The sequence below is a fragment of the Callospermophilus lateralis genome, chromosome 8 (assembly GCF_048772815.1).
Source record: "Callospermophilus lateralis isolate mCalLat2 chromosome 8, mCalLat2.hap1, whole genome shotgun sequence".
In the NCBI taxonomy this organism is placed as follows: Eukaryota; Metazoa; Chordata; class Mammalia; order Rodentia; family Sciuridae; genus Callospermophilus; species Callospermophilus lateralis.
In genome coordinates this window covers 33,988,931-34,548,149 of record NC_135312.1, presented here as the reverse complement: position 1 = coordinate 34,548,149, position 559,219 = coordinate 33,988,931, and the positions used below count along the sequence as shown (strand labels likewise).

The 559,219-nt window shown below is 34.4% G+C and overlaps 1 protein-coding gene and 2 non-coding genes across 3 annotated transcripts; 1 reads left to right on the top strand and 2 right to left on the bottom strand.

The window, feature by feature from the left end:
- Window positions 1-48,144: 48,144 nt before the first annotated feature.
- Trnat-ugu (transfer RNA threonine (anticodon UGU)) lies at window positions 48,145-48,217 on the bottom strand. Its single transcript has one exon. It is a non-coding gene; the product is annotated as a tRNA-Thr (tRNA).
- Window positions 48,218-79,776: 31,559 nt separating this feature from the next.
- On the top strand, window positions 79,777-310,739 carry Kctd8 (potassium channel tetramerization domain containing 8). Its single transcript, XM_076865049.2, has 2 exons — window positions 79,777-80,737; window positions 310,279-310,739. Exons 1-2 carry the CDS (start codon window positions 79,777-79,779, stop codon window positions 310,737-310,739), a joined length of 1,422 nt encoding a protein of 473 aa, XP_076721164.1.
- Window positions 127,280-127,352, bottom strand: Trnag-acc (transfer RNA glycine (anticodon ACC)). Its single transcript has one exon. It is a non-coding gene; the product is annotated as a tRNA-Gly (tRNA).
- Window positions 310,740-559,219: the final 248,480 nt, after the last annotated feature.

Genomic DNA, 559,219 nt, shown 5'->3' with positions numbered 1-559,219 from the left:
AGGTAAAGTGTAGGAGTCATTCAAAGATTTGTCAAGTTGTATTTCAAAGTATTTATTAATTTTATTCTATTTTAAATGATTTATTTTTAAAATTTCAACTTGAAGTTATTCATTGCTACAGATAGGAACATAATCACCTATTGTCCATTAACTTCATGTATTGCCATTTTGCCAAAATTCTTTATTAGTTCTAGTAGAATTTGTGTAGATTCTATCAAAGTTTCTATATGAATAATATCATCTGAATAAAAACAGTTTTAATTCACCCTTCTGGCTCCCTTTTATTTCATTTTGTTTTACTCCCACCGTACAAAGTTAAATATATATGAGGAGAGATGACTTCTGTGACTTGTTCCTGATCTTAAGAAGGCATCATTTAGCTTTTCACCACTAAATATGATGTTACCTGTAGTTGAAGACAGGTGATCATTCTGAGGGTCGTTTTCTTTGTTCCTCATTTCCTAAGAATTTTTAACAGAAAATAGATGTTCAATTTAGTCAAGTTATTTTTCTGTACATACTGAATATGCTGACTGGATCAGTCATGGTACAATCAGAGATGCAGATTACTATGAAGTCTTATAAATAATTTGAACTTATCAAATTTGGGGATTTGGTTACAGTGTTTTTGTGAGTCTTCATGTCGAAAGATGAAACTTGAAGTCTGCAAGGGAATCAGTTAAAAAGAAAAAGTGGATTTCAAGTAGAGTTGGGTGGAATAAGGGTAATTCACAGCACGAACTGGAAGCTGTGAGGACAGACTAAAACTCATGTCAGTTGTCCTTTTCTTTATGTCCTATGCTTTAGTTAGCTTTTTCATTGCTGTGACCAAAAGATCCAATAAGAATAACTTAGAGGAGAAAATGTTTATTTTGACACATGCTTTCAGAAGTTTAGTCCATGATCTGACATCATAACTCTGAGTTCAAGGTAAGGCAGAGTTTCATGGTGGAAGGTCATGGCAGAAGAAATTAGCTCAGAACACAATAGTCAGGAAGTAGAGAGAGAGAGTTCTTCTCACCAGGGACAAAATATAAATCCAAAGGCACAACCCCAGCGACCTCCTTCCACCAGCCACACCTGACCTACCTACAGTTACCACAGGTTGATTTGTTTCACTGGTTTAATCTACTAAACAGGTCATAGCTCTCATGATTTAAGTTTTCCACCTCTGAACATTGTTGCATGGTCTCACATATGAGCATTGGAGGACACCTCATATCTCAACCATAACAACCTACAAGCATGCTTTTCTTATCAGAGAGGCCGACATTCTTCATTTTGGAACTAAGCATGCATCTGGCTCAAGACTAACAGAAGTCACAGGAAAGTGGAGGGTAAGTGAAGCGATTGCTCTCCTAGCTACTGATACATACAAGATTGCTGAATCCACAAGTAAGCAATGGTGTGTTTGAACTGCAAAATAACTTCTACTTTAATTATCTGCCCTATAATTCTTATACAGGAGTCCTCCTTATTGTCCACTCCACCCCCAAACATAAAAAGATAGGACTTTGGAAAATATATTTCATCTTAGACAAATTGACAATTTGCAAAGCTCCTAACCAGTTTACATTGGCTGATTTACAAATGTTATACCAACTTTGTAGCCCAGGACAGAACTTATTTGTTCATAATGTATTAATGATTTAATATATTATTGGACTTAACTTGCTAAAAGATTTTTAAAGAATTTTTAAAAAATTGGTCTGTAGTTATTATACCAACCCTTTCCTATTTTTGGTATTAGAGTAATGCTGATCTCAATGAGTGAGTTGATAAATACTCCATCCTCTTTAATATTTGCCATTATTTCTTCCTTAAAGAAAAATTCAAGCTGGGCGCAGTGGTACATACCTGTATACCAGTAGCTTAGGGAACTGATACAGGAGGATAGTTAGTTCAAAGCTGGCCTCAGCAAAAACGAGGTGCTAAGCAACTCAGTGAGACCCTGACTCTAAATAAAATACAAAATAGGGCTGGGAATGTGGCTCAGTGGTTGAGTGCCTCTGAGTTCAACCTCCAGTACCAAAAAAAAATTAAGCTTGAATCAATCTGGACCAGGTGTTTCCTATGTGAAAAATACTTTTTACTATAAATTCACATCTTTGAAGACATAGGGCTTGTATTCATCCGTTTTTATTTCTATTTATATAACAAAACACCTGAAGTAAAGTAATGTGTGAAGGAAAAAGGTTTATTTAGCTCACCATTCTGGTAATGTAGGTAAGACAGGGTGCTGGCTTCTGCTCAGGGGCCAGTCAAATTCTTTTATAACTGCCTGTCATTTGAATTAATTCACTTCATGAGGCCAGCATTAAAGTTTTCCACATGATGCACTCAATGACACACCACTTTCCATTAGGCCCACCTTTTAAAGCTTCCACAACTTCTATGCCACCACAGTGGGCACTCAGTTTTTAGCACATGAACCCTTAGGATAAAAATAAAATCACATTCAAACAATAGCAGGACTACTCAGGTTGTTGGGTTTTTTTGTTTTGTTTTTTTTTTTGTTGTTGTTGTTTGTTTGTTTGTTTGTTTTTTTAGTTTTGTAGTTTGTGTCTTTCAAGGGATTTTTTTATTTTATATGTTGAAGAATTTGTTAGAGTCTGTAAACAAGTCTGGATGGCGCCTGGCAAAATGCCAGAGGGAGTGGTTTGTGAAGTAACAAAAGTGAGCCATTAAGTGTGGAGATTCCTTATTGGTTGACTGCTGTATCTAGTTTATGCTAATTAAGATAGGCTGTGTGGAATGTATATATACTGCTCCTGTCCTACAATAAACGGCTCCTACTCCTGCTGTATTGACGTACACAAGTTGTTTGTCACCCCCCGGTTAGTTTGCTGCAGCCGGACTGCGGCAGAATTTAATGGAAATTTATTAGAATAATGTTGCTCATAATATTCTCTTATCCTCTTAATATCTATAAATAACAATGTCATCTCTCTCATTTCTGACATTGGCAATTTGATATCTTCTCAGATTTTTTCCCCCTTGCTCCAGCTACCTAGATATTTATCAAATTTATTGTTTTCTCAAAGAGCCACATTTTGATTTTATTGATTTTTCTGAGTTGTTTTTTATTTTTTAATGTGTTCTTCATTCTGACCTCTATTATTTCTTTTAGTGTTTCTTGGGGTTTAATTTGATGTTTTTCTAGTTACATTAAAGTGGAAGCTAAGGTCCATTCTACTGAGACCTGACTTTTTAACTAATATAAAATTTAATGCTATAAATTTCTAAGTACTATTTTAGCTACATCTCTCATATTTTGGTATGCTGTCTTTTCATTTTTATTTATTTTGAAGTAACTTCTAGCTGTGTTTTCATTAAGTGTGACATATAATTAGTTTTTCAGAAGTTTGTTGTTCAGATTCCAAACATTTAAAAAATTTTCCAGATGTTTGTGGTATTGATTTATAATTTCTGTAGTATTCAGAGAACATAATGTATACAACATGAATACTTTAAAATCTAGTGAATTTAGTTCTATTATATGACATATCTTGGTAAGTGTTCCATGAACACTTGAAAAGTAGGTATATTTTCCTGTCATTGGGTGGACTGTTTTAATTTAATAGGCATCAATTAGGTTAAGGTATTTAAGATGTCAAAATCTTCTGTATACTTACTAATGTTTTTTTTTTTTTCTAATGGTTTTACCAATAACAGGAATATTGAAATCTTCAACTATAATTATTGATTTTTAATTTCTCTTTGTGGTTTTTTTCAGGTTCTTTTTTTTTTTTTGCTTTATATGCTTAGAAGTTTTTTTTTTTTTTTTTTTTTTTTAAAGAGAGAGTGGGAGAGAGAGAGAGAGAGAGAGAATTTTTTTTTTAATATTTATTTTTTAGTTCTCGGCGGACACAACATCTTTGTTTGTATGTGATGCTGAGGATCGAACCTGGGCCGCACGCACAGGCTAGCGTGCTACCGCTTGAGCCACATCCCCAGCCCCTGCTTAGAAGTTTTGATGTTAAGTGTAAAAGTTCTTAGAATTACTTTGTCTTCTTGAAGAATTTTTTAATTCTTCACTATGAAATCAATATCATTATCTCTGATATTATTCTTGCTCTAAATTCTTCTTTGTTATATCATGTTTTGGTTAGTGCTAACACGTTATACCTTTTAGATTTCCTTTTATAATCTAAATTGTGTCATCAAAGTTAGTTTCTAATTGACAAATTTGTTGAGTCTTGCTTTTTTTAAATCCAATCTAACATTTTCTGGCATTTAGTTGGATTGTTAAGCTCATTTATAGTTGATTCTCTATAGATAAGGTAGTTATATTTTATAAAGTTTCCACAATCACTGAATTAATTAATACAAAAAGCACTGTTCCTTAAGGAAATACAGTGTTAGATTCCTAAAGTCCATAGATGACTGCAAAAAAAACCCCAAAAAACAAAAACAATAAATATTGATTTGGGGATTGAATGTCCATTTTAATGAGTAGATGAATTTGTAAATATACAATCTACAAGTAATGAGGATTGAATGTTGATTTAATGTGATAATTGATATTATTGGTTTAAATTTACTATTTTGCTATTTCTTTTCTATTTTCTTCCCTCTTTTGTATTATCCTATTTTTCTTTACTTAATGTATCTTTTTAGCTTTTAGGTATATCTCTTATTTGTTTTTCTTATTTGTAGTTTAGAATTTATAGTATACATCTTTAATATAGTACTGTCAGTGATCTAATACCACTTAACATCTAGTAAATGTATACTTTCATCCCTGTTACTTTATTTTGGCCAAAATCAAAAGTTCTGATTAATGTTTTATTTGTATTGGTTTTATGGCTTTGTTTGCATTTAATTTTTAATTTTATTTTTAATTACATAATAGCTATGAGCATGAGAAATGTATCAGTGCTTTTATATTTCTAATAAAACTAATAAAATAACTAAATTTATTCATGAACTCTAGTTCACTATTGCTATTTATATTAATTACTGAATGACCTAGACCATACTTCCAAGAGCAAACAATCATATATATTTTGTTTCTTATTGCATTCTTAGGACCTAGCACATGTAAAACACACATAATGGATACTCAACACAAGTGAAAAAGGAGTTACTATTTAAAAAGTGAGCTACATATGAATTGTCATATGATTTTGAAGGGAAGCTAAGAGAGTTGTTCCTTGTGGCCAGATATCAAAAGAAACTCAAGTTGGGTAGTCTACAATGGAATGCACATTTAGCATGTTTGGACCCCCCAAGGAGATGGGTTTAACAGAGGAAAGGACCATTTTAAAAAAAATTTTTCTATGTATGTAGATAGCTTTTGTCTCACTCAACACTTGTTCCTGCTTAATTTCACTCTATGTGCTCTGTCATCCTGTCCATTCTTTGAAATATATTGAACTTAATTCTTGCCCTTTAGAGAAGTAGTTATGCTCCCTATTGATTGAAAAAGTGACCTTGAATAAAGCACTTAAATTTTTGATGCCTTAGGAAGGCTACTCCTGTTTTCCTTACTAGGATGGTATGATTATTAATATTTGAAATGCTCTTTCTGGTATTTGGTCTGACCAAGAAACTAAGATGACTTTGATAGTCGATTAAATTCCAATGGCAGTCACAGTGGGAAAAGGAAAGGAGAATGCAAATAGTGCAGTGGTGGAATTTCAGTAGAGAAAAGGACAAGTCAAAAGTTCTGTTGAACTCTAAAGAATGTGATGAAAAGAATGGGGAGAGCTCTACTAACTCGATCATCATTTATTTATTAATTCATTCAACATACATGTATGCCTACCATGACCTAGAGACTTTTCAAGAAAAATTATCATATACATGAACAAATGATTCCTACTCTCATTGTTCTTACATTCTTTCACTTAAGAAAATAAATAGAAAGGAAGATAGTAAAAGAAAAATAGGCATAATAAATAAATTACGTACTATTCTGTAAGATGACACATGCTTTGAGAAAAGGAAAAAATAGTAGAGCAAGGTAAGGGGAGTACAAGGGTGGGTAAATGCAGGACCTTCTGATTGCATCTTTATATGGGTGAGGTTAATAAAAACTTGAATGAGTCAAAAAACTCATTCAAATCACACAGATTTCTATGGGGAGGCTTTCCAGCACGAAGTAACAGATAAAACAGAAGCCCAATACTAAAATGCCACTGGTGTGGTGATGTTAATGGTGATACTTGAGCAGAATGATCAACAGGAAGCAGAATTGAAGACAGAGTCAGAAAACAAGGGACTAGTTTTCTTATAGCCTCTTGGGTCATTGCATGGATTCTGGTTTTTACTCCTAGTAACATGGGAGGTGCTGTATGGTTTTGAGCAAAGGAGTAAACTAACCTGATTTTGGCTTTTGAATATTGACTTTGCTGTGATGAGAATAGAGCACATGATAGGTAGGGCAAAAATAAAATTAGGGACATTTCTTAAAAAGTTTTTGCAATAATTCCCGTGAGTGATGACAGGTTGGTCCAGGATGGGAGGAATGTAGATGGTAAATGATCAGAGTCCACATTTAGCTGAAAGGTAGATAAAGCAGGATATGTAAAGAGATCCTGATAAAGCTACAAAAGGAGTAAAAAATGCCTCCAATGCTTTGTACTATGTGAGTATCTAGAAGGATGAAGTTTCCTTTAACCAAGAACAGAAACTCTGCTGATATAGAAGGACTTGATTATTGTTACTACCTAACTAATCTCTACACCTCTATATTTACCTCCCTTGGCCTCCATCCTTTTTGAAATGCAAATCTGTCTGCATCCTTAGCCAATGGGAAAAAAAAATTCTTCAGATTCACTGGCTCTTTTAGAATAAAGTCTTAACTTTTCATGACCTGATTTAATTTATGTATTTTGAATACTTCTTCTCTCTCTGTTCATTTTTTCTCCCATGTTCAATATACCCATCACCATATAGACTATTAGAAAGACATGTTGCCTTTCTGTCTCTAAAATGTGCAGTTTTCGTTTCTTGCTCATTTTCCAGGTATTCACTTTAGATTTTATTCTTCATGAGAAAATTATCATTCAGCACTACAATTCAATCCCCCAACATACCTGTACATTAATATGTTTTTGTTATTAGACTAATATCTATGTTATATCATAATTGCTTATTTTTCATCAACATTCACTACAAGCTTCAGAAGAAGGCAAATCTGGTTGATTTCTCACTGTTCCAGATAATTATTGCTGTGTAAATAAACCATCCTGAAACATAGACTTTTAATACAGTAACAATCACTTATTTTGCTCACAGATCTACAATAGAGAGAATCTTGGTGGGAAAAGGTTATTTCCGCTCCATGTGATATTAGCTGAGATGGCTTGAGTTGGGCTAGACTCAAAGATCCTGTTTCAGGTAATGCATGCACATAGCTGGCAAATTGGGACTAGCTCTCATTTCCTCTCCATTTGGGCCTCTCTAGGCATTAGTTGATTTGAAGAGCAGGCTGTCTAAGAAATTCCGGCAGAAGCTGAATCCTCTTTTATGATGGAACCTCACAATTTATAGATTCTCATTCTTTCCATATTCACAAACATAGATACCACCTCTCTGTGAGAAAAATGGTAGAGTCATATTTTAAGAAGGATAGGTAGAATAGGAGCTATTGTTATTGCCATTTTGGGGCTATCCAACCTCTCATCATCACTACCATATCTACCATACAATAAATTCTCTGGTGTCTACTTAAATGCTCAATAAATATCCTTAGAATAATTAAAGAATCTTTCTCAATAGCTTCTTTCTCCATCCACAATGAGAAACCAAATTTGTTATGGGAAATTCAGTAGCATAGAGTTACCAACAGAAATGAGTGTGTCTAGGCTTTGCTTCGATTGTGAGGAGCACACTAGAAAGAGCAGATTCGTGTAACTAACACTGTGTTTCACTTGGATATAACCTTTATTTCCTCCACTGGAGTCATTTAATCTATAAAATATTTATTTTCAGAGGACAAGAGTTCCCAATATTTCTTAGTTATTGCTCATTAGGATATTACCACATTTCTTTGAAAAACAGTACAAGAAACAGAGACCATTATAATGCTAGGCAGTATAGTTTTTCATTTGGAAAGCAACTGACTAGTTTTTGCATTTGGCCTTCCAATAAAACTTTGGACTAGACATTAATGTTTAGCCATTACAGTAACAGAGCTAATACACATATTGATTTGTAAAGCAACTTTTTTTCTGCAAAGTCCAGTCTTTACTAAAAATATATACTTTTAAAGTAATACATTGAGAACCTTCTTTGCCCATCCTAGAATGGTAGCCGTTATATGTAATTAAACAGGAATTCTCTCACTGTAAATTCTAGAAAGTATTGTTTCCAATTTGTGATCAATAATCCCTATATCTACATCAATACATATGGAATATTAATATATTTTAGGATAAAAACCACCATAACTCCAATGTCTTAATACTTTGGAACATGGGTAATATCTTCTACTGAACTCAGTGGAACTCTGTACTATGTCATTTACAGACGCACAGACCTGACTCTCAGGATATAACCTTCTCAATGTTTATCTGATGCCATAGGCTGTGGCTTTCCACAATAGCGATTTCTTCGCCCCCAAGCTTTACTTAATGGTTCTTAACAATTTCACTCCCAGTTGCTAATTTTGAGAGAGGGACTGAATATATCTTACATTTTGCTCAAGATCTGTTATGAAACTTGTTAGGTTTATGGAGGTGGCTGAGGAACAAAGCACCAAGCAACCTGCATGGGAAAGAATCACCAATCAGGCGCTGATGGAACCGCCTGTCAATCAATGGGGTCTCCTGGCCAATCCTGGATCTTAGCCACCCACCCCCCCCAACAACCCCAGTAAGACAAAGGACTTTAAAAACCCTTTTCCTGTCCCAAGCCCCTCACCTCTCTGCCCTAAACCCAATAAAAATTCCAGTCTGGTGGATCCCCATGTGCTTCTCCTCAGACCCACGCTGTTGGTCTGAAGGTTCCACTTGGGACTGAGATCTCAGTAAAACCTCTTTCAGACCCTTTTTAAATCTGCATCCTTTTGGTCACCACTGCCTGACCTTACAAAACTTTAGATACAATATTTCAATATTTACCAGGAAGATTTTCTTAGCCAAAGATGATCCTTTCCTTTTTAATATTCACATAATTTTCTTTCTTTCTTTCTTTTTTTTTTTTTACTGTAACAGTATCACTTTAAAATATACCCAAAAGTTCAAAAAACAAAACACTTCATTTTCTTCCCATTTTTATTCTGGTATAATCCCAGGCACATTTTTTTTTTTTTTTTTTTTTTGATACTGGGTATTGAACCAGGGCACTTTACCACTGAGCTGCACCCTTTTTATATTTTAAGACAGGGTTTTGCTAAGTTTCTTAGGGCCTCACTAAGTTGCTGAGGGCTCAGTCTCTTTAGTTACTGAGCTTATAGATATGCACCACCATGCCCAGCTAGTAGACATTGTTTTAATACCTTGGTTCAAATAACAGACTTATTTTCTGATAGTGCCAGAATCTGAAACTTGATTCTCCACCTATTAGCTCAAATCCCTCTTGTACTAAAATATATGAAGTCTTTGGAAGGGAGTCCTACCTGCCAACTAGGCTCTTGAATTACATTTCCATCCTTGTAGTCAGGAATTCTAGTGGGTCTTCTTAATATAGTTATCTTAATCATCTCTTTAACCTCTTTCTCAGCCACTGTCCCTACTATCTGCATAAGCATGCACCTTGTCCTACTCTCTACTCTTGAAAACTTCCCAAATGGTGGTCCACCCTGAAAGTCCACCTGGTTTCTCTGTGCTTGCCATCTTTGATAAGGGTCACTCTGACTCTCTTCCGGCTACTTTTTGAGAATCACTAGACTGTAACTGTGTCAATTATAGCAGAAAAAGAAACAAAATCCAAACTCATACGACTATGACCGTTACACATAGAACCATACTTCCACATAAGGTAACCAACAAGTACATTGAATTTTTCAAACTTAAAAAAAGTTTTCATAGTATTTACTTTAAAGAATTCTAAAGAAGAGACTTAAAAGTTGGAAATACAAAGTAAAAATAATGTACAATTTCCATTTCTATTAAAAAAAACTTGCTAGCTAATGGGTAATGACTATTTGCTGCTGTCTCAGAGGAAAAAGTTGACACAAAACCTCTGTTGAGGTAGAGATGGACATTTCTGATTGCTTTGCCTCAGGCTCATTGTGTTCCTGATGTGCAGACCATCATCTCAAGAGCAAACGTGAACAGCCAGCTCTAGCATGTCAAAACACTGAATACCAACATACAGATGCACAGCTGGTAGTTGGAGCAGGCCTGAAAGATGTCTTTTTGTTTTGCCCTTGCACTAAGAGCCCTGGGACATGTGTGGTTTCCTTAGGACAAATGCCAAATTTCATAGATCTCGTAAGGTTAACAGAGGTGAGTCAGAAAAAGACTGGGCAGCCTTGGGCACTGGAAGAGTCTGTTCCATAGCCTCAGAGAGTAGCACCATGGAGGCCTGAGAAGGCAAGAGGAACATGCAGAATCCTGAAGAGAGAGAACTGTGTGGCACTCAGGAGCCGTTCCAATTACCAAGAACTTGACTACCAGAAAATGTCAGATTCCTATACTCTAAAATTTGCTTGGAAGGCTCTGCCCACATTAAATACTTCATTATTTATCCTATCCCCAAACTCTAACCCAGCATAGGTTGACCTCTCTGACTTCCTTCTTTCCTTGGTCACTTCTCTCTAGCCTCAGTGTTAGAACAAAGAGACCCTGCTGGACCCAAACTTCACAGATCGTTTTAGCCTTTATTCAGAAACGGGACTATACCTACAAGAATGGACCCACTTCTCTGGTGGAAAATGAGCCACTGAACAAAGGGTGGGTCTGGGCTTATGTAGGTTATACTGAGAGGTGACTTAATTAATGCGTGTGTCAGCTTGGGCACTCAGAAATTTGGAGTCTGTATTACTGCTCAAAGTGGAAGGGAGTCTAGGGTAAGCAGTCAGTCTCTGGGGTGTATCTTACTGGACTTGATGGAGGGCTTGGGGGTCAGTGATTGGTATCTAGAAAGGATTTGTTTGACGAATGATTAATGCTTTGGCCTCTTCCCAGAGACTGCCTTTCTAGGTTTGATGAACACCACTTCCCCAGTGTTTGTTTTATCACCAGAAAAGAACATATTGGGAAAGGATCAATGCTCTTAATGTAGGCTTCCCTTCTCACTCCCCCTTTCCCAAGTCTCACTATTTGGGGAGTTCGTCATTTTCCATATATAATACTCAGTGGCCTCCTATGGGTTCCTATGGCCTCCTACCCCATGCTTGTAGACCTATCTATCTGCTCTGACTTCCCCCAGGACTCAAGTTAAATATCTCCAGTAAAGTTGACTTCTGATTTAAATAACCCTGTGCCCCTTTTCACCAAGCTTTGGTTTTCTCTCTATATATTTTGGCATACAAAATATGCATATATTTGTTTATCATCTCTCCCTCCCCACTAGGGTTTAAATTCAGAAGAGCAAGGATTTTAAAATTTTATTTAATTCTAGAGCCCCAGCATACAAAAAACAGTGTCTGGTACAGAACAGGTACCCATTATATACTTGTTGAATTAATAAATTTAAATCTATTGCTTTCACTTTGTAGATCTAAACTTCCACTGAAGTCTGCTAACCAAGCAACTACATCATAAGCATGTTTTAGAGAACAAATCAAGGAAAGAGGTGAGTTCCCCTTTTAAACTGGCAAAGAGCAGAGAGAGATGAAAAACTCCAAGGGTATGAAACATGAATTGGTTCATGATTTCCATTGATATTTAAATTTTTAGCTAGAGATGACTATAAATATGTAACTGCCTTTGCCAAATTCATAGAAATCTTTGAGACACTATTGTGTTTCCCACAGGATACAGGGCAAGGAACTCAGTCTAATTGTCTTTAAACTCCAAATGATAAGTGACCTCAAGTGAGATCTACTTTGTAATTAACAATGCTGGCTACACCATATCGTTTATCATTTGCGTTATGTTCTGTGGTTTGCTGGAGCTGGGGTGAGGGGTGATCACTAACTAGTGAATAAAAATCTCTATTTAATTATCCATTCTGCTTCTTTATTGCTGGGCTTGTCCATTTCATTGTTTTATCATACTTAAAAAAAACAAAAAACAAGAAAGTATCCAATATGAAAGACCACTGCCTGCTAATTTCAGTGAGGCAGTACTCCTTCCTAAAAGACATTAGTCATTCCTGGGAAAAACTGGCTGATTCTGCCTCTCCAGCTGTGATGTGACCTTCTTACAGATGCAGAACTCTGCAAAGGGCTGAACCCATGCTAGAGTCAAAGGGGTACTTTTTCTTGCTTTACTGACACATGTAATGTTCCTGACTCAAGATCCTTAGGGATCTTGATCTCATAATCAAGCCACTATGTCATAAAAGTTAAGCCTAACTCCAAAAGCTTTATCTTAAGTTTCTGGTGATCACTTGTAAGAAATTATCTAATCATCTGAGGCATTATAAAATCAAACTACTTGGGTTTCCTCTGCTTTTTTCTGAAAGGAGGAATTATTTTTGCAGTATTTCCTAAGTTAGTGCTCTCTAGTCTCTTAAATATTTTGTGCATCCATGAAAATAAGATTGCAAAATGAGGATGAGTTTGAGAATTTTTACTTCTGTCTTGATCCCCTATAGAGCCTTAAAGCTCTTTAGTCATGATTTTAAAAAAATGGTGCTAAATGATTTAAAATATATGAATCAAACACTTTACAAGTTCGGGGAGTTATTCTAAACTGTTGGAATGTTAATATTGAATAGTAAAAAGTGAGAATTTGAGCTATTACAAGAAATGTTATTTATGAAAATAAGGTAGTCTAATCCTTTTGAATAGGTCAAAATAAGTTTTATTATAAGCCTTTACTTAATAATACTAAAAGCATAATCAGAAGACATTAATTCTTTAAGGTTTATAGCCCTCAATATTTGTCAAAGCAAGAGTAGGTAAATTCTCTAAAACTTTATATAAAAATCAGCAGCAACTATTTGTAGTTCAAACTATAGTTATCTGTGGAATATTTTTCTAAGTTCAAAATTTAGAATTGGTTTAAGCAAGTGATAATTTCTGCTTTCTCAGAACCAAAATCCTAATTTAGAGATAAATCCTTCACACGTTCTTTTATTCCAAAAGAATATACAACTTCAATGTAAGCTTAACATAGAGAGACCCAAAAGGAGATGGAAGGCTCTCACTATTTTCATGGTTACATATTCTAATCTTTACCAAGAACTCAGTCATCATCCTAAACACACCTCATGTAGAAAATGTTATTTTATGATTTATGTCTCAAGTAGGTAGCAAACATCTTGGCAAATTATAAGTTGGTACTTTGTTTTTCTAAGCAAAGTCTAGAGTGAAGCACATCTTTGTCAGAAGTGTTATGCCTGTGTGGACTGGAAAATTTAGCCCAAGGCATTCTAGATGGGACACCAGGCAAAGTGGGGAGAAGTCTAGGGGATACCTCTGTTATGGCATCAGGATGGGAAAAGAGTGAACATTGACTCAAGATTCCTACTATATCTCTCTGACTCCAGATAGAGTAAGATCAACAAGCAATATCCTGCTCAGTTACTCATATTCCTTTTTCTCTCACTATCTTCTCCAAGAGTCTCTCAATTATACACAATAAACCCTCAGTGACAGAACTTTGGTGCCCTTAATAGTTGATGTGAATTATAAATCATCAACTCATTTAGAACTGTTTTTATTATAGGGAAAGTAGAAATTTGTTAAAGAACAAACTATTCCATTTCTAGATTATTCCATGTGTTAATTTTCGAGGTATTGCTCCTGGCTCCTTGATAATGATTTTCCTCCATTTTTATTGGGTCTGAAAGAAAAATGAACAGAAAAGGGAAAAAGAAGATTTAAAAAAAGAAGAAGAAGCATGGAAACCTTTAGATCATTTACACGAAAACACGAATTGGTGCATGTACACAAATGTAAGGGATCATTATTAAGCATATTCAATTTTTCTTGTTAGCCTCTTTTATATGTACTACTATTATTTAGTGAAGAAGTCTTAAGATAATAGTGCTCTCTCCTTAGCCCATAAAAGTTCTAACTACTCAATAAGCTCTCATTGCTAACTAGACCCAGGTATTGGTGGTCAACATTGTTAAAGAACCCATCTTCCTTTTGAGTCATTTTAGACAAAGAAAATTGTCAGGGTGAATTTAGGAAGAGGGAAAAACAAGCACAACACAAAACACAGATGCACATTGAAGTCCCTCAAGATTGAATCCTGGAGTTATTTATTTCAGACAAATTGCTTCTGGAAAGCAAAGACAGCATCTGAAAGAAACACGGAGTTGTTTGGTGGTCCCTTCTGAGGGCCCTCTCTGTGTGGTCTATAAGTACTCTGAGAGTGAAGGCCTGTTTACCAGGAATTGATGTCTCTTTAGTTCTAGCTGTGAAGACAGCTGCCAGCTTGGGGACCTGCCTGGATACTGATTTATCCCTTTGAAGTTTTCCCAAGTTTATTTGTTTTATTTTTTTTTCCTCAATCTGGTATGATTTTAGCAGATAATTCCCATGTCTCTTGCAGAGTATTCTTACCAGTAGAATTTTAAGACAGGTCAGTTCTCTCTCTCTCTCTTTTTTTTTTTTTTATGGCTGGGTTGAATATACTTCCCAACTGTGTGCTTAATTTCAGAGTTTACTGAGAGGTTTAAGAGGTTAGCTGCCCCACTAAATAATACCTCCCTTTACTTAGAAGAGATTAAACAGTATAGTGAGCTGTTTCTACCCTCCTCCCCACCTTGTGTATTAAATTATTTCCCTGTTCATCTGAGAAGAAATATTTTTTTAAAAAAAATTATGCCCTTTATTTCAGAGTGATTTTTTTTATTCCCAAAGGCAAAAGTTAGGAAATTCTAAAGGAGAAAATGGTTATTATAAATTTATTCCTAAACTCCTCTAAGATTTTACTATCTTATCACACAAAATACTCTTCAAACATTGCTATAAAAATGAGAAGACTTGTGAGCACTTTCACTACATGTCTTTCCAAGAAAGAAACATTAAAAGTTTCCTTTCACTGGGTACAATGTGGTGCTATAAAAAATGAGAATGAACATTAGCAGGTTCTTGATGTCACACATGTTTAACACAGATACCTCAGGCAAAAAGAACCCTCTCTATATTTTCCTTGTTCATGCTCTGGAAGAATTGGGCCCCAAATTGCTAACAGTTGTTGCATGTATACAATCTGAGAGAGTTGTGGTAAGGGCTGGGAGAATCACTCTACTGGAGAATGGTGACAAGATGACAGGGGAAGGTCTCATGGTGGAAGGATCAGCAAATGCATTGTTGAGCATTTTCAAACTCCAATTTGAACCTGAAGAGCATGATATGATAGGATCACCTATATTGATATTCATTCTGTCAGTATTTACTAAACTCTAACTACATGCCTAGCTTGATGCTCTAGTACGGTGGAGCATAGTATTCTATGCTTTATAAGAATGAAGATATGGTCTCTATTCTCTACAGTTTATAGTGTAGGGTAGAAGTCAACCAACAACAAGAAAACAAAATATTCATAATAAAAATTAGAATGCTATGAGAATAATATATCAAGTATCCACTCTAGAAAGATAATCTAGAAAAGACCTTTTGTGGAGATCAGTTTTAAGTGAGAACTGAAAGATGAGAAGGATCTCATATGTAAAGCACAAAGAAGAAGGTTATGGACCAGAGTGGAGGCTTTGTTTAATGTCAGAGCCTGGGACCAGACTACAGGTCTACACAATCTGAACCTGCATTTTTTATTATTTATTTATTCTAATTTGTTATACACAATGGAAGAATGCAATCATTTCCCATTACACATATAGAGCACAATTTTTCAAGTCATTGATTGTACACAAAGTATTTTCACACCATTCGTGTCTTCATACATGTACTTAGGGTAATGTTATCTAACTCATTCTACCATCATTCTTGTCCCTTTACCTCCTCCATTTCCCTCTCTCCCCTTTTCCCTATCTAAAGTTCCTCCATTCCTCCCATGCTCCCCCTCCATCACCATTATGAGTCAGCATCCTCATATCAAAGAAAACATTCAGCCTTTGTTTTTTGGGGATTGGCTTACTTCACTTAGCATTATATTCTCCAACTCCATCCATTTACCTGAAAATGCCATGATTTTATTCTCTTTTAATGTTGAGTAATGTTCCATTGTGCATATATACCAAAGTTTCCCTATCCATTCATCCAATGAAGGGCATCTGGTTTGATTCCACAATTTAACTATTGTGAATTGTGTTTCTATAAATATTGATATGGCTGTGTCCCTGTAGTATGCTGTTTTTAAGTCCTTTGGGTATAAGCTAAGGAGTGGGATAGCTGGGTTAAATGGTGGTTCCCTTCTCAGTTTTCCAAGGAATCTCCATACTGCTTTCCATCTTGGCTACACCAATTTTCAGTCCCATCAGCAGTGTATGAGTGTGACTTTTTCCCCACATCATTGCCAACACTTATTGTTGTTTGTATTCTTGATAGCTGCCATTCTGACTAGAGTGAGTTGAAATCTTAAAGTAGTTTTGATTTGCACTTCTCTAATGGCTAGATCTGTTGAACATTTTTTCATATATTTGTTGATTGGACTGTATATCATATTCTGAGAAGTGTCTATTCAGTTCCTTGGCCCATTTATTGATTGAGTTATTTTTTTTTTTTTTTGGTGTTAGGTTTTTGAGTGCTTTATATATCCTATCTGACGTGCTTGTGGTAAAGATTTGCTTTCATTCAATGCTTGAATCTGCATTTTTAAAAGATCATAAGGTGTATAATATATACAGTAAATTTGAGAAATAGAAAAATGATCAATTTGCCACATGGAGGTCATTGGTTAGACGGGGAGAGGGTATTGGTTATGTAAGGTGGAAGCCAAGTTGTAATGAGCTGAATGACCAGATGTCAGGAGTGAACACAACAGTATACTAACTTATTACAGAAGTCTGACGTGGGATAGGGGCTGAAAAAGAATGTGTGGTCAAGAAAGAAGTTATTTAAGATTAAAGATATGCATTTGTGTGCATGAAGATAACAACTAAATGAGAGGGAGAATGATGATGAGAATATAGATAGAATGTCTAAGGGTAGAGTCTTTGAGATTGCAGGACGCATCAAGATGCAATCAGCCTATGATGGGAGAAGTGATACTTCCTACAGCAGAACAAGAGGGAGTGTGTAAACCATGTGTGTCCTGTAGATTTACTGAGAGGAATATGAGCATCTTCTTACACACTAATTGTCTCTTATCGCTGAAGATGTGTCATGCACATCACTGTAAACAAGGAGGAAAGAGGGGTGGGGATTGTGAAAAGTGAGAAATTATGAGATAATCTTGCCAGAAAATTAAAAAAAAACCAGGTTGATAGAAAACTGTGGTAGAATTGCTAGAAAGTGTTTAGTGCCTACTTACATTCAGTCACCAAAATGTATAGTGGAATCTGCCCACATGATTTTGTTTGTCTCGTTGTGCTGAAGTTTGTGGTTACCAGTACAAAGGAAGCAGATCTCTGGGTTCATGTAAGGTTCGGGTGAATATCAGAAGCCATCCTTTAACACCACAACATGTCTAAATCAACTTTTTCTGTCTACTGAAGCAGAGGTTGGATGTAGATATTTAGCTCAAATTACAGTAACATGGCACGGATTATTACCCTTCTCTATGCCCAACTTCTCTATGCATTTCCAGAAGCCTCATAACAATTCTATGGTTTAGGTATTATCAGTGCCATTTTACTAATGAAAACTGAATATAAAAAGGGTTCACTATATTGTAAGTAAACTATAATTTAGAGTCAAATTAAATTCCATTTAATAAGATCTGCTTAATGCCTGTCACCAGAGTCATTTCATTATAATAATGAAAGAGATTTTATAAAAGGAAAAACATTATTTTTTTGCATGTAGGTTTTACTCTATTTTTTTTTTTTTCTGCAGCAAAAGCCGAAGCTGCTGATTTTCACTAAACGTTTTATTTTTTTCCCCTTCTGGTGGCATGAAATTGAATGAAACATGACCTGTGTTTTCTCTTTTCAGCTTTATACACTTATCAAATAACTATGCATCTTGGAAAACTTTCCTCTTACATTTCCTTATTACTGTTTGAAAAGTCTGAAAAGAAGTTTCAAGCCAGATATGTAGGGAGATCCTTTGTGTGTGTGTGCATGTGTGTTGATGTGTTAGGGATCAAAAGCAGAGCCTCTCACGTGCTAGGAGGTTTTCTACTACTGAACCCTTATTGGGTTTTGGGAAAGTCTACTAAGGATTAATCTATGGCATGATACTACTTTCCTGGCAAAATATGGGAGATATGTCACTTATTGGGACTAGTGTAAATAACAAAAAAGTTGAACAATACAATTTCAATGTAAGTATCAGATATAGAAATTGGACAACAAAGTCAAATGCCTATAGGAAGCTGGGAATGAAAGTTCAAGGAGCAAAGAAGACTGGGCAGAGCCTGTGGGGGAAGCATGTGGCTGAGCAACATGGGGTGCCACTCATTTGTTTGAGCCAAATGATGCATGCAGGCTCAGTATTGCCAAATCCTTCCATGATTCAAGAAGAAATATGACCTAAAATGCTGTGGAATTTAGACACATTCAATTGTGAAATCGAACAACTGGGTGGTTTAGTCCATGAACCTCTGTTTTGCTACTTCTGATAGACATACTTTTAAAGCTGTCACAAGGATCTTAAGCACCAATGTTGAAAAGACAAACAACTCATAAAACCTTCTTTGGTCATTGTACTGTCATGTGTAACTAATTAAAACAAATTTTTAAAAAATGAATTGTTTGAGAAATATGATCTATAGGTGGTTCCTGATTTACGATAGTTCAACTTAAGATTCTTCAACTTTATGATGGTACAAAAGCGATACATATTTAGAAGAATCCATACTTCAGATTTTTAATTTGTTCTTTCCCCCCAAACTAATACATGGTATGATACTGGGCAGTGGCAGTGAGCCACATCTCCTTGTCATCGACAGGATCAGAAGGGTCAACAACCAACAGTCTACCGTGGACTGTGTTGCTGAGCTATGACGTCTGTCAGGTGAGGTGAATTAAGCGCATCTTCCATTATGGTATTTTAGACTTAGTATGAATTTCCTGAGACCCAACCCAATGGTAAGTTGAGGAGACATCTGTATTGATATAGTTTAGACAACTTTTGATTTATTTTTCAATTTAGAGAAGTTATTTGAGGAAAGGAACTACCTTCATGCCTGATGTAAAAGGAAATAAAAAAAGTTAGCTTTATTTCTTATAAGTCATGGGTTTCTTTCTAATGAGAGGGTTACCAGTTCATAGGCAAAAAAAAAAAAAAAAAAAATGCTTCCTTAGGAAAGAAAGCATCTTTATTCAGCAACGATTCTCTTTTATGTACCAAAGAATTCACAAACTTAATCAGTTTATCATAATGAACCTCCAGGGGTAGTACACAAAAGCATTATAAGCCCAGCATGCAAATTTTGCAACAATAATGATATTGTGCTTCCTTCTGCATGAAGAATAATTTTACAACTTTAGGTTTCTAATAAATTAAGTACATAAATACACAAAAGCCATGGTGACAAAAATTGCAAACTATTAGCTAAAGTTCACATGTGACATTGTCTAATTTCATCTCAAGAGCACTAAAATTACAAATAAGGCTCAAATCTATGCAAATTTCTTGCCGTTCTATAAATATGACTCAAACTTTAGTGATTTTACTTTTGGTCTTGAACTTCCTTTCCTTAACCAGGTGCCATACCACTATCAAAATTCTATTTGCTTGCCAAGCCCAACCTCAAAATAGTTTTCTCCTCAAGGATCCTAGTGACTGAAACTCTGTGCTGTATAGCTATTCACTGGAAATTCAGGTGTGCTAGGGCTGGATGATGCAGTATAGGATGTGGATTGCAGACTTTCTTTTTATATAATGGAAGAAGCCTAAAGGAGAGAGACTGACTAAACATATTGCTTTGATCGCTACTTTACAGAGCTAAAACCTCCAAGCAGTTTGAATCAATGACCATTCTTTGCTCTTCCATGTTGTTTCCCTAATAGTAACATGCAGGACCACAAAGACCAACCACCCTACAGAGCAAGGAGGAGGCAGAGTCAGGAGAGAGTAGTGTGGAGCCCTGAGATCACCCATCAATGTCTTGACTAATGGCAAACTTCCTAAGAGGGGAGTCATCATAAAAAAAAAAAAATAATGAACCTTGTTTTGTAAGAAAAAATGTAGTTATATGAGAAATCATAGGTCTTAAAACAGAGTTATTAATTTCTATGAGTATGATATTTTAAAGTAGCCATATTACATTCAATTTTGTCAAATTTATAGTTATATAAGATGCCAATGGTCATTCTCACCATGACCCTCCCAAACATGCCTGCATCCTAATTCCAAGACACTGTGAATATATTACATTACAATAAAAAAAAAAAAACTTTACAGATGTGATTGAGTTAAGCATCTTAAAGTGGGAAGATTATCCTGGACTATAGGGTTGAGCCTAATGTAATTATGATAGGTCTTACAATAGGGAAGGGGAAAAATGAGAGTTCAGGGAAGAAAATACGATGGTGGATCTAGAGATCAAAGTGATATGAAAAGAGGAATAGGGGACCCTCTAGCAGTTGCAAAAGGAAAGGAAACAAATTCCACCCCAGAAATTTCAAAAAAAAAAAAAAATACAGCTCTGTGGTTCCATGTTAGATTCCATAAATATAAGAAATATATTTGTGTTGTTTTCAGCTATTAGATTTGTGATCATTTGTTATGGGAATGATATAAAATTCATACAAGTTACATGCTTTTGTGGTACAAGTTGTTAATAAAGTTGTTCACACCTTACTCTCTTGTCACTTCATTTTTTAAAATGAAGACACAATTTCACATTTATCTCTATCCACTTTCATTCTATGTATTCTGACCTATGCAAATTATAACATCCCTTGTTGTCTTCATTTGCTTTGACCAGAAGTAGAACTTAAGAACTTGAACATAAATAGATTATTTTGGGTAAAATTCTGGAAAACACTGGTGATAGAGAGGTGAGGCAGGGTAGGGAAGAAAGCTAATAAAAGGTCATGAGCATGGTGGGCCACTGGATCTTCAACTGCTGGGGAACTTGCAGTAACCAAGCAGAAGGAATATCTCTTAGTTTTCCCCATGGAGTAAGGGATTTGAAGTATTCACCTACCACGTCTCACCAGCCCTTTGCTTGACGGCTGTTCTCGGAGACTAAGAGGAGGTGATAATTCCCCAGAACTTCTTCTGGCTTGCTCTGCTCCTAGGCAGAACAAACTCCAGTGTTAAGAGAAAGCCCCAAGACAAAGGATCAGTGTTACTAATGGAATTGCACCCACAGTGCGTGGGGCCTCTAGAGGGGAGATGTGCTGGGGGTTGACAGGTCTGATTCATAGCTGACTTTCTGAGACAGCCTTTCAGTTTTCTCTCTTTATCATCTGTTCCACTCTGTCAAGATTTGGGGATGTTTATAGTGCCAAGATTCCTCCTTTTACATTTATTGTTTATGTAAACTACTTCTTCCATTTTTAAATGACCCTTTATACTCATTTTAGACCACCCCCTGGGACAATGTGATCCAGTGAACTAGCTTTTCTAACTAAATAGAACTATGAACATATTTTATGAATTATTTCTCCATTGCTTTGCACTTTTTTAAACTGCCCCCAACCATACCAGTCTATGACTTCTAAATTATAGTTCATTTTCATACCCAAGTTACAATGACATGAGCCCCTAAAGTCATGTTTCCAAATTTGTGCTCCTCCTTGAATGTGTCTTCGCATTGTCTTTAAGCATTTCTCAGAAATCTCTCTGTAATATGCTTTAGGACAAATCCCCTGTCCCTTTCACTCTGGTCACCGGCTCTTGCTAGCCTGCTGCTGTAGGATGGTCTGAAAAGCTCAGTTATCCATTTGAGGTTCCCATACTGTTACTCCTGCTGAAAACTCAGCACACGGACAGGACTCTTCTCCTCCTCTGTCTCTGCTTCTGAAGCTTAGGATAGGACTGGTTATCCACAGGACGACTGGTCTCCCTACTTTCATGCTTGTCCTTGCACACTGTATTCCCCACACGGCACACAGAAGCTTTGGTCTTCTTTGACAATGTATGTTCAGATCTTACGCCCGTGTTTGAACCTCCCCAATGGCATTCCTACACATAGAATGAATTTCAATCCACCTTAGGTCTCAGGGGCCCTATGTAATGAAATCTCTGAGTTGCCTCTCCAGCCCTTTCCCTACTCCTCTCCTTTGCTCCTATACCTTAATACCTGGGCTTCCTCTGAGCATGCCACCCAGGTACTTTCTTCAGGACCTTCAAAAATGCTCTTCTAGTTGCATGGAATACTTTTCCCTCTGATATCCCTGCAGCTTGGTTAGTTCTTTCTTTGGATTTTCTCAAACCAAGAACACCACCCTCCCTGAATATAGCACACTTCATGTCATACTTTACCATTCTTCTGAGCACTATAGAATTTATTGCTCTCAGCTCTCATATTGTTTATAAATTTATTTATATTATTACTTTCTGTCTTCCCTTCTAAGAAAGACAGAAACTTGGTCTGTTTTCATAGCTTTGTCTCTTGCCCTCCAAACAACACCTGCTCTCAGTAATATTTCCAATAAAGAAACTTTGGGCAGCCTTATCTTTTAGATGGGTTTATTTTCCCTTAAAACATAGAGTTAATGAATGTAAGACACTAAAAATAGGTTTTTATTTCTAATACAAGCTTGTTTTTCTTAGAGTAGCCAGGCCTAAAAACCCCTTCGGGAACCTACTCTCTGCCATCTCCACGTGGTAGGGGTCAATACTCTACTGCCCCTGAGATTAATCCAGTATCTCCACAGATGGAAGATGAGGTTGGACTGGACCTTAATAGCAGAAAAACAAAAGCAAAAATTCCATTCTCAAGTTCAAGTCCTACCTCATTCTCTGCTTCTGGATTAATCCCCTTCCAAGACAACTGATAAAGGATCATCCCTTCCCTTCTGGGAAGACAAGGTACTCTGACGTCTTACCTTAGAATACATATGTATAAAAGAGAACATTTTCTGTGTCTGGATTACTTGACTTTCCAATTCTGATTATGCTGCATCAAGACCTACCTTTTTTCTAAACATTCTTCAAGAGAAGACACGACTATCATACTCCTCTGTCACTGCTTCTTTGGTCTTCTCTATCTTCTTTGAGCACATTTCTTCAACAAGAAAACATTATATCCTGAGATGTTTCAGTTATCTTTGTTGTCCCTGTTACTAAAATCCCCAACAAGAACAACTTAATGAAGGGAAAATTTATTGGGGGCTTACAGTTTTAGAGGTCTCGGCCCATAGATGGTAAATTCTATTGCTTTGGGTTCTGATGAGGCATCACTTTGTGGGGGAGGCCCAGTCAATAGAAACTGCTTAGTTGATGGCAGGGTCAGGAAACAGAGGGAGGAAGGAAAGAGCTACTAGAAGAATAACCCTTCCAGTGCTCCCAGTGATCCACCACCTCCAGCCGTGCCCCACCTGCCTGTAGTTAACACTCAGTTAGTCCTCAAACTATGATCGACTGATTAGCACTCAGTTCTCATAATGCAATCATTGTACCTCTGAATATTCCTAAATTAACAGGAGCTTTTGGGGGACACCAAACTATAGCCAATAATAAACGATAGTAAATAATCTTTCTGTTAAAGAAACATCTAACTTTGTAGTTTGAAATATATAGATAGATAAATAATATATAGATAGATATAGTTGAAATATAGATAAACCTGAATAACAAGACAATGAAATATCTCATAGTTAAAACTATTTGATTTTGTTTTCTTTACTACACATAAGACTTCTCCAAAAACATCAAATAGGTTTTTGCCTCACATACACAAAATGATAGGGAACTACTATCAAATTCTTCCTCAAAATATAAATACATACATAAATAAAAGAATAATCTTCAGTAAAAAAATATTCCTCCATCTTTAGTCATAAATTACTTTTAATGTTAATAATGAAAATTTTCTAAACTTGAGAAAAATATTTTGAGATCCAGTGTCAACTTTGGTAATAATTTTTAATTACTTTCAGTCGTAGGCAAAAAAGTCATCATATGTTTGCACTTTATGCAATCCGTATTTCTTTGTCTAGTGGTCCCTTTCTATGATATTAGGAACACAAAACCAGCAGCAAAACATCTTTCTGCCCATTTGTCACAAATTGGTTCTGAATCCAGAGAAGTGCTTTAGAACCCACGTATTCGTGAGTTTCTCAGCAAATGATGAGCAATAGTTGAAAGGATCCTGGGTGTTAATCGCTTGGATTTCTTCAAGTCTTTGCTCAAGTCCTATCTTTCAGCCAGATCTCCTCTGACCACCCCATTAAATACCTCACACTGCTTCCTCCTCCCTCATAAGCCCCTGGACCTGGGAATCCCAGTCCTTACCCTGAGTGGGATAGTCAGAGAAATGTCCACACACCTTTTAATGTTCATGTTCTCAAGAGAGGGGATTTCGTACCCTTCCTGGAGTGTGGTTCAACTCAGTGACTCTTTGGTGAATAAAATGTGGCTGAGGTAATGGGATGTCACTTATAAGATTAAGTGATTAAAAAAAACTATGATTTCTCTCTCTCTCTCTCTCTCTCTCTCTCTCTCTCTCTCATTTGCCTTGGATGATGCAAGTTGATATTGGGGTCCTTTCCATATCAACTGGACTGCTGTGGACAGTCCAATGCAGAGGCTGCTTTGTGAGATAACAAAACCTCCTGCCACTAGCCATGTGATAAGCTTCAAATGCCTCTGGCTGACCACGTGTCTTCATCTTCATGGATGTCAGCCTCATGAGAAACCCTGAGCCAGAACCACCCAAGAAACTACTCCCAGATTTGTGATCTTCTGGAATTTGTGAGATGGTAAATGTGCATCATTTTCAACTGCCAAATTTTGAGATAACTTATTGCATCGCCACAAATAACCAATATGGTGAAATCATTTTTTAAAAGAAAATATTCCACAAGCTATCTTTAACAAATTAGTTCTACTTTACTGAATAACTACTGGAATCCTTGAATGGTGAACAATTAAAATACAGTAGTGTGATTATGGAACTAAATTTTCAGTTTTAATTAATTTAATTTGCCACATGTGGCCAGTGACGACAGTATTTAATTGTGCTTTATTAGATCATTGACTTATTTTTTGTTTTTTATTGTCTGATTTCCCCATCTAACACAGAAGAGTTTGCTTTGTATTATTATTATTATTATTATTATTATTATTATTATTATACTTGGGTTTGAACTCAGGGGCACTCAACTACTGAGCCACATCCCCAGCCCTATTTTGTATTTTATTTAAAGACAGTGTCTCACTGAGTTGCTTAGCACCTCACCATTGCTAAGGTTGAATTTGAACTTGCTATCCTCCTGTCTCAGTCTCCCAAGCTGCTGAGATTATAGGTGTACACCACCATGTCCAGCTGATCTGAATTCTTATATGCAGATATTTTTGTGTTTCTTTATAAATGTAATCAAGTGCCTAGAGTAGTGTCTGGCACCTAGAAGATATTCCATAAATATTAAAAGGATATGTCAAGAATATTCAAGAATGTCTCAATTTGGGCAGCAGTAACAAAAATGCCATAGACAGACATTTATTTCTCACAATTCTGAAAGACTTGAGAAGTACATAATAAAGTTCCTGGCTGATTCAGTTTTTGGTAAAGGCTCTTCCTGGTTGCAGAGAAAAGCTTCTTGATTAATTCTTACATGGTAGGCAGACCATCTCTCTCATTTCTCTTTCTTTCTTTTTTGTCTTTTTTCCATGCTAGTAATGGAAACCAAGATCTTGTTCTTTGGGCAATCACTCTACCACTGAGTCATGCCCCAAGCTTTTCCTATGTCTCTTTTTAAGGGCACCAATTCTATCCAAAAGACTTCACACTCAGAACTTAATTATCGCTAAAAGGTGCCATTGCTAAATACTACTACTTTGAGAATTAAGTTTCAACATAGTTGTCTTAATTTATTTTATGTAGTTATAACAAAATACCTGAGGGTGGATAACTTATGAAGTGAAGAGGTTTATTTTGGGGCATCGTACTAGAGATTGAGAAGTCCAAAAGCCTGGCACCCACAGCTGTCCAGCTTCTGGTAAGGTCCTCCTGTTGATCCAACTCATGGAAAAAGTAGAAGGGCAAGCAAGTACATGAGTAAAAGAGACCAAACCTAGAGATAAGTAACCTGTTGCTATGAAGGCTCCACTCCATGACCCAAACTCCTCTACTAGGCCCCACCTCCCTACCCTGCTGTTGAAGAATTAGTGCTCCAACCCATGGACTCTCAGTGGATATGCCCAAACTATAGCATTGTTAATTTTGGAGGTACACAAGTGATCAGTAACAGAGTTAATAAATGTGATGCAACTTGTATCATATTTCTGTCTCACACGTAATCAACGCTGCAACAATCTCTCAGATCTCAGTTTTCCTGGATTTAAGTTTGGGTAGGGGATTGAATATAAGACTCATGAATATCTTTTCTATACTCGAAACTATACAATTGTGTCTCTTCTGAAATGACATCTTATTTTAAGGGACATTTTATCTGCTGCTCTTCTCTTGGCTGAATGAAACATCCAACAGATGTCTAGATAATTGAAGTCCCCAACCACTAATAATTTCTGCTCCAGTTTTGTTCTCTGTATTGGGCAAGGAACCATCATCCCAGACTAACTTTGATTAGATGGTCCTGACCAGTACTATATTGATGTCATATCTCTTCCACTCTCATCCACCTGCTCTCTACTTTATGTGTACACTGTTTTGTGAATTTTTATACAAGTATCTCCTTGGCACATAATTCCATATCACATGATGCTGCTTTTAAATAGATATATCTTTCCATTTCCCTGCCCAGTCTTGTGTTCCACCACCTGGTGATTTTTGTGAGACCTGGGTTATGACTTTTTTTGTTGTTGTTGTTAACAATCACTATAAATAAAGACATCCAGCTGAGTGTGGTTGTGCATACCTGTAATCCCAGTGGCTGGGGAGGCAGAGGCAGGAGGATTGCAAGTTCAAAGCCAGCCTCAGCAATCTAGCAAGGCACTAAGCAACTTAGCAAGATCCTGTCTCAAAAAATTGGGGGGTAAGGGGGAGGCTGGGGATTTGGTTCAGTGATTAAGTACCTCTTTGGACTAAAAAATAAATTAAAAAAATGTAAATAAAGACATCTGAAACTCTGTTTTCTTTTAAGGTTTTTTTGGTCACTAGCAATGTTGACATTTTTCTATACTTACATGTATGTATTTTTATTACAGACTTTTGTTTCTTGGGAATTTTCTTTCCACCTCTGCATATCTTTGGAATCCACTGGACAAAATTGAGATGTTGTAGGTAAAAATGTGGCTTTCCACCGTCATATTATTGATATAATTGCCTTTTACCAAAATCTCTTCCACATTCACACTCTACATTTGAAAAGAAGAGCAAAATCTCTCATACGTTATTGTTTCTTATCAAGGACTTCAGTATCAATGGTGATATAATTCATATGTATTTTGTCTATGTATTTAATTCTTCATGAAGTAGAAAAAAGAAGCAGAGAATAGTCAGCAGATTTGAGTTTTGGTCATCTTTTCATGTCTCTGGGCACTTTGAAAAAGGTAGCATCTTAAACTTTCTAGGGAGAGAGATACAGGGTATTGTCTAGCTTGAAGAAGCTCCATACACAGCACAAGAAAAGAGGAAACAACAACAACAACAAAATTCATCTGTGTCTCTCTGCCTGTTAGTTTCCTATGTCATCCTCTTAGAATTATTAGAAAAGATTCATTATGATCAAGCATGTGTTTGCATTCACTTTATTACAATGTAAGATGTGGGATTGGAAGATTTGGATTTGTACTATGTGATAAGAAATAATGTTTTATATTTTGCTGGTATTGTCCTGTGTTTATTTTTTCTCTTTTTGTTTTTATTACATTGTTTTATTTCAGATTTTGACTACAGTTAATTTCCCTTCACTACCTTTGAATTTCTTACCTTTCTCACTTCCTTCCCAGATCTTATTTTTGTCTGGAATCTGTTCTATTGTTTCTAGACAGGCCAAGCCTAGGAAGGAATTCTTCTAGAATTTATTTTCACTATTAAAGACATCAACTTGCATCAATAAAAAATATAACTTACTGATTTCTTCAATTAATAATTCAAGCACATTACTCTCATATTGTAAATGAGATTCCAGCAATTAAACACATCACATTCTAAGACATGTATTAGTAGGTGATTTTGTCAATGTGTGAACTTTATAGAGTGTACTTAACAAAGATGGCTACAATCTTAATAAGCAATTTCTATCTCATGGGACTGCCATTTTATGTGCTGTCATCTTTAACTGGAATGTCCTTATGCTATGCATGGCTATATAATTTTCCCCAACTTTCTCATAAATTTCCATTGCATGTTTTACTTCTTTGTCATACATTTTGTAAATGAAGTTCTTAGGAACCTGCTGTGGAACCCTTTCTGAACATTCTCCACATTCCTCATATAACCCCCATTGTTATTGCATGTTATATCTGTGGTTCCCAAACTCATGAGTGCAACAGAATCACATAGAGGGTTTGTTAGGACAGAGCAAACACCTGGATCTGTGGGGCTAGAGAATCTGCATTTCTAACAACTTCCCAGGTCACACTTATACACAGGCCAAGGACCACATTTTGAGAGTCACTGGATTAGGGAGCCAGGAACTCAGCTCACCAGGCAATTCATGGTGCTGGCTGACTTTGGCAGGAAAAGAAGTGATAGACTACTTACAGCTCAGTTGGTAGGAATTTTGCTGCCATGGAAGTCTGCTTTCTAGATGTCTTGGCATATTTTGAGGAAATTTCTATAACTACATTCTTAATCTTCCTGCAACTTAACAATGTCAACAGGTCAATTTAAAATCTCCTTCATCAGCTCAGGTGGTGAGCACAGAGGCATATAAATCCAGTGGGGAGCATGCTCAGTTCTTCTTGAGCCCCTCAGAGTATCTGGAGCCCCCTTCAACCCTAGCTGACTTGTTTCACGATTAGGTGTCCAGTGTAAGAGAAAAATACAACACACTCACAATCTAACATCTTATTTTCATTTGATCTCAAAATATCCCACTCACTCCACCCCCTCAAAACTCCAGTGATAATTGGAAGTTTTATGCTTATAAATGAGTTTGGTGATTTCAGGGATGTTCATATTCTGGAAACTCAAGCATTTAATTCTAGAAAACATTACAGAGCATTGCATTGTGGGCCTCGGCCAATCCACAAAGTCCCAGGACAGTATGTCCCAGACTTAGTTAGCAGTTTACCTGAGGGAAGTGGTAGGATGTGCATCCAGCTCATGTAGGTATATGTTATTTAGACACTAGATGAATTTTAGAAGTTTCAAAAACAATTTGCAAGCCATTCAAATAGCAGTATCCACTTATGTAGTACAAATAGTAAATCATGAATCATTTCATAATTCTGTTTACTTTTATTTTGAATAAACAAAAGACTCTTTTTAAAAATTAGGAAATCAGCCCTGATCAGTAAAATGGCTCCCATTGTTTATTTTCTCTATTTTGCATTTACCTCCCCTTTCTATAATAGTGGTAATAAAAGTTACAAAGCAATCCTTGAACACTTATTATGTGAAAAAGATTTGGGCTAAAACGTCTGCGTGTATTATTATATTCATCTTACAAAAATCTTATGAAGTAAATTCTATTCATATTTTGTAGGTGAGAAATTTGAGACTTAGATGGAGCAACTTGACTAAGATCACAAACTACTAAACAGCAGTAAAATAGGGACTTTTCTAACTCCCCACCCTGACCTTTGCTCATTTGCTGTGAGAATCATGACTGTCTCTGCCAACAAAGGTGATTTTCTGGCTCTACTTCTAGGTTTTCCTAGGGTTCTTGTATAGAAAGAGCCAAAACATGTGAAGCCAATTTGAGTCCTCCCTGTCATAGGACAAAGCTGATAATCAATGGTACTGGCTGAATTATAGAATGAAAGAGAATCAGTAGCAATTCTAAAAGAGAAAAACCCAAGTTAGTGGGTATCTTGTAGCCATAGGAGCCTGTTTTCTAGATTTCTTTGAACATTTTGAAATAGATACTAACTATAGCAGTGTTCTTAATCTTCCTATAATCTAACCATTTCAGTAGATCAGTGAAGATTTTTCTTCTTTTTCCTGGTATTTCCCCTCCTCTTTGTCTCTAAAACAGAGAGAAAAATCAATTGAAATTTTTAGATATGGCTTTAGAATTTTTCATCCATAGATATTTTTCCCTTCCTGAACTTCTATTATTTAAATCTACTGTTATTTGGCCTCAATGATTTTTTTTCTCTGATTGAGGCCAGAATTATATGGGGAATCCTGAGATTGTTTATATATAATTAAAAATGCTTTAGGAATAAAGGATTCATAAATCCTTATGTGTAACAACTGCTTCTAGTTTCCAACAATAGAAGCTAAGGTGGTAATAGTCCTTAATTCCAAAAATAGAAAGGGCTAAAAAGGATGTAAAATTGAGTATTTACATCTATAATCAAGACCAGAATGATACTTCTTTGTCATATTAAAAACACATAAAGTCCTGGAGTCACACTTTGGTTTTTTTTTATTTATAAAAGTAGTATTCTAATCCCTTCATTGTGACATAAATGTTAACTATAAATAACCTACAAATATGATGAAATAAAGTTTTAAAAATTATTCATTTTACAAAGTAATTTAACAAATATTTTCTTATTTGATTCTAACTCAAAACTTGAGACAGACTTCTTCTTCTTCTTTTAATATTTTTAGCTGTAGATAGAAACAATAACTTTACTTTATTTATTTAGTTTTTTTTAATGTGATGCTAGGATATGAACCCAGTGCCTTACACATTGTAGGCAAGTACTCTACCACTGAGCCACAACCCCAGAGAGACAAACTTCTTTAGAGAGAATCTGATGCTAAGAGAGGTTAAATGACTTACTTAAGATTATAGGACTAGTACTTAAATACTTAGTTATTCTTAGCCTTTTCCATATACTGTACTGCTTCCCTGTTTTATTCTCTAAAAAGAGTTCAAAGGAGAAAACACACATTTAGCCTTATAAGTTCAATATCATATAAATGAATAAATATATTCAATATGATAAAAATTTTGAATCTTAAGGATCATTTTTCATATGGTTATAATCCTAATATCTTTAGTATTCTATGGTTCTCTGTTAAGTTATAGCCTCACATTTACTTCAACAAACATTTTAGACAATATTGACTTATTTTAGGTGGTAGACATTCTGGAACTCCTAGTGGGTGACTACAATTACCCTTTTCTGAAGCTATATGGTTTACAATCAGAATCTAACAAGTCTTTTAACATGAGTTAACACATATTTACTGTGATACTTTTGAGTCAAATTTTAAATGACAAATCAGTTCTAGAAAAAAAAATCAGTTCTAGAACACTAATACTTTTAAAAAGGATAGAAAAGAGAGATCATGCACATAGCATAAGATCCATACCTTTAAAACATACTGGTCAGTGATTTTTAGTGTATCCATACACTGCATAACCAGAACTACTATTTCTAGAACACATTAACCATTACAAAAAGAGATCTTGTACCCATTAGCAATCACCAGCCATTTATCCCTCTCTCTTCCCCCTGTGACTATTAATCTATTGCTGTATCTGTGGACTTGATTATTGTATACATTTCTTATAAATAAGATATTCCACTATCTGGCTTCTTTCACTAAGCATAATATTTTCAAGATGTATCTATGTTGTTTCATGTGTCAGTATTTCATTCCCTTGTATGGTGGACTAATCTTCCACTGTATGTGTACATCACATTCTGTTAATTCCTTCACCGGTTGTTAAATATTCAGGTAATTTTCATATTTTGGCTACTGTAAAAATATTTAGTGAGCGCTTAAAAAGACTGTGAATTCTGTCATTGTTGGGTGGCATATTCATTATGGGCTTGTTAAGTCTGGTTGGTTTGTAGTGTTGTTCAAAGCTTCTATTTTGATGCTGATTTTCTCTTTCATTGTTCCATTCATTTTTGAAAGGGGAGCATTAAAGTCTCCAACTAATATTGTTAAGATTTTTATTCCTCCCTTGAATTCTTTCAGTTTTTGTTTCATGTATGTAAAGGTTAATTGTCAACAGGATTGGATTAAGAGATGCCAAGCATTAGGAGTCTTTTGGGTGTGTCTAGGAATGATTAGCATGTGGAATAGCCAACTGAAATGGAGACCCTCCCCAAGTGTGGGCAGCACTGTCCAATAGGATGATGGCTTGGTTGAAATAAAAGTTGGAAGAACAGGAACGCAGCAGCAGATGCAAGCTCCATTCATCTGCAAGGGGTTATTGATTACTGCTGCAGTCCTAGGATATTGGACTCTCTCTTCTTCACTCTTCTAAAGTGAATTCTTCAGAAGCCTTCTATCTGGGACTAGGGTAGCACTGTTGATTCTTCTTGTTCTCGGGCTTCAGCCTCGTGGGAATGCACAGCATCTGGTTCTTCCAGCTCTCTAGCCTGCAGATGGCCATTGTGGACTATCCAGCTTCTGGTCACATAAGCAAACCTAAAAAGTCTCCCTTTTATAATTAATTATACTTCCTTTAGAGAACCCTGAATAATATAATGTACTTTGGGACTCTGTTAGGTGTATGTACATTGATAATTGATATAAATTCTTGTCACATTGACTTTTATCTTTATCGAATATTCTTTATTTACACGAATGACTTCTGTTTTGTATGATATTTGTATAGCCATTTCAGTTTTGTATGATATTTGTATAGCCATTTTGTTTTAGTTACTATAGGCATATAATGTCTTTATTCATCATTTTAATTTTAATATTTTTGTGTCTTTGGTCTGTAAGATATGTTCTTTTCTCTCATTCTGCCAATCTGTGACTTTTAATTGGATAGTTTAATCCATTTATGCTTAATGGAATTACTGGTATGCCAAAATTTATTTTTGCTTTTTACTACATAGGGCTATTTGTCTTATAATTTTTTTTGTTTTTTCTTAATTCTTTCAATACTTTTTGTGTGTGTTAAATATCTCTACCAATTTAATTGCTTTGCCATTTCATTCAGTATATTTAAAAAATTAGTCCTGCAGTGGTTGCCTTGGGAATTATTATTAATCTCTTTATTTGTAATAATCTATTCTTGATCAATAGCACCTTAAATAATACACAAAACTCTTTTTCTATATAACTGCATATTTTTCTTTTGTTTAAATGTTTTAATTTTTTCACCAATTATATGCTCAGGCATTGTTTTACCATGAACTTAGATTTATAATTATTGCATTATATAACTGTCTAATACAGGTCCACAAAACAAATCAAATAATTAAGTATAAAAATGTGCAAAAATGTATTTATACTATATTATATTTATATAAAAGAACTTTTATTTATCTACTTTCATTCTAGAACTCCTATTACCTGTATCTTGGTGCATATGATTTTAGTGTCTTGTGATTCTCTGAAGTTCAGTATATTTTTATTAATTGTTTTAATCTTTCCATTCCTCAGAGTATGTGATATCATTTGCTGATTTTTTTTCCTGCTTGGTGAAATCTGCTCTTCATCTACTATAAGTTAATTTTTCTATTTGTTGTACTTTTCAATTCTAGAAATTATGCTTGATTCCTTTTTAAATAATTTTTATCTCTTAATAATTCTTTTTTATTTAGATATTATTGTAATATTTTGATTTAGTTTTCCAACACCATTTACTTTAGAGCTTTGAATTATTTAAAATAGCTATTTTTAAATGTTTGTTTAATAATTCTCAAGATCTGGGATTCATCAGATATGGTTTCTACAATTGTTTTGTCTTGTACTACATATTATGGGTGAGGCTCATTTTATTGTATGTTTTGTAAATTTTTGTTGAAATCTGAACATTTCAAATAATATAATTTGGCATCTTAAATAATAAGATTCACCCTCTCTCCAGGATTTTTGTTGTGGTTGTTGCTTCTGCTTATTTTGGTTGTTTGTTTAGTGACCTTCATGAACCATTTCTGTGAATTCGCTATCTGGTGGTGTGCTGCCACTGAAGTCTCTACAAAGTTTTGTAGGGTTAGTAGATGATTAGATCAGAGTCAGCTAATGATGGGACAGAGATGTCTTTGAATATCTGTAACTGACACATCTGCCACTGTTTTTCCTAGTTGCTCTGCGTGTTTGTTTCTGCCAGACTTCTACACTCCCATCAGTCAATCCCTTAGTCTGCATTTCCTGCTTGTAGAGCCACAAAGCTAATCAGAGGTGAAAGTTGAAGGACTTTTCTGGGTCTTTTCTGAACATGCATACCCCACATATGAAATCAATCTTCCAGATTCCCAGAAACATATTGAAACATTTTAAAGCCTCATGAAACTCTCATTTTGCAACTTTTCCTTTTTAACTGTTTTGATTAGGGGCTGGGGCTGCAGCTCAGTGGTAGAGCAACCAACCGCCTTGCAGGTGTGAGGCATTGGGTTCAATCTTCAGCAGCACATAAAAATAAATATATTATGTCCAACTACAAATAAAAATATAAAAAATGTTTTGATTAGTCTTCCAACTGTTATTTGTTGTGTCAGGCAGCACTGATGTTTAAAAAATTAGCACAGCATAAGTTCAACTGAGGTCAAATGAAGACACGACTTTTTCAGCGAAGTCTTCCAGGGAAGCACCAGGTGGGGGAAATAATGACTCCTTTTTGGGAATGAGACTTGAAAGTGTATCATTTCAGTTCTGCTCCATCTGGTACTAAGAATGCTGGCTGTTGTTTTTAAGGTTGCTCAATGCTGTTGAGTAAGGGAAGGGGATGGCATTAGGGTTTTGTGAAAATGACACAAAGCTCACTGTTTTTCCAAGACTCCGCTGCTTTTCTTCACTAAAACGTTCTGCAGTCTCTGTTGCAAGACTTTGAATAATTTCCAGAGTTCTGAAAAAGTTGATTGTGATAATTTCTTGCCAGTTATTTCATTGGTTTTATGGAGAGACAACTTTTGAGATGTCTTACTCCACCATATTTATTGATGTTACTTCTAAGAATGGTTGGTCCTTAAACTTTTCATTGCTGGTAGTGACTTAGTATTCTGTGATCTTTTAGTAGGTTGCGTAAAATCTGTGGATGCCATTGTGAGACAAGTCCATGTATGTTCTTCCACTATTTTGGACAATATGCTACTTAATTGACTAACACATGAAGTCTGTTTTTCACCATAAAATTCTAAAAGTAACCCCTAGTTTAGGGACTCTTCATCTTAAAAAGATATCAAACTCTATTACAGAAAACCCAAGAACAAATTACTTCAGAGGAATAACCTAATAGCAAATTTAATATGTATATTTAATTGTAGAGCCTACCAACTACCTTACTTGAAAAATGATTTTTTAATTTTAAATTTAGTCATCACAGTTGCTGAAAGGGCTTAGTTATAGGTTAGATAAATCTTTACTGATGACCTAGAATGGAATAAATATAAGATGAAAAGATTCCAAAGTCAAAATTAATTAATGTCTGTGAAATATCTATCGCATGATGTACTGGTACTATACTCAGAAAACAAGGGGTTGAACCCTTTAGAATCTAGAAAAATGCTTACAATGTCCATCTCTTTTATGAATAGTAGATGTGTTTCAGAGTTTTAATAAAACTATTTAAAAGAGACCTTACAGGGCGGGGCGGGGGGAATAAAATGCTATGCAGTTCTTGGTTACTTTAGACCCTCCGCAGACTGTAGGTTCCAGGATTAGTGTATAGAGAGGTTTATAATGCACAATGAAAAGATATTGGGCAGCTAAGATATAGGGTAAAATCATGTAGATCAGAGATCATTTCATTTTACAAGTTCAAGTTCAAAATTACTTTTAAAGGACAACCATGAATAACATACCATAATAAAAATGAAATTGTGTGTCATAACTTGCTAAAATATTGAGAAATGCTTACTTTACATGTAAATGTATTTATCTCCTTTCACTATTACAAGAAAATTTGTTGTTATATTCAAAATTTTGGACTTGTTTTCATATGTTTACTTTCTTTTCTTAATTTCCTTTAATGAAAAATATTGGTACAAAAGTACAAAAATTACTATAATTCACATTTCTTTGTCTGGGTTATATATTTTAAGTCTGCATATAAAGAAACCAGGGAACTATGTGAAAATCAAAGGCAACTTCAATTAAGACCTATAGGTTTCAGGAATTTGTGGAATACTTGTTTCTTCTGTAATATGTGATTCAGATGATTTTGCCATTTTTCTCTCTTTAAGTTACATCCACATTGATGTTAGGCTAGTTCACTTATGGAATTTAAAAGCTTGTCTGGGTGGTTTTATAATTAGGCCTTCCCAGGTAGCAGGAAATTTTGCTTTTCTTTCCCATCTAACAGCTGTGTTCCCAGCTGGGTCTGTTTGTTATAAATGAAAATGGCTCTTTAAATCTACATTCTCTGCATGATCAAGCTTGGCATCAGATGCAGCTTCTGGACGATGCCAAAGATAAGCACCAAAGGGTGTCAGATTGAAACTCTGGATCATGGTGTGTTAGATGGCGTTATCAGCCATAATCGTATATTTCTATTAAAGTCAAGTGATGTGACCGATGGATCTTTGAAACGTAAATCACTTCCAGTCTTTGAATGTTTTTGTAATGTGATTGAGATGAATCCCCATGATATGTTTATGGAGCATAATGAACTGTGAAATATGTAGGAATAGAGGTTGTGGTAATATAGGACACTTGTTGACCTGAATGATGATATTCCTTTGCTTTAGGCTATAGGCTTATGGAAGAAGATAATCATTTCTCCAAATAGTACCCATCAAACATCGCAGAAGAGAAAGATGTCTTATTTCTTACTCTTACAGTTGATTTGCCTTGCAGTTCATTCACCCTTTAACCTGCTTATTGATATCAATGAATTGTGCAAACTTTGCACTGGTCTTTGTAGTATATATGTATCAGTTAACTAAAAATTCACAAAGTACTTATCAGTCTAAAAAGGCTAAATAACATTATAAGTTTATTTTTTCTAAGTAGCACTTTCTGGCAAAACCATTTCAGTCAATGTCTATAAAAGGGGAATGAAACTCCAAAGATCTGTATAAATAAAAATCTATATAAATCTAAATCTAAATAAATATAATTATATTTGTTGACTTCCCTCAAGATTACTTAAATTATTATTTATAATTTTCAAAAGCTTGGTTAAAAAAATCAGTTGTATACAATTTAAAAGTGAATGTTCTTCACCCTTTTAGAAAAGAGATAAATGAAGTTCATTTACCTCTAGTATATTCTTAAATATACTGACTTAGTTAAAAAAAAAAAAAAGTGTACATTTTAGGTATTCCTCTGGGGGAAATCTTTCTTTAGTTCTGATTGGCTGTTTTGTTTTTTAAAATACTCAGCCAGAAATGTTTATGAACTATTGAGCATATTGTTATGTTATGAACAGCTATTGAGTATATTGTTACCTAACTCATTTTGGCAATATTTTTAATTAAACTATATTCAACCTGAAAAGTCTCATTTCACCTCTACCCAGCAGTCTATAATCACAATGTAGAACATGAGAAAAAGCCTCCCTCTCATTTTCTTTCTGGTTTAATAACATTTCATCATTCATTATTGTGTTTTGCACTCTCTGGTAGATTTTTGAATGGTGAATATACCTAATTGAAATAAAGCAAGACATAATTCAGAGATCTCAATGAATTAAGGAGGCTCTGTTTTTTGAGCAGGAATTCTTGGGTTTGTTGCTAATAACGTGGGTTTCTCTCTCTTTGGAGGACATCACATATGTTATACAGTTGGATGGCTTATTAGGATTTCTGGCAAAAGCTAAGATTTATTTAAAATAAAAACCATTTAGAGTATATAAAAAAGAAATGAAATTTGTGTTCATGTGACTATGTTTCTGTGAACTTACCTTTCAGCATTGAGATCAGACCCTTAGAGACATGAGCTCATTTTTCCTGGTTTAATCAAAGCAAATAAAATCAGTACTAATAGTTCAACTTTCTAGTCCATTTGTATTAATTGAGATTCTAGCACAAGGCCTCATTTAAAATTTAGCACCAGCGTACTTATAGTTAAGACTATAAAAAATGAGGCTATTGATTTATAATACTCTGTCAAAGTCATTTTTATATTAGAATATAACACTATATATTTCTTTAAAGTTTGTTCTTCCCCCTACCAAGAAATAAGAAAAAATGGTAAATTATTTAGTCAAATAATCCTTCCTCTTAGAAAGGCATTTTGAGAGGTGTTAATAAAAAATTCTATTTATGATTATAGGTGACTTTTTAACTTTTTTTTTTAGTCCTCATCATATTGGTAACTTATATGTTTGATAATTTAATATTACCAGATGAAGTTTCACATTTAACACTACAAATCAAAGAAATTATAGCTATTGTTACTTTTATTTCACAGGTGATAAAACTGAGATTCAAGGAACAAACAAACAAAAAGACAAATCACTTGCCCAAGATGAGGCATGTTGCAAGGTATGAAGCTGATCTGTTAATGCCAAGCTCTTAACTATAACACTGTACAGTTGCTCCTTATTCCAGGATTTCATCTTCACAAATTCACATGCTTAGCTAAACTATATTATTAATCCTCAAATCAATATTTAATGCATTATTTTAGTCATTTTCAGCTATGTGCAGAGTGGTAAAATGTTGGAGTCACCTGACTCTCATGTTCCCAGCTGAAATTGAATAAAACATTGCGTTAATTCTTTATTCAGCTTTCACACTTTAAGCAAGTGTTTCTTTCATAGCTTAAGTAGCACCACATATTTTGCATTTGTGTGTTTTTTTGTGCATGTGATTTCTTGATGAAGTGGCCTTCCAAAAAAAAAAAGAGTGCAAGTGCTGTCTAGTGTCCCAAGTGCAAGAAGGCTTGTGCAGGTGTGGGTTATGGTGCTGTTGGCAAAGAGTTCAAAGTTAATAAATCAACATTATACACTTTAAGTAGAAATGGTCAAGGTAACCTTTGATCAGTTGAAAAAAATGTGATGACCAGAGGCTAATAGGAACCTAATTCTGTATTTCTTCTAGTACCAGTGTATTGTTCAGTATGCACTAATTCGGTTGAATTTTATAGAATATAACTGCTATGAATAATGAGAATCAAGTGGGGTGGCACACTCTTGTAGTTCTAGTACTCGACAGGTCAGAGAGATATGGGGGTGGGGACAACTGAGGAAAACAAGGTACGTATGTTATTTCATTTAATTCTTCCCAAAGTCAAGCAATTTTACCCTCATTTACAGGTGAAGGATTGAGGTACAAATGTCCCAGGTGACTATCCTACTCTTGAATAAGGCTTTTTCTGAAATGGAGCTCATTATTACTATGATACAGAGACTGGTCATTAACCCATTTTGTTAAAACATCTCAGTAAAGGTACTAATCTTTACATTTTAAATCACTATTGTTCACAGATGTTCTGTACAGCATATGATAATAAAAAAGAAACAGCAGAACAAAACCAAATAATAAGATTTTGAAGGAACAATTCTAGAAGAGTAGCTCTATGTATATTTAGAATATGTGACTGTCTTCTACTTTCTTGTTCATAATATGAAATTCATTGTATGGGGTAAAATCTTCCTATTTCTCTTCTAATGCAAATTACTTGGTTGATTTAACACCATTTGCCCTTCTGTCAAACTGGAGAAATGAGTATTTAAGTCATGATGGCAGTTTCCCAGAGATGGCCTGAGAGCTGGAGGGCAGCAAGTGGATGGGGTAGAGGTAGAAGGGCACAGGATCTGTTACATTAGGACACGTTTTCAACTTGGGTTGAATATGATTAACTTAGGGGGCTAACTCTCTTCTGCTCAGCTCCGATTTGCATAATTCCCAAGAGTACTTCTTGAGCTATGTCTCAAGTTAGTGATGTTTGAACTCTCTGCACCTGAAACTTCTGAAATACAAAGATTTCAAATAAATTTCTGGAAAACTTCCCCCCCACCCCCTCTTTCCACACACAGAACTTTTTCTCTCTGTATGGGACCTTGCAACTGTAGGTCAGAACCTTGTAGGAGAACTAGGAACAGAGAAGTATGCGATACCATCAACTGAGAGACAGAAAGAATGTTTAATGCAAATTCAGGGTTTGTCATTTATTAGCTGTATCAGCTGAAGCAAGACATATAATTCCCCAGTGAACCCCAGTTGCCCCAGTTCTGAAATGGGTAATCACAAAAACAATACCAACAACTATAGTAAGACTTTGCCAAGATCTAGCCTGTAAAAATACTTCATAAAAATAAGATTTTGATTAATATAAAATAACATGTTATTACTCACTTATGATAGTAAAGTGATATTAATTGTTAATTACAAATTGCATTCAAAGTTTGAATTACAAGCATAAAAAGAAATGTCTGCAGCATGATATAGAATGAAGGCTTGCTCCTTTTCCCAAATATTTTTCTCTCCCATGTTCTATAGATGCTGAAATATAGAGAATTTTTATTCTAACGTCTTTTAGAATGCAAATGCTACTTGAGAGGAAGAATGCTTTGAATATAAATTTTAATAACAGGTTATGCCAGGAGATGCCAGGATATCTTAGGGGGTAAAAAGGGTCTTCAAGGTGATACATGTAAAATAAAAATTTTGTCTTTCTCAAACTTAGTCTCTATGAATCCACTGATCAGAAAATAACCACTAAACACACACATATTCTCTCTCCCTCTCAAAACTTAAAAAAATGGAAACAGGTAAATAGTGAAGCATTAGAAAAAATGAACAAATCAACTTTGTAAGAAAACCAGAGTAGAGAAGGAGAGGAAGTATCACAACCAATGCCAAGATATGCAAAAACTCCTTGTATAACCTTGGACATCGTGATGACAAAGTGATATGGATTAAAAAAAATTACAGAGAAGCCATATTGTGTTACTCTTAAGCATTTCCTTTGTCAGCTTATTGCTAACTATGACTACTTAAAAACTTACAGTGGTAAGAATCTGGTTTTAAAATGCTTGGTATTTGTTTCAGTCTCTTTTTTCCTCTGTTGGCAGTGATTTTACCTATTGTCATCCTTCAGCAAACATGACCCACCTGCATTTCTTCCACCTGGTCCATAGCCAGTAACTCCTGGGCATTGCTACTCCTTAACCACAGTTTCTCAGAGAGATTTTTGGTAACTCTATTAGAAAGAATCAATATCCTCCCCCCAACTTAAAGTTGTTAAAACACTTTATTTGTGCGTGTACAAAGGCACTTATCAAATGGCATGTTTAATTTTTTGTTGTTGTCGTTGTTCCTCAGCCATATCTTTTGCTATCTCTAGAATGTCAACTACCACCTCTTCACTTTCCATTCCCAGCGCTTCACCATTTTGTGATCAGGTTTCATTCCCCATTGTATCTTCTTAGAACTTCAATTTACTATACGTCACTTCACAGAGAGGTCAACTCAGGGTAGCTTTTCAAAAAATGATTGAAAAAATTTAAGGTAATTAATACTATGAATTACACTTTTTAATTTGTCAGTTTCTTCATACCTTCCAAACTTTTTGCATTCACAAAATGCCAGATTCCCTCATTTTTCTTTCTACCCTGTCAGTGAGTTATCTTTCATTATATAGGGGCCAGTTGTTCCACTTTTCATTGTAGGTTACAGTGCTGACTGAAGCATACTTCTTTGCTTTGTATGAACAACCCTCTAATTCTGGCTAGATACTTCCATTATTGAGCTAACATTTCTTTATTTTAATGTCAATAAATTCCAATTTAATTTGTTTTATAGGAACCCCATTACAGATTTTTTCTTAGCTACATTTTAATCAGCTTTTCCAGGATTTTCAATCTTCTAATGAAAATACTTTTTACATGTCAAATAAGTCTTCTGTTTCTTAGGAAAAAAAAATAGGTTGCATTGAACAAATAGATGTTATTTTATCCTCATGTATTATCTGGTTCATTATAAGAAAATTATGTTCTCATGTTTTTTTAAAAATGACATGGTAGTATAAAAAATATATTTCTCCTGTTTGAAGATTTAACAAATAAATACTTCATTATAGAAAACTAGTAGCAAAGGAATGTTTCCCAATTTAAAAAATCTTGTAAATCTAATTACTTCTAATATTAGATCTTTATTCAGTCATTGAAAATATATTTATTAGGTACCCAGTTTGCACATTATGTAAATTACACACAGATTTCTTTTAGATAGATAAAAGAGCATTTAAAAATTTAATGTCCTTATTCAAATAGATCTCTTAAAGAATTAGAGATTTAGATGTAACCTAGTTTTATGGTATCGTTGATGTCTATAATTTGTGCCTATATATCACATTGGATATTTAATTCAGAGAATTTCTCTGAACATGTCTAATTTATGTCAAAATTATCATTTTGTGATCAGGTTTCATTCCTTATTGTATCTTCATAGAACTTTAATTTACTATATGTCTAGGAGAAGCAGGTTTTCCTTCTTAGATACAACCTTAAAAGTCATATCATTTCAGATTCATGCCCCCAAATTAGTGGACCCTAGAGTCCTTTTTTGTTTGCTTCAAAGGCACTATCACAGAGAAATGTTTTGTTACAGGCTTGGTGCAGAAGGAATCTCAGATTATCCATGTACAACATGTCAGAATCTTCAGAACATCACTTTCCTTTACGTCTTGCCTGCTGGCATTCTGAGATACTGCAAGTGGAGCAGGGGAGTGGAGACTTCTTCCACACTGTGCATACTCAGAGCCAAATCCCAGGAATAATCTGGAGTAAGTCTTGCCAGAAGCCAACAGGCCATATCCTGGTAGCCTTTGACTTAATGTCTTCACAGCATACCAAGAAGAGGAGTGGTTATTCCCAACACTCAGACATTCTAGGGTGTCAGGTCTAAAACTTAGGTCAAAAGTCTCTAGTAAATGGACAAGAGAAAACTAAAATATGTACTTTGCTAAAATCTGTCAAACTGCTTGGCAAATAACCAGTTATATTTACATATGGAGTCTTGGCCATGATGAGCCAGGCACAGACATAAGGGCTCCTGATGTAGGCATTCATGAACCCTAGTCATTTCTAAAATAAGGATTATAAATGAGTCAGTAAACGACAAGAAGCGGCCTCTGCATCTCAGTGTGGACACCACACCGGGGACAACAGCGTTTGAGCTAGCATTTTCAGTGAGCATTCATGATGAAGCTGACGTCTTTGGTGTCAGTCACTGTGGGAGACATGATCACAGATGTCAGTTACAGGAGAAGGAAATGGTGATGTCAAGCAGTGACTAAGGAGCATAAGGTCACAGGGTTGATGTGTTAGTTTGCTTTATTTTGCTGTGACCCAAATACCTGACAAGAAATATTTAAAAGAGGAAAAGTTTATTTTGGGCTCATGGTTTCAGAGGTTTTAGATGATAGTTAGCTGCTACTATTGTTTGGGTCCTAGGTGAGGCAGGACACCATGGTGGAAAGGTGTAGTGGAGGAAAGCTGCTCACCTCCTGGTAGCCAGGAAGCAGAGAGAGCAGGAGGGGCCAAGGTCAAAATATAAAACCCCAAAGGCAAACCCTCAGAGACTTTAATATCCTCCCTACTACAGTTACCACCAGGTTAGGCCATTCAAATGATCAATCCATCAAGTAGCTCGATCTGCTAGTTAGGTTAGGATTCTCATAATCTGATCATCTCCTGCGTGGACGCAGACGCTTTTGGGGAACTCCTCATAGCCAAACTATAATAGTTCATTTCAGAATTTACTATTCTTCCCCAACTCTCCCAACCAAGAGATTCTCTATAAGAAGTAGGAGAGTATTTTAGAAAATGGTAAGGTTTTTCTAAAGGATCAGATAAGTAGAGTTAGACAAACACATGCATTTTAATTCATTTTTAGTTCTTTATATTGTAATAAAATTCACCATAATAACTTTTGTATATTCACAATGTTGTATGACCATCACTGTCATCTAATCACACCCCAAAAGGAAACCCTATTTCCTTTAAGCAGCCACTTCCCATTCCTCTCTTCCCAGTTAGTGGCAACCATTAATTTCTTTTCCTTCTCTATGGATTTGCCTATTTTGAAAATTTCTTATAAAAGGAAGCACTCGGAGCCTTGCTTACCTGGCTTCTTTTATCCAGTCTAATATTTCAAGATTCACTCATGTTATAGCATACATCGGTGTTTAGTTGTGTTGATTGTGGGGAAATATTCCCATGTTTGGCTATTATGATTATAGCACCTTTTATCTGTTCATCAGTTGATGGACATTTGGACTATTTCCACTTATTCATTGTTATGAATAATGTTGCCGTAAACATTTGTATAAAGATTTTTGCTTAGTATCTGTTTTCAGTTATTTGGGGGTATATGGCAGGAGAGGAATTGATGGTTCTATGAAAATTCTTTGTTTAGTTTATTGAGAAACCAACAAACTATTATCCAGTGTAGCTGTACTATCTTATATTCATTCCCCAGGCAATATATAGGAATTGTAAATTCTTCACATCCTTGCCAATATTTTTTGTTTTCCTTGTTTGAAAGGAAAGCTTGAAAAGGAAAAAAAAAAATCTCAAAATCATGAATTCTCACATCTACTTTTCTATCAGAAAGTATTTTTGCTTCCCTAGGCAGACAATAGTGCTCTTTTATGCTGGACTTCTTGCTATTGGATGTGAGTGACTGATGTAATATCTGTATTGCCTGAGTTCCCCGGAAGAGAACCTAAAATATCTGAAATATAGAAGCTTAGTTAAGAGGAGTGCATTCTAAGGCTAGTGAGAGTAAAGAAAGGAAAAGAGAAGGGTGGTTTGGACAACAAAAGAAGGTCGATATGTTACTGTGATAGCAGATTGAGGAAGCACTGCTGGGTCACTATGAAGACTCTCTCTAAATAGACTATATGAAAAAATTGGATGGAACAAGAGAAGGAAACTGACCTGCTTGTTCTCTCTTTCACCTTGTACCATTAGACAAATTTCATCCCACAGAGAAGTAACCCTTCCAAGTAACGAGGTTATATTAACTGGCTGCTTTGGTAGCCACCAGGAAAGCTGCAGTTGGGAATGTAGTTGGGAACTTATTTCAAGTTTGTAAGTGATATACAGAATTTAGACAAAAGGCTGCTCAGCCTTAGCTGAATCCTGAGTCTCACTGACTCTCTTCTTATGACAGAGGCAATTGTAGGGCAACAGAAGGAAGACAGATGAGTCCAAGAAAATCTAAAGAGGCACATAAGGTGCGAATACATTAGAATTAGTGATCAAATTTGTACTTTGCAGGTTGCCCTGGCAATATTCTTAATGGGTTTTCCAGCTTAATTAAGCTTAATTAAATGTACTCATTTGCACGTTATCAGTTAACTCAAACATTCCAAAATCAAGGATTATAAAATACAAAGATGAAAAGCAGTCTCATCACTAGTAGCAATACCACAGTAGGTGTTTTTATCATCTTAGGGAGTGTAAGTCTATTTCTCCAAACTCATAAAAGGTTATCTCTTTATATTCCAAACATACAATTTAAGTGCAATTATCTCTTTACCATGTATAGATGGAGAATGAAATTGTAAAGGTAGTGCATGGGCCCAATGAGGAGAAAGTCAAAGGATAAATGAAAAGTTGATTTTCCAAAGCAAAATCTTGTTTTTGAAAAGGCATTGCAAAAGATACACTTTCTGCAAACATCAAGAGAGTAGGAACATACCAGAAAACAAAATGTTAAACCAAAGGGAAAACAGCTACAGGTGTGAAAGATTTCCAAATTTTTATGAGAATATTATGAACTGCTAAATGCCACTAATTTGAAATGCTATGTAAGTAGACATTTTTACAATATAATGCCCTATAATTGATATCAAATAAGAAATTTTTTACAGATTAAATATTTAATCTTGATCTCTAAAAAGATGGTTTATATAGGTGAGTTCTGTCAAGAAATTTATGTCTATATCACACAATTTATTTCTTATAGAAGGCAAGGAAAGAATATGCACAACTTATTTTTGAAGTGAATGTAACTTGGGCATCTATATCAGACAGGGTCCAGGAGGAAGCAGCTGCCACATACACACTGGGGAACTAGGGAGATTTTATTAAAAGTACTCTCTCTAGTGGTATGTAGTAGATTAAATAAAACAAAGATGAATATTTTTGTACCCAGACTTAAACAGGCAAAGCCAATACTGCTGTTTTGCCTAAAGGGGCAACTTGAAGCAATTATTGGCAAAATCCACAGTGGGCCTGGTAGTTTTGGTAGAAGGATACACCAAGCGATACATCAAACAGAAAAGGAATTGGGGGAGTAAATTCTCACACCTACCAATTTGCTGTTGAAAGATCATTGAACTCTACCAGAAGCCAGAAGGAAAAGGAGCCCACTGATGAAATCTATTCAATCATCTCCCATGAAAGAGTAAGAAGACTGAAGAATACATCTTGAAAGACAAATGAAAAAATATCCACCGCTGTATATCAAAACTAGATGAAGACATAACCAAAAAAGGAATGTATAAGCCAATTTCTCCTTTGAGCATGGGTTAAACATTTAGAAATATTATCCAACAAAATTCAGCAGCATATTTTTAATAACACACAATGAGCCAGGCATGGTGGCACACGCCTGGAATCCCAGCAGCTTGGGAGGCCAAGGCAGGAGGATCAGGAGTTCAAAGCCAGTCATCCCAAACGTGAGGCACTAAGCAACTCAGTGAGATCCTGTCTCTAACTGGAGATGTGACTCGATGGTCCAGTGCCCTTGAGTTCAAGCCCTGGTACCGAAATAAAGAAATACATAAATAACACACAATGAATCAGAAAAATTATCTCAGGAATGCACTGTCAAGAACAGCAAACGAAACAACACAGTCTATCACACAAATGGACTATAGGAGGATCCCAATATAAAAAGTGAGTAAAGGTTTATTGAGTGATCATCTCAATAAACACTGAAAAATCTTTTGATAATGTTCAATATCAACTTGAGATAAAAAACTTTTTAAAAACTATAAATGGAATTATAATCATATAAAATGGCCTTCCCTCAACACTCTAGACATCTATCCCCAAATGCAAAATAAAGCAAAGCAAATAAATTGACAAACACAAATACAAATGTTATATTTAATAAAGAAGATTTCTGAAATTGACTTTTAATACTAAGATTAGACAAAAATTCTGATATGTGTCTACTGTTTAATGTGGTACTATTTTTTTTGCCCAATTAAATACAAAGGAAAATGTGTGCAAATAAAAGGAAGATAAGTGTTCAATATTGTTAATTAATTGATCATTTAGAAAAATTATCAGCAAACCACCAGAGCTAATACGACATTGGGGCTTATCTTTTAGAAATTGAAATAGAAAAATTGGATGCTATTTACTATCACAATAAGACCATAATGCTTCTATTCCATTTCTATAGTAAAAAAATTAGAATCCTTTCATAACATGCATAAAGGCTTATTTTTTTTATGTGTCCTTCATCTAATTTACTATCCTCTATATTTTCCAAACCTGTTCACTTCACCTCCATTATTACCACCTTCATCAATGTAACCATTATGTATAGATTTCTGTTCAATGAAGTCACTATAGGCAAAATAAACATGCAGTTGGCAAGTTAGAAGAAAAGTTGACAAGTTAGCAGCATTTAAAAATAAATTTTTGATATAAGATTAGTTATATTTACCAGGAAGTGGCAAAGATACTACAGAGTTTCTATATTCCCTTTTATCAATTCCCTCGACTTTTTTCCCAGCCCTGGGAATTGAACTTGACCTGTGAGATTTAGCAGTGAGCCCTTTTTATTTTGAGACAGTCTTACTAAGTTGTTGAAGCTGGCCTTGAACTTGTGACCCTCCTGTCTTAGTCTTCCCAGTACCTGGGATTATATGTGCTCCTCTATGCCCAGCCATCAATTGCCTCTATTGTTAACATTTTATATTAATGTAGTTCATTTGTCACAACTAGTGAATCTATACTGATAGGCTATGCTATCATTAGTGAAAGCGTCCTCTTTATTCAGATTACCTCAGTTTTTATTTACTTATTTATTGGTGGTGCTGGGGATCGAACCCAGGGCCTTGTGCATACAAAGCAAACACTCTACCAACTGAGCTACATCCCCAGCCCTTGGTTTTTAGTTTTTATCTACAGTCCTTTTTGTGTTCCAGGATGCCATCTATGATAGCACATTACACTTAGTCCTCATGTCTCCTTAGGATCTGGGAGACTGACAGTATCTTAGAGTTTCTAGTGTTTGATGACCTTAATAGTTTTGGTGAGCACTACTCATTTTGTAGACTATTCCTTGATATTAGTAGGGTGATACTTTTCACATGAGTATCCTGGATTAAGTGTTTGACATAGAAGGCCAAGAAATAAAGTGCCATTCCCATTGCAATAATATGGAGGACATATTTTATGAACAAGACTTATCACTCTTGATATTAACCTTGATTATCGATGTAGTATTTTTCACGTTTCTCCATAGTAAAGTTTTTCTTTGCATACTACATTCTTGAGAAGAAATTCAACTATGGGCAACCTAAACTTAAGGGTGGGGAGACAACACTGTACTGCATGTTATTGAGAGCGTGGTATCTAAACATATTATTTTAAATTCTGCAGAGATCTGTGCATTTCCCCCCATTTATTTATGTTTCAATCATTTACTTAAATCTGTATGCACTTAAGGCTATTTATTTTATATTCTGGGCCATTGAGTTTTTTGTTTGTTTATCAGTTCTTTATTTTCTGGCATTATTTGAAACATGTTTAACTGAAGAAAGTCTAATAACTTAGATTATAGAAGGATCCCAATATGAAAAGTGAGTAAAGATTTAAATAAACAATTTAAAGAAGGAAATGCAAATAGTTAATAAATATTGAAAATATTCTCACATTAATTTAAAACTAAAAAATCATGTAGCTGCCACTTTATTCCTATATAATTAGCAAAAATGAGAACACTAGATAAATCAGGAAATGGGGATTTTTTGATTTATTTTTGAGAGTGTATATTACTGAAGCCATTTTAGAGAGCAAACAAAATATTTCAGAAAAAGTGAGGAAATGCCTGATTACTTTGTAACATAAACACACAAGCCTTCAGGTAGCTACATAGAGACTTTTACAAAGATGTTTGTTTTTGTGGTGTCAGAGTAGAAAATTGGAGACAACCTATATGTTTGTCATATATGAACAGATAAATAGCATGGAGTTGTATATGTAATAGAATATTGGTCAGAAAAAGCTCTGGATTTACAGAAACACATAATAGTTATCAGAAACAATATTTACTGAGAAAAATAAAAAATAAGACATAATGTATAGCACCTTGTTGTTTATATCATGTTACAAATACATATAGAAAACATCATTAGTTTTTTTACATATGTGAATAGAAGTTGATGGATGCATAAAATTAATCTTAGAAGACACATTAAATATCAACTCTGCTGTTTTAATGAGAGAAGTGAACTAGGAGAGAAGTCAAAGTAGAGAAGTAAATAGTGATACACTAAATATTCAGACCATAACCTGTTGATGTTGTGCTATAAACTGAGCAATAAAATTAACTCGGTTTTCTTAAATTAAAAAAAAATTTTATTGGTGCAATATAATTATACATAATTTTCATTGATGCAATATAATTATAAGTTATTCATTGTGAAATATTTGTACATGCACATAATTAGATTAGTTTAATTTCTCAGTACTTACCCTTTCCCTTCTTCCCTCCCCCTAATTCCCTTCTTCTACATCGCTGGTCTCCCTTCTATTTTCATACAACCTGCCCCCTTTTCTCTTTAGCATTCACATATGAGAGAAAACATAAAACTCCTCAATTTCCTGAGCCTGAATTATTTGAGTTAATGTGATTCTCTGCAGTTCCATATTTTATGGTTGAATATAACCTTATTGTGAGTGTGTGTTTGTGTGAGGGTGTGGGCATCTGTATCACATTTTCTTTAGTCATTCGTCTGTTGATGGACTCAGACTGTTTCCATTATGCTATTGTAAAATCTGATGCTGTAAATTATGATTCTGCATGTATTGCTATACTATGCTGACTTTGGTTCTTAGGATAAATACTAAGGACTAGTGTAGCATGCTCATATTGTGATTTCATTCTTAGTCTCTTGAGAAATCTCCATAATGATTTCTTTAGTGATTTTACTAATTTACAATTTCACCAATAATGTGTAAGTATTCCTTTTCCCCTGCATTCTTGCCATAATTTATTATTACTTGTATTATTTTTTTTAGTTTTTTTTAAATTTTTTTATTGGTTGTTCAAAACATTACAAAGCTCTTGACATATCATATTTCATACATTAGATTCAAGTGGGTTATGAACTCCCATTTTTACCCCAAATAAAAAAGAGAGTGCTATGGGGGGCTGGAGATGTGGCTCAGCCTGGGTTCGATCCTCAGCACCACATACAAACAAAGATGTTTGTATCTGCCGAAAACTAAAAAAAATAAAATAAAATAAATATTAAAAAATTCTCTCTCTCTCTTTAAAAAAAAAAAGACAGTGCTATGGGAACACAAAGGGGATAGGAACAAAGACTTCAGAGGGCAATAGGGGAGAGGAAATGGAAAACTTTTATTTTATTTTATTTTTTTACTGGTTGTTCAAAACATTACAAAGCTCTTGACATATCATATTTCATACATTAGATTCAAGTGGGTTATGAACTCCCATTTTTACCCCAAATACATTGCAGAATCACTTGGTTATACATCCACATTTTTACATAATGCCATATTAGTAACTGTTGTATTCTGCTACCTTTCCTATCCTCTACTATCCCCCCTTCCCTCCCCTCCCATCTTCTCTCTCTACCCCATCTACTGTAATTCATTTCTCTCCTTGTTTTTTTTTCCCATTCCCCTCACAACCTCTTATATGTAATTTTGTATAACTATGAGGGTCTCCTTCCATTTTCATGCAATTTCCCTTTTCTCTCCCTTTCCCTCCCACCTCATGTCTCTGTTTAATGTTAATCTTTTCCTCCTGCTCTTCCTCCCTGCTCTGTTCTTAGTTGCTCTCATTATATCAAAGAAGACATTTGGCATTTGTTTTTTTAGGGATTGGCTAGCTTCACTTAGCATAATCTGCTCTAATGCCATCCATTTCCCTGCAAATTCCATGATTTTGTCATTTTTTAGTGCTGCGTAATTCTCCATTGTGTATAAATGCCATATTTTTTTTTTATCCATTCATCTATTGAAGGGCATCTGGGTTGGTTCCACAGTCTAGCTATTGTGAATTGTGCTGCTATGAACATCGATGTGGCAGTATCCCTGTAGTACGCTCTTTTAAGGTCTTCAGGGAATAGTCCGAGAAGGGCAATAGCTGGGTCAAATGGTGGTTCCATTCCCAGCTTTCCCAGGAATCTCCATACTGCTTTCCAAATTGGCCGCACCAATTTGCAGTCCACCAGCAATGTACAAGAGTACCCTTTTCCCCACATCCTCGCCAGCACTTGTTGTTGTTTGACTTCCTAATGGCTGCCAATCTTACTGGAGTGAGATGGTATCTTAGGGTGGTTTTGATTTGCATTTCTCTGACTGCTAGAGATGGTGAGCATGTTTTCATGTACTTGTTGATTGATTGTATGTCCTCCTCTGAGAAGTGTCTGTTCAGGTCCTTGGCCCATATTACTTGTATTCTTGATGATTATCATTTTAACTGGAGCGAGATCAAATCTCAATGTAGTTTTAATCTGCATTTCCTTGATTGCTAAAGATGTTGAACATTTTTTCCTATATTTGTTGGTCATTTGTATTTCTTGTTTTGTTTAAGTGTCTATTTGCTTATTTATTGACTGGGTTATTCCTTCTTTTTAAGATTTTGTGTTAGTTCTTTATATATTCTGGATATTAATCCTCTGTTAGAAGAATAGCTGGTAAATATTTTTTTTTTCTTTTTATATTATCTCTCTTCATATTCTTAATTCCTTTGCTGTGTATAAGCTTTTTAATTTGACACTATCTCTTAGATTAATCCTTGGTATTATTTCCTAAGCTTTAGGAGTCCTGTTAAGCAAGTCATTGCTTTCTTTTATATGTTAGATGTTGACCCTATTTTTACTTCTAACAGTTGCAAATTTTCTGGTATAATATCTGGGTCTTTGATCCACCTTAAATTGACTTTTGTGCAGAGTAAGAGATAAGTATCTAGTCTCATTCTTCCACACATGGATACCCAGTTTTCCCAGCACCATTTGTGGGAAGGCTGTCTTTTCTCCAGTGTATGTTTTTGGCGTCTTGGTCAAGGATCAGATGACTGTATCTGATTGGATTTGTCTCTGTGTTTTCTATCCTATTCCATTGGTCAGTGAATCCATTCTTACACTAGTACCATGCTGTTTTTGTTACAATAGCTCTGTAGTATAATTTGAAATCCTGTATTGTGATGCCTCAATCATTGTTCTTTTTGCTCAGAATTGCTTTGGCTGTTCTGGGCCTTTTATTCTTCCATATAAATTTTAGGACTTCTATTTTTTTTCTAGTTCTGTGAAGAATGTCTTTTGTGTTTAGATGGGGGTTACACTGAATCTTTGGATCACTTTTAATTATATGATAATTTTAACAATATTAATTCTCCCTATCCAAGAATGTGGGAGTTTTTTCATCTTTTAGGGTCTTTAATTTCTTTTTCCCATGTTCTATAATTTTTATTGTATAAAACTTTTGCCTCTTTGATCATAGTTTTAGGGGGACTATTGTGAATGGAATGCTGATTTTTTTTTCTTACCAGATTTGTTACTGGTATATAGAAAAGCTATTGATTTTCATATGTTGATCAGATTTAAAAGTCTTCTTGGGGAATTTTTTTGATCTTCTCAGTATAGGATCAGATCATCTACAATGATAATTTGACTTTTTGCTTTTCTACTTTTGATTCAGTGTTTGATGGTCAAAAATCCCTAATCACAACTGGTTAAATAAACATGACCATTATTAACAAAGTTGTAAGATAAAAACAAAACTATGGTGTGAAGTCAGATATTAATGTAGTAATATTTATGAAAATAAGTATCATTATTCATTTAATAATGTAACACATATTTTTGAACTTTGACAATAGTGTAATGAAATCAACTGAGGAGTAGAATATGCATCAAAACCAAATTTAGAAGTTTTCTAAATAGTTTCACCATATCAGTTTGAAAATTAATGTGGCATATGGCAGCATTTCCAAAACTTGTTATGAGAATATTATTTTCAGGATGTTATTTCTTTTTATTAATTTTTTTATTAAATATTTACTTCTCATAGACTGAAGTCATTAACTTAATATCTTGGGAGAAATTCTCTTATTATGTCTTCCAATAATTGATTGCCTTTTAAAATATAATTTGACATTCTCTATGATATCCTTGTCTATGAAGAATAACTCTAAAAACAATTTCTGTAGATACTGTTGAAATTTGAACTTATACTCCCTTTTCATTTCACTTCTCTGTGAAACTTGTCAGATTTAACATTATTCTTAGATTCAAAGCTATTATTAATTTATCATTACTGTGCAGCTTCTTTTTTATATGCAGAAGATTACAGTACTGAAGAGTTTTCCTAGAATGTACTTGCACTACCATTTTATTCCCACAATAGGATAAAGTCAAGAAACTGGTCAAAAATTCCCTCAACACTTTTTTTTTATTCTATAATTTATATAACCTCCTTCTTGTTCAACTTCTAAGTTTTATTTGAACCCTAAACATATTTCTTAATCTCATGTTACTACACATGATTTTATGCAACAATATATCCTGAAAGTTCTCTCCATAGTCACATATGGAGATGGTCTTTGTTCCCTTGTGTAGTCATATCATGGTCCATTGTGTGGGTGTTTATTCAACCAATCCCCATATAATGGATATTTGGAAAGGAGAAATGGGTGAGGATACTTTTATTTTTTAAGATTCCAGGTATTAAAATAAGAGCTACAGATATACTAGCCTATGTCCCTTACCGACCTTCTGGTCCTTCATTTTCATTTATATCTATCGTCTCTATTCTGCTAACTTGGGATTCTGTTTCCAGGAGTGTTCATCTTTTATCTTAAAGGCACCCAGAATTGGTTGATCGCTCCAGCCTACTCCAGCTACTCTACACTGCAAACTTCTAGTACTCACTTAAACCTGGACAATATAGAGCACTCATTCAGTTTCCATTGTTCTCTTGTGACTTGCCATTCTGTCCAGATTGTACCTGTTGGGCTTCAGGGTTCTTCCCATCCCTCCCATATGTGGGATGTTTCATTGCCACTCTCTAACAAAAGTGGTAAAACTACTTAGGTCATTCAGTTGTAGTTTGACACCAGATTTAGCAAATAAAGTATTGCTACAGTTAACAAACATTCAGGATTCCTGATTAAATATGAATTTAAGATGAATAATATGTTGGTTTAAGCGTGTCCCATGGAGTATTTGGGATATTCTTAAACTAAAAGGAGTTATTCAAGCTTAACTAGGTGTTTCACATTTTATCTGCCAACCCAGTTCGGTTTCTTTTTTTAAACTGTTTGTAAATTTTATTGGTGGGTGTTTTATTTTATTATCTTAGTTATTCATATATGTTTTGCCAATGAATTCAGAGAGATTCTAAAGTAATGCAACTCCAGTGGCCATCAGTACTGAATTTCTGGATTTAGTTTGTTTATTTTAAACTTTGATTTAGCTACATTGTCTAGCTACTAAATTATCCTTTTAGTCATTCACTTTGTAAAAAATCTGAATCAGAACAATGTTAGTTATGTTTTTCACAACTATATAGTTTTCTGATTTTACCAACCTGTAAATGTCCAGGTGTTTGTTACTAGAGATGCTTCAGTCAAAAATTCACTTAGCTCTTCTTCATATGTGTGTAGCTGAGGTACTGGTCTGGTTGGTGGTAATGGCTGTTGATAGGTCACTAACTGACAGTAAAATATGGCTTATTATGAAGTGATATTCCCACCCAATAAATCATAGAATGATTTAAATGAAAAATGACCTATGGCCTTGAAAAGAGAAGGAGATCTTTAGGTAACATTTAAAAGAGAAAAATGACTTGGGGTCTTTGGGATAAAGAACCAGAGTTGACAGTTAAGAATATGAGGAGGGATAAAGGTCAGGATAAATTCTGGGTATTAGTTCACATACACACACACACACACACACACACACACACACACACAGAGAGAGAGAGAGAGAGAGAGAGAGAGAGAGAGAAATGCAGATTAACAATAATGACAACGAAAGTCACTGATTTTCTGGGCAGAAGAGGCTAACATCCAGACAATAAATACATAAATAGCCCCCTAAGTTTAGGTGGGAAGAACGCTCTTATTTCACAATCACTGAGTGCTTTAAATCAGACCTTTCTATCTCGTAGATCCGATGACTACAACCAAGAAATATGATTATCAGCAAAAAGGGCAACAAAGCAACAATAGAAAAAATCTACAAATATAACTTCACATCAAATATTATCTATGATGGAGCGGAGCCCTCTGTTTAGTGTGAAAGAAAGGATGATTTTATGATCTTGAAAGGGAGAGAAAGAGGGAAAACTATGAGACTATAGTCTTGTAAAACTTTAATGAAGAAGGAACAATCTAAAATACTGAAGGTCCATATCTACTAACCACCAACCCACAACATGCTCCTTCACCCCAGGAAGTAGCACAACAGATGAAGAGCACAGGCCAAGAAGGAGTGGGAAGGCGTTTTCAGACAGACTATGACCTTTACAGCTTGGCATTTCAATAGCCACCATTACAGTTTCCTTTGAATATGCTCTTTTAATATGTTTATGTGCCAGAAAACTAAGCCATACTAAATGACAAATATTTTCTCTACATTTTTACTTAATGTTATTGAGCATACATTTTAAAGTGTTGGACTGCAGTAGGAAGAGAGTTTTGGAAAAACATTTTTCTCCTCGCTAAGAGTTAATAGTGTTCCCAGACTGGCAAGATTCCAAGATACACTCCAGTTCTTAGCAAACTTTTTGAGGCACTTCGGGACCAAGACAAAAATAAATTATGTCAAATGTCCCCTTTAGAAAGAGGAGGGGTTGATAAAGAAAATATGGTATATATATATTTATATTCAATGAAATATTACTCAGCTTTAAAAGAAGAATGAAATCATCATATTTGCCGGTAAATGGAGTTGGAGAATACCATGCTAAGCGAAATAAGCCAATCCCCAAAAAACCAAAGGCTGAATGTTTTCTCTAATATGCAAATGTTAATTCACAATAAGGGGGAGGGGGCACTAGAGAAGAATAGGGTTAGATTAGATTAGATAGAGGGAAGTGAAGGGAAGGGAGGGGAGGGGATGTAAGGATAGGAAGGATATATGTATATATGTATGTGTGTGTATACATACTGCATAACTAATGTGATTCTATAACATGTACAATCAGAAAAATGAGAAATTATATTCCATCTATGTATAATATATCAAAGGGCATGAATGCATTCTACTATCATGTATAACTAATTAAAACACTGAAATAAAAAATTTAAAAAATAAAGAGGAGGGTTTGTACACACATACATCAATACCTATTATATACACACACACACATTCAGGAGAAACTAGATAATATATGTTACACAAAAATCAAACACACTGAAATAGAAAGTTTCAGTTGGTGACCAGAGGTCACCACCCTTCTAGAGTGTTCCTTTAAGTTCAAAGTAAAAATCAATCCAAAGTAATGAAAATTACCAGGGGAGATAAGACTACTCTGAAAAGGGATAGATTTCAAATGAGTGGTAAGAGGGATTATTTGTTGATATTATGTTTAGAATAATTATTTTTAAGTGTGATACAATGATAACAAACAAAAATATTCCCAAACACTGATAATTATATCCACAGTAGAACTATATAGGGATTTGTTAGATTCAGTAAGAAGTAGAAGAGATTAGAGGTTTACCGGCCATATGGCACTGCCCATATGTGGCTATAAAGTACTTGAAATGTGGCTAGTCCAAGTTGAAATGTTTTGTAAATGTAAAATATCCACAGGATTCTAAGACTTCACCTGAGAAATAATGCAAAAAGTATCAATAATGTTTATATTGAGTATATATTAAAATGATAATGTTTTGCATGTAATGACCTAAATGAGATCCATTATTAAACCGAACTTTACCCATTTGTAGTAGAGAAATATAACCTTGGCCAAAGAGAAGTTTGGCTTTTGTCTTCAACTCCTAAGACGTTACCTCTAAACCCTCCTAACCTCCTGCCTGATGAGACTGTCTTTGTTTATCTGGAAATCTTGGATCATTGCAAACTCTCCAATAACATGATTTATTATGGGGCTTTGAGTCATATGGTATTAACTCAAATTTGGGGGGCATTGAAGACTGAAGTCTACCACATAGGCATGTCTATTTGACTGAGTTCCAATAAAATCTCTGGACACCAAGTCATTTGAGCTTTTGTTTTTGGCACTGCTTTGTGCATACTGCCATACATTGATGCTGGGAAAGTGGGTACTGTCCATGATTCTGCCAGGAGAGGAACACTAGAAACTCCATGCATTGAACTTTCATGAATTCCATCCCATGTGCCTTTTTTTTTGACTAACTTTTTACCTATTATCTTTTCAAGTAATAAACTCTAACCAAGAGAGTCATAGCTTTCAGTGAGTTCTGAGTATTTCTAGCAAATATCAAAACTAAGGGGGGGGGGTTATCATGAGTCCTGAAATTTGTAACTGGTATTAGAAGTAAGAGTGACCTTGAGGATCTTTGAACTTGCAGTTGTTGTCAGAAGTGAGGGTGGTCTTCTGGTTTGTTTGTGAACTTTGTTATCTCTCTCTTTATCTAATGGGGCCATGCTAGAACATTTAAAAGTGTATGTCTCACTTTTGTATTGTATTTCTTTTCCATAGCCCTAGGATAGAATCTAGTGGAAACGTGTAATAAGGCAGGATGAGATACCACAGTTTAATGAAGGGGACAATTATTTATGGCAGTTCATTTTTTAAGTACGCAATTTCAGTTTGCATGCCAATCATCTGGTTGAAGCACAGTCTTACAGATGTCAGAAGTTTGATCTGTGAAAATGTTCAAAAGCAAACTGCAATGAGTTGCCAGGAAATAAAAATATTGCTGTAACTTTACATGAATCCTTCTCTCTGTTCACAAGCAAACAAAACAGGCTAGAAATTAGAGTAAGGAAGGGATTATACTCATAATTCTAGAGCCAGGCTGCCTAATTTTTAATCTCACATCCACCATTGGCTTGATGTGTGAATTTTGGCAAGTTATTTAATATTTTGTGCCACCCTTCCCTTTATAAATCTAAGCCATGGTGGGGATGAGCGAGTACACATTTTATAATATTATTATGAGGATAAAATAGTTTGATATAAGCCAAATTCTTAAAGCAGCACATAGCACATAGTCTGCAGGATTAATAAATGAGTTACTATTATTATTCTGATTGGGTATATGGAGTCTTGAAAAAATGGAGTCATTACTTACCCAGTTCTCATTAGTTCCTTCCTCCACTTCTTTTATCATATGATGATTTTATCACTCTTTTCCTTCACATAACTTGGGTAAGCCCACACCATGTATTTACATAATAAATGCAAAACTACTTAACTTGGCTTTCTAGCTTAGCTTTGATCTCGTTTTTCCCCCCACTCACTCTTTCTGTATTCCAATTCTGTCAATTTACTAAAATTCTTCTAAAAATACCAAGTGCTTTTTAAAAAATGAACTTCCAGAAAAAAATACTGTTTTTTTGCTCTAAATCTTCCATTTGCTTTTCACCCTGGCCTGCTCCGCCACCAACACCTGTCCAGAGTACTCTTTTCTGGCTTGTTCCTTTTGCCCATTGGTTACTTTGCTCTCCTAGCACCATGTGCTTGGAGTATTGGTGTGCTCTGGATATCTCCTCTGCCAGGTCTACTTTCCACCCCGTCACATTCTGATCTGTGTCCCCAGAATGCTGAACCACATGGAGTGAAAAAGTGAGCCTTCTTGTTCTCTACAGCTTTGTTGTATTTAACAAAGTGTGATGACTGACAAAAAATAAAATAACAAAATAATGAGAATTAAGATTGTTTATTTTCCCCTTGCTGCTTTTCTGCTGGGTTAACAGGGTTGGTTAGTCTCTACCAAAGGCCTCAGCCTCTTCCAACAACTCTTCCACATGCCTTCATCTCTGATGTTCCAGGAATTGCTTTCTCCTTTTACCCTTAGTCCTTGGGTACAGCAATGACCCCTCTGCTCTTGCTAGGCCCACTGCTTCCTTTGCTGTATTTCTTAAGCTCTATACACACCAGCTTTTGTCAATTATACAACAGGAATGTTTCATAGGTTTCCTGTATACTGTCTGATGCAAGCAATGTCTGATGTTTTATGACAAAGAGGATTAAATGACAGAAATTCTAGGTTGAAAAGATTACACAGGGAATAATTAATTCAGCACATTCACTATAAATTTTACTGTTCTTCCTTATATTGATAAAAGACACAATTTATATTTCACTCTTGCTCATATTCTTTTCTCTGAGGTGTTTAAAGCACATGTGATATGTTATCTCATTGATTCTGTCCAGGCTGTACCAAGCATCAGAACACATTATAATCTAGAGACAGTATATAAAACCTAGGAAAGACATGTAATGCAGGAAGCAGAAATCAGCATCTTAGTTTACCTTAAACGTCTCTACCAAGACACAAGATTTTAATCACTAACACAAGAAGTGTGACTAACCATTGGGGGAAAAATACAGTTAGAACCAGGGAATAGACTCAAGGCTCAGGATAAGCAGGACAGCCAAGAGAATGCCACCCAAACCTGAGGTTCTGCATCATTATGTGAGTTGCATGTCTGTCACAAAGAAGGTATTGAGTAAATATTTATTGAAAAAAAAAAAACGGAAATAAAATAATGAGTAAATGACAGACTCAGAGGCATTTGGTGTTCTTCTATTAAGGACTCTTATCTTAGTATCAGATCCTAGTTTATCCTCTGTGAGGTTACGGTACAGGAGGAAAAGCACTCAGAGTAATTGATTGCTTATTGAATACTGGGCCTTATCTAGGAACATTTAATTTGTAATAAATTTCAAGTGTGTAAATATCGCAATTTAATTTTTATATAGTATACCGAGTTTCTCACAAAATGAGTAAGCAATCCAAAATGAAAAATCCAAGACCCAGTCTGGATTTATTTACCATATAAATATTAGGTTAGTGGCATGTCCATGGCTCACAGAAAAATCTAGCAATTCTGATCCCTAGACTAGGACACACATTTCCAAAATGACATTTATGATTGATTTCATAGAGGTAGAATATGGAATAAAATAAAATTGGAAACTTGCTCTCATCCTATTTCTTTGCTCTTGAATGTTGATTCTTTTAGGGACTGAAAGACAATAAAAATATTTTGGATTAGTCTATAATTCTAAACAAACTCTAGGATATTTGATTTCAAAGTTGCTGGGAGGCAGGTGGATCATTTCTTGGGGACTTTAGGTATATTGCTTTTATTCATTGTCTGTCCAGGGAATAATATTTCTGCCTATTTGCAATGGCTGACCCTTCATCGATTCTCTTTATCCCATCTTTCTTTAGGCTTTGTTCCACTAAACATCGATTCTATGATATACTCTTTTTTTCCACACACTGCCTCCTTTTGACCTGAAGGCATCCTTATCTTCTTGCTCCCCCAGTTTTTATTTCAACCCTAACAGTATATTCTCACTTTCTTGTCACAACCACACTTTGTGACCTACAGCTATTTTACTCTCACAAACTTGAATATAAACTCAAATCCCAACTCCAATAGTTATTAGTTCTATGATCTTTGGTGATTTAGTTACTATCCATGAGTCTCTATTACCACTTTTTTCTTTCTTTTCTTCTTTCTTTCAAAAAAAAAAAAAAACATGGATAATATTACCAACCTCACCTACAGAATTGCTTTTACTAATCAGCAAACTAATGTACAATTCTTTGCTATTAGGATGAAAAAATTGGCCACTTTCCTTAATCTGCTAATACATGTTTATCAGATAAATTATTTGAGATCTTCACCATGACTTTATACTAAGCCATCTTATATATAGTAACATTTAGCAAATAAATTTGTTTATTAAATGGATTGGCAATTTCTTTTTTTTTTTTTTTTTCATATGACCACTCATCTTTTGCTTTCTCTAGGAAGATCATAGGAGTCTAATTTGGGTTAAACTTAATAACCTAGAATACTATGAATTGTGTAATTATATTCTAGCTTTCTTATTGGTATCATTCTTGCATGTTATATTACCCTGTCTTGATTCTTATCTATTATATTTTTATGAGCTGCCTTTCTAGAAACAAGTATGGATTTGGATTGGGAGGTGAACAGTTGGATACATAGCTAGGTAAATAGATGATGGACAGATGGTCATTGACAGTGTTGTCACTAACCTGCCTGGTTTTTCACATTATAATTTTAATGTGAAACACTATTTTCTATCATACAATTCCATCACAATCTTGCCATCTTTTAGGGCCTACTATACCCACTACCTATTCTTCAAGCATCTTCTAACCTTTCAACCAGAAGTGTTTCCCTCCTCTTCCCACTGACCTTTATATCACTTTGTGTATTCTTTTCTTGAAGCATTAATCCCTCTGTAACTCAAGTTCGATTTGTGGGCTTGTCTGATTCTCCTTACTCATGCTGTAAATGTAAATTCTCATGCTGTAAATGTAAGTGTTCTATTCACTGTAATAATACCCCAATGTACTTAGCATAATTAAGATTCAATATATATTTGAATTTTGCTGAAAGAAATTGGTATGAGCTTAGATTGCAAAGCTACCTCAAAACGTATTAAAACCATATGTATGATAAAACATAAATACCATTTAAAAAATATTTCAGTAGGAATAACTTATGGGTTCCTTTTGTTTGATCGGTTACCTTAAGATTGGATAGGAAACTTCGAAATTTCTGTTTTCTTGGATAGTCATGTACCAAACCACATTTTATTTATTGTTTTTCCAATCTTTAATATAATGAAAGTAACAGGGAAATCAGACAAAAAATTAGGATAGTGGTTACTTCTAAACAAAAGCCAATACTTCTGCAGGGAGAAGAATGAACTTTGGAACACAGAGATGAGAATTTGTGCAATGGAACTGTATCGACTATATAATAATCAGAGTAGGAAAAATTGTTGAAAATGGGGTAACAAGTAAAATTTTAAGTATGCACAGATGTATTTGTGTTTACTAGGTCAGCATCTAACAGATGAAAAGAGATAATTCATTGAGGGAGAATTAAAGCTTGCAGATGTTATAGGGGATGTTAAAAGAATAAGGCGGAGGGAGTTCTGGATTAACTAGAGCAAAGGCAAATTGGCTGAAGCAATTTATTAGAGCAGAATAAATGATCAGGATGGAACAATATGGAGATTCTTATTTAAAATGAAGGAAACACCTGGCTGTCCTTTCACGTCTTTAAATATTTGTTTAAGATGTGACAGCCGCACTATTCAGTTGGCTGCTTGTTCAAGTGTATGTGCCTCTTTGTGTATATGTGGCCCATACATCATAATTAGGTATGCAAAATCCTAGAAAATACATGCCACAGTAAAATGCTATGACTCTATTTACAGAACTCTTTCAATATAAATGTCATAAGGGTATAATGATGCTTGATTTTCATAGCTTTCATGAAAGAGTATACTTTCAGAGAACTGTCACAGCAGTACTTTTGGTCCCATGTGCTCTTCTAGAATCTTTCTCCTCTGCTTTCAAGCAGCCATGTCTATGTTTTCTCCCTAAAAATTGGGAAGACCTTATTCTGCTTTGATTGGTAGGATATGGTGGCCGTGACACGTTGTGACTTCTCTGGCTAGGATATAAAAGATTAGACATTTTCTGCCTTGTTTTCTGTTCCTCACTTGTGCAAACATGGAGCCCTGGAACACGATGGAAAGACCATGTGCACAGATCAGAGAGAGAGGGTGTGGGAGAAGGAGAAAGGAGAGAGAGAAGAGGGGATAAAGAAGAGACAAGAGGAGAGGCCAGGCCAGGCAGAGGGACACAGGAACACTCAGAGAGCTCTGGTCATTCTAGCCCTTGACTGTTTGAGACCTCACAGCTCAAACATCAGATGATCCTGCCCCAGACACTCTCTCATTTCACCCTTGCGAAACACCTTGCGCAAAAACTACCTAGCTTAGCTCAGAACTAAAAAGATAGTGATAGTTATTGTTGTTCAAGCCACTGAGTTTGGGGTGGCTTGCAGTGCCACAATATACAATCAGAACAGCATTTCCCAGAAAATATTAGGGTGTTTGTATTTGACAAGCTAGTAAAATGACCAGAAAAATAAAAGATACTCTATGTCACTAAGTAAATCTGTATCATTGTTAGGGCTGAGATTGAAATTCAGAGTTTCTGTTTTAAATCTACTCTAGCTATTATGGGGAAAAAACACAACACACTTTAACATTTATTGGCATAGAACTTTATAACACACAATTTTCTTAAAAGCTAGATTTTTAAACAGCTGATTATTGAACCTGAGTAACTTAGTGTATTGAATTGGGTTTTCATTAGCTGAATTTATAACTTATATTAGAATGCTTTCCTAGATTAAAGGATTGTGCTTTAATTGTATCTTTTAAGTCTGACTGGATGATGTATTTTAAAAGTACAAAGTAGAGATATACAAATATCAATACTTCCCTACCTAGTAGTAGTATGTAGAAACAGGGATAAGTCACCACTAATTAGTCACACTGTAGATAAATAATTTGCTCATCTTCATAGTAGGGTTCCTGTATACAGAGAATCCAATTAAAACAACTGAGAAATAGTCCCTGTCTTCAAAGAGTTTAATATTTAGGTGCAGATAGAAAACAGATATATATTAATGGTAATTGAGAATACAAACAAGCCAAAGATAAATAAATCATTCTTTGTGCAAGCTATATTTAAGTCCTGAGTAAAGTGGTAGGCAGGTTTGTTTGTTTGTTGTTTGTTTAGGAAAAAATATAAGTGTTTGGCACACTCGAATATGAGTGTTTAAAACCCAAGTTATAAATTATGCATTTCTAAACGTTTAAGCATTTGTTGATAGGGTAGTAGATTCATCTTCTCATTGTTAAAAACTGTTAGGTTGCACCATATAAAACTGCCAATTCTTGAGACTTTACAAAAGTAACTATTTCATGGGGTTGAGCCTCACATTTCACATTAGCTTCACATAGGTGAAAATAATGTTACAGGATCAGACAAAGTGCTTCCTATTGAAGATTCCAATAATTTCACATATGTTCAATCATTCCTTTAAAAAATCCCAATAATAAGAGAAACAATTTGATTTATAAATGGATAAATACTACCTATAATTGTATCAAACTATCAGCATTCCTCTTTCCACTACAAACTTATAATTTTTATAGTATATTATCTGGGAACATTTATTTTAATTTTCTTATATTTTTATTATTATCATTATTATTATTTTTATTACTGGAGATTGAACCCAGGGCACTTAACCACTGAGTCACATCCCCAGCATTTAAAAAAAAATTATTCTAATTTGTTACGTATGACAGCAGTATGCATTTAAATTCATATTACACATATATAAGCACAATTTTTTATCTCTCTGGTTGTACAACAACATTGTACAGCATTCACATCTTCATACATGTATTTAGGGTAACGATGTCCATTTCTTTCTACTGTCTTTCCTACTCCTGTGTCCGCTCCCTTCCCTTTGCCCTGTCTAGAGTTTGTCTGTTTCTCCCATGCTCCCTCGCCATCCCCATTATGAATCAGCATTTTTATATAGAGAAAACATTCATCATGTGGTTTTGGAATTGGCTTACTTCACTTAGCATTATATTCTCCAACTCCATCCATTTACTTGCAAATGCCATAATTTTATTCACTTTTATTGCTGAGTAATATTCCATTGTGTATATATATCACAGTTTCTTTATCCATTCATCTACTGGAGGGCATCTAGGTTGGTTCCACAGTTTAACTATTGTGAATTGTGAAACATGGATGTGGCTGTGTCCCTGTAGTATGCTGTTTTTAAGTTCTTTGAGTATAGACCAAGGAGTGGGATAACTGGGTCAAATGGTGGTTCCATTCCAGTTTCCCAAGAACTCTCCATACTACTTTCTGTATTGACTGCAGCAATTTGTAGTCCCACCAGCAGTGTATGAGTGTGCCCTTTTCCCCACATCCTTGCCAGCACTTATTGTTGTTAGTATTCTTGATAGCTGCTATTCTGACTGGAGTGAGATGAAATCTTAGAGTAATTTTGATTTGCATTTCTCTAATTGCTAGAGATGTTGAACAATTTTTTCATATATTTGTTGATTGATTGTATATCATCTTCTCAGAAGTGCCTGTCAGTTCCTTGTACCATTTATTGATTGAGTTATTTGGATTTTTTTTTTTTTTTTTTTGTGTGTGTGTGTGTGTGTTAAGATTTTTGAGTTCTTTATATATCCTAGAGATTAATGTTCTATCTGATGTTCATGTGGTAAAAATTTGCTCCCATTCTGTAGTCTCTCTATTCACCTCACTGATTGTCTCTTTTTCTGAGAAGAAGCTTTTGAGTTTGAATCCATCCCATTTATTGATTCTTGATTTTATTTCTTGCACTATAGAAGTCTTCGTAAGAAAATTTGGGCCTAATCCGGCATGACAAAAATTTGGGCCTACTTTTTCTTCTATTAGAAGCAGAGTATCTGATTTAATTCCTAGGTTCTTGATCCACTTTGAATTGAGTTTTGTGCATGATAGGGGTTTAATTTCCTTTTGTTGCATATGGATTTCCAGTTTTCCCAGCACCATTTATTGAAGAGGTTATCTTTTCTCCAATATATGTTTTTGGTGCCTTTGTCTAATATAACTGTAGGGTCTCACTAAGTTCTTTAGGGCCTCAATAAGTTGCTGAGGCTGGCTTTGAACTCATGATCCTCCTGCCTCAGCCTCCCGAATTGCTGGGATTATGGGAGAGCACCACCACACCTGGATATTTGCTTTGTTTTAGATTAAGATATTTTTCAGGGGCTGGGGTTGTGGGTCAGGGCAGAGTACTTGCTAGCGTATGTGAGGCACAGAGTTTGATCTTCAGCACCACATATAAATAAATAAAAAATAAAGGTACATCAACAACTAAAAAATATTAAAAAAAACAAATATTTTTCAAACATTTTATTAACTACGAACATTTAATCAAAGAACTAATTTAATAAATCCAGTTGTTTTAATGTTTCCATTAAGAACAAGCATCATAGGAGAAAATTAGTATTTATAATAGTATAATTTTATTTTCATAGTAACTTCATTTAAGAAGCATATAGTGTTTTACATTCATTACCTAAATGATCATCTAGACAAAATCAGTGATAGAATAAAAATTTCAAAGTATAGAAAATAATTGAACTTTTGCTATTAGAATTGTAACAATGGAGTCAAACTCAACAATGAGTAATCGCTGGTCAAAATAACAAATAAGTATGTAAATTTGGAAGCATTTCTAAAGGAAATTCTAACTTGCTGTTAGAATTAACATTTTAAAATTATCTTATATATTACAGTGTGCTTTCCAATCAGTGAAACAGGCTTTTAATTATAGGAGAAAATTTATATGCATTTAATATCCCTCGTGTTAGGCTCCTGGTTGATGTAATTTGACCAGGGTTTGAGTGTATCCAGATTCTGAACATTATCCCTTTTTCCAGCCTAACTAAAATTGTTACCCAGAATGTCCTGAGGTTATGGTGATCCTGTTGCACTTTCCCCCAGTTTGGGGAGATAAGTACTGTTTTGCCTCAGTCTGGCTGGGCACAAAATCACAAGCCACTCAAGCAGGAACAAACTTTATTTCCAAAACTCCCGCGAATGCCACGCACGCGGCCTTCTCCCAGGACACACTACACCAACAGGAAATCCCTTCTCCGGAATTCCCTCCTACTGCACTTCCCCAACCAATGGGAACTCTCTGGGAATCCCAGGAGAGCTCCAAAGTAGCAGGCCTAGGCAGACAGCAGGGGTCTAATCTCCAATTGAATGCACATCTTAACATAATCATTATCATCTCAATGGCTTGCTGGGGTCACCTTTCAACCAAAAATGCCATGTGTCATTCCTACTTGGCTATGGCTTTCAGTATCTCCCCCCCTTCTGTTTAATTAAACAACAAGCAATGTGGCTTAGGGACCATGCCTGTTAGGTTGTCCAATACAACATATGGTCCTTACCCATCATCGATGAGCTGACCTCTAGGCGTCAGCCTCCTCCTGCAATTGGATCATACCCATCACTGACTACCAGTCCAGCATACAGCCATACTTGTGGATAGGCCTATGCACCATTGGGGGGGGGTGAGGTTCTTTGTCTCACCTCTGTTGGCGACCAAATTTGGCCTTTGCACCAGTGGGGGGTGAGGTTCTTTACCTCACCTCTGTTGGCCCCCAAATTTGGCCTTGGTACCAGTGGGGGGGTGAGGTTCTTTGCCTCACCTCTGTTGGCCCCCAAATTTTAGATCATCACTAGCAGAAGGGAGGAAGATACAGAAATGCCACGACACTAAGCCAATTGACAGCTCCTTTGAAAAATTGTACCACTGGTGACACCATCAGCAAAGATACTCCGTCATTACCACAATTTGCTGTACCAACAGATAGTTCACAATGCATAGTGATACATAGTCCAGGCAAGTTCTGCAAGCAGTTGAAAGCGGAGGAATCTATCAATATGTCCATTTCCTCCCAAAGTAATCGACTCCTTGATTGAGCATTACGTGTTGAGTTATTATTCATTGATGCATCAGTTTATACAGTTTGTTATGATAACTATCGAAGAAGCAATAGTTTGCTTTTATCTTTGTCTTCACCGGCACTGGGATGAAGATAGGAATTCTGGCAATGATGCTAAAAAAAAATTATGTAACATTCCAACAGGTATTAAGAAAACAATTTTCTGAACAATTTACATTATCCTGAACAGAATTATTAAATATAATGAAAAGGAAAGGTGAAAGTAAACAAACAGATCTGTTAACTTCCTTATTTGTACACATATTAGAACAATCCTGAACAGCTGTTTACCCAGTTTAAATTAAACCACTAAAATCACGTGAATAAAAAAAAAATTCGGATCCATTTTTTCATGAGCACTCCTCATATATGATATATGGACATACGCACACACAGACATACAACACAAAACATAAGTGTGCACACAAACATACAACATATAAGACAATAGTAAAGGCCTTGTAGCTTTACATAGGTGAAATCTCCATTGCAATGTTTAAAAATTCCACAGTCAAAAAATAAAACTGATCAGAAAAACATTAACCTAGGTCTGTATGAGCTCAAAAAATAAAATAGAATTTATGATGTGGGAAAAGGCAATAATAAAATAGATATTGAAAAAAAAACATCCTGGTTAATCACTGTCACAGATGTAAGGATAGCCAAGCTGGAGCTCTGGATATCAGCTGTTATGGATTTGAGTCAAATCATCTTCTTTTTGGTCTATAGAAATTGCTTTGGTTAGTCTCTCTGGAATCCAAATCGGCTGCTGTTCTCCCTGTGGAAACACACAAACAGAACCCCAACTCCAGACAATCACTGGGTCAGAACTTTTCCATTGTCCTGTTAGAATATACTTCCAAAGTACCTTAGGCTTATGTACATTTTTTGAATACATATGCCTTTCCGCAGCACTAAGCCCTGATGAATCCAAATTTAAAAAGTTTAGAGTAAAAAGGGTTATTTTAAGTTTATCGTTGGGGGATATATACCCCTTTCCAATTCCCTCTTTTTGCTTTAATAAGTACATTTTAATAGTTTGATGAGCTCTTTCAACTATGCCTTGTCCATGTGGATTGTATGGGATTCCTGTAATATGATTAATGCCAAATGATGAGCAAAATTGTTTAAAAGAGGTAGAAGTATAACCAGGACTATTATCCGTTTTTAACTGTCTTGGAACACCTACAGTGGCAAAATTTTGTAAGCAATGAGCTATAATATCTTTAGTTTTTTTCTCTGGCATGAAGGGAGCCCATCAAAAATCTGGAAGAAGTATCAACTGTACCATGCAAATATTTTAATTTTCCAAATTCTGGCAAGTGTGTGACGTCCATCTGCCAAATATGGTTAGGAATCAATCCTCTAGGATTGACTCCAAGATTAACTTGTGGTGAAAAGGTCACACAATTTTGACATTGTTTTATTATATGTCTGTCTTGTTCCTTAGTTATTTTAAAACACTTTTGTAAATTATTAGCATTGACATGGAACCTTTTATGAAAATTTGTAGCTTCTTCTAGTGTAGAGAAAATATGTATGTCATGTGTAGTTTTATCTGCTAAATCGTTGCCCAAACTATGGGATCCAGGCAATCCTGTATGTGCCCTGATATGTCCTATAAAGAATGAATCTTTTCTGTCCCAGATAAGACTTTGTATAGTGGAAAACAAAGAGAAAACAGTAGAGGAAGGGGAAATCCTACCAGCATCTTCAAGGGATACTATAGTCTTTAAACATCTCAAATCTTGTAAAACTGCATTAAGCTCTACCTTTTGAGTGGATTGTTTGGGTACTAAAAATGTAAAAGTTTGATCAGGAGTAACTACTGCTGTTGTACCATTATTTGACCCATCAGTGAATATACTTGGAGCATTCATGATAGGGGTATTTCTTGTCATTTTTGGAAAAACTACAGTATGTGAGGACCAAAAAGACAACAAAGGATTAGATGGTAAGTGATTATCAAATGAAACATTAGATTTACACGTGATTATTGCCCAAGAATTTAACTCATTAGCTAACTCATCAATTTGATCCATAGTATATAGAGAAATAATTTTATTGGGAGAAATTCCAAACACTTCCTTTGCTGCTTTTATTCCTTTGAGTATTAATTGTCCTATAGCCTCAGGATACCTAGTAAGTATAGTGTTAGGAGAATAAGATAAATGTATCCACAATAATGGACCTTCTTGCCAAAATACTCCTGTAGGAATATTTTTTGTTGGTAGTACAATAAATAATAAAGGCAAACTTATATCAATTCTATCCAAATGCATATTTTTCCATAAATGTTTCAATAATTTTTAATGCCTTTCTTGCTTCAGGCGTTAACATGCGGGGTGAATTTGGATCTGATCAACCTTTTAGGATATCAAATAAAGGTCCCAACTCTCCTGTTGGTATACCTAGATAAGGCCTTATCCAATTTATGTCTCCAAATCACTTTTGAAAGTCGTTAAGTGATTTGAGTTGATCTACTCGTATTTGAATTTTTGGTGGACGGACCATGGTTCAGGATAATAGAACTCCTAAATAATTAATTGGAAAATTTAATTGTATTTTATCTATTGCTATCTCTAGATTATAATTTTTTAATAAGTTTGTAAGTGTGGCATAACACTCTAGCAATGTATTTTTAGCTTTGTGTGCTAATAATACATCATCCATATAGTGAAATATTGTAGTTCAGGATTTTGATTTCTAAGTGGCTTGATTGCTTTGTTAACATAAATTTGACACATAGTTGGGCTGTTAGCCATCCCTTGAGGGAGTACTTTCCATTCTTATCTCTGATCAGGACCTTCATGATTCATTGCAGGGATAGTAAATGCAAAACGTGGACTATCCTCAGGATGAATTGGAATTGAAAAAAAACCAATCTTTAATATCTATAGCTAAAACATACCAGGTTTTTGGCAAACCAGACAATTGAGGAATCCCTGATTGAGCAGGTCCCATAATAACCATCTCATTATTAATGGCTCTTAAATCTTGTAATAATCTCCATTTACCAGATTTCTTTTTGATGACAAAAATGGGAGTATTATGGGGAGATATGGAAGGTTGTATATGTCCCTCCGCTAATTGTTGTTTGACCAGGTCATGGGCTACTTGTATCTTTTCTTTAGTCAAGGGCCACTGAGGAACCCATACTGGTCTTTCTGATTTCCAAGTAATTTTGATTGTCTCACTGGCCCCTTCTGAAAACCCAATCCATGTTTATTTATTCCTTGATCTATTTGAATTGGTGCTGCTATACCTTGTTCTTGTTTTCCTAATCTTTTTTCTTTCCTAAAACCTTGTCTAGCCCTAGTAGTGGGCGCATTAGGATTGATGTTATTTGTTAATGTCAAACCTAATTGATCTAGGACATCTCGTCCCCATAAATTTATAGGAAGATGATCCAATACATATGGCTGTATAGTTCCTTCACATCCTTCAGGATCCTTCCAATCTAATACCATTGCACTTCTATGGGGATTAGTCACCACTCTTAGGCCTCAAAGCGTTTGAGTGGCTTGTTGTAATGGCCAATGTTTTGGCCATTCTTGATGAGATATGATGCTAAGGTCAGCACCTGTATCCAGTAGCCCATTAAATTCATGTCCTTGAATATTTAGTTTTAGCATTGGGCAAGAATCTAAATTTAAAGACAGCATAGCCCAATCCACACCTGTGGAGCCTAATCCCCTGGAACCTCTTTCTACAGTACGACTGGAAAATTCATCATGCAGGATGGGTATTATTAATAACTGTGCTATTCTATCTCCTGTTTAAATTACTGATATATCTCTTGGAGAACTAGCTATAATTTTTATTTCACCTTCATGATCAGGATCAATTACCCCAGGACTTATCATAAGTCCTTTTAGTGTAGAAGAACTGTGTCCCAATAATAAGCCTACTGTTCCTTGGGAAAGAGGTCCTTTTACTCTTGTGGGAATGATTTGAACTCCCATCTCTGGAGTTAGTACTGCTCTGGTGGAGGTGCAGATGTCCAACCCTGCGCTCCCTCTGGTTTGTCTGATGAGGGATTTAATGGATGATGTGTCCTGGGCACTACCCTGATGGTGTTGCTGGTTTCCTCCATTGCCCCGTATATTTGTGCTTGTGGGCCCCGGAGCATTGGGCCCCCAGTCCGTTTTTTGGCAATGGAGTCTGATGCCTTTCTCTATGATATTGTGGGTAAACACCTGGTCCTTGTTCGTTTTTTGGTAACGAAATACCCTCTATGGTGGTTTGAGAACGGCATTCATTAGTCCAATGTCTCCCTCTATGGCATCGTGGGCAAATACCCGGTATTCTATTCCTTTGATACCTAGTTTTGTTAAACCCTTCTCCTATGGGGCACTTCCTTTTAAAATGTCCTGTTTGTTCACAATTGTAGCATGTTTTTGGCCTGGCATCTAAAGCCTGTTGTAATGCAGCTGCCAAGACTTGCCCTTGTTCATTAATGTCTCTACATAATTTAATATATGTGTTTAAATCTTCATGTCTCCATGGTCTAATGACTTCTCTGAAGCAACGATTTGCTTGGTCATAAGCCAGTTGTTTTATGAATGGCATTGCTTGTTCTGTATCCCAAAAAACTCTGGCAACTGTTTGAATAAGCCTATCTACAAATTCAGCGTAAGATTCATTAGCTTTCTGTATTACCTTAGATAATTGACCTTGTAAATCTCCATGTCCTTGTAAAGTCTTCCATGCCCTAACTGCATCTGCAGCAATTTGTGCATATATAGCAGGTTCATATTCAATTTGTTGCCGTTGACCCTCATAAGGTCCTTTTCCTAACAACACATATAGATTTCTTTGAGGGTAACCGGCTGCTGCATTTCGCCTAGCTATCTCCATGCAAAATTCCTCACTGGCAACCTTCCATAACAAATATTGCCCTCCATTTAGCACAGATTCACACATGCTAGCCCAATCTGCTGGTGTCATGTCCAAGTTGGTAATGGATTCAACCATGCTTATAGTGAAGCGTGCTTGGGGACCATAGGTTGTTACAGCTTCCTTTAACTGCTTCACTGTTTTGAAATCTAGAGCACGGTGAATTTGCTGCCTTCTGTTGAGAGCCACAGCCGAAGGGGCCCCAGCAAACTTTCAGACTGCCAGCTGATGATTGGCTCACAGCGGCCCCAGCAACATCTAGCTGATTGGCTCCTCTGCGGTGATGCTCATTGGGCTGTTTCCCTGCCCTTTCAGGCCACGGAGCTGTTCATTGGGGGACTTTTTTGGCTCCGCCCATGCGACCCAGCCAATCGGCCTCAAGATCAGGAGGATTGTGGGAGGTGGAGAGGCTGGTGGTTGGGAGAGTGGCTTGTGGGAAGCCATTGGTGGCAGTTGGGCTCTGAGGGTTTTTCCTGAGGAGCGGTTTTGTTTGGCATGTGTGGTTCTAAAAATAAAGTTAGTTTCTTTTGACAAGTGGCTCCTGAATTGTGCCCAGCCAGACTGTGGCAGCCTTCCTGCCTGCTCAAGTACAGGGCATGCTAATCTTTGAGGTCCTGTCTCAGGATCCCATTTATCAACTATGGAGGTTGAGGGCCACTCAGCTGTCTCTATAGGTGGAGCTGTTGGTTGAATTACGCCCTCTGGTGATAGAACCGTGTTAGTAGCAGCCTCCTGTTGTAGCTTTTTCCCTAATAGCCCCTTTTCCCTTTAAATTTTCTTCCTCTGTCTGACTGACTAGCTCGAGAGAACTTCTCTTTTGCTTGATCTAAAATGTCTTTCTCCATGGTCTGAACCTCTAACAATTTACTTAACACTCTTTTGGTTTGCTTTTTACTAATTTCTAATCTACTATAAAGATAACGCAACCCAATAAGATAACACAAAACAAAACCGAAACAGAATGAAACAAAAATGGAACAAAAAATCGTTGTATCAATTTTCTCTTCCTCAGGGCCAAACAACTTCAAACCTTGAGCCAACCATTTTTCCCAGTTTGCCTGAGAAAGTTCTAGGGATAGGCCGCTTGAAACAAAAACAAAATAAATCAGAACAAGAACACATTGTTTTTTGAAATGGTCATCCATTCTCTCGCCTTCCCTCAGGGGCGAGCAATTTCAGTTACCTCTGAGCTTCAGGTGATCCCCCATGGCCGCCAAATGCAGGAACAAACTTTATTTCCCAAACTCCTGTGAATGCCATGCAGGCGGCCTTCTCCCAGGACACACTACACCAACAGGAAATCCCTTCTCTGGAATTCCCTCCTACTGCACTTCCCCAACCAATGGGAACTCCCTGGGAGTCCTGGGAGAGCTCCAAAGTAGCAGGCCTAGGCAGACAGCAGGGGTCTAATCTCCAATTGAATGCACATCTTAACATAATCATTATCATCTCAATGGCTTGCTGGGGTCACCTTTCAACCAAAAATGCCATGTGTCATTCCTACTTGGCTATGACTCTCAGCACTATTTCAAGGTAGCAGCTAGGTAGGAAAGATGAGATATGAGACTGTGTTTTAACCACCCTCTCACACTCCCCACACCTAATTAAATAGCCCAGAAAACACAACTTTTTGTTAATAAATAAAGGATTCAAAATGATTTTTTTTCCCACAAACACCTGTTGACTACTTTTTATGTACCAGTCATTACATTAAATGCTTAGCTATATTGAATTACAATAAAAAGTTTTCATAAATTTGAGCATTTAACTTATTAGACTTTTACTAGGGGTCACCCTAACATTTAATTTTTATTTTGTAAAGTTTTTAATATAAAAAAACAATAACTTGTTACATTATATGAAGATATTTAAATTGCTGGACTATGCCATCACATGCATGAAATGTACAGATACTCTGAATTTTCTAAATATCTCATTTGCAAAAGGTTTTTCCTTTCTTGGAATCACTGACATTTTCAAAATTGATATATAAGAGATTTGTGGATAAACTCCTCTTTATACTCTGTTTTCCAGCTCTCTCCAGATTGAACAGCAATTGTTAAATTTGTAGATGATTATTCCTATCCTAGCTTCAGTTTTGTTCTTATAAAGGGTAGCGTTGCTTAGTTTGCTCTGGCAGGAAACCCTTTACTTCTTGCCTCACAGGAGGCCATATGCCCACAAAATAACCCCTAGTCTAGCTGGCCTTTTTCCAAGAGTGATGTATACTGAAAAACATGTTCAAATTTTGCCATTATAGAGGTTTGTAAGGGAAACATAAATTCTTTAGTGATTACATAATTTTCTTTCTTGTCTTTAGAGCTTTCTTTCTTTTTTGGCTAGAAAAACTCTCATAGTCTCCATTCCATGTGTTAAATGACCTTATTTAAGCACTGGATTCTAGCCTCCTCTTATTAGTCCTGTGATAAAATTTTTCAAATCATGTTTTCTTACCCAAACCTCAAAACACACAGGTGTTTTTGAGCCATAAATACTGAAGAGCTATGAGGTAGAACACAGAAGCCACTGGCCGTGTGTGGCTATTGAGCACACAAATTATGGCTAGTTTGAGTTGAGATGTGTTATAAGTTTAAATAAATTTACCTATCTAATTTTTTACTTTTTAGTATGGATACTAAAATTTTAAATGGTTTGTGTGTTCTATTAAACAGCACTGATTGAAAATTGTAGTCTCTGAAATTGGAAAGAATCTCAGTCTTTTTACTTAGAATTACATGAGAGTCTTGGGAATTCTTTATATATATATACATATACATATATGTGTGTGTGTGTGTGTGTATATATATATATATATATATATATATATATATATATGCTTTTAATAAGAAATGTGTATTTCTTTAATAAGAAAAACAAATACCACATAGTTTACTGAAAATTAGAAGTATAGCTGGACTTTGATACAAGCACCCTAAAAAGGGTAATTAAACCACAAGCAAAAGTTTAAAAAATGAACAAAGTTTAAAAACAAAAGTAAGAGAAAGGGTAAATTTGATCAATGAAATCATATCAGTATCCAGGATGATAATGTACAACAAAATAGTGTCCACAATGAATATAGAAAGGGAAGGAGAGAGTGTGAAGACATTCATAATGGTAGATCTGTATTCCCATAGGCCTTGGGGTGAGACATTTAGAAAGAAGGTAGGTGGAGCTACTATAATTAGTTTACTGCTTCTGGATCCCAAATGCATCCCATTGAGATATATCTTCGCATCTATTCCTTAAAAAATGGTTTGAAACAGATGTAATAACTTAAAATAAACTCCATCAAATTTGGATGACCCTGTTACCAGAAGCGTCATCAAAGTAAGGAGCATGTGGTCATTTCCACCCTGCTCAGGAGGAAACTGAGATTCAAAGAGATTAAGTAACTTGCTAAAATCATAAAGCCGGTAAGAGAAAAAGATTTTTAACACAGTTCTATCTGGCTCAAAATCCCACTGTTACATTTTGTGTTTTCCCTTTCCTATCAAAGAAGACATGGTTCCTGCCTTTAAATAACTCTGACTAATGAAGAAATATTCAATTTGTTATTTTAAGTTACAAAGGGTTATGTGTTATAATCTGGACCCAATATGTTCTTTATGTTTGTTTGTTGTGCTTTTTGAGACAGTTTTGGCTGTGTTGTTTTAAAATGTGCTTGGAATGGGTTCTAATGTAGCTTATAGTCAGAGAAATTTGATGCTTTGCCTTTGCACAGCAAAATCTTCAAGGACCCATACTTGTGATCAAGTAGGTCTTAAGAACGTTAATGGTGTCTGTGGTTGGGAGCAAATTGATTCTGATTGTGGTGTTTGGTGTACATTGCTCAGTGCACCAAATAGATTGCTCCAATCATGTCTATCTCTTTTTGCTTTCCTTTCTTTTTTAGGTCTGGGTTTATTTTGATAAGATTTTGTTCTCACTTGTCTTGATTTTAATTGTGAAGGCAAATCTTACCTTTTCAATCTCAATGTCAGGATACAGGTGATGTACTGACATCTATTCACGGTATGAATACATTTCTAAGCAGTAAGCATTCAACAAACAAATGGTTGCTACTTCTTAGGTACAAGGCACCATTGTGAGGAAAGAAAAGTGCATCCAGCTTCAAGCCATACTTACAATCTGGTGGGAGACAATTCAGGATGACAAACTTTGTTCATATATAAGCACAGGGTTCTGTGGGAGCAACTTAGGAAGGATCTTCTGCTTTAGATAAAAAATGCAAAGATTTCCAGAGGAAGTGATATTTAAACTGTAAGGAAGAAGTAAGCAGTGGACAGAGACCAGGGAACCAGTGGGAGAAAAATTCTTAGCAGAGAAGGTCAGGTAAAGGCATTTTTGACCTGCAATTTATTGGGTTTGGAATTTGGTTGAAAGGTATAGATGTGAAAGGGTTCGAGAGAGTAAGAGGAGTAGCCAAGAGAGAAGAGATTAAGGAGAAAACTCAATCAAGTTTGAAGGGATAATTTTGAAAAGCAACATTTCACACAATGTAATGCATTTTGAATCTTAAGATGATTCATTTAGAGCATAAATTTTAGAGGCCCCTATAAGCATATTCTATGTAATTGGACCTGTAATTGAAAATAGAAATGATAATTTCAGTCTGATAATATTGGACTCTTCATATTCACATATATGTGTATTCATATTTATTATATATCTACTTCATTACAATTCTATGGCCTGAACCATACGTATCATTAGGGACATTTACATCATGATAAATGGGCTTCATTAGTAGTGCTTTGAGGCATTATTATTTATTCATCTTTGAAGGTTATAAAGCTTCTATTAATTCATTTTTCTAGGAACTATTATTTTAAATCCAAAAAAAGTTTTCCTATTCTTCAAGTGAGATAGAAAATGATCTATTTTTCCTATTATTTCAATGCTCAATTTTAGCTTTTAAATAAAGAAGGCCTAATCAATTCTACTTTTCTTTTTTATTTTTTAGTTTTCGGGGGACACAACATCTTTATTTTATTTTTATATGGTACTGAGGATCGAACTGAGTGCCCTGCGAATGCCAGACGAGCACGCTACTGCTTGAGCCACATCCCCAGCCTCTCAATTCTACTTCTTAATTTGATCAGTAAATTTATAAATTTGGGGTAAGGTAGTGGTTTGAATAAGAGGATTGCATGAACGTGCATAGTGCAAACCCAATTTTATTTCAATCTCAGTTGTTTGGCAAATATATGTGTTCTTTCATTAGTCCGTTAGGCTCTTTCTGCTTCAGGTAATCAAACTTCAAAATTGGTATAGCATTTTCTGTGGACATGGCTTATATGGATTAATTAATTAAATATAGTTTACAATGCTCCAAAAAATAAAATGTTATTCATTTGTGAAAAATTAAAGTTAAAATTAAAATTGCATCTCAAATCTCTTTCTTTTTGCGAATTTAAAGAGGAAGAATTATATAGAATTTAAAAATATTAAAATCTGGACACAATTCTAACTCTTAATGGAGAGTTCATCCTCTATATTTTTATAATATTTTTGGAAACGAATTAGCAGTGTCACAACATGCTCTATTCACCTTTGTACTTTTATAAGCCAATGATTCCTTATGTTTCTGGACACAAAACCAATCACGTATGATACCTTTGCTATGTACAAATAAAAATTAAGATGGGCTTAAATTCATTTGTGACAAATTGAGCTTAGAAAGCTACCATTATCTTGCTCTGTGACACTGAGATTAATGAAGAAACTGATCAGGATTAGAAACAAGAAGCCAATAGAATAAGTTTCCTCTTTGGCCCAATCCCACTGTCCATAAACATTTATTAAGCATCTTTCATGAATTGAATGTCATAAAGATGATAGAAGGAAAATTACATTATTACATATGTCCTTCACTGTTTGGGAAATTGAATCAGATTCTGAGTTTTAAATCCTTAACTAGATATAAATCATGAAGTTAAATATTAGATTATGAAATGTGACTGTAGTAGAGGTAACAGGCAGTTCGCTCTTTCTTTAAAAAAAAAAAAAAGCATTATAAAGCAACTGTGAGAGATTAAGCCCTCCCTCGCCTATAGTCTTTTTGCAGTTGTAAACATTTGTAGTAATTTCAGGTTGTGTGCCTGGCGTCTGTGTTATAATCAAAACCTAATCTCTCTCTCTTCCCTGCTTCTTAAGGAGAGTCTAGGAAACTAGTTTTACTGGGCTAACATGGAGGAGGAAGACAAGGAAGGGTGGATGGGAAAGAGAAAGGAACAGAGAGAAAATAAGGCAGGGACAGATGGAAAGTGGGAATTAAATGAATGAAAGAGAGATGTCCCTTTTCTGGGTTTGTTTTTGGTGGCTTTTCGCTTTTCGCGTTTGGCTGCCCAGTAGCATCTCCTGCAGGCTCGGCCCTCGGCCCCGCCCCCTAGCGTCGGAGTCCGGTAGCCAGCGGCTGAAGCCTATCTCTTTAAATGACAGCTGTGGCTGGGGTCCCAGTACTGGGCTTGACGTCAGTGCCGCCTCCTGGGCTGCGAGGAGTAGTTAGCGCCACCGTCCGCGCTCGGGGCTTGCGGCGCGCTTGCAAGCTGCTGGGGCGGCGAGTTTTCTTTGCTCCGGCCCCTCCTCCTGCCCTCCCCTCGGAGAGCCGAGCCGCAGCCCCAGAGCCTCTCGCAAGTCTCCCTCACACTTCCCCGCCGTCTCCCCAAAGGAGCGGTCGCTCCTCCTCGCGCCTCCTCCACCGCCGCTCCCGCGGAGCTACTCTCCCGCGCATCGCTTCCCCGATGGAGCTCGGGCGCCGCCGACGCCGCCGCTGCCCCGAGCCCTGAGCCCCGCCACCCGCCGGGAGGAACGCACCGACCCGAGGGTGCAGGGCGCCCAGGCGCACGCAGAGGGCAGGGGGCTGCGAGGCTTGCGGGGCACGGGCTCTGGGAACCACAAAGTGCTGCTCTCTCAGGTCACCTGGCCGCCGGTGGGGGGGGGACCATGGCTCTGAAGGACACGGGTAGCAGCAGCAGCACCATCCTGCCAATTAGCGAGATGGTCTCCTCGTCCAGCTCGCCCGGCGCTTCGGCAGCCGCCGCCCCGGGGCCCTGCGCACCCTCGCCCTTCCCCGAGGTGGTGGAGCTGAACGTGGGCGGCCAGGTCTATGTGACCAAGCACTCCACGCTGCTCAGCGTCCCAGACAGCACTTTGGCCAGTATGTTCTCGCCTTCTAGTCCCCGGGGCGGCGCCCGGCGCCGGGGCGAGCTGCCCAGGGACAGCCGGGCGCGCTTCTTCATCGACCGGGACGGCTTTCTGTTCAGGTACGTGCTGGATTATTTGCGGGACAAGCAGCTTGCGCTGCCCGAGCACTTCCCCGAGAAGGAGCGGCTTCTGCGCGAAGCCGAGTACTTCCAGCTCACCGACCTGGTCAAGCTGCTGTCGCCCAAGGTCACTAAGCAGAACTCGCTCAACGATGAGGGTTGCCAGAGCGACCTGGAGGACAACGTTTCTCAGGGCAGCAGCGATGCGCTGCTGTTGCGAGGGGCCGCAGCCGCCGCGCCCTCGGGCCCAGGAGCGCACGGCGGCGGTGGCGGCGGCGCCGCGCTGGACAAGCGCTCGGGCTTCCTCACACTGGGCTACCGTGGCTCCTACACCACCGTGCGCGACAACCAGGCAGATGCCAAGTTCCGGCGTGTGGCACGCATCATGGTGTGCGGGCGTATAGCTTTGGCCAAGGAGGTCTTTGGGGACACGCTCAACGAAAGCCGCGACCCCGATCGGCAGCCTGAGAAGTACACGTCCCGCTTCTACCTCAAGTTTACCTACTTGGAGCAGGCATTCGATCGCTTGTCCGAGGCCGGCTTCCACATGGTGGCGTGTAACTCCTCAGGCACTGCCGCCTTCGTCAACCAATACCGCGATGACAAGATCTGGAGCAGCTACACTGAGTACATCTTCTTCCGTAAGTTCGCGACCTCGGCATTTCCTAATTTATCCGCGGCTCCCTGACAGTGGCAGGTTCCAGCTCAGCTGTAGCCCTGTAAGGGTGTCCCCTGCAGAAGTGCCCCTGGAGGGAGCTGGTTAAATAGTGCAAGCAGGTCTTCTTGCAAGCCTGCCTTATGAAGGGAGGACAGTTTACTCTTTCCCTCCCTTCCAATCTCTCTCGCTAGATTCATGTTTTCGCGAATTCAGTAGCACCCAGTCCTTACTTAAGGAAGTCCTCTTCCACAACTTTATTGATCTTGCCCTCTTGCCCCTCCTAGCTTTTGGATGCCATGGGTTGTCCTAGACTGAGGACAGTGGAGAGGAGACAGGAAAACATGCTGCGCTCCCAGGCCTTCCTCCTGTCTGCTTCCGTGGGACTCTTGGCGGGGAGTGGAGGTGTCAATTTGTGTGTCTCTAAGTGGTGGTCTTCCAGGCGGCAGAATGGCATCTAGGCATTGCTGTACTTCACCCAGAGTATCTTTCTCCTAGGTGTGGGCCAGCGCAGCGGCGCCAACCGCGGGTGGTTTCGGTAGGGGGCAACCAAGTGATGGATGTGCCTCTAGGATTCTTCAGGGGCCTGGGCGTGGTAGCGGTTGGTGGCAAAGCTTATACTGCCTAATGGAAACCCACAATTACCCGAGGCAGTTAGCACCTCAAGTGCAACTCCCCCGTTTTGGACTGGCAAGGGTGGAAGGAACTAGAGGGCTTGGATGTCTGAGTGCAATTTTCAGGGTTGGAGATTAGAAAGGGAACATGCCTCTGTGTGTGTGTGTGTGTGTGTGTGTGTGTGTGTGAGAGAGAGAGAGAGAGAGAGAGAGAGAGAGAGAGAGAGAGAGAGATATGAATGGGGAGGGGAGAGGGAGATAGATTGTGTTTCTTTTTTTGCATCCCTTGGGTGTTAAATGGAGTTGAATGCACTTTCCCAAAGTGAACATTGCATGGGTTTTCTGAAATACGAGAAATAAGAACAGAATTTCAGAAAGTATTTGACACATTTCATCTATCTATCTATCTATCAATCATCTATCGTCTATCAATCATCTATCTCTAGCTATCCATTTAGTAGTGCATTTCTGGTGGGGGCTCTGTGGAGTTCAAGAACTGTTTGTAGGTAGAGTGGGAGTGTGACCGGCAAAATTCTCAGTGACAGGTGTAAAGTTAGAAGGGCAACAACTTGAGGAAAATTTGGGTAAATGAAAAGTTAGTTGAGATGGTTTTGCCATTATTTACAAACATTTTTACTTTGGCATGTCACCAAAGAAACTTGCTTGTAGTGTTAGAAAAAGTAGCATTGAAAACTCATAAGGAACATAGATCTGCTTTGATTATGTTACTTATTTAATAATTCACTCACTATTGGGGAACTGTACAATTTTGTACACTTTGTTTTGATTTGAAAAGTAGAAGAGACTTCTCCTTGAACAAGCGCAAGGTTGATTAGAAGGTGGCTCATTGTCTGAATATTTTGGTAACCTTGGAGGTAGGAGACAGACACAGCACATTAGCTGTAGAGTTAGATTGTCTTTTAAAATAGTTCTGGATTTCCTGAGGAAACCATGCCAAAGAAGCAAATGAAGTGTCCACTGAAGTGGTAGATCAGAACCCAATTGTCTTAACTATATCAAAGTATTATTTGTTACACAGGAGCAAGATTAATGGTCAGAGAAGCCACATGAAGGAAGGTAGTATTTTTATATTCATATAAAATTGACATCTCTTCAGTATATATTAAATAAACATTTTAGCATATTTTATTTATCTTTATCAATGAACCTTTTTTTTAGATTTTAAATATGTACATCATTTTATCAAAGAACTATTTTCAAGCATTTCAGAAGGTGGTATGAAATGAAATTTTGCCATTCTTGTGATTAGCGATTTTTGTTAAAATAAACAGAAGCATGAGTGTTTTACAGAGTTAAGTTTCTTATATTTTGGTAATCTTTCATGATTTCAGTGTACCTCCTCACCCGCCCTCCCCCCCCCCGAAAATTATGGACTTGAGAATGTTCATTACGTTGATCATGAAGAGATAATACAGTTTTGGTCTATAAATTAGGAAAACTTAACTAGTAAGATAAATTGATAGATATTTGAAATTCAGGATCTTTAAAAACTCTGGAGCTAGGATTATTACATAAAATAAAATATTCAAAATATTGGATGACCTTATATATCTATGAATAACCATTTGCAGAATACTCACTTTCCTATTGAGCTCTGAAATTGATTCATAACAGTCCCAGAAATCTTAGGAAGCAACCCAGAACTTTTTTTAGGGTTATTCTAACTTTAGGTTGAATTATACAATCCCAGGTTAAATACTGTCTCTTGAAGATGCAATTCAGTTATGACTCAATCAAATATAGCTGTCATTTTAAATTTGAATATAAAATTTATCTTGAGTACTAACATATATACTTATACATATGTACATGTATGTAATATTTTATATAGCTTCCATTATATTGCCACAGATTATACTGAATGGAATTTCTTTTAATATTTTTCATGAGAGTAAAATTATTGGATGACCTTGTATATCATTTGTCTTTTAGATGAATTAAAGAATCTTAATGTTTTTATTTTCCCCTTAATACATATTTTTCAAAAATACTTATTTGTTGTATAAAATGTATTTATTTAGTGCATAATAGATTATCAGTTACCTTAACATCTTTTAAAATTCAAGTTACAAGTAAACCTAGTGGTTTATGCTACTCTAAAAATAATAGAATTATAGTTATGCACTTTAATATCAGTTTTAGCATTATGCATCAATCCTGAGTTTCTATAATAGAAGGAAAGAGATTGGCAAATGGTTCAGTAATCCCAGCCATTGCTACTTGCAAATGTGTGATCTTGGTTAACTAACTTACTTGTTTTGTATTTTAGTTCCCTCACATGTATAACGGGACTTATTATAGTACCAATTTTATAAGATTTGAGAAAACAAGAAAAGTGCTTAGACCAGTGTCTGACCCATATTCAAAGTTGAGCAATGTTAGCTGTTCTATCATAAGTAAAATTCTATAAACCTTATTATTCTTGGAAACATTAAACTTTCATTTTTGGTTTATTCAAAGTATAGTTAATTAAAGTTATTTGTAAAGTTAATCAGAAAGTTATTTCTCAATTAAATAATAGCGTGCTAAACTTCGAGGAGTTTGAAACAACTAATTAAATAACTAACTTCTACCCTGGAACTTGAATTTTTCAGACCAAGTGACCTAGACTTGCCAATCATCCTCCTGTTGGTTTTTCTGGATCACCTCCCAACAGAACACATTTCTGATTCAGAGCCAAGAAGTGTTTTAGCCCTTCCCACTAGAACTTGAAACTTTGACAATATTTTCTGAGAAATACCAAGCTGGATTCACATCTTAAGTGCTTGTATTTAAGTCATTGGGATCTAATGCTCAAGGTTATATACAGCCTATTAAACATTAAATTCCAGGTTTATTTGACTACATGGACACCTTCATCTATTTTCACTCTTCACTCATTATTTATCAAGTTTTTTTAGTATACTACAGCATGTACTAGTGTGATAAAGTTTCATATGATAAAATTGTTCCTCTATTACTGACGATGGATTGCCCTTTTCTTGGGCAAAACAGAGTGGTTTATCGTGCTGTTTTGGAGGGGATGTCTGGTAAGTGTAGTTGTGGCTGTTTTAATTAATAAGAGACAATAAAGATAAAAAGTTATTTTTTACAGTATTGCATAGACAGTGTATAGTTATATACAAATGAAATGTGATATGTAGCTCACTCATAGTTAGATCCAGCATTATGTATTTCTTTGATTTTTCATATTTAGTAATTTCACAGTAAAGGAAGTGCTGATTTATTCCTGTTCTCTTCTTAATAGTAGTTTATATGTTGAACTCCAAATGTTTGTTGAGCAAAAATACATGTATGCAAGTACCTAATTCCACAGGAGGCTGTGGTATGACACTGGATGCTCTAAAGGGCCTTTGAACTTGAATGTCTTGTATAGTACTCTCTCTACACATATCTTCTTCTTTAGCTTTTTGTGCTACCCTGATGCAACTTTGTGTGATTAGATAGAATGGCTTTATTTCAAGGATTACAGTCACTCCACCAAGTAAGGTAAGCACTCTCTAAGTTGTCAGTGTGATGGAGGAGATCCAGCTGCTGATCTGAATATAGGTTTCCTGTCCCTTGACATACTTCTTATTGTTAGTGTCTGTTAACCACATAAACTTTTTCTTTTAATTGTTTTTTCTTCAGTGCTGGGGATGGAATCCAGGCCCTCACAGATGCTAGTCAAATTCACTACACTTGAGCAGCAACTCTAACCCCTGTAAAAGTTTCTAATTACCATAGTGGTGTTTTGTGATTTCAAAAATACAAATATATGAAGTATTTTGTGTCAAATTCATTCATTTATAAATTTACTTATAAATTCACTTATAAATTTACTTCCTGATGCATTGACTTTTTAGTGTATCCCCTGGTATCCCAGCATTATAATGCTGAGTGAACCCTGGCTGTCCAATCCTTCTTTATGGTGCTTCAGCACTTCACTATATATTCATTATCCAGTAGTTATAGATCCTTTATTGATTGTCCTACACATGTAACCACCTGTTTTCATGTTGACTTTCATGCTAGTTTTCTCCCTGAGATTTTGTGTTACCTCTCAATTTTGTGTTATCTGTGGCCAAGTGAAAGAGCTAACATGAATTTACTGACGGTGTTTTCCAACTGAAAAGGTGGATTGAGGAATGAGCTACAGGTGTTCAAGAGTACATTGAGACAGTTGCTGAATTTGAGACTTAGTTTCACTTCAGTTTAAAGAACACTTATTAAATTTGCCAGGCTATAGAACCTGTAACATGAAACTATGGACAAGACAGAGGCTTTATATTTAAGATAATCACTTTGAGCTTTATGTAATTGTAAATTATATTATAGAGGGGTTATTAGGGGTTATATTATAGAAGGGTTATTCGGGGTTATTTAGTATATTAGCAAGAGGCAGGAGCAATTACATGAGTTGTTACACAGTGATATAAAGAATGAAAAGAAAATGTTAACTATGAGACAATTAAAAGGCTCTTATAAGCTAAGCTGTTAGAAATTGTAAGCATACACATTTCTTGATATTTAAATTATGGTGGAAGGTATGGTATAAAGGATTAAAATTTAATTGATTGATTTGTTTAGTGTATGCAAGATTTGGGTAAATTCTCAGTGCCCCAGTTTCTCCTCCATCATGTTGAGTAATTACTTTTTTAAAAATAACAGAGTATGGAATGACAGTTGCCTCAAGATGTGATCAGGCCCTATTTTGGTATAAATTCAGGAAGGTTTAGGAAGTATCTGTCTATACTGATAGATAATTATTTGCAGGTCAGTTATATCTACATTGCAATTTCAACTCAGTTTTTAAAAGACATATTAAAATACACTTAATAGGTATTACTGTTTAATGATCAACATAACACTATCAGTTTTACCTATATTCATTAACCTTGTGTCAGGGTACTTAATAAACATAAACTTTGCTAGCCATAACAGCACATTATTTCATGCTATCTAACAGGATGTTTATTAGTTTGATTATTCACTAGTTAAATCTAGTGCAGTGTTTGGTCAGCTTTTACCTTATAATGTTTTTTCCACCATATTGTAACGATTCCCATAAAACTCCATATAGGGGAAAAAAACCCAAGTTAAATATAACAGAAGAATGTAAGAAAAAATATATGTAATGTTTCTTGTGCATTACCAGAATAGTGATTTAACCCAATCAGTTATGTTATTTTCATTTCTCTCATCGGTTATAGTAACAAAATCCCTGACAAGTGATTTCTAATGTATTACTCTTTTGCTGGGAGCCATCAGCCAAGTAGGTATGACAATTTCCTTGCCAGCGTACTCCCATGCTGTCTAGCGGAAGGACTCCTGAAAGGTGACCTTGCTCAAGGACCAGGGCTCTTTCTCATCATTTTGCATAATAGTATGTATTTTCTAATACCTGGTAAAAGTAGAATAGAGAGATTAGTATTGTCTAACTCTGTTGGTTCTAAGAAGCAAATTCTTAAACACTCTAAATGGTTTAGTTTAATGCTTTTCAATCATGTTCCTTGAAAACTTCAGGCTATAGCTTTGAGATCTTGGGAAAATAATTAAATCTTCCTGAAGGGAAAGTGAGGGAAACAACAGTATTCACCTTATAGATTTGTTATGAAGATTAAATGAAGTAATCCATATAAAACACAGAACCGTATCAGGCACAAATTAAGTGCTCAATAAGTATTAGTAACTGCCAATATTAATTTAAGGATCCCCAAATACATAGGTAATCCCTTTCTCTATATTATTAATAATCAGTAACAGATTCCTTTTTCTTTTTGAGGAAATCGAGAGCAACACTTGTACAAAATTGCGTCAGAAAAGTCTCATTATCATTAGTGAGTTTTTGCTTTTTAAAATTATAGACTTGTTAAATATAACATTAATTGTTACATACTATGAAAAAAACCCACCTTTATTCTAATTGGTTTTTTATTATTTAGGGGGAAAATGTACCTTTTCAGATACAGTGCTAGTAATGGTCAATTTGGGCATAATCAATAAGATTACTAGTATTCAATGAAAATGGGATATATTCAATCTCATACTCATATTCTTTATTTATATTTCAGATGGGAGCTTCTAGCTCTGATTTTCAGCAGTTTTATGCAAGAGAACAAATTGTCACGGAGCCACGTGAGCTCAAAACTCTGCTTAGAGTTTGGGCATTTGGCCAAAATTTCAGGCTATATTTTAGATTCAAATGCATATCTTTACAAATTTAGGAAAACTGTTAGCTGTCAACTCAATCAGCTTCTATTGAAACTGTTCTTTGAATGTGTTTCTAGTTGCTCAAAGTCCAGGTATTTGAAGAAAGCCGGGAAATGCTGGCAGCTGTTGAGAGGTAATTCTCCAATATTCTGACCTCTTTTCTTCTGGTTGGTGAAGGCTGCATCTAGCATGCCTCTGTGCAGGTGGTGGATAAGAATTTATGCATATAATTCCAAAATGACTTCCACTTTTCTTTTGATGAAAAAAGTTGCTAACGTGGCAGCTTTTTAGTGAATGGTGAGTGGAAGAAGGCATGGTGGGTATGAAATATTGGTATCATCTGTATGGTGGTTTTCGGGATAGGTTCTTCTAATATTGATCCTAATTTAGGATTAAAATTTTTTGACAATTGAAATCCTTGGGTTATATTCTTAACCTTCATGGGTACTTAGATTTATTTTATTTTTGCTGCTTTATTTTTCTGTACTTCAACTCTTCACATAGAAAATGGTAGAAATTGATCTTCTTTTCCATCATACCTTCATGGAAGACCATAAATAGTATGTGTCAAGTAATCTATGCTGAATGAAAGTAGAATGTTTTTTTCTTGTTTTCCTGTGTCACACTGGCATTTCTTAAAAGGAATGTGTTGAGTATATTACTGTTAACAAGACACTTGTTAAATGGGAAACTTTCTCATGTACTATGTCATTAAGCTTTTTAAAAAAATTGGAAATACTAAACTATCAAACGGAGAGAAGTTTAAACTAATTTTAAGCTATTGAATCATATCTCTTATTTAGTCTGCTTATATTTATCCATGCATTCATCAACTGAATTATATGCCTATAGCTTGTTAACTGCTGAAAGTGTGGTAGTAAAGAATAGTGAACTTATTTCCTGCCTTTCATCACCAGAGTCAAGAAATACAGATTTGCAGTCTGTGTGCCCTGCTTGATTTTATATTTAATGTTAGGTGAATGGCACACTGAGCACATGTGCCTTTCATAAACTGAGAGGCTCTGTGTAGTCCCTGCTCATGGCCAAACATTGACCATATCTCTTACCCACTTGTGACCAAAAGAGCCTAGGAATGATTGTACTTATGTGTGTGTGTGTGTTTTTTTTTTTGTGTGTGTACATGTATACACAAATCAGCCTGTCTTTGGAGAATATCAATATGACTCTGTAGTCACTATTTATAATTTAAAACATTTGAGCAGTAGTTGAATAATGGCCAATTTATGTTTAAAAACGAGGTACTTCTTGATGTTGATCTTTAGCTAAAAATTACTATTTAGAGATAAATGTAGTCTTTTGAAAGTGACAGTCTTTCTGGTCTGTGTTACACCTGACTTGTTTTCTGAGAAAGTTTATCATTTACAGAAATAGAATTCAAGAGACCGATTTTTGTCATAATTCTTATAGATATTTCATATTCCTAAAGAATAAATCCTTAAGTCAAGTTAAAATGAATACTTTCAGGGTTATCTGTGGCAAGTATCTGATAATTAAGTTAGAATTTGATATAGTTTTGGTGTATCCTTTCTATTTCAGTCAAGGGCCCTGCAATGGGTTGATTTAGCAAGCTACATAGACAGTGGTTTAAAGATATGTATTTTCCATATAACAAAAAAAGGACCTGTTGACAATTGGTAATATTGCTGGTAAATGAAATCAAGCACATATATGCTTGACAGCCTAGTGCTGAAGTTGCTGTAGTTTAGTATATGATTATTCCTTTTCTTCTGCTATACTGATATGTTTCTAAGCATTTTAATAGCCATTATGATATTTCAGTTTTTACTTTTTGTACTAACATGTTTGGATCGTAAAATAAGCTTAGTTTTTTCAGGATGACTGTTTTATAGCTGCTACTATCAAACCATTTGATACTTAGCATTCTTACTACAGAGTTCAGTAATAATACCCAGTCTTTGATAAACCTAAAAGGAGGAGGGAGATATTTACTCCACGGTTTTAGCAGAATCATCAGATTCTAGGGATCAATGGCAATGTTTTTCCATTAGATTGTATGTAGTATGTTATGGGTTAAATTGCACTTTCCCCCAAAGACATGTTGAAGCCCTAACCATATGCTCTGTACCTCAGAATGTGGCCTTACTTGGAAATGGCATCTTTACTGAGGTAATCAATTAAAATGAGGTTGTTAGAATGGGCTCTAATCCAAAATACTGGTAGACTTACATGAAGGGGAAATTTGAACATAGAGTTAGCCATTCACACACACACAAGAGGAATGCCTACATGTATGTGAGAAAATGAGGGCAGAAGTAGAGAAATGATTTTACATGACAAGGAATGGCAGAACCTGCCAACAAACCACCAAAAGCTAGGATAGAAACTTGGAACAGATTTTCCCTGGTGGCACTGAGGAGGAACCAACCCATTAATACTTCAGTATGAGACTTCAGCAATCAGAACTGTGAGATAGTAAATTTCTGTTGTTTAAGCCACTGATTTTGGGATGCTTTGTTCCAGCAGGTCTGGCAAACTACTATGGCACTTTCAAATCTACCTTATAAAAAAATCTGGAAAAGTCAATGGTTTTCAAATTCTGTTTTTTTTTTTTTCTGAAGTTAGTATGAGACAACAAACTTCAGTTCAGCTAATGTATGCTGGAAAGAATTTATTAAGTATAATAGCTTACTGCAGACTGGCTGGGAGGGTAGAGCTTCCAGGAATGAATCCCAGCCATATCACAGAGTAGGGCTGCTAAGGGAGATGCTTCTTCGTAAGGATTTGGGCAGTCAAGAACTTGCCAGGCAGCTTCCAGGGGTTAGTCAAACACCTCACACACCTGGGTTATGATGCGTGTCTCATCAAAACACTACCTTAGCACACTTTCTTCCTTCTCTTTTGCCTAGACTCATAGGAGTGTCTAGTTGTGGAATGAGTCACATGTGGAAAGCAAGCCACAGGAGAGTCTAGGAAATATAGTTTAAGGAAAGAAAAAAAAAAAAAAACACCAACAACTCCTCCCTGTTTGTTTTCATAGTTGGTCTGGGTAATCTTATTATTTTATTAATTAATATTTTTAAAGTTTACTTTATGTGATTTTCACCACTTCATCCTCGATAGCCATTCTGATTTATTTAACATGAAGCCTCATATTTATATGTGTGCTGGAAAAAATGTGCATTCTGTTTTGTCTTGCTTATATTCTTAGTTTGTATATTCATTATCTCTCTCATTAAGCATTTTCTTATTAAGATCTCTTCATTTTTGTATCTCATATAAACTAAATGATTGCTCCTAATGGCTGCTTTTTACTTCCCAGCGTGTATTTTATCTAACTCAGATTGCCTTCAATCTGATTATGACTAAGTCCACTGAGGACCTGTGTGAAAATTTCCTGAAACATACATCTGGAATGGGAATTGTTGGGCCTCTTTATATATGTTATTTGACATGTATGTCATTTGACTAAATACTGTCAGATTGTTTAGCAAAGGAGTATACCGGTCTACACATCTAGAACCAGGGGATGAAGTAATTGTTGGGAAAATAGGTGAAATTGTAATTGTTGCGAAAATAGGTGAAATTTCACTTGTACTTTAATTTTTATTTTTCTGATTTCTACTGATAGAAGTGTAGTTTTTAGTTCTCTAATCTCTGTAAATCACAAGGTTTTGGAAATAATTTGCGTGAGCTGGTCAGAGGGATCCACTACAGTCTATGTTTTTCACCACATTCTGCCCCTTTTGAAATTTCAATCACAGCCACAGCATCATGGACACATGCTCCTGCATAACATGACAAAACTTTATGCAAATTATTATTTTCTAAAGTTGCCCTAAAAGGGATTCCATGTCTCATCAGCCTGCCTCCATTGCTGGTCCTTGTGTGTTGCTACATTGTACCAGGTTTGAATAAGATTCCTTGTGGAGTGGTCATCTATGATTATGCCGGTATTTGTTAGTTGCCACCAGTGAGTTCAATAAAAATTGTCAAATAAGAGCAGAATGACTTCAATGAAAGTTTTCAATCCAATAATAGGAGAATGGGAAACACAGTGGCCATGGGTCTGTAGCAGATCTTTGCTGTCAAGGTGTAACAAACAGTCCTTCAACTGGCAATAGAATAAATTCCCTGTTAAATCTTTCTTGTGGTGCTTGATTCTTCCCTTGTGTAAGACTCTTTGGTATTATCCTTTGTGGTCTTTTCCTTTACCTTCTGAGAGATTCTCTCCTGTTAATTGTCCTCTGAGGCCACCTCTGAGGCACCAGTGGCAGCATACCCTCCTGGCTGCCTCACAGATTTCACAGATCACTTCCTATCTTTGTAGGTCAGGGGTTTGTGAATTGCTTTCAGGGTTAAATAGCCTAGGCTTTTCATAGCCAGGCTTACAGTTTATTTGGCAAAATAATTCTCTCAAAAATCATTGCGCACTTCTGGTCAGTTTCATGAGCAAATTAACCAGGATCTTGTGTTAGTAAATTTTAGGATTAAAGAGTATTTTATAGCCTCTGCAAATCACTTACTTCTCCCTCTCTTAATCTAATGGCTTAGAAGGAAGTTTCCAGCTTTGTCAGCAGGGTAGTGGCCTTTGCATGAAAGGGCACCAGACCGGTCTCCTGTTAAGGCAGCAGTTTTATAGTCACTACTTAGCTTTTGTGTTGCCCTTTTTTTCTTTTTAATGTAACTGAAAACATAATGAAAATAGACATGATGGTTAAAAAAATAATAAACTCCCACATGCTCATCTCCTAAATTCAACAATTATCAACAGTACTTCATTTCTCTCTCTCTCTTTTTTTTTTCCAAAAGAATTTTGAAGCAAACAGAAAATATTATGGTATGGTTGTCCCTACATTCTTAAATATCTAAAAATAAAAATGAATATTTTCTTGCATAAGCATTATTTTGTTTTCAATCCTAGCAAGATAAATCATAATTTCATGGAAATATCTGGTGCATAGTTTATAATCTTAAATCCAAGATTATCTCAAAAATATATTATACATTTTTCAAAATTCAGGAATAGAGATTTTATTTTTGTGTCTCATTTTTTTCTCAATATAGGATAATTTTTCCTCTTGTTCTTTGTTTCTCTGTTTTTCTCCACCCCTGACTCCCACCATCTGGCTTTACAGGTAATGATGTCAGTTTGTTTTGCTGACCAGATAAGGTTCTTGCAAAAGACCTAATTAATGGCCTATGTTATGGATATGGTTGTTTGCTTTCTTGTGATATCATATAAATTTTTTCCTGTCCCTATATTTTCTATAACTTGACCTTGACTAGATTCAACTTCTCTCCTCCTTTTTTTTTTTGTAAGACTATTTATAGGTGATTCTATGTATTCTGTTTTGCAGACAGAGTATGATTGTCCAGTTTTTAATGACCCTTAGGTTGATTAGTAGATGTCAGTCTGATCCCTCCAGTGTAAGTTTGCCTAATAGTTTTATCATTAAATACAGTTTCTTGATTCAAATATTATATTAGAGCCTGCAAGATTGTAGTTTTCTATTTTTACCATATTTTCCAAATTTATTGGTTGGAATTTTTGTAGTGAAGAACTTTCTCTGAAGAACTACTTAAAATATGCTCAATGTAGGAGAGGCAGGGCAAATGCACAAGTCTTTCTTATTGATTTTCAGTTTTCATAGTAGGAGGGCAAACTGATCAGAGCCAGAACTTGATGACAATAGAATCAGAAAATTTTATTTTCCAGCATGTAGCTGCTTCATGCTGATATTCAGCAAGCCCATCCTCTCTGTGCCTCATTTGCATTTGGGAAAAACGTCTAAAGAGATAATTTTTATTAAAATATCTACAACTATATTCTTATTTGTACATGTCACATCTCTGTGAAGAAAATATTGTCTAACTCTCCTTATGATATTTCTTTGCATAGTATATGTATATAGTGAGCAGGAGACTAGTAATTTTAATTGTATTATATTAAACAGTTTTTATTTGTGAATTGTCAATGAAATGAAAGTATAGAAAATAGGGTCTCATTTTGGTTAATGAAAAACACCTGAAAAATATTTATATTGGGATTGTATATAGTTTTAAAGCAGATATACATAGTCAAGAATAAATGAAGTTGTTAGACGACTACAGTTGTAGTTATGCTTTAGTGCATACAAATTCAGGCAAGGGTTAAGGAAAATCAGAAGATGTTGGTTACTTTTGCTTCTGCCACTTTCTAGTTATTGATCTGGTGAAAATCACCTTGGGGTTATTTCCCTATCTCTCATTTGAAAAGGATTTAAGCATAAAAATGATGACATTTGTCAAGTTTGTTTAGCATCTCAGTTGAATTGTGCTATAAAATTGAATCAGTAGTAAAATAAATTAATTGCTTTGAGGTAAAATATGAGGAGGGTTGTGGCTAAGGAAGTACATCCTATGTCATGATATAGGAAAGATGCAAGTGGAAGGTTCTACCCTAGCAACTTGCCAGTGAACAGCTTTCACTTAGCCTTTTTTCTAATTTTTTTTTTATAGTTGTAGGTGGACACAATACCTTTATTTTATTTATTTGCTTTTATGCGGTGCTAGGAAATGAACCCAGTGTCTCACACATTCCAGGCAAGCCCTCTGGTTATAGCACTGAGCTATAACCCCAGCCCCTCACTTAACTTTTGAATATAAAGTTAAGTCAGTGAATTGTGAGATAAAGGGAGGTAGAGGAAAATTACAGACAATGTCATGAAGACAGCGATTATTACATGACTTTAAACTCCCCAGAGGAATTCACTATTAAACCCGAAGCAAATGTTTTGGTCAGTCAAGTTAAGGAAGGTTATTTCATTTTAGATCTAGTCTCCTTTTTTTAAAAATATGTTTTTTTAGTTGTTGATGGACTCAATACCTTTATTTATTTATTTTTATGTGGTGCTGAGGATTGAACCTAGTGCCTCACACATGCTAGACAAGTGCCTCACACATGCTAGACAAGAACCCCAGCCTCAGATCTGCTCTCTTTTTGCTCTGGCATGAAGTGTTAAATTGTGTCTAACATTCAGTACTATTTCTTGGATGAAGTTGTGAAGAATGGTATATACTAGGCAGGCATTTTAAATGAAATTAAAACTGGTGATTTCTCCAGTAAGGGTGATTTTTAGATTTAGATTTACTTTCCATGCTCAGTAAAGCGTCACACTGTGTTTGGCACCAAATTGTCACTTGGAAAATGATTTTTGGTTTATTTAGGAAAACTGTGTGATGGGTAAGTAGAGACATCTTATGTCCAGGTTTAAGGAGGAGGGCTCTGGAGTAACACGGATGCATATACCCCATATTCCTCTTTAGTTAATAACTGAGTTGACTTTGGGTAAATCATTTATCTTTTCAAAAATCATGGTTTCCTCTTTTGTAGAATTCTTGGAATAATAGTATATATTTCAAAAGGTTGTCTGAGTATTCAGTAATGTCATGCATATAAAGCCTTATTTACTGAAGTAACTATTTTACTTATTATTTATAAAGAACAATGGGGGATAAGATAAAGAGGAGGATGTAATTGCTTGAATGAAGAGTTCAGGAAGGCATTAGAGAAAAAAGACATTGCAAATTATTGATGGAACTGTGGAAATTCACGTGACAGGAATTGATAACTTTGCTAGTCATACAAACATAGTCTCTTCAAGGAATAGTTTGATTTGGGTGAATATCAAGGAACATTTTGGGGTACAGAAATTAGAAATATAGGCATACGACACTAGACGTCAGGCAAAGGATTGTAAATCATAAATTGATTTGACAAAAATGTGCCTTTGGAAAAAACAACTGTGGCAGCAGAGGGACATACAAAATTGGGGAAACTAAATTAGTTTGGTTAGCTGATGGCTATTGGAAAGTTTCAAGGTAGAGGTGAGCCAGTGCACAGCAGTGGCAATGGGAAGCAAAGGATGAATTCTTGCACTAGAAAGGTGGTATAATCAAGTGAATTGGGAGTAAGGAATTATAGCAGTTGGCAGCTGGCCTGTAATTCATTAATTCACTTTATTAATGGATGTCTTACAAGAAAGAAAAGAAAATGGAGGATATGGTCAAATCTCCATATCAACTTGCTGTCCCAATAAAAGAAAAATGATATTTCTAGTAAGGAGAGACCTTATCTTGTGAAGTTCTTTACCAGATGGCCCTAATTAAAGGGTGACTTACAGTAAATAAGTCACATTCTATGAAGAATTTCTATCTGGAGGATTCTATATATGCCAGTCAGACACTAGCAGTATCAGAAGAGTGGTTGGTTGTGAAAGCCACAGAAGAAAAACATTTAGCACAAATAAGTGTATATTCAAAAGTGGAAATGGTGCAGGGAATCAGTTGCAGATTCAGACTCAAAACATCAATTAGATTTACCAATTAGAAGCTTATTAGTGACTTCAGAGATAATTAAAGAAAATTATAAATTAGTAGTGGTAGCAAAGTGCATAACTGGGAGGTGGTCTCTGGTGTGGATTCAGAAGCAGAGAGGGTGGATAATTGGATTGATCTCACTTGTGGATTCTTAATGTGGATGTTATGAACAGATCAGAGGTAGTTAAGGATGCCAATGAGAGTGGTTGATGTGATCAGTTGCTTTCTCTTGGATGAGTGAAGAAATCAATAAAGCTGTTCTAGTCTAAGGTACTTGTAGCAATGTCATTTGGGATCTTAGTTAAAATCCAGTATTTTTTTCCTTACTGAAATGAAGTTTTGGGAATATTCTTTCAGAACCTTTCTGGATTAATATTTAAGAAGCCTAATATAAGTAAGTGGGTTATAAGAAAAATTATGGTCTTTTCATAATATTAAGTAAAAGAAAGGACAGAGATCTGTATATTTAGAATGCTTTTAATTATATTAACAAATAGCTGGTAAATGTACATGCATGTAAAGACTGGATGGATAGTTTCATCTCCTTTGAGTGACCTGCCTACTGATCTAAATTGTCATAAAGTAAATAATAATAACCTAAATAGATACAGGCCACTAGTTTCAGGATAATGGATATTTTAATAACTTTTTCTTTCTTTTTTAAAATCTCTTTCCTTCTTTCTTTTTTGTGGTGCTGGGGATCAAGTCCAGGGCCTCAAATTTACTAGGCAAGCACTCTGCCATTGAACCACAACCCATCCCTAACTTTCATTCTTTTTTTCTAGCAAATATTTAAATTACAGCTTATATTTCTTTTGTAATTAAAAATTAATTACAATATTTAAAATTGGATAATAAATGATATATATGTTCATATATAGAACTATAGAAATAGAGATAAAAAATACACTCATCGGGATTATTTATTATCAATTCTTTTGGGGCTGAGGATGTGGCTCAAGTGGTAGCGCGCTCGCCTGTCATGCGTGCAGCCCAGGTTCGATCCTCAACACCACATACAAAGATGTTGTGTCCCCAAAAACTAAAAAAAAATAAATATTAAAATTCTCTCTCTCTCTCTCTCTCTCTCTATCTTTAAAAAAAAAAGCTTTAAAAAATACACACTTCAAGAAAATGTTTTAATAGGATAGAAGGGAGAAAGAACATGAAATCATTTTAACTAAAATTAGGTCTAGAGGGAAAGGTATTTCAAAGAAATACATCTGTATTAGCTTTCCATCAGTGTTACAAAATACCTGAGGTAACTAACTTATGAAGAGAAAATTTTATTTTGGCTCATGGTTCCGGAATGTTTTAGTACAAGATCCATTGACCCCCTTTGCTTTGAACGTCTGTTGAGGGTAGCACATGGTAGGAGCATGTGGTGCAGGAAACTTGCAGATGATACCAGGCAGATATGCAAAGAGGAAGAGAAATTTAAAAAAAATCCCTTCAAGGGCAAGTCCCCTGTGACCTAATGGCATCCCACAGGGCTGTACCTCTTAAAGGTTCCATCCCAGTCCAATCATGTCACCTTGATGACCAAACCTTTAACATGTGAGTCTTTGGGGGACATTCAACATCTAAACTATTGCAATGGAACTAAAGCAGACATTTGTAAAAAACAAATGTCATGTATGTCATCATTTTTCCTAGGGCAGCCCTTGTTCTAAATAACCCAGAGACTGAAAATACTTAACTTTGTCTGATTTTTTTTATCAACTTTTAAAAGTGTCATAAAACAAATAATAATAATCTAAATAGATACAGACCACTTTGTAGACTCACTACAGAGATGTGTAGGAAATATAGGTCTGAAAAATCTGTGGTCATGAATCCTATGGTGTCAAGAAAATCTCTGAGATTATTTTAGAGGAATGGCGGATATATGCTGTAAGATTTCTGGTCACCTAGGAATATATTTGTCAAAAGCTCAAAAGCTATCCTGAAAAGAAATTGAGTGCAGGAAGCCAGAATATTCTTTGAAAACCGTACACAAAGGAATCTTTTGTTGTTTTTGATGAAGGTTAACATTGTCCAAGCAATTGGAGCATGCTGAGTTCACAGATGTTCATCAAGTAATCATCAGGCCAGTGTCGTTAAAGAGGAATTTCAAAATATGTATTTCATAGGCATCATCCTTTCCTTCAGGTAATTTACAATGTAGGTGAAGAGACAAAATAAATGAGGTTTTAATTCTGAAAAAAGATACTAAGGAGAGAAAAGATGGGATGAAAGTGATTTGCATTCACCTCTCCTTCAAGTGCCCTGCCTACTGGTCTACCCAGTCCCACTAGAAATCTGCATGTTGATATGTAAGTGGAATACCTGCTTACTATGTCCAAGATAAGCTCCAAATTCACAATCTCCTTTCTTTTCTCCTACCCATTCTGTTTTAGTAATGGCCATTTTATGCCTTCTAATATATAAGCCAGAAATTTAGTAACCTACCTTAACACATTTCTTTATTATTAAATTTTAGAATTAAAAGGAATTTTAGGTATATTCTAGTTTAGAAGTATTGAATCTGAGATCCAGATTGAGCAAAGTTATGTGTACAATCTGCACATTTTTAGAAACAATGAGGTCATTAGTGTTCATAAACTTTAAGGGGATCTGTAATCCAAATATCATTGATAACACTACTCACTATCTGGATTAATTTCCCACCTTACCTGTTATTGACCTTGTGGGGTTCTTGTGCTCTTTATCAAAAGGAGAGAAAAGCACATCTGAGACAGGACCAAGATTCTTCTCACATTTGAGCACAAGGCAGCATTCAGGAGACGCAAATCCCAGACAGACTCAGAACAAAGGACAAAAAGTGTTTAGCTTTTACATCACGTGTAGGACAGGCAGGGACCCAATCTCTTGATGTCATCACAGGCAGAGGGAGTTTTCGTTGCCCCTTTGCTCTTCTTCATCATGCCTCTTCAAGGGATGCATTTCTCATTACATCTGAAGTCTCTACCTTGGGGTGTGATTTTTACTGTGCTAGTAAAGTAAATGTAATTATAGATTGCTTTAGTGATTATTCTCTGCATGCATTTGCTTCCTGCCACCTGGAATCCACCCCTTGTCATCTGGGAGCATCCCTAATATTATTTTCAGAACAGGGCAGACCATTATCCTTTCTCAGTGGTTTTGACTTTAATGACCTTTCTTGTCTGGCTCTGGCTTCTTTGTATTTCTGCTGACCATGTCTCAGAAGACTGAGCTGGCTTCCCAACCCCCCATCTCCAGGGATCTTAATTTCATAGCGTTGAAGACTGCTCCACTTTTTAACTTTTAATTTTCTGGTGGGTCTGTTAATAGCAGAGATCAGGCCCAGCTTGGCTTCTCGGATGAATGGAGAAACTAAAACCCACAGAAGATAAGTGGCTTTGCCAAGGTTGGATCTCTGCAGAGAACAAGTAGGCTCTGGAAGGCTCTTTACTCTCTAAGACATTTAATGATCAAAATCAAATTATTTCTAGTAGAGGCCATCACTTATTATCATAAATGAAAGTGTGTTGGTAGTCATGCAAGTCCTAAGGTATTGTTCTTGCTGTGCCCAAGCACTGGAAAATTCTGTGACAATTTATCCTAAATTTAAAGAGGTTATGCTTATATACAAACATTTTGAGTGTTTTTTTATGATCAAATTTTATATTAATATTTTAAAAATTTTTGATAGAATGAACTTCTTTTTAACTTGTTTTTGCAAATTAATTACCATTATGTTTCATGTGCCCTGATCTTATTTCGGATTTATGAATCCATTTCCTAGTCCAATCCACTACTATCAAAAACAAGGACATGTTGTAAAAGATATTTATTTTATTATCTTAATAGTTTTACTTTTCATGTTAATGTCTTTTAACTATCCGTAGTAATCTTGTATGCAGTGTTCAAAGATAAGAATCCTGTTTTACTTATTTATTACTTTACTAAATGATGTTGTCCTTTTCTCCTTAATTTATGCCTGATTATTATAGTGATTTGGGAAATTATCTTACTCCTATATTAAGTTCTCTTTTCTGCTTTAAAGAATCTATTTGATTTGTTTAGTTTTTGTTAATGCCATACATCTTTTAATGTTGTGGATTTGTATGTTCCTTCTCAAAATTGATTTCTACTTTGTTGTGTTTTTCATTATTATGAAAGATATTGTACTTCTGATTATATCCTCTAGCTGGCTATTTGGTTATCTCTAATGTAGAGAATATTCATGATTTTTATAAATTGATCTTATATATGATCAAACTCTTTCCTGAGTTTTAACAATTTGTCTGTTAAGACTACTGTTTTTTTCTATTGAAGATCATTATATTATTTACATGACTGATTTATTCCTTCTTTTCCAATATTTGTACTTCTGTTTCTTTTACTTTTTAATATAGCACTTTTACAGGCTTCGTAGCACTATCCAAAACATGTTGAGTGATGCAATTCTTGGATCTTTTATAATTATGTAATTCTTTTGAAATTTAATGCATAATTTTGGTTGAATGTCCATCATGATTTTATTGTAAAGATAATGTGCCTAAAGTTTTCCTCTCGATTATAATATTTAAGCATAGTATTTACTTTAGGGAATTAGTCTTTTTTTTTTTTTTTTTTTTTTAGTTGTTGATGGACCTTTGTCTTATTCATTTATTATATGTGGTGCTGAGAATCAATCTCAGTGCCTCACAAAGGCAAGTCCTTTACCACTGAGCCACAGCCACAGCCTTAAGTGGTTAGCCTTTAATCATCACAAAGTTTAGGGCGTTCCTTTGTATTGCTAGTTTTCTAAGGATGGATTTCTCTTTTTTCTCTTTTCTCTTTTTAATCACATTTAAGTTTTAAGATATATTCAGTCTGCTTTCCTACATCTCTTGAAATAATTGTATGTTTTGTCTTTGTTAGTCTATTGATATGGGGAATTTTTGCTTTTTATTTTTTTGTACTAAGGTAGTCGTGCAATTCCGAAAAAATTCTACTTTATCATGTAGAATTTTTCTTTAATATAGTATTACATTTGGCTTAAATTTTGTCTTGGAATTTGCATATATATCCATAATCCAATGAGCCTATAATTTTCTTTTTGTACTCCCTCTATCTAATTTTGGAATTAAGATACACTACTTTCATAGAATGGGCAACTTGTTCCTGGTTTTTACTTGAAAGGTAAAAATTATCTGTTCTTTGTCAGAATGCATCTAAAAATCAGCAGAATCAGCAGAGCCAGGGAATTTGGAGGAGGAAAAGACTGTCTTTTACATTTCTTTAATACTCATAAATCTGTTCAAGTTTTCTGTTTCCTTTCATACCTGTTATATGTTTTCTGTTTTTTTTTCAGCAATATATCTTTTGTCTCAGTGCTAAACTAGGTAGCACATAGGTACTCATAGCCATTTTAATCTCTTTTTATGTCTATGTTTACTTCTCCCTCATTTCTGGGCATATATATATATATATATATATATATATATATATATAGCCTTTCTTCCCCCTTTACTGCCCTCTTTTTATCTCTCTGTTTTTTCTTTCTTACTCTCAGTTTTGCTCACTTCTTTGAGGTTAATGAGCAAAGTCTGGTGTTTGGTTGAAGTCTCTTCATCTATTAATCTCTTTGAGGTTTTAAATTTTGGGGTTTTCCTTGATGGGTTTGTTCTCTATTGATTTTTTTTTAGTATCTATTATTTTTCCTCCTTATTTTGCTAGGTTTGCTCATTTGCTCCTTTCTGGCTCACTAATTTTAATGATTGGCTCATTTTGTCAAGCACTTTTTTTCTTAATCAATTTACTTAAAATAAATTTCCTTTAAATGGTATCCTTTGACCAAGTTCTCCCTATCCCACAACCATAACCTCAGTTATATAGGAGGGATAAGATTCAAGTGATCACTTATACACTAAAGTGACTATAGTCAATGATGGTTTTGAAAAATATAGAGAATACACATTATGTTCTCTTGCCACAAAAATGATATCTGGTATCATTTAGTTAAAATGTTTGTGAATAAGGCAGATTAGAACATTCCACATTGTACATACACTTCAGAACATCATGTTGTACATGATAAAATAATATATGGTATTTTATAAAGCACTCATGCATTTTAGCATGTATTGCTCAGTTTCAATTCTCTTAAGATTTCTCTTTTACTTTTTAGTATGTTATTGAGTAGACTTGCTTGGTTCTTAAACTTTTTTTTTTGAGTTGCTCTTTTACTTTTATTGCTTTCAGCTAGATAACTTTGATGTAGTTATGCTGTTATTGCTAAGTATTATCTGGAAAATGATATGGAGAATAACCCTTCCACAATATATCCAGGAAAGGCAATCGCAGGATTGCTCCCTTGGTTATCCTCTGATGCAGTACTGGGCTATTCTGTGCCACAGGATCTTATCTCACAGCACAGTTTTCTCATAGTTTTCATAATGATAGACATATCTGGTTCCTTAGATCTATGGTTTTCTCTATCTTTTGTCCTAAGGATGAATTATTGGAGAATAAACAGCAACTTGTGCAAGTTTTTCACCTTGTCAGGAACAAACAGAAACTACCTAGTATTTTCTATTCAGTGATTTTTTGAACATTCATCAAGTATTGCTTGAGCAATGATGATGTCCAAAATAGTTCTACATTTTAGGATTAGTTGTAAAAAGATACACTAAACCCCTGTTTTTATTTGTAAAAAAATATTTTGTTTCTAAGTCAAAATGAAACATCTTCTTATCTTTATTAAATGCAAAGCAAGCTGATTTGTTAGACCTGGTTTAAATGTCAGCATAGTGTGTTAGAGCTTTTTGTCACTGTGACAAAATACCTGTCAGAAACAGCCGAAAGTAGGAAAGGTTTGGTTTAGCCCTTGGTTTCAGTTGATGATTGGCTCATTCTAAGCCAGAAATATCAAGGTGGAAAGGAGTGGAAGTGCAAAGCCAGGATGGAGAGAGAGGGAGAGAGAGAAGGAGAGGGAGAGGAAGGAGAGTGAGAGAGAGAGGAAGGAGAGGGAGAGAGAGGAAGGAGAGAGAGAGAGAGAGCGAGCACGCGAAAGGGTACCAAGGGTAAGAGATATGAATGTGCCTTAGTATCTGTTTTCTCCAACTAGGCCCCACCTCCTAGTTTCCACTACCTCCCCATAACCTATTCAGCTCTGATTTCTTCAGTGACTTAATCCATTAATTAGGTCAGACCCAGTTACTTCCCCAAAGTCCCACCTTTGAACTTTGTTTCTTTGGTGACCTAGCCTTCAACACCTGAGCCTTTATGAGACATTTCAGATCCAAATAACAAAACAGTTATATGATACGCAGTTTGAAGAGAGAGAGAAGACTGGCTGACTGTGGTGTATTCTTAATTCTTAGTTGTCTTTGTCCTTTCAGATTCATAAAGAGCAAAAGTTGTAAATCACATTTAGTTGTGGAAATGATCTGTGGTAAATAAATACTTCCTTCCTTCCACATATCAGAATGTGTAGACTCCCTGGGTGTTTTAGTTTTCTTGGGTTGTCATCACAAATCACCACAGAATGGGTGACCTTAAACACATAAATTAATTTTGTTACAAATCTGGATGTTAGAAGTCTGAGATGAAGCTATTACCAGGTTGGTTTCTTCTTGGGCCTCTCTTTATGGCTTATGGACAGCTGTCTTCTGTTGTCTTCATATAGGTTTCCCTTTGTGTATTTCCCTTTGTATATTCTGTCCAAATCTCTACTTACAAGAACACCAGCCATATAGGATTACAGCCTGCCCTAATCACCTCGTTTAACGTTAATTACTTTCTTAAAAAGACCCTATTTCCAAGAAGAGTCACATTATGAGGTACTGATAGCAAGACTTCAACATATAAATTTTTGGGGTAGCACACACAATTCGGTCTATAATTCAACTTGTAAGCACAGTGTATTCATTAATGTTAGTATAACAAATGTTCCTGGTAGATAGTCTCTATGATTGAGTTAGCAGAAGTGCATGTCATTTCCACGTGTTTGGAGATGAGTTTTGGGGGTATTTAAAACCATTTGACTAGGTGTTTAGCTTTTCAGAGATAAAATCTGAAACAATTTCTAAGCTTAACATTTTGTGGACAAACTTGATTTATGGAGGGAAAAACCTCACGTCTTAAACTGGGTAAGATTTCTTTTGATAGGCAACTCGAAAACAGCATTTAGCTGTTTTTAAGTCTATGAAGAATGTTTTCATTCTTTTGAACTAATGTCTATAAGTATAGATGTGAATTATTTGATTGACAGAGAAGTGTAAAGAGAATGGCTATTTACATTTTATGTGTGTGGAGGTTCATCTAACTACATAGAAAAGCAGGATACTGTAGTGGAAAGAGCCTTGACAGTACTGGCCTATGAGCAAGAACATTTGTGGAAAACATGCCTGCTGTATGGAGTCAGTAAAGCTAAATTACCAGACTGCTCATGACTGGAAATGTTGGGGGAGATGGCAGTAAACCCAGGATAGTCTTTTTTTTAAGTCCATAGGTAAGTCTTTATTAAAGGCTGACTAACCCGGATTGGTTAACAATGTCTTATTGAACTTGAAAAGCAGATGCCAGTCATAGTTTAAAATCCATCTAGAATCCATTTGGCTGGGCTACTTGACACTACTTCATTATGTATAAATTCAAAATGAAATTATGATATCATTTAAATATTGTTCTATCAACACTTGAAAATATGTATATCAAATCAAGTCATAATCATAATTCATTAAATACCTGTTCTAAAAATTGAACTTCTTAGAGTGTAACGTCATATGATGGAGGATATTTCATTGATTAGAACATTCTTTTATGTTTTAAGCAGCTCACTTCTGTTCATAGGTAAGTGTTATTCAGAACTCTTATGTTTTTATCACTGCTTTTTCAAGTAAATGATTTAATGGTACATTTGTTACTTATTTTCTTTCCCCTGCCAAATTTTTACTCTCCATTTGTCTTTAGGATTCTGGGTTCACCTTTAAAGGGAGATGAAGTTCATTGTCTCTTGTGGGCCATAGTCAAGGACTTCTTCCAACTTAAATGAACAGTGGAATTGGGTCACTTTTTATTAAGCAGACAGACTTAGTAGACATTTTCTGGAATCACAGCTGTGTCAGTTAATGAACTGCACAGATGCTCTTGTTTCAGTGACATCTTGACAGTTCATAAAATAATTAACAGCATAACAGTTTTACTAACAGACTATTTTGCATTCAGAATCTTGTCATTACTTCAAAAATTTCCAGAGAGGAAAAGTGTGGAATCTGTTCCCTGTAATGGGTATTAAAGAGACAAATAACGGGGTCAACTTTTAGGTCAGGCTTTCTCAGCCTAGTTGACATTTGGATGCAGTAATTCTTTGCAGCAGGTGGATTAACTCAGATAGGATGTTTATCTGCATCCTGGGTCTCTACCCAACAGGTGGCAGTAGCAAACACTTTCCCCTCTGAAGATGTTAACAATGTACAATGTCTGGAGACTGCCAAATGCATCCTGGGGGACAAAATTTCCCTGGCTGAGAATTGCTTAGATGAGTGTTCAAATATATTCTGGAAACTGAAGCAGTCAGATTTGTGATTGGTAAAGAGTTTTGGGAAGATCAGTCTCTTTCCTATACAACAGCAAAAACATCACCAATGTCAGCCACCACTGCACTGCCGCTCTAAGGCTGAGGAGATGGAAAGGAATATTTGCTCGATATAAGCCAACTAGCAGATACTATTAAATTTTGTGCTATTTTGTTTAATCCGAATAGTCCTATGAAGAGATAGAAGATTGGCATTCTCATTTTACTGCCATGGGAATTGAGGTCAGGATAATTAAGCCAAACATCTGATAGGTGGTATGGTTGGGATTCAGCTAGTGAGTCCTTTTCCCAAGTTCGTATACTTTCCTTCCCATTCTACTGTATCCTTAAAATACTTTTACCTTCTGAAAATCTTATTATTTCTGCCAATGATGTCAAAGCATTGACAGTTAAATTTTGTTTTTATTTTAATTTTTTTGTGATTTGTATATGTTAATAAAATTATCAGCCCTTCTTCAAATTTAATAGTTTGTTTTAAAATGTTTGTAAAAAGTTAGAGGAAAGTCTTTTAAAACTATATCTACCTTTCTGTATGTCAAGGAATTCTAATAAAGTTCCCTTTTGGCTATGGGTGCTGTTTTCATCTCTTCCCACTCTCCCATATACCCCAATTGAAAATCACACTAATGAATGTATTTCAGAAGTTACTCCAACAATTAATAGTAGAGAAAAGTCCAATATTATATAACCTGAGTTATCACATTGTAAGAATTTATTCTTAATGTCAAAATTTGATCAATTCAACCTGAGCACTTTTTAATGTTTTCCTTTGTGGAAGAAGTATGATCAGCTACCAAAGAGCTAGTAAGTACATGTAAAAACTGAGAGGAGCAAAATTCTCACCAAAAGATATGAATGTCCAGTTTGAAATTTTTAATTTATTGATAAAAAATGTAATTAGTCCTCAAGCAACCTAGCAAGATCCTGTCTCAAAGTGAAAGATAAAAGAGATGGGGGTTATGCTGGAGATGTGGCTCAGTGGCTCAGGATTAAGCAACACTGGGTTCAATCCTTGGTACAAAAAAAAAAAAAAAAAAAAAAAAAAGAAAGAGAAAAAGGAAGAAAGGGAGGGAGCAAGGAAGGACAACCTTCAGGAAGCGGTTTCACAAGTCCCTTGCTTTTCTATTGGAAATTTATTAGTTGGGTTTTATCCCTATGACCAAAATGCCTGACCAGAATTACTTAGTAGAAGACAATTTTATTTTGGGTTTATGGTTTTAGAGATTAAGCGCATAGACAGATGACTACATTACTCTGGGCCTGAGGTGATGCAGAACATCATGGCAGGAGCACAGGGAGAAGACAGTTGCTCAGCTCATGGTATCTGGAAAAGAATGGGGTGGAGGAGAAGCCAGGGGACAAGATATAATATGTAAGGCTATGACCCCAGTGACCTCCTTCCTCCAGTGACACCCCACCTGCCTCTACAGTTACTACCCAGTTTTAGACTCATTTAAAATTAGTAATCCACCAAGTGGCATAATCCACTGATTGTGTTACAGCTCTTGTAATCTAATCATATCTCATCTGAACATCCCTCCATTAACACAGCAGCTTTTGAGGGACAATTTATATCCAAACCATAATGAAATTCATTGCCTACCTTTCTTTGTTTGCTCTCTCCTGAAAAGCAGCTTATGTTTGTCTCTGGATGAGAGTCATGTTAGTTACTGAAGACGGTTTATACTGCTTTCTTTAAAACTATTTTATTTCAGTACTTGTAGAGCTTCATCTTCTGATTTAGTTTTTATGAGAGTCTTATGATCCTTTTCTTTATGTGCCTGTGCACCTCTTTAATAGTATTATCTGAAATACTTTATTAGGAATCATCAGCATATTAGTCAAAGAAAACTTTTGTTCCTAAACTTTTCTTTGAACATCTGTATTCCTGGAGGAAAAACCTGGAAGAAGATGTAAACTCCCCCTGTATTTGCAGCTACCAGAGATATCACCCCATCTTGCCAGGATATACTCAGTTTCCAGAGATTTACCAAACACCTAGCTTTGGGGCGACCCACTGTGGCTTGGTGTGTGTGTGTGTGTGTGTGTGTGTGTGTGTGATTTAACCTCTATTGGAACACATCTGTGCTCATTCTTTTAACCTATTATCTATGTCTGTTTTTGACAGAGTTGAGTAGTTGTGACTAAGTGTATGGGTATGGGTTTGAAAGCAGAAAATACCTTTTTTTTTTTTTCTAAATGTGACGCTATGAAAGAAGAAATTTGCTCATCCTTATCCTTTTTTTTACCAGTGTTCAGATGTATCTCCACCAGTTCAGTTACTGCTCACCTCTTGTCTTTTGGAAGAGTCTGTTTCCTTAGATTTTGAGCCAATTGATTTCCCTGTGTCTTTCACACTCAAGTTGTCGATCTTGTCTACCATGTTTTCTTTAAAAGTGTCATATTTTCTCTCTATTTTCCCAATGATACCTCAGAGTCTCCATTCTCTTCCTTCACATTTTAAATTTTTTCTTACAGTCTGTAAAAGAATACAAGTAATTTAACTGAAAAACTTTTCTATAATCTGTTGTTTTGTAAAAAAAAAAAAAAAAAAAAAAAAAGGAAAAAAAACAGTTCAGTGCCTTTTTTTCTAAGACTTTTTGGCTTGTTTCTCCAACTCTGATTTTTCTGAACCTTTTTGTGTCTTTCTGCCTTTTTCCTCTGCCGTGCTGCATTTTGATTCTGCCTCCAGAAGTATTTTCTCATGATGGGGTACTATTCAAGAAGATAGTTTGGGAGGTCCTTTTCTAGAAGTTACTAGCATTAAACCATTCCATCTCCTTCAGCTCTCCCTTCAGGACCCTTGTACTTCTGCTTTGTTAGAATGGGAAACGTGCCTGATATCAGTTGCTGTTCTTTAACTAGCTCCCAGGACTTTTCAGTGAGCACCTATTGGATTCTTGTGTTCTCAGGTGTTCAGTTGCTCTATTCATTTCCACATATTGATGTTACCAACCCAGTCTTAAAAAGTTGCTAGTGATATTAACTCACCCATATATACTTTGGGTCTTAGTACAATAACTTGCAACCTAGTTTTGATAAATGTTCATGGATTTTTAGTTTTGCCACCTAAAGTTTCTAAATGTTTTTATTTGGAGATTTGGAAGATTCCAAATTATCACCGTCTTCCCTGATTTCCTGATTCAACATTTTGATGAGTTAAGTGTATTAGGTATATTGTGTTGTAATTTTTGAGAAGAAGAATAATAAAACAATTTGAATTTCATTAAATGAAGGCTTATTTGAATTCTAGGAAAGGTATTTGTCATATGAACAACTGTGGATAGAAATAGACAGTATTAAAATTATGGTAATGATAACTATTTTTTTTTCATTTCTTGGTTGTTATATGTGGGGCAAAGTACTTTGTATGCCTCCTTAATTATCTCTAAGAGACATATAGCATTTGTTTTTACAGTTTTACCGATGAGGCTGAAATGTGAAGAGCATTTTGATTTGTTTGAGGTAAAACAACTACTAATTGGGGGAACTGAAATTCTAACAAAGGCTTGTGTGACTCAAAAGCCATGTCCAGTCCACCATGCTATACTTGCCATTGCTTAGCCAGACCTGTTTTTATACCATCATCTATTCTCCAGTTCCTTTCTCACTGATGTTATCTCCTCTCCAGAGTTTCTGAAAATGACCTCCTTATAGTTTCCCAGCTTCCTGCATACCTTTGACATTGATCTGACACCTTGATTAATCATAAGATTACAAAACACAAATGTAAAGATCTCTGTAACAAGTTCTAATTGGTCAGAAGGAAACTCCTAGGGCCAATATTACAATTCGCATTTAATTGACATAGGGAAACATCTCAACTATTCCACCACTGGTTCTTGCCTATCTCTGGACTCACTGCTAATTACTGCCCATTGCAAATGCTTGGTTCCGGCCACATCCCTCTATACCCTTTTCATGGTGTCACTGTTTAATTTCACCCATGTCTCTGCCCAAGTTGCCATTGCCTCTTGTGATATCTTCCTACCATTGATATCCTTTAAAGCCAAATGTCTAGGTTTCTTGATTTGTGGCTTTCCAAGTCCTCCAAAATATGAGTTGTAATTTGTAGGTTTTAACTATCTTCAGAATTCAGATTGTTATATTTTTCAGGGTGTTTAGGTGAGTTATCTTTGTACCTGTTTGCTCTGCTAGACTCTGGGCTTACTAAAGAGCAGCACAATATTTTACTCATCTTTCTAATCCAGATCTTCCACAGTACCTGGCACATAGTATTTCATTAAATCAGTTTTGTTTGATGAGCCTATTTATTATTATCAATGAGATGACTCTACTGGTTATGACTTGTTTGAGTTTCATGAAAAACAAAGGCTGAATAGCTGTTTACTAATTTTGTCTTTCTATCATTATCTAATAACATATATTCAAAATTATGCTTTAATAAGCATGAATAAACAGGCAGACAGCATTTTGTTTACCTATATTTTCAGAAAAATTAACCTTTTATCTTTCATGGCAGTTCCCTGAGAATTAGCTGAGCATGAATAATATTTCCTCATGTAGTTCATCTTGCCCAGCAAAATTAAATATTTTTAATTAACATTTGTAATCAGCTTTTCCTATTCTTGGGTCTAATGGTTTATATTCATTTAAGCAAATTGAATTTAAAAGAGAAATTAAACACTGCATTTATAAAGCCAAATTTAGATGGATTTTCTTCTTTATCCAACCTTACATTCTTTAACAATGACAGCAACTTTAGTTCCTATCATTCATTCAATTTTTTCACCAGCTTAACAAATCAGACATATATTTAAAGTTAATGAGTGTCATCTCTAGATGGGTCTAGAGTTTGCTCAAATCAGAGATGATGATCCACTCTGGGTAAGACTTTACTTTGTTTTAAATCACAATGAAAGGACATCAAAGGCAGAATAGACAAAATGAAATTATTGTTCGTTACTTTTTATTAAATGTGATCCTACACAATATTCAGAAGTTAACTGAACTATCTCTGGTCTTCTGACTAAAGACCTCATATCATGGTTGTCCCAATGTCTTTGGACTCCAAGTTGGTAGTTATAGACATAATGACTGGTACTGACAAATGAAAGTGTTTTTCCTGGCAAGTAAGTATTTTCTAAGGATTCCTATTTCAAGTGGGAAGGTTTTTGCCACTTTCCTCTAAGACCAGAAGTTACAGGCCTTTAGACACTTTTTTTTTCTTTAGCCTTGTTTGAGATACAGAGGAACAAATTCGTGTCTATTTTAAAATAGAAATACAGGCACAAAGATAATTTCTAAAAAGCAGGCTTTTCCCAGGAAACATAAGAACAGTCTATGTTGTCCTTCCTTACTTTGATTTCTAACCTTTCGGTTTGAAAAGTGGCACATAGATCTCGGGGAAGCTTGTTTAGGACAACAGTTATATTAGATATAGCTGACCAGGTTCTTGCCTGAGAGACTTGTTTCTGGTCCATGTTAGTGTCTTTTTCAGGCCCCATGGAAGAGATTTTTCTCAAGGATACACCATAGAAAGGTATATAAGCCCTAGTCATGCATCCTTTCTTCCTTCATTTGTAATCTAACAGGAAAGCCTATTACCAGGAATTATAAAATGTGGCACATTCTCTTGGACCAGTAAGTTTTTAGAAAAGATAGTATTATTATTTTATTTTAAAATCCTTCTCAAAGATAATGTTTTCACAAAACACAGCTGTAGTGCTCTCCTAGTGAGTAATAGCCTGAGGGCTATGATTTAGACACAATTATAAAAATATTTCAATACAAATTTAATAATGTTTTATAGCAGTTAACTATTTCAGCCCCATTGAATGCATATTACATATACAGTAGATGTTGAACATAAACAGGCACAAAATAATTTCTCAAAAGCAGGCTTTTCCCAGGAAACATGAGAACAGTCTATGTTGTCCTTCCTTTCTTTGATTTCTACTCTTTCGCTTTGAAAAATGGCACATAGATCTTGGGGAAGCTTGAACATCTATTGTGTAAGAAAATGATGATGAAGATTTTTTTTTTTTTGCAATTGACAAACTCATAGTTCATTGAGAAATATGATTCTCCAAATGGCTGTATTCTAAACTGTAAGTGATGATCTACAAGTGACTGCACTTCTAAGAGTCTTTTTCCCTGTATGATGCTGTTTTTTTCTTTCCCACTTCTTTATACATATATATGGGTGCAGATTACTAGTATCTGTGATATTGCATAGGGAAGCAATTTTGCCTTTCGTTGGGCTCAGTAATTTCAAGAACTGTGGGTGTTTTTTTTTTCATTAGTGTAGTAGAGTTATACAAAATATTGTGGTTTATTTTGACATCACCATACATGCATGGTATATAATTTGCTTCACTTTAGTCCCCAGTATTTCTCTTTTCCTTTCCTTCCTCCCTTCCCACATTTCCCTTCCTCTCTACTGGTATTCTTACTATTCATTCATAGTTTTTTTTTTTTTTTAGAAGAGAGAGAGAGAAAAGAGAGAGAGAGAGAGTTTAATATTTTTATTTTTCAGTTTTTCGGTGGACACAACATCTTTATTTTTATATGGTGCTGAGGATCGAACCCAGCGCCCCATGCATGCCAGGCAAGTGCGTTACCTCTTGAGCCACATCCCCAGCCCTTCATTCATAGTTTTTTATCAGTTTTATTTCACAGTTACTCCCTTTTCTCATTCCTCTCCCCTCCTTCTCCATCCCCTTTCTCTACTCCACTGATCTCCCTTCCATTTTCACTAGATTCCCTCTGGCCCACATGGGGGAAAATGTAACCTCATATATTGTTGGTGGTACTGCAAATTACTATGACCACTTTGAAAAGCAGAATAGAAATTCCTTAAAAGACTAGAAATGGAACCACCATTATGATCCAGCTACCCCATGCCTTGGTATTTATTCCTAAAGAAGTAAAATCAGCATATTGTAGTGATACAGGCATATCAGTGTTTACAGCAGAACAATTCACAACAGCCAAATTATGGAACCAGCCCAGGTGCCCAAGATGATTGGATAAAGAAAATATGGTATATATACACAATGGATTTGCCCAACCACAAAAAGAATGAAATTATGGCATTTCTGAGTAAATTAATGAAACTAGAAGACATAACACTAAGTGAAATAAACTAGACTCAAAAAGTCAGGAGTTGAATGTTTTCTTCCATATGCAGAAGCTAGATCAAAATAAGAAAAAATAGGCATAAATTTTAATATTTTTCCTTTTTAATTTCTGTGGGAGACATAAGTTAGAAATATAGGAAAAAACAAAGACACCATTCAAGAATTTCAAAACCGTGGGCTGGGGATGTGGCTCAAGCGGTAGCATGATCGCCTGACATGTGTGCGGCCCGAATTGAAAAATATTCTCTCTCTCTCTCTCTCTCTCTTAAAAAAAAAAAGAATTTCAAAACCCTACCTTCTTAGGCTATTTGCTATAGGGGTAAGAAGCACTTGAATCCCCAGCAATGTGGTGGTATTGCTATGATTACAGTTCAGAGCATGGGACTTTGAAGTCAGGTAGACAAGGATTCAAATTTTGGCTCCATAATAACCTTGGACAAATTACTCAACCTCTCTAAGCATATTTCCTCACTTGTGCAATGATGCAGAAATTATTTTGAGGATTAAAACAGATTATAACTGTTAAAGTTCATCGTATAGTCCATGAGATAGAGCAAGCCCTTGAAATGTATTTATTATCTTGATTACAAGTATGCCCCTGAAGTAGTTTAAAAACATTTCAAATATTCTACAACATAAGTTTAATATAGTACTATTCAGGTGTATCTATTAAAAAAAAGCGTCAGCCTAAAAGAGTGAGGTAAAAAGTGTTACAAAGGTAACATGGCAGGACATTCAAACTTCAGAAAGAGCAGCTGTGAATCTAATCCTCGTCAGTTTTGTTAGGGTGTATCCTTTGAATGGGATTGGGAGGGCTAGAATACACTTATTATTTTGGACTGCTTTGTAGTGAAGAGAATGCCATTCTTAGAGACAGAATACTATTCAAGTCCAGAGCACTTTCTTCGTATTTTATATCCTGAAAGTGGTCATTGGAAGTTTGCATGAGGAAGACAGGAGCAGATCAAGGGGAGCTACATTGATTTGTGGAATGTTTTAACCAGCTTTTTCTTAAAGACCTAATGGGTCTCCTGACTGAGAAGAGTAAACCTTTCTCATAATGAAAATAATCAGAAGAATCAGAGAAAGAGTCTCTTTCCTTGTTCAGTGCTGAATGAAATCCTTCAAACCATTTGCTCTTTGGTGTTCTTTTTTAAGACTCTATAAAGCTCAGTGTACTCATTTCTTATTGCTATTATAAGCAAATTACTACAAATTTTGTGGTTTCAAACAACATGAATTTTTTGTCTTAACATTCTAGAGATCAGTAGTCTGAAAGGGGTCTTAGAGCCAAAATTCAGGTGTCTTCAAAACTGTATTCTTTCTTGAGGCTCTTTGATAGCTTCTGTAGCTTGGCCATGTTTCTTGCCCCTGGGACCCCTTCTGTCTTCAAAACATCAGTGTGTCATTTTCAACTCACTGAATCAATCTCTTTTTCTGATTCTCTTCTCTTTCACTTATGAGGGCTATTGGGATTACAGTGGGCCCTTCTAGGTAATTATTCTCCATCTCAAGATCTTTAATTTAGTCATATCCATAAAATTTCATTTATACAAGTCATAGGATCCAGGCATTATCGCTTGGACATTCAGGGGCCATTATTCTGCCTACCACAACCAACTATGTAGTCTTTCTTTGCTTGTGTCAATACTGTTCATTACATAATGGAATTTTTCACACTTGCATACCACACTTTCCAAACTGCTTTCTGAGCATTGATTTTTGAGAAGTGTCATCCTTTAGTCAGGGTTCAGTATATGTACGTCAGCTTATCTTTTACATGTTATATTTAGTAGTGTGACTCTTAGAGACTATGTTGAAGTTCAAGTAAACCATTATTCTGTCTACCACAACCAACTATGTAGTCTTTCTTTGCTTGTGTCAATACTGTTCATTACATAATGGAATTTTTCACACTTGCATACCACACTTTCCAAACTGCTTTCTGAGCATTGATTTTTGAGAAGTGTCATCCTTTAGTCAGGGTTCAGTATATGTACGTCACCTTATCTTTTACATGTTATATTTAGTAGTGTGACTCTTAGAGACTATGTTGAAGTTCAAGTAAACCTCTGGCCCATCATAGATCATAGGGATATAGGTCATATGTTTTAGAGATTTCTATCTGGAGGAGTGGGGATTTCTTTTCCAAAATTTATCTTTTAATGTTCCAAGTTTCAGTTACCTAGGAAATTTAATTTCATGGACCTACACATTATTTAAGGTTTACTAACTTAGTTAGATATTATGGTAGCATATTTAGAAATTTCTTATATCTTAAAAAATTCTATAATCCATTTTTTCATTTAGATGCGTTCATGTTTCTTATCGTCAATTAGGTAAATTATTTAATGAATTTTTCTTATGAGGATTTTTACATGTTGGTACAATATTTGATGTGGTATAATAGTTTCTTTTAATATTGAATTTATTGTATTAAACAGCAAAATATAAGGACAGAGTAAGCACATTTTGTCTGGGGATGAATTCCAGATAGCATATAAATAATATTTCATTGCCAATATCCATTAATCTAATAAGCCCTGAATTGATAAATAAATTACAAAGGCAAGGATTCATGACCATGAAACGGTGAGGAAGAAAGGATTCAGAAAAAGAAAGAAGTCCATCTTGTGTTTTTTCTTTTCATGCAGCCCTTCAAATAATTAAGATTATTATTAGGAAATGCCAGGAAAATAGCTTCATCATATTGAATAATTTAACTAATTGACAGTATGTCTAGAAAAATGATAGCATCAATTTTAAATTTCATTTTGAGTGTCATTGTACTAAGTACTTTATTTTTTACTACATTATTTTTGGAGGCTGTTATGTCCAATTAAGTAATATAAAATTTTTTAATTCTCCCAAATCAATGCTTCAAACACAGTTTGGAGATCTAAGTGTGGTGCTGTTAAATCTTAAAAATTCCATTATTTAATAAATAGTATTATATTCCAAAGAAAGACTATCTACATAGGTGATTGGAGTAGGCACAATAATGGCCTCCGAAATCTGTCCAGCCTATAATCCCTGACACCTGTGACTTGGATAAAAAGGATTTTACAGATGTGTTTAAATTAAGTATCTTGAGACAGGGGATAATCCTGCATTATCCAGGAAGGCCCAATGAAATCACAGCAGTCCTTATGAGTGATCAGTCTACCAAGTTTTATTACAAATAAATAGTATTCTAGAAATCCCTTTAATAAAAGGTGTTTTAGTCAGGCTTGTCAGGCTTTCTTTCTTTCTTTTTTTTTTCTTTTTTGCTGTGACCCCAAAACCTTACGAGAACAATTAAAAGAGGAAAAGTTTAGTTTGAGGATTGAGGTTTCAGTGGCCTCAGTTCACAGATGGTCAACTCCATTGCTATGGGCCCAAGGTGAGTCAGGACATCTTGACAGAAGAGTGTGGTGGAGAAAAGCAGGTCAGGACATGATAGCCAGGAAGCAGAGACTCCCTTCCCACAGACAGAATCTAATCCCGAAAAGCATGACCCCAATGACCAACCTCCTCCAGCCGCACCCTACCTTTCTACAGTTACTACCCAGGTAATCTCTACGGAAGGATTAATTCACTGATTAAATTAAGATTCTCATAACCCAGTCACTTCATCTCTAAGCTTTCTTGCATTGTGTCACTCATGAGCTTTGGGGGGATATATCTAAACCATAACAGAAGGGTAATTTTCAAAGATGTGTGGCTTGTATGCTTTGCTTTAGAAGTTGTATTAACTCTTCTGGCCCTTTATGCAAATGGTAGCATCTCATGGATAGGAATATTTTCCCCATGTTTGAGAGGCTGTATTCAAGCTGGTTAAACTATATTCTAATTACCTATTCTTTCTTTGTTAGCATAATACTTCTACAATGCCTTTGGAGTTCTCTCTGATAACTCAAAGAGTGAATGAATGATTTTTGTCTGGAGAGAGAATGGTGGCCGAAAGTAGCTAGTGCAGTAATCTTTCTTGATTAATTCCTGTGTGCCATTATCTATTATTCATCATAGTAATTCTTTAAGGCAAAGTTGGTAGCCTCATTATTCAGCTGAGAAAATTGAGTTTCAGAAATTTATTAATAATCATTTACTCTGGATTACTTCATTTTTTAAAATGCAAATAAGATCTCAATCAATCACATGAATATCACTCCTCAAGTCATTTTTTTCCCCAATTGTTGATCCTTTCCAGTTATTACACAGTAATTTTACTCTAAGATTTTAGATTTTATCCCAGCTTCAAGTACCCAAATTTTATATCCTCCTAATCCTCCATATTGGTTTTCTACGGCTGCCATCATGCAGTATTACAAACAGAGTGACTTAAAACAACAACAAAAATTATTACTTCACACTTCTGGAGTGTAGAAGTCTGAAATGTAGGTGTCAAAAAGGCTGTGCTTCCACTGAAAGCCTGAGCAGAATCCCTGCTTGCCTCTTAGGTTCTGCTGGTGGCTGTCAGATGTTGGCATTCCTCTCTTGCAGCTGAAGCACTCCAAGGTCTGGAACTGTTGTGATATGGTGTTTCCCTTTCTTGTCTTACTCCTTTCCTTATAAAGACACCAGTAATATAAGGATAAGGGCCCACTGCACTCTAATTTGATTTTGTATTAATTAATTACATTTAGAGTGACCAGTGACCTCATATCCAAATGAGCTAGCATTCGTAGGCCCTGAGAGTAAGGATCTCAAGATATCTTTTCTGAGAGACACAATTCTGCTCATACCACATTTGAAAAAGCATAAGGTCGTTTTTACAAATTGTATGTTTTGGCATTTTGCTGTCAGCTTTATGTTGAAGGATGATACTACTTAGGATTATATGAAAAAAAGCATTATACTTTTTGAAAGTGTTTCTCGAAGTGTCTTCTAAGAATACTTGATGTTTAAAAGAAAAATGGAGTGTGCTATCAAATCATTGTGGACATATTGAGTTATTCTACCTTCTGATGTACCTTCCTGGAGACCTAGTGCTTCAGAGTATTATTAATGTTTCTAAGAAGTTCTGTGTTAATTTTTTTTTTAGCCTAACTCAGAGTCCCCAAAGTGTGTTTGATATTGGTAACTGTTTATCAAAGAATACTTGCTGTTTTATAGAACTATCTTGGGAAATGCCAAATGAGGCTCTAACAACATTCATGCAGCTATTCTCTTTCATTAAGAACTTGGGGGAAATTAGTTAACATTTTTCAATGCTTTAATTTTCTCAAGTGTAAAATGAAAATAATAGTTATAGTTATGTTGTTAAAGTGATTGAAACTATTAAGTTGATAATTCAAGCAAAATATGACTCATCATTTGACCATAGAAAGAGCTTGATGCATATTTATTATCATTGTGCTTAATATTATAATCTGTTGATATTTGTCACTAACCATTAATCTAAAGTGATGTTGGGCTCCATCAAAGAAGAGGCCCTACTTCTTAACTTGAACACAATTTCTAGAAAATTTATGGATTGAAGAGTTGATATAGATTATTCTCAAAGTATTTAACTTATTGTTCTTTTACAGCCTTGTCTCAGCAAATATAAAAACCGGTTTATATCGGAATTAGGGCAATATCCATAATAAGAGAGGGAATTGTGCCATACATTTTAGAAATAGTTTTGTGGAGAAGAGTTAAAATTAAGAAGTTTCCTGATTATGGGTGCCAGCCATTTCATTGTGCTATTAATCAAGCAGTGACCCCAGAGCCGTTGAAATGTGTACAATCAACAAAATGGGTATAAAAGACTCAGAATGCTATAGCTTTGCTTATGATTAATACAGACTTTTTTATGCTTTACATTCTTTTTATTTTTAATTGTTCTTTATAGTTATGTCGGACAGTAGAATCTATTTTGATATATTTATACAAGCATGGGTCTTATGGATGTATACTATGTTGAGATTCACCGTGGTGTATTCATACATGTACATAGGAAAGTTATGTCAGGTTTATTACACTGTCTTTCTAAATTCTTATCCTTCCTCTCTTCCCTTTATTCCTCTTTATCTAATCCACTGAACTTCTATTTTCCTTCTCTCTTTTGTTGTGGGTTAGTCTCCACATATCAAAGAAAACATTCAACATCTGTTTTTCGTGATTGGCCTATTTCATTTAGCATGACAGTCTCCAGACCCATCTATTTACCAGTAAATGTCATAAAGTCATTCTTCTTTATGGCTGAGTAATATTCCATTGTGTACATATGTCAAAATTTCTTTATTCATTCATCTATTGATCGGCATATAGCTTGGTTCCCTAGCTTAGCTATTGTGAATTGTGATGCTGTAAACATTGATGTGGCTGTGTCAGTGTAGTATGCTGATTTTAACACCTTTGGATATACATCAAGGAGTGGAAAACTGGGTCAAACGGTGGTTCCATTCTGAGTTTTCTGAGGAATTTTTATACTGCTTTACCCCCCAAAATTTATGAGTGTACTCTTTTCCCCTCATCCTTGCCAATATTTTTGTCACTTTTATTCTTGATAGTTGCTATTCTGCCTGGAGTGAGATAAAATCTCAGTGTAGTTTTAACTTGCATTTCTCTAATTGCAAGAGATGTTGAACATTTTTTTCATATATATGTGGACCATTCATATATCTCCTTTTGAGAAATTTCTGGTTGTGGACATATTGATTGGGTTAATTGTTCTTTTGGTGTTAAGCTTTTGGAGTTCTTTATATATCCTGGAAATTAACATGTTATCTGAGGTGTGGGTGGCAAAGATTTTCTCCTATTTTGTAGGCTCTGTCTTCATGCTCTTGATTGTTTCTTTTGCTGTGAAGAAGCTTTTTAGTTTCATACCTTCCCATGTTTTTCATCCCCATTAAAAGTTTTTTTTTCTTTTTTGTTATATGAGACAGCAGAGTCTATTTTGACATCTTAGACATACATTGAGTATATTTTATTCTAATTAGGATCCCAGTATTGTGGTTGTACATGATGTGTAGTTTCACTGTGGTGTATTCATATATGAACATAGGAAAGTTGTGTTGAATTCATTCCACTGTCTTCTTATTCCTGTCCACCTCCCTTCCCTCCATTCCCCTTTGTCTACTCTACTGAACTTCTTCCCCTCCCCTTTTCCTGTGTTACTATGCCATATTTAATATAGATTGCTAAGCATATTTTTTATGTGTGGTTGAAGTAACTGGCTCAGTGACCAGGATTGAACTTGTCCTTCACACTGGATAGATGATAGCTCTGGGATTTGACCTCAGAGTTGCCTGACAACTTAGAGTATATGTTCCTCACTCTACTATTCCACTTTAGTTGGTAAAATGTTACTGTAGTTTGTCCTTAAAAATTACTATTTTTATTTTAGCCAAGAGAGGTCCTGAGATACTACTTCATCATTATTCACTAGTCCCTGGCAGCTCTTCTTTCCCATCACTTTCTCATAATTTATCCAAAGGGGGTTACCCTGACCCTCACTGTGTCTCTTATGGCTAGAACTGGTCTTCCGGTCCATTCCATGATGCAGATTGTCCTCCTGCCAACACCTTTATCTGTATGGCAGGCCTGTCTTGAACAAGCTATAGATTATGCTAGGAATTTATTTTTGAATGTTTAAAAATGTCCTTCTCATATTTGTCAACCATTTTACTTAGAAAACTCCTAATACTAAAAGATATGGTGAGAAGTTATGCATTCAAATCTTGTCCAATTCCAATATCTTCCCAGTTATTTTTCAACTGTTAGATATATTAAACTCTATTTGTGGGTATGTCACTTGAAAAGACTATTATTTTTTGTTTCCATTAATAAAGAATTCTAGTTAAAGTTGTTAAAAAGTTCATAAAATGTGTGGGCAACAGTAAAATGCTGTAGAGATTTTCTTTCTGTTTAATAAATACATAGGGATCATTTAATGAGTCAAAGTCATAATTTTAACAACTTTATGATATTTAAAAGTATGGACTTAATATTTAATTGATTGATATATGAAATCATTCATCCATGTTAGTTTTTTTTTTTTTTACATTCACTGTTTCATTTAATCTTCCATTGGCCACAGGTTGATTTTGTTACCTCAGTATTGCAGAGAGTGAAGCCAAGGTTAACTTGTCCTTCATAGTGGATAGAAGGTAGCACTGGGGTTTGATCTCACAGTTGAATGACAATTCAGGGTACATGTTCCCCACTCTACTTTTCCACTTCTGATAAGAATTCAGCAGTCAGTAACAAAGTGGGAAGGCATTCTGTGTGGGGCATGCGGTGAGGGGTAGAAAATGAGCAGATGAAAGATCTCAAGTTGTTTGCAGAACTCAGGGGGACCATTCTGATTGTAATGACAGGGCTTAATAGGAGATGAGTTTAGGAGTCTGTCTTATCCTTGTAATAGACTGGAAAGCTCAGGATTGTGTCTATAGGTGGTAGATTATTGAAGGATTTGATCCAGGATAATGGAATGTCACAATGAAAGTGGTAAAATAAAAAAAAAATGTAATGTCATGACTGTATTAGTTTAAGTGAAAAGTAGACTTCGAAGCACACACATACACACACACAAACACACACAGTGAATTAAAAGTTTATTATCATAATGGAGAGGTGTAGGATGAGAACCTCGATTATGTCAATAAAATAGGCAATTTTGAAATCAGTGTCTTTAGAACTTGGTTTGAAATAAAAGAGCTGAGTGCTGCTGAGGGTGCTGCTGCTGAAATGTGTTTTAAATAACTGGGAGAATATTGATTAAAGTAAGGAAAATGTAAAGCAGTAGGTTTTTGCACAAGAAAGTATTAGTACTAAATGTACTTTAGAGAATTGTGAGGTGATAGTTGGACAAATAACTGAATATATTTAGTGGGCTGTTAGTTGGAACTGAACCCAAGAATTGGCTGATAACTAGAGAGAAAAGTTATATAGTCATCTATAGGCATTTAACATCCAAGATTTGTGTTCTCATATTTATTTAGTTATGTTTTATTCAAATATTTAAATACCCAACTTGAGCTCTTAAAATTAACTTGAGAACAGAAACATTTGTAAATACAATATGTAAATTTGAAGATAAAAAAAATGTGACAAGAAGCACAGATGGGATCTTCTTCACTGGAATTATGAATACATATTTTTCTAAAATTTTACTTTGACTTTTTTTCCTTTTTTTTGGTCAAGGCATAGATTTTATTTATTTGCATAGATTTTTATGCTCTGAAATCTTTTTCTTAAGACTCCGTATCTTATAAACCATGTTTGAGTTAAGGAAAAGCAGAGTCATATTTTTTAATACATAAAATTATGCATTGAGGATGATGGTCTGATCTATATTATTTTAAAAAATATTTTTTTTAGTTGTAGATGGAAACAGTATCTTCATTTATTAATTTTTAGGTGGTGTTGCGGATTGAACCCAGTGCCTCACACTTGCTAGGCAAGCTCTCTTACACTGAGTCACAAGTCCAGCCCCCTGGGCTGTATTTAACCCAAAGCCATCCATTGTGTACTCTGGATGCCACAGGGACTCCCACATACTTGTTGCTGTTCTATTCCAAGCTCAGTACTGACACTCAATGTATGTTCACTCTTTTGCTTTTGAATGCTGTGTCAGAGTGGGAAGAGGAAGAGTCTCCAAGGTAGTTTAAAGTAAGCAAAAATATATAAATCTAAAGAAAACATAATATATATATATTTTTTTTTTTTCTTTTTTTTTTTTTTTCTATTAGTGTTAACTTTACAAAGAAATGAACAATGTAATTGTTGATCTTGAAGTTGGGCTTTCAAAATATGTCAGTCTTCTAGCATGGCCACCCATGGCCCACTGCCCACTAAATATATTCAGTTTACTTGTCAACTATCACCTCACAATTCTACTTTTGTTCAATTTCCTAAAACCAAAAATTGGTGAAAGGATGATTCAGTATCTAAAGAAATTTTTGAGGATGCCCTAAACTTATGGGACTTGTTCTCTGAGAAAACAGGGGGGTGAAGACCTTCAAACCAATCATGGTAGAAGGATGACTGACCATAAAATTAACAGGGACTACTGTTAAGATACTTAGCAATTGTTATCTTGGAAATTATGGCATTTGTAGGGAAATGAATAGAGTTGGAGAATATCATGCTAAGTGAAGTAAGCCAGTTCCCAAAAAACAAAGGCTGAATGTTTTCTGTGATTAGTGGATGCTGATCCATAACAGGGAGGGGGAAGAGGGGAGGGAGCATGGGGCAGGAAAGATGGTGGAATGAGACTGACATCATTACCCTAGGTACATATATGATTGCACGAATGGTGCAACTCTACATCGTGTATAACCAGAGAATTGAAATGTGCTCTGTTTGTGTACAATGAATCGAAATGCATTCTGAACTAAGTAGAACAAACAAACAAACAAACAAACAAAAATCAAAAAAGAGTAGTTAGCACCTTTTTTCTTGTTAGGTAGAACTTTTTGAGGGGAGTTCCAGAGAGGAACAGAAGAAAATTAGAGGAGAGACACCAACTATGGCCATGTTTTCCTCTATTCTTTTTCTGATTCTAAAGACTCATCAGATCAAATCTTTGACCCTTAGTAAGAGACCATTTTGCAAGTGGATTTTTTTTTTTAAACCTAAAACCATGTGCGTTGTTATGAATTCATTTTCTACTGTTGTTTTGATTTGAAGGAAGTCTTGTGTGTTTGATCATAAATATTAGATCACAGAAGGTAGAAATCTAGATCTCTATTAAGAAGCCTTGAGAGTTTTAAATTTAGAAATATGAAATTGCACTTTATCTACTTTGAACTGTAAATTTCTTTAAGTTTTTCAAAGTAACTTTCCCTAAGAAACTCAGAATATTTTACTTCACACATTGCTGAGTGAAGGTGAACTGTGATTATTATGAAACAAGAAAAGCATTTAGCACCTGAACGTCTGACCTAAATTCTTCTCAACATTTCAGGGAACGTTCAAAGTGAGATTGCTTGACAAGCTTCATTACTTTTATGTGACTTCAAACATGAAATTAAATGTAAAACGATAGAATCCTGAATGAATGTAAGTTAGGCGGTTTCTTGAAACGCAAAACATGAGGATTTTAGAAATTGAAAACCCAGCTTCTCTCATTATCCCCCTGGCTATCTGACAAAATAGGACAGCTCTTTTGATTATTCCATTTATTTCCCCTTCTGTTTTCTATCTCCTTAGTTCTGTGGTGAAACTTGGATCATACCCAAAGTCATGCTTATGTTCCAGGAAAGTTTTATATAGGGTTTACACAATTGGTGTCTCATTAAAGAATGATGTATAGACTTTCATATAAAAATATTAAATATCATACTTTGCCCTCTTGGCAAGGTCAGCCTCATGTCGAGATTATTGATGTCACTAGACAAAATTTTCCTCATTGGTATTTTCAAAACTTTCTACATCTGACCTTTATGTACATAGAAACAAGACATGAAAAAAAAAATAAGAATACAAACAGGAATATAATGTCTAGACTTTACGTACTGTTGAATATCAGAAATGAAAATATAAACAATTTTTTCCCCCCTTGGTCTCCTAGGAAATAGTTTCAATATGTGGCACCTCAGAGATGATTGCTTCTTTTCAAAATGCTGATATCTTGTATTGGAATTGAGTCTACATATTTTTCAATGTCAATAAAATGATTTCAAATGTAAAGATGAGTCATTTGAACACTAATATTAGGTTAAGACATTCAATCTAAAGCTTGGATTTTCTCCCCCCCCCCCCCGCCTTTTTTCTTTTTTTTTCTTTGGTGCTAAGGATTGAATTCATGTCCTTGCATATAGTAAGCAAGGATTTTTGTTTCTTACAAAATCCTCCACAATATCAGGGGCTCTGACAGAAGAGCTCTTAAAAGAAGAATACAAAGTACATTATGAAATACAAAAACAGATACAAAAGTGAATATTTCATATGAGAAAAGGCAAGAAATTGCTAATTTCAAAACAAAATTGAAAAATGTCAGAAATACCACAAAATTCACAAAAGCGTTCTACAGTGTTTTTAAAATTTATTAATGGCCTTCACATCCTTGTTACCTTTTTTTTTTACTATAATTTGGCCTGTGTGTCTTTGTGCCTTTTGTGGTCTGAATTGTGTTCCTCTAAGCCCTCATCTCTTGCACCTCAGCATCTGAAATTTGGAAACAAAGCTTTAAAGAGATAATTAAATTTGAAAAAGTTCTTTAGGTCGGGACCTAATCTAATATGACTGGGTTTTTATAAAAAGGAGAGATTAGGACATATAAGGGGACTCCTGGGATGACCATGGAGGAATGACCATGTGAGGACAGACAAAATGATCAACTACAAGGTAAAGAGAGGAGCCTCTGGAGACACCTGAGTGTCTCCTGACACCTCAGTTCAGAACTGCCAGCCTCCAGAACTTGAGGAGAATAAATTTCTATTGTTTAAGTCCCTCAATCTTTGTTGTTGTTGTTGTTGTTTTAAATCATAGCCCTAAAAAAACCAATACAATCCCTCTGCCTTCTACATATTAAAATGATTTTATATTATTTTCTATAGGAAAAAATAGATAAGTTAGTCTGTCTTCCTGATGATGGATTGAAGTATACCTTTATTATTGGGATTCACAAAAATGTGACTTTACATACATATACGTTGACTTTGCTGGTTCCTAGGGCTTTGTGACCGTTAAAGGGATTCTGATAAGTTCTTTTTTGTTTAACTCCCACCCCCAAGTCATATATTTGTAATTGTTCATGCTGCATTGTTGAATATATTCCTGACAATGTGTATCTTCAGGTTTGACAAAATTCTTATTTTCAGTGTTACACTGAATGATAAATGGAAGCATTTCCCACAGATTTGCGTCTAGCTCCACTCATTTCCATTCTTGTTTTCCTCCACTGACCACCTGCTTTTAGTCCTGGGTGTCAAAAGGCACATTTAAATTATGTCTTTGTGTGACAAGGCTAAGATGATCAGTGGACAGTAGCAATGTTCTTGGAAGTCCTTTTTGCACTGGGATGGCTAACCTAAAGGTAGTTATTTAACTTCATTTTCATATGTCCCACTAAAGGTACTTCTAATTCAGCTTCCCCTTAGCCATATTTCTGAAGTGCTCAGACTACTACAGTGCCAGAAGACAAGAAGTCAGTGTAGAAAAAGACAGCAATTATCATCAATTTTAGTTACAATAGATTTTGCAAATTTTATTAAATATAAGTGTAAATACATTTCTAGGGCTCCTCTTGGGACCTAGGAGGTAGATTTAAAGCTTCATCTTTATTAACTTCAGGTAAGTCAGCTTCTAAGACACAAGAGTTTTGCCTAAATTCACATAGAAGTTAATGGGATAATTTTCCTAGACCTCTTTCTCTAAATATTATTAATGGCATAATAGACCTCTTTCTCTATGTGGCTTTCTTTGTCTTATATTTAGAGTATTGGGTTAATGCACTTTTATTCCTTTATTTAAATGCAATATGACAATTTATATCAATTAAAGATTAAATATTGATATTCTATTAAAGACACTAATGCCAAGACAAAGTAGAGTCTTTGAACATTTGCATTAAAAGATGATTTTTTACATTGCTTTGTTGAGCTCAGGTCTGGGCTTAAAGAGAAAATAAATATTTGAGGTTGAAAGGCTTAAACTCAGAGATACTAAAATGAAAAAATCAAATAACAGCATGACTAGCATCCCTGAATTATCCCTTATTCTAAGGGAATCATTATTGGACTACCTTATGCTTCACCATAAATTTGTGGAAATTTATGGCCCTTTATATAAATTTATTTTGGCAGAGCTATGTTGGTCTTGGCAATGTAAAAAATTGAACTCATTTAATCAATATCATAATAATGTTGTATTTTCTGGATGGACTTAGTAAACACATTTTGAGGTTTAGAGAGATGAAGGAATGAGAATGAGAGGAGATGACAGAATAAGAAGGTAATTGCTGTAACTTATTTAAGATCTAGTATGTCCTCTGTCCTGTGTTGAACAGCCTACATATATCAACTCCTTTAATTTTAGAGGCATCTATAATGTAAGGAGTATGTTCATCTTCATTTATACATGAGGAGACCAAGACCTAGAGAGGTAAAGAGACTTGTATGAAAAACAACCTCCTCCATATCTTTCTAATATCAAAGCCCATGTACTTAAACATTGACTTACACTGTCCTTTGTCTTTGACAATGTGACAGCTAAAAGAAGATTCATGACAGAGAAGTACTTTTTAAAACAAGCTATAATGAAAACTCCAGTCATTCCAGAGAGTTCTAAAGAATTCAGACTTTCTGATATGCTGATTAGAGGAAAAGTACTGAAAGTAGGACTTGTAAACTCTTGCTTGAAAGGCCTCAGCACCATAAACCATAGCAGTATAGGTGCCTAAAGCCTTTACTTATCATACCAAACTGTATCTTAAGAAACTCAAGATCAAAAAAAAAGTTATGAAATTTATCCAGTGAACTAAGATAAACTAGCCACATAGTGAATTCCCAGGAGATTGATTAAGCTTGCAGAACTGAAGGTGCTAAAAAAACTGCTTTTGATGTTTTTTTTTTTTTTTTTCCTCTCTCCAGTCTGGGCATGGTAACAGCATGCTAGAAAAGATAGAAACTAAGAGACAGCAATATCATAGTTTCGTCCTTACATCAGTGGATGAAATTCTGCACTTCAAAAGATTTTTAAATGTCTTATGTCTGATTCAAATATGCAACAGTTGCTATTGGGTAGGCGACACAGACCATTATTTTCAAATTTGACTTTTTTTTTTTTTTTTTTTTTTAAGGTGCTGGGGATCAAACCCAGGGCCTCTTGCATGGTAGGCAAGTGTTCTATCACTGAGCCACATCCCCAGCCCTTATTTTTAAATTTGAAGAAACTTTAGAGAAACTTCTTATCAGAAATTAACTATGAGAAAATTTAGCTTGTTTTCTTCTAGTAATAAAATAAATCAGTTTAATTAAATAAGTAAGCAGTGATGTCAGTTATATAATTGGAAAATGTATTATGACTAAGAATTTGAGTTAATAGTAGATTATCTGTTTTCTAACTAGTGTCAAGTTCTCTTTTTATCCCAGAAGAAATTTTGACTTAAAGAATGATACAGGGAGGGATATTCAAAGTTGTTTCAGAAAATATGATAAGGGTTGGCTTATCTGGAAAGAAACACATTGTATTCTACTTCAGTGTCTATTTTAGAGTGAATGTTCAGCAGAAGATTTAACCCTTTTTCTGTTAGTGAGAGGTGAAAGTACTCCCTCTGAGTTTGAGCCTTCTGTTGTGTATTCCTGGTACCCAACCTTCGCCCCTTACTATAACTTGACTGTTTTTGTTCATCTTGTGAAGGAGACTGTGTTAACAGACCATGTTCTCCCTATTTTACTTTGTAATCAAGTCTTTGAGCCACTTGATCACTGATGCTTTATTAGATGCACTTTGTCCTGTTTGGAGACATCAGTTATGTCCTGTTTTTTTTTTTTTTTTCCCTAGTTCTTTAAAGATGACCACCAATATCTTCATTGAAACTTGAAACTTTCCTTGAAAGTTTGCTCAAGTAACTCCTCCACCTTTAAAATAGACGTCATCCACTTCTGCCCGCTCTAGGATCAATCTTACTTACTCCCTCAGTCATTCCTTATTCTCCTAGCTCTTTCATCTCTGCAATTCAAGTAAAATTTCCACATCTCAGCAATTTTTTAAAAAATCATTTTCAGCCAAGTGGTCTCTCTGCTGTTATTTCTGTTGCCCCCTTCACTTCTAAGTCCAGTTGTTTGAATTCACTGACCAATTATTTTTAGACCTCTACAGTTTGACTTCTGCCTTTTCACTACTTTATTGAAACTCTTGTCACCTAATGGACAAATGGAATGACTTCTTCTTCTCTTTATTGAAGGCATGAAGACATTCTTAAAGGGTTTATCATCAGATCTCTTCTCTCATTTGTTTGTTGACCTAAAATATTAAATCCAGCCTTCTTACCATGGACTCCAAGGTTCTGCATTATTTGTTCTTGGCCTACATTTAGACCTGGACTGATACTTTTCTTCAGAATCAACATGCTGCTGTCAACCTGGATTTTTTGTGTTCCAAGAACCACATGTACTCTTTCTTCCATAAATGGAGTGCTCAGCAAATGTTCTTTATTCCACATGGGGCACACTGTACCTGGCTTTCACATGCTTGGCTCATTCTGCAGAATTCAGTTTAAATGACCATCCTGTGTGGAATAGGTCTACTCTCTTACTCCCCAGAGAAATTTACCTAGATGACTAGCTGACTTCTAGAGTCTGTTCTGAACCTTAATTTTGTGAGAGCTCTTAATGGTATGAAATGATCTAATTGAAAGGCTGCTATAATGGCCACCAAGTGAAATACCTTCTATTATCCTCTTCATCAATTCTGTGTTCCTGAAAGCTGGAATATAGCCAATGCACAGTGAGTACTTAATGAATAAATTAGTTGTTGCTATGTGACTTAGGACAAGTGGCTTTTCTTTGTACTTCATCTTTAGTGTTTTTGGTTCAGTATTGCTTCTTTTATTTCCGGTGAGAAATCACATAGAGAATTGAATACTTTGGAACCAAAGGTGGCTAAGATTAACAGGGACCCATCAGCTGATTTAGACAACTGGATATCATTTTCTTGCATCCCTGATTTAATGGACTGAAACAGTTGCCTTTTAAACTTATTTCCAAGTAACTTTTATTCAAAGTAAAAAAGGTTAAAAATTTGAATTCTTTAAAGGCACAGAGTTACATAAATTCCAGTTATTTACTTGACATGTGTCATTTTAAAGATTTTCTCATGACTCCTTTATAAAATAAAATACATTTTATGACTTCTTTATAAAACAAAATACGTTTCTGACTTTCATTCTCTGAGCCTAAGAATAAATATTTCAATTCTCTGTCAATAATTTTTTTCCTATGAGAATATGTCTGTAAAGTGAGTCCTTTGCATCAAAAAAGAATACCTGTAGCCAGAAGGAAATTGGGTGTCTTTTTTCAAAATGTAGCTTTAACTGTACTTTTTTATGGTGCAACTGCTTTGTAATCACAAACAAATTAGTTGCATTAACTGCATAGTTAGGTACTATAATTTTATTGAAAAGAATTGTTTAAAATCTTTGTGATGTTTTCTCTAATATTATATACATTTGCCAATATACTAGCGACAATAAATCCCAACTTCTTTATACTCAAGAATGATTTTTAAGAAAAAGGAACAAGATCATTATGTAAAAAAAAATAGTTAAGAACTATTTAAAGAAGTATTAAAAAGAATGTGTTTTAGAAAACCACCCTGGTGGCAAGCACTATGGTGGGATCATGTACATCCTCTTTCTTCTCCCTTGTCCGATCGCTGTTTTTTCCTGCAGTGTGTGGAAATGGAAACATTCCCGTTCCTGCCTTTCTTGGTGCTAGAGTTTAAGAGCTCACAGCTCTGACTGCTAGAAATAGGAAGAAATTGGCTAGGAGAATGCTCAGGAAAGGTTTTGCTTTGTCATTGAAAGTGGAAAACTAGGGGATCATGCCATCTCTTCTTCTTGCCTTGGGTACCACTGTCCTGTCTGAAGGCTGAGCAGGCATCTTGAGAACATGAAGGACCTTTATGAAGCAAAAGCCTAGATGTTCACAGCACTATGGCCTGCTATTGTTGAGTCACTGGGCCAAGGCCTGTATGAAAACCTAAATGCTATTTTTGATGTGAGAACATGCTTGTTATCCTTAGGAAGTTCTTCCATTATTTTCAGGTGAATTCATTTTTCTTCACTGAATAAAACAAAAAGGTCATTGTTATTGTTGTAGTTTTTGAGCGTTTGACCTGGTTTAGAGTTGTAATCAAAAGTCTCTAGAGGAAATGCTTCCTCTGTCTTACACCACACTTGTAATAGCAAACAGATGTGGAGGTTAAATTATCTAGTCTGAGCTCAGTGAGAAGCCAAAACCTGATCTTGAAGAGCCAAATTTAAAACAGAGATAATGGTGACTATTTCATGCCATTTTGTGGCAGTCAGTAAATTTGGTGAAAAACATTGGCCTTCTCTTGGAATGCTTTCAAAAAGACCAAAGGAGCACTTCCTTCCTCCCTCCTTCCCTTCCTTCCTTCATTCTCTTCGTTTCTCTCTCCCTGTCTCTTTCTTTCCTTCCCTTCTCTATGGGCATAGTAAGTCCATACTTTACTACTGAGTTACATACTTAAAGTCTCTACACTTTCTTGAGGCACACTATGATTGCTCCTTAGGGTCATGGAATTTGCTAGCTCAAAGAAGACATACGAACAAATCCTACTTTTGTGAATTGTGAACTTGGGCTGGTTGCTTGATCTTTTTGACTCATTTCTTTGTCTATATAGAAGGATGTCGTAGCACTTGCCATGGAGGTGGTGCATATGAAAACTTCCAGTCCTTGCCATGTTATGGGGTAATCAGTAGATGCTATTTTCCTTTTGAATTTGTTTGAGTTTGCTACTCAAAATTATGTTTCTGTAAGGAATATGCCATATTTCGGAATAAATTTGACTTTAGGTACTCTCTAATGACTGAAGAAAAAATAAACTTCTAACAGCTATGCCTAGTAGATTGGTTGGAAAATATTATCTTTTCTTGAACTCTACACTGCAGTTGGCCAAAATTATACTACAGAAATTGTCAAATTTGAAATAATTATATATACAGAGATATATAAACTTAATGCTGGTATATTAAATATCACTTTAATATTATTAATTAATAAGATGCTTGAGATTTTGTTTATTGCCATTCAAAAATCTCATTGTAAGTGCATGAAAGTTTTTTAGAAAAAAGGTCATTTGAATTTTGTGACTGGAGTTTTAAAATTAAGTTTAATATTTATAATGTTAGGAAAGTGTAATATTTATAATGTTAAGTAGAACTCTTTTTCATGTATTGTTTCAGTGTGACCTTCAAAACAGCTGCTGTTTTGAAAACATATTACATTTACCAACATTATTGATACAATTTTAATACCCCAATATTTTTGTTTCATCACTTATTTTTAGCCTCACTGGTGCATGAATAGCTGTAATGTATTGTAGAATTTTTTTTTTCACATTATTTTTTAAAGAAAGAATTATTTTCAAGGTGAATCTGTATTGTTCTTTTAACCTTCTTTATAGCTTTTGGAAAATAGAATAACCTATTGTTTTCTCCTTTACCGAAATCCGATCCTACTCCTAAAAATATCACATTCACCTACTGCCACAGAACTGTGTTTACTACAATAAATGGTTAAGTATGGAAGGAGTACAACTCTGCCCTATTGTCACAATATCGTGTCTTTCCTGTATTTTGTGGTGTGACTATTTCCAGCAGGAATTGGGATTCAAGTGTCAGCACTTTTCCTGTCTTAGTGGTGATCAGTATTCTTGCTTTGTAGGCTGGGAAGGAAATGCTTCTTTGTCCATATCTGTTCTGACAATTTGATATATTTAGGTTTATTGCATGAATATCATTTGGTAGTATTTTGGGCATTTAGTAAAAATAGATGTTTTTCAGCTGTACAGAGCTATAGTTTATAATAAAATATATTTTTCAGTGTTCAAGGCAGAAATTATGATGAGGCTAGACTGATCTTTGCATGTAAACCAATCTCATCATTTTTATATGTCTCTTCTCCTCATTTAACCTGCAAGACAAGTTGTTTCCTTCATTTGGGATTATCTCACTTGACTGTTCTTAGTGCTGAGAGTTTTTCATCATGAATGTGATCAAAAAACACTTATGAAGCATCTTCTTAAGGGTACTTTATATGAGTGAATCAGATTAATGGGGCCTCTAACCTTTGGATGTTCATGAATATTGGCAGGAGCAACCAAGGTGATTTGAAGCCATTCAAACCTTCTTTGAGCACACCTCAAATATTTAATTGAAGTTTGACTTTGATGTTGTGGTTAACTGACTCAGCAATAGTTAAAACTATGCAAATGAGAACTATAATTCTAAGCCACAAACTCAAATTGTGTCTTATTAATTGTTCTTAAAAATGTGATCAACAATCAGGTCATTTAATATTTTTAATGCCTTATTTTGCATCAGGCCACATATATCACTCAAGACACAAGAGGGTGATATTGTATGCTGGCTCAGAGGATTGCTTCTATCATTTCCAGCAAAGCTTCATTTTCTTTCTCAGACACCAAAAGAAGGAAGAGGTTTATTTAAAGCTTTTTGTACAGTAAAAATCTGTAGGCCCAGTTCTATGTTAATGAAACGAGCATAAGTCTAAATAACATGATCTGTGCAGGTAGAGGGAACACAAAAAGGGACATAGGACTAAAAGTTTGTTCTCTGCCAAAGTTTCTGATATTTTCACAGTGAGCAAGACATAAGTCTTCTATTTAGGAATGTATTAAGGTTTGGGGTAGGTCTTGAAATTTAGATCAAACCTCATGTTTGGTTTTAGCTTCAGGCTTCTGTTTTAGAGGACTGACTTCCTGAACAGTAACTTTTATTTCTGACAACTCAAGTTGAATGGGCTCAAGAGCACTGCCATCATATCTATTCAGTGTCACAGTAACACAAACAAAAAAATGTCTTTGGTACTGATTCTGAAAATTTGAGTATTCATTTTTTATTATTTAAAACATTTTAATTGTAATAATACACATAAGGAATTGACCAGGTTAATCTATTTCAGGTGTGCAGTTACTTCAGTAGGGTTGAGTACATTCATGTTGTTGCACGACCAATTCCCCCACCCCTTTCATCTTGCAAAGTTTAAACATTAAACAGCTTTCCTAGCTTTTATTCCCTATGCATCTTATCCCCTGACAACCATCATTCTACTTTCTGTCCCTAGAAATTCAACTACTCTAGGTACTTGATGTAAGAAGACTCATATAGTATTTGTACCTTTGTAAAATTATATATCAGATATATTCTAATTTCATACAGGATAAAGTCTTCAAGTGTCATTTATCATGTAGCAGGAATCAGAGAGTTTTTCCTTTCTTAGGCTGGGTAATCCTTTTTATTTGTTTGGTTTATTCATATGCACATGGACACTTGGTTTCTTCTACCTTTTTGCTACTGTGAATATGGCTATTAAAAACTTGGGTATAAAAATATCTCTTAGACATCCTTCTTTTAATTCACTTGGGTTTGTACCCAGAATTGGAATTGCTGGATCATAGATATTGTATTTCAGTTTTCTGAGGAAGTGTCAGTTTGTTTTCTGTAGTCATTGCACCATTTACATTTCCACCCACAAGTCACAAGGGTTCCAGTGTCTCCACATCCCTCAAAAGTCACCTTTACTTTCTGTTCTTTTTTTTTTTTAATAATAAGTATTCTAATTGGTATGACGTGATATCTCATTGTTTTTTTTTAAATATATGACAATAGTGGAATGCATCACACTCATTATTACCCTTATACAGCACAATTTTTTGTAACTCTGTATATAAAGTATCTTCATGCCAAATTCTGCCATTATATATGTACTCTTATTTTTTTGCATTCCAATTCTTAATACACATATATACCACAATTTTTCATATCTCTGTATATAAGGTATGTTGACACCAAATTCAAACTTCATACATGTATTTTGTACAATGATGACCATCACATTCCCTCATCCTTGCTATTCTCCTTCCCCCACCCTTTCCCTCCCTCCCCTTTTCCCTATCTAGAAATAATCTTCTTCCCTTGCTCTCCCTCATTGTGTTTTTTAATTTGCATTTTCCTTCCTGATTTTGAGAATCTTTTCTTGTGCTTACTAGTTATTCAGATTATTTTCTTTGGAGAAATATCTATTCAGTTCTTTGTCCAATATTTAATTAGAATATTATTATTGCTGTTGTCATGTTAATTTGTAGGAATTCTTTTATGCATTCTCAATATTAACTCTTTATCAGATATATGATTTGAAAATATTTCTCCCATTCTGTGGATTATATCTTTGTATGCACAGAAGTTTTTATTTTGATATAATCTAATTTACCTTTTTTTTTGTTTTGTGTGTGTGTGTGTGTGTGTATGTGTGTTTGGTACCATATTTAGAAAAGTCATTGTTAAATTCAATTTCATGAAGCTTTTCCCATTTTGTAAGTATCTTAAAGTTTTAACTCTTACATTCAGTTCTTCAATCAATTTGGAGTTCATTTTTGTGTGTAATGTAAATTAAATGTCCAGATTCATTCTTTCACATGTGCGTTTGCAGATCTCCCAACACAATTTGTTGAAAGGACTCTTTTCCCCCTTCAATAGTTTTGGCTTCCTTCAAAAATTATTTCATTATGTATGTGATGGTTTATTTTTAGGTTCTCTATTCTATTTTCTTGTTCCATTTACCTGTCTTTATGCCAGTACTTCATCATTTTCTTTTACCTATAATGTTGTAATAAACTTTGAAATTGGAAAGTGTGAATCACCCACCTGTTCTTTTTAAAATTTGTTTTGGCTATTCAGAGTTCCATGGGATTACAAATAAATTTAAGGCTGATTTTTTTGTGTTTCTGAAGAAAAATGGCAATGAGATTTTGAAAGTGATTGCCTTCAATCTATGGATCCCTGTGGATAGCATTCACAGCTCAACAATAGTAAGTTTCCCAGTCCATGAATGTCAGAAGGTCTTTCCATATATTTGTGTCCTCTTTACTTTCTTTCAACAACTTTTGTAGTTTGTAGTGTGCAACTACTTTGCTTTCCTAGATAAATTTATGTTTACATACTCTATTCTTTCTGATAGTATTAAAAGGGAATTACTCTCTTAATTTACTTCTTAGATCATTCATTTTTAGTATATGAAGATGCAATTGATTTTTGCGTGTAAATTTGCTGAACTCATTTATTAGTTCTGAGAGGTCTTTATTTTAGATGAATGTGTATTTTTAGAAATAGGTAAATATTTTACATTTAACTTAGAATAAAAACAATCTCATGAGATATTAAAATTGAAGTATAAGTATAGATTAATTCAAGGTAAAATGCTACAGTGATGATTTTATATATACATGGGGTATAACATTCTAATTAGAGTCTCATTCTTGTGGTTGTACATGATATGGAGTTTCACTTGTGGTGTATTCATATACGAACATAGGAAAGTTATGTCCAATTCATTCCACTGTCTTTCGTATGTATAATGGGTCAAAATACACTCTACTGTCATGAATATCCCCAAAAAACAAAAAAAAAAAATTAAAAAAAAAATTAAAAATGCTGCAGTGATGAATAGTTGTGAATGCTCCCAATTTTAGTAACAAAAATAACAGAGTTCTAAATAAAGAAATTTGTAAATGTGCTGAAATGTAATGGTTCTGATAAGAATGATTCCATTAACTAGTCTCAGGAAGATATTATATTATTTTTGAACTTACAGGTATTTATAAAATGTTATTAATAAAAAGCAGAATAATAGTACATGGCTTCATAATTCTATTTTTAAAAAATTAAAAATTTTTTAAAATTAAGACTTTCATTTTGAAAGTCTTCACTTTTTACAAGCAACAATGAAAAAGAATATTGACTTTGACCTTCAATATTTTACAAGAGAAAAATCTCCAAAATCATGTAAGATATATGATGAATTATTTTCAAAACAGATGTGATAAGTATGCGTTTCAGACAGCTTTTTTTGTTGCTGTGACAAAAATACCTGATAAGAACAATTTTAATGAGAAAAGTTTATTTGGGGGAAAGTTTATTTCTCACAGTTTGAGAAATGTCAGTTCATAGAAGTTTGGCTTTATCTGTTGCGGCTCTAGGTGAGGTAGCACATCATGGTGTAAGAATGTGGCAGAGGAAAGTTGCGAACATAGCATCAGGAAGCAGAAAGAGACTCCACTTGCCAGATACTTAGTATATACTCCAAATGTACACGTCTAGCCACACCCTATCTGCCTTTGGTTACCACTCAGTTATTCCCTATCAAGGAATTAATTTACAGATTGGGTTTAGGCTCTCATAACCCAATCATTTCACCTCTAAACCTTCTTGCATTGTCTCAAACATGAGGTTTTGGGGGACACCACATATCTAAATTATAACAATATATGAAATTTATAAAAGATTAACATGATAGAACAAATTGAGATATGCTTTAAAAATCTTGTTTATTCACTGCAAAGTTAGCATCTGTTTAGGATTGAAGGTGTACAAATGACATTCTTGTATTATATTGGTACCTTTAAAACTTCAACATCAAAATTTTCAATAATCAAGTTTTATTAACAAAATTTCATGATAAGGTCTGATTTATTTTTGTGTCCCATAGGTTCATTGCATAATTAAAATGTTCACTTGGGTCTAACCTTGGCCATTATTGATTTTATCATGTGCTCAGTCAGCATTTGGTCAAAATATAATTATTGATTTAGCTTGACCTTCTGTAGATAGGTGTGATTAAATGAGATTCATGAAAGAATAAAACCTAGAATAGCTCAATTTGATAATGAGGTTGGAAACCATTTTTAAAAATGATGTTATTGGACAGTTGTGTATAGTGCATGTAAAGCGTTCCATGATAAAACATAAAAAGGAAAAGAAATTTTATTTGCTCTACGGTTTGTCTAGATCTGATTCAGAGCTCACAATTATTGATGAATTGTACATTCAAGTGCAACAGTTCAGGAAGCAAAGCAAACAGACCTATATCTTTAATTATGTAGATATGTGGATCTGTGTATATTCTATATGTGAGGAAATATGTATCTATGTCATTCACTGTCAACATACAACAGAAATATGAAATATCATAACAGGTTTTATTTAATTGAAAAGGAAACATCTCGCTGTATCAGGGAGATTGTATAATGAACTAATAAAAATTTTAGACTTTGGTAGTTATTTAAAAATGTGTATTAGTTCTGTATAATTGCTAGATTATCCTAGTGTATGTGGTGGTCATGCAGTAGAATTGATTTAAATAAAAATTTCAGTAATTGAAAATTAATATAATGTTACTTGGCAACAATATATAATTCTATTATCTAGCTTAATACAGTGTTTCAATCAAATTTAAAAAGTTTGTGTGCTTTGCAGTTTGCCATCTCATAGAAGATACTTTATAATGAAATATGAGGATCATAGAATTTTGATATTTAACTAGTTTATCCAATTGTGAAGTCCAGTCATCCTTTCCTCCCTTTCATGTGTGGATAAGCATGCGCAGACACACATGCACACCTACAACTGCAAATCACTGCCTGCAGTTCCTGCCTGGATATGAAAGATAGAGTTGTGACAAGAGCTCTCTAGGAAGGTAGAGTAAGGAGCGACTTATTTGTCTGATGTTTGGGCTTAATAAAAGCTTGTTAGGAAGAGAAAGAGGAAGGAAAGAATATAGATTATGGCACGAGCAAACCTGCAGATCCTTGAGGTGGCAAGTCTGCTTCTCTTCCATGGGTGGTCTTCTGATCATGTGACTTCCTTCAGTGAAACTTTATTATCTAAATAATAATAATAATAAAAACCCCAGAAGACATCAAGAGCAAAATCCTCTGTGACTTTCTTTCCCTTTTCTCCTATAATAGGAACATCCTTAGCCTTTAGCAGGAGAAACTTGTGCCCTGGGTACCACTTTTGACTGGACCCACTCTGGACTTTCTGCAGTTGCATTTTCACCCAGATCATCTATTATCTGAGTGGCCAAGGACTGCTAACCATTCAGCTGTACCAGCTTCTTTTAGACCATGCTTGAAGTACTCCTGGCCCCAGAATTCCGCCCCACAAATGCCCCTGCACCTGCTTCCAGGTCTGTGCTGGCTGCCTCTGCAGACCTTTTAAGAGGGGTAAAAAGTCCTTCTAAAAGTGGACTTTTTACCAAGGTGCTTTCCCTTAGGCTTAAGGGGAGTCCAAAATGGATGTTATCAGGAGTGTGGAGGTAGCTTAATGTTGTAGGCTGTGGTGTACATACCATGTGTGGGAGAGGAAACCTTTTATATTAGGGGGAATATGTGAGAAAACATTGGAAGAGAAGTGGGGTGGCAAGAGTTTGCAGCCTGTCTCTTCATACTCTAGAATGCTTTGATGTGAAACCTCAAGGAAAATAAGAATTGTATTATCAGTACTGTCTCCATATTTTTAAGACCATTAATTTGTAAACGTAGGAAGGTAGAGTATAAATATATTTTTAGTAATAGATAGCTTGATTTGTGTCTTTTAAATACTTTGACAGGTGTACTGGGCTTCATTTATATTTGTATTCTAAGTCCTGAAAATATTACAGTCATGCCTTTCCTCTGACATCATTTTGCCTGTTTCCCAGCCATTTCATGTGCTCCATATGTATCTAGTCACTTATGGATTTTCCAGTCTTAATTATGCTTGCTTGATGTTTCTGCTGGGAAGACCTTTCCTATTTTTTCACTTAAGAACCTTACACATATTCTTAAAGGCATGTGTCCTATAAAACTCAGAAGAGTCAACTCTGACCATCTTCTGTCAGAGTCTACCCTTTCCCTTTTGGTGTTCCCTTTGCCTTACTTAGTCTTAATGTGGTTCTTATATCCTTGACTAGAAAGTGAGCTCCATGGTGAAAAGGCTCATATTTTTTTTTTCAGTTGGTATTTCCAATGCCTCACTCATATCTAGGATTAAGGAGGCTAAAAGATGAAACCTACATAGGCCCAGATTTCAGTTCTCTCTGGAGTAACTGAGTTTAGATCGTTACTGTGACTTGAGGCTAAAGCAGGGGTGGGTGTAGAAGGTTGGTTTTGAAGTCCTACCATTTTTTTTTTTCCCTGAATCTCAGTCTTGGGACCTAATGTATGGTGAGCCTCTGAATGCATTCACCACCTAGCTGCATGGAACATTGTGCACCCCCCCACACAAAATATTGAAGAGGTTAGAGAGCACCACAAAACGTGAGGGTGGGGGAAGATTCTGTCTTTTATGAGGAAAGAAGGCTTTGGCCTGACCCTGGCTTGCTTTCTGTATGAGTTGGAGAAGTGTTGAGAGTATGAGGAAATCTTGGACCCTATTCTCTGGTACATCCATCAGCAAAGTGTGAGGGGGATATATATAGAAATATATCTTGATTTTGAGGAACAGTGATTGCAAACCATGGCAACAGTTTCTCCAATCAAATAATTACTCCAATAAAATAATCATACCTCTTTGAGTTGGAGGCAGGGGGAAGAGGAGAAAAAGAACAAGTAGAGTGAGGAAGATATAAAGTACTTCTCTTAATACATGCTGACTTGCAAAGATAGAGTATATTTTCTCATGAATGCAAAGGATAGGCTAGAGAGTAAGTGTGATCCCTCAGGATAGGAAACTATGTGAGTCAGCTTTAGGTCCCTGTGACCAAAATAACCCACAAATCCAACTTGGAGGAGGAAAGGTTTATTTTGGATTAAAGTATCAGAGGTGAAGTCCATGGGGGCAGGGGAATTATGAAGCATCATGGGGGCAGACTCCATTGCTTTGGGCCTGAGGTGAGGCAGAACATCATGGTGGAAGGGCAGCATCAGCTATAAGCTGCTCATCTCACTGCAACCAGAAGAGAGGGATGGTGGTGGCGGGGAGAGAAAGAGAGACAGGGAGAGCACATGCACATACTAGAGAGCCACTAGAGAAATAAAACTCCAAAGGTGTACTCCCCCCAGGTGACCTAAGCCCTGTTTACAGTTATCACCCAGTTAGTTCACTGAAATTATTAATCCATAATGGATTAATCCACCAATTAATTTACAGGTCTCATACTTTCATCATGTTACCTCTGAACATTGCTGCATTAACACAGGCACTTTTTGGGAACACCTCATATCCAAACTGTAACAGAAATCAATATGTTTTTGACCAGCAGCCTATTGTCATAACTGAGAAACCATGTCAGAGGGTCACCGTGTGTTCTGCCCTCTGAATATGTTCTGTGTACTGGGGAGATAAACTTTTTGAATTGTTTTGAAGTACTCCCTTACCTTCTGGCTTCCAGTTTGATTTGAAATGAGATTTTTTTTTTTTTTTTCTGATGATTTTGATACAGGTGAATTTAGGACTTGCAAATTCTAGGTTTATTAGCATTTGGCTATTTTTGAAACCAGGGCCTCTTTGAATTACCTAGTGGGAATCCAAGAATAAACAGAGAAATCTCTCACAGTATTCTCCCAATGCCTTCACATTATACTTTTTTTGTTAATCGATCACTGACCTTGTGATCCTCTATCCCTTGTTTTCTTGATTTCTCTTCAAGCTCTTATTTTAAAATCTGTGTGTATTACCTTCCTAAATGGACTTGATTTCTGTTGTTGTTACTTCTGCTTAAAATTGCTGGACATTTTATTCCCTGCCCTAGCTCTAGAACTTTCTGAGCTTCTGTTTTCCTGTTTTTTTTTTTTTTTCCTCAGCCTCCCAGCATACAACTATGTTAACCGCCTTTTGCCTCTGTCCATCTTACTGACCAATTTTTCTGAATCCTTTATTGTCTATATTTTTTGCCTACATGGAAATAATTTATGTAATGTTTAATTCTCCAAACTTGAGGTCTCTAACCTAAAATAAATGCAGGCAAATGAATGTGATAATATGGTTAAGTTTTAAGAAAAATGTTGTTTTTTTCCTAAAATACTAAGATTTTAATCGGATTCCACAATATTTAGTAGGACAGATTTTGTTTGAACATAGACCTTGTCTAAGAGGTCTAGGCATATGCTTGTTTAGATGGTAGGATGCCAGGCAGCAAATTGCTGATTTGATGTGCTAAATGGTATGTTCATCGCTAGAAAGAAGGCACTATTTCATTCTCTCATAACTTATGTTTGGAGAATATTTCTGTCCTCCAGGAGTCTGCTTCATTTAACCTGAGCTTATGTAATAAGCTATTATTTTTTTTTTATTCCTTTTAGCATTTTCTGCTTTGGCTATTCTTTCTTCTCCACTCTTGAATACTTGTCATAGGAAGTTATAGAAAATATTCAAGATGACCAATTAATATAAACAACCTACCAGATTTCCTTAGTAGAAATTTGAAAAAGAAAAATAAATTGCACCCAGTACTTTTCCGGTCAAAATGATATTTATCATGTTATAGTTTTCCCAATAATGTTAAATTTGGTGATAACTGTATTATTGATAAGTACATAAAATATCCACTTACAGAATAAAGAGTAAATATACACATATTTTTATATAAAGAATAAATGTATACACATATTTTCTTTAAAATGAATAAGGTAATTTTATATAGCTAAAAGGTAAAGAAATGAGAAACTGAGAATGTTTTGAGAAAATACAAATTATGTTATAATGTTTCAATATCTGATTTATCTATAACTTACCCTGTGATTGTAACTTGGCAATCTCTATTTGTTTAAAAGATAAAATATTAATCATAACAATGGTATCCATTTATTGCTAGGTACTCTATGATGCCCATGACTATTTTACTTTATTTTTAAGCTTTACTTTTTAAAAAACTATGTCATACTTTTTCTACATAATCAATCAAACAAACAAACAGCTGCCATAAAATGCCCACCCTTCTCTTCACTTTTCTTAGCCGTCAGGCTCTCTGAGACTCTAAGTACTGATACACTGGGTCATTTCAGCTTTCACTGTACTCACCACCTGTGTCTTGGAATATAAAGAACATTCGCATTTATTTTGGTTGTCTTATCTCATATATTTTAACCAAGTATACTTTTAAAGTAATTTACTGATAAATATGAAAACCTCTTTGGTCAAAATTACTATTATCATCACTATTATTATTTAATTAACATAATGTAGTACAAAAAATATGACCTTTGAAATGGCATAAATCAGACTTCATGTCCAATCCTAAAGGAGCTGTTTTTAAATTTTTGTTATTAGTTCTTTTTAGTTATACATGACAATAGAATCTATTGTGATATATTGATACAATCATGGAATCTATTTTATTCTAATTAGGATCCCAGTCTTGTGGATATACAAGATATATATGTGTTGAGACTCTCCATGGTGTATTCACATATGTACATAGAAAAGTTATGGCAGATTCAGTTCACTGAATCTCCTCTCCCTTCCCTTCATTCCCCTTTGTCTAATCCACTGAACATCTGTTCCTGCTCTACTCCCTATGGTGTGGGATAGCATTCACCTAGCCCAGAGAACATTCAACCTTGCTTATTAACTTTAGGAAATGCCAGTTAATTTCATTAGGCTTCTGTTTCTTAGGTTTTGATAGGAGTCGAGAGATATTTGACTCATTCATTTACTATAAAGAAAAAGTAAAAAAAAAAAAAATGTAAAGAGCCTCTGTTAGAGAATCTGGCACATATTAACTGCCCAGTTTTTAATTCCATTTCTTGCTCTTGATTCATCTGTGACCTCCTCTGCAGTCTGCCTGCATGCCTCCCCTTTCCAGTTTGACTGTCCTATCCTCTCTCTGATCACTTCTCTCAATTTTTCACTGATCTACACTGTAAGTTTGGGCCCATCCGTGAATAGTGAAAACCTACGATCTGGAAGATCCTAGTTAGCCGAGATGAAGGAATGGCGAGCACCTTACCTGCTGACTGGTTTTGAAGGTTGCCCAAACTCAGTGGAGAAGACTGGGATCTTCACTTCCCTTGCTTATGTATCTATCTCAGCTACTCTATGGTCTTTCTAAAGAATAATACTTGGGGATAAATAAGCTCAGATTTCTTTAAGCCTGACTTTTCAATGTAATGGATGAGGGATATGAAAATTTACAAAGTCTAATCTGAAGTTTTATAATGACTTGGAGTATTGACTGGAAGTCTGAAATGAAAGGAAGAGGAAAATTAGGGAGAAGGAAAAGGAAGCAGGGGCTGGAGAAAAAGGAGGAAGTAGGGGAAGCAGGGGAATTATGAAGCATGAGGTGGGAAGACAAATTTGGTAAATGATTTTTTTCAGTTCATTGAGTCAGCACACATTCGTTATCTGTTAAGTGCCAGGAATCGTGTATGTCCTAAGCCATATCCACTGAAGATTAAATAATAATTTTAAATGGCCAAACCCATATAGTATTTATTATAGCTCTAGAATAATGCTTTAAAATATTACGTTTAATTTTTATAACAATCAATCAAGGTAAGTATTCTTTTTTTGGAGGGAGTAGGTTACCAGGAATAGAAATATGGGCCACATAACCACTGAGCCACATCCTAGCCCATTTTATTTTTGGTGGCTGGGATCATAGGCATGTACCATTGTGTCCAGCTCAGGGTAGGTATTCTTATGGTTTCCATTTTTCAAATGAAGACACTGAGGAATAAACAGATTAAATACATAGGGTCAGAGCCGTTGAGTGACAGATTGGAAATTTAATCCTAGCAGCCTGGCTCTGATGCCCTTAGTCTTAATCACTACTATGTACTGACTCTTTTTAAGGGTTTTATGGTCCAGGGTCATTGTGAAGGAGGTGGGTAATTGTTAGGCATTTGTTAGGATGAACAACACAGGAAGCTAAGGGAACAAACAGAAAGGACTCCCCAGGTTCCATAGTGAGGAAGGAAACCAGAGATGGTGAGTTTATGTCTGCTGAAGTGGAGTCAGCCAGGTGTGGGAAGGAGGCAGGATGTTCACTGGAGGGTGAGCTCTGTTAGTACTGGTAAAGGTTTTGCATCTGTATTTACTTGTGGTATTTGCAACAGATGAGATTCTATCTTATTGAACACAAAAGTAACCTTCCATGTTTTACATGAGCTGTTAAAATCGACTACATAGATTTCCAAAACCATTGATTCAGCTGGGATTTTATTATAGTTGTGCTGCAATGAAAGATAATGCAAAGTTATTTCTCTGCACCAAGGATGCAACTTGTAATCATGCCCCAGGTTTTTAAAGGAATTGAAGCAATGTCTCTGATAGCTGAACTGATTTTCAGAAGCATAAATTTAGACGCAAATATGTGCTTGGAAAGCATCCTAATGTCAGCTTTAAGAACTTTCCTTTGCTAAAAGAGTGAAGAATTTTTTTAACCAGGAACTCACAGGATTTTGAAGTCAGTTTGTGAGTAAAGTGACTAAGGGAAAAACTGCCCCAGGCTTTGTTACTCTGAAATGAATAATCCTTCAGAAAACATTCTTTTTTTCTCTTTGAATGAGAAAACAACAACAACAACATTCTTTTCTCTCTCATTTTAAGGCCAAATATTGTTCAATAATTTAAATTTTCTCTCCTATCACCTCATCCATAAAGCTGCCTGGATGGATCCTCCTTGCCCTCAGGTAGATCCTGTTACCTTTCTCCACATTTGCACCCACATCTCAGTACAGCCTAAGCATCCTCCATGCATCTGCCTTGTTATTCTATAGTTTCTAGTACAACTGTGTGTCTTTTTCTGGATTGTGTGCCCATGGAGAGTAGGAACAGTATTATATTCTAACTAATAGACTGCATGATACTGTAGGCTTATTAAAAGACATATTTCACCAAGACATTTTCTAGTGTGAATAAAGCTATTTCAATTAGAAAAAGCAAATAACACTGCTCCAAAGAAGAACAAAAGTTGTAACACACATACGCGCACACACACACACACACACACACGTACACTCATACCATTTCATAGTCAGGACTGGCCTCAGGTGGGGAATCAGCAGAATGCTAAATGTAAGCCTAATGTAAATTATCTGGAGTAGAAATGGATAGAATCCCACTTGAAAACAAGGCTAAATCACAGAGAATTTTTAAACTGTCCAAAAAATTAATTAAAATGAAACAGGGAGAAAAAAAATCTTTTGGATATCTAACAAGTGAGACGTATTCATTTCATTTTATTTTCCTAAGAACGATGAGTTATAGATTCTGCCACCTGTATAACAACATAGAGACTAAGGTACAACATGGTTATAACTCACAGTAATAGTAACTACAGAGAACTGCTCCTGATAATTTGGAATTTATTTTCAAATATATTTTACGTGTATGTTTTAGGATTGGGATCATAGAAGATATAGGTTTGCATTCTGCTTTCTTTGTTTTTGTTTTTTGGAAGGGGATACAATTTCCAATGCTCTCAGTATCCTTTGAAAATATACTTTGGGGGCTGGGGATGCGGCTCAAGCGGTAGTGTGCTCACCTGGCATGCGTGGGGCGCTGGGTTCGATCCTCAGCACCACATAAAAACAAAATAAAGATGTTGTGTCCTCCAAAAACTAAAAAATAAATATTAAAAAAATTCACACACACTCTCTCTCTTTAAAAAAAATAAAATATACTTTTAATGATTACCTATATTCCATTCACTTGTCAATCCTTTCATTCACCAAATCCTTCTTATGTGCCAAAAGGTATACTCAACCTCAGAGATTGAACAAACAGATAAAGTCCCTGCTATTATGTAAATTGCTTCAAAGATAGAGCTGACGTGTCTGTGTTACTTATTGGATGTATCAACTTGATAGGCATAAGTAATGTCCGATCGTTAAACAGTGTCTTCAGGTATGCATTATGAAGGTGTTTTGAAAGAAATCAGCATATGGAAAGGTAAAATGAACGGTAGAGGTCATCTTCACCAACCTGAGAAGGTATCATCTAATTCATTCAGAAACTGAATAAAACAAAATGCCATAGGAAGGGTAGATACACTCTGAGATTGATATGTGACCTTCATCTTCTTGTGCTCATGACATTGGCATTACTGGTTCTTGAGCTGTTAGACTCATATCTGAACTTAAACTGTTGGCCTCCAATTCTCAGACTTTTGGATTGAATTTTATCTTTGGCTTCCCAGGTCCTCCAACTTGCACATAGCAGATCACAGGACTTGTTGGGCTTCATATCATGTGAGCCAATTTCTCATAACAAGTCTCTTTCTGTATCTCTCCATAAATCCTATTGAGTCTGTTTCTATGAAGAATCCTGAGGATACAGTGACCAGTGCTGTTAACTGGCCAGCTTTGTATTCATTTCCACCTCCTCTCTTGCCACTTCCAGAACTACAGCTGGAGAAAGCATACTTACTTGGTACATTCTTCCAGAAAGGGTTGGTCATGCAATTCAGTTGAGGCCTATGGGATTTAAGTAGAAGCCTGCTGCTGGATTTATGTGAAGTTTTTGCTCTTTTAAGAAGAGAGATTGATATACTGAGATTCTTGATCATTGTACCCTTATTTTTCTTTTGTGTTTACCATCTTTTAATTATGAGAATATAGACACTATTCTAAGGATGTCAGAGCAGAAATAAAGAAAAATGCTATGATCCTGGGGGCATCACTGAACACTGGAAGTAGGGAAAGCCACTATTTATCAGTTAACTTATTATGTGGGTGAAATTGACTCTCACTTGCTAAAACTTTCATTGGTCAGATATGCTACATATTACTTAGCCAACATACTATTTCAATGTCTTTAGAGACTTCTTAGCCTTCATATCAATTTGTAATTATGATATTATGAATAATTTCATGTGTAAAATTTTGAGCCCATTTTAATTCTGATGGGATAAATTTTACTGATATATAATTGCTGAATCTAAGGGTATAACTTCTGATGTACTTTGGCTATAGTGCCACCTCAAAAGTTTAAAATATTTTATACTCCTAAATACATGATAGTGTGCTGCTTTTCAAATAGCTGGTACCTCTTAGCTGCATTTTCAACATAGTATTCCTTTAATGATAAGGAAGGTAGATTTGAGTTCAGAACCTCATCTGCTCTCTATGAGAAAGCAGGATTAAAAGAAATGATGGAACACTAATGGACACCCAAATACTTTTTTTAAAAGAATCATTTCCTTGTGTGAATTTTGCAGGCAAAAAGAGAACTTATCCTTGGTATCTGGCAGGAAGAGGAAAAACTACAATGTCAGGAAACATTTATTCTCAATCATCTTGAATTTTCTTCATCACTGAAATATCTTAGTATTTTCAAACTCAGAATATGTCAATAATTTGTATAAATTCCAGTAAGATTCCAACCAATAGGTTTGATTCTGTTTATTTAAAAGAAAAAAAAAACCTGCAAGTTCTCAAAAAAGAAATGCCAGTGAAAGCAATTGTTTTTATCTATTATTATAATTTCTTATTCCTTTTATGAAAAACGTGATTATCAACTAAGTTCAGTGAAACTCAAAAGACCTCACTTAAGTGCTCAGCAATTTGTACACTCCTTCACGCAAAAATGTGTGACTCCTGTCAGTAGGTTTGAATGGATTTTTTCTGTAGAACATATTCTCAACTGGTTTGGAACTATGGATCATATATTGAGCTAGAAATTGTGCTCAATGCTCCTAGATAGAGACCTGAAAACACTATTTTGGAAACTGTTTTGTAGAACCCTAAACACAACCTAATTAGAAGCATAGACATAAACTTGAAGCAGTTCAAATTAATGACTGAAGACTGTGATAGGGAAATTAACCCATTTCCTACAGTGTAGAGTCCTTTTATGATAGCATTTACTATAACATTTTCCCCTTCAACAGAGACAGGTCTTATTATTCCATGTCTCCCATATGCTGGTGTGCATTCAGTTCCTACTTGAATGGAGCTGCTGGTGCAGAAAACCTGGATCACCAGGTTGCATTAAACTTTGCAAAAGACGGCAAGAAAAACTGAAAAGTGTCTACACCCATGAATTACTGAAGTCCAATCAAATGTAAAACCAAGTTAGAAGCATCCCAGTACAGATGCTGAAGTGAGTCAGAAGGTAAGGTTTCTAGAAAGTGTCTCTTCTCAAGGGTTATAAAAACTTTAACACTTCCTCAAAGTATCATTATCACCCTTTTAATTTAATTATAATCTGAGTTGAGGTTGCTTTTCTCTGAGGCAAAGGCTTTTGAAGATACCAGGGGACAAAGACAAATCTAACGGCATTTATCATTTGCTGTCTGTAGTTTACATAACAGCTTTTCTCCCTCTTCCATTCTGGGTGCCAAAATCCATATTTATCTTTCTACTGCTGTCTAATTCCAACAGTCAGGGGATCTGTGGCTTAGCTCCCCACCCTGCCCTCACATTTAGAAGGGTTCTTCATGCACTCAGACACAGTCCTACACTTAATCTCACCAAAAAGTATTAGTGTCACTGAGGTGCAGCAGTAATTGGCTGAATTCCTGAGTAGGTTCCTGTGGAATCTGATTTGCCTTTAAGGAAGATATAAGCCAGACACGGAAGAATCTGTTCAGGAAGCTTTCTCTGATGCTGTGGAAATCCTGACTTTTATCTTTAATCTCACTGGCTGGGCATGACTGCATATATCAGAGGTCTTCAGCTCAACACCATCAATGATAGTACAGCTGAAAGATTTATTTTTTTCCTGAAGACAAAAATTTTTTTCTTACCTCCTCCTCCTCTTCCTCCTTCTTCTCCTCCTCCCTCTCCCCATCCTCCCCCTCCTCTTCCCTCTCCCCTTACATCCCCTCCCCTCGCCTCCCCTCCCCCACCCACTCTCCTCTCCCTCCCTCTTTCTCTCTCTTTTTCTTTCTTCTTCTTCCTTCTTTGTCCCTACCATAGTCTAAGATAGCAACTTGCACTGATAGCTTTACAAATTATATCAAATCATGAATATCTGGAAGGGTGATGATTTCTGTGGTGACATTTGCTATAGTTTATAATACCATAGCTGGAAAGATATGCGTAAGAGCATCTGCCTAGATCATCAAGCTGACAATCAGAAAAAAGAGATGCCTCATCTGTAGTTTTCTCAAAAGGTTTTAACTAATGATATATTTAGTTAATGGAGTATATAATGGTATTAATTCTCATTTCAAGTATTCTGGGGCCAATAAAAAAGTTGAATACTGAGAGAAATTACCTTTTGCTCTCATTTTACTGACATTTCATGTACTTCCTCATAGTCAGTGACTGTCTATCCATATACCGTTCCCTGTACATACACTATACAGTGTAAGCATCAGAGCCTCATATGCTAAACTGAATCCAGTAATGGAAGATGAACCTCAAAGAATTCTGCTGGCTTTGTGATGATTGTTTAGTTCATTGACTGATTCGTGTATTCCATTCAATGAATGATTTATGGAGTTCTTTCTGTGTTTCAGGCTGTGTGCTGGCAGTGCATCAGTAAGCAAAAATAGACATGATCTCTGTACTCCTGGAGATTGTTGTGAAGTAGAGGAGACAGATATTAATCCAATTTCTCATAAATTGCATAAGAGCAACAGAAGAAGAGATGATGCTATATGACTATATAATGGGAAAATTCACCCAGTCAAAAAGGTCAGAGAGGGCTCTCTTGAGGACTTCATGCTTCAGCTAGTAAATAGGGGTTAACTAGGAGAAAAGAAAGAAGAAGAAGGACAAGTTATGCAAAGGTCCTGTGGTAGTAGGGATCCTACCAAGTAGGAGGGACTGAAGGAAGACTTATTTAGCTGAATTATAGGGAAAAATTCTTTCACTCTGAGGCTGGAGGAAGTAGCTAACAGGCTCCCATGAAAGGTCTTAATGTATTTTGTATTTATTATAAGACCAATGGGAACTTTTAAAGTTTTTTAGTAGGTGATTCATGGAGAGGACTAGAATACATACAACATGATAAAATTCCTCTTCTAAGGAGACCACTCAGGCTGTGAGAATAGAAAAAATTGGTGGGAGAAAAAGTGTACACCTGCCATCTACTTCCTAGGATTATACAAATGACAGAGGGTAAGTAAAAGGAAGACTAGGCTGCTTAATGAAGTCTCTGGAAGTTGGTGAGAATGTCTGTGATTCCAAATCCTCTACAAGGAACGAGGGGTGCAACACTAATTACAATGCTGGTGGTGCTTTGATGAGCTACGTCTTCTTTGCTTCCCTGCTTGTTTTGATGATGTTCCCAAGGTCTACGGTTTTAAGAAGTAAGATATAAAAATAAAGGCAAAGACGCCTTCTCAGCCTTCTCTTTGCACACAAACATATATAAATGTATACATACAGACAACTTACATAATTTGATGTATATCATGTTATAAATATAATTTTATAGTGAACTTAGTATGTAAGTAAGGTATTTCCCTGTCAAAAAGAGATACAGCAGATCCGCACTGATCACTGCATAGTAATATATAGTTAAGGATAAGCACAATTATTTAATAGTTTCCTCTTTGATGGGCATGTATGCTACTTCTAAGTTGCACCAATTATTTAAGATTGGAAGAAATATTCTTCCACATTCTTTTTTGGTTCTTTTCTGATTATCTCATTAAGATAAATTTCAAGATAAGATTACTGGGTCACTTTGTATACACATTTACATTTTCAACGTATTTTTGAATTCTCTGCTCTCCAAGAGTTTTGAAACAATTTAATCTTTATCTGTTTGGAAATTATGGCCATTATCCCATATCTTTGCTAAGGCTGGATAGATTCATTTTATTAAGATTAGTATTTTTTTTTGTCTTGTATGTTAAGGGGTATATTTTTGCTGTTTTCATTTGCTTTTTTTTTTCAACTTGTTGTTATTGCTTCTAACATTTCTGTATCACATTTTTGGTGCATTAATTCTAAAATGGTCAATAATTCTGAACTTATTTTTGTAATTAATATAATATCCGTTCTTTGTGTACTTTGAGGTCATCTTTTATATTCATCAAAATAAGAATTTTGATGGAATCATATGCAATTAACATTATAAAGATATTTACATATTTATATTATATTATATATCATATATTCTGCAAAATTCTATTTTTTCAAGATTAAATATTTCACAACTTTTTATTTCAAAAAAATTCATAGACTATTTTTTAAAAAAGTTTTAGGCTTAAAGAAATACTGTGCAGAAAATACAGAGAGGTCCCACATAGCCACCACCATCCTGGTTTATTAATACCTTTAATGTATTAACGTCTTGCATTAGTGTGATAAATTTATCTATCTATTTATTTATTTATTTATTTGTATCTTGGATACAAGTCTTTTTTATAACATATATGTTTGCAGTTATTTTTCTTCTAGTCTGTGGCTTGTCTTTTCATTCTCTTAACATCTTTTGCAAAGTGGAAGTTGCTAATATTAAGGTCTGACATGAATGTTTTCTTTCATGGCTAGTGCTTTCAGTTTTATATCTAAAAAGCCACTGTCAAATCAAAGATCATCTAAACTTTCTCTTATCTTTTTGTAACTTTATGATTCTGTGTTTTACATTTAGATTAATAATCCACTTAGTTGATTTATTTTTCTAAGTGGAAAATCTTTGTCTGATTGATGCTTTAGTATGTGAATATCTAGTTACATAAGCACCACGGATGTTTCTTATTCATGAACAAGGCCTTCAACCATTTCTCTGTTATGGCTACAGAGACATAAATGTGGCAATGCATTTAGATATAGATAAGAATGTTTAGCCATTTCTGTGTTCTCTGCTTGAAAGCCATTAAAGTGGCTTCTATTTAACTAAATGTTTTTAATTCAGGGTGAGATCACAGGCAGCAACACTTCCTTCAAGCTCAATTTTAATAGAACCAATGTGTTGTTTTGAACACACAAAGGACAATTCATAAATTGGTGTGAAATTATAAGTGTGCCCTGAGGAGAAATTCTGTTCTCTTACATCTCCCTCTGTGCCTTGGTCCTTCCTAAAGCCTCTTGTTTTACTCCAGGCTGTGATCTCTGTTGGCTGGCGCTGTACTTCATTCACTGTTTGATGCTGGAGGGAGAAAATTTTCAGGTAGATGCGCCAGCTCCTGATCCTTGCCTTAAGAGACCAGCTCTAGTCCTAGTATTACAATTTACAGGGGTACTTCAAAGTCACTCTTTAAAAATGTCCCCCTTTGACCTTAGAATAAATAACTTGGAAGTATTTCTCTTAAATTGTAAGCTTTGATATGACTTACAATGGAATAAAAAAGACATAGGAGTTTCAGTTCCTTTTAATGCTTCTCTTCTAATAGTTCTGTGACTTGATACCATGGTGACAAGCATCAAGGAAATACTGAGAATTAATGATGCTTTCAGATGACTTGAAAAAGGAATGTATTTTTAATCCTCCAGCTTCTTGTTTAAATTACCATCTTGCTTGTGAACTTCTTTTTGGCATAAATGAACTGAAAATATCAATTTCAAGAATCATTTTAATCAATATAACAATATGCTCTAATTTTACTGTGTTATTTTAACCTGAATTATATAAAAATACATAAAGCAGATGGATTAAGTATTATAAGTACATCTTATAACACATTTGGTATTCAGAGAATTTTGCTTGTAATTATTGAGCTAAATCTTAGTTTTTAAATATCCACAACTTAAAAAGTTTTGATCTCGAGTTGGTTAAAGTTTTATAAGGTTTGCTTTTTAAATTGATTTTTAATACAGAAGGAACTAGCCACCTGTATTCTCTTTATAATGTAGTAAAGATACTGTGTAGATTCGTTGACACCGTTTGAAAGATTTCTTTTCCATTAAGTTCCCAGTGTAATCACCCTAGCTCTCCATTTCATCTCCATGACTGTTTTTACAATATCGTCATCTTGTCCCCATAATAGCCTTTTCCTGAATTCACTGCACTGCCCTCCACACTATCATTTGATCTTACAGAAAAACTACACAATTCATATCATTGCAGTAGATGTTCTGTATTGTGTTGGACAAAGAATATGGGTTTGAAACAAGCAATACTTATTACCTGAGGATTTTGGGTATTCTTTAATCCCTCTAGGATTTAATGTCTTTAAGTATGAAGGAAAGTATTATTGGCAAACTTACATAAGTTGAAGTTCTGATTAAATGGAAATATTTATTATCTTAGTGCATATCAATGCTTAAACAATAAGGTTCAAAATTGTTATCTTTGCATCAAAAATCAACCAAAAATATGGGCTCAGTAAACCTCTCAACATTGACATTGACTTATCCACATGTGAACAGTGCTTTAGCCAAAGTCCATTCTGAATCTCTCACCCCATCCTTGTCATCTGTTTCTCTGTTTCTTTCTTCCTTTTTTTTTTTTTTTTTTGGTACTGGGGATTGAGCCCAGGGCTGCTTATCCAGTGAGCCATATCCTCAGCCTTTTTAATATTTTATTTAGAGACAGAATCTTGCTAAGTTGCTTAGAGACTTACTACACTGCTGAGGCTGGCTTTGAACTCATGATCCTCCTGCTTCAGTTCCTGAGCCGCTGGGACTTGGCATCTGTTTCTGTACCTCCACCTCTATAATTTCTGCAGCCTAGAATGTTTCCCTCTACCTTCCCATTTATTGAAATGCTACCAATCCTTTAAAGCCAACTAACATGACATTCCTAAATTCCTGATCTAAAATAGCCAGTCTAAAGTGACCTTTGTCTTTCTGAAATTTGTATGGCACAGAGATTTTTTACTATGTTATGGCATTTACCTAACTGCTTTGAACTGGAGTTAAGTGTGTGAAAATCTTTTCTAGGAGACTACAAGTAGCAAGCCCGGGGCTCTACTCAAGCATGTTTATTGCCCTTAGAACTCAACTTGACACAGAGAAAATTTTCAGTAACCATCTAGTGAATTGACATGTCATTTATCTTTTTAATATTCAAAATGATCCTATTGTTTCAGGAGTCTCTCTCATAGAATAAGGCTTTTCCTCATTAGATTAAAAGTTGGCAAAATTTTGGTATAATTTTTTTCTGGTATTGGCTCAAGGGGACTTATTATACCATTTTAACAATGTAAAGTACATTCACTTTGAGCATTTTAAAATTATAATTTTCTAGAAAGTTAGCTTAAATTGGCTAACAGGAGAAATGTTCTCTACTGTTTCAGGGTTTGACAGCTCTACTTCATTCTAGAAAGAATCTGAGGCATTGATAGTTATTACTTTATATTTTTTAAATATCTAGTTTATTTCTGACCTACATTTAGCACATAAACTTCCATTGTATTAATGAATGTATGTCCTTTTGTTGATAAGAATGTGTTGAACAATACCCGAAATAATGCATAATTATTACTTATCAGGACTAGGAAAGAATTTTTAATCTGTCTAGTGCATTTTCTATATTTTCCAGCAAGTTTTACCTAAACCATTTCTGACAGAAAGACAACTCTTCTTATTTATCCCAAAGGAAGATGATTTCATAATCTCTCTTATAAAATAAGGATCTTCACCAGTGAGCTTGGTAGATGAATCCTAGAGCTATTGCAGTGACAGATGAATGATGTCTGTGAAATACTTGGAATGCTAAGATCAAGGAGGAGACTTCTCACCTCACTTGAAGTTACCCATAGGAGAGCAGAAGACATCTGTGAAGGCTTTTAATGATGATCTCAGTAAAATTCTGCTCTGAAACAGAGAATGAAAAGATGATAATGAATTTTGATGGAAAAGGAGAGGAAAAGAAAAGTGTTGAGCAAATTGAAGAAGAAATGTTGAGAATTAAATGCAAAGTAGTTATGTAGAAAGAAACATACCTGGATGTAAATGAAATATGTAAGGTCAGAGGGTCTGAAACAGGTGGCTCCTCTAGATCCTGTTTTGATTATTTAGTATCTATCTGAAGTTTAAGAAACTATTAGCTGCCCATTTACACTGACTTGCTAATAGAAAAAGTTAAAAACCCTTCAAATCTTAAATGCTTATGGTTACTTTCCTAAAATGATACTACAAATATTACTTCATTTTCACTTTATTTGTTAGCAAGTGAATTAAATGTAGGGATTATCTTTCCCTCTGTTCTCTCCTGGTATTCGGAAGAACAATGAACTCATTCAATCAAGAAAATACTTGGTCTACTTCTCCAGACTTCAGTAGATATAAGGATAATTAACATCATCAATTAATATAGTTCCCCTTTTCCTTTGGGCAGCTTGAATTCTATTTTTCTTTGACTGTATCTAAGTTTTCTTGAGGAGTTATGAAAATGTCCGTGGAAGATAACTATATCACCCTGAAGGCACAGATGGAAAGAAAACCATATGCAGTAATGTGTGAAGTAGCACAGGGAGAGAAGGGCTTTTCACAATTTATTTTATCTTTTATTTGCGGCCAGGAATAAATAAAGCAAGTAAAAATGTTGTTGTTTCTCAGATAATTTCAATGGTAGGAGCAAAACAGTGGATAATCTACCCTTTCATTATGTTTCATTTATAATTTATATACTCTATATATTCTCTTTTATGAATAAAATATTTCATTAAAATGTAAAGAAAAAGAAAAACATTGGAGTGTTGTATAACTGTTAACTTTCATCTAATGAAAAACTGACTGAATTATTGCTAAGCCCTTGGGGTTTAGTCTTAAGAAGTGTTTATATGTTTCTCTGTGTGATGTATCCCTATGTAATAATCTGCCTGTGTTTTAGTGCTGTCAAAATAACACATTATCCTTTATTTTTAAAAAAGTCTAGTGTGTATGTTTTAAAACACATAAAGGTAGAGTGAAATTATAATTTTCTATTTGTCTCAGAAATAGGTAGGAAATGACTACATGCATATTTTTAAGAGTACATCTCTTGTCTGATCTTATCATCAATGCTGAATATAATCAGAGTGGTCCCTGATGCTAGAAATTTTCTATAAACCTGAAGAAAATGTAACTGTCCTACATGGATCTGATGCATGCTCTATGTGAGTTAGAACTCAAAGCAGGAAGATCAAAAGAAGAGGGTTAAATAGCTAATGAAATAAACAATATTTACATAAAATAAGTATCTTTGTTGGGTGTTTTGAATCATATAGTACTTCAATACAAGAGAACATACATATTAAAAGGAGTTTAGGTATAGAGAAGGGAACAACAGGGTATGTTGTTCCCTTCTCTATTTTTAAGGTATGCTTAATTGTAGTCTATAAATAACTGATGGCTTACATGATCAATAAGTTTTATAAACAAAATATCATGTCCATAATTTACCATGTTCCTATGACAAAAATTATCCCATTATCAGTTCTAATAAAATAATCAGCAAGCTCTTAAAATTATATTAGTTGATGTTTTTAGGAAAAGCCAGTTAGGAGAACTTCAGTGCACCAGGGCACAGTTAACACTGTGCACCAACCGCCAGGAGAGGAAATAGATCTTTGCCAGCTCTCCAAAGTCCCCAGTTTCTTTCTCAATCACCATCTGTTCCTCAGCCTCTTAAGGTAATGGTTCATGTTGGTTTTATTGTTACTAATTTATTGTTGTTAATTCCCTTGCTTTGCTTTTTAGCTTATACTCTGAAGTGCTCATCCCTAAACATGTTTATTTCACTATTTTTGAGAAACAGGAAGATATAGTATGCATCCATCTCTGCCTGGCCTCTTTCTCCCAACAGAATATTGTAATATGTGCTGAGTTATGTGTAGCTATACTTTGTTCATTTTCATTGCTTTGTGGTATTAATTCTATGGACATTTCATGATTTTTAAATGCATTTTACAGTTTCTGAGTATGTACAATGTTTCTGGTTTTTACCTTCATATCTGTTGGGTGTATACTTAGGTGGGGAATGCAGTATATGTATCTTCAGCTTTTAATAGATGATGCCAAACAATTTTACAAAGTGGTTATAGCATCAGTTGCGTGATCTTTTCCCATTACTTCATTTCCTTGATAACTTTGGTATTTGTCAGGTTTTTAGGACTTTAGCCATTCTGATTGGTGTAATGTGGTATCTTGGAGTAGTTTTAATGTGAATATCTAACTCACGAGGTTGAAGTCTTTTTGGTCCTGTGTTAAGTGTCTATTTAAAATCTTTTGCCATTTGTTCTGTCGTGCTTTTTGTTCCTCTCTATTCATCTGGGTGACCAATACACACATATGCACATACTCACACACAGAGTATGAAAGCTTTGTGTTAATTGGTTCTGTGTATTTTGATGGCTTACCTTTTCACTCATTCGACGCTATTTTCTATGAACACAAATTCTCAATTTTTGTTTTTGTATACAGTCCAATTTATCAATCCTTCATGGTTAGTGCTTATTGTGTCCTGTTTAGGCAAGGTTTTCCTGCCCTTTTTCATAAGAGTACTTCCATAAACTATATTCTTGAACTTTTAATATCTTGCCTTTTACATTTTAGCTTTAAAAATTTATATGGAATTGATTTTTATATATCATGATAGATAAATTTCAAGTCTCGTTTTATTGCATGTGGGTATTAAATTGTCCTTGAATTGTTTATTGAAAGAGTTTGTCCTTCTCCAACTGTATGAAGGGCTAACTTGGTTAAAAATCAGTTGTCCTGATATACATGCATCGGGAAATGGATTTTTCATTTTGTTATATCTGTTCACTTGTCTGTCCTTGGGCCATTGCCACATTGTCTTAAACATTTATTTTATAACTCCTGATATCCCATAGAGCATGTCTTCCTGCTTTGTTTTTGCTTAGTACAGTTTTGGCTATTCTTGGCTCTTGGCTGTTCACACTTTTATATCACCTTATCAAGTTACACATACATACACAGAGCTGTATTTTTACTTGGATTTCATTCAATCCATAGAGCAATTTGGGGTAAATCAAAGCCTGAAAATTTTAAAACTTCTAGTCCAAGAACATGATATTTAGTTTTTTTTTTGTGGGGGGAGCTTTCTTAATTTATCACAATAAATTTTTTTTCCTCCCTGTGGAAAGATCTTGTATATCTTTTATAAATTTTTAATCTTTGTGCTTGATTGGTTTTCTTGCTGTTGTATATGACACATTTTAAAAAATAAAATTGATTTTTCAATTTCATGCTTGTAAGTCTTTCCAAAAATATTTTATATCGGGGTTAGTAATTCTTACTGTGTATCTAAATTCAGTACTCTAACTACATGTTTTGACGTTATCCCCTGTTAATCTATGGATTTTGTTTGCCAGATACTGAAACTGATTTTGGCAAACACTTGCAAAGGAAAAATTTACAAGGAGAATATGTGGGAACTCAGACATAGAGTTTCTGGGGTTTCTGGGGACTGTTTTGAAAATAATTTGGAATTATGGCAGCCCCAAAGCACTGAGTAGCATGAACCCAAGCTTGATAGCAACTGCCTCTGTGAGTCCTATGCTGGTTCAGCTTTCTCATCTGTACATCATTTCCTCACTTGGAGTATTCACAGCAGAAAGCATTTAATTAGCCAGACTTAGATTACTTCCTGACTCTTCCTTGGTAAAGAAAGGGAAAATTTGGTCTTTGTTTTTTGTCTTTTTTTTTTTTTTTCACTGAAAAGCAAGCCCTAAGAATTGGTAGGGAAAAAATATGGCGCACATATTTATTGTGTATCCATATTGCTGATGTAGGGTGGAGGAGAGAGATGATCTCCGTTTTTGTGAGGGATCCCACCGAGGAGGGTTGTGTTCACTGTTTGTCCTGGATGGGCTATGGAAGACTGTTCTTGATGATGTTAGGGGACAATGAAACCACAAGGTCTGGCAGGCCTAGTGAAAAAGTCATCTTCCCACCAATATTGCACAGAGAGGAGTGTGATTCTTCAAGAGTGGAAGTTTTTAAGAAGAGGAGCTGGATGCTGGAGAAAAAAAACAACCATTTATCACCTCTCCTTTAGAGGAAGATGACAGATGGCAGCTTGGTTCCCATCAAGTAGTTTAGTTTGAAATACTTGGCTAACTGTCAGCACTATTATAGGGTTTCTGGATTCAACATATTCTTACCTCAAAAATACGTATATACACATTTATATGCCATTGTTATCCCTTATCAATTAAATATATCAATACATGATAATTTATAAGAGAAAGCTTTCAGGAAGTAGAAGATTATAAAATTAGGAATTCAAGTCTTTGTATAATTATTTAAAATATTTTTCCATAAAAATCAATATTATTGCCGGGTGTGGTGGCACATGCCTGTAATCCCTAATCCCAGCACCTCTGCAGGCTGAGTCAGGAGGATTTCAAGTTCAAAGCCAGCCTCTGCAATGGTGAGGTGCTTTGCAACTCAGTGAGACCCTGTCTCTAAATAAAATACAAAATAGGGCTGGGGGTGTAACTTAGTTGTCAAGTGCCCCTGAGTTCAATCCCCAGTACCAAAAACAAAACAAACAAACAAACAAAAAAAATCAAATCACTATTATTTAGTGAAGTAAGAGTAAACTTCTCTATAACTTAACTTCTTTAGGAGTTAATATGAGGTAAAAATGTTTATATTTTACAGAGCAATAAAATAAAGTTAGGATTGTATGTTACCCCTTCCATTGTCTCAAGATGGCTCTGATTTCAACTTGTTTTAGTCACTCTTTTCACTGCTGTGACTGACTAAAGGACCCAAGAAGAACAATTCCAGAGGAGGAAAAGTTTAGTTGTGGTCTCACAGTTTCAGAGGTCTTATCCATAGAAGCCCGGATCCGTTCCTTTGGGCTCAAGTGAGGCAGAACATCAGGGCGGAAGAGTGTGGCTGAGGGAAGCAGCTCACATGTTGATCAGAAAGCAGAGAGGGAGACTCTGCTCTTTAGATACAAAATATATACCCCACAGCCACACCCCCAATGAACCACTTCCTCCAGCCACATCCCACCTGCCTCCAGTTACCACTCAATTAATCCCATCAGCAATCAATTCACTGATTATGGCCATGACCCAGTCATTTCTCCTCCAAACCTTCTTCATTATCTCACATGTGAGCTTGGGGTATACCTCACATCCAAAGCAAAACAAAACTGTACCTCACAAAAAGGAGTAATTTCTTGCAGGTGTGTCCAGTTGCATTCAGCTTATGGAGATAAATTACATTTGAAATAATATTTGTATATGGGCAGGGTTCGACTTCACAGTGCCATAGTGGACTACTGCACTTCAAAGAGACTTCAGAAATCTTTGTTTAATTTCCATCTAAAGAAGTATCTAACAAAGGAATTTGGCCTAGATATTACTGGATTCTAATAGTCCAATATCTATTTGAAAGCTTTCTGGGATGAGCAACAGTATTCTTTGTGACAACCTTCTCTACCATGGGAAATGTTAAAATCACTTTCTAAATCAATTTTTTTTTCCTTTAGGAGCCATGAGTCTGCTAAGTAAGCTATTTTTATTTCCTGAATGTGAATTTTTTTTCCTTCTAAAAACAATATATATTCCTTAAAAAAATCATGCAGGAAGTAGAGAATTGTATGAAACAAAAAGTAAAAGCTTACAAATTTCTTATACTTCTAAACTAATTCTCCCTTTATTGTTTCCAAACACTTGTCTAAGTTCAACCTTTGAGAGCAAGGCAATGTATGTCTATTTTTTCTCCATGTGAGAATTTTGCTGGTGTTCAAAAACAACTCCTATGCCCTCATTGAGTCTGGGTGTGCGTTTTCCCCTTTCCCACTGTGCCTTATATTTTAGGTTGTTAAAATAAATGTTTTATGTACAAATGAGACTTATTAAAAGATAAAGTGGAATTAACATGTAAACATTTTGCATAATTTTTGCAAAATTTGATTTGATACTCTTGAGCTATGTTTTAGCTATAATTTCATTTTTACATGAAACCATAATAGGAATGACTGTCAGTAGAATATAGCTGCATGAATGGCTTCTTTTTATTTTTAATTTATATATTTTTAAGTATGGCACTTGGGATTGAACCCAGGGTCTTATGCATTATACATTCTAGGCAAGTGCTCAAGCACTGAGCCACATCCAGACCTTTTTATTTTACTTTAAGACATATTCTTGTTACATTGCCCGTGTGGGCATGAACTTAGGATCCTCAGCCTCCTGAGTAGCTGATGCTACAGGTGTGTGCCATCATGTGCAGCATGTGCAGCACAAAATGACTATTTTTTTTGAGATATTGATTCAATAGAAAGGAACATTGCTTTGACATTATTTTATCATACAGGTTTCTATTGTAAAACGTTTCCATTTAATGGAACTGTCAAAAGTCTCCTTTTCATAAAATGCACACCAAAGGAAGAATTCTTTTGATTTATAACATAACTGCATTGAAAGATTCTCAAAATGCTTAAGTCAGTACATGCATCACTTTCTTAATGAATACAAGTGTTGTTTCAGGGTCACATGTGTATATGCTTGTTCTGATGTTCCAAATTAATAACAAATATTAGCAAACTCTTCTAAGTAAGGCAATTTTTTAATGATGTCTTTTTTTCTGTATTTTTATCAGAGAATTAAAATTCTATATAATAGTGGGACTCATTGTTATTTATTAACATATATACACAATAAGACAATATAATTTGCTCAATATCACTCCCCAGTATTTCTTCTTTCCCTCTCCTCTTCCCTGATGCTTTGTTCCTGTCATCTATTCTACTGATATCCCTTAGATTTTTGTTACTGAAGTATTAACACAGTGATAGAATAAAGAACAAAACTGATTTGAGCCCATGGTTGTACCATTAATATATATTTTTAAATATTCATCTGACCTGTGTAATCTACAAGACTATAACTATTTAGCATTGTTTTCCTAAATTTTAATGCAAATTAATATCAGTAGATCTATCATTTTTTAAAAAATTAACTGCTTGTTAATCTATAGTTTAGCTCTGGAAATTACTCACTTCCTTTTTAAGGTACTTTATTATTTGTGATTACAAATAATGTTGAAAAATACTTCTTTACAATAATATATAGTTGTGTCCATAGTAGATAGTTGCACTTGGTTCAGAATGTGATTTAGAATTTCAAAATTTAGCCAGGCTGGGTGATACATGCCTGTAATCCCAGCAGCTCCGGAGGCTGAGATAGAAGGATTGTGAATTCAGAGCCAGCCTCAGCAAAATCGAGGTGCTCATCAACTCAGTGAGAACCTGTCTCTAAATAAAATACAGAATAGGGCTGGGAATGTGACTCAGTGGTTAAGTGCCCCTGAGTTCAATCCCAAGTATCCCCCCCAAAAAATTAAAATTTATTTCTAATGACATTGTGAAATGTCTTTTTTGTACCATGTTTGTTTTGACTGAATAGTTTCCTCATTATCTCCAACAATAAATATCACTTTTTAAAAATTTTTGAATGGTCAAAAAGAGACATCTCATTTTAAATTTCTTTGTTAATGAGGGTATATTTGTGCCCTTTTGAACATCTTTTTGTGGGAATGTTTGTTGCTTATTTTTATTTGATTTATTTACTTTTTTATTATTGATTTACTATGATTCTTTTAAAATTATGGTTCTTTGGCCTTGTCTATTATTTATGATGCAAATATCCCATTCTAGTGTGGTATTGTTTGTCTTGAACTTGTTCATGGAGATGTTTTTTTCTTTTTTACCAAACACCTTTTCCTATTTCTAATCTGGTACTCCTATAGCTTATAAATGTACAATACAGTTTGGAAGCAGCCATTCCTATGACCAAGTTAGATACTATTAATTTCTTTCTCTCTTGCTGATGATATTTCTTTTTTAACTGGATGCCAAAAAAGAAAATAGCAATATAATAAGCTCTAATATGTGTTATGGAGGACTTACTCTGTGCCAGGTGGTTTCCTGAGATCTTTCCATGAACTGCTTCATTTCATCTTCAAAATCTAGTGAGGTGCGTTATCTCCAGTTTGGTAGAGTACAAAGAATAAGAAAGTTGCTAGAGGCAGGCCACTCATCCAGTAGGTGGTAAACTGGAAATTAAACCTTTATAGTCTTGAACCTGTTTGATAAACAATAATTTGTTATTTATTAATAAAAATAACTTGAGAAATCTTGAGCAGTGAAAATCACATATCTCTGTTTCCTGAACTCTATAATATGCTGTGGAAAATATAGTAGAAATGGAAATGCTTCTTTCCTTTACATGAAATGCAGAACTAAGTAAGTTGTATAATAATTTGAGAAAACAAAGAAAAGTAAACCAGTAGGTCAAAAATCATGAAGAAAAATTGTATGCTTCAGGAATGAGAATATCTTGGTGATAAAATTCACAGACTGTATAGGTAGAAGGCTTTGATTTTGAAAGTTCTCCTTATTTCCCTCTGAAACATCAAAAAAAAAAAAAAAAGACTGTGAGTAAAAGGGGAACTTTGGAGCAAGAGAGAATACAATATATCAGATTGGGAAAGAAAGCTCAAGCAAGGGAAAAAAAAAAACATGTAAAGCAATTCAGTAGAGCACAACATTGCACTAGAGATCATTTGAAACAATCTCTATGTTTTACCAAAGGAGAAAATGAAATTGATAAAGGAAAATGATGTGCAAATTTTACTTGGCTGTGATTTGAGACTATAACTGCAGTTACTAGCTCCAAATTCAGAATCTGTTTTTCTGCTATGTAGCTTTTATACTATATGCTTGATTGAAATAATTTTTAAACTTCTAATTAAGCAATGACCCTGCTGTGACATTTTAAGAAGTATGTTTATGCTCATATTAAATTACAAGAAGTATATTGCTTCCAGAGGGTGAAGCATCCTGACTTTATTAAGTCCTTCCTCTATAGATTCGGCAGAAGTTTCCAACTCAGTTTCACCTTCTATATTTAGATGCTTTAATGGCATTCAAGGTTACCATAAGAAATATTGCTAGCAGCACCTCTTTCCCCTAACATGTTGTTTTGCATTTCACTGTGAATAGAGCAAACAAACAAACAAAATAGAAGATGTCCAGAGTTTTTAATTAAAGAATATTTATATGTTTAGAGAGGATCTTAATTATAATGCTAGATATAATTATTATTTAACTTTCAGGCTTCCTTTTATTTTGATGATAACTTAGGGGAGTATTTACTCAAAGTTAATGTACAATGTATAAAACAAAATTTCTACATATGCACACACACACACAGAGAAAAAGAGAGGGAGGGAGGTAGGGAGGGAGGGGGAAAGAGAAGGAGAAAGAGAGAGAACTTGAAGTTTTTTTCTTAAGTTTTAGATAGATTTTAGAATGGTGACAATGCATTTAATATTGTCACTCAAGTAATCAGAATTGATGATTCCTTAAGCAAATTTCCTCATAGACTTTAGCTTAGTGTCTTCTTGTCAGTCTTGGAGGCAAGTCTTCTGCCATTAAATAGTGGAGCTAATTGGCCCTGCACATTATGAAGAGTTCTTTTTAATTTCTTTTGGTACCAGGTATTGTTGAGGGCCACAACCAAGTCAAGATGGCGCCTGGCAGCTTGCCAGGAGGAGTGGTTTGTGAAGCAATGCCAGCAAGCCATTAAGAAGATGAGGATTCCTTAATGACTGACTGCTGTGTCTAGTTTATGTTAATTAAGTTAAGCTGTGTGTAATTAGTTAAGTATATATACCTCTGCTGTCCTGCAATAAATCGGCTCCTGCTGTTTTAATCTTCACAAGTTGCTTGTCCCCCCCCACCCCCCCACCCCGTTATTTGTTATTTGGTTATTTTGCCCAGCCAGATTGTGGCAAGGTATTTAACCCAGGAATGCCTAATCTTGGAGCAACACTCTCAGCTTCCTTTCTTTATTTAATTTTTTTTTTAAATTTTGATTCAGGGCTTACTAAATTGCTTAGGGCACTAAATGGCTAAGACTGGCTTTGAATTTGCAATCTCCTGCCTTAGTTTCCTGAGCTGCTGGGATTATAGGCAGTGCACCACTAGGCACAGCCATTCTAAAGTATTCTTGTAATAGAATGCAGAAATACATTTCAGTCATTTGATTTTTTTAATATTGAGAGTCATTGTATTTCTCTGTCCCAGTAGTTTGGTAATAACACAGGAGAATGGAGAGAGAAGAGGAGAGACCATGGCTGAGAGCAGAGCACAGTCTCTGGGGTCATATGGCCTGCATTCCACCTCCCTGCCCCCTGGGCTGCTACTGTCAAGTTATTTAACCTCTTTATTTCTCATTTTTTAAAGAGTAACATGATGGCACCATAAGGGATGAAACAGGATTTATGTAATGTAAATATTGACTAGTTTTGTATCTTTGAAGGGATTTTTTGCTTTAAATGCTTTTCTTTGAAATGAATGTCTTTAAAATGGAGTTGTATAAGAAAGAGCATGACCTCTTGCAAAGAGGATCATCTACAAAAGTAGTATCTTTTATAATGTTATAGAATTTTAAAGTTTTCAATAATATTGTTCTTAGCATGGAATCATTTCAGTCTTACAGCCATCTCATGTCATAGGCCTGATGGTCACTAATTTTCTCACATATATGAAGTCTTTTATTCCAAGTTATAAAAAGAGCAAATATCTCCAATAAAAATGGAAAATGGAACATATAATGGTAGTGTGCTGTTCTTTTCACTTGATGAGGGTACCTGGTAAGAGACAGAGATCTACGGCTATGTTAACAGGTCTGTAGATGGTATCAATTGTTCTGTTATGTTCATTAACTTATAATGCTTAGTCCTTGTATTTTTATTTTGCAATGAAAGAAGAAATCTAAAAAGAAACCATGTCAGTCATTCTCAACTCACAGCAAACTGCTTGGAATATTTAGGAGCTTACTAACTTCTTGGTAAAGCAGATAAAAGATTAAACTTGAGAGAAAAGCAGTGGAAAGAAGGACTTGAAAAGACACACTTAAGCTGTAGTCAAATTCTGAAAATTAGCAAAGACTCAAAGTAAGCCAGGGGTTAAATCAGAAGAATGTATATTACCCAGGTATGGTAGCCAGAGCCAGGATGGGAAGAAATTATGTACAGAGAGTCAGATGTTCAGGGTTGAATGTGTGTATTTAGGCAATCAGATTCTACATTTAGATTGTGATTCTTTTGCAAGTGATTTTTTTTGATAATACTCATACTCAGGTTTTGTATTTTCTTAATATTACCTGTAAAATATATTGGTTATTGTCAGTCCTCTTTTAATGGATTTTAAAAATGATCATACTTAAATGTTTCAATAATTTTATTCATTCATTACAAATTTTGCATAACTATTACTATATGGTATGCTAAGATGAATAAATTACATTTTTAGTTTGATATTGATATTAGCAAATAGAGAAGAACTATGCTAATTTCTCAATTGATCCTGTGATTCCTTTAATATGTGAACCAAAAAATTTTCACAAAAACACTGTGGACTAAATAATTTTCACTAGAACAATAGATGGTGACTTATTCTGTTTGATACTTTATGCAGAAGTCATGTTCTGACAATCCTGTCTAACCAGAAAATAACTCAGAAATTAATGAGAACAATTTCTTAATGACAATCATATTGAAAAATCCATATAAAAGTACTGTAATGCAAAAAAATAAGAGGGCTCATGTATAATGGCATATTTGGCATGAACATACTTTATATACAGAGTTATGAAAAATTGTGATGTGAATGGATAGTTATGAATGTAATGCATTCCACTATTGTCATGTATGTAAGAAAAAAATAAAAAAATATGTAATGAGATTGGAACTATCCATAGCAGCAGAGAATTTTTTTTTAAAACTAGATGTAAAATTAGGTTGAATAATTTAGTAGTTTAGTGAAGATCAGAAAATATTAACAGCATTAGTCAGAATTCCTAAAACCTAAAACATTGTATTTTGCTTGCTAATGAAAAGGAAGCAACTTGCTCAGCTGTCTTCATTCGTCTCACCAAATTCTGAAGGAATGACCTTATCTGCATAGTTTAGTAATCAAAACTTTTAAAGAATATTACAAGAAATGGACATTGGAATATTATTCAGCCTCAAAGAAGAATGAAACTATGGAATTTCATGTAAATGGGTGGAGCTGGAGAATATTAGGCTACTTGAAATAAACCAAACCCTAAAACTAAAGGCTGAATGTTTTCTCTGAGAAGCAGATGCTAATCCATAATGAGGGGTTGGAGAATGAAGGAATTTTGGATTGCACAGAGGGGATTGAAGGAAGGGGAGAGGGTGTGGAATAGGAAGAACAGTGGAATGAGACAGATATTATCAGTACCTTATATACATGTATGATTACACTATCAGTGTGACTCTACAACATGTTCAGCCAAAGGAAGGAGAAGTTGTGCTCCATTTGTGTACGATGTGTCAAAATGCATTCTACTGTCATGTATGACTAATTAGAATAAATTAAAAAAATATAAAAGAAAGAGATGGATAAATTATATTTTGGTGTTTCCTTTTTAAAAACAGAGGTAAACATGGTACTATATACTATTGTTTTTGCCCTCAGTAATAATTAGTAATTTTTAAACTAATGCTTTGTTGAAGAAAGGGGTAAACTTTATCTGAAAACAGTTTTCATCTTATCTATCATTTACCAAATTCTTCTAGATTCACTCAAGCATTCATAAGATTTTGTTTGAATTTTCAGTTTTAATACAATATGTAACAAAGTGTTGAGACTATGATAGCCATTTTATTATTTATTGCCTACTTCATATTTCTTCAGCTGTTGTCAATTTTTCAACTATCATCAGCTTTTCATAAATAATAACATTTCATGGATATTATTTATTACTTTTTCTGCCATCCAGAACAGAAACGCATATTGGCTGTATCGGGCCTATTGTTTGCAAGTTCTTTGCTAAATGTGTCATGAAGTCTTCTCTTGTGGAGTTTGTGATATAGATCTTCTATTGTAAGAAGGGCTAAGTAAAACAATATAGCATAGTGCTTATGAGTAATCAAAAAATGATATTAGGCTAATTGGATTGCCCATATGAATAAAAAGAAATGAACCAATCCTTACTTTACACTTCATGTAAAACTTAATTCCAAATGGATCATAGACCTAAATTTAATAATAAAAGTTTAAATCTCTAAAACAGGTTGGAAAAAAATAATGTCATTGGATTTGGCAAAGATTTCTTATAGAATATAAAAATTTTAAAGTATAAGGAAAATTTTGACAAATTTGACTTCATCACAATCATAAACTTTTACCTTTTTCCTTTTCTCTTTCATTTGTTGATTAATTGAATGTCATTCCATTTATTTCCATCATTTCTGTAATAATTGCACCTATTGTGGATATTATTGTGGTTTATGGTTTACAATATACATATACATTTTCATAACTACTTCCAAATAAAGAACACAAATGTGAAATACAAGCCACAATCTTTGAGAAAATATTTATAAAACATCCATCAGACCAGAAACTTTACCAAAATATGTAAAGGGATTACAATTAAATTAAAAAAAAATAAATTGAGCAATAGACATCAAAAGATTGCTTCATGTATGTATTTATACATCCACCTGTATATGCAAATATTATCCATATATTTCAGTATACACACATATATTTATATATGTTTTAAATACACATGCATGTATACGTTATATGTAAATTAGTTATTATGGAAATGAACACTAAAACCATAATGAAATACCACTACTACTTATCTACTAGTTTACCCATTGGGATAGCTAAAATTATCAAGATTAATCAAAAAGCATGCAGAAGAATAAAGAACAGCTTTAAAACATACAGTGCTCCCAGCTATATAAAATGATACAACCTCTCAGAACATATATAGATTTTGTCTTTTAAAGTAAGTATAACCTGCTATGCAAATCTAGCATTCATTTCTAGATATTTTCCCAAGAAAAATGAAAGCCTCTGTCCACATAAAGACACGTACACAAATGCTGGTAGAAACTTTATTTGTGACAGTTAAAAATGAGAAACACCCCAAAATTACATTAACTGACAGATGAATGAATAAATTTTATCTATTTATATATTATAGTCAATCACATATATGTGTGTGAAATATTGTTAAAATAATGATGAATTATTGATAAACATGACATAGATAAAAATTCAAAATATTTATTTTAACTTCTTTAAATTTCTAGAAAATTAAAACTCATCTTTAATGACATATAACATATTTGCATTTTCTAGGGAAAAGTTAAAAAGCAATAGATTTATAAAGGGTCAAGGAAACTTTTAGTGATGCTGGCTTCATTCATTATCATGATATTGGTGACATCAAAGATGTTAAAATAAGTGGATACTGTAAAAACAGGCCAAATGTTGCAAAAAAATTAAAAAAATACAAAACAAATAGAAAAGTACATACATATAGGTATTAATTATAAAGAAAACTGTAGTCACTCTATTATTTTCAAACAATATTTAATTTTACCATGAAATTAACAGTGATAGGTAATTAGGAACTTATTAGCATGTTAAGAAGCACAGTTATTGAGAATAAACAACAATACTTGATGCTTATTCACCTCCCAACAGAGGTTTAAATTGCAGAAAGTAAATTGATACAACTGAGTGGACAAATTAAAAAATTCAAGATATTGATTATAAATTTCAATATCCCTCTGGCAATAATTTTTAAAAAACAATTAGATATAAAATCAACAAAACAATTAGATATAAACTCAGAATAATTTTAAAAGATGATCAAGTTATCAAGCAACTTGATTTAATTGACATTTATTGATCAAGGGTTCTATTTAACAGAATAAAACTCCACCCAATAAGAGCATAATGCACTCAAGAGCATATAGACTGTTCACCAAAAGAGAACATATGTTGAATCATAAAGCAAGTCTTACTGTAATTAAAAATATTGGTAGCAAATGACGTACGAGATTTGAGTACAGTAGAATTAAATCAAAACAACAGAAAGTTGCTTGCATAATCCCTAAATATTGGGAAATCAAACTACATACTTTAGAATGACCAATTTGTGAAAAGGAGAAATAAATGAAATAACAAAACATCTGAGCTAAATGAATGTTAATGCAAACTTTGTGGAATCAGAAAAACATTTAATATCGAAAGTTTATGGCAGAAAAGGAAGAATATCTAAAATCAATGATACAAGCTTCCCTTTCAGATCTTAGGAAGGAAAAGCAATTTTAAACCAAGAAAAGCTGAAATATAAAGATAGCATAAAAATAAAATTAAAAATAGAAAAAAAATTCCTGTAATGAAGCAACTTTATGAAAACTTCCCATAATTTATTTACCTCTAGTTAATCATGGAAAAGGAAGATATATTATTGGTATTAGGAAGGAAAGAAAGAGGGGACTTTACTTAATAACTTCCAGATGTTAAAAAAATAAGAAGTAAAAATAATAAATAATTTTATGTGAATACATTTAACTATTTATTTTTGTTTTTGTTACCAGGGGATTGAATGCAGGGACACTTAACCACTGAACCATACCCCCAGACATTATTATTTTTTATTTTATTTTATTTTTTTATTTTCAGACAGGGTCTCACTAAGTTGCTTAGGGACTTGCCAAGTTGCTGAGGCTGGCCTTGAATTTGCAATCCTCCTGCCTCACCCTCAGCAGTCACTTGGATAGGTGTGCACCACCAAGCCCAGATTAAATTTTAACAATGTAGATAAAAGGATTATATGTTTTAAAAACACAATTTAACAATTTACACTCCAAGAAGAAATAGAAAATCTGAAGCTCCTTACGTATTAATTTAAATGAATTTTGGAATATAAATTTTGACAAGTTGGAAAACAATCTGTCCTTTATGATATTAAACATATACTTTACATGACAAATTTACCCAAGAGAAATGAACACATGTGAGTATACAAATATTTGCATAGGCATTTGGGGTAACCTTACCCAAAACATAGCAATTTCAAATGTCCATAAGAAGGAGACATTAATTTTGGCATATTTGTATAGCGGAATAGTATTTAATAATTAAAAGTGTTCCTAGGAGAATATTGAAAAGTTGGAAACATTCCTGTGTTGGTCAGTTTTCCATTACCGTAATAAATATCTGAGATAATCACCTTAAAGGAGGAAAAGTTTATTTTGACTAGGAGTTTCACAGGTTACAGTTTACTTATTTATTTTTTTTTTTTTTAGTTGTAGATAGACACAATTCCTTTATTTTATTTATTTTTATGTGGTGCTGAGGATTGAACCCAGTGCTTCACACATGGTAGGCAAAGCTCTACCACTGAGCCACAGCCCCTGCCCCAATTCACTTTTGCTTGGGCCTATTGCCTCTGGGCCTGTAGAGAGATGGCACATCATGACTAAGATGCACATGGAAGAGCAAGCTGCTCACCTTGTAGTGGCAGGGAAACAAAGAAATAGGAAGAGGGGTATTGGGGTACTCCAAAATTCCCCTCGGAAGCATGTCCAAATAATCAGAATACCTCACACTAGGCCCCGTCTCATACAGTTCCTACCACCTCTCAGGAACACCTTTGGCTGGGGATGAAGCATTTACAACATAGGCATTTGGGGTAACCTTACCCAAAACATAGCAATTTCAAATGTCCATAAGAAGGAGACATTAATTTTGGCATATTTGTATAGCGGAATAGTATTTAATAATTAAAAGTGAGATAATGATACAACGCAACACAAAGTAGACACCAGTGATTTTTAACCTTATAATTCCATTTATATGAAATTATAAAAGATACAACATTTCTAGTTCTGGCATCTCAGTAATTGTCTAGGATCAGAAGTATAGAGATTGCATGCAACATAGAGGAATTTTTGAGTTTTGGACTATTTTCTAATATGGTAGTGGCTTCTAAGGTATCATGTTTGTAAAAGCTTATTGAATCGTACACACTGAAAATAAGTTCATTTTATTGTATGCACCTTGACAGTTAATTTTTTTTAAAGACCTGTCTAAACCAGTGTAAGCAAGATTTGGTAAAAGTAGTTGGTATTGTAGAGAGAGAAAGAAAAGGAGATAATGGCTTATAAAATTCTAGTATGGTTACAGTGAGTACCTACTTTTGGAGTGGAAGACAGTTGTTACCCAGTAATTACTAAAAATAATGTATACCTTTTCATGCATTCTACTCACTTTGAGATACAGATGGAGAGGAGAAAAGAAGGGGGAGGGTTGAGAAAAATATTAAATATTTCATGTTTTTTTCTTTTTACCCTATGCCTGCATAGGCAACGTTGAGTGAACATTTAATGGAGTTCGAGTGTTGACTGATTTGGAACTATAAGTGTTTAAAAAATAATCCATGGCTATTTTCACCTCAGTTGAATAGCTACCCTCTTTACACAGCAGTGTGCTAGGCAGGGAGTTAATACCAAGTTAGTAAAGTCCTTTGATCTCTTTGTCCTATTGTAATATATTGATAGTTTTATTGTATTTTTTGGATTGTGATATTATTAAAATAATAAAATGTTATTTCTTACAACTCCTCCTCCTTGCAAAGGAAAAAATAAATCATGGGACCTCAGTGTATAAAATTAATGAAAGCAGGCATGGGGGAGAGGGAAGTGAGCCAAAAGCCCTTTAACTCAAAAGTTTCACTCATTTCAGAAATCTCCATGGAGATCCAGGGACCTTGTGGTTTAAAATTTAAAATCAATGGCAAAGATAATTTGGTAGCAACATGTATAATTTTTTTTGAATAAACAACCTAAATGAGATAGAACTCTAACTTGGTTTTAATACCAACTCAATGGGTTTGTTTGGCACCTTTGATGTATAAAAAATTCTTTTAATGATTAAACACTGAATTGATTTGAGTCCTGTGGTGAAAAGGTCAGGTCATCTAACCAATCATGTTATCATCAGAACATCATTTATTCATGCATTCTGAGACTGTTTTTGAACAGCCAGGAGCTGCTTAAAGTGCTGAAGATAAGACAAAACCCATATGCTCTTTAAGTGTGCATTCTAAACAGGAAGATAAAAAAATATGAACCAATTCAAAATCAATACATAAATAATGTCAGATAATTGTTTTATGTGAGAAAAATGCAGAGTAAGGAAATAATAAATGAGGAGAAATTCTTTTATAGAAGGAGGTCAGGGAGCTGGGACTCTATTTTTGGAAAGGAATCTGAATGAAATGGAAATATTGAGCAAATCCAAGTTTATCCTATGAGTATTCCAAGCAGCCAGCACTGAATTCATTGCTGATTGGATAAGGTATTTAGATACCTGGAACAGAAGTCTGATTGAAGTGGATAGGTGTACAGGAGGAGGAATCAGAACAAGAGTAGGTACTGACAGCTCTTTCAAGGACTGAGGCTGAATTAGGGCAGAAAAATCAATATTTGTTAAATAAATGATGGAAATGATGATCTAGCTTCCCAGATTCATTTCGGGAATTCAATGCCGATTTACATTGATGGCATATAATAGATTAATGATTATAAAATGCTACTTTTCCAAACAATGAAAACTTTTTAATTCATTTTGCCAAGTATGTCTTCTGCGGAACTGTTACACATAAACAAGATAATCTTAGAGTGTCACTAAATAATCTGTTGAAGTTGTAAGCGCACATATCTCCAGGTGATGTTATGCTGTAATATTATTTTTAGGGTCTGCTACTGCAAATGCTGTTCTAGAGGCTCTAATATTTATATTTATGCACAAATAAATACACACATTGACCTTGGCCTCATGATTAACTTATTCCAAGAATAAAGGAAAACAAAAGGGTACAGAAATACAAAGAGCACATGGTGTTCGATGGTTATTCTCCCAAATTGGTTTTGGTTTCAATTTTAGTTCTTGTGTAAATGGTGAAACATTGGCTTAGGGTGAGCAGAAGGGGCTGGGCTCAGGACTTCAGATGATAGGTAGGATTTCAATAGCTGAGAAAGTTTTAGGAAATTGGTATGATGTGGAGAAGGAATTTTTAAAAGTGACAGAGTTAGAGTCTAGGCAGGGAATTATGAGACATATTCAAGATATGGAAAATTATCTGATTGGATGCATGCACAGCAGAAAGAATAGTAAAGAGGAATTAAAATGTATTAAGTGCTTTTTGATCCCTAAAATTGTCTCAGCAAACTTTTTAAGAATCTGTCTCAGATATTATTTTAGTAATGAGGAATTTATGGTGAAAAAAGATATATTTATTAAGTAGAATATAAATGCAATATTACAAAGCACTTCTTTCTCTACCTCTAAAATACGTTTTCTACTGGACTTTACTGTACCTTAGGTAAATCCAGAATGATTGGGCCCAGATTTTGGTGAGCATTGGGTGCTGGCTTAAAGACTTCAAATTTGTTAAATAACAAATATTTAAGAGTAAGATTGAACAATACTGACAGTTTTTTAAATAGGCATTGGTACAGAATTGTGCTTTGCATGATAAATTTGGTGACTGAGTCTAGAAATGATTGGTGTGGAGTAATCAGGATAGAGGATACTAAGACTGAGTCAGATACAATCATGTGGGTGGAAGGTCAAGGGGAGGACAGTTGTACAAATGTGCTGCTCAGCTTTTCCTTCCAGGAGGAGCATGCTGCTCAGCTGTAAGCCTTGAAGTTGGTGGACAAGGTCCAGCTGTTAGTACTTCCAGAATCCTTCAGGATCTTTGAACCGAAGCCATGGTCTTTCTTTGGAAGCTTTTTCTACCAATGACATAATATGTTAGGAGTGCTCTGTAACAGCTATCTCAATGTCTCAGACAAGACTTTTTCTGATCATTATTGTGATCTGAGAGGCTCCCTGCTAAATCGTGTTTCCCTCAACTATGTTCCTATCCTTACACATTTTTCATTCTGTGTCACCTTAAAGGCCTTCCCAGAACTTCGAGATCTTTCCTCCTCCTTCTCCTCCTCCTTCTTCTTTTTACAAAGGTGTTTCATCTTTTATTAAAAAAGAAAAATAAAAGGCAGGGAGGAAGCCTTAGAGATTGTCTTACATGAATGGAATTCCATGCACAAATATCCATCCTTCCCCTTTCATATACACCTTTTTGTAAGTGTTATGGAAAATTTATGTTCTTTTTTTCTTTTTTATTGGTTCTTTTTAGTTATGCATGACAGTAGAATCTGTTTTGATAAAATTATACAAGCATGGAATATATCTTATTCTAATTAGAACCCCATTGCTGTGGATGTACATGATGGTGGGATTCACTTAGGTACTTTCATATATGTACATAGGAAAATTATGTCAGATTTATTCTGCTGAATTCCCAATTTCTAACTGCCTTCCCTTGCCATTATTCTTCTTTGTCTAATCTACTCAACTTCTCTCACCACTATCCTTCCCCAATCCCTTTATTGTGGTTTTGCTTCCACATATCAGTGAAAATATCTGACCTTGTTTTTTTGGGATTGGCTTATTCCACTTAGTTTGATAGTCTCCAGATCTATCCATTAACCAGCAAATACCATAAAGTCATTTTATATGGCTGAATAATATCCCATTGTATGTATATACCACAATTTCTTTATCCGTTTATCTGTTGAAGGGCATGTAGGTTGGCTCTATAGCTTAGCTATTGTGAATTGTGCTGATAATAAACATTGATTTGGTTGCATCAATGTAGTATGCTGATTTTTAATCATTTGGATATATACCAAGGAGTGCGATAACTGCTTTAATTGGAGGTACAGTTCCTAGTTTTTTAAGGAACCTCCATACTGCCTTCCAGAGTGGTTGTGCCAATCTGCAGTCACACCAACAATGCATGAACAGACCCTTTTCCCCACATCCTTATCAACATCCATTGCTAATGTATTCTTGATAGTTGCCATTCTGACTAGAGTGAGATGAAATTATAGTACAGTTTTAATTTGCATTTCTCTAATTGATAAAGAAGTTGAACATTTTCAAGGATTTGTTGACCATTCATTTTTCTTCTTTTGAGAAAGGTCTGTTCATTTCCTTTGCCCATTTATTGAATGGGTTAATTGGGTTCTTTCTGTTTTTAAGCTTTTTGAGTTCTTCATATAGCCTGGAAATTAGTACCCCATCTATGTTACAGGTGGCAATTACATTTCTCACATTCTGTAGGCTCTCTCTTCATGCTCTTGATTATTTTGTGTTTGATATCATCACATTTATCGATTTTTTAATTTTATTTCTTGTGCTTTAAGATTCTTGTTAAGGAAATTAGTTCCTGAGCCAATATGTGGACATGTTGGGCCTACATTTTCTTCTAGTAGATGCAGGGTTTTTGGTCTAATTTCTAGGTCTTTCATCCACTTAGAGTGGTTTCTTGTGCAGGGTGGGAGATAGGGATTAATTTTCATTCTGTTATATATGTATTTCCAGTTTTCCCCAGCACTATTGGTTGAAGAAGCTATCTTTTATCCAGCATGTGTTTTTGGTACCTTTGTCTAGTATTAGGTAACCTTATTTAAGTGAGTTTGTCTTTGTTTTCTATTTTGCTCCATCAGTCTTGCCTGTTTTGCAGCCAATATCATGCTGTTTTTGTTACAGTAGCTCTGTAGTATAATTTAAGGTCTGGTATTGTGATGCCTGCTTTGTTTTCTTGCTAAGGATTGCTTTGACTATTCTGGGCCTTTTATTTTTCCAATGAGTTTCATGATAGCTTTTATTAATTCTGTGAAGAATATTGAAATTTTGATGGGATTTACATTGAATCTGTATAGCACTTTTGATAGTATGGCCATTTTGAAAATATTAATTGTGCCTATCCAAGAATACAGGAGATGATTCCATCTTCTAAGGTTGTCTTCAATTTCTTTCTTTAGTGTTCTGCAGTTTTCATTGCACAGTTCCTTCATTATTTTTTTACTCTGTTATTATGTCCCACAAACTTCATATACTCTTAGTTCTTTCTCAGACATGTTTGTCCTTGGTTTATTAAAGAATGAAAATTCAAAAGTGAAGACATGCTAGTGCTACAGCTAGGTGATGGTGATGGTGATGATGATGATGGATAGATAGACTTTAACATCACTTAAACTGTTCTGTAATCTTAACTAGAAACATAAATTATAAATGTACTATTTTAAGAAGTGACATTGTGTTCAAAAAGGTGAAATTAAAGAAAAAAATGAGAAAAAAAGAGTAGATAGTAAGATGAGGACTGTGTCAGCAGAGAAAAGAGGATTTCAATAAAGCGCAGAGAGCCAATACTCTAATACTGTCAATCTATCTAGTAGGGTGAACACAGCAAAATAGTCATGTTACCCATTTTTGTTGTTATTTGTTTCTGAAATGTGACTTTGTGATTATGTCTGAACACAAATGGTTATAAGCAGCAAGGTCAAGAGGTGTCACCAATCTGCTAAAATGATGGGTTCAGCACTCAGTAATGTTAAAAATTCTAAGGAAATATACCATATTCCCTCTGGAGCAATAGATACAGCTTTCCTTATGAGTGTTCTTGGGTAAGAAAATAACATATAAGTTATAACTGAAAATATTCAAGACACACAGATGTTCATTAGAACAAATACTGTTGGTCATAAGAATAGAACCTGAAGATACATGCATACATGCACACACTTGCATTTGGCTTTGGGATTCTGGCTACTTTATTTTTCTCTATAATTTGCATTAATTTTTCACTCTTATTGTAACAAATGAGACAAAAGACATTATACTCTGTCTTAGTCAGCTTTTTTTTTTTTTTTTTTTTTTTTTGCTGCTGTGACTAAGGGATCTGACCAGCACAATTGTAATGAAGAGATTTATTTGAAGGCTTATGGTTTCAGAGGTCTTGGTCCATTGAAGGCCAGCACCGTTCCTTGGAGCTTGAGGTGAGGCTGGATGTCATAGGAGAAGAGTGTGTCAGAGGAAAGCAGCTCACATGATGATCAAGAAGCAGAGAGTTCTCTATTTGTCAGATACACATAAATTTCCCAAAGCCATACCCAAATTCCCACCTGTTCCAACATTACCACTCAGTTACCACTTAGTTACCACTCAGTTAATCCCAGTTAACTCATACATTGGGTTAAGGCTATGAACCAATCATCTCTCCTCTAAACCTTCTTGCATTGTCTCACATGTGAGCTTTTGGGGGGATGCCACATCTAAACCACAACATGTTCTTAAGTTGGTTTTCACTTACATTTTACAATGGAAATTTCAGTTTGATGTTACATATTCTGTCTGCATTATTGAAGTTATTTAGCACTGAATTAAAGGAGAAGTAGAGAAATCAAGTTTTGAATAATGCTTTACTTGTCTAATATTCAGACTAATTAACTATGCCATTTTCTTTAATGATTTCATAGCTGACCCACAGTCTTTACCATGCAAAGTTGTATGCTCTTTTTTATGTAATACAATTATTTTAATTATGCTCTTAACTCTACCATCCTATGTTATTTGAAGTTAGACATACTCATTAGGAAGGGATAGTGCATTTCCAAGCAAAATTGGGCTATAATTTCAATACCTGCTGTGTGTATTCAGAGAACAGTTCTCCAACTGTGATATTAATATTACATTATTTATCATGAAGGTACTTGCTGACTTATTTCAAGGAAAAGGCCAAGATTATGCCCTACAGGGATAATAATGGCATTTTTTTTGTATAAAAGTATTGATCTAGTTATTTCTTTAATGGTACCAGGAGAAACATGTGGCTGCCTGCATTATCATTAGCATGATTCTATTTTGTGCCTGTAATATGAAATCACATTTAAAACTAATTTTTAAATCTTATAGTTTAAAAGTTTTATATAAAATTGCATTAGTGATCATAAATGATAATGCTGACATATTTTAATCTAATATTATTTTCTTGTTAATTGTACTAAAGGCGTATACAAAAATTATGATACAAAACACCTTACTTGTTAAAGGTTTACTAGGATTTGGTGTTAAATAATCATGTTTAGTTGAAAAGGCTCCGGAGTACTGCATTAAACAACATGGAACTAATAGTAGTAAACACAGATATTTCTCCATGGATCACATATTAAGCATGGAGGTTGGAAGGGCCTCATTGATCAGGAGCTATCGGCTTTTGGTATTTTGTGCATTCTATTGCTAGTGTTTCAATTGCCATTGAAAGCTGAGTCACTTGACGACCACTTTGCTTTGAATAGCCATCGTTGATGCTGCAGAACTGGCTTGCACCATATGTGGTCCACTGCCTGTGTTCCAAACATCACTGGGCCTTGGCGAGAGTAACTTGGATGGCATTTTCATTCATTGCATTTACCTCATGTTGAGTTTATCATGTTGAATAAGGTGATTTGAAGCTTTAAAATTTGTGAGCAATTGCTCATTTCCACAAGTTGGCCTGATATTCACTCTATGAAGTACTGGAATGACACCTTTTTACACAACATCTTAGCAGCAGCCTCTACTTTGACCTCTTCAAGCAAGAAGTGCTTCTGTTTGATGTTGTAGGTCATAGTATCATCCAAGAGAATGCCTTGGAGAATCTAAATCCTAGGAACCCTAGAGAGTTCTTTGGTACATTGAACATATTTTCTCATTTCTTGTTGAACTCATGAGAGTTTTAGTCCAAGTCCTTACTGCCCTTATCCTCTTCTTCAAAATACATACCTCACTTTTCTTGCTGATGGGCTTATGAAACTAAGGGTACAATCCCAATTCCTATTAATAAACATGAAAAAGTGTATTGCCTTTAACTAAAGGGATACATATTTTATTAGAAAAAACATATCTATGTATCTATATATGGTAATATGGAAAACTACGGGTGGCCAGCCTTACCATTTTTCCATTCTTTCTCTTTTAGCACTTAATTTCATGAAATGAATTTTTGTGACTAATATATGGTACATTAAACATATGTAGTCATTTAGATAGCTGGGACCTCTGGTACATTTTTGTTTCAATTATTCATTTGTTAATATACCTCCAGAATTTACCACTTGATTGCCAGTTCTCTGTTTTACCTTTTTACCTTGTGTCAGTGTAATTTGTCATGACCAGAGAGTACTTTTAAAACCATTCCCTAAAGGCATTTTATTCTGATCTGCTAAGGACATATTTGAGAAAATTTCTAATTTTCTTTACTATGTTCGAATCTATATATCTATATATCTATATGTAAATATATGATATCACTTTTCTTTTATATTTATTATTTCTAAAAGTAATTTATGTTAAAAATAAAGGATATTGAATAACAAAAATAATTTTTATGATCAATTAAAACTTAAAAGACTGACTTGTTGTACTTAGTATTTAATGCAAATATTCTCAAATGAAATACTTGAATATTAGAAGTGAATAAAATATGTCTAGAAATAGAACTAGAAATTATTTTAAGTACTTAAGCTTGAGAAATACACTGAAGTAGTCTAATTATTATATGTCCTGAGGTACAGAAAAGGGAAAATGGTCTCTGGGGTCATGAGAAAGCATAGAAACAGGGAGAAGAAGATTATGTGAGGGGAAGCTTAAGCTAAAGAACAGTGAGGTGGGCAAAACTCTGATTAGTTTCTTTCTCCATTGTATGCTGCCAATTCAAAGGGCTGGAGTTCAGAGCAGTGTTTCTCCAACTGTAGCTCCATAGAGTGCTGTTTCTCATATTTATGGGAATTGTTATTAAAATTCTCTGCTTCAAATTAAATGATAATCTGTGAAACATAAACATGCTCTGAGTCAACTGCTTGCTCATTCATTATGTCAGGATATCAGATTATGTGCCTGCATTGCATGTTTTTAGCCTGTATTGGACCACCACTTTAACTTGGTAGCCAATAAAAAAGGAGAGAGGGGCATTTAATGTGCAAAGGATGCATCTGAGCCAAACCCAGTCCTGTAGTTGTAATGAGATTGCGTGTAACTGAAGTTTCCAAGGTAGCTTGAAAATAGAAAAATGAAACTAGTTCAATAGTTGACATGTAGACCTATTAATTTGAAAAAATAAACTTATAATGCTAGCTCAGTTAATTTATTTTCAAGGAAAAATCACTGATTTAGCTCAGCATAACATTTTATATTTATTATATCTTGATTATGGTAGAAGACATAATGTTATTATATAACATTTTATATTATTATGAATATTTACATTTTTTAATTTATAATAAGAGTATATTTAGGTTTTACCTATTTTAATTTTACAGTTGCCAAAACCTTAAAAACTTAATGGTTCTACACTTAATTTTATGTTGTGGACTGTAATTTTTAAAATTTATATACATTAAAATTCATAGATTTTATAGATTACAGTTTAAAAGGTTTAGCAAATGTATACATTCATATAATACGCATCCTTATTAAAGTATAGAGCATATCTTCACAGAGAAATCCCATCCTGCCTTTTGCAGTCAATTTTTTACCAGCACTTTTCCTCCAAGGCAGGCACTCTTCTGACTGTGACTGCCACAGGTTAGTTTTGCCAACCTTGAACTTAAAAATGGAATTGCACAGTATGTGCTCTTGTGCATCATCTTTGTGATTCAACAGATTGCTTCACTTTGTTGTGTTATCAGTGCTTCAGTTTCTTCTATTGCTGAAGATCATTCCATTGTTTGAATATGCCATAATTTGCTTATCCATTGATCTTGAGGGAGACTTTCAGGTTACTTTCAAATTTTGTATAGAATAAATATGTTCTTATATATATTTTGGAGAAATGTCTGTTTTTATTTTTTATTTTTTTGATTGACTTGGAGAATTTCATCAAATAGTTTTATAGGAGTATTAAAATGTTTTCAAAGTATATCATTTTCACTCTGGTAAAGCAATATAGAAGTTTCCACTTCACATCCTTTACCATTGAGTCAGCCCTAATTTTGGAAAGTACACTTTAACTACAAGTAATTTTTTAAATGATATTATCAATAATAGTTTTTTTAGAATTAGTGTTACCAAGTTGTATATTTCTCAGTCTGCATTTAAACTTTTTGTGTTTTTATATTTAATGGTGACTTCATATATGTACTATATATTCAGTTTTTGCGTTTTTATTTACTCTAATAGTTGCTTCACTATTAGATTTACTTCACATTAGTTAAGTTATAATGTCATTATTGGTATGTTCAGTTGTATGATGATTCTGATGTCTTTTTTTTCTATTTATGCCATTTGATCTATGTTTTTCTGTTCCCTAAATTTTGCTATCTCCTGAATAGCTCTCACTATTTTATAAAGTCAACTCTATTTGCTATTTATTTATTTATGATTTTAGTGGTAAAATTTTCTCTTTTTGATTTACCGCTATATAGGTTTTTAAAAGTATGTAGAATTATGTCTTCTACCATAATCAAGATATAAAATATTCTGTTAATGATTTCTCTTACATTTAGCCATGGGTAACTATCAATATGTTCTTTATCCCCATACTTTTGTCTTTTAGTAGCATGTAATGTTTGGTAACCTACATAGCCTTTGGGTGCTGACCTCTTCACTTTGCAGAATGCATTTGAGAGTCATCCATACATATTGGTGGCTCATTCCTCTTTATTGCTGAGTATTGTTTCATAGTTTGGATATACCAGAGATTGTTTAGAAATTCCTCAGTAAAGTACAGTAGGATTGTTTCCAGGTTTTGGTAATTATGAATAAATAGACTTATAGGAATTCCTGTACACATTTTTTGAGAGCATAAATTTTCATTTCTCTTTGATTAATGCCTGTGCTGTAGCCATAATTTCTAGAAGAAAGAATGCATAACATGTTGTTAACTCTCAATAAATATTTTCATAAGAAATTGCAAGATGACTTCTTAAATTTGACCTTTAATTTATACTATTTTTCTTATTTTTTTCATATTTGAAGTGTTTTGTAGTGAAAGTTTTATTTATTTTTATTTTATTTATTTATTTTTAAATTACAATTATCTTATATTAGACGAAGGTGCCAAAAACATGCATTGGAGAAAATATTGCCTCTTCAAAAAATGATGCTGGGAAAACTGGAAATTCATATGCAACAAAATGAAATTAAATCACTGTCTCTCACCATGCAAAAAACTCAACTCAAAATATTCAAGGATTTAGAAATAAAACCAGAGACCCTGCATCTAATAGAAGAAAAAGTAGGCCCTAATCTCCATCGTGTGGGATTAGGCCCCAGCTTCCTTAATAAGACTCCTTTGGCACAAGAATTAAAATCAAGAATCAATAAATAGGATGGACTCAAACTAAAAAGTTTCTTCTCAGCAAAAGAAACAATCTGTGAGGTGAATAGAGAGCTTACATCTTGGGAACAAATCATTACCCCTCACATATCAGATAGAATACTAATCTCTAAGGTATATAAAGAACTCAAAAAGTGAAACACCAAAGAAACAAATAACCCAATCAATACGTGTGCCAATGGACCTGAACAGACACTTCTCAGAAGAGGATATATAATCAATCAACAAATATATGAGAAATGCAAATCAAAAGTACTCTAAGATTTCATCTCACTCTAGTCAGAATGGCAGCTATTATGAAGACAAACATCAATAAGTGTTGGAGAGGATGTGGGGAAAAAGGTACACTCATATACTGCTGGTGGGACTGCAATTGATGCAGCCAATCTGGAAAACAGTATGGAGATTTCTTGGAAAATTGGAAATGGAATCACCGCTTGACCCAGCTATCTGTCTCCTCTGTCTATACCCTAAGGACTTAAAAACAGCATACTACAGGGACAGAGCCACATCAATGTTTATAGCAGCACAATTCACAATAGTTTTACTTATTTTTAAAACTTTATATGTAATTACATTTTGCAAGCCTTGTAAGGTATTAATTATTATGTGAAATTCCTGGTTCTGGGTCTTTGTGAGATTCCATAGAATTAGACCAAATTATGCAAATGGGTAAATGACATAAAAGCAAATTTGCTAACTATATTAATATGTAATATATAAAATTTATCATAGCATTAAAATCACAAGATTTATTACCTGAGATTAGAATTTGAGTTTCATCTTTACCTTTTACTATCTGGGTAACCTTGGGCAATTAACATTTTCCCTCTATGTTTTAGTTTGCCTTATGCATAAAATGTAAATAAAAATAAAATCTAATCAAAAAGGTTTCCAGAAGATTAAAAAAAAATTGGTCAAGTATTGAAAAAAATAAACACCTCTTTCTCTATATATTAAAAGTTATTCATGCTAATATTACTTCTACTTTTAAGTATACATATAAGTATTCTAATACATGATTAGCATTAATTATACTTTCAAAATGATATTATTTTATGAGACTTTGTAAATAATAAGTATGAATGCTTCTTAACCAGATATTTCTACAACAATATTTGGCAGAGCCTAATGATTTTATGATTTTCATTTGTATAACTGAATGACTTTTAACATTTTCTCTAAGTGTATGCTTTATATATTTTGTTGCTGCCATATCAAGTAATTACATATTTAGTGGCTTAAAAATAAATTTATTACGGGTCCATAGATCAGAAGTCCAGCAAAAATTTCAGAGTTAAAATCAAGCAAGGTATTGGGCAGAGTTGCAATTATTTCTGACTCTAAGGGGAGAGTCCATTTCCTGCTCTTTCAGGTTTTTGGCAGAATTAAGGTCCTTGTGGTTGTGGGAACAGGATCTGCATATTCTTGTTGGTTTTAAACTAAGGGTCATTCTCAGTCTTGAGAGCCTACTGGTATTTCTTAGCTTGTGGCACCTTCCTCAATAGGAATGGTGGTGTGTGTCCTCATGTCCTCATGACCCGTTCTTCTTCTTCTGACTTCCACTTGAAGGACTCATGTGTTAGATTGGGTTCACCAGGATAATTTAAGATAATTTCCTCTTTTCCAAACCCTTAACCTCAATCACAACTGTAAGGCCCCATGTTGTCATTTAAGATAACACTGTCATAGTATCCAAGATTAGGTCTTAAACATTTTAGGGTGGAGAAGGGGCATTATTCTGGCTGCCAGAGTGTGTTTCCCTGGGGAATCTGTTAGTTCAAGAATCACAGATAGAACATAGCACCTTGATGGATTTTGCCTTTTAAAATTCATTATGATTTGAAATGCTGAGGTCCTATGTCTTACACAGGAACTAGTACTTTCTGACTCTGTGTTTTATCAAGGTTTGGCTACATGTGATGAAAGGTGGAGACCAAAGTGAAGAACTAACCTGAGTCCCAAATTTTGTGCAAGACCTTAAAATGGACTAACAGATTATTAGGTGCTTTCAGTTGGAGGATATGTAATTTTTAGTGTGCAACCAGGAGAGAGAAAAAAATGGGACTGAACTAACAAAATAAAAAGAGGCAATTGTATGTAAGGGACGCCAAAGAATTTAAATTTTTTGTTTCCTTTTTCCAGCTATTTAATCTTCCTTTTCCTTCTATAAATTTGGTGAAACTGATCACACACACACACACACACACACACACACACACACACATTTATTTTAGCTATTCTAGTTTTCCTAAAGGTTGAAATACTGATACTTTAAAAATTATGGTTTTTTTTTAATTGCTTGTTTGTTTGGTTTTGAGTTTTTTTGTTTGTTTATTTGTTTGTTTGTTTTGGTACCAGCGATTGAACTCAGGGGCACTTGACTACTGAGCCACATCCACAGTCTTATTTTGTATTTTATTTAGAGCTGGGGTCTCACCAATTTGTTTAGTGCCTCGATTTTGCTGAGACTGGCTTTGAACTCTGATCTTTGTGCTTCAGCCTCCTGAGCCATTGGGATTACAGATGTGTGCCACCATGTCAATTGCATATGCAGTATTGCTGTTAGTATGTTTAGATATTTTGTTAAGGATTCTAAAACTCTAATAATAGTATCCATTTAAAATTTTTTTTTGCAATTTTGAGGGAGCCTTCTGCTATATAACCAATGAACATATTTAAATTTCTTCTTATATATGAATCAATAGATGGTATTTCCTCTTCACTCAATAAAGAAAATATGAGTTGTAGTTAATATATTTTGAATTTTATGAAAAAGTGCTTTTTGCAGTTTTTTTTTTATATAAAAGGCAACCATAATCACAACTCACAATCTACCCAAGTGGGTATTATTTCCATTTTGGAGATAAGGACATTATCACCCAATATTCAAGCTATAAATTGATGATTCTAAAATGATTTTTCTTCTTGTCTCCAGAACCTCAATTCCCTAGTCATACAAGGTTGTTGGGAAATAGAAAAAAGGTAATTAAAAAAAAAAAAAAAAACAGAAATTTTCCTTCTTAACATTTAAGCTATTAATCCTAGCTATTTCTCTTATCTTTTTATTTTCTAACAAGTACATAAGGGGCTTATGATGAGATATTCTTCAATTATAAGCATAAATTAATTTTTAACCATTTTCTGTGCCAATTTCTTCCTATAAAATTTCAAAATTTATCTAAGTTCAAAAAGTTTCTAAGATTAGCTCTTTCATAGAGCTAATTCACCTGTCAAAATATTTTTTTTCTTGCTGAATTCACAAGCTTTTTAAATGATGTTTCATAAAGTTCTTTATTCAGTGCATAAATTATTAGTTGAAATTGTTAACAGAAATCACGTGTGTGTGTGTACACACACAAACACACACACACGTGCGCGCCAGTTTAAATGTCCTGAGAACACACATCAGAGAAAAAGATATGTGGTGCCACTTACTATCATCCCAAGAATACCCTACCCCATGCTTCCCTTAGAGACTAAGCTGGTTTTCAGATCACTACACTTCCTGGTGATTTCTTCTCTTTTTGCAACTTCAATTACCTTCCAAATTTCTTTCAGGTATATTTCAAATCCATTTTGACATCTTGTTATTCTGGCTTATAGAAATTTTACAACCAGTGCTACCAATTCAGATATTTTTAATGCTAATTTGAAAAATAACTTCTTTGGTCTTTTAATATGAAAATTATATATTTAATTATGAAATTTCCTGAAAATTTGAAATAACTATACATAGGAAAATCACATATCATCTCTAAATCCAATAACAAATTTTCTGTTGTTAATGTTTTTATTGTGTAGTTTTAGCTCTACTCCCTTTGCCTAACTATTATTTATAAACAAGGATGATGGCTTAAACTGAGTTAAAATATGTTCTTTTTGCATTAAACAGACTGTGATGATAATTTTAAATCACTGAATAGTCTTACACAATAAAATGATATTGATATCATAGTTTATTTTTACTTAACTACTCTGTTTTTATCATAAAAACTGCATGTGTATCTTGTTAAAAAATTTGATGATATATCTAACATTAATAAGCAGAAATGAAATATTTCTACTATTTGGAAGATAGAAATTTAAATAGCTCAGTTCATTTGTATGATTTTTATAATTTGGGATTCTACAAATATTACATTCAAATTGTGAATAAATTTTACCACATTACTGAAATAGCATCAATGACTATATATATTCAACTAAAATATATAGCATATATGCCGTTTGGAAATTGTTTTACTTTAAAAATAATACAATTGTTTTAATTAAAAATAATTTTGAGCTGGGCATGGTGCTCATGCCTGTAATCCCAGCAACTCACTTGGGAGACTGAAGGAGAAGAATCACAAATTCCAGGTCAACTGTAGCAATTTAGGGAGGAGGCCCTAAGCAATTTAGTGAGCCCCTGCATTAAAACAACAAATAAAAAAAGACTTGGGTAGGGATGTAGTCATGGCTCCATGGTAGAGAGCTTGCCACACATGTGTGAGGCACTGGGTTCGATTCTCAGCGCCACATATAAATAAATGAATAAATAAAGGTCCTTCAACAACTAAAAAAATAAAATAAAATAAAAAGGGTGGGGGGAGCTGAGTGTGAAACTCAGTGGTATAGTGCTCCTGAGTTCAATCTCCAGTACCAAAATCTAGTAAATCATGCTCCTTCTCCATAAGTTTGACTATTTTAAATTACAATTACTGATACAGGGAAATTTCACCTTTATCATTTCCCCAGCTATTTGTCCATTGGGGCAAGGTTGTTTTATCTTTAGTTTTTCAACTGACACTTTGTAAGTAGCCATACTTTTTCCTGAAGTTCTAACTCTTATTTCAGTTTAGTTTCTTTTTTTTTAAAAGCAAGTGCCTTCAATGACTCCCCATATATAAAGTGTTGTCAAATTCAGTATGTCTCCTCACTTGGAGGAAGAATTCTGTATTCTTGATTTTCTAATTAGGTGGTGCTGAACTTAACCAAATAGTTTTCAATTCTAAGATAATTATCTTTTTTCTAACTTGGCTCATTGACATTTTATTTTATTAGAAATTCTAATGTTTAGCTATTTTATATTTCTGAGATCAAAACTTGTTAGATAGTATTTCTTTTATATTCCGTTAAATTTGATTCACTAACATTTTCAACAATTAATGTTTTCTTCTGTAAGTTTTTAACTACTTTACTTTTAATTTTCTTCAGGGATCCTAAGAGGTTTTAGTTCTTTTATTAAATCAATGGATACTTTCTTTTGCATTCTCTCTAAGATTATAATTTTTTTCTTAGTATTTTTAGTATACTGTGACTAATACAGATGTTATCTGTTCATTGAAAGTATTAAAAATTCATTAATAACTCTTAGCCTCACTAATAAAAGTGTTAATTATGTAGGTAATCCTTTCTTAATCTTTAAAATGTCTTCAATGGAGAATATTCTATTCAGGGTTTTCAGGATTTTTTCTTTTTTTTGTTAAATATTTTATTACAAATAAGTTTCAATGTCCTGGACATTATTGAGTTTTTAGCATACATTGATGCATAGTGTCATTATTTTCAAATATTCTGTTGTATGTAACATTTTAATACTACATATATTTGTGCTTTCATCTACCTCACTTAAAACATGTTTTGCAAGTCTTAAATCTAGAATTGGCCATTTTCAGAGCTTTTAATTGACCTAAAGCTATATTTTTATGTTGCTGTTTCTTGTCTGATTTCTTTAGATGTCTGTCTTTGATTATAAAGCATTTGAGCAAAGTGGTTAAAATTTCCAAGATATATTTATTTAATGAATTTGTAATTCTTGCCCTTTTCTGTCCCCTTATATTTATAGTTCTCATTTTGATTTTTTATTTCTTTGTCATCAAACTATCTACATTAGATTACTTCCTGGGTGTTGCTGTTTGTTACATGAAAGAATTTTCTTATACCACTATATTGTATGTTCTTCTCAAATCTGTGTTTTAAATAATTGCATCTTAGGACAACAGGTTATGATTTAAAAATGTTTCCATAAGTTTGCAATCCAGTCCCTAACAGACTTTCATTAATATATTTTATTACTTATCCTTGTAAGTACATAGTGTGCCCATCTCAGGTTATTTTTGTAGATTAAATTCTTAGAAATAGTGCTACTGTGTAAAATCGACATGAATACAGTATAAAATAGGTGAGGATTTTGTTTAAATATGTCTAATTTAATTTCTTCCTTTAGCATGTGTGGTTTATAAATGTATCCCGTATAATTTCTGCTTTGAAATTTGTTGAGGTTCCATAGTGACTTAGTACACCAAAATATCTGTTGCACAATGAAGACAAATGCCATTTGTTCTTTGTTGTATAACAGTAATTAGAAGAGAATTTGGCACATAGTGGACATCCAGTGTATCAAATGCCTTTAAAAACTCTTCAATGACTTTCAGGAATGAAAAGCATAATATCTGTCTGTAGGGTGATACATTCAACATACCATAGCTATTAACTCAACCTCATTAATTCTGAGCTTCAAATTCTCTACAAATATCCTGATTTCTATTTTCTTAATTAGCTATAAATTGATTGTGATACCTACAATTGTGTTTAGTTCAATATTTCTTATAGGTTCTTTGGGAAATCTTTGCTCCATATGTTTTGATGATGCCTTTTATACACAGAGGATTTTGAATATTGTATCCTCCTATAATTATTAATCAAGTGGTTGACTCTCTTTTCCTTAATTTCTTAGGCATTTAATATTATGTCCATTACTCTGTTTCTGCATTCAGATTTGTCTTTTTGGTCTTTGGCTTTTACATTTCATTTTAAAACTTTCTTTCCAAAGAGTGCTCCTCTTTATATGTTCCTCTTGTATTATGAATTTTATTCACCCCTATATAACATTAATCTTTAGCTCAGCTGCTATATCATCTTACTTTACTTTCTGATCTGTTGCATATTATCAAATAAAAATGGTCACCTAGGGTTGGGGTGTGTATAGCTTAGTGGTAGAGAACTTTTCTAGCACAGAACTTTTCTAGAACTTTTCTAGAACTTTTCTAGCACGGTGCTTTCCCCAGCACTACAAGAAAGGATGATAATGAAGATGATGATGATAACTTAATAAGTACCCCAAAACAAAAAGAAAAGCATCATATGTTTTCTCTCCTATGTGGAAATTAGGGTCTAGGAAGGGATTTGGGGGAAATGGGAGATGAGAAGGAGGGTATACACGATGGATGGATGTACATGATTAACACATGATTTGTGTATGTTTGGAAATATCACAGTGAATCCCATAAATATGCACAATTAATGTGTTAATAATTATAATTTTAAAAATTAAAAATAAATAAATGTGTGGAGAAATGAGCTACTAACAAGATCAGTTGCAAGTAGCAATGAGGATGATCCTGGAGGAACTGTCAATTGAATATTCTTGGTAGACAATTACAAGAGATTTGGCTTTAGAACCATTCTTGTGTTCACCTTTGCTTTTTACAATTAAGACTACTACTGTGGATCATCAGGAATGTGTGAATGATGCTCAATATTGACCAAAGTATGCACTTCTGTCATTAAAACGGTAACTCAAGATTTTTTTTCCAGAATGTTTCCAGTGAAAACCTTTCTTTGGGTAGCTGGTGACTTATTTAAATGCATGACATTCTCTATATAGTCTGTCATTGTATGTGATTTGGGAATAATACTGCTCATAGGTAACACATCTTTCCTCTTCCGTATATCGGATTTTCCAACTTCATCCTTAAAATCAATCAAGAGATAGTGTTTTTTAACATGTAAGGTTCTGTCTGTACATTCTTGAGGTTTTCATTTCATTGTTTCATTACAGTTAAAATGAGTACAATGAAATTTGTTGGTTATTTGGTCATTAAAAAATGACATTGCTGTATATTCATCCTTGACAATTTATGAAAATATTTGTGAATGTGGCATACTGTAATGAATTTATCACAGCAATTGGTCTCAGTGTTGTATATCAAGTGGATCTCAACTGAGGGTGACTTTGTCCCCTGATGGACATTTGGCAATGTCTAGAGACATTCTTTGGTTGTCAAAGTGGAAAATTGCTAGAGCATAAATGTCGGGAATATTAGTCAGCATCCTACTGTTCATAGAACCATGCTACACAACAAAGAATTACCTAGGACCAAATGTCAGTAGTATCAACATTGAGAATCTCTGGGTCTTTTATGTAAACAGAGACTCTTTTTGCAACAGCAATATGAATTTGGAACATGTGTGAAATGTGGTGCCATAAAAATATGGAATTCACATGGTAGCTTAATCTTTTTCTATTTTTTTTTCTTAAGAGAAATACTAACACTGTGAAAATAAACCTTTCCAATTTTCTTTAAAACTATTTTCTTAGTGGGAAAAAGCAAACAAATAACGAGAAACTCTGAAAGTGTTTTGTAAGAAATAAAATAGAACAAGGAGCAAGGTGGCATTGCACATGAAGTCCTTCAAGTTAATTAGCATTTATTTATGCACTTACACTACATGATTCTGCTGAGACTGAAAATGTTAACTAAGATTCCCTTCTTTTGTATGAATAGACTAAAATGTGTTGATGGAATTATTATCCAGAAATGGAAGTACTTGATTTAAAATAATCATATTTAAGATGTCTTATACAAAAACCATGTGTGACAGAGAGGGCTGGAAATCCCCGCACCACGTTGCTCTCTTCTTCCTTCCAACAGAACAAGAACACTCTCATCTTTTAGAAACATTGAGATTCTGTAGAGACTATGTTTGAAAAGCAGAGTCAACTGTTAAGAAGACCAGGAGAAATACTGGCTTATCTCTTTGCACTCCTTTCATAATCAAAAACATTAAAATTTAGAGGGTGGTTATGTACTCAAGACTGTGAAGTTAGAAAATAATTGAATCATCAGGGAAATCTACATCTTCTGATTCCTTAGGGTACTTCTTTCAGCATATTGCATTAGCTTTACGTCTTTTACAGAGGTGATGATCTGAAAGAAGTTTGATCTGTGTTTCAGTTGATGTTATTTATTAGTTTTGCCTAGTAACTGAATTCTAATTTCTTATTATGTGAGTCTTATTTCAGGCTTTTGAAAAAATTGGTTTCAGAAAGATGCAATATTTACATGGACTCCTAAAGAATTACTTATTTCTCTCTCTCTTAAAAGTGTTATTTGTCTTACATATACACAGTACCTCAGTCAAGATATACATACTTTATAAATCGCTATCATCTGCAAAATCAACTAGGAAGATTTGCAGTGAATTTTCTAGTTAAAAATGGTAATGAGTTTTGTTTGCAGGTTGATTTGAATTCACATTGTGTCACATTCATTATATCAAGTACAATATCCCATTGTTAAGAGCCTATCTGCAATCTGTTTTATCTAAGTCCAAATTCTTTTCTCAGTACTTTATATTAAAGAATATTATATAGGGAAAACTTATTTTTCCAAAAGGGTATCATTTTATAATATTGTGTTGTTAAATTTTGTGTAGGAGCTAATTTTATTTTTTATCAGCATTGAATGAAAACATTCTCAACACTGGGTGTGTCATATATGATTAATATTCTGGCCCTCACCTTTTCTGAGTAGTGTTAAGAGGATAGAAAATAAAAAAAAATATGTATATGGGGCCTGACAATTAGAGCTATTTTTTTCATTAGAATTAGCTATTGCCTAAGTGAGAAGAAGCAAATAGCTTCAGAAATACTTTTTTTCATATTTCATTTTTTTATGATATCCCTTTAAGATTTGTGTGAAGCTATTGTGCCTTCTCTGGTTACAGTATACCTAGGACCATACAGCAAATTCCATATTGATGAATAATGTTTATTGTGCACATTTAATTCATGAAAAGTGAAAGTGTTCCTGCCTTATCATTAAAGCATCCATTATTCCTTAATGGCATGTCAAGAGGATGGGGGAATGGAAAGTGTCACAGGTGCACACCTTCTATCTAGTCTAGGTGGATGAATTTATACCAAAGTCCCTCCTTCTCTGGTTCAAACAGGAAAGTGATTGAATCTGGAATCATCATCTTTGGCACCTTTACTTCAACACTGGTATCATAGTCATCATCATTACAACCAAACCCAGGATGAAACTGAATACCTACATTTACTATAATCTGTCCTTGCATATGGTTACCTTATGTATTGATAGCCATTTTTCATACCTAAATCACAGGCATGTCCGCTAAAACTCAGAGCGGGTAAGTGATTTCACTCAGATTCACACTTCTGGAAACTGTTAGACTGAATTTATTCCCAGGTCTCTCTAATTTCAGATTCTAGTTTTATCATGTCACTTCATACCACGCTTAACTACTTACTTTTTATCATATTAGCTACTGCAGAAATGGCCTGCAGCCCCTTTAAAGTAGAAAACATCCGAGGAAACTGATAACATCCATGAATAGCAGAGTTCTGATGAAAATGGCAATAATATAACTAATCCTAGAGAGATAATCATTCTAAAAACCCGTATCCTAAGAAAAGAAATTGACATATTTGAGATCAACAGAACTAAGTAAAGCATAAGAATTCTAGTTTCAGTATTCTGGAGAAGTAAGGACAGTATTGGCTGTGGGGAGCCATTCTCACACGTGACTGGGCAACTCCCGGATTGGGTGTGAGCCGCTCTGGCTAAACCCTCTTCTTGTGCGAGAGCCTGTCCATGTGGGGGTGTGACTGACCACTGACCCGGAGGCCAATCACTGACCCTAACCTTGGAGCGCTGCCCCCCCTCAACCTTCATTGGATGGAATTCTCCCCTGAATTTCTTGTTCCCCAATAAAAGGCCACTCCCTGGCATGCTCTCTCTCTCTCTCCTGCTAATCCTGAATAATCCCTGTTGCCCTACCAGGTGGTTCGAGGTGTGAGCCAGAGGGAGAGCCATCTAGGACCTGGTCATAGAAAAAGGTAACTGAGTCTGTGTGTTTATTTGATCTCACTAGCTAACTTTTATGCCAAGAACCTCTTTAATGAAACCAGTGCGCTGGTCGCATGGTGGACATTGGCCTTTGGTTTCAAGCTAGTCAGTATGCATAGAATTTTATAAGAGAGAAATGTATGGGAGGTGTACTACACATTTGTAAATATTAAAATAAATTATAGTGGCATATTACTAATGGCTATAAGACTAATCAGAGGATGCCCTTAACTGCTGAGATGGACTTATCTAATCTGAAATGCAAGGCTTCAGTTACACTAAAAAATAGAATAACAGTAATAGCTGATGGGCTTATTATATTTTTATCTGAATTGATGGGAGTCTTTCTATACAGAATATACAGTGGGTATAATGGACAGATTGTGAGGTATAGACACAGGAGGGTTTATGGTACATTTCTCATGGTATACCTGGGAAATTGTAGTAGGTGGAAGTGTCTGTAATCCTAAAGGAAAAGTCAATATATATATATATATATATATATATATATATATATATATATATATATATATATATATATATATATTTGTTCTAATTCTACATGACAGTAGAATGCATTTGACACATTATACATAAATGGAATATAACTTCTCCTACTGGTTGTACATGATGTAGAGTTACACAGATCATGTAATAATATCCAACCCATTCTACTATCATTCTTAACTCCATACCCTCTCCCCTCCTTTCACTCCCCTCTGATTAGTCTAAAATACCTCTATTCTTTTATCCACCCCCTTATTGTGAACTAGCATCCACATATCAGAGAAAACACTCAGGTTTTGGTTTTTGGGGATTGGCTTATTTTGCTTACCAAAGTATTCTCCAGTTCCATCCATTTAAAGGCAAATGCCATAATTTCATTCTTCTTTAAGGCTGAGTAAAATTCCATTGTGTATATACCACAGTTTCTTTATCCATTCATGTGTTGAAGGATACCTTGATTGGTTCCGTAGTTTAGCTATTGTGAATTGAGCTGCTATAAACATTGATGTGGCTATGTCACTATAGTATGCTGATTTGAAGTACTTTAGTTATAAACTTAGGAGTGGGATAACTGGGTCAAATGGTGGTTTCATTCCAAGTTTTCTTAGGCATCTTCATACTGCTTTCCATAGTGATTGCACCAATTTGCAGTCCTACCAGCAGTGTATGTTTGTACCTTTTACCCCACATCCTTGCCAGTGTTTATTGTTGCTTGTATTCTTGATTATTGCCATTCTGACTGAAGTACCCATAATGTATATTTCCCTTTATGAGCGACAAAAACCACAGTTATCAACTTATTGGTTACTTTTATTTGTTTTATTAGACTTTATTCAAGCCTAATGTACAAACAACTAAATATGCCTATATACATACACAATAGTATTTGTTGAACTTTTATGATGATGTTTTGTGAAAAGCTCTTTCTACAGGCAATAGTCCTGATAACTATGTTTGTATTTAAAAATGGGCACATAGATTTGGATCTATGTATAGGCCATCGGTACATTAGTAAAAAATAATGTTAGTACTTGATTTGAAATAGAGACATTACTTCCTTAAAAAATGTAATTCTAAAGGCGTATATTAAGTTTCCGATGTGCTTTAGAAATATATTTTAAAACTTCCTTAAAGTTACCAATTTGTTTTTGTACTATAAACTGCTCAGAACAGGGTCTCAAATGAAGAGTCTTTGTAATGATTCATTACATTTTCACAACATCTATGTAAGTTAGAAACTCCTTTTTTTCCAAACTCCCCCAATCTAAAGATGGCTATCAATGAATAAAGATGTTGAAGTAACTTACCCAGGATCACTTAGTTAGTAGAATATCTGGAAGGAGAATGCACAAAATATATCTTGAGACTAGATATTCTTAATTTCTACCTTTTGTAAACTATTTCAGTAAAATAATAATAGTAAGAGTGATAGTGATAATGATCAATAGCTTTGTCTTAGACATGTGTTCTTTCTAAGACTTATTTCAATATACTGTTAGGGTTTGCTCTTAGTTACAATATTTACAAAAATCTCTTGCAACCAGAGCTATTGTGAGGAAATTATGCAAACATTCTTTATTATCCCATGTATCATAGCAGAAATTTTTTATTTGCCAGAAAGTGTGAAACAGAGAACTATAATTATAAGGAAATAGAGCTGGTGAGGCTGAAGTTCATGAGTTTAATATTTTCTTAGGAGAAAAAAAATGTATTCTGAGACTAATATGCATAGAAAACCACCATTTCAAAACCTGACTTAATTTTAAGTTGTTTCCAGATGAATTGCCCAAACTGTTAGATCATAGCAAAAATTGTGTTTTCAATATCATTGCATATGGAACTTGAACTTTCTTGCTATAAAAATAAGAAAGTCTTTTAACCCCTGACTTTATACGCTTCACTTGTCTGAACTGCATTTTTATTTTCTCGCAAATTAAAAACCATATCTTTCGGCAAAGAGCCCATTAGAGAGGAACAAATCTTCCTTGAAAGTGTTCTGTAACAAGCTTCCTTTTCATCCCTGTGTAATTTTATTTCCAAACTGAGAGCCAACTGGAGCATGTCAGAAGCAGCTGATGAGTTGATGAAGTAATGACTCCTTACATAACAAGATTAGCTTTCTCATTTGGAAGGAGAAAGGATGCAACACACGAGCTGGTTAATTTCACTGTCAGAATACCTGTTACTCATGCATGGGAATTTGTGTGGAAAACAGCTTGACTTCAGATGTTCATGTATGGGAGAGACAGGAGTGTGGACCTACATAGTAAATAATAAGAAGAATAAAGACCTAACCAGGCAGACAAATACAGCATAAGACAGAGGAAGGAAAACACAACTTGATTACATAAGATCAAGGAACAAAAAATGTGAAAATCCAATGATTCTTAGGCTTTCAGTGGATTAAGCAAATGCAATGGAGAGTGGAAACAATTATCTTGGTAATTCAGAGCCCAAACTGGATAAGTAAGTAAAATATATGTAATTAGAGCAGAGTTTCTTCCCCACCCCCAAATTGCAGGTTTTTATTAATCAAACTGCTGTATTCAAGTTTCTAAATCCATAAGGGTAAAAGGCACACAGTACAAAATAAAATCTTTAACTAAAAATTGATCAAGAAAGCATAAAAGCCAAAATAGACACACACCCTCACACACCCCCAACACACACACACACACACACACACACACACACTTATTATAGTGTCAGTGGTGTACACTATTGCTTATGAAGGCAAAAAAGTACCTAAAATATGAAATGATATACATATATTTAAAAGACACAAAAGACTCATTCAGCATATTCAGCAAAGTCTTTTTCAATATAAGATCATTAACAAAATAATCTGCATTCCTAAAATACTATTAAGAACAATTCCCCAAACTAAGGGAAAACTGAGGGAAAAGTTAATTAAACTTTGAAGGATATTTTATGGTGAATATTTATTAGTCAAATTTAAGAATGCAAACTAGGTTTAATCTATTACATACAGCATTTGTTAGTGTTTTATGACTATGCTGTAATGTTCCAGGAAAACTTGGAAAAAGTGGAAATGAAATATCCTTCTGAGACTTAAACTGTTAAGTCAACACATAATAGATCAAATTAAAGGCATGTAAATTTCCTTAAAGAGAAAGATGAACTGAATGGTAAACTAAACTTTAACTAAATAGAATAACATAGCAAAAAGAAGCCTGTGACCATAAAAAGTTTGTTGGAAAATGAAATATAGCAAAGAGAAGAGTCTCAGAATTGATAGATGATTGTCTCAATCAAACAATGGTCTAAAGAGAGAAGGTATCTTCTGCAACAAACTTTGAATATCCCTGTCTGATTATAAAGGCCAAGTCTAGCCTGAGTACACAGGAGGCTATCTTATTCGGCTATTAAGTATTTAGTTTCTTTAGCTATTCCTCTTTGTTCTAATTCATAATAATTTTGGACCTTCCTGTGGTAAAGATTTGCTTCTTATTACAATGTTTGCGGGAATGATGAGGACCATGTGGTGATGATTTTATTCTTATTGCTGTTGTCTATCAAGAGATATTCCAGTGTGGGTCTGAGAGCATTCTATACACAGGCTTCTTTCTTATTAACCAATCCCTCATATTTTTATAATGGTCTCAGCTTAAACAAACACACAAACAAACAAACAAACAAACAAACACAACATATCCCAGCCTCTCATGAAGAATGTTAAGCATGGGATGACAAAAGTGAAAAGATTATTATATAATAATTATGATAATAATAATATATGTTATTATTATAACAAAAACCAGAACATATTGAAAAGACAAACAACAATTATCCTCTTTGGACGACCCCCTTTAAGGCCTGTTAACTTCACCCAAATGCAACTCAGTGACACAGTAAATCATACGGTCAGACTTTGGAAAATTGTTGCCATAAAGTTGAGGAGGATGGTGAATTCATTAGCAAATGATGATTGAGTATGTGCAAGGTTCTTGTTGGAGAGTTATGCATATCACAGCATAGTCCTTGGCTTAATTATTTGCATCATTAAAATGGGGATTATAAAGAAAGTGAGAATGTATAAAAACAAATATAGATATTAATTTGAATATGTTGAGAGAAATCAACAGAGTAGAGTGATGGGTGGCAACATGGTAGGAGGTAGTTACCTAGGAGGGTTGGTGGAAGTAGCTGTGAGCAAATGGCATGTAGCATATAAGCATTGCAAGGAACAGATCCTAGGCCCTTGGAACAGCCTGTGCAAACCCATCTGGGAGTGGAATGCTCTTTGGTGAGGACTCAGTGTCATATTGTCAGATCTCTACTGTCACTCCAATCTTGTACTTTTGCTTGCCTTCATATTTATTACTTGTTATAAATCAAACAAACTGATCTACATTAGCAAAAAGGAGTTATTGATAGGCTCTTTTAAAAATCAGGAATAAACACTGAATTTTTTTATCTCTCTATATCATTCTTCCAGTCACCACAGATTTATTATGGGTTCATTAGTGTTTTTTTTTTTTTCTATTTTCTCACATACTGCCACTGCTTTACTGTTGTGCCTCCCAGTCTTTTCTAAAAATAATTTGAAACCTTTGAAACCTTTCCTGAAAATTATTTCCAGCAGAGTTCTCTCAGGTTGTAATTAAGCTTCCAAAATAAAAATACTTTATGAGGTGAGGTCTATTTTTCAGTGATTCTCTTTGCACCAGCAAAATCTATGGAGCCCTATTTCACAATATTTACAGGACTAGACATAGCTGTATATCTGTATTATAACAGGTATTCCTGTAATTTAATGCAGAAATAGAATCTATGGCAAGATTTCTATGAGGAAAATTCTGAAATGTCCTTTTCTAAGTCCCTTTGAAAAATCACTCAGTTAAAAAAGAAAGAAAGAAAGAAAGATATTCCTTCTAGATGTGGGTTTTTAAAAGTTTTCCACCAATGGGTCATTTTCTTCCTGTGAAATTGTCTGCAAGGAGGGAAAGTTAGTGTTCGAAGGGATGGGAATGACTTCTTCCAGGATGTGAAGTTCCATGGGATGAGGGAATAAAACTGTCTGTATCTAGTGGGGCTGCCCCCAGTCTCTTTGGAAATACCTCTGGGACAAGGGGAGAGTGTGGAAAATGTGGAATTAGTTGTAGAAATATCTATACTGTTCAGATTCCAAATCCTACACTTTTTTGCGTTGTAAAACCCTTTGCCAAGTTACCTAAGACATGCTTTTCTTATAAGAGGAAGTCCATAATAATTTTTAAACTTGATATGAAAATTCAGCTAGATAACCAATTTCTAGAGCTGCACACAGAATGGATCATTCTGTAGCAGTTTACTCTCTATTATTTTATAACGGAGTGTCTTTTTTTCTGCAACTCTCTCACTGTATTTTTTTTTTTTTTTTTAACTCTCTCACTGCATTGATAAATGAGAGCAAGCACTTTCTGGAGAGTTTGATGATTGTTATTTTGCATCTGTTTGGCCACCTGGCCGTACTCCACACTCTTTTTTTTTATACATTCTTCAGTTCTTCTATCAGTCTCATTTTATTTTTACTTCTTTTCCTGTTTATTTTAAACACTGTGATCAAATTTCAGTTAGTCTCTTGGTAATTTCCCAGTCCCTCCTGGGTGAAACCCCAACTGTGCCTCCTTGCACTCTTTCACATATTGTGGAAAGATATGACTAAAATTCACAGTTGCAAGTTTGTGTCGCTCCAAATACATACTCTCACTTGGACCTCAGTCCTTTATCAATATTATCCAGCTTTTCTCTCTCTTCCTTCATCTATGGCAGCTTTCCCAACACTTTCTGAATTCCTTAGGTCAGCTACCACTTGATGCACATTCTCAGCTTATGCTTCACAGAGAGGATAAAAGTGACCAATGGAAACCTTTGCATTATCAATTTCTCCACAGTCATCCTCCCCACTGTCTGCTCTCTCATCTACATTCTTCCATCTGTGCCAGAATTCTGTTCTCTTCTTCAAGGATGTATTTCACAAATTGCCCCCTCGCCTTCACTCTTCTCTACAACTTTCAGTCTCAAACTTTCTTTCACTTTTAAATTTAATTTATTCTCCTCTATCTTAAAAGTTAACAGCAATGATAAGCAAGTAAAAGTCTAAGTTTAATACCACATCCCTTGTCACCTACCAGCCCCTTTCTCTCTTGTATTTCACAAACATTAAAAAGTTATGTGTGTTCACCGTATCTATTTCTTCATATTTCAGTTATTCCCCAAGCTACCGCTCTTTGCCCTCTTCCCCCACAATTCCACTTAACTTGTTATCTCCAAGGTAACCAATGACATCTTTGTTTCTATATCTAGAGCCCTGTACCACCCACATCTCACTTGAAGTCTCCATGGTATTTGATACTATTGATTATTCCTTGTAAATTTTTTTTTTCAGTTTCATGCTTCAGATAACAACTTGAGCTCAAAAATCTAGCTCACATCTTTCCAGAGTTTTCAAAGAATTATCAGAAATTTCATGAAAATGGAACACATGGAACACATCCTAACAATGATAATAAACAAGAAACAATGTGAGCTGTAGCTCAGAAGTCTTATACGAGAGTTGGAACATTGAAAGCAGACTGCATGAGATTGATGACAAATATACTTCAGCTATCAAAGGACAAAACACTAGAGATAAACAGAGCTGCCCACAGAAGTCCAGAAATGTTCCAAATTCAGAGTCCCAGATGCAACAACCAATATGAATTATTGAGGTAATTATAAGATAAAAGCCTTTAGAACACCTGGGAGAGATCATCCTTCCCTATTGTAAACCAAGTAACTAGCAATTAGAGTTTTTGACATCAGCATAAATCCTAAGAGCTCTACCCTAAGTGCTAAACTTGAACTTGGTCAGCCTTGTGGTATCTGTGTAGCTAGCTACTCCACTGTTATTAGAGTGTGAAAGCAACTGTAGAATGAGCATGCTATGTGCCATTAAAATTTTGTATGTATGTAAAACTCCTGTTGGAGATCCACAGAAGGAAAAAAATTAAAACAAAGACAGCTTTATCCAACAGTTAAAGAATTTCTCCACTGCCAAATTAAGAAGTCAGCAAAAGAAAACATGAGCGATAATTTAATTGTTCTTGTACAGATTTGGGTGTAAAGTCAATCAAATATATTTAATTAAGTTATTATTATTATTATTATTATTATTATTAATATTATTATTTGAGGAGAGTTCTTTTATATTCTGGAAATTTTTTTCAAGTGAATTTTTGTTCAGGGTAAGTAAGGATAAGTATGAAGATAAAGTAGATAACTTTTGAATGGTAAAAATGAACACTGGTATACGGGGAGAAGAGATATCTCAACAACAGTTGTCTAAAAGAAAAATAATAGAGGAAATCTGACAGATTTCAGACAAAATAAAGGCATGAAAATTATATGGAAACTTAAGTGATAAGAAAATGAGATTTTTATTAAGTCTAGTTTAAATCCTAAAGGAGTTTTGGATGGAGAGTAGACAGACAATGGTCTGCCTTATCTGGTATTATGCATATGAGTGGAAAACCCAAGTTATTAAGTGTTGAACAAGATTAATGAAAAGGACCCAACGTGTAAAACTGCAGAATAGCAAGGTTACAAGGAAAATCTAAAAGCATCCAGAAAGAAATGAACAAAATATAGTAATGATATTAATTATGTTGATTTCAAACAATTGTCACTCTGAAACACATCAAACCTGTCACCACTAACACCTGACCATCTAAGTCTGAAGAAGAAATTTTTTATTTGAACCTAGAGTTCTATATTTCACTACATTATCATTGGAATGTGAGAGTGCAGTATGCACTTTTTTTTTTTTTTTTAGAAATGGAATAACTCATACTTACCCTGAATAAAAAAATCACTTGAAAAAGTTTTATGGAAAATAAAAGAATCCTCCTCAATAAATAAAAAATTAAAATTAGACTAAATTAAAAGTTAAAAAAGAGAGACAATATAGAATACATGAGACAAAGTAATAAGCTGGAAATGAGTTTCCTATAGCATGATCTCAAGTCACTCACTATAGGTTCAATTCCACATTCTGATTCTGTGTTATGAAGATCTCCATAATCACTAGTTGATATCTTCACAGTGGCTGAATATTTTTAGTATTATGCTATAGAGATAAATAAATTCTTTGTTGGAATTTATATTTACAGAAGAGAATGCAAAAGTCATGTCTTAAAATATAAAACAACAATTTTCCTCAAAAATAATGAGAAATGGGAGAAAAGATGGAAAGAAGCTAAGTCACTATTTTCCTCTTTTTTTAATCTGGGGGAAATAGGTGATATAAAATGTGATGTCTTTGAAAAAAGAAATTTTCATCCATTATATAAAGAAAGAAATGAAAAAATAAATGCAAACCTCTGAAGAAATTAAAATGATTAATAAATATTTTGACATCGAGGGAAAATGAGATATAGGCTTTTTGAATTTACTATATTTCTTATCTTTTATAAATGAAGAATAATGGAGATTTAAACCTGATAAATTACATCATAAAATTTTAAATGTAATATTGGAACATTGAACCTTCAGATTTCCTAAAAATTAAAAAGATTAACAGTGGTTGAGTTTGGAAAAGAGGAAGAAGATTTTAAAATATCTTTAATAATTTTTTTTCTACAATGTCCTTGAATTATTTCTATAAAAGCATTTAAATGTGAATTTTAAAATGTAAATCTATCACAATTCCATACAACGGTATATGTTGCTGCTATTGAAATCATGCACTGATATTGAAATACATCCACATTCTTTTAAATAAAACAAGCATGCTTCAAAATATAGATTATGAATATTACTGTGTAAATATTTACACATATGGATGTATTCACATATATATACACAGAAATTTTGTGTTTCATATTAAAATATTGCTAATACCTTTTAGGATCTAGATTGTGCTAAGTGCAGGAAGCAGAATTTTTTTTTATTAAATGCACAGTTTACTGTTTGTATTAGATTATAAGAAATATATGTTATTTATATAAATTAATTAAAAACTCTTATTATTTGGGTTTTACCACACTGTATTTTCCCATGCTATTTTCCAAACATTCTTTCTAAGCATGCTTCGTTTTTCAGTTGTGTTCTGATGACAAATCTCAATCATCAACCCAGGAATCCAGCCTTGTGTATCTGACTCTCATATTGACATCTATTTGCATGTCCTATGGGACATCTCAAACTCACATTTCCAAAACAGAAGTCCTGATTTCTATCTGTTTCTCCTTACCAACCAAGGTAACTGTACTGTTCTTTATCCTTCTTTTCTTTATGAAGGGGCTCTCCATCCCACTAGGTGCCCAAACTAGATGTTGGGATGATGCCATTAATTTTCCATCTTTGTGACTAACCATATCCAGTTACTCATTAAGTCCTATCCATCTCACCTTCTTCTGTCTCTTGAGTCTATCATTTTTTATTTCTTGTACAGTTCCACTTCAGGCTCAAATGCTTATATTTAACATGATCATTCATCATCTTTCCAGTGCTTAACTTGTTTAGCTGTATGTCTCATGACTCCTTTCCTTGCATAATCTGTTTCATGGAAGCAACTTCTCTAACTGTGGCAGGTGCAACTTTCAAGCTTTTGCAAATGTTTTCTGTTGGAATTTCTTTCCACACATCCCTGATGGCCAAATCCTCATTTACTCCTGAAGTCAGAAATTAGCTTTCCTTCCCAGAGCATCCTGTGTCTGACCTGGCCCATGACTGAGAGCTTTATATTGCTCTCTGTCTCTTACAAGGATATTATATCTTCATTACCTAGACCAGTACCTGATAAACTGCAGAAATTCAACACTTTTATATGAAATGGAATAATGAGTGATAAGTACCATTTTTCCAGACAGGGTCTGACTTATTTTAGTGGCTAAATAGATGGTAGTTCTCGTTCATTTTTTAAATCACTTTACACACTTCTTCATTTCTAATGATTAATGGGCAAAAGAAAACTTTTTATTGAATATTTTGTGTTTGATGAAATACTGTTGCAAAGTAACAAACTAGAAAATAGTTTTACTAAAGATCATAGTCCAGGGCCATATGGTCTGCTTTAGCCCACAGGTCACATGACCATTACTTTCATCATAGCCTGCTATAACTCTGTAAAAATATTTCCCATTGTTAATATATTCTCTAAATGCTGTTTACATGCTCTAAGTAATGGTACTTACTTTATCTTTGATGACACTGATGACCAGCAGTTTTGGGGAAAATAATAGAAATATCATTTTACTTAGTTCAGAGCTCAGGCGAGAATTAGAGATAAATTCAAGTGCACAGTTTGTTTTGAGTTCTGCAGGAATGTGCTTTGTTTGAGCACAGCTGAGCACACCATTGCACTGTGTTCCAGGAATGTGACCTACACTCTGGTGCTCTCATTTTATGAGAGATGAATCCTGAAGTGACCTAAAAAATGGGGCGGGGAACAGGCTGTTTGGAAAAATAGTCTGCCAGGACATCAGCTAGTAATGGAGTGATGAGAATGTCACCTGCTTACCAACTGGACACATTGGCAAAAGGTATGGTCCTACTTAGCACTTTTTCACTGGAGAGAGACAAAAACCCTGGTCCTAGCCAGCTCATTGCCTAGCAATTTTAGAAGACTACCTGTATTAATCATTGAACAAACCTGTTCATCTTCCCACAAAGAGTAAAGTTCCTATAACGGACTCACAACCAACAAAAGAATCATATATCTATGCATATGTATGTGTAGAGACATATCTTCATGCATAAAGAGTAAAGAGATTCATATCAAACTTGGATATTAAATGTGGCAGGGGTAGAGGATAAATAATACTTTCATCCGTGTATCTATGTAAAATTTAAACTTTCTAGAGGTATCAGTATGCACTTAGAAATTAGTAGGTTTTATACATACAGTCACTATTCCTTCTCTTTTGCTACTTTTTCATACATGTGTATGATTTTAAGGGGTTGGTTGGAATGTCATTTATGGAAGAATTTGAGGGCCTGTTTTTTAGGAGCCATGTTAGAAAAAACGTTTACCTTGAGGTACCAACAAAGCTTGCTGTAGTTTGGGTGAGTATCCCTGAAGGTCCATGTATCCAATCAAGGTTTGGTCCCCAGGGTGACAATATCGGCAGGTAGTAGGGCCTTAAAAGGTGGGGCCTAATGGGAGGCTCTCAGCTGATGGAGGGCATGCCCTTAAAAGATTGCTGGACCCTAGTCTCTCAGTCCCTCTCTGATTCCTGCCTCATAATGTAAAACAGTTTCCTCCAACTTCACTCTCTGCTATTGCCATCTGTGTCTCCATCAAAGGCACAAAGCAATGGGGCCACTTGATATTAAACTGTTGCCTCAGGAACTGTGAACCAAATAAAACTTTTCTCTTTACACATTACTTCAGGTACTTTGTTACAGTGAAATAAAATTGACTAATACAAGCCTAAATTTAAAATTACGTAACAGCAGTACAGAGGAGTTACAAATAAGGGATGTAGAAGCTTGTGAAATATACATATAGAACATATCTGCTTTGGAGAATGGATATTATGATCCATGCTTAATATTCCAGCCAGTGGCAAGGAAATGAGTTTATCAGGGCAAATATTCGAGCTGAATCCTGAAAATAGTTGATGTATGTTTAATGTCTAACCCCCCCCCCACGCATGCAAAAATAAAACAAATGCCTTACAACCTCCACACTAATCAAATAAAAAAGTTGACATCGAAATAGGATTTATAATTCAAGCATCTCTTTTTTAATATTTTATTTTTTTAATCATAATTGGACACAATACTTTTGTTTTATTTATTTATTTATTTTTTATGTGGTGCTAGGATCCAACCCAGGGCCTCATGCACGTGTGAGACGAGCGCTCTATCGCTGAGCCACAACCTCAGCCTCACAGACATCTCTTAATCACATTTACAGTGACTTCTGCACATTAGTAATATCTATACTGTGTTCCTCTGATTTACTAATGAATTGTATCATTATTCTTTGTAGAGGTATAATTAATATTTCCAAAACAGGTTACTTTGACACATTTTTGGAGTAGATAAAATTCCTCTGTAGTATAGTATATGTTTGTTTTTTCTTCCTGAAAGCGATTAACTAACAATATCATTGGGTTAGATAATGACATTAGACAAGTTTAGGAGGCTGCCGTTTGCTAAAAAACATGTTACAAAATTTGTATTTAAAAGTTTTAATATTTTAATTATTTCATAAAATCCCCTGTTGCCTTTTTCATTGTAGTGCTAAAAATCATCTCATTCTACAATACTTCATTACACTTAGTGTTTCTTGGTTTAGACATTATATATCAAGGTTGTTTTTACATTCAAAACTAGCTTATTCACGAAATTCCCATTATACAAACAGCATATGTACTATCAATCTACTTTATTAACTACATATAACTAAGTTTAAAATTGACTTATAAAATGTCACATATTTCAAAATGGTACATATAAACAAAAACAGGTTATATTACTTCTTGGTTGTATATTATTTAATAATAGCAGGCTTTGTGTTTTTAAAGAATATGCAATTTCTTCTCACCTTTTCTTTCTGAAAGATCACTTCCAAGACTTAGCAGCCTGAAAATAATATAAATCCCATGATAAAATCACCTTTAAATATTCAATATTCTGCTAGTCAACTGTTTTTTTTTAATGTTTTTGTGCTAACAGATGCAATTATTTGGTAATTCTATTTAAAAAATTAAATGTTAGAAATTCAGAAAAAAAGATTATGGGAATAGTCTAATGGTATGTATTACATAAAGTTTTGAAAATCTTAATCATTTCCCTTGTATCTCAGCTATAAAATTCCAATAGTATAAGTTGTTGAATATATTATAAGTAGAGAAGAATTAAAAATATATAAAAGATGTATGGTGATGATTTAATATTTATTTTTTCCTTTTGTATTTAAGTTTAGTGTATTAAATATTTTTGTTAATCTACATTTTTGTTGTTGACTAATGCATTAATTTGTTTTTAAATTTCTACCTAAGTTTTATTATCTTTAATAGTACTTTGTATGGAAGAGGCCATAAACATTAAATAAGATGTGTCCATAAATGTAAGCATGTTTACTGACACTTAGTTGTATATTTCTATTTTGAAGCATTACAACCTTATAAAAATGTCATCCCTATCAAACTAGGACACAGACTGAAATATTGAAATATAAAATTATATAGACCTTGAACACAAAATGTGTTGAATTATACATTGTTTTCCCTTACTTCCTTCTTTTCTATTAACATATGACAATGCTACGTTATGATTAGTACATAGTCTATTATACCAGAAAAATGATATTTAGAAAATCATATTTTCCAAATATGGAACAGATCCTACAGTTTTAGGTTCAATGATTTGTTATAATTTAGTCTGTACTGAAGTCTCAGATTTGAAACTTAATCAGCACTCGTTGATAGATTATACTACATTAAAGTAATAGTTACAAAATTCTGTTTTTATAACTAGCTATAAGATACATTTATACTTAAATGTTTTCTTTTCATCATGTCCCATTAAAAGTTGAATTTATAAATACAGATCACTTACACACACATACACATACTCACACACACACACCAGCACCAGAAATTTAAAGATCATTTGGGGCTATTATGAATAACTATATGTCTAAAAATTGGAAAACCTAGAAAAAAATGGATCAATTTCTGAAGATATATAACTGAATTAAATTTAACCACAAACACATAGAAAACCTGAACAAACCAATTACACATGAGGAGATTGAATTAGTAATAGTCTCCCAACCAAAAAACGCCTAGGATCAGATGGTTTCTCTACTGAGTTTTTCAAAATATTTAAAGATTTAATACCAATTTTCAGGAGAGAGAGAGAAAAAAAAATTAGAGAAATACTTGCATACTATGGGAAACTTTTATATTTCTATATAATAGTAACATAACACATGAAAAATTGACAAGTAATATACTTTAGTGCATGGGAGTAAGGCATACTAAGACTGTGCTGTAGTCTTGTTTATAATAAGCTGCTTACAGATGTGATATATTTCTTTGTAATTGTTGAATCTGTGTTCTACTTGTGTCTCTGAAATATACATTGAACATCTACACTATGTTCATTTTGTGAATTTTTGAGTAAGAATTTTATTTAATTACACAGATTTATTGTGTTTAAGGATATGCATTTTGTTGAAAAAATATGTACATATTGTGGCCTGTTTCATGGTAATTACTACTTTGCTCATCATGTCAGTTGATGTAATGAAAATCACTGGTTGATACAGAGGTTGAATTAAAATGTTTTCACTTGAGATTTTAGACTTAATCATGCAATTAATTGGAAAATAAATTATGGAAGAAATCATATTTTATGTTCAATGGTCTTTTTTTTTAAAATGAAGTTTCACATTTTACTTGTAATTTGACATCATAATGACAGTATGTTTTATTTTTTATTTTTTTAAGACATGTTTATCTAGTGCTGGACTATTTTCTAGAAATGATACCTTTTTGGAGGGCCAGAGTGGATTTAACCCAGAGGCATTCTACCACTGAGCTACAGTATCCACAGCCATTTTTATTTTAATAACAGGATCTCCTTAAGTTGCCCAGGCTGGCATCAAACTTGCCCTCTTTCTGCCTCAGCCTCATGAGTCACTCAGATTACAGGTGTGAGCCATCATGCTCAGGTTAGAGGTTAGAAATGATAAGATTCTTGAAAATAATAATGAATGAGCGAGTATAGGAGGATTTCACAATGTGAGAATGGAAAGAAAACAGACCAGTTTTAGACAATAGATAAACATAAGCTAGCTTAATTCAACTTTGTAAGTTTGATTAATTCTGGGCATTATAAATGAAGAAAGTATGTGATCATTGTTACCAGTACCTGATCATGGAGTTGGAAGTTTCTCCTAATCTGATCTTTCAACTGAGACACACACCGTGTTGAAATTTTTCAATAATTCAGGATTTGGTGATTTTCCCTGTTCTCCCTCTCTCTCTCTCTCTCTCTCTCTCTCTCTCTTTCAATAAAATGCTTTTTAATTGATCTTTTCTTGGCTACTATAGTTAAGTAATTCATTACATATTTGGAGACAGCTATCATATCACATTTTTAAGCAATATATTCCTGGTACCTTAAAAATTTCTTCCTGTCTTTTGGTGTCTCCAGACTTCTATGTCATTCTGGTGCTTGACATCTACTGAACATAATCTAATTTAATTAGCGATTTCTTCTTTTTTCTCCTGTCATTTTTAAATACTTTATTTAAAAAGAAAAAAAAATTAGGTTTCTATTAAAGCCCATTTTCTTTTTTGTTAAGAGAAGGCCAGGTTTGTTAATTATGAATCCAACAAAACTGCACATTTCTTAGCTGAGAGGGTCATTGAATATTCTGCACAATATTTTAGCATTAAATATTGATATGTTTTCCAATAATGTGCCTTTACAAGAAGATTGACTTACATTGATGGAACTTTTCCTATTCCCCCATTCTGTCATTCTTTCTGCAACTCAGAATCAAGAGGTACATCCATCATTCTGTGTCAATGAGACATCAATTACTTGCCAACAATGGCTGACCGGAAAGATGACAGTATATCTCTGATGACATTGTAGAACTGGCAATCCATCTTTACATTGCCTGTTTCCAAATTACTCCTGATGTGAAAGAAAAGAGTCTTGTTTAAACTACTGTTAGCTTTTATACTTTCAATTGTGTTTTGCTTATTAACAGCCAAACTATCTAATCCACATTTAATAAATATATCACTGGCATTCCATTACTTAGGTTGAATACATTACTTATTGCAGTGTCAGATATTTTTTACAGCTTTGTCTTCTCATTCATGGATACGATTTTTAAAAATCTAAAATATAAGGTATTTCACACCTTCTTACCTGAATGCTTGTTTTCCTATTTTAACTTAATTTTATTTTTATAATTTTTATATTAATTTGATTATTTATCTCATTAAGTTTTAATTATTTTTTCTTTTTACTGTAAACAATTTATTAGATCAATTTGCTTTTAAGTGCTAAATTATCATTGTTCAACTAAGTATTGTGTAATTTCCATTATATTAATTAACTAGCAAATGTGTAAAAAATTACATTGATCATGTAGAAATGTTTTACTTTAAAAATTTGTCTAAATACAAGATTTTTTGATATTACAAATTCAGTTTTTTCATTTAAATAAAATACAATAGGATTACAATGATCGCAAATCCTTGACATTTTTTGAAACTTAATTTATAATGCAGTAAATCGTTTGACATTGTTAAATGTCTAATTCGTGTTGAAAAATCCAGTTTTTCATTTGGGACTAAAGAATCATACATGTACACACATATTTTACATAAATCTTATTAATACATTACTCAAATTGTCTATAGGTGTAGTGATTTGTTAAATTGTTTTTGTCTACTTGATTTATTATCAACTTAGAGGAATATAAAATCACCTAGCACGATGACAGTTTTTTCCCTTTTTCCTTATAGATCTACCCATTTTTTCTTTACATATTTTGATACTATGTTATTGTGTGAATATGAGTTCAGAAACATATAATCCTAGTAAGTTTATTATCAAATATCATTATTTAATCAAAAAGTGATTATCTTTAGAATACATTTTCTTTTAAAATTTGATATCAATGTAGCATATAATAAACTTTTAAAATATATCCATTCATTTTTATATTTTTCTGTCATCAAGTTTAGAATTTTTTGTAATCAACTAAGTCATACTTTCTTATTCAAAAGCATAATTTTTTTTAAACTGGATATTTTATTCCATTTATACTTACTTCAAATTTGTTGTACTTAGATTTATTGATATCACATATTCTGTTTGTTATTTCTATAAAAGTACAAAAATATTTTTACTTTGATATTATTAACACCCATTTATTTTAAAAGTTAATGGATTTCACTGTAGCATTTCTACTGTAGCTCATATTGATTCCTCCCTTCTCTTATTTTCCTTATCCTTATTAATTCCCTTCCAGTTGTTTATATGTTCCTGTAAATGGCAGGATTTGATTTGTTTTTATTACTGAATAATACTCCATTGTGTACATATATATATTTTGTGTCATATATTTATTTGTCCATTCATCTATTGACAGGCACTCAGGTTGATTCTATATTTTTGCTACTGTGAATAGTCCTGCAATAAAAATGGGCAAGCAGGTATCTTTTTCCTATACTGACTTCATTTCTTTTGGATATATATATACAAGAAATGGTATAGCTGGGTCATATGATTGTTCTGTTTTTAGTGTTTGAGGACCCTCCATACTGTTTTCCATAGGTTCTGTACTAATTTATATTCCCAGTGACTGGGTAGAAGGCTCCCCTTTTCTGTACGAATTCACCAGCATTTTTCCTTTTTTATAATAATAATTCTAACTGGGATTAGGTGGACTCTTAAGGTAGTTGATTTTGTACTTCCCTGATGGTTAAGGATATTGAATATTTTTTTCATGTATTTATTTGCCATTTGTACTTCCTCTTTTGTGAAGTATCTATTTCAGATGATTTGCCCACTAATTTATTGGATCAGATGGTTTGTTTTTATGCTACGCTTTTTAAATTCTTTGTATATTCTGGACATTAATCCCGTATATGATGATTAGTTGATTTGGTCTCATTCTGTAGTCTGTCTCTCCAAATGTTGATTGTTTGCTTTGCTTTGCTAAAACTTTAATTTGGTATAATCCTGCTTATCAATCCTTGTTTTTATTTCTTGGACTATTGGAGTCCAATCCAGGAAATCATTGCCTATTTCAAATTCTACAAGTGTTTTTCCCCGCCCTGTGTTTTCTTTTGGTAGCTCCAGTGTTTTCAGTTTCAATTAAAATCTTTGATCCATTGTGAGTGATTTTTGTACAAGGGGGGAGACTGGGATCTACTTTCAGTCTTCTACATGTAACTTTCCTGTTTCCTCAGCATACTTTGATGAAGATGCTATATTTTCTTCAGTGTGTTTTTGGTACCACTGTCAAAAATCAGTTGGCTGAAGATGTGTGGGTTTATTTCTGGTTCTTCTATTCTGCTCTGTCTACAGATCTGTTTTCATGCCAATACCCTGGTGTTTAGTTACTATGACTTTGTAGTACTGTTTTGAGATCAGGCATTGTGATGCCTCCAGGACTATACTTTTTGCTCAAGATTGCTCTGGGCTTGCTTTTGTGCTTCCAGATGGACTTTAAGATTGTTTTTTCTAGTTCTGTCAAGAATGCCATTGGTATTTTGATGGGAATTGGAACTTCAACTTCCAATAAAAACTTTACTTGATTTCTAAAAGTACCTCCAGCCTTGAAGAAGAGGAAAGTTACAAAAGCTTACATTTCCTCTGGGTAAGGGGAGTTAGCAAACACTGATGGCCTTTGATTTTCACTCCTCAGCTCCTTTAAACTTTTAGCAGCCCTTGGTTTCAGGGGAGTTGAGTTCAGATTGAGTCTGGTCGGGCTCCCCTCGTGTAATAGCATTTGAATAAAGTCTTCTTTTGTCTTCTTCTTCTTCCTCTTTTTTCTTTTAACTGATCTTTGATTTTTTAAAATTCATTTTTATTCTATATTTAAATATACATATTATATTATTGTCTTTTTTTGTTTTTAACCTTAATTATTCTAATAGGAATATTTGCTTGAAAAAAACCCACAGGATTAATCAATATTTTTTCCTACTCTAAAACAACAACAAAAAAATATTCTTATGATAGTGTAACTTAAAATCTTTTCTGCCAGGTTTATCTGCTATTAATTAAAGAGTTTTGGTTCTGAACTTTTAATTTTCTTTTTTACTTTTTAATGCTCTATAATCAAGAGATTGTCAATATTGTTCTATAGAGTTGGCACTTATTTAGATAAAAATTGTATTAGTCTTTCTCCACATTTTTTTTCTTGCTTCTGAGACTTTCATTCTGGAATAATCTTGCTTCCTCTTGAGTTTTTACATTGGAAGTTACTTTAGTAAATCAGCTTCTGGTAGAATCTCTTATTTTGTTTGTATGAATATGTGTTTATCAGAACATTTTCTTTATGAAGACAGTGTTTTTGGTATAATGGATCACAGTGCTTAATTCTCATTGATAGTTACTTTAAGCTTCAGCTCTTTTAATTAAAATTAATTCACTCTCCTTTAAGAAATCTGTCTTTAGGAATATCATCCTTTTTTTCCTCTGGCTCTTTTTACCTTTTTTTTTTAAACTGAAACTTCAAATTTAAAACTAGTGTTTTAATCACCTGCATAATTCTCAGTTGTTATATATTCAAATCTGACATTCTTTTTTCTTTCTCATATCTCTATCTAGAGTTCAGACGATTCATTCACTAGAATTTACCATTAGTTTTACTTGTACTTTAAACTCCTTTCCACATTAACCATTTTTTGTTTTTGCTGTGTGATCATTATCTATCTACTTTTTAATCTGTTTTGTTCTCACATACATAAAATCTGTTCACTCTTTTAAATTTTTAATAAATATATTTATATCTCCCTAAGTCATCTTTTGTTATTTAAAGAATATATTGTAGTATTATTTACATATATAAAATTTCACCAATTTTACTGTATAGTTCAATAAATTCTGACAAATGTATAAATATTGGTAGCCACTATCACATCAAGATAGAAGCAATTCCATCCCCATGAACATTCCTATGCCATTTTGATTGGCAAACTAAATAACTGCTGAATGCACTTAAATGTAGAGACTCACTCTTGTTTCATCTTTCCTGGCTGATACTTACCTATACTTTTATTGCTTCAGCCATTAATATAATGATGGAAATCTATATCATAGGAGCTTAGTTGGAGCTGGGAAAAACACAGGTTAAATATGATCTAGTTCCCAACTTATGAATGTCTTTTTTGTTTTATTTTTCTTAGACTTACAATAAACAGAAAGACTTTGATAGGGGAAATGAATTTTTTATAAAACTATGAGTGTAAATAGTTACTTGGAGATATTTATAGTCAAAATATAGTTGTCTCATGTTAAATAATGTCTCCTTATTAGACACGGTATTGTTAGAATCTCAAGAGATTGCACAGTCCCAGCCAAAGTTTAGTGTTATGTAAAGTTTTATCAGTACAGATTTATATTATTGCATTATTGTGATTTGTAACCTGAATTTGTATTTATTGTGCAGGTGAGATATTATAAGACAGTATTTTTTTCTGCTAAGTATTTGCTAATTTAAAGAACTATTGCTTTTTTAGCCTATTTAAGAAAAATTTTAAAATACTTAAGCCTTCTTGTTGATAAGCCTACTAGCATAGGATTAGTTTGAACTGCACATTTAAAAACATAACATGAGTTTTATTATTTTTCTAGTTATTGCATATGATAGTATGTTCCTTTGGTGCAGAGATTACAAATTTGATTATTTTTTTCTGCCATCTCTTAATAAAATATTTCAAATAAGTTTCCATTTAAAAGGAGTTTGCAATATAGAATATGATTTCCTCGTAAATATATGAATATAATCTTTTTTTTCTGATAGCATGATTGGAATTAGACCCATTGTGGAAGGTGCTTTACATTTATTGTTATCTGTTATTACTAGCAATAAAAATCATGGTAAGAAAGCTGAAACAGAGCTATGCCTTTGATAAATGTCAGTTCTTTGGAGAGCTATAATCTAGTCTAATTTACTCATAAGTGGGTGAACTTAATTATAAAACTAAACAATGTGTTACCCTACAGTGCTCTACGTCATGTGAGAGACAACTCTGAATTTCTATTACATATGAAAAAATAGTTAAAAGTCAGCTATTTAAATAGATCACCTAAGGCATTAAGTTTTTATAGTAGAAAAGAACACACAACAGTTTTCCGTCTTTCCTTAAATTTTTAGTAAAAATATCTTTGAGTTTTTATTATGTGAGAATGTTTCAACTTGAAAGAGGACTTAGTGGGCAGCGACATGATTAATTTCCCATTTTTAAGAATAAATAAGTAGGAGTGTTTTATTATTAAATCAAAGCAGAGAAGACCCTTGCCAACATCACTTCCAGTGTTAAACAAGAATTTATACAAACATGTGCTCACACACACATATTATAATGCCTTTTATTTTTATTTTTGATGGGTTGATATCTGTTTAATTCTCTTTTTCTTACTTTTATGTATTTTTAAATAAATTTCCACAGGTATGTATTCAATTTTATACTATAGATGATACCTAACTAATGTACTCTAATGTATTTTAATATATTGTTTGAACATTATGCAGTATATACATTATTGAATCATCACATGGTATCCCATAAATATGTGCAATTAAAATGTGTCAATTAAAGCAAAAAACTAGATAATTAAGTAATTTTAGCAATATGTATGTTTCTATCCTTAATACAAGGCAATTTCCAAAGACATTTACTATAATAAATGACATTTTATATCAAGTAAACATTTGAAATCAACTATTTTTACAACTACATTCAACATCAGTATACACGGGAGATTGTTTGCAGGAACCACTGTTGATAACAAAATCTGTTGGACGTTCAAGCCCTTTATGTAAATGGTATAGTATTTGTATATAACTAATCATCCTATATGTTTTAAGTCATGTGTAAATTGCCTATAACACTTAATACGATTCAAGTGCTTTGTAAATTGTTGTTATTTTGTGTTGTTTATGGAATAACAAGAAAAACAGTCTATAAACAGTACAGGTATGCAATTTATTTGAATGTTTTCAACCCGTGGTTGGTTGAATACTCAATGTGCACCCCACAGTTACAGAGGGCCAACTGTGTATGTGTTTGTCATGTTTTCACCTTGGTAGGTTACTCATTTATAGGACATAATGACTTTAAAAAGATATGTTCATTTGTTACATTATCTACTATCATTTAATATCCAATTTAATTCTAATTTATATTTTTGTGTTCTTTTCTGAATGATGCATTAGGGTTTATTCAGAACAGAAATATTGTCACATACCTTTAAGACAGAAGAGTTTTGTCACTTGGATACAGAACCAGCAGATGTGAACTCTAGACTGATATCTGTTCTCCATACTTGAAATTTCAGTCATCAAGGGAGTGTGTTTCATGTTGTGAGACTTTCAGGATATGATCAGAGAGCAAATTTAGGTTTGTTCTTCAGGGAGCCATTTCCCATTGTTTCTGGAGAGCTGTCAGCTCTTCACCTGAGTTAATTTTAATATATATTTGTACCTATTGCTGCCATGGCAAAGTTGGTGGTCAGTGGTAATGGGTTTTTGCACTTACCCCTTCAGTTTATCTTAGTTAATTTTATTCATTTATTTATTTATTTATTTATTTATATTTAGAGAGGGAGTGTGTGGGGGGGCGGGGGACAAGTCACTATGTTGAAGGAATTTATTAGGAAAATTTAGAGACAGAGTAGGAATGAGAATCCATTCAGGTGGTATACATAATTTAGACATATCATCTAATTCCAAAACAGAAGGCGTCCAGCAGGTCATTTATGGGAAACAAAGAGTTCTTCAGCCTCAGTAGATCCAGAAAGACTGTTACAGATTTCCATATGAGCACACAGAGAAAAAGAGAAATTTTAGAGCCTAAGTCCTTTTGTTCCTCCTGCATGTGTTATGGTTTATATTTTCATCCTAACCCTCATCATACACTGTATTCTTGCAAACTTATGAACCCTGCATCAGGTACTAAGCACTAGTGAGAGAGAGAGAACAAAGGTTATTTAGACTCAAGTAACTTCACAGACTAATGGCACGCTTAGAAATAGCCACATCCATTGTAATATGTACAAGGAAGGATGTTGAATCTTCTGTGTGCTTTGAAAGCTAGGACTGGCTTCTAATTATAAGAGGTAAAAACATTCCATGGAGAATCACAGATTTTTGTCACATGCATCACTTAGAAGTGTTAGAAAGACACCACACAAATGTTGTGTTCCACAGAAGTCTCAAATTTACTGTAGAAAATTGGACATTTCTAGTGTCATATATACATAACAAGCATTTTCCCTTGGAGTGTATGGAGTTTAAGACATGCCATGTCTCTATTTAGGATCTTGGAAAGACTGACCTGGGCTGAAGTAGATATAGTATTTTATTTGTACAATATTAATAATCACAGTCTTTCTTCAAGATGTGTTTATGGTGGCCATATGTGAAAGCCATTACTTTTCAAAAACATATTAAAGTACAAGATAATGGTAAGTTAGTGTTTGCCTTAAAACCAAAAATGCACACACATACACTATATTTCACTCACCCTAAGATGTTATTAACTAATAATTTGCTAGAGGAAAAATACACAATAAGACTATGTTTTATGTGTATATATATATAATATATATATATATATATATATATATATATATATATATTTAAATTTAAATATATGCATCTTAGACATAGGGAACTATTATGTTAAAATAGGTGAGTTTTTTGCATGAAAAAAGTACAAAATGTAATTTAATTTGTAAATTAAAATTCTATAACTATCCTATTTTTATAAGTTTATTAAAATCATTGTTATTCTAGTCTATTTTTACTTAATCAGTTCTATTTACTGGTTACCTATTTGTGGAATTCATTTTCCTTTTTATTGTAAATATTTCTTCAACTTAGTAGTTTGAATTGATAACACATTTTATATATGTTGGTGTCTAAATTATTAAATATGTTATTTGGACTTTTGTAATATTTACTCAGTGCTTGGCACATAGATATGTCAAGAATATATGGGAAAGTACTCTGCATTTTGTAGCATTTGATATACTCTTTAAACTAGGAAGTACTGATAATAGGAACTTATGTTAAATGTCTTATTAATGTTAAAAAAAGGTGGAAAGGGTTTATTTTCTGTGATCTATTTGAGTATTTCAGATAATGGTTTATATAACCTGCACTCTGTGATCCTTAGGGTAATCTTTGACATGTCAATCTTTTGAATTTTTTCCAAGGTAGTTTATATCTTTGATTTTAGGTTTTCATTCTGAAAAGTATTCAAAACATTTTTTTAGAAAATTACAGAATCTAAAGATTAAAAAAGAGATATACTTATCCAGCTCATCCAGTATTTTTACCAGAACTTTGAGAAGAAAAACTTTGGTGGAGACCACATGACACTCTTCATCACTGTGTTATTAGATATAGTAACATATGAAGTTATTAAAAGGCAGCAAAACAGTCTATAGATTACATTGCTGTCTGAGACTTTTTTAAAATAAGAACTAGTTTGTAAAGTATAATGTACCATAACCATTAACATATCTATTTTAAATATAATAGAACACCATTATAAAGCATTGTTGGATCCCTGATCCTGCTATCAAATGTGTAATTAACCCATGTAATGCTGTTATGGTGCAGTGAAACTGATATCCTTTATCCCATTAATTTTATGGGAAAGCCATTTTGAAGGTTAAACACAGGTCTTCTGTTCTGGTGGCTAAATTACCCATAGTCTTTTTTTTTTTTTTTGTATTGGCTATTATGAATAGAAGAGAATTTGGTGTGATCAGGATGGAAAAGAAGGGAGAGAAATTAGTTTCTTAGTTTCAAGATCAGAAAAATGAGATAAAACTTATTTCTGGCTTGTCCAATGGAGGAAAATTGAAATCCTTTAATGTAGTATGTGTCTGGATTTCAAATAGTACATTCATGATCTCCATTGCACTATGCTACCATTTCTTAAATCACAGAATCTTAGTATTACTTGTTATACAGCTTTAAAAAAATATGATAGGATGAGAATTAGAAATATTTAAATGAAGGAAAACCATTATTACTTATCAGGCAATTAAAGGAAATTGAAAGAAGAGTTCAAAGTATCTTGGGACTTAATTTTTTTTAAATTTAACTACCAAATACCTAGACTATTTTTACAAAAGGAGAAACTATTAATATTTAATCAATATTTTGTGGATCATCAGTGTTATTAATCACATCTTGATATGGTTTGAATATGTCCCCCCAGATTCATATGTTGGAAACTTGATCCCCAGTGTTGAGAGATGAGGCCTTCTGGGAAGGGTTCAGGTCACGAAGGCTTCTCTCTCATGAAGGAATTAATGTCAGTCCTGTCCTCGTTCCCCCATAGGAGGATGCTGCAAGAAAGTCCTCAACAGATGCCAGAACCTTGATCCTGGACTTCGCAGCCTCCAGAACTAGAGAAATAAATTCCTATTGTCATAATTTATCCAGCCTCCACTATTCTGTTACCCCATTACAAAAGGGGGCAACATGCAAACTATGTTTGTATTTTGTTTCTGGGAAAAAATTCCAGACAAAAACAACTTAAAGAAGGAAAGATTTATTTTGGCTCATGATTTCAGAGAATTCAGTCTATGATCATTTGATCTAATTCCTTTGGGCCTCTGGTAAGGCAGAATGTCATGGCCGGGAGCATGCAGTGAAGCAAAGCTGCTTATGTCATGGCACATAAGAAGCAGCCGGTGGGGGGAAGAGAGAGAGAGAGAGAGAGAGAGGGGCCAGGGACAAGACATAACCTCCCATGATACACCATATTTCCTCTAACTAGGCCCAACTCCTACAGTTTACACCACTGTTTAATCCTCTATTCAATGATGAACTCATCAGTAGATGAACCATTAATTAGAACAGAACCCTCATGATCCACTCACTTCCAAAATGGTTTATCTCTAATCATTGAGGCTTTGGGGACCAGGCCTTCAATAAGCCTCTGGGGGACATTCCAGATGTGAACTAAAAACAAATAAAAGTAAATGACAAGTAATAGTTGTATTAAAATTTTTTTTAAAAAAAGTTTACTCAGATAAACACATTTACCTGAATACTTTAAATGTTTTAAGTTTTGTTGTTGTTGTTTTGCCGTTGTCATTGTTGTTTACTGTTTTTTCTTTTTTCAGAAACTATTAGTTAAATAAAGACAATGTTAAAGGACCAGAAACGAGGGCATTCTTGGGTCTCACAAGCTGTTGAATTCAGGTCCAAACCTAAGATTGCCAACATCTTATTTCTCTAGGGCATGCTTGAAGTCCTCTAGTTTCTCTGGTTTTGATAGCCTTTTATCTCTTTTTACATTGAACATTTTATTTTGTCTTTTCCCTAAGTTATGTTTTTCAATTCAATTCTCCTTCTTAAGTTTCAACGGGCATGCCTCAGGATTTTCCCAGAGAAAAGTAGGAGGACCTTAACCAATCATCTGTTCCGTAATGGGCTCTATACAAGATTTGCTTATGAAAGCAAGTCCTGCATTTTAAAACAGATGTACAAATTGATATATAGGATTATTGGAAAGTCAAGGATCTTCACTTCCTTTGGTGATGGTGTTTGATGAGAATCCAAGTGAAATCTCAGGGGACAAGTTGCCAAAGTACTCAGAGTTCATCAGGGAATTTTTCAGTATGCCTAGGTGCTCTATGTCAAGGTGAGCCAATGCTTTTATAAATTGAAGCCAGATACTCTCACCTTTGATATGGTGCTGGAGGGTGATAAGAACATACTTTGAACTTGATGTATCAGAGAAAACTAGGTATTCTCTTAAGAAAACATTTTTTACATTATAATGAGAAAAACCTAGTTTTGATTTACAAAAGCCTTGGGCAGAATGTGTTCTTATATGCTGATCTTGAGAGAGTTTTGATGGCTCTTAGGTGCCAGCGGGCAAATTAGACATAAAATCTCTTAAGTTTTTAAGTTTCAGATTGACTTCTCTAATTCCTAAATTACTACCGGACTCCAGCGACCCAGATACATTAAGATAAGGGACGTCCTGGAAGTAATAAAGTAATTGTTCATTTTCCTCATGTATCTTTATATAGAACTTGTGTGTGTGATATCATTTCTATGACTTAGCAGTACTACAACATGACATCACTTAAAATTTTGTGATTATGCAGAACTGAGTTCACAGCCTTGGCATCACTTAAGGCTAATATTGTTCAATAAGTAGGAATAAATTAATTTGGTTTCAAATTTGGGCAAGTTGAACGTTTTTTAAAGTAATTTGAGCTCAGCAGTTTGGCAGATTATATATGACAACTCAGACTGAAAGGGGAAAGATCATCAATTGAGAAAAATTCTCATAAAATACTTTTCAAAAGAAAATGCCATGTTATAAACATGAAAAAAATATCAAATTGAAAATAATTTTTAAGGTGTCATTTTTCCATGATAGTCCTGACTTAGGGCTTCCCTCTGTTCAGATTCTGTTTACTTATTATAAACTAGCTAAATATTTATATTTATTTTATTTGGAGCATTTTACCAACTCTCCTAATGATCTGCAGTAATTATTTATAAGCCTTTATTAACTGTAGATTATTAATGAGAAACAGAAAAATTTCTTCCATATTTCTTATGTAAACAAACAACATTAATCAGTTGACCACTTTAGAATTAAAAATTATAATTAAAAAAAAAACCTTGGGGGGAATGACTGTTTTATCTGAAACAAAATTTAGTCCTCTAGGAAATCATATAATGACTAGAAAAATAGAGAATCTTTCAAATTGAGCAATTATTAATGAAAACTTAATATCACTTGATAATTCCTGGACTTATATCACTTAATATACCTAACTCTAATGAGTATTCACTAAAGAAAAAAAGCCACATTACCACTACTTGTATTTATTTTTACTTTTAATTGACATATAATATTTCTATTTATTTATGGATACAATATTATAATTCCATACACATAAGTAATATATAATGATCAAATCAGGGTAATTAACATTTCCATCTTCTCATCTAGTATCATTTCTATGTGCTGAGAACCTTCAAACTCTTAACCACTTGTTAATTTGAAATATATAAATAATTATTTAGAGTATGTTATTCTATTGTGCTTTATTACACTAGAAATGTTCTCCCCTAAGTTTGTTTTGGTACACATTGTCCATCTTTTATAATCCCTACCATTCATTTCCTAGCCTCTAATGGCCTCTATATTAATCTCTATTTCTATGTCATGAACTTTTTTAGCTTTAACAAATGAGCAAGAAAGTGTTTTTGCTCTTTTCTTCTTGGCTTATTTCACTTAAGGTAATGTCCTTCAGTTCCATACATATTTCTTGGAATGACAGGATTTTGTGCTTTTTTATGGCTGAATAATATTCCCGCATATATATTCAGTACATGTATTTAATCAATTCATCCATCAATGGACAGTTTCACTGATTCCAAATCTTTGCCATTATGAACAGTGTTTTAATAAACATGATCCTGCAGGTGTCTCTTTGAAATAATGATTTCATTTCCTTTGGTTATATAACCAGGACATACATTGCTGAATCATACAGTGGTTCTATTTTCAGTTTTCTGAGAAATTTCCAAACTGTAGTGCATAATGCCTATACTAATTTACATTCCAAGCAACAATGATTGAGCTCCTCTTTCTCCATGTATTGCTAGCACTTGTTATTTCTAGACTTTTTAACAATAGCCATTCTAATTATGATAAGATGCTATTGCTTATGGTTTGGGTTTGTGTTTTCCTGGTGAGTAGGGATATTGAGCATATATTTTCATTTGTTTGCTGGCTACTTGTTTATCATCTTTCAGAAATTTCTATTCAGATAATTTGCCTATTTTTAATAGAATTATCTGTGTTTTATGTTGTTGCTGTTGCTGCTATTCAAATGTTTGACTTACTTACATATTCTGCTTATTATTCCCTGCCAGATGAATAGTTTACAAATATCTCCTCATTCTGTAGGCTGTTTCTTAACTCTGTGGTTTCCTTCCTTGCAGAAACTTCTGAGTTTCATAAAATTCCATTTGCCTGGGTTTTCTTTCATTGCCTATGCTTTGAGATATTATCAAAAATAATCTTTGTTTATCCAAACCTTGAAGTGTTTTTCCCTGTTTTCTTAAAATTGGATTCCAAACCAACCTGTCCTACCAAAGCAACACCACCCCACCCCACCCCCCCAAAAAAAAACACCTTAGAAGAAAGCCTTTTATTAGGATAGGCCTTTTACCAGGAATGGCTATTGTTATAATTTGGATCTGGAATGTCCCAAAAAGGCTCATTTATTAAAGACTTGCTCCTGAAGGTAGCAATGTTCAGTGGTGGGATGGAGGGGAAGTGATTGATCATCGGTCATGATTTCAATCTCATCTGTGTATTAAAACCATTGGTGTATTCATAAGAAAAAAGCTGTCAATTAAGAATATCCAGCAAAAATATCTTTAGAAATGAAGCCGTGAAGACTCAAATAAGTGAAAACCAAGGTTATTTAGCACTGTTAAATTATAGTCCTGTAGAAGAACTGCTTAAAGGAGTTGTACATCTGAAGTGAAAGACAATAACCAAGAGTCCCTGGGGTAGATGAGCTTCTTTTTCTTGGAATTTTTACCACATAAACATTCACCAAACACTTGGGAAATATTAAACTCTAACAAACACTTCCAATTCTGTGACTGAAGCCTGTAGGAAATAGTTTATGAACATGACTGAGATACAATTAAATAATCAATTTTAAAGCAGAGAAGCATTATTAGATGTGTGAACATAATCTGTAAATTCTCTATTTCAATGAACTTGCACAAGTTTGTGTGGTTTAAATATATAGAATATTTAAGAATGAATAAATAGTCTTTGTATTTGTCATTCATTTGATGATGTCAGGAAATTATAGTAAGTTAATCTCTGCTCATTTAGTAAATAACATCACCATCTACCACATCACTTTCCTTCAGCTAATCCATCAATAAGTCCTGTGGTCTCTACCAATCCTGAATCTGCATCCAAATCTACTTTTTCCCCTGTCTATCACATTGCCTCCTTTTGACCCTTCTGTCTTCACCCTCACCTCTGTGCCATTCATTCTCTCTCTACTATGAAAGTTATCTTAAAACACAGATGAGATAATGTGACTTCTCTACTTAAAATGCTCTAGTGGTTTCCTATTCGAATAGTGAATAATCTAAGCATCTTAACTTTACATGAAAAATTCTAAAGGATTCTGTCACTGGTCTTTTTCTCTGATATCACCTCTCTTCCTTCCTCTACACGCTTGACTACACTGAATTTTTAATCTGTTAGGAGACTTTGCATTTGTTACAAGTGGGAAACAAGGTGGTAGTTTTGTAGATGATACAAAGTGGTCAAGTATGAATGCATTTTGAAGGTGGAGGCAGTAACAATTCCTGATGGATGTATTTTGACAGAGAAGATCCACAGACCTAGTTGCCATCAATTAAATAGAGATTAAGTTCAGGATAGATTTGGAAGTAAAGACCAGGAATTTGGTTTTGGAGATGTTGAATATAAGATGCTCAAAGGGTGAATATAGAAGCCTGGCACTGAGAAGTCTGAGTTTAGGTATAATTCTTCAAGTTTATTGGAATACAGTTGTCATTTGAAATCATCAAACTTCCTGCATTTACCAATGGAGTAAATCTGGACAAAAATGAAAAGAGTTCAAGAATGGAGATAGTGAGCCCTAGAATACAAAGATGATTTGGAAAAAGAGAAGGAACTTTCAAAGAGACTGAAAAGAAATGACCACTGAGATAGGAGGAAAGCCAGGAAAGGGTGCTGTTCACAAAGTCTAGTGGAAAGCATGAAAAGGGAAATAGTGTTGGTGTCAGATTATGCTAACTGGTTAATCAAGGTGAGGACTGAGAATTGACCATTGGCTCTGATAATAAGAAGGTCTCTGGTGCCCTTGACAAAACTTTTGGGAGAATGGTCAAGGGGAAAGTTTAAGTGGGATTAAGGGAAAATGGAATGCTGGATGTGGTGATGTGCATCTGTAATTCTAGACTCTGAAAAGGCTAATGAGGTAAAGGAATCCCAAGTTCATGCCCAGCCTGGGTGACTTAGTGACACCTTGTCTAAAAATACAAACTAAAGCACTGGAGTTGTAGCTCAGTGGTAGAATGCCTGGGGTTTAATCACCAGTACTATGGGGGGTGGGTGTGGCGGGGAAGAGAGAGGGACAGGTATTAAGAAGAGAGGGGATGGGGACAGCAAATATATACCCGACTCTCAAGGTATTTTGTTGCACAGACAACAAAATGATGTGGGTTGTGCCTGGAGCAGGAAAGGAGACCAAGTTACATGTTGTTTACTTTGTTTTGTGCTCGATGGAAGAAATTATAGCATGTTTGCATTGCTTGTGTGTTGGAAATGTACCTGTAAAAATCAAAGAGTTGGTGATTTTGAAGAGATAACAAATGTTTCCTCAATCTGGCTTTGTGTGAAAGAATAGGATTTTTTGTGTGTGTGCAAATAGTTCTTCGTATATTTCTTTCAAAGTCTGAACAGGTTAAAGAAAAATAATCACTTAGATTTTATAGGTTCCCTGGAAATCAGGTATTCATACTTTAAAAAAAAAAACTATTTTAATGTGATAAAAACATTTCTCACCTCACTTTAGATAAATGGCTTCTACATCCTTGAGTCTATCATGATTGATTTGCATATTTGTTAAAAAATCAAAACTGAAGGCAATATGGTGAATAACCTGGGAAAATTGTTAATATTTTTGTATTTATGTGACTTAGAAGCAGAGAAATAAAGGAAAGACCACATCTTTTTTTTTTTTATTTATCTGAGCTCCAATGCTTGTCTTAACTTCTCACTTTTCTAAAAAGAAAATTAAAAAATAAAAAGGGCAGAAGGAATATGCATATATTTTTCTGACAAAAAGCAAATTTTGACTGCTTTTTGGCAGATGAAAAGTACAAATCTGGTTTTATATGCTTCAAATTATTCCAACTGGAAAGCTCCAAAAACCATAAACTTTCTTTTTTTAAATAATACAATTGAAAGTCACTATGGAATTCTAATGCCAATAGCAGTAACAGTTTTATTCAAATAGTTTCAATATGTGGTATGTGATCCTAATTGAATTGTTTACATTTTGCTAATTCTGTTGAAAACTATAATTTCTCTTTGATTCCAGATGGATTCATATCTTCAACCTACAAGGCAGAACAATCCCAAACATGCATGAAATTTATTGAAATCTTAGATACTTTGATGAATGCATAGGTCTTAGAAGAATCCAGCTATGCTATGAACAGACATAGCAGTTATAATCAAGTCAGATTTTCTTCATTGTCTTGAAACAATTTTTTTTATTAATTTTGGGATATTTATCATCATGCCATTCATCCACATAGGCCATGCTTTGGGGGATGAAATAAAGTCAGAATTAGAAATAATATTTCAAGTGTTCTAGAGCTTTTCCTTCATTACATAGATAGGGAACACAAGCCCCCAATGCTAAGATCCTCTGGTTCTAATCCTTCTATGTTAAAAGATTACTCCTATTATTGATAGTGTTTAATACAAATGCTTTGCTATTAAAATTGTCCAGTCTTACTGCAAGGTTCTTTATAACTGCTCTCAATCTTTTCTCTGCTGATACATTCTAAAGACTAATTTCCACCAGGATTGCTGGGCTAATTAAATGATAGTGGAAAAGCGGTTTCCATCATTATGGTTGGGACAGGAATACTAAATCACCAGAAATACAAATTGAGAACTCTGTCTTAATATCATTAGGCAGGAGGCCCAGGGAAATCTCTTATCAGTCAAATCCCAGTGTTTAATGAGTGTACTCATTAGTTTTGTAGTGTCCAGGAGAAGTTGCTGGAAGCAAGTATCTCTATTATTTGAGCCATTCATAGTTTAATATGTGCACAGGAGAAAGCAGGACATAGATTCCTTCTAAAACTAAATAGGAAGATGCGTTCACTTTATGAAATGGAAGCCATTGTCATGAAAAAAAATGAGCTATAAATTTCACTCTGTTGCAATTAGTAAGTGAAATTCAGTAACCAGCAATTGAATGTGATCAGTATTACTTAATTCAGGTGAAGATAACTGAAGATAGTTTCATAGATTGAACTTAGCAGAATTTTGAAGGGGGTGTGGCATATGATATATTAGAAATAACACAAGACTTGTCCCCATTGTGCTGATTTACACCAGTCTGCATTAAGCTGTGCCACTTCAGGCAAATTACTTTGCTTTCCTTGACCTCAATGTATTCATTTTTAAAGTCACATAGCTGTATTAGGTAATTCTGAATCTCATATTTCTGAAATTCTACCATGCTTATAAAATTACGGTTTTCTTAAATTTGCACAATTTACTCAGTTTTAAGATCAGATAGCTGGATTGGGTAATTTTGAATCTCATAGCTCTGAAACTTTGTGATTCTTATTAAAATGACTTTTACTTTGGGAGAGGGAAAAAAATATCTACTCTCAGCTAACTCTACATATGATGTCTCACTTTCCATGTTACTCCCAATGAAACATTGCCTGCATACTCCCTTATTTCAATTGAAACACATTCTGAAATGCTGTACATAAACTACAGGAACCCAAGCAGGCAACCAAGGACATCATCTCAATAGCAGATGGCAAAAAATTTCATCTAGATTTGACAGGTGTTTTGGGGTCACAGGGGAAGAGTTTATATAGCACACAGAAACTTTCAGAGAGTCCAAAAAGAGAACCAGGGCTGATACTGGCTGGCCAGGAGGAGAGCAGCATATTACAAAATATGTCTGTCCCTGTCTATGATTTTATTTCCTATAATAGTCTCCCTGGCCTAGGGTAGCTGTGAAGGATGACATAAAATGGAGACATTGAATCCTTTTTCATTATGGAGCCTCTCATTTGTTTTCTTGATCTTTAGAAGTGAGATTGTTAATTGCCAACACTGAAGTTCAAGTACCTGGGTGCCCTAAATCTGAGGAGAAAATGTGCTCTTGACAGTGCTAGAAAAGCTGAATAGAGAGACAGGAAAATAACTTCAATTGCTTTAAAATTTGAATCGGCAAAGTGAATTGTACAGTGGTCCCTTCTTGTTTTGAGAAACTTCTAGAGCTGTTTTATGTAATTGGATTGGAGAAGAAAAATCAAATGATTGTCTCTGACTAATATATGCCTAATAGAGATCTACTTTGGCTCTGTGAAATTTCTTCATTTCGCATAAAGGGTGGATAAATCTTTTTCTCCAGAAGTTTCTCTCAGTAAAAATTCTCTGGAGTAGGAATTATTCAGGTTTCATTGCACCTTCTCCAAGATGGCTGAAAATTTCTGAGACCATTATCAGTCCCAGGTTAAAGCAGAAACTGAGGATTTAGGTTACAAGTTGGCCATTGAAAACCAGGGGAAAATAGTAAACATTTTTGTTTTGTTGGTTTTTAAGTCATTAATGTTTTCATGAATGATATTGGGATTAAAAATTGTTGCACTTAATCTTATTTGATGAAATAAATGTTTTAAGAAGGGATGTAAGCCAACATATCAGAGCTGTGTGTGTGTGTGTGTGTTTGTGATATTACCCAATAAAAGATAATTTTTATTCAGTTTATGTTAATGTATCTTGCACTATAATGATCCTGCACCCTGCATATGAATTGAATTATTTTGTCCTTGAAGTAATCTTTTTTAGTAGGCAGAGTTTTTGACCTTATGGCCTTTGCTTCATGGTGTTCTGATCAGGAATATGTTGTATTACATGGCAAAATGGACATCCTAGATGTAATTAAAGTTAGTAATAAATTGACTAACTGGCCCAATATAATCACAAGAAACCTCCAAAGCAGATTTTTCTTCTAGCTAAGGACAAAAGAGGAAGTCAGATTTGAAGCATAAAAAGAACTCCAAACACCATTTGAAGATGGAGGGGAACCCGTGGAAAGAGGGAAAAGAATTGAATTCTGTCAATATCCTGAATGGACTTCAAAGCAGATCCCACCTGACCCTGCTTCATGCCTCTAGTATGGAACACAGCGTTACTAACACCTTGACTTCTTCCGTATGAGATCTTATACCAAGAACATCGTTGAGCTCTACAGTGTTTTGTGAACTTCTGACCCATGAAAACTGTGAAATTACAAACGAGTATTAGTTTAAGTGCCAAGCTTGTGGCAACTTGTAATGACAAAAATAGAAAATGAATACACTTTGATGTAGATGTTATCTCCATTTTACAGATAAGTTTAAAACTTAAAGGTGTGGACTTTATCCTAGGTCACATAGGTGATGTGGGTAATGGGGAATAGCATCTAAGAATATTTTCCCCCAGAGACCATTTTTTTTCCCACTAGTCAGTGTCCTCCCTGACAGACTTTAAGAGAAGAGACTCCCAAAGGTAAGATTAAAAGGATAAAAATAGATCACAGAAAGTCTGCAATGAGCTACAGAATGTCAAAAGAAAAATGTTGGAGAAAGCATGCAGAAGGTTTTAGTAGTCTGTGGAGTCTGTTCTCTCCTCAGCCAAGAAAGGCCATACAGTGGTCAACTCTGTTGAGAGGGCGGAAAGAATGAAAACAGATATGGGATATTGGATTGGCTATAAAATTTGTCACTGATAATTATTCTTATTTCTGACTTCAGGAACTTTCTTTGAACTTGAATACTGTTGATCCATATGAGTGTGATACATTTTCCAAATCCAACCGAATTTTAAAGTTTGATTTACTTTTCAGGATGAGATCAAAGAACCAATGATTATTGATTGCTTCTTCAAGTTTTGAAATTATTTACTCATCATCTCTAAAAATACAATGCCCCCTTCATTTTTACCTATTGCTCTATTAATCAGTCTCACAACACAGAATTGTGTTGGTCAGATATTTGTCATATACCTGACAATGTCAAGTTAGAGGAGGAAAGTTCTATTTTTGTTCACAGTTTCACAGGTTTCAGCCCATGGTTAGCTGGCTCCTGGACCCATACCGAGGCAGAGCATCAAGGCAGAGAGGATATGGTGGAGCAAATTTCCTTACCTCTTGGAGGTAAGAAAGCAAAGAGATAAAGAAAGAGAGATGGGTGGGTGGGACAGAAAGAAAGATACAGGGAATGCCCTTCCAGGGCACATCTCCAGTGGCCTACTTCTTCCAACTAGACCCCCCTCCTAGTTTCCATCTCCATCCAATAATGCCATCAAGTTATGAATCTATCAATGGATTAATCCACCAATGAGGTTACAGCCCATGAGCTAATTGCCTTCCTGAAGGCCCCTCCTCTGAACACTGTTACACTGGTGACCAAACCTTGAACACTAAGCCTTTTAGGTGTATTTCAGATCCAAACAAAAGAACAGAAAGAAGGTGGGATTAGAAAAAGATAATTTGGGAGAAAGAAAGGAAACCTTACTTTAACCTTCCATAGGGGAGAATAATTTGATTACATCAAAGAACATTATTAGTGAATGATAGATGTAGTTATTGTAAATGTGGTTTTTTCCCCTAAGATCTCAGCGACTGCCTCCTCAATGGACTTGAACTAGTTTATGTTTCTCTGTTAAAAACACTGATAAAAATCAACAGAGACAAAGTAATAAGAAACAGAGGAGATAATGTTTTCAGAAAACCAAGGCTATAGTAAACTATCATAATTGATCGTATGCCTGAGCTTTGAGCTGAGACAAAGACAAAAAAAAACATAAAAGAATTCTTTAGCCCTCTGTGTAAACTTATTGACAGTAAACTCCTTCACGAAACAGAAAAACTTACCTTATATAGTGGTATAGTGAGAACCTGCACTGAGTCAGGAACTTCTTAGTCCAAAGTCCCGTCTGTTCCACAGTTTACTAGATGGATGACCCTAAAACTCTTTATTGTTAAAATGCTCTTTATCATTTCTACACGTAGGATTAAAGAAAGGGTTTATAAAAAGAAATAGCGGCCTGGTGCAGTGGTGCACCTGTAATCCCAGGGGCTCAGGAAGCTGAGGCATAAAGATCATGAGTTCAAAGCCAGCCTCAGCAAAAGCAAGACACTAGGCAACTCAATGAGACCCTGTCTCTAAATAAAATACAAAATAGGGCTGGGGATGAGGCTCAGTGATTGAATGTCCCTGAGTTCATTTAATCCCCAGTACAAAAAAAAAAAAAGAGAAAGAAACAATAGATATGACATGTGAAGGACAGTTCATGGAAGTAAGTGCTCTCTAATGTTCATTACTAATTATTAATTCAATATTAGAAGGAAAACTAATGCATGATTTTTCTCGGATTATTCATAACCTAGCAAAGTTATTTGTTCTGTAGTTCTTGCTTAGTAAGCTTTTAGAATGAATGTGCAAATAAGCAATTTACTCTGTGGATTTGTTTTCTGAGGTATACAAATAGGTATTTCTTGAAAAAGAGTCCTATGACCTACAAACATGAATTATAGGATTAAGCTAAGTTAAGCAATTTCCCTGCTGTTAAATTCTTTATATGCTCATGTACTAACATAGATTCAAATTTTCATATAAAACTTTTTCTTTTTTTATTCTTTTAGAATTTAGCATAACCTTTGTTTCCCCAAACATTTCTAAGTTTTAATTCTTTGAAGTATACACTTCAGGAAGTGTTGATCTATCATGTTTTCCAGAATGAATACCAATAACATTGGACATCTTCAATTATTTAATAATCTCCAGGTATTGTTCTAATTACTTGTACTAACTCATTTAATATTCAGAGCAATCCAAAGAGGATTTTTTTTAAAAAAAATTTCATTACTGCCAGGTTCAGTGGAACAAGCTGTAATCATAGTGGCTAGGAGACTGAGGCAGGAGGATCACAAGTTCAAAGCCAGCTTCAGCAACTTAATATGACCCTGTCTCAAAGGAAAATATAAAAAGGACTGGGGAGGTAACTCAGTGGTTAAACATCCCTGGATTCTATTCCAGGTAAAAAAATAAATAAAAATAATAATAATATAAATAAAAGTGACATTTGATCTCACAAAATAATAGAATTTTAAGTTTGGTCTGTTGATTTTTATAATTATTGTGCTTTATTATTTATTTTGAATCTACTATTTAAACCAAGGAATGTTTATTATCATAGAGAACAAGTTCAAATATTGTGTCCTAAGCAAATTTAAACAAATCTGAATCCTCAGGGAATTATTTTCAGAGAGACACATACAGCTAAATCCACATGGGTCAGAGGCCAAATGTATAACTGAGAATTCTATGAATTAATTTCCATGTCAAATACCACATTTATTTAAAAATATAGCATAAATATGCTAATTATAAGCTTGCACATAATTACTAAAACTTGGTACTTAGAACTTATTTGAATAGAAGTGATATTTTATCATGAAAATGGGTTAGAATTACACATGCATGAGGTTAATAAAAGTATTACCTTTGTATAGTTGTATTATTATTTTTTTAATTGAATACAATGTGCATACCTTATTACCTGAACCAGAGCATGGGCTTCCACTGCACCCTTGGTATGCCATTGCCCTGGGGTAATGGGCGTGACCAACCTGAAATATTTTTGGCTCTCATGGAATAAGAAACCATATTTTAGGCAAATTCCCTTGCATTTCAATGCACACCTTTAACAAATAGTTCCTTATGTTACACTATTTGTTTAAATAATATCTTAGTGTTCTGCTTTTCTGCTGAAAGCTTTTTGTGGCAGCATCATTCCTATCTTCCCACCATTCTCTTCACACTCCCTACCTGCCTTCACCCAGCCTGTCATTCAGACCTGCATGAGTGCTGCCTGTCACATGGATGTGCAGCATGGAATTAGTTGCCACCCTTTGGATTCAGCGTGTCCTACCACGATGCTAAAGAAATAAAGAACTGACAAAGAACATCACAAAGAAACGTTTAGACTTGAAGACAGTATTTTGTATCTTAGTAGATACAACTTAAATCATCATCTTTCAACCTAGTTTATACAAATAGACTTGAAGTCTCTTGTGTCTCCTTGGTGCAACTTATAGGTGACTATAGAAATTCCTAATTTTTTTTTTTTTTTTTTTTTGGTGGTGCTGGGGATTGAACCCAGGGCCTTGTATGTGCAAGGCAAGCCCTCTACCACCTGAGCTATATCCCCAGCTCTCCTGAGGATTTTTTTTTTATCCCCTTTGCTTTCATGTTTTTATGACTGTTGGGGATACTTTATTGCTGTTTTATTTCTCACATTAAAAGAAAGGGCACTAGAAAAGAAGAAAGGAAGGAGGGGAGAAAGAAAAACAGATGGGAAGGGAAGAAAGAAGATGGAGAAAGTTCCTCATAGAGAAAGGTTACCTAAAGTTTAATAGCCAACACAAGGAAAGCTTATATTCACATCCTAATGTGGGTAATATGGAGAAACAGTGTTTTATTGTCCTGTTGTCTCCAGCTATACCAATACTTTCATCTCCCAAATAATCTCCATCTCATTTCCCTTCTTTTTTTCAGGATACTTTCCCCATCTTTTCATGCTCTTCAAGGAGCAACATAATCTTGATCCTTCCCATACTCAGCAGTTTTATTGTTTGAAAAAACTCTTTCAACATTAACCTTCATTGCTTACTATCATCAGGATATATTTTCTTAAGGGTTCATTTTTACCCCTAAAAAGCCATTCTGGGTAATACAAATGTCTTTTCAACTTTGTAAATATGTAGAGCACCTTAATCAGCATGAAGGGTAAAGAATCATTAATAGACTGTCATGGGCTTATCTCCAGATAGGATAAGCTCCATTCAGAAGAATAGATGTTTTATTTTTTTCTTTATAGCAAGTTACCTGGCCAAACCAATCCTAATTTGAGACTATTTTATAAAGTCAATAAGTTTTTTAAGGATATATTTCCTATTTCAGACTTTAAACCCTCACCACAAATAATACAACTAATTTTCAATGAAATTCCTGACACTATAATATTTGTATAGGACCAACTATACAGATATTAACATACTGTAATGAAGATCAGATACTCAAAGCCAGTTCAGTTTGACATGCAATATGGTGGAAACAGTGCAAGTGATCAGAAGAAGGCTCCAAGAAATAACATTTGACCTCAGTTTAATCTGACGGTTAGCATTACATCGACACAGATAAGCTCCAGATTTTATTAGTACAGAGAAAAGCTAGAAGTCTTTAGATGGTGATTATGGAGATAAAGAAATGCGAAAATATTTAATTTGTTGATTGCCTTTGAAAACGAAAAGGATGTGTAGCTGTCTCTGAAATATGCATGACATCATTCAAAGAAGGACATCATGTTCTTTTGAAGGCTAGAAAGTAAAGCCTTCATAAAGGAAAACAAGGATTTAAAATTAGTCTTCAAGTTTATGGGATATCTGTCTAACAAAATAGCTGAGGTTCTTTGACTTTATAAGGAAAAGAGGTACATTTGACTCACTCTCTGGGGTTAAAGTATATTCATTCATAAAGTATATTCATTCATGACTGAATGAATACAGAGGTCAAGACTTCTAATTTGTATTGCAAACCTCTGCATTCATTCAGTCATGAAAAATAAATTAAGATTTTACAATGCTAACATTGAAAATGTTTTACTTGTTTTCTCATAGAAAACAAGTAAAACATATTTATGTAGCATTCTGTTAATATACATTTGGCAAATGTATACATATGCTTTTTTGGCTGTAAATTTGCTACCAAGAGAACAAACTTTTAAATTCAAATGGATAGTCAATACACTTATTTTTTTAACCTGTATAATGGTAGCATGGAGAAAACAATGAATTATGTATGCCACATGGAAAAAATGTCATCTTTTGAATATTTATGAATGTTTGATTTTCTTTCTTAAATTGGGAAATATTTCTTTTTAGGGAATATGCAACTAAAGAAATGACCCGTCATAAAACATTCAAAATTCTTTAAGTAGACTTGTGAATCACCTATTATTCTTTTCATTTCTCTGTTTTGTTGTTAGCCATTTAACTGTTCAAGTCAAATAAGAAGTTGTGTGGTTCTTAATATGTGATGTAACTCATAAATGAAGAGGGATAATCTTCTACAAAGGAGCTATTTCTACCCTTCTTTGGGAATACCCAAAACTCTGGCCCTACTAAATGCTCAGTAGACTGAGAAAACAAATCTGTGCTTTTGTATTTGAAGAATTTTCATTCCTCTGGTTTTATGGCATAGCAGTAATTACCAGGTTTTTTAGTTTAAATGATTGATGTATGTTTGTGAGTAAAGACATTACCTCTTACATTCACAATTGTGTCCCTAATACTGGGCAGCATGCCTGATATATGATTGACACTTAAAAAAATGCAAGTTGCTAAGTTTTGAGAGGTTTCTTTTGAAGATCCTATAAATGATTCTGTGTATGTATGCTTTTATGAGTTAAACCATATGAAAGTGACAAAATGTAACAGATACTGTCAAAATGGGCAGTTACTTGTGGCTCAGCCTCCATGTATATCCATGTTAGTAATATCATGGGTATTCACTGATAGGCCATTACTATGTGCTGGCACTTAGTATGTCTTCTCATTTCATGCTGACAACTCCCTCAGCTGTAGATGCTCTTGTCATCTTCATTTGATGGAGGAATTAACACAGCCGCATACTCAGTAAACTGTTGCCTTGAGATTTATACTTTTTTAAAAAATAGTTTTATTTATTTATTTTTTAATATTATTTTTTAGGTTTTTTTAGGTGGACACAATATCTTTATTTTATTTTTTATGTGGTGTTGAGGATGGATCCCAGCGCCCCGCGCATGCTAGGCAAGCGTGCTACTGCTTGAGCCACATCCCCAGCCCAAGGTTTGTACTTTAAGTCTGTGTTTGTAGTCTGAAGACTCTTAATCATTATGCTATTCTGTCGCCTACCATTAAAACAATTATTAGCAAATTACTTGTCTGATATACTCAATTTTATCACTATCATGATTGATTACCATTCATTATCTTGAGTATTCCCTCTAGAGGATTTGTATTCCATGTAAATATTGATGGAGGATGAACCTCAAATGGAAGTATTTTGAAGTGCAGTATCTTTTCTGACAGGCAATGATAGTTGTAATAAATTATGAACTAATTAATAACATAAGCATAACCATGACATTGATTTACTTGGAATTAGTTATGACTTATTTATGTATTTTTTCCTCTTGAGTTCATGCTTGTATGTGACATGTAGACAGAGTAGATAGTGTACACATTCATTTTTCTTCCTATTGACTTAGTACCAATCTCTGTAGTTAACAATAAGATAACTACTTTTATACCATTAAAGTGTAAAGTAAAAGTAGGAGTGAAATAACAAAAAAATTGTGAGGAGGCACATTGGGAAAAAGGAATGTTATTATGAGACTAAGTAGATTTCAAAGACCCTGTTTTCTTAAAGATACTACAAATTTGAAAAGAAAATTTTAATCGTTTTGACATAAAAAATCATATGGTATGAATAACCCTTAATAATGTATATATAAACATATGATATCAGGGACAGGAAAGAGCTTCTTTTGAAATGCCTCAGGTTTGTTGTAGGCGGATGAGGACAGCTACATTTGGGTGTTGGAAGCAGTTGATTGTTGGAAGCAAGTGTGCTAATGAATAAATATTTATACGTCCTACCTTGATGGCAGGCTCAACTTCATGTGCCATTTGAAGGCTGTCAACTAGAAATGCACTTTAAGACATCCCTAGGCTTAATACCAGTTTTTCATGTTTTTGAATCGTATTTCCCAGAATGGGTATTGCTCTACCTCCTGTGCCCTTTTCTTTCCTTTCATTTTTTTCCTCTTCCTTTTCTTTCTTTTCTTTCTATTGTTATGACTTCTGCTTTTCAAACAGAAAAGTTAAATAATACATTTTATGTCAATCTACCTATAGACAATAAAAATACAGTGTTTATATCTAGGCTTAAGAGGCCTATGCCAGAGTAAACAATTAAGAAATAACCAATTATAGGGCCGTAATATCAGTGCTTTCTGCCAGAGGCCACCGTGTTTAGTATTGATTCAATGTCAGCACAACATTGGTGTTCCATTTATTGTCTTTGAAAGAATCCATAGATATGGTTGTGTTTTGTATTACAACTATTATTTGCAAAGTAAAACAGCTCTATCCCCTTATCTACCTAAATTTTAACATAGAAATCCAGTTTTAGTGATAGAGAGATGGTTTCAACTTACTATTATGTCTCAAATATGACGAAATAAAGATTATCAAAATATAGCCCTAAAGAGAAAAAATACCATATGCTCTCCATTGCTGCATTGGCAGAAGAAAAATGTATCAGAGTGAAATTTAGAATTGTCATGAGCAGAGTGAAAACAGTTAACGAAAAGCCTCACAGAGCAAGCAGCCCCCAGCTCTATGCTGATCTTTATTCTGGTAATTTAACATATGTCTAATTTCATAACACCAGATATTTCATTTTACCCAAGTTTTCATACAAATTACAACATCAGAATGTCTCACTTTGAAGTTTGAAAGACACCCTAGAGAGTACTGAATGATCATTTTGAACAAGCTGTTACCCTTTCAATGGGCAGTGTAGTTCTAGGCCATGTTGTATCATTCTGCCATTATACAGCTACCCTTAGTGACAGTTAATCCCACTTGATTAATAGTTTTTTTAAACCCAAGGGAGAAAAATATGACTATTTTGAAAATTATTTTTAGAACTATAAATGTTGTTACATCTACCTTAAGACATTGCTCAAAAGGTAACTCAAATAAAATTTAATGAACACTTTCTAGAAGTTTTCTCATTAAAGGCACACAAACACATTCTTTTTATTGCTAATATTAAAGAAATAAATAACTTTTCGTTTGCCCTGAGGCACAAGTAATTTACTATGAGAGGAGTCTATTTTCTCTTAAGTAAAATAGATCTTTATATATTTTTCATGTGAATTCTACCTGTTCCTGCCTTTATAGAGGTTTAGCTCAGGCAATTATTTCCTCCCCCTCCCCCTCCCCCTCCTCCCCCTCCTTCCCCTCCTCCCCTCCCCCTCCTCCCCCTCCTCCACTTCCTCCTCCTCCTCCTCCTCTTCTTCTTCTTTGTAGATGAACACAATCCTGCATTTTATTTATTTATTTTGGCGTGGTGCTGAGGATTCAGGTCAGTGCTCACATGTGCTAGGCAAGCACTGCACCAAGGAGCTACAACTCCAGCCCCTTCTCTTCCTTCATTATCATCAGCTGTCCCTTCTCTCCTGGACTATTGCCACTGAGAAAAAGAGAAATGGTGTAAGAGAGAAAGAACACATTTCTCTTACAGAGATGGCTCTATTTGTTTTCCTTTAGCAAGTATTTCGAAGTTTCTATTTTCTAATCTTCTGCTTACTTTTGAACCCACTCTATCCAAGCTTTCTTTTCGTCACTCCAGTCTACCTTTTCTCCCAAAACTCTTCTTCTCCCTGTGTTTTCCCCCAAATACATGAACATCATCACATCACCAAAGCAATAGGAATTCTATTAGCTCTACCTTCAAAACTGATTTGAAAACTTACCACTTCTAACTCCCACAACCAAGAGCACAGTGTAAATCTCTTTCTTCTCTTTCATGCTTTAATCCAGTAGCTTTCAGTCTTCCAGCTTCATTGAACTCTATCACATACCAGCCAGACCCATCCTTTTTAAAGCAAGACTCACAGCATGTCAAGCACTTGTACTTAACCTTCCAGTAATTTCCATCTCACTTAGAATTTAACCCTAAATTTCAACTTGGCCCATAGTATCCAGGCTCTAGCCAGCTCTCATGTTTTATTTCCCATCACTGGTCTCCCCACTCACTTCATGCCAGTACATTGGCCTTCTGTTTATTTGAAAATTCTAAACACAGTAGCATTTGAGAAGGTTGTGGGTTTCTTGAGCTGGATGCTCCCCTTGCAGATATTGGTGTGGCCCACTTCATTTTGTTCATGACTTTGCTGAAATAGCACCTCAAAGAACATCTGCTGACAATGATGTCTTAAATTCTCATTCTAGCCCCTTATCCTGCTGTATTTTTTCACAGCACTCATCTGTATATGATATGCCTTTGTATATCATTTATATTCCTTTGTATATTGTTTTGTTGTTTTTGAATATAAGTCCCAGGAGGACACTTTTTCCCCTTTTGCTCAAAACTGAATCTCCTGTGCCTAGAACATAGTAAGTACTTAATTCACACAGGCTGGGTGAATTGTGGTTACCATAGCCATATTCCCCCTACTTTCCCATCCCAGAATATTTTAGAAAATATTCAAGATACTGTTGATGTTACCATAATTACTTTTATATGAACTATTTCCCTTATCCCTTTAATAACTCTTTTACACTTCAACATAAAATGTTTATTTCTATTCCATGTTATCATTTTATTTACTACCAAGTGAGCCCTCTAAGAGGTTCCAACTCTAGTAATTTGTTGTTTCCACTTTCTGCCTGCCTTCTTAACACCTAAATAACTTGTGGAAAGCTGAGGTATATGTAGAAATAGAGTCTTCCTGTCAAATTTAATTGAGTGGTGTAGAGTTGAGCATATAATCATATTTGTGAAGTGTTCGATTTATAATTGACATATTTAAGGATGTTCCTTGGGTAAGAGGAATCATGAAAATCCCAATACACCTAGAAGAACATATCCATAAAGTATAATTTGACTTTTCACTATTTTTTGCTCACAGCAAAATTTTCTTGCATTCATGGGTTTAGATATATTGCAAAAGGATGATAAAATTAAGGCAGCTGCTATGGAAATAAAATATCATGTATAGGAAAAGAGTTGCTAATAGAACTGCAGCCAAATTTTAGTCTTATATTTGACTTAGAAATAACTATTTGGCCATACAGATGATAAGAAATTAGGACAGGTTGGCAAGAGAAAATACATTTTCCTCTCTCAAGGTGTTTAATTAGACTTACTTTTTAGGATGGTTTAGGTATTCGGATGTGGGAAGACAAAGTACATAAAACTTATAATTTATTCTTATTCTCTTGAATTCTATGACCATTTCTACTTGTAAAGAGAAGTAGAAGATTTGTTGCTAGAGCCAAAGTGTTAGTGTAGCAGGTTTATACTTTATTTATAGTCTGAACCTGCTGATGATATTTGAAGGCTACCATATTCTTCATGGTGCTGGAAAGAAACATGCAGATGTGCACAACTTGGGGATGTAGCTGAATGGTAGAGTTCTTACCTCACATGTGTAAGGCTCTGGGTTCTGTCCCCAGTATTGTAACCAAAAAAAGGGGTGGGGGAAGACATGTAATTACCAATTCTCTTGACTTGCAGGTGGAAGATTGTGCATTATTACTTTTGAAAAGAAAAAAAAAAAGACACCTCACACAAATAGACAAAACCAAGCCAAAAATTTGCCTTTGAGAAAACGGATTCCTGAAAAAACTGCTTCAGACTCAGAACAGAGTCTTTAGCTGAATGTTTAAATGCTTTTTTCTCCTGGCAAATTTGAGAAGCTGCTTTAGCTGCTTTGTCTTGTAAAATGTTTCCTAACTTAATTCATCCATTGTGGAAATGATATATTTAGAAATTATTTGCTCTAAATGATACAACAAATCTGTCAATGCTTACTCTGTGTAAGGCACTTCACATCAGTTTTACAAAGTGTTGTTATTATTACTCTTTTACAGATTTAAAAAAATAAATAAGTAAAACTGGCAAACCAAGGGGTTAAGTAACTTGCTTGAGAGCACACAGTTTTTAAGTAGTGGTATCAGATCAGAACACAAGCATGTTAGCTCTGGAGCCCATGTGTTAAACTGCTTGCCTCATATGTCAATGCAGAAAGCGAATACATTCCTTATTCTTTATTTGTAGTAAAGGAAGTAGAGCTAATAATGGAAAGTGGTGGGACATTATTATCTAAGGAAATGTATAAATATACTATCTGAGTTTTGAGGAAAACAGTGTTGTTCAGGTTGCCTAAAGCTTAGGGTATTTAATACTAACAAATATGTGATATTAGGGGAATGAAATCATCTTCATTTGTAAATATGAAAATAAGTACAGAACCAGAAAGTATGTGCCCTCAACAAATATTACATCTCACCTACAGAAAAGTGAAATCTAATTCTCTGCCCGGATACATGAATTTATTAACCCCCTCTGGTACTCTTGAAAAAATATCCTTATTGCTTTATAACCCACATATTATAAAATTCACCCATTAAAGAGCACATTTCTTGTTGTTTCTTTTTCCTTTTTGTCTTTTTGTTTTTCAGCCTGTGGTCAGAACTGTGTAACCATTCCACAATCTAAGCTTAGAACATTTCATTGCTTACAAAATAATCCCAGTACCTATAAACCATTACCGCACACCCTCTTTTCCAGCTCCATGTAACTGTTAATTTACTTCATGTAATCTATTGCTTGTACATTTCATATAAAAGGTATTCAACAATGTTGGTCTTCTGTGAAAGGCTTTTTCAAGTACCCTTTTCAGATCCATCCAGCTGTAGCATGTACTTTGTTTCTTTTTGTTACATAATAGCATTTCATTATATGTGATCTATTACATTTTGTTTATTCATTCATCAGTTGATGGACACAGGTCGATTTCATTTGTTGGCAATTATGAATAATGCTTCTATGAACATTTGTATACACATTTTCATGTGTTTATACTCGAATTTCTTTTGAGCATATACCCAAGATTGGAATTGCTGGATCATTTGGTAGATCTATGTTTAACAATTTGAGAAAATGTCAAGCTGTTTTTCAAAGTGACTGAACTATTTTGTATTCCCCACAGTGATGAATGAAGAGTTCCACTTTCTGCATATCTTGGGCAACACCTGTACTTCTCTGACTTTTTGGTTAAAGCCACTGGAGTGAGTGTGCAGTGGTGTCAATTGTCATTTTGATTTTTATTTCCCTAATGATTAATAATGTTGAGCATCTCCTCATATACACTTCCATGTTCTTTAGAGAAATGTCTATTTAGATTATTTGATTATTTTAAAATTAGATTGTCTTTTTACTGTTGGGTTATAGAAGTTCTTTACATATCTGGATAGAAGTCCTATATCAGGTATATGATTTGCAAATATTTTCTCCTGTTCTGACAGTAATGTTCTGCTTGCAGTGGGGTACATTTTATCCTTGATTCACATCTGCTTTTCTATCTGCCTTCTCCCAACAACTTTTTACTTTTTGTATGTGTCAATTTCTGCTTACTCATGACTTTAATTAATAACCTATGCTTCCTCATATTTCTCATTGCTCCTTACTTTATAGTCACTGTTCTTATTTTTCTCTCTGTTTTCAACTTTTGATTCTCATCAAACTCTCTGAATTTTCTTGGTCTCCAATTTAAGAGTTTCTAAGATTGCCAGCCTCTGTCTAGTTGCCTCTTCATGGTCCAATCACCTGTAGCTAAAATGATTCTTTGGCTTGGGTGAAAGGTCTAGCTTAGACTGAGACCCTAGATGAAACACTAGGAAGGATAGTTTTTAGAAAAGGGAATGGTGGGCAATGCAGACTCCTAGAGGTTAATAATAAGGAGCATAAAGAAGTAAGGAATGATAAAGGCAGAAAAAAATGAATGCCAGGCATCACTGATTTCTTTTACTACATTGACATGAGGACTTTAGAATACTTTGCATACATCCACTTTCAAAACTCAAACTGAGAAGTTTATTTCAAACAAAATTATAGAGTTATGGTCTTTGCTTGATTCAGTTATGGTGCAGTTTAAGTCTTGCTTGCATTTGACATTTATGATATAGAATTGTAAGGTTACTTTAATATAGATAGTGCACAAATAATGATACATTTTTTAAATTTACTTAATGCTCAGTATTTTGATTCTCAACACAATCCTTATATTATGAATATTCAGGTATTTTTTTAAAAATTGAAACATCAAAATGAATTTGTATTAATGAATCACAAGTTACCTATCCTCCGAATTTCTCATTTCTCTAAGTACAGGAACTTTCTTACTCATTTCTTGTTATACCATTAGTTTCCTAAAACAGCTCTTACTGCACAAGAAGCAACCTAACATATAATATGTTTAATTGAAAGGTTAAAAGGACTTAGTGAGATTTAATTAATTTAGGAAACCACAGTTTGGTCAAGTTATTAATGTGGTATCAGCCTGTCTAGGTAATTGTCTTTTGTAAAAGAGGAATTTAGGTCAATGGATCAAGATGTTTGTATTTTGACTATAGGATGCATATGCTTTTTTTCTTTCTGTAGTGGTAGAGGAAAGCAGGGAGTTTATCCATTACAATTCATTTTCCAAACTGGATTACAACTTCCTTGAATCCTTATTTTTGTATACACAGAGAGCAGCTGGTATTGAGGACTTCAGTGTGATTGTTAAGTAGTAGAATAAAAACCCTGCTAGAAACCAAGAGATATCTAACTAGAAGCTATTATAGCCACGAATACAACCTATATTAAGGTCAAAGTCTCAGTAGGGACTGAGAAAAATAATTAGAAAGGAAAACATTGTCATTATACCAGCTTGGGGGAATATTTTTCTATGTGTATTTCAATTAACTCTTCAATTAGATATGCATGGCCTCAAGCCAGTTCTCCAGGGACATTCCTCACCTTGGGCAAGGCCCTCAGGCCTTGAGAGAATATTTCAGTTTTTAAATAAGACCTCAAAAAGACCTTGGTTAATGTTTTTGATGAATTTATCCAAAGTGACTTTTTAAATTATTTTAATTTTTTTAACATTTTAAATTTTGCACAGGTTTTAATCTTCTCTGCTGCCAATCAAAAAAAACAAATTTCTGGGTCGTACTTTTAAATTTATATTAACTTTTAATTAATGTTTAAATTGAATACATAAAAACGATGGATTTTTGCAAACTGAAAACTCCTATATAGTCATAACCAAGATTTAGGAACAGATGTTAACAGCACCTGAAGGCCCTTCTTTTGCTTTCTTCCTGCTCAAATTTTCCCCTAAGGGTAACCACTGTTCAAATATTTGATAACCATAGATTTTGTTTTACAGTTTATGTAAGAGAGAACATACATTTCCTTCGTGTATAAAAAACCTCTTTACCTAACATTATGTTCTTGACATACATATGTATTATTTCATGAATTTATAGGTGGCTCACTCATTCCTACATAATATTCTATGGTGTGAATATGTCACAGTATATTTCTTTATGCATTCTACTATAGGCAATTGATTTCAAGCTTAGAACAACAAATTGTGTTGATGTACACATTCCAGTACCCCTTTTTGTGAAAGTACTCTGTGTTAGGAGTATGCAATTTCAATTGTTTCTGTAACTTAGCCTTAAAACAATACAAGTCTAATATTCTAACACTTCTGCAGTACAAATGTCTAAAATATGTCTCTGCGCTGTTTCTTCTTAATGCTCTTGACCTTTCCGTCCTCTAAAGGCTGCCTGCATTGTTTGGCCCATGGCCTTTTCTCACATCATCTTGACTTCTGTTTCCATCTTCACATCTCCTCTCTAACAGTCCCTTCTGCCTGTCTCTTATGAATGTTTTTGTAATTATATTGGACTCTCCTGGATTATCCAGGATAAGCACCCCTTCTCAAGATGTTTCATATAATCGCATCAGCTAAATCTCCTTTATCAGGTAAGGTAATATATTCATGAGTTCTGGGCATTCAGGGGTGAACGTATTTGGCGGCTGCTAGTCTACCTATCACACAAGCAATACCTGGTGTTCAGCTTTACTATACCATATACTGCCAAGTAGTTTTCCAAGGATGTTTCTTGACCTTGTATTCCCACCCCCAGTTTATGAACTTATGAACGTTCCTTTTTCCACATCCTCATCAATTGATAGGTAGACTAATGAAGTAATTCACCTTTCATATATTTTCTAAATATGTTTCAAAATATATTTAGATATTTTCTTACTTAAAGGATCTATTCAAATCACTCCCCATTTTTCTGTAGGCTTTTTGTATTTTTATTGATTTTTAGAAATAACTTTTTATACATCTAAATACATATAATGTCTTTATATGTTTATTATTTTTATATTAAAGATTATCTATAGGTATCACCTAAGTTCTCAGCTCTTACAAAATAGGAATTCAGATCAATGGGTCAAGACTTCTGTCCTAACAGTGGGATGCTTATTTTTCCTGTTTCAAGCTGAAACTGGTTCCTTGGGCGATGACTCCTGGCAGAAATTGGCAGAAACGAGTATAATACTTTAGGAGGAGGTGGGGTTCCCACTCACAAATTATAAAAAATAATCCTCACATAAGGATAATCTGCATAGATAAACGTGAATTCATTACATTTATGCCTCCAACCATGATAGATGAAATGGTACCAGACTTTTCCTTATATTGTAATTAAATACAAAACTATGAAATATTTAGAACTGCTATCTTCATAGAACCCAAGACCCTCAAGCCAGATGAAATACATGAAATCAACCTCATATTAATGCAGGCTTTTTGAATAGCAGGTCTTTCTTTACCATAGGGCAGAGAAGGAACTCCCAAATTGAAAGGTGATTTTCTGGAGTTGAGATGGTATAGACCAGAATTCAAAACTATTAAAGTAGCTTAAATTTGCATAAATTAACTGGAAAAGGAAACTCTGCAAGAGGAATTAGATGTTTGCTCTGGTTTCAGAGATCCTTGGCCCAAGACTGGCCTGTGCCTTTATGGATGAGGCTGTATAATCCTCAAGAGAGACTAGCTGCTGCTGACCTGAGAATGAGAAGGTGCTATCAGAGCAGGGCACAGTCATCTTGACCCTAATATCACATTTTCCTGTAAGGGACCTGCTTTTGATCTTTGCCCTGAAGCCATTACTTACTTCGAAAATCTTTTGCTGAGGGACATTGAGAATGAGAGGCAGTTTCATATTTGATTTAGCAATTTCTGACTTGGAAATGTCTTTATATTCTGACTAAACAAATAGCTGAACAGTTCATTATTTTGTTCATTTTTCTCTCAATGCTTAATCATACATGGCTAAAAGAAATCAGTTAGTGCTTTCAACATTTTGCACAAAAATCTTCTTGGAAGACTCTTTAGTATATTTCCTAACTTCTGTATCACAGCAGGTGATAGTATTGCCCCATCTTTAAGCACTATATAATATTTTCTCTCTGTACTGCCTCCCTAATATTTCTTCACTTTCCTTCCACTCTGCACTAACAGTTTTCTCAAAGTTTTCTAGCATCTGTATACTATCAATGCCCATATTTTAGGATTTTGTTATAATACAAACCTCCTTCTTATAGGATCAATTTCTGTTTGATTACTTATTGATATGGAACAAAAACTCCAAAACTCAATGACAAAATCCAGAAACAATCATTTATTATCTCATCAATCAATGGTGTGATCAAGTAGTTATTACATTGACCTCACTTGGGTTCTCTCACGATGCTGTAATCAGAGGCAAATAGGGCTAACCAGGCACCCACCAATGACTCCACATGTGATTGACTGGGATATTGGAAAGGACCAACAGAGAAAGTCTTCTGTCTCTCTGTATGCATTTTGGCTCACCATGAGCAAAAATGTAAGACAAGTGGAAGCTGTGAGCCCTCTTAAAGGCCAGGACCAGAAATAATATGCTATCACTTCTGCTCTGTCCTACTTGCCAAACTCAGCCCAGATGTAGGCAAGAGGACACAAACTCCACCATCATTGGGGGTGAATGGCCACTTTAAGCCATCAGACCCAAATTATTTAAAAATCACAATTTATTAAACTAGGGAGAAAAATATAAAAAACTCAAATAGCCAATATGAACTAAAAATTGAATTTAAAATAAAAACTTAACCATAAAAAAGACTCAACACCTGGATCATTTTACCAATAGATTTTATCAAGCAAGAAATAAATAACAGGAAACAAACCAGTAGGTTTTAATTATTTGGGAAGACTAATGGACTATACCTACTCCAGAGAGTTTAAATAAGAACAAAGGAAAAAAGTCATTAATTCTAAAATATGGAAATATTAAAAATAAAAGCACCTAAGAATAGAACTTTTCAATCTCATTTAAGGAAAAAAAACTGTTAATAATTTTAAGACATTAAACAGAATCAATATACTGAAAACTACCCTCAAAAATATAACAATATCCTGAGGGGGATTTACATGTTAAGATATTATAAACCTTCAAATTATCACTCTCTATAATATATATAATGTGAATTCTTACACCACACACGGAAAGTGTCTCTTGAATTTCTAAGACTTGTATGAAATTTGGAATAAAACTTTTTTTTATGGAAAAGAAAACCAAAAAACATTTCAAGTGTCTTTAGATGTAAAAATATTCAACAAATATTAGCAACACCAATCCAGATTATACTTAAAAAACATTGAAACTAGGTAGAATTTGTTTCAGGAAAGGAAGGATATCTTAGCTTTAGAAAAATCTATTATTGAAATTATCTATAGTAAATAATACAAGGGAAAAAACTGTTTAACACTTGGAAAAAGCATTTGGAAAGTTCTATGTTTAATCATGATCTAAAAAGGACAAAGTAGAAATGAAAATCTCTTGAACTCAATAAAAAAAATCTTCTAAAACTTCAATGTAATCCTTAATGAAGAAATTTTAGTCTTTTCATTTTAAAAGGAACAACATAAGGAAAATTGCTGTCACCAAAATGGATGTCTTTTATAAATCCTAACAAAAAATAATTAAAATGTAACTAAATAGCATTTTTAATAACAATTAAAACAAGTTACCTAAGAATAAATCTAACAAATGTCATGTAGAATTTTCATGGAATGAATATAAAATCTCAAGAGAAGACATAAAAGTTCCTTAAATAGATTCACCATATTTTTGTTTGAAAAACCCAGTAAAATAAAGACGTCAGTTTTCCATACATTATTTTATATATTCAAATTATTCCCAACCAACCTGTTGGTCCTTATCTGTTGAAAGTTTTCAAATGATCCTAAAATTACAAGAAAAGCTGATGTGATGAAAATAGTCAAGTCTCAATGTTTTCATAGATATAAGAAAATTCACCCTTTTAAATGATAAGAGATACTAAAAAGACTTGGCAATTAAAATACTTTGATATGTGTAAAAAGAGAAATATCTTAGTGGAAATGAAAGTTCCTCAAAATAGCCTAACAGGTAAGAACAGTAAGCATTGCAGGTGGTCTTACAATGTAGTGGAACAAAGGATTGACTTTTCTATAAATGAAACTAGTAAAATCTGCTGTTCATATGGGAAAAAAATCTGAAGAAGAAATCACAAAGAAATATCCTTATGATCATGAATTAAAGAATTTCTTAAATAAGAACTTAAAATATAGGCAAGAAAGAAAAGAATGAGGAATGATATATTTGCATACATTAGACTAAAGAAAAATCACTCAAAATTATATAAAACATCCTCAGAAAATGAAAAGCCAGACTTTTCACTGGAGAAATTGTTTGCACCCTCTATAAATCAAATGGTATTTACTTCTCATAATATATAAAGAAACCTCTGCAAATCAGTAAAAAAATGTGCATACACACAAATAGTAGTGAACTAGTAACCCAGTAAACCAAGAGTTCATCCACGATTCAACAATAGAGGAGACCTGACTGTTTAATAGATTCATAAAATGGTAAAATATGTAAAATTTACTCATAATCAGGTGAAAGCAAAGTTGAACTTAGAGAGACAATTGTCAGCTTTGTGGACGAAATACATGAACTTTAGAACCAGGCTACCTGATTCCAGTTCTTTCACTGACAACCTGGGTGACCTGACCCTGAAAAGGTATTTTACATCTTTGAGTCTCTGTTCCATCGGCTGTGAAGTGGAGATGCAAATAATACTTTTTGCATATGATGCAATTTAAAAATAACTCTTTAGAATAACTATTTAGAATCATGCTTGACATAATAAGCACTCCATAAGCTTAGGCAATTACTATTAGAACAATATTGGAGTTTCATTGAACTCTCATCAAACAGGCAAAATTCATTCAGTCAGGTAACACCATGTGTGTGGCAAGATATGAGATAATGAACGAATATATTTCTGGTGAAAACATAACATCTAATTTGAAAAGCAACTTGGTGATAAGTGAAGATACACAGATTGTAAATACTCAGTATTTCCACTTCTAAGAATCTAAGAAAAAAATTTCACCCTTGTGCATATATATTCTTACACACATCCATTTTGTAGAAGTATACAAAGTTTTCTATAAATAGAGATTTTAAAAAATACACTCAATATCTAATAAAAATTAAAAACTGGCTGCAAAATATTGTGTACAAAAATAACACTTTGTGTAATTTCATAAACAAAATGTTAATTCACATGGTTTATATATATGTACATGTAGGTTAATCATATATGCAATCATAAGACAGCTGTTAGTCAGCTTCTTGTCACTGTCACCAACATACCTTACAAGAGCAAGTTTGAAGAGGAAAAATTTATTTCACATTCATGGTTTCAGGGTCAGCAGACTCCATCATTCTGGGTCTAAAGTGGAAGATTATGGGGGAAGGGCATGGTGGAAAAATGCTGCTCAGATCTTGGCAGCCAGGAAGCAGAGAGAGAGAGAGAGAGAGTATGAGAAATCAGACACAAAATATAACCCCCAAGGGCAAGTCCCTACTTTCTCCAGCCATGCCTTACCTGCCCACAGTTATCACCCAGTAATCCTCTGAAATTATTGATCCATCAAATGGATTACCACTGATCAGTCCATAGCTCTCATAATTCCAATTTCACTTCTGAACATTCTTGCATTGACTAACTTGAGCTTTTTGAGAGACACTTCATACCTAAACCTTAATGGACACCAAATTCAGAATAGTAGTACCTCTGGAAAGGATGAAGGTAAAGGATCTTAGAATCAGATAGGAAATGTGGCTTTGGCTTTGCCTATAATATTTTACATATTAGAGAAAGAAGAGAAGAGAAGAGCAGGAAGCAGAGATGGGGAGGGAGGAGGATAGAAAGAAGATGGAGAAGAACAGAGAGAGAGGGAGAAGAAGAAGAGAGAGAGTATGTGAGAACATGAACACAATTTTTCATGTCTATATAGGTACTGTATGATTTGGAAGAATTCATAAACTATAATACATGGGCCAAATTGTGTCCCCTACCTGTTTGTTTAAATAAAGCTGTATTGGAATAATACCATGCTCATTGGTTTGTTTGTCATTTATGACTGATTTTGCATTTTAATGGCAGAATTGATTGATAATAATAAAAATATTGTCTGAAACTTCTAAAATATCTCTTATATGACTTTTCAGAGAAAAATAGTGCCAGTACTTGGTATAGAGTAAAAATTGCACTTTCCCCTTGTATTAAAAGTATTCTGTAATTTTATAACTATGTATTAGAATGCACTGATTTATAAAAGGAATTGATTTTTGAGTCATTTTATTCAAAGGCCTTGCTAATGGTAACTTGTTAACATCAATTTCTTTCAAAAGTGAAAGACAGAAAAAGCTATATTTAATCCTGAGGAAACATATTCATTAACCCATATGTCATTGTTCACAAGAAATAATGAGAACATAGGCTTCTTACAGTATAATCCATGCCCCAGATAAATTAATGAAAGCCCTACTTTTATCACTGCAACTCTGACTCCCCAGAATCAACAAACATCTTTATTTACTCCTTTATTTATTACTCCTTTATTTCTCCTTTTTCACTCTAGTATTTGGAAGGCATATTAGGTGATATTTACGGTGGGTTATATTTTCATAATATAACCCACCGTAAATAATAGTATGTATTTAACTGGGACCTGAATATGAGGCAGAACAGTGAATTAATGTTAGGCTAATTAGGTCCTCAATGTAATAGCTAAAATAATTTTTGTTTTTATTTTCTTTACCCCAAAGCATTCTGAGTCCTAGAGGCACTTTGTTCCATATAGTTTTGATGTGGTTAGGCTGATGGCAGCTTGGTAATCAATTATTCACACATGGACTCAAAGTCCCTCCTGAGTCACCATCGCAAAGAATGTTGGATGGACAGTCTTTGGAGGTTTTGTAAAAGAGGAATGTATGATGGCTCTCATGACACTTGCTTCCATTACACTGGAGAGAATTTGGTCCTATTACCACACCTAACTGCAAGTCCATTTGTGAAATGGGAATAGGCTGACCAGCCAATAGGCATGGCGACTGTGAGAGGGAAGCACACTCAGATAGAGAGAAGATGTTATGTGCAGAAAATGTAGTGTTTTAAAAGACTTGAAAGAAAAGTATATCAAGTTAGTAGGTTTTCCTTTTTTTTGTTGTTTTTGAGGTGTGTGGGGCGGTAATATGCAGAAGTAGGGAATACAAGCATGGATGTTTATACAGGAATACATCAAACTCAAGAATAAGCAAGTCCCCTATCATTGAAGCTGAAAGAAAAAAACAGGGGATCCGATTAAATTTAAATTTCATATAAATCTTGACTAACTTTGAGTAAAAGTATTTCCTCAGCAATAAATGTATTTGCTAAATCTAGTAAAGCTACATAATGTGAAATTATTTCATGCCAAGCTAAAATGCTTGCACTCTGGTGGATCAGAAGGAATCATTAAAGCTTTTGAGTAGCATATACAAAACTTATAGGAATGTTTAAAAAAGGCACAATGACAGTACATTGTGGTACAGATTGGAAAAGGACAAAACTAGAGGCAAAAAAGAGACAACAGAAGAAATACTGTATCTCTTCAAGATTCCAAGTTTGATTCTTTCAGAGGTGTAACTGGAAGTGAGATTCTGAATCATATCTTAGTTCTGTATTTGGGGGGGGAACTCTTATGTTCATTGCAACAGGATTCACAACAACCAAGATATGGAAGCATCCTAAATTTGATGAATGACTATATGAAGAAAATGTGATATATATATATATATATATATATATATATATATATATATATATATATACACATCATATATATGAAATCTATGTAATATAAATATAAATGTATATAATGGAATCTTATTTAGACTTCATGGATGAAAATGGAGGACAAATTAAAATAAATGAATTAATCCTACCTAAAGAAGGACAGATGTTACATGATTCTGCTGAGGTATATAAAATAGTCAAACTCATGGAAACAGAGTTTGGTCACAAAGGGATGAAGGGAATGGAAAACAGGGAGTTGCCTTTCCATGCGTATATAGTTTAAGTTCTACAAGATAAATAATTTCTAGAGATCTGCTCTGCCACATTGTGCTTACAGTTAACAATACTGTGCTCTTTAAACTTGTGAAGAGAGCTTTCATACTGTGTTCTTTAAAAAAAAAATTATATGTAACAGTGGAATGCATTATAATTCTTATTACATATATAGAGCACAATTTTTCATATCTCTGGTTGTATACATAGTATATTCACACCAATTCGTGTCTTCATACATGTACATTGGATAATGATGATGGTCACATTCATCACACATATACATACACGGACTGTTGTAATAACTCCATAAAGAGATTTTAGGGAGAAAAAAAACTAGTGGCAAAGAAAAAAATTGGAAAATAAAAAAGAAATCAGGAAGTAGTTAGAAATGGGAACAAGTACAAGTATATGATGAGTTGGATGTGGGGAAGTCTAGATCACTAAAAGTGGAACTAGAACATTGTTTTTCAGTCTGGAATCACTGATACCACAAGCAGAAAAAGGAATGCAGAAATTAAAAAAAAACTCAATTTAGGAAGGTGAGAAGCAGAGGCATAAGATGATAACTTTGGACACTTTGATTTCATTGATTGATCGCTGCTCAGGTGGGGATGATGAATAGTTGGCAGATATTATGTTCTGTTTGAAATTCCTGTTAGATATATGGACATAGGTATCAATTGGACATGGTCACTTAAAACTGCAAAGAAAGGTAGACCTCGAATTAAAAAAGGGTGGGACTTTGCCACAGTTCTGTAGAATGTCATTACTTATAGGCGGACAGAGCAAAAGCATCCTCCTGTTTAAAACGGAACAGCACAGAGTAGAAGGAGAAACTGCAGCAGTAGATGGCAGAGAAGCCAGCGATGTGGTCCATGTCTCAAAGGCCATGGGGAAGTATAGTTAGTGACTGAGGAACAGCCACTGGGTTTGGCAGGAGTCTTTGCAGTTTATTTTATCAAGGCTATTTCCAAGGAAAGGGATGAGGTAGAGGTGGAGGTTCGAGAAGAAAGATGATTTTCAATAAATGTGAAACAAAGAGATGAATACATCAAGGATTAACCCAGACACTTGAACAGGAAAAATGGGAAAGTGAAAAAAAGGTCATGATGGGGAATCTATGCCAAGGGAGGATTTTAAATTTTCAGAATAGGAAGAAATTACATGTGCTGTTTTTGGAGGAAGCATGTTTATAGATGAAGATCCACAAGAAATTAGCTATGACCAATGGAGCATGGTACCTGAAGAAGTGGAAAACAGTGAGTTGAAAACCATATATGGAAAGATGAACTGGAAATGAGAAGGCTTCATCTTAAGAGATGGAGAGAATTGTGAGATGTTGGGGACCACAAATCAAGTCAAGATGGCGCCTGGCAGTTTGCCAGGAGGAGTGGTTTGTGAGGCAACACCACAGAGCGATTTAGTTGGTGGGGATTCCTTATTGGCTGTCTGCTGTATCTGGATGATGCTAATTGAGTCAAGCCGTGTGTAATCAGTTAGGTATGTATACCTCTGCTGCTCCATAATAAAGCAGTTCCCACTTCAACCTTCAAGTTGCTTGTCACCTCCTGGTTATTTTGCCCAGCTGGACTGCGGCAGTGAGATAAGAAGCAGATAAGTTCAATAGTCTGGAAGGTTGTGGTTCAAACCCAATGACTGTTCAAATTCCTTTTCATGTAAGCAATAAACCTATTTGTCAGAAAAGCACTAGAGATTGGCTTATTCTGAGGATTATTGTAAGAGTTTGTTTTGGGTTTCTAAATAGTTTGAACCAATAGAATGTTAAGATGGAATGTTAAGAAGAATGGCCCATGGAACAGAAATAAGTGTATTGTCCAGATATCATTATGTATTAGGATCTGCTGTAACTCCAGCTCAGGATTTAGGAGCCAGTCATCATCTTCTTGTTTCAAATCCCACCCTTATCCAGTAGGGGATTGTGTGTTTGGCTTGTTCATTTTAGTGTTTACCACTTGCATTTAAAAAAACTATGCAAATTTAAAGTACTTGAAGCATGACACAGATACAGATGAGATATATTGCTGTAAATCCCTTAAGTGTTCAAGATTTCCAGATCTATCTGGAGGCATCTGAGTTTTAGAAAACCAATTTCAGAATGTTTCATAGTAGTCAGCAAATTTTCCTGCAATCAGTCTTCTACTTGATTTATTGCTTGATAAGAAAAAATACTAATTAAGTTGAAGTTACTGCTGGCATATGGTTATTGGGATATTGACATTTTAAGACTGATTAGAATATATATTTAATAGCATTTTCTTGATAGCCTTTTTTTTCATTTTACTGGATTATGAAAAGAATCTTATGTTTCCCTTTTTTCAAAACTTATTTTTACAACTTTTTTTTTTAATCTAAATAACACCTAAAAGTTTACATACCATTGATACTTGTATAAAAGTCATAACACATATAGGGACCTATGTTTATTAATTTGGACATTATATACATTGTTTATCAAATGTAAATTTTTTTTCTGTTAGATTACTTTCTGAAGTTTTTCCATAGATGTGTACATTTTGCTAGCCTCCTATGAGTATGATGTGTCCTGCATATTTTTTCAAGTGTCCTGTTGTTAATATTTTATGTATCTTAAAGCGTGCTGAGGAATAATATATTCATTCTCAGCCTCCCTATTCCTTTGTCTATTCCAGAAAAAAAAAAACTGGCTTTAATTTCCTATTTTCACTGTCTTATTTGCCATCTTCCTTTTGGGTTGCCCCTATATCAGTGAAAGTGTGTGTGGTTTTGTCTGTTTGTTAGTTTTTATTTTTTTCATGTTTAAAAAATATCTAGAGGAAACAGAAAAGATTAAATATAATATCTTATAAAAAACTGAAAAAAAGTATTTACTAAATTTTTTTCTGCATTCAGATTTCAGTTTTAAAAGATAAAAGATAAAAAATCAGACTCTCTACATAGCTTTTAGATATGGAGATTAAGCCTAAGAAAAAGGCAAGTAGAACAAACCTGTTCAGGATACATGAAGGGTGAAAAAGAATGTGTCCACTTTGGTTAGGCTAATGTCTCCTGGTAATAGTGAGGTGTTTTTTTTTTAAATAAAATATGCAAGTGGTGTTCACCTTGGTATCTTGCCAAGATCATATAGTACACAGTTCTTAAGTATTTTTTTAATTAGTTCTTAAACCTAGACCACTGGGATCTGAATCTAATTCTGCTATTTATTAAGCTATAGGACCTATAGAAGTTACTTAATTGCTATAATTTCCTCGTTTTATGAAATGGAGATATTCATAGAGAACTTTGTGAGAACTAAATGAGTGTGTATATGTGTGTGTGCTTTTGTCCCTTGGTGTCCTCAAGAGATTGACACCAAACTTCTATGATGCTCTCAAGCCCCTTTATAAAATGGCATAATGTTTGCATAAAACCTATGCACATCCTTCTCTTTAATGAAATCATCTCTAGATTACTTTTAACATCTAATAAACTGCAAATGCTACATAATTAGTATAACACTGTGTTGATTAGGGAATATGACAAGATTAAAAAAAAATCTGTGCATGTTCAGTACAGACACACTTTCCCTTCCCTCAATATTTTCAATTAGATGAATTTTGTGGGTACAGAGGGACAACTGAATAAATACTTAATTTATGTGTATTTAATTGAAGACATTGTATGTGTATAGTTAGAGGACTGTCTATCCCAAAGTACATACTAAACAAATGTTGCATGTTAGTTATTTTACTTTTGACCGTATAATCCTCTAGGGAAAATAACTCCTATTTTCTTTTAGACTTGCGATAACATTCACAAGGCATTTTCTACCATTTTGTAGTACTATATTCTTTTAAACTTTTTTGAATTGTACCAGTGTTATAAACATGATTTATATTGTTTTCTTTTTCTTAGATTGAAAAAAGAAAATGCATGCAAAACACATAAATAATGCTTGCAAACCAACCTAGCAGACAATAACTGAAATACGGATTAGGCATTAAATACTTGGCAAAAATAGGGGCAGTGCAACATTGACCTTTTAAAACAAGGGTGGAAAGAGTTGGTATAGAGGGGTCTATGTGAATAAGAAAGGATGGGTTCTGGTCTCCCCTATTGTGGTCCAGACTAAGACCATGGAAAAGTGAATAAAGAATGGGACCTGGTTGCATGTCTTTTGCTAAGTGCCTTCTGAAAAATTAGGTAAAATAATAGAAATTCCTGCTTATAGACAATTGAGTAATAGTCACTGGTATTTGTAGATTCTGCACATCCCCACATACGTGTTTTGACCATGGCCATTTGATCTTTAGAATTGTAGGTTTCAGTCTTAGAAACATTTAAAAAGCTATTGTAGGGATTAGTCTATCTCTGAGCTCCTGAGGTTACTTAATTATTGGCACTGTTCTTGAAAGGATGACAAAATCATTTATGAACATAAACAAGGGGAAAATTCTGCTGATAACAATTATTTTTGAGTAGAATTAGAGGCATGCATTAAGAGCCCACCAGGGACAGTGCATGGGAGTGCTGAAAATGTGTGTGGTGCTGCGCAATAGGTCACTGGACACCACTTCAAAACTTTGGTCTCCACCGAGTGTGTCAATAGGGAAGGAAAGTAATATCTAGAAAATGAAGCAGATATGAGCTATAGAGTCCACAGATGTCCTAAGAACCAGTAATGTAAACCTCATCAGATCACTGTTTTGATAGAGGAACCCTACCCATGGCTGCCAAAAGTTACATCTCAATTTCAGGAAATAACGGTGAGCATCTTAAGCAGTTTTACACTTTGATTCAAACAGGCTTCCAAGCCAACCTGCTTTCCATAATGGAGACTGGCAGTGGGGTTCTGATAGATGGCATTATGCAAAGTTCTAATGATTTCTGCAGGAGTTAGTATTAGGTTGCATCTCCAGTTTCTTTATTTCCTAATCCATATGGGAAGGTAATTGGCATGAAATATAGCAGACAATTTACCAAATCCTGAAGTGAGCTATGCCCGAGGCTAAGAGAAATTGATTATTAAGGTTAGAAGCCAAAACATTTTGAAAAATTGGAAGTGGAGTCTGAGAGATGAAGGTGCAAGCTAACCAAAAGAATCAGGTACACATCTCACTGAGGGAGGGATAAGCTCACAGTAAAGGTGAGACAAAAGGATGGTAGAGGTGAACAGTAAGTGAAAAATGATGACTGTCACTCAAATTATAATTGACAAAGTTATATTCCCCTTGATACCTAAAGTATCAAATGTACACAAGTTTCTTTTTTTATTTTTTGTCATAACAGACTACAGAGTCATGTGATGAACAACTTAATAAATTTTCACTACACCATCCAATATAAGGAAACTATATCTTACATAGCACATTCTTATGAATAATTTTTAACATTTATTTGATGTTCACTTTGTCTTTTGGACATCCTTGTTCTAACTAACTTCACCTGCATAATGGAAATGCAAGATCTATGCTATTGTTGATTTTATGTCACTATTGAGAAAATAAAGGAAGACAGAGGTTAAGTGTCTTGCCTGGATGCACAGTAAGTGTTCAAGCTAGAATTTGAGACCAGCAGAGGCTATCTTCTTAGCTCCAAAATTACTTACTTGAGAGAGTACGATGAAGCTCTGGAGTCTACAACAAGATCAATGTCTCCTTTGAAATTTTACACTCAGGATAGATTGATTATCTTAGATTTGAAATGCACTTTGGATGTTACCAATAGATGGGACCGTATGTAATCCTGCCCTGGTGTGAAAGAACAGGCCAGATAGTAGTAACCATATTCATACAGATGTTCAGGTTGTTTAAGTATACCCATGCATACAATTAGAAAATTCTGGAACCTAGATTTTTTTTTTCTGTTTTCTTTTTCCTGTTTGTTTTTCCTCCAGATCAATATGCGTCTACTATTATTCTTCCCTGCATCTTATGATCATCTTTTATAAATAAAAGCTAATATGATATTATTTAATAAGCAATATTCATTTGGGGAATAATTTATAATTCTATAAAATTCATTGAAGTATACTTATGGCTAAAATGACTACCATATTGTGAAGTATATAGATTTCAAAAATGAGAAAATTGTGTGAATAATAAAGAAATAACTTCATTGTACCACAGGAAAAATTTTTTTAAGGTTGATAAAAATAAAAGAAATTTTTGTTCTTAACTAACAGAAAATAAAAATACTAAAATCTAATGCAGAAATCAATTTCCTATTCCAGTGGAAAATTTTATGGAAATACACTAGAATCCTGTATTTTGAGACCCATAAAATCTATTTTTGTCAGTACTTCTGCATATATTGACATGATATGTTAATTGTTGAGTGACTATAATTTTTCATTCATTCTTTTATTCATTAATTAAACAAATAATTATTATAACTTTACTAAATATTGTTTTAAATAGTAGATAGCAAAATTATACATCTCTACTATCATGAAACTCCAATATGGACTGAAATAATCATTAACCAAGTAATCCCATCAATAAATGAAACATCACATCTAGAATAATACCATGAATAATTTATATCTGATATATAATTCATATCTACTGTAGTGTCATTTTATATGAGAGACATAGCTGAAGCTATGAGAACATATGGCATCATTCATGTCCTAAACTGGGGGGAAGTTCAAGCTGAAATAAGAACAATCGCAAGGAACAATTAACTAAGATAGTATTGGGGAGAATATTTCAAGTAGAGGAAACAGCATATGCAAAGGCCCTGTTGAAGTAGGGATAATATTGGCATAGAAGAACTGGAGAAGAAAAGGGTTGGGAGGATCATAGTAAATAAATAAGAACAAAATAAATCCTGAGTGGGAGAAAAGGCTAGAGATCCTGGCAGAGATTTTAGACTTTATCCCAGGATCAATGGAGGATATTGGAAGGTTTCTGTTCAGTTTGTTTTTGCTTATTTCTTACTGGTTTTAGTAGATTACTTGGGGAGGGAGTGAGGACAAAAGTAGATATGAGTGCTGTGTTCATGTGAGTAAAAACTGAGATTTGGACCTCAGCTGTTTCACTGGTTTCTGTTTAATCCTTCAGCAATGGTTTTCTCCTCCAACACCTGAGGTTCATTTAATGAGTCGTCTTGCACCGGCTATGCTGTACATGCTCAAACAATGTGGGCAGATTAGAGTTCTTACAAATGTGCTCATGCTCAGGGGCAGAGAAGCAGGAGAGGATTTCTTATAGCTTTCATTCCTCAACATAGTTGTGGCTGGGTTTCTTTCCAGAGTAGAGTAGTAAAGCTCATTCCTCCCTTTCAAGTTGAAAACCAGTTGAAATGAGGCATGAGTTAGATAAATGGAGATCAAAACTTGAGCTTCATTATTGACATGTGCAAGTTGGAGAATATGGCAAATATCTAGGTCACAATTGATCTTCTTAATCCTGTTCCCTGAAAGAATAATTGTATTCATGCAGAACTACAAACCCCATCCCACCAAATTCCTCCTCCGAATAGAAACCTGTCCTAATAAGTTCCACCTACAGAAAAGCAGGAACTACTGTATGTCTTGTAAAGAAATGGGAAAAAACAAGGAAGAGGAGCTGGAGAAAGACTATCCAGATGTTATTCCCCTTCTAGGAGAAGAGTGATGAGGTATGAAAAAGAAGGATAAAAGTTCTTCCCATGTTGTTCTGCTTAGAGGTTCAGAAGAAATTATTTCCACACTGGAGAAATAAGGGATGTGTAATGAATAAATGTCCCCTCTGTATATATCCAGCATATTTTCATTTTTTTTTTCTGTCTTATTTTGTTTCTTCAATATCTTCTAGAAAGTCTAGTCTCTTTCTCTCCATGCAGACACACTCATGTATAGTGATGTGTACGTTTCAGGCAAATATAACAAAATAACCCAAGTGGAGAAGAATTACAGAGATAGGTAGGTAGGTAGTTAATTAGTTTAGATTAGAGAGAGAGAGAGAGAGAGAGAGAGAGAGAGAGAGAGAGAGAAGGATCTTCCAAAATGCTTGGTTATGTAGGTAAGAATCAAAGGTAATCTATTCACATTAATTACTAAAAGACATAAAAGTGATGGGAAGAAATAAATACTTCTTTGAAACTGAACTAATCTTAAAATTAATGTTCTTGCCCACAGTGAACCCCTCATGCGTGTGTCTCTTCATGCTTCTCATTTGAGAACATGCTGCAGCCTCTGTGCTCCAGGTGGCCAGAAGTCATGGAACCATTTTACACTCCGACCTGTGTCTGACCCTTGTAGACTCCAGGAGGTGACTTTTTGTACTGCATCAATCATACATCTTTGTCCTGTAGCTTCTGGTAGGGTCCAGGCAGTGGTTCTGTAGCATCCCCCAAAGGATGATAAACTCAGGGTATTTATTTCTTAGCTTCTTTGCTCATGACCGCAGTTAGACAATGGCTGAGTTCCTGGACCTGTGGCTGGAGCCCTGCTGGGCAGCCATATAATTGAGGCATGTATGATATTATTTCTCTATTAAAATGTGTGCATTAAAAAAACTTGACCATAAATATTAGAATTAAGCAACATTATTGGAGACTGAAAACAATTTTGTCTATCCTCTCTCTCTGTATCTCTCTCTCTCTTTTTCTCTGATTGAGAGACAGTAGGTAACTGAAACCATGGGGATTCCAACCATGGATAAGGAGGTACTACTGTAATAGAAAAAAATGATCACAAAAACACATCAGGTAGTGTACAAAGTTATTTACAGATAATATCTCAATGCACAAAATTTTCATACATGAGAAATAATCTTCCATGTGTTGAGAGAGATCCTAACTTTAATAACATCCAAAAAGTATCACAACATATAACTTTAAATCTCAGTCTTGCTATTTCTTTGCTGGATGACCTTGGAATGGCTAATCAATCCTTCTGTCCTAAGTTTTTCCTGCACAAAGGATTTTGAGTGTTAAGTGAGATACTCTATAAATGCCTAACCCGTTGTATGCACTCACTTTTCTATGATATTCATATGCACCTTGGTTTGGCTTTCCATATTTTCCATTACCTGCAGTCAACTAGGATCTAAAACATTAAAAGGAAAATTCCAAAATAAACAATCCATAGGTTTTTAAATTCTGAGTACTGTTCTGAGTAGCATGACCAAGTAGTGTTCACTCGTGACAAGATTCTCTCTGTATCCAACACATCCATGCTGTATTTGCTGCCCACACTAGCCATTCAGTCATTGTCACAGTTTTCAGATCCCTTGTCATGGTATTTATGGCCCCAGTGCATGATAGTGGTGATGCTGGCAATTCAGATGTGCCCAAAATAAGACACAAAGTCCTTCCTTTAAGTGAAAAGGTGAAAATTCTTGACTTAAGAAAGAAAATATATTATATGTCGATATACAGTAAAATTTATTAATCCCTTACTGTGCCTAATGGTAAAATTAAACTTCATCATAGGCATTGTGTGTGTAGGAAAAAAAAAAAACAGTATATATAGGACTTGGTGGTATTCTCTACAGCTTCAGGCATCCACAGTTGGTCTAGGAACATATTTCCTGTGGATAAGGGAGGACTAAGTCCATATTGTTTTGTTGCTTTTATCTAATGATTTAATGATCTTGATTTAAGTTGCACAACACACTTCACCTTCTGTCTAATGACTTTTCATGTGTTCTATTATTCTTTACACCATGGCTCCAGCTAAGTTTATCTGCCAATCCTGTCAATTAGAACAGGGCATAAGTCCATGTTTTCTAGCATATTACTTAAAAGAACCTTTTTTTTTTTTTTTTTTCTCCCCTGTAGGAAAGTGATAGTTTCCATAGGGAAGTCTTCACTCTCCATCAGTTCACATGGGAATGTCAAGGCCTGAGGGCAGGAACCTTATCTGTGGCCTTCTCTGCTGTTACACAGCAGGGCCTGGCATATCATGATCTCTTACTTGTTCAGTAACTGAAAGGAGCACTAAGGTGGGCAAAAGGGAGTGATCTTCTGTTCTGCTCTCTAGCTGAGTGTCAAGGCAGAACACACAAGGCAGGAGACACAAGGTACCCTGCTGTCTGCCCTTGGCTGATACTGAACTTCTTTCTGATTATTTTCTCTGTCCCGTGACACTTATTAATACGACCAGAGAGAAAACAGCTTCCTTTCATTCTAAAACACCTTCAACTCTCTCTTTTGATATCCATCTGCCAGAGGACACCTACGGGACTGTCCTTGCTGTCATCTTTAGAACTGTCAATTTCAAACTGCACAGAGCTCAGTTTTTACTACTTGATCCATCCTGAGGTATTTTCCTGTACTCTCAAAGTGTAGATTGGAGCCTCCTGTTGTCTCTGCATCCTACCTCATATGTGCCCATGTCCAAACCCTGATTGTCCTTGATTTTAAATATCTACATTCCGTATTCTAGAAACTCCTTTAGAGTAGAAAATGTGTCTGTCAGAAATAACACTGTTTCTCAATGGGTCAGCATCACTGTCGGAATGCATTTAACCCAAATGTTTATAAGAAAATAACTCATGGGTTATTCTGAGGACTTAATAAATATTATATCCAAGAGGCTAAACCAGTGCCAGACATGTGGTTTGTTTTCCAATATTGATAGTATTATAAACTTCACATTATTGAAGAGAAAACTGAGGCACACGAGAGGTTAAGCAATTTTCCCAAGGTCATGTGGTGAGTAGGAAATAATATATGTGTGAATAGGAAGTATTTGAAATCACCACATGTACAGACTGCTCTTTTACTGAAGTACTCTACATTGTGCTTGTGTCAATAATACATAGCTTTAGAAAAATCTCATCTCTTGGGGGAAAAAAACAGACAAAATTCCCAGAGACTGCATATCATATGCTTTTCCTTTTTCAAATAATAAGCATTGTTGTTGTAAATTGTATTCTTAATCCAAATCATGGTAACCTTTGATAGTCCTGGCCAAGATTAAGAATTTATAAACAAAAATAAACCAGAAAAAGCAACATTGTATATCTGACAGCTCCATATGACAGCAACCTGGATTCTATTCTTTGGTTCATTGTCTAAACCTTGGGGCAACTGAATTTGCTGCATTAAAGCAAGTTTAATCTTAATGAAATCGGGGATTGACAGATTCACATGCTGTACAGATTGCTGAAGTGGTAAACAAACCCAGTGGAACTAGACCATCACACAGCACTGAGATGAATTAGGAAGCTACTTGAAACAGAACAAATTGTATTTGTGATGATTAAATTCAAGAAACACTCTGAATTGAAATGAGAGATACAAATGGTGAAAGAATTGATATTTGATAAAAAATTTTTGAGGCTTGGAAAGATACTGAAGAGGCAGAAAAACACTTAGGCAAATCAAAAAGCTCATAAAATAAAAAACCAGGATCAGAATATTGTAAAGATAGTCACTCAAAGAAATAGCAAAGAAAGCACACATGTTTTTTGAGTCTCTGGAAAGAATCACCATAAGGTGAGTTCTAAACTATAGCTCAAATTATAGAAATTGACAAAACTAAAATAAATAAATAAATAAATAAAAAGCAAAACCAAATAAAAACACTAGTAATTTAATATTTTTAATTTTTAAATTTGAATTTATAGTTTTAAATAATGCATTGTATGAGATAAAAGGTGCTAAAAAACTTAAAAGGTGCTAACTAATATTATAAATTTTGTAACAAAAAATCAGTTTTCTGCGTATTCTTCTAATTTTCTACTCTCAACTTTAACTCCTCAGAAGCAACCATCTTCTACTTATTCTCTTTTATATTTGGTCATTTTGTTTCATGTTTCTAGAAAATGAGCATTTAATACCATTTTATTTACATATTTCATAAAAAATAATCACATAATAATATAATGGATCGGATGTCAACTTAAGAAATAAAATAAACTAGCTGCAATTGGATTTCCCCTTTCCAAAAGGAAAGCATCTTCCTGTTTTTTATGATTTTTATTAAGCTAGCATTGTTGTAAAAATTCTTTATCATTTTGTCATTTCAGAAGGTAAAACTAATGCAAAGTTGATTCTTCTATTATGGAATGTAAATACTACTGAATTCCTTTCTTTTGTACCTTGAGTGGAATATAAGGGCCCACTTCATTCTCTAGGTTTGTTGTTTTTTTTTTTTTTTTTTTTGGTGCTGGGGTGAACCCAGGGCCTTGTGCATGTGAGGCAAGCACTCTACCAACTGAGCTATATCCCCAGCCCCTAGTTTTACAGTTACTTTGAAAACTGAGGGGGGTGCCAAAGACCCCTACAGCCCCATTTTTCAGTGAGCCTCCATAGAATGGTTAGGTATACTGGATGTGCAATGTCTCAGGGTGACCTGAGAGAAAGTCTGGGGCTGGAGGGTCAGTTTGAATCTATGCTCTGCTACTGGGTATTTTGACAGTTCCTTTACTCACTTCATTCCCTAATAAAGGTGTGAGATTTTTGTCTCTGATAAGAATAATAACAAAATCTTGAACAATTAAGCATTAAGAAAGAAATGTAAAAATGATGCTGTTTCTGAATCACTTAAGACTCACCAGAGTGAGTGGAAAAAAAAAAAAAAAAAAAAGGTCTCACTTCACAGCAATGGAAATAGAATTTCTATGGTGGGGACCTGGAAGTTTGTGTATCAACTAGCACCTCTCTGGAAGAAACAATTCTAATACAGGAATAAAGGCTTGGGTAATGGTATCCAATTGACAAAAGCATCCAATTTTAAGGTGTTTACTCCATTATGAAAATGCTCAGAGATACCAGGGGTTTCCATTTCAGCTCTTGATTTGGGGAATGACCACTATTTCATTTTCTGGAGTCACTGCATAGAATCAACTTGAACTGATAACAGCTGGTTTTTCCCTAAGAAAGAGAGACAAAGCAGGGCATGGTGGCCCACTCTACAATCCTAGCACCTCCAGAGGCTGAGGCAGGGAGGCACTAAGCAACTCATTGAGACTCTGTCTCTAAATAAAATGCAAAATAGGGCTGGGCATGTGGCTCACTGGTTGAGAGCCCCTGAGTTCAATCCCCCTGTACTGAGGGTGGGGAGGAGAGAGAGAGAGAGAGAGAAATATTCTAGGGAAATTTCATCACAAAATGTTGAAATTAAAAGATTAGCAAAGTTATTTTTTTGTAGTATGTCTTTTGATATGAAAAAAGCATCAAAATTATTTCACAAATAGAATGCAAATTTAGATTTTCCAGGGTTTTTAACACAACTCTAAAAATGCTTAACACTACATATTCAAAGATAACATTCTATTTTGATAAATGTAACAAGGACATAACTCACTGTTATTGTATAAGAAAATAAGATAAAGGCCATTATAGGTACCATCTCAAATAAATTAAAAATCAAGATTGAGCCTCAACCAACTCAGTATTGGTAAAGGTCACAGGTGATTTTATACAAGTTTTATTATAAATAAATCCCTGCTCAGAGTTGAACGCTTTACACTGACATCTCCAGGCTTTACAGTGCTTGCTGATTATAGTGTTCTGAACTGATTTTCCATAAATAACCAGTTAATGTGTTATAGCATTGATTGGAGTAATTATAGAAAGACCTGAAAATCAGAGAAAGGCCAGTGTAGGGTGGAATGGAGTGAGATATATGATCTTTCCCTGGCCTAAATATGAAACAATCACGTGGCAGCTGGAGAATAACTGGAATTATTGAACAGCAACCCATTCTTGGCGCAGGTGTTTGGAATCCAAAATAATCACCTAAATATGCATAACTGAGTTTGTCATTACCACTTACTCTCTCTGCTGCCCAGTGGAGGAATACTAAACAAACTCAGAGAATTTAGGACCAAATTTATAAATTTGCAAGCAAAATCAATTTTTTTTTCAGGATATTTGCTTGGAACTGTCTAGCACAGATGACCAGATGGGCTCAGAAATCACATTCTTTTCCTTCCATTATGCTTGAGAGTCTGTATATTCCCAATTGGCAGCTGTTTAAATCTAATAAGATTTCTAAATTCTGAGGACAAGCTTTGAATATTAAGAGATCTTAATGGCAAAGTTGAACTAAAAGTTTGGCTCAAGAATTTGTAAGGTTGTTGGTTCTAAATTTTGAGGTGCAAGCTGAGACACCCGACCATCTTCTATTTCACTGTAGGTTTCTCTTCTACACAGAGAAAAGAACATTTTTGAGAAATATTTCAGAAAGAGTTAACTTGTAATATCCAGAGGTACCTTACAAATTATACTTCTTGTAACTCAACTGTATAAGCCAGGTGATGGGAGATGATAAAATCATTAATAGGTCCTATCATTCACTTGGCAATTTCTATACGATTCAAAATTATGTTAGTTATCTTTTCTTTCTTCATAATTACTAGTCCAAGTACTTTTAATTGTATCATCTCATCTGCTCCAAATTAGTAAATTGATTTTTTATCAATAATTTAACTTACATAGACTGTTTAGCTCTGAGTAAAGTCCTCAAGGGCAGAACAAAATGCCTTTTGTCTTTTTTGATAGATTATAGCAAATGATATTAACCTGTGTATATCTTAAATTATAATATTAAACAGTTATATAGCATTTGTCATGTAATAGAAATAATTTTAAACATTTTATATATAACTCATTCGATAATGATAATAATGCAGTGTCATAAATACAGATATTACCAGTTTTTCAGATGTAAAAATTAAATAACAAAGCAGTTGTTCAACTTGCCCTACCTCAGAACTATGAAATGGCAAGAGTGGGATTTTAAACCTAGGAAGTCTGGCGTCAGAGTCTGTGTATTTTAAATCTAAAAAAATGACTAGAAGTTAGAGAAGCTTTGTGATGTTTTGAATAGCTTTCCTACTTTATAGAATGTAAAAGGAACAATCATTATTTATTTATTGGGGACCTATGAAATATTGAGATGATTGATATATGATATAAGTAATAGATGTGTGGGACAAATATCTTGTCCTAGGAGATTACATCTGAAAGAGGGAAGCAAAAAATAACCAAGCTAAGTGCTCAGCTAAGTGGTGATGGGGGAACAGTCGGGTGAATTTGGTGCTTTGGATTGGTTGGCCAGGAAGAGCTGGCAATGAGTATGAAAAAGAGAAAAATTCAGACCTATGAAGGGCACCAAAAAACTGTAGCAAATGAAAAGCAAGTGGAATCACTGGAAGAGGAGAAAATTAGTGTTTTAGGAACAAATAGGAAGGCATATTGTTCACATAAAATGAATGAGAAGGATGGTCATGATCTAATTGCATCACCCAAAAATTCATCGTTTGAAGCCCTTGCCACTGGCACATCAGAAGGTGACTATATTTGGAGGTAAGACCTTTAAAGAGGTAATTAAAATAAAATGACGGTCATATCGGGGACCTTAATCCCATATGGCATTTATGCTTATAAGAAAAGAAAATTAGGCACAGAGGGAAGACCATATGAAGGTATATTGAAAAGATGGCCAACTGTATGCTCAGGGGAGAGGCCTCAAAAGAGGTCAACCAAAATTTCTCTGAATCAAATTTGGATGAAGAGACAGCCATGCCCAGAGACAAGATAATAGGAAGACAGATAGGGTGAAGTTCATGTGAAATGGAGCAGAGGGAAGGGTTATGCTGTCACAAGTCAAGGAACATCTGGGGCTAGCACAAACTGGAAGAGGCAAGAAGAAAACACTTCCCCTGCAGTTTTCAAAAGGAGCGTGGGCCTGCTGACATCTCCATCTTGGACTCATAGCACCGGCAATGAGCCAAAGTAAATTTCTGGTGCTTGTTAGGGAAGCCATTCATATAAGGAAGAGGGTATGAGATTCAGTTGGAGTTGGAGATGGGACCAGATCATGACTGTGATGATAAAGGAGTTTGAATTTCCTCTTAAGGACAATGAGAAACCCAAAACAATGGATATTAAACAGGATAGTAGTATTGTATGGTTGTTCTTTAAGAGGTCCAGTGGTTCCTTTGTAAAGAACAATCTTTAGCTATACAAGGTGACAGGAGGACTGTGAGATATATCAGACCATATGAATGTCTGGATATATAAGAGATGTAGATATTTGAAATATGTTTTAAGAATAAAAGTGACAGAACTTAGAATGTTACCTGAGAAAGGGTTTGGTGGCAAGATAGACTGTATTTTAAGAGTGAAGTAAAGGAATAAACTCTGACTTCTAAACTTTCTGGTTTAGTATGTTCACACCAAAATTACACTGATATTATTTTTATGAGCTTCGAAATTATGCTTCTCCACAAATAATGAGAATGCCAACGCACATTCAAAGGAACTACTTACTAAGCATCTTTTCCTACACAGTCAGTAGGCTTGACCAAATGTGATGACATATATTTTGCAATCAGTGGTTAAATGTTTGATATATGGATCTATAGTTGTGGATAGAAAAAAAAAATAAGGTGTGTCTCTTTGGGATTGTTCTACCCAACCATAACCAAAAGCAACCTGTACAATTTTACTAATGTTTTTAGATGGAATCAGGAATTGGTAAACTGTAACCCACCATCTGTTTTTGTAAATAAAGTTTCCTCAGAACACAGCTATGCACATTCATTCACATGTTGTCTCTAACTGCTTTTACCTTAAAATGGCAGAGTGGCCCACAATATCAAAAACATCCACTCTCAGGTCCTTTACTTAAAGAATTATAGACTCATGTGTCTAAATAATATTAGAAATATAATTAATGTCTCCAAGTTATTCCTGGAGAAGTCTCCATATGGAAGGATGTTCACCAATAATCTGGGTTCACATCAGCCACTGCTCATGTAAAGACTAATGTTTTTAAAACTTCTGAGGCACCAGAGGAAAAAATCAGTAGAAACTAAAGTGATTAAATCCAGAGGCAGTGTGTTAGTCTCTAAGGGCTGTTGTAACAATATACCACATATAAGATGCCTTAGAACAATATAGATTTGTTGTTTTACTGTTCTCAAGATAAAACCTCAAAATTAGGGTTAACAGGGTCATGCTCCCTCTGAAACCTAAAGAAGAAGGACGCTTTCTTGCCTCTTACAGCTTTTGTGGGTCCAAGGTATTCCTTGGCTTGTGGCAGCATAAACTCTCCTCTCTGCTCCATGTTCACATGGCCTTCTCTCTGCATATTGTCACATATCTTCCCCTATACACATCTGTGTCTTTGTGTAGATTCCTGCTTTTTATAATGACAACAGTCGTACTGCATTAGGTCCAAATCTGAAGACTTCATTTTTATTTTATTATTACTGTAAAAGATCCTGTTTCCAAATAAGTTTGCATTCTCAGGTCTTAGCAGTTAAGACTTCATCATATCTTTTTGGAAAAATAAATCATATAATCAAAAATAGTCAGAGAAGTCAATAATCATACACATTCTAAGGTTATCATGTATTTGCAGCAAGAACCATTTATGAATCTCAAGTAAACTTCAAGAATATTTCTCTTAGAAAATATTCACTGAGTTCATTTCCTTCACCATCCAAATAGTAATCTTAGTAGTGTAAAAGTTGTAAAAATTTTGGATTCTTTACTCGTAAAAATCATTAACTGCATAACAAATTCAAAATGAAATCCAGAATTACCACAAAGGATGCAAAGGATATTGTTGCTAAAATAAGCTGAATAAAATAATATTGTCTAAAAAGTAAAAAGGGAAATCAAAAAATTATAAATACTTAATAGACTTTGTGAGAACATAATAATCGATACCCCCCACCCCAAAAAAAGGTGTTACAAAGGTTGAAGGGGGACAGAGCTTATCTAATTAAGATAGTACAGAAACATGGCATTAAAGTGACTTGGTAGAGAGTGCCAAATGCCCACCACTAATAATGTAGAGTTGTTGTCTAGGGGTGGTGGTTCAGTGATGGCCACATTTCTCTTGCCCCCTTGAAATTATGGGGAGCTGCATGACTAATTCTCACCAAAGGAATATAGGCAGACGCAATGTTTGTGATTTCTTTGGCTGAAGGGATTAAGAAGCCAAATCCTGTTTTTGGTGCCTCTCCCTCATCTGCTGGCTAGATGTGGTTGCCCAGGTTGACTTTGGCAGAAAAGTCAAAGATAGATAGTAGTCTTGAATGACTTTGTGAAGTAGAGCACCACACCACCCACTGCAGATCAAGAACACATGCATTGAGCTATCATATTGACAAGACATAAAGTTTCAGGTTATTAAGACATTGAAACTTTAATGTTTGCATATTTTATATAACAATGTAACAATACCCTATTTTGTGTAATATTATTAACCTATAAAAGGTTAATCTTATTCTAACAAGCACAGGTGAATATCATGAAAACTTCAAGGCCAGTGACAGAATAAGGAACTTCCTGGTAAAGACTGAAAATAGGAATAAGCCACAGAAGTGACAAAAGATGTAAGGGGATAAATTTGCTGGAGCACCTCTACTGACGTATAATTAGAAATAAGCCTAAAGAACTAATTAGGTCTTGGTCATAATGAAAGCTTTTGAATGGTGGAATAGGTATTCATATTTAATTCATAATGTACTAAAGAGCTGTTAAATAACTATGAGCATGGTGTTATAAATTCAAAAGCACTTATAGAATGATTTTTTCATATTCACTTAAGTATACAATGCCTTTTTCAATTATTGGTTTTTTTTCAGTTATAGGTAGACAGAATACTTTTACTTTATATATTTTTATGTGGTGCTGAGGATTGAACCCAGTGCCTCATATGAGCTAGGTGTGTGCTCTACCACTGAGCTACAACCCCAGCCCTACAAGGCCTTTTTGAATAAAAGATTATAGTAACTTCAAGTAATTAATATAGCAGTAGCATATAGGAAGCATTGGATTGAGGACAGAAAGGAAGCATGACACTCACAAAATAGGATATTGGAATATTTTAGTCAATTAGGACCCTACAAACTATAGTAATAAATATTTCAGACTTACAAGCCATAATGTGAGTTGCAGCTATTAAAATCTGACAGTGTAGAATAAAAGCAGTCATAGAGCACAGTGCTGTGTTTTAGTAAAACTCTATTTATAAAAATAGTTGTGTAGCCAGTGAGTTGGCCAAGATGGGCCAGATCATTGGAACTCAGAAGGAAGAGTAACAAAAATAAAACTATGGAGACGAGGGGTTTGAAGGACAAAGAAGGAAAGTAATGTGACACATATTTCAAAGTCATTCTAATAGAACTCAATGCACTAGGATAGCACTTCCCACGTTGTCTAATAATCCATACAACATTTTCTTTTTCCACTGCAGGAGGAGAGTTCTGTGAAGTAAAGGCTGAAATCCATTCACCTTTTTATTATGAATGTTTTGCTGATATGTGGAAGCTAAACCACAATAAGAAGGAGGGAGAGAAGTTCAGAAGGTTATTCAAAGGGGAATGAAATGAAAGAGGGTGCTAGAAATAGGAAAGACAGTAGAATAAACATAACATAATTTTCCTACGTACACATATGAAAATACCAAAGTGAATCCCACCATCATGCCCACCTAGAAGAATGGGGTCCTAATTAGAATAAGATATATTCCATGCTTATATAATTTTATTAAAATTGATTCTGCTGTCATGTACAACTAATAAGAATCCCCCCCAAAAATAATATATCAAGTTCTCAGTGAAATGTTTTTAAGTTAGTTGGATCAATTTTGACAGAATATGAAAAGTACATTAATCAGTTTTCTGTTACTGTGACAAACTACTTGAAAAAAATCAACTTACAAAGAGGAAGTTTATTTTAGCTCATGGAGGTATCAGTCTGTTGTTGCTTGCTCTCATTGCTTTGGGACTGTGGCAAGGAAACACATCATGACTGAGATCATGCAGTGGAGCCTACCTTTACATGTTCTGGAAAACAGAAATTAAATAGAGAAGAAAGGAATTGGGGTCCCAATATTTCCTTCCAAGGCATGACCTCACTGACCTAATTTCCTGCCACCAGGCCCTACTTCTTAAAGTTCCACCAGCTCTCAACAGTGCCAGAGGTAGTGGACCAAACTTTATTTTTTCCCAAATACATGGCTTTTGGTGGATTGTTTCAAATGCAGACCTTAAGATAAACTGGGAAAAAGCAAAGATCCAAGGAGCTTCAAAGTGTTTATTAGTCATGGGTGACTGATAATTAGCCATGCCATTATAAGAAACGTTCATGGATTTGAACAAATTATTTAAGTCTTCTGCACCTGAATGTCCCAAAATGATGTTAAAAACAGGAGGCATAAAATGAGACATTTGTTTTCCCTTTACCTCCATCCCAAATCTGATCTTCTAATGATCTCCATCTTTCTCTAATTTTTTTAACATTTATCTGATCACTAGAAAGAGAAATCCTATGAGCCATTCTTTTCTCTAAAAACACAATTTAGAGACATTCAGACATTCCTGTGGGTCCTACTTTCAAATTTTAGTTTCAGATCAATTTATTTATTTCCACCATAATTTTTCATTTGGAGTATTGAAAAATACCCCTGATTCCAATATCAATACCCACATTACATTCTCTATCTCATTAATTCAATTTTTTCTGGTCAAAACTATTCTATTATATTCTTTTGAATTTAGAATAAATCTCTGTCCCATATCATAACCCACAAGGACTTTCACAATTTGTTTTTTACCCACATCTCTAACCTAGTATAAAGACGACTCTTAAGGTTACCCCAAATTAGCCAGTTATTGTTGCTGTCATTTCCTAAAAATTCTCAAGATGTTTTGGCTGCAGGTATTTAAGTTTGTGCCTCTTTCTGCCTGGCTCTCTCCCACTCTTTTTGATTGTTCTGTAGGAGTAGGACCTGTATGCTAGATCTGATGAGCAGGCAGAGGGGCTGCCTATACTCTCCCATCAGCTCCCACACTTACATATGGACTCATCCCTGCAATATATTCCTTATTCTCTGATCTCATAGTAATCCTGCTTCTCTTAGTGAATCCTCACATAGGTTTTAGTGAAAATACCAGTTCATAAAGAAATTTCTCCACTGACCCTCATCCTAAATAGATCCTTTCCATTACATGTATCTCTTATTGGACCTATCACAGACATGGCTATTGTTAAATAATTTTCTTGCCCTATGCTTCACGCTAAAAGGCAGTAACTTGTCTGTCTGTGAGACAGAGAGACAGACAGACAGACACACACACACACACACACACACACACACACACACACACACACATATACCATGTGGGAAGAGCAAGAAAAAGCAAATAGAGCACTGGAGAAGAAAAGACATCTTTCCACCTCTTCTGCAATGATCCAGCTCCACCCTTCACTGCCAAAGCTTAACACAGTACTCACTGAATAGGGAACAACATTCAGACAGATTCCAGTCTACTGTAGGAAGGAAGGTACTGATGGGTGAATTTGCAGCTGAGAGACTTTAAATAAACTGATGACTTTTGGATTTTAGCTGCATTATAAGGACATTCTGGTTCCTGCTGATTGTATGTCCTGTCTTTGTACTGTCTAACCCTTGAAATTCAGCAGTGGTGATGATATACATTGTTAGCTCATGTTGGATCAGGAATTTATTCTGACGTGCAACTGATGTGAGTATTGCTGGTTAGGCCTACAATCAATCATATGGCTCCCAAAATATACCAAGTACATCCCTTTTTGAAGGATAAATATAGAGAGGTCAAAAGGAAAAATGCTCCTATGTGGGAAGCAAAAGCAAGATATCTACTACTTCATTTGGATGGCCACATCTTTTATTAAGGCAGTATGGACTAGGGCAGGGAATGAAGCTTGGGGCAGGACTGAGAGAGAGCACAGTATTAGTTTCAACACACCCTTCCCTAGACCAACCTGGATGAACCCTTTTCAACACTTCCTATAGGTCTCTCCTCTTGAAGAGTCATCAACCCTGTTTCATTGCTACTACAGCCTAGTTGTCAGATAATATTAAATGTGTTAGTTACCTGCTCTGTTATAGGAAAAAAATAAATTAAATTTCATTTGGACTCTGAAAATCTGCACTCTATTAGGGAATATCTACCTCTCTATCCCCATCTCGAAAGAAACCCCAAACAACCCTTTCTTTCTGTTGACCCCTGCTACCTCTTTGGGATTAAGCGACATGAAGGAGGGCCTCTGTCTGCCCTTCAGATTCCTTTAACTTCTCTGGCCTTACTATCCAGATCACCACCACCACTCCTATATGAAATGCCATGCTGGTTTTTTAATCTTGTCAGGGATACTATTGACTGAATTTATGAGAGCATTCAATTTCTTAATACCAGTCTTGCTAGGATGGCAAATTGTTTAGATTCATCATACTGATGTCTCTGTCTCTTTCTCCACCAGCAGTTCATATGCAGGCATTCCCCTGAACTGTGTAATATTTGGTGTGGACTCTATTATATTTACCAGACCTTACGGGGACTATCCAATCTCACAAGAAAAACCATTGTTCTGCTCAGAGTATCAGATACAATAGACAACTGGCATTTTCTTTTCCTCTCCCTTTCTGCATTCTTTCAAACGGCTAAAATTGCCATGTAATAAGTTATTTAGGATTTACCCTTTAGCTCAGATACATATTGGATAAATTTCTAACCTTATTTTCAATTCAAAAGTAACGTCTGAGGTACAACATCAAAATAGGCAGTAAAATCAATAAAGTCATTCATGGTAAAGTTTTGTATATCAGACATTGTAATGTTTGGATCCACATGTGTGAAAATCTTGTTCTTCCTTTTAACATGAGTGCAGAAACCAGATGTTATGACTTTTTATACTTCTGATATCATGTTGTACGGGTAAGTTTGCATAAACACTCAAGTACGGCTTTTTACTTACTGAAATTAAAAACATCATATTTTTATATTAATAAATTTTGCATTGTTGTGGTCTGGAATCAAGGCACCATGCTACCTCTGACTCTAGGTAGACATCTTCCTTGTTTCTTCTTCAGTTCTAGTGGAGACCATCAGTCCTTGGAATTCTTTGACTTACATCTTTATGACCTGAGTCTTTGCCTCTGTCTTCATGTGGCACATATCCTTCTAGGTATATGCCCAAATTTCCCTCATCCTATAAGGAGAGTGCTCATTGGATTAGGAGTCACCCTATTTTATCTTTACTTGTTCACACTGGCAAGGATCCTATTCCCAAATAAGGTCACATTCATAGGAATAGGAGGACTTGAACATATGTGGGGGAAGGGGCAATTATACTATTTAACCCACACTATTGAGCAATCAAGAATCCAGATTTGTTAATTTGTTCTTTGCCTCTAAATATAATCATCTCTATTTGTTTAAAATGATAAAATTATATTTGCACCACTTAAAATTTTTCCAGATAAATTAATTTTTAGAACCATGGATTGGTTTAACAATCAGAAATAAATTTGAAGTAATAATAGTTTAGTATTATCCTTCAAGAGTATTTTAAGATTTGGTTCCTTTTTAATACTTTTTGTAGTAACAAAAAGGACCATGTTTTAGGATCTCAGGAAAGGTTGGAGCGTGGGGCCAAGAAAAGGATGGAGCCAGGTTTCACAAGGTGAGACATGTATACCACAGGGCTTTGAGCAGAAAGGAAACAGCTTCTTTAGGAACACTTTGGAAATCACAAATCCAGTGATAAGAGTTATGGCCATAGAAATCTGATTACAGTTTCATGAAGTTGAGAAAGATTTTAGAGTCCCCTTTTAGCTCAGAATCTCACTTTATGCTACCTCTTACACTTGTATCACTGGGCTGTCCTGACCAAGAAAGAGTATGGTATAAGGATTAAGGAAGGCAAGCTGGGAAAGCCTGTCAGCAACACCAATCACATGCAAATATTATACTCCTCTCATTTATTTTATTTACTTTCTGACTTCTATGTGAGGTGCTAATATTTCTTTGTTTCTTCCACAAGTTTTCCTCTTCTACCCAGTGAAATTTTCCACAGACCAATTTTACAATTCCTACTCTTCCTTGGTGAAATCCCTAACTTGGGATCAGGAATTCTTATTTTTGTGGTCTGTCATTCCAATAGACTGTTTTCTTTTTCTCCCATGAGTTTTAGTTCAACAAATGAAAGCCTAGGTGAGAGGTGTATTTTCCCTCTGTGTCTAAGAATCACTCTTGACTCTACCTTCAGTTATTAAATCCTCTCTCACTGATACAGATCTAAAGGTCAGTTTTAATATATATATATATATATATATATATATATATATATATATGCATATATTTTACATATTTCATATGGCTATACATATACATGCATATATATAAATTTTAATTGACACAGTGCTTTTACTTATCTATGAGGTGCAGTGGGACATTTCAATGCTTGTATACATGGCACAATGCTCGGGGTGATGGCCATATCCATCCTCTCAGACATTATTATTTTTTGGTGTTAGAAACACTTAAAATTCTCCTCCTATGGTTCTTTGAGAATATCCAATTAATTGTTGTCAACCTCAGTTGTCCTCATGTGCTATAGAGCCTTAGAAGTTATTCCTCCTACTCAGGTGCTCCTCTATGCCTGTTAAACATCCTCTCTCCCCCACATCCTTCCCGGACTCTGATAACTACTATTCTACTCTCTGCTTCTATAAGACCAACATTTTATTTTTTTGTTTTAAAATTATATATGTGAATTTGTGTGTGTGAGAGAGACAGCATGATAATATTCAAGTAAATGTTTCTCACTTTTAAAAACATGCATTATTTGCCATTTTGTACCTAACTCATTTCATTTAACATAATTTCCTTTAGTTTTTTTTTTTAATTAATTACCTGCCATGCTGAAGAGAGACATATGTGCCTTTTTGCTCACTTTAGTGCAGTGAAAGGAACAAGGAGCATTTGTTTCTAGATGACTAGAAAGATCCTTTGGGCTTCAGATCACAAAAGGTGACTCTCCATTGACAGAAAGATGTTAATAGCTTCCACGAACTGTCAAGCCACTTGTGTATATTGTTATTTATCATGCTGTCTTTCTCCCTCACACACATAAATGCACAGATACACGCAATTTTGAAAAAAGAAAAAGAGCCGGGACAAAATGAGGTTGTTTCTTTGCTAGAAGCCAGTGGTATTTCAGTGTGTGCTGGTCTTGTAACACAGAGATTTTGTTTTCTAATAGAGGAGTAGGATTTCACCCTCTCTCATTTTGAAATGAAAAAAAAAAAAAACACCACATTTTGGTGTGTATGGTTTTCATATTCCCACATCCCTATCCACCACCTGTTATCCCACCTTCTGTTCATTTATAAATATGAGGCTATGTCCATTAATTGTGATAACAATAACTTCCACTTTATATGTTAAAGTATTGGATTATTAGTGCCTCCTACTTTATCAAATCAGAAAAGTGAAAGCTTAATTGACCTTATTTCTGTCATTGTTCCTTTTTTTAATCCCAGCAAATCCTTATAATACTATCACTGAGATTTAACATATTTACTTACTATATGAAGTGGTAAGAGATGAGAAACAAACATTGAGACATATTTATTTGTGTCTAATTTTGACAAAACACCTGACAGCAATCAACATAAAGGAGGAAAGATTTATTTAGGCTCACAGTTTCAGAAGGTTCAGTCACTTGGCTCCATTGTTTCTGGGTCTGGGGTGAGGCAGAACATCATGTTGGGGAGCAGGTGGTGGAGCAGAGCTCCTATCCAGGAAGCAGGGGGACGGGTGCTGAACAAAATATAACCTTCAAAATTTTTGCTCCAGTCATCTCTTTCCTCCAAGTAGGCCACAACTCCTAATGTTTCCACCAGTTTCCAATACAACAGCCTATAAAGGTATGACTTCATCAGTGAATTAATGCATTGATACAGTTAGAGCCCTCATGATCCAATCACCTCTCTTAAAACCCTACCTCTGAGCATTACTGCATTGGAGACCAATCCTTCAACATAGGAGGTTTGGGGGGACATAGCACATTCAAAACATACCACCAGTATGACTATGAATGTAAAAGGCTCCTTAGCTAATAGGAATGAGAAAACTAACTTGAGAAATTATAAAAGGTATATACTGATTATCTCTACAATATAGCAAACTCTGTATCATCATGATCTTTAGTTTGGAATTGTCACTCAGAAAAATTTAGTAGCAGATACCCTTTTCACAGATACTGATTTCCTGTTCTGCACTTTTTCTTTCATATGGAGTCTTTGTATGAAAATCGAAAGTTGTTTGGCTTCAGTGAAGGTTGGCAGTTTCCTCTTTGTGCACTTCAACATATTATTAGCCTTTAGATATTTTTTTTAAGCTTCTAATAAGACACAACACCACACAGGAGACCTGTTTTCTGGTCTTATAATTTAAGATGTGTCAGGGCAGACCCTGCTCTTTTCTCCTGCGTGGGTTCTTTCCTTTCAGGAGAATTAGGCAGGTTAATACTGCTCCAACAGTTTCCAAAAGCCCTATTGTATTATATGATTTGAGTTCATTAAATCTCTCTAAAAGGTTATTGAGGTGTTACAGATTACACAGGTAACCAGATCTCCAAACAGACCTTAGCTAAAATTCAGGATCAATGAACATCGCTTTCTCTGTGATATCTCTAAAGAGTTCTGAATTAAGGATTTACCTAAGTGACGGACTGCATAATTAAATATTATAATTATAATACAGGAATGTGAAATATATAAGCCCTCTGATAAAATATGACAGATGTGTTTCCCTACCAAAAATTATAAACAATTTCAAAGAATGTTCTTAGAATAAATTAAGAATTTATCACCTTATAGGCATTTTATTTAAAACTGACTCCTTATAACTATAACTTTTTTAATTAAAACATTCTTCAAGTAAGAAGTATTTTTCCCTTGGGGTTATGCTATTATTCTTCCAAAATTCTAGAGAACAAGGGATCTCTGAAATAAAAGGGTTTATTGAGCTATGATATTTGATAGCCAAGAAAAAAGAAAGGACCAGATCCTGAGATAATTTCCCACCACTACCAGCATCAGGGCTGGGTGACACTCAGGAAACATCCTCCAGACCAAAGCTAAGAGAATGTTTATAAACTGGTACAGGAAAGCACCACAGCCTGCCCTGGCTATAGATAAGAGTAGAACCAGATGGGGTCCCGGAGGGCAGGGTTGGAGCTGGTGGAGAGCAGGGCTTTCCAGAAGAAGGGACAACTGTTTTTTCTGGATTGGTTGTTGGTTATGAGTCCAAAAGATCACTTTTAATTTTTAGAGTAGGTGACTTGAGACTAGAGGGGGATGGAGGGAGGGAAAATAGGGCCTGCTCCATCTTGAATGACAGAAGATCACCCCAACTCCAGGATAAAGGACCTTGTTCAGAAACCTGCTTCCTTCATAGTCAGAGTCTACATTCCTAATCTGCTTCACAGACTTCCAGCTTCCAATGAGCAGAGCACTGAGGCTGTCATTTGTGGAACCCCATCCATTGTCCTTTCCATTACAACTTTAAACCCCAGTGGGTTTGCTTTAGACGTTAATGTAAACTTTCAACACAGGGAAACCAGCGTGGGCACAATAAGCCAGGCACAAAAACCACAGTAACCACCCCAAATACATAATATATGAGAAGGGAGATTCCCAGATCAAATAAAAAATGTCTACCACATGGGAAACCCCAGGCCTTTCCTCTCGTGGAGGCACCCTTCTGCATCCACCTCTGACTATTATTTCCATCTCTCTAAATAAACACATTGTTTTTTTTCTAATTGTGTTTCTCCACTGAAATATTTCTTTTTCCACAGGTAACATAAATAGGGCACATTGGCCCTGGGGTTACAATGGGCAGATTTCAACATAAACTGTCTTTGGATTGGTCTTGCCTGTAACTGTTAAATAATTTTCCTTATTAACCCCCCTCTCCATCCTCTGGCCTGTCATTAAATTAATCTTATACCAAGGCTTTGTTATTTATGTAATAAATAAAATTGTTTGCCGTAGGTTTAGATTTATACAGGTAAAACACAAAGCTGTATATCATTTCTCTTATTGCTATATACAAATTATTCGTGTGTATGGTTTCCTTTTCAAGAAGAATGAAGAAGACTTTTGATGTGGAGAAGATTAAATTTTCGTATTCTCAAGACATTAACTGAAGCAGAAAGAGAGGAGAGACAAAGGAAAAGAAACAGGAGCCAAGGAGTTTGCTGGTGTATGGAGGGTACAATGGCTTCCTCTGTTCTTTCTGCTTCTTTGGCTAGGCTATGAATTAAATTGACATGAAACAGATTAACTTGAAAAACTCAATTTTACTTACACATACTCAGGAGTCTCACAAAATATGAGACCTAGCGCAGGGCCTGATGGTCAAAGCTTATACCATATCCTTACCTACAAAAAGGAATAGAAGTTTGGGGCTTTGGGGCATTGACGAATCCAAACTTCTGGAGGTCTAGGAGACAACAAACACTTGTCTGATGGTAGTTCTTTTCCTGGTATAAACTCCTTTGCTAATGAAAATTTCCTGTAAAGATATAAATTTTCTTTACAAAATAGAAGTTTCTCAAAGCAACTACTATGTCTCAGATTTTTCATAATAACCCACTTTAATACTCAAAACACCAAAGAGGGACATTTGGGGGTGACATATTTTCACCTCTGTTTGGGGGTGGTATGTCCTGAGCCCCAACACAAGGATTAAATTTATTCATAAACAATCAGGAAATGAGTGTTGGTGCTCAGAGCTCACTTAGAAATATGAGGAATAAAGAGATAAAGGACAATTCCACAAATGACAGTTTCCTGACCTCAGAGGATTTCTAGTCTCAATATGGAGATAAAATTAATATGGAGATAAAACTGATACACATTTAAAATAAACGAACTGTACAAATTTAGTAAAAATTAATCATGATGAATTGGGTAGTTCATATTATACTGCACAATAAGTTTAAAGGAATAGAAAATAATGAACTTCATTTATGAAAATCAGTTGTATATAGAAACAAGTGGAAAACACACTGAAACTGGAATTAGAAATTATGAGTTCTAGTGCTAATTCTGCTACTTACTACCTATAAGAAAAATTGCCTTATCTTAATTTTAGTTTCTGGATCTATAAGATGCACTAGTTAGAGGACTTTGGTTTTACAGAAGTAAAACCTACTACATATTCTAAAGTATAAATCTTGCTACAAGTATATCACTGACATAGTACTGTAGATAATATTTAAGGATCCCTGGCTTTCAGGAAACTAAGGGAATTCCCCAGGGTCAAAAAAAGAGGGAAGCCAGGCACAGTGGCCCATGCCTATAATCCCTGTGTCTTGTGAGGCTGAGACAGGAGGATTTCGAGTTTAAAGCTAGCCTCAGCAAATAGCGAGGCGCAAAGCAACTCAGTGAGACCCTGTCTCTAAATAAAATAAAAAATAGTGCTGTGGATGTGGCTCAGTGGTAGAGTGTCTCTGACATCAATCCCGGGTATTACCCCCACCCCCCACCCCCCAAAAAAAAGAGGGAAGAAGAGGACACTGGGAAATGGGAAAGAGAATTTGAATAGTGCTTACCAGCAGGTGTGTAGCCACAGCCTGTAGGGAGCAAACACTAATAAGTGTTAAGACAACTAGGATCAGGTAAGAAGCTAAATCTATACTACCATAAGACGGAAGGATCAATTTGAGATTTTGCACTCCTCTAAGTCTATGAATTTGATGGCAACCTCTTTGTAAGGAAGAAGTCTATGTTTAAGTGCTAAATATCATACATATTAATCTAAACCAAATATGGGCTCACAATACTATTAATAATTTTAAAAACCAACTTATAAGTAAATGAAACATCAATAAGATTAATAATAAAATCCAACATCTTTAATACAAAAATACTTCATATTTATAAGTTACGGAATTTAGAGCATTATTATATAAAAGACTTGGTTGGCTCACTGATTGGCAGGAGCCAATTCATTGAGAGACAAGGCAGTAGAAAAGAGAGAACCATATTAGGATGAACTGGCTCAATGGGAAATGGCCAAACTAACATCCTCAGGACCATCATAGCTACAATCACAGGCAAAAAGCACTTACAGGAAATTTAAAGTGGTGTAGTTTTAGCCACAGACAGGTGGACAATGAAGTTGTCATTAATCCTGTAATGGCCCGTTTTCTTTGATATACATTCTGATGTTATTTGGAGTCCATCAGAAAGACAAAAGATATAAATTGTCAATAGCCATTTCAGATACAAATGAAATGAGAGCTCAAGAAAGTGAAGATGGAGGCAGGAAATTGAGTGATAGTGCAGTTTTAGGAAATAAAGAGGTAGAAAATGTGAAAGAGTTTAAGAGACATTGAATAGGACAAGAAGTTCAATGAATAGGGAGGTTATTATGTTAGATGAGATAAGCCAGGCACAGAAAAAAGAAACACTACATGATCTCACCCATATGTGTGATCTAAAAAAGTTGATGGTGGTTACTAAAGGCTGGAATAGTAATAGGGAGAGGATTGGGTGTTTCAGTGAACTATTTTGCATCTATGACCAAAATGACCTGACCAGAACAATTTTATAAGAGGACAAATTCATTTGAGTCTCGCAGTTTCAGAGGTCTCAGTTCATCTACAGCCAACTCCATTGCTCTGTGCCCAAGGTGTGGTAGAGCATCGTGGCAGAAGAGTGAGGTAGAGGAAAGAGGTTCAGGACATGGTCACCAAGAAGTAAAGAGAAAGACAGAGCTCCCCTCACCAAGGACAAAATATAAACCCTAAGGACACACTCCCAGTGACCCAGTCACACCCTACCTGCCTACAGTCTCTACTCAGTTAATCCCTAGTAGGGGTTAATGCACTGATTAAGTCTCCCATAACCCAATCATTTCACCTCTACACATTTTTTATTTGTCTCACACAAGAGCCTTTAGAGGACCCTCATATCTAAACCATAACAATGGGTAAAAGTTGATCAATGCATATTAAGCTGTAGCTATATATAAGAAATAAGTTCTGTTGTCCCATTTCCTATCAAGTGACCAATAATAAACATATTATGTATTTCAAAAAAGCTAGAAGAGAGGATTTTGAATATTATCACCACAAAGTAATGATAAATGTTTGAGAAGACAAATATGTTTTCTCTTCTTTGAATGTTATACAGTGTATACGTCATTGAAACAGATGGTACCCAATAAATATTGCAATTTTTATGTTTTCATAAATAGTGGCTTGTTTGTTGAGATGAGGTCTCATTATGTTAACATGAATATATAAATAAAAATTAAATTGGAAGTAAGATCTTCAAAAAATGTTCTATCTGTGGAAAAGTAGAAGAAAGACCATATTTGAAAGAATTAATGAAAATTATTTTTAAGTAGGCCAAACTGATTGAATTCACCAACCCAAAGTTTGCAATTTATATAATGTATAAATTATGTAATATTATTATATAATAATAAAGCATAATGAATAAAAAATAAATGGGAAGCAAATATACTGTAAAAATAAGAAATTAAAAAACAAATAGAGAAACAAAGGAGAAACAAAGAGAAAGAGAATATACCTGTGTGCATGTGTACGTGCTCATGAGAGAAAGTGGGTGGGGAAGGAGAATGAAAGTACCCTTAACACAGACAAATAAGAGATAAGGTCCAGCAAACTTAACAATCCAGGGTAAGTGTTTGAGGCACTGTGTATCATGCAGAATTGCTCTCTCATATTCTTATTTAACACTGTAAAATATAAAAAGCGTTCTCAGCTCAAGTGTCATGGGAAACAAAAGCAAGATCACTTAAATGACAACAGACTGTTCTATAACAGCTAGATGTCAGAAATCATTAAACAAATACCTTTAAATTACAATGAAAAAGTTTAATCCACTTGCAATTATGTCCTCAGGAAAATTAACTTTTAAGAGGAAGAACAAACTAAAAAATTGATAAACAGATACAAAATTACCTATGAAAACATCCTTGAAAGTCATCTACAAAAAATTGTTTTACAAGGAAACACTATTACTCTAGAAAGGCTCCAAAGCATAGAAAAAAATGTATATATAAATTGACATATTGTTCATATGTAATAATAGTTGTAATATCTAAATTGTAGAATTAGAAAGCAAATAAACAAAACAGAAGTTGATACTGAACAACAACAGCATTTAAGTAGAGAGAGTGGTGGCCAGAGTTCCAATATTCTTAGTGCCTTGTATTGTTTAAGAGGTTGACCAAAATGCTAATTAACTTTAGTCTTGGCATCTAAATATGTTAAGTATCCATTGTATTTTTTCTTACCCATTACAAGAATGAAAGGAGAATTTATCATCTCAAATTAAAGGAAATATATGACACAAGAATAAAAATTTAATTGAAATATTTAATCAATTAGAAAAGCAAAAGAAAGGTGACAAAAGGAAAAATAAAATAAAAAAAACAAAATGCTATTAACCCACTTATTTCAGTAATCACAATAAATGTAAAGGATAGAAATTCACAGCTAAAAATCACAGATTTTCAGATGAGATTTAAATCACTGAAAATGTAACTAAACACTTAACATTTTAAAACTGATAACCAAACAGTTTTTAAATAGACATGTCTAAAACCTAAGGGAATACAAGTTGTGGGCTTTTGTTATTGTTTGTTATTGTTCATTTGTTGAGATGAGGTCTCAATATGTTGACCAGGTTGGTCTCAAACTCCTAGGCTCAAGCAACTCTTTCACCTGTTGGCACTACTAAGCCACTGCACTTAGTTGGAAATATATATTTGGAAGGAAAACAATGGAAAATAAGTTACTAGGCTGTGTCTAATAAAAACAATTAAAATTATCTATTTTACTTTTAAATAATCATGCATTCACATTTGGTTGTACAAAAGTATGGTGAGGTCCTATATACTATTTAGCCCTGTTTCTTCAACTCTTGTTTAATTAAACTACAAAATCACAACAGGGAAATTAACATTGATACAACCTACTTACCTTATTCAGATTTCACCAGTTTTATATATTCTCACTTTTGTGTATTTATTTCAGTCTACTTTTATCATGTCTAATTTGTATAACCACTACTACTACCAAGATAGAGAATTGTCCTATTACCAAAGATATTTCTTGTGCTATATTTTGATAGTCACACTCCACTCCTTATCCCTGTCTCCTGGCAACAACATGTCTATTCTTTGTGCATAAATTTGCCATTTCAAAAAAATTATATCAACAGAATGACAAATGAATTTTTAAGGTAAGAAATTTATAAAAAGTGGTACATTATACAGCTATGAAGTTTGTATTTTCTGGGAAGATATAAATATTATAAACTACATAGTAATAAAGAACAAGAAAAATACAAAAAATAATAATAAAAAATAGTACAAAATACATAAATACATATGGAAAATTTTATAGATTAATAATGTTGGGATATTTTTTATTTCCTTCTTTATTATTTAAAAGGCAAAAGGCCAAAAAAAGGTGTAAATAAAGATAAACCATGTAAAGATAACCCAAGAAAATGATAGGTATTCTCTTATAAAATTGAATTATTTCCACCCATGATATACTCTAAAACATTCTTGCACATGTGTATGGGAACTTTAATCAGAATGTTCACAGTAGCACTGTTAATAATAGTTAAAAACTAGATATTGTTCCAGTGCCCACCAACAGGAGAGTAGTTAAGGTATTTTTATACAATGGCACAAGTATGAAGCTCTGAAAATGAGTGAATTACACCTAATAACTGGATGAATCTTAGAAATACTTACACTGAATAGAAAAAAATTTAAATGTATGATGGCATTTTCATAAAACTCAAATAGAAGACCCATGCCAGATATTATATATGTGTATGTGTGTTCATGAATACTAAAACAATTTTAATGCAAGGGAAATCACTTGAAAAATTAAGGGTAATAGCTAACTTTCTGGATACACAGAGGTATGACAGCAGAGAGAAGCCACAGATGTTTGAAAGGTACTGGTGAAGTTTTACTTCTTAAGTTTGATGGTGTGATCATCTATGTTTGCTATATTATATTTTGTTGAATAACATGTTACAATTGGTAACATTGTGTGAAATAGTATATAATAAAAATTTTAAAAATCAGTAAAATGAGCCTAGTAATATTTGCCTCATTTTAATAATTTTGTAAGGATGTTTTAAGAATAAACAGAGCTAGTGAAAGGGGAAGTGCACTGTCAAATACAGTGCTATATACAAATGTTAGACAGTTGTGATAAGCACATCGCAGCCTCTGGAAGACTGATGAACTTCATCTCTGTGGGAATTCTCTTAGTCAAATTTTGTCTTATCTGATTATTAAGATGCACAGTAGATACATGTTTTCAAGGCACACAAAAATAATGAATAATAAGATAACCACTTGTTTTTTTTTATAACAAAACTGTATTTTTTTCTTATTTTCTAATCCCTTACATTTTAACCATTGATAAGATTTTTCCTTGGTTATTGTATTAAAATAAAATTTCCAGATTATCTTATCACTGCTTTAAAAATACTGTGGCTGATAGAAGGTAAATATGTAATAAAAAGGTAACTACTTTAGCTTTTTTTTTTTTCATTGCCACAGATACAGTCGAAATTTTAGATAATTGGGAAGTTTCGTGTGAATAATTAGCTAATTTCTCAAACTCTCAAAAGATTCAAGTTCACTGGGGACATTTTTAAGTTTCATAGACAGGAAGAAAACATTTCTGGGAAAGAAAATAATGAAAAGCCCAGATGATGATTTGATAAACTGTTGAAATATTTACACAATCCCCAGAAAAAGTAAATATCACACATTCAAATAGGGAGATCTCAAGCTGAGTTCAGAGAGGTTAATTTGCCTTCTGGTGACTCTGTTATAGCTCTGCTTTTTATATACCAGTCCTCAACTCTAGAACATTCAGTGGCTTCCAACTCATGGAGTCATTTAGTCAGAAGTATGTAATCACCATTAGTTTTCATAATGTAGCTTTTCTTTAGCCATCCAATATTCAACTCTAAGTCTGACACACAATGAATTGAGTAACCAAAGGTGAAATAAGAAACCCAGGGCAATACCTAGCAAACAAGCAGCTTCAACAAGTGCTGATGTATGTACATGTATATGCCTGTACCTTTATCTATCAATATCTACATCTGCATATCCATGTCTATGGTGAATCTGTTTTCATCTATATCTATGAAGAGAGGAATAAAGAACCTAAATTATACATGTAGAAGAAGTGGGAGAAAGGAAACCTTTTTTTTTTAAGTCTATAAAATAAAGCGTTCACTTAGCTTGGAGAGTGAACTCAAAGAGAAGGAAATCATATTTGAACTTGGCATTCCCTAGTGGGTATCTTGCCTGTGAACAGAAATACTGAATCTCATATTCTTTTATTAAGTGTGCAAGCCCATCACATCTCTTTTCTCTATTCCTCATTGCAAGAGAAGCCATTCTAAAGCAAACCCTGCTGTGTATGCATAATAAAAACCTTTCAGAAAACACCATTTTAACAGATCATTAAATATTATTGCTTGTGAGGAGGTAAAAATCTGAAATTCCAGATCAAGCACATTTTTTTTAATCTTTTTGTTTTAATTTTTCTATTAGGATACTTAAACAGGAAGTGCATGCCATGTATAAAATAACAAACCCTCAAATAAAATCCACATGCAAATTAAATGTTTCTTAATAAACAAGCAAATGAATAAAATCTTTACATATTGCCCTAGGCATTTATATCATGTTTTCAAGATGTACCTTAAACTGGTGTGTAATCTGTTCTGCCTTGACTCCAGTTACCAAATCAGAGCAATAAGCACTATAGAAATAAACACATCCTCCCTTGTTTCTAACTTGTCATCTGAGGATGCAGCCTTTGATTTACTCAGTTGTTGCAGTTTTTATAAGTAAGAATAGATTCCAATTGAGTTTCATGAGGACAAATGAATTAAAGGGCAGGGCAATATATCTGCCAGAAGTTGAGAGGCACAGGACAAGATCATTTGCTTTTCAGATGGAATATTTGCATACGTTATACTTAGCTTCTTCTTTGGTGTTATTTTGCAGTTTTTGATAAAATTTGTATTCTATCTTGTGGCCTGATAGGACGATCCTAATTAGGGAAGTTTTCATTTCATAGAAGTAGTGATAAGAGGTAGAGGTGAAGCTTCAAAAGCCGCTCATTAAGATGCATTCTGGTGATGCTGCAGTTCTATGAAGGTCCCCGTGGCCATTCTGCCAGATAATTACTTCCTCTGTTATTTGGTCCTTCACAGTGCCCGGATACTCAGGGGCAAATATGAGAGATGACACCAATTGGTATTGACTCAGTAAAACTGTTGTAAAAATAATTACTAATGGTGCCTTTGGTTAAACACTGAATGCAATTACTATATTACAATTATGATAATGATCAGAGATGATGTTTCAACAGATGAAAGAAAGTAGACAGAGAATTCCTGGGGAAAATTCTAAGAAAGCTAAGGAGTATCTCTTCTTAAAGGCTGTGTTCACCTTTTATATCATAAAAAGGAAAACTCTGTGATGGACACAGGACTTCTTAGACTCTCACAATCTCTTGGGATTCCTTCAGAATTTGTCTCAAGTTCCAGAAATTTTTTAGTCCCCAAATGGGTCACATGTCATCTTCTCAACCTGGTTTCTGTACTTCTGATTATTGTCCCTGCTTACTCTGCTGGGTTTATACTGCTAGCAACTCTGTGGCAAGCCATCCCCCATGCTTGTAATACCTAATAAAACTCCTCAGGCAGAGCAATTCCATCTTTCAGCATTATCCCAGGCTTCCTGTAGGGAAAACTGTAGTGCCTTTCTTTTACAAAGGAGCCTTGTCATATTGTGTTCAGTTTTTGTGTAGCAGTTGACTAAGGCATCATATGCTAGCAGGGTTCTTAAGAAGTTAATATGTCTAAACATATTAACTTGATATGTTGACATACACACACACACTTGGTAAAAAAAAAAAAAAAAAACAATTTTATATTCCAGAGAAACAGGAGAAATGTGAAGGATGTTGGGGGGATATTTTTTCAATAATTCATTCATTCATTTCTTTATTCAATAAATATTATTAAATACCTATAATATGTCAGGTACACAGGATATAGCAGAGGCTGACGTTTACATTCTAATGGGGTAAATGCTAAAATACACCAGAAACATAAAAAGGAAATTCCATCATACATTAGAGGAACTAGAAAAAGGAGAAGCAAGAAGAAAGAAAAATAGGTGAGTTTTGATTTAAAATAGAGCATCAGGGTAGAACTCATAGAGAAGATGATATTTATCAAACACAGGAAAAAATGATATATCATTCATATCATCCTTGGCCATTTGAAATTCCCTTGAAGATTTACATTGTTATTTACTTTTAGATACATACTGAATATATAGTGTAAGGCACCATACTTTAGAAAACACAATGTTTTAATCTCCATTTTACAGATTCAGGAGTACAGAATGCAAAGAATTCAAGTCACTTGTGCCAGGTCACACAGCTAGGGAGCCACAGCACAAATGTCAGGATTAGGCCATTGACATATCCATTTTTCAGGTTTCTCATTTGATCCTTGAGCACAAATATACTCTCTCACAATTTGTAAGGTTCTTAAAAGAACCTGATGCACAGTAGAAACTAATTTGAAATATTATTACTGTTATTGTTATTATCTAAATTTCAAAATAATAGCACAAGCTTACCACTTACCTTACCTGCCTAGAATGTTTCATGCAATCCTCATAACAACCCTTCACAGAGGAGAACACCCTGATTTGAGGGATATATTTTAATATTTTATATGAATATTTTAATTTATAAATATTTTAATTTATATATGATCTCCTCCAACCAAGAAGTGTCTAAGACCTGAGCCTGAACTCAGACCTCTGTGTCTCTCAGCAATATTCCAGATGGGATTTCTTCTCAATTAGCAGAGACTCATAGGAATTGAAATGAGATGATCTGGGTGAGGCCTTTGGATCCCATCATGTGTAATAGTCAAGACGTCTAACCTAGGACTACTGTTGCAGCATTCCAGGCGGTGGAAGGAACATTCTTCTTCCCACTCTGCAAGCCATAGGTGTTTCTAGACAGAGGCAGTGATAACCTGGACATGCAATGCCCAATAGTTTCATCTTGATTGACAGCAGCAGTGAACATTGGGTTCACATGCTGCAGAGGTTTAAGTCAAGGGGATAGTGTCCAAGCCTTGCTTGTAGAAAATGCTGGCCCAAATCCTCTAAATCTTTCTGATGGGATATTCCCATTTTTCAGAATTTAAAGGAATCATTTGGTTGCCTTGGTAATTGTTTCCCCTGTTATAAGACAAGTGAATTAGTACACAAATTTGTAGAGTTCCTTTGCAAAGTCACTAGTTAGACTGAAGGCAGGTTTCTTGTAATGTCTCTCTACCTGTATTTTTAATCACCATATATTGTAAACTCATTGATTGCAATTGTTTGTTTAAATTAAGTAATGTAAGGAAAGCTCCCCGTCATGTTTCCTGTACCAGACTCTTTTCCCTGTGAAACATGATTATCAGATTGGTACATGTTCTTGTGTTCTTCTAGCTTTTCATTATCTATTCCTTGGGAATCTGCTTGTCTATAGAAAAGATGAATTTTGCTTTGCTCTTTTATTACATGAGCTTTAGAGGGATTAGGCCCCTGCAGAAAGAGATCTGTAATTGCACAAGTCTACCTGTGATATGGTATGTTTAATTTGAGGGTGCTGTAATAGCAAAATCATTTCTCCCTCATAGAAAACCTCAGGTCTTCTAATGCTTTTATCACTAGCAAATGTGACATTTTGAATTCCATCGGACTGACTGCTTTGTTTGTCTCTCAATTAGGTCAGAATACATTATATTCCTGGAGTTATTTCCTTAGTTTGTTGCATGTCTTTAATGTTTCAATGATATCTTTTCCAATAGGAATTTTCTTTTATAAATAAAAGTGATTTTATTTTTTTTATAAAAACTTTTATAAATAGAAATGATTCACCTTTATAACTGCTATATTTTTGACTCCAACTAAATAACATAAAATTATTTTCAAATAACTATCTTTTCTTTTGTTTATGTTTATATTTGACTCTCTAATTGACCTACAATATATTTTATATATTTTTTATATGTGGGATGAAGTGAAAATGGACGTATAAATTTCCCAAATGCATAGCCAGTTGCTTAACACAGCTCAATGAATAGTGTGTTTTCCAATCAAACTGAAACCTCCATAGGTACATTTGCACTCTTCACTCCATTCCACCATAATTTTTCACATTGCTGCAATCATGTTAAAGTTTTAACATATGATTTTGTAGCTAAGAAGGCAAATCTCGCATAATTATTTACTGTTTCAAAATACTGTAGCTCAATTTTAATATGTTTCCTTTCCCAATTTCATTAGGACTAGTCTGTCAAGATCAATTCGTTAGGTTAGTGGATAGAATCAGTTTGTTGAGATTTGTATTAGTCTTGTATTGTGTTCATACATTTATCTGGGATATAACCACTTCCTTATAATGTTATTCTAGAAGGTAACATACTACGTCTCACTATTTATTCAGTGTCTCCAGCGGTGTCAATAAAGTCCAGCAGTCCCCAAATTTCATTTTTTTTTTTTTGTCTACCTCTTGTTAAGTTTATAGAAAGTTATTTTGAAATTTGTTGTTTCACTGTGCATGATGAATTTGCTATGCTTTAAAAAACTCAGTTTTGCTAAAGTATAGGAAACATGTTGACTTATATGTCAATCATGTGTCCAGTCTCCTTAGAAAATTCTTATGGATTTTTAGTTTTTCTATGTAAATCATCATATTACTTGAAAATTGTGATGGTTTTCTTTGTTTTTAACCAATATTTTGCTTATTTTTCTTTACGTTTTGTTTATTTTATTGACTATATTGTTCTATACAACATTGAAGAATGACAAAAATAGCCATTGTTTTGGGTTTGTTTCTAACTTCAATTAAAATACTTTTGATACTTTACAATCAAATTAAAAATGTTTTTTTCCTCTTAATATTAGTTTGCTGTTTTTTAGATTTAAAACAAGTATGAGAATTGAAGTCTACAGAATTTTCTTACAATTTAAGAATATAATAATAAAATACAATAAAGCTTTTAAAAGATAATAACTATAACAAATAGCACAAAATATAAAAATGCACGTGGGGAACTTTAAAGATTAATAACATGATGGAGTATTTTTATTACCTCCTTTAATTATGCACAAATCAAATAGGAAAAATAGAAAATTAGAAAAATAGTAGAAAACTAGGAAAATGGCATGATATTTTCTTACAAAATTAATTTTTTACTCTTGATATATGCCACAAAATTCTCACATGTGTGTACAGGATAACTTCAGCCAGAATGTTCATAGCAGCACTGTTCATGGTAGAAAAAAACTAAGCTGTCTTTGTGCTCAACAATGAGCCATACCTCCAACCCACATATCATATATTTAATGGTGGTTTAACATCTTTCATTTTAGAAGATAAATATTATTGACTCATATCTGATACATTATTCTTTTGACACATTGTTGAATTCAATTTGTGTATTTTTATATAAGATTTTTACATCTTGGCTCAGAAAGTACATGGACCCACAGAATTATTTTTGTATGTGTATTTTGGCTTCGAAATATCAGAGTTAAGGTTTTTCACACTTAAAAAACTGTTTAGGACAGTTTCTTTTATTTTCTATTTTTTGGAGATGCTTGTGTAACACAGATTTTATAATTCCTTTCTAAATTTGTTTCTGTAAAGCTGTTTACATATATTTCCTTTTTAGGATTAGATCTCAGAATTATTTCTTATTTCTTATAGCTTTAATAATTTATTCATGTTTTATATTTTTAGTGAGCCAAATTTGATCATTTGTACATTCTAGAAAGTTACTAATTTGAAGTTTATTGGTGTTAAATTACTAACATTTTAAAGACTTTGTGTATCTTATTTATTCGATTTTCTCAGTCTCAATGATCTTTTCTCTCTTTTTATCAGATATATTGCCAAGTTGTCTATTGTTTTCGATAGTCAACTTTCATTTCATTTATTTTCTGCATAACTTTCCCATCTCTGTTATTCTCTTCTTTTTTTCTATATTAAGTTCCTATTTTATATTATTTTGCTCTACTCCAGTTCATTGAGCTGAAGACTTGGTTCATTTATTTTATTCCTTTTCACTTTTGATTAAATATATTTAAGACTACAAATTTTCTTTCTTTAAGACTATAATTTCTTTCACTTCATGTATGTACTAAAAGTTTGGAATGTAGTGGTCTCATTAATCTCCATTTTTTTTTTTTTTATGAATTGGTTGGATTCTTTGGTTGACACAATTTGCATGGCCCAGTGCCAAATGAAAACATGGGATCCCTTGATCAAAAAGCAGGAAAAAAGAGCTGCTGATAGTTTTAAAAGATAAAGCTTTCCCTTTCTTCTGTGGTCTGTCTCCACTTGTCCAAGTGGTTTTCTGTTTCTGTGTATGCATGTATGTGTGATTGTGTTAAATAGTATTTTCTTATTTGTCCATTTATTATTGCTCTAAATAAAGAAAAACATTAATTTTAAATGGTTAGTATGAGTTTTAATGTTTATATTTTGCAATGTCAATTTTGAATGCAAATATAAGAGCATTAAACTCATATATAGAATTCCCAAATTTACATAATCGCTATTCTATTGCATATTTCTTGCCAGAAGAGTGAAACACTACACAAAAGAATCAATATGTTTATTCCACTTACTAATATGTGTGCATTCTACAATCTCCCTTAGGTTTACTGAGGAGTACAGAAAGACTGAAAGAAAAAGTACTATGTGTTTCTCTTTTTCTTTCTTTATCATCATTTTCAGCATAATGATGAATAAAAAGCAATATGGCAATATTCTTTGGTCATTTGTGTTCTTAGTATTTTGCTGCTCTTTCTGCATCCAAGTCAGTTCCTGTTAGAAGAGACAATGTAGCCTTTGAGGCTGTCAGTGCCCCACCCTCCCTTTCTGCTTATTTGGTGTTAATGTAACCTGCTTATTTTATCCAAGCTCTGAATGTGTGTTTTACTGTTCACTTGCTTTGTTCTATTTTCCCTCTTGGTTCTAACCAGGATCTACATTCTCTTTCTGAACAAGAAAGAATCTTTAGTATGCTATTTCTTTCTCTTAGCCCTCTCACTTGGTATATTGTAACCATCTGGGTTCTAGGTTCCAGATTGCTAGTAATCTTTTAATATCATGACTTCATGACTTCTTTTTTTTCCAGTTCTCCCCTTATGTTCTTTGTCTTCTTCTTTCTTAAATTTAAGGATCAATTTATTTTCTGAGATTCTGACAATTGTATGTCCAAATGTATGTATGAGATTTGGACAAGTGTATGTACCTGAATTTGCACTTGATGTGCTGAACTCTCCAAATACAATAGGCTTACAGCAGATGAACTCATCCTTTTTGTCCCCTTTCTTTCTTTCTCATTAACCTAGTTTTCTTCCAATATCTACAATCTCAATATATCATTCTCTTCCAGTTTACTATGAAGGCCAGAGATGATCATTATCACTGATTTCTCCCTCTCCCTGCAGGTTCCTCCTCTGTCCTCACAATGAGACATCACTAAATCCTGTTGGCTTTTACACTAAAGTTCTCTCAACTTTTTTACTCTGCTCCATTAACACCACAGTGACACCTATGTTTACTTTAAAGTGTCATTATCTGGCACCTAGAAAGCAATGAGGCAGCTGTTCCTTTCTTACCCAAGTCTGATGATCACTACAGAATGCAAATCTAATCAAATTTCCTACTCCTTCCTGCTTAAATTGGATGTTTTCTCCCTTTGCTTTCTTCTTCTCCCTTTCCTATTTATCTTCTCCCTGTCCCATTTTTTTTTCTTTTTGCTAAGAAGGGCACTGGGAACTGAACCCAGGACACTTACCACTCAGCTACATCTCCAGCCTTTTTTATTTTTCATTTCAAGACAGGGTCTCACTAAATTGCTTAGGGGCTCACCAAGTTGCTGAGGCTGGCTTTGAACTTGAGATCCTCCTGCCTCAGCCTCCTGAGTCACTGGGCTCCAATAACATTTATAAAAGGTTTTGCAACAGACTTAATAATACAAAAGAAACTGCCCACCATCTTGTTTCAATCTCCTTCCTTTTTTCCTATGCCTTCCAGACCATATCATGCCAAAGGAATGCATATTTTGCAGTTTCTATAAAGTTGAAAGCTTGAAACCATATTCCCTGGTGATATTCTATAAATATGTACTACCAATAAAAGTGGAATGGATTTAATTAATTTTTCCTTAATTACTTTGAGTTATCTATAGAAAGCACTGTGTGCCAACAGGTAATATTTTTAATGAAACTTGTATTACCACAAATTGGATTATAAAATAATCTTTTTTTATAATTAATAAGATAAAGAGTAGAGCAATTGGACACATAGTATTAAAGATTTTAATTATAAATTTTTAGTTGCATCTTCTGTAATCATAGAGGACCAACTGACAGAAAACAAATTAAAAACAAACATGAACTATTTTCATATGCTCTTTGATCTATAAAATCAGAATCTTTTCTGTCTTTCCTTTGACCATTAGCCTTGACCTTTTGTTGGGGAAGAGTTCATAGCACTTTAAAGGCAGACACTGTTGCTGACCATATAAATAAAGGAGTGTGAGCCCCTTAATCATTAATTTGACAGATATTTTTGATTCCTCTGTAATGCCGATATACTGATATAATTACATTTAAATCAATTATATTGTAAATCACAATTCTCAATTAGTTAATAATCTCTATATTTAGTTTTTGTAATTGAATAATTATACAATTCTCATTTATTATTATGAGAATTTTGTTCTAAAAGAAATGAATATATTTGAATTTTTCTTTCAAATAGCTCATAATTCTGTTAAGTAGTTTTTGGAAAGTTAACTGTAAGTGGACATCTCTGATCACTTTCACTGAACTATATGAAGTCAAAGCAAACTATGCATTTCTGTGGTTTTTGTGCTATCAGCACTTCATGGAAAGTTATTCAATACATGTCAAGTCAAGAACATACTCTGTTACTAATGCTTCATGTATTTTTAAAGAAATATATTTCCAAGCTTTTAATGAATAATAACTCACACAACTATTAATTAAATACATTTTTCCAAAAGTATCATCCATGCAAATTCTTCCTTGACATAATATTTTGGTTGATCCACTAAGATGTTGTACCAATACATCTTTTTAGCTTGTAATAGTTTCATAGGCAGCATTTTAGAATCTTCAACTTTTAATTTATAAGACTTTAATATCAAAAAAGAAAAATGATGTTCTATCTGCTGTTGAAATTCTGGGTTTAGACTAAAGCATGCTCTGAGGTGACATGGAAAGTTCAGGGTAGCTCTGCAGCGACAGGATCTACTCATTATTTAATTAAGCCCTGAAAGCCCTTGGCAGAAACTTGTGGCCTATGTCAGAACCTTTTCTAATCAAGAGGTGCACATCATGGAAAGGTTAAGTCTTACAGGTGTTTTACTGTACAAATATTACTTTGATAGTTTTGAAAATATAGTATAGACATGCCCCAAATCCTAAGATACTTCCTTTCTCCTTGCTGTTCCTTCTCTGCTCTATGATGTCCCTTCAACATCTTGTCTATTTTATTAATTTCACTCTATAAAATTACAGTAGGGTTCACTTTACAAATATACACTATTCCTTTGAACCATAGTTGTGACTTATGTTGAGCCCATTTAATTAATATCAAATAGCCTTTTATTATTGGTCTGAATTTACAAAGATGTGTACATCAATGGATATCCAACTTAAGCAATTATTTTGAAATGGGAAAACTTTAAATTTGATAAGTAGAAATTGCTTGGTTAAATAGCATGGTCCCAGTTAGTAAGGTTCACAACAAACAGAGAAACTGTAGTCCACATCTTTACATGTACGTTTTAAATTTAGTTTCTGTTACAATGGCTAGTCATGATGTCAAATAATATTATGTCAAAAATGACCTAAATAAATACTAACACTCAGGTATAGTTCCACACTTTTATTTCAAAATTTTTACAGACCTGCATCTTGATTTAATCTTCTTAGAGCATGAAATTTACAAGAAACAATAGCTCTAATTTAAGATTTCAAGGAAACTGGTCTCAACACCAATTTCAGGAGTTTTGAGGCAGTTTATCTCCAGAACTTATTCAGTATAAGCTCTGGAGTCAAACAGATTTGTGGCTGGATATTGCCTCTCCCACTTCCAAATATGACCTGTTAAGTTTCATAACCTAAGTCTCAATTCCCTTATGTGGAAAATAGGCATAATAAGCACCTACTTTATTAGGTGATTGTGAGGTGTAAATGAGATGTGTCATGTAGTGCATGAGGCAGGTACCTGACTGATAGTGAGTGGTTTAGAAGATGCAAGGCCTTAGTACAGTCCCCAGCCTCAGAGAATGTATGTGTACACATGCTGTCTCCTGACTCCATCACTAAGTTTCTATCTCTCAGTTCATTTTGTTCTACATAAAGTGGCTATTCAGAAAAAGGTGACAATAGATGTTGCTATGGAATTGTATGAGACACTTATTTCACTACAAATAATATTGATTTCTATATTTAACCCCACTTTTCATATTGAAGTAAAATATAGATAGATAGATAGATAGATAGATAGATAGATAGTGTGTGTGCGTGCACACATATGTGTGTGTTTGTGTTTAACTTGATTGAAATAGATCTTTTTCTCCAGGACACAGAATGTATGAGGAGCTCAGTTGAGGACAATAATTGTAATAATAGTAATAATAATGATATCAATAATACCCATCTTGGCCACAATAGATGAGGTACGTGACTTCAATAGTAGTACAACAGTTTGGATTCTTTGAATTGTAGGTTGAGTCTCATAATAATTTTCTCAGAAATACATGTTGATTTATTATTTTTCTCTGCCTTACTCCAAATTACCCCAAATTTTCTGATATATATCTTAAAATGTGCATAAAAAGTTAAGTTTACACATTAGAAGTGTTACAAGTTTTCCAATAACACATACAGCCAGTACATCCATCAACCTGCTTCAGGAAGAAAAGTTTCATCTGTGTTTCAAAGTTAATTGCATCTAATGCAATACTTAGTTAAGTTTTTTAAAGAAATTTTCCTCATAAGATTTATGTGTGTGTGTGTGTGTGTGTGTATATATATATATATATACTACTTATATAACACTATATATAAGTTAGTGGTCTAACACTACTTATCAAACCAGCACAGAGGAATTAGTGATCTAGATACCCATTCACTGCTAGGGTGTCTTCTCTTTCTCCCCTCCTGTCTTTGAGACTGGGAGACTCAGTCACATGCAGGCACATCTTTTTTGGAAAGGGATGAAACAACCTTCTCTTTTTTCCCCCTCAAAGAGAATTCAGTGTATCCCAGATATTTGCTATTAGTGCCCCATCCAGATTATTTGCCTGCCAAGCCCTGTTCTTTCCATAGATTATGGGGTTGGCTTGGTAAGATATTATAATGGCCAGTCTAGGTTATAAATCTGGAGTCTGCTGAATACATTAAGTGCATAGTGGCATCGAGTAAGTGCTTAGACACACATACACACAGAACCAATAACGGTTTGCTCCATGTATGCAAGTATAGTAAAAAACTGAAACCAAACTATCATTCACATAGTGAATACAAATACATGTGGTATTTAGGATAATATTAATTCCTCCAGTTAGGTTTGGACAGAGGATGGAAGCAATACAAAATGAGTTTTGGAGTTAAAGCTGAGACGAGGCCATGGGAAGTGTTGTCTGTGGAGCTAAGAGATTTGGATGCTTGTGAAAGGTGTTAACATCTTAGAATAGGTATTATATTAAGAGCTATATTTCACTGGTGTGGAGCTGGGATCTTGATCTGAGCATTGATAATTAGACATAGAGTCTAGGGAAGAAAGCATTTCTTGGAATTCTTGCCATAGATTCAGTTAATAAAGGCTCATAACCATGAGGATGAAGTTTACTCAGTAGGATCAGGTGACTAATCACCTAGGAAGGGAAACAGTCCAGGGGTAGGAGTTGGAAGAGTGAAGATGAGTCACAAATTGTAAATCTGGGTGATTAAGAAGAATTGGATGCCTTTATTTTTAAAAAAAAGAAAAGAAAAACAGAAATCACAGGAAGGATAATAAGTTTAGAGGGAAAAAAATAATGAGATTATGTTTTGACATATAGTTTTTGAAGGTTAGAAGGCAATGAAGTCATGGGACTGGAACCTCAAGGAGTGATCAGGTGCTAGTGATATGTGTGTGTGAATCTGCTAAAGACAAGGGCCTCATGTTTAATGATTGTGTGTGTGTGTGTGCGTCTCTGTGTGTGTATGTGTGTGTGTGTGTAAGAATGAGGAAGTAGGTGGTGATGTTTGTTTTTGTAGAAAGAGGAAGAAAATAATGTATTGTGGGAGCAGAGATGGTATAAGGAGACTGTGAACCTCATTCAAATGTGGCTCCTCTATGTAACTGGGAGGAACTTAGAATATGTGATAATCTTTTTCAAAATAATAAGGACTGTGTTAAAAGAGGGGAAAATTCATTCTATGTTGCTCCAAAAGATAGAAACAGGACCCATGGATGGCATTATTTGAGGAGAAAAAATTATAACTAGAGAGATGTTCTAAAATTAGGGATACTCCCAAAGAAAAGTGATTTGCAATACACTATTCTGAGCTTATCATTACTGGAGGAGCTTGCACAGAAACAGGGTGATGGCCTGACAGAATCTGCAAGACATTTTATTTTAATAAAGAAATTAAGATCCTGTAGTCAGATTCAGTATAATCCTGTCATTAAGGATTATATCATCTTCACTTATATAAGAGAACTTAGCATCTAAAAGAGCCAGATGTTAGACTAAATGGACTTATATTAATTTCCAGTGGCTTCTATAACTAACCAAAACTTAGTGGCTTAAGAAAAACAGAGACTGCTGGGTATGGTGGTACATGCTACAGTTCTAGTAATTCGGGAGGCCAAGGCAGGAGGATCACAATTTTAAACTCAGCTTTTACAACTTAACAAGGCCCAAAGCAATTTAGCAAGACCCTGTCTCAAAATAAAAAAAAATAAATAAAAATAAAAAGGCCTGGGGAATTATCTCAGTGGTCAAGTACCCTAGTTTCAATCCCTAGTACCAAAAGGAAAAAAAGAGAGAGAGAGAAAGAGAAATCAGAAATTTATTCTCTCATAGCCTTAGAGACTTGAAGCCTGAAGTCAGTTTCACTAGGCTGAAATCAAGAAGTCAGCAAGGTTGTGCTACCTCCAGTTGTTCCTGGGCAACATTTCATGTGGTGTTTGCTTGTTCCAAGTTCTGGTGTCTGCCTTGATCTTACTTTCTAGCCACATTACTCCAACCTCTGCCATTGTGGGCACATCACTTTTCCTTTTCTCCACCTTTTCTGTGTCTCTCGGGTTCCCCTCTACTTTTATCTTATGAAAGTACCTGCTATTAAATTTAAGACCCAACCAGATAATCCACAATAATACATTTACAATCTTAAAATCTTTACTTATACCTGCAAAGATGTTTACCATATAAAGTGACACTTATGGATTCCAGATATTAGGACCTACAGTCTTTTCTAGGGCCTCTTATAACCCTACTAGAAAGTTCTTCACATTTCCTGACATGAAACCCCACTCTAGGAGGAAGATGCCCACATTTTTATTCATTCTTAAGCAAAATAAGAAAGTGAGTTTTAAACAATTATTTTGGCATTTGGCATTACATTTCAGAACCTCACCTCTAGTTCAGGTTTACTATTTTCAAAGATAGGGCAACATTTTTTTTTCTTTTTTTTTTTTTTTTTTAGTATACCACAAAGTGAAATTAAGCTCTGCTATGCTCATATATGCTTTCATTTTCCATTCATTGTAGTGATTCTGCACCCTGCCTCCTCTGTAACAGGCACTTTCATACATCTCAAAGTGAAAAGAGGTGGTACTCACATTAAATAGTACAGCAGTTCACAAAAAGTCGCATCTCACAGAACATTATGGGAAATACTTGAAAATGTTTATTGGCAGGCAGACACTCCAGAGTTGAAAAGATCTGACAAAATTCCTGGGAACTATGGCTTTCTGCCGGTGATTGCTTCTGCTTTTGGTACACAAGCGTTAGCTTGTGTTGTTTTATTTTTATCCTTGCCTCCTCACAAACTCTGCTTCCACTGTTAAAACCAAGAGATTTGTCTGGAGCTTCAGGCAGCTGTTTAGTACTGTATAACAAACAACCATGATTTATGACCAGCATGGTTTTATGTTCATATAAATTTGTTCCGCACAGCACATCATAAGTGTACCCCCAACCTATATTTACAGAGCGCCTTTTTCCCCTCCCAGTGCCATCAGATGTGGTATAAAAACAACATCTCATTAATCCTTGCCAAGCACCTTGTAGACGTTATGATCCAAGTTTTATAGATGTGGAACAAGAGGCATACACAGGTTTCTATTCACAAATTTGGAAAACAGATAAATCATGCTCTTATATACTCTGTGCCTGTGAAGAGGAGGTCATGAGAAGGTGGCCTCCTGGGCATGAGAAGAAAGCTGTGACATCAGTAATAAGGACAGGAGGATTCAGACTTGGGAACCTAGAACAATCAGGGGGGTTGTTTCTTAATTGCAGGATCCCAAAAAAGCCTTCATTTATGTGTTTGTATGAAGCATAAGAAGGGTGACTATAGCACAGACTCCTAGCTCTATGCAACATGGTGATAAATTTTACATGAAGAACTCTTGCAAGATGGCTATAACAGTCTTCCAAGAGGATCCCTGATATCTTTTGTACTGGTCTTGTTTAGGTGCAAGTATCAGGTAAAATCATGTAAATAATGTAGAATCCACTTGCAGAGCAAAGGAAATCATTTTTCTTCATTATAGATGGTTCTGGAGTACTGTGTGTTTCTCCTTAATAAGCTAGAAGGGATAATGCAGGGACCTTCCCAAGGGATTGGCATTTTTAATAACTAAAGAGCCTATGAAGTCTGTCTTGTGGTTCACTGCTGAAGGTTTGTTTTGTTCTACTTCCTGGCTTTTTGTTTGTTTTTGTTATACCAGTTAAGCTTAGTTATACTTGAGTTTATTTAGAATACAACAATTTCCTATGTGATTAGATATGGTTTTATAAATACTACTAATTTTATTTAATTCAGTTTGATGATCACTGAATTTTCATGGGTCATGGGTGGTAGATACTTCAGGAAATACAAAAATAAAAGAGAAAGAACCTCTGCCTCATGAGGTACTGTAGTACGTGTGTGTGTGTGTGTGTGTGTGTGTGTGTGTATCTGTGTATGTGTGTGTGTGTGTGTGTTATTTTGTGAGGCAAAACAAGGATGGCAGTTAAAATGTACAGAAATAGCTATTATTTAAGACCAAATTTGTGCAGTACTTGGAAATAGATTCAAACAAACTACTATGGATTGTTAAGGGAATTAAAAAGAAATCACATCCATATGGGAGAATGGAAGGTTTTATGCTGAAAGCAACATTTAGAACAGGCTTTGAATCTTTAGGAGAAAGACAACAAGATTACTTTTGGAATTTCCTGGAATATATGTTCCAATAAGCAAATATATTTACTCTCACATTTTTTTTTCCTAATGCTATATTACATTTGCTTACTCACGGTGTTAGTATTATTTATTCAGTGATAAAACACACCAGCCTTCTGAACACCCTTGGTGAAACAAACACGAAATACAGTCTCTGCTCTCATGGAAATTATAACATTTGGAGGGAAATAGCACACCAAAAATGTGACCTTGGAACCCATTCTTACTATTTGTTATTATTGAGTTCTTGAATGTTTCCAAAGGTTCCGGTACTAAAGATCTGCTTTCAGCCTGTGGCACTACTAGAAGGTGGTGGAGCTTGTAAGAATCCAGGTCTTTAGGAGGAAGTTAGGTCTTTAGGGGGCATGTCCTTAAGGAGATATTGGCGCCCCAGTCTCTTCTTGTCTTTCTCTTTTGCTTTATGGTTGCCATGAGGTGAGCAGCTTTCCTTCACCATACTCTCCCCACCATGATGTTCTACCTCAACAAAAGCCCAAAAGCAGTGGGGGAAACTAACATGGACAGAAACCTCTGGATACATGAAGCAAACAAATTTTTTCTTCTTATAGGTGTTCATTTCAGGTATTTTGTCAGAGCAATAAAAAACCCAACTAAAACACTACTCTGTGGTCAGCTTCAAGAATATTAAGTAACACAAACATGGTGAATACAAAATACCAAATGAATAATATAGTTACATCCATTACTATAGAAATTCAGGAGTAATTTTTTAATAATATTAATTTAATAAAAATATGAATATTTAACTAATTTAATTACCACAGTAAGTAATTTAATTTAATTACCACAGTAAGCTGGGTATGGTAGCACACACCTGTAATCCCAGTGGCTCAGGAGGTTGAGACAAGAGGTTTGCAAGTTCAAAGCCAGCTTCAGCAACTTAGCAAGACTCTGTCTCAAAATAAAAAATAAAAAGGGCTGATGGAGCTAGGTTGGGACTCAGTGGTAGAGTGCTTGCCTAGTGCAGGTAAGGCACTGGGTTGTATCCTTGACACCACATAAAAATAAAAATAAAGGTACTTTGTCTGCCTACAACTAAATATATATATATTTTTTTTTAAAAAAAAGGGGGGGCAGGGATGTGGGTCAATGGTTAAGTGCCCCTGGGTTCAATCCTCAGTACCAAAATAAAAAAAAATTTAAAAAGAAAGAAAAGACAATACAATTAAAAGGAAATTTCTGCCTTGTTTGGGGAGTTTATAATTTAGGACTAGGAGACATGCTATAAATAAATAAATTCCCAGAAAAATTAACAAGTATAGTGATAATTAGAAGAACAGGCTGATAAGGGTCATATTCTGATGAAAAGAGGAGTACCATAACATGTTTTCCTTTTAATTTCACTTTTTTTTATTACCCTCAACTCCTAAAAGTGGCTAAGTAATGCTAATGAAGATAATAGAACACATAAAGATATAAGTTCATTTTTTTCTCTCATAGAAATTAATTTTTACTCATTTGAATAGTTTTTTCCCCAAGATGAACACACCTCCTGTATGGCCTCTAAGTTTCAATTTTCTGTAGAAATTCTATTGATGAATTAAGAATGACTCCATTCCTTAGCTCGTGCCAGTCACATTCTACACCTTCCTACCTCCTGCATGTCTATTGATTTATGCTTTTGTTTCATCTGCACTTCTCCAGCTGACCAGCCTTAACCACCGGGTATCAGGGACTGTGGTTGTGGTGGGGGTATGCACACGTGTGTCCCTCTTCTTGTAACTAATATGAAACTTTGTATCTCACAGGTGCTCAATAAATGTTTGTGAAAAAATGGAGTTTTTTTCTTTTTGATTCAACTGCTTAATACTTAGAAGCATGTGGTGCTAATATTTAAGATGGATTGGTTCATTCTATTCAAGTACCACATAACCATTCACACACCATTGAGTTTAGTACTATTAAAGGGCAATTTCCCTTCTGGGAATTATGCCCATTGCAGACAAATTTTACATACCGAGTCTTTTCTATCAGCACTAGGCAGGTAAAGAGATTAAAATAAAGGGTTTTTTCAAGTGTGCAGTTGTACACAAACTTCATTTGGAAATGCTTCTGTATTCTAAGGAAAAATATAGAGCTACTCTTATTGCACATGCCCGCATCCAGAACTACCCAGGAATCATGTGGCGATTTAAAGACAAAAATATTGACAATCAATTTCTATACCAAATTATCTACCTGAATGACTGGGCAAAACTACCTCTTTCTTCCTTTTTGTTTCAGTATAACTGAGTTTGATTCTGGCTCAGGCAATCCAACTAATGTTAACTGGTCATTTAACATTCATAGCACTTGGTCCTTGTTTAATATTTTGATATTAGCCCCAAGTTCTCATCTGTTATAAATTTCTACAATTCTACATGTTAAAATGAATAGGAAGGGATTTTTCAAACTATAAAATTTTAATTAAATATTAAACATTAAAGATTTTAAAACTTGCCATGAATAGAAATTAGATATTAGAACAGGGAAATAAATTTTATTTCCACAAAAGTGCTCCACAGAGTTTTAGGGTTCAAAGACAACTTTCTGTAAGTTCATAAAGATGTAGTTCTAGGAGATACTATCAACTTACATCTGTTTAATGCATCTATTCTTAGTGTGTAAATCATCAACAGCCAGAATGAAGCCTAAAGATACATAGTGCATTCTGATTCACACACCAGTTCAACAATTTACTAGATCAGTTTTCTGTAGCAAGTGACTTGTATTCCTTCAGACTCCGTTTCCTTATGTTTAAGCTTCAAATAATCATGACAAGGATTAAATGAGTTAATACACAAAAAGTATTTTGATTCAGGCTGGCATGTGTAAATAGTCAGAAATGTTAATTTTATTATTCAACATAAATATCTTCCAAGGTATTCCCACACCATTAAAAATAGCATAAAATTACTATTAGGTATGTCGGGTGTGCACATACATAATTCTTTAACAAGTTCTTTTAACAATTAATCAAGGAGCAGCACAGCCTAGGTTGGTGGCCTGCTGGTCTGTTGGGTCAGTAAGCCTGTGCTTCCCAAGGGAAAATGATCTGTGGTTTTGCAGGAGAGCTGTCCAATATGTTTTCACAGCAAATGAAAAAATGAAAAGTTGAGTAATTGCCCCAATGTTTGAAAGTGTCTAAAGTGTAACTATGTATGGAATTGAATGCTTTTAAAAATTCACTCTTTTTCAAACAAATATCAGGTACAGATTTGCTTGTTTTCTGATTTCTTGTTGCTCTAATACTTAGTAACGTGTTGTTATGTGATGGAAGAAAGCCCAGCTGACAAGACCTCCAGAACACATTTACCTTTTCCCTTTTATGCCAGATCTGATTAATGCTCTATCTCACTGGACTAAATGCTTTGGGGGAAGATCATTCAAATATATACTCAATTCTCTTATTAGTTTAAGAGATGCAGGATTTATAATAGTCATGCTGTTCCCACATAGTGATATTTAAATTATCGTTTGTGTGCTGCTTAAGGCATTTCAATTGGTTTTGGACTACTGAATGGAATGATGTAAAATTAAAGTTTGAAATTACCCCTAGAAGCCTACAATTAGCAGGCATCCACAAGAAAACTAGGCAACAAGAGTAAATCATTATTTTCCATGAATAAATTTACTTTTCTTAATTTCATGCCATAAAAGCACATAAATAAGTTAAATACCTTAGTCCCAATCTGTATCTACCATATTATCAATGATGATTTAGAACATGCTTAACCAACTTGAAATTTTTAAAAGTGCTGGCATAAATCAAAAGAAGGCTGTTGGTCATCCTTAATGATTTTTACAGAGAATTTCCGTATTATTCTAAATAATGAAAATGTGGACAAAATCAAGGTAATATTTTCCCTTAGATCATATAATACAAACTTCTTTATCTATTTGGTATTATTGGTAATCCTTCTTGCCTAAAGCTTGCTTATAAATTCATAATAATTTTAGTTTCCACCATCTTTTCCTTGTAGATCTTAAAGTCTCCAGATATTCTAAAATATCCTAAACAGTTAAACTGTTATCATACAATACTATAAAGTTGACTCTATGTTTGAGCATTCTCTGATCCATCTTATTTATGGAAGGAATAAAGAGACAGAGGTGATGAAGAGTGGTAAAGAAAACAGAAAGAATTGGAATAAATTAATAAAAAACTTCATATGAGAAATTCAGTTAGGACTCATTTGTTGGGAAATGCATCTTAGCTCATCTTTACTGAAAATTCCAGGGATCCTGGGCCACATGTATCCAGTCTTTTTTTCTGCATCCAATTGTCTTCACCTACATAGAGTTAGAATAAGCCTGTGAGCCTCATCAAAACAGAGACCTCCTCTTATTTATCTTTGTGTCCCTTGATCTTAGCACAATACCTGGCACATAGTGGGTACTCAGCCTCAAACTGTTGGCTGATCTTGTGATGTCTTCTTCAAGGAAGTTTTCTTTGGTCTTCCATCTTGCAGTACAAGAGCAAGTATCTATATTTGTATGTGTTGAGGGGTGGTTATTTTCATTAATAAATTATAATACCATCAGGCATAATAGTAACACATTTAGCTAGCACAGAGACTTTATATAACTCTGTATCCTCACTGGCATAAGTTTTTAACAATTATTTCTCCCAGTGAACAGAAACAGAATGAAGCATTCACTTTGGCAGTATCTAACATCCTGTCTCTGTACTGTCTTCCATTTCCATGTTATTACTCTTCTGCCTGAGTGTCTCTATCTAATGCTCTATCTCCCTACTTATTAAGATGAAATCATTTTTCTCCTCATTAATTGACCCTTAAATGTAAATTGGCTTGCACAGGTATTTGCAGTTTAATCCTTTAGTCTTTATAAGGAATGAAAATCTTATATTCCTCTAATAGAGATTTTTGGTTAAGGAAATGCAAAAGATTGACAGAAAGACTAAAAAAAAATACTTTAGGTGTTGTTTAGGGTGATGAGTTTTGTGCTTGCATGAATCACATTTATCATAAAGATAATTAAGCAAATATTGTGTCTCCCCTACCATCTCAATCTCCATAAACACTATCTAGAACCCCTTCAGCACACTGAAATAAAGTCTCCAGGCATGGGCATGAACATTGAGCAAGTTCCGTTGCTATACCTATTTTTACTCTCTCTGTTGAGAATAATTGTACTAGATTCTGTATTTATGGAATATTATATAGTCTCAAAATTGTCTTGAGGAAAATAGTACTAATGTGCAGAGGAGAGAAAAGTATTTTAATCGAGGTCACAAGGCTAGTATTTGCGAAACAACCAGAAATTGAATCCAGCTCAGTGGGATTTCAAACTCATTTTTTCCCCAGTACAGCTGTCATCAAAATACAGTATCACTAAAAATCAGAGCCTTACAGTAACACCCTTCTAATCAATGGAGATGATGGCTGATGGCCGGTGTGGCTTTATCAGTCAGGGACCCAGGAAGAGAAAAGGAAATACCTAACAGGGTAATAATTTAAGAGAACTTAATAGCAGTGGTTTACCAGAGTGTGAACAATACCCTGGTCTTAATAATGACCTACAGGCCTGAAGTGTGAGCCTCAATGGAATTTGAGAAGAAGGGAGAAGAGGAGGAAAGGGGAGGGAGAGAAAAGCAGGGGATAATTGAGAGCTACTTGATAGATCTGGGCTTCTTGTACTAGCAACACATGTATAATACAGCAATTCCAGGAGTGGGGTGGGGTGAAGGTATTGTCTTGTTAATCTTGCCATTGGCCAAATCCACCTAGAAACCAGAAGGCAAGGAGCTTAACAAAAACCATGTCCATAAGCCCCTCAGGACACAGGAGGGTGGACAGGGACCTTGGTCAGTCCAGAATTGTTAACAATGTACCTTTCTACTCCTTTCCTCAGCCTCAATGTCCCATTCTCCCTGACAGAAGAAATGAAATAAAAATTGGCGAGATTCAAGAAACAACAAAAATCCAACAATATTTAAAAAAATCCATAGCTACAAAAACTATAAAAAATGTCTTAGTGTACTTTCTTCCTAAGAAGTCTTAAAAATTAGCATTAATTCTAGTTTTACTGGATGGCAGATGAAGTAAGTTTGAAATATTGGTTAAGACCTTTCTTCATATACATACATTTGCTTTGAGGTGGTTTCAGAAAGTCTTTTGGTAGGGTGTCCAGTTAATTGAGATACAGCTTACACATAGAAAACTTCCATTTTTTTAAAATATGGAATTCCATCAGTGTTTACAAGCATATACAGTCTTCTAACCAGCTCCACAGTCAAGATATGGAATCTCACTGCAAGAAGTTCTCAAGCTTTTTTGAAAACTTTAGTACCACTTAACTCTTGTTGGTTCTCTTTTTACTCTTATTTATTTATGTATTTATTTATCTTTGAATGTGACTCTGACTACATTGCGCAGGTTATTTTTGAACATCTGAGTTCAAGCAATCCTTCTGCCTCACCCTCCCCAGGAATTGGGACTGCAGGCATATGCTGCTGCAACTGGCTTTGTTTCTTCTGTTTTTGAATAAGAAAATTTGTGATGGCAACCAGCTACATGATGTACATACTACAAATTTTCATGAAATATATCTGTTCATTTGTCTCATCGCTCTTATGAGTAAACTACCAATGTTGCTTGTTAACTCATGTGATATGTATTTGATTGAACAATGGTCCATAACTAGTTGCACATTGAAATTACCTGTAGCCACCAAATGACCCAATGTCCAGTTGGCTCCTCATGACATCAGGCATTCCGGATTGATTCCAGTGAATGATAAGCTAAGGCTTTCTAAATTATTCTACTATTCAGTCAAGGTTCAGACCCCATGAATTAGAAGAAATTTTCTCAATTCTGGATGCAAAGTAAAATCCCCCGAATAATGTTTAAAGAACATTGATGTCTTCCCCCAGGCCGACTTACACAGCATGTTCATAAAAGTTGTCTTAGAGAAAGTATAATCTGGACCCCTAAGATCTCTGAATGGTTGGGCTCCATTTAATCAAGGTTTTATTATTGTTTTGGGGTATGTGATAGTGCTCAATAAATGCTAGATGGATGTCCTAATCCCACAGTGGAGTCAAGGAAAATAAAATATGCTCTCTCTTGGAAATAAACTCTTGGCATATTTGAAATAATTATTTTGGCAAGCTAACACTTTCTGAAAACTGTCCTCTAGGTAATTTATTTCAAATGCTAAGTCTCATATTTTGGGAAAATACTATATTTCAACTATATACTTTCACCATAATATTAGGCCCATATTTATATATTATAGCACTTTCATAATTCTCTCTGAGAAAATAGACAGGAAACAAGATTAAGAGACTAAGGGTAAGATTTAAATCAGCCTACCACCTGAAGTATAAATGATGCTATTACACCTCTGAGCTGAGAGAATACCTCTACTTTGTAAAATAAAGCAATGGTACTTTCCTGTTTTATAATGGCAAACTGTATGCACCAAGGACACCACCTTGTACAGTGTCCTGATCAGAAGTGAACCAAGTGTCTAATGAAACAAATATAAAACTAGCGTGATACTAACATATAATATTTTTTTCAGATCTCAGGATCTTCTAACTAAAATAACAAATGTCTTTTTTACAGCATAAAGCTACTGGTGATCTATCATGGCACAAAAGCTTATTAAGCAAACCTCTCAAATTTTATTATTATGAAATATTAACCAACATGATGCATGTTTCAATGTATACTTAAAGCTGCAAGGTTTGGGGTATAATATCTCAAAGGCTGGCTACTACAACAAATAGCATTCTTTATATGATCAGTGTTCTTCATTTAAAATAGAAAATACAGTGCTTATTTAATTTGACCTTCCAATTTATTTAATTGTTCTGCTCCATTTTTTTTTTCTCTTCAGGACCACCTCAGAAAATAGTGTCACCTAAACAAGAACATGAAGACAGAAAACACGACAAAGTGACAGATAAAGGAAGTGAAAGTGGGACTTCCTGTAATGAGCTCTCCACTTCCAGCTGTGACAGCCACTCCGAGGCCAGCACTCCCCAGGACAACCCGCCCAATGCCCAGCAGGCTACAGCTCACCAACCTAACACCTTAACATTGGATCGTCCCTCCAAAAAAGCCCCTGTGCAATGGATGCCCCCACCAGATAAACGCAGAAACAGTGAACTCTTTCAGACACTCATCAGCAAGTCCCGAGAAACAAATCTTTCCAAAAAGAAAGTCTGTGAGAAGCTAAGTGTGGAAGAAGAAATGAAAAAGTGTATTCAGGATTTTAAAAAAATCCACATTCCAGATTATTTCCCAGAGCGCAAACGCCAATGGCAATCTGAACTCTTGCAGAAGTATGGGTTATAGTGATGATCACATCCCTTGGGTATTTCGATGACATTTGATGTTTACTAGTGTCGCCACCTGACTGATGGTCAGTGTGATTCTTGCTGCTCTTCCTTATTGTGAACAGTGGATGTGGGACAGTATTTTTTTTTCCTTTTTTTCTTTTTTTGGTGGTTGTTATTTTTAGAAACAATTCAAAAAATGAATCCAATTAAAGTTGCGTCAAAACGGTGTATCTATCAGATTCAAATCGTGTTGCAAGAATGAAAGTAAAATGTGCATGATCAAGAAGCTTAGAATCTTGATTTTTGAACTGTGGTCAACTGGACATGCTTGTCATTTTGTAACTTACCAAAAACAAATCATCATATCACACCAACTGAAATGACAATATGGATGAAGCAACATCAATTAAAATTTCAGAGGATGGTTTTAATATCCAAATCTAAAACTGTTTAAATGTCAGTGCAATAAAACAAGTATTATTTTTTTGCATGAGCACAATGTTACAAATACATTACAAGAAATAGGGAAGATCTGTTTGTTGCTTGGAAAGAAAAAAATTATTAAAAATTAAGCAAAAAAAAAAAAGTTTCAGGCAAAGCCTATAAATGTAAGCTGTCTAGGAGATTGAGCTTTCTTTGTTCTGGATATGTGTTTTTGTTTTTGTTTTTTAATGTGTATGTGTATGGTATTTCTGTATGTTAAGATGGTGTAAATATGCCTTATACTATTGTGTTACTACATTGACATTCATCTATTAATGCTAGTCATGATGATTTCTGTGAAACGAGTATTTTACATCAGGCTGTAAAAATTGGTATAATGATGGTCTGAAAGATCCTATTATCATGTTATTCAAAATAATTGAGGAAAATGGTAAAGAGCTTTATGTATTTATTAAAAAAAGGAAAATGTATTAGAATTCCTTGATTTCTATTGTCTCTTCTTTTAAAAATATTCAATTGTTTTATTGTCTTCAACTTTTCTTTAAAACCCTATGTTGAATGGTCTGCTCAGACTTAATGTTGACAATTGTAAACATAATTCAAAATGAAGCTAGAGTTTAGATTCAGATAGGTTTGGTATTGATTAATAAACCCTTAGCCATGACAGAAAAAGACCTCATCTGAGAATACACTAAAATTTTATTTTAGCTGACAACCAGATTGGAAAACTCTCCAAAAAAATTGGGATGTTACCTCCTACAAATCAGAAGACAAAATGTCAATAGTATGGTAAAAGATCAGCCTTTTATGAAAAGTGATTTCTTCCTCATTGATACAAGCTTTCTTATCATAAGCCAAACAACTTTGCCTCACTGTGTCTTAGAAATGTATAATATCATGAAATTTTGCTAAAGAATAAGCTGAAAGAGGTAAGAATACTTTCAAGAATTATAGAACTCAATCTCTTCTGTGGTTAGCTAAAATGAAAATATGAGCAATACATATGGTATCATTACTTTTAGCATGATAGAATGAGATAAGCATTATCAACTCAAAGTTTTCAAAATATCTACATTCATTTTTGGTTATATCTGAGATTTCTCATAGTGCCATTATATAATATCACCTACAATGGGCTATTGAAGAAAACTAAGAGATATGATTTATTGTGAATTATCTATCAGGCTTTAAAAAATAGGCACTCAAGTTCATGTGATCTGGGGAGGTTATGATGCCCAGCATGGTTTGATACAGTTACAACACAGGTGAGTAGATAGAGCCAAATTTCAAATCCCATATCTATCACTAATTCTTCATGTGATTTTGGTGATAAGGGAATAATAAAGGGATAACAACATCATAAAGAAGATTTAAATGATGTAATTGAAATAAAGCATAACTACCCTTCATGGATCTGGGAAGAAACCGGGAGCTAGTGGTTTTACAGAATCCAGGAACTAGCACCTTCCAATGGGGAATTTAGAATACAGAGGAACAAGCAGTCTAGTAAGAACTATAGCCCCTAAGGAGTCACAGTCACTTGCAAAGCAAAAGAAAAAGGGGAAATTACCCTAGCTTACCCTATATTTAATTTCCCATGGGTACCTTTCATATTCCCAATTAAAAAGAAAGTGTTGGCAAAGAAGCAATGTAATTGTACACATGATCCCTTTGTGATACAAAGCCCCACAGCTAAGGGCAGAGAATCAATCTGACAGGTACTCTTGCACTCTGGTCTTTTCTTTTTTTTTCTATACAAACATTCAGGTAGATTAGCAATGCAAAGAATTATGTAACTGATCACTATTTCAGATCTTCATATCTTACACTCTAAAAGAAGTGATGCCTGTGAGTTTGTCTTTATAGTCCTTGATAGATTTGAATAAAGGTTCTGATCCATGGGATGGAGATGTAATCGTTTTAGTTCTAATTTGTTAAGCACTTATTATACTCCAAATATTTGATGTAGAGATCAACAACCTATTCAAGAAATACAAATTACTAGCTATTGCCCTTTGGAAGAAACTTTCAGTGTGAATCTTTTAAAACATTTTATTATCACCAGGCTAGAACTTGGCTTGCCTCAAGGGTATAAAAGGGAAAAAAAAGAAGCATCTAGAACAGGGACTCTTTCCTGAAGGAGAAAGTAACACAAAAAAATTAAAGGTAAGTTTGGCTATAGTTGCTATGTAACACTTTCTTCCCAAAGAGGTGAGCTCTAATAATCACTAAAGTCGGAAGCCTGGAAACAGGCTCCGAAGTTCAGTATTTAGTCTCCTCTACATGGTTTACCTTCTGTTAGGTACACAGTAGGCACTGAACTTGTGACCTAATATATTTCTCTTACTAGTAATTATCTCCACTTCCCTTTACCTGACATAGCAGAGCAGGTATTATCTAAACATAATACTCCCTCTATTTTGGAGAAGAAAATCCAAGCACTGTATACCAAATTATGGATACTCAATGAAATAGCACCATATCAGTTAACCTTTGTATTCACAAAATTTAGTAACTTAGGATAGCAATCATTTATCAACTTACAGTTCTATGGATTGGCAAGCTGGCCTAAGATCAGCTAGGCTGTTCTCCCAATGATCTTTATATAAACTGACTTGGACAATGAACTTGTATTTCTCAGTGACTGAATAATCTGTAATGGCCTCACTTTATGTTGGCCACTGATGGCCTTTATTGATTCAGTGTGCCTGAGTCCTCCACATGTCCTCTTCAGTAGTCCAGCTCAGGTTTAGACACATGCTACCACCTGTTCCAAGAGTGTGAGTCCAGAAGTTGTGTGGCCTGAGGGGACAAGGCTTCAACCACGTGCAGTATTACTTCCCCTATATTCTTTTGGGCAAAGCAAGGCATCTCAAGTTTAAGGGGTTGGGAAATATGCTCTTTCTCTTGATGGGAAAAGCACCAAAGAACTTGAAACAAATTGTACTCTACCATACATTCAACCCATCATTTCCAGGTTCACATCTAGAATTGAGTTCTCTGCACACCAGTTACTAATGATATGTACTCACACCCTTAAATCATCACCAGCCACTACACCCCATAGACCAAAAACATAAATTTTCCAATCCAAAGATTTATAAGTTTACTCATACTTCGTGCTTCAACTGAAATTAAACCTATTCTTAGAAACTTTCCTTGATCCCTCAGGATAAAACTATTAATTATTCCACTCTTAGATATCTCAAATTACTTTAAAAATATCCTTGCTGTACCTGTCACTTATATTTTGTAATGAATGAGCATAATAATTACATTTTTTCCATTAGATTTAAACATGTCTCATAGACATGTAGACCTTACTTTTATTCAAACAGGAAGAAACAATGAGTAAACAGGAAGAAACAATGAGTAAACAGTTTATGGCACACAGCAGGTATCAGTCATCTTGGCAAATGAATATAAACCATTTTTAGTGCAAAAATCTCATCATTAATCCTTGATAAATTTCTGTCTCCTATCCTGGCTAAAAGCCATTTTACTAGAGGACTATTTTAAAAAAATATTTCATAGTTTATTTTAATTTTGATGAATGTGATTTTGGCTTCTAGAGATAGAGATACAGTGACCAAGCCTGGACATTATTTCTTTTCTCCCACAGTGTGAACCTTTTTTTGTTGTTGTTATATAGTAAACATAACTTGTGATATGGTGTATTAGTGGTTTTTAGTTTAGATTAGCTTTCAAGTTTGGATCAAACAAATATCACCAAAGAATAGTTATGCTCACTTAGAAAAAGAATGTGAGTTGGAAGATTTTACTACAAAACTCTTAAATATCAAATCTTTCTTCTTCAAATATACCCTTTCCATTTCATAGTCCTAAGAAGAGTCAACTTGAAGCATAACATAGAAGACTAAAAGAATCTCACAACTGCAGGATTGAAAGATTCTTAAAACTCATATACATTTTTATAGAAATTAATTAAAAAATGATCTATACCTATCTCTAGTGTACCTACTGTGGTTGAGGGTTATTAAATACATCAAAGATACAAAAATAATAAAATGCTCAAGAACTTATAGAGTGCAGTTGATAAGATATATACACACTGCTTAAAGTACAGCGATGTTTGGGTATCATAAAAGCATAAATGTTGTTACACAGATTTAGAAGAAATGAAAGCTTTATGGTGGAAGTGAAATGTGATCTGGCTCTTGACAGAAAGGGAATTAGGATTTTAAAAAGGGGTACAAAGAAAGGGATAAATCTGTAAGTTTAATAATGTAAGAACACAAAGTTATTCTAGAAAATTTTTCACAGAAATATTACTGAGTGTTTTCATATACCAAATATGCATGTATCATCCTTATGTTGAAGAATATATTAATGAAGACTATTTCAGTAATAGTCTTCATATTCAAGATTATATTCTTATGAGTAAATTCTTTTTATACCTACCCAGTGTCTTTTGTCCAGGCTCCAAATGCAGCAGTAGGGTGCCAAAGTAGAAGCAAACTGAGTATTCTTTAGAATGTTTTTAAAAAGACTAAATGGAAGCTGATTAGTTCAAAGTGATGACTAGAAGCAAGTGAATTGGAACTTAGACTTGGAAAATATTTGGGGGGACAGGAATATTTTAACACTGACATTGTTTTGAGTTTTCAATGCAAGGTGATAATAAAAGCAGATTAATGGGTAGTTTTATTGGCATTTTAATATAATCCACATTTGTTACCTGCAAGTAGGGTCAATTGGTCCCATCACATTCCTCATACACATAATTTAATGCAGAAGACAGATAAGAAAACTGGTGATTTCAGAGAGTTGAACAAGTACTAATGAGCAGCACCTGAGAGAACTACCCTGAATGTTACTGAAAGTTCAGATCTTGTCATTTTCCACCACGTCTACAATAATAAAGACTATATTGTCTCTATAACTAATCTTTTCCTACTGGCCCATTCTTCCTGCTGCTAGAGAGGTGATCTTCCTACATTACACATTTTTCATATTACTTTCTTGTTGATTAAAACTTTTCATCTCATTTCCTACTAGAGAAAAAATTTACAAACTACTTCATATAACTATTAAAGCCCTCCACTTCTGTTTTCTTTCTTTACTCTTACCACTGTTTACTCATACACAAGCACACACACCACATATAAAAACACTTCACATATGCCCTTATTCCTTTTCCACCCACCCCCAGCTATTTATAACTTCTTGTCATCCCCAAGTAGAATTCAATACTTCTTTCTTTAGTTCACCAATATGTTTACTATGACAAGGACATAATTTGTTATCTTGTGTTTATGTCCTTCCTCTACCTCTCTATTCCTAAAAATGAGGATGGTCAGCATAGTCCTTCTGTCCTATTTAGTGACAGAAAACAAAGAGAATGGGGATGAAAGGAAGAGCACACATTTCCTTTCTGCCATATCTTTTCTCTTTCTCACCTGTACCTGCAAGGCAGAATGTGTAATACAAACAGAATATTGCCATTTTGCAAACTCTAATGAAGTAATAGTTCTAAACAAATGCTGTTCATAACAGCTTAAATTATTACATGAAGGGAAAATGGAAAACTTCATAATGAATATGTCAGGCTTATAGTAACTGATCCTGCCATTGAACTTAACATCATGCATGGGAAGGCAATCAGACATTAGTGATTACTGATGCAAAGCTATAGCCAGCACAGTACCACCTGTGATGTATTCTTGTCAAAAACAGTAGAGCTAAAACTTACAGGTCTCTAGGTATTGCTGAAAATTTTCTGGAAAAACAAGGACAAAGAAACCTTATAAATAACAACAAAACAATGCAGCCAGTATTAACAAGAAGGATAGAGATTCTACATGACAAATTGTCTGAATTCTTCAACAATAACATGGCAAGGGAAAACAATGAGGAATGAGGATTATTAGTCAGCTTTTCATTGCTGTGACAAAATAACTGAATAAAAACAACCTAAAGGGAGTAAAGAGATAGTTTTGCCTCATGATTTCAGAAGTGTCAGCCCATTACCAATTGACTCCATTGTTTCTAGGCCCATGGTAAGGAATAAATAGATAATACATCATAAATAGAAGTCTGTGTTGGAGGAAAGTTGTTCACCTTGTGATAGTTGAGAAGAGGCAAAGAGGAGGCTGGGAATGAGATATAGTTCCTAGGGCAAGCCCCTAAGAACCCACTAGACCTTACTTTCTACGGTTTTCACCACCTCCCCAAAACCCAATGAGCAATAAATACATCAATGGATTAATTTACTGATGATATTAGGACCCTCATGATTCTATCACATCCAAAGGCCCCACTGTGAATATTGGCTGCATTAGAGGCCAAACATTCAACCTGTGAGCTTGTGGGGAATATTCAGAATCTAAACCATAACAAGGACCTATATTCAAAAGTTATATTCTACACATGCTAAATGGGAAACTATCTGGATGCCAAATCCTGCCAAACCAACTATAAATTCCTCATCAGCAGCACCAACATCATTGCCATTAGCATCACCATTGAGGAATTCATCCATCTTAGGATGAAAGTTTAATGAAAACAACTTATTTTTATAATGATATTGTGGATATTTTGAAAAAACATGTCTCTATGTTTTAGAGGTTGTTTTAGTCAGATTTTGTGCTGCTGTGACTAAAAGACCTGACAAGAACAGTTTCAGAGAGGAAAAGTTTATTTAAGAGCTCACGGTTTCAATGGAGTCAGTTCATAGACAGCAGGCTCCATTATTCAGGATTTCAGGTAAGGTAGAACATCATGGCAGAAGAGTGTGTTGGAGGAAAGTGGCTCAGGGCATTGCAATCAGGAAACAGAGAGATACCCCACTTTCCAGGTACAAAATATATACCCCTAGGGCATACTCCCAATGACTCACCACCTCTAGCTACATTCTACCATCTTCAGTTACCACTCAGTTAATCCTTCTCAGGGGATTATTAATTCATTAATTGGGTTAAGGTTGCCATACCCCAATCATTTCACCTCTAAGCCTTCTTGCATTGTCTCACACATGAGCATAGGTATTCTTCAAATTACTAACTAAACTATAACAGAGGTATTCTTCAAAGTACTAACAGATAAAACACAAATGTATCAAAATTTACCCTTAAAATAACATGGGGAAAGAGTAGTATATTTAATCAGATGAAGCAAGGGTTGGCCATGTTGATAATTATTACTGAAAGTGACTGGCTACTCATGGTTTCTTTCTACTATTGCACATGTTTGAAGATACCCATGATTTTAGAATATTTTTTTTAAAAGATTTTTGTAATTTTTTTTAAAAATATTTATTTATTTATTTATTTTTAGTTCTCGGCAGACACAACATCTTTGTTGGTATGTGGTGCTGAGGATCGAACCCGGGCCGCACGCATGCCAGGCGAGCGCGCTACCGCTTGAGCCACATCCCCAGCCCCTTTTAGAATATTTTTTAAAGGACATTGAGGAATAGGAAAATGTTGATTCAAAAACATCATAGGAGTTTTGGACAAAGTTGAGTAACTAAACATAATATTTATGAGATTGGTAAAGAAGAATTCTATTAATAACACCGAAGTATCTCATTATGTGAAGCAGTACTAGATTCCTGGGGTAGGGGGTTATGGCAGAATGGGGGTACTTAGAATGCTCATAAAAATAACTTTCACTGTGTTAATATTTTATCCATCAGAGAAATGTAAAAAAATTCGAAGAGGCAAGAAAATTAAGAAATTTTGTGAGGGCATTAGTTAAATGATGACCTTGAAAACCATAACCCAGTTTTGTAAAGTGAAGAGAGAAGGTAATAGACTAGGGGTTAGAGGAATGGAGTGGATACTATCCTGAAAATCTCATAAAATCAAAATAGGTTCTCAAATGCAGGGTTGGACATGAAATCTGGATGGAATGTTGTTGTGGTCAGATAAAGAGATTTTTTTAATTGGGGATTTTACTAAAGGAATCCAGAAGAGCTAACGTCACATGACTCTACTTATTGCAGTTTTCTTGGCTAAGTTTTGACTACTATCACTGACACATGGGAAGATAAATTACTCCAATGACTCCCTGACAGCTATTGCTATATTCTCTTAAACAAATTAGCCTGTATCAGACAGGTGACTCTTCAAAAACTGTTTTCACAATAGTCTGTCTCACTCAAGGCTCTCTGGTGGCTTTGTCCCTACTTCCAGATCTTATCCAAGAGATATGGAAAGATTCTCAGTCCATCATTCATTGTCCTCTCCCAACAGTCCAAAGCCTGTCCATTTTACCTTCCCAGTTCCAATCCCCATCAGCCTCGGTTCCAGTCAGACACATTCTCCTCTCATTTCTTCTGTTATGTTATTTTCTTCCCCTGCAAATTTGGAAATCCATTTCCCACCTCATGTTTTTGTATACGAAATCAACAATCCCATGAAAACTTAGATAAATTCAGCATAGCATGAATGTTATACATGGGTACTGCATAGTGGATCTAGGTCTCCTCTACAGTAGCTACATGCAGCACAGACAATAATAGTACCTGTCCTCGGGATTATTGCTAGCATTAAAACATGTAAGACATGTTAAATAAAAATGGTTTTAGAATATACTCTCATACCAGGCTGCAGCAGACCAGAATAAAAGTTCACATGCAGTCACTCATACTAAAGATCAAATTGAACCTAAATTTTTATCTAATCTGAGAAATCATGATTAGAGGGGAAAAAAGCCAAATAACCCGGAAAGATCAGTTTCTATTGTCATAATAATGAAGCTTCCTCCTTTTTAATCCTTGTACAAAGGAAATGATCTAGAATAACCTGATGCTAATTTGTCATCTATTTTCCTATTATTTTGTTTCCCTATACCTGCCTTACAAGGAAAATGGAATGACCAATGTTCTTTTTATTTTTATTTCTGCTTTTGTCAAATATTCTGTTTATAAAAACAATACCTTCTGCTTGGCTCTTTAAAACACTCTTTTGTTTTATGGAATGGAGTGTTACCAAATTCTGAAATAAAAAGTAAGGCCAATTAAGATATTTAAACTAAATTGTTGTTTGTTTTTCAACAGGCACTTGCAACAAACTGTCATTACCCTCAAATATTTTCAACTACATATGAAAAGTCCTCCTTGCCATAATATTTCTTCATTTGATTTCCTTTAGCAGAGATACAGAATTTTTCTATCTCAAAATATTTTCAAATGGTGCCTGGGTTTTTTTCTTATTAAAAAATAGATATGTCATGAACTATCCTTGCAATTTATTATGTTTAAGTAGCATTTTGATTCATTACTTAATAAGTACCTATGATTAATCAGATAGCTAATATTTACATTAAATAAAATTAACAAATATGTAGATGAAAGAATGAATGAAAGATTAAGCAAAATAGCATAAAATTGTAAAGCAAAATTTCAGGAGAAATGAATTGCCTCAAATCCCCAGGTTATTTTACAGTAGAATGCAAATTTTTCATTCAAATCTCAACCTTGGAACTTCTGAGTTATGGCCTTCAATTAACTATCATCACCTTTCAGCTTCAGAAAACCAAAATATGTATTTCTCCTCATTATACCTGACCCTTGTTTGTTAGTAAGGTTGGTTTGCTCTACAAAAGTTGAAGAAAATATGCAATCTTAGGAAGTTTTCAAAATGTAACTGAGCTTTATAGAGTTCTTCTATGGAAATTTTGAAAAGTAAAATATGTTAGATTTTTGTCACTAAGAAAAATAATTTAAAGGACCAAAAGTTTATTTTGGTTGTTCATTTCCAAGATTTCTGCCAATGGTCACTTTGTCCCATTGATGAGGGCATGTGATGAGGCAGAACATTCTGAGACCGAGACCCTATGGAGCAACACTGCTCACTTCATGGCAGCCTGGAAGTGCAGAGAGGGAATATGTAAGGAAGAGGCCAAAGATATATATCCTCAAGTACATGACCAACTTCCTCCAATTAGACCCCACTCCTGTAGCTTCCGTCATCTCCCAATAGTTAATTCTATCAACTTCCAATTGTCTGTTCAGCTATGAAGCCAGCAATGGATTAATCCATCTGTAATGATGCAGCCCCCATGATCCAATCACTTTCCCAAATTCCCACCTTTGAACATCGATGCATTGGAGAAGGAGTCTTTGGCCCAGGAGCTTTATGGGAACCGTCCAGATTGAAACCATCACACTAACACAAATCAATATTAACACTTTAGATACTTACTTCTGTAGATACTCCATCTGACAATCTAACATTCTAACTTATCCATACAATGTCGTGCAAATTGAATTACAAGAAAACAAATATATTTAGAAATTCTGCTAAATATTTTCCTGGGGGTATTGCTGCTCATAATGTAATATTTTCCCTCAATGTTTGTTTAATATTCATATGTTATTGATTACTATTTTGAATGTACATAAAATTGGCATCCAACGTGAATCTCTTTTCTCTGTCTTACTTCTTGAATAAATATTACCATTGTTTTTGAGACATGATACACTATGTGCAAGGGTACCATTCATCCGTCATTAATGTATTAACAAAAGTCACAAGTATATACAGACCAGCTGGACGTGGTGGTACATACCTGTGATCCCAGCGGCTCCGGAGGCTAAGGCAGGAGAATCGAGAGTTTAAAGCCAGCCTCAGCAACAGTGAGGTGCTAAGCAACTCAATAAGACCCTGTCTCTAAATAAAATACAAAATAGGGCTGGGGATATAGTTCAGTGGTTGAGTGCCCCTGAGTTCAATCCCCAGTACCCAAAACAAAATACAACAACAAAAAAAGCAAGTACACAACCATCCCCAGTTATTAAGAACATTTTTCTCATTCTGTAAAGAGAATAAGTATCTTTAATAATCATTCCTACTAATCTGTTTTATCTTTGGCCAGCCCCTGGCTGTCAATAATCTATTTTTGTTCTCCATGGATTTCTTATTGTTGACATTTCATACATACACAATCATGGAATACGTGGCCTTCTGATGTGGAGCTTCCTTCATCTAGCACAATGTTTGCAAGGCTTATCCATGTTGTATTAAGACTCAGTACCTCCGTTTTCAATTTTAATTCTTATTTTTGTCATCAATAAGGAATTTACTTATTTTTAAAAATATCCAAATCCTGGTGTTGTCTAGAAAAATTGAACGAGTTTATTTTTGTTGCAACATGAAACTGTCAAAACCTGATCGCTGAAACATTTGGACAATGTTTCAAATGTTTGGACATTGTTAATGTTTTACATCTCCACATTTATGTTAAAAAATCACCCATAAATTAAAATAGAAAAATTGCCAAGGTATACCTTCTTTCTAACTACTATTTTTCTGCTCACAGTCACATATCTAAATATTTAGATACTTTGTAACCCACAGAGAAGAAAAATATCTAATGTTTAGAACTACCAGTAACAGAAATATTGTTTGTTTGCAAAATGAAAGGGAGCAAACCAGGAGAGCTTAGGATTTTCTTGGTCCTTCCTGGAAATGTTTATGGCTCACCATAAACATTCCAGGTGCTTAAGCATCAGTCTTCTGGATAGACTGCCAGAAACATTTGAATTTCTTAAAGTCCTCTATGAGGATTTCATTCCCCAATTTTTATGTGTTGGCAGATGAGACTTCAGAAAACATCTTAAATGCTGACAGAACATAGCCCTGCCATAGCCTAAGCTCTCAATGTATCTTTCAAACTTTTGGGTTTATATAGTCATCCTTTCTTATCTGCCGTTCCACTTCCAATAGCTTTAGTTACCCTCAGTCAACCACAGGCAGAAAATGTTAAATGGAACATCTCAGAATCAAACAATTCAAAGGTTTTAAATTGCATGCCATTCTGAGTGGCGTGATGAAATCTCCCATCATCCCACTCCATCCCACCCACATCATGAATTAGTCCCTTGTCTAGTGAATCCGCACTGAATACACCACAGCCGTCTTGATTATCAGATAAACTGCCAAAGTTTTGAAATGCTTGTGTTCAAGTTACCTTTATTTTACTCATACAGTTATATTTGTAGGGTTTGGTTCCAGAATCTCCCCCATCAGATACACAAATCTGTGAGTGCTCAAATTCCTTATATGAAATTGTGTATACTTGCATATAACCTAAGCACATGTGCTTGTATAGTTTGTTATCTCTAAATTACTTATAATACCTAATACAATAAAAAGTTTATGTAAATCATTATTACTGGGTATTTTTAAGGGAGTAATGTTAAGAAAATGAAGTTTGCACATATTCAATACAGACATAATCACCATAAGTCTAACTACAGTTTCAATCACTGCTAAGTTGAATTCATGTTTATAGAACTTGCAGATATAAAAGGCTGCCTGTAATGACCCCAAAGTGCAAGAGTAATGATGCTGGCAGTTTAAGAAAAGCCACACGGTTAGTCATTTAAGTGAAAAATAAAATTTCTCGACTTAAAGAAAGAAAAAAATCAATACTGTTTGCTGAGATCTACTGTAAGAACAAATTGTTTACCTATGAAATTTTAAACAAGGGAAAAGCAATTCATTCTAGTGAATTTACATCTCAAACTGAAAAAGTTATATCCACAGTAAGTGATAAAGTACTTAGTTAAAATGAAAAAGGCATTACATTTATGGATGGAAAACAACTGGAATATGTGTTCTGATTGATGGCAATGTATAAAAGACTTTATATAGGGTTCAGAATATCCATGGTTTCCTGGATCCACTAGAAGCCTTGGACTACATCCTCTGCAGATAATGGAGCCTACAATATGTGTTTTAGAGTTCAGTAGTTGAGGCCAATGATGCACATGGTCTGATAAGTGTCATATAATATTCTCAAGGAGAATGGGAGTATACTACACGCCATGTGCTTACATCAGCATAACATATGTCACTCTCATAACTAAAAATTATTTTCATTTTTGGAATCATTTTAAAGTACATATGAGAAAGAGAGAATTTTATTTATTTCTGCCCAATCAATGTTTTTGAAATTGACATAATTTACATTTTTGTTCCCACAACTCCCCCCTACCCCGCCCCTGACCAGAGATTGAAATTAGGGGCACTCAACCACTGAGTCACATTCCCAGTCCTATTTTGTATTTTTATTTAGAGACACGGTCTCACTGAGTGGTTCAGAGCCTTGCTGTTGCTGAGGGTGGCTTTGACTTGAGATTCTCCTGCCTCAGCCTCCCAAGCCTCTGGGATTACAGGCATGAGCCACCATGCCCAGCTGTTTGTCCTTTTCTGAGGAATAGTTTTCATACAAATCAAATCACATATTTCTAGGCACAGAAAATCTGTGCTCATATGACAGTGTCATATAAAATTTTCCAGGGTCAAGTCATTCCCTTCATTGCCTCAGAAGCCCCAATTCAAACTTAATATGGTTTGACTTCCATGGAAAAGAGACCACATAATAATCATTTTCCTCTTGAGTTATCTATTTGCTCTTTGATTTTATCCAATCTGTGATCATATTGAAATCATTTGATGGATTTATGTACCATGCAAAATCAGACCACAATGGAATAACACAAATCAAAGAATATGTGATAGCTTGAAAGTTGCATTTCATATAACTGAAAATGTTAGCAGATTTGATCTAATGATAAGAAAAACACTGATTGCTGTATGTAGAATTTCTTTCTTGGACAAATATTGGTGGTAATCAGCAAAATAAAGAAAAAAAAGTATAGTTTTCATAGGTGCCTTCATTGTTCTAGAATTTTCTGCTTTCAAGACATCAGAATAATCATTTCTCTCAAGGCCTAGAAATCAGAAGCCTGTGTGATAAAGGCCGAGCCCAGGGCTGCTACACTAAGTAATAAAGCCAATCACTTCAAAATAGTACATAGCTTGGTCTTGATTCAATCAGGCTGCAGCAAAAATTTTGCTATTTACAATAGTCACCTTTTTCAAAACCCTTGTCAGTAGAGGAGTTTGCTTTAGCTTTGAAATTTCTATTAAGAGAAACAAAATCACTAGTGACCAGTGGAAGTGCATTTTCAAAGTGGGTAAGTGACAGCTTGGCTCACCTTAAACAGGACATGCTCACTTTGCTTAGACTGACTTGCTGCCAGACAGAGCAACATCCTTCTAGAACTTTTCTTGAAAACAGTCCTTTTCACTTTGACGTCACAGTAATAATCCTAAATCCAACAAAACTGTTAATATACTTGAAAGCTGCCTTCTCACTTCCTGCTCAATATTTCAACAACCTCAGACTTTTTCCTATTGAGCTAGAGGGAGTACAAATGCAGGATAAAATAGCTTTCTTGGACACGTGAATTACTCATAAATAGCTTTACCAATATCTTAGCACAAAATTCAGAATCTACCTGTACACAAACTGCACTTAATTAAATTGATTCAATCTCAGGCCAGACTCTTCCAAATAATAAATAATCTTCACTGAAAATTTTATTTCTTGTCACCTGGGGACATGAAGAAAATGAAGTGTGCCAAAAATGCGTTATTTGGTACTCAGCAAATTTGCTTTTAACAATCATCACTATAGTCCTGAGTAACTAATATTTATCATCTCAAAGAAATGTGTAGGTCATTGTTCCTAGAATTGCAAAGAATTAGCTAAAGTACTATTAAATCATTTAATACTAAGTGTTTAGCTGGAACCCTTAAAATGTTGGTTTACTTTAAAGCCGAACTTCCAAGATTCCTCTATTTGTGAGTGGAAACATATAGTAGGAGAGCAGACAGGAACTACTTCAAATTAGGATGAAATTTGTATTTCACAGGTGCTGTTGTCAATGTCTGGACACTGGAACAGTTACTGAGTATAGCACAGTAAGGACATGTCTGAAATTTTTATTGAAAATGTTTAGTTTCCTATGCTGCTACCATGTCCTCTTTCACTATATCCATCACCATGTCTATATTTTTTATCTGCAAAATAGTATGCTTTGTATGTTAAATAGTTAATCTATAGAGTACATGAATATGGAAAATAGCCCATATGTTGGTATGATGTGCTTGTCCTATTGTTTTTCAATGTATTTGCTTTTTTACTTATGCAAACAAAAAAGGTAGATGAAACCCTAGCTAGAAAATAATTATATGTTTTATTCATATTTTTATCAACTATTTTACTAGTATATCTCTTCATTCATTGATGGGTTTTGTTAGTTAATTTTGTTTGTTTTTGTCTACCAAATTAGACATTGATGCTATAGTCATGGATAAGAAAGACACAGCAGACTCACACAGTTTATCATTAGTAAATTCTTCTGGGCACAAATAAAGGTAATAAAATAGAAGCACATATGCCTCAGGAGTCTAGTGGACCTCAAATACTCAGGGATAAAATGGGAAAGTCTCCCAGAAGACAACTGGCCCCACATCAAAAGAATTACTAGGAATATTTTAGATAAGGAATGACTTAATGCTGTTGTTGAGGAATTGATATTTTTGAAGTTGAGAGGCTTGTATGAATGAAACACTGAAAGAAATCCAGAAGACAGAATGCAGAGTGATGGGGCTAAAGTCGTCAGTGGAGACCAAAACATGGAGGATCTTTTTGTCATGACAAAGACCATAGATTTTTTTTTTTAAGAAACAATGGGAAGCAGTGAAAATTGAGAAACTTGAGAGTCTATGAACAAAAAGTTCTTAGACTATCAATTTGGTAGCAGAAGAATGTGCAAGTTTATGTCTGACCAGTAGGAATTCTATCATAGAAACCCTGGGGAGCAATTATGTACTTGAACAGGGCCATAAATTCCGAGTATGGTAGGATGTGATATAATTGAAAAGATCTAGAGCTATTAAGAACATATTCTTTTATTAGAATATTGCCACATATCTGATACAAATGGCTCTGGTGGCAGAACCATCATAAGTAACTTTGTATTGCAAATTAGAATGTAAGTACAGACAGCAGTGGATGTGATTGGAATCCCCCAGCAAGTCATTTACACTCTCGAATTAGTTCTTTCTATAGGCTTGGTAAATAATACATACATAGAATATTTTATAAATGAAGATGTCATTAGTATTAGCAGAAAGTAAATCCAAGGTGGTTAGTAGCAATAATTACACACTTGAAGGAAGACAAAAAAAAGTGTGTAGAAGAGGAATAAACTATTCTTTAAGAGATGTTTGTGAAAAGGAAGTTTAATGCTCCATTGCACATAATAAACAAGGTTGTGTTGACAATTTCACCTGTTTAGCACATAAAACATTTGTAGGAGTCCCATTATCCTGTACAAAACCAGTATGGAATATGGCTTTGCAAACTTTAATACCAATTCCTCTATCTGGTATTATGAGAGTGACAGCATTTCTTTCCCATCCTGTGCACACCACTAAAAAGCCGACTCAATATTGACCAGTTACTATATCTGTAACATATATATCATTTATAATGCATACCTTCAAAACCAGAATAGTGAATACCCAAGGTTCAAGTGTCCTAAAGTTAGTGTCTATATTTATCATGCCTTTATTTATTGGAATATATTTGGTAACAGCAAAAAATATTACAAAAACTTGTGAATTATGACTACAATATCCTGGCTTGAGTCCATGTTTTCTGAGTTTCTAATTAAAAAATAATCTAAATTATTAAGAATTGATTTTTGAGTCATTTTAGTTAAGTCACTCTTTGCTGGGAAGAGTAATTATAAAAGGCCACATACAAATATTTGTCCTATTATTTTGAAAAGATGTGGTCACTGTCTTGTTTCCCTGGATTCCACTAACTAATCTATTGCATGGATTTCAAAGGTAGCAATGTTTAGAAATCAGACACTGGCTTTCACATAGAAAGCACTTTCTCATTTTGCTTGCAGAAAAACAGTCTTCTTTCTTGAGGGAGCCTGTATGTGTGTTTGGCTCATACCGCACACACTAAAGGCAGATATGACTTTGATCCTGAAAACATGCCAGTCAGTGTCACTAGAGGGAGTTGTAATGGGGTTTCTCTGGGTTTCCTTTTCTTTCCCTGATTTTGCTGCGTTATTCATGGTCACCTTTTGTCCATCTGGCAATACTTATTTTTTCTTCCTTTTTATTCTTAGCACCGTGTACATGTGATCTCAACCAAGTCTGGCAATGTTTGTCTCACTTCCTCTAGTGCAAAAATTAACAAATGGAAGCTGTTTGGGAGAATCTTATTTGTTTCCTGATTACATTAATATCACTGACAAGCTGCTGGGACAGCAGTGTCTTGGAACCTGCTCTCTTTTGTGCTAATTTGACTTGTACTTTAGTGTGATTTCTGGTGTGACTCACAGATAACTGTAGCTATCAAATTCCCATAGAACTTCAAATAACCATAATTGTTTACATACCTTAGATAAACTAAATCTTGCTACTTAAATGATAGTACTCAGGCAGATGAGAAGAATTATGTGATATATGTCATGTAATTATTTCCTTATCCTATATCCTTCCAGAATTTGAGGTATTGACTAGCTGAGCTAAAGAAATGATTAATTTGCTATAATTCTGTCTTTATTAATCAAATAGTTACCATAAAATCATTACAGGCTTATTATATATTTATTTTTCTCTTTGCAATCAGCACACAACAAAACTGGCCTCTTCAAGCTGAGAAGAATAAAAGTACTTTTTTTTGGTTTTGTATAGCATAATTTGAGGGGCATATGAAAGACTTCATTTCTACCATAGTCAGTAATCACCTAGGTAAGTACCTGGAACTCAACCACTGGAAATTAATTTCCATTCCCATTAACTATATTAGTTCTTCTTTCTCTTTAAACATGTAAATAACCTCAAGTTAATAAAGAAAATTCAATTGTTTTGCAGTAAGGTGTGAGTGGCCTGGGTCAATTTTCCTTCTCTGAAGAAGGGGGCAGGTGGAGTGTTGGAAACTTGTGTTTGGGTGGTTGAAGGCTGAAAGAGGAGTCCAGTTGTCCTTATCACACACTTCATCCATTCCCCAGTGTTTCCTAGGACCAGTCTGATTTCAACACTCTGTCACCTTTCCATAAAACAAGTGACATTCTCTTGGACCCAGTGACAGTCATTTAGGTTTGCACTCAAGTTAAAAAAAGAAAATCCCAGTAAAGATGGTTGCCCTCAGCCATTTTTCAGTTTTTCAGTCTTCTTGTATTATCTCCAGTCCACCCAGTGAAGATGACTTCTTTCATTAACCTATCATCTAAAAATTGATACCATCATGTTCTGTATTGTCCTTGTTTCACTTCAGAGCATATTTATAGGTTGGATCACTGTGCCAGAGGGTCCTCAAATAATCTACTGGACAGGCTGAGAAGGCCTCTTGGACATTTGTCATGAGACCGTGTTGCTTCCACTAGGAATACGTGAACTCAGCAAACTGATCCTAGGAGTCCAAGGGACTATAAAGCCTAAGCTATCCCATTGCCAGGAAACATTTATACCATTTATAACAGAGGGGAAAAGAACTGAAGAAAGCATAACATTTCTCCAGTGTTTCCATCCCTCACTGACAAGAACAAATCTTGTTGACTTGCAACTCTGCAATATCTCTGTTAACTAACAGAAGTTTCCCACTTCTTCATGCACCATGTGATAAAGGGAAAAAAATGTAACTAGACATTACATTGTTATTTTTGGAAATAAGAGAAGGAAGAAAGTCACTGAAAAAGAAAGAACAGTGATTAGGGCACAGGCCTTTGACATTGCATGTGGTAGGTCTGCTTGGGCTAATGGAATTACTTCAAAGCAAATTCCCTGGTGTAGGTGTGAAAAGCTAGCAGGTCATAGTTAATCATTACTTATCATTATCACATATAGACAGCCAAAGAGTCTGTTAAAACTGTTGTCTGTGGCTTGGGTAATTGAATTTTCCTTTCAGGCAATCATTGCCTTCTTAGGATAAGTCTTCCCTGATGGAGGAGGCGGAATTCCTAAAATAATTATTGTGCACTAAGTATATTTATCACTCATTTCTTTTAATACTGCTATTGGTTTTTCCATTCGATATTATCTCCCAAAGAAATTACTTGTTACTCTATTTCAGAAATTCACATGATTTCTTTTTGTCTCTACAGTATCAACAGTTTCATTTCTATGGAGTTAAGCATTAGTATTTTTGTCCCAAAATGTATCACTGAGGACATTTATCATCACATATAAGGTAAGCCACTTGCCCTTATTTTGAAAATCTATAAAGTGATCTTCCAGTTTTGTACATTGTGGAAATATTTAAGTCCAAATGATCACAGATGTAGCATTACCACTAACTATCAGAAATTAGCTTGAGTTTAGAAGATGCCTGTGGATAAGTGAATTTAAGTAGGAAGTCCAAGAAGCATTGATTGTTACTCTGCATGTGTGTTTTTGGAGTTTTCATAAATCTACTTAAACATTTCATAATTCATAATATATACACTTATGCTTTTAAAAACTTTTTTCTTTTTAGTTGTAAATGGACAAAATACCTTTATTTTATTTGTTTGCTTGTTTTTTTTTTTTCTATTTTTATGTGGTGCTGGGGATCAAACCCAGTGCCTCATGCATGCTATGCAAGCACTCTACCACTGAGCCACAACCCTGGCCCTAGGCTTTATTCTTATTAAATTGAAAATGCACATATACACTTGTTTTCGTTTAGCGTTTTAAAAGAAAACTGTTCCATATCAATAAAATTGTTCTTTTTTAATTTTTAAAATTTGTTCTAATTAGTTATACATGACAATAGAATGCATTTTGATATTGTACACAAATGGAGCACAACTTCTCATTCCTCTGGCTGTACATGGTGCAGAGTCCCACCAGTAGTATAATCAAAAATGTTTATAGGGTAATAATGTTTGTCTCATTCTATTGTCCTTCCCATCCCCACAGACCCACCCCTCTCCTCACTCCCCTCTGCACAATCCAATATTCCTTCATTTTTCCCTACCTCCGTCCCTACTATGGATCAGCATCCGCTTATCAGAGATAACATTAGCCTTTGGTTTTTTGGGATTGGCTTATTTCACTTAGCATAATATTCTCTACTTCCATCCATTTATCTGCAATACCATAATTTTATTCTTCTTTAAGGCTGAATAATATTTCATTGTGTATATGTACCACATTTTCTTCATCCATTTATCTGTTGAAGGGCATCTAGGTTGGTTCCATAGTTTAGCTATTGTGAATTGAGGTGCTATAAACATGACAGCTATGATGTGGCTATGTCACTATAGTATGCTGATTTTAAGTTATTTGGATATAGACCAAGGAGTAGGATAGCTGGGTCAAAAGATGATTCCATTCCCAGTTTTCTAAGGACTCTCAATACTGCTTTCCAGAGTGGTTGCACAAACTTGCAGTCCCACCAGAAATGTATGAGTGTTCCGTTTCCCACAAATCCTTGCCAACACTTATTATTGGTTGTATTCTTGATAATTGCCATTCTGACTGGGGTGAGATGAAATCTTAGAGTAGTTTTGATTTGCATTTCTCTAATTGCTAGTGATGGTTAACAGTTTTTCATATGTTTGTTGACCAATTATATTTCTTCTTCTGTGAAGTATCGTTATCTGGTTTTCTTAATGACTGTATCATACTTTATTGATGAACATTAAGCCTGATTTCAATTTTGCTGTTACATGAAATATCCTTGAATGTATATAGTGATAGTCTCAAATTTTATTTCCTTGGGAAAATTTCTGGGAGGTGGGATTCCTTGCCAAAGTGTACATGTGATTGCAACTTTAAAATACCAGAAATATAAAATATCGTAATAAATTAATTCCCATAGAAGTTACTATTGTGTTTAATAGTGCCTGTTTCTAACTGCTAATCAATATATGATGTTGCTAATCTTTTAAGTTTTGTTTCTAATTGGATGGTAAATATATCCAATCACATTTTAATTTGCATGCTTTTTATTAATTTAAAATTATCCTTAAGATAGCACCTCTCAGCACAAATATTTCCATTTTCCTGCTTCCCCCCACCCACCAGGCCATCAGAGATGTCCTCTCTGGATCAGCATCATTTCTTCAATATTTTAGTAGTGTGTACCTGAGTAAGCCTTTATGATCCTTGACCTGATATGCAAAGGAAGAAATAATGCATTTACATAGTGACATGTTAATTTTATTCTGCTCATCATATTTACAAAGAGGTGGTAGGGTCAGGGAAGGTGTTTACTTTGTTTTGTTCTCATAAATCCCAGAGTCTAAAGCATAATTCTATGTACATTATTTCTATGAAACAAAATGCCTGTTTACCTCACTAACTTAGGCATCATTATTTTTATCCAAACCATTCTTCTGTACCTATTTAAGGGACATAGGGCCCTAAATAATTAATAAAATATAATTTCCAAGGTGTATTTGTTATGTGGATGTGTCTGAAGAACACATACACATGATAGTATTAATATATATGTTCAGCATGATTTGTATTATGTAAAATTACATGCAAATTTTTCAATTTTGTTGCAATTATTCATATATTGAATATTTATGTATGTGTGTATATGTTCAGTGATATATTCATTGTTGTTTTAATAGCATTACTCATTTTAGATAGTAATTTCATTTCACCTCCAGTATTTATATGCAAATATATTAAATGTAGACAACCACATTATATATTACTAATACTCTCTACTTAATTTTATTTTAATCTTTCTTCTGTGCTCTGCATCTCAGAATCAATAACTCTTTCCTTCCACATCACATACCTTGTCAACTTTTTCATGTCTGAATAATTTTAAATAAAATCCTATTTATGACCACATGCTTGGTTTCATAACCCTTATTGACACAAGGATTATTCAAGTTTATTTTGTATACACAAATTTTAAAAAATCTTTTGAATGACTGCTCATGAAAATCAGCATTATGCCTGTAATTTAATATTTTTTAAAAATTGCTTAACTAAGAGCTGGGGTTGTGACTCAGTGGTAGAGCACTTGCCTAGCACATGTGAGACACTGGGTTTAATCTTCAGCACCACATATAAATAAATAAGAAAGAAAGAAAGAAAGAAAGAAAGAGAGAAAGAAAGGAAGAAAGAAATGCAGGCATTGCATCCATCTACAACTTAAAAAATAGAAAAATATGCTTTAAAAATTTGCTTAACTAAATATCCTAAGACTGTTGGTACTCTTTCCTCTTTTTGACCACACCTGGTACATTTTAATTTTTAGTGATGTCTTTTAGACTGGGAATTTAGAAAAGGTAAATTTCTTGAGATGAACCAAAGTTGTGCCCATGAATGACAGCAAGCCACCACCAGGATCCATCAGGATTTGGAATGAAGGCTGATGCTGGTGTTGGCTAATGACGTAGCACCCCTGGTTGCCTATATGCAAATGTACAGTTACAGCCTTGTCTAAAATGTGAAAAAAAAATCTAGTCAAAACAGTGAGCTTTTTACACACACAATGCTAAATGTCCTCCTTAATAACAAGTTATCCCTAAACTATTTCCATTCTATATTCCCTCCATTGGATGTGCACATATTCTAAGTTACCAAGATTCATCAAGCAGACCTAAATTATCCTTACTATTAAAAGATTTACCCATTAGTGACAAATGCCAAAACTGCCTATTCAACAATATAAAAATTTTTGGAAAAGACTCCTACTGGGAGCTGTTATACTTGAAGTCTTTCTAGAAAATCTGAATTATGTATGAAACCCAGGGCCTTGTGCATGCTAGGCAACCTTCTTACTGCTGAGCTATAGTCCCTATATTCCCAGCCCATCATATGTGAGTTTTAAAAGAAAAAAAGTATATAATTCATCTTTGAGAAGAATATCTTTAATTACTTAAAGCAGATAAACACAGCTTTTCTCTACCCTTGGTCTTAGATTTCTTATTCCGATTTTCCATTCTACACTGACTTTCCTTATTTATGTTAAAGAAGTTTCATTTTCCATGCAAATATGCCTAAAGCTTTGCTTTTATATCATGTGTGAGATAGAAATAAAAAGTTTCACTTTAATCAAGAAGAATTTGAATTTATTTTTTTTAAAGATATAGAGATTTTTCATCTGTTGTAAGTTCCATTGTTGAAATTTCTGATGTCTATTTTTCTATTCCCATGAAATTTTGTGTCATTTCAAGATAGTTTAGTTATTTCAGGGGATGCTCTATTCTTTTTAATTGTTTATCTAGTCTTTAACTTTGTATGGACAAGTTCAATGTTTTTCCATTTTTGTAAATATCAAAGTTGGTCCTTTACTCAATGGTGGAATGTTACATCAGAGAACTGTATGATCCAAATCCAGATTCTGGAACATGTTTTAAAAACAAATTGTAATAAGTAATTTGCAAACATTGATCCAGTACTTATATTATCAACCACACAAATCAGTTCTTTTCAGTTCCTCTTTGTTCACTCACTACCTTAATTGCAGCTTTCCACATGTTTCCTTAGCTCTCTGTTCTGCACAATGGTTTCTCCGTTCTCTAAATGGACATGTCTCTCATCATTCAGCTAACACGTTTCCCATTTTGTGGATCTGCCTACTACCAGTACCTCCGTATGCATTGCACAAGTGGTTATCAATGGCATGGTCTGAGATTGCTCCCATATACCTTGCATGCTGCTGCCACCAGACCCCTTGTTTGCTCTGCTACTATGGGCAACTCCAACAGGATGCAGCAGCCTTTCTATCTTTACCAATCTTTTTTTTTTTTTTAAGAGAGAGTGAGAGAGGGGAGAGAGAGAGAGAGAATTTTAATATTTATTTTTTAGTTATCGGCGGACACAACATCTTTGTTTGTATGTGGTGCTGAGGATCGAACCCGGGCCGCACGCATGCCAGGCGAGCGCGCTACCGCTTGAGCCACATCCCCAGCCCTCTTTACCAATCTTGATAAGAATTTCCATACGTCTCTGCATTTAAGCATGCCACCAAACCTCTTCCCCAATCCTTCACATCACTTTTCCAAGAGTTCTCTCCTTGTCTTCTAATTTAATGAAGGCAAAAAGGGAGTGTGGCTTCTACAGATTAATATTCAGGCAAAGAAGGTAGTCTTGATCTCGTCCTCTTTTGAGCATCCCAAATATTTATGAGTGATTCTCTTCAAGTTCTCTCATATACTTTTGGAAATAAAGGATAGAGAATTAGCTGTTTCACAAGGTTCTCCATGACCTAAATTTCTTATAGTCCTGAGTTTAGGTTAACTTTTCAACAGGGCTAAAGAGGAGGTGATATCCCACAGCATCTCAGAAAGCTCTGTAGTGGTCTGAATGTAGGAATATTTGGATCCCTTTGTCGTCCAGTTTCAGCCTTCACTGAAATTTTGGTATTAAAGGGAATTTCCACTTAAATCCTCGTACACAAAGAACAATCATTTCCATTTACTTTCATAAACCTCAGTTGCATAAGCATAAAACTCCTCATAACTTTATAAATTAAACATCACTGTGATGGCTATATTTCCCATATATGCATTCAAAGAGTACTTATATTTTAATATTGATAAGGCAGGTGTTTTGGATTGACTTCTGTTCCCTCCAAATGAGAATGAATATAGACACCCAAGGGTTCTTAGAAGACTAATATTCTACTATGAATGATGCTGGAAATATAGGCTTAGTCTTCCTACAGGTTAGATTTTTTTTTTTTGAACTCATCTGGTTCTTATTGAGCACAACAGAGCTAGCAATAACACTTAGTAACCATGAATATTCATAAAAGATTGATTTTTTTTAAATTTAAAAATTTATTTTCTTTCTTTCTATTTTTTCCTGGATTGCACCCAGGGACACTTAACCACTGAGCCACACCCCCAACTCCTTTTATTTTCTATTTTGAGACAGGGTCTTACTAAATTGCTTATGGCTTTACTAAGTCACTGTGACTGGCTTTTTGAACTTACCAACATCCTGCCTCAGCCTCTTGAGATGCTGGGATTACAAGCATACACCAGGGTGCTTGGCTAGGTATTTCTTGATATAAACAACATTTCAATCTTAGCAAAGGGTTTCATTCTTTATGACTTCATAGACACTGATTTCTCTTTTATTCCTTCCTCGTTTCCTTCCTTCCTTCCTTCTTCCTTCCTTTGTATAAAACTAGCTTCCTTGCTTTGCAGAAAAAACTGGTACCAGAGATGTAAGGAGCCCTTCTGTGGTTTTCATTTTATTATTACATGGTTCATGGAACAGAGAAAAGAGAAATTTGAAAGTAAAAGAATTTTAGAGGATTTTTCTCCCAAGGTGCTTAACTGAAGGATGGATTCTAAAAGAAAGCTGAGAGAAAAATATTTCCGGTAAATTTATTTGTTACTCATATTAGTAGCTGGGGAATCTTCTTGATAAATTGTCCAAAATGTGTTCTCCACTCATGACATTCTGAACATTGCAGATTTAGTAACATTTCTATCCACCTAATTACAATTTTGCATTATGAGAAAATGAATTATAAAATCCAGCACACACACAAAAAAATCACCATTTAAGGTCCAAGAGGGGCAGCAACACAACATTGCAAAAATCAGACTACAGCAAACATAAAAATGGCATGTTACCATTTTATATTATAGGATGGCAGGCAGAAACAAAATAGTGAAAGGGAAAGGTAGACTTTGTACACACAGATATAAACAGACAAAAGCAGTTGAGAAAAAAAAGAACAACGGAGAAATTGTATCAGGGAAAATGCGAAGAAAAGAATAAATTCAGGAGAATAAAGGTCAACTCTCTGCATAAAGAATGACTTATCAAAAACACAAAAGACTGCCAATGTTGGCAAGGATGTGAAGAAAAGGGACCCTTGCACACTGTTGCTGGGAATGTCAATTAGTACAGTCATTGTGGAAAGAAGTAGAGTTTTCTCCAAACATAATCATAGAAGTATCTTTTGAGAAAGAAATCTTGCTCTTGGTACAAAACAAAAGAAGATGAAATTGGTATATCAAAGGGCATCTGCACTCTTATGGTTATTGAGGTCCTAAAACCATTCATTAGTTTCTAGACACTTAGAAACTAATGCTTCTTAGCTATTAATAGTACTATAATAACCATAGGAGTGCATATGTCTCTATATACAATATACCTATATGCACATACACACATATATGATATATGTATGTTTGTGTGTACACACACATATATATTATTTTTGAGTCAGTTCTCCCTGTGTAAACTGTACAGTCTGACTTCAAACTCACAATTCTGCCTCAGCCTTCAGAGTAGCTAGGATTACAGATGTACAACACTAGGACCAGCTTTCAAATAGTACAGTTTATGAAGAAAATAATTTTGTTTTGTCCTTAATATTTTTCCCAGTATTTCCTTTATGTCTATATTTGTGTGTAGTCATATAAATGCATATGTAGATGTATATCTATATGTATATATGGCATGTATATCTATAGGTTCAAAGCTACTGCCACTAGCAATGTTGTATATCGTTATATATGAAGAAAATGATTGTTAGATTGGCATGCTCACAGGAAGTTAGCATGAAAAAAGTTTGAGAATTTATTATTTATTTTAATTCCACAATTCAGCTTTGAAAAGAGAGACATGCCTGACTTTAAATGATTAATCAAGTTTTTCCAATAGAGTGAAACCTGGTACTATTAAAATTAAAACTTGTTCTATCAAGGAATAGCTAGCTGTCTGTAACATCTGAGATATTAATACCAAATGCAAAAGGAAATCAGGAAAGCAAACATCCCACAGGAGAAATAGAAACGATTTATTTCTGTGAATATAGCTGTGATCCAGAGCTTAAATTATTTCACAAATATAATATAAAACATCTAGGTAATGATGGAAACAAAGTAAGTTTCAATAGTCAGAGAAAGTCTTGCAAAGGTTTTGTCACTAGTTGTAGAATGCATTTAAGGCTTTTTTTTTTTTTTGGTTGTTATGTAATTAACACCTGATAATGACTTAAGATCAATGTGATTAATGGGCCATTCTGTCTGCAAATTTTCTTTCTGAACAGCAGGAGGAAATACTAAGCTCAGTAATATAATAATAATTAGATCAAGAACAATCACTGTATAAAGCATGAAAGGAAAATCTGTCAAAATAGCTCTAGAGAAAGTCCACAGCAGCCAATTCTCTTTTTGGATGTTTTCTCTGATAAGACACAAGGGAGAAGAGTTTTGCCTACACTCACTGGATATTTTTTTTTTTTTTTAACAAAAGTGCTTCCAAAATCACTGATTTGTAACATGTGCCTAGAGCTGAGCCCCTAGGAGCACTTCTAAAGAACAACATATCATTTTCGTTTTTGTATAATCTGTTTATTTATTATGGAATTTACATAATGTACCCATCCCTTATTCTCAAGGCAGATTTAAAAAGCAAACAAGCAAAAGCCACTATAAAGAATTGCTGTAATTCTACCTAAGTAGTGAAAATTGTAAGGAAGCTAAATACATAAACACAGAATCCTGTACTCCACAGGAAAAACAGCACTAGTAAAACCAGATGAGCTCCTTCTGGAGATCTAGTGCCAGGAGATGATACCTGTGGAATCAGGTTGTGTCTGCCATCAGGGTTGGTGAACAAAGGGGATCTGAGTTTAAATTCTCTTGCCAGACACCTTTGAATTACGCTAAGATAAAAAGGACTGCTTGTCCTGAGGGTTGTCTTTTCTCTGTCTGCCACAAGAACCTGCTGTCACAACCAAGCCACAGAGCAGCCTGTTCTCAGAGGTCCAGGGGACCTGGCTCTCACGGCTCCCAGTGGTACAAAGCACCATGAAAGCAGAGGTGTGCTTTCTTCATTGTTCTGTCTTCCCTCAGATAGTTCATGGAAGGAATGTATGCCCCTAGGTTCAGCTTTAGACCACAGAGGCCCACACTAACTTCTCCAGATCGCTCTTGTCTCCAAGTGTATGACTGAGTCAATACGGACTGTCAAAATATTATAGATGCAAAGAAAATTAAGGACATAAAATACTAATTTAAGTTACTTATACTATTCTTTCATAAACATCTTGAAAAAACGAGGCACTCCTAAGTAAAGAAAGCAGCTCAGAAGAGCAGCCTTCTAGGTTTCCCCATTATTGTGCTACCTCCTTCTCGGCCTCTGGAAGGCTGGCCTACAACCTAGATCAAAGAGGATCAAGAAAGGAGAGAGAACAGGAGTCACTAGGTCCAAGTCCTTGGACTGGTTCTGAAATCGGGGCCTAGATGCAGCCTACCAATGCCTACAGACCGGATCATGTCACTTTACTGTCAAATTCATGTGTTGAAGTCCTCAGTCCTACTCCTTCAGGAGGTAATGTGTTTGGAGCCATGGCCTATATAGAGGTAATTGAGTTAACAGGAGGTCATTAGTGTGGATCCTAATCCATATGACTGTTGTCCATATAAGAAGAGGAAGTTAGGAGAGAATGATGCAGGGAAGCACAAGTGAAATTACATAGAAAGGAAGGCCTTCCACAAAACAGGGAAGAGGCCTCAGAGGAGCTCAGTTCTGCCAAAATTTCCATCTTGGACTTCCAGCCTATAGCAGGGCAAGAAAACAAATCCTTATTGTTGAAAGCACCCAGTCTGTGGCAATTTGTTATGGTAGCCCTAGTGGATGCCAAACACATCTTGTAATCCCGGGTTCCATGTGCAAATCATACATCTGCCATAGTTCACAACTATGCTTAACATACCTCATCAGGATGAATCTTCATTCATCTGGGCTCTAAATGGGAAAATACTTGTAAAAGGGCTGAATATTCCACTGAGTGAGTTAAGAGAAATAAATCGTGCCAAAAGAGGAAACTTTGATTCTGGAGCACAGGAACACATGGATTTGGGCTTGGGCTTTCGGTATGACTGCATGCTTGCCTATGTGTTTGGGTCTATATCTTGGGCAAAACGGGCTAGGTTTTAGTATTGCCAAAATGAAACACAGACAAGCCGAGTGAAGGAAAATAAAGAGGGAAGCCATGTGTTATTTGCTACAGATTCATGGTGAGTTCATGCTTCCTGAGAGTTCCATTCTATTCTATGACCAGAAAAATAACCTTCAGGTTGGGAAGTAGTTTAGTGCTCTTTTCCCCTCTTACTGTTGCCTGGCTCTGCCAGTGCTGTGTTTTACTTAGCCAGTACTTTTCTTTGATGACATCTATATTTCTTCTCTCCTTTATACATGCTTCCTGGTTTTTTGGGGGAGTTCTCTGTCCTAAAGCTATTTGGGAGTGACTCATAGTATGAATCACTAATGAAGATGGAGGAGGCACCAGTTATGAGCACTTCTTCCTCTTCCGTTCTTTATCCTGCCACCTCCACAAAATTCTGAGTTGAAGAACTTGCATTGGGAACATCTGGCATAGCACTTGCTTTATGACATTGCTGGGTCACAAAGTTTGGAAGCATTCTTTTCTTGTATCCTAGAACATAGATGAGTGGACAGATTTTGAATTCAGATACACCCAGCTCTTATTTCAGTTTTGCATCTTTCTAGCTGACTTTGAGCACATAATATAACCTTTCTGAACTTCATTTTCCTTATCTAAAAAACATACTTCATGATTTTGCTCTAAGGGTAAATAGGATGAAAAACATAAAATGTGTAGTACAGTTGTGAGCACATAGGTAGGAAGGCAAAGCTCAAGATTTTAGTTGTTATAATGCATATGATGAAGATAATGAAAAGTTGTTATTACTCTGAATTTATGAATATAAATTGAAGCACAGGTAGGCGACATAGTTTTTTCCCCATTCCCCCTCCCTTTTTCCCCCCTCTTCACTCCTTCTTTTCTCTATGGTCTACTGTAATGATCTTCCTTTTGCTCCTTTGTTTATTTATTTTTGATTGGTACTTTCTACAGATCTATAAAGGAGATATTCTCTTTGGTGCATTTATGTATGTATAACATGACTCTGTTAGATCCATTCTGCATTTCTTTCCCTTTTCCATCTTTCCTCCCTCCCTCTCATTCGTTTCCCACTCCACTGAACTTCCCTATATCTTTATGATATCTAACCCCCTCCTCCATGACCTTCTTTCCTTATTTCCTTATTTTGCTTTAGCAAATATTCCACCCTTGATTTTCTGTCTTGCTTATTTCACTTAACATGATATTCTCTCTTTCCATCCATTTATAAGCTAAGGCCAATATTTCGTTCTTCATTATGGCTGATTAAAAGTCCATTGTGTATATATACCACATTTTCTTAAATTTTAGGGGAGTCTTTTAAATATAGTAACATGTCATCAGTAAACAATAATAATGTGTCTTCTTTTTTTCTTATTTGTATTTATTTAATGTCCTTCTCTTACCTGATTGCTCTTCCTACAGTTTCACAAACTATATTGAATAGAAATAGTGTGAGTGAACATCCTTGACTTCTTCCTGATTTTAGAGGAAAAGCTTTTAGCTTTTTTTCCACTCAGTATGTTTTTGGCTTTGGGTTTGTCATATAATATTGTAACATTATAATGTTACCTTCATAATGTAGAAGTAAGTTCCTTCTATCTCAAATTTCTCTGATTTTTTTAAACATGAATGGTTGCTATATTTATCAAAGGCCTTTTCTGTATTGATTGAGATTATCATATGGTTCTTGTTCTTAATTCTGTTTACCTGGTGAATTACAATTATTGATTTCTGTGTCTTGATCCAACCTTTCATCCCTGGGATGATGTGTACTTGATCATGGTTATTATCTTCTTAATGTTTTCCAATGTGGTTTGTTAACAGTTTATTCAGGATTTTTGCATCTATGTTTATTAGGGAGATTGGACTGTAATTTTCTTTCCTTGGTGTGTCTTTGGTTTTGGCATAAGAGTTATAATGGCTTCATAGAATATATTTGGGACTATTCTCTTCTTTCCAAATGTACAGAATAATTTGAGAAAGATTGGTGTTAGTTTTTTTTTTTTTTTTTTTTTTTTTTAATGGTCCTGGGCTTTTCTTTGCAAGTGACTTTTGATAGCTGTTTCCATTTCATTATATGATATCTTGGTCTGTTTGTTTATCTGTCTATATCTTCCTGGTTCAATTTGGACAAGTCATATATGTATAGAAATTTATAAGTGTCTTCTAGATTTTTGTACTTTATTGGACTATAATTTTCAAAATAGTTTCCAGTGATCCTCTATATTTCAGAAGTGTTTGTGGTAATACATTATTTTTCTTCTCTATTTTATTTTATTTGGATCTTCTCTCTTTTTCTTTTGGTTAGTTTGGCAAAGGGTTTATCAATCTTATTTATCTTTTCTGAAGAACCAACTCTTTGTTGCATTGATCCTGTGTATTTTTTATTATCAATTCATTAATTCTGGTTTTTATTTTTATTATTTACTGTCTCCTGCTGACTTTTAGTTTGTTCTTATTTTTCTAAGGCCAGGAGATGAAATACAAGCTTCTTAACTTGGACTCTTTCTATCTTTTTAATGTTGGCACTCAATGCAATAACTTTTCCTCTTAGCACTGCTTTTATACTGTCCCAGTGATTTTGATATGTTGTATCTCTGGTCTCATTTGTTTCTAAGAAATTCTTTATTTCTTCTTTCATTTCTTCTTTGGTCTATTCTTCACTTAAAAGTGCATTGTTTAATCTTCATGTATTTGTGGGCTTCTATTATTTTTCTTGCTGCTGGTTTGTAGTTTTATTCCATTATGATCTGATAGGATGCATAGGAGAATATCTTTTTATATTTTCTAAGACTTACACTGTGACTTAGAATATAGTTTATTTTGAAAAAGATTCCATGAGCTGCTGCAAAGCAGGTAAATTAATCTATTTTATGGTGAAATATTTTGGAGATGTCTATTAGGTGCATTTGATTTATAGTATTGTTTAGGTTAGATATATCTTTATTGATTTCATGCTTTGATGACTTGTCTATTGGTGATAGGGGTATGTTGAAGTCACACAGTATTATTATATTGGGGTTTATCTGGGATTTAATGTCAAGGAGTACTTTTTAAAAAGTGTTATTGGGTGTGATGATATTTGGGGCATATACACTTATTATCATTATTGGATTATTCCCCTTACCAGCATGTAATGGCCTTCTTGTGACATAATGTTCTGAAGGTCACACAAACTAAATCTGAATTATTAGGACCTTTGCTATACTTCATCTTCTCTGATGCCATTCAGAACCTCCACTCTGTAGTAGGATGATGCTATGTCTGGAATTTCAAGATAAATAATGATATGAACCTATAAACTAAAGGAATATGTAACTCCTGCTTAACCCATTAATCCTTTGGCCACTGTTGTTGAGACACATATTATGCTTTCATTACTGCTACAAATGTTAGCATTTTAAGAAGTATAGAATCGTATTTTATTGTATATTATTTATTTATTTTTGCTTTTACAAGATGGTATGTCCTAAGACATCACATGAATTTGCTCTAGGCTAACCAATATATTAAATTGTGTTAGAATTTCTTTTGAGCTTTCATAGTCTCATAGCAATATTTCTTTTATTTTTACAAAATTTCTTACTTACTTGATTTCTTCATGGATAAATTTGGTTATACAAGTCAACACTATGTAGAATTATTATATATTCTCTTTATAAAAGTCAAATAGCTACATGAATAGGGAAAAATAAATATTTGCTATTTTAAGTATCAAAAACAAAATATCTAACAATATTATAACTAATGAATTAAAGGAAGGCAGCTGAGAGTTAATACCACAATTCTGCCATTGTCTCACCCCAAAAGAAATTGTAGTGGTCTCAGCACATGGAATAATGAAAAATAAAGCAATTGCTTCACTCTCAAGGCACAATGAGTTAAGAGGAGCCTTGACCCAAAGTTAGAACAATTTTTTCTTTATTGTTTTATTTCTTTTCTTTAACAAGCTCTATAAGAAATATAACTTTGTACACAATCATATTAGTTTTACAATCTGGAATTTAAGGAGAATTATTTGTGTGGAATAACACCTCTAGTACCATTTTGATACTGCACAATACTGTTCAGTAGCAAATTTGGGGACATATAAATAGAAAAATGTTAAGTTCAGAACTACATATCACTAGGTAAGTTTGCAAAAAAAATTACTGTTCTTTAGTTATATTAATGATAAAGGAAAACCTTTGGGGAAATATTAGTCATAAATAATTTAGACAGTGTGTCTTCATGAATAAGGTAATCCTCCCTTGCCCATGGTTGCCTCCTACTCTTTCAGTTGTCTGCACCCAATTATGGTCCAAAAACATTAAAGGAAAAATTCCAGAAATAAATCACTCTTAAGGGCCAAATTGTCCATCAATCTGAGCAGTATGATGAAATCTCACGTCATTCCACTCCATCCCAGCCAAAACATGAATCATCCCTTTGTCCAGAGTACCCACACTGTGTCCACTATTTGTCTGTCATTTAGTATGATTATCAAATTGATGATCATATTATCAAATTGCAATCCTGTTTTACTTAGTAACACCTCCAAAGTACAAAAGTTGCAATGCTGAAAATTTGTTACTGTACATTGTTATAAGCATTCTAGTTTGTGAGTAGTTACTATATATCAGTCTAATGTATAAATTAAACTTTATCATAGGTGCTAATGTATGGGAAAAAAACATAATATATACAGGTTTTAATACTATTCATAGTTTTAGGGACCATCTGAAGGTTTGGGAACATATCCCCACAGATAAAGGGAGGCTTATCTATTACTCCTATGGATTTTGGTTTATTTGTTTGTCTTTTCTCATTTAAGAAAGCATTTTGAAGTGAGGCACTGTGGAACATGCCTGTAATTCCAGCAACTCCAGAGACTACTGCAGGAGGATTGTAAGTTAAAGGCCAGCCTCAGCAATTTAGCAAGGCCCTAAGCAACTTAGTGAGACCTTGTCTCCAAATAAAAATTGTAAAATGTGGCTGGGGATGTGCTCAGAGATAAAGTATCACTTAATTAAATCTCCATTGTGAAAAGAAACAAAGAATATTGAAATGAAAGTATACGAATATAACATGTTAAAATAAAGATGATAACAAAAATTTTGAGACTTACTTAAATGTCAATGCAGAGTCAAATTCTAGTGCTTTATTATTGGTAATAATGAATTTGCAAGTCTCCATGATAGAACATGCCTTACTAGTATGTACAGGCCCACTGGAAAATACAAAGCATTTGAATGTAAAAATGTAAAAATATATAACCTCTTGGTGCTCTGATAGATATCTGAATGGGAAACAGTGCAGAAACTAAGGTGGGTGATCTTTAGTCCTAAGGTACTCAGAGAAGAAATCAAAACAAAACAAACAAACAAACAAAAACATAAAGCATTAATTAGAAATGTGGGATACCAGGTAGAATGGGATATCAGAACATCTTCCAGGAAAAGAAAGATAAGACAGAGCCTCATGATACACTTTGGGCTCTCCAAATAGTTCATAATGCGAGATACCTCTTCTGAGGTATCTTTCCTACATGAGTAGGAAAATGACATAAGAGATAAAATTGAGTTAGTTTATTACTGCTGGGAGAAAAATCTTCATGAATTTCTAATGTTTCTTCACCTTGTGCAATGTCATTGACACATATCATTGCAGATTATCATTTCAAGAATGATATCAATAGACCGAGAACAGAGATAAGTTTTATTTAGTGCCTAATATAATAAACATAATATCTCCCTCCTTGGCAAAGATCCAGTGGATATGCTTGCAGTTCATTATAAAAGACTGAATTTCTCTACTCTTGAAGTTCCCACAAGCTCGATGTATGTGCAACAAACACTGGGGCCCATCGCAATATTGGTTCCCTAGGTCCTGGGGAATAAGGTGAATCATTATAACCATGAAACTTATACTATTTGCTGTGCCACATCAAATAAAAGCTTTTGTCTCATGTTTTCTCTAACATCAGTGAAACTGTAGCATCAAACTTTTAACTTGTAAGTAGGATAAAATCTCAGATGCTCTAAGGTTCTATTTTAAATATTTTTAATTGATCCATATCAATTATACATAATAGTGGGATTAATTGTGACATATCTGTGACATATCTTGCACATAATAAAACTTGCTCAATTTCATTCCTTCATACTGCCCCTTTCCCTCCTCTCCTCCCTCCTCTGTCCCTCTCTATGCTACTGTTCTTCTCTCTATGTTTATGAGATCCATTTTTTTCTCTAGCTTGCACATACCTTCACTGTTCTTGATAAATACTTGACCTTGAATTTATTCGTCTGTTCAACTACAATTTTTAAATGGTCTTTATATTTTCAACCTTGTGGATAAAACATTGAAAGGGGAAAAAAAAAACAAGGGAAAAATGACATCACTCTCATGAAAATTACACTCTTGCATCATCAGATTATATATAGTATGCAATCAGTCTTACAGATGGATTGCTGCTTTGAAGTAAGGGCAATGGGTGTAGTGTTGTTTTAATCCACTTGGACTAGTATAACAGAAGACCATAGACTGGGTAGTTCATTACTAAAAATAAATTATTTTTCATAGACGTGGAGGCTAGGATGTCTCTGGATAAAGTCACTGGGAGTTCTGACGTCTGATGAGGAGCCACTTCTTGATTCGTGCGTGGCCATCTTTGAATGTATCCTCAAATGGCAAAAAAGGTGAAGGAGATTTCTGGGCTCTCTTCTATAAACACATTAATTTCATTCACAGGGGCCATGCCCTCATTACCTATTTACTTCTCAAAGGCTTCACCTTCAAATATCATCACAGTGGGGATTAGTGTTCTGGTTTCGATCTGGAATGTTCCCTCAAAGGTTTATGTGTTAAAGGCTTTGTACCCAGCTAGTGGTGCACTTGGTAGGTGGTAGAAATATTAGGAGGTGGTGCCTAGTTGGAGGAAGTAATTTACTGAAGATCTGGTCCTTGAAGAATGCATTGGGACCCTGGCTCTTCCTTTTTCTATCTTTTGGGTTCCCGGCCGCCATGAAGTAAGCAGCTTTGCTCTCTGTCATGAACTCGCTGTCCTGAGGTTCTCCTCATCACAGGCCTGGAAACAACAGCGCCAAGTGACCAAGGACTGAAGCCTCTGAAACCAAGAGCCAGATAAATTTTTCCGCTTTTTAAGTTGTTTATTTTAGATAGCTTGTCATAGGAACAGACAGCAAGGCTTCAACATGTCAATTTGAGTTGGACATGAACATTCAGTGTGTTTGTTGCGCAGTATTTTCCTACAGAGAGACAGGACCCTGAGGTTTTTAACAGGAAGCAGTGCCTCAGGGAATTTGCATCCAAAGTCTGAGCCCCAGTGCAGCTGAGACATTGCCTTATTTGTGCTTTGTTAGTTTCTTTTACATGTTAGCCCCCAAGTGTCCCCTTGAAACATACAATTTGATTAGGTATCCTAGGCTATACAGAGTTGCAGAAAAGTTGTGACAATTATGCTTGCCCATATAGATACTGACTGTGTCACATTGTATTGTCCTTTTTCTTAGGAAAGTCTTTTATTCTGGGAGGGCTATTACCACATGGTAAGAGTATGAAGGTTATGGTATAGGGGCAGTGGTTTGCAGTTGGAAATAGAACCCTTAGAGAAGATCTGAAAGAAAAACTTTAGAAAGTCATTTCATACTTCCTTACAAAACTAAACATATTATTTGTCATATAGTCCAAAAATTAGACTTCCAATGGGTTGAGAACTTATGCCTGTACAAAAATCTGCAAATTAATATTTAAAACAGTTTTATTTGTATTTACCAAAACTTAGAAGCAAACAAGATGTCCTTAAGTAGGTGAATGAATGAACTCTGGTACACCTATGCAATGGATTTTTAGATATTAAAAAAGAAATGAGTTATCAAGCCATGAAAAGATAGTAAGGAAAGAAATAGAGTACAGGTTATTTTTAGTGCATTTAACTATTCTGCATGATAATGCAATGATGGTTATATATCATTACGTGTTTTTCAAAACCCATAATCTTACAGCACAAAGAGTGAATCCTCATGTAAATATGTAAGCAAAGGATTTTAGTTAATAATATGATACCAATGTTGATTAATCAATAGTAAAAAACACACTGTACTAATGCAAGATGTTAATCACAGGGGCAAGTTGGATCAGAGTGATTGAGGAAGTACACAGAGAAATCTATGTACATTCCACTCTATTTTTATGTAAACCTAAAGCTTCTCTAAAATTATAAAGCTGATTAAAGTATTTTCAATTTTCAAGGAAAAATCCATTTGGATAATAGATTTCTAGTCTGTGAGAAAAGTAAGGGCCAAGAGCAGGAAGCAGGAACATGTTAATAGACAAGAGTGAGGAGAGCAATGTGATTGGATCAAGAACAGGAAAAAGATTGGAAACAAATGAGAGAAGAGCAATAACACTGTTGCCCTGTACTGATTAGTATAGAGAACATGGATTTTTTGAGTTTGAGTCAGGTAAAACCATGGTCTGAATATTTGTGTCCCACCAAATTAACTTGAAATTTCTCAAAACCCAATCTTTAATGTGATAGTATTTAGAGGTGGGCTTCTGGGAGGTGAATCAGTCACGAGGAATTAATGAGCTTATAATAGAGGCCACAGAGAGCTAGCTAGCCCCCTCTACTATGTGAGAATACAGGGAGCAGGTGCCACCAGGAGGGAGTTTCTTGCCAGATACTAAATACACCAGCCCCTTGGTTTTGGACTACCCAGACTCTAGAACTGTGAGAAATAAATTTCTGTAATTGATAAACCACAGAGTTTATGGTATTTTCATAGAGCATCCTGAAAAGATCAAGACAGGCGGGGAATCATTTAAGGGTTTTAGCCAAAGAGTGACATAATCTGGGTTAAATGTCAGGTGGATGGCTTTGGCGTCAGTGCTGAACATCTCATAGGACAGGACAGTGGTAGATGTAGGAAGGCTAGTTAAACATCTATTGACATGATCCTAGAAATGATGGCTATTTATACATTTGGACTAAAATTTTCTAGTTGAGAAACTGTAATGATAGATTGAAACTTCACAGAGCTGGTTATGGCAAGAGGAGGAATTGTGTTTTGATTATGCAGACTTCAGGGAAGAATACGGAATTGACACTGGCATATTCAATTCTAGGCAGAATTCTGGCAAGAGATAAAAATCTGGTAGCTCTCAGAATAGTTAGTAAAGACCTGACATTGAAAGAATATAGGTGGGGAAGAGATTTGAGGACCGAATTCTGGCATATTGAGGTCAAGTAGAAGAAAAGAAAACAACAAAAGCCACTCAAAGAAGGAACTACTGAGTTAGTAAAATCGTAAGTACCTTAAAATCAAACAAATAAATAATTTCAAAGAGGATAAATAATTGGATATTCACTGAAATGTTGCTGATGGGACAAGATGAAAGAGTATTAGTTATTGATTTTAATTTTTCATAGAAATCATCAATGACCTCATAGATTGATGGTTTTTTAGATGTCTTAGAAAATCTACACTGTATTTAAGGAAGAATTACAGTTGAGAAAAATAAAGATAGCAACATATATCATATTCAAAAGGAATATTGCTATGATGCAGTAGATAGAGATGGAATTTAGATGTAGTATAATTTGGGGTTAAAATAATGTTTTGTCTTTGTGTGTGTGTGTGTGTGTGTGTGTGTGTGTACGTGAATGTGTGTGTTTGTTTTAGTTTGGAGAAAAGAAAAAAGACTAAAGTGAAGTTGTTGAATAGATTGATGAGAAAAGTTAGCATGGATGATGTCTTCTTCAAAAACATTCAACTGATTATAGGAATATAGAATGCAAAGAATTTGATTTACTTGCTTGTAGTATTTTTTCAGATACCTTGAAGACAGGAGAGAATAACACAGATATTGAATGAAGATGCAAGAGACTGATTACAGGAATGATCCATATATTAAGCAGTAAATAAGAAATTAAGCATATTTCAGTGAGGAAAGAAAGAGAAATGTAAAAATAACTTTTCAGTCTTGGTGAAGTTAAGACATTTTAGTGTGCCAAAGATAGAATTCTAAAAAAAAAAAAAAGGACTGATATAAATTGTAATGACACATTTTATAAAATAAAATATGTTTAGGGGAAGACTTACAGTCATGGGTGCTGACAAAGTCTAAGATAAGCTATGTGGCAACTGACTGAAGTGGGATGAAGGACAGGTATTTCTGATCTGGCACATAAAGAGCTTGGAAGTCACCACTGTGCCTTAGCAACAAGTGAGAAGAGGAATGAATTAAAATGCACAGCTCTTTCATTTTTCAGAGAATTGAATTCCCAGGGAAAACCACTGCTCCCAAAACTGGAAAGACAGCACATACAGAGAATCACAATGTGCTGAGTTGGAGATATGCTAGCAGAAACCTCTGTGGCGGCCAATCCAGAGAGGAAAACCTGAACTGCAATTAATAAATTGTTGGAAGCTTTGTGAGGACAAGTTTGAGAGTTAAAAACTCCAGAACGAGGGGCTTTCTTCAGTGGTGTAATGTAAATTTTACCTCTATTATCTTCCAGCAGTGAAGGAAGTAAAATAACCAGAGCTTCCTGTTCTCCAGCAGGCCTGCCCTCAAGAGAAGCTGTTTTACCAGTGCCTAATCTATTGGGGTTGTATCCTAGCTAAATTGATCTTGGGGAATGGAAATACCCAATTCTGTCCCCCTCTAGCCCTTTCTCCTGCCAAAAAGGCAGTGGACTGAGACACATTTGCAAGGCTCACAGTCCAGGGTCAACAGATCTCCAAAAACTGATACTAATTTTGGGATTATACATCGCTACCTTTTTCACTATGCCTTACCATTACAATACTAAAGGTCTATTTATTGCAGTTTCTTTGGTCAGTTTGTCAGTCAGCTTTTGGTCACTGTAAAAAAATACCTGAGAAAATTAACTTAGAGGAAACAAGACTTATTTTGGTTTACAGTTTCAGAGGTTCCTGTTCATGGTCAGCATTCCATTGCTTTGAGCCTCAGGTGGGAGGCAGCGTCATGACAGAAGGTGTTATGGAGCAATGGAGCAATGGTGCTCACCTCTCCACAGCCAGGAAGCACAGTGAGAGAAAACGTTAAAAACCAGGGACAAAATATGCACTTCTAAAGCACAACACTATTTACCCATGGTTCCAACTAGGTCTCACTTCAACCTTTCCATTTCTTTCCAATAGTGTCACCAGCTGGGCATGACCTTTCTACAAATGAACTTTTGGAGGACATTCTAGATCCAAATTCTAACATCAATAGATCATGTCCAACTTTCAACAAAAATACAAAATACTGAGAAGCACAAAACACAATTTGAGGAGAAAGAGAAAGCATGAAAAACAGATTGAAATATGGCAAGGATGTTGGAATGATCACAAAAGAAACCTGAAACGACCATGATTATTATGCTAAGCACTCCAGTGGATAATACAACATACAAGAAGAGGAAGCAATCTAAACCAAGAGATGGAAATCCAGAGAAAGAATAAAAAGAGATGGTAGAAATAAATAAATAGATAAATAAATACTGTAACAGGGTGTCTTTGATGGACTCAAACTGAGAGAAGAATCTCGGACCTTGAGAATATCTCAATAGAAACTTCCAAAATTGAAAAAAAAAGAGAAGATATAAAAAATGGAATAAAACATTCAACAACTGTGGGACAACTACAAAAGGCAGAACCTCATGTGTAATGTAAATATCAGAAAGAAAATAGATAAGGGAGTTTTTACATATTGCCATACTAGTGACTGTTGTATTCTGCTACCTTTCCTATCCTCAATTATCCCCCCTCCCCTCCCGTCCCATCTTCTCTGTCTACCCCATCTACTGTAATTCATTTCTCTCCTTGTTTATTTTCCCATTCCCCTCACAACCTCTTATATGTAATTTTGTATAACAATGAGGGTCTCCTTCCATTTCCATGCAATTTCCCTTTTCTCTCCCTTTCCCTCCCACCTCATGTCTCTGTTTAATGTTAATCTTATCCTCCTGCTCTTCCTCCCTGCTCTGTTCTTAGTTGCTCTCATTATATCAACGAAGACATTTGGCATTTGTTTTTTAGGGATTGGCTAGCTTCACTTAGCATAATCTGCTCTAGTGCCATCCATTTCCCTGCAAATTCCATGATTTTGTCAATTTTTAGTGCTGCATAATACTCCATGGTGTATAAATGCCACATTATTTTTATCCATTCATCTAATGAAGGGCATCTGGGTTGGTTCCACAGTCTAGCAATTGTGAATTGTGCTGCTATGAACATCGATATGGCAGTATCTCTGTAGTACACTCTTTTTCAGGGAATAGTCCGAGAAGGGCAATAGCCGGGTCAAATGGCGGTTCCATTCCCAGCTTTCCCAGGAATCTCCATACTGCTTTTCAAATTGGCCGCACCAATTTGCAGTCCCACCAGCAATGTACAAGAGTACCCTTTTCCCCACATCCTTGCCAGCACTTGTTGTTGTTTGACTTCAGAATGGCTGCCAATCTTACTGGAGTGAGATGGTATCTTAGGGTGGTTTTGATTTGCATTTCTCTGACTGCTAGAGATGGTGAGCATTTTTTCAGAAGAAATTTTTGATTGAGAGTTTCCCCAACTGTATGGTGGACACCAAGCCACAGATCCAGGAAGTGCAGAGAACATAAAGAAGATCATCCAAAAACAAATAAATATCCACAAACAACTTCACCTGGGCATACCACATATTCCAAGTGCAGAAAATATAAGCTGGAGAACACAGTTTGAAGTAAGCCAGAGAAAAATGTTTCTTTACTTACAGTGGAATAAGATAAGAAAAGTATAACTGATTTCTCTCCATGAACCATGCAATTAAGAAAAGAATGGAATATAATATTTAAGGAGAGAGAGAAAAACACCCAACTTACTATTCTGTATCTTATAAAATTGCCTTTCAAAAGTGAAAGAAAGATAAAAACGTTCTCAGAGAAACAAAAATGTGAGTATTTGTTACCTGTAGACCTGTCTTGAAAGATACACCAAGAAGTTCTTATGAGAAAGAAAATGATACAGGTCTGAAACTCAGAAACATAAATAAAGCAAAAGGGTTAGAGAAGAAATAAGTGAAACTAAAGTTACAACTTTTCTTTTTATTTTTCTTAATTAAACTAACAGATACCAATTCATTCAAAATACCAGTTTAGAGCTATTTTATTCAAACACAACTTTTCAACAACAGATTATCTCAGGATAAAAATTTGTTCACAATAATATCTTTGGTTAATATAGTTCACGTGCAAATAAAATAAATTATGGAATGATAAAAGGGAAGAGGGGTGATTAGGGATACTTCATTGCTCTAAAGTATTTGCACTGCCCATGAAAGTGAGCTATCATTACATGAAGGTTGATTTGGGTTAATTTTAAGATATTTTTTTTAAGACTCTAGAGAAATCACTGGAAAAAATAGAAGTGAACAATAATTTATATGCTAAGAACTGATGGGCCTGGATATTAGAAGTGTCATCCACATGAATATTGAAATTGTCAAGAGCAAAGAGAAACATTATGCTGGGAAAATAGCCTTGAGCCTAAAGTTTAAATATTCAACAAATGAGAGAAAATAATCTTAAACCTGTAAGAGTTACAAGAAAAAAAGTGTAGTAGGTGGTATGGCATGATAACATAGGATTCAAATCTAGGACATTTAAGGAAGGAGGGAGAAATTATGAACCTCAGGCAGCTTATAAAGATGCATATAGTTTATCTTGAAGGTAATAAAGAGCGATTCAGCGTATTATGTACATGTGTGTATATAAATTTCTTAGATAATATGCACAATTACATGATTTTATTAATTTTGAAGACAACATATATATTTATAACTTTCAGCAGAATTTTTTTTTCTCTTATAACAGACAGAGGCTAAGAGAATCATTGACAACAGTGAAGACTGGGTTGGTGGTTATGCTGGAAGAGCCCTGTTTAAAGGGTTTGGGAAAGTTTGGAACAGCAAGGCAAGAAAAGAGGGGATACCCATTAGGAAGGCTGAGGAAGGAAAAACAGTGAGGGATAAAAAAAACAGAGTAAGTCTGAGGGGTCTCCTCCTCAGCAACCACAACCACACTCCTCAAACACCTTCTTCCATCAAGCATTTTTCTCCCTAGAAACCCAATGGTGGAAAAAGATGGCGGATTAGATAAAGGAAGGATGTCCTGGCAGCTCTTCAGCACCAGACTTACAAAGAGGGGAGATGCCCCTCACTGAAACTTAATAGTAAACTGCAAAAAACAAACAAACAAACAAACAAACAAAAAACACATAGCTATAGAAAGTCAGTAACTTAAGCACAAAAAATTATACCTTAAAGATGCGCTGGCTCTGACCACCTGTTGGTTGTCAGCAGAGGATTCAGGAACCAGACAAAACAGACACTTGGCCAACGGATAAAGAAATTTAAAAAGTAAAAAAAAAAAAAAAAAAAAAAAAAAAAAGTTGAACTGGGGAAATCTGTGGTCTACAAAGAAAGGCATATTTTAATGGATACAAAGTTGGTAGGGTAAGCATCTCAATGAAAACCAATCCAAAGCAGTCTGCAGGCGTTAAAGCTTTCCACAAGTTCAGTGCAGAAAGCTCTCTGCGGGCATCTTGGAAAGCCCTCTGTGAGTGCAGAGCATGCTGGTAGGTGAAGAAAATGCTCCCGGACACTGAAATCCTCCCTGCACAGCTTGTGCAGCTGAGAACAGAGACAAGGGGTTGGGGACTCCTAAAGGAAGCTACCAGCAGGTAATGAAAAAATTCCCAGAGATTGCCTGAACCTAAGAAAATTATACCTGGACCATTCAGTCTGTGGATCCCAAGGGTGAAACTCACAAGAGCTAATGTGAAGGTGCTCACTGTGGCCACACTAGCCCATCTGGACTCCAGGGCAGACAGCCAGTAATTCACATCCATAATGCTGAAGGTGAAGCCTGTGGAGGCATATACCCTAAAAGTGGATTTTTTTTTTCAAAAGCCCCAGAGATTGAGAAGTCCAGCAGAGATCAGCAGCTTCACATCAATGTGGGGCATGATCCACATATCAAATACATGTGTCCTACTGTGTGTAATTATCTTATTTGCTCTGGGACTTCTGTTTTTGATATCTGGGTAGATATCAAGGGGTAGGAGTTGAGGTACCTCCTTGAGTTCTGGTTGTTGGTTTGGAGTTTTTGCCTTCTCAATTCTTTGAGCTGGAGTGGGGCTGGACATGTATGAGGCAAGATTCACTGTGGGTTGGATGAGTTGTGAGTATTTCTCAGCCGGAAGATCTCTACTCTGTGATGTTGAAACGTTCCAGACTCCTTCCATCTGCTCTTAGAGAAAGGCGGGGTGCGGGGAGCAGGAATAGCACTAATATCAGCAACAGATGTAAAGCCTTAATAAAAATGTCCACTGTCTACTTCAATATCTGTAATGCCGATTGCTAATTGCCACCTATGTAAATGATATGGTTAGCTTTTAACATCAGTACCAACAATTTAAAAAGTGAACTAGATCAGGCATTTGACAGCTAATGTCTACTATGTTGTCTACTGCATTAATAATTACAACAACGTGAATGGTGTAAGAATTACAAAATACATAGGTTTTATTATTTAATGGGATTACAGTTTCCTAAATAAGAAAATATAGGGTAAAATAAGGTAAGAGAAAGTATGAAGTATTTGAAAAAGTGTTCAGATGATAAGCAGGAGATAGGTAGCAGATGTCAACTATAAAAAATATTAACTGAAGGTATTTAAAAAAGGAAAAAAGGAGGAGTAAACAGAAGTTTTGGCAGTTACTGTGGGAAGAGAGTGAATAAGGGGAGATGGGAGGGTTCAGAATATAGGTATGAGTGAACCAGCAAATGTAAGATTAAAACAACTCAAACTCTCATATAATTGTACCCCATCTAAGCCTGATGAAGGCTCAACAATAAACACATGCAGGAGAGTTCTATTAATGTGTAAATGAAGAACAAATATATACACACATATATAATACATATATACACATACTTTTTTCAAATCTATTCACAAAGTGAGAGCATACACAATCACACACACACACACACATACACACATACACACAAAATCATTCATAATGAGAAAAAAAGTAAAGAATAATACAGTACAATGAAATGTTTGAAAAATGGAAAACAAAGTTAAAATTTAAAGAGTAAAATAAATGGAAGTATAAAGGAAAAAAGAAGAAAAAATGGAAAAAAGAAAAAGAAAAAAAACTTAATGAGAGATAGAGGGCTTTTTCCCCAACACTGTGATGTTCAAATCTGTGGCAGGGATTGATTTTCAGTCTTTATATTTATTTTTGGCTCTGTATTTTTGGACATTTTCCTTACGTTCCTTCACTTAGTTGCCAACCAGATATAGTAGCTCTCAGCTTCCAATTTCCCACTACTGGGTGGGGTAGACTGGGGAGTGCTGACCAATTGTGTAATACTGTAGCAGAGGTAATGCAGAGTTCTAGATTGGAATTTCCAGTGGGCTTTGGAGTTCTGTTCGGGGGTATTTGAGATTTGGATTATGTCTCCTAGTGTGGAGCTACTAGACAAGAACCACATGAACATCTGAATAGATGCAGAAAAGACCTTTATAAAGTTCATGTTAAATAGCTGGAGAAGTTAAGGGTAAAAGGTACTTATTTCAAAATCTTAAAGGCTATTTATAGCAAACCCAAAGTCAACATCATACTAAATGGAGAAAACCTGAAAGCTTTTACCCTAAAATTAAGACCAAGACAAGAATGTTCATTCTCACCACTCTTATTCTATACAGTCCTCAAAAAACTAGCCAGAGTAATCTGGTAAAAGAAGGAAATTAAAGGGATACAAATAGGGAAAAAAGATGTCAAATGGACTCTGTGTGCTGATGACATGATTTTATATCTAGAAGACACAAAAACACTTCTAGAAGACTTCTGGAGCTGACAACTGAGTTCAGCAAAGTAGCAGGACACAAGATCAACACTCATAAATCAATATCATTCTTATATTCCAACAGTGATTCAGTCGAAGAAGAAATTAGGAAAACCATTCCATTGACAATATCTTCAAAAAACAAAATAAAATAAAATACTTGGAAACTAATCTAATCAAGGAGATTAAAGGGCTTTAAAATGAAAATTATAAAACTCTGAAGAAAGAAATTGAAGAAGATCTCAGAAGATGGAAAGACATCCTATCTTTTTGGATAGTCAGAATTAACATTTTCAAAATGACCATACTTCCAAAGGCAACATACAGTTTCACTGCAATGCCCACTCAAATACAATAACATTATTCACAGAATTGGAAAATACAATTCTTAAATTCATTTGGAAAAATAAAAAAACCAAGAATAGCTAAAGGAATACTGAGAAAGAAAATTTATATATATTATATATATATATATATATATATATATATATATAATATAGTATAATTTTAGATCAGGTATTTTGATGCCTCCTACGTATAGGAGCTATAGTAACAAAAACAGTATTGGTATTGGCATCAAAATAGACAAGAAGACCAATGGAACAGAGTAGAAGACACAGAGACAAATCTTCCAGTCATCTGATACTTGACAAAGGTGCCAAAATATATATGTTGGACAAAAGACAGCCTTCTAACAAAAGGTTCTGGGAAAATTGGAGCTATATGTAACAAAATGAAACCAGATCCCTATCTTTTACAATGCACAAAAGTCATGTAAAAATGGATCGAAGTACTAGGAATTAGACCAGAAACTTTGCAACTGCTAGAAGAGAACATTGGGTCAACATCCATCAATCATATTGGTGTTGGCACCAACTTCCTTAACGAGATCTCCAAAGCATAAGAAATAAAACCAAAAATAAATAAACAGAATGTCCTCAAATTAAAAGACTCCTGTCTCAATATAAAAGAATAAAATGGTAAAGTGAGTTCAATCCTGAATACCAAAAAACAAACATACAAACAAACATATAAATAATAAATTAAAAAATAGAGGAAAGAGGAGATATGGTATTTATTGTTTATATGATGGAGGTAATCTATAAGGGATTTTTTTTAAATGAAGTTGCATTGCATTTTTAGTGTGTGCTCTAAAGCAATTAAAGAGAGATAAAGTTTATATTGCCAAAGCAAATGTATGTGTTTGTGTCTATAAATTTCTTAAACTGATAATGTTTAACTTATACAGATTTCCTGTTAAGCCCAAAGACTAAGCCTATGTATTTTCACAGAAATTGTTTTTCTTATAACAGATAATGCTTAAACTTCTTATTTTTATGCAAGGCACTCATAGGGTAATAATTCTCTACTGACTAGACAATAACTCTTTCCCTACTTTTTTCATGAATCCAGAAAGTTGCATTTTCTCATGCAACCAGAAAGACATGATTTGAAACTCTAAAGTATTGATAAAAAACTTATTACATTATCTTTATTCTGTCAAAACAACATATACTCATCAAACTTATGGATCAATCTATTGGAATTTGTAATCTTTTTCAATTATAATCACACTTTTAGAAAACAATGTTGGCATATGTCATGCTTCATGAAATGGCCATGTTTTAATAATACCTATCTTTAAAGTTATGCAGTATCTATTATGAGAAAGGAATTTTTATCTACTAAAGTTTTGAATACATATAGACTAAACTTTAAAGTTAACAGAAAAATCTTTGTTAACTAAAAATTTTCTATGTAATTGAAATATCTGTATTAATGACATCAACATAATTTTAAAAGTTGTCACTTAGAAATTGTCTAAAAGAAGTTACTTGTTGCATGGTAATTGAAAATATTTTAGGGAAAACTACTAACTAATTTAGAATTTGTGAGAAAACAACAAGAAAACTAGTTTATTTTGAAGCAAAGGCATTAATTCATCCCTTCATTAAATAATTCATTTATCCATTTTTTTGGGAGCGGGGAACCAGGGCTTGAACTCAGGGGCACTCAACCACCAAGCTGCATCCTCAGCCTTATTTTTGTATTTTATTTAGAGACAGGGTCTTACTGACTTGATTAGCTCTTTGCTTTGACTGAGGCTGGCTTCGAATTCACAATCCTCTTGCCTCAACTTCCTGACCTGATGGGATTATAGGTATGTGCCACTATGCCAGGCATCATTTATCCATCCTTTAATTTATTCATCACATATTTGGGTGACATTTTCATACCACACATTTGTTTTGTGAATACTATCTTTTGAAAATTGGACTTGGAGTCTGACAAACATTTATTGAGTTGAGGCCATAAATGTGAAATATTTTACAATACTAAGAAGCACTTCAGAAAAGGAAGAATTATCCCAGTGAAAATGTAAATCATACCTACACCAAGAAACCTATGTGTACACTAAAAATAAAAACACATGGTGCACAGTGGTGCATGCCTGAAATTCCAGAAATTCTGGAGCCTAAGGCAAGAGAATCACAGGTTCCAGGGTGGCCTTGACAACCTAGCAAGACTTTCAGCAACTGGATGAGATGCTGTCTCAAAATTAAAAAAAAAAAAAAAAGATTTAAGCAACTATGGTTCCTTTGTATCCCGGCTCACCTCTGCCTTCAGGGTCCTCTCCTTGAAACCACCAGTTTTGGATTCTTTCTTCTCTTCTCAGTTGGCCAATGGCTGAGGAGCAGCAGGTCAGCAGCCCTTCAGGAAAGATGGCAGGCAAGGAAAGATCAGTAAGTGTCAGGGAAGAGAAATGAAAGGAAGTAAGCAGGAACAAAGGATTTAGAATTGGACGACATGCAGAGTTGGAGGAAAAACTGAGATTATGGCAGTAATCCAGTTGACAAATGATGAGGCCTTATCTAAAGCAACAGCAAGGAAGAAAGAGTGAAAGTAAAATCAGGATATATTTTTCTTGCCTTTAGCTATGTGCCCATATAAGATGAATCCTGGTGCGAAAGCAATGCTTTTTCAAGGACAGTAGTCACCCCCACCCTCCAGAATACATGCCTTACTGTTCTTCATTTGAAATACCTCTAACACCAGATGAGTAAACTCATTACATCAGAACAGACTGGAACAGAAATCTGTTGACTAGGATGAAGACAGTATATCAATGAATCTAGTTGAAATAGGAAGTATTGTGTCAATGAAGATAGGGAAGCATCCCCTAATCATAGTCTGATGCAAAATCAGGACACGATAAAAGGGGGAGGACTGGACAATGTTTGCACTTCTGTGATTTTAAGGGTGAGATCAGCAAAGGACAAACTACTAGTTTGAACAAATAAAAGAGCCAATCTCACTCACTGAGCCTTAACTGCCTATTATGCACTTGCAGTGACTCCAATCAAGGTGTAAGTATTTTGGTGCCCCCCCCACCCCCCAGAATCAATTTCACATGAAACAAAATAAAATCCACAGTGAAGGATTTTTGTTTTCACTGAATAAAGAATAAGATAGTTTGGGGGATGACATTTAGCTGAATCACTGGAATTGTATGGGATCTAAATTTTTGAGAACATCTTGATATATGCAAACCTATTGAATGCATATTTGACTTGATAATCAGAAGAGTAAATAAATTAACAATAATCATATGAGTAAATAAATTAAGGATCCATATTGCAACACCTAACCTGCTCCCATGTTGTAGGGAATGGAATAAAAATCTGAAGGGCACATTGCAGATGAATTAGCTGTATAAATGCAATTACATTTAGATGTGTCAAATACATAATTAAATAAAAGTTATTAATATCAGAATATTTCTGGAGAGTATATTTTGATAATGGAAGAGAAAAGACCAGGGATTAGTTGGCCAATTTGTTTTCTGAGATGGTAGAATAAAAAGCAAGAAAGAATGGAATTCTGAAATCAGCTTTTACCTTATACCTAGTATATTACTTATGAGAGAAAAAATGCTAAATTATCAAATAAGTAATTGATAGTTAGCTCTGTCTTAGATTTGTTTGAGACATAAAATGTGGTAGTAACATGAAGATGATTGCAAATATTTGGATATGGCTTCTCTTTTATTACCTATAAAACCAGTAAAATATTACTTGATGTCTATTTTTAGATACCTAATAATATTTTATAATGATAATTTTAATTTTTAACTCATAAAGAAATGTGTGTTAAATCCATTCCTAATAAATCATAGATTACATAACTGTGTATTATTTATTTCATGCACATTTCAAAGTAAATGAAAAGAATTTCTCCGAGGATTTTTCTATGAGAAGTCAAACAATATCTGTACCCCATCTCTGTCCTTTCAAAACAAGCTTATATTTGACACCATTGTAAATCTTAAATTGAAAACAAAAGAAAGAAAAAGAACAAAAAGACGCTGATTCTTTTTGTACATGGGTAACCACCAGTCATTTCAGCTATCAACTGAAATAAATATCAAGGGTGGAGCTGAAACTTACAAAAAAAGATGCACTTGGTTCACAAGATTTGAAATTAAGTTTTTCCTTGTATACCTTTTAAATTATTATTTTTTTTAATGTACCCATTGTTTCATACCATTTCTCAAAGATTTTAGCCTAGCTTTTGCAATCTGCAAGTTTTCCAGTCCTGGATGTACTGAGCAGTTGAGCTTTAGAATGATTTCTAGAAACTGGATCTGGGGTCTAAAACTTACTCTAAATTATTGAGTAAACTTATGATAATCTTTTTTATTGAGGCCTACTTTCTTTTCAGTGGTGTTTGTGTTAGCATTTCCTGTTTTGTTTCTTTTGGGGGGTGGGATGGGGGGTGGTACCAGGGATTGAATTCAGGGCCACTCTACCACTGAGCCACATCCTCAACCCTATTTTGTATTTTATTTAGAGACAGGGTCTCACTGAATTGCTTAGCACCTCACTTTGGCTAAGGATGACTTTAAACTCCTGATCCTCCTGGCTCAGCTTCCAGAGCCATTGGGATTACAGGGATGTGCTATCTATCCTGACCAGCTTTTCCTGTTTTAATATTGATCTCTTTATTGAAGATTTCTGAGGTAAGATGAACCTTCCTTCTTCATACTAATAGGACAATATCAAACAGTTGTCTCCCCGCTTTCTTTCATATAAATAAACCATAATAAACAATTTTAATTTTATTTTGGGTTTTCTTCTCACTGTAATAAAATAGGTAACCAAAAACGTTTGTACTGGGTCAAGGCTCTCTGGATTTGGGGAACATTTTTGCTTTTCATACTCTGACCTTTTTTCATGATATCATCCTTTAATGTTCACTCTTGGCTGTTGTCTTTTGTTTTCTTCACATTTTTGTTCTTTCTTTTTTTTTTTAATTTTTTTATTGGTTGTTCAAAACATTACAAAGCTCTTGACATATCATATTTCATACATTCGATTTAAGTGGGTTATGCACTCCCGATTTTTGTTCTTTCTAAACCTGTGTTCTTCAGAAAAGCTTACTGAGCAGCCATATTTACCCTCTAGCAAGCTCCATCTTATGCTTAATTTGGACCATTAGCATTTGATTAATCAGATTTTTCAAGTGTTTGCTCTCTTCTGAAATTTTTATTTATGAGATTGACCAAGATGGACCTTAACATTCCCCTCAAATTGATTAAACTCTAGACAGTCTATCTCCTGACATTTGGCCTCTGACCTCCCCAAAGCACTTATTTTAGAAAACTGTAATTACAAACCTTATCTCTGCCTTGTTGAGATGTAAATCTTTTTAAAAATCGTTTCTTAGTTTTTCAGCCTTTTAAATTGTCAATTTAAAATAGAAATCCCGAGTAAGAGAGTGCCCCTATCTCCTGGTTTCTGTGTGGGGGTTGAAGTAGTAGTGATTAGCTTTTTTTTTTTTTTTTTAAAGTTAGCTAATTTGATATGTATAATATCAATGAGGTTGAGGGTGATATTTCAATACACGTATACAGTGGGCACAGATTATATCCATCCACCCTTCCTCCTTCCTCCTTCTCCCCTCCCCTCCACACACCCTTCCTGGTTGTTAGTATCACTATTCTACTTTCATGTTGATTTTTCTTTTAAGTTTTCAAATACGAGAGAACAGGGGCTACTTGTCTTTCTGTGTCTAGCTTATTTTTCTTAACCTGATATCATCCAGTTCCATCCATTTCACTGAAAATAACAGGAGTTTTAATTTTACTCATGATTCAATAATATTTCATTGTGCATATATATGTACCATCCTATACGCCCATCAAGCATGTATATAATGTCTATATGTGTGTGTATGTATATATATGTATATGTATACTGCATTTTATAAATATATACTATATTGTCTTTATTCATTAATATATATACAGTGTATATATACTGTGGGTGGCCATCCTCACACGTGAATTGAGTTACCTCCCTGGCTGGGTGAGAGGCGCTTAGACACAGCTGTGTCAGAGCTTTCCCCACCCTTCTCCAGGTCTGAGAGCTTGTCCATGCAGAGGCGTGTCTGGCCACTGCCCCGAAGACCCAATCATTGCTCCTGACCTTGGGATGCTGCCCCCCTTAACCTTCACTGGATGGGATTTTCCCTGGAATTTTTGTTCCCCAATAATAGTCCACTCCCTGGCGTGTTCTTCCTCTCTCGCTAGTCTCTTCAGTAAACCTCACTACTGCATTAGGTGGCTGGAGGCTGGAGCTAGGAGGAGCCGTCCTGGAGCTGGTTTTAAAGGTAATTAGAGTCTTGTATCTTTAATTTACAACTCCTTAGCGTTTTGCTCACGGTTCGAACCTTCTTTCATGAAGCCGGCACACTGGTCGCTGGCCAGAATATACTCTATTTTCTCTATCAACAGATTAATAAACTGTAATATATATGTAATTTCTCTATTCAATAATATGATATCTACATAAACATAAATATATATGCATACATATATGTATGTATGTGTGTATATATATATGTATAAAAACATACTGTAGTTTATTTATTCATTTATCTGTTGATGAGCTTCTAGGCTGATTCCATATCTTAGCTACTGTGACTAATGCAGCAATAATAATAGGTATGCAGGAATTCATTTTATATGCTGATTTTATTTCCTTTTGATTTATACCTAGGAGTGGACTTGCTGGGATCATATGGTAGTTTTTTAAGTGGATCTTTCAGGCAGCTTATGCATTGCTGTGAAAAAAAAAATTGCCTGACAAGAAAAACTTAGAGGAGGAACAGTTTATTTGGTGCTCATGTTTTCAGAAGTTTCAGTCTATAGATGGCAGACGCCTTTGCTCTGGAAAGGACATCATAGGGGAAAGAGCCGATTGAAAGAAAGCTGATCGACACATGGCAATAAGGAAAGAGAGAGAACCAGGGAAAGGGCAAGGGTCTCAAGGAAAATGTACCCTTTCAGAGCAGGCTCCCAGGGTCACACCTTCTTCAGTCATGCCCCACCTGCCTGTCTATGGTTACCACCCAGTCAGACCAATCCTACTAGGATGGACTGATAGAGCTCTCATAATTTGATCATTTTATCTCAGAACATTCTCATATTAACACAGGAGCTTTTGGGGAACTCCTGATATCCAAAGCTTAACAATGGCTATTCTTATTTCCATTTCCACCAACAGTGTATGAGTTCCTTTTCCTATACATCCTTATCAGCCTTTGTTATTTATTTATTTATTTTTTATAACAATGACTTTTGGCTTGGTTGAGATCGTATCTCATTGTAGTCTTGACTTTATTTATCTGATATCTACATGATATTGAACATTTTTCATACTATTTTCCATTTGCATTTCTTCTTTTGGTCATATAACTGTATTCAAATTATTTTTGCATTTTTAATTGGATCACTCGTTGTTTTCTGATTGTTCAAATTTTTAAGTTGCGTATATACTCTGAATATTAACTCTTTGTCAGATCAAATATTTTCCCCTATTCTGTAGGTTTTTTTTGCTGTACAGAAACTCATTAGTTGGATGTCATTCCATTTATCAATTTGTGCTTTTAATTTATTTACTTTTTAAATTTTTAGTTGTAGATTGATTCAGTGCCTTTGTTTCTTTTTATGTGGTGCCAGGAATGAACTCAGTGCCTCACACCTGCAAGGCAGGTGCTCTACCACTGAGCTACACAACTCCAGCCCCAATTTTTACTTTTTATTTCCTTTGCTTTTGTGGTCTTATCTAGAAAATCATCACCTGAACCAATGTCTTGAATTGTTTTCTTCTAAAAATTTCAGAGTTTGGCTTTACATTTATGTCTTCAGTCCATTTTGAGTAGATTTTTGTATGGGATGAGAGAGAGGGGTCAAGTTTTGATGCAGAAGTTATGTATCCACTTTACCTAGCACCTTTTTTTGACCAGACCATCCTTTCTCCAATGTACATTTTTGGCATCTATGTCAAGAATCAGTTAGCTGTAGATCTGTGGGTTCATTTCTAGTTCCTCTATTCTGTTCCAATGTTCTGTATGTCTGTTTTTACGTCTATATCATGCTGTGTAGTTACTATGGCTCTGGAGATCAGGTATTTTCATGCCTCCAAAATTTTTCCTTTTTCTCAATATTGCTGGGTATTTGCTGTCTTTTATGCTTCTAGATGATTTTTTTTTCCTCAGGGGAGGGGGTACTGGGGATTGGATTCAGGGGCACTTGACCATTGAGCCACATCCCCAGCCATTTTTTGTATTTTATTTAGAGACAGGGTTTCACAGAGTTGCTTAGCTCCTTGCTTTTGCTGAGGCTGGCCTTGAACTTGAGATCTTTCTGCCTCTCAGCCTCTGAGCCACTGGGATTATAGGCATGTTCCATCACACCTGGCTTCCAGATGGATTTTAAGTTAGCTTTTTCTAGTTCTGTGAAGAACTTCATTGATATATTGATGGGATCGGTACTTAACTTTTGGTAAGGATTTTATCCAAGTTGTAAAACTACATGACTTAAAGAAGAAGAAAATTTTAATATCTCTTACCCCTTTCATCTCTTGAGACTGTCAACAGCCCTGTTTCAGGGGAGATGAATTAAGACTGAGTCTGGTCTACCTTTCCTATTGCAATGGACTTGAAGAAAGTATTCCTTAACCATTTGGCTTTGGTACAATTTTTGTTTTGACGATATCTTACTGATTTTTTTAAAAAAATATTAAATTGTCTCCTTTAATTCTTCAGCAGATGGGACAGATCTCTATATACTGTCTCAACTTCCTGCTTTTCTGCTATGAAATTACAGCAACTTTTCATGACTTCTCTCTGTTCCTCCCACCATTCCTTCCTACCTACCTTCCCACTTGCTTGTTTGCTTCCTTGATTCCTCCTTTCCACTTTCCTATACTGACAATATAAAATCCTATTAACTGTGTTATTAAGGCAATCAATCATGGGATGGAATAGAAAATACAAGTCTTCTATGAACTTAGTTTGGTCATTTTTCTTAGTCAACTTTGAGTTGAAACTGGAAATTCCTATAACTTCTTTATTAGAATTAGGAGGGGCTTTTATAGCCCCATATTCATATTTGCTAAGGACTTCCATTCCATTCCAGAGAGGAAAATATAAAAAGGATTTGGAGCCCCTTCTGAATTCCTCACACTCATTCCTTCTCAGTGGAAGAGCTATCTCTCACCCTATTGATGCCATGAAACTCAATAAGATGAATAACTGATTTAAAAAACAGTACTGGTTTGTCTTTTAGCCTTATACTCCTGCTCTTCAACAAGCTGGCTGCATATATGTTCAGAGTTTATATTAAAACCTCAGTCCTCCCAGGTGAATCCCTTAGTCTAAATTAGGTACAATTTTTTTTTTTTTTTTTTTTACAGGAATGAGGAAGGAATACAGGTGGTTCTACTTTGGATCTAGGCTTAAAGCATGTCTTTATCATATTTTGGAATAATGAAGCCTATATTGTTCTTTAGTTCTCATATTCATTTTGATGCTATTTCTTTTTTTTTTAAGAGAGAGGGGGAGAGAGAGGAGAGAGAGAGAGAGAGAGAGAGAGAGAGAGAGAGAGAGAGAGAGAGAGAGAGGGAATTTTAATATTTATTTTTTAGTTATCAGAGTTCACAACATCTTTGTTTGTATGTGGTGCTGAGGATCGAACCCGGGCCACACGCATGGCAGGCGAGCGCGCTACCGCTTGAGCCACATCCCCAGCCCATTGATGCTAATTCTTAAATTAGTTAAATACCATAGGAGAAAATGCATAGATGAGATCCCTGAAATTTGAATCAAATTCCTCTATCTTCTTAGTAATAACACTATTTTCAAGGGAGGACATTAGAAAACAAACTATATTTAGTAGCATTAGTAGTAGTAATTTAGATTCAGATTATTTCATACCTATAGTTGAATATACAGTAATATGTGCATGATTTTTACTGGGTGTAACAGCAGTGAATCTATTTTATTTTAAGTCCAGATCCTAGAATTTTGTTTTTCACCAAGAGAAAAGATAAAGACAGGAAAGAAATAATAAAAAGTGCAAACCTTATTCTTTATTTTCTTGAATACATTGATCCCAACTTCCATAATAATATGCTGTCTAGTTCTCTCTTATTCTTATCTTCTTGCTTCTACCCTTAGGTCTCTCAGATTCTCGAAAGAGACCATAATAAAAATCAACACATAAGTGTCTAATGTATCCCTCAACATATAAAATTAAATTTGACCCAGAGTGGCAGATGTTCTGTCTGGAATATGAAAACTTTGTGCATTAAAAATATTTTAAGCTACTATTATTTTGTTTTCTACTTTTGCTCAAGTTTGACAGTGAACTCATTTTGCTAAACTGACAGGCTTCTTTCTTTCCTCAAATATCCCAACAGACACAGCTGTCGTTGGAGAGGGGAGAGGAAGGAAGAATAGCACATTTATATTTATATTTTCCATTGGGCACATCCTCTCTACTTAAATAGATCTCGCCTTCCTGGTGTTTGCATTGGTTCTTAAAGTTCAGCCACCCGGGGCTGGCATTCATGATTCTCCCATAAGCTCTATTTTCCTAAGGCAATGGACGGAAACTTCAATGAGACATTAGCATCTGAATAGGTCAGGAGTCCTGATATTTAGTGTGCTAGGGATTTGTGATATTTATTCATTTAATTATAAATCAAAAGTGTCTGGACTCTTATCAGCACTTGAGGTTCACAAATCATCCAAAGTTTCCTCTTGGAAATGAAATTAAATAACTACCATATGTCTCATTCAAGCAATAGAGATATGTGTGTGTATTCATGTACATGAATATATATATACATATATGCGTATAATTTATGTATATACATGCATACTTATGAATTAGGGTAATACAGAATTTCTAACTTATTTCTGTGGAGGTCAAAACATAATTTTACAGTGCTTATCTACTATATAATCTTCCTTTTCCTGTCATATACTTGTGTTAAAAACCTTTAACCCTAAATCTATGGCCTTTCTTTTTGTCTCTGTGCCTTTTTACCAGATTATCTTCTCCTTTCACAAGCTGTCACATTTTAAGGTGGTTGTCACCAAAATCCCTAGATACTGAATAAAATATAAAGGAGAAGGCAAGCAGAGAAATTCATTTCCATTTAGTATTTCATCTTTATTATCACTACTAGGGATGGCTATGAAAGTGTCTGCTGTTACATTTTGTAACATGAAATGGGTAATGAAGAAATATAAATAAGAAGCATGAATGATGTCATTTGCAAAGAATGGGGATGAAAGGTTAAACAAAGACGGAGTGATATGTCCTCAAGGATTTATTTGTGATAAATATTTATTGAATATTACCACTCAGACATTCTACTGGTTGCATGTATCATTTTCATCTTAAAATATCCCTTGAAAAGCTCATGTTTTGAGCCCATCATCCCCAGTGCAGAAAGGATGAAGGGTGGCCAGCTTTTAGGCAATGATTTTAGCTGTAACCTCATTCGTGAATTAACCTAGTTGATGGATTAATAATTGAACGGCCTAATAGTGCTAATTATGGGCAAGTAGGGCATGACTAGAGGAAGTAGGTCACTGGGGGTGTGCTCTTGGACTATATCTTGTTCTTGGCTCTTCTCTTACTCTCTGTCTCTGTTTCCCAACGGCCATAGCAGAGCAGCTTTCCTCTACCATGCCTTTCCACCATGATGTTTTACCTCAACTCAGGCCCAGAGTAATGATGTAGCCATCCATGGATTGGAATTCTGAAACCATGGTCCTAAAACAAAATTTTCCTCTTATAAGTTGTTTTTGTCAGGTTGGTCACAATGCACACCATTGTTGTACCATGGTTGGTCACACAGGTGCAAAATTGACTAAAACAGTGCACCTTGAAATAAAATGTCCTTGTGCATTAGGTCGTGTATGTACAGAGATTTCATGTTAAGACTCTTCATTTTTACTGCTTAAATATCACTGGGAACATTCAATTTTAAGATGGGAATTGTGTTAGAGCCAGTTCATATTAGTATTATTGAGAACATGTTGTTTAGACTTTGCTACAAATAGACCTCCCCAACTTAGTGGCTCCATCAGTTATGTGATCCTTCTGCTGCTCTTGCTTAGATGTCTCATGCAGCTAAAGTCATCTGGTGGTTTTCCTGCGCATATAAATTATCTCAGAATTTCACTCACATTTCTGGTAGGTGGTGGTAATTTTTGGCTGGCCTGTCTGTCCCTGTGGTCATTTTTTCTTCAAGAAGGCTGGCGTAGGCCCCTTTATGTGACAATCTCAGGGTAGCAAGAGAATGAGGGAAGCTGCAAAACTTCTTGCAAGCTCGACTCTCAACACTCAAAATGTCACTTCTGTTGCATTCTATATGGAAAGAGATTACAAGAGCAATAAGAATTCAAGGGAGCGTACAAATACACTTGGGAGGCATGGCAAAGTCACATTACAAACAGGTGTGCAAACACGGATGGGAGGAATTATGACTAGAAAGTGCAGTCTTGCATAAAAATTAAATGAGGTGATATTCATAAAGTGCTTAGAACTTTGGACCTAGTATAAACCACAAAATATTTAATAAATAAAATACTGTGCATTTTACTCAAGGATGTATTTTTACACTTTCTGTGAAACACCATTCTATGAAATGTGTCATATGTGCTAACACACAGGATGACTTGAGACAAAATGAGGCTACTATTTCTGATGAATAGAAAAATTTCACAGAGAAAAGGGCATTTGAGTGCAGCCTTTAAGGAAAGGTAAAGAATTGAAATGCAAACAAAGTTATGTGCAGAACCCTTCTTAGTCCCAACTAGAATTTTAGAGTAATTTTATGATTTTCAGCAATATGCCCACTTAATTCTTCTTCTAACTTTTCTAAAGGTAAAAAGCCAGGTTTTAGAGGGGAAGCAATCATGCAAGTTAATCAGGTGGATTTAACTGAAATTTGAGATGTCCCTATTTGTCCTTTTCTAATGCAAGATAAATTGCTTCAATCCCCAGGGCTACATTTTTCATTTGACTCATTTTATCCTTCCCACTTAAGCAAGTAAGGAAAATAATAATAGCTAATATTTATTGAATATATGCCAGACATTCTTTTAAGTGCTCATCTTGTCTTCATTAATTTAATTTTCACCCCAACCCTTTGAGTTTAGCACTTAGTATTCTCATGCCTAGATGAGAAATTGAAGCATAGAGAGGTTAAGTATCTTGCCCCAAGTCACACATCTAATAAATGACAGTGACATGATTCAACCACAGGTGATCTAGAACCAGTCCATGGAACTCTCAATGCCATTCTGGACTGTCTTTCTCTGATTTCATCCTAGCTCTTTCATGATATAAAATAGATTCTAAGACTGCATGTTTTGAATTTGTATTCTTTAAACAAAATAAAATTTTTAACCAGCATAAAAATCTGAAATCTGCAAGAACTTAATACCAGTGAATCACAAAACATTATAGTTGGGAGAGATCATAAAGCTCATCTGATTTGGCCACCACTTTTTATAGCTAAAGAGACTGAGTAATGTTTCATTTATGATTCATTGTGAAAGATGGGCTTTGGCTAAATGCCAAAGAACATCTGTCTTTGCACATGTCCCTGTGTGAACTTAGAATCAGGGCATCTGGAGACTGGAAAGGATTCAATGGTTGCATTTTGTTTATTTTATACAGACCTCTTAGGTCATTTTAAATTCTAATATTCTGCTACAAAGATCAGTTTCTCTAGCTTTATTTTTTCCTGATTCTAAAGTTAACAAAATTCACTTAAATTTGCATGCTATTGAAAAATAAGGACACATAAATCAATTGATGCAAAAATACATAAAAATTAAAATCACACATGATCTCACTACCCCAAAATACTAACTACTAACATGTTGGTCTAAATTTTTTTCATGTATTTTGTCTAAATATTTTTAAACAAAATAAATCTCGGACTGTGATACCTCTTTTCCATTTAACTTATGAGTAAAGTTTGCTGAAGTCATTAAGCATTTTGAGGTCAAAATTTGAAAAGGCCATACAGTATTTCATTTCATGTAAGTAACATCTTCATGTGATTTCTTCATTTAATAAATCGGCTTGCTGAATATTTTCCATGACCCTAGCTTGGGTATGATATCCTATTTTCTTTTTTTACAATTTAATGTCAATGTAGATGTCACAGTCTCTATTAGATTTTGTTGTGATGTGGCTCAGGGCACCTTCACTGAGTCTTCAGAATCAGAAAAGGAGAGACTGTGAGGATCCAGCAACACATGGAAGACAGGCAGGAGGTGCTATTTTTACATTTTTAGCCCAGAGGAAAAATAGCCTTTTAAATGTAGATTTTTGGTCACAAAGAGGTATTATTTTCTATATGAAAGCCTCATCAAGATGTCAGTACATTTGTCATGTCAAATAAAGTAAAAGTGACAAATTATTTAACATAGCTAGACTTAGATTTCAAACCACCTTCCTCATATATTCACTCTAAATTCTGCTCAGGCTTTCTAGAGGAATGCTTTATTCCTATATATACAAGTCAATATTTTCTTACTGGCTAATTAAGCTTACTCTTCCCTTCTTTTTTCAAAGCTATTCTGAATTTTTTATCATTTCAACACTCTATTGAGAGTATTACTGACGAGGCAATATTTTGCATATGCCAACTTATAAATTGCCATATGTTTATCATGTTTCAGAGCACTATGTGGTGTTGATTTCTGAATTCCTCCTCTTCAAACAATTCTCCCTGAGTGAGTGGAAATATTGCTGTGTTACATTTTCTCACTAGTGTTCGGGCAGGGACCACACTCATTCTTAGAGGCAGTCCTCAGGTCTTTCCCATGTGGTCCCTTCTACATTCTCTCTGGAAATCTGTCAGTTTACTTCTGTGGGAACCACAGGTATAGGGGATGACAACCACTTGACTTTCTCATTGACCCAACTTTATTCCAGGTTCTTTAAGCCCTTTTCTTGACTAGGCCTTGGCAGGTGGGATGACAGGTCCATCCTTTCCGATTCCAGTTTTAATGAGAATTCTGTTATCTATTTAAAGAGTGTCCCTCAACCTTGGCATATGATAGAGATCTTCATCTTTCATCTCTGATGGCTCAATCTTTGGCCTCTGTTTAGAAAAAATACTGATATACAATTTTAGCAAAAATTTTCCCTCGTTGATTCTCCTCTAGGGAATTATCCATCCATTGATCCTGTCTGTCTGTTCATTGGCATGAACCCTCACTTGTCCTTGTATTCATAGTTCAGCCCTCTCTCTCTCTCTCTCTCTCTCTCTCCCCCCCCCTCTCTATCTCATCTTCCTGAATGAGCTCTTTATTATCATTTTCCTAAGAAGGAAAATGATTACTTTCCTTAATATCCATTGGTGTTCAGAAAATGAAACACCAATGTGAGGTGTTTTGTAAGGCACAGCTAGAAAAACCACCTCAGAACTCAATTCCTCTGATCTTTCCCCATATCTTTGGTCTCTTTGTCTTATTTATTTTGGTGCTGGGGATTGAAGGCAGGGGTGATTTACCATTGAGCTACATTCCTAACCCCCCACCTTTTAAAAAATAGTAAAGTTGTTGGAGCTGTCCTCTAATTTGCAATCCACCTGCCTTAGCCTCCAGAGTCACTGGAATTGCACACATATGCCTCTACATGACTCTCAGTTCACTTAGATCTCTTTCTCTCAGAACCAGAAGAGGCTTTCTCTGAACTTCCCTTATCTGACTAATGGAAATTCCCTTCCCAGAAGGAAAGCAATTATGAAATATTATTAACCAGTAAGTATTAACCATGAGTGGAAAAGACAGAAAACCAAACTTCATGCATAAAGCATAGAAGACTTTTGTCTCAGGCCATTGTCTCTTCTTTGGGCCCATTCATTTCCCCTAAAAATAATTAGATACCCATCTGGAATTGCCTGTAGCCCACTATTTCCCTCTCTCCTATGTAGAAGATATCGATACCTAAACCTTCAGGTTCTTGTAGAGTTTCATGTTTTGTACAGGTCTTATTCACAAATGCACATCAATTAGCATGTGTGCTTCTGTCTCTTGTTTATCTATCTATTCAACAGACTTAGAGAATTGAAACTTCAGAAAAGGAAGGGAAAAACATCTTTTACCCCTTCGTCCCCACTAGAAGCCCTCTTTACAAAGACTCACCTTCAAAATCCAGGAGACTCTATTTTTGATTAACCTTAAGTCAACTGTCTATAGAGTGAGATGTCCTGTGTATTCACAGATCCTATCCATACTCAAGAGGAGGGGATTACATGAGGGAATGGGCTATTAAGAATCATAATACCATCCTAACTGCCACAGGCCCCTACTCAACCCTTTCACATTTCTTTGCCTCCATTTTATTGTCTTTGCCCTTGATTAAAAATTAGATGTAAATTTGATTTGTAAATGGTGTGGACACATTTCAGTGGCATATGAGAAAAACATACACACATGATTTAGAGTAAGCCCTGGCTTTAACTGCCATCATTATTGACTGCTGAGCCATATTATTTATCTACTCTAAGCAAATTTAACACTACAGTATGTGTTAAATAGCAAAATATTCAGGAATTAAAATTATTAATAACAGTGATATTATGATTATACTTGCTCTGTCATCCATGAATGCATTACTTATCAGTCCATGATAGCATTGCTTGCTCTACAACATTAATCTCAGAGGACAGAAATTTGGTATTTGTTTATTTTTTTGTTCTATATGTATACACTTTTGATGATGAGAATTGACAGTTTCTTTAAATCAGACATACTATGTAAACCAACTCAATCAGGGGTATTCAATCTTTTATAGTTTTGGAAACACATAACTGATGATATTCACAAATGAGAAATATTCTTTTGGATACACATATTATTATAGCAATTCTGGATGTTGTGGCTGTAACTTCAACTTTTTTTTCTCCTACTCAGAATTTGTATTTCAGAAAGCAAGTGCATGAGAGTGAGGTTATTATAATACTACCAGAAATCTATGAGAATTAATAAAAAATACATTATCAAATACCAGTGACCTTCCTCACAAACCATATAGAAACCTTTTTTCTGGCGGAGGTCCTTTGAGCTAGAGGTTAAATTTCAGTGAATAAATGTTTTATTGGTGATCTCCTTTAGCTTCAAATTAATGAGGATTTACTTTCTGTATAGTTTAGAGCTCAAGGCTACCCAAAGACTAAATGCCCCAGCAGGGAAGAATATTTAGTGAATTCATTCATTATCTGTGTAGATTTTAATAAGGCTTTGTGCTTTTTTCGTAAATGTAAGTTAAGGATGGATGGATTGTTCATATAGGTTGAGTTTGGCTTCTTAGTGTGAAATTCCAAAAGAGTTTCCTGTATTATTAAGCCAATGAGCCAAGGAACGTCTATTCCCTAAACAATTAGCTTTCTTAAATGAAGTGTAGAAAGAAAGGCAATCCATGAATTCATTATTTGCTCTTCCTGGGTACAGACATTAGCTGGCATTAAGGCTCTTTGAGTTGTGACATATGAGGTGTAATTCAAAAGGAAGAGACTGATCGCTACCAGTCACCCAGGAAATCAATCACAGCCCTTTATTGTTATGCCCTGATGCTCATTTCTCTTTATGGGGGAACATGTTTTTGCCCTGGAAGTAGAAAACTGTGGACTCGGTGGGTTTTATATTTTTCCCCTGCCATTCTTGACAATTTATACCTTCCATTTGGAATTCCTAGTTATCAATATTTTTTATTAGCCATTGTTTGACTTAGATATTATACAGAAATATCCAGATGCCAGACAAATGGAACCCAGAAATCTCTGAAATAGTGCAATTCTATTTCAGTGACTATAAATCAGAACCTACAGCTGCAATCAGGGCTCATTCTGTTGTTTCACATTGCTTCTGGTGGTATAGCTAACTGAGCTGCTTTCAGGTTACATTAGCAGTTGCAGCCAGGCAAATGAACTTGAGTCAGGAAAATGGAATATTTTCACCAGTTTAATTAAACAGTGACTGTTAATTTTTTAATAAAAAAATGAAATTTTCAACACAATGTAATTCTGGAAACCATTTCATAGAGCACCCTCCTTGGAATCTTAAGTAAAAATGCTGTATCTCTCATTCCTTGGGAACTTGGATTTACATCATTCATAATTGGCAAGTCTTACTTTACTCACTCTCAAAATTGAGACACAGACTCTACTCAAACATTATTGTTATAAGATAAATGAAAAAATTTTTTCAAGTTTCTGACAAATAGAAATACTTAAGGAGAAAGTAGGGAAGTTATCAGGCAAATAGACTTCAGAATCTGACTACCTGGGTTCTAGACCTAGTTTTAGAACTTATAGGAAATATCATCTTAGCCACAATGACATAACTTTTGTTCTTACATTTCCTCATCTATGAAATGTAAACAATGATGATAATTAAGTCAATCAAACATAAGGAAATCACCTAAAACTGTTACAGAAACATTGTAATCACTACGTAGGTATTTGCTATCATCATCATCATCACCATCATCATCACTAAACAAAGATTTGCAGAATATTTATTCATTAAGTCAATCAAACAGAAAGATATAGTAATGAAACTCTTGGTTTAAGTTTTATTTCTCTAGATAACTCATAGACCCTGGTTCTACTTAAGCAATCAACAGCATCTGGAAAATTTATCCAAAGGGGGAAAAAATTAATATTTTCACAATATTTAGAATTATCTATTCTCTTATTTTTAGTCACTTCAAGTACTTTTTTGCAATAATAAACACCAATTCAACAAAAAAGAATTTGGAAAACTTCTTATGTAAACATTTGCAAATAGGTATGTTCACTTATGTGAGCATGTATGTTGTGTGTTCGGAAAGATTATCTTGTTTAATTATCTACTTATATTCTAATCATGCAACAATCCCATGGATATAGGACACAGAAATAAAACAAACAATTATTTAAACAGTTTAATGACTTTCTTAAAGTCACACAGCAGGATGAATATTTGAAGCTACATCTGCCAGAATTCTAATGAGGCTTGATAGTCAGCTGGCATGCACCAGGAAGGTTGTCTTGTTTACTGCTAGATCCAGCTGTTACTGGTTCCTAGGGGCCAAGGCTTGATTGGCTTGCCTCCTTCTTCTGGACACATAGTTCAATGATCTCATATTCACCCTGCTCTTGGTAAATGGAAAATGCTATTAAATTTTAAATATCTGATGTTGCCCCTTGAGCAGGTTATCAATAATGACCTGCCCATCTTTTTCCACAAATTTTGAAAGGAAATTTCTGTACATTTTAGGATTTTGAGGGTATCAGTTCTATCATATTTTTCAGGAGTCAGAATGATGGATCCCACAAATTTGGTGCTTGAATCATCTGAACAGGTCATTGCAATATGTAGGAAAGTGTTTTTTTTTTAAAATGATAAACATTATAGATAAAATTTTTGCCTCTGTTTATGTGTGGGGTGTGTGTGTGTGTGCGCGCATGCACGCAGGCACATGTGCTTCAGGTATATATGATTTTCATCTTCCAGTGCTCAGGAAAATAAAAACATCTAAGGCCCAAGGATGAATAATCAGGATAGCATTTTAAATTCAGAATCTTTGCAGCTAATTTCCTTTGCAAAAGAGTAAGAATAAGACAGCAAATCTAAAACTTACATTTTTATATCTTAAAATTAATTAGGAAATTCATAGAGCTGTAATCAATAGCTACTTAATTCTCTCTGTAATAAATTATTTGCTAATGTAATCAGGATAGGCACAATTACCTAAAGCAATTAAGAATCAACTTTTTCCAAATTGCTAAATAGATTGCAATAAAAAATGAAATCCATATAACACTATTAGCAATTTGTTTTTATGCATTTCAGTGGAATTCCTTTAATTTAAAGTGAAATTAAAATAAATGCATTGATTTTATGCATAAATAGAACCTATTTAACTGTAGCACATAATTACTCTTTAGATGATTTAGGGTGGCAGCTAATATATGTTTTTTAAAGTCCTACAAAGAAAAAAATAAACTTTTATGAGTCATGAAATTATTAGGGGATCTCATTCTTGATTCTCCTTCACAGTGGATTTTGTATCCTTGCTTTTTAGTAAAAAGTGGTTGCATTTCTTCAAAAGTTTCTTATGCACCATTTTGAGCTTTTGACATTTTGTGAACTGAGCTATAAGACACCTGTTCAGATGCTATCATTACTAACCTCTGAACAATGTGTATTTTCTACTTGGGTGGCCAGGAAAAGTGCTCAGTCTTCTCATTATCTGCTACTACTTCCAATAAAAGTTTTGGTATTACCAATAAATTTTTCTTAATATTGCTCTTTATGTTTTTCTTTCTCAAGATTTACCACACTCTGTATTTCATCAATGAAAGATATAAATAAAATGCATCAATTCATGATCTTCTGCTCTAAAATCTCACTTCTCAGACCCCTGAACTCAGTGACATCCACTTCTGCTGTATTTCAGTAATCTAATCATGAAATCAGTTGTCATTGTATTCTAGTGTACATTAAGATCACATCAGGTTCCATTGATTACTCCTCAGATGATATTAGAAACTGCCATTTCATCCCAATAATTGAATATCAACAATTGTTCTAGAATCCATAAAAGCAATGAGGACCTAGAACAGACCGTTGTCCTAAAGACTGGAGAGACAGACCATTACACGAGTGAAGGATGTCAGTGCTTACTGGAGCAGAGGCTCATTAGTAGAAACTAACCTGGGAACTAGCGTTAGGAGAAATTTCTCTGAACTTTAATGGACAAAGTTCTGAGGCTCAATGCTGACAATTCTGAGCTAAAATCTTGAGGGATAATCATCTTTTTTGCTGCTGTGATCAAAAGACCTGACAAGAATATTTTTAAAAGAGAACAAGTTTATTTTGGTGCTCACAGTTTCAGAGGTCTCTGTCCATGGACACCTGGCTCCATTGCTTTGGGCCCAAACTGAGGCAAATATCATGATGGATGAGTGTAGCAGAGAAAAGTGGCTTAGGACCTGGCTTCAGTAAGCAGAGAGAGAGTTCTCTTCACGAGAACAAACATAAACCCCACAGGTACACTCCCATTGACCCACCACCTCCAGTCACACCCTAATACCATATGTTAACACCCAGTTAATCCCTATTAGGGTATCAATGCACTGATTAGACAAATTGAACATCAAACCATGCATGCCAGCTGACTATCAAGCCTCTTTAGAATTCTGGCAGATGGAGATCATTTCAACTCTAAATTTTCTTGCATTGTGTCACACATGACTTATGGAGGATACCTCATATCTAAACCATAACAGAGACCCCCACAATTTTGAGATTTACTTCTAGGATGTTGATCACAGTAAATATCAGTGAAAAATCTTCTGTTTCCATCATTGGTATGGAATTTCTTTTTTCTTTTAAAAAGGCTACAACATGCTATTTGTCTTAACAATGACTTGCTAAGGAGACATTATTTATCCAGTGCTGAAAATGCTGCACTATTGTCAGAGGCTAACAGACTGGTAGAGGTTGAAGTACCCATTTCCTGCCCACTCTGGTCTTCCTCTTCCACCTAAGGGGAGGAGTACGAAGAGACATTTGTGAAGGTCACAACCCAGAAGCACATGCTTATTAAAAACCTAAGACAACCACAAGACTGTGGAACACCCCGCATCCTCTCACTCTGCACCACCATTACTGAAATCTGATTTATAGGAGTTTCTCTTACTAACCAGGTATCAAGAATCAGTTTCAGGACATAATAAAAAGGCAAAAGCACAATATAAAAAGGCAAAGTGAACATCAAACCAGAGTCAGATAAGGTGAGGATGTTAGAATTATCAGACTGAGAATTTAAAGCAACTATGACTTAATGTGTTAAGGGCTGTAATAGATAAAATATAATAGATAAAGTATACAGCATGTAAGAACAGAAGGGAAATGTAGACAGAGAGATGGAAATCCCAAGCAAGGGGATGGAAAGAAGTGAGAGAGCAAAAAACACTTAAACAGAAATGAAGAATGCTTTTGATAGGCTGATTAATAAACTAGACATGGCTGAATTTGAGAATATATCAGTAGAAACTTGAAAATGAAAAAGCACAAGACCAAACAACTGAATATCCAAGATTAGACAAAAGGTCTTAACATATATGTAATGTTAAATAACAGAAAGAGAAAACAGAAAAGAATTTAATAACTATTTGAAACAATAGCTAGTGAGAATTTCTTCACATCAATGCCAAATATCTAACCACAGACCCACAAAGCTCAGAAAAACAAAGCAGAAGAAATCAGAAGCAAAACAAAAATCACATTTAGGTATATCATTTCAAAGTACAGAAAAATTAAATAAAATATATCCTGAAAGATCACATAGAGGAAAAACACTACCTATAGAGGAACAAAGATAAGAATCACATCTGACTTCTCCCTAGAAACCATGCAAAATAAGAAAGAAGAATGAAATAATTAAAATGTTGAAAGGAAGACACTACCAACCTCAGTTTTTGTATCTTGTGAAATCATCCTTCAAAAATTAAAGGGAAATAAAGATTCTCTCAGAAAAACAAAGATTGAAGAAATTTATCACCCTTATACCTGCTTTAAAAGTAATGTTTTAAAAAAATCTTTAGAGATAAGAAAAATGATAAAGGTCAGAAAAATAGGATTTATATAAAGAAAGAAGCTGATAATCCCAGGACTTAAGAGGTTGAGGCAATGGGATACAAGTCCAAGACCAGCCTGGGCAGATTAGTGATACCCTGTGTCCAAAAAAAAAAAAAAAAAAAAAAAAAATGTAACTAGTGATTGTAGCTCAGTGAAAGAGAAACCCTGGATTTAATTCAAATTAATGGAAAAAACAGTTATAGGAAGAGCATTAGAAAAAGGAAAAGTAAAGGTAAATTAAACTTTATTGTTATTCCTTATAATTATTGTCAGAGAATGATTTCCTCAAAATAGTAATAGAAACAATGTTTTCAACTACATATACTTGTATATATAATAAATGTTTGTTTATATATATGTGTATTTGATTATTGATGCTTAAATATAAGTGAAATGAATGACAATAATGATATAATAGAAAGGACAGAGCAATTAAATTTATAATTATTTTGTTATAGGGTACTTGTATCTTGGAAGTAGGATAGTGTTATTTGGGGGGAATTGGATTAGTTATAAATGTGATTTTTTCAACCTCTAGGGAAACAAAAACGAACAAAATGACCTGCAACTTGTATACTAATAAAAATGAAATTATATAAAATAGTCAGTTAAAGATTGCACAGGAAACTTGATAGAAATGATTCAAAAAGTGTAGGTTGGTACCCAGATATCTGACTTTCTTTAAAACATTCATGGTGATGTTTTATGTTCATGCTATCTCTACAAACCATTATTTGTCAAAGATCTCAGGATTTGAATCTGGTGTCTCCTATAAACTCCTGATTTTCTTTGCTGCTTCTTCTCCTTCTCCTTCTTCTCATCCTGTTTTCCAATATCATCATGACTTCAAGCCATCTCCTCATCTTTGCTTCCATTTCTTATCTACTCTCTCATGTGTTCCTTTTGAATTCATCTACTTCCATGGACCTAATAGTCCATCACATGGGTTCCATGGTCAATCATCTAACGATGGATGGAACACTGTCTTAGAAACTTTCACTTACCTAAATATCTTACTTGTTTTTACTTATCAAATTACACTGTTAAGTTCTTGTCTTGTCGTTAAAGAAAAATCATTATTTACCATCATAATATTTTAAATGTTCATTATAAAAATTTGGAAAATATAAAACATCAAAATAAAGAATAATTTAATAATTTTTTTCATAGTTTCAACATTGAACATCAAATAAAGAATAATTTAATAATTTTTTTCATAGTTTCAGCAATAATTTCTTTAATCATTTTAGTTTTCCTTGTAGAATATAGCTTTTAAGTACCCCAATCGACAGTTGATATGCAGTTTTGGTAATATGTATAACATCTTAAAAACATATATGCACTCTTACTCAGCAATTTCATATTTAAGAATTTACCCTACCAAGGACTAATGGTCAAAGTCTTATGGCTCTGATGCCTGGTTCCAGTAAATGATTGTTTTATATTCTCTTCTCTGGGCCTCTGAAGTATAATACCAGTCTTTCCATACATCTGTACAGACTTCTGGATTTATGCCCTAAACAATCTTCAAATTATTTGCAGTCCACCAACCTGTAGTCTCAATCACATTTCTGCATTCTCCCCTCTAACTTAATTGTGAAAAAATTAAACAATCCAATAGAAACAATGGCAGGTTCTCTAAAATCACTTAAGTGGGACATTGATCTATTGACTCTAAATATTCTTGTTTTCCTATGTATTCTCTTCCTTTCCATTGATGTTCATACCTTCTTTCCACCATAAACTTACATCTCTCAGTGAGTACATAAATTGCATCATTGTGTTGTTGCAAGAGGGCAGACCTTGGGCCACAGAGATCTGTATTTTAATCCTTACTCAGTCTCTTTCTGGATGTGTGACTGGAGGAATGTATAAGATTCCTAAAACACACTTTCTTCTTCTGTAAAATGAGGATACCAATGATTGCTTCGAGGAGTTTCTGTGACACAAAGTCCATTAAGTCTTCAGCATAGGGCCTATTTGTTGTAGATGAAATGTCAATTCTGTTCCATTCTAACTACCCTGAAAACCAACTACATTACTGAATGACTAAAGAATAGTTTACCTTCTGTTAGCAGTCAGAATGTCTGCATTTGCATTTGTTTTCTTGCTTACTTATTACCTTCTTATCCCTTAATCCATTTTTAAATGTCTGGTCCTAGCAATATACTCCCTCTTCAATCATAGAAAATTAACTAAGGACACTGGAATTGTAGAAATTGAAGTGCTTGAGAACATATCCTTTTTGACATGTTTGAATACTTTCCAGTGTTTTCTGCATTCTTTTCATTGAAACACATGTGTATCTTAGTTTCTTTAACTTGAAATCCTGTGGTTCTCCTTCTGACTCAAAGATAGTTCATAAAATAATCTTCTTTACTCCCTAAGTGTTTTGTCATTCTTTAAGTGTGATGTTTTGAAAATCTTATTAAATATAATCTTTGTTCATGCTGTAATCATTCCTTTACCACTTGTAGCTAATATATTTGTCCATGATATATCTATGCTAATAATTTCTAAGTCTAAATTTCTCTATTATTTTCATCATGCTTTCAATTGACATTAATAAATCACTGTATCACATCAGCTTTTTTAAACATATTCAGATTGATATTTTTGTCAGTATAATCTAGGGACTTTTTCATTTAGTTTCTTCAAATTAATTTTATTAATTTTTTGATTTTAGGAGAAGATGATTTATACTGGTAATCATAATATATCAGGTAATTCAAGCCAACTTTTCCAACGATAAACATTTTTAAAAGTTGTCAAAGATTAGCAGAAGGCATTAGAACCATAATAAATTAGAAAACTATTAACACACTTGATCTATAAAAATAACTAAAAACTGGAATGTACTGGAGGAAAAACTTGTATAGCAGGACTTCTACACTCAACCAACAACATCTTTTGGAGTCAGGATAAACTAAAAGCATTTCAAAAAATAAGAATTCATTTTTTTTTTCACTCCCATCCATTAGCACCATGGTGACACCTGCATTTATTTCAAGGTGTCATTATCCGGCACCTGGAAAGAAGTGATGCTATACAGCACTGCATTGCTGTGTTCCTCCCCTACCCAAGTCAGGGTGATCCTTATGAAATGAAAATCTGATCCTATTTTCTTTTTTTTTTTTTTTTTTTTATTTTTTTTTCTTTTAATTTTATTTTTTTATTTTCTATCGCCTCCCTGGATTTAGTTGGATGTGTTTTCTTCCTTTATTTCCACCCCTACCCCTTTGCTTTCTTCTTTCTCTCTTTTTTTACCTATCTCCTCCCTTACCCAATAATTTTTGGGGGGAGTGGGAGTAACCAAGGATTGAAATCTGGGGTTCTTTACTACTGATCCACATCCCCAGCCCTTTTTGTTTTTCATTTGGACACAGAGTCTTGCCAAGTTCGTTAGAGCCTCACCAAGTTGCTAGGCTGGCTTTTAATTTGAGATACTCTTATTTCAGTTCCAGAGTCTCTGGGATCACAGGTGTTCACCACCATGCCTGGCTCCACTTGGCTAATTTTCTTCTTTAAGTTTCAAACATGGTTATCAGGATGAGGCCCATCTTCATACCCTCTTTAATTCTGAATCGGTCTCCTACCATCTTCTTGCACTTCTGATTTCTTCTGCTTTCCTTTAAAGTTTTCTCCTTATTTTCCAGTGTACTTTTAATATTGTTAATGATTACATTATTATTAGAATTTTCTTACTAGAATGTAAGCTAACAAAAACTATTTCATTCACTGATATCATATTAAGTACTATAGTCTTAATTACATGAGTGAATGCTCACTTAAAAAAATAGAGGTCATATTATATAAAGCCAAACATTTTCTTCTACAACATTTTTTAAAATTATGTCACAGACAGCCTTAAATTTTGACCAGATGTGGGCTTTTCAGGTTTACAAGAGTGTTATATAGATATAAAGTTAGTTATTTGATTATTTCTCCACTTGGAGCATTTTTCTTATTTCTTACTTCAAAACCACATTGTAATTAATGTCCTTATATTCACATCTTTTAATCCTAAAATTTTTATCCTCTAACAGTGAAGTGTATAGATCCAAAGTGCAAATCACTTAAATTTGAATATAAATTAGAAAGCTTCTTCGAAAAAGTTTGTATTTTTACTATTATTAATTTTCTGGGTGCTCAATAGCCTAAACTCTAAGTTGATTCCTAACTCTGCATTCAGAAAAGGGTCTTCACTATGTTGTTTACTGCTCCAAATATTCTCTTTGAAAATGCTGGTTTTGTAAAATCAAGAAGGAACAGTACAGTGTGGTGGAAAGAGAGCACAAGATTTAGGGTTAAACACAAGTGGATTTGAATTATGGACCTGTAGTTTGATAGGTTATTTTGCTGGATCTAAAATCTGTTCAGGGAGCAAGTTTCTAGTTCCCTAGCCAACATTCTGTGATCCATAAAATGAGGAAATTTAAACCTCACTGCCACACCAAAGATATCTCAAGACTTTCATAAGATATTTTGAACATGACTGGTAATAGAACACATGACACACTCAATATATGTAAATGTATTCTTTCCATATTTGCTCTTTTTGCAAGAAAATAGATTGTATTATACCAGCTACACAAAAAGTGACTTTTTGATTAGGTTTTAAGTAATCATTGGTTAGTTGTTGTCTCCTCAGACATTATTTCCTTTACTTTATCTCTCTTTAGCAAAACCTAGATTTGTTCTTAAGGAATCCAATTTTTTTTTTTCTGTGTGGCAGTCATGTGATTTGCATGGAATAAATGTTGGCTCTACCTGTAGCTCTGCAGGTACAAGCTGATGGATGTGAGAAGCAGGCTTAATCATAACCTTACTGCCATAGTCATGGGTTCAAGGATGAGCAATGGCTCAATATTTCAACAAATGACCTTGCTCTTATCATGGTTATTGGTCTATCTTGGCCCATTCAAAGTGAAACTCAGAAATTTGATGGTTGTAGAAAACTACATTGTTGCTACAAACAATGTAAAGTTAGAAAATTTGTAGCTGTAATCTGTCATTTTAGATAATATTCTGTGATGAAAGTCATCTTCAGGAAGCCAAAACACAAGAGAATTAAGCCAGAAGTATTATAGAGAAAATGATTAATCTTCTTGTTAAAATGATATTTAAGGTTAGAGGGCTTCTAACCTCCCAGTTAAAAATAAATAAATAAATAAAATAAAATGATATTTAGACGAGATCGGGCGCGTTCAGGGTGGTGCTGGGAAAACTGGAAATCCTTATGCAACAAAATGAAACTGAATCCCTTTCTCTCACCATGCACAAAAATTAACTCAAAATGGATCAAGGAGCTTGATATCAAATCAGAAACTCTGCGTCTGATAGAAGAAAAAGTTGGCTCTGATCTACATATTGTGGGGTCGGGCTCCAAATTCCTTAATAGGACACCCATAGCACAAGAGTTAAAAACAAGAATCAACAAATGGGACTTATGAAAACTAAAAAGTTTTTTTTATCAGAAAGAGAAACAATAAGAGAGGTAAATAGGGAGCCTACACCCTGGGAACAAATCTTTACTCTCACACTTCAGATAGAGCCCTAATATCCAGAGTATACAAAGAACTCAAAAAATCAAACAATAAGAAAACAAATAATCCAATCAACAAATGGGCCAAGGACCTGAACAGATACTTCTCAGAGGAGGACATACAATCAATCAATAAGTACATGAAAAAATGCTCACCATCTCTAGCAGAGAAATGCAAATCAAAACCATCCTAAGATACCATCTCACTCCAGTAAGATTGGCAGCCATTCTGAAGTCAAACAACAAGTACTGGCGAGGATGTGGGGAAAAGTGTACACTTGTACATTGCTGGTGGGACTGCAAATTGGTGCAGCCAATTTGGAAAACAGTATGGAGATTCCTGGGAAAGCTGGAAATGGAACCACCATTTGACCCAGCTATTGCCCTTCTCGGACTATTCCCTGAAGACCTTAAAAGAGCGTACTATAGGGATACTGCTACATCGATGTTCATAGCAGCACAATTCACAATAGCTAGACTGTGGAACCAACCTAGATGCCCTTCAATAGATGAATGGATTAAAAAATGTGGCATTTATACACAATGGAGTATTACTCAGCACTAAAAAATGACAAAATCATAGCATTTGCAGGGAAATGGAAGGCATTAGACCAGATTATGCTCAGTGAAGCTAGTCAATCCCTAAAAAACAAATGCCAAATGTCTTCTTTGATATAAGGAGAGCAACTAAGAACAGAGCAGAGAGGAAGAACATGAGAAAAAGATTAACATTAAACAGGGACGAGAGGTGGGAGGGAAAGGGAGAGAGAAGGGAAATTGCATGGAAATGGAAGGAGACTATCATTGTTATACAAAATTACATATAAGAGGATGTGAGGGGAAAGGAAAAAAAACAAAACAAGGGAGAGAAATGAATTACAGTAGATGGGGTAGAGAGAGAAGATGGGAGGGGATGGGAAGGGAGTGGGGATAGTAGAGGATAGGAAAGGTAGCAGAATACAACAGTCACTAGTATGGCAATATGTAAAAACGTGGATGTGTAACCGCTGTGATTCTGCAATCTGTATATGGGGTAAAAATGGGAGTTCATAACTCACTTGAATCAAATGTGTGAAATATGATATGTCAAGAGCTTTGTAATGTTTTGAACAGCCAATAATAAAAAATAAATAAATAAATAAATAAATAAATAAATGATATTTAAAAAAACAAATTTTAAAGCTCAACCCATTAGACATCTTTGCATTTTCTCTAAGTTATGACATCTTCCCATCCTCATGCCCCACACCAAACCTTACTAAAAAGTGTTTCATTCCTTGTAGCTCAATATTGCTTTGCTTGGAAACTGAAATAGCCTCCATGTTTCACCATGCATGCATCTGTTCCCCCTCTGTTTGGCTAAGGTAAAGTTACTGCAGCATCTTTGCTATTCCAATGGAAGAAATCCAGAGGGAGGTGACTATTTTCAGGACTGGTTTGGAATTTCAGAATACAGCATAAATGGCAGGGAAGGTCATGTGTGCCATTAATCTTCTAACCACTATAAACAAAAAAATAATAGTATGGGCTGAAAATACATGGATTCTGTTCAATACAATCCTATGCTTAGCATTTAAATATTACCCTTGCAACTGCTTTAGGAGGTAGCTATTGTTGTTACCCACAATTTACATTTTGGGTAGCTAAAATTTAAAAAAAATTAAGTAACTGGTCAAGGTCATCCAATTAGTAATGAGAGAGAAAACATCAGAGAAATTAATAAACAACATTTGATAAAATTTCTTAATTACTTTGAATATTTGAAAACTTTCAGAACTCAAAAGATTCAGTTGAGTTTTCATTTCATTTGCAATGAGAATAGCAACCAAGAACAATTCTTTGCTGCATAAATATTTCTGTCTTTCATTTCTCTTAGATTCCAGAGAGAGTGTGTGTCTTTGTAATTGATATTGTGGAAAGGATTTGAAGGAAAGCATTTTTCAAAAATACTCTTGTTAATTGTCAGAGTAAAAACAAACTTAAAAAGTTGATGGCAAGAAACTGTTGACTAAGAATTGAAAATTTAGACCATTTGAAGGCTTTTCCAGACTCTGCAGAATCCCATCTATCTACAGAACCTTCTAGTTTGTGTGTCTATATCTTCTACTAATTAGGTGGTATGTGGCAGATTCATGGTTTCTCAAGATTGTTCATGCAAGTTGCTAAGCTTCAACATTCTTTTTCAAATGAGAGCATTAAATTTTCCAAATCATTCGACTAACTACTAAGAGACCAAATTTTGGACCTAGGTTTTTTCATGTTCAGATCAGAATTTTTTAAAACTAGATCATCATAGTAATACATAGTAGTTTTTTTCACTTTGACAAAATAATACAGACGTCGAATTTGATTTAGTCTTTCATTACCCCTTTCCCCTTTCCCTCCTGAATTCACCTTTCTCTACTAATCTTCATTTTGCTTATTTATTTGTTATTTTTGGTTTGTGCTTCTTACAGATACATAAGGAATTTACTGTGGTATATTTACATGTGCATACAATGTAATTTTCTTAAATTTATTCCCCATTTCCTTCCTATCCCATCTCTCCTCCCTCCCTTTTGATCTCCTTTTACTCCACTAATTTTCCCTATGTTTTGTATTATAGGATCAGAACTCTTTTCACTATGCAAAACTTACTAAAAATTTAATCGCTCTCACAATGAAGTAAGAATATGGAATAGATATTCTCAAGTCAAATAAGAGCAAAAATTGGAGAATTTATAGGAAATGAGAAAGCATGGCTTAATTCTCTAGACTTCTTATATTAAGATGAAGTTTCCTAACATTATTCTTCATTTAGATCATAAGGATGTAAAGCCTTGTGTTTTTCAAGAACCATGCTGTAATTGCTTCAAGGAAAGATGCCAGCTGTCAGTTCCTAATGAAGAATAATCATAATCAAACTAATTTCTATTCTAATAGTACAATGACTCCTGCAATAGACGTATCTGGAGAGGTGTTAGTTGGATCTCCAGACTAGAAGTAGTAAGAAAACTTTGTTCTGGAATAAATATTGCCTCTATGGTTTTCTTCTATATGAGAAACCTGTAAGTATAAAAATGATACAAAGGAATTATGCATTGAATTGGACTTTGGAGATATATATAAATGAAACTTCCGGAAAATGCCATATATTTTTTCTCTGGAAATGAATTACTGGCAATACTTCCTTAACAATATTTATGGATCATCTTTTACGATTAGTGGTCCTGTGTTTGTTCCTGGGAGGTTTTAGATTGTAACTCTATAAAGGCATATTACATAGATTTCCCATTTTTAAAACATTTATAAAGTCATTGAAAATTCTGTTTCCTTCTCTTCCTGCCCATTCACAAATTATAGCAGTGGGATCATTTCCATTATTTCTAAATAAATTATATTCATCAACCATTCAGTGAAAAATTTCTATTGATCATCTCCTGTATGTCAGACACTATTATAGATTATGAAATATAGTGGTATAAAGTAATTTAAAAATTTCCAATATTCCTAAAACTTTTAATTTGAGCCATTCCTTAAAAACACTCAAAGATTTTTTTCCTTTCTGGACCATGAAACACAGGAGTTGGAACCAGCTAGCTCTGCCAACGAACATCTGAATGAGAATATTTTTTTGTTTTTACAAAAGAATGTATACTTAGTTTGCTACAATCATTTTCTTTTCATAGAGAGGATTGCCAGTCAAGAGTCCAGTGACATTTTACTAAATATTTTAAATATTTTCGAAGTATCAACTTTATCAATATTTTTTTTCTAATTTTTCATTCATAATTATCTTAACTAATACAAAAATATTCTTTCAAAATAAGGCTTTGGAACAACTGTATTTTCACATGCTAAATGAATAAGTTGAATCCCCTAACTCATACTATATACAAAAAGCAACTCAAAATTGATCACCTAATCAAATATTAAAGCTAAAGCTATCAAACTTTTCTAGAAAATGTAGGCATAAGTTTTTTTTTTTTTTTTTATCTTCTAGGAAGTAGTTTATAAAATTTGACAGCAAAATCACAAATGACAAAAGAAAAAAAGTAGATCAATTGGGCTTCATTGAAACAGTTATTGTCATGCATCAATGATACCATCTGGAAAGACAATCCACCAAATGAGAGAAAATGTTTCCAAAACATATATCTAATAAAGAATTTGTATACACAATACATAAGGAAACTTTGCAATTCTTCAATAAAGAGGCAGTAAGGGCAAGGGTTGTGGATCAGAGGTAGAACACTTGCCTACCATGTGTGAGGCACTGGGTTCGATCCTCAGCACCAAATAAAAATAGAAAATAAAGATTTTGTGTTTTCCTGTAACTAAACAATAAATATTAAAAACAAAACAAGAGGCAGTAACCCATTTAAAAGTGGGCTAAGAATCTGAATAGACATTTTTCCAAGAATTTATACAAATGACAAAAGAAAAAAGCACATAAAAGATTGTTCAACATAATTCACTATCAGAAATGCAAGGCCAAACCCAAAAGGATGTACCTGTCTGGGTTATCATATTACCTTGTCATCTTACTGCAGGTATCTGACCTAATCTATTCCAAGAAAATTGAAAACTTATGTCCACTCAAAAACATGGGCACTGATATTCATAGCAGTGGTTTGAATAATAGTCAACCATTGGAAATACTCATATATCCTTCAAATTATAAATGCATAAACTAATGTGATATCTCTTTATAATGGAAATTACTCAGCAACAAGAATACATTCTTGGTACATGTTACAACTTGCAAGAATCCTAAAAATGTTATAGCAAGTAAAATAAGCTAGTCACAAAAGACTATTTATTCTTTAATCCCATTTACATAAAATGTTCAGAATAAGCAAGTCTATAGAAAACTAATGTAGATTAGTTGTTGTCTTGAACTGAGTACAGGGATGTGGAGGTGATCAGAGACAGACCACTATTAATCGTTATGGGGTTTCTTTTGAGGATTATAAAAATGTTCCAAAATTATACCATGGGGGATGGTTCCATGAATATGAATATAATAAATAACATGAATATAATAAATATAATATTATGAATATAATAAATAACAAATCATGAATATAATAAATAACAAATCATGTTGAGATGTCCATTTACATGGTTGTGAGTTTTATGGTATGTAACTTATATCTTAATAAACATCTCAAAATTTTTTAAAAATTGGGAACTATATGAATTAGTCAGAGCCTACATGCTCTGATAGACAATTTTAATAAATTTTTGAGGTTTAATTCCAAATAGTTTATGAAGTCTTTAAAAACTTTATATATATATATATTTATAAAATATATTTATATACTTATAAAAATATTTTTATATATTTACATATTTATAAGAATATTTATATATTTGTAAAAATATTCCTATATCTATAAATATATATTTATATATTTATTAAAATATATTATATATTTTATATATTACATATATTTATACATATAAATATATATTTTATATATATCTATGCATGCATACATACATATATATCCTCGTAAGAATATTATTATTGCTTAGTCCAATTGCTTTGGGGATTTGTTATTTGAAGGAAGTTAATTATCCTTCAGAAAAGCAATTAATAACATCTTTTCAAACATGTAAAAATCTTTTTCACAACCAAAAAAAAAAAAAATAACATAGCTTAATTTAACCTTTTACTAATTATTACTCATCAAATTCTTTCACTCATCTCCCTGAAAATGTAGACAGCTAATTAGAAACTGGGCTTTGCTGTGTTGACAGCTACTCATTCCCAGTAACGTTTGCCAAGTATAAAATAATAATAATAATAATAATAATAATAATAATTTAAAAAGAGGGAGTGTGGAGGAGAAAGGCACTTTTTTAAACAAGTAGAAAGAACAATTTTTTCACTCTGTATGTCTCATTTCCCATTGTATACAATTGTATAGGTCAGTCCTTTTTCTTTTACCACCCTCAGTTCTTACATCTCTGAGACTCTAATCTTAATAAAAAGCAAAATCTTTGAAGGTAAGTAATGTATTCTTCTACCAAGAGAGTCAGATGCCCAACCCTCATGTTTGTCCTTTGGGACTGAATACAACTATTTTTCTTATGGAAACATCAGTAGCTCATGATATACTTTTTCTAAGAATTTTTCTTGCATGAAGGCAGCCATCTTTATAGAATGTGACCCTGTCTTCCTGATCATTAGTGATTGTCATGAGACAGAAACGTGATCTGACTGGGACAATTTCATTCTCCAAATGGGTTCCAAGAAAATCCCAACAATTTATGTTAAGATATATTTTAATATAGATATAAGGTTATGTGGAATCACACAGTACTGTTCACAACTCAGGTTCATAGAGTATGTACACGGGTCCAACGATCACTGGGGAAAGAAAGAAAAAAGATGTGTAGTACTGTACTATTCCACGGTCTTCTTTTTTCCTCAATAACTGACAATCACATATTCCCTTAATGCCCTGTAGAGTTTCTATACTTGCTGAGGATATGGATCAGTGGTAGAGTGCTTGCCTAATGGGCACAAGGTCTTGAGTTTAATCCTGGGAGTTGGGAAATTAAAAAAAAGATAAAAAACTTTCTGCTCTTGAATACAGTGATACTAGAAAAAAATGAAAAAGAAGATGATGTTCTAGAGTCAAATGCCCTTTTCTGCTTCCTCAAAATTTTGTAATTGTCTGGGACTGGGGCTGTGGCTCAGTGGTAGCGCACTTGGCCTGGCATGTGTGAGGCAAGGGGTTCAATTCTCAGCACCACATATAAATAAATAAAATAAAGGTCTATCAACAACCAAAAACATATAAAAAATTGTAATTGTCTGAGGCTTTTATCTTAAGAGACCAGAGTGAAGGTGAAAGAAGTCACTACTGAAATAGTATCAAGGAGGATTTTCATTTTTGTGATACAAAAAGTCTGGAAAAAGTGCAATTGCTTATTTTGGACAAATGAGAAGAAGGGCTTCAGTGGAGCACAGGTAAACATTATTTGTATGATTTATAGCACATTTGTACTAACAAAGGAATACAGAAATTAAATTTATTTTCTCTTCAAAAATATAATCACTGTTAGCTTAAGAATGCAAGAAGAAATAAAACCTTTTTGAGAAATAACCTTTTGAGAATTGGAACACATTCAAATACTCAAAGTCACTCAAAATACCCTGATTCCTGTAATATAATATGCCTGCTTAATTATATACCTGCTCAGCTATTTTAGAAAGTATACTTCTTTGACAATTGAGCAAACCAAAAATTGGACATCATTAACCTTGAATACCCAAGGGCATGAGTTATTTATGCTTAGTATGAAACAAATGAATCCAACTCTAGACACTTGGGAACAATTATAGAGCAAGCTATTTATTTTCTATATCCTATGATACCTCTTGTGAAAGCCAGGATTTCCTTCTTAAAATACAGGTGAAATCCTCCTTAGATCTTTTTTGTCACTTAGTTTCATCTTTGCTTTCACCTTTTGTTTCCCATCTCACAGGCTTACCTCTACTTATGAGCTCCAAGTAAAAAATCTTTTATTCAGACATAAACTTAATTAGTTGCTCTCAAGTATTTCATGTAGCTTTTCTTTCATTTGGTTTCTGTACAAAGAGGTCGTGTGGAGGTTTTCTGGGTTTTATTTGTTTATGGTTTTCTGGGTTTTGTTTGTTTACTTTTTTCTTGATCCACTCCATATCATTTCATTTCAGTTCAATTCAGTTTACATTCTTGAGAACTACTGCATATATGCCAAACAAGGTGCTGGATGTTCAGAACATTAAGATTGATAAATACGTCCTTCCCCTCAAAATCTCACCATCTAATTGGAAATAGGCAATTGGCCATGAAAGGCCATAAAAGGGATGCTTCATCACAATTAGTGGGTCAGGAAAGACATTTCAGGGCAGGTGATTATGATCTGTGTCCTCAAGGACAAGTAAGAGCCAGCCATGTGTGGCAAAACTTTCCATCCTTACCTATCTTGTTTTCTTCTATGGCAATGGAGTTCTACCTGGGGTATAGTTGCCCAGCTAGGGACAATAAACCTCAGCTTGTTAAAAAGTGATAAAAATCATGTGATTAAGTTCCTCCAAGAGGAAACTGAGCCAAAGTCATTTGTATCAATCCACAGAGTCACTTAGACCTAGACTTTCTACATCGTCCTATCTCCCATGAACAGAAATGGTAACTATGACAGCAGTCTTAGAAACTATATACTGATGGCAAAGACATTATCATCCTTGAGCTCTGAATATCTATGAGTAAGTAAGATTCCATCCTTCTGCTTCACTGTCCTATAACTTCCACCCTGTGTTATTATATAAAAAAAGAAACACTTCTATTATATTCAAATCACTCCAATGTACTTTGGTTCTTTAGTAGTTTAATATGCCTCAATGAATACATCATGCTATGAGATCAGGACAGACATTTCTGTCAAAGAAGGCCCTCATTTGGTTCATTGTCACCTGGGCAAGGCACAAAAAGAAAAAGATGGCCAGAGATGAAGTTGAATTGAGACAAAAGCCCAAAACACAATGGGTCACACTGACTCTGAAAAGAGAACAAAGTCTCTAAATAAAGAAATATAAAGGCATGGCATGATTTTAGAAAGTACACCAATATGGCTTAGTACACATACTGTTTAAGAGGTATACATGTTTGGACGCTGTCCATGCTTGAAAAAGAAGGCAGTTAAAGAACAACTGCAGAAAATGAGGTAAGATGTAATGAAAGTTGGAAGTGTTCTATTTGAGAATAAGGCCTTGGTATTGGATTCTGGGGGTTAGAAGCGTGGCCGTTAAATGCAGTGAATAAATGACATTTTGTAAAATGAAGATAACTTGCAACTTATTTGATAAGATTAATATACACATTAAATGTATTATTCTACATAAAACTATCAGAGACACAATTGCTACAACTCATATGATGCTAGTATTGTTATTTTAGGAGGATATTTTTATGAGAGATTTACCTGATGGAATTCATAGATTTGGAAACCAATTTGACTCCATGGATCATCTAAGAGGAAATATTAAGTAGGAAATTGACATACATTAGTCTATCATCCAGAAAAGACACATAAGAGCTGTGAATCAATTAAAATATTTATGGTGATAAATTCTTTGGAGACTGATATATATTAACTATAGACTTTAGAAGACTTACCACTAAAAGCTAGTGATACCAGAGCTATTTATAATTCATCTTAGTCCTTAAGTTCTTGATCATATTTTCTAGGCAAACCAGCTTCTACGACAACATTGTAACTTTCAATGGATCAGTGGAAGTTTTTTTCTTTCAATTTTATTTTTCTTTCTCATACAATAGTTGAGTGCTGACTTTCTAATCATGTGGCCTTCTTTCTATAAAAATGTGGATCCATTCAGAAATGTAGGCACTTTCTATATTATTGCCACACTATCTCCTCGTCCCTTGGGTTCCACAGCATCAAAGAGAAAAGGAAATGAAAGAATGGAATTGGAGAATGACGTTTTAACTCCCTGGCCCAGATGTAATACCATCTACTTGTATTTCAGTGTTCATAACTACTCACTGAGCTTCAATTAGCCAAAAAGGGTTTGGAATTGACTTCCTGACTGCAAAACCCTACTCCAGAATGATCTCTATATTATAGAGGGGGGAGAGATAACACACAGTTTGGAGGATGATTTGAAATCTCTGCTACTCTCTTCCTCATTAGTCAACAAAACAGCCATGCAGATTTTCACTGCCCCTCATAGAACCCATTCATCCATTTCTTTGAGATGATTCAGATTGCCATCAGATTACTATATCACTTTATCTTAGGGGAAGTGAAGTCTTTTCCATTAGGTCAAGATATGACTCCTAGATTGCCATCTATCATCTAAAATACTCGTTATCTCATCCTTCACATGCACATGATCTATACACAGATAGAGAAAAAAAAAATTTCCTCCATTTAGGAATTTGGAAAATTAAAAAAAAAAAAAAACATATAGCAATGATGTAATCTTCTAGAGCAGGAACTTTGTAGACCAAGCACCTGCCCTGAAGAGGCTCCTTGTTTTTACAGTCTTGTTGCTCATATCTATTCACACTACTGATTCTACCATCTGGGGAGTCCTTTATCCATTGTTTGGGAACTTACAAAGTGGACTTTGTGGAGCGACACCTTTCTTTCCTATTTACATAATGATTTCTTCCCGCCAAGTCTGTGGGACAAGAGTTATTTTGTAACTACTAAACTTTGAGGCCAGGTTCATGGCTTCTTCCTTAAAAGTTCTCCCAACACAAACTTAGCAGGTTCTTGATCAATTTGTTTCTGTTCCAATGATCATACTCAAAATTCCTCTCCAGACACAACTCTCTACCTTGCTTTCTTCCTTTTCAATGCCATCCTTACGGTGTCCCCTACAACACATTTAAAGGGGGTGTTTTCTTGAGGTCATCTGAAATGAGAGACTAATGTGGTGTGGTAGTCAAATTAATTTAATGACTCACCCAGTTATTCAAGAAAAGGCTGACTTTAGATGTTGCTGTGAAGAGAATTTATAGGTGTGATTTACATTTACAATCCACTTATTTTAAGTAAATGAGATTATCCTACATAATCCAGGTGTGCCTGAGTAGACAGAACTGAGGCTTCCCTGAGGAGGAAGAAATTCTTCCTGCAAACTGCAAATTCAAACCTGGCCTAAGAATTCCAACCTGCTCCTCCTGAAGTCCTGACCCATGGATTTTGGACTTGCCTTACCAGCCCCCACAAACATGTCAGCTAAGTTCTTGCAATGCATTTCTTAATACATGCATCCTATTTGGTTTGATCTCTTGAGTTATTCTTGGTCTAATCTTTCCTGTGGAGCTAATAACCTCTATGAAAGTGACTTGATACTTTGAAGCATTTTTCCACCTTAATCTTACAGTTGAAGTCTACAAGTAGTATACTGTTGCAGTTATGCATTCTAGTGTAACAAAATACTAAAAAGTATACTTAAAACAATAATTTTATTTTGCTCAGATTTTAAGAGTCAGGAATTCCTGTCCATTCTGTCCCTGATATATATAATGTCAGAAGAGGCAACGGGGAATGGGAAATTTTTTTCAAAGGTGGCTCTTCACTTACGTAACTGGTACTCTATCATCCATTTCTTTCCTCACGTGGCATCTTGACCTGAAAGTCAGCTTAGGTGGATTGGGCTTCTGATGTCTAGTGGTCTCAAAGTAGTTGATTTGTTTAATGACAGCAGCTATTAACAAGTAGACAGAGAAGCACATCAAGCCATTTAAGCCTGAGCCAGGAAATAATGTGGTCATTTCTGCCATACTCTATTGGCAAAACAGTCTCATGGTTCATTCAGTTTCAAGAGGGTTGAGAAGCAATCCTCCACATCCACATCAGCAAAATGAAATTTCAGAAGAGCATATGGAATGGGAAATAATGTTAATGACATCTTTAGAAAACATAATTTTCCCCATCTGCTTTCTATGCTTACAGGTTTGATTTTAGACTTAACTTTATTTTCATTCATTTCTATTTTTCAACTAGTTCTTATAACATGCTATTATTTAGTTGTTTTAACAACTGAATGACTACTTACAAAATAGTTTCCCCTGACCTCCTCCTGAGCCACTGACTCTGAACTGGCATTTATAGGATAAAACTAAAACGTTAGACTGCTCACTAACTATAACAAAATTATTGACTATTCGTAATACAATTGATGAAATGAGACATAATGACCTCATACAACACACATATCATTCACAGAACTTTAAAATTATTAAAAGGAAATATAGAAAAGTGGCTATACCAGTTGAATGAAGCCAATGACTTTTAAAAAGTGCGACTTATTAAAGTAAGAGTGATAGCTAAGAATTTTAAAATTAGCAAAGTAGGAAATACATGTGAAATAATATGATACATGATTGCAAAGATCTGATAATTCATTAAAATTTTTATAGATCAATGAAAAAGAGACTAACAGTGTGTGAATAAGCAAATATCTATATTTCCTATCATTGTAGTAAACAGATTTAATTGTTAAGTCTGTGTTTACAGACTTAACCATTGAATGGGGGGAGGGGGAAATCAGTTTGACAATATGAAATGTTTACAAAAACCTGTGGTAAATATAAAATTCAAAAACCTCCTGGTATAATTTCATATATCTATATTAGAGAACAAATTAATAGTCAACCAAAAATAGGAATATGCATTCACTAAATCTAACAATGTTCTAATATATATGTAAATATCTTTTAAAAATATATTTACAAAATATGTAAAATATTGTTATGACAAAAAAAGTCCCTCAAAATTGTTGAAATATAATTTATGAATATATGTATCTATATAATAGTAGAATTGCTGGGTTTATGTTCTATTCCAGAATTTATATCTGTGACATTGCAAAAACTTTTTGCTTTGGTTTCCTTATCTATAAATTAAGTTTTTTTGATGATTGCATGAATTAATATGTGCAAATCATATTAATGATGAATCCCTGCTACATACAAAAATATCAGCAAATTTCAGAAAAATAATTTCTTTTATATCTTTCTCTTTCTGCCCCTTCCCTTCTTCCTATTTTTCTCCATTGTAGTCATTCTTTTTCTTATTATTGAAGTATAAACTAAAGAATATATACCAACTCATAATAATGCTTCTCTCTGGAGATAGAGGCATGATAAAAATTAAAGTATGAATGAAACCTTAATTTTATCAGAAATATTTTACTCGATGTATTAAAATATTTTAATATGAAAACCTATTGATAACTATTCTCGTAGTGAGTGCAAGTAACTGTATATTATTAGTCTCTGAACTTTGTGCATCAAAGACAACTTCAAAACACGATGAAGCATCTGAAATTTTAAAGTATTTCTTTCATGTTGGTGAATATTGAGTTAAGAAATGGACACAAACAAAAACTCACTACAAGTGTGTGAATAAGCAAATATTTATATTTCCTATCATTGTAGTGAACAGATTTAAATTGTTAAGTCTGTAAACACAGTATTGCAGCTGCTATTGTATATGTGTTGTTTAAAGCCAGGAGGGAGAATATCTAGTCATGTTTAAAAATGGAAATGCCCCGAAGTTAGAATTTTTTAGGAGGAAAACAGTGTAACATTTTTTCTTCATTATCCTTTTAAGAATTAAAATAGCATAGAGAGAGGTGCTTGCTCACATCAGCAAGAAAGGCAGGGCCCAGCCAGATGGGCCTGTCAATCCTGCCAAGAACATTTATCCACTCTACTTAGTAAGCTTTCTCTAAGATGAGAGCCCTTCCCTTGTGGAATAAAATACACAACCCTGGTTTTAATGAACTTGTTCCATTCCCTGTAAATTCAATTTTTATTTGTCAGATTTGTTAGACTTGTCCCAAACTTTAGTTTCAAAACTATCAACAATGTGTCTACATTAGATAAAGTTCATGATAGCACAGTGGTTAATTATGATTATATGGTAACCTGATTATTTTCTTAATCCTTAGACAACAAATTTTAATGTGCTCACTCTTTGGAAAAGTAAATGTTATCACTCAGTTGTTAAAAAATATATCCCTCACTTTCTCATTTTATACATCAGGTTGACCCTGAGGCAATCTGAGGTTTTTACACTGTTTGCCAGAATGGAAAATGATTGGATGCTATAAATATTAGCAGTGCAAATCTTATGAAGAGGGAGGTAGTTGAATTTATTATCACAAGCATTTATTACAGCATTTATTGTAATACATTTGATCACCTATAATTATATGGTGCATTTAATCCTTCAACCAGAAAGAACTCTAGCTTGCTAAGTAGAATACAAAATTAATGACAGTATCCAATATTAAACTGCATCTAAATGAGGTAAGCAGGAGGATATGTTTTCTGGAAATGCAAAGTAAAAGAAAAAAAAAATATATATATGGTTAAAATATATATAGTTTGGAATTCCAAACCAACCAAGGGGAAAAGAATAGGGTCAGAGATTAAATCATGTATTACAAATTAAAGCTTTAAAGGAAAAAAAGGTAAGTGATTTTTAAAAATTAAACTAAAAGCAAAAATTATAGCCAGGGGGATTATATAGACTAATTAGAGCTTTTATAATAATATTAAGAGAAGAGAAATAATAGAAAATAAATGAGAGGCATGAAAATAATATTGGCTCTAAAATTACTAAGAGCATCTGGCTATTTATTTTTTTATGTTTATTCTAAGAGACACAAAAGGAGATCTTGGTGAAAGGTAACCATGTTAAAATAATAAAGATATATGAAAAATAGGAACTTGATTTAAGGTGAAATGCATATAGATTTTGAATCTTATCCCAAAGAGGTAAAAGCTTAACAGTGAAAGAACCAATGCTTTAAAAAAATTGAACATTTTATGGTAATTTGAAGGTATGAACTGTGAATTGAAGTATGTTGGAAGAATTATGATGGTGGAAAAAAAATGAGAACCTCCAGAAGACAGTGAGGAAAATATATTATAATGGTAAAATGGTCCAAATTCTGAAAATCAATAGAAGTATGAATGTTTCATACTGAAAATGCCAAATAAGAAAGAAAATAAATAAATAAAAATTAAAAAAACAAAATGAAGCCTCCAAACGTGAACTTATTAAGCACTGGATAATTAATGGAGTAGAAATCAGGCAACATTTAGCTTTCTCTAACTTTTTGGATACAAGAAATGACATTTTATTTTTAACTTTAATAAGGACTCAAAGAGGCTATAGATTTGGTCAAATGCTGTAAATCAAAACAAAGTGATTAAAATGAGAGAAGAGTCTGGTTGTGCTTTGAGGATCCAAGTTGCTTAGAACTGGTTAATTTGCATGAAGCTATAAAGTTTTATAGTGGTAAATAAGACTTGGCTTATGATTCTTAAATTAATATTTGGTCATAAAAAATTAAGCAGGTAAACGTTCCCTACTCTAGCTGATGAGGAAAAAAGATAGAGTAAGAAGAATTACTCCATGATGATATCATTTACTTCTCATTTAAAATGAATTATATTTTAGTTTGAGAGACTTGAGAGCCACTGGCTTGATGGTGGGGAATAAAAGGAATAGTGAGGAAGAAGAGACTATATATTGCATCTAATGGGAGAAGACATGGAAATCAATGAGAGCTATTTGGCGAGTCTTCAATTCTTTACATAATTCAATTCAACCTGAATTACTTTTATTGGGGATTTGACATTGGGTGCAGGGCACGAGGATTGCTTTAAAGAGATTAAAGTCGAAATTGAAGATCACAAATAAAAATTAACCCAGGGAATAGAGTAGGTTTAGAACCAAGTGAAATGGCCAAAGATAATAGAATAGAGAACAGAGAGGATTATAGCAAATTGGGAGTAGAGATACCTCTGAGTGGGATAGTACCACTCAAAAGGAGCTATCTGCTACCAAGAAGCACTGTTGTCCAAGAAATATGAATGGTCCCCTTTCTTAGCCCTCCTTCCCCTGTCCCCCTGGCTCTCCTCCAAGCCTTATACTTTCTTCTCCACCTTCTCCTCCATTTCTTTCCTTCTACCTTCCTTTCCATTCCTTCCCCTTCTCCCACTCCTACCCTTTCCTCCATTTCTTTTCTTTCAGTAACAATCGAAAGCCAGACTTCATGCAGTCTCCCAATTTTCAGTGTTGCTAACTAACTCTAAGAGTATTGGGAAACCATATTCAAAATGCTTGGTGGGCTGGGGTAGATATATAATTTTCAAGCCCTTTTAGAAGAATTTAATTACTACTGTTGCACTTATTTAATTAGTTCTGGACTGAGGATAATCCAAAGTGCTGCTGGTGAGTTGCCAGTTACATTAGAACAAGTGTTAAGAAATGAGGACTCAAGTCAGTCTTAGGAGCGAATTCCTCTCTGTGTCCAGTGATAGCAGATTTAGGGAATGGTACTTATGCTGGGTGCATCTGCTAATAATGTTGTACTTCATGATTGTTAACAAAAGAATATCATCTGTTGTTAATTGATTATTCTTTTGTTATTTAATTTAGTGTGTATCCTTTAATGATAATTATCACAGATATATGATTAAGTACATTGGGAAATTGTTCAGAATGTCTTCAAAGATTTCCTAAGAGTAAGATCAATTGTGCCAAGATTGCCTTTTGCAAAGGACTTTGTGAAAACCCCACTACCAGAGGCACATGGAGTGAGACTGCACAGAATCAAACATATTAAATTGTAAAAAATGATTCTGCCAGTTCCCCAGGGGATGGCCTAGATTAAGCAATAGTGAGTTTCATCTTTGAGTACTTCTAAGTCAGGGTGAAATTCATTATTAAAGTCTTCATTGTAGCTCAATCTGTTTTAGACTATGTTTAACTAAGCTGGTTACCCTAAGTGTGAAAATATAATTCTTTCCATTGTTATGGATGTCCTTTGAAAACTTCACCCTTTGACTCATCTTATATTATGGAAAATGACTAATCATATTTTCAGTTATTAAATATATGCCTCGTGTCCAGAAGTACAAAGAATTTATAATTTAACTTAACAACTTTGTTCTTCTCAGACCTCGTTTTCATGATTTTCTTTGGTCCCTAAGTGGAGCACAGAAAAGAGAACATCTAGGGGCTTAATGAATCTGTATTGGATTGAATTATTTAAAACTCAGCTTGTGAAGCAGTCAGATGCTTCTAGAAGCCATGTGACTCTTAGGATGTATCAGAGAGAAAACAAGTAAAAGTACATACATTTATGTTTATAGATAATGTTTACAAAAATTACATAATGATGAGTGTTTTTGATAGTTTTTAAGAAGTTGATATTTTACATTTCTGGTTTTGACTGCTGCATTATACTATTTATAAAAAGAAAATAAAATTATACATTTACTTTATACTTTTTGGTAAAGGGGCATATGTTAGTCAGCTTTTTATCACTGTAACAAAAATACCTGACAAGTCCAAATTAAACTAGGAAAGATTTATTTTGGTTCATGGTTTCAGAGGATTCAGTCCATGGTTGGCCAACTCCATTGCTTTTAGCATGAAGTGAGGCAGAACATCAAGGTAGCAAGTTTGGCTGAGAAAATCTTCTCAGTTTATGTAGCCAGGAAACAGAGTGAGGAAGGGACTGGGAGAAAGTAAACCCTCGAAGTGCATGTCCCCAATGACCCACTTCTTCCAACTAGGTCCCACCACCTGATAGTCCATTGATGGATTAATCAACTGATGGGGTCAGAGCTCTCATGATCCAATCATTGCCTAATAGCCCCACTTCTGAACGTTGTTATATTGGGGACCATGTTTTAAACACATGAGATTTTAAGGGGACATTCAAGATGCAAACCACAACAGGGCACATCCTCAATGGTGAGTTATTACAATTTTTGTTTTGCTTACTTTGGCTTTTTCATTTTATAATCTGACTTCTTAAAACGTGTAAGATTATACTAGTTGAAAAATATGGGTTCTGGTCCTTCTAATGCTCTAGTGTACTGGTTAATGTCAATCACATTCATGAGAGTTAATTCCTCACATCCTAGAAAAATAATGTTTATCATTTCCATGTCTGAAATGGCTGGGAGTCTGATAAAATGATAGAATTGATGCACAAGTGTTTTTGCTATATGATTGTGAATTTGTACTTTTTCTTCAAGATCTTATAAATTTAATCAAGCCATTTTAAAGAATATCTGATCATCTTAATCTGAGAACAGACAACTAGAAGTCACAATAAATTGGGCTGTGCTGTGTATTACACCCTCTAAACTTCTGAGACTTGAACAAGGATTTATTTGATTTATTTTCATATACCATATGCATGGCTAGTCACTAGGGCTACATTCTGCATCACATTCTCTTGAGGACCAAACCTCATAAAGTATCTACCACCTGCACACTGCCAGTATTTTTTACTTCTTAGAATACTACCACAATGGTCAAGGGAAAAGCATGCTGGACAGATTAGCATGTATATGCCCATAGTTTGCAAGAACTGAATAATTTGCTGGCGCTGCCATAAAGAAATACAATAGAAGATCATTTTATTACACTTCTTTAAGCTAGAAATCTAACATCTAGGTGTAGGCAGGGTTGTTTCTTCTGAGGCCTCTCTCCTTGTTGTGTAGATGGATGTGCGCCCACTTGATCTTCCTTCATCTTCCCTCTGTATGTTTCTGTGTCTTAATCTCCTTATAAAGATGCCAGTCATATTGAATTATGGTCAACATTATAATAATTTTTAGAACATAATTACCTTTAAAGATCTTATATAGTTCAAATCCAGTCATGTAGAGGTACTAGGTGTTAAGACTTCAACACACAAAATTTAGGAGGACACAATTCAGCCAAGATGAAAGTCCTCCCAAATGATTGTGGGTATAAAGGAGGCAAGCAGTTTCAACAGTTATCACAACTATTTTTTCACTGTTGTATTAGTGTTGACTTGTAGCTCATATTTAATATAAAAGGTTAGTGTTGCTAATAAAATATTAAGAAATCAGGCATCTTTTTCCATGAAATTACATGTGTATACTTTCATATGTAATATATAATTTTATATGTAATATACTTGATGCCATATATTCAATACAAATTTGTTATATAAATATTTAAATAAAGATATGCTTCATTTTCCTACCTTTGAATCAAAAATACTGAAAATTATCTCCTTTTGTTTTTTTTTCAATGGTCTTCTTCTCTTATAGTGCTAAAGTGAACATTATGCACCCCTTTCCCTAGCATAGAAATCAAACTCTCTATATTTTAAATAAATCAAATATCACTGCTAATAAAAAATGTATTTCTTTCCCAGAGAGCAAACACTGAAGCCTTCATAAAGTCCATCTCTCAGAGCTGTCCTCTTACCTGGCTCATTAGAGCATGAGTTTGCTCAACTTAAAATGCAACCTTCTCATTTGGGTTAGTTCCAGAAAAAGTAGCAAAAGATAATTCTATAGAATGATTTATTTTCCCAGTATTTAATCTCAAATGTTATTATAATGCTACATGACACAGGGATTATTAGTGCACATTTTTTCACTGGCATGGGATATTTTGTTGATAATCTGTGCTATCCCTTAAAGAAATTAGAAGCTTTGGGGAATTTCTTTAAATATATCAGTGCAATAAGATCCTTACCTTGCTTGTGGCTCATTTACGATGTAATCTCATCTTGGCTCCAACCATCAGAAAATGGAAATGGATATTGATCAGTTGTTTTAGCAGTGGAATAAGAACTTCAATTTAATGGTTGTATAATAACGTTATTGGCAAAGACTGGGAACAAGACATGTTCATTATTTCACATGAAGGACAAGGAGCCATGGCATTCTTGTAGTATTATTTCTGCATGATTTAGTTATGATAATCTCTCCAGTATGAATAAGTAACAGTGTACAGATAACTTAGTTCTTTAAAAATAGAAAAGAATGGCTAATTTAAACCATCCTGTGGTCAAGGACTCTATTAGGTTATTTTACTTGAAATATTAGTCTTTTAATTTTACTCCTGATTATATGCATTTTAAAAATTGCAATGAAGTCTTCCAAGAAAGGTTGATTTTTTAAAATTTATATAAAACTAAATGTAATTTCTATCTCATGATCATATTCTGCATGCTGGCAGAAAAAGTAATCCAGTAAATGTCATATTTCATAAGTCATTTCTGGGTTTCATAAATCACTTCTGGCTTAAACTGAGTCAAATCTGGAATTCCCAGAAGGCATGAGAAAGTTTCATTGCTCTGTGCCACTCAGCTGGAGTCTCCAGGGGCTTTCAGCTTTCATCAGGCCTCCTTTCACTCACTGCACCTCCCATAGCTGTCTCTCCTTTCATGCACAGGATGGGTGTCAGAGCCAGGGTGAGCCCATGACTGTAGCTGCCTCCCAGAATTCCCAGAGTGTATTCTATACAATAGACTTTTCTACCGTGGCTTTACATGTCTTGGACCTAACTCAGGAAGCTTGGCAAAGTTTCTCTGTTCCCTGAGATGCATCTATAAACTGAAAGGGCTTCCAACACCTTGGTTTGGGGTGGGAGTCGGGGAGTATGGTTCTCAGTTAAATTCAAATTATTTGTGATTGTCTTTCTAACTCCTTTGTCTGTGTACTTCCCAAAGAATCTTATTTAGTCTGGGAATAGGGTTGGGAAGAGGAGTCTAGTAAAACCAACACATATCTCATTGTCTCTTGCACAAATTGAGGATTTTGAATATAAATGTTAAGAATTACTTTGTATAACAATTCTGTTACTACTAATAATAGTTAGCATATAATGCTCAAAGGCTATGTACTGAAAGTTGTGCTAATAACTTAAATGTAATCCTAAAGGTAAATACTTTTGAAGCCTTTCAGAAGGTAAAATACTAAAAATGTGCCAAATGCCTCCTAGCAGAGACCTAGGAGTGTGGTGGCATCAGTGTTTTCTGGTTATACTATAAGGCCCCTTCCTGGAAACAGTGGCTGCCTTGTAATGAATACATGGTAGAAGGAGAAAAGAGGGTCCCAGGTCAGTAAGAGGTGATGAGACTTGAAAAATGTAAGCAAATTTGTAGTATTGTCCTAGCAGGTTTAGACTGGGGAAGGGGCATTTGGCAGCTGGAGCTGTGAGAATGGAGTATGGGCTTTAGAGTGTTTGCAACTGGTTTTGCCACTTCAAAAATAATCTGCACATTTTCCAGTATTTTACCTCCTGAAAGACTTCAAAAGTATTTACCTTTAGGATTACACTTAAATTATTAACACAACTTTCAGTACATAGCCTTTGAGAATTATATGTTAACTATTATTAGCAGTAATAGAATTGTTATACAAAGTAATTCTTGACCTATTGTTTCTGCTTACTTCTGCTTTGGCTTTTATAAATATAACTTTAAAAGGCTATTTCCAATATTCTCATGTTACTGTTTTAAAGTCTGTATTTTTTCTATTATCGTGGATCAGGGAGAGTTAAGCATATTTCTTTGCACTCAATTTCTTTTATGTTAGTGTATTTCTCTTATTCCCATTTTTATTTAAAAAGCTGTGCTCATGCAGTCTAGGACACTTAAATAGATTTCGAAAGCCCATTGTTTTTTCAACATGATAGTACATTTGGATTGTGTAGTAATATTACTTCACTATACAATTTTCTTTTAATTCTTTCCATTCCTATTTGCTGCAAAATACTTTCCTTAAGTGACTTGAAAATAGTTTTACCTTCAGTTGAAATATTATGAAATGGGTAAAGGCTAAACTGAAATAAGGTGATATTGGATCTTATCTCTGCTCTGTCACATCATAGTATCACTTCACCTCCTTAGGCCTTATTTACCTCATTTGTTAAATAATTTAATTGAATGGATTTATGGCTGAGAGTTTTTCTGTAGATTCAAGTTGTGCTCATTTCAATCTGTATTTTAGGAAGATTGAAATTACCACCCATTACCCTAGACATTTCATGAATAATACTTCATTTGATACTCACTCTAAAACATATGGTGTTGTCCTCTGCATTTTAGATTAGTAATATGAAGATTAGAGGTTTAGTGCTTTGCACAGGGTCATACAACTAGTAAGTAGTGGATTTTTTTTTACATGAAACAGGTATTTCTGACTCTAAATGTTTTGTTTTAATCCTCTATTGCTGTAGTGCTTCTAAAGAGAAAGAAATGAATGTTAGAAGATAAAGCGTTTGGTTCAGATGAAAATTGGAGAAGTAATATTTTCTGAAAATAATTGTAGTTGGTATTATATAAATGATTAATTTTTAGTTTCGGGTGACATAAACTCATATAGTGGTATCATTGTAATTTTGATATAATTACCTATTCCTATTCTGTAATTACCTGTCCTTTATTTATTTCTAACAAACTATACTAAAAAAAAAATCTTGAAAGAAAGTAATAACAAGTATAAAGCCAAACTGTGTTTGGGGTGAAGTTGAAAGGTGGATTAAGGAAAAGGGTGTGATTCCACACATCTTAATATGATTTTTAAGGTTGAGATGTGAGGTGTCCTCCAAAAACTCCTGTGTCTATGCTGGCATGTTCAGAGAGAATTGATTGGATTATGAGTGCTGTGGCCTAATTAGCGCAGCCTACTTGGAATTGACTAACTGGATAGTAACTGTAGGCAGGTGAGCTACATATGGGGAAACATGCCTTTGGGGATTAAATCTTGTCCCCCCTGGCTCCTCTTTCTCTCTCTCTGCTTTCTGGCCACCATGAGGTGAGCAGTTGTCCTCTGCCATGCCCTTTTGCCATTGTGCTCTGCCTTACCTCATGCCCAGAACTATGGAATTGGCCCACCAAGGACTGAACCTCTGAAAACTTTGAGCTCAAAATAAAATTTTACTTTTCTAAACTGTTCCTTTTAGGTAATTTTGATCACAGCATGAAAAACGAATGAACACAATAATCTATAAAATTGCCTTCAGTAAAAATGCTTCAGTTCAGGTAGGCTGTATGTCTGTCTGTGTATTGTCCTCTTCATAAGTTATGCTACTATTTTATGACACCTAGACTTTTATTCTTCAAGAGAAGAAATGGAATTTCCTACTATTAAAATTTTTGACATGCAAGAAAAGTTATCCAAAAAGCATATAAATAGAATGGGCTTATATCCTGTTTGTTATTCACTAGAAAATAAAATTTCTACATATAACTTGTATAGAAAAAGAGCTAGCTATGGTATCATAACTTGTTCATGCACAGACTTGGTTTTGCATCTAAGTTCCAGTGCTTTCCAGCTAGGTACTTTCAAAGAGTTATTCATCTCTTTTCATCCTAGTATCTACGTTGTAGGTAGGTATTTATAGGTACAGTAAAGATAAAGTGGAATAATATATGTGTGGCTCTTTACATACTCTCTGGGATATAGCTTACAAAGACATAACATTTTAGTTGTTTAAATGATTGTTATTTTCATCAAAAAAAAGAGAATGGGGCAATGCCAATTTTTAGAGCAAATAGAATCATAAATGATGAAAAAATTGGAAACTATATAACATCTATTAGGTCTTTGTATTTCCCTTACCATAAAGAATAATTTCAGGACTAGAAAGAACAAAACAAGCAGTAAAGAGGATTTTTGAAGTTAGTGATGAATAAGGAGCTAAAAAGAGGCTCAATGACTTTTGGGGGGTCATCTTCTCCCTTGTGGATTCGTCATCTCCCTTGAGTTACTGACTGGTGGAATAGCCATCTACCCTCCGATACCTCCACTGGTTCCAACTGGTTCTATCGCCAAATAATAAGAAACTGTCCACAAATCTTATTATACACCTTTGTGGTTGAGGTGTTTAATGCCTTTTATATCTATTATAGATTGGAATGGCTCTTAACAAACGCTAGGCTTGTTCCCCTCCAACCTACAATTGGTTATTCATGGCAATACTTGAAATTGTCACTGTAGCTCTAGCTGCATGCTTTCTTTCCTTCTTAAGCCTCAGCATATATTATTTTCTTGACCCAGAGTAGTTTTTCCACTCACTACTTTATCTAATAAAACATTCATTTTCCTTCAAAATTCAGTTTAAATATTAACTTTTTGAACCCTTCCTAAAATCTCCAAGGCTTACTTAATTTAATCTCAGTCTTCTCTTCAATCCTTCTGTACATAGTTTTATAACAAAATTATAATATTTATTCAATGTTCTGTCTCCTTTACAGTATTTTGAGTTCCTTAAAGACAGGGAACATTTCTTCAATGAAATATTGAAACACCAATGTCTACTATATCTGGGTCACTTTATTAATATCTATTGATTATTGAATAACTTAATACATGAGCATGTTAGGGGTTAAGACATTTCTAGAACATATTTTAAATCCATACAAAAGGTTCAGGAATCAGTAGGAGTCAGTAGGGCTTTTCTGAAAACAAATATAGGAACATAAAGTAGCTTATTTTTATATTTATAGGGTATTTGTATCAGAGATTCACAATGTTTCTTCAAATTCATTCTCTTTATCTCATAGTAATTAGAATACCGCATTTTTAATTGGCCACATGGGCACATAGAATTTTAAAAAGTGTGTTTTTTAGCATTTTTTTCTTTTGCAGTGAGATATTGCCATATGACCAACTCTATAGCAGCTGTCAGTTTCTTCCCTTACATTTTTTTTGTACATTCTTCTTTATCCTTTCTCTTTTTTATGTCCTGAATGTTGATCAATCATGATGGGCACACAGTTGACCTTAAGACTGAAGACCTGACTTGATGAAGAAAAAGATACTAAAAACCTAGGACACTGAGAATTATGTAGAGCAGAGTACCCATACTAGTGTTATATTGTCTATCTTAAACTTTTAAATAACAGATGATTTTCCATTATTTAAAAATCACTTTTATTCTGGTTCTTTGTTATATTTATAGTGAATTTGGTGACAGAAATTTGAGGTAAAAGTGATTATTAAGAGCTGAGTGTACATCTTAAAATATGTGTGTTGCAGAGACACATACTAGTTTATGATGCCACAGAGCTGGTGAGATGTGGAAAAGCACTGGGACCTCTGGCCTTCGAGCTTGTAATACCATGTATCTATATAATTTTCATAAACCTTGGCACATAAACCTTATGGGACATAAAATATAATCGCAGAAGGTAATCATAAATAACATGATGGATTTTGAAGCCTTTTAAGGTTCAGTAAATGTCTACAGATTTTCCTCCTAGGATCATCTCTGCTAGATCTCTGAGAGTGAGTAGTATTAGTTGTATCTTCCCAGAATTCCAGTAAAGTACTTGGCAAATTCTCATGATTAGGACATGGTTGTTATTAAGACAGAGCAATGTTTCCTAAATGATATAGTAGTTCAGTAAATGCACAGATAGCCCTAAGTGTGCTTTTTTATAAGATTGTCACCTTGAAATGAAGTATCTTGTGGCATGTCATAAGATTCTCTATTTAGCCTAAAGATTTTCTCTGTGACTTGGAATGGGGAACAATTATTTAATTTGTAAGTTACACAATACTGGCAATTAAAGATGATGTTTTAAGTGATAGAATCAAGGTTTAAGAATTTTATTAAACAAGCTTTATCTTGTTGACCAAAATTAACAAGAATCTTAACAGATAAACTTTGAAATTCTAAATTTTCAATAAAATGATTAATTCCAGAACTACAGGACTGGGATATGTAGCTAATGAGTAGCTCAGATTAAGTTTACATTAAAGCTTAATGGAAACCAATAATTTAAAAGGAATGTTGTTATATAATTTGTTATAAAAAGTCTAGATTATGGCTTTTCATTGTGGTCTTTGGACAATTCAAGGAAGAATTCTTTTGAATATTTCTCAAACATTTAGATTCTGAGGTTCTAGTTCAGAGCTACCAATATCTAGTTAAATGCATTATAATAAGTTAGCATGGGGGAAGGGATATTTAAATCTTGAAAATAGTTGGTTTGGATGAGTACAGTCCCAGTTTTCAAATATTCATTCCCATTCTGAAAGCTGCATTTTCAAAGAGACACTGTTGACAATCAGTCCTTCCAGGATCAAACCGTCAATTGTCAAATAATTAATAAAATCAGCTCAAATATATATAGATTTGAGGTTGCTATTTTTCTGAAATTATTTAGGCAGAGTATGGAATACTATCTTTTAAGACAACTTATCATTTGGTCATGACTTTATATAATTTCTAGTATTACTCTCTTTTGGAACAATCTCCATATCTCTTTTGAATTGTTTTTGCAATCACTCATTATAGATAACCAGGATTTTTATGCAAATACTTAAAAACAACAGCCACACAATAACAAAACATCTTTACTTCTAGTTCCTCAATAAATTAAAATTAGATTTGACCTAAAGAAACAAATTTGACCACCACAACTTACCTTGGAAAATGCACAATTATGAAAAGCTGAACATGCTGAGAATTTTTTTATCTTAGTATAACTCTACTATTATATCTTAATTTATTAATGAAAAGGATCATTATATAATTAAATATGCCACATTTTCATGTGGAGTAATTTTATATTGCTAAAAAATGTAGAATTTTCCTGAGAGTGTGACTCTATGTTAAGAGTATTTGCCTAGCATAAGCAAGACCCTATGGTTCAGTCCCAATATCCAACATATATATATATATATATATATATATATATATATATATATATATATATATATACACACACACACACACATATATACATATATATTTAAAATACATATATATATATATGATTATGCTTAATGAATAATTACTTACTTTATTTATCCTTAAAAGTCTCCTAAAATCTCAATGACAACTTATAACACCATATATCTGGATACAGGGGTAATAGTATGTTAGTGTTATTCTTAAAGCTTGTTCATAGATAGTTCCAGTGATGATAAATTTGGTCAGCATTTGCCAAGTAAGTCAACAGTATGTGCATTAGCACTGAAAAGAGATATGGTGTGTCCAACTGCAAGAAGGATGAAATTGTTGATTTGTACAGGCTTTTTTCTTTTAGTATCTTCAGAACTGAGTTAGCCAGAAATGCAGAATCTATCTTACTATATCTTCATAGTGATTATAATTACTGCCCTTAGAATATGGTTAAGGATTAATTGAGCTCAAGGGTCAAATTTTATCAACATTATTTTAAAAATCAATTTAGTTTTAACATGTTATGTTTCAGTAGACCTCATAGGTCACTAGTTTTTTACAGTTTTGTGTATAAGGGAAATGATATTTGTAGATAATAAACCCCAAAGTGACTTATATTGTTTGTTGCCAATTTAAGGTATTAAATTCAGCAGGCAACCACAGAGATATACTTAAAAGTATTGCTGCCAATTAACTTCTTCTGTGAACAGAGAATGTGCATTGTAAGATTGACCTAAAATTACAGATACTAAGCCCCTGCATTCACGTTGCTCATGACATAATTAGGAAGGGAAAAAATAAAAGCGAAATAAATTGCATATGTATAGATCATTAAGCAAGCTTTAATGTGTTTAAAACAGGTTGCTGAGGAATAATAATGAGGAGTAAGGGTGGAAGTTTTGAATCAGGTTTTACTGCAGTTTGTAATTTTGAAGAGTTAGTGGGAAACATTCCAGGGACTTGAAATTAAGCAAATAAAATCAGAAATTTAAAGCATGAAAATCACCACACAGGGATTAGAACACAGACTTGCAAAACTGACTTCTGTTAGAGACAGAATGACTTCCTCACCTGGAAAATCTTCTCTTCTGTGCCTAATGTATTAACATGTCTAAAGAAAAATTCTAGCATCTAGTTAATTAATTTTCTGAGTTTTTTATTTGTTTTATGAATCATCTTTTTAGACCTACATTTAAGAAGCAGATGCATTCTTGGTGTGCTGACAATTTAGGCTTGCACATTCCAGGTTTAAGGACAGACTGTGACACAATTTGACAAGGCAAATGCGTTCTTGTGTTTTCCTGAGAGGCAGCCTTGTGACATTCTCTGACTAGCGTATTTCCTAGCTGCTTCTGGTGACTAGCATTTATTTTCTAAAATACTGTTATTAGCTAGAATTTCTTTTTTTTTAAAGTCAGCTACATGCTATAAACTATTAGGTGCTTTTTTATATATTGAGTTTCATCTTACAAGTAAACTTTATAGTCTAGAAATTGAATTCAGTCAATTATTAACTAACACTAGATTCATACTAAGTGGCAGAATGTAACACCCATGTTCTTTCTATTTGGGTTCTTGATCAAAACCATTTTCATTTCTTTAAAAGCCGATAACTTATATAATTATTCAGCATTTCGATGTTATTAAGTAACTCTTCTGATAGTTTATGTAAGAGCTTAATTTAGATCTTAAAATTAGATTGCTAGATTTATGATATAAATCTGAAATGATATAGACTTGAAATTGAGAAAATAATATCAGTTTCAAATTTATTCATAATGATATTTGGACGTCATTTTATTTACCTATAAGTAACATATTCTCTTTGATTTTTTAACAAAATCTGTCATTAAGATACACGTTTACCAAGATACACATTTACTGATCCTGATGCAGGCACTTTATTTCCAATTGCTTCTTCCACTAGAACGTGAGAAACGTTCTATGTCTTTGGAGAATGGTAAGGTGGCTTCAAGTCTTGCCTGTTTAGTACAATCAAAGAGCTGTTTCTTCCTGGGAATGTGCTCCTTCATGACACGTTCCTTCACGAGGAAAGTTTTGCTCTATATCACCCAATCTGTTTGGGATTTTGCCCACTTCTCAAAAACCAGTCAAAGGAGTTTAATGTTCATATCCTTTTCTCAGGGATAATCAGGATCTTTAAACATTTGTAACCCTTGGGCTCCCTTGAACCAAAAAGTGGGTTCAGTTTGGCAACGAGAGATTATTTTCTCTTCTTCAAATTCTATCACACATTTATCTAAGTTATCATTTATCTAAGTAATACATTGTTTCATTTCTTATGTGGGTCTAGACATATGAAAATAAAAGTCTGGAAAACATGCCTTTCTGTTGTATGATAATGAATATAATAGAGACTGGCTACTTTAGTGGAGATAATAAAAATAGTAAAATAAAATGCTAAATAATTTCTAGTTAATATTTTTAAAATATTCCCATTATCTCAGGGAGTAAGAAGTGTTAACAATTCTATTGAATTTCTGTAAGACTATATTTCTTTAAATTTTTTTCTTGTGATAATTAATACTTTAAACTACTTCCATCAACAACAAAGATATTACTACTATGACAGACCATTGATTTTGAACTTTAGTTTTGCAGGACAATGGGAGCTGTATACTTACCATAGGATTCTATGATAGTGGTAGGGAAGATTATTTATTTATTTTTTCTTATTTTTCTTAGAGGGGTCTTGCTATGTTTCCCAGGCTGGTTTCAAACCCTTGGACTCAATCAATCCTCTTGCCTTAGCCTTCTACATATCAGGGACTACTGGCATGCACCACTTTTTTTTTTTTTTTCTGGTTGGGAGTTTTCTTTTAAGAAGAAAAGCATGTTAAAAAGAAAAACAAGTTAAGATAGATTTTCTAAGTTCCTTATATCCTTGATACATTTCTATGAAATTCATTAGAGCCAGACATTGAATGGGTCCTTCCTTCTAGCTGTTTGCAGTAATAAAGTTTCACCACTGTGTGCCTTTCAAAAATTTTATTTTCTTCAGTAGACAGATTTTTCATTTTCTTCTAAACCAATCAGTACACAGAGTAATTCTTAGATTCTCCTCATTTTCCTGACAGTTTATGGACAGTAAGCATTGGTTATGTTTACTGGGAAGCAGAAAGTAAGAAGGAGTTAAAAATACAAAAAAAAAAAAAAAGCAAGAAATTTATTGGGAAGAATGCCTGTGAAAGGTGGAAGATGGAAAGGGATCAGAAGTAGAGGAATTAAATCTTCAGATCATGATATAGATCTGATACTTGTGGAACAGAAGGAAGGAAGAAAAAATGGCTAGAGCCTCAATCTTGGTGTGGCTTTCAAAGAGTCTTGGCTAGCAGTAAGCTTGAGCTCAAAACTGTCTGTAGACAAGACTCACACTGGGCAGACGTGGCCAGGCCCTCACAGCCTGGCCATACCCAGCCATTGGCTAGGGACTGCACAGCAACAGAGAGGTCTTGGTCACATCTTAGAATCTCAGCTCACTGCCCTCCTTGTAGTTGATTGCAAAGGGTTTCTCCAGAGAGGTTCCCCTAGAAGTGGCTGCCTACTGCAATTCCTTGATCTTGCTTCTTTATCAAAGTCCCTAATTCCAAGCCTCAGAAATGGACTGCAATAGGCTTTTGTTTAAATAAATCTATTGAAAAGGGATTAGGTCATCACAGACTGATTAAAGATTTGGAGAATAATATTTATAAAATAGATTAGAAGAAAAGGAATTTAGGCAGCTTCTATCTCAACACTGTATGGAAATAGAAGCCGTTGATTTAAAAAGAGGTCCTGTCCTGGTAGCTGGTCTGTCAGGAACCATTTAGCAGAGTCCATATGAGGGAATTCAATAAAAGGTTCTCCTATATGGCATTCAAGGAACTTATTTAAAAGGTGTTGGGAGAAGCAGAAAGCCACTCAGGGCTTCAGTGAGGCAAGAGGGGCTTAGTCATTATCAACCTGTGGGCAGGAGGGAAGTAGCCAGGCTTCAGTTGTTGCTGCCTAGTGGGAACTGAAACTGTAAAGAAGAATCTGTTACTTGGGATCCCACTGGAAGTGATGAAATAAAAATGTACAAATCCTCTGGCTTTTCTCTCCTCCTGCCCTCATCTCCCACCAGTGTCTTCCATTGTCAGACACTAACTGGAATCCAATTGTCAGAGGATCCTAGAAAAAATAATTTTCAGGACCAAGAAAGGGAATACAAATAAGAGCAAATGAATGAAAATACTGCACTGAGGGTACTGATGCTCTCTCCTTAGGTAATTATATATTTAAGTACAATAAATAAGCCCAAGGGCAGCAGAGGTCAGCCATGCTGAATTCCTGATCGAGTCATTTTGAGCCTTTGAATATTAATCCCCTCCTCTGTAGTGTGCAGTGGAATCCTTAGTAAATGGTCATGTGAGAGAGTTATCCCTAGACTGTGAACTATTCCTGAGCTGTACAGCTTTTTACGTCTTGTTTAAATCTGTTAGGTCCTCTCAATTTCCAGAAAATTTCAGAAAATCTATTAGCCATTGGCCAGAACTTAGTTGTATATATCTACTTTAGATGACCTTTTTATCTTGTAAAGGAGGCAGTAAGATAAACTGCTAAAATTTTATCATAGTGGGTAAATATCAACTTTTATCTGTCCTTTCCTACCCTACTGATTTGCTACAGTTACACAGCTGGAACAGCAGCTGCAATCAGAAACCCCACCTAATTAAGCTTACATAATTCAGTTTTTCTCAAAGACCCATCTGTCTTTGAAACTGGTCAATCGGAAAACTAAATGGGCTGTCATATAAATCATTACCCTGCATCTTTAGCATCTTTTATGGTGGTACTTATCACTTTGAGTTTTCTAATGATAGCATTGCTTTTTATTTACTATTTTCTTAGAGGTGATGAACTATAGTAGCTTAGAATCTCTTATAATAACTCTCACTCAAGATACTGCCAACAGCTTGTATTATTTCCAAAAACCATACTCTGTAAGTAGGGAAGCCAAACACAGATTGAGTTCAGTGTCTCCCGGTGTATACCATGAGGTGGATATAGGCCAAATTTGAGTTTCTTCTCAACCCCTTGTCTATGTTCTCAGGAATTAGTATTTGGATTCAGAGTCAGTGCCCAGTAATGAACTTGACAAGATCATTTGGAAACAGGGAGGAGGTATATTCTTAGTATTTACTTGTAACTTCATTATAGATCTTTCTTCATGAGTATCTGTCATCCTCTTAATTCAAGGGTACTAGGTGTCTCAAGGGACTTCATTCCAGTAGTTGAATGAGAAGTATGGTTCCTCACTAAAGTGACTCACTTCATAATTCTGTGCATCTCATGGGAATATTTTTTACCTGTATAAATATTATATATAAAGCAGTCCAAATATAACATATAGTGAATTGTCCTATTTCCCATTCTATATTAATCTTATGGTTAAGGGGCTTGCCAGATAGTTTGCTGGGGATTAAAAGATGATAATTGTGAGGTTATCCTGCTTGAAGTAGTTACCACTGCAAATCTGCTTCTGGTATTTATACCACTGTTTTGACTCACCTGCCTTGTAACTTTCTGCCCCCTGAAAATAAGGAGTCCAAAGGTTTTCTCTTGGATGATTATAGATTGATGAGAATTTATTTATGTGTTTTATTTTAGCTAGTAACTGTGGGGTATCATGGGTTTGAGATCAAAAGGTACAAGCAGGCTATAGTGCAAATAACCACTAAGAAGAAGTTTTAACTATGTCAAAGGTGACTGTGTGTCAGGTAACTTCTCAAGCTCTAAAATGGATGATAAGCTAGCAATTTATGACACATGTCTGTCTCAGCTCTGGTTTCCTTTATTCCTATCTGTGCCATAGACTTCTCATGACAATCTTAAAACACCTATGAGTTCACCTGATGTCAAAATTTGTTAAGAGACAGGATAAGATTGAGTGTGCCTTATAATGTTGAGATATCTCCCTGTGATACTGAAAATTTGCCAATTCTTTTAGATTAGTTTCACTCTCAAGACTTTCATCTGTCCTTTCTGGATACTTTGGAGATTTTATGTTGTGATTCTCTTTGCAAAAGTTATTCAGTGCTATAAAGACATCCACTCTATTCCATAGTACTTGACCCCCTGATGTACTTCATGTTTTAAAAAGTTCCAAGAGTCTTCCCTTCATTTCAAAGAGATAATTTAACAAATTATTTTGCCACTGTACACTATAAAGTGCCAAATTACCATTCCCACTATTGGATTCTCATGGTCTACAGGTCAAAGTAAGTAAGATTATTGTAGTTGTTTGAACAATGTCTCCCCCCAGAAATTCACATTTTCCTGCAACCTCAGAAAGTGACCTTAATTTGGAAATAAGTTCATTGCAGAAATAATTAAAGGTAGAGAAGAGATCATATTGGTTTGGAGTAAACTCTAAATCCAATGAGACTATCTTTGTAAAAGACATAAAAGGACACAGAGACATTAAGGCCATGTGAAAATGGAAGCAGAAAGTGGAATTATGTTTTCACCAACCAAGAAATACCAGGAGCCCCCAGAGACTGGACCAGGCAGAATAGGTTCTGTCCTAGAGCCTTCAGAGGGAACATGGCCTTGCCAACACCTGGATTTCAGATGTCTAGATTTCAGAACTCTAAGAGAACACATAAATTTCTATTGCTTTGAGCTACCAAGTCTATGGTAATTTATTACAGCAGCTCTGGGAAACTAACATAACCACAAATTATGATTGTCTCTATTGGCCAGAGCTTTGTGCACTGTTTTGATTTTATCTGTTTCTGTATTCTTCAGGATTCTTAGTTGCAAGCATAAAATCCCAAATCACTTTTTTCCTGATTTCACAAAAAGGCAGGAATTTATTGAGGGATATGAACCATTTATGGAATTCCTGTGAAATTCTGGGGATGAAACCTAGAGAATGGGGAGGAATTGAGAGTCCAGACTGCCGGAAACAAAGAGCAAAGCAGACTACAGATCCCAACTGGAGGGCACAGAACTGCCTCAGCCCTGGACTCCAGACTGAAAGCAGCTCTGGACCCTTTCTAATACTACAAGCCTGCTGCTACTGCTCCCTGGGCCCTGTGTGCTGTCTGTGTTTTCATTACTGTCTTAAAGCAGATTCCTTGATTCCTGCTTCTTGTATCATTAGATGTAAATTCTGAGGAGTTATGTTAGATTGACCTAGCCTAGATCACTTTTCCATGACTCAGTTTGCAGGAGGTTTGCAGAGATGAACTAGTAAGTATCTGCCCTCAGAGGCTTGAGGACTCTGCCTTCTACCAGATCTTGTAAATGTTGTAGGGTAAGATGGATATTAACAATCACAGGAAGGAGATCAAAGGGGGGCCCAAAAATAAAGTAAAATAAAACACCTTCCTCAAACTTACTCTGAGCCTGTTCATCTAAGAATAGGTTCACTGACTCTATAGACAAAAAAAAAAAAAAAAAAAAACTACTCCCAGACTCAAATTTTGACATAATAGTCCTAGTGAGAAGGTAGGAAAAGGTGTATTGGTTTCTGTTACTCAATGCCTTTTCTTCATTGTAGAGAATTCAAAAAAGAATGTTAGCTGTACAGTAGTTCCTTGCATCCTGCTAGTCACAGATTTGTCAAATGCTTGGAGCAATCTTTCTTGTTTATTCCCTTGTGATTCTTGTAAGATTTCTGCCTATATTATTTTGGTATCTTTTTCAGTGCCAAATTCATAATTAAACTCAGGTAATACCTGATAATTTTAATGAAAATAAAGATATTATTTACATACATTTAAAGTACCAGACAAAGCTGGGGATATAGTTAAGTGACAGAGCACTTCCCTAGCATGCACAATGCCCTGGGTTCAATCCTGAGCACCAAAGAGGGAAAAAAAGAAAAAAAAATCAGATATAATCTGAGTAGAATTCCATCTTGTAAGGTAAGGATATCTAAAAAGTAAACAAAACCATTTTAAATGTCATGCAATAGTATTTCAAGGAAAATTATTTAATAGTGACATTTTAAAAACAAATGCTAAAATTGATCTTAAAAAAGATTTGATATAAAGAAAAAAATTATGATTATGACAGTATCCTATTGTCTATGAAAGTCAGAATCATTGTGGCCACTGTAGTCACATATACACACACACACACACACAGAAAAAAATTTACCAATTCAAAATAAAAATCAGTTTCCATGGTTTATATTATAATCCTTATATCCCTATTGAAGTGTGAATGCATATGACTGAATGCTTGTCTTTATGTTTACTGTGAAATGTGAGAGAACAGGTCACCAATGTAGCATACATAACACTTTTTTCACAGATGTTAGAGACTGAAAGTAACACTATTCATCATGTTTCTTTATTCCATACTCTGTAGAATGAATTTCAGGAAAATTTCAGTGAAGGATGGATTCATTTCTGGAAATGTTTGGCAATATTTTCAACATTTGACTTCGCACAATTGGCAATGAAAAACATTCTCTTATAATACCTTTATCTGAACTTAATTAGATGTGCTTTTCAATTACATTTGTGGGAGGTATTGCAGATAGCTTTTTCCCCTTCATTCCGTCATCCTTCTAGTAGATCTTTCTAATGCAGTTGTCAAAAAGTGAAAAATCACATTTTTAATACTCCTTTGTAGTTATGGTTCCATATGCTAATTAACTCCCTCCCTATGAAATTTGGAAAGACCAAGTAAGAATGGAGCTTTTTCCCCTGCCTTTTGACTGTTTTCTGTTGATGGGCAAGATTATGGAGATTTGAAAATTTTCTGCATCAGTATTCCTACTTATCCTCTCCAATCTCTTCACTGTGAAGGGGCAGTTATCATGTTCCAGGTTGGGCACCAGCTTTATGTACTGGGAGGCATTTTTGACAGTGGTACTTCTAGACTGTGCCTTCCTGAAGTTTGTAATATAGGCAAGGCAGTGTGGTCATCATCTCAGTAGTTGTAGGGGTTGCTTCCGTGGTACTGGCTTCCTTGACAGGTTCTTTCTGAGGGGTTAGGAGGTATTTCTGAAGTCTCCAATAAAACAAATTCCTCCAACCCTTACAATTATTGTTTAAAAATGCTTTGGGTGGCTTTTCTCTCTTTATCTTTTTCAAAGTTTTAGTTGATAGATGGTAAGAAAATTTCACCAATTCATTTTTCACCCCTGGATGAATTACAAAATCTAGTAAAGTGTAGGGTGCTCCACGATGGGCATATCTTTGAAGGTGGCTAACCACAAACTTCCCAGCAGAATTTAGTTTCAGCTGGCCCATGACTTCCTCGGAGATATATAACATAGTACAGATAGAACATAGAGAAAACTATGCAAGTTCCACTCAAAGGTTTAATTGAGGGAACAATCATCCTTTCTCTGTGATTTTTTTAATCTCAACCCTGAAGGCTAATCTTTTCACTAATGCATTCAGAATATTGCTGCTATTACACCTGGAGTTGAAATTTGCACAATAAGAAATCCAATCCATAAGGTTAGGATGGTTTTAGATTTCCAGAGTGATATGAAAACAGGAGATGAAAAACACATATCCATCTGTCTGATTTTCTAATGAGATGTCATTGCATCCATCATTAAATGTTGCATTCAGTGTGTTAGGCTCAACTCAAAATAAGTGAATATTTACTTCTCAGGGACAACCAGACCTTCACTTAGTGAGAAAGAAACAATATTTTCATGGATTTCCTTACATTTTTTTTCTGTTCATTTGTACTAATTTTTATAGAGTCGGTAACTGGTGAGTTACTTACTTTACCAAAATATCCTTACAATAATCAGAAGTTCACATTTTGCAATTATTGCTAAGTTCCTCAGCAACAAATGGTGATAAACATTTGGAGCCATAAAATACGTTCCATTTAATGAAATTAAAACTTTGGCTTGCCAGAATATTATATATGATGACATACTGCTTGAAGGAAGTCCATTTTACTAGGAATAAATAAACACTGGTGTGAAATAAATCTCCCTTTCAGATTTCAAGTGCCGTTGTTTACAATATTGCACCTAAGGGTGAAAAACAAACGAGGTAAATGAATTTGTATATACATTCCATGATTTTCCAGCGGTGTTATAATTAAGACTATAAAACATTGCCTTTAGCAAACAGCTATTGTGGGAATTCTTTCATGCAGCCTTAATGCACAGCAACCACATTTTGTTTGTCTTGATTTCCTCTGACAACAATTGTAACTGTCTGCAGAGAGAAGGCACGATGTAATTTTTATATAGAATTGTTTACAAGAAAGACAAATGCTATGAGGATTAGCTCACCCTGATTTACTTCTGAGAAATAAAGAACCTTTATGGATTCAAAAATAAGTTTCTCTCATAGACCAGAGAAAATGCACTGCTGTGTTTTCAAAGGAACCACAGAGGCCCTGGTGAATGTTGGTCAGGGTCTGAAGATATCATAAATCATATTTGGAACTGAATAAGTTCTAAGACATGTGGGTAAATCCAGTTGAATCTTTACATTGTCAGTATTTCTGTCAGTACCTTTGCACCTTATTACTGATGGGACTCTGTTTACCTCCCCTCTAGCTGAAAGACAGACAGCATTATCATCTTATTCCAATAACTCCTGTCTATCCCTTAATGTGGTAGTAGAAGACAGCTTCCTAAGCTCATCTGTGAGTTTCTACCAAATCTTTTTTGCCTCCTACTCTGCTGACTGCTCTGCCTCAGTCTCTTCCACTGGCTTTCCCCCTTATTTTTTTTCTTTTTTTTTTTTAAGAGAATATTCTCATAATTGTTCCTTCTAACATTTAACTACTGGTATTTAAACACTGCTAATTCCTCCTGAGTTTGAACCTTCATTCACCCTTATACTTTGGGTAATTATATAAAGGTGTTTGGCCATAAATATAATCTCTGTGTATGTGATCATCAAGGTCATATCACTGCCCTGGACAACCCCATGTTCAAGACTCCCATATTTCATTATATACTCATCAAGGGCATCCAAAATTTAGTGTGTTTGGAAAGGAACTCCTGACTTGTATCTCTTATCTTCTAGGCATTATTACTTTTTACTAATTGCTCACAATATAATTCTAGGGTTATTCATGTTTTTCTTTTTTCCTCCGTAACTCAAATATTCCCTGACAGGTCCTGCTGATCTAATGCCTTGTGATGTTTCCAGTAGTGGTCACATCTCACTGAATTCACCAGTGCTGATCCTTTCAGTTGCCTGGTCTCATAGCTAGCTAGGTCACCATCTCCCAAGAGGTCTCTGCTTCCATTCCCTCTCCATCATCCCATTAAACATACCTCCAAACTTATTCTGTATATATAGTTTTAAAAATGTTAATCAGATCCAATTGAACTCAAATCTTTCCAGTGGCTGCCAGAGCATTTAGAATAATCCCAGTCTTTTCTACCATCTGACCCATGAGTGTCCATGGCTGTTTGAGTGACATGGTCTCCTCTTCATTCACTTCCAGCACCACTGAATTTCTCATCTATTTCTTGAACTTTCATTGACTTCTAGATCTGTACATTTTCTGTTCTTCGCCCATGTCATCTCCTCTAGATCATTCTTGATCTAAAATAGCATACAAAACATATATGCACTGCTTCTGTATGTTCTTTCTTTGTCTTTATCTCACCTGGAAATTTCTCTTTAGGAGGAAATGGTATATATATATATATATATATATATATATATATATATATACCATTTAAAATATATATATATATTTTAAATAAATGGATTCACTTACTTGTCTCTCTCTCCTAATAGAATGTAAATTCCTTAAGCTTATATTATTTTTCTGTAAATTCCTTAATTTTATATTATTTTTCTAGTTTACCAGTGTGGTTACAGTTCCTGTACCACAACCTGGCAAACAGTAGATACTCAAACATTTACTAAATGAATAAATAAAAATTTATTTCCATTTGCTGCAAGCCACCTTTCTGAGTACACTGACACGAAACCACAGTTCAGTCCTCTCTTGACATATGGTGTTCAAATAGTTTAATTAAAAATTTAAAAAATATTTTTCTGTGTCCTCTAGTATCAATTTCAGCTGGGTGATATGTCCAAAATTTTTTAAAGCAAAGGATGGTGTTTCACTTCTTCCAGGTTTCAAATAGCTTAAAAAGTGGTTAATTGGGTATTACCTGGGTAAGTTCCTGGGGATTGATCTCAAATTCTTTTAATAAAGTCTAAACCTTTAAACTGGTTTGCTGTGGTAACTGAAGAAGGGACCACTATGTTTCTGGGACAGCTGATATTGGATTTCTCCATACCAGGCTTGAACATTTCTGTTTTTAGTTATTTTTTCCTATTTTGGTATAAATAGATCAACAATCTATTCTTCTTTCTATCACCACAGACTCTATTGATACAGGGCATTCTGATTACATTCTTATCTCATTGCCTATTATGATAATTGCTATTGCTTGGACTCAGACTTAATTAAGCCCCACCACCTGGTCTCTGCTATTCTGCAATCTCAATTGTCTCCACTGGAACTAACCAACTCCATGATAGCAACTCCCACTGTCAACCCCAGCCCATAAAACATAGTTGTTTCTGGATATATTATAAATGCAAGTGTTCCCCATGCTAGTGGATTACTTTTGAATTAGTGATGTCTTCTAAATAATCTCAATGCAGATACTCTTGGGGGATTTGTGTAAATCTACTTTGTTGAGAGCCACAGCCGAAGGGGCCCCAGCAAACTTCCAGCTGCCAGCAAACTTCCAGCTGCCGGCTGATGATTGGCTGACAGCGGCCCCAGCAAACTTCTAGCTGCCAACTGATTGGCTCCTCTGTGGGGAGGTTGAGAGGCTTGTGGGAAGCCGGTGGTGGCAGTTGGGCTCTGAGGGTTTTTCCTGAGGAGCTGTGTGGTGTGGTGTGTGTGGTTCTAAAACTAAAGTTTTGCATTTACTATCCCTGCACTAAATCATGAAGGTCCTGATCAGAGATATGAATGGAAAGTACTCCTTCAAGGGATGGCTAACAGCCCAACTATGTGTCAAATTTATGTTAACAAAGTAATACAGCCACTTAGAAATCAAAATCCTGAACTACAAATATTTCACTATATGGATGATGTATTATTAGCACATAAAGATAAAAACACATTGCTAGAATGTTATGCCACACTTACACACTTATTAAAAAATTATAATCTAGAGATAGCAATAGATAAAGTACAATTAAATTTTCCAATTAATTATTTAAGAGTTGTTCTATTATCCTCAACCATGGTCCTTCCACCGAAAATTAAAATACAAGTAGATCAACTCAAATCACTTAATGACTTTCAAAAGTTATTAGGAGACATAAATTGGATAAGGCCTTATCTAGGTATACCAACAGGAGAGTTGGGACCTTTATTTGATATCCTAAAAGGTCCATCAGATCCAAATTCACCCCGAATGTTAACGCCTGAAGCAAGAAAGGCATTAAAACTCATTGAAACATATATGGAAAATATACATTTGGATAGAATTGATATAAGTTTGCCTTTATTATTTATTGTACTACCAACAAAAAATATTCCTACAGAAGTATTTTGGCAAGAAGGTCCATTATTATGGATACATTTATCTTATTCTCCTAACACTATTCTTACTAGGTATTCTGAGGCTGTAGGACATTTAATACTCAAAGGAATAAAAGCAGCAAATGGAGTGTTTGGAATTTCTCCCAATAAAATTATTATTCCATACTATGGATCAAATTGATGAGTTAGCTAATGAGTTAAATACTTGGGCAATAATCATGCAAATCTAATGTTTCATTTGATAACCACTTACCATCTAATTCTTTATTGTCTTTTTGGTCATCGCATCCTGTAATTTTTCCAAAAATGACAAGAAAAACCCCTATCATGAATGCTCTAAATATATTCACTGATGGGTCAAATAATGGTACAGCAGCAATAGTTACACCTGATCAAACTTTTACATTTTTAGTACCCAAACAATCAGCTCAAAAGGTAGAGCTTAATGCAGTATTACAAGCTTTTGTGATGTTTAAAGATTCTGTATTTAATTAATTTTCTGATAGTCAGTATATAGTTAATGCTATAGTATCCCTTGAAGATGCTGGTAGGATTTCCCCTTCCTCTACTGTTTTCTCTTTGCTTTCCACTCTACAAAGTCTATTATGGGACAGAAAAGATCCGTTCTTTACAGGACATATCAGGGCACATACAGGATTGCCTGGAGCCCTTAGTTTGGGCAATGATTTAGCAGATAAAACTACACATGACAAACATATTTTCTCTACACTAGAAGAAGCTACAAATTTTCATAAAAAGTTCCATGTCAATGCTAATACTTTAAAAAAGCATTTTAAAATAACTAAGGAACAATCTAGACAAATAATAAAACAATGTCAAAATTGTGTGACCTTTTTACCACAAGTTAATCTTGGAGTCAATCCTAGAGGACTGATACCTAACCATATTTGGCAGATGGACGTCACACACTTGCCAGAATTTGGAAAATTAAACTATTCGCATGTTATAGTTGATACTTCTTCTGGATTTTTGATGGGCTCCCTTCATGCCGGAGAGAAAACTAAAGATATTATAGCTCATTGCTTACAAAATTCTGCCACTGTGGGCGTTCCAAAACAGTTAAAAACAGATAATGCCCCTGGTTATACTTCTACCTCTTTTAAACAATTTTCCTCATCATTTGGCATTACTCATATAACAGGAATCCCATACAATCCACAGGGCTCATCAAACTATTAAATGTACTTATTAAAGCAAAAAGAAGGAATTGGGAATGGGTATATATTCCCCAAAGATAAACTTAAAATAACACTTTTTACTCTAAACTTTTTAAATTTGGATTCATCAGGGCTTAGTGCTGCGGAAAGGCATATGTGTCCAAAAAATGTACATAAGCCCAAGGTACTTTGGAAGGATATTCTAACAGGACAATGTAAAGGTCCTGACCCAGTGATTGTCTGGAGTCGGGGGTCTGTTCGTGTGTTTCCACAGGGAGAACAGCAGCCAATTTGGATTCCAGAGAGATTAACTAAGGTGCTGACCCAGTGATTGTCTGGAGTCGGGGGTCTGTTTATGTGTTTCCACAGGGAGAACAGCAGCTGATTTGGATTCCAGAAAGATTAACTAAAGCAATTTCTACAGACCAAAAAGAAGATGATTTGGCTCAAATCCATAACAACTGATATCCAAAACTCCAGTTTGGCTATTCTTACATCTGCAACAGAACCAGGATGCTGTTTTCAATATCTATTACCCTTTCCCACATCATGAAGTTCTGTTTTGTTTTTTGAGCTCATACAGACCTAGGTTAATGTTTTGCTGATCAGTTCTATTTTTTGACTATAGAGTTTTTAAACATTGCAATGGAGATTTCACCTGTAAAAAGTTATAAGGCCTTTACTATTATGTTATGTGTTGTGTGCACACTTGTGTTTTATGTTGTATGTTTGTATGTACGTATGTCCATATATCATATATGATGAGCGCTCATGAAAAAATGGATCCAAATATTTTTTTGTTATTCACGTGATTTAAATGGTTTAATTTAAATTGGGAAAACAGCTGTTGAGGATTGTTTTCATATGTGAACATAAATGGAGGTTAACAGATCTGTTGTTTACTTTCAGCTTTCCTTTTCATTATATTTAATAATTCTGTTCAAGATAATGTAAATTGTTAAGAAAAATGTTTTCTTTTAGTGTCTTCTGGAATATTACATAATTTTTTCTTTAGCCATTATTGCCAGAATTCCTATCTTCATCCAAGTGCCGGTGAAGACAAAGATAAAACCAATCTACAGCTTCTGCAATAGCCATCACTGAACTGCTTGCAGAACTTGCCTGGACTATGTATCACTTGTATGCATTGTGAACTCACTTGTATGCATTGTGAACTCTCTGTTGGTGCCGCAACTTGTGGTAGTGTTGGGGTATTTTTGCTGATGGTGTCATCAGTGGTACAATTTTCCCAAAAGGAGCTGTCAATTGGCTTGGTGTATCTTCCTCCCTTCTGCTTGTCATGGTCGTTTAGCTAAAATTTGGGTGCCAACAGAGGTGAGGCAAAGAACCTCAACACTCGCTGTTACAAAGATCTATCCACAGGTGTGGTTGTATGCTGGACAGGTAGTCAATGACGGGTAAGATCCAATTGCAATGGTACCAACCTAAGACAGGAGGCTGACGCCTTGAGGTCAGCTCATCGGATAACGGGTAAGAACCATATGTACTATTGGACAACCTAAGGCAGGCACGGTCCCTAAGCCACATGTTTGTTGTTTAAACAGAGAGGGGGAGATGTTGAGATCCACAGCTGAAGGGGCCCCAGCAAACTTCCAGCTGCCAGCAAACTTCCAGCTGCCAGCTGATGATTGGCTCACAGCGGCCCCAGCAAACTTCTAGCTGCCAACTGATTGGCTCCTCTGTGGTGATGCTCATTGGGCTGTTTCCCCACCCTTTCTGCTCATTGGGGGACTTTTTTTGGCTCTGCCCACGCGACCCAGCCAATCAGCCTCAAGAGCAGGGGGAGTGGGGGAGGTTGAGAGGCTTGTGGGCAGCTGGTGGTGGCAGTTGGGCTCTGAAGGTTTTTCCTGAGGAGCTGTGTGGTTTGGTGTGTGTGTTCTAAAAATAAAGTTTGTTTCTTTTGACAAGTGGCTCCTGAATTGTGCCCAGCCAGACTGCGGCACTACTCTAACATTTTTACCTCTATGGATCTCTGATTCCTTGCTCAGTATTATGCCAAGTTATTTCTGGCAACCCAACCTCCTTATCTATAAGTAATCTTTGTATCCAAGCTTTATCATATCTTATAGTCACGTTCTAACCTCACTACAGATTTCCTTTGGAGATGATAAATTGTAAGTCTTCAGTGACACATTACAAACTCTCACAAGCTCAGTGGCTTAAGGCAGCCCTTATTTATCAGTTTATTATTATAAGTCAGAAGTCTTTATACAGAGCAGCTGGGATTTTTTGCTTAGGGTTTCCTAAGACTAACAGCAAGGCATCTGTGGCTATTCTTTCCTTTTTGGCTTAGTGTCACACAGGTAATGGAGGAATTCAGTTTCCTGCTCCTGTAGGACTAACTCTGATGCAGATATTTCCCTCCTTAGAATCTTCTGTGAACCCACAAAAACCCTGATATTGACACAGAAAACCTCCAGATTTTGTGTTTAATCTCCTTTGCAGCTTTGCCATCCTTCCAAATATATCCTTGCCTGATTACAGGATATTGTTCTTGTAGAAAGTAAGACTTCTTTACTTTCTTTAAGGCTGTCCTCCTTTCACAGACAGTCTTAGGGTTGAAAGATCCAAAACATTTTCTTTCTTTAACACTTCAAATACAGTTAACCAATCTAGCCACCCCCACAATGCTTATAATTGCCCCGCCTCTATTCCTCTTATATGCCATAGATAACTGTGAAATCAATAGCTCATCTCTTGCCTGTGCTTAATCCCCATGCAACATAGATGCAAGTTTTGTTAACCCTGACACTGCCACAGTAACTCTTCACACCAGGAGTTACCCATGTGTATGCATTATTATTATCTAACTTGCAGGTGAGTTATTTCAAAAATCCTGTTCTTAGGTTTCTTCTCTAAGATCTTCTTGGTACCAGTTGTCTTACAATGAATGTTCTTAAAACAACAACCTAAGGCAAAGTTTTGTGAGCAGAAAGTTTATTTGAGAATATGACTCCAAGAAGCAAGAGAGTAAAAGAAGAAACTGACATAAAAATAATCACCCAATATAAGTGCTTGAATTAATAAGATTTTCTGAGATTTATGCATCTCAGAGCTATCTATTTTGAAAGACAAAAAAAAATTATTTATTTGTTTCCATCTCCATGTGCAAGGGTAACACCATGGGTATTAATATTCTAATTTCTGGGTTTAGTATATATGAATATAAAAGGATTTCCATTGGTGTCTCATACTATGGATCAGAGCAGTTGCTGGATAAGAAGAGAGACATGAGACTTCACCTCAAGACAAGAATCTGTTGGGTAGTAAGGGTTAGAATCTGCACAAAGCCTTTTCATCAGAGCAAGTGCATAAGAGTGGAAAATGGCCTGGGAACATTTGAAGTTATTCACAAGAGTTTAATTCTATTTTAACTTTCACCACTTAGGAGACTGAAAAACAGAGAAGGTAAATGACTTGTCCATGTTACACAGCAAGTGGAAGGGCAGACTGCCAGTTTAATTTAACCTATTAATATGGATCTATTTAACAATCATTACTTTCTGTTCTCAATAAGTGAGGATGTTGCTATTGATCTCCCCTCAATAATTCATGAGTTATCGATCCTACAGTGGTGATGAGCTTGCATGCTTTCACACTTAACCTGCCCTTTTGCTAACAAAATCTGGCACTATGTGTCCAGTAAACAGAGAAAGGCGAATGTCACTGCACTGTCACTTACATCCTTAGCCTAATGGGTGTTCATCACTTAAGCGCCCCAACTTCACAAATAGAGCCAAATTTATTACAATTTTCAAAACTCTCAATGAGTTTATGTGGAAAAAATATATTGTAGATATACTAATTGCATTATGAAAAATTGTAGGCTGTACCAGTTTATAATCTACCAGGGGTCTCTAATGGATGATGTACATCTTAATTCACATTTTATGATTTTGATCATTAGAGTAGGACAACAGAGTCTTCATGGTCATTTTTAATGAAACTTAGTTTTTCCTGCCTCCAGGATCCCTAAGAGAACTATAAGCAGGTACAGTTTACCTCTGACTTCTTTCAACCTGTGATTCCATATTCTCTTTTTCATATGCATCTTTTTCTAGTGACCTATTATTTAGCCAAAGTCTCAAATATGAGATTACATATAGATTTATTTCACCTGCTGTAAGTCAGTTTCTGTAAAAGCTGACTCTCAGAGAGTTTAGCAGATATGCTTTGACTTTTTTTCATAATGGCTTTGGGGGTCACAGTCTGTGGAAGGGAGTGAAAAGAAGCAGAATTTGGCATAACTCAAGCTGTGATAGAATCCTGAACAATAGCCTTGACTGATAATAAAGGGTACTTGAGAGCTAAAGTGCCTGACAGTTATCCCTCATTGGACTGGAATGGATAGACATCAATATCTCTCCTTCTATCTGTGTCAAAATATGTGAATCATCCCTGCAAGGGTGACTCTACAGCTGGGATGATCATGAAAGGCAGTAACTAACGATAACCTATTGTGAGTATTTCTAACATTGGGAAACAAGTCTAGTCTTGAAGGGACCAGTCCATCACAACATCCAGTAATCCATATACCCATATCATCCAGGTTGGTTGCTACCTAGTACATTTAAAACATTCAAGTTACTCTTCACTCAAATCATATCATTGTGGAATGGAAGACCAGGTACAGACATTTGTAAAATCATGAGTGACACAACTCCTTGTGGCAGTACAAAACATCAGAGAAAAAGAATATATTATTCTTTATCTTAAAATAATAGGAACAAGTCATACATTTGTTTAAGGAATAAGTTTTAGGTTATCTTTCTAATATGTCAAGAATAAGTTTTAATTATATGCCATAATTAAAAAGCAATAATGAATTTTAGTGGGTTAAATTTGAAGAAATTATATTCTCAAAGTGTAGTGCCTTGGTCAACAATATTGACCTCACCTAAAAATTTATTTGAAATTCAAATTTTTAGGTGCTTTCCCAGATTTTCAGTCATAAATTCTGGTGGTGGCAATACAATTCATTTTAACAAACCCTCTGTCTCTTAAATCTTGGGGACTATTGGAATACAACAATGGGTCATCATTCAATAATAGAATATTTGATTCTGTTACTGAGAAATTGATAAGAACATGTAATAACCAAGAGTAGGTGAAAGTTTACAGATATAGCAAACCCAATTTTCTTTGGGAAATTTAAAAGTATTCAGCCAGGGAAGTAGAAAAAAATCCTGTTATGCAAAACAATTTTTCAAATTTAAGAAACAAAACTTTTAAAAATATAATTTTTATCTTTAATTGGCATCTAGTAATTATACACATTTAATGGGTAAACATGTGATGTTTTTCAATACATGCATAAAACATAATGATTAGATGAGAGTAATTGGCACATTTATCATCTTAGGCATTTACCATATTTTTTGGGGTGTTGAACATATCCTATTAGGTATATGGAAATACTCAATAAACTTTTGTTAACCATAGTTATATTGCTGTGCTATAAAATGCTTAGTTATTCTTTTCATGCAACTACACTCCTATAGACATTAGTCATTCTCTTTCCATGCCTTTTTAGTTTTTGCAATTTTTCACATAAAAGTGGATTTTATTTGTCATAAGAATAGCTTATTCCTGCTTGCTTTCGGCTTCCATTTGCATGGTAGATCTTTTTTGGTCCCTTGATTTTTAGTCTATCTATGTCTTTATTAGTGAAATAAGTTTCTTATAGGCAACATATTATTGAGATTTTTCATCTATTCAGCTAGTCTATATTTTTAATTTTAGAGAATTTAATTCATTACTTTCAAGCTTGTTATTGACAATTAAAGATGCACTTCTATCCTTTTGTTATTTTTTTCTTTCTGGTAGATTTGTAGTTTTTGTTCCTTCCTTCCTGTTTTTTATCTTTGCAGTTGGTTGTTTTCTGTATTGATAGCATTTGATTCTCTTCTTGTGTGTCTTTTTTACAACTGAGTTTTGCATTTTTTGTGTGGTTTATGGTGGTATTGCTTCTAGTGTATTACTACCTTAAGCATTTTCTATAGGATCAGACTGGTAGTAATGAATTCCCTGTTTTGCTTGTTAGTTACACATGTTACTGTACTTTAGTTCATAGTAACACATCAGTGTACTTGTGATATATGTGAAATACAGAAAAAATAGATAGTACTTAAAAATTAGTTAAAAATAGAAGCAACCAAAATTTGCTATGTTAACCCTGGATAAACATTTATATGTTAAAATAGTTCAATTGACCAGTGTACTAAATATTAATGGGTAGTGGGAGAGAAAGAGGGTATAAAGCAAGGTTTTCAACTCATATCTTGCTTACTCTAAGCCACTGTTATCCCTAAACCTAACACAGACATATCTTCTGAACTTTACTCTTCTTTTTATGTTCTTTGCTCTATCAAATATACAACACTAAAAATTGTTATAACTCTGATAAGAAATGATTTTCTTTTAAAACTTAATTATAGTTTGTGTTTTAATTATTACTGGTATTTCCAGTAGGTAAAAAGCAGACTAATTTTAAAAAGGATAATAATTTTACAAATACACATATAGTTTCAGTTATAGTAATTTTGATCCATAAGTTTTCTCTTATATTGCTTTATTTCCTTTTTCTATTTTGTGCCAAAGACAAGTTTATGTTTGTCTTCATTTTTGCAGGTACAGAATGGAGTAAACAAAAAGAATATTTATTATTTTTACTATTTTTGAATCAATATGTTGTTTTTATTTTTATGCTCCTCATTTTTAATGCCTGTAATTTGGTACCTGCAGGTACCATGAAGACATTCTATTTTGTTCACATTTTTAGTCTTCATTGCTGAGCAGAAATGCATTTAATATTTCTGAATTGAATTAATTTGACTTTCTCCTAAATTGATGAAATCTTAAGTATCACTATTTAAATATTTATTACAATTCCATTATATTTATGGCACAAGCTGTTTACTTGAGGTTTATTTCTTAATTCTTGTTTTCTACTGAATGAATAATTTTCATAATGATGTCGATTAGTGCTAAGAGGACTTTAGACATTTGGTTTTCTTCAGACAGTTATATGTCTTCTTGTCAGTGAGCTGTTAAATGCATGGGAAATTAGTATCTTTTCATTATAGTTGAAAGATAATATCTGTCATTACTATAGTGCATTCTAGTTTATCAGAATGGCCATAAAGATTATTTAACATATTCCTGACAGTAATTTTTCAGGGTTGGTGATGTTCTCACAAAATATTCTCTAAAGAAATATACTCTGATAAAGTAAACAACCACTCTGGGGAAGGCATAAGGACAAGGAATTCAAAGTTTAAATTCAGTTCTACTGATTTCAAATCCTAAACTATCTTCATGTGCTGTTTTAGGAGAAATAATATTGCCTGCATCTTTTCTTCATGGTGTCTCTCTTCTATGATCAGATTTTTTTTTAGAAATTGTTTTTTAGATGTTCATGGACCTTTATTTTATTCATTTCTTTATATGTGGTGCTGAGAATCAAACCCAGTGCCTCACACATGCTAGGCAGGCGCTCTACCAATAAGCCACAACCCCAGCCCTATAATCAGATTTTAATAGACTATTAATTTTAACATTTAGCATTCTCAACATGATTAAAATTAGGATAGCCATCAAACCTTGTCCATGAAAATATATATGTAAGAAAGAAATACATCAGTGTATTAATCTAGCTATGAGTGAAAAAGCCAGGATATTTTATTTTCTGGATATTAGATTATAAACTTTCCTGATAGGTATTTGACCTTTGATACTCCTGTTCATTGTAGTGGTACATCATTTTTTCCTAAGACATGTTGTTTATGGTAATTGATCCTTCAATCAATTAGAAGGAAACAATAAATTTTTAAAATCCTAAAGTATTTCATAGATAGCAATGCTGTTTTGAAATAGAGAGATTAATTATAAAGTATAGCCCCTCCCATCAAACTGAAACATGTGGGATCATGTTCTTTGACATTTCTGCACTTTCATCATAATAACTAATTAGAAATTACTTACTGCAATAACTTATTTCTAGCAATTTAGAGCATATATCAACAGAAACAGACCGAGAGAAGGACAATAGAGATGAATTATGTTCATAATATTAGCGAAGGAGTAATGATTCTGTAAAATAAAGATATAAAAGTAGAAATTCTAATTTTGGCTTAACTATTTCATGCATTTCAAGGTGCTGAACCTCTATAGTCTCTAAATATTTTTCTAGTAAATGATTTAATACATTAATTGGATTGTCAAGGTTTTTTAAATACAAGATTCTTAAAGGTTTATTCTCGAAGGCCAAAGGACACTTCTACATAAATTCATGCTTTTATTTCTTATGTTTTTCTTGAGCAATTGAGTTACCCAACTATTTTCTGTCGTTTATAATTCAAGACATGTTTCCTATGTCAATATTCTCCAATGGGCTTGTCAGTTAGCCATGTGATGGATGGATGACCTAGCCTAAACCACTCTGCATAACAAGTAAGGAAAAAATTGCAGTATACTGGAATGGGATTACAAGAAAGAAATCAGCTTGCACCTAAGTGAGATATTGTGAGAAATTTCATGTTGTGTATGGTAATACTCTTCCATGGCCTCCTGTAGAGAGCTTCAATAAAATGAAAATTGCTCTCTACTACACAGAAAGTCATAATGAGACTTGTTGCATTGAAGATGCAGGTAGACCTCACCAATGAGTAAGAATTATGGTAAAGAACTGAGTAAGTGTGATGAGATAAGAATTTCTGTCTATTGTAATGGTGTGAGTCTTTGCTGACATGTTCCAGCACTAGGTTAAACTGGTACTAAGTGTCCAGGCTTTTCTGCCCTGGCAACTACTTCTTCCATGCCACATGCAGAGACCATGGAAAGACTATGAGAAAGAAGCAATGCCTTATTTATTAGACTATTATAAAGACAAAACTAAATAAGTATCTATAATATTTAACTCTGTCCCTTCTGATAGCCACACATAGAAGGATAAAGAGGTAGGCAAAGAAGATGAGATGGAAGAAGGAGTGACGGGGAAATCAGGGTTTGGATTTCTAAATCTCAATGATCCATGACAAAATTGCCATGTGCTTTAACACCTGTAAGCTTATGACGTTCACGGTTCATCTTTAGCCAAAATCTTTCTTCTGAATTCTAAACTTAGAAATCCAGCTGCCTATTTGACATTTCCTCTGGCATGTCTAGCTGACATCTCATACTTTAACTATCCAGTACTGAGTACTGGTAATTTTCTCTCCACCCCTTCTGGCCCACATAGTGGATGAAGGCGGCAAATTGCCGATTTCCCCCACTCTTTGGATGTTAACGTAATAGGAAGGGAATCACTGGCTTCTTTCCCTTTCCTCTTTTTGTTCACTTCCTTGTTGCTGTTCTTATATTTCATTGAGCTATGAATTGACTTGTGATCTTTTAAACCAACAGTGATGCCAATAGAATGAAAATCACCTGAGGGCAGGAATTTTGTAATGTTTGTTTACTGATATATTTTTGATACCCAGAATAGTAACTGAGGTCTCTATCAGCACTTACTGAAAGTTGAATATCTGTTGAATCTATCTCTATATATCTATATATCTATGTATCTGCTTATGAGAGTTGAGAGGAAAATATAAGTTTTGTGTATGTGACTGAAACTTATTGACTATGAGTTTCACTATTTAGATTTACCTGGATGGTTGCCTCTTGGTCAGTAAGTCACTAGTGAAGTAACTATGAATAGATATATAGATGTATAGATATTTTTTGTGGTGCTGAGGATTGATCCCAGGTCCTTGTACATGTGAGGCAAGCACTCAACTAATTGAGTTATATTCCCAGTCCTGAATCCATATGTTTTTATAAATCTGTTAACAAATTACATTCTGTTGTCATTGAATACCTGTTGGATGAGACCTGAATGAATGTGCAGAATTTTGTAAGAAAGCCTAAGTTTGGCATATTTTCTCTGAAAAAAAAAATTAAAATTCAAGGAAATGTTGTGAATATAATTTAAATACTTTAATTAATATGCATTTCAGATTTTCATTGTCAACTTTATTAAAATATTATTCAAAGTAATATCAATATGCTTTGAGGGGGGGAATGTAGCAAAGATAATAGGTGGAAAAATGTTCCACATTTTTTTAAAGAAAAGACACTGATGACTTACCTTTTATCATGTATTTAAAAAAATATGGCTTTATTTTAAAATAGGATATAATTATGCATTGTAGAGAATTCAACAGTATATAAAAATTACATCGAAGGTAATTTTGTCCTTAACCTATCCCCCAGAAACAGTCACTGACATTTTCATGACATTTTTTCATACATTTTTCAATGTATATGGATATGGATAAATTAATATACAGAATTTTATATAAAGAAGATTATACACACACACACACATAATATACAAACATATATATAATTTTTATTTTCAATGTTTATAGCAGCACAATTCATAGTAACCAAGCTGTGGATCAAACCTAGGTGCCCTTCAACATATGTATGGTAAAGAAAATGTGATATATGTGTGTGTGTGTGTGTGTGTGTGTGTGTGTGTGTATGAGAGAGAGAGAGAGAGAGAGAGAGAGAGAGAGAGAGAGAGAGAGACTGTATAACTCAGCCATAAAGAAGAATAACTTTATGGCATTTGTCATTAAATGGATGGAAATGGAAACTATCATGCTAAGTGAAATAAGCCAGTTCCCAAAAGTCGAAAGTCAGATGTCTTCTTTGTTATGCAGAAGGTATTCCAAAATAAGCTGGGGTGATAAAAAAAATAAAATAACATAGATGAACATCAGTGGAGTAAATGAAGTGGATTGAAGGTAGGAGGAGGGACCAGAATAAGGAAAGAAAAGTGGAATGAATCTGACATAACTTTCCCATGTACATATAAGAATATACACAGTGATTCTCATCATCATGTATACCCACAAGATATTAAGTAATGGGGACTGAATTAGAACAAATTATATTCCATGTTATATATAACTTCAAAAAAACCCAAAAAATATTTATGTAGTTTTAAGTCATTAGTGAAGTAACTATGAATAAATGTTAATGAAGATATTCACAATTTTGTTTCTACCTTTTCCCAAATAAGATAGAAAATATAGTATTTCAAACATCATAGTCCTGAAGACTCGGAAACCATGTTCATCTAAAATTTGAAGCTCACTAGGTAAAAGAAGTGGTGGGAAGTAAACCCTAGATAAATGATGCCATTATGGCAAGAATCACCTGGGATATTAGGTTTGTCTTGGGTTTCAAAATGTCCCTAAGAATCTGTCTGTACAGAATCAGAGAGTAGATTGGAACTCCTATGGAAAATTGGGCCCTGTAAGTTCTTCTGCAATTTGTGATCATATTATTTTGGGGGATAAATTTGAGTAAGAAGTGAATTCTAATTTGATAACATCAATCCATTCTTAATTTACACATTAAGGCAATTTTTAAAAACAATTATCTCTTAAGCTAAACATAGAAAGTATGTATATAATGGTAATAAAGGAAAGTAGAAGCATTTGTTAATATTTGATATTTGAATAATTGAAAATTGATGAAAAATGCCACCTTTATATTAATACGATTTAATCTTTTATGCTTCTATTTTTGTTAGCATTTATTTCTATTAAAGTTATATCTACAAATAAATGTTATAAATTTTTCATAGTTTATTATCCAAAATAACAACTTCCCCTTCCTGATCTCTATCCATTATTTCCAAAGGGAATCGTTTTCAACTTGTGGTACTTAATACTCCTTGCTTACTGACTTTTCAGTTTCATGGTTTATTAAATTCTTTCCGTGAAATATGATGGAGAGTTTAGTGGGGTTTCATCATCACTACTCACAGAAGAGTCACTAAGACTGTACAGAGGGTTCTCACTATCCCTTACCATGTTTCCCTATTTAATGTCTTATGTTCAGATTGTACATTTGTCACAATTAAAAAAACAATATTGATCCATTATTTACTGTATCCCATGCCTTTTACTTAGTTTCTACCCAATGCCTTTTTTCTGTCCCAGGATTATATCCAAGAAATATATTATATTTACTTGCGCTGTCTCCTTAGGCTCTTCTTGGCTTCACAGTTTTTCAGATGTTCTTTGATTTTAATGGCCTTCAGTTTTTGAGGAACACTGGTCAAATATTTTGTAGATTGTTCCCTACTTTGACTTTGTCTGATGTTTTCCTCATAGTTATTCTAGAGTTATGGCTGTTAGAGAGACTGAAAAGGTTAAAGGTCATTCTCATCATGCCATATCAATGGTTCATGCCATCAGTATGACTTATCAATGTTGATGCTGACCATAGATTTCGCTAGTGTGACCTTATCCATTCTATTATCATTGTATTTATTGGAAAGAGGCATGCACAGTCCACACTTATGGGATAGGGAGATATTCTCTACCTCCTTCAGTTATATAGCTGCAAAAATTATTAGAACTGCTTTTACAACAGGGAGATTTTATAATGCTTTTATTTACCTGAGTAATCTTTTTCCCAATCTGTTTTGTTCTATTTTTAGTTCTTTGTTCTTAATTGAAGCTTGACTTTTAAATACAATGATCTTTAGGTGTCTGCTTATGAGAGTTGAGAGGAAAACATAAGCTTTGTGTATGTGAATGAAACTTGTTGACTATGAGTTTCACTATTTAGATTTACCTGGATGGTTGCCTCTTGGTCAGTAACATAGTTTTTTTGTTTGTTTTTTGTTTTTGTTTTTGTTTTTGCTTGTTTGTGTATGTGTCACCTTGGGATGGTCAGATTTTATCATCAATGAGAGACTCACAAACTCCTATTTTGAGGATAGATGCAAGCTTGGCTAACATCATCCTGAGTATCTCAGGAAAGAAGATAGAGACAGAGTAGGGTGGAGCAGTGGCTCAGCCTACAGCCAGGTTTTCATGAAACCTATGAAACTCCCACCTTCAGACCTCAAAGCTATCACCTTCAGTGCTGCAACCTTTAACTCTGCTGTGTAGAGTGGTGGATGATATCGGAAACTTGCTGCTCCTTCTCATTTTTTTTTTCTTCTTTGACCTTATAAATTTAACCATTTTTTAAAAAATACCAATCAAAGCTAGTTTTAGAACTGCTTACACCTCTACTTCTGGAAGTAACTTGCTTCTGGAACCCTAAACTTTAGCTAGTTTTTAAGTGATAAATTAGATTGCTTTTTTTTTTTTTACTCTCTCATTTTCTCCAAACTATATTTAGATTCGACTTTTGCAATTATATCAACCATTTTTATTTGTTTCTAGATTCTAAAATATTTGTACATTTTCTTGCTTCTTCTGTCTTAGGGGTTTATAACTTACTCTTTTAGTAGAGCTTTGGGAACTAATTAAGGAAATGCACATGTAAAATGTCTTACTTTAATTAGCTAGGTTTTTATCTTCTTAACGATATAATGGGGTTGAGAATATTATTCTCCATTAATGTTTTATGATACCTTTTTATGCCATCAGAGAGAACTGAGGTGAAGGAGAAAGGAGCTCTCTGGCCATTCAGAAACCCTGGAGTGCAGTGGTGTTGATGTCCCCTGCATACTTAGAATCTGAGGAGGAGGGGGCTATATTCAGTCTGGCGCAAAAGAATCTTTAACACTTGGGACAGACCACAACTGTGCTGAGGGAGAACAACAGGGCAAGAGAGGGCAGCAACAAGTGAGTTGGTTAGAAAAAGTTGGGTGAGATTTTAGTACCTGTGATGATTGAGGACACAGGAGAGCAGCTCAGCATTCCTGAGTAATTTCTGCGATTTTGTAAGTATGCAGTTGTCTGTTTGATGGCCCAAGGAGTGTCTTCTTGATTAACCAACAGTAATGATTTTCTTTGTTTCAAGATTTCAATGTTTTCAGGATTCTCTGTATCACATTGTTTCTTTTTATGTGACTTTGTTAAGATGGGACCATGTATTTTCTAGTCAAAGAAATGGCATGCATTTTATTCTTAATATGCTTTGTCCTCCAAAAACAATCCTAGAAAACATATTAAGAAAAGATATATTTACAAACTGTACCTACAAATAAAGAATAAAATTCAAAACATTAAACAAGTGGGAAAAGCATCTGACTGACACTCTTTTTGAGAAAACATGATATATGCCAAAGCTCTTCTTTCCCAGAAGAGAAATCTAATGCTCTAGAAAATCATACGGTGAAGTGGGAAAAACAGACAGGTGCTGAAGGACATTAAGAGTTCATGAGTGAAGCTGTAGGGCCTGCTACCTTGCCCCTTCTACCTTCCCTTCCTTTTTTTCTGGTGGGATAAAAATATATTATAAAACATTAATGGAGAACAGTATTCTTAACCCCATTATATCAAGTCCTTACCTTTTACTACTGTTATCATGGGGATTCAATTTCAACATGAATATTGGACACAAACATTCAAACTGTAACAGGATATACATAGTTGGGTTGTGGATGTGTTGTGTCCATACGTGCGTTGTTTTGTGGGTATGTTGTATATGACTGTTGTGTCTTAGGAATGTTGGTAGAGATTTACAAAAGGGATACAAGATTATAGCATTCTGACTAATCTGGTTTCATAGAATAGTTCTGCCAATATTGTATCACTTCTATTTTTAGTATTATTTTTAATTTATGTACTGAGTTATAAACATTGGAAACACATCATAGTAAATTACCTCCTCCAAGTGTGAATTAGAAAAGCTAAGCAAATCCCACAATAAGGAGGGGGTGGAGGGAATTTCAGTGGATTAGCAAAGAGGAATGAAGGGAAGAGACAGAGAGGAAAAGAGAAGACAGTGAAATAAATCTGTCATAACTTTCCTGTGTACATATATGAATACTCCACAGTGAATCTCACCATCATGTATAGCCACAAGACTGGGATCCTAATTAGAATAAGATATATTCCATGCTGGTATAATTATATCAAAGTAGACTCTACTCTCATGTATATCTAAAAAGAGCCAATTAAAAAATAAGCAAAACTTCTAAAATAACACCTAGTAAAAACATTAAATATCACTGAGAAAACTTTTATAGTATGTATTAATTTAATTTGATACAAATATGACTTATGTGTTTATGTATGTGATATATGATAAGTTTTAAACTTATAGATGATATAGCAATAGCAATGAATCATAACAATTATTTACAATGTATTTATTGAGTACAGTAAATTTATAAAGCCATTATAACATCTGTTACGTAGGATGGGCGATTGTTTATATTGTACTTGGACTTGGCAAATATGTGAGTGTAGATAGTGATGAGAACAATATTAAGAAGCATTTTAAAAATATATTTGGAATTTTGCTCTGACAATACGTATAGACTGTCTTAGGAACAATGAAAACTCAATTACTGAATTGGCTCTAAGTGGTTGCTTCCAACACTTACAAAGAAATAGAAAAGTACAGATTATTTACATTTTTTTTTCTGTTTATATAGTGGCTTTATTGAGACAATATCCCTCATATTTATAGGAAAATATATATGAATATAGACCCTACATATAATGTGTACAGAACTTACATATAAGGTGATAGGGCCTGATTCCCAGGCTTGCATGTTTTTAACAAGAGTATAAGAGGAAGTCACAAATCACATTTGACCTAACCATGAAAATGTACATGCAGGAAATTTGGAGCATCTCATTCTTTCCCAGTCAGTTGTAATCCTTGTTTACATTGCAAGCAGCTGAATAAATGCAGACACTTTTCTTTGGACTATCTCCCCAAAATAGAGGACCTATAAATTATTTATGAGTTATTATATAATGGTTTCACAACCCAAACTGATCAAACTAAAAAGTTTTTAGAGTGAGACAGATATAAAATTCATTCTGCCATAATAACCAATAATGTTATACTTCTGGCATTTACTTAGTTATTCTGATATGATACTTTATATTGCATCCAAAATTGCTGTCAGTATAAAAAGTTAATGAATCTGTATTTGGTATCCCTGGAATATTTTTCATAGGGTTGGTAGCAGTTGTGGGTATAAACTTTCTCCCTTCGTTACATAAAGCTATTTAAAAATATTCTCTCATTTGTATCATAGTCCTTTATCATATGATTTTCCTCCTTTGATATTTCTAAAGAGTTGGCTTTTTATCTTCTTCTATAAATATATTTAATTAATTTCTGTTTCCATTCTGTATTTTCTTTCTTGTTTACTTTTGGGGCCTTCTTCAATCTTTTCTCCTTGTTTTCTTTAGTTGAATAGTTCTTTTTGATGTTATTTTATTATTTTCTGATTTTAAAAAAATCTATGAATATATTTTTAATTATTACTCTACCTGTATTTCATTAATTTAGGTATGACTATTTTTATTTTAATACATTTCTGATAATTTAAATTTTTTTCTTTTTCTTTTTTTATTTTATATAAAGTTGATTTATTAATTAGTTCTCAAAGCATGTAGCTTTTGAGTTAGTTTAATCTGGTAAGGGCCCATTTCCTAGTTCAGAGAATGGAGTCTTGTAGATGTGTTCTCTGCCATCTCCTTTCACATCAGGAGAGGGACTTGCTAACTTTGATACTGATCCCATTTATGAGGGATTTGACTTCATGACTAAATGATAATCTAAATCACCTCCTGATGCTATTTCTGTGGGCTTAATTTCAATATGGGAATGTTAGGGTGTCACAGTTATACTATAGCAAATTCTGTGGAGGTACCAAACCAACATTTGAGGGCAGAGGTGGGGAGAGAGTAGATGGAGAGAAGGAGAGGAGAGAAATAAAGACTGTCCTACTAATACCTACTAATATTGTAGTTGGTGAGTCTAGATATTCCTGAAGCCCAACTGTCTCTCTGACATTCTTAGAATTTGTTTTCCTTTCCATATTCTTTGTGCCCCTTATTTCCTAAAGTAGATTGGATTTTGCTTCTGTCATTTGCATTCAACACTTTCCTGTCTAATATATGCTTAATCTTTATGCAGAAAAAAATTTCAAACATGTAATTACATGACATAAGGGTAACAGATGGTCATAGTGAAAGAGAAACCAGAAATAGAGACTGTCTGTTTAATTTGAATGATAGTCCAACTAAGTGGACACCTACTTGACACAATGTTAGATCCAAAGGACATTTCATAAAGAAGCAAGAAGTAACAAAGACACAACATGTTGTTCCAAACAGATTGACACCCACTCAAACTGTCTCATGTGTTTGTATGTGTGCACACAGGGAGTGTTTAAGGAGCCAGTAATCCTCTAAACAATCATTGTTTAAAATCCAGATTCTGACCTTGAGTCATGAATACAGCCTTAGCATGTTACTTACTTTGTGTCTCATTATCCTCAACTCTTAAATGACCACAATAGAGTAGCTGTGAGGTACAAATAACAGGCAGATAGATATAGATATACATGGGGAGAGTTACATGTCAGCTAGAACATTACCTGAAAAAGGAAAATGCAGCACAATTTTGCTGATTATTTTTATTAACTGCAAATGTTTACTTGTTTTTTCTTCTGTGACAAAAGCTATGTGAGTATAGAGTAATTTTCATTGTCTTCTAAAGCACATTAGAAACCAATAATTCTTTCTTGAGTGTCACTTTAGTACTATCTCCTAAGTAGAACTTCTTTAGTAAAGTAGAAAAAAACAATTAAAAAGAGTCATCAAAATGATTTTTCTGTGGAAATTATTATAGGATTACTTATTAATTGTATTTATTTAAAATCTTTGTTGTTATTCCTTGTAAGTCTTTTCATTTTTAATTGAAAAATTATAATTTGATAAGTGTATATATTTATGGGGTATATAAATATATTGTCTGATAATTTAATCAAGCTAATTGACATGTCCATCAACACACATAGCTTTTTGTGATGAGAATATTTGAAATTTTGTCTTTTAGTAGTTGTGATATATTTTTAACTCTGGATTTTGTCATGCAGTTTTCTAGTCTCTGTATCATGAATTTTATACCTATAGAAAGTGATAATATATATGTATATATGTATTCACTTATATACTTTTATATACATATAAAATTTCTTTTGTAAGATTACAGAAGACAGAGGATGCATGTTTATCTTGAGCTTGTATGTTGTTAAGTGCAAAAATGAAGCTATAGTTATTTAATCCATCATTTTTTAAATTGGTGGTACATCAATGGGTGATAGATATAAAATTAAAATAAGCAAGGACTAGTGATGTGTAATAATTAAAACAGGATACTACTAGTGATCACATTTCCTAAAACTAATTGAGAGTAAATAGACCTTTAAATTCACTTATATGATGTTTTTGAGTGCTTTAAGCTTAAGTAACTTCATAACAGTTTTAGAAGGTCATCTGAGTGTTAGGACATTCATTTTGTAATGAGATAAATCATTACATATTACATTATATTCAGTCATAATTTAGTAATAATAAAAGATGTAAACTCTAGCACCATAGGAAATCTCATTAATTTTACAAGAGTTAAAACAGAATAAATATGTGTTTGTGCGTATAAATACATACACTCCAAATAATGGTTTCATGTCATTTCATGTGCACAACTTTTTATGAGAGATGAGTATTTCTGTGAGCTTCTTCTATGAACTTTAACATAAATATGTCTAACTTAAAGAATTCAATGATTTTAAATGTGAGGAAGTAAAAAATCAAATAAGGAATATGGAACTAAAAAATGAAATAAGGTAAAATAGATTATGTACATGTATTTAGGGAAAGGAGACAAAGTAAAATCAAGAAAAATTCAACAAATATATGATAAAATGTGGCAGATTAATGTAGCCATGTTTGGGGATGAGGTTATGGAGTCAAAATATTAGCGCGTTAGTGATCAGCATATTAAGTGATCTTACTTATGTCATTCTCAGTGTAAGATTTATAGTGAGTTTTGCAGATGGAAATATGTGACTAGAGAAAATTTCATGAAGGAACTGAGGAGATTAGATCATCTCTCATGGATTAAATCATGTAGCCTCACTGGAGAGATGAAGTCTATTTTTAGTCCAGTGAAATATGCATATCTACTTTCTATTTTCTCAGAGGAAGAACTCTTAGATTCCCTCCCTATACATCAGTAGTTTCCAATTCTTCTCTTTTTCAACCTCACATTTTCTTTTAATTTATTTTAATGTTGCAATTTTTTTACTCTACATAACTTGATTATGTAGCTTGAAGTAATATTAGCACATGAGACAAGAACTGAAACATTTTTTTCCTGTTAAGATCATATACTTTCCAGTGAATATGAAAACATGTTTAAATTAGAATATTCTTTTGCAGTCAGATCTGATTCTAGTTTTCCCAATGCACTTGACATATCTGTACCTCCCCATGTGATGAGAAAGAGGTATAGCATCTGCAGAATTTAAATGTTGGCTGTTAACCTAATACAGACGAGCAAGGGAGGATAGCTAATGTTCATAGGGCAATAAGAATGAGTGCAAATACAAATTATATATTTGTTGCTGCTATGTCGTAAAGTCCAAACTATCTGGTATGTTTATAAATTTTAAATCATCCTTACAGGAAAGATGTGTTTCTAATAAATCAGCCTGCATTGTGAAATGAAGCTTCAGAAACATGATTCCAAGTATGTACTTACTCTCGATGCTATATAAGAAGATAATCTTTCCGTATCCTGGGCTAAATGTTTCCTAAGCATATAGTATTTAAAGTATTGTATTTTTCAGTAACATAGAAGGAAATAAAATTGTCTAAAATTCTGAAATATTTTTATATGAATGTTTAGTTATTTTTATGATTAATATATAAATTTTACTTGGGCTTTAGTGCTTTTAAATCATAACTGGTGAAGATGCAGGAATGGGTAAGGAAAAACAAAGTAGAAATAACTGAAAAAGGAAAGAGAGAGAATACAGATTTAATGCTTCTTGTAGCCTGTGAGTTTTTAATTACAGTTATGGTGCAGAGGAGAACTAGAAGGGTAAAGAAGGCATTATTTAATTTTCACATCCTAACATTCATTACTAACATCTCCTCAAAATGCATCACGGTGAGATTGCCTCCAGCACACAAACAGGCTGGGTCCCCAAAGTTCATTTTAGTATGTTTGGGAACACAAAATACAGTTTCCTGTGAAAATATAATAATGACATTATAACAACAAATACGACAATTATTTTTCTAGGCCAGATGATATAAACTTACTTAATATGCTTTTTACTTTAACTCTGGGTCTACAGAGTATTTTAGAACCTGGCTAAGATTTATAGAATGCATGCTACAGGACGTGTTTTCAAGTTCTAATCTGATGTTTGAGATATGTATGTTCCTTTATGACTTGGCAGAGGGACCCTTGAAAGTGGTGGGTCCAGCCCATGATCTCTAGATTTGAGTGCTTAAAGGGATTCAGAACAAGAGTAACCGTGAATCAGTCAGCTCAAAGACAGCTCATTATGTTTCCTCCTGCTCTGGTGTCTCCTCTCAAGATAATGATATTTCAGTTGGCATCATTGTGTAGCAGAAAACCAAACCCACACTTGACAGATGAAGAAACAAACTCTGCTAGTGGGATAGATCTGGAATCAGGGCCAGCTAAGTAATTTTATGGTCCTGTGGAAAATGAAAATGTAGGGTTCCTTGTTCAAGATTCAGGAGGGAAAAAGATTTTTTTCCACTACCTTTCTTTCTCCAGCTTTTATGGTGGTTTTTATTTGATGTTTCATGGCATGCCCTTTAGGCATGGTGATGCTCCTGGAGTAAAGAAGGACCCTTAAAGATGCATAGAATCCTGTCTGGAAACTCTGCATGGGTTATGTGTCCAAACCTAAACTTCCCTACACCTGTGCCTGTGTGAATGGCAGCATCAAATGATGCACAGTGGCAGGGGGAACAAGTGGTAGGTAACTCCTCCAGGAGAGGTGGAAAGGCAGTCTGGGAATGTGAGGCAGGGCATGCTAAGCCCCCAGGCTACAAGCCCCCACTGCATCCATGCTCCTTTGGCACTTTAGGCTATACTTCCAAAATTAAAATGAAAGGATAAAATGAGGGGGAATTTCAAGACAGCCACTGCAGAGCATAAAACCCCAAGTTTGTTATCTCTGGGCCAGTATCATTGTAAAGATCATGTGCACTTGATGTTATGGTTTAGATGTGAGATGTCCCCCCAAGCATGATAATGCAAAAAAATTTGGAGGCAAAATGATTGGGTTATGAGAACCTTAACCTAATCAGCAAGTTAATCCCTGATTATGAATTGCCGCAGTCTGGCTGGGCACAAAATAACCAAGCCTCCACGAGGCACTTGTAGGTTCAAACAGGAACTCCACGGGAACTCAACGGGAACTGTGGGAGAACTCAAAAGTAGCGGGGCGCCTGAGGCAGCAGGAGCCACCCTATTGCCGGAGAGCAAGGGTCTATATACAACTGAATACACAGCCTGTTTCAATCCAGCATCATCCAGTCACAGCAATTATACACAGCTTAACTTGATTATCATCATCTTAATGGTTTGCTGGCGTCACCTCTCAACCACTCCTTCTGGCAATGCCAGGCACCATCCCGACTTGGCTGTGGCTCTCAACAATGAATTAATGAAATAGTGACTGTAGGCAGGTAGGGTGTGGCTGGAGATGGATCACTATGGGTTGCCTTTAGGATATATATTTTATGAGCTGAACTCAGCCTGTCTCTCTACTTCCTGGTGCCATGGTCCCAGCTGCTTTCCTCCACCAACACCCTTCTGTGATGATGTTCTGCCTCCCCTGCAGCCCAGGGCATGGGCTGTGTCTGGACTGAGACCTCTGAAACTGGGAGCCCCAGAATAAATTTTTCCACCTCTAAAATTGTTTTCATCTGTCTTTTGATCATAGCAGGAAAAAAAAAAAACCTGACTAAAACACTTGAAATCAGCTCTATCAGAAAACTAAACCAGACAATTTCATCTAAGTATTTTATATCTTCTCTATTATTTTAGCCTTTCTCTGTTGAAGTTTATTTGAAAATGCCCTTCTTGAAGGGTAAAGTTTCCATGGCACAGGTCTGAGATTTGAGGTCCTACAACTGACAAATGGTTTATAGATTTTGGCTTTTGAATTTACTTCAAAGATATGTCCTTCCTACTAAAGTACACAAACATGGTTGCCATTAGCAACAGTTGACTCCCCTTAGCAGGGCAGCCCTTAAAACCTTGATATAAAACTCACCAGGCATAACATGTACATTCCACTTAGGACTTACTGACAGTTACTGAATGTGTCAGAACTAGAAGTTAGAGTTCAGTTTTGATCCATTTCCAACCCTTTCACCATGTAGCCCTTTCCTCAACAGGCTAAGCACTGAGATTTCACTGGTTCTTTGTAGTTTTCTAGATCCATAAGGAAAGTAGTCCATGTAGTAACTTCCACTAATATTTTTATAAGTCATAAGATTTAGGTGAAAATAGGGAGAATAAATATGAAAAGCAGATAGCGTTCATATCAACCTTAACAAATACAAAAATTGATGTAATTTATATTGCTGTTTATTTGTAAGTTGGCATTCAAATCCTGAATAGAATTTAAGTGTGCTTGGTTCTATAAATGGAAGCAAGAATTTATATATTTCTAGGGATATTTGGGGGTTTTGAAATATGAAGTATCTAAATATACTGTCAATTTACTCACTGATAGTTTCTCAGCTACATAAGCAGTTTGTGCTCATCATTGTTTTTATGGTGAGGGTGACAGGTGTTTTAATGGTCCTGGCTTGATATAGAATGATAGTTATAGCTTTTTCCTTCTCTCTCAAAAGCATGCTAAATCTTTTTAAGTAACAAGATTGACTATGTTTTTTGAATTTGCTGAGATAGAATTTTCTAAATATTTTATGTGCTCAGGTACCCATTGTTAGGTCGGTGGCAGCGACTTGGCAGCGACTTGGTGGCGACTTAGTGGCAACTTAGAACAAATCAGCCCAGCGGGAAAAGATCATTAATCAGATGCCCGCTGCAGAAACGCCTGTCAATCAGCCAGATCTCCTGACTAACTCCTGTCAATCAGCAGGACCCCCTGGCCAATCCTGGAGTTCGGCCAACTCCCCTGACCAACTCCAAGGGGGCAAGGGACCCTAGAGACACCTTTTCCTGTCCCAAGCCCTTCCCTTCCTGCTGTAAGCCCCATAAAAGTCCAGTATGGTCGAGCTTCCACGTGGTTTCTCCTCAGACCCTTCCCCTGTCCCCTCTGTGAGTCTGGAGTTCCGACCAGGAGTAATATCTCAATAAAGCCTGTTCAGAGGTCCTTTTAAATCTGCCTCCTTTGGTTGCTGCCTGCCCAGCCTGATCTGACACCCATGAAGAGTTGTAGGTCTACAGTATTTGTTTTGGAATGAATGAAGGAGTCAGCTCCATCTATGATTGATTTCAGTCACCTCAACTTAATCTAGTGATATGAAGGGTGGCACTGGTTTTAACCTTTCATGTTTTTCCCTCTAATTTCCCAATCGTTCTGCATTAGTTCTATAAGAAGCCTCTATTTTTAATCTCTCCTTGTCTTCTCTGTAGATCAATCAAAAGAGAGAGAGAGAGAGAGAGAGAGAGAGAGAGAGAGAGAGAGAAAACAAATAAGGAGGGAAGAAATTAAGAATAAAGGATTCTCACATATTTCTGTAGAGGAATGTTCCTGCTAACCTAGCTGAATTATCCAACTTTCCTCTACATCCTATCCAAGGAAATCCTGATGAAATAGTTCTGGACATTCTGATATTCATCAGAATAGCAGAATATCCAAAGGTATGGAAACAAGAATCCTGATAAGTGTTTCACTCCCTTAGTGATTTCTATATAGTCAGCCCAATTCTAGCATACTGCTATGGTTTGAATATGAAGTTTCCTCCAAAGACTCATGTGTTGAAGGCTTTGTCTCCAGTGCAGCAATATATAGAGGTAAGGATTTGGGGAACTGAATGAATCATGAATGTTCTGACTTAACAGCGGTGGTAGAAACTGTAGAAGTAGGACCTAATTGGAGGGAGTGAGAGCCTGGGGCTGTGCCCTTGGGAACAGTATCTTGTTCCTGGAAACTTTCTCTCTCTCTCTGCTTTCTGGTTGCTATGAGGTAAGCAGTTTCACTCCACCACACCCACTCTGTCATGATAACTTCTGCCTCACTACAGACCCAGAATTCATGGAGCCAAGTGACATGGACTAAAATCTCTGAAACTGTGAGACATTATAAATCTGTGCTCCTTTAAGTTAATTTTCTCAGGTATTTTTTTTACAGTGATGGACTTCCTAATACACTTACCTCCTTCATTCCAATTCCTGGAATCTTTCTCCCATTGTTCTTTTCATGATGACTACATCATTGCTTTCTTATGTCATTCAGGTTTCATATTATATGTCCCTTGTGTACAGGAATGTTTCCTGCTAACCTAGCTGAGTTAGTCAACTTCCCTCTACATCCTATCCCTGTCAAATCTATTACCTTGAGTGTTCATCAGCTTTGGGTCACTGTGACCAGAATACATGATAAGAACAAGTTAGAGAAGAGAAAGCTTATTTTGGCTCATAGTTTCAGGGATTTAGTCCATAATGGGTTGGCTTCATTGCTCTGGGTCCAAAGTAAGGTAACACACCATGGTGGAAGGTTGTGGTGGAAGCTCATCAGAACATGGCAGCTGGGGAAGTAGAGAAAGAGAAGGGGGAAGGGGGCACAGGAAGAGTAACCCTTCTAGGGCAAACCCACAGAGATCCACCTCAACCAGCCATGTCCCACTTGCCTATTGTCCATTCAAACTAGAATAAACTGATTAGAAGACAGTTCTCACAATCCAATCCCTTTACCTCTGAACATTCAGCATCAACACAGGAGCTTTTGGGGGACACCTCATATTGAAACCATAACACCCTGTTGCTTTGTTATATTTATTTGAAATTGCCCAGTTTACTTATTTGTTAATGTGTTCATTGTTAAAATATCACTAGAAATTAAACCTCATGTGGAGCTTGTTTATATTCATAATTGCCGAATTCCTATAACTACAATGGATCTGGCTCATAATAATCTTCTTTAAACTATAGTTCTTGAATGAATGAGCTATACATGTATAGACATGTTGATAGTCACCAATAAATTTTTGATACTTATACAAAGCAACACTACTTTTTTGAATCTTGTCTAGAAAATTGTGCTTTGGGGAGAGTAAATGGTTTTCCTGATTTCTTCTTTCTAAATTAGCATTCTTCATTTAAAACCAAAATCAGGTAGTGGTTGTAGCTCAGTGGTAAAGAACTTACCCAATATGTGAAGCCTTCAGTATGATCCCCATAATAGCAAAAAGAAAACTAAATAATAAATAAATACATAAATAAATAGAATAAAAAATGAAGGCCAGATGAAATGGGCCGATAAGAGGAAGATTGTTAATATTAAAAGGGAAATTAGGAAAGTATTTATCATTTTCTTGATGTATTGGATGATGACACAGATAAAAAGTGAATGAGTTTTTTGAAGATAGAATGTTTTATAAAAAAGAACTAAATCCAGAACTGAGATTTCCCAATTTTCCAAGCCAGTAGTGTTTTCATCACTTTCTATTGTCCTTAGCATTAAAAATTCAATTCAAATAAAGGAAATTTGCTCACCACAGAAAAACGAAGCAAGTGATTTCAGTTTCTTCTTGGGTCTGGGTTTTATCTAGGATTATCTGTATATTCTTTCTCTCCACCTATCCGGTTTCTGTTTTTGTCCATGTGGTGGTCTGTTTCTCTGACTGGAGACAAGCTTTTCTAATATGGCTATAGGTAAGGCCTATGTATACCCATCTACAAAATTCAAGTGAAACCTCAGGGGATGGCAGTCAGTGTTTTTCCCTAGGATCATAAAGAGATACACTATACACAGGTCTGAGGGTTCCTGCTTCAGATCCCATGCATTTCCAAACCAATCACTGTGGGACACAGATTGGTTGTGATTACCCCTGACTGTTGTAAATTCCTCTTTGTATTCAGGAGAACAATGTTTATTAATGTAAATAGAAGAAAAGACATTTTTATAAGGGGCAGACAAAAACCACAGCTTCCACAGCAATTATTCACAGATCACTTCTTTATATCCCTGTATGATTTGCACATATAAAAAGCATTTGGCAAATGTCTTCTGATTAATTATTCATCAGATCTCAGTTCAGTCATTTCCTTTTGTCTAAAACTCTTGGCATGCCTTTTGCGATTATCTTAGATTTTCTTGGTGGTTTTCCCAAATTATATTTCAAAAGAGAAACAGACTTGTATTGTGTGATATACACAATAATTTAAAGAGACAAATCAAACATTTTACCTGAAGAGAAAAAGTGTAAAAAATAATTTCACTTAAGAATTATTGATCTCTCTCTCTTTTTTTTTCCTGCTGAGGATCTTGGGCCTTACACATGCTAAGCAAACAGTCTTGCCATTAAGCTACATCCCCTCTCCTAAGTTTTATAAAAAATTTGGATAGCTATGAGCAGTTGTCCATATTGTTCTTAAACTATAACTTTTAGAAAAATCACCTGGATCAGCTATGTTCAGAGCATTTAAGAAAAAAAAAATTAATGAAAAATCATTTATTCTTCATTTTTATTTTATTTACTTTTTACTTTCTTATTATGCCAGAACTTGGTGCTTATTTCTGTAAATATCATCCCTCTCCTAAGTAAAAATATCTTCACAATTTCTTGGGTAAAAGAAATACTGCTGAAGCAAGAACTAAAGACAAGCAGTCAGTGTAGACAGGTAGACGGGTTCAATCCAGAAAATGAAAGCCTGTTTGGGTCTGGGAAGTTGGGCAATTGGAATGTTAATGTCTCCAGAGCTCTTTGATTACCTATACTACCCCTCCCAAAAGGTTGCAGACAAGGACTTGTTAATTAATTCCTCCTGAGCTGCTCCCTGCCTGGATCACTCCACTTGGCCCTTCCCCCTATCCAGTGCTGTTTACCTTTTGGCCATCCCACTGGCATACCCTGGGCCTGGCCACCACTGGAAGGAGAGAGGGAAGAAGGAAGAGGGCAGGAGAACCAAGAAAACCTAAAATGAATAAAAGGAGCAGGACACTCTCACTTCTTGGGATACCAGGATATACCAGCTATGGCCCCTTTCTCCATCCTGGGAAAGTCTGTGTTAACATTTTTTTTCAAATGAAACATGCTTTCTACACTTGCCTTGGCTGCTTCTCTAATGTTCAAACTTTAGCATTTGAAGAAACATAACTCATCACTCTTAACCAGTGCTATCACTGCTCTTCTCTTTGGACTTTATCCTCAGCAAGAAATGGGCAGTTTCCTTCATTTTCTTCAGGAAAGTCACTTCCAGACATTACAGTTCACAATACTTTTCTAAATTTTCAGAATTCTGGAAAGGAAATAAAATAGAGCTTAAACTATGGCAGAATTTCTTCCTTCAGAGACTTAATTTATCATCTCCCTGCCTTGTTCTTATACCAACATGTGGTATATATACCATGTTAAAGCCATGTCTTATATATAGCCATGTTTCAAAACCCAGAGGAAAACGTCATTCTAATACTTAGGAATAAATAGATTTCTTGAATCCTTATTTTCTGGATAATTTCCTAAATAATTTGCAGTGAGTAAATCTAGTCCTTGTAGAGAAATTCCAATTCCCATCTTTGTGGCTCTCGTTAAGGATTCTCCAAGCATATTCAGAGCCTATGTTTGAATTTGAAAAGACTTCTTCTCCAGGAATATAGAAAAAGGCGCCCCTCAGAGGACCAGACCTACAGGTGCACAGTTCAGTGAATGGATTGTGATTTTCATGCAGAAATCAAACATACTCCTTCCTCTAATGGGACCCAGTCTTTTGCCTGTCTAGATCCTATCTTCTACCCATTCCAGACAGGTTACTTTTTCAAAAGCTTGCAAAAATTTTGCAGCTATGCAGAGCATCATGGATATGGTTTTATAGAAGTTATATCAGAAAATGCTAGTTCAACATTAATATCTTTTTCCCAGGTCTAAAAACAATAACAATAAAAACTGCCGTAGTCTGTCTGGGCACAAAATAATCAAGCCACCACCAAAGCCTTGTAGATTCAAACAGCAACTCTTTATTCCCGAGCTCTCACCGACACTCTACATGCACGTTCTGGGAAAAATACACTCCCTCCACCAGGCTCTGCGTGCCAATTCTCTCAGAACCCCACGAGAACTCCCCGGGAACTCAAGGAGTGGGCGCCTGAGGCAGCAGGATATGCCCTAATCCCAGCAGGATCCACCCTAAACCTGGAGCCGCCCTATTCCCAGCAAGATCCACCCTAAACCAGGAGCCACCCTAATCCCTGAGCAGGGTCACCTTTCAAACCAAAATGCCATGCATCATTCCTACTTGGCTATGGCTGTCAGCATCTCCCCCTTCTGTTTAAATAAACAACAAGCAATGTGGCTTAGGGACCATGCCTGTTAGATTGTCCAATTCAACATATGATTCTTACCCGTCATCGGATGAGCTGACCTCTAGGCATCAGCATCTTGTCTAAGGTTGGTACCACTGCAATTGGATCATACCCGTCACTGACTACCGGTCCAGCATACAGCCATACTTGTGGATAGGCCTATGCACCAGTGGGGGGAGTGAGGTTCTTTGCCTCACCTCTGTTGGCCCCCAAATTTGGCCTTGGTGCCAGTGGGGGGGGGGGGTAAGGTTATTTGCCTAACCTCTGTTGGCCCCCAAATTTGGCCTTGGTGCCAGTGGGGGGGGTAAGGTTATTTGCCTCACCTCTGTTGGCCCCCAAATTTTAGATCATCACTAGCAGAAGGGAGGAGGGTACAGAAATGCCACGACACTAAGCCAATTGAAGCCTCCTTTGAAAAATTGTACCACCGGTGACACCATAAGCAAAGATACTCAAGCATTACCACAATTCACTGCACCAACAGATAGTTCACAATGCATACAAGTGATACATAGTCCAGGCAAGTTCTGCAAGCAGTTCAAAGCAGAGGAATCTATCAATATGTCCATTTCCTCCCAAAGTAAATCGACTCCTTGATTGAGCATTACTTGTTGAGTTATTATTCATTGATGCATCAGTTTATACAGTTTGTTGAGATAGCTATCAACGAAGCTGTAGTTTGGTTTTATCTTTGTCTTCCCTGGCACTGGGATGAAGATAGGAATTCTGGCAATGATGCTAAAAAAAAAATTATGTGACATTCCAACAGGTACTAAGAAAACAATTTTCTGAACAATTTACATTATCCTCAACAGAATTATTAAATATAATAAAAAGGAAAGGTGAAAGTAAACAAACTGATCTGTTAACCTCCTTATTTGTACACATATTAAAACAATCCACAACAGCTATTTACGCAATTTAAATTAAACCATTAAAATCACGTGAATAAAAAAAAAATTCGGATCCATTTTTCATGAGCACTCCTCATATATGATATATGGACAGACGCACATATAGACATACAACACAAAACATAAGTGTGCACACAAACGTACAACACAAAGACAATAGTAAAGGCCTTGTAGCTTTACACAGGTGAAATCTCCACTGCAATGTTTAAAAACTCCACAGTCAAAAAATAAAACTGATCAGAAAATCATTAACCTAGGTCTGTATGAGCTCTAAAAAATAAAATAGAACTTTATGATGTGGGAAAAGGCAATAATAAAATAGATATTGAAAAAAGCATCCTAGTTAATCACTGTCGCAGATGTAAGAATAGCCAAGCTGGAGCTCTGGATATCAGCTGTTATGGATTTGAGTCAAATCATCTTCTTTCTGGTCTGTAGAAATCGCTTTGGTTAGTCTCTCTGGAATACAAATCAGCTGCTATTCTCCCTGTGGAAACACACAAACAGAACCCCGACTCCAGACAATCACTGGGTCAGGACCTTTCCATTGTCCTGTCAGAATATCCTTCCAAAGTACCTTAGGCTTATGTACATTTTTTGGACACATATGCCTTTCCGCAGAACTGAGCCCTGATGAATCCAAATTTAAAAAGTTTAGAATAAAAAGGGTCATTTTAAGTTTATCTTTGGGGGATATATACCCCTTTCCAATTCCTTATTTTTGCTTTAATAAGTACGTTTTAATAGTTTGATGAGCTCTTTCAACTATGCCTTGTTTGTCCCTGAGGATTGTATGGAATTCCTGTTATGTGAGTAATGCCAAATGATGAGCAAAATTGTTTAAAAGAGGTAGAGGTACAGCCAGGACCATTATCTGTTTTTAACTGTTTTGGAACGCCCACAGTAGAAAATTTTGTAAGCAATGATCTATAACATCTTTAGTTTTTTCTCCGGCATGAAGGGAGCCCATCAAAAATCCAGAAGAAGTATCACCTGTAACATGCAAATATTTTAATTTTCCAAATTCTTGCAAGTGTGTGACGTCCATCTGCCAAATATGGTTAGGTATCAATCCTCTAGGATTGACTCCAAGATTAACTTGTGGTAAAAAGGTAACACAATTTTGACTTGTTTTATTATTTGTCTAGCTTTTTCTTTAGTTATTTTAAAATGCTTTTGTAAAGTATTAGCATTGAAATGGAACCTTTTATGAAAATTTGTTGCTTCTTCCAGTGTAGAGAAAATATGTATAACATCTGTAGTTTTATCCACTAAATTGTTGCCCAAACTAAGGGCTACAGGCAATCCTGTATGTGCTCTGATATGTCCTATAAAGAATGGATCTTTTCTGTCCCAGATTAGACTTTGTATAGTGGAAAACAAAGGGAAAACAGTAGAGGAAGGGGAAATCCTACCAGCAATTCAAGGGATACTATAGCATTAACTATATACTGACTATCAGAAAATAAATTAAATACAGAATCTTTAAACATCACAAAAGCTTGTAATACTGCATTAAGCTCTAACTTTTGAGCTGATTGTTTGGGTACTAAAAATGTGAAAGATTGATCAGGGGTAACTATTGCTGCTGTACCATTATTTGACCCATCAGTGAATATATTTGGAGCATTCATGATAGGGGTTTTTCGGGTCATTTTTGGAAAAACTACTGGATGCTTAGACCAAAAAGACAACAAAGGATTAGATGGTAAGTGATTATCAAATGAAATATTAGATTTACACATGATTATTGCCCAAGTATTTAACTCATTAGCTAACTCATCAATTTGATCCATAGTATATGGAGTAATAATTTTATTGGGAGAAATTCCAAACACTCCCTTTGTTGCTTTTATTCCTTTGAGTATTAATTGTCCTACAGTCTCAGGATACCTAGTAAGAATAGTGTTAGGAGAATAAGATAAATGTATCCACAATAATGGACCTTCTTGCCAAAATATTCCTGTAGGAATATTTTTTGTTGGTAGTACAATAAATAATAAAGGCAAACTTATATCAATTCTATCCAAATGCATATTTTCCATATATGTTTCAATAATTTTTAATGCCTTTCTTGCTTCAGGAGTTAACATGCAGGGTGAATTTGGATCTGATGAATCTTTTAGGATATCAAATAAAGGTCCCAACTCTTCTGTTGGTATGTCTAGATAAGGCCGTATCCAATTTATGTCTCCCAATAACTTTTGAAAGTCGATAAGTGATTTGAGTTGATCTACTCGTATTTGAATTTTTGGTGGACGGACCATGGTTGAGGATAATAGAACTCCTAAATAATTAATTGGAAAATTTAATTGTACTTTATCTATTGCTATCTCTAGATTATAATTTTTTAATAAGTGTGGCATAACATTCCAGCAATGTCTTTTTATCTTTATGTGCTAATAATACATCATCCATATAGTGAAATATTTGTAGTTCAGGATTTTGATTTCTAAGTGGCTAGATTACTTTGTTAACATAGATTTGACACATAGTTGGACTGTTAGCCATCCCTTGATGGAGTACTTTCCATTCATATCTCTGATCAGGACCTTCATGATTTAGTGCAGGGATAGTAAATGCAAAACTTGGACTATCCTCGGGATGAATTGGAATTGGAAAAAAAACAATCTTTAATATCTATAGCTAAAACATGCCAGGTTTTTGGCAAAGCAGACAATTGAGGAATCCCTGATTGAGTAGGTCCCATAATAACCATCTCATTATTAATGGCTCTTAAATCTTGCAACAATCTCCATTTACCAGATTTTGATGACAAAAAGGGAGTATTATGGGGAGATACAGAAGGTTGTATATGTCCTTCCGCTAATTGTTGTTTGACCAGATCATGGGCTACTTGTATCTTTTCTTTAGTCAGGGGCCACTGAGGAACCCATACTGGTCTTTCTGATTTCCAAGTAATTTTTATTGTCTCAGTGGCCCCTTCTGAAAACCCAATCCATGTCTATTTATTCCTTGATCTATTTGAATTGGTGCTGCTATACCTTGTTCTTGTTCTCCTAATCTTTTTTCTTTCCTAAAACCTTGTCTAGCCCTAGTAGTGGGCGCATTAAGATTGATGTTATTTGTTAATGTCAAACCTAATTGATCTAGGACATCTCGTCCCCATAAATTTATAGGAAGATGATCCAATACATATGCCTGTATAGTTCCTTCACATCCTTCAGGATCCTTCCAATCTAATACCATTGCACTTCTATGGGGATTAGTCGCCACTCCTAGGCCTCGAAGCGTTTGAGTGGCTTGTTGTAATGGCCAATGTTTTGGCCATTCTTGATGAGATATGATGCTAAGGTCAGCACCTGTGTCCAGTAGCCCATTAAATTCATGTCCTTGAATATTTAGTTTTAGCATGGGGTGAGAATCTAAATTTAAAGACAGCATAGCCCAATCTACACCTGTGGTGCCTAATCCCCTGGAACCTCTTTCTACAGTACAACTGGAAAATTTATCATGTAGGCTGGGTATTATTAATAACTGTGCTATTCTATCTCATGGTGAAATCACTGATACACCTCTTGGAGAACTGGATATAATTTTTATTTCACATACATAATTGGGATCAATGGCCCCAGGACTTATCATAAATCCTTTTAGTGTAGAAGAACTGCATCCCAATAATAAGCCTATTGTTCCTTGGGGAAGAGGTCCTTTTACTCCTGTGGGAATGATTTGAACTCCCATCTCTGGAGTTAGTACTGCTCTGGCAGAGGCGCAGATGTCCAACCCTGCGCTCCCTCTGGTTTGTCTAATGAGGGATTTAATGGACAATGTGTCCTGGGCACTACCCTTATGGTGTTGCTGGGTTTCTCCACTGCCCCATATATTTGTGGTTGTGGGCCCCGGAGCATTGGGCTCCCCAGTCCGTTTTTTGGCAATGGAGCCTGATGCCTTTCTCCACAATATCACGGGTAAATACCTGGTCCTTGTCCGTTATTTGATAAGGGAGTACCCTCTATGGTGGTTTGAGAACGACATTCATTAGCCCAATGTCTCACTCTATGGCATCGTGGGAAAATACCCGGTATTCTACTCCTTTGATACCTAGTTTTGTTAAACCCTTTTCCTATGGGGCAATTCCTTTTAAAATGTCCTGTTTGTTCACAATTGTAGCATGTTTTTGGCCTCGCATCTAAAGCCTGTTGTACTTCAGCTTCCAAGACTAGCCCTTGTTCATTAATGTCTTTACATAATTTAATGTATGTGTTTAAATCTTCATGTCTCCATGGTCTAATGACCTCTCTGCAGTAACGATTTTCTTGGTCATAAACCAGTTGTTTTATTAATGGTATTGCTTGTTCTGTATCCCCCAAAATTCTGGCACCTGTTTGAATAAGCCTATCTACAAATTCAGTGTAAGGGTCATTAGTTCTCTGTATCACCTTAGATAACTGGCCTTGTAAATCTCCATGTCCTTGTAAAGTCTTCCATGCCCTAACTGTGTCTGCAGCAATTTGTGCATATATAGCAGGATCATATTCAATTTGTTGCCATTGACCCTCATAAGGTCCTTTTCCTAACAACATATCTAGATTTCTTTGAGGGTAACCGGCTGCTGCATTTCGCCTAGCTGTCTCTGTGCAAAATTTCTCATTGGCAACCTTCCATAACAAATATTGTCCTCCATTTAGCACAAATTTACACATGTTAGCCCAACCTGCTGGCATCATGTCCAAGTTGGTAATGGATTCGACCATGCTTACAGTGAAGGGTGCTTGTGGACCATAGGTTGTTACAGCCTTCTTTAATTGCTTCACTGTTTTGAAATCTAAAGCATGGTGAATTCGCTGCCCTCCTGCTTGCTCAAGTACAGGGCATGCTAATCTTTGAGGTCCTGTCTCAGGATCCCATTTATCAACTAAGGGGGTTGAGGGCCACTCAGCTGTCTCCATAGGTGGAGCTGTGGTTGAATTATGCCCTCTGGTGATAGAACGGAGTTAGTAGCAGCCTCCTGTTGTAGTGTTTTTCCTAATAGCCCCTTTTCCTTTAAATTTTCTTCCTCTGTCTGACTAGCTCGAGACACCTTCTCTTGCTTGATCTAAAATGTCTTTCTCCATGGTCTGAACCTCTAACAATTTACTTAACACTCTTTTCGTTTGTTTTTTACTAATCTCTAATCTACTATAAAGATAACGCAACCCAATAAGATAACACAAAACAAAACCGAAACCGAATAAAACAAAAACAGAATAAAAAAATCGTTGTATCAATTTTCTCTTCCTCAGGGCCGAACAATTTCAAACCTTGAGCCAACCATTTTTCCCAGTTTGCCTGAGAAAGTTCTAGGGATAGGCAGCTTGAAACAAAAACAAAATAAATCAAAACAAGAACACATTGTTTTTTGAAATGGTCACCCATTCTCTTGCCTTCCCTCAGGGGTGAGCAATTTCACTTACCTCTAAGCTTCAGAGGTTCACCGTATGGGCTGCCAAATGCCGCAGTCTGTCTGGGCACAAAATAACCGATCTACCACCAAAGCCTTGTAGATTCAAACAGCAACTCTTTATTCCCGAACTCTCACCCACACTCTACACGCACGTTCTGGGAAAAATACACTCCCTCCACCGGGCTCTGCATACCAATTCTCTCAGAACCCCACGAGAACTCCCCGGGAACTCAAGGAGTGGGAATCTGAGGCAGCAGGATATGCCTTAATCCCAGCAGGATCTGCCCTAAACCTGGAACCGCCCTATTCCAGCAGGATCCACCCTAAACCTGGAGCCGCCCTATTCTAGCAGGATCCACCCTAAACCTGGAGCTGTCCTATTCCCAGCAGGATCCACCCTAAACCTGGAGCCACCCTAATCCCTGAGCAGTGTCATCTTTCAAACCAAAATGCCATGCGTCATTCCTACTTGGCTATGGCTCTCAGCAAAAAAAGTCATCAGAAATAGTAGCATCAGTGTTCTCTGAGTTTATTACATTATCATTCTGAGCCATATTGTGCTCTGTTAACCTGAGTCCACATTTTTGTTTGTTTGTTTGTTTGTTTGTTTGACTTCCCTGTGAAAGATGAACAGCATATCTAGTTGGAGCTACTGTTGTCTTTACGGTCTGCATCACTGGTTCCAAGAACCAGTGAATGAAAGCAAGACCAATTCTGAAGAATAAGCCATTACTTAAAGACACAGTACAATTTAATTCTTATTTAGAAAGAAACAAAAAAAAACCAACATTAAACTAAAGTCTATGCAGGGATATAAATCTCCTCAATAAACAGCAAATTTATGTTGCTAAATGTAACACTTAAATGCTTGATCTATAAATTCTCCCTTCAGTTGCTTCCCTGCATTTAGGTCTTGCTTAACTCACAAGGTTCTCCTGGGTGATTTATCTCTCACTGTCCATAGGGAAATGGCACAAACATACACATAAATTTTAAGACTTAGTAGACTGAAATTCCTTCAACTCGTAGAAGACAGCCTTCCTAACTCAAAACAGTAGTAGTAACTTAGGATCAGTACTCAACTAGGGAAATCCCTATATTGTTAGGGAGAATCTTTATCAGAGACATAAAAGAGCGAGGTTGTAATGAATTAATTATGTTTCTACAGTGATTTTAGAATAACAAAGCTCTACTTCTTCTCTTCTCATTTTCTCCTCCCCTCCAGTGCTATTAACTATAGAATACTCTCTTCTAAATTTTTCTGAGCTTTCATAAATGAGCACTGAAGGAGAATCATCCATGATAACCTTGAGTTCATAAAGAAATAAGGTGATCCCAAGATGGGATTTGGTTATTTCCATTCTTAAAGTAGAATCAGAGCTCCATTTCTGGTTTACAGTTGACTTGCTGGGAGTTGTTTCCAAATCATTGGGCAAATATGATTTTTTTTTCCTAATGTGAACTCAACACAAATACTCTAGCAGTAGAGAAGAAGTTTGCCCTGGCTCTGTTCTGATTGATCAGTGCTAGAGTATCCATGGGGGAAGAGAAGCAAGCTTCTCTAGCACTGTACTTTTCCTTTGACCTATATGAGAACCTTAAGGGAAAATCTACGGAATTTGAATTTCCCATAAATTATAAATGTTTTATTTCCTTTAGATTCATGAATCCTGTTAACTACAAAATTTCTGCAATTCTATTTAGAATTTACTATTTGTATCATATTTTTCAGGCAGCATACACAAATTAGCTAGTTCTATAATATGAATATCAAAATGAGGCCAAAGTGCTGTATTTCATCATTTCTTCAGTTATTTTATATTGGAGTTTCCTTTTTTTGTGTGTGTAACACTAAAAGGAAAAAGAAAACATGAGAAAATTAGCACTTGATTATTGAGTCAATATTGCTCCTTAGATACATTCCAAACTACTAGCCTAGTTTTGAATGGAAAACTCACTAATTTACCTTGTTTACTGTTACTGTTATTCCCCTTATCCATGGTTTGGTTTCCAGTTTCACTTACTATGAACAACTGCAGTACAAAAATATCAAATGAAAGATTCCAGAAATAAAAATAATATTTTATATCACTTTTATTACATTCCATAATTATTATTTTATTTTATTATTGTTGTTAATATCTTACTGTCCCAATACATAAATCAAACTTTATCATTGATATGTAGAATAAACTCATATTTATACAGAGTATGGTATTATTTGTAGCTTTAGGCTTCTACTGGGAGTCTTGGATGTTATGTTGGCTGGATTTAGGGGGAGTACTGTGTATTAACAGTACATATGTCTTAATTATACAGCAATAGTAGAAGAGTGCTATATTTATATTTAATAAGACCAATGGTCAAGGATGTACCACTATCAATTAATTCAACCTCAAGCAATTTTGATGTACTTTTATTGATTTATTCTGTTATTTATTATTCTATTTCCTTGTCTATAGAATAAGAGAGTAAAGTTATTTTTGATTTACTAAATGGAAAAATGTAGAAATAGAGTACTAGCCTCAATTATTTTCTGGTATATCACCCACATTTTGTGCCTTCATAAATTATTCATAAGCTGAGATTGTCCCATTTATTAATTGTGTATTTGCTAGCATTTTGCTTTTACCAATGTGAATGTACACTAACAGGTAGCTTTTATGCTCTGTTTAACAGTTTTTCTAGTACCTCTTGCAACTCTGACACATATTAGATGCCTCATAAATATTTTTTGAATGAAACAATAGATAAGGAAGTATACTACACTCTAGGTATATTAAATATATTCAATATACTAAATGAGCACATACTTTGAATTTACTAGATACAGAGTACTTTTTAAAACATGAAAAATATGTTTTTTAAAGAGTTATGAAAAATAAGATTAGATAGGCATATGCTTAATTTTCTTCTTATTCAAGACTTAGTTTAGACTTGATCTGTTTTTTTAAGAAATTTTAAAAAAACAAACTTGCAGAATGCTTTAATAGACTTAATGAAAAAATAATTTCCATTTTAAATGGTAAAATATCACCAAAAAAGTTATGACTTTCAACCTTGAAAAAGGTACAGAAAGATTATGTGTACTTTGAAATAATAAGAGCAAACCTGTTTTTATTTAATAATTTATTTGGTACTGGTGATGGAACCCAAGGGTGCTTTACCACTGAGCTTCATTACTACTTTTAAAATTTTTCTTCTTTATTTTTAAATATTTATTTTTTAGTTATAGTTAGACACAATACCTTTATTTTATTTGTTTATTTATATGTGGTACTGAGGATTGAACCCAGGGCCTCTCAGGTGCTGGGTGAGTGCTCTACCCCTGAGCCACAACTCCAGCCCACATTTTTCTTCTTTTGAGACAGGATCTTTTCTTTTTCTTCTTTTGAGACAGTTTAAGAGTCTGGCTTTGAACTTGCCATCCTGCTGCCTCAGCCTCCTCAGTTGTTGGGATCATGAAAATGTACTTTTGTGCCCTGCAAAACTGCCTTCAATTCAGATGTTTGGCTTAATTTCAGTTCATTTCAAAACCTGGTCGTTTAATAAAACCACAGTTAATTAACATCTTAATTAATCAATCGACAGACTCTCCTATCAGTAATTACTTATATTTGTCTATCAATTCACATAATAATCTCTTCACTATAATTATTGATTATTCTACTTTCAAAATCTATAGCACAGCTGAAAGCAATTTTATGAGGGCTTCATAGTATCATAAAAACAATGGGATAAATGTTAATTTATGCAATAATCCTTATGTTCTCATTCATCATTTAGTCAATCTTTGTTCATACATTTATTGAGTATCCATATTAAAAAGCTTGCTATAACAACATAATAGCCTTTTCTTGCAACACAGCCCCAAACTTTGCATACTATTATTAAAACAAAGCACTATACTCTATAGCTAGTTTTTAAAGACATCCTGAGCCCCCCAGTGTGTTTAAATATAGATCAGCTTTAAGTAACGTTTAATATTTTAAATGTATTTTTATTGTATATATGTTAAGGTATATAACATGATGATTTGATATATATAATTGTAATGCATTAATTGACACAATAAAGTCAATGAGTATATCTCTCATGTTACAGTCACCTTTTTGTGTAGGAGTACCGAAAATCTCTGAAACAAAAAACAGCATTATTAATTATGGTCCTCATTTTTGGCTTTAGGACCATATGCTAAGGAAAATAAGCCAGACTAAAGAAAACAATGACATGTTCATCCTTATACGCCCAATCAAAAAAAAAAAAAAAAAAAAAGAATAAAAGAAAGAAAAGAAAAAAGAAAGAAAGAGTTAACATTTTGGATAAAATCAGACAGTGACATACTTTCTTTGTTAATAAAAAGACACACTATGTATGAAAACCTACTACGTTTACTTTTAAATGTTAGATAGATTTTTGTCACTCACCAGCTCTCCCAGAACTAATATTTATTGGATAGATAGTAAAACATAGCTATCTGCTCAGCAGAGATTTAAATCAGCTAAATTACCTCATTGAGTGTAAATAAAAACTCATTGATATTGATTTGCAATGAGTTATTAAAAAGTAATCTAAAATTGATGTCATTGGATATCTTTATATAAAGGATTGTTAGGAGGTGGAGTTTATATGTGATACTATAGGAGAGAGAGGCATTCATGTTATTTATCAAGGTCATGTCTATTCTCTGTATAAGGCAGGTGCATTTGTAATATACCATACTCTAAAAAGTGCTGGATCAAGGTTTTACCAGGTCACAGTTTCATCATCCAAAGTCAATGGCTGCTGTCTAAAGATTTGCAACTACAGCAGAGACATTGAAATTTGTTACAAATGTCTAAGGGTTCCCATTCCAACTTCTGCCATATGAAAGGATTAATGCCATGCCATTTAAAAAAATGTTTTATCTTGCATTAACTTTCTTGATGATTAGTAGAGCTTTAATCAAGTAGGATAGAAAGACCAGCTATTCAAACTACTGAATACTGAAAAGGTCACAGTATTGCAGCAAACTCCCATAATTTACTGTCTCCTATTACATACTCTAAAAATGATCACATTCCTTTCTCAAAGGCAAAACACTATTTGACAAAGTCACCATACTCCCTGAATCCAGATCTAATTTAGCACTAAGCTGGTAACATTATGTTACCTGTACAAAGCATTACTCCAAAGAACACAGCATAATGGAATTAAATCAGAACCCACCAATTTCAATTTACAACCATGATTATCACTAACGATGTGAAATTAAAAGAAACACATGTTATAACTAATATGAAAAATGTTTTTTAAACCCCTAGATGGCACATGTTTAATAACTGAACTGTTTCACTCTCCAGGTACAGCAGTCAAGAGATTCCCACATACATCCTCTTATTAAAGTTAGCTCATGCCATCCTTAATATCAGAGATTCTCCCTGGGTGCCATTCTTGGGGTGATGTCCTCTACTTTTCCCATTGACTTTTCTCCATAATGGTTTCTACAGCTTGGGAATAAATGTTGTTAATTTCCTAGTTCATTATATTATATTATATTACTCTTGGATGTTTTCTCTTTTCTCTAGAGCATTTAGGCTGTTTCACCGTCCCATTCTTTGAATGTAACCATAAGTCATAGCTATTTTCTCTAATTTTTAAGAACACAAGCCTAAAAATTCAGTGTTCCTCTCAGAACATTCTAGAAATTTTTATTGCATGTGTCCTTCTGAAAGATTGTCACTCTAATTCAAAAATAATATTTTGTACCTTCAATTAATTTAAGAAAAATGTGTTTGAAAAGGAATCACATGTCCATCTGATTATTGGTAGAGAGAGATTCTATACAAATGATTTTATTTCTTCAATTTTATCATTGGTACAGAGAAAGGTTAGAGTAAAAAATTTCAGAACTCTCCCCTTGCCCCAAATCTCACTATTTTAAACAAATATTTTTAGTTATTTTAACTTTTGTTGTTAAAGAGCTGACATTACTCCTTCTTCATTTATTAGCTTTGCCTTTACTATGGTAGATGAAAGATAAATTGCACACTTCATCAAGTGTGGTGGCTCATGTCTGTAATCCTAGCAATTCCAGTTGTTGAGGCAGGAGAATCACAAGTTCAAGGCCAGCTTCAACAACTTAGCAAGATCTTGTCTCAAAATAAAACACCTGGAGGTGTAGCTCAGTGGTAGAGCACCCCTGGGTTCAATTCCCAGTACCACCAAAAAAAAAAAAAAAAAAAAGATTAAACACGTTTCTGCACCATCTCCTCTCCCTTTATGCAATATATTATATAACTATTTTAATTCTATTTGTTGCTTCTCCAACTTTGAATAATACTCTTATTTGCAAAGTATCCTGTGCCATCCTTTTGAGAACATCACTCTGGGGGATGGGGGTATAGCACATGCAAGGGAAAAAATCTGTACTTTTGCTAGTAATCTGTAATCTATAAATCAATAAATCAATATTGATTGATACAATAAATATTTCTTTGCACGTGGTTCTATTTCTGGGCACATTTATTATGTTCCATTGGTCTGTTCATCTACCCCAGTACCAGTACTTCTCTGCCTTCTTTATCTACATTAACTGTTTTGCAATCTGGTAGGTCTAGTTCTCTCAACTTATTTTTTTATAACAAGGACTTTTTTTTTATTTTTGTCAATTCACATTTAAAAATACCTAGTAGAGTTGCTATGCACACACACACACATACACACACACACACACACACACACACACACACACATCTTGTTTGGGAATTTATCAGATTTATAGATAATTTTAGGGATAGTTGGAAACTTTTAGACTATTGAGTTTCCCAAGCTATAAGAATGGTGGATAGCTACAACTATTTGGATCTTTATTGTCATCCAATATATTTAAATTTTTTTTTCATACATGTCTTGCATATTTTGTATATATTTAGTTCAAGATATTTTATATTTTTGAAATATTTAAAGTTATATGTTTTAAATAATATATCCTAATTCTTTTATGTTGATATATAAATATACAATATATTATTTAAACTATTGGTTTGTATTACATCAGTAATCTTAATAAATTTGTTAATTATAACAATTTGATCTGCATATTCCATTGGATATTCCATTGGATTGCCTTCATATCATCTGTGAGTATGAGGGTTCTGTTTCTTCCTTTCCCATCCTGTTACATTATAATTCTTCTTATATGCCTAAATGTCCTGACCAGGATATTCCATGAAATATAGAATAGATGGAGTGATAATGTGAATTCTCATCTTCTTCCTTATTCTTAATGAAAATTTCAGTGTTTCACTATAAATATGATGTTTGCTGTTCATTTTTTGTGGTTTCTTTGTAATATACTTGGAATGCCTATGTTTTTTAGTTTGCCAAGTTTTTATCTGAATTCTCTGGTGCTGCTACATTGAGGGTTACAGAGAAGCATGCAATATAACTTGAACATCTGCTCCATGGATGGTCTTTTAGTTCATCAAGTTACTTTTTACCCCAAAACTTTTCCTGCATGGGTATTTTCCTAATCCAAACTGGGAGCCACATCACTATTTTGACAGAAAAGTGGCACCCATAGCTATTGCTAACTTCTCTCTCTCTCTCTTTTTTTTTTTTTTTTAATGTTTTGGGCTATAAGGATCCACATAAGAACAATCATTATACATCTTCCAGAAAGTCATCCACTTTCTGATCCAATCATATTGCTTCATTTCCTGGTCTTATCATGAACAATTTCTCTTATAGTAATAATATTGTTGGTTATATGTAACCTTAGAAAATTTAGTATGTATTTCGGACTATTCTAAAAGTTTTAAATTCATTAGATCATTAAATGTTTGCTCAGTTTTATAACTTTACTAAAATTTTAATTAGATTCTGTCAGGGAGTGAGTATGCTCAATCCATCTTTTAAACTAGAAATTCATTTAAATTTTAAATTATAAACATATTTCTCATACATTTTCACTTTAGGCTATTTGGATTACTTAATTTATTATAACAGTAGTTATTTTGATATAGTATGTTTTTCATTTGTTTATTCACAACTGCTATAATTTCTTGCTGTTATTTCATATATGAAGCATCCTATTTTAACCAGGAATCCAGATCTACATTGTATTATTGATTTTCACCTGTTTGCTAAACTCCATATTGAATTATTTCCCTTAGCATTTTAATGAAAATCATATAGAATCTCAACATGTTTCTGTTTTGAAAATCAGTAAATAATCAGTAAATAACTATCAATCAATATTAAATGAATAAATACAACTTTGGTTTTTAGAATATGTGCCTTAAATTTTAAGCTTATAAATTCAAAATGTGTACAACACAAATTGAATAAAAGGTATAGGCTATATCTAATACTGATTCCTGTACCTAAAATAATGTCTTTCAACCCCAGGCTTCATATTTGGATCATGTAGAGAGTTTTATAAAGGCCTGATGACCACAAAATCCAATTTAAATCAGAGTTAGTGGGCTTTGGATTTTGGCATCAATATTATTATAAGTTCCCAAAAGATTCTAATTGTATTCATGGTTGAGAAATCATGAGAATTCCCCATTTGGGAAAGGCCCACACTTCACACATCCTGTGTACCCAGTGTTTTGCCACCATAATTACACATCTGTCATTTTAGCTCACTGAGGTCAAAATGCTATTACCTTTTCTTCCTCACCATAGTGGTATGGAAAAGTCCTTCCCTTCTAATTCCATATTCATCACAGGTCTTTCTTCTTTCCTTGAAAAAAGATCCTGTTTTAAAATCCTACATGAAATTTAGTTGGCCAGTCTGAAGGACAATTCCAAATTAGTTCTGAAGCAGAACTAATAGTACATACCTGACTACAATGATTATGAGCTCTGCCTACTTCTCCTGGGTTTCATTTGAGAGCTTGCCACTCAGACTTTCACAAGGGCAAAATTGAACATTTCTGATGGTCTTTAATAGATCAAGATCCAAGAAAAAAATCATTGATTTTTATACTGTTCAATGAGATAAAATTCTATACAGATTTGAATCAAATCTTAGTGTAAATTTCTAGTAGATACTAAGTGAATTATGAGACATTCAAAGGCTTAATAAAGACTGCTAAATTTCACAGATATAGAATTTAGTAAATAAAAATGGTTGAAGTCTCAAATTTGAAATTGTAATCAATAGTCTTAAAGCAACAACATAAATTTACATCAAAATAAATACTTTGTTAAATGTTCAGTTGGAACAAGAAATATTGAGACCTGTTTAAACTATACATATTGATTTAAAAGAAGGAATGGAGTTGAAATAACAATGCAATGAATGTCGTAGTTCTACATTAAAAACCAAATCACTCTGGGCTTAACACATTCAAGAAATTTTGGATTAAATTGTTAGCAAGAATATAGTGAGGATAATCTATTGCATTATAAGTACCCCTAAGAGAAATACTCAAATGAATAAAGGACATTATATTACAAAAAGATTATAAAATGTGTTCTATAAAGCTATGTGATTAAATCTATAAAACTGTCTATTGTGTAAGAACTGCTTGCAGGAATAGGTTAATTCAATGTGGTCAACATAATAGCAATTGGATTCAGTCAAGAATTCCAGATATCAAGATTATTAAAATAAAAGAAACACTTTCCAAATTTGATGTCAAACAAGCAGGAAAAAAAAGCTTTAAGTACTATTTCTCCTCTGAGAAGTTAACTTTCAAAATGTTTGCAACCATATTTTATAGAATTTATATAAGGAGAGAAATGTAGAAAGTTATTGTATGGCTTGACAAAAGACAGTTTGAAATGACAATCCAAAAAGAATTCCACAGACATTCTAAAATCCCCAAATGACTACTCCATACAAAGTGGCCCCTGGCAACATCTGACCTCTTTTCCTACCCTCCCATTTTTTACCCCTTTCCAGCCATACTGTCTGGCTCAAACTCCAGTCACACTTGACTTATATCCAAAATTCCTCTTCCCTTTGCCCACAATCTCTGGATACCAACCAACTGAGCTCCTGTGTTTAAAAAGTCTTCCATTAATAGTACTTCTAAAATAGCACCTTTCCCCACTCCCCATCAGTGTCTATAATCTTGCTTTATTTTTCTTCAAAGAATTTACTTGGTATTATATATTTAAGACTCGTTTTCCCCCATCTCTACTAGGATACAAGTTTTATGAAGGCAGAGATTTTTGTCTTTTGTTTTTAGTAATTTAATTTACTAAATACTCTAAAGAAGTCTAATTTGTTTACCATAAGGTATACACATTTTATGTATAAATTCAGTTATTTTTAGCAAATTTGAAAGTTTTGTGTATATCACCTTGATCCAGTTTTAAACCATGTTCTCCAAAATGTATTTATAGCAGTCAACGCACCTCTAGTACCAGACAAACATTAATCTGTTCTCTGTCTCCACAGATTTGCTATTTCTTTACATTTTATATAAATGGAACTATATATTTCACAACTTTATGCTTTATTTACTGTTGTACTCTACCTAAAACAGGCCCAGGTACATTATCATTTGCAATAAAAATACAAGGGAACATCAAGGCAGATTCTGGACTAAAATTTATAAGGCTACAATGAATAACTCACAAGTAACTTCCTTAACTACCACTTGAATTTAAATTTTCTTAACAAAGGGGAAAAGGAAATGGGAAGGAGGAAAGAAGATATTATCAAGTTTTTTAAAAAATAACACATGGGGGATAAATTTGTGAATCTTGAATATCCATTAAAATATGGATTCAGAAATCTTGAAGATATCAATGCATATTTTGGATTAAGAACCTGATATATTATAGCAGCAAATTCTTTACTAAAACAATGGGAGATTTAAAAAATTGCAGGTATAAAAGTAAATGTTTTCTTCTTTTCCTAGCTTATTATTCTTATAATAAGATAATTCAAACATCAATACTTTATTCTGCTCATTTCACATAGCTGGCCATAGATATAAAATGTAATAATAAGTTGTTTTATATAAATGCTGGATAAAACATTCCTTCAGTCTTCATTTTGAAACTCTCAATCACTTAAATATGGCTCCTAAAAATGAACTTTTATGCCCATAGTTATCTCTATGTCAAGATTTTGTTCATACATTGGAGTGATTATAGAAAGTGAAATTATGTTCAGAGTAAGACCAGTCACTGTAATGCCATTTTCATAAAACACGAATTTGATAAGTATTTTTTATGTGTGTGTATGAGGGGGTAGGGCAGGGATGTGTTCATTTCATAGAAGGCTGTTGAGTGGCAAAGTGAGATAAATCGTGGACAGGAAAGTTGACTGCTCATGAACTGTAACTTAACTCATTTGTTCCAGTATTCGCCAGTTCACCTAAATACTTCAAATTTATTTTTAAAATTGTTTCTACCCTTCCCCTGAGTGTCCTAGTCAATAAAAGAAGGTAAGCACTATGATTACAAAGAAGAAACTTGGTATAATAGTATCATTAAAGGACAAAGAATAGTATTTCTTGAGCACTTGTTAGGTCCCAAGTACTCTTGTGGGTTATAAATATTATTTTATGCAAATAATAAATCTCATGAGAATTTTTTCTTATTAAGCTATGCACAAACACACTGATAGATAAATTTACTGACACAGATATAGAAGTAAATATAAGCTTTGTCAATATTATTTATGGTGTTGGAGAATGAGAGTTTGGTTTTACATATTTTCTTCATGAAATCACTGGTTTAGGTGAATTGGTATCTTTTCTTACCATTATTCTTTCCTTCTTTCTGTTTGCTTTGCTCTTAACTTTCCCTGTATTTTACTTTGCTAATTTTTTTAGATTAGTAGTGTATCTTGTTGATTTAGACCAGAATTGAGAAACTATTGTGAATCATAGGCTTTTTTTCCATAACACTTGAGCTCAGAATGGATTTTATATTTTTAAACCACTATAAAAAAATACATAACAATGAAAGAAGTAGGCAAATAATACATGACAGAATCTGTAGATTGCTCATAACAAACACCTAAAACCTGTATCATCTGGTTTCTACAGGAAAGTTTGTCAACCTCTGATTTAGAGAATTTACATTTGATATAATTATTGATATTGCTTATATTAAATCTACCACCTTAGTTTGTTTTCTATAGGTCTCATCTGCATTTACTTATTTATTTTCATCTTATTTCCTTACCACATTTGGGATTGAGTTTTTTTATACTTTGTTTTTATATTCACTATATTATTATAGTGAAGTTATAATAGAGCTGTAGTTGTAATTCTTGTTTTTTAATTCTATTGATTACCCTAAGGTAAATAATACATGCACTTACTTATCACAATTCATTCTCAAATACTATTTTATATTCTTAAATACTGTAAACACTTTATGAAATACCCTGTCATTTTGCTCCTCGTGTTTTTTACCCTATTGTGGTTTATAATTTTAGGAATGCATACATTATTATCAGTTTTGCTTTAAACCATTAGTTATCTGGCAAGGTAATTTAAAAATTTTAAAAAGTATTTTATATTTTTTCATATTTTTACCAGTTCTCTCACTCTTTGCTTATTTGTGTGAATACATACATTGCATCTGATAATAATTTTTATTATTTCCAAAGAATTTTCCTGAACATTTCCTATAACATGATTTGCTTAAATGAATTCTTTTAGCTTGTTTGTTTGTTTTCATCTAAAGAGTTTCTATGTTTTCCATGTGGGGAAAGTTTTTATTGACCAAAAGCTTTCCTTGTAGCATTTTAAAGAAGTTACTCTATTGTCTCTTGTCTTGCATTATTTAAGATGAATAATCTGTTCTAATCTTACCTTAGTTTCTTCATGTGAAACATGTTTCCACCCTCCAATAGATAATTTAACATTTGGTAATCATAAGTTTTTTTTTGAATGATTATATTATGATCCACCCAGATGGGACTATTTAAGTGTTACTTTTGTTTTGGCGTTTTGGACTTTGTGTGTTTGTATAATTAGTTATCCACCTTTGTTCTCTTCTGTTTTTCTAGAGATGTTTGATACATTTCCAGAAGTCATGGAATTGCCGCTCATTTTACATTCTGTCTCTTTTCTTTCTGCACTTCATTTTGGAATGTTTCCAAAGCTATGACTTCAAGTTCACTGACTTTTTTTTTTCCTTCTTCTCTAATTTCTAATTCTTTCAGGGTATTTTTCCTTCCTAAGTTTTTTTTTTTTTCATCCCTAAATGCTCCATACAATTTTTTTCTTTGAAATGTATTTATTTCTATATCCTTGTTCTAAATTTTAAATATTTCTAAACTATGAATATGTAAATGTTGCACCCTTTAAAGTCTTATGGCTAGCTTACATGATCCTTGAGGGTTATTATGAAGGGCATTTCTGGAATAACTTTCCCAGCTTCACAGCTCAAGGTGCTCTTTACCCTGTATCTGTGACCAGTTATTTGTTGTTCAGAGCTATTCTGGTTCAGGAATATCATCTACCTCCAGTCCCAAATTTTGGACGAGATAGTGCTCTGCTTTGTAGATGTTATAATTAGTGTTTGCAGACTCAGCTGGAATCTGATATTTCTCCCAACCAATTTCACCTCTAGTATTTCTATGCTTATGGATTAAGTCTGTTTCCCAGTGATTATCTCTCTATGTTTGATTCTTTCCTTTGGCAGAGGTTGCAATGGTCACTTTTGTTTGTCAACTTGGCTACAGGACCCAATTATTCAATCAAACCTTACTCTGCTGCTGTGATGGTGTTTTGTAGGTGTGATTTACATCTATAATCAGCTTTCTTTAGAAGAATAGGACTATTTTAAGTAAATTGGGTGAGTCTGATTCAATGAGGGAAAAGCCTTTAAGAAAAGAACTGAGATTCCTCTGAAGGAGTTCCCCCAGGGAACTGCAGCTTGGCTTCTTGGCTGAAAAGTCCTTCCTGCCCTTCCTGCCTGCCTGCCTTATGGGGTGAGATAAATATCAGAGGTAACCCAAAGTAACATAAAATAGCTTTTGACATTTCTAAGGTTCTTGAGAGTCTCACGTGCTTTTCAGAGACCATGAATATTTTTCAAGTTTTTTCAAATTATTTTTGAAGCTCTCTTCCCAAGTTAGTACTCAAAATATAGTTCTTCACTTTCATAAGTATGGTGGTCTTAGAGTGACTGTTCAGCCTCTTCTAAGGAATGCAGTAAGTGTGCATTATCTAACTTTCAGTGACTTTGGGATAAACTTCGGTGTTTACACCAAGACAGCTCTTAGTCAATAACAGGATAGTTGGGTTAATAGAACTGGGCAATTCAAGCCCATGTAGGACTTCTAATGAGCAATTTTTTGTTAATGTTTAAGGAGCTTTTTTTTTTTTTTTGCTAATCTCAGCCTCATTTGCTTGATTGAGACTCTCTTAGAAGTGCACTGCACCCCCAATTCTTTAATCACTACGTTGCAGTGTCTTGGTATTTAATTTTCATTCTTTATGTAATGTTGGCATTTAATCCCTACATATTTTTACCAAAGATCCTGAATCAACTTTATTTATTTTATCTTGAAGAATTATACATATTTTCAATCAGCTTTTGTTTCCATTGTCCTTTTTTTATTTGTTCTAATTTCAACCAGTTTTCAACTGGAAAAACTTGTTTATAGTCCTGAAGCTTATTAACATGTATGGCATTTGGTTAATACCTACATTAAATACTTTTTTTCTAATTTTCTTTCTTTTTCTCTCTCTTGCTCTCTCCCTCTATTATTGGTTTTAAATGATGCTGTATTTGGACATAATATTTTTGAACACTGTCTCAGAAATTGTCATACAAGTTTGAATAATTTCATTCTATCAAGAATATTGTTTCAAAAGTATTTTTCATTTTTTTCTAAAATTTGTGTTCCTTCTTTGTTATTTTTTTTATTTTGCTTTAAGTTTTGGATATTCACATCTTACTTTACATTGTGGTGTCATCATGTAACCATGTCACTTTGATTCAAAATCCTATATTGCAATATACTACTTTTTTAAGTAAGAAAATTATTTTTAAATATGATAATTGCTTTTGAAGGCAAATTACAGGAGGCAGTTCCTCTCATGTTTGATTAAAGAACTTGATGTGTAAATATCACCAAGAATTCTCAGAGGTAAAAGATTACTATAAAACAGATATTGTAAGCTCAAATAGTTTTCAGGTATAAATTGTTACCCTTGAGTCTAATTGTAGAAGAAGAACTTGGATGAGATTTACTCCTAAGACCCAAAGCATGTGAGAGAAAACCTCTTCAGTTAGTAATATTTTGACAGGATTCACCCAGAACTTCTACATTTTTGTATATAGGGTCTTAGGATTAATTTTCCTGGCTTCTTCAAACCTGTTTTTTTTTTTTTGTATTTTTCCTACAACATTCACAATAAAATAGTATATTTCTTTCCTCTCCTGGATCCTTTGAGAATGAATTAAATCTAATATTTAATTATAAACAAAATATAAGAAAAAACAACTGCATAATTATTTACCAAATGCCACTAACACACACACACACACACACACACACACATAAACACACACACACACCATTGATTATCCTTTATGAATTGTCCTTGTGCTAGGAATTTGATATAATTTATTTCATTTAATTTTCACACAAATATTTCAGCTACTAATATTTGCAATCTAAGGAGCACAAAACTAGTTTAGGTAATTAACTAACTTGCAAAATCTCTTACATCAAATAACTACTCAAAATTAAATTTACCTGATTGCTAATATTATGTTCTTTCAACTACATAACATTATCTTCCAAAAAAGAATAGGACATAGTCTTTGCCTTCAATGAGAATTCAGTCAACTGGTGTAACTCAAAAGCAATAAAAATAATTATGATATTTGAAAATGTATGAATATGTCTAATTCTAACTTCAGCTGTCAGTCTGCTGACCCTTGATTCTGCACCTTGCTTTTCCATGTCTTCTCCATGGAGCTCCTAGTAAATGTTTTATAGTTATGCATTATTTCCAATGTATTCCTCCCTTTAAAGCATCCTATTATTTCTAAAACTATACTTTATAATATGCATAAGTGATAACCTATGAATAATGCACAGTATACACAATTGAATTGATTTGTTGAGAAGCTCACTTATTGATTGGTAAGAAACAAATAATTTTTCATAGGTTAACTGAAATATCATAAATAGTTGTCTGGTTGAAAAAAAAAAAAACTTAAACACCTATGGAGAAAATCACTAGGGTGTTAAAATAAAGGTTTTAAACAAGGGGCTGAGTTGAGTGGATTTGAATTTTAGGAACTGATGAAAAGGAGGAGGGCCTGGCAGGAGGGAAGACAGTAGCAGAGGACCTAGTCTAGAAATAAAGGTTATCATCTGAAAACAGATGAAGAGCCCAGGGTAAAGCAACAGTGTGGCTTAAAAGAAATAGCAAGTAAACTATATGATAATAAGGTAAAAATGGCAGCACTGAGAATAAATTAGACCAGTAGATCTTGTGTGTGTGTGTGTGTCTGTGTGCGAAAGAGAAAGAGTATGAATTGTTTATGAAGAAACAATAAGATGCGAATAAAAATTATGCATTGCAGAGCCTGAAGTCTGTTATTTTTTTTTTCATTTTCTATTTTATAGCATTAGAAACCTGGATCTGTTCATTAAATGCTAGCATACTGTCTCACAGGTTGCCTGTAGGGTAGCCAAGGGAGGGAAGTTTGAGAACAGCATGGTCCTACATGGTGGGAGATGGAAAGCCAAATATGCAGGATGATTCCGTAAGTTTCCAACTCTATAATCTTGTAATTGTTAACTTAGAAAGAATGGAGAAGTAGGTTGGGGTTAAATATTAAATTTTTCCTTCTAGAATTAGCAAATTGAATTGTTAATGGGTTTATGAATAAAAGCCAAGATCAAATTAGTGTAGAATCTTTCCTGTTTAAATCTATGGAATGTTTGCTTCTGGTAAGCAGAATGCTCACTTTTACAAAACAGAAGCTTCTGAGGAGATGATGGTTTAAGATCTTTGTTACTCTTTTCTGAATACTTATTATCAAGTGTGAACACTTATTTTGTGATGCATTTTCCTTTGGAAATATGTACTACTTCTCAACTATATTATATATGATTCTTCCACCTCATTTCTTTACCAGTCCAATATTACTTTTGTTTAATTACAATTGCAAATAGCCTTATTTTCCAGATTTTTTTTTTAGTAGTCTTTCCTACCTCATATTGGGTGTCAAAGTGGTTCCTTTTAAGAGTGTAAAATAAAAGTACCTCTCGCCGGCTGCTGTAGCACACGCCTGTAGTCCTAGAGGCTCAGGAAGCAGAAACAGGAGGATCACAGGTTTAGAGCCAGCCTCAGCAACAGTGAGGTGCTAAGCAACTCAGTGAGAACCCTGCCTCTAAATAAAATACAAACTAGGGATGGGAATATGGCTCAATGGTTGAGTGCCTCTGAGTTCAATCCCCAGTACCCATCCCCTCAAAAAGTAGCTGTCTATTGAACTTTGGAAAAAGTGTACCAAGAAATATTAGCAAATAATTTCTGTTTCTCAATAATATGTCACATCATTGTTTTTTATTGACTGAATTCTTTTTAAATAAATTTCCAAAATGCATAGTGAAAGCTAAAAATCATTTTGTGAGTTTTGGCTTTATTTATTCACTTGATTAGCTGGGATTGGCTTCCTTCCATATGAAGCCTACTTTTTTTTTTTTTTTACAAAAACCAACCATCAGAATATAAAAATGAGCATTCAAACTTTAAATATGCAATACAAATCTGTACAATTGAGTGGAAGTATAATGCGAGAATTTCCATTAGTGAAATTAAAATTTATATCTTCCTTGTAGAGTCATATCAACCATAGTTTTCAGACTTCATTTCCCACTTAAGATAACAATATTTAGAGAGAGATAAAGAAATTTATGATGAGGCAATTATTTTGGCTAAAGGTGTCACTCATGGAGAGGTATGGAATACTGCCTGGAGGAAATGTACTAGAATCATATATAGATGATGTAGAATCCACATCTACTACTTAATGGGTCCCAAGACTAAAACACTTAGTACTCTGAATCACATGTGTAATATTTTGAAAAATGGTCATATCCTAAGGAGAGTGAAAAATGTACATGGAGGACATACAGTTAGGGTAAAGTAAGACCTCGCTCATCAGAGCTAAGAATATTATTAAAATTTCTTTTTTTTTTTTATTCTCCAGAATTTGAGTGTTAGAAGTTTTTTAAAAAGTGGTTTTATAGTAAATAAATTGATTGGATAAAAAAGTGACACTTTTGCAGGTAAAGGAATTGCTTGCCTTTGGGTCATCTGGAAACTTTCCAGAGGCCTCACAGATAAAAATAATATGTATTATGTATATAGATTTCACCTTATCACATTCATTTTATATTGCTTTATTCAATGACCACTTGACTATAATCTCCTTGAAGAGGACAATGTCCTATTTCTCGTTAGAGGGTAATGTGCAGAGGCTATACACAAAATTTGCAAGTGGCTATCACCCCACTCCCAGTTCCTTAATAGGCTTATGTTTCCCTTTTGATAGTAACAAAATCTACTATTAAAAGGATAGTGAGTTTTCATGTGCATACTTTGCAATCTTGCATTCTATTTTCCAGGTCAGTTTCTTTAAAAAAAAAAAAGCCATTGTGCTTTCTGACTCTCTTCATCTTATCTGTTATTTTTCCAGTGATTCAGTGGATTCTTATCATAGCCTTTATGTGCACTATCGTGATATTCTTTAGCCAAAGAGCAAAGTCATTCACTAATGCTCCCACTCACACAGGAGTCAGGATGGGAGGGACTGTTGGAGAGAAGACTGCATGTCTTGGAACATCTTCCATCTAAAATAAAATCAACTATAGGAAAATTACAAGCACTCAACATTTTCATCAGAGTGGGTTTGTATTTTTCAGAAAGTAAGAGATACAGCAGCAGTGGTAGCTTTTAAAAAATACAAGAAAAAAAAAACGGCACCGTATGGCAGAAAATCAATAGTAATAGTTTATTCATAAGGCAAACAGTATAATTAGTTGAATCTGACACTTTCTGTACATCACAAATTCCGTGTTCCACTAAGGACTGGCAGATTAATTGCACAGAAACTTCAGTCAGCAGATTCTCTTTCCATGAAAAATTGCTAAAGAGACAAACCCTTCTTGAGTGAGGCTGTCTGTTGATTACTCTAAAAATGAAATTGTTGATAAAATGTCAGTATAAAAACATTAATGATTTATTAATAATTCATTTCTTACATATTTGTATGAATTTGCTTTTCAAAATATCTTTCCTGGTTATATATGTTCAGATCTATTTTTCTATTTCTCTGGGAAATTTATTGGATTTAGGTACAGTTTTGGCCAATTTTAGGTATCTATTAGCTCAAAGACTTGCTTCATTCATTCAGTTTCTTTCTCTTTTTTTAATAAATCAGAAATTAAATAAAGGCATAAACATCTTTGAAATATAATTTGTATTTCTTGTATTTCTTTGTACAAATTTGTATAATTTGTATTTGTATTTGAAAGTAAATGAAACAGGGAACATTTACAGGTCAAATGTGGAAAGTCAAAGAGATAAAAAGGTGAGAACTGGAAATCAGTATGGCCACTGTCTTGCATAAGCCTCAGACACCCATTCTAGAAATGTTGAGGTCTCATGTTACTCTATGGCTCTGCTTCTATAAAAAGACTTATCTAGTTTGATGTAGTCTGCAGACATCTCATCATCATCAATGCCTTGAAGCACTTATGGCACTAAGTAACTACCTTTTCAGATCATAAAAAAAAAAAAAAAGATGGAATCCTGCTTAGTGTCTACATGACATCTGCTTAGTTTTTGAAGGTCTTACTGCAGAGTTACAGAAGGAATAAACATCTAGTTACATCTAATAAACTCCATACCTTATTGCTGATTCTAAAGAAACCTGGCTTTATTATATTCACTTAAAACTCTGCTTTATTTTCTACTAATGGTTTTTTATATTGGTCCCTTTGCAGGGTATAGTGGTGTTTTATAAGGTACTATCTTATTTTTGTTTACTTGAGTGAATATTTATACACATGTTCTTTAGGCTTCAGATATTTTCATTTCGTTGTCAGGAGTTTAGTATGCATATGTAGAAAAATGCTGACGAGTCAGCGCACTTATCTGTGTCTCAGAGAGATGATGATGGGTCGTAAACCCAGGTATTAAAACAAGCATCCAAGAGTTCATTGCTTTCCATCTGGATTCCTGGAGATTTTTCTTTTCTTTAAATAAAACAAGCAGCAGAAGGGAGTTACATTAATTACTCTTTTATACATCATATCTACTTGTACCAATGTAATTCCACGAAGTAAAACAAAAATCAATACAATTGCTGGCATGTATTGAGGAGTCATTCTGTGCCAGGCAGTCTTCTAAATGCTGCTTGTGAATCAATGCACTTAATCCTCAACACCATCTTTTGAGGTGGACACTAGCATTATCCTGCTTATTCAGATGAGATTTCTAAAGCTCACAGTGATAATAATTTTTCAATATCGCTCAGTTGGTAAGTGGTAAAGATTAAATTCACGATTAGAAAGTTTGGCTTATATGATATGTCAAGAGCTTTGTAATGTTTTGAACAACTAATAAAAAAAAAAAGAAAGTTTGGCTTTGAGAATCCACACAGTTAATTACCATGCTATACTCTCTCGTGACATAAGTCTGACACCTGGAAGGGCAGAATGATATGGAAGGTATCAATGCTCAGCTTAAAGAAATTGGTGAACATCATCCACCCAAAAGAATTATTCAAAATTCATCTGATTTATGAAACCTCAAATAATACAGGGATTGGTAAATCTAAGTTCTGTTTCTAGAACAAATGAGGAGGAAATTTTAAGGAATTTTTTTTAAAAAAGAAGAATATATAACTTGATAATAAATATTATAATTATATGCATCAATTGCATTCAAAATTTAAATGAGATTATTCTCTAAAATAATTAATTACCAAATTGATAAAATTGAATTATAAAATGTAGTTGGTAATGATGCCTAGGAAAATTGTCAGAAATATTAAAATACTGCCAAGAAAAGCCACAATGTCTTGACATGTTCACTGGTAAGATATTTTTAATATTATGAGAGAAAAAGCGTTGACATGATCTGTTTTAGACCCTGAAAGAAATGTAAAGGTAATATATTCATCCTATGAAGTTAATATATTAATCACAAATTTAAAAAAGACTTGGTTGAAAACATAAAACGTTATGCCTGTTTCAAACATGTACGCATATGTAATAAAAATTCACAGAGAAATACTAACGACTAGAATAAAACATGATTCACCATTAGCAAAAGCTGTTATTCAGGAATGCAAGTTACTGTCAATAAAAAGCATACCATTAACTTAACGTGCTGAAAAGAATAACTTAAATGAACTGTGTTAAGGATTGAAATTGAATTTAATAGTATTATGGAATGATTATTCTTCAACAATATATTTGAAATAAAAAATTTAAAACGTCCTTTTTATCTTCAGAAAATATAGTTTCTTCTTCCTTATTATTAAGTATCCTTTGCAAAGTTTAAATTGGTCAATTACACAATCACAATAAAATTTAGAATAAAAAATAGTAGAAAGGACAATTAATTATATTGTGTAGAGGTAGCATTATTTTAGTCCTAACAACTCAAAAAAAAGTTAAAAAAAGACTATTAGCTTAAAACTAACCCAAATTCAGTGATATTTTGGATAATTTTATAAAAGTCAGGTGGGTAGAGGTGCACACCTGTAATCTCAGTACCTGGGGAGACTAAAACAGGAGATTACAAGTTCAAAGCCAGCCTAAGCAATTTAGCAAGAACCTACACAACTTAATGAGACCCTATCTCAAAATATAATTTTTTAAAAGGGCTAGGAACATAGTTTAGTGGTAAAGTTCCCCTAGATTTAATCCCTAGTACCAAAAAATAAAATGAAATGAAATTATGTTAAAATTTTTTTAAAATCTCAAAACCCCAGCAATTCCAGACAGGGATGATAACCAGCCAGAGAAGCAGAGATGTGAGAAATCCTCATCAGTACATCAATTAGGGTCAGCTTCTTACCTGAACTCAAAGCTGAAGCGAAAAGGGAGTGAGCCAGTTGAATCAAGAAAGGAGATTCTCAGTAAATAGAATGTAAGTAAAAACTTGCATTTGCCTGGATCCCTCTTCAATTTTCTTTATTTATCTGAGTCTTTTGCAACACCACTTTTTTTTTTTTTTTAAATTTTCCTGCGGTAGTCTCTCCTGCTTGTATCTTATATTTGAAACATTTTTATCAAGTTCAGGGACCCCATTCCTATCTACTTCTTTTGGCTTTTATAATTGATAATCTATCATTTGTAAAGTCATCTGTTGCTTTGTAATAAATTAATTTAAAACACTCTTAACTTTCACTGGGGCCCCAGAAGAAAGGAAGGACAATCAGACTGAATAAATGGACAACTTTTTAAAAAAAACCTCAGAGGATTTCAGTTGAATTCTGTAACAGCTCAGGGTTAATATGGCTCCGTTGGGTTTTCTGTCTATGATGAAGTGTTAGGGGTAAATGGACTGAAGACAACTCATAATTCTTATTTCTAGTTTTCCCACTTCATATTTTTCAATCCAATGCTACACTGAGAAACATGTTTCTCTCCTCATCTCTTTCATCAAAGAACAATTTCTAAAACTACAATAAGCTAGTTTTAAAAATAAAAAATGTGTGTATGCGTGCAGAGGTCTGTGTTCCTATGTTTTGCCCAAATAAGTGAATTGCAATCCAACTCAATTCCATAAAGGATATGGTTCTGGGAACCATTAAAAAAACCCAAGTACTCAGGATGGTCTGGGGTATTCTCACATATCTCTACCCCGCCTATATTCACAAGGGTCCAAATAAAGGGTGTCAGGGACAGAATTTTTGTCGGCACCCCCTTCAAAATCTTATGTTGAAACCTTTATCCTCAACATGACTGTTTTGGAGATGGGGACTGTGAGGAGGTAATAAAAGGTCAAAAGAGGGGGGTGGCTAGAGCAATAGAGCCTGTTCTCTCATAGGAAAAGGAAGAGGCAGCACAGCTCTCCCCCTCTACCAGGTGAGGACACAAATCAGGAAGAGAGCCCTTACCAGGAACCAAATCAGTCAGCACCTTGACTTCTCAGCCTCCAGAACAATAAGAAGGGATGCTTTTCATTTCCATCATTATGTACAGTATTTTGTTATGGCATCCCAAGCAGACTAATACAGAGGCATATTTTGAAACTGAACATTTCAGGAAATCCTCAGCAATTAAAATGAACAGAACAAACATTCAAAACAACATAAGTACCCCAGTCTAAGGTTCCAAGGACACACATAACTGTGTCTTCCAAGGAAAACACTGCCTGCAAAATCACTGTATAGTAGTGGATCCACTGGTGGACAGATCAAAGTTCATGGTGAACATAAGGCTTGGGCTCCAAAGAAGAGTCACAATTTCATATCCAGAAATATTTGTTTGTGGACTTCAGTCATGTCTAGATAGTTTATTGTGCTTTAATTTGACCTTTAGTTCTTGTAAGTAGAGCATTTTAAAATGACATGAACAGATAGATAAATATATATGGGTGATTGAACATTTGTAGATACTATTATATCTGTCCATATACATGTATATATGTTACACATTATGTATTATCATCGAAGAAGTATTTTGAGATGATATCCTTAGATCAATTTTTAAGATAATAAACCAAGACACACATTTATAATAAACACATCATCCCATGATTTATAAATTAAATAACAAGAATTCATGTCCGTTTAGAATATCCACTGAAGGAAACTGAACTATATGGTGGTGTTCATAACACAAAATTCTGTATATGCCAAAATGATGAAGAACACATTTGGATAAATAGTGAACTGTTCTGAATGAAATCTCTAGTAAGATTTAATTTGAAATTTATAATTTTTAATTATTAGTAATACCAACATTTTTGCAAAAATGTTTTAGTTTATTTCCCCCTCTCTCCTCCTCTCCATCCTCTCCTCCTCTTCTACTTTATCTGCCTCTTCCAAAAGGAGTCCACTGAATTAACCAGATGTCAGGAATATTTGTTTCAATATATTGTGAATGAATACCAAAATCCTTTTTGGGTTGTATTGTGTTTTGATCTGAAAACACTCCAGGAGTGGAAATGTTCAAAAAAACAAGCTGCATGTGAGCCTGTCTCCCATATGTCATGTGTGCTCAGAGTGATTTCTGCTTCTCCACGACCTTGGCCCTCCCCATGACCCCACATAGTTCCGGTTATACTTCCATCATCTCAAAGCAGGTCTGCAGCTTTATCACCTCATATGACTTGCCTCATTACCTTAATATTTACTACATCAAATTTCAAAACTGTAAGGGATGTGATCGGACCATTTGAGTTATTTTTGTGTTATGTCATATTTTAGGGCTCTGTCTCATGTATTAGTCGCCTCTGTACTGTATAACTCCTTGTATAATCAATGATGGTCAGAGAGAGGAAAGTTAGTGGTAAAAAGAGGACAGGGACAGTTGTGCCTTAAGGGAGGCTTGTGCCACTCATTCAGTGATTTGTCCAAGATCATTTATCAAGTGCCTGTGTTTCAGATATTGCTCCAGGCCCTGAGTTATAGCTGTTATCATAACACACCAAGTCCTTCTCTAATATTGGATGTACTCAAGAAGAAAGGGACATGTAAACATGACAGGAGGTAATAGGTCCTAGGGGGAGGGGGCAATCACAAAGCAGTCAGGATACATGTTTAAACGTGATAGGGCTTCTGCTATCCCTAAGGTTATCAGAATCAACCTCTCAGATAGGGTGACATTTGAAAAGAAACAGCAAGGTTGAAAAAAAAGGAAGCCAGACAGTGTCTGGGGAAGGTGCTCGAGATGCCCTCTGATGTGGGCATGCTTGGGAAGTTTGCAGAACAGCCAAGGACGATAGTGTTACTTCTGCAGGGACTAGAAGAAAAGCAATACAAATGAGGTCTGAAAGGAGGTGGGATTTGAGGACATACAAAGGACTTTGACACTTTTTTAGATGAAAATCTACATAAGTAATTGAACAAAGAATCAGCATCAACTATTTTATGGTTTTAAGAAAACACCAATTAAGCTAGGCACAGTGGTGCACACCTGTAATTCTAGGGACTCAGGAGGCTGAGGCAGGAGGATCATGAGTTCAAAGCCAGCCTCAGCAACAGCGAGGCACTAAGCAACTCAGTGAGACCCTGTCTCTAAATAAAATAGCAAAAAAGGGCTAGAGATGTGGCTCAGTGGTTGAGTGCCCCTGAGTTCAATAGTTCAATTCCCAGTACCTCTCAACCAAAAAGAAAATATTGGTTTAAATAGCTGGTTGTGAATATTTAGTAGAATGGTAAGTATGAGAAGAAATGCCTCTTTCAAATAGCTGGGGACAGTGCAGGCCACATGATAAATGTCTATTTTAACTACAAAGCAAGTTTTAATAATCAAATCCATTTTCCAAAGAGCAACAATCTAATATTTCAGAATTTAGAGTGTGAATAAAAGAATCCCTGATGTCTAGAAATGCATATTTCTAAAATGGTATTAATAATACCAAGAATGATATTAATAATATCAAGAAACATTTATATTTCAATATAAGGATATTTCTATATGCCTATGAAGCTTAAACATCATTGTTTGGAGTTAATTTATTTTCCTAATTCATTAAAAAATTTTTGTGTGCTGTAGAAATCTGACCTATTTGTCTCATTCTCATTAAGAAATCAATGTTTTTAGAGCAAATGTTACAAATGAATATTTAATTTAGTTGCAATTAAGAATGTGTATTTGCAGAACATTTCTTGTTAATTAACACAAACCGAAATGGCTAAACAGAAAAGTTTGACCTTCCCCTATAACTACTCATTTGGCTTCGTATTATTTCAAAAGCACCAGAACTTGATCCCAGCTGGTCCTGTCTCCCTAAGTAAACGCATTTCTTCCTAATGAGGTCCAGATCCCCAAGTGGTGTGCAGCAGAGTCAGATCCTGGCATTTATTTGCAAAGAGTCAAGCACCTATATTGTCAGCTGATTCTGAGGAAAGTGTAATATCTGGAGGCCATTCTGTTAAATAGCTGCTATAAAATACCTTTCTATTCCTATTCAAAATGAGCAAAACTGAATATTCTGTAAATAAGATCTTTTGAACAAATATCAACTCTATTTATTTAGATATATACTTGATCTCTAGCCCTGGAAATCACAAATTAGAGGGAAAATTGGATCTTAATTTCAGTAGTTTTTTCTCACAGTTTTCTCCATGGACATTGCTTCTCATTAGAAGTCAAGATGGATATCAGATTGCTGCAAACTATGTTGTAAAATTTTTACTAAACCAATGAAATAATTTCTGAATGCATGTGTTCACTGAAGCCAAGGGGATAAAGAACAGGTCGCAGACTGGTCCTGGAAGTTCAAGGAAAGTAAATGTGTTCTTCTTCCTGATTATAATTCTCTAAACAGAAGATTATGAACGTATTCTGCTCATGTTACACTTAATCAAACATTAGTTGAATACAGTACGTATGCCAGGAAGTCTAAACCGTAAACCAAGATGGTTTCATGGTTAACTTTTATACTTTAGAATAAACAATCTACCATCTAAACCACTAGCACTGCTTTTAAATTTGCTAAATTTTTAATCATTTTACTAAATATAGGGTCATGAGCAACTATAGTAAGTACATTTGAAATATACTTGGGATTTGACATTGGTTATCTGTTACACATTAGCCATGTATAAAATGTTTATTAATGAGGTCATAATTACATTCTTCTGAATATTTTGGTTTAATATTTTGGAAAGGTTGGTACCTAAAATTTTTAGAGCTAATAAAACATTGCAGATTTATGCTATAATGTGCTTAAGTGACAACAAGCTGTTCTCTTAAATGTTAATTAAGGATCTTCTCAATTTATGAAATGCTAGGTTATTTTGTGCAGCCTTGAACAAGACTGCTCATATGGCCAAGTGATTTTTTTTTTTAGAGAGAGAGAGAGAGAGAGAGAGAGAGAGAGAGAGATAAATTTTTAATATTTATTTTTTAGTTTTCGGCGGACACAACATCTTTTTTGTATGTGGTGCTGAGGATCGAACCCAGGCCACACATATGCCAGGTGAGCACGCTTGAGCCACATCCCCAGCCCCAAATGAATTCTTATGAATAAATAAGGTCTCAGTAGTGATCATTTGCATTTTTGTCAGCATAGGGTGGTTTAGGGAACACCGGGGCTGAAGAGACTGGGTAGACTGAAAAGGCACAGACATTTTCTTCAAACCTTATGATTTTGAAAGAGGTTTAGAGATGTTATTTCTAGATGCAAGGAAATTTGTATTTCACTGGGCCATTTTTTAAATGAGAATCAGCAAAGATTTACATCTTTAATTTACCCTAATTACCCAGGTCATATCCATTTTCAAATATATGAATGAATCACATAAAGGGAACACATTTGGAATGTTATAGGAACATTTTATAATATACAATTCTGATGGCACTAGAGTGAATCTTTTGGGAGAAATAAAGAGTCCAATCAAATTTCCAACTTGGAAGATTCAAACAGAAAAAAAAAAGATAAATTATTTTTTTTGTAGGATTCTAAAACTGTAGGAGCCAACACTTGTAAATTTATAATATACATGGCAATGTTTTTGTGTGTCTGTGTGTGTGTTAGTGACAATCATTTTAACCTCCCATCACCTTTTTAATATCCCTTGTTATATTCTTGTCAAAGTGACATCTTACTTGAAGGACAAAAATGACCCTATGATGTGTGTCTCTCCTAGTTTTCACCTTCACATAGGTATGATGGTTACGCAGTCTTAGGACAAACAAAACTGCAATCACATTTCTCAATTTATCTACCAATTTTGTACACTATTATGCTCTGTGATCTATCAGATTGAAGATATTTGTATTTCTTCATATTTAAATTTTGTCAGTGAAAAATGTTGGTGCTTTATTCAATAGTTTTTAAGTTCCAGGCAGTATGTTATGGTACAGTTTTGCAGGACAGTATTCACAATTTGTGATTCTTTTAATCAGCATATAATGGGAAGCCTAGAACATGAAAATAAGACCTGGTTCTTATTGGTTCCAATTTCATCAATTTTATTTTGTGAATATTTTGATGCTATCTTCAAATTACCCTTTTAATTCTTGGAATTATTTTTAAATCACCACATACCTTTGCCACATCTTTTGTCAGGAAGTATGTTTTCCCCTTAAATAATATAGCATATTTTCCACTGGTCAGTTTCAAAATCTGTTCACATTTGCTCTGCATTTTTCTGCATTACTCAATGAAGTCTTAATATATTAATATGAATTCTTAGATATTGAGACTATAAAATTTTTATCAGAAGATTTTGTACACTTTTAAGGGGCAATTTTATGGTATAGACAAGAAAAAACGAGTTACTACTATCAAATTATGAAAATTAAAGTAACTTCACATTTTCCTATTTTTAGATATATTGGAGCATTATTTTGAAAGGGTGAAGATTTTGTTTATTTATTTGACTAAGCATTTTGTATGCTATGTGAATATACAGTATAATACTTTCAAATATAACGTGGTTAAGGAAGAGATTCTATGAAGAAGATGACAACGGACAATTTGGCTTCAATACGTTTAAATAATAACAATGTCAACTAGCAAATATTTAGAGATAATGGTGAGCTCCTAATGGTGCTAAGTACTTTCAAACATCACCATGAGTCCTCACAGCCCTTGGAGATGAAGTTATGAACTGAGTTTCCCAAAGACAGTTATTGAGACATAGAGGTCAAACTATCTGACTCACCTAGTAAGCAGTAGAGTCAGGGTCTAAATGAGAATCCATTCTTGCCTCTCAACCTTTATAGAATAACTCTGGGATATCATTTTGTTTTATATAACAGGAACACATAGATCTAAAATTCTTATTGCTTTTCTTTTTTTGGATCAGTACTTTTATTTTTAGAAAAATTTTCCCACATTTTTTATGGGTGCATTATAGTCATACATAATGATGAGATTTGTTACTATTCATACGGGAAGCCTAGAACATGAAAATAAGACTTGGTTCTTATTGGTTCCAATTTAATCAGTTTTAAATTTAAACTCTAACTGTATAATTTGGCCAATATCATTCCCCAGCACTTCCCTCCTCCCTCTCTGTGTAACACCCCATGATCCCTTTCTTTTCTTTTAAAAGAAAACAATGAATGACAAAAGATGGAAATCTTAGAGTAGTTTTGATTTGCATTACTCTAATTGCTAGAGATGATGAACATTTTTTTTGTATGTTTGTTGATTGATTGTATATCCTCTTCTGACAAGTGTCTGTTCAGGTCCTTGGCCCATTTGTTGATTGGGTTATTTGGGGTTTTGGTGCTTAGCTTTTTGAGTTCTTTATATACTCTAGAGATTAGTGCTCTATCTGATGTGTGAGAAGTAAAAAATTGCTCCCAGAATGTAAGCTCTCTGTTCACCTCACAGATTGTTTCTTTTCTGAGAAGAAACTTTTTAGTTTGATTTCATCCCATTTATTCATTCTTGGTTTTAATTCTTGTGCTATAGGAGTCTTATTAAGAAGTTGGGGCCTAATCCCACATGATGAAGATTAGGGCCTACTGTTTCTTCTATTAGACACAGAGTCTTTTGTTTAATTCCTAAGTCCTTGATCCACTTTGAGTTGAGTTTTGTGCGTGGTGAGAGATAGGGGTTTCATTTCATTTTGTTGCATATGGATTTCCAGTTTTCCCAGCACCATTTGTTGAAGATGTTATCTTTTCTCCAGTAAATGTTTTTGGCACCTTTGTCTAATATAAGATAATTGTAGTTTTGTGGGTTAGTCTCTGTGTCCTCTATTCTGTACCATTAGTCTACCAGTTGTTTTGGTGCCAATACCTTCCTGTTGTTGTTACTATTGCTGTGTAGTATAGTTTAAGTTCTGGTATAGTGATGCCACCTGCTTCACTCTTCCTGCTAAGGATTGCTTTAGCTATTCTGGGTCTCTTATTTTTCCCGATGAATTTTATAATTGTTTTTTTTTTTTCTATTTCTATGAGGAATGCCTTTGGGATTTTGATCAGAATTGCATAAATCTGTATAGTGCTTTTGGAAGTATGGTCATTTTGATAATATTAATTCTGCCTATCCAAGAACAAGGTAGATCTTTCCATCTTCTAAGGCCTTCTTTGATTTCTTTCTTTAGGGTTCTATAGTTTTCATTGTATAGATCTTTCACCTATTTTGTTAAGTTGATTCCCAAGTATCTTACCTTTTTTTTGAGGTTATTGTGAATGGGGTAGTTTTCCTCATTCCCTTCTCAGAAGATTTGTCACTGATATACCAAAATGCTTTTGATTTATATCCTGCTACTTTGCTGAATTCATTTACTAGTTCTAGAAGTTTTCTGGTGGAGCTTTTTGGGTCTTCTAGGTATAGAATCATATCATCAGCAAATAGTGCTAATTTAAGATCTTTTTTTCCTATACATATTCCTTTAATTTCTTTCGTCTAATTGCTCTGGCCAGTGTTTAAAGAACTATGTTGAATAGAAGCAGTGAAAGAGGGCATCCCTGTCTTGTTCCAGTTTTTAGAGGGAATGCCTTTAATTTTTCTCCATTTAGAATGATGTTGGTCTGAGGCTTAGCATAGATAGCCTGATGCTCACTCCAGTCAGAATGGCAGCTATTACGAAGACAAACAAGTTGGCAAGGATGTGGGGAAAAGGGTATAATCATACATTGCTGTGGGACTGCAAATTGGTGCAGCAAATATGGAAAGCAGTATGGGAATGGAACCACCATTTGACCCAGCTATTCCTCTTCTCAGTCTATATCCAAAAGATTTGAAAACTGCATACTACAGGGATACAGCCACATCAATGTTTATAGCAGCACAATTCACAATAGCTAAACTGTGGAGCCAACTTAGATGCCCTAGATGTCTTAGATAGGGCAGAGGGGTGAATTGTGCTGTATACATATAATAAGAATTGTAATGCATTCCACTGTCATTTATTTTTTTTAATTATAAAAAAAGGAGAAAAAAGTAAAAAAAAAGAGAAAAGAATAAAGATGGAAAACATTGTGTAGCAGAAACAGGTTAGCAACCAATAGCTATCAATGAAGTCTTAATTTAGTAATATGAATTTTTAAATATTGAAGCTGTACAATTATTATATCAGAAGGTTTTAGGCACTTTGTGGTCAGGGCAAAGATTCTATAAACAAGAAGACAATGGATAATTTAGCTTGAATACAAAAACAAAACAGTGTTGCTCTGATCTAGTAACCAAATGCTGTACTTAGAGTCAATAGATTTGATTTAAATTTTCACTGTGACCCTTATTATTAGACATCTTGAAATTTCTGAGAGTGTTTTTTCTTTTTGTTATAAAGAAGGGTAATAATAACCACCTTGTTGGAGATACACACACACACACACACACACACACACACACACACACACACATATATATATATATATATATATATACTTTAAAGTTTTTTTTATAAATGTGAGAACTCATAATTTCTTTTATGAAAAGAACCCTTTTTTTATCTTACCTAAGGCTGATGTTGGACAATTTACTTGACACACCTTGCCTGGCCTATTGTCAAGCATTAAGTTCTGCACAAGTTGGGTCAAGTGCACTGGGTAGGTAACTTTGTTAGAGTAGTTACATGCTCTATAATTATATCCCTCCCCTTCCTCCAAAGGTAATGGTACATATTTGGAAAAACACTTGATATTTTAGTAATAATATACTTAAAACATTTTTGATATATGAAGAAACAGATGTTGAGGAAAGAAGAGTTATTTTCAGCACATTTGATTAGTGCCAGAGCTTTGAAGATTAGGATCTGACAACTAGCCCCAGGGTTCTTTCCAAATGACCCTTTCATGGAGGGACATTATACAGATAAGGAAGACATTAATTGACCATTACAACATAATAATAATGGCAAGTTGTCTACAGAGGAAAGCAATTATCATTTATGAATTAAAAGGTGGCTGGGGATTATGGTAAATATCATAGCATCCCTTCTACATGTCTCCTTGCTTAAACACCATTCATCAACTGGTTTTGCAGAACCATTCATTTCTTAAAACAATACTAAGTGCATTCAACAATCTAATTGTGTCAGATATTGTTCTAGATGAATGGGATAAAAAAAGTATAACAGTACAGGTATGCATTTTAACATGGAGTTTCATTTTTAAAACAGACCTGGGTTTGATACTCATTTAGACAACTGAAGTTATGAAAACATGAGAATTGTAACTAACCCTTTCAAATTTACCCAGTTTATACATCTGTACATAACTGATCTATTATATAGGAGACATGATTTAACCACTTTTTATGTAAAAATTGCTTTAAACCTACAATTGTCCTGTATGTTAAACATTATTTCCTCTACGTAAGTAGAAGAAACTGAAAAAGACATAGTTTATTTGTTCAAAATCACACAGTCAACACATAGAAGATTTAGGACCCTAATACATGTATAAGTCTAGGGTAAGTTCTTAATCGTTACCTTATAGCATAATACATTGTACAAACCCAGAATTTAAGGATTGGCTAAGTGAATACATATAAAAGACAAATGTTCCATTTTCAGGGCTATATAAGGTTATTTATTTATTTTTATAATATACTAATGCAATCTCACTGAATCTCATAGATCACTAAAAGCAAAATGAATAACATAGGGACAAATTCATCATTTTATTATAATAATATCAGTAATTTATTTTTTAAAGAGCAAATACAATAAAGAAAATATAATCCTTTGTCCCACTGAATTCTTTATTCTCTGCTTCTTTACCTGTCACCATTTCACTATTTACATTAATGAATGTCAGGGTGAGCTCAATCAAGGAACTTTGTGGAATTCAATCATTTAATTTGGCAGCACTTATAAAAGACATAGTCTTAAAAGAAGCAGAAAATAGGCATGAAACATATTTCTTAAAATTACCCTGAGGAATTTAAAGATTTGATTATTTATGCTACCTATTCCCCTTGTGGCCATTTGTAATAGAATCCCTATCTGTATTTATTCCACTGCATTATTCTCAGCCAACTTTGACTAGAACCTGTCAAAGCTATCATATTATTTTGATGGCTTCATGAATAGAACATTTAGATTTAGAAGATACAAAAATCACCAAACCCATTTCTGCATTTTAGAAACTCAGAAAATATTTATATTGTAGTATATTTTATAGACTTTCATCTTTTCAGTGGTAGTTCTTTATACATATTGGTCACGATTGTTACAGAATATTAATTTCCCCTAGATTGTGGTGCATTTGAAAATGTTCCATGATGTTTAAACTATGAGCTGGAAATATATATCTTCATTTTGTGGATGGTTCCTGCCTGCTGTATTCCAGGTGGATGATGGTTCCATTTTAGGATTTCAGTGTTCAATTTATTGAAGATCAAGCTGTTTGGAATGAAAAAAAAAAACTCAGTAGAATTCATCTTCTTTATATTATTCCCCACTTTAGATATTTGTCAAACTGAGCTCATCTTATCAAAAGCAGAAGCATTCTCCCTATTTATATGTATTTGCAAATAAATGAATAAATAAATAAATAAAGTTTTATAATGTTCTCAACAGGAATTCCCTATGGTTTCTATTGAAAACTAATTAGCTGAATTTAGATTTTCAATTAATGCTATAAGAGACTATACAGGAAGCCATAAAACATTAAAGAATCACACAATATTTGTGTGAAAGTTATTATTTCTTTTTTATGTATTTTTAATGTTTTTAAAGCTTTTTTGGGGTATGCTTGCTATAATATTGTTCTAAGAATTATGCTACAGTTTAAAAATAAAACAAGCTACTGCATTCTGCAGGATATGGGAAAAGAGGGAAATCATGGTATCATCTTCTATTTTTTCCTCTATAGGATTCCAACCTTTGTACCATATTGATAGTAATTTGTAATGAAGCAGAGAGTAGATATCAACTTAATTCTTATAGGCAAGTACCCAGCAAATACTAATCAAGGTAAAGGCTTTTCCCTGAGAGCCGGACTACAGACCTTGGTTTAATGTTTGGAGAGGAATCTTTCATTTTCCACTCTTCCTCTAAATGTTGGTGTCTATAAACTCAGATGTTCCTATTGTAATTTGCATGAGATTATACAATACTTTTTTCAAACACATATAGATACACAGACAAGATTTCAAGCCTGACTTACATTCCCATTTATAGTAAAAGAGGATGACTACAGGGGCCCTGGTTTTGGTAGAAGTGAAGAAAATGAGGTCAGTTGTGCCTCCTATGGGAAAAGGGGCTTAGGAGACTTAGTTTTGCATGAGTCAGAGTTGAAAGAATTGATTAAAAAATGATATTATAGATAATAAGTGAGAGAACTTACATTACTTGTTCCAAGACTTAGTATAATCCTGTAGTACACAGTGCTGTATTATCCTCAGTGTGAAAAATAGATTAATGAAAGGATAAAAGTAACCAATATGTAGGATGAGCAAATATAGAGATCTAATAGACAACCATAAGGTCTATAATTAATAAAATTTTATTAATCATCTGTAATCCCAGTGGCTGGGAGTCTGAGGAAGGAGGATCTTGAGTTCAAAACCATCCTCAGCAAAGAAGCGAGGTGCTAAGCAACTCAGTGAGAACCTGTCTCTAAATAAAATGCAGTAGATTTTAGCTATTCTTCACACACACACACACACACAAATGTAAGTATGGGAGATTATATATTAATTTTCTTCTCTGAAGTAATATATGCTGTCTATATGTATCCCTTAATATTATCTTATAAACCTCAAGTATATACAATAAAATTTACTAATTAAAGGAAAAAGAAAATAGAGAGTTTAGCAACAGATCCCTTATTACATGATCAATTGACCTTAGCTAAAGCGATTAAAATGGAAATAGGAAAGTCTTTAGAACACATGGTGAAAAAACATCGGATATCTATACAACATAAAACTTAACCAGATTTTGTATCAAATGCAAAAATGAATTTGAGATGACTCTTATACCTAAAGGTGAAGGCTAAGAAGAAATAACCTTCTAGAAGGCAAAAAGGGAATATCTTCATGATGTTGGAGTACATGACTTTTTTGGACATATGCATGGGATGCACATATCTGACAAAGGATTTGTGTTCTGAAACACATGAAAACATGCTCAAGATGAGTAGTTCTCAGAGAAATGTGAACTAAAATCACAATCGGATACTCTTTCTCATCTGTAAACAATGACTGATATTTAAAGCTCTCACAATACCAGGTTTGTTAGTCAACTTCTCACTTCTAATAAATGTACTAATTTCTTTATGGGGTCCCCACATTCATGATCTCATTTAAATCTAACTGCTTCCCAAAGGTCCCATCTCTTAATAACATTACAATATGGTTCAGGCCTTCAATAAATGAATTTGAGAGGGATAAATCATTCAATTCATTAAACTCAAAAATAAAATATACTACTAGAAAATGCACTAACGTGAATGAATCTCAAAAACAGTATGTTGAGTAAAAGAAAACACACAATAACTCTGTATCTCAGGATTCAATTTATATGAGGCTCTAGGAAGGTAAACTAATCTATAGTGAAAGAAAGTAGAATGGTGGCTGCCTATTTGGTTAGGGGATCTGAGATGGGAAGGGGAACAAAGGAACATTCAAGGGTGAAGAAAATGTTCTACGTATAGATAAGAGTGTGTGCATCTATTTATTTTCCAAAACTTAGCATGCTACACTCTCCAGATGTATATTTCATTGTATGTAAATTATATTTTAATATTTAGAAATATTATCCATTCAGTGCAAAAATTATATGAATAACAAAAACTTTAGGTAAAAAAAAATAAATGTACTAACACTTTTGCTCCAATCTATCACCAAACTTTATCTTTAAAATACATTAAAATCTAGCCACTTCTTACCACTTGTGCTATTTTCCTTCTATCAATACTGTACTGTTCTTAGACTATTTCATTAGTTTCTTAGTTTATCTATTTCAATTATTCTTCATCATAATTGTCTTTTATCTTTCAGGCAGTGTCAAAGATAAATAAAGAGACAATAGTAAAAGTAGTAAGGACAGAGTATTCAGGAATAATTATTTCAATAAGTAGGGGGTCCTGTATAAACGAGACTCAACTTCCACTTGTCCAGAGGTGACTGGACCCTTTGAAAGGAGAAGGAGAAGAAAGGAATGGGAATTGGGGGAATGAAAATTGATCGGAGTCAGGGAAGTCAAATTTTGAAAGGCTGGTTAATGTGATTAGGTCATCTGGGTTACTTACTGGCTTTTACTGGTTAGGCTACAGGAGACAGGGTCCCCTGGAAGACATTTAAGAGGCTGAAATTGCAATTGTAGAAATACAACTTGAGTTGTTAGAAACTGTGCTATTGTTTGTTCAAGTGTTACTCATTCTCTCTTGCTGTGTGTGTGTGCATGTGTATGTAAGGATGAGGGAATGAGACACGAATGAAATAATTGGTGATAAGAATGAGGAGAGTCTGTGGTTTCCAAAGACCAGGGTTGGGGTCTGGCCAAGAAGAGCCCTCAGGGGAGCCTGACTGGAGTTTGGTCAAGTAAGAAGTCTTCCTCAGTGACCACAGGGGCAGGAGTGGGGGGAACTAAAGTAAAATAGCTTCTGTCATATCCTCTCAAAAAATACTCTCCAAAGACTTGCCATAAAACTCAGAAGAAGAATCAAAGTTCTTTGTGTGATATACAAGGATTTGAAAGATCTTTCCTAGTTTGTCTACCCAAAGCTGTCTCCAACATTCTTGCCTTGCTCATTGTGTTCCAGTCTGCTCACCTTTGTATTTGTTGGCTATCTAAATTTATTATCTTAAGGATTTTGTACTTTTGCTCCCTGTTCCTCACATCTCATACTCTGTATCTTCCTAGGACCTGCACATTCACATTCCTTAGAAATACTCAAACATCACCTCTGAGAACTGTCCATGAAATCCCTATCTAGATTTGCACCCCACTCTAAATCACTATCCCTTTGGTTTTACACATCACACTTCTCATTTCTTGCCAATGTCTAACATGTAATTTATGTTTATTGCTTTAAACATGTTTTCCTTATAATGGTGTATACTTCTAAGAACAGGACTCTGTCTATCTCCTTCACAGTTCAATTCCCTGGATCTAGAAGGGTGACCAGCACTTAGTGGGCACTCAGTACATGCTTATGGATCAAAGGAAGAATGCTTTAGTTTCATAGGGTGTATTATACTGTTAACTAAATATATTATTATTGCTACACAAAACTTTGATTTTCCCTTTAATTTCAGATCAGTGCCTCACCAGCCATTCAGCAAAAGGGCCTACTATTGATGACGTTGTCTTCAATCCATGCCCAAAGTTTATATTGGCCATTTGAGGACATTATGAATGAGACATATTGAATCTGATAAAATCTAACAATGAGCCAATACATTGTTTGAATAGTAACACACTCATTAGGAAAGCAAGCCATGAGCCCAAATGCAAGGGGAGCAATAGAGAATATTTAACTTATTCCTTTCAACAGTGTGATTAACTGAATTTAAAACTCTTTTCTTTTGAGCTAAATTTATAGCAATACCTGCACAGGATTTTTTTTAATATATTTCCTGCTTTAGTAAATTAAAAGAGTTCTTCCATCTGCAGAATGCCTACCTTGGATCTTTCATCAACTTGAAATAAAATAGTCACTTACCTGAAAGACAAAGAATTGCCATTTGACTGTGGTGATAATGACTTTGGAACACTAAAATTCTGTAGACATTCATTGCTGGGACACGAACATCCCCTGAATGATCATTAATCTCCAGGAAACCACCTGCACCTTGATCACTACCCTGAAATTAAAATTTAGGGGGAAAACAGAAGATGAGGCAACTGATAATGATTCTCTCAAGTTCAGATAACAGATTATGTTCTGATAAAGAATTCTAACCTTTTAGAATCTCACAATAAATGACAGAGGTGATAAACAGATGTGTCTTTTTATACCTCTGGGTCAAATGATTGGGAAATCTGAGTACATTTAAATATGTAGCAATAATATAGCATGTATTCAGATATTTCTAAAACTTTTGTAAAAAAAAAAATACTGGATATGTATTTTCACCTGTACTTTACTTAATTCCAGACTTTAATGAAGGCTTGTCTCTAATGGAAAACATGTTTGAATAATGATCATTAGAGTACAGTTAAGAGGTGGAATACAATAGGAAAAAGTTATGAGAATGGAAATAAGTAATGTTACTGTCCTTCTCAGTCTAAAAGACAATACTCCACAGGAACTCAAGGTCATTTATCTCCATAACACATAGTCAAAGGCTAGCACTAAGGCACAGAGATTACACATGGAACTTTCATATTCAGACCATGGATGAGCAATGAAGAAAATAAATTATATTAAATTAAAATTAATTATACTTACTACACTTATAGTACAGTGTCAGTGCATCCATCCATGTTAGAGAAGCAAAGTGTCTTTAGGAAACCTAAATTGGTAAATGAAAAGTAACTTGCCTAGTTAAGTGAGTGTTGTTGTATCCTTACAAAACTAAAAATGCACATGATTGACAAGAAGCATTTCCTGTGTGCTGCTAACAATAAATCTTTAAAAATAAATAAATATAAATAAATTGGTAGAAGTGCATCAATGATGATATAAATCTTAGCCAACTTAAAAACAAAACAAATGAATAATGTTTTCCAAGAGTTTGCAAGCATTCAAAAGAATTTGCTAGCATTCTCTCTCTCTCTCTCTCTCTCTCTCTCTCTCTCTCTCTCTCTCTCTCTCTGGTATCAGGGATTAAACCCAGGGGCACTTAACCACTGAACAATATCCCCAGCAATTTTTGATATTTTATTTAGGAACAGGGTATCGCTGAGTTGCTATGGGCCTCGCTAATTTGCTGAGGCTGGCTTTGAACCCAGGATCCTCCTGAATCAGCCTTCTGAGCCACTGGTATTACAGGGGTGTGCTACATTTTTATTTTCAATCAATTTTTCAAAAGTTAAAAAAATATGAGATAAGATGATCAACCTCATATATATTCATGGAAATTCAAATAAATTAACAAATGGAATGTCTTTTCTGCCCCTTATTATTTGGTAGAAACTAAAAGCAGACATAAATAGCTGGTACAGATGCTTATTTGTGAAGTCACTTTGAAAAACAAATCAATACTATTCTTTCTAGCACTTCCAATTCCATGTGCCACAGAGAATCTTGTGGGGTATCAGCGTATATTTTCAAGTAGTTGTATTGTTTCTAATAGAAAATAGCAAAAATTAACTGGAAACTATTTGAAGTTATTTTTACTCTTCATTTACAATCACCTTTCTTCCTATCAAGACCCCATTCTTTCGATGGGGGGATATATTTTTAGACATCATTGATTTCTCACTTTGCCAGGTGATCTTACTTGATCAATGGAGTGTGAGCAGAAATGACCTGTTCTTTTAAGTCTTTTTATTTATACCATCTGGGGTGAATTATTCTCCTTTCTGAGTTCTGGGGTTATTCAGATGCAGTGTTTTTGAAATTCTACAATTTGCTCAATCATAATGTTAAATTCCTAATATATATTTAACTAAAATATGAATGCATTATTCTTTTAAAAATATTTTTTATTTGGAGTTGTAGATGCACAGAATTCCTTTATTTTATTTGTTTATTTTTATGTGGTGCTAAGGATTGAACTCAGTGTCTCACACATGCTAGGCAAATGCTCTGCTACTGAGTTACAGCCCCAGTCCTGAATACATTATTCTGAACTGTACTAAACACTCTATCATGTCAGCCTTCTGGGAAAGAAGTACACAGAAAAAACAAAGGCAAGGAAATAAATTATTTATTACCATGTGCTGTTTGGGCTCCAACTCTCAGGAAGCAAGGGAGCATCAGGTAGAAAGCTCAAAGGTCCTAACATCTTCACTTGGCAAGCTGGAAACCAAAGCTTGCCTTTGGTCAGGCCTTAAGTCCAGCCTGAATCCAAATACCTAAAAACATTCTGATCCAAATCCTGAAGTTAGAATGCTGAAATCCCAGCTCTAAGATCATTAGGCAGAGAAAACAGATTTTGTTACTCTGTGTTTTGTTCTATTCAGGCCTCCATGGATTGGGTAAGACCTACCCATGTTGGAGAGGTCAATATGCTGTAGTCAGTCTACAGATTCATTGCTTATCTTGTCCAGAATCAATATGTCATGCCCTGCAGGAGTGAAGCAGTATTTGACCAAGTGTTCAGGCACCCACATTCCAACCTGGTTCACACATAAAACTGTAACTCTCATACTTAGACATTCTTAAAAACATAGATTTTTTTTTAAAAAAAATAAGCCTTTAATTTTCTGTGTTTAGAAATCCCAAATTTTGGGATTTATTTTCCTAAGTTGTTTTTTTTAAATAATTTTTATGGCAACATATTTTATTTGATTTTCACTATTTATAAAAATACAACATGTAGAACAACAAACAAACAAAAAAAGGGAAATAAAAATTAAGTGCTAGGATTAGCAATACTTAAACTTGTCATATATTGAATAAGTTATTACTTTACAAAGGTTTATTAATCTTTTCATGTATTATTACTAGTTTACAAGGTTCCTTGATGGCCTAAGGAATCATGAATGGCTCATGACTGGCCTTTAAGATTTGGCTTTTAGGTGGTATTTATGAAGTTCCATAATCTGCTTCTGATCATTGACTTCTTTATTTCCTACTGCAGTTTTTCCAGGAGCCTCTGTGTCTTTGGGTTTGGTTGTCTCACCTACTCTCTCATTTGATTTTGTTCCTTCTTCTGTGGCACACTTTCCCCCCTGCATTTGGAGCTGCCTATCATACAGAAATTTAATGGCCAAAGTTCTTGTACTGGAATGGTACAACCTGTATGTGTGTTTCAGCACCACCATTCTGGTAACATCTGTGCAACTTTGTGCCTAAACATCTCTTAAGTGGGTGTAGTACTGTACAGTACATATGCTTTATTTTCCAATCAGAATATATTCAGTTGCAGTAGAAAAATTTCAATCATAAATATGCAAAGCAGTTCTGAGTCTTTAGAGGTAGGAATAAAGGATTCCTCATTAAGTGTTACAGAATCATTTCCATTTTATCATGGACTTCCTGTCAACTCTATATTTTAAAACAGTAGTCTAGGATGAGATTTTTTGTGTGTGTCACTTTAAGTCCCCCACAAAATGCTGCTAAAAGAAAATTGGTAACTTGATTAATAAGAAGCAACAGTCCTTACTGGCGACAATAATAATAAAACAAAATGAGCTTACTCTGTGATTTTAAAAACTACTTGAGAAAAAGAGATTTTTCAAAAATTCAGTCTGTTTTGCTGCATTAGGAACTCAATAAAAGTTTAACAATATAAATAAATGAAAAATGAAGAAAAATTTGATTCCACCTGGAAAAATAACTATGTCTGTATTCATTATCCAATGAGAATTCACAGAATGGTGACTGTATCTACTTCAGTGTATGTTATATACCTACCATATGAATAGAGTTCAATAAAAGTAGCAATAAAGTGCTCAGTTTATGTAAGGTGTAAAATAAATTTATTGGAGCAGAAGTATGTGATTTGCCATCTTAAAAATTATAGAATACTGAGTGTATTATATTTCCAAAATAGATTTTAAAAATCACAGTTACCATGGATTTCAAGATGATCTTGCATGAATTCATGCCTGAGTCACTTAGAAAAATAAAGTTTCTGTATGAAGCATCTTATTTTCAAAGCAGTTATTTCTACAAAGATAGAATAACCAGAACTGCACTACAGGAAATATATTATGGCATTAATGATGGTACAGAACTCAGGTTTATGTAGATAAAATGGATTCTGGCAAAAAAATAAACTCACAAACTCACCATAAAAAGTACAGATACATGAAAAATGTAATTCAGAATGTATATTTCTTGCAGTGCTACTGAAAACCGTGATACTGCTCAGGAATTCAAGATTTGAAAGTCACAGTTTTTATGTTCATAATCAATATTACACATATTTTGTCCATATCAGCTAGACATAGAAGCAGAAAATTTTTGTTGCAAATATTGACTTAGAGAATAGAAAAGATGACCTATTTTCAATGAAAATAGAAAAACATCTTTTGTTTCTAATTGTGTAATTGATGTAAGAACATCAGTTATATGCAATTATGAAAATAATAAATTGAATAAAATAATTTTCAAATGGTTTCAATTTACAATGCTTAAAAAAGCCAAGATTAGAGACATGACAAATTCATTTTATTAAGAGAAAAGATTATTTTCTAAAATTACATAGTAATATCATTTTCAAGTACATCATGTTGGTTTATATTATAAAAGAAATACATAATATGTTTTCAATATGACATTTCTGATTAGCCAAGCGTAGAATCTGCATAGTTATTTCAAATGAGTTTTCTGAACGTTGGAAATTATATTTCAATATACAGGAAGCAATAGTCTTGTTTTGAGAGAGCTTGATTCTCTAGAGACAGTTATTGAAATTGCCTTTAATTATTGAGCTGGAACAATTCAGTAAAATAAGCACATTTCCCCCCTGTATTTTATGCATATTTGTTATTTCTTTTTTAAACATATGCAAATACTTTAGCTATCTTTTTGATCTTAACAGATTTCATCAAAATCATCAATGTCTGGTGTAGTGAATACCATAAATACATATACATCAACTCATTTATGAAAAAAATATACACATTTGACTGTTTTCCTGAACTCTGCATTTAGAAAATCTCTACACTTTTTCATGCCTCAGATCACACTGTATTCTGTCTTAAATGGCTACTATCCCTATTCTTCTTCAACATGTACATGATATTCACCCTGAATTGTCCTGCTTCTTGGAACAGATTCATTTGTTCCTTCCATATTACTCATTAGAAATTTCATCATATTGTAATTGTTTTACACTGCTTTGTTTTTTATTAAAATCTTTGTTGTTTAGATGTGGATGTCTTAAAGACAGGAACCCTGCTGATTTCATCTTTGTATCCATAATGTATAGAATAATAAAAAGAATATAATGTCTTCCAATCCATAATTATGAATGAGTTTTTTAAGCGTCTTCTTTGTTAGATTTATTCATTTAAAAATGATTTGCTCTTTTTAGTTATACATGACATCAGAGTCCATTTTGATATAATTATACAAGAATGAAATATATCATCTTCTAGTTAGACTCCCATTCCTATGTGTGTACATTATGCTGAGATTCATTGTGTTGTTTTCACATATGTACATGGGGAAATTATATCAGATTCATTCCACTATTTTTTATTTGCTGATCCTCCATTTCTTCCCTCCATTCCTTATTATCTAATCTACTGAACTTATATTCTTACCCTCACTTCACCTCCTCTTCATTATGTGTTAAGTTCTTTATATCACATAGAACATTCAACCTATGGTTTTGGGAGGACTGCCTTACTTCACTTAGCATTGTATATTTCAGATCCATCAATTTTCTGGCAAATTTCATAAAGTCATTTTTCTTTATGGCTGAATAATACTCCGTTGTGTATATTTTTCATGTTTTCTTTATCGATTCTTCTATTGAAGGACACTAGTATAGTTCAATAGCTTAGCTAATTTGAATTGATCTGCTGTAAACATAGATGTGGCTGTGTATTGTAATATGCTGTTTTTAAGTCTTTGGGCTATATACCCAGAAGCTGGGTCGAATGGTGGTTTCATTCCAAGTCTTTTGAGGAATCTTCATTCTACTTTCTAGAGTGGTTCCATCAATTTGCAGTCCCACCAGCAATGTATGAGTGTACATTTTTCCATATCCTTGCCAAAAATTTTTGTTAGTTGTATTCCTGATAATTGCCATTCCTGGCTGTAGTGGGATGGAATTCAGTGTAGCTTTAATTTGCATTTCTCTAATTGTTAGAGATAGTGAACACTTCTTCATGTATTTGTTGACCATTCATATTTGTTCTTACGTGAAGTGTCTGTTCAGTCTTTTAGACTTTTTATTGATTGGGTTATTTTGTTTGGTTTGGTGTTAAGTTTTTAGTTCTTTACATATCCTGGAGATTAATGATTTATCTAATATGCAGATGACAAAGACTTTCTCCCATTCTGTAGATGCTTTGTTGACATTCTTGATTGTTCCTTTGCTATGAAGCTTTTTAGTTTGATTCCACCTCATTTATTGATTATTGACTTTACTTCTTGAACTTTAGGGGTCTTGTTAAGAAAGTCTGTTCCTGAGATGATATGTTGGAGTGTTGGGCCTACCTTTTTTCTGGGGTGTGCAGGGTCTCTGGTCTAATACCTAGGTCCTTGATCAACTTTGATCAACTTTGTGCAGAGAGATAGGGATTAAATTTCTTTATGCTACTTATGGATTTCCAGTTTTCCTAGCATCATTTGTTGAAGAGGCTGTCTTTTCTCCAATGTATGCTTATGGTGCCTTTGTCTAATATGAGATAACTATATTTACATGGGTTTGTTTCTGTGTCTTCTATTCTGTTCCATGGATTTCTGACAACATAGTGAATTAGTGATTGCCTCAAATCAATAGCAAATACTCTATTGCGTGCTATAATTCAAAAGCTATGAAAAGAAAGCCAGAAACTTGGCAGGTTACTTCATTGTGACTTAATGCTTACAAAGAAATTTTAGAAAATGCAATAACAGATTTTATCACTTAAAATAATGATTGTCTCATGTAAACACCAGGAAAATAGATAAAATATTTTTTTTTTTGGTTTACACTATGAGTAAAAACATTAGAACTAGAGAGGAAAAACAAAACAATAAAAATTAATGAGACTTTGGTTACTGGCTAGGTTCAATGTAAATATTCATAAATCAATGTTATCTCCTTAGCCTGTGGAAAAGTATTTAAAATGGAAATGTAAAATAAGGTTCCATTTGAATAATAAAAATACATTATAGCATTCTTAAGAAATGTTAACAGTTTTAGTTTTGGATACATGACCTGGCCCAAGACCTTGCATATATATCACATATTAGGTGATTCATACATGAATATGTACACACATACATGTAAACCAATATGTGCACTGAATAACAGGAAGGCTTACTAAACTCCAAATGAGAAGACTTTACCAAAAATATATGTTCTCCCCAAAATTAAGAAGAAATGTCTTGTCATTCTAGTTATGATCTTTAAAAAGCATAATATAGGGATCTGGGTGGATAAAATGATCTTAAAGTTGATAAGGAAGAATAAAACCAGAAGCTAACCAAGAAATATGGAAACAAAAACTAGAATTGAGAGAGGAATTTATCTAACTATCAGAACATACCATTCTAGTAACTCTACTGTCATGAAATCATTTGCTTTGGGTATCAAAATTAACCAATAGAGAGGATCCAACATGGCGGCGGGCAGAGAGGCTGCACTTTCACTGTACTCCCAGTGATGGGGGCATAAAGTTGCAAGGATAACTCTTGGATCCTTCCAACGGAGATTCTCCTAGCAAAATTCCATTGAAGAGAGACCGCCCGGGAGCTACTAGGATTTTTTAAAAAAAAACGTCTATGTGACCCGGACGAGCGGGACCCTGCCGCTAGACGCGGAGTACCAGATTCACCTTCCACAGTCCGCGCACCGCGGGCACAGCTGCAGATCAGTCCACCCGCCCGCAGCAAAAGTGACTGGGTCCCGCTAGATGCCGAGACACAGCTTGGCAGGAAGAAGTCTTTAGCCAAGCCCCCACGACGCAGGAGCTGAGGCGAACCGGGCCGGACCAGTTCCACCCCTCCCCTCGGACACTCCGGCAAGGAGCCTGGGGCCCGCCATAGCAGAGAGGTGACGTCATCGGAGTTCGGCCGGCGGAATTCCTTCCCAGCAGAATCCACTTTAGCAGGTGCGTGACTTCCCATACTGATACAGGCAGCCAGGAAACCTCATTGACTTCTCAGGGGTCGTGTCCGTAGGGAAGCAGAGGGGATCCCAGACCCCAAGGCCCCCATATCACCAGCGGTAACCGCCAGGGTCTTAGCCGCCAGTTTACCACAGCACTGGGGCTTAAAAGGGACACACGGTGGGGCTGCAAGTGTAACTAGACCTCTGGAGAATCACTTCTGGGGAACAGGACCTGGCTGGCAGGCTGACAGGAGGAAGGGGGTTAAGAGCTGGAGAATTGAAATGGCTCGGGACTGACAAGTCTGAGAGACCCCCAGGAGACGCCCTACAGAGATAGCTCTCGGCAGGTACAGAGCAGACGCTCCGCTTGGAGGGCACAGCTCCACCTACTGGAAGAGAAGAAGGAGGATCTCCAAGACTTTAATTTATTTTTTATTTTTTATTTTTATTTTTTTAATTTTTTTTTTTTGTTGTTGTTGTTGTTGTTCTGGTTGATGCTGCCGATATATTTTTTTTTCTCTCACCTTATTCTCTCCCTGATCCTTTCCCCCCTACTCTTTCTCTCTTTCTATCCCATTTCAAGTTTTATTGTTCTTTTCATTCCCCTCTAATCTATCTCTCCCTCCATCCTTTTATCTTTTTAACAGCACCTTCATCCCCTTACCCCCCAACTCTCATCCCAAGCATTACATCTTCCATTGCGTGTAATTGTCTAAATGCAAATAGGTGAATATCTCGAGGCTGTCTATAAGACTCCCAAATACCTAGCTACTAACAACACCCTGATCCAATTGCCTGGTAGTATCCACCTTCAGTGGAGCAATCTTCTAAAGTAGCCAAGACATACTAACCATCGTACCACCAGAGCACCTAACCTAAACGTATAGACCTAAGAACAAACAGCAAAACATTATATGCATACAGAACCTAGAAGCCTTATATGAATTGAATGAATCTGCTTTAAAGCACAACAAAGCCCAACATTTCTAGGCATAATCTCCCAACACAAAAGAGAGACAACAGAGATATACAAAGCCAAAACAAATGTATAGGAGAAAGCAGTTACAAAGCAGTCAAACAGAGCTGGATAGCAACGTGAACAATATGAAAAAACAAGGGAAAAAAGGGTTACAAACAATGCAGGACAATCTAAATGTACAAGAGGACATAGGAGAAACAGAAACTTGGACAGGGAAAGAAATCAGGGCATACCTAATTCAGATGGAACGGAATATTAGAGAAGACATGAGACAGCAAATCCAAGCATTGAAAGTATATTTTGAAGAGGAACTAACCACACAAATTCAATCAGTAAAGAATGAGCTTTATCAGGAGATAGAGGTGTTAAAAAAAAATCAAGTTGTAATCATAGAAATGCAAGAATCCGTAAATCAGATTAAAAGTGCTAATGAGAATATTACAAACAGACTAGATCAAGTAGAAGTCAGAACATCAGATAATGAAGACAAAGTTTATCAACTTGAAAAGAATATAGTTAACACAGAAAAGATGCTGAAATCTCACGAGCAATCTATCCAAGAGATATGGGATCTTATCAAAAAACCAAATTTGAGAGTCATTGGGATAGAAGAAGGCACAGAGAATCAGTCCAAAGGAATGGATGGCTTACTAAAGGAGATAATACTAGAAAACTTCCCAGAGATGAAAGATGGAATGGATTGCCAAATCCTGGAAGCTTACAGGACCCCAAACATCCAAAACCATAATAGACCAACCCCAAGACACATAATCATGAAGATAGCTAACATACAGGACAAGGAGAGAATACTAAAAGCTACGAGAGAAAAGAAGCAGATTACATTTAGGGGTAAACTAATTAGGTTAACGACTGATTTTTCATCACAGACTTTGAAAGCGAGAAGATCCTGGAACAACGTATTTCAAACACTGAAAAATAATGGATTCCAACCAAGAATACTGTATCCAGCAAAACTAAGCTTCAGATTTGACAATGAAATTAAAATATTTCACGATAAACAAAAGCTAAAAGAATTTGCAGCCAGAAAACCAGCACTGCAAAACATTTTGACCAAAATATTACAAGAAGAGGAACTGAAAAATAGCGCCCAAAACTAACAGTGGGAGGTATCTCAGTAAAGGGGAAGAAAAATAACCAAAGAGGGAAAACTAACCAATCTAAAATAAATAAATAAATAAACATGACTGGAAGTACAAACCATATTTCAATTGTAACCTTAAATGTTAATGGCTTAAATTCACCAATCAAGAGACATAGGCTAGTAACCTGGATTAAAAAAACAAATCCAACAATATGCTGCCTTCAGGAGACGCATATGATAGAAAAAGACATTCACAGACTGAAGGTGAAAGGTTGGGAAAAATCATACCACTCATATGGCCATCGGAAACAAGCAGGAGTGGCCATTCTCATATCGAATAAAGTCAACTTCAAACCTAAGGTAATCAAAAGGGATAAAGAAGGACACTATATACTGTTAAAAGGAACCATCCACCAACAAGACATAACAATTATCAATTTATATGCACCAAACAATGGTGCTGCAACATTCATAAAACAAACTCTCCTCAAGTTCAAGAGTCAAATAGACCACAACACAGTAATTATGGGGGACTTCAACACACCACTCTCGCCATTGGACAGATCCTCTAGACAAAAGCTGAACAAAGAAACTATAAAACTTAATAACGTAATCAACAACCTAGACTTAACAGACATATATAGAATATATCAACCATCATCAAGTGGATACACATTCTTCTCAGCAGCACATGGATCCTACTCAAAGATAGACCATATATTATGCCATAGGGCGACTCTCAGTAAATATAAAGGTGTGGAGATAATACCATGCACCATATCTGACCATAATGGAATGAAGCTGGAAATTAATGATAAAAGAAGGAAGGAAAAATCCTGCATCACCTGGAAAATGAACAATATGGTACTGAATGATCAATGGGTTACAGAAGATATAAAGGAGGAAATCAAAAAATTCCTAGAGATAAACGACAATACAGACACAACATACCGGAATCTATGGGACACAATGAAAGCAGTTTTAAGAGGGAAATTCATTTCCTGGAGTTCATTCCTCAAAAAAAGAAACAACCAACAAATAAATGAACTCACACTACATCTTAAAACCTTAGAAAAGGAAGAGCAAAACAACAGCAAATATAGCAGAAGACAAGAAATAATTAAAATCAGAGCGGAAATCAACGAATTTGAAACAAAAAAAAACCATTGAAAAAATTGATAAAACTAAAAGTTGGTTCTTTGAAAAAATAAATAAGATCGACAGACCCTTAGCCACGCTAACGAAGAGAAGAAGAGAGAGAACGCAAATTACTAACATACGGGATGAAAAAGGCAATATCACAACAGACACTACAGAAATACAGAAGATAATTAAAAAGTATTTTGAAACTCTATATTCCAATAAAATAGAAGATAGTGAAGATATCGATAAATTTCTTAAGTCATATGATCTGCCCAGATTGAGTCAGGAAGACACACATGATTTAAACAGACCAATAACAAAAGAAGAAATTGAAGAGGCCATCAAAAGACTACCAACTAAGAAAAGCCCAGGACCGGATGGGTATACAGCAGAATTTTACAAAACCTTCAAAGAATAATTAATACCAATACTTTTCAAGCTATTTCAAGAAATAGAAAAAGAAGGAGCTCTTCCAAATTCATTCTACGAGGCCAACATAACCCTGATCCCAAAACCAGACAAAGACACTTCAAAGAAAGAAAACTATAGACCAATATCTCTAATGAACTTAGATGCAAAAATTCTCAATAAAATCCTGGCGAATCGAATGCAAAAGCATATCAAAAAAATTGTGCACCATGATCAAGTAGGATTCATCCCTGGGATGCAAGGCTGGTTCAATATACGGAAATCAATAAATGTTATTCACCACATCAATAGACTTAAAGATAAGAACCATATGATCATCTCGATAGATGCAGAAAAAGCATTTGACAAAGTACAGCATCCCTTTATGTTCAAAACACTAGAAAAACTAGGGATAACAGGAACTTACCTCAACATTGTAAAAGCTATCTATGCTAAGCCTCAGGCTAACATCATTCTAAATGGAGAAAAACTGAAGGCATTCCCTCTAAAATCTGGAACTAGACAGGGATGCCCTCTTTCACCACTTCTATTCAACTTAGTTCTTGAAATACTAGCCAGAGCAATTAGACAGACAAAAGAAATTAAAGGCATAAAAATAGGAAAAGAAGAACTTAAATTATCGCTATTTGCGGATGACATGATAATATACTTAACAGACCCAAAAGGGTCTACAAAGAAACTGCTAGAGTTAATAAATGAATTCAGCAAAGTGGCAGGATATAAAATCAATACGCATAAATCAAAGGCATTCCTGTATATCAGCAACAAAACTTCTGAAATGGAAATGAGGAAAACAACCACATTCACAATATCCCCAAAGAAAATAAGATACTTGGGAATAAACCTAACAAAAGAGGTGAAAGATTTATACAATGAAAACTACAGAACCCTAAAGAGAGAGATAGAAGAAGATCTTAGAAGATGGAAAAATGTACCCTGTTCATGGATAGGCAGAACTAACATTATCAAAATGGCGATATTACCCAAACTTCTCTACAGGTTTAATGCGATGCCAATCAAAATCCCAATGGCATTTCTTGTAGAAATAGATAAAGCAATCATGAAATTCATATGGAATAACAAAAGACCCAGAATAGCAAAAACAATACTAAGCAGGAAGTGCGAATCTGGAGGTATAGCGATACCAGAGTTCAAACTGTACTACAAAGCAATAGTAACAAAAACAGCATGGTACTGGTACCAAAACAGGTAGGTGGATCAATGGTACAGAATAGAGGACACAGAAACCAATCCACAAAATTACAAATTTCTTATATTTGATAAAGGGGCTAAAAACATGCAATGGAGGAAGGATAGCATCTTCAACAAATGGTGCTGGGAAAATTGGAAATCCATATGCAACAAAATGAAACTGAATCCCTTTCTCTCGCCATGCACAAAAGTTAACTCAAAATGGATCAAGGAGCTTGATATCAAAGCAGAGACCCTGCACCTGATAGAAGAAAAAGTTGGCTCCGATCTACATATTGTGGGATCAGGATCCAAATTCCTTAATAGGACGCCCATAGCCCAAGAGTTAATAACAAGAATAAACAAATGGGACTTACTTAAACTAAAAAGTTTTTTCTCAGCAAGAGAAACAATAAAAGAAGTAAATAGGGAGCCTACATCCTGGGAACAAATCTTTACTCCTCACACTTCAGATAGAGCCCTAATTTCCAGAATATACAAAGAACTCAAAAAATTAAACAATAAGATAACAAATAACCCAATCAACAAATGGGCCAAGGACCTGAACAGACACTTCTCAGAAGAAGACATACAGTCAATTAATAAGTACATGAAAAAATGCTCACCTTCTCTAGCAGTCAGAGAAGTGCAAATCAAAACCACCCTAAGATACCATCTCACTCCAGTAAGATTGGCAGCCATTAGGAAGTCAAACAACAATAAGTGCTGGCGAGGATGTGGGGAAAAGGGTACACTTGTACATTGCTGGTGGGACTGCAAAAGGGTGCAGCCAATATGGAAAGCAGTATGGAGATTCCTGGGAAAGCTGGGAATGGAACCACCATTTGACCCAGCTATCGCCCTCCTCGGACTATTCCCTGAGGACCTTAAAAGAGCATGCTATAGGGATACTGCCACATCCATGTTCATAGCAGCACAATTCACAATAGCCAGACTGTGGAACCAACCCAGATGCCCTTCAATAGATGAATGGATAAAAAAAATGTGGCATCTATACACAACGGAGTATTATGCAGCAATAAAAAATGACAAAATCATTGAATTTTCAGGGAAGTGGATGGCATTAGAGCAGATTATACTAAGTGAAGCTAGCCAATCCTTAAAAAACAAATGCCAAATGTCTTCTTTGATTTAAGGAGAGCAACTAAGAACTGAACAGAGGAAAAGAGCATGAGGAAAATATTAACATTAAACTGAGACGAGTGATAGGAGGGAAAGGGAGAGAGAAGGGAAAGTGCATGGAAACGGAAGGACACCCTCATTTTTATACGAAATCACATATACAAGATTGTGAGGGGAAAGGGGGGGAAGGGAGAGAATGGAACAACAACAGATGAGATAGAGAGGGAAGATGAGAGGGGAGGGGAGGGGGGATAGTAGGGGATAGGAAAGTTAGCAGAATACAACAGTCACTAATATGGTATTATGTAAACATTGTGAATGTGTAACTGATGTGATTCTGCAATCTGTATTTGGGGTAAAAATGGAAATGCATAACTCATTTAAATCAAATGTATGGAAGATGAAAAAATAAAAAATAAAAAATAAAAAAATAAATAAAATTAAATTAAAAAAAAAAAAATTAACCAATAGACCAGAGGAATAGAATGAAGGAATAGAATGAATTCATTAATCTATAATTAAAAAGAACACAACATATGGTATTCATTGAGGAGGAAAATAAATTGGTTATTTAATAAAAAATGATAGAACAATTGCCTATGGGAAGGGAGAACCTTAGCTATAAGTTGAAAGCTCAGCATCTTAAGATAATAGAGTTTCTTTGAATCCTATAGGAATGCTAGACATATTCAATGATATTAAATTTTTAAAAATGTATTCAGGAATCCATTAACAATAAACTAACAATAAGTCTAAGAAAATGTTCTACATAAGACAATGAATTAATAGGTATAATTTATAAGGCACCAATGAGTTAACAAATGATAAAGAATTGGCAAACCTATAATTAGAAATCTGCTTGGAACAACAAGTATTTTTAAAGGTATGTGAGAAAAAACATGTTTATTACATTCAAGAAGAGGCAAAATACAAGTACCTTCATAATCCTTATACTCATTATATTAGGAAAAATCAGCAAGCACTATCTCTGTACATTATGTGTAGGGCTCATATGTTACTAGTGGAAATGTACAGTGTTATACACTATTCAGATGACAGGCTGGAAATACCTATCAAAAAATACTTGTAGCCTCAATCACAGCAATTCAGGCTATCACAAATGTATTTTGAAACAATGAAATATATATATATATATATATTTCATATACATCCATATAATCAAATAGATAAATTCAAAACTCACAACGTGAGTTTTGAATTTATCTATTTGATTATATGGATGTATATGTTTGTGAGTTTTGAATTTATCTATTTGATTATATGGATGTATATGTTCACTGATTTATGAAGAAGATAGTCATATTAAATATATTTTTAATTCAGTTTTCTTTTCTTGCTCCTCCAGGTCCAATGGTCTGGTTTAATTCCTTATTTTTCCTAAGCACATAATATTACATAAACCTATATGCATATCTACCTATATTATACTAACCTTGCAGGTACAGACAAATGTGCATACACACATGAACATCTGTATGGCTCTTTCATAAACTAATGTAGTTGAAGAGGAAATGGGGAAAGAACCACATTTGAAAGCACTTAAGGGGTAAGTAAATCTAGAATATGATCATAATTATGCAGCTATATAAAATTATTCTATAAATAATAAATAATTTTAAAATGATTATGACTTTTAAGCATCAAAAACTAAATTTTAAAAATTGGGAATGAGAGGTAAAGAATGCAAAATATCAGAGTAGAATATTAATTGGTGAAGTGTTAGGGTGAGGAGAATAAAAGAAATGGAGGAAGAGGTAATGGAAAGAAAGTGTTTTTCACGTGGGCAAGATGCCAGTACATTTTGACATTGATGAGGTTGTTTCAGTACAGAGAAAGGGAAAACACAGCAAGCACAGGTGACAATTAAAGGAGTCACATCCTCGTGAAGGTAAGATGTATGGATCAGGCTGGAATGCAGGCTGCCACTGGAAAGGTCTATGAATGTCACAAGGAAGGACATTGTCCCACTTTGGTAACAGGAGGAAAGGTAGTAAAAAAAGGCTGTCCTGTAGACAGTGATGGGACAGGTGGGACTTGTGCCTGGCGATTTTATTTTCTCATTGAAATACACAAATTCCCAACCTGATATCAATTTACACTCAAAAGAAAAAACATGTGGACTTAAAGTTTTTCTTTACTTAATTTTTTCAAGAAGGAGTATCATCAATTGTTTTGCTAACCTGACAGTCTGGGAATGTTAGCTCATTTCATTTCAATTTACTTGATAGTAATTTTGTGGTGCATATTGATTTTCTATTACTGCCATAGCAAATTGTCCTATATTTAATGGCATACAATACTAATTTGTCTAACTGTTCTGTAGGTTAGAAATGCAACATAGGTCTCATGGGGCTAAAGTGAAGGTGTTAGTAGGCCACATTCCCTTCTTTAGGCTCAGTTTAGAATCCGTTAGTTTAGTTTAGTTTTGTTTGTTTGTTTGTTTTTCCAGTTTCCAATTTATAAAGGCACCCACATTTCTTTCTTATGACCCTTTTATCCATCTTGAAAGCTTAAAATGGAGGATTATGACCCCTCTTCTGCAATTTTGCTCACATTTTAAGATCCTTGAGATTAAATTGAGCCCACACAGATTATCCTTAAAATAGTGTCTTTATTTTAAGGTAAAGGATTAGAAATCTTAATTCTGTCTGCAACCTTAATTCCTGTTTTACTGTTATTTAACATTTTCATAAGTTCCTGGAGGCATCTTTCAAGGGCTGTTATTCTGCAGACCACAAGGGAGATGTTTTCATATCTGTGTGTGTATGTGTGCGTGTGTGGTATTCTGTTTAAATTCTTTATGTTGAAATGTTTCCAAATCTATATGATTTCTTCATACAAAACTATCTTAAATTTTGATATCTATTTGGCAATTATTTTCAGCCAAATATGAGTAAAACTGAACAGCTTATATAGCATCCAGTTTTATGAAGTTATTTTCTAAACTGAACAAAGTGTGTGTGTGTGAGAGAGAGTGTATCTTTATTTTTAACCTCCTATGCCCCCCAAAAAGCAGAAGAGTAAAGTTTATAATTAACTCAGCTCTCATTTACCATGTATTTTATAGGTTAATTACTCAAGAACACAGACCAGATTATTTCTTTCTATTTAAGTTTTGGCCGTATTTAGGATAGTGTTAGTTTTTTGTTTTTCTTGATATATTTTTTCAGTTCAAAATGTTTATTGAATTATGTCACTGTTACAGCCAGACAAAAAGATGGCCCCCATTCATCTGAGTCTTTTGGAATTCACACCTTTGGGTAATCTCCTCTCATACTGATTAGGTTGGTATGTATAATGGATAAAAAATGGTGGAAATAATGGTATATCACTTCTGAGATTAGGTTATAAAACCAATTTAGCTTTTCTCAGTTTCTCTTATTTTCTCCCTCAGATTGCTCTGGGAAAAGCCAGCTAGCCCAGTTTATGGAGATTCAGCCATCCCTACTGGGGAGACTCACATGATTAGGAAATAAGGACTTGCAGTCAAAAGTCACAAGGAACTGAGGACTCCTGATAACAGCCATGGGAGGGAGACTTGTCGTAAGCAAATACCTGAATCCCAATGGAGGCTTTAGTTGATTCAGGTGAATTGATAGACAGAATACAGTCTTAGGAGACCTGTTCAACAAGTTACTCAGTTGAGTAACTCCAGGGTGGCTGACCCTTGGAATCTTTGAGATAATAATGGTTGTTTTAAGTTACTAGTTAGTGTAGTAATTTGTTAAGAATCAGTGGTTTGAGCTGGGGATGTGGCTCAAGCGGTAGTGCGCTCACCTGGCATGTGTGTGGCCCGGGTTCGATCCTAGGCACCACATACAAACAAAGATGTTGTGTCCGCCGAAAACTAAAAAAATAAATATTAAAATTATTTCTCTCTCTCTCCAAAAAAAAGATTTTTTTTTTTTAAAAAAAGAATCAGTGGTTTACTAACACAATCATGTAGTTATAAACTAAAATAAGCATGCATTTTGTATTCCCATCTTTAAAATGGGGATGATAAAAGCAGAAAACAGAGCAACAGATGAAGGATATTTTGTAGGATATATTTATTTTAACTTTAAACCACATCAATTGTTTTATTAGAGAGCAATATATTTTAAAAATATTAGAGAAGAAAATTGTACTGTTCCAGCTTGTGCCAGATCAAACAGGTTTTTTTTTTAATTTTATTTTTTTCATCTTTCATACATTTGATTCAAGTGAGTTATGCATTTCCATTTTTACCCCAAATACAAATTGCAGAATCACATTAGTTACACATTCACAATGTTTACATAATGCCATATTAGTGACTGTTGTATTCTGCTGCCTTTCCTATCCCCTACTATCCCCCCTCCCCTCCCCTCCCATCTTCCCTCTCTACCTCATCTGTTGTTGTTCAGTTCTTTCCCTTCCCCCCCCTTTCCCCTCACAACCTCATATATGTGATTTCGTATAACGATGAGGGCTTCCTTCCGTTTCCATGCAATTTCCCTTCTCTCTCCCTTTCCCTCCCGTCACTCATCTCAGTTTACTGTTAATCTTTTTCTCATGCTCTTTCCCCCTGCTCATTCTTAGTTGCTCTCCTTAAATCAAAGAGGACATTTGGCATTTGTTTTTTAAGGATTGGCTAGCTTCACTTAGCATAATCTGCTCTAATGCTATCCATTTCCCTACAAATTCAGTGATGATCAAACAGGTTTTGTCTTCCATTTACTGTTGATTTATCATTGCTAAATGTCCGTGTCTTTGGGTGTAAGAGAATAAAATGCAGGCTTACATTATTATTGGTCATAAAGATCGCCTTCTATGTAACAATCCTCTCCTGTGCTTTTTCTTTCCTATTAATGTATATGTGCATGTATATATACATATGTACATGTGTGTATATGTATATATACATGTTTATATGATCCAGTTACTAATATTAATCTTCAAAGCCTAGCAAACATAGGAGGAAAAATGCTATGCCAGCAATAGCAATTGATTGGCACAGATTAATTCTAAAAAGGTTACCTAACTAAATGCTGCGTCTCTGCCAAACCATTCACTTGGCAATCTATAAATTTTGTGTTCTGCCTGTGGTAAGTAACTTTGCTATTATAGCTGTGAAGCATGGTTTTCACACCTTCAGGATTTTGATGTTATCTTTGGGGTTAATACATATTTGCAGTGATTTACTTACTGCTGTTTATCTTCGTATTCAAGAAAATGAACAATACCCATGGATTTATCAACAGCTTTATTTGTATAGTGCTTAATTCCATTTTAGTTATAGGAGATTTCCACCAGGGAAAGTAGGGAGACTTACAAACAAACAAAAAAAGCATTCAGCATACTCCAATGGCTGTTTATAGGAATTCAAAGATAGACTACAATACACCCTTTGTTGTCCTTTGTCTATAACTTTTGTCCCTGGGAGACCTTTGATCTGAATCTTATTTCCCATCTTGCAACCTCTGTGTATCTAATGTTGATTCATTATTTTCTGACATTTTGCTTCCTAGTGAGCAGGTGGAATTCTAAAGTGGCATATAAAAGCAATTTCTAATGTTGTATTTGACACCTAAGAAGCAATCTATTTTTCAATGGCTTGTTTGAATGTAGCATTTCAGGTTTTAGACTCTGAATTGAAGATTTCATAAAAACTTAAACCTATTGTTTTTAATCCTTAGTATTCTCTGAGAATTGATGATCCAAAAAAAACCAACAACAACATCTGTTCTGTGCTTTGCTGTGTAGGTATGTATTCTTTTACTATAAGATTTTTAATGTGTTCATAAATAAGCATGTTGGCTTATAGAAAGTCTTAGAAGTCTTAAAGCATGTTTATTACTTTACAGTGAACAATACTGTCCAGATGTCATTAATTACAAAGAAAATGAAGTACAAGTCAAATCACCCTCAATTAAATATCAAAATATAAAAAAAAGTGTTTTCTATTTAGTATGGTTAAGAAAAAAGTACTTGGAACTCGGAAATAAGGTGAATTTAGCTAGGTAATGGAGGACAGTAGGCACTATCAATGCCACACCTGGACTTTGTTAAACAGGTCTACCTAGAGTTCATTCAGCTGTCTAGGAAACTTTGTTACTATTGGCCTTTGTCATTTACTGTCAACAAGAATGCTCACTTTAAGGACTTATAGGTCACTTTCTAGATTTTTGACTACCAGTTATGCAAATGGCATTTTTCTCATAGAAATAAACTCTCCAAAAGTTATGATTATGATTTCATTACCTTGTAGGCTGTTAACTAATTTATATCATTTTAACAACTTTAAGCTCATGACTACTTTCGTTATTGTGAATTACTCACGTCCACACATGCAATTTGAATCAGTTTCACCATCTTGCTGGCTTTGTCACAAATAAGTAAATACATGTTTGACAAGTTCATGAAATAAATTCCATGTGATTCACTAAAAATCAATAGACATTCTTCAGGTTTTGCTACTTTTGTAAGTCTATCCTCAGTATTTTGGGGTTCAGCATCTGTGGGCTCAACAAGCACAGATAAAAAAAACTGCTTGGAAAAACATATTGTGTGTGTACTCAACATGTACAGTTTTCTCTACCCATTATCTCTAGACAAGACAGTAAACTATTTACATAGCATTTTCACTGCATTAGGTATTATCAATAATCTAGAGGTGATTTAAAGTGCCTAAAGGAGGATGTGCACAGGTAATACCATGTCATTTTATTTAAAGATTTGAATATCCTTATATTTTGGTGACAAGGGAGGTCCTGGAACCAATTTCCTCTGGATCCTAAGGGAGAATTATGTTAGATGTGTTTCAAAATCTTTTTGAAAATATTTGTTGTATTATTTGGCATTTTCAGTCATATTCCAGTAACTAATCTGTTTTAATCTGAGGGAGCTTTTTTTTTTTTAACTTACTAGCCATGAAAACTTTTCAGATAATACCAATGAAGTTCCATAATATTAGTCAATTAAGATGCCTGAGATGTGGTTTAAAAAGAGGCCACTGATTCAATGAGCTTTGTAGAACCACTATCACCCTGGAGAATAAATGCCTTGGTTATCATAGTGTGTCTCCTAATATGTTGCCTACAATACAATATCATCTTAATAACAATTTTTGTTATTATTCCCCTGCAGCAAGGATTAGCAGTATCTCATTCACCCCTTGCCCCTACAAACTTGAAATTTGTGAGGTTGCTTGATATAACGATATTACCAGAAGTCATTGACTCTCCTTTTACTAAAATAGTTTTAGGTTCCTGGCATGAAACAGAAATGTTCAAATGAGATAATTAAAGACAGACTAAAAGAAGGGACCATTTACATATATATGGTCTGGATTGAAGGAAAATAATAACGAGTGTAGAAGTGCTACAGGATTAGCAATAACAGGGAGCCATTACCAATCTTAGGTTTGAAGGGACAATGAGAGAGAGTGCTCAATCTGGAAAGAACTGTACTGTAAAAAAAAAAAAAAAAAATGACAAAACTGTTGTCTTTGATAAAAGAACTGCCCACCCAAATCTCAGTAGCAAAGAAGGCCAGGAAATGAATGCCCTCATTTTCTGTTGGTGTCTCTTATTGAAAGTCAGAAGTCCAAGGGGCCCAGCTGATGCAGGTCACAGAGATCAGCTTCACAGAGCATAAAGCAGGGTGGAGAGCTGTCAGGGCAAACTGAAAATATCTAGAACAATTCTTCATGATCTGAAGTGTGAGATAACACATCCTAATTTTTTATCTTGGGTTTTCATTAAGATATCAAATTTTGTTTTATGACCCTAGTAAATAAGAATCAAAAATCATACAGTTAGCTGGATTAGCAAGAGTCTTTTCCTTGCAAACTATCATCTTGGAAATGTCTAGAATTTTGTTGTTAGTGTATGAAATTTTATTTTATTCCAATTGAATCTGAATTAAAGAAAATATTGAGGTGAGAATGTAAGGACAACATGCTGAACTTTGTGAATAGTAGAGCAACTCAACACCTGATTTTGGAATTCTCCTCTCCCTTATGCAGACTGAATTATTCAAGATGAATAGAAAAAAGATATCTAAATGAAAGCTCTTTTGGTATTATATAAGATAAAGCAAATCAAGCTATTATTTATTACCTTTTAAAAGATTCATTGAAATATTTTTTTGCACACTATACTGTTTATCTCTTGTTTTTGACTATTTTCAGTGAATTTATAATTATACTACCATCCCTGAAAATTAATTTTTGAACATTTCCATGATACCTGAATAATTACTATGAGGTTTTTAAAATTTGGGCCCTATTCCGTACTAGTCTCCTAATAATTACTGATTTTGTCTCCATGAATTTATATTTTCTGCCTAATTTGTATAAGTGGGATCTTTGAATTGGCTTCTTTCATACTGTTTTTGAGGTTCATTCATGTTCAAGGATACCTTAATGTTCCTATATATAGTGGATTCTTGTTATAAGAATATAAACATGCTGCAATTCTTATAATCTTAAAAACAAACAAGTGAACTCCTCCACTTGATATCACATGCTGTTCAACTGTGGTTTTATTATTCATAAAAATCCTTAAAAGAGAGATGTCTGTACTATTGTCTGCACTTTTTCCTTTAATTTTTGCTTTTAAACTCTTCCAAGGAGGGATTTTTCTCCCACTTATCCAAGAAATACCATTTTCACAGTTGACCAGGAGTCAAATCTCAGTTTTTATTCAAAAGTAACTCTGACCCTCTCCTGAATAAGTCCTTGCCTTCCATCTTTATTTATTTATTTGCACCATTTCATTCTAAATAAACATTTGAACTCTCACAAAACCCTGTGTAGCTCATGTCATCATTTTTTCATGCATCCTCCTAAACTAGTAAGCATCCAGGAGATCAAGAAGATGTCCTTGCTGTTTTTGGAAGCCACAAAGTAGGCTATTGACTTTGTGCCCTTTCCTTTTCCTGAGAAAAATAAAGAAATCCCTAGAAGTAGTTTTAGTAGTTCACACCTCTCTTTATTCTTTTCCACATGAATTTTTTTTTTCTGAACAGTTGTTTAAAATATCACATCATTACTTTTTTTCCTTTGCATCTAATCAACGTTTGACAGATGATGTATTTCACTTACTTATATCCTATTTTTTTTTGCCTGTCCCCTAAAATGTGCCCTCTACAGGTGCATGTTATTGATACTTAAAGAAATATATGGAATGAATAAACACTGTGTCTTTTTAATTAAACATAAATTAAATATAAATAAACAGGGTTGTTCTTTATCTCCCTGTTAAAAGGTACTGTTGAAAAAAAAAACAAATCAAAAAGAAGAAGAAATGTAAAAGCCATAAGATAATAATACTTAAACTCTGGAAGATTATTTTAATTAATGGTATTGTTTTCACTATTCCCTGTATTTTACTTCTTTGGAGATTTACTTCTCAAACGGATTCTGTGCTTAGCCATTTGAACTAAGATTGTTAGGCAGTAGCTCCTTGGTAACAAACAGAAGCTAGAAGTGTTTATATGCACCCAATCTTCTCCCTTGCTCCAATGCCTTCCTCCCCAGAATAACCTTAGGCTAGCCTGTTGGAGGAGAAGACTGAAAGAGCAGAACCAAATCAACTCAAAAGCCCCAACAATGACTGCAGTCATGTGACAGCCCAAGCAAAATATGGCAAACCATGATTTACAGCAATTTTATTAGTGAGCTCAATTAAGTCCAGTTTAGATATAAATAATTGACCATACAACCCCTAGTTTGGAAAGCAAATATAAATGTTGTTATATGCCACTAAAACTTTATGGATGTTTGCTACATAGTCATGACAATAGATAAATTACAAATAAATAATTTCACACTAGAATGGAGACATAACTACATATGTGAAGAATTGTTAAAATGATGCTGAATCACTGAATCTGAGAATTAAGTAAATAAACAGGGAATTTAAAGACCCATAATAAGATATAATTTGAAATAAAATTATAAAACTTTAGGAGAGCTTGAGATAAGAAAGAAAGAAGAAATAGAAACATTGCATCTTTAAAACTCCAAAATTAAAGACAAGTATTTATTTTTGGTACCAATATTTCTGATTTCTAAAAATTGATATTGGATATCAATATTTATGCTGGGTCACACATTATAGACCTGAAATAGACTAGAAGACTAACATATCAATTAACAAAGCAAATGTATATTTTTCTCTACAAGGAGGAATCTAGAATTCAATTTAAGTATCTCTCATATTGTTAGGAAACAGATAGATAAGGAGGGTGGAACAAGAGGTTTAGAGACTAATTCTATAAAACAGACCCACTGTACTGACCCCCACATGCTTATTTTGCAAGAAACAATTTTTCTGCAGCCCTGCCGGGCCTCAGTCAACAGGGATATATCTTATTCCTCAGCAAACTGCCTGTTCATTCTGGGCCTGCATTGAGAAATGCAGGCCAAAATAATGTTGATAAGAGGAGCCCAACTTACCGAGGATGAGACTTTTGTGACTAGATCCTGAAACTCTGGGAGACAAGGATATGTCCTAATAAACATAAGGTCTGTAAGAATGTATTGTAAAGAATCCAGTTAGAACCAGTGAACATGGGCCAATGTGACCTAGAATTGCCATGACTGTGGAAACTTGAAAGTCTGATGTCACCCTGCTATTAGTCAAAACTCAAGAGGTGGGCCTGAGCAGGACACTCTGGAAACTTCTCTGGGATCCCCAATACAACTGGAGTGCAGGAGAGGCACATTGCCCCTCTCTTCTGAGATGACTCACTCTCTCCCTTGATAGTGCCCCCTTTCCCTTTCCTAACCCTTCAATCAACTAATGCCTATTACTCTGAGCAACTTGTCTGAAAGCTTTCTGACTTTGGGGCAAGAATCGGGATTTGAGGAGATGTTCTTTGTGATGTCTTGGTTTCTTGGAAGGCCCCAGCTCTGTAATGATATCATTTAATGATAAGAAGAAAAATATAAAATTTCCTTATAAAACTAAACAACAGATGATGAAACTTTAAACTTGAATTGATGACCTGCTTTCTTAAATAGGAATGTGATTATTCACAAATCCCAAATGTCTTGCAGCAATAATACAGATAGGAATTGTGAACAAAACAGCAGTGTATGGGCAATGTCTTAACTAGATGTGTCTATCAACAGAATACTGATCTATATTTAAATGGTCCAGATAAGGAGCTATCAGCCATAGAAAGAAAAATACAAACCTGTGCTTTAGTTTATTAACCTTTTTCACCTGCATACAAAAAGGATTTCAAGCTAATCAAGTTCATCCTGTTTAACAGAACAGATTGCTTATTTCCCATGACAACATTCTGCTGATGGATGACAAGAGATGAGTTCTTGTTCCTGATCTATAAACCAACACGTAGGCTAAATTAGCAAAGGTATTATAATTAGTGGGATATGGTCTATATATGAAATTTAGGTGAGATGGGAGACAAATGATGAAGGAAAACAGAAATTCAGTTGTCTGGACTCAGCTTTGAGGTATACTCTGGGTCATTTCTTTTTTCTCAATAAAGTCTTTGTTATGGTTGCGTGTGAGGTGTCCCCCCAAAAGCTCACATGTGAGACAATGTGGGAAGGTTCAGAGAAGAAATTATTGGGTTGTAAGAGTCTTAACCCAATAAGTGGATTAATCAACCTGATTGAGATTGACTGAAGAAGCAGTATGTAGCTGGAGGAGGAGGGTCTTTAGGGTCATGGCTTTGGGATATATGTTTGTATCTGATTAGTGGAGTCTCTCTCTGCTGACTGATCATCATGATGTGAGCTGCTTCCCTCTGCTACACCCTCCAGCCATGATGTCCCATTTTGCCTCAGCCCAGAGGAATAGTGCCCTCTTTCAACCTCTGAAACCATGATAAACTCAAATAAACTTTTCCTCCTCTACAATTGTGCTGGTTGGTTTTTTGAGTCACAGCAGTGAGAAAGCAACTGGCTAAAACAGTCTTTGAAGGGTTAGTTAGAAGATGTAGGGCACTATATGTAAAACCAAAATCTTTAAGGCAGAAGGTGACCATAGTCTTCTATTTCAATGGCTCTGGAATCTTCTGTCTTTATTTGCAATTTCTATGCATAACACTTAGCATCAAATATCAGAAGAAATTAAGAATGCATTAAGGGCCTACATTTTGATTAATTTACCATTCATAGTCAAAATGGTGCTGTAGGTAAAATCTGCCAGTTGGACAAACTCAGTTCTCCAACTCTTCCTTTGGGCACTCATATTAAAACTTTTGTTCCTTTTTACCCCCATACTAGTTATTTCACTTATTTTTTAAAGGCCTACATATTAAAAAATGTTCTCTTAATAAAACAGCTAAACAAATTTGTTTAGGGTTAGCAAAATTAAAGTATGTTGCTTTTCCTGATGATTATTTTTATTTTTAACATAATTATGTTTTAATATTGAGATATAATTGGTTAATGTAAAGAATAAATAATTTGAGATTTTCATTTCTGTTTATTTTAAAAATTGATATTTAAATATAAACTAAACCTCCACAACAAATGAGTTATATAGAAAGCAGTAAAAAAGAAATAGAAAAATTGCAATGAATTGATGAATAAGAATAAAAATAATTTAATTTTACATAACTCTTACAAGCATTTTTTAATCACTTGGAAATTTCCTCAGATTAGTAATTTCCTTCTACTTGCATAATGAAAGGCACATATTGTGGTTCTAAGATGTGTATATTAGTTTATACTATGAATTTAGATATTGTGTCTACATATGACAGCTTATTATTGAAATCAATAACCACTCCTGGATTTCTATATAGTACAACAATATCACCTTTTTATAATTTGGCACAACATGCTTACACAGATTCTTCAAATGGAAAATGTCTTACAGAAAAAAACATTTTACCAGTAACAAGGAAATATTCATATTATACAAAGTTGCTTTTCTACTACCCTCTAATAACATAATATCTTTTCTTATCATTGCTTTAAATTTTCTTCCAACATTTTTCATTTTAAATAAATAATAAGTAATTATCTTCAGAGTAATCAAAATGTAAGCTTATGTGTGAATTTTAGTTAAAAATTAAGAAATATCTCCCCAAATTACCAACTTTTAAAAAGAACTGTAACTACTTAGGTCATGCCACTAAGTCCACACTTATTTTCATAGACTTTGTACCAGAAGGACAAATTTATGCAAATGGAACCAGGTGTATATTCTGATTGGAAAGAATAAGAAAAATAATAATTCTCACATTAAAGGAATTTGTATTGCAACATGTTTTAAATATTTTCTTAGTGAAATAATATTGTATGCTATTTTTCTTCATTATTTGTTCTTTTTACATAGTTGTTGTTGTTGTTTGTTTTGTTTTGTTTTCCCTATCAAACCATTTGTGAGTGTATTGCATGCAGCATGGCCCTTTGTCCTTAAATGATTCATTGTACATTTACTGAAACAGGAACACTTTCTTTTATAAACATAATATAGTTAAAAACATTGGTGCATTTAATGTTGCTGCCATACGTATCTGTCATCAACATTATAATTTTTGTCAGTTGGACTCAATATTGTCCTTTTTATGATCCACTGTAGGTTAAAATATTTCATACAGTTATCATCTCTTTGTGATTTCCTTTATTATGGAACATTCCCACAGCCTTTCTTTGTCTTTAATGACATAGACATTTTCAAAGAATTCAGTTCCCTTTATTTGGTTTGATTTTAATTGAAACTACTTCCTTCATTATTGGTGGTCAATCAGGATGCAATGCATGCATTCCAGGACAGAATATTGCAAATTAAAGCTGAGTCATTTGCAGAGGGCACATGGTGTTCACTCAGCCCTTATTCGTGGTGCTATTGTTATTGGTCAGAGTTTGTTTTTTCCAATGTATGGGTATTGTTTATTCCCTTGACACTACTTTTTATAGGAAGACACATGATACTTTTCTGAATCAATCTCTAAAATGTGATTTGTGATTATAAAATGATATGCTAACCTTATTTATTCTTTATTAATGAATTTACACTTGTCATTCCATAACCAAGTGGTGTTTTTTCCTTATTATTTGTCTGTCTATCTAGCTATCATCTCTGTCATCTATTGGTATCAGTATAAACACATGGAATCCTATTTTTACATTTTTTAAAATTAATTTTTCTACTCAATGATTTTGGTGTTTAATTTGCTATCACAGAAATTTAAACAGTATTCTACCAATTTTAGCAGTTTTCTGTATATTAAATATGGTAACTCCTCACCTTATATATGTCACATTTTGTTATTATTGTGTCATGTTTAAAATTTGGTTACATAATTTTGTAGTCAAATTTATCAATCTTTCTTTTTAACTTGCATTTAGTCATTATATAATAATTAGAAAAACTTTTGCTCACCCAGATTTTCTAATTCAACATGATTTTAATTAATTTCCCTAATGTTATTTTGCAAAAGCAGATATCACCAATTTAAAGATTGAATTCCCAATGGCAAAAAAATGATTAATTATTAATGTTGTAAAACTGATTGGAAGAATGTACAAAAGAAAAATTTAGGTATCCTGAAGTTCTCTTAGGCTGGATGAATTCAATTATTCAAATTCTCAATATTCAGATGATCCTATCAAATTTAACTACTTCTCAGATTAAAGGGGGGAATACCATTCTAGATTATCAATTGTAGTTACGAAATTTCTCAGTTTTTGTTCTGTCCTGCATTAACAAATAAAGAAACTTTTTTTAAATGGTCATGAAATTGATTTTCAATCTGTTTTTTTCTCAACAGATGGTTCTCAAATTATGAACTCACTACTCAAGTAGGATCAGGTTGCATTTCCTCTTCTAACATAATACTTACTCTTGGCTAAATTTTCACTTGTGATTTTGTTTCTTCTCTTCAGGAGTCTAAACATCCTATAAGAACTAGTTTATCTTTATCTATAAAAATGTCTAAAAGGTCAACTAGACTGTCTAATTCACTAAAATGTACTTAACATATTTATTTAAGATCACATCTTTAATGAAAGAATGACAAAATCATATATCACTTAACATTTGTATTATTTGGAAGCAAAACAAATGTTCAAGAATATTTGTTTTTGAATTTTACTTTTTTTGTAAAGAGAGAGAGAGAGAGAATTTTAATATTTATATTTTAGTTTTCGGCGGACACATCTTCGTATGTATGTGGTGCTGAGAATCGAACCCGGGCTGCACGCATGCCAGGCAAGCACGCTACCGCTTGAGCCACATCCCCAGCCCTTGAATTTTACTTTTTAATTTAGTGTTATTTAAAGCCATTAAAGATAGAAAGGGGTTTCCAAAAGGAAGATAACTTTGTTTTAAATTTTATCTTATGTTATTAATATTATTTGTGGTACTGGGGTTAAATAGAGTGCTTTACTCGGCCAGTGATTTACAACACAAGCTCAGGTCTGTGTTTCATACTTCCTCTGGAGTAGCAGGCCATAGGTACTTTTGATTGCCTAGCAATAATTCTTCCTACAATACTCCCTTTGCTTCATTGGACACTTGATTTTTCCATCTCAAGATGACTTCAACTAATGAATTAATCTCTCTTAGGCTACAGAAACATTGAAAAGAAGTCATGGTTAATCTAATCAGCTTAAATCCCATGGCTTCAGTTGGAAATTTGGTGGCAAAACATGCTTTCTCTTAGACAAGAATGAAGAATTTACATTAGAGGTTATTGACAGCCAACTTGGGTGCACAGGTATGAGAGGCCATATGTGTGGAACTAGTGCTAATGCAGAAAAGCCAAAACAATAGGAAGTATTGGTTGAAAGTCAGTTTTACTTTCAGAGGTTCATTCTCCACTTTTTACTACTCACTTTTAGAAAAGTAGACACTTGGCTAGTATAGAAAGTCTTATATTGAGCTGAAAGTTTTACCAACCAGAGTTATTAGGCATTGTTCTTGCTAGTCAATACTATGCTATATTAAAAAGTTGAATTCCTAAAAGATACATGGCAGTCAATGAATAGCATAACCATTCAGGTTTTGTTGAATAAAAATCCATTTCACAGATTTGGTAGACTTACTTAGGGGGAAGTAAGTTCTTGCATTACATTTTTTACTGAGGAGCATAGCATGAAAATCCTCTCCACATATATTTAGAGAACTTTGAGAGAAACAGTATATTAACATATATTTTATCAAGTTTGCATCATCTAAAAAACTTCCTCAGCTTTCTATTAATATACAGAAAACTACTGATAAATTAAGAATTTATTATTTACTTAGTCAACAACATGTATTTTTTTTCTCAGAAATGCTTTTAACTCCACTTAAGACTCAATGACAGGACAGAAGAGTATTACCAAGAGACTTCTAATATGATCTGCCATTTTTCAAGAGAGAATTGTGATTATCTATTTTTGCTCCAGTTAAGGACCATCTCACTTTGCATTTTCTCCTCTTTGCACAGTTTATGTAAGACACAAATCCCCAAAGAAAACCTTACTTAAAACCAGGTCTGGTTTCTTCACAGAAATTAGTGTCATTCTGGATTTGAAGAATTCAAATTATTTTATCTAAGTTCCTGTAAAGTTTTAAGATGATTAACTGACAAGAGAAAATGTGTCATTGCCTTGAGGGAAACTCTTTGATCAAAACACTTTGTTTCTCTAAAAACTACATGTGTTTCAGTTGAGGAGAATTGAATTTGCTGTTGATATAACTATCTCATAAAATCACATGATAAAAAAATTCAAGTACATCACAGAATTTTAGAAGCACAAGATGAGGCTCAATAAGAACAGAAAATTTAAAAATACTCCAACAGAATCAGAAAATAAATTTCCTACACTCTCAAATATCTTTCTTTAGAATTGTGGTAAAGTAGGAGCCTGGAATAGAATCTGGCTTACTGCCAAAAAGGTTTTCATGCTCCTGAAGTGATTAATTTTCATACCCGAAAGAAAGCAGAAAACATGATTTCCTGCCTTAGAAAGATACCATCGATGCACAGAAGTTTCCACACGTTTTAAATTGAACTTCGTGGGATGCTGACAAAAATGTATCATAATGAAGGTTGAAACTTTTAAAAGAATTTTGGATGACATGAAAGGGAAAGCCTGCTTAAAGTGAGGATTCACTGAAAGGGAAGTCCTAATATACTGTCAGTTTACTGTGTCCAGAAACAAAAATTCAGTTGCTAAATCAATGCTAACTTTGTGAATACAAGGAAGCAATTGGACCAGGTCTTCCTATTTCCTTCTCTTTCCTTCATATCCACTAATGCCTAAATGAATAGGGAAATAATCACTTGAACTGAAAAAAAATATTAAAAAGCAAAACAAATAAATAGGAGCTTTATATGCATAGTGTTTCATAAGGTTAGACAGCTTAAATTTTGGCGAAGTATTTTCTTAGAAATAACCTAAGTAGAAAAGACAAAGACCGTTTGCACAACATAATATAATTTTGTTATTGACTTTTTGAAAAGATTGAAACATAAAAAAAACATTGTTAGATGGGTGTGATATGTCATTGGAATTATTATTGATTCTTTGGACCTTTATGCCCATATTATAATTTAGTATAACCTATAAGTCTTACTAATGTGTTTTTGGCCCTTTTATTTTATTTATAAAATAAGCCTTTTATTCCTTTACATTCAAGTGCATTAAATCAGTGTTTTTGATGTAGTGAATTATTTTCTTCCTTTGCTTCTCAAAGCTCTGATTCACTCCCTGGGTAAACTTCAGACATTGTAAAGAATGTACACTCATATTATTTTTTATACAATGCGTGTTTTAATGGCTTTCTTTTTTGTTTTTTTATTCTTCTACTTTTTCAAATGATCTGGTTATAGCCAGAATATACTACAAATTCTCCCTCTTGAAAATATAGCTATTATAACCTCAGGAGATTAATCTGAGGTTTATGTAAAGATGCATAAATTATCTAGCCCAATACCAAGCACAAAGTAAGTATTCTATACTAATTGTATAATATTTTTAGTATCAGATTTTAAAAAATCATTTGAGGCTTGTATATCTAAGCAAAATATATAGCAATGAATACATAGTATTCTAAGAAAATGAGCTAATCTTCTTAATATTTAAATTAACATTATTTGGGTCTACTAATATTTTTTCTAAAATTGGAATCTTTCTAAAATATTCCCTACATATATTGCTTTATAAATCAGACAGAATGTATAATAAAATGATTAAATTTGTTCTTGTCTAGATCATTTCTGAAGAGGAACAATTATGTATATCTCTCAGTAGTTGCTTACTATGAGGCATAACCTATGCTAAACATGTCACATGGATTGTTTCATTTCATCTCCCACAACAACATATAAGGAAGGTATTCACAGTACAGCTACAGGTAATATAGTGGAAGGTTATGAATATTAAGAAACTTCCTCAAGGTGAAAGGGAGTATATAGCAAAGCCATATTTTAAATCGTCATTTGTCTAATTTGAAAACTTGCTGTTTTGTTCTTTGTTAACATCTGAACTAAATAGTAAATACTTCATTAGTTTTGTGACAATTTTCATGCACTGCTTTCACATGTGCAATTTTTTTTGTGGACAGGCAAATAGAATTATGTACACTTCATTTGCATAATGAGGAAATTGTAGTTGAAAGACTTGCCAAGTTTGTATGGTTATTGGTAGATATATTGACACTTTATATTCAATATAACTTGTGGGCTCAATGAGAGACAGAATTTATGAGGAGTTGTCAATCTAGTTTTCATTTCAGTGAACAAAGAAGAGTATATTACCAAATTAAACAGATTTTTATTTGGTTCCTACTGTTAATTTAAAAACTAATTGTAGGACCAGGGACATAGCTCAGTTGGTAGAGTGCTTGCCTCGAATGCACAAGGCCCTGGGTTCAATCCCCAGCATCACAACAAACGAAACAAAACAACAAAAATAACTAATTCTACACGTGGACTGTATTACACACTCATAGTGTTTGGATCAAGGAAGTCCCATGTTCCAATGTACTAGAGTGATATTTACTATGATATTAGTATGATTCATTATGGGCTTTGACAAGGAATACAAAGGAAGGGCAGTGTAAAAAATATAATAACCCTTGTCATTGAAGAATGTTTGCAGGTGCTGAAGAATTCCGCTTTAGGGTAATTGACAGCATGGTTTTGCTTTAAAGCATATGAAAATCCAGAATCGGGAGGAGGAATTCGAATTTATGTTTCAAAAAGCTATTGAAATTGGCTAGAACAATTGAATGAAGACAGACTTTAATTTTATTGGAAGAAAGTGCTGCCTGGCAGATCTGTCCAGCAATGTAAGAGTTGCTTGTATGATTGAGACAGTCTTATGCTCTAATTGTTTTGTCTTTTCAATCAAACATGTTGTTGGGGACATGAAATTTGGTAGTAAGTAAAATGTATACCTTAATAACAATTTTGAACTTTTGTTCCAAACATAAAATTTGTATTTATTACTCTCAATTCCTGATAGAAACGGAAAGTTAGGTATATAGCACAGTAATAAAATACAGAGAAAATCTGCAAATCTCACTTGATCTCTTAAATTCTAACCTTTTTTTTTCTATATCAAAATCTTCCTGGAGTTGTTAACCAAGCAGGTCTACCAAATTGATCAACATTTCACAGTATTTTTTTTTTTTTAATTTTCAGGTTTGTGCAATAATGAGAGGGAAAACTAAGCAACAAGAAAAGCAAACTCGAAATTTGCAGATGATATTTTTGAAGTGATAATTTTTTTGAATACAGATTCTTCATTGTATAGAATCTATATTTTCACACTTTTCCTGTTGGTGTTTATTCAAAGGTTCATTGAAATAATATTATATGTTTTCTTCTATAAAATTACCTCTCATTCTCTTGTCTTTCCCCTGCTCTGAATATTCTTCTGTACTATTCTGAATATTCTCTGTACAGGTGATCTCACTTGTAATTTTGTGAAGAAATTTATTAATTTTTCATACAGAAATAATGTCAATCCCTGTAGTTATTATCCTAACTTATATTTATAATTTAACTTTGATAATGTGTCTTTCTCTTGAGTCCAATCATTCTTTACGCTATTGCCACACAATAAATGGTACCATGACCAGCAGCATTAGCCACACCTGGTTCTTGTTAGGAATGCAGAACTTCCAATCCCATTCCAGGCTTACTAAATCAGAATCTGCATTTTAGCAAGATTCCAAACTGATTCCACAATAAATTTTGAGATGCAATACACAATTTGTAACTCCAGATGCTTAAAACTTTTACGCTTCAGTTTCTACATGCGTGGTGCTGATTTGTCTGCTAGATAATTCAGGTTTTATTTTTTCATTAGGGACATGTTTATTAAAGACCAATTATCTGCCGAAAACTATTCTACATATTGAGCAAATCATATTAAGAAAGTAAAAGTGTAAATAAAACCCTGGCACTTAGGAAATTTATAATAGAGCAAAGAATAGATAAGCAAATAAATGCTTTCAGACATGTGTCATACAAATACTTTTTCAATAGTCCATGGTTTATATTTTTGCTCTTATGTTTTTGAAATGTTATCAATAATTTTAAAATTTGATGAAGTCCATTGACCAAGTTGTTTTCTAATGGATTATGCTATAGTGCTGTATCTAAGAAATGCTTCCCTAATCCAAGATAACAAGATTTTTTTTTCTTTTGGAAATTTTATAGTTTCAAGTTTTATATTTCAGTCTATGAAACACTTTGACTTAATTTTGCTTATGGTGTAAAGAATACATGGATGATCAAGTTTTGTGTATAAATATCCCATTGGCACCATTTGCTGAAAAGACTACCCTTTTATATACTAAATTGTCTTTGTTTCTTTGTCAGGAACCAGTTTTCTATAAATTTTTATTTTTGAATTCTATTTGTTCCTTTGATCAATTGGACTGCGTTTATACCAAAACTTCAACATAAGCTTTTGTGGATCACTGAAGCTGCATAATCACTCTTGGAATCAAGCAACATTTGCTCTCTAACATTCTACTTCGTTGTCAAAGCTGGTTTTGGCTATTCCGGGTCCTAAATATTTACATATGAATTTTAGAATCCATTTTAAAAATAAGCTTGAAGAAATATTGACCTGCATTGTATTGAACCTGGAGATCAATTTGAAGAGAACAAATGTCTTAACAATATTGAGTCTCCTGACTTATGAACAAGGCATGTTTATCCATTTATATAAGACTTCTTTAATTTCTCCCAGCAATTACTTATGGTTTTCAGTCTATGTCTTATAGATCTTTTGTCAGAGTTACATGTAAATATTTCAAATGTTCTGATGCCACTGTAAATGATATTGTGTTTTTACTCTCAATTTCTGATTATTTGTGGCTAGTAAATAATAATGTTTTATTTTTATATTTAATTTGTAAACTACAGTGTAACTATATTCACTTATTAGTTCTATTAGTTTTTTCTGTAGCTTTGATCAGATTTTCTACATAGATGATCATGTCTATGGCAAATAAAGATTTCCAATCTGGATGCCTTTTGTGTCTTTAGTTTTGCATGCTGACATCAACTAGAATCTCTGATACTAATAATGTTAGTGCTATGTATAAATTCATCAATTTAAAAATGCCATGCAATAAAATAGGCAAAGACTTGAATAAACATTTTTTCAAAAGCAATATATGAATACCATATATATATAAGAATATCATTTAAGAAGATGCTCAATATCATTAGGCCATAGGTAAATGAAATCAGTAGTTCCAGGAACTATCACTACACATCTACTGGAAGTGCTAACATTGAAGAGCTGCCAGGCACCAGGTTTCCAACCTTCCCCCCTCCCCAGTGGCAGTAACCCAACATAGTAGCTGCCCAATACAGGTGTGCAATGCTACCACTGGAGCCCCGAGGTGACAGTTTCCTCAATTGGGAACTGCTAGGGAAGAGGAAGATGGGCTAAAGTTTGGAGCCTAAAAGAGAGACCAGGAACTGGGAAATCTTCAGGCAAGAGAGGGAGATAGTACTGGGTGCTCAAGTCATACAAAGGGTCCCAAAAGGAGACCAGTGAGGTGCAGTGTCCCTTCAGAGACTGGCAGGTGCCACTCCCTGCATCCATGCACCCTGCTCCAGGACCAGTCTTCCTGCCCTGGTTACCTCCACCATCTGGAGAACAGAGATATCAGCTTACAACAGAGGACCCCACCTATTGGATGAGAAGAGAAGCAGGAAAGTTAAGGATCTCTAAAGCTAGCTACAACCCTTTTGTTTATTTGTTTGTTTGTTTTCTCTTCTACCCCTCTATCCTCTGGCCCTCACATCCCCAACATATGTCAGACAAAGAACTTTGCATGGAATAGGGCTTTGAGAACTGAGTCATCTGAATAATATAATATAGAGGTGTTGTATGTGCCCCTTTTATTCTTTTCCTTTTTCTTCTTTCATTTTCCTTTCCCGCTCCAAATTTTACTGTTTTAACATCTGTATTCTTCTAAATACATATGTGTATTTGTTTTATGTACTCTACTGTCATCCCACATACTTTCCTATCCTAAATTATTTCCTGTCTATTCTCTTGCTAATTAACTCTCTTCGTTAGATTTCTCTTTCACACTTTCTAAGATGTATTAACTCTAAATACTCACATCCTACCTCCTCAGCATATTGTCCTATGCCCCACCCCCAGTTTATTGTCCACCATCAGAAACTGTAAACCTTTTTACAAAACTACTGATTATATTGTAGGTAATAATTTGTAAGTAATAATAGATAAAATAATCTATTAATTATTAGATAATGTTATTATCCAATAATAATCAGGTAATAACATTTCTGTACATTGAGGCTAAACTTTAAACATCTTAATAACAACAAATTGTTCATAGATGGTATATTATCGATATTGGGATTTGCTAACATTATCCTTCCCAACAAAGAAAAGGTCTTGGAACCCTACAAGAGCACTACAAACCTATAGGGTAAAAACAATAACAATTTAAAACTGGAAACAATCAAAGTGATATAATAAACTAATATATATCAATTCAATGGTACACTATTCAACAACAAAAAAATAATAAACTATTTATATACAAGAAAATGAATGGATCTCAAAAGAAATAAACAATTGAAGGAACTCCAAACCAGAGTACCTACTGTCTGAGTGTATATATACAAAACTAATCTATAATAATAGCAGTCCATTTTACCTATAGGTGTGTCATAAGGTAGAAGGCCTTATGACAAAGTAGTAGGAAGAAAATTTTGAGATTGATAGATATGCATATGACATTGATTGTGGTGGAGGTTTAAAACATCTGTATTTCTAGGCAGTTTCATACATCAATGCATGATTTCATACATGTCAAATTTATCAAATTATAAACATCACGTATGTGTACTTTCATTATAAAAATAACTTCATTATATGAAATAAAACAAAATAATAGTTTTTGGGGAGTCAGAGCAAGCTGGGTCAAGAAATGTCTTTTTCTGAATGCTTAATAATCTTATTGAAGTCCAAAGAATATATGTCTCATTTTTAGAGATCCATTTGGTCTCTGAAGCCTCAGGCCCACGTATCCATTATGTATGTGCCAATATTTATCTACATGCATACATAACTTGCATTGAATTCTTAACTCATGAACTTTTCAGAAAACTCTCTGTTTCCTCCATATTACTCTAGTTAGAATTAAGTCTGTTTTTCTCTTGCCATCTTCATGTTGCTATAATACAGATGGGCAGGCAGAAAATACTACTTGAGAAGGGAGTACAAAGAAGTATTCTTAAATGATTATGGAATTCCTTCACTCTCCCTCTGCACTGATCAATTATTTAGTTTTGTCAATTCTGCACTGAAGTATACCTCACATTTGTACTATTCTTAATACCCTTTTCAACTTCTTTGGTTCAGAATCTTTTCCTGCATCCTGTTTTTATTATCTCCAATTAGTGTCTCCTTGAAACCAGCATAATCTTTTCTATACTGAAAATTTGATTATCTCAAGACCCTAAAGGAGTGCTAGGTACATGAAACAATCAATAAGTATTTGTTTAGCTGGGTGTTATGGCACACACCTCTAATCCCAGTGACTCAGGAGGCTGAGGCAGGAGAATTTCACATTCAAGTAGAGCTTTAGAAATTTAGGGAGATCCCCAGTGATTTACTGAGGCATTGTCTCAAAAAGAAGGAGTGTTGATATAATTCAGTCATAGAGTGTTATTGCAAAACTCAATTATATACTAAGTACAGAGAAGGCTACTTGAAATATAGACATATTTGCCAAAAGCAAAAGCAGAGAAAAGAAAATATTATGAAAACATTAATTAGACAATGAAGAATTATCTATACTAATATCTCTGAATAGTTTATTTTATGAATAGTTATATACACCTTTTGCTTTTCTATTAACAGATATTAACTGCACAAATTTATTGGTCACACTGTAAGATTTTCATAAATGTATACACCAGGCATTGATCATGTCCACTCTTACTTCTACTCTCTCTTACCTCCCCTTCCTACTTTTTTTCCCTAGTTCCTTTTCCATTTCCTAATAGTCCCTGTTCTCCTTTTTAATTTTTTAGTTTTCACAGGAGTAAGAGAAGACATGGGATGCTTGTCCTTTCCTGTCTTGTTTATTTTGAACAACATCATGTCTTCCAGCTTCATACATTTTCCTTGAAATGACATGAGTTCATTCTTTTTTATGGCTGAATTATGCCCCAGTGTGTGTGTGTGTGTGTGTGTGTGTGTGTGTGTGTGTGTGTGTGTGTTTTAAATATGGTTTAGACATGAGATGTCTCCCCCAAAAGCTCGTGTGTAAGAAAATGTAAGAAAGTTTAGAGGTGAACTTATTGGACTATGGCAACTTACCCTAATCAGTGCATTAATCACCTAGTATGGATTAATTTGGTGGGAAGTAACTATTTAGGCAGGCAGGATATGGATGGAGGAAGCAGGTCACTGGAGGCATGCCTGTGGGGTGTATATTCTGTACCTGGGGATATTCTATACCTGTTGTATATTCTATACCTGGTGTATATTCTGCTCCCCAGGTACAGAATATGAACCCTTCTTCTTCTTCCTGATTGCTATGTCCTGAGCTGCTTTCCTTCTCTATGCTCTTACACCATGATGTTGAGAAAAATAGACTTGACTATCTAAGGACTTAGACCTTTGATATTTGAGCACCAAGTAATCTTCTCCTCTTCTAAAGTTGTTTTTGTCATGTCTTTTGCTCCCAGAGCAGTAAGTTCAGACACTAAGATCCTAGTGAAGGTGGCTTCTGGTTACAGCACTGTGAGAATGTGCTGGGGAGTCTGTAGAACTCCTCCACAGCCAGCTCCTTATGCAGGTTCCAGGTTCCTTATCTCTTTAGGCTATATGTCTGTAGGGTGCTGATTTCTGTGCTCCTAGAGCTCACTGGGGCTCTCCTTTCCTTACCTATATGCTCTCAGGGGGATAATCCCTTCTCCTGCTGTACTGCCCTGTGATTGCTCTTCCATGCTCCAAAAATCTCTTGAGTGTCTCCAGGTCTGTCTCTCCATTAGTACATTCTACATGCACCTCAACAATCAGCCACACTCTCCTTGCTTTGATTTAACTTGTGGGGAAGCAGGTGAGTGCTGCTTTCTTGAGCTTTCTGCCAGGCAAGAATTCTTACTGAGAAAAATGTTCCTTTGCATCCTCAGGCTGCTTAGATGTATTTTGTGTGGTCCTAGAATACTTTCAAAATGGAAAAATCCCAGCCTTAGTGATTCATAAGTCCCTGACTTTTCAAATTTCCTAAAGACAAAGAAAATGCTTATAAGTTGTTCTTTTAGCATTGCACAGCCATGAACTACAATGGGTAGCATATTAATTTTTTTTGAATAAATAAATGGATAATTTTGTAGTTCTTTTATAATTTTTCTAATAAGATTGGCTCTAGGAAACAAGCAAGGAACTGAGAAAACAATGCTTTTTATATTCACCTAAGGAATCATACAATTCTTGTAGGTGTAAAGAGAAAGGAGCATCTAGTAGTCTAGGGGTCTAATTGGGAAGGCAAGTGTTTTGGAGCTCAAAACACAAATCAAATCAGATCCGGAGAATGCTCTGTCTTCTAATGTTCATTCCACTGCCTGAAAGTATTAATGATTTAATCTTTAGCTCATTCAATTATTCATGTATTCATTCAGAATAGTACATAATCTACAAATTATTTAATTATTCACATAGCATTATGATCAAGGGCACAGATCCTGGAACCAAACTGCCTGGATTTGCTCCTGGTTCTACCACTTAATACAGTGTGATTTTGAACATGGTGTTTAAACTCTCATGTTACTAAAATTTATAATGAGAAATATAGCCATAGTAGTAATGCCTCAAGGCATTAACTGGATTTAATATAAGTTAACCATCTAGAGAGCCAAGGGCTACATAAGTATAAAATACTGCTGGTTATTTATTTAACACCTAGGAGCAGCCATTGCCTTTCACAGCTTCAACACTATTTCTCATTGCTTCCCTTCATTTCCTATCTGGATATAAAAATTTAGGCACCTACATGGTTTACAATATGTGCATCAGGTCTACAGGGAGGTATTTTCATCCATTTGAATTCAAATTCTCTATGCAAGAGGTGTAGAATGATATAATCAAATGAGAAAGAACATTAGCAGAAAACTCATCCAGTCTCTTTCTCCATAAAAATCTATGAATATAATAAATGATGTCTTCACAGCTGAAAATCAGCAGGCATTATAAATACTTACAAAGTGGGATAAGAAAATGTTTTTCTTCTTGTGGGAACAGCAGTTTAAAAGGCCTAATGATGCTAATTAAAATAAGTAGCTGGTAAATGTTTCATCAAAAACACTGACCCACAGTCTTAGCAGGTGTTCATTAAATGTGGTAGATTTTGCTCTTAATAACCATTTACCCCCTTGTGATATCTACATACGCAGTAAAGAAAAAGAAAGCATTAAGCATTTTGCTAGAAAGACTCACAAGGCGGTGAAAAATAGCATGAATGCTATAGTAAAATGTTTTAATTTCTCAGATACAAATAATGAAAGTCTTAAATATGTGTACTTTGGAACTACAAAATGATTTTAAGATAATGCCACTTTAAAGTAAGGCATCTAAAATGTTCCCTAATTTTAAAACAGTATGAATCAATATTAGACAAGGGACTTTCAGAAAACAGTAAAATCTCATTTTTTATTTTCTCTTAATTATTGAGGATTCCCAAAAAAGATTGTAATCTCACTTGCAATTTATTATACATAAAGTAGGCAAACATAAAGTGATTTAAAAATCATAATTACATTCACTTGGTTTAAAAAAATAAAATACAGTGAAAATTCTCTCATGCCATCCCAACCCACTCTATCTTGCATAAGTAATCAATTTATTGATGTCTTGTTTTTAAGCAAACCTGGCCATATATAATTACTATTTTCTCCCATTTCTTACACAAAAGTTGACATGACACATGCATTGTCTGAACCTTCATTTTCTGTTCACTTGCCTTGATTTAACATTCCAAATCATATAAAATTGCCCAAGTCATATTGTCATATTTGGCTTAACAATTTTATATAGCCCAACCCAATGCATGAAGAATTCTCATCCATTTCCTTCCTTTGTATTTTTTAATAGTTACAGAAAGTTCCATTATGTGAATATTTTAGAGTTGATTCAATCAGACCCATATTAATGAACACCGAGTTGGTATCAATCTTTTGGAATTAGGAAAAAGTATCAATTAACAAACTCTCACATGCATTTAACCATATACAATAATACTCATAAGACATATTCTTAAAAGTGGAGTTACTGAGTCAATGGGTAAACATATTTATACTTTTGATAGGGAATTTCTCTATTGATTGGTAACTAAAGAGTTTAACTTGAAGCTACAGCACACTTACGGATGTCCCTTGGACCTGCAGTACATCTCTGCAGTACAAGTATATTTTGGATGAAGTTGGAAATCTCATAAATTGAACTTTATTTGGGAAAGTCTTGTCTTGAGAAAAGCCAAGATTTTGATATTTTATTTCTATTCATATGTCTAATTTAAAGGGAAATATTTTTAAACTGCTAAGACATTTCCATCAGGGAATAATTCATAAGAAACTGAATATTCTTCCTACCCAGGTCACACAGGAACTCAAGCATAAACAAGCACTGACTAAATTAAGTGTTTGGGGAATGGCTTTTAGAAGATGATGGAAATTAGATATTAGAACAATTTTGTTTACATAGAAAGTGACTCATCTAAATCTGTTGACTTTGTTTATATTGCTAATTTAAAAGAAAGCCCTTTTCCCTAGGTAATGCCAAATTCTTTCCAAATTATCATGAATTCTAACTAAATGAGGTTCAAATTAATATCTTCTATTCAAGGAGCAGAGAAATGGTATATCACCCATACTAATTTCAAGCATACATTCTAAAAGATGTTATCATCTTTTAAAATCTATTATATAAGATTCTAGGGAAACAATTATTCTTATTTGTAATCATTTGTAATTTTGGGAGCATAATAATTTGTAAGTAATTATTTTTATTCCCTATCATCTTCCAAGAGCAATTTACATTGCTAAAAGAATTTAAGGAATTATTGTTGATATATTTATAAATGAATCTCAAAATAATTTATGATATTAAATTATAATTCCAGAATTAAAATTCCTTAGGAAACAAACATTAGTCTTCTTCATCCTTTAAGGCCTTAAGAAATTAATCTACTTCTCTCTATTGCTCTATGGTGCTCCCTTCTCTTAGGTCAAGAGATGATGTTTTTATTCTGGGTACCCATATGGTAGGTAGCAGGATGGGCAAAGCATTAAAGAACAAAGGAGCAAAACTTATGCCAGTTGTCCCTTAAAGAAGCCTCCCAAATCTGTCAGCTGGTTTTGTCACTTAACTTTTACTCACCAGAACTTAGTCATTTGGCGATACTAACAACAATAAAAGCTTGGAAATGTAGGTTTGTTGCGGGGCAGTCAATGTCCAAGGCGAATATGCATATGGCCAAATAGAAGAGACAAACTGATATTAGGAGAAATAGTAATATCTTCCCTATGTCCTTACTCAGTCCTGAAGAAAATGTTATGCACATCCAACAGCATATTAAAACAAGCTTCAATACCAGAAGAGGATACATAAAAATAGTCATATAATCCTAATACATATACATTTATAAGTATGTACTCCAGAAGAAAATAATATTTGGGGTCAGAAACAGTCTAAATTTTTGACAAAGCAGAGGAAAAAAATGAAAATATTAAAAAGATAGAAACCCATGACAATACCAAAAATTAACATGTTTGGTCAGTCAAGTTCTTGGGATATGGGAAGACTTTCCATTAACTGAAAAGTTTCACTAGGTGACAGATGTGACAAACTAAAGCACACTTTGTTTTGATACCTGCCAGTTTGAACTAACCAGAAAATGTTGTCACATCTAAACAAGATTTGGAGCATTTGGGTTCTATTCTTATCTCCAAATGTTAAGGCTACAATTTGCACAAAATCAAAAAGCTGAAGCTGCTGCTGTTGCTGCATTACTTATGGGAGGATGAAGAAATGAGACTTTCACATGAGAATCTGCAGGGTCCGTTCAAAGTCTCGGTGCAATCATGACTGGGAATTGCTAATCTTCAGTTCGTGTGTGTGTGTGTGTGTGTGTGTGTGTGTGTGTGTACATGTATGTGAGAGGGTGGGAAATTGTGTATTTGCAGACAGGATGGCTGTTTTCATTTATGAATTTCACTTGGTCAAAAAAAATGCAGTTGAAAAAGGAGAAAAGCCTACTTCAGATTAATACCTCTTGGAGACCACTAATGGGACTAGATGTTGTGCATATCAGTTGCTTCTCCAGTGGTCCAAGAAGGGAATTTTATGATTCATGTATTCAAGCATAGATTGAGCACTTTTATTTGACACTGGTAATCAAAATGGATGTGGTCTTTACTCAAATGAAAGATGTCATCTATTTTGTTGGGCAAAAACATTTTCTGACTTCCTTTCCTTATTCTTACCAATAAACGTTGAGAAACTCTTGTACTAGATAAAATGTTCTTAGTTTGAAGAAAATAAACCTTTATTGTGACTGTGTCAGAAACAGCATCCTATGGATAAAAACATCATAGCATATGTATGAGGATAATATTCCTTCATTTATTTTGCTAAAAACACAGCAAGAGAAATTGTAGAATATTGTATGGTAATTTTACCAGAATAAATGAGAAAATATTGGAAGAAAACAAGCAAAAATGATTGAATATTTATTTCAAAGTAGGAAAAAGTTGCTTGGATTCAGAAAAGTATTAAAGAAAACTCAAAAATGCACAAAGTACATAAAATAAAAAGTTGAACTTGCATAAAATAATCAACAATGAAGAAAATAGAATATATACATATATGTGTGCAGAAAGAACTTATGAAAATTTTACAAAATTATTGATAAAGTAAACAATGAAGAAAATGATTAGAGATATATATATAAAGAAGAGAGAAAAGTCAAAACTAACAAGATGTATATAGGCCTAAATGAATTACCACATGAAGAAAACTTTTGGAACTAAAACAGGCCTGATGTTCATTGTACTTTGGGCAAAAATAATAAAATACATGATTATCATTAGTTTATGCAGCATAACTTGATTGATAGAAACTAGTGAAAATTAATGGAAAAAAATCCTTATAATTACTAAGAGCTTTATAAAATTGCTAATATGACAAGCACAAACATATTAGCAAAGCAAAAAAAGAAAAAAGAACACTTTGTTATGACATGCAATAATAAAATCATGGAAGCAATAATTCCATTCATAAGAGAATAAAAATAAACATCATTAGATAACTATAAATCTGTCTGATAAAACAAGTGGGTGTTGTATGCAGGATTACAAAACATTAATGAACTTCCTACAAAAATATTTCAGTAAGTGGAAAGATATTTCTGCCTACAGAGCCCTATGGCCATAAACCATTCTTTCAGATTGACTCTGTATATATCAAAGACAATTAACCTAGAGTAGTTTGCTGTGCTTTCTTTAATTTTGAATAAGTTAGTTTTATAGCTAGATTAAATATTTTAATTTTTTTCACATTTGTCCTAATCTCTTTGATCTCTCATTTTCCTACAGCTGCAATTCAGGTTTTACATTGCCAAGCCTACAAATGTTAAGACATTTTAAAGGAAGCAGTTGAAAACTAATCTATCAATCTACCTATAAATATATTATATATATATAATCTGCCCCATATATAATATATGTGTATACATATATACAGATAGATCTATATTTACTTAAAATGTTTTTACTTTGTATTCTGAAAACAACATCCTCTAAGTAGATACAAAAAAATGTAGGTTTCAACAGTCTAAATATTAGAATTAGATCTTTTAGAATATTGGGTCATCATTTACTAATTTCATTATATTGCACATTTTCAACAGGCTCTCAACATTATCTCTTCTATAAAATAGAAATAACCATATGTATCAAAACTATTGCCTAGAATTGTTGCTATTGAATATCACAAGAATTAGCATTTGCTTTTTTGATAAAAATATGAAAATCTGGGGCAGAAAGCTTTGTATGCACTATTCTTGATTCCTTATTTCTAGTTCTTGTGATACTTTAAGACATTATATCTAAATCTTTTTTTAAAATGTAGATATGAAAGAGTTGAATGTAGTTTGATGTAAATTGATCCACATTCTGATAGAATCCATTGTTCTGTAGGGTATTGGACTTGTAATCTGTATGTGATGAAGCAAGAACAAAGCAGTGCTCGTCAATAATTTTATGATCCTATCAAAACACAATGCATTCTGAATATTCCTGTGTTTAGAAAACACAGCCTCTGAGCAAGTATATTGTGTTGATAAAATGATTCTCATGGAGCTTTAATTCCAAAGGCATTTAAGTCTGCTTCTAGGGGTTGGTTTAATTAGAACCAAGATTCATAGATTTAATTATGTATTTTATATACTTTTTATATACTTTGTTAAATCTAGAACTGCATGAAGTAAAGTTAGTGATAATTGAGCAGTGAAGTCACTATGTTTCTCATCTCAGAAGGGCTGGGTGTAAGCTGCAAGCATTATCATAAGACAATGGTGCATACTGGTGAGAGAGTGAGGATGGGAATTGCTTGATGATTCAGGAAGAACAATGATTTTTTTTTTCAATAAGAAATGAATGTTTATGAACTGTCCTTAGACCCTGGAGAGATACACATATGTAGGAGTAAGAGTCCAGAAGTTAGGAGTGAAAAACAGTTAAAAAGGGTATACTGTGACTATTTTGTGGTTAAAAATGCTACATAAATTTTGAAAAAATTCATTGCTAATAAACTGAATTAATTATAGTGTGGGTCTTGATTAAGGCACCTGTAACTAATTAAAGGCTAAATAAAGATAATCATGGTTACATAATATTGACCTAGATTAATGTAATGATTAGACAGATAGCAAACTTTAAAATATATAAACATATTTTCTTTAAATAGGAGGGATCCACAAGAATGGGTTTCTAATTTAGAATAAGATATAAATATTTATGTATAATTTTAGCAAGACACATTCTAATGTCATGTATAATAAAAAATCAATTAAAAATAATAAAAAACAGTGGACTCATTTCTCCACACTGTCCCTCCACCTCACCCTAGAATGAAAGCTCTCTTTTGTCAGAGGCAATGCAAGTTAATTCATGTTTAAATGAGCAATATTGGACCCATCCAATATTTACAGTGACTGTTTGATCATGTAAACCTATGGATAAATAAAAAGAATCTGGAAACAGCCATTCATGCTACACTAGAGCGGAGATATTTCTGATTCAAAAGGAGTTGACCACTCTACTTTTTGAATCCCACATATTTTTTTCTCTAGACCTCTCACTCTGCTACTATTACTGTTTCTGCAGTCCTTTTACTGATTTTTCTTTATTTCTCTGGTCACTTTCTTCCTCACTTGATCTTTCTATATCCACATCCTCTTTTGAACGTTGTAAACTCCCTTAATGTCCTCGCTGTCCTTTTTTCCCCAGTTGTTGAGCCAAGCTCTTGTTCAGGAACTGATCAAATGTGGTTAAACCCAGGTATGTTTTAATTTCTTTTGTCAGGTTAAAGGGGTCAGATAGAACCACCCCACCTATACAGATTCATGCTTAAGGTCCCCAACTAGATCCTATCTGTCTGCTTATCTTCTCTGATAGCCACTAGCCACAGGTAGACATTAAAATTTAAATTAATTAAATTGAAATGAAAATAATAGTTACTTTTTAGTTGTGTTCTCCTGGTTTCCAGTAGACAATAGGTATTTTGGGGGTTTGTTTGTTTGTTTAAACTTAGTGGTACAGATTGGACAGCACAGATAAGGAACCTTTCTATCACAATGGAAAGTTCTACAGGATGGCACTGCTGCACTCCTTCATTTTTTTTTTCTATCTCATGTTTTCTGCTTCTATCTCCAATGTTTATTTTAAATCTTCTTTAACATTTGTTTAATTTTAATTTTGAGTATGTATCTCTTTTTCCACATTTTCTAGAAATACTTAAGACAGAATTCCAAATGCATAGCAAACTTCTCTAATATTTGTTTAATATAAATTTTGAAAATGTACCCCCATTTTCCATAAATGTTTTCTAGAAATACTTAAGAGAGAATTCCCAAATGATCACTTACAAATGGGCAGGACTCTACTGTGATGATGGCAGAATTATCAGAAATTAAATCTCTTTGATAGGATGTAGAGTTTGTCCACTCACTCAATCTTTCTTGCTTTGAGAAAAAGTTAATTGTAAAGCATAGGACCTTGTCTTTAATGTCATTATAGTATTCTTCTCTATCTCCTTTTCTGGCAAACAAACCAAAACAAGACTTTCTTTAGTTAGAAATTTATCAAAAGCTAATCTGGAGTGACTTTCATATGCTAAGCTTCATTCTAGATGATATTTTTAAGAAGTAAGAACTTTAAAGCAAGGAGTTCAGAATATAAAATGAGAGACTGCTAATGAACACACAAATATAGGTGTAAGACAACAAGAATTAAAGAATGCCATGAAGGAAATGAAATAAGGTACTGTTCACAGGGACCTTCAGAGTTGATAGGGAAAGATTCTGTAAAAAAAAGTTATTTGAATTGAAACTCTGAGTTATGTGGTTTGAGTTATTGATGGTTCTTGGTGTTAAACTCACCACAGGTGTTAATCTCAGTATTGAGGGAGTTGATACATATTTGTGGATCATTAGTTAAAGACAGAGAAGAAAAGGGAAGTGGGCAGATGCTAGCCACCAGGAAAAGAAGTGATTTGGGGATTAGATTGGTGATTCCTCTGCTGAATGCCCTCCACATCCTGAAATACTTGAATCTCAATTTTAAGAAAGAGATGACTTTTAACACCAATGTCTATTATTCTGTGTAATCTGACCATATATTTTAACATGATATATAAAATTTCAGATAAACGAAAATAAGTAGTGGATTCATTTTTCTTCTTTTTTTATTATAATGTAAGCAAACATGGGTTACTCAGAATTTATATGCTGAATTCTTGATATTTTCTTGGTAAGTGGTTATTATGCAGGTATTACTATGATTTCAACTCTCACCCAAAAATCTCTCTAAAGTATATATATCTACTTCTGTATTTTAGTATGAAACCTGGAACACTAACTATATTTTTAACGGATGAAGATATTGCAGTGTCTGTGATAATGATTCTGAGCATGAATTTATTTATATAAATATGTGTCACAGTGACACTGAATCGATATAACATCAAAATTGTTTTCCTCAAAATATATGGCCAATGGACTTAAAAAAAACAGAAAATCAAACATCTTATCATTTACATTTGGTATCATTTGAACGAGCTTGCACAAACCCTAGATCATTGAGCACTCCTGTAATCTTCGAACTACATTGTCCTTAAAAACAGAAGCTTTAAGAAGAGTCTTTTAAAAACCTGTACAAACTATCTACATATGAAGTACATTCTACTAAAATAAACCAATCATGGCACATAAAGATGAAGAGTTATTTTCAACTCTATTCATATGACATGTTGTTTCTAAGCATATTAAGTCATCAAAATATTATTAGTTTTTACTATAACAGCCAAAGAGCTTTAATTTCAATTCTGAAGGAAGATAGTGGCACCAGTGTGACATGTCTATTATGTGTATGAGAAATGCTCATGTAAATAAGGCAGAAGAAAATTGGAAAATACACGAGAGACTGGCAAATTTATTTCCTATTAGAATACAGAAACTCTCCTTGGGTTGGCTGCTTTGACTGTGAGGTTGAAGAAATACAACTGCTAAATTGTTTTCAGCATGTTCAATTTTAATGCATTTTTCTTCATTCTTTGACTTTCTCTGTCTTTAACATTCTCACTGAATTAACACCCCAGGAATGCTTATGTTTTTGTAACTGCATTTCCTAGTGAGTTCCCTTTTCTCAGGAACACATTCAAAATTGTGGGACATTAAAAACTTCACCTTGATTGATTTTTCTTCTCATAATATGTATTTGAACAGAATGAACCTCTGAAATCTTTTCCCTAGAGAGTTAGCTTTAACTTTGTTTACTGATCAATTTGATGTACATAAAATAAAAGCTTTTAAAAATTTACTGTATTTTTCCATTGAAAATAAAAATTATTTTCCCTTTTGCTCAGACTTGGCTTCTTGACAAGTTCCACAAATTGATCCCTATAATATGTCAAGTACCACAACCAGCCCTGAACATAGATATATAAACATGTTCTTTCTGGTTACTTTAAGTCAGGAAAAATTTTAAAGTTACCCACTCACAGTTGACATTAATAGCTCTTTTTCATATTAGAGAGAAAATGCCATGAGTACCCATTAAAATAATATGAAAGTAAACTTTTATGAAAGACAACAGTAAGAACTAGGCATATTAGAATACTGCTGTGTTTCGAAAATTAACAATAGTTCTTAATTCAATTGATAAGAAAGCATCAGAGACAAGATAGTGTCTGCATTTAATTCCTGTATGCATAAGCAACCAAGAAAAGAAGTAAGGATGAGACCACCCTGTATAGTACATGCCTCCTAATTAACTTGGGCATAGTTCTCTTGATAATTTTTAGCTTTAAGTGTATTCAAATACAAAGCTTTTTAGAGTCAAACCAAATATTTCTCCTTTCACCAATTTTAGAAAACAAATATCTCAAAAAGAAAAAAAATAACTCAACCCAAAGGATAAGTCTCCATTACCTGAAATAACTAAATTGAGAATGAGTATACTGTTCATGGAAATTTTAGTTCAAATAGCATAAATATCTCAAAATACAAACTTACTTGATTAGTGTGTGTAAATGCAGGGTTAGATGTAGCATTGAGTTTTTTTCAGGATATTTTGATCATCTTTTTTTTTTTTTTTTAAGAAAGAGGGAGAGGGGCAGAGAGAGGGAGAATTTTAATATTTATTTTTTAGTTTTTTTGGCGGACACAACATTTTTGTTTGTATGTGGTGCTGAGGATCGAACCTGGGCCACGCGCATGCCAGGCGAGCGCACTACCGCTTGAGCCACATCCCCAGCCCTATTTTGATCATCTTTACATGGGCCTACAAGGGCTGCTCCAGTTTCTAGGTGAGCACCCTGACATTTTTTGGAAACCACTTGTTTCTATCAGTTATTCCATCTCCAAAAGCAGGTGATGAATGAAGGAAACCAGAACTTTTCTCCCCACCTCTTTTTTCTTTATCCAGATCTGAGAGAGCGGGCTTAGTCTAACATCCACTGATACCATTTCCTGATTTTTAAAATTCTCTGCATTTAAAAAAAAATAAAAATAAAATTCTCTGCATTTTTAAAACACCATTCAGTTAATTTTTAAGATTACATTTTATATGCAGTAGATCTTAATTAGTGTAACAGATTCTGAATTTGAAAATATATCAAGTGTCTAAAATTTATTTATAATCCAAACCAATCCTCTGGGTGCTCATGCAGTCATTCACATCCTGACTAAAGCAGTGAGCAATCAGAGTTGCCTATGCTCTTATCCCAGCTGTGGTCCAACAAAGTAATGCTTTGCCTTCTTCTTTACTATCCTTATACTATAAGGGATCAGAGAATTCAATCTGTTTTCATACTGTAAACAAATGTTCTTTTTGTGTTCTATGTCATGCCACATTTGCCACAATTTTGTTCTTTTGGCTGTTTATTTTATCCCCAAGTATAGTGCTGAAGTGCTTTTTAGGAGTTTAAAAGTACAAGACGTTATGATATGATTTCTGGAAACAAATATGCATGTTGGATAGTTTCATTTAGACATGTGTTATGTATGAAATAAGATGTTTAGGCCAAAACACACATAAACAAGTTATAAATTGATCAGTTGATAAAAATGTTGTGAGCAGAGGCCTGCAGGAACTTAATATGATATTTTATCTACAAGAAATAATTCAATATTTGCTAATTCAGTGCTCATGGTAAAGTTGCAAAAACACACTACCACGAATAACAAGAATTGACTATGTATTGTTTCATATATTGATCTTTAGAACTGATACTTCCGTTTATTTTAATTTATAATGCTATAGCAGTTGTTTTATATTGTCTATTAATTCCACAAATGATTTCAAGTATTTGCTTTTTTATTGCTGAATTCACTCTCATTATTTTGAATATGTTTATATTTGAATTTTTATCTCTGTAAAATGATTCATGCAATGGCAAACTGAATCTTAGGTCGTCTAGTGTTTGTGGGAAGAAACTCCAGTGATAGCCAACTTCATCTTTTGACTTTCGTGGTGTCACCATTCCATGGACAAACCCTGCCTCCCATCAGGTTGTAGTTATACCTAGATATGCTTAATAGAATTGAGCTGTAGGGGATAGGTCTTGAAGGAGAATAAATTATTGAACAATGAAGTCTATAACATCAAAATTGCCAAGAGTAAGGAAAGATATGATGAAGCTTTACTATCCTTATACTATAAGGGATCAGGAATTCAAGCACAATGTGTATGTTTACCTGAATCAAACTTTGTCAATTTGATTGACAAATTTGAAACTTTGTCAAGGACCCTTCCAATACTGCTTACAAAGTAGGTGTTCATAAAGAAAGTTTGAAAGAATGGTGAAATCAGAGATTCAGAAAAGTATTTTGGTGGGACCCTCCCAGTGCCATCAAATAAAACAGGAGGAACTAAATCACTAGGGGAGTCAGTGAATCCGGCACTTGTTGTGAATAATTTTGTATACTCTTGGAGTCTCCTGTTTCAGTCACCTCTGCTATAACCTACTTACTGTAGGCACTGGTCAGTGTCATAAAGGCACACCTGATAATAACTCATCAAAACTTTTCACTTCCTACTCCAGTCTTCTTGCTGCTATTAAGGAAAAGCAAGAACCTGACAGTAACGTGATAAAAACAGATTTTTTTTCTATGACAATGCTGGAAAATAGAACTCAGTGTGGAACTGAGCTCAAGTCTGAAACAGCAGGACACATGGGAATTTGTAACCAAGGACCAGGGTGGATGTCAGTGAATATAAAATATACTAAGTGGAAACATTAGGGATGGAGGGGGATTCCTGGTTAAATCTACCTAATACAGTTCTTACTAAAGACAATCCAAGTGACCAATGTCACCTGGATGATGGGGAGGAAAAGAAACCTGATATAATATCAAGGGTGATCACACTTGAATTAGGGGATTCTCAGTAAACTGACTTAGGAGGATTCTTGCTGTTGAGGATAATGTCCAAGGACAGGAACTCATTAAAAAGTTTGTCTAATGAAAGTCCTGTTCCATGTAAAGTCTTGGGATGGTGGGTCTCTGCTTAATATCCAGGTTTTTTAACCCTGAAGTATGTGGAGAATAACTGTCCATGGTCCTAATTTTTAGCAAGAATGAAGCAAGAGATGCTGCATCTATTTACCATCTAGTTTCTCCACACCCTCCATCACCATGGAGTGTTTGTTCTAAGATATAGTTTATGTGATATCTTGACTTTCCAGAAAAAGATCCCAGATGACTAAGAATTAATTACCTGTCAGTTTTTTTGTTCTTTACTCTGCTTTCTTGGATTACACGCCTAACAAGGTGGTAACAAATAAAATATCTGCCTCAGAGTTGGCTTTATGAGAATCATGGAATAAGATACTCAAAACGTATGTTGTTGCTTTTATAAGTTACAGAATACCCAAACCACAAGTATCTGGTGGCATGCAAGTTTTAGAATTGAATTGATCTGGGGCTCAAACACTATCATCATAACAAGATTTCTTTTCAATTCTTTCTTCTCTTTAAAATTTCTTGTCCTTGTGCTCGAGCTTTATGTGACAAATAGATGATAGTATTTACCTGTTTCTTGAATTGTAGGTCCCAGATCAGATCATTTTCATGTATTGTCTACTTACTATTTTTAAAAAATTTAATTGTTCTGATAGAGTCATATTTCTATCACCTAATCAAACTCATTTATATCATCTCAAGTGTAAGGAACATTTTCATCCCTTGTATTAGAAGTGGTATCAGATTAATTGAACTCCAATGGTCTAAGGGTGGGGGAAAGATTTTACATAAGGAAATTGAAGTTCATTTGCTAGAAGAGGGCTGAGTAATGCTGTAAAGTCAACTTTTCAGTTACACAAGACACAAGCTATTCTGTAAGAAAATACCCTAAGAAATAGAATGACCATTTTCCTTTATTAAACAACTTTTAAATCAGAAGCATTTAGAAACATATTGCAATTGGTGAAGCACAGGGTGGGTGACAATTCTAAGTGCATCAAAATCAAGGCAAGTCCTTGTCATCGTGTACATGATTGAAGGAGAATGTTGGGAACTAACACATTGTTATGTTAAAGAAGTGAGAAAAGCAACATCTGCCAATGATCAAGAGAGCAGTCAGAAGCAGCCATTGAAACAGACATGAGGTAAGGTAAAAGCAATGTCATCAATGTGAATTATATGTTTAAATAGGTACATTGACTCTCTGGGGTTAAAAAAAAAAGAAAAGATGAATTTAAATTTAGTTATTTGAAGGGTGATGGCTCCTAAGTTATGTATTTAGGTATCAACTATTAAATGGCCTCATCCACAACATTACCAGATAGAATCCATCACATCAATTTGATGGTATTTACTAAAGACTTAGCTGTCACTTATTTTTATTTTATACTTATTCTTACTGATTTTCATTTTCCATTTTCTTCAATGTTTTCCTTCTTAAAAGATTTAAATCACAAGTGTTTTTATATCCAGAATTATAAGAAAATCATTTTCAATCTCTACTTCACATTAATCAAACTACCCACTGGCTCTGGTGGCTGAGGCAGGAGGACTGCGAGTTCAAAGCCAGCCTCAGCAACATCAAAACATACTAAGTAACTCAGTGAGACCCTGTCTCTAAATGAAATACAAAATAGTGCTGGGGATGTGGCTCAGTGGCCAAGTGCCCCTGAGTTCCATCTCTAGCACCCCCTACCCCAACAAAATATTAATCAAACTACCCTGTTTTTAAAATAAATTAATTTTTATGTGCATCATTTTTGTTACCAATGCTTATCTGAGCACTGTAGAGAAACCTAGAGTGTTATATTTTTATCTCATTTGAAATCAAGAAAAAAGAAACTGGCATAAGAGGCTAAAATCAAGATATTACTTTGCATTATGGAATCAATATGCCTATATAACAGAAAAATCCTAGATTTGTTCTGCCTGACTACCTATGGAAGAAGTTGGTGGTGTTTGATAATTAAAAGCAGCCAAATTTCAATTCTTTACCATTGTGCTGTTTCTTTTAAAAGTGAATGTTCAGTGGCGAAATGAAACGCCTTGACAAGTGAATTTGTCCTTTCTAGATGTATATAAACATGCACTAAGACTTATGTAGCTATTATTTAAGACTTTATCAGCAATTGGGTTTAGCAACTGTTTTTAATCCTTTCCAACCCGAATGTAATGATATTAAACCTGTTCCCTGCAATCTTAAATAAGGTATAACTTTGGAGAGAGAAAAAAAAAAAATCAAGAGTAAGGGAAATAACCATATTTAACAGAGGAGCTGAATCTAAAACTATTTCTAGTGGGTTGATGTAAAAGTAAGCTGTCTTCTGTATTTTGGAATTTTTTGAGTGATCTGAACTACTGTGTAAGGTGAATGAAGCATTTAGCCCTTTTAAAAGGACAGCTGTGTCAATCAGATGCTCCTACTCAGCACTGAAGCTTTTTCCTTTATTTATTTATTTTTTTTTCTCATGCATTCCTGAATTTCTAAACATGTCTTGCATTACAGAGCTCTGGTGATTTAAACCTATCTCTCAGTAACATGCAAGTAAGGAAAATCATTTATTTTTTCTTTAAGCAGAGCTGTTTGGAGGGTAGGAAAGCTCTCATGGTTTTAATTTTCTGTTTTTTGTTTACATAAAGCCATAATCTGCCTGGAGACTTGTGAGCATCCCATGGGCTGCAGAAATAGAAAGATAATAAAAGCCGCTGTATGTTGAACGGCTATCCAGATATTTTAAAGAAAAGGGATAAAAATGTCTTCTGTTGTTAATGCATTTAACTTTTTGCATTGAACTTTGTATTATTTAATTTCTAGTGATAATAGACAATTTTGAAATAAATTTCAAATGTAAAATGACTATAATGTGCTTCTCCAATATACATCTGAAAACATTAACAATTTCAACAAGCTATTGCCCACAAAAAAAAAAAAAAAACATTCATAACAAATTGCTAAAATGAAAAAAAAAAAAAAAACTAAAGGGCTCACTCCTCACTAGGTTCATGGCTCAAGCTCCTATAACAAAGACAGATTAACAAGCGCCAAGTATATCCATTGATTTAATAGAAGTTTAAGGTGACATGAGAGCCTTCAGAAAAGAAGACCCAAAGAAACAGGTAAAACTATGTATTTTTATGGAAAGAAATGCAGAAGTCTAATTGGAGGACAAAACATTTTGACCTAATGGTTATAAATGGGGGGAATTTAGTCAGGCCTGGGTTCCCAGATTCTTCTTGGTGTCTCTGTGTGGCACTCTTTTCTTCTGGGCCTAGACAAAACCTCTCAGGAATGAAGGTCTTAGGACCTAATTTAGAGGAAGGTGAGGGATTCTACTGGTCTGCTCCAAGGTAGAAAGATGAGGAGAAGAAGAGAGCAACTCCTGACTCTGCTATTTTCCTCAGACAACTTGCATCTGTATTCTGAACATCATCATTCCCCTCTTTGAAATCTGTCCAGGAATTTTCAAGTCCAGAAACTGGGTTATTGAATTGTCTTATAAACCACTGAATCAGTTCTCAGTAAAAGAAATGGATCAGTACAGTTAAAACATGTAATACTCGCTTCTTCACATCTGAAGGCTCCCAAGCACATACAACTTCTACTAAATAAGTGGATGCTTTTCTTTTGTTAATCTGTGTTCTTGTATAGGGTCTTAGTCATACACTTAATTATGAGTAAGAAAAGTAGTACTGTTTCTTCATACAGGGTCTACTCAAAAGGTATATGTGTATTAATAATGAGTGCCTACAAAATATCCCATTATTTTACACATCAATCTTCACTACAACTCTCCAGATTTATTACTTATTAAGTAAAATTTATTGAATACAATCTGTATGCTGGATGTAGATAAAGAGCAGCAAGCAAGAGAGGCAACTTTGCTGTTCTCAGGAGGCTGTAAACCACCAGTTTCAGTTGTCCTGTGTTTGCACCATCATGCTAACTTTCAAACTAAGGAAACTGAGGCTCAGAGGGGTGCTGCGATGCTCTCTACACACCTAACTACGGAGGGGAAGAGATTGTAAGTAGAAACTAAAACTACTTGTGGGGTCCTTAAGAATCTAGCTTTTTTAATCCCCCTTAGATTCAGGCTTCCACTTCAGCGTCAATATTTGGCTTATAATGTATTCTTTTTTATCTCAAATGGAGAAATATATTTCCCATGAAATTCAAGGAGAAAAATATGTGCCTCTAATTTTCATTTTTTTATTAGTATTTTGCCCTGGAAAGTAGCAAACTATTAGTTAAGTAAATGTTAGATTAATTAAATTATTAAAGAAACAGAAGAGAAGTGGAGTTCAGGCATGTATTGACCTACACTGACAAATCATAAGCATAAGAAATGCTAACTCAGGAATGAAGTGGGAGACAGATCTATGTCAAGTCAGATCAGTGACCTCCCTTTAGATAAACTCTATTGAGTAAATATCTCTGACCCCTATCTCGTGAGAGGTTTGCTACTTAAATTTACAAATTTTAAATGTGCTCACATTCAACAAATTAATTTAAAAACACAATATAATGCCCTCAATTCATTGATTCACAAAGATTAAAAAACAAGTCAGTCAAAACCAACAAAAACTTCTAACAACTATCCTGAGGGAAATACATATGTATTTGTGTTTGTGAAACTAAAGTAATGCAAATTTAGCATTTTATTTCTATTTTGGTTAACAAAACATTTAATTTATTCAACTGAGTCAGTTTAAAATAACTGTCATCTGTTTTCAACAAACTTTCTGTGCTGTGTCAATATAACTACTGCTGTTGCCCCCAACTATGTTGTATGCTCAATGCTCTCCTCCAACCCCAGATACTGGTTAAGGGAAAAACATTCTCAACATAAACTCTGAAAAATAAAAACAGTTCTCATGAGTACATTCTAACATTGACACAGCCTTGAGATTCTGAATAATGAAGTGAAATATTATTTACCATCTGCTACAGTTTTATTTTGTAGAGCATATTTTCATATTCTTGTGTATCCATTCATACATTCATTATTTTCTTTACTAACTCAGGAATGGGTGGAATAGAAATACATATTTAACATGATAATCAGCCCCTCCTGTTTACAAGGTACTATATTTTATCATAGATAGAAAATAACAACAATTAACATCAACATAACACTTATTACATTAAATGTTTCACATATAAAGTTGATTTCCAAGCCTGAAGAGTTCCATTATTTAGAAAAGAAGCTCACAGGATATTGGGAGTCAATGTGGCATATTGAAGTAGGTATCTGTAGGGAAAAAATTAGAACAAAGAAAGGAATGATCGGCTATATTTCTGAAGTGGAATTAGGGAAGATTACACAGAGAAGCTGTTTTTATTTTTATTTTGCTTTTTTTTTGCATATAGGAAAGTAAGGGTGATGCTGGACACAGGATCTATGATCTAATTATGGTAGAAAATAAAAACAAGCTAGGAAAGAATATACAGGCAAGGATTTTATTAGGGCTGCTCCTAAGAGAAGGGAGACCTAGCACCCACAGAAGAGGGTCTGGCTGACTCAACAAAGTAAGCTAGTTTTATTCATGTAAAGTGTTGTTTGCAAGTATGGGTAGGTAGCTACAGTTTAGAACGATAGTTGTCTTTAGGTACATGTCAAAGATGTGTTTTTCTTTTTTCTAGTAGAGCACTGTAGCTCGGAGGAAGGTAAGGTAGTCAGTCATCTTGTAGCTAAATGTTAATTTTTGATATTGGAAAACTGTAGCTTTTATATAAACATCTCTACAATGTGATAAGGCTGGATTGCTGCAGCTGTTAAGAAATCACATAGGTGAAAATGAGAGAACACAAATCATGGCAAGTAATAAGGTCCCTGTAAATTTGCCATTTTGATGACTTCTCGACAGTTTTCATCCTTTTTGCTTTTTATCTTCAGAGAGTCTGGCAAGAGCATCCTGGTCCTAAAGAAGCACCTGCTCCCTGAAGATGATAAAATTGTGGGTAAGGGCCATATCAAGTTTTTAATTGTCAGCAAGCTACAAGTTAAATTGGGACAACAGAGAAAAAAAATTAAACAAAACAAACAAACAAAACCCTCATAACTATCTTGTAAAGGTTATCAGGCCATTACAAGTTAAGTTAAGGCCCAAGAGTTAAGGCCCAGGAGTGAATTTGACCTTTGTCTCTATGGTGGTCTCTGTCTCAAGGGCCTTCATAGATTTAATACAGATAAATGACATGATGTGTTTGAAGACTATCATATAGTTCAGTATATTTAGTGCATATAAGGTAAGGAGGTTATTTTAGGAAGCTGAGTTTTTGCATTTCACTTAAATAATCCAAATATTTACAAAATTGAGGGGTGAGGCCATTGAATGATGATGACATAGAAAGTTGAAACATCCAAATTGACATTTCAGGAAAACCACTCTTCTTACAAAATGGTGTACTCAGGCAATAATAATAATAGGTACAATAAATCAGATGTCTATCATAAACAGGCATGAACTGAAAATTAGCTGAATAAAAAAGTGATAATAACTACTGAAAGAAGTAGCCTACTTTAAAATGTTAAAGAATGATATTAGAAGTTATTAATTTTTTTTCAAAATGGGATGATGTTGAATATTAGCTATGTAGCATGAAGTATTCTTATCAAGAAAGGGAAATAAAGAAAAGATGTGTGTGTATGTGGGGGAGGGGGACAAAGAGATTGCAGTAGATCATCCATAGCAAAAATTACATTGAATTCAAATTTAAGGAATATTATAATTTAAGGAATAATCAGATAGAATAACAACAAACAATATATAATACACCGTAAATACCAGGGTGTGGTCAGATACTTGTATATTTAGATTTAGGAAGTGGAGACTCATGAAGTAAAACTGAGTTCCAGAGTAGACTGGACTGAAGTGGAAAATATTTAGTGAAGCAGAGACACATTTTTTAACCTGTTCACATATGATTTTCATGTTCCTCTGCCACAGCGCTGTCTTCATTAAGAAGATTTGATTTGTGAGTAAACGCTAGGGAGTTTGAAATTAAAGATTCTCATTACCTTTAATACCAGCTCCGGGAAGGCTTCTCCTAGCTCCTATCTCCAGCCACCTAATGCGGTAGCAAGGTTTACTGAAGAGGCTAGCGAGAGAGAGAGAACACGCCAGGGAGTGGGCTTTTATTGGGGAACAAAAAATTCAAGGGAAAATCCCATTCAATGAAGGTTAAGGGGGGCAGCATCCCAAGGTCAAGGGCAATGATTGGGTCATCAGGGCAGTGGCCAGACACGCCTCTGCACGGACAAGCCCTTGGACCTGGAAAAGGGTAGGGAAAGCTCTAACACAGCTGTGTCTAAGTGCCTATCACCCAGCCAGGGAGGTCACTCAAATCATGTGTGAGGATGGCCTCTCACATGTTCCTGCTTCTACATGATTTTCTACCAAACTAAAGATTTTGCCTTGGGTATGATTAGTTATTCAAAGGTACAGCAAGAGAAGAAAACACAATTACTTTAGTCCAAAGATAAAATGAAGTAAATGAATTGAAAACTGAGGAGCTAGTGGTTTTCAAGATGGCAGAGTAGAGCAGGTCCCTTTCCTGGCTACTCCATGGCATGGAAACCAAGAAAGAACTTGGGCAGTTATCAGCAAAATGGGAGACATAAAATAAATATAAGGGACTTTGCTGGGAATTAATATTGGTAATTCAAAGCAGATCAGGGACTCAGGAGAGTCGGATATAATAAGAAAAAAATTATCTGCAGTGGCACCAGCCGGAAGGGTTCCCTTGAGAACAAACTGAAGGGATAAGAAAATTAAAGGAACCAGCAATCGTAAAGGCCTGAGGTGTGTCTGGGTGCAAAGAGATCAGAGATCAAAGATGCTGCCAGACTAACTTGAAAAGCCTGCTGCACACTATCCTTGGGCATGAAAGAAGCCACATTTCTCCTGGCTGCCCACAGAGGACAGAGAAAGAA

Bases quoted from the DNA above. Each gene is read 5' to 3' on its own strand.
- Kctd8 (XM_076865049.2), top strand. From the start codon at position 79,777: ATGGCTCTGAAGGACACGGGTAGCAGCAGCAGCACCATCCTGCCAATT. The intron at 80,738-310,278 runs GTAAGTTCGCGA...TTTTCTCTTCAG, and splicing joins CACTGAGTACATCTTCTTCC to GACCACCTCAGAAAATAGTG.